Below are 456288 nucleotides of genomic sequence, written 5' to 3'. Positions count from 1 at the left end.
ACTCATCTGACGAGTGTTCAGCAACCACAGCCGCAACAACAACCACATGTGCAAGTACAAGCCCAAGTACATGTGGAAGGAGAGGCGGCGCAAGGAGAGGCGCAAGCAGAGGTGCATGTAGCGGCACAAGTGCCCACAATAGTTGTTCCTCCCGAAGTAGGGGCACATCAGGAAATCGACATTCAAGCCGAGGTATCATATGAGGAAGCCACTCCTCCTGATGATTCATCGTCTTCCAGATCCCCAGCAAGGAAAATATCAAGGATGGTGTCTACATCTTCTTCAAGCCCCCTTCCTTCTGATGATATGGATGAAAATTGGGAACCACCAGGCCTGTCTGAGAGTGAGGCACACCATGATCTGACAAAGGTAGCTGAGCATAAAAGGAAGGTCCCCGAAAGTCTCATAGTTATGGAGTGTGATGATGACGCTGAACAAGACGTGGCGTATACTCCTGCTGATGAAGACTCTCACGACGACGACGCAGTCATCATAGACGTCACTCCAGCCTCAGCAGGCATGCAGCAAACAGACATGTATACCCTATCCCGAAATGCTGCTGAGCGTGATGTTGGCGACTTGTCAATGGGACCACCACCAATGCAGTAAACTAGTACACCACCACCTACAGCTTCCATATGTTCTCGCCAGAAGGGACCTCCATCCACCTCGACCTCCATTTCCTCAATTAGTGGTGCTGTAAGTGCACAACGTACTAAATTTCGGCAACACACATCCTCCACTTCATCTGGCATCAGCATTCCCAGTATCTCCTCCTCCGTCCCCCACAGACATTTGAAGTCCGCAGTTTGGGACTTCTTTAGTGTTAGCCCAACAAGGGAAAACATGGCCATTTGTACCATTTGTAAGGTTCGAGTTAGTCGTGGTAAGCTTGGTACCAACTATGGTACCGGAGGCCAGAGAGGTCATCTTGAAAGACAGCACACTGTCAAATGGCATGCGCTCCTAAGGAAGATCAAGGCAGTCCGAATTGCAAGTCAACAAATTGTATCCGTTGACGTTTCATGTGATGATGACGAGGAGGAAGAAGCGTCAAACATTTCTTCAGTTACACCCAGTACCCATGTCAGTAGCACACCCCCTGCAAGATATATGAGCCACACTAAGAGTGTGGGAGAGAGTGAGATACCAATGCGAAAAAGTTCATCATCATCACTGAGCATAACTGGGTCGAAAAAGTCATCATCATCCTGTAAAATGGTCGAGCCCACCATTAGAAGCATGTTGTTTTCAGATGCGCCATTTGAACGCAACCACCCAACGGCGCGTCTGTATAACACTAAGCTGGCTAAATTGCTAGCGCTGGACCTTCTCCCTTTTTCTTTTGTGGAAGGGGTGGGTTTTCTTGAAATGGTGGCAATGCTCTGCCCTAAATGGAAGGTTCCTAGCCGGTTCTATTTAGCCAGAGTTGCGGTTCCAGCACTACATGAAGATGTGCTGGAGGTGATTGGGGCAGCTTTGCAGAAGAGTGCTGTTCACACTATACATCTGACAACAGACATGTGGACCAGTTGCGCAGCCACTGATTAAATGTGCGATACAGAAAAGGGGGTGGTGATGAACAGAGTGTCTGAATTAAGCAGACCACTCTTACCCAGTCCAAAGATCAGGGCTTGATCCATCACCGTTATTTATCTCACTGCCCCATCCCAGCTCAGAACCTGGCTATATGCAAATTAGTCTGTCCCTGGCCCAGTGCATCATGGGAACAGGGCAGACCAAACTACCAAGCCAATTCTTCACCAGAAAGGAGACAAGCTACCGGGGACCGGTTTCTGGCATTTCAGCCTCTTCGGCCCGGCTTGCTTGAATCCTGATGGAGCAGTGAGAAAGGGACTCATGTCTGAGTATACCCTGCCACACCTATAGTGGCCAAAAACGATACAGAAAAGGGGGTGGTGATGAACAGAGTGTCTGAATTAAGCAGACCACTCTTACCCAGTCCAAAGATCAGGGCTTGATCCATCACCGTTATTTATCTCACTGCCCCATCCCAGCTCAGAACCTGGCTATATGCAAATTAGTCTGTCCCTGGCCCAGTGCATCATGGGAACAGGGCAGACCAAACTACCAAGCCAATTCTTCACCAGAAAGGAGACAAGCTACCTCCCCGGAAGCTTGTTTCCTTCCCAGTGTAAGAATTGGCTTTTGTAGTCTGGTCTGCCCTGTTCCCATGATGCACTGGGCCAGGGACAGACTAATTTGCATACAGCCAGGTTCTGAAACTGGGATGGTGCAATGAGCTAAAAAACGGTGTTGGATCTAGCCCTGATCTCTTGACTGGGTTAGAGTACTCTGCTTAATTCAGAGACTCTGTCCATCACCACCCCTTGTTGTAAATTATTTTGTCCACCCTAAGCGTGGAAGGGTATACTCAGATGTGAGTCCCTTGCTCATTGCACCATCAGGATTCAAGCAAGCCGGGCCGAAGACGCCTGAAATGGCAGAAACCGGTCCCCGGAAGCTTGTTTCCTTCCCAGTGTAAGAATTGGCTTTTGTAGTCTGGTCTGCCCTGTTCCCATGATGCACTGGGCCAGGGACAGACTAATTTGCATACAGCCAGGTTCTGAAACTGGGATGGTGCAATGAGCTAAAAAACGGTGTTGGATCTAGCCCTGATCTCTTGACTGGGTTAGAGTACTCTGCTTAATTCAGAGACTCTGTCCATCACCACCCCTTGTTGTAAATTATTTTGTCCACCCTAAGCGTGGAAGGGTATACTCAGATGTGAGTCCCTTGCTCATTGCACCATCAGGATTCAAGCAAGCCGGGCCGAAGACGCCTGAAATGGCAGAAACCGGTCCCCGGAAGCTTGTTTCCTTCCCAGTGTAAGAATTGGCTTTTGTAGTCTGGTCTGCCCTGTTCCCATGATGCACTGGGCCAGGGACAGACTAATTTGCATACAGCCAGGTTCTGAAACTGGGATGGTGCAATGAGCTAAAAAACGGTGTTGGATCTAGCCCTGATCTCTTGACTGGGTTAGAGTACTCTGCTTAATTCAGAGACTCTGTCCATCACCACCCCTTGTTGTAAATTATTTTGTCCACCCTAAGCGTGGAAGGGTATACTCAGATGTGAGTCCCTTGCTCATTGCACCATCAGGATTCAAGCAAGCCGGGCCGAAGACGCCTGAAATGGCAGAAACCGGTCCCCGGAAGCTTGTTTCCTTCCCAGTGTAAGAATTGGCTTTTGTAGTCTGGTCTGCCCTGTTCCCATGATGCACTGGGCCAGGGACAGACTAATTTGCATACAGCCAGGTTCTGAAACTGGGATGGTGCAATGAGCTAAAAAACGGTGTTGGATCTAGCCCTGATCTCTTGACTGGGTTAGAGTACTCTGCTTAATTCAGAGACTCTGTCCATCACCACCCCTTGTTGTAAATTATTTTGTCCACCCTAAGCGTGGAAGGGTATACTCAGATGTGAGTCCCTTGCTCATTGCACCATCAGGATTCAAGCAAGCCGGGCCGAAGACGCCTGAAATGGCAGAAACCGGTCCCCGGAAGCTTGTTTCCTTCCCAGTGTAAGAATTGGCTTTTGTAGTCTGGTCTGCCCTGTTCCCATGATGCACTGGGCCAGGGACAGACTAATTTGCATACAGCCAGGTTCTGAAACTGGGATGGTGCAATGAGCTAAACAACGGTGTTGGATCTAGCCCTGATCTCTTGACTGGGTTAGAGTACTCTGCTTAATTCAGAGACTCTGTCCATCACCACCCCTTGTTGTAAATTATTTTGTCCACCCTAAGCGTGGAAGGGTATACTCAGATGTGAGTCCCTTGCTCATTGCACCATCAGGATTCAAGCAAGCCGGGCCGAAGACGCCTGAAATGGCAGAAACCGGTCCCCGGAAGCTTGTTTCCTTCCCAGTGTAAGAATTGGCTTTTGTAGTCTGGTCTGCCCTGTTCCCATGATACACTGGGCCAGGGACAGACTAATTTGCATACAGCCAGGTTCTGAAACTGGGATGGTGCAATGAGCTAAAAAACGATGTTGGATCTAGCCCTGATCTCTTGACTGGGTTAGAGTACTCTGCTTAATTCAGAGACTCTGTCCATCACCACCCCTTGTTGTAAATTATTTTGTCCACCCTAAGCGTGGAAGGGTATACTCAGATGTGAGTCCCTTGCTCATTGCACCATCAGGATTCAAGCAAGCCGGGCCGAAGACGCCTGAAATGGCAGAAACCGGTCCCCGGAAGCTTGTTTCCTTCCCAGTGTAAGAATTGGCTTTTGTAGTCTGGTCTGCCCTGTTCCCATGATGCACTGGGCCAGGGACAGACTAATTTGCATTCAGCCAGGTTCTGAAACTGGGATGGTGCAATGAGCTAAAAAACGGTGTTGGATCTAGCCCTGATCTCTTGACTGGGTTAGAGTACTCTGCTTAATTCAGAGACTCTGTCCATCACCACCCCTTGTTGTAAATTATTTTGTCCACCCTAAGCGTGGAAGGGTATACTCAGATGTGAGTCCCTTGCTCATTGCACCATCAGGATTCAAGCAAGCCGGGCCGAAGACGCCTGAAATGGCAGAAACCGGTCCCCGGAAGCTTGTTTCCTTCCCAGTGTAAGAATTGGCTTTTGTAGTCTGGTCTGCCCTGTTCCCATGATGCACTGGGCCAGGGACAGACTAATTTGCATACAGCCAGGTTCTGAAACTGGGATGGTGCAATGAGCTAAAAAACGGTGTTGGATCTAGCCCTGATCTCTTGACTGGGTTAGAGTACTCTGCTTAATTCAGAGACTCTGTCCATCACCACCCCTTGTTGTAAATTATTTTGTCCACCCTAAGCGTGGAAGGGTATACTCAGATGTGAGTCCCTTGCTCATTGCACCATCAGGATTCAAGCAAGCCGGGCCGAAGACGCCTGAAATGGCAGAAACCGGTCCCCGGAAGCTTGTTTCCTTCCCAGTGTAAGAATTGGCTTTTGTAGTCTGGTCTGCCCTGTTCCCATGATGCACTGGGCCAGGGACAGACTAATTTGCATACAGCCAGGTTCTGAAACTGGGATGGTGCAATGAGCTAAAAAACGGTGTTGGATCTAGCCCTGATCTCTTGACTGGGTTAGAGTACTCTGCTTAATTCAGAGACTCTGTCCATCACCACCCCTTGTTGTAAATTATTTTGTCCACCCTAAGCGTGGAAGGGTATACTCAGATGTGAGTCCCTTGCTCATTGCACCATCAGGATTCAAGCAAGCCGGGCCGAAGACGCCTGAAATGGCAGAAACCGGTCCCCGGAAGCTTGTTTCCTTCCCAGTGTAAGAATTGGCTTTTGTAGTCTGGTCTGCCCTGTTCCCATGATGCACTGGGCCAGGGACAGACTAATTTGCATACAGCCAGGTTCTGAAACTGGGATGGTGCAATGAGCTAAAAAACGGTGTTGGATCTAGCCCTGATCTCTTGACTGGGTTAGAGTACTCTGCTTAATTCAGAGACTCTGTCCATCACCACCCCTTGTTGTAAATTATTTTGTCCACCCTAAGCGTGGAAGGGTATACTCAGATGTGAGTCCCTTGCTCATTGCACCATCAGGATTCAAGCAAGCCGGGCCGAAGACGCCTGAAATGGCAGAAACCGGTCCCCGGAAGCTTGTTTCCTTCCCAGTGTAAGAATTGGCTTTTGTAGTCTGGTCTGCCCTGTTCCCATGATGCACTGGGCCAGGGACAGACTAATTTGCATACAGCCAGGTTCTGAAACTGGGATGGTGCAATGAGCTAAAAAACGGTGTTGGATCTAGCCCTGATCTCTTGACTGGGTTAGAGTACTCTGCTTAATTCAGAGACTCTGTCCATCACCACCCCTTGTTGTAAATTATTTTGTCCACCCTAAGCGTGGAAGGGTATACTCAGATGTGAGTCCCTTGCTCATTGCACCATCAGGATTCAAGCAAGCCGGGCCGAAGACGCCTGAAATGGCAGAAACCGGTCCCCGGAAGCTTGTTTCCTTCCCAGTGTAAGAATTGGCTTTTGTAGTCTGGTCTGCCCTGTTCCCATGATGCACTGGGCCAGGGACAGACTAATTTGCATACAGCCAGGTTCTGAAACTGGGATGGTGCAATGAGCTAAAAAACGGTGTTGGATCTAGCCCTGATCTCTTGACTGGGTTAGAGTACTCTGCTTAATTCAGAGACTCTGTCCATCACCACCCCTTGTTGTAAACTGATTAAATGTGCATCACTGCACACTGGGTCTCTTTTTCAGGGGTTAAAGCAAAGCTAAGCGCAGGTGTTGACACGGACAAAGTTTATAAAGCTGTTCGGAAACATGCAACAGTAGCCATGTTTGCCATGGAGAAAACTCATACAGGAGAAAACATTTTGCATGAGTTTAACACAAAGGTCTTTCAATGGCTGTCCCCAAGAAAACGCATGACTGGTTATGTTTCCACGGATAATGGCGCCAATGTAGTTAAGGCCATAGATATGGGTAACTATTTCAGAGTGCCGTGTTTGGCACACTGTATAAACCTGGTTGTTAAAAAATTCTTGCATGAAGAAAGTACAGTCTACGAGTTACTGACCACCTGCCGAAGAATGTGCACACATTTCAACCATTCTTTTAAGGCCCGGAAGCAGCTGAGGTGCCTGCAACATGAACGTAAAGTGCCAGTGAAAGCACTCATCCAGGAGGTGGTAACACGTTGGAACTCAACCTTCTACATGCTTGAGCATCTGTATGAGCAGTTTGCGGTAGTCGATCAGTATTTCTTTAAACTGGGTACACCTATGATAGACCTGAGGATACAGGTGGAGCAATGGGAGCTAGTTAAAAGCCTGACAGACATGCTTCGTCCTTTTGAGGTCTTCATGCGTGCAGTCAGCAGGGAGGACTGTAATTTGGGAAAAGATATCCCATTGTTGCGCATGCTAGAGGACAAACTGAGGGCGGTGTCTTCTACGTTTCAAAAAGATGGAAAGCAAGAAGCATTTGAGTTGGCGGAGAAGTTATTACAGCGCCTACTTCGCGATGAACGTCTTCAAAAGATCCACACAGAACAGCATTACATTTCTGCTACTATTCTGGATCCACGGTACAAAAAGGCAGTGGCAGGCAGAGTATTCTTTCCTTTTGATGATGCAGATGTTACAAAGTACAAACATTGTCTAGCTGTATCAGCCACTCGGTTTGAAAGAGAACGGCAGGAAATTGAAGGAAAAGGCAGTACATCAGCATCAGCAGGCCATCCGGAGTCAAAAAAATCCACTTCTGCATCTGTGGCTGTGGCAGAAGTGAGTGATTTTCCCTCTCAGCCGTTAACGACATCAGCAACCGTATCATCTGCACCAGACACAACAGTAATATTGTGTGAAGAAGAGGATTGGCTAACTCAGCTTGGGTTTGCTTCTCAAAAGGTCCCAGAAAAAAGTAAGCAAAGTGGAGGAACCCTGGAGAACCTTGAGTCGATGGTGCAGGCCTATCTGAATGACTCAACAGAGGTCTATGTTCATCATGACCCATTGGCGTATTGGCATGGGAAAAGAAATGTGTGGCCAGAGATCACCAACCTGGCTATAAATTACTTGTCTTGCCCACTCGCAAGCGTGTCTTCTGAATGTGTTTTCAGTGCTGCTGGTGGCATTGTAACTTCCAAACGGACCCGCCTCTCGCCCAAAAATGTGGAGAGGTTAACAATGATAAAGATGAATCAGCACTTCATACCACCAGATTACAAAATACGAGAATGCACGCAGAAAGAAGACGAGGAGGACACCAACTTTGATGAGGGAAGTCCTTCTCTGTTAACTGACCTACTCCCGTCTGAATGCTCAGAGTTTGAGGACGAGCTCTTCTTCCCTGACACCGAGACCTGAAACTGAGTCAGTGAATCACTAACTTTCTTTTTCGTCCTTATTCACTTTTATTCCTGTGTGTCTGTCTTTCTTTGTTTTGCAAAATCTATATAAAAAAAACTTTAATCACCTAATCACAAAAACAAGCCCATCAGCAGAATTGTCTTCACTTATTTGCTCATTGATTTGAAGGTGCCGCAGTCTGCATTCCTCAGGTTCACAAGTTCACAAGAACATGCTCCTCTATCCTCCTCCTCCAGACTCCTATTTCCCTCAAAGCAGATGGCTGGATTACGGCCAATGAAGAAAGACTCTGCACTTGTGGGGGTGTTCTACTTCTTTGCGGGTGAGTTGACGGGTCTGGGGCATTGCTGTGAAGGTCTAATACCGGATAAAAGTGATTTGGAGAAAATCAGAGGTGAAAAAGTATATTGCGTTTTTGCTCACTTGCCTGTCTTTGGGGTGCTGTTTGGGGGGCTTCCAGGTTTTTGGGGGTGGGTTTTGGGGTCTGGGAGCACTGCTGCCACAGTCTAATATTGATTGCATTTGTTTTTCAGAAAATCCGCAGTGGAAAAGGGGAGTTAGGGCCTAGCTGAAGAGCTCATTTGGACTGCATTCCAGGTAGGCCCAAAGTTTCCTAAGTGTGGCTTTTCCCGGTTTTGCTTTTCGGCTTTTTTGGGGGGTGAAACTTGTTTTTGCCCCCCGGATTCACGGGTCTGGGGGCCTTGCTTGGAAGGTGTAATACCGGCTAAAAGTGGTTTGGAGAAAATCGGAGCAGAAAAAGTTTTTGCGCTTTTGATCACTTGCCTGTCTTTGGGGTGCTTTTTGGGGGGCTTTCAGGTTGTTGGGGGTGGGTTTTGGGGTCTGTGAGCACTGCTGGCATATTCTAATGTTGATTGCATTTGTTTTACAGGAAATCCATGGTGGAAAAGGGGAGTTGGGGCCTAGCTGCAGAGTGCATTTGGACTGAATTCCAGGTAGGCCCAAAGTTTTCTAAGTGTGGCTTTTCCTGGGTTTTGCCTTTTGGCTTGTTGGGGGTGTTAAACTTGTTTTTGCCCGGGTTGACAGTTCTGGGGCCATTGCTGGGAAGGTCTAATACCCGAAAGAAAGTGTTTTGGAGACAATCCCTGGGGAAAAAGTTTTTGCATTTTCTGAGATTTCGCTCACTCTACCGTTTTCGGGGGGCTGTTTGTGGGGGTTCCTGGTGTTTGTGGGGGGGGTTGCGAGTCTTGGAGCAATGCTGGGTATGGATACTTTTGCTTGCTTGCAAGTGGTTTGAATACAATCCATGGTGGGTGAGGGGGGATTTGGGCCTACTTTACTTTCAAAGTACGTTTTGTCACCATTTTCTACTAGGCCTCTGACAGGTAGCAGTATCGCACATTTTTTTAGATCTGATTGGGGGTCTTCTACATTTTTGCGACTGGGTTTAGTAAGGGTCTGGGAGCACTGCTGGGAAGGTCTATTTTTATTCTAAAACACAGTTTACAGTACACCTAGCTTGAGGGGAAAAAATCCGCTAAATTAATTTGCCCATACTTATTTATCCTTCAAAAGGAGACTCAGGCAGAGTACGCACTTTCAAAAATATTGCACTGTCTATTAGGAAACTCAAAGTGTGACTTTTTGCACTACACAGCGTACATACCTTATGTTTATTTGTCAGTGGTGTTCTAATATCACTTCCGGTTTTCCATCAATAATTACAGGCCGGATTTCAGCCTGTGCAATGGGAAAAAAAGGATGAAGTCAGGCTTCACATTAGCGAGCCGCAATTCAGCATCCGCCAGGCAGGCAGTGGACAGGGTGTCTTCTGGTCACCAACATTGATGGACGGAGCGTCAGATGGAATGGAGGAGTCCCGCTAATAAGAGGAATGGTTGGATGCATGCAACCTCCCAAATTCAACAGGACAACTACAACAACATACAGATACAGTATCCGTTCTTTTCTAATTATCTTTTAAGTAATGTTATTGCTGTGAACTTCTACGAGTGTGACTCTGCATTTCTTTGATCTCTGCTTCTAAATTCATCCCTACAGCCATTGTATAGGTTTTACTTCTGCTATTTTTCAAACCTAATTTAATGTACGAAGTGTTTCTCTGAGTGCAGAGATAGGCAAGTGAAAACGCATAATTACTGCAGCCCTGTATTGTCGCATTCTTTCATTCACGGTTGTCTAAAGTACTACTTACTTTTCAGTAACCATGCATGCAGTAGTGCATGCACTTCCTTTATGTCACTTAAAAGATTTATGGATAGCTTTGTACCCAAAGATTTGTTTATCTTCAATTATTGTTTGTCCATGCTGTGCTTTTTTTTCTTCTCTCAACAAAACTTTCCCAAAAACCCCCATTCCCATCCATTTTCCAAACCCTAACCCTCTTTCCCCGGGCTGTGTGGTTTTGATTGATGTGTGACTAAATGACAGCAATAATTCCACACACTTGCTGGGGAAGATAAGGTCATAGCAACAGGCTGATGAAGGAATCCGAGGATATATTCTTACTCAGCTTGACACAGACCCATGACTATTGGCAAATGAAAGCAGATTTTCATGTGCGCCATCAACTTGATTGCTCATCAAGAACATCCTCCTCCTAGGCGTGGCAAATGATTACGCTGCTGTGTCCTTCACCTTCAGTACTATTTCTTGTAGTAGTAGCCAATGTCGAAGAAATTCAACGCAAGTAGTAGTTATACTTTCAATACTTTACCATTTGTTAGGCTACATTGTGGCACTGTTCTAGTGTACTGTCATCTGCTATATTCTCTATCGTACCGTTCTAATGCTACGGTAAGGACAAACAAGGTTTCATTTTCTTTTTTTTCAGATGCTGCAACTGCCACTGTGTAACACCACTAGTACCACCGCAATGATGACATTTCATCCGCCCAGGATTGCCAACCTTAATCGCCATTTTCCGTGCAGCCAGCCCTGTGCCTAGCCCTATTTCCAAACGCAAATTACAGGTAAGATAAGCATTTGGGGGGAGGTAGTATAATGGAGTATTAGGAGAGACGAGAGACTGACGGTCCTAGGACTATTGAATTCACTTACTCTGTGAGAGGGACTTAGTTTTGAAAACATTTGGGCAACTACTTACACAACTTGAATCAAGATGCCACTTAAGTTTCAGGAAAACAAACTTACTGTTAAACCCCCACCCACCAGTCTCAAAAGCAGTAAAAAACACGTATGCTAAGATAAAGTTTAAAGTATATTTATATCCCTAACATAAATAATCTCCCGCAAGACCCAACCCACCCCCCCCTCCCGAACCCCAACGAATGTCCGTGAAAACTAAGTCCAAAAAAGTAGAAAACCCAACTCCCAATTCCCACCCCCCAGAAGTCTTTAAAAAAGGGGCAAGGGACAGTCTCCTCCTACTGCTGGCTGCTGTTGACTTTTCGGGCCAAGTCGGCATGCTCCTTGCGGAGGGTCTCGAGCAGGGTTTTGATGTTGAGCAGCTCCTGCTCGAGGTAGGACACCCTGAGTGAAAGGCGGTGCAACCTTTTTTTGGTACTGCTGTGGGGGGCAGCTGATTTTTTTGCTGCTCGGCGGTGGCGGGTGGCTGCGGTACACCGGATCCGTACCGCTGGAGACCTGCTGCACTGACTGGCTGACCCAGGGAGCGCGGAGGAGGATGCAGCTGTACCGGTCGATGTTGTGGTCGACTGTGTGTCCCCCTCCTCCTGGGCCACCAGCCACCGATATTCGGCGACAGTCGCCTCCAGCCTCCATTGCCGGGCCCTTTTAGCCAGCTCCTTCCGTGTTGGTTTGGAAGGAGCATCTATATGAAGAAAGAAAGACATAGTCTGTAACCAATGCTCTTTAAGATTAACACAAAATGATTCAGCAGAAAGTTGTGTCACAGTAGAACTAGCAACTTGCAAGCGCAGTACATAACTATTGTGGCCAGTATCTATCTAACCTCCCACTTCTTCATCCTTGCTCTAACATTAGTGGGAGTTTAAGGAATCAATTCTACGAGCACTATGGACTCACTCCATTAGAGTCGACTATGACAGTACACCAGTCTTATTCTTCTTCTCTCTTGTTTAGCAAAATTGGTACGTTAACTTGTGCAAGCTGGCATAATGCAAGCGCAGTCAACTTGCACCCGAGAAAAACAGACGCCCGCCAAGATGAGTGAGACAGACTTGCGTTACTATACCGGTCCAGTACATGCAGGTGGTGATGCTCTTACTTTTCTATTACGGGTGGCACTGAGAATACTCTGTTACAAGGGCTACTGCTTAATTAATTTAACTTTCACCCTACAGTGCCAATGAATACTAGAAAAGGAAAATGAAGAAGATAAATAATCTGATTATCTATCACTGCACATGGTATGTATTTGCTTACATATGGGATGACTTTAGGTGCTTTGCTTTTTATTGAGTGAACAGTGATACATCCACACATGAATGACCGAGTTCTACTAAACTTATTAACAGAGGTAGTGAGTGGCCATCGTAATAGCCGGATATATGCCGTGCTTGCAATACAAACTACTGCTACTATTCATGGTAGTATTCGGACAAAATTAAAACTTCTTTTCCTTGCCTTTCTTACACTGGAACGGATGTGCGGGTGCGGTGTTACATGCTCTTCAAAGTAACACTTAGTTCATCCAGTGACCGTCTACTCTCTCTAGATACACATATGCTATCTAAGAGTCAGATAGTACCATGATCCAGGCATCCATCCATTCAAACTATATGTCAATCATTCTTCTTCATATCTCTCATCTGGACAAACCTTATGTTTTCTCACGGGAAAACAACCTTTTCATTTTATTTGGGAAACCGCAAGCCATACATCCGTGCTTGACTTGCATTTGAATTTCAACCAAAGGATATATTGCGCACACATACAGTTTCTGTTTCACCCACCAAGGCTGTTCTCCTTCCACCCATCCTTGCTTCATCCTTCACCCAGCCATGCATCATATTCCTTCCCAGCCATCTCGGGCACCAATCAAACACGTATCATTCTTCTTTGTCAGTCATCATTACTTTTAACTTGCTCGTCCTTCCACACTTACTTACACCCTTCTTTCGCTTTTCGTTCATCCTATCCATCAAGTTCATCTCAGATCTGATTTGGATTCTCAAAAAAAAATCACCGCTGAGTTGAAGTACATTTAGAGGAGGCTACTACCTGGTTGATAAAAACTTTGTTCTAAATTTGAAAGTCTTCTTAACAGTATAGTAACTTAACTGTACAACATATATACTACACCCGTGCAGAGAGCACACTCTGCAGTCTGCAATCTCAATAAGTAAGGAATATAAGAGCTTACCACTGCCCGCCACTACCGTGGCAACCCTCACAGCAGTTTCCTCCGGCACTTGCACCGCCTCCTCCCCAGAAGTGTCCTCCTCCACCTCCGCACTGGCCCCGGCACCAGATGTTCCACCTACAGCGTACATTTAAGAATGTTAGATGTCATAGACATACACCACTCACTAGTATTTTGTCTAGGAATGAAGAAATGTGAATACAGAAACCAATCTAATAATTTGTGACTGTCTACTCTAAAGTAAAAATGTCCCTTTTTCCAGGGAAGGGTGTTGTCTTGCTGCACTTTTTGGCACAACTGATGAATGCTTGCTTTTTAACACGCACCATTTTTCTCATAACAGACAGAAGCTTCACTTCTAAGAACAAGAGCAAGATCAGATCATCATCACTAGGACCGAGTGACCAACGATTCAGCACCAAAAATATAAATTAAAGTTCAAACCAGGTGATGGCTCGGCTCGCCCACAATAAATGTGTGAAATAAATCACTAAGCACTTTTCCATTTCTAATCAACCGTTTATGTTTTATGACAAACTTGATTTTTAATAAATGTTTTTACTTTTAATAAAGCTTTAAATCTTAAATAGACTCTGTGGTTTTTGGTCAAGAGTGACTGAGCAAAATGTTTTGCAATTTGCACGCATGAGTCCGTGCCTCTGACACTTCTGGACTCTGACTCCGTACTCTTGTCCTGCGTTGGATAATCATCATTGGGGATCAATCATCGATGAATTCGGAAGCTAAATGACTCTGCCACACTATCTAGTCAGTAAGGAGATTGGGGGTTCTTCAAAGTCTGTTATCACTGAGGTATGTGGAAAGTCTACCTGCGCCTATTATAATTGATAAACAATGCACTATTTAGTGTCCATAGTTCTGTTTGTGCAGATTTGTCCCTGCAACAGTAGTAGTATGGATTGTCCTCCTATCCAAACCAAAAATAAAGTAGTATTTTATTCTTTCTTGGTGGTCATTCGCATTTTATTGTTGGGAATTGTCAAAGCATAAACATTTTGAAGACTTGAAAAGACATTATGGACAATCCCAGAGGTCTGCACTCAGTTCATAGAGCTATTGATGACTAGAATGGGAGTTTCGTTTGACACCTTTTGCCAACTGTGCAATCTTAGTTAGCTACACAGACAGACTAATAAGAATAATCTAGTAATACCACAGGGAGTCATAGTAGAGGCAGGATAAGAATTTAGATAAAGTCTACAAGAAGATCAAAGACGATATAGAAAAAATCGAATGAGGAACGCTAGGAAAAAATAGGTACTCTATATTAAAATGAAAACTTACTGGGGCCAGCAAAGGAGCCCTCGCCTGACCGATCCTGGCCTTCTACAGCAGCAGCAGCAACCACCTCCTCCTCTGTCCTCTTGCCCCTGGGGGGAGCTGATGTACAACATGAAAGAAAGAAAGACCCGAAAACATGGATGATTGTTGTCAACCAAATCAAACATTTCAAAAGAACAATAACAAAATATTTTGGCGAAATAGCAAATAGACAACTATTCCACGGAATATATTGACCTATCTCATGTGGTCTACTACTATGTTAGTATTGCTTGATTTGCGGACCGTCGACTTGGAAAGTTATGTAACTCACTAAACAAAGTACTAAAAACGTTCACCTAGGACTGGCAGGCAGCAGTCCGCAGCATGCGAAGTGACATACAAACTCCATCGTGATTGCAGATCAGTGACAACACTAAAAAGTTTCCTACTACATTAACCAGTCAATAAAATACTCAAACTATCAATCCACCACCACTATTTCTTCTTATTGCCAGGTGTACAAAGGAAGGACTGGACTTGAGTCTGTAGGGGCAGATTTACAAGCCCCTTGCGGCTCTTTTGCTCCGTTGTTGCGTGACTTTTGTGACGCAGCGGCAGAACAAAAGAGGCGCCATGGTGCGGCGTATATTAACAACGTGACGCATATGGGAGATGCATCACGTTGTAAAGCCCTGCGCCATCAGGGGGCGTTCCGGCGAAGGGAGGGCGTTCCTGCGCAGGAACGCATCCTAAAAGTGGCTGAGGGAAATCTACAAGATTTCAATCAGTCACTTTTAGGACAATGATGCGTCACTCAAACCCTGCGCCTGCTTGAAGCAGACGTACGGCTTGACGCAGCATTGGGGAGATAGGGCACCCCAGAGCATTGCTGGAGCTGCGCCATCGTTGCGACGCAACTCCAGCAATGCGCCGCCTTTACGGCACAGATGCGTAATGCTTCGGTGACGTTTTGGGCCCATGGTGCGCCACATTGTAAATACGGCGCACCATGGGTGGTGGTGGCGTGGCGCACAATTACTGGCGCATCCCTGCTACTTTGCTATTTGATGAGGGAAGTCCTTCTCTGTTAACTGACCTACTCCCGTCTGAATGCTCAGAGTTTGAGGACGAGCTCTTCTTCCCTGACACCGAGACCTGAAACTGAGTCAGTGAATCACTAACTTTCTTTTTCGTCCTTATTCACTTTTATTCCTGTGTGTCTGTCTTTCTTTGTTTTGCAAAATCTATATAAAAAAAACTTTAATCACCTAATCACAAAAACAAGCCCATCAGCAGAATTGTCTTCACTTATTTGCTCATTGATTTGAAGGTGCCGCAGTCTGCATTCCTCAGGTTCACAAGTTCACAAGAACATGCTCCTCTATCCTCCTCCTCCAGACTCCTATTTCCCTCAAAGCAGATGGCTGGATTACGGCCAATGAAGAAAGACTCTGCACTTGTGGGGGTGTTCTACTTCTTTGCGGGTGAGTTGACGGGTCTGGGGCATTGCTGTGAAGGTCTAATACCGGATAAAAGTGATTTGGAGAAAATCAGAGGTGAAAAAGTATATTGCGTTTTTGCTCACTTGCCTGTCTTTGGGGTGCTGTTTGGGGGGCTTCCAGGTTTTTGGGGGTGGGTTTTGGGGTCTGGGAGCACTGCTGCCACAGTCTAATATTGATTGCATTTGTTTTTCAGAAAATCCGCAGTGGAAAAGGGGAGTTAGGGCCTAGCTGAAGAGCTCATTTGGACTGCATTCCAGATAGGCCCAAAGTTTCCTAAGTGTGGCTTTTCCCGGTTTTGCTTTTCGGCTTTTTTGGGGGGTGAAACTTGTTTTTGCCCCCCGGGTTCACGGGTCTGGGGGCCTTGCTTGGAAGGTGTAATACCGGCTAAAAGTGGTTTGGAGAAAATCGGAGCAGAAAAAGTTTTTGCGCTTTTGATCACTTGCCTGTCTTTGGGGTGCTTTTTGGGGGGCTTTCAGGTTGTTGGGGGTGGGTTTTGGGGTCTGTGAGCACTGCTGGCATATTCTAATGTTGATTGCATTTGTTTTACAGGAAATCCATGGTGGAAAAGGGGAGTTGGGGCCTAGCTGCAGAGTGCATTTGGACTGAATTCCAGGTAGGCCCAAAGTTTTCTAAGTGTGGCTTTTCCTGGGTTTTGCCTTTTGGCTTGTTGGGGGTGTTAAACTTGTTTTTGCCCGGGTTGACAGTTCTGGGGCCATTGCTGGGAAGGTCTAATACCCGAAAGAAAGTGTTTTGGAGACAATCCCTGGGGAAAAAGTTTTTGCATTTTCTGAGATTTCGCTCACTCTACCGTTTTCGGGGGGCTGTTTGTGGGGGTTCCTGGTGTTTGTGGGGGGGTTTGCGAGTCTTGGAGCAATGCTGGGTATGGATACTTTTGCTTGCTTGCAAGTGGTTTGAATACAATCCATGGTGGGTAAGGGGGGATTTGGGCCTACTTTACTTTCAAAGTACGTTTTGTCACCATTTTCTACTAGGCCTCTGACAGGTAGCAGTATCGCACATTTTTTGAGATCTGATTGGGGGTCTTCTACATTTTTGCGACTGGGTTTAGTAAGGGTCTGGGAGCACTGCTGGGAAGGTCTATTTTTATTCTAAAACACAGTTTACAGTACACCTAGCTTGAGGGGAAAAAATCCGCTAAATTAATTTGCCCATACTTATTTATCCTTCAAAAGGAGACTCAGGCAGAGTACGCACTTTCAAAAATATTGCACTGTCTATTAGGAAACTCAAAGTGTGACTTTTTGCACTACACAGCGTACATACCTTATGTTTATTTGTCAGTGGTGTTCTAATATCACTTCCGGTTTTCCATCAATAATTACAGGCCGGATTTCAGCCTGTGCAATGGGAAAAAAAGGATGAAGTCAGGCTTCACATTAGCGAGCCGCAATTCAGCATCCGCCAGGCAGGCAGTGGACAGGGTGTCTTCTGGTCACCAACATTGATGGACGGAGCGTCAGATGGAATGGAGGAGTCCCGCTAATAAGAGGAATGGTTGGATGCATGCAACCTCCCAAATTCAACAGGACAACTACAACAACATACAGATACAGTATCCGTTCTTTTCTAATTATCTTTTAAGTAATGTTATTGCTGTGAACTTCTATGAGTGTGACTCTGCATTTCTTTGATCTCTGCTTCTAAATTCATCCCTACAGCCATTGTATAGGTTTTACTTCTGCTATTTTTCAAACCTAATTTAATGTACGAAGTGTTTCTCTGAGTGCAGAGATAGGCAAGTGAAAACGCATAATTACTGCAGCCCTGTATTGTCGCATTCTTTCATTCACGGTTGTCTAAAGTACTACTTACTTTTCAGTAACCATGCATGCAGTAGTGCATGCACTTCCTTTATGTCACTTAAAAGATTTATGGATAGCTTTGTACCCAAAGATTTGTTTATCTTCAATTATTGTTTGTCCATGCTGTGCTTTTTTTTCTTCTCTCAACAAAACTTTCCCAAAAACCCCCATTCCCATCCATTTTCCAAACCCTAACCCTCTCTCCCCGGGCTGTGTGGTTTTGATTGATGTGTGACTAAATGACAGCAATAATTCCACACACTTGCTGGGGAAGATAAGGTCATAGCAATAGGCTGATGAAGGAATCCGAGGATATATTCTTACTCAGCTTGACACAGACCCATGACTATTGGCAAATGAAAGCAGATTTTCATGTGCGCCATCAACTTGATTGCTCATCAAGAACATCCTCCTCCTAGGCGTGGCAAATGATTACGCTGCTGTGTCCTTCACCTTCAGTACTATTTCTTGTAGTAGTAGCCAATGTCGAAGAAATTCAACGCAAGTAGTAGTTATACTTTCAATACTTTACCATTTGTTAGGCTACATTGTGGCACTGTTCTAGTGTACTGTCATCTGCTATATTCTCTATCGTACCGTTCTAATGCTACGGTAAGGACAAACAAGGTTTCATTTTCTTTTTTTTCAGATGCTGCAACTGCCACTGTGTAACACCACTAGTACCACCGCAATGATGACATTTCATCCGCCCAGGATTGCCAACCTTAATCGCCATTTTCCGTGCAGCCAGCCCTGTACCTAGCCCTATTTCCAAACGCAAATTACAGGTAAGATAAGCATTTGGGGGGAGGTAGTATAATGGAGTATTAGGAGAGACGAGAGACTGACGGTCCTAGGACTATTGAATTCACTTACTCTGTGAGAGGCACTTAGTTTTGAAAACATTTGGGCAACTACTTACACAACTTGAATCAAGATGCCACTTAAGTTTCAGGAAAACAAACTTACTGTTAAACCCCCACCCACCAGTCTCAAAAGCAGTAAAAAACACGTATGCTAAGATAAAGTTTAAAGTATATTTATATCCCTAACATAAATAATCTCCCGCAAGACCCAACCCACCCCCCCCTCCCGAACCCCAACGAATGTCCGTGAAAACTAAGTCCAAAAAAGTAGAAAACCCAACTCCCAATTCCCACCCCCCAGAAGTCTTTAAAAAAGGGGCAAGGGACAGTCTCCTCCTACTGCTGGCTGCTGTTGACTTTTCGGGCCAAGTCGGCATGCTCCTTGCGGAGGGTCTCGAGCAGGGTTTTGGTGTTGAGCAGCTCCTGCTCGAGGTAGGACACCCTGAGTGAAAGGCGGTGCAACCTTTTTTTGGTACTGCTGTGGGGGGCAGCTGATTTTTTTGCTGCTCGGCGGTGGCGGGTGGCTGCGGTACACCGGATCCGTACCGCTGGAGACCTGCTGCGCTGACTGGCTGACCCAGGGAGCGCGGAGGAGGATGCAGCTGTACCGGTCGATGTTGTGGTCGACTGTGTGTCCCCCTCCTCCTGGGCCACCAGCCACCGATATTCGGCGACAGTCGCCTCCAGCCTCCATTGCCGGGCCCTTTTAGCCAGCTCCTTCCGTGTTGGTTTGGAAGGAGCATCTATATGAAGAAAGAAAGACATAGTCTGTAACCAATGCTCTTTAAGATTAACACAAAATGATTCAGCAGAAAGTTGTGTCACAGTAGAACTAGCAACTTGCAAGCGCAGTACATAACTATTGTGGCCAGTATCTATCTAACCTCCCACTTCTTCATCCTTGCTCTAACATTAGTGGGAGTTTAAGGAATCAATTCTACGAGCACTATGGACTCACTCCATTAGAGTCGACTATGACAGTACACCAGTCTTATTCTTCTTCTCTCTTGTTTAGCAAAATTGGTACGTTAACTTGTGCAAGCCGGCATAATGCAAGCGCAGTCAACTTGCACCCGAGAAAAACAGACGCCCGCCAAGATGAGTGAGACAGACTTGCGTTACTATACCGGTCCAGTACATGCAGGTGGTGATGCTCTTACTTTTCTATTACGGGTGGCACTGAGAATACTCTGTTACAAGGGCTACTGCTTAATTAATTTAACTTTCACCCTACAGTGCCAATGAATACTAGAAAAGGAAAATGAAGAAGATAAATAATCTGATTATCTATCACTGCACATGGTATGTATTTGCTTACATATGGGATGACTTTAGGTGCTTTGCTTTTTATTGAGTGAACAGTGATACATCCACACATGAATGACCGAGTTCTACTAAACTTATTAACAGAGGTAGTGAGTGGCCATTGTAATAGCCGGATATATGCCGTGCTTGCAATACAAACTACTGCTACTATTCATGGTAGTATTCGGACAAAATTAAAACTTCTTTTCCTTGCCTTTCTTACACTGGAACGGATGTGCGGGTGCGGTGTTACATGCTCTTCAAAGTAACACTTAGTTCATCCAGTGACCGTCTACTCTCTCTAGATACACATATGCTATCTAAGAGTCAGATAGTACCATGATCCAGGCATCCATCCATTCAAACTATATGTCAATCATTCTTCTTCATATCTCTCATCTGGACAAACCTTATGTTTTCTCACGGGAAAACAACCTTTTCATTTTATTTGGGAAACCGCAAGCCATACATCCGTGCTTGACTTGCATTTGAATTTCAACCAAAGGATATATTGCGCACACATACAGTTTCTGTTTCACCCACCAAGGCTGTTCTCCTTCCACCCATCCTTGCTTCATCCTTCACCCAGCCATGCATCATATTCCTTCCCAGCCATCTCGGGCACCAATCAAACACGTATCATTCTTCTTTGTCAGTCATCATTACTTTTAACTTGCTCGTCCTTCCACACTTACTTACACCCTTCTTTCGCTTTTCGTTCATCCTATCCATCAAGTTCATCTCAGATCTGATTTGGATTCTCAAAAAAAAATCACCGCTGAGTTGAAGTACATTTAGAGGAGGCTACTACCTGGTTGATAAAAACTTTGTTCTAAATTTGAAAGTCTTCTTAACAGTATAGTAACTTAACTGTACAACATATATACTACACCCGTGCAGATAGCACACTCTGCAGTCTGCAATCTCAATAAGTAAGGAATATAAGAGCTTACCACTGCCCGCCACTACCGTGGCAACCCTCACAGCAGTTTCCTCCGGCACTTGCACCGCCTCCTCCCCAGAAGTGTCCTCCTCCACCTCCGCGCTGGCCCCGGCACCAGATGTTCCACCTACAGCGTACATTTAAGAATGTTAGATGTCATAGACATACACCACTCACTAGTATTTTGTCTAGGAATGAAGAAATGTGAATACAGAAACCAATCTAATAATTTGTGACTGTCTACTCTAAAGTAAAAATGTCCCTTTTTCCAGGGAAGGGTGTTGTCTTGCTGCACTTTTTGGCACAACTGATGAATGCTTGCTTTTTAACACGCACCATTTTTCTCATAACAGACAGAAGCTTCACTTCTAAGAACAAGAGCAAGATCAGATCATCATCACTAGGACGGAGTGACCAACGATTCAGCACCAAAAATATAAATTAAAGTTCAAACCAGGTGATGGCTCGGCTCGCCCACAATAAATGTGTGAAATAAATCACTAAGCACTTTTCCATTTCTAATCAACCGTTTATGTTTTATGACAAACTTGATTTTTAATAAATGTTTTTACTTTTAATAAAGCTTTAAATCTTAAATAGACTCTGTGGTTTTTGGTCAAGAGTGACTGAGCAAAATGTTTTGCAATTTGCACGCATGAGTCCGTGCCTCTGACACTTCTGGACTCTGACTCCGTACTCTTGTCCTGCGTTGGATAATCATCATTGGGGATCAATCATCGATGAATTCGGAAGCTAAATGACTCTGCCACACTATCTAGTCAGTAAGGAGATTGGGGGTTCTTCAAAGTCTGTTATCACTGAGGTATGTGGAAAGTCTACCTGCGCCTATTATAATTGATAAACAATGCACTATTTAGTGTCCATAGTTCTGTTTGTGCAGATTTGTCCCTGCAACAGTAGTAGTATGGATTGTCCTCCTATCCAAACCAAAAATAAAGTAGTATTTTATTCTTTCTTGGTGGTCATTCGCATTTTATTGTTGGGAATTGTCAAAGCATAAACATTTTGAAGACTTGAAAAGACATTATGGACAATCCCAGAGGTCTGCACTCAGTTCATAGAGCTATTGATGACTAGAATGGGAGTTTCGTTTGACACCTTTTGCCAACTGTGCAATCTTAGTTAGCTACACAGACAGACTAATAAGAATAATCTAGTAATACCACAGGGAGTCATAGTAGAGGCAGGATAAGAATTTAGATAAAGTCTACAAGAAGATCAAAGACGATATAGAAAAAATCGAATGCGAACGCTAGGAAAAAATAGGTACTCTATATTAAAATGAAAACTTACTGGGGCCAGCAAAGGAGCCCTCGCCTGACCGATCCTGGCCTTCTACAGCAGCAGCAGCAACCACCTCCTCCTCTGTCCTCTTGCCCCTGGGGGGAGCTGATGTACAACATGAAAGAAAGAAAGACCCGAAAACATGGATGATTGTTGTCAACCAAATCAAACATTTCAAAAGAACAATAACAAAATATTTTGGCGAAATAGCAAATAGACAACTATTCCACGGAATATATTGACCTATCTCATGTGGTCTACTACGATGTTAGTATTGCTTGATTTGCGGACCGTCGACTTGGAAAGTTATGTAACTCACTAAACAAAGTACTAAAAACGTTCACCTAGGACTGGCAGGCAGCAGTCCGCAGCACGCGAAGTGACATACAAACTCCATCGTGATTGCAGATCAGTGACAACACTAAAAAGTTTCCTACTACATTAACCAGTCAATAAAATACTCAAACTATCAATCCACCACCACTATTTCTTCTTATTGCCAGGTGTACAAAGGAAGGACTGGACTTGAGTCTGTAGGGGCAGATTTACAAGCCCCTTGCGGCTCTTTTGCTCCGTTGTTGCGTGACTTTTGTGACGCAGCGGCAGAACAAAAGAGGCGCCATGGTGCGGCGTATATTAACAACGTGACGCATATGGGAGATGCATCACGTTGTAAAGCCCTGCGCCATCAGGGGGCGTTCCGGCGAAGGGAGGGCGTTCCTGCGCAGGAACGCATCCTAAAAGTGGCTGAGGGAAATCTACAAGATTTCAATCAGTCACTTTTAGGACAATGATGCGTCACTCAAACCCTGCGCCTGCTTGAAGCAGACGTACGGCTTGACGCAGCATTGGGGAGATAGGGCACCCCAGAGCATTGCTGGAGCTGCGCCATCGTTGCGACGCAACTCCAGCAATGCGCCGCCTTTACGGCACAGATGCGTAACGCTTCGGTGACGTTTTGGGCCCATGGTGCGCCACATTGTAAATACGGCGCACCATGGGTGGTGGTGGCGTGGCGCACAATTACTGGCGCATCCCTGCTACTTTGCAGGGATGCGCCGGTAATTGCAAATCTGCCCCTTAGTGTCTAGCATTACGCAGTTCTGTAAACTACACTCAATACATAATTTCTCAGGCCAATGAAATGAACACAAAATCGAAAACAAATATGCATAGTAGCTACGCTACTGAGAAGGAGAGCAGTGCACCTGAAATGCACAGAAGATTTTGAAATATAATTTACCTACAATGTAATCTGCAGCATTATTGCTCTTGATAAAAAACAAAAATTTGCAATATAATAACACACAGAGCAGGAGAAAACAGAGTAGTGATGAAATAGCTACTACTACTCACCAAACCCGGGGATCTCGACGCCGAGCAGGTCGAGCAAGTCGCGTTCCCGGTCCAGGAGATCCGTCCAACGGTGGGTGTACTGGTTGTAGGTGCGCCGGACCCGAGAGTGTTGATACATGGCCCGGCACACCTTCTCCCACCGCTTCCGGCGCTCCCGGAGCCCGTAGCCGCTTGCGATCTTGCCGCCTGCCGCGATGGTCCTGGGGAGGCGGCGCTGTACAAAGTACACCAGTGCGGCCACCTCCTCCGCGCTAAAGATCTCCCGTGGCATCACTAGCTCCCTCCTCAAACGCCCACACGGGAGCCGGGCACGGGGTGCGGGACCCTTCCCCTTCGCGGGCTGCTTCCCAGCTCCCTTTACCATGGTCTGGGCAGAAATGAAGGTAAATAATAAATAAGAAATAGAATAGGGAAGAAGAAAAGAAAGGAGTTTAAAAAAGTAGTTTAAAATTAACCAAAAGTAGCAGAAAACACAAAAATATAGAGCTAGAAAAATAGAGGGATAGATAATAAGTAAAATAGATCAAAAAAACTTCAAACAAGCAAAGGATGGCAGAGATTGAGACAGGATACAGAAAGGATGCCCAGAACCATAGCAATGAATGAAAAACAAGATGGCCGCACCTGTTCACGACCGCGTGGGTAAGTTCGCGCGAGATTTCCCCCGCGATCACACGTGAACTTGTACTAGCGAGCCACACACTTTGCGAGATTACACATAGTGCCCGGAAACGGAAATACGTCACGCAAACAAGATGGCCGCACCCATGTACGACCGCTAGGGTAACTTCGCTTCGTTGCGCTACAAGCGGCTCGCGAAAATGCAAAAAACCACGGGAACTAACACGCCGCAAAAAACAAATCGCATATCCGCGGCTTCCGAATTCGATCTCGCGCAAATTCACGCCCCGCGAATCACACGAAATTGCAGAAAAACGATTTTTGCAAAACTGAAAGCACTCAGCAGGTGCAAAAGTTCAAGCTCATCATTAGTAACCATTCCCTGTAGTGCTTCCTGAGGGGCCCCTCCAGAGTTCAGTTGCCTACTTGCAACTATTCTATGACCCTGCTCTGACCGTCACAGCAGGGTCAGCGAATAGCTACAAGTATGCCACAAAGGACCTGTTAAAAAAATTACAGTGCTACAGAAAGCAATTACAGATAAGGAAGCAGGTGCCAGACTGGAAGTTCAAATTCAGTGACACATAATCAGCCCCTAATTCATTCATGTCAGTTGAGGCAGGGCAGGTGTGCTAACGAATTTTGCAAAACTGAAAGCACTTAGCAGGTGCAAAAAAAGTTCAAGCTCATCATTAATCAGGAAGCACTTACAGCTAAGGAAGCAGGTGCCGGCTCAAATTCAGTGACACATTAATCAGCCCCAAATTAATTCATGTCAGTTGAGGCAGGGCAGGTGTGCTTTTCCCCCCATAATCTACAGTGATGAACCAGAGGGTGGCAGTGATGAACCAGAGGTGGCATGGGTGAACCAGAGGTTGGCAGTGGTGAAACAGAGGGTGGCAGTGGTGAAACAGAGGGTGCTGTGATGAACCAGACGTAGAAACAACATGGTCGCGACCGTTGCGACCCGACAAGTAAGTTCGCATTTGCGAACTGGTAAAAAACCCTCGCGAACTGGCAGAAACCCTTGCAAACACAAAAAAAATAATCCGCAAATTCACGAAAGTTCGCGAATTTTGTGGATTGCGAATCCGTAAATACGCAATTTAGCAAATTGCAAATTTGCAAAATTCGCCCATACCTCACCTTCTAGCCCTTTATAATGAGATAGCACAGAAGGGTGCCTTTCATTCGGAGATAGCCGCTGCTACAATCGTGGTACTCAAGAAGACACAGCCCCCCTTGACCGCCTTTCTCGACTATTGTTCAGTATTAACGGTGAGGTCAAGATCTTTGCCACGCTTCTGGCCACCCGGCATAAGCAAGTCCCTGATGTCCTCATATATCCAGATCACTGCAGCTTCATGCCTACCTGCACTATGAGGCACCGCCTTCGGCATTTCCACATAGACCTTGACCACAGTAATTTCCTTCCTTCCATCCAGCCTTGCCTGCTATTAATTGATTTCAAAAAGACCTTCATCATTGTGGATGGGGGATATTTGGGCCACGTGTTGCCTCGGGCTGCGTTTGGACCCTGTTTCTGTGAGATGGTCAGGGCACTGTGCTCTAATCCCACAGCACAGGTTCAGATTAACAGTGTGCTTTCCAGCACCTTTTTCACCAGGATGGGGACCAGGCAAGGATGCCCCTGTCTCCTGGTTTCTTCGTACTGGCAATCAAACCATTGATGTGCCTCCTTCATGGTAATTCGGATACGTGAATGGAAATGGAGCACTTGTCAAGAGGACCACATAGCCCTCTATGCGGGCGACGTCCTTCTCTACCTTACAGATCCTGTGGTAAGCATACCTCCAGTGTTTCAGGGATGCGTCTGTCCTCTGAGTGAATCCCTCTAAATTGATGTTAGTGACTCTAGCTCCAACCTCAGCCTGTTTTGTTTGGCAAGATAATATCCCCATACGCTGGCTTAGTTTTAAATACCTGGGTGTTTGGTTGGCATTCCACCTTGAGCTTACCGGGTTCCTCAACCTCAGGCCTTTGACGTGGAAGACCAAAGAGGACTTTGCCAAATGGCAATCCCTTCCTTTGAGTGTGATCATCTTGTATAAGATGATGATCCTGCCGAGATGTCTTTATATCGTCCAGAATTGCCCGATCTCCATTCCGCGAATCTAGTTTGATTCTCCATAGGGTTATGACCTTTTTCTGGCATGGCTTCAGACACTTTCTCGCTCTTGTCCATTTCCAACGTTTACCTTACAATTGGGGCTTAGGAATGGCAAATTGATACCTTTTTTACCTTGCCTTCAAAATTCTGGTGATAAATGACAGGTTTAACAGCAGTTGGTCGGACCATTCGTACAGACTGGAACTATCGCTTTTGGGGTTCCCCCAAATGATGGCCATGCTCTATGGATCCACAATCCTCGGTGCCACTCCTCCGGTGACCAGTGTGTTTTTCTCACATGGAGAGCTGCACTCCGTCATAGTTATTGAATTACCACACTTATGCAACAGAGCATAACCTATCTGACATGGTGCACAAAAAGCACCACTATCAGCATTGTTTTTTTCCCAGTGGTGGCTGGAGGGGGAGATACAAAATACAACCGAAAAACACTTACCTTTTTGTGGCTTCCTCTGTCGTTCCTCAAGGGTTGGAACCAGGAAGCAAGCAGGCTCCCATCCCTAAGCCAATCACAATGCTGAAATGCAGCATTGTTATTGGTCTGAGCACTGGTTTGATGCTCAGACGGGGAATGAAAGGCTGGCCATGTTCATCACCAGGCTGGGAACTTGCAACGTGCGCATAACTGTTTGGCCAGCCCTCTTGGGCGGGCCAAACATTTATGCGCTCTTGGAGTATGCAAACCACTCCTCCCCCTGTGCCCCTAACCCCACACCAAACATACAAAAAATACAATTATAATATTAATAACTATGTTATCACTTTATGTTTCCTGCTCTGAGAGCAGTGAGGCGAGGGTCCTCCTGATTTACCGGATTAGCCGCCCTGTTTTTTCCCCACCAAAGAACATTCTGTGGCTTTGGGGTGGTGGCTCAGACATTGTAACCATCGTGCAGCTCAGGATATCTGACTTCTGGGCAGAAACCACAGACCACACTGATAGTGCCCTGATGAACTGGCGGAATCACCTGGTATGGGTTTCAATAGTGGTGGTACTGCCTACGGGATCAGTGAATCCTTTACCATTCGCCCTTATTCACCTTTCGCGAATCTCGGGTTGCATATGTTATTCTATTTCTCCACAAACCGTTGTGATGAAAAAAATAGACAATCGCACGTGCTCGCTTATTGATCAAGAGCAAGGTGACGCCACGGATTGCAACCACGCCTCGGAAGGAAACGTTGCTTCGCATTATATAGGAGGCAAGAGAAGTGAAAGGCAGTGACCGCACTGCAGAGGAAGCGCCAGGGAGGGCGTGTTGTTGTGCACACCAACATCTTTGCCACGGTAACCGGGTAAGTTATCATCGCATCTTCTTCACGGTCCATATTTTTGAGATCTTAAGGTAGATCAAGCCTTAGGATGTTTAAAACTGCACGATATGGGTACCAATATGTATTTTTAAATCGCGTGTTTACATATATCAGAATTTTCTACAGCGCTGTATGTACATTATAAGCAGATTGATTATTTTGAAGGAAGGTTAGCCACTTTTTATACCTTTGTTTGGATTGGTAGTGCTTTTCGTACCAACTAATAAAACTTAGCGTTGTTTTTTCCATACAGAAAGTTGTAATTGTGTCGCTTTTTACTTTAATCTCAGGCATATGAGTGCAGTTTTCGAAGCATGGCTCATGCGTGGTTACTTCAGTACTGGTTGTTACTTCATGCGCCTTCCGATAACGTGTTGGTTGCACAATAGTACGTGTTCATTTCTTCCTGTACCCTTTTAAAAAAAAAGTTAAAAAAATACATCCGTATTTCAATGTCTTATGTGGGAGTTGGTACTTGACATCTAGCTAGGCGGAATGGAAAACCCCACTTCCTCTTTACCTCTTCGCTGTCCCTTTCAAGTCGTACATTAAGATTTGGCCATGCCAATCATTTAAGCATTTGTTAAAATAAAAAAGCCTTGCAGCCATTAAAACTTGCATGCTCACTCTACTGATCGCATACTTATGTAAAACAATAAAGCAGGCTGCGGTCGGCGATGGAAACTTTTTCTTTATTGGACCCCCCGACTACCAAGAGCCTGTGCAGTGATTTATAGTGCTTTATTAAATGGCAGATTGTGTGCTATACAAGTGTCAGTTGATCGCCCAATAATGAAAACATTTTCGTCGGCACAAATAATATTATTGAGAGGTAGCTCCTGGGGAGCCGTCGCTGATGCTTATTTCTCTCACACAGAATCTTTGTGCTGAACTGAACGTGTTGAATCTTGTTGTAATGTAAGGATGCCTAGACTACTACTCTGACTTGCCAGAAGCGGTTTTGTTTTGTCTTATGGAAGCTTGCACTGCTGTTGGACATGCTGTACATATTCCGGGATCTAAGGGCGTACTGGGACAGAAAATAGACCCGGGTACCAAAATAAAAGTGCCCCTATTAGTAAATTAGATAGCTAAAATAGTGGTCCTTGTTTGTGATGTAATCCGAAAGAAGTCCAGAGGTAGTCATGAGGTAGGTAATAATTGAAAGGTTTATTTGAGCTTAGTTACAGGTCAGGTTTAGATGGTAAGTAGAAGATAGGAAGTTAAACCCCACCAGAAGCAGCATCCTTGCTGCTCAGTCCACACACGCCAACTGTCTCTCTCTTCACTTCACCAGGCACTCCATCATTCCACTAACTCATCAGGCATTCTAACATTCCACATACACATCACATTCATACTGGCTGAGCAACAGGGAATGGGTAACCAGGGAAAGGATGCATTACAAAAAATCAGGTTATAACAGTTTGCTCTTAGCAGTAGTTTTGAACTTGTGAAGACATACTGTACAAGTGTTGTGCAAGGTATGAAAGGATGCATGGATTCGAGCTTGCTGCAGGCAATGTTTGTTTTAATATCAGGAAAATTAAAAGTAACACGCATTGGCAAAGCCAATAGGTCTTGCCTATGCAAGATCTATTGGCTTTGGTAATATGTTTTAGCCATTATGTACACCAGTATGACTGCTGTTCATCATGGCTAAAAGTTAGTGGCATAACATGGGGTGGGGTAGATTAGAGTTAGGTACATTGGGGTAGAGTGAAATGGGTTAGATTGGGGTAGAGATGAGTGGGTTTGATTGGTACACCGTGGAATGGGGGAGTGCAGTAGAATGAGTGGGGTTGATTGGGGTACATTGGAGTGGGGTAGATTGGAGTGGAGGAGTTGGGTAGATTAACGTGGTAGATTGGAGTGGAGAAGATTGAATTTTGGGGAATAGGGTTGATTGGGGCGGAGTGGAGTAGCATGGAGAGGAGTAGAGTAGATTGGGGTAGATTAGAATGGGGTAGATTAGAGTGGGGTTGATTGGAGTGGGGTAGATAGGAGTAGGGCAGACCGTGGTGGATTGTGGTAGAATGTAGTGGGATATACTGGGTAGAGTTGAGTGGAGTAGATTGATGAAGAATGTAGTGGGATGGATTAGAGTAGATGTGAGTGGAGGGCCGTAGACAGTAATTGAGTTGGGTAGGTTAGAAGGAAGTGGAGTGGGGTAGATTGGGTGGAGTAAAGTCGAGTGGAATGGAATGGGGTAGATTGGGGTAGTTTGGAGTGGAGTAGATTGGTGTGGGGTAGATTGGGATAGGATGTGGTAGACTGGAGTGCAGTAGAGTGGTACATTTGGGTTAAGTGGGATAGATTGGAGTGGAGTAGATTGAGCTAGATTGGAGTGGTATGGATTGAATTGGGGTAGATTGGAGTGAAGTGGTGTACATTGGATTGGGATGGGGTATATTGGAGTGGGGTAGATCAGGGTAGTGTGGAGTGGGATATGTGGGGGGTAGATTAGAGTGTAGTGCAATAGATTTGGGAACACTGGATTTCAGTGGATTGGTAGATTCGAGTGACGTGGGGAAGATAGGAGTATGGTAGATTAGAATAGAGTAGATAGGAATGGAGAGGAGTAGATTCGAGCAGAGAGGAGTAGATTGGAGTGGAGTGAGTTATATTAGTTTATAGTGGGATAGAGTGGGTGGGGTAGATTTGAGTGGGATGTGTTGGGTGGATTATGGTAGGGTAGATTGGAGAGAAGTGGGGTGGATTGGGGTGGAGTGGGGCAGATAGAAGTGGAGTAGATTGAAGTGGAAAAGGATAGAGTGGTCTGGGGTAAGTTGCAATGGGGTGGGGTAGGTTGTAGTAGGGTAGATTGGGTTAGGGTTGGGTAAATTAGAGTGGGGTCTTTTGAGGTAGATTGTAGTGGGGTGGATTGGATGTAGTAGGGCAGTTTGTGGTGGAGTGGGGTAGGATAGATTGGAGTAGGATGGAGTGCGGTGGATTGGTGTGGAGTTGGTTAGATTTGACTGGAGTGGGATAGATTTGGGTGGCATGTGCTAGATTGTAATGAAGTGGAATGGGTAGATTGGGTAGGGTTGAATTGAGTATGGTAGATTGGGGTAGAGTGGAGAGGGTAGATTTGGGTGTAGTTGAGTTGGATAAATGTGAGTGGATTCAAAATGAGGAGGGTGTTGGATAGATTGGGGAAGAGTGGAGTGGGGTAGATTGGAATGGAGTGGTGCTTATTAGGATGGGGTGTGTTGGATTGGATATATTAGCGTTGGGCAGATTGGATTGGAGCGGGGTAGATTAGAGTGTGGTAGTTTGGGGTAGGGTAGACTGAATTTACGTTGGGGAGATTAGAGTGCAGTGGGATAGAGTGGAGTGGGGTAGAGTGGGTTGGGGTAGATTGCAGTAGGGTGGGTTGGGGTAGATTGGGGTAGAGTGGGGTTGATTGGAGTGGAGTAGATTGGAGTGGAGCAGATAGGGGTAGATTGGAGTTGGGTAGATTTAGGTGGGATATATTGGGGAGGGGTAGATTGGAGTAGGGTAGATTGAGGTGGAGTGGGCTGGGACAGATTGCAGTAGGATGGATTGGGGTGGAGTGGGGTAGATTGGAGTGAAGTAGAGTGGGGTAGATTTGGGTAGAGTGAAGTGGAGTGTGGTAAACTCAAGTAAGGTAGATTGGAGTGCAGTGGAGTAGAATTAGATTGTGGTAGATTGGCGTGGGAGAGTTTGTGGTAGATTAGAGTGGGGTAGACTATGGAGGTGTGTGGTAGATTAGAGTGGAGATTAGTTGGATAGAGCCACTCCTGTTGCCTGTGAATGTTCATGAAGTTCATTACCTCTATCCTAACAGCGAAGGATCTGAAGCCAAAGATATTAGTTTTTTCTTTTGTATTTATTCTTGTTGTGTTTTCTGTTTGCACAAAATCATGGCGTGTGCATTATAGAGTACCCAATGGTAAATCACAGCCCACGATCTGATTCTGTACAGTAACTCCTTGAGGCACCAGGAAGGTTTCCAGGCTCTTGGTCATGGCTATGCTACATTCACTTCCTCTCCTCTCTCACATGCCCCTAATGCCCAAAGACACAGCTCATGTCCCTTACTTTGAATGGCGCGCTGAGGGCGTGTAATGGTCGCACTCCGTCCGATACCCCCTCGGTGTGTACATTCAACAGGAGGGGCCATGAGTCGAGGCTAGATTATATTATGGTGGATATTTCACTCTGGCCCAAAGTGCGGGACTTTAGGGTTATCAAGAGGACAGACAGCGACCACAACGCTCTCTGCTTAAATATTGTGTGCCCTTCGCCCTTGACGGACTCATCCCCAGCTGGCCAAGGGGCTGATATGGGGGATTTGCTCCTGACCACAAACAGGCGCCGAGTTAAGTGGGGGAAGCTTGTAAATTCGGAGGAGTCAATCAAGAAATTATACGAGCTGGCGCTCCCTAGCCTCATGGAGGTGGAGACCCTTCTGAACGAACCTAGAACTGCTGATTACTGTGAGAAACTGGGAAACATCCACCAGGTTCTAGTGAGGGACTTGGCCGAGGTATTTCATCCGGAGGTCCCAATTCGAAAGAAAAGGACACCTCTTCCCACCTGGTATACCCCAGACTGCAGGGCTGCAAAATCTGACCTTATTGCAGCCATAAAAGAGGGGTCAGATAAGGCCAAAGTGCTTGACTTAAGGAACCACCATAAATCAGTGCTGGTGGCTGCAAGGACCGAGTGGGATTGGAAGTATTGGCAGGACCTCTACGATGCCCTCAAATCCAGGGACCCCCGGCAATTCTGGGCCCTTGTAAACAATGGGTCAGGGAAACTTAGTAAAGCGATTGAGCCTAATATAGCCCCTGCGGTATGGGAGTCCCATTTTGGGGCTCTTTACCTAGATGCCAGTTCCTGCTCGGCCGTGGAGATGCAATTGCCCTCGGGTGCTGAGGAGTCCGGAATGGAATTATCCCTGGGGGAAGTGGAGCTTGCCCTAGAACGTCTAGCAGTGGGGAAGGCGCCAGGCCTGGATAGGTTACCCGGGGATCTATTTAGGTATCACCCGGATATCTGGGGCCCATACCTTCTCGTCTTATTCAATGCCATTCTTGGAGGTATGGCGATCCCTGGGTCGTGGTTGGGGGCAGAGATTGTGCCCATCCACAAGAAGGGCTCTACTCTGCTCCCTTCCAACTACAGGCCTATAAGCCTTATAGACGTGCCCCAAAAGATCTTCGCGCGCCTCATTCTGGACCATCTCCTAGACTGGGTCGAGGCCAATGACATCTTAAGCCCTTTACAGGCTGGCTTCAGAAAGAACACGTCGACCATGGATCAAATCTTTCGCCTCCTTCTTCTGTACTGGAAGACGGTTACGTTAGAGGGAGGTCGATTGTACATGGTCTTCGTGGATCTGAGGTCAGCCTTTGACCTCGTCCCGAGGGGGAAGTTATGGGAGGTTCTGCAGAAGCTAGGAGTTCCCCCCCACCTCCTTAGAACCATCATTAGACTCCATGAGAACAACTTTGCGGTAGTAAGGTGTGGGAGGGATGGCAAGCCCTCGGGTAAATTCCCGGTCCGCCGAGGTGTCAGACAGGGCTGTGTTTTGGCTCCGACACTGTTCTGTCTGTACATCAACAGCGTCATTCAACATCTGGACGCTGTCGGGGACAATGATGCCCCGGTTTTGGCAGGAAGGAGGGTTCCGGCAATTATGTTTGCCGATGACACCCTCCTTCTTTCCAAATCCCCCATGGGGATTCAGAGGATCGTGGATGGTTTTGGTCACTTCTGTAGACAACATGGGTTGGAGGTGAACACGGAAAAAACTAAGTTCATGATCTTCAACCCTCCGACCAAGACCAGACCCAGCCCAAAACTCGAGGGAACCACTCTGGAAAGGGTTTCTACCTTTACATACTTGGGGGTCTCACTTCAAGAAAATCTGACTTGGGATTCCCAGGTGGCAAGATCTAGGCTGAAACTCTCCCAGCTTTCGGGCGCACTCCTGAGGGTATCTAACAAGTCCACCTTCAAGCCTGTTAGCCCGGCCTTAGAAATGTACAGGACTCAGGCGAAGGCGGCCGCCTTGTATGGCAGTGAGCTGTGGGGCCATAAAGCTGGGAAGGTCATGGCAGTGGTGGAAAATTGTTTCCTCAGACGTCTACTTGCTCTCCCGCAGGGCACACCACTCCTCCCCCTAAGACTTGACTTGGGCCTCCCGTCAATCGCAGAGGACTTGCGGGCGAAACCGGTGAAGTATTGGCATCGGTTATGGTCCACTGAGGAGCTGCATCACTATAGGCAGGACCTCATACATGTCTTGAGGCTGGATGTCAATGGTAAGATCCCGTGGCTGGCACTCATCAAATCGGAATGTGTTAGTTTGAATTTGCCAGACCTATGGGATGACCCAGCGCAGGGATGTAGAAGGATCTCGCGCAAAACCCTGGCACAGCTCTACAAGAACAAAACCCTTGCTGATATGGACAGTGCACATGATAGTGGCACCCTGACCGGATATTTTATTGTATCCAAAAATTCTTATGCTTTTGAACCTTTTATGGATTTTATCTATCCTCTTTTGGCGAGGAAGTTGTTCCTGCAATGGAGGTTCGGTACGCTCCCTACCAAAGTTTTTACCCACAAGTGGTCGCTTGGGGGCGACAAGCTTTGCCCATGCTGTAAAGTTAAGGAAGAAGATGACTTGCACATAATGTTCTATTGCCATGTCTACTGGAGTCCGAGGAGGCGCTGGCTAGCCCCTCTATGTCGGAATCTGGGCTTCAGTAACTATTTACAAGCCTACAGGGTGCTGAAAACGAATACCCTGGGCCACATTGTGTTTGCGGTTTCTAAATTCCTAATGGCAGCATGGATAATAAGGAAGAAAATGTCTGGTTAATCCATTTTACCACGCTTCTTTAAATTCTGCAGGTTCAGCTGGTTTTTATTGTATATATTGTCTTTTATCTGTATGTATTTTTATTGCTTCTTTTATGGCCCATGAGGCCGAAATAAAGAATTTTTGGATTTGGATTGGATTGGAGTGGAGCAGATAGGGGTAGATTGGAGTTGGGTAGATTTAGGTGGGATATATTGGGGAGGGGTAGATTGGAGTAGGGTAGATTGAGGTGGAGTGGGCTGGGACAGATTGCAGTAGGATGGATTGGGGTGGAGTGGGGTAGATTGGAGTGAAGTAGAGTGGGGTAGATTTGGGTAGAGTGAAGTGGAGTGTGGTAAACTCAAGTAAGGTAGATTGGAGTGCAGTGGAGTAGAATTAGATTGTGGTAGATTGGCGTGGGAGAGTTTGTGGTAGATTAGAGTGGGGTAGACTATGGAGGTGTGTGGTAGATTAGAGTGGAGATTAGTTGGATAGAGCCACTCCTGTTGCCTGTGAATGTTCATGAAGTTCATTACCTCTATCCTAACAGCGAAGGATCTGAAGCCAAAGATATTAGTTTTTTCTTTTGTATTTATTCTTGTTGTGTTTTCTGTTTGCACAAAATCATGGCGTGTGCATTATAGAGTACCCAATGGTAAATCACAGCCCACGATCTGATTCTGTACAGTAACTCCTTGAGGCACCAGGAAGGTTTCCAGGCTCTTGGTCATGGCTATGCTACATTCACTTCCTCTCCTCTCTCACATGCCCCTAATGCCCAAAGACCGAAGATCCTCCTTAGGGGCTGGTTAAGCCAATGAACTCTTAACACATAAATAAGTGGAAGAGTCATGTTCTCTTTAGCAGAGTGTTAAAAGGAAAGGTAGCCACCAAATAATCTTTAATAGGCAATATTGGCTCAATTATAAAGAAAACATTTGAGCCCACAATAAATAATGGTTCGCAGATGAATAATTTGGTCTTGTGTCTTTTGGTAGTTGTCTTCTTGCTTTGAGTCAAGCCTCTACCCAACACGTGTTTTGTCGTAACGGCATTTTTCCTTCGACTTCATCAGGCTAAAGACAATAAGGCACAGCTTATTCTAATTACATTCTCCAAATCGCTATAAATACATATCTTAACAATGATACATAACATAATCAAGTCTTAAACCATGTCCTCACATGCATCATTAATTCGTAACGAAATGGTTCAGTTGCAAACACCGGATATGAATATTCACCATGGTATTTATTATATAAAACACAACAAACACAAAACAATGCACCAATACACCCAATGATAACAAATTACAAATTGCCTCTCCACCACCAAGTCAATAAATAAGTGTGAATCCCTACCAGACCCACATCTAAATAAGTTAATTATCACACCACAAATGTGAGGCATACCTTTACAGTAATCCCCTCATTTTAACCATAAGAAAAAAACGACATTCATCCATCAGTACGAGTGCTCTTAAAATATTATAAAAGACTCAGCAGAATTATACTCTATGAAAGAGTACTCGCTTACCCAATCCAGGTTGTGTTCTGTATGCCAATGGTGTACTATAAGATGCATTTCTTGAACCTAAAGAACCTACATTTTCTTCAGCCCTGATGAAGTTGGAGTCACAACGCCGTTACGAGGAAAAACGTGTTGTCTAGAGGCTTGCTTGAAAGCCTGAAGACTACTAATAAAAGACACAAGACCAAATCATACATCTGCTGACTATTATTTATTGTGTGCTCTAAGTCTTTATTTATAAGCCAATGAACACTGTATGGCTCTCTGCAGCTCACTTAGAAACCTGCTGGGGAAGTAATAGGCACCCAGTTGTCATCAGTGGCAGGCACAAACTGTAAGAGCTATCAGGGTCACCAAAGGCAGACAGAGGTTTAAGGGCTCAACAGATATTCAGGGCTGTAGGACTAAAACCATTCCTCAAAGTTCATATGTAACAGCACAGAAGTCTCCCCCAATAGGGAAACATCACCTTTCAGTCCTGCACACCCTCTAGACAGACAGGAAAGGGAGGCTAAATCAGAGATCCAATATCAAGCTGACGATCCGCAGCAGCTCATCTAACTCTGCCCTAATGGATAGTTTTGTAAATGCAGGAGGATATTGGTGTTCCATGAAATACATGATTGATGACTTGCCACAGAATTGCTAAATAGAAAGCTATTTTGTAACCATTAGCAATGCATTGACTTCCAGATGCAGCAAAATGAAATACAAATGGGAGGTGGTAAATTGACAGTAACAGAGCTTAGAGAATGTTTAAAGTTAATGATGATACTGGTTATATGGTGTAAGGACTAAGTGGTTGTATGTCACAATATAGACAAAAAAAATATTGTAGTACAAAAATATCAGTGTCAAAATATTAACATCAAAAGTACAATATTATGAGCTGCAAAAATACAGTCTACAAAAATATCACACTATAATAGTCAATATAATATTTAGTACTAAATTACAGTATCTAAACTTAAAACAAAACTTATTTTTTTTAAAGAAAGAAATATAACTTTGTCCATAAAAATAAAACAGTACAATATGTATTTTTAAAATAATACATGTTTTTAAATTAAAAAATATATAATTTAGAAAAATACACTCAATATTAATAATATGTATTTCATTTTTATAACAATGTATTTAATTTTGCAATTTAAATTACATAAATATGGGACGTGCAGGTACAAAGCCAGCCCACAACACGCCATGCCCGGGACACACACCGGGACCTGACCCCCATTGACTTGCGACATTACCACCAGCCTCCCACGGAAGAGCCGCCCACTAAGGCCTGATTACAACTCCTGTTCCGGTGATACCCCTATGGGGTACTTCCCCAGGCTAACTTCTTACCCTTAGGTAACGTACTCTTGCATATCCTATACCTACTCCAGAGTTTTTCTCTTTTTTTTAATTTTCTTTCCTGTTGTAAATTGTTGCTTATATGTTTGCTGACGATATTTTCTCAGTGTGCAACCCAGTGCCTGTGGCAATGTCACTACACTGAAACTCTTGGCCGCTATACATGATAATGTCTTACTATGCTGGGAGCCAAATTTGAATCTGTTGTTGAACCATGTGTAAAACTCTAATAAACACATATCAAATACATTCTTAAATACTTTTATTTTTTACCTAATTATAAAAAGTTAAGTGTGTATTTGGTATAAATAATATGAACTATTATAAATGATATACATGCTGAAGCCCTATGTAGTGAGAAACAACAGAAGATGCTGATGCTAGTCAATTTCAACGACAATCATTTAAATCTACAAACATTGGAATGAAACCAAATGTTTTGGATTTTTATTTTCTTCTTACTTCTTATGTTTTATTCAGTGACACTTTATACACATTGAATTATTTTACATTTCACTTGATTTTTTATACACACATATTTTGACCTTATGTACAAGACCTAACCACTACTTTTCAAAAACAATACAAATTTAACAAATTAATTCAAACTCACAATCATACTCCACTCATACTCTTACAGATAAAATATAGCTGGAACTAAATTATTCACAGCAATGCCATATGTAAATTTTCGAAATTCAAAATCCCTTATTTAACCTCCTAATATGTTCAGTCTTTTTAATGGCTTATAACAGTCTACGCGTTTCGAACCCAAGGTTTTTTATGGGGTTCTCATCAGGACGGTAGTCTGTAAAAGAAGGAGAACACCTTATTTTAGAACATATTATCTAAATAGCTATTTGCTGCGTACTTCAACACTAACCACCTCTGTGTATTACCTCTTTTTAATCAGAGCCTGGACGGATTAACACTTAACGGACGTGCCACTCATATGCAAGGCAACCTAGTGTGTTAAAAACCAAAAAACAGAACAATCGCCAATGTCAGCATCATTCTGTTTCATCATTTGCAGCTCATTCATGCACTTGTTTTTAATAATCACTTACTTGTGCTCATATAATTGGGATTTGGGTCTTGGAATTCTGTGCAGCCTAAACAGTATCAATAAGAAAAGGGAGAAATGTGTTTTCAGTATTGATTTAGAATACCCCCTTGTGCTAACATATGGGTCACATGGAAGTAAAGTACCTCAAGCTTTGGCTGACTTCCGATCTCTGGGGTGCCAGTGCTCCCGCCTGCCCGAGAAAAAACAAAACGAGCGGGGGACAATTTTAGTGCACGGCGGGTTTACCACCTGGCGCAAGAGTTAGTTAGAATCATATTCCGGTAAATACCTTAGGCAGTCGGGGCACCGAGCATTCGATTTTCCTTCCCTAAAATTGTCCCCCGCTCGTCTTGTTTTTTCTCGGGCAGGCGGGAGCACTGGCACCCCGGAGATCGGAAGTCAGCCAAAGCTTGAGGTACTTTACTTCCATGTGACCCATATGTTAGCACAAGGGGGTATTCTAAATCAATACTGAAGACACATTTCTCCCTTTTCTTATTGATACTGTTTAGGCTGCACAGAATTCCAAGACCCAAATCCCAATTATATGAGCACAAGTAAGAGATTATTAAAAACGAGTGTATGAATGAGCTGCAAATGATGAAACAGAATGATGCTGACATTGGCGATTGTTCTGTTTTTTGGTTTTCAACACACTAGGTTGCCTTGTATATGAGTGGCACGTCGGTTTAGTGTTAATCCGTCCAGGCTCTGATTGAAAAGAGGTAAGACACAGAGGTGGTTAGTGTTGAAGTACGCAGCTAGTAGCTATTTAGATATTATGTTCTAAAATAAGGTGTTCTCCTTCTTTTACCGACTACCGTCCTGATGAGAACCCCATAAAAAACCTTGGGTTCGAAACGCATAGACTGTTATAAGCCATTAAAAAGACTGAACATATTAGGAGGTTAAATAAGGGATTTTGAATTTCGAAAATTTACATATGGCATTGCTGTGAATAATTTAGTTCCAGCTATATTTTATCTGTAAGAGTATGAGTGGAGTATGATTGTGAGTTTGAATGAATTTGTTAAATTTGTATTGTTTTTAAAAAGTAGTGGTTAGGTCTTGTACATAAGGTCAAAATATGTGTGTATAAAAAATCAAGTGAAATGTAAAATAATTCAATGTGTATAAAGTGTCACTGAATAAAACATAAGAAGTAAGAAGAAAATAAAAATCCAAAACATTTGGTTTCATTCCAATGTTTGTAGATTTAAATGATTGTCGTTGAAATTGACTAGCATCAGCATCTTCTGTTGTTTCTCACTAGCTTGTGGCTAAGCTGTGCTACTGGTAGCCCAGACCCAGTGGTGGTATTTGTGGAAGCCCTATGTACTCACCAACGCTGTTATATATCCTCTTTTGTTTACAGAAGTGCTAGATTCCCCAATGTGTTTTGGCTTTGTTTGAGCCTTGCTATAGCAAATACTAGTGGTCACATGAACACATATAATCAAATATTGACAATGAAAGTTAAAATACATTAAAGAGAATGTAAGCATGATGGCACTTACAGTCCTCTGAATCAATCCTCTGGAAATGGCATACTTTTGTTATCAATCACAATTTGAAGTTTTCTTTATTTGTTAATGTTTAAAATTATGGAGTCCTAACATTCATTAAGAGGGAAGAAATAATGTTCATAAAATCAGTGTTCATTCAAATATTTTTTTATTTGAGTGTGTAATGACCATGTGGACCCTTTAAGTGTAACAGAACCGCCAAGATGTTCATGTATAAAAAAATATATATATATGTGAGATAAAAAAAATTAACAATAACAAAAAGTTGTAAGTGATGGTATTTGTAATCCTTTGTTAGTAATCTACAACAATGCATAAATAATCTGCAACCCACTCTCTTGTATCCTAAACAACTAGACATTTATTCTCTGTAATCCTGGGTCTTTCAAAGGTATATTATTCTAATCACATTTTTTAGATAACGTCTGCTGATAAGTAATGTTACTATTTCAACTGACCCAGACAGTTAGGGGCAGATTTACAATAACTGGCGCATCCCTGAATATCAGCAGGGATGCACCAGTTATTGTGCGCCGCAGCTCCGCCACCGTGGATGCGCCGCATTTACAATGCGGCGCACCATGAGGCAAAAACGGCACAGATGCGTCACGCATCTGTGCCATAAAAGCGGCGAATTGCTGGAGTTGCGTCGCAAGCACGACGCAGCTCCAGCAATACTCTGATGGGCCCTATCTCCACAATGCTGTGTCAATCCTTACGCCTGCTTCAAGCAGGCGCAGGGTTTTGACGCAGCATGGGCCCAAAAGTGACTGAGTGAAATCTTGTAGATTTCACTCAGCCACTTTTGGGAGGCGTTCCTGCGCCGGAACGCCCCCCCCCTGCGATGGAACGCCTCCTTCTGGCGCAGGGCTTTACAACGTGACACATCTGGGAGATGCGTCACGTTGTAAATACCCTGCACCATGGCGCATCTTTTGCGCCGCCGCTGCGTCACAAAAGTGACGCAACGGCGGCGTAAAAGAGGTGCATGGGGCTTGTAAATCTGCCCCCTAATATCTAATTTTGTAACTTGTTTTTGTAAATGTATCAATGTTCCTCCTGTTCAATGCTGTGGAAATGTGGCTTTCTTTTTTTCCTCAAAACACGTTATTGAGTTTAATAACCACTGTGCACGTACCTACATTCCACATGACAAACCACAGGACATCAAGCTTCACTCAACATTAATGGTTGTAAGAGGCACAGCCAAGGTATTGGTCAGAAAGATCACTTCTGCCAACTTTCCATTTTGCCAGCATTTGCAGTAGGTGAAAGTATTGTTTCTCTATGCCACATTAGTTTATCCATTCCCCTAAAAAAACATTTTGTGGACAACATCTTGATTTACTGATGGGGATTTAGAGTTCCATAGAATGCTCTGTTCCGGTAGCTCACTCTTCAACACTGGACAGTTCACTATCGCACCAATGCTTGGCAATATCTCACTTAGCTAAAATTAAGCCAATATGTAATAACAACTATTTTTTACCTATTATCATCCATTTTATTAGTAATATGTAGCAGGGCTAGCTTCAGATCATTATTAATCGGCAGGGCCACTGGAATTATGCAATTGTGCAGCTGCAGCATTTTTCCGCAAAATTGTAAATTTGCTGCATTTGCCATATAACCCATTATATGCTGCATAGTATGCAGATTTTAACAAAAAAACTGTTTCTAGCTCAAATGAGTCAAAAGTTACTAAAAATGCAGCAAAATGTGTTGTTGCACAGTCGAAGGTCCTTTTCAAAGGTCGACTGGTCACCTTTCTATTGCTTATTTCTAAATTCTGGTGTCAAACTGATACTAATTAAATGCAATCAATTCCCAGGCAGATCAAAAGTGTAAAACTGTCAAAATAATGAAGTATTACTATCACTAAATGTGCTGCATTATGCCACATAATTTGCGTTTTCCTGCCTCATGCTGTAGCAAACCCTGCCCCATAATTTGGCTCTCCCCTGCGGTTTAATTTCAGTGGCACTAGCAATGGGTAATCCCACGAGATTATTTCCCTATAGCGCTTTAGGCGGGGGCATGAACAGGTAGTGTGTATCTGATCTGCCTATGGGCTATTGCAGTGGAGGCAGTTGGAGAGAAAGGCCCAAACAAATGACAACAGCTTGTACTGGGTGATATACATTCAATGTAGATTGCAAAACTGAATTATTAATTTATATTGGGCTGCAATCACATCCTCACAAGGGGCTATTTTGGATTCCTGAAACTCATCATCCTCAAGTGATCCCACATCCCCCTCCAATACCTCCCTCAAAGCCTGAAATGTGCCTTGGATGTGGATCACCCTGGATATATGTAATAAAGAGGTCTTGTGCTTACCCATGATTTCCATTAGGACTTTCCCTTCCAACGGGTTAAATCCATCAGTTCTGAGACTCCATGAACCTGTAGGGTTAGTGCATGCCTGAGTTGCAGGTATCTTAAAAAGTAGCTCTTATGCATATCAAAGTTATCCTGGATGTCCCTACATGAGCAAATATCAATTAAGGTTTTCACATCACCCAGTCTTGACACCCCTTGTGTTGTCCGATGTCTTACCACCGGACAATTTGTGTACCAGACTCAACATCACCCCTAGCCACAAAGAGGTTTCCTGTGTGAGATTCTGTCAACCTATCTGTCATAGAGTGTCCTACCGTATTTACAATACTGTAAATGTGAAAAGGGGCAGACTCGTGGGCAGAGTTCTTCTATGTTAGTAGTGTAAGGTAAGTATCTTCCCCATATCCTATAGCATATGTTGGTCATTAGTCTCTTTTTGCAACCATTCATTAGCTATGATGGTCTGAGACGTGTGATAATAGCCCCTATCCCACAGTTGAAAGGAGATTAGTAGCACTTATTCATGGTTTCTACCTTTCCACATGAAGCTCCTGATCATAATTGCTAGTTTGAGAGAAGAATGTCTGGGGATGTTATATGTGACATTTTATAATTGGTACAGGATATGCGGAAATGCTACCATTTAAAAATGTGCTGCTCTGTTGAATGAGCTGCACCCAATGAATTTCCTTTGCTGTTTTAAATGCCTAATGAAGTTGATTATCAAAAAAAAAATATGTGCTGCTCTACCCAGTAATGACATTGTCTGGGATGGGGGTGCCAACGTTTTAGATTGGTGCATAATCTGTCAATGTGAGGGGTGATATTTCAGACCCAAGCCAGGGCCTGATGTCTTGAGATGTTTACCCCTCATATTGGAAACCTTCCTTAGCCTCTGTCAGTCAAGAGGCTACTGCAGGACAGGATCTGATGCTCATAGCAGAAACACCACATTTTTGCTCTGATTGATCTATAACAGGGAGTACCTTCGGAGGACTTGCAGGGTACAAAGGACCAGCTGGCTGGACTCCTGTGATCATGGAGGTAAACCAGCAGATCATCATCATAATCGGAGATCCTGCCAAATAATCTGGGCATCCTTGCCCAGTGTGTTTCTCCTTTTCCATTTCACAAGGAGTTCTGTGGCAATGGCAAAAAGGAAGGGGTGAGTGGGCATCCTTGCTGGATGCCTCTAAGAATGGGAAAGAATTCAGACACTGTAGCCCCATTATCACTCGGCTCATTTGTTTGTGTATAAGACTTGTTTATTTTTAATGAAATTAGAACCAAAGTTCATTTTCTGCAGTAGAAGGAATATATTCTTTAATCCTACAGAGTCAAAAGCTCCCTCTCACTATGTGGAGAGCTAGGGAGCTTCATAGGTTATGTGCCAAGGTATTCTGTGGTTGTCTGATATTGTGTTTACTTGCCTTGGCCAGCATGAAGCCACACTGGTCTAAGTGCACTACAGACGATTTTACCATAGACATATGTAAGGCAAGGGCCTTAGCCAGCATCGTAGCCTTCACAGTATTCAGGGAGATAGGTTGTTATGAGGATAAAAGATTGGGAGGCTTGTATAGTTTAAGAATAACCATGATATGAGCCAAATGCAGGTCTTGTGGCAGTTCATCTGTGGCACTGGCCTCATTCAACATTGCCTTAATTGCAGGCACAGCATCCCTTGACGTTAGTTTAAAAAACTCAGCTGAGAGACCATTTGGCCCTAGAGCCTTGCTACTTTGAAGTTGTGGCAATGCTTGGGTTAGTTCCTCCTCTCTAATCTCCTTCTCGAGGAGATAGCTCTCTGTTGTTCGCCCACAATATCTTCCGAGCATTATGTAGTTGGGTTCCTTTACATATACCTCAAGGCCAAGCAATAGCCTCCTCCCTCTGTCCCTAATCCTCCCCGGGCAGTTTGGCTAATGATCTGACCTGCCTGCATGCATTAGAGACCTCCCATAATTTAAGGTGTTAGGTCAGAGAGTCTTTGTTAAAGTAAGCATCCAAGCATCCACTTCTGCCACTATATATGCCTCAAGGGCCCTTGTCAGGTGCCAGCTTTCAAGACGCCAACACTGTCTCTGCCTCACACCCTTATGGTGAGCATCACTGCCAACAAGTAGAGATTTGAGAGGCCTTGTGCCAGGATTTGTAGAGAGGGCATAGTATGAAGATCTATATCTGGAATTAGGAATCTTCTGGAGAATGACTCACGTGCTCCTGAGTAAAAAGCACTCATCCTATCTTTGTTTCAGCATACCATATCGTTAAAGTCTCCACCTATGACCAGACTCACCGCCAGAAGCTGTCAGATGAGCACACCCTAACATCCCATAAAGGAGGAGCTCAGTAGTGTGGTGGAAACGCTTATGAATGAATCTGTTTGTTACCGAGTAGTTTTTTACCCAGTAGGCCTGTGATGGCAATATATCTACTCGGAGGATCTGTACATGTTTTTTTCAGCTGGAGGGGGAAGCTCCTTCCTAACAAGATTACACCCTCTTGTGAATTCCTGGAAAGCGCTGCATATTCCACCATAGAGAAGTTGTTGCAAACAAGGATGAGCATTTGGTGCCTATTAGATGTGTTTCTTGCAATAGTACAATGTCGGCATTGTACCTTTTGTCTGTCTTAAGAACTGTGCCCTGATTAACCTTAAGCAGGAGTCTATTGATATTCCAGGTGATTACTTTAGCAGGGAGAGTGCATGCCATACCAAAATCTATATGTTGACGATTATGCATAACCCTGTCTGTATCTCTTTCGACAATCACATGAGCCGTACATCATGCAAAATCTATACACCCTACACTTCTAAACCGTGAAAATGCCAAAGGAGCCGCTTCACTTCAAACACTCCCTAGGAGGAGAGTTTGCCCTCAAACTGATTGGACTCCTTCCACCCTTACTCTGACCTAATGGAACCAGGCTTTATAAATTAGGAATAACAAAGTATTTTCCCTTTGAGTGCACCTTTTACCATTTAAGTACCACATTTGCTTAGCTGCCTCTGTCCAACAGCCAGTGAGTGGCCCTGTAAACACACCACCTCTCTAACCATAGGTCTCAGATGTTAACTATCGAATTCTCTAAGTGTGTGTCTTTGACAGCTGCTGCACACCACTATGGGCTGTTTCTTGATCTGAGTCCAACAATTCAGATTCAGACCTTGGTCTGTACCAAGTGCAGTCAGCCTCTTTTTGTGTTTTGTCTTGGAAGATGATCTGCAGTTTGGCCGGTACAAAGGAGTATAATTTAAACCCATAGCCCCAGTTTTGGTTTAGCTGAATTGAAGGATTTAATCTGGTTCAGTATTGCACTGGTACAGCCCATGAATACCTGTATTTTATTTTGCAGAACAGAAAATGTACCTCTCCCTCACGGTGTAGAGTCTTAGATATTAGCCTTCATAGGCTAAGAAGTAGGCCTTAGAGGCCCAGGCTCTGCCCAAAGGGGAGGCATGGGATTGAGGAAGCTGTAGGCACAATCTGTGAGGAAACAGGAGGTGAACACTGCCATTGATAGCCTAACCTTAAGTCACTCATCTAAATATTAGTCAGGCTTGGACCCTTCTACACCCATTAGGAGCACTACAAGCCTTATGTTGTTGTGGCAGGAACTACCTTCCACATGCTCAGTACGCACCATCAATATAGAGGACAACTTCATCTGGCTCACCTTGGTTCTGAAGTCCTTCACTGTGTATTCCTGCTCAGAGATGCATCCCTCCGACTCAGTCAGTCGATCCACTGTATTAAGGATGTCCTGCTAGAGAAGAACGACGTCAATCCTGACTTTCCCTTTTTTGCCTCAAGCACCTGTCAGATGTTAGAATGGCCTAGCGCATCTGGTCAGTCGAGCTTCCACCCAGAGCATCCCGCGGACCCCAAAATGGGCACTATGCTTTTTTGGGTCTCCGGAGCAGGGCTTGAGTGAGAGCCTTGCCAAGTGTTTCTATTTTACCCTGTTTAGGGATCATTCATGTCTTGTCTCTGGCCGTAAGTTGTGTTTTACCACAGCCAGCCATACAAGGGGAGCCAAAAGAGGCTAGGTAGCAGTCTCTTGATCAAGTGTGTGGGTTTCCAATGACTATAGCTGAATGTTGTGGCCACGGTGCATTTAATTAGGTCTTCACTTGCACCGGTGGTCAGCATGTGGTTTTGGGCAGGCTCACAGGGGTTACATTGTGCCAAAACAGAAGTCAGCAGCCCTAGTCTAGTGGGAGGGGAGGGCTTCTGCTGTATGGGAGGGCTGTTGGAGTCTCACTGCCCACCATGTGCTAGATTGGGCCTGTAGTTGCGGTACTCTTGAGGCAGCTGCCCTCTTGATAGCAGAAGGAGGGGCAACTTGCAAGTAGCTCCCCCCTGCATCCCCAATAGTGCAGGTCATATACCTCTAGCACCACTGTATAGCTCACCCCGGCTGGCAAGCAACTGATCGAGTTTCAAGACACAGGAGTCATGCTTGATGCAGCAGTCACACCCACTGAACTATCTAAATCACAAAGAGACACCCAATCATCCCCCAGGGATTGGGTATAATCAATAACAGAATCCAATTGTCCCTAAAAAGAACTATTTCAACTTCCTTATTATTCAAAATTATGCCACATACGTAATCAGTAATTAACTTGCAGGTGAAGAGAATATCAAAACATATACATATACCCCAATATATCAAAACATCATATTTATTTTTTCACATATTCTTCTTTTTCATGTATTTTTTGATATTTGGCAACTAACACAATACTGAAAATTATAAACTTATTTACAGTAGTGTAAAAACACCTTCTGCTAGAATTATGGACAACTGAAATACCATATCAGATGAAAAACAATCATAACATTTCATCAAATACATAATCTCAAGAATAGAAAAATAAGCAAAACGGTGCTGGGCGTCGACGTTTCGGTCCCCCGTTGGTCTAACAGATCCACAGGACCATCATCAGGACGATGAAGTTGCACATATATACATAAGTAAGCGTGAGAGTAACAGGAATCGTGTCCTTACTATCCAGCAATATCACTCTGCAAAGATTATTGTCTTCATCAATGATCACCTATCACGTTTTATTAACAATCAGCTTCTCATCACTTAAATAGACTCGAACTGCCAGACCCGTGTAGTCGGGTAGTCGAGGAAACTGATTCCGAGACACGGGTCTGGCAGTTCGAGTCTATTTAAGTGATGAGAAGCCACTACAGTACTCGAGGCAGGCCCTCACAGTAGCTTTCCAGCTCTCTGCTCCGGGGGTCCAACCACTGGGAGACAATTCCACCACCTACACCAAATGGCAAGCCTTCAAGGGTTTCCACTTCCACCTACACTTTTCTGCTTGGCAGCAGGTGGGCTGAGAGCACCGCACTTTCAACACCTTACCACCCCTTGCCTGGCACCAGTTCTGTGTCTGCATCCTGCCTAACCTTGCCAGGGTTTTGATTTCTGCAGCAGTCCACTGCCACCACAGCCCACCCAAGTGGCCACCCAGAAGGCACACAAGGTCCAGCAAAGCCACCACCAGATATACCGCTCTTCATGACTGGGATACTCCACTACTTCGACAGCTGGTTGCCATCTTAAGCCCAGCGAGGGTGGGGCCCCCACTCCCTTGAATTGTCAATTCTCATCCACTGAAGCTGAATATTGGTTGATGTGGGCAGAGGTGTAGTCGTAGTTGCAGCCGGTGCAGGTAAGCCTGGTGCGGCAGGGCGGGGGAGAAAACAGACAACAATTTTATTTATTTATTTTATGTTCCTTATTTCGTCATCTGTTGACTCCCCACCCCGCATGCCCAGTCCCGCCCCATCGTACTTACCTGCACTGGCTGCAACTTTGTAGTCGACCAAATCCCACTTGTTTACTGTTTATGCAGAACCGGAGTGGAAGATGGTTAAGGATTGTCAATGCGGACATGGGAGCATTGTTAAACGGCAACCACCATCTTGCGCATCAAACCATGCCCTGAACACAGCTTTCTAAGTCTATAATATAACAGGATACCTACCTCCATAGTTGTAAATTAATTTGAAAATAATAACATAATAATTAACATAACCTTAAAATAAAAAAAACATACACCCAATACCCCAGTGAACCGCACAAATCAGATAGTAAAATAAAACAAAGAAATTAATTCTTCAATTAAAAAATAAGTAGTTATACCAAATCAAATTAATAACATAATGTAGTGTAAACTATACCCAATCAATCCCCCATTAAACCCCACAAGCTGAAAAAATAAAACATTTTAAAAATATAAAATTAAGTAATAATAATCTAACAAATATTTATAAATAAAATGTCATAAAAAAGAAAGACAGCATACATTAAAGTCTTAGTATATACGAGAATATTTTAGTACACTATATTTAAAGAGTGATATTGTGTACAAACGTAAAAAAGAACAATAAACATCTCGATATTCTATCCTACCATAGTTTTTCACTGACAATATTTTGATCATTATGTTATGAACACACAATAATTTGGAGATGATTTTCAATTGCCACACTGATTATCTTTTACAAATGTAAGACCACTTGATGTTTGCTTTTTTCACTAAAGTTCTACTGGCAGCCCTTTGTAATTACTTATACTATAAAATGGAGAGTTTGAGAAAAGTACCTGAAAAAATCTGTTTTAAATCTGTTTGTGTTTGTTCAAAGGAATATAACAAATTTGAAGCATTAAGCCATTCTGCATTAGTGGACACAGAGACCATTAAGTTATGTATGACTATTAAGGTGAGAGACGACTTCTCTGCCAAACCCTAGGTGCCATTCTACTACTATATAATATATTTTATAGTACTCACATGTTGGGTGCACTTTGACACTTTGAAAGCTGCATGCAATTTGTGGTCCAGGAAAAACTTAAGAGCCTATGCTTCACGTGCTACTATTCACCTATTAAGTGAGCACAGGGAAGGACATTACTTAACTAATTGGTGAAACACATCAGCTTTACCGAGCATACATGCATAAGACCAACAGCCAGTGGAAGAATTCATGCAGCACTGGAAAGCTTTTTCTCTGAGGACGAGACCAGACCAGTGTGATTACTTTGAGTTATCCAGAATGTACATTGTTGTCTACTACTTGTGTCCCTGCATCTAGAGTATTATTGTGCTACATTCAGATAGTCACAACAGTGTATGTAAAACGTACTCCCCAGACAATAGACTACACAAGCAGTAAAGGCTTACTTTAGCAGGAGATAGCTGATTAGGAAATCCAATACTTTATAACAGAGTATTCACACATGACTTAGTTAATATCCACACAGAGCAACACATTTAACATAAAAAATAAAAGAATAGGGGCCTAATTTAGAGTTAAGCGAGAATGGAAAATCCTCTTACTATTGAAGTGCTGAAATTAGAGTATCATTAGCACTTTCTTCCGACTGTAACCGTCCGCGACGATCAGCCAATGCAAGGCTCAGCGATGCCTGGCTCTTCTCGTTACAGCAATGACCATCCATAGTGCTCGATATGCTCTTCGTGTCAAAAGCCTCCTCCTCGCAGCCTCCTCCAACCCAAACAGAACTCTTACACTGTACTTTAGAAGGTAACTCTTCAGTCGCCACAACCATCCTGGTCCCTCTATGCGGCACATACTCCCTGGTGGTTGACCTGAACTTTTGACTTTGCCCAGGCCTAGCACGACCAGAAAACTGTGAGTGGCACTTTTTGCTTTTTGGCTCTATTTTTACATAAAACTTGAAAAATCAATATCTCTGGTTGTATTGATTGGATTGGATTTTGATTATTTCAGTGTTATTTTATTTATTAACATTTTCTCTATTGTTCTAAATTGGTGTTTGGTTTTGCTTGTGTTCAGTTTTCACTTTATTACTGTCTCTGTGCTGCATAAATACTTTACACATTGTGTCTAAGTTAAGCCTGACTTCTATGTGCTTGGGTGTGAAAGGGTTAGGCAAATGTTTTTTAGTGACTTTTGTGGTTCACCCTGACAAGGATTGTGGTTGTTGCCTGAGTCAGGTTTCTACCACCCCTCAACCAATAACCCAATTTCTTAAAGGGGCGGTATGTTATGACACATACTTGTAGACTGGTAGCCAAAAAACGTTTTTACAACAACCTTGGTTCAACTTGTATACATTTGATGAATGTAACCAACAATTAGGGGTGTTCTCCTTTCCCTACTGTGTCATAAACATGATCGCAGGACTTAACTCCAAGTTCCAGTGAATATTGAAATTTAAAAGACAAACACAAACAATATGTATTAACGATTTCATCCTGTACCTATATAATCTGCATTCTTTGGTAGCTCCCTGCTTCCAATGGGGGCTAATTTCCTTTAAGTTAAGCAAGACAAGTTTTATCTGACTGTATGTTTGTAAAATGCGGAACAATTTTTGTCATGAAAGTGTTGGTGAATAAAAACGTAAGTATCAATAGCACTTGAACTGTGTTTACACTTTGCAAAGTTTCCCCTGGCTTTAAGGCAGTGCTTTAGCCTATTGATTAATTTCAATCTGAATTTATCTGTAGGGCATCTATGAGTGTCAATGAATTGATCTTGAGGGAATACACTTGTTATATTCTTCTCATGTATTTCCTTAGCAACTTGTCCTCTCTGAGGCTTTTGTGGAATGTAGGCTACAGAGAGAGATAGCTGTTGCTGTGGAGAGTGGCTGGTGTTTTCAGGGGCCGTTCCTGTTTACTGAATGAACTCTCTAAACTTTTCACAATGTGTCCTGGCTCCTCAAAACTGGTGACGAGGATGGCATGTCCATTTTAAGAAAACTACAAGTGAACAGGGCGTTCTTTCATCGCTATTGGAGATGAAACATTGTTGGATTGCGTACAACCCCTGAAAAGTCCTTATCTTTGCTTGGGAAGACTTTGTTTGGCACTGGAGGATTGCTTGGTTTCCGGCCAGCCCATGGAGACAGGTGCCACCTTTCAATTACTTGAAAGGAGACCTGAAGGCTTTCTTGTGATAGCAACGGTTGGAAGGACCGCACGCCAGCTTTGCTAAAGAAGACTTTGTTAGGCGCTGGAGGATCGTCTAGTGTCTGACCAGCCCGTGGATAAAGGTGCCAATTTTTCTATTGCTTTGAAAAAAAAAAAAAACGGAAAGCTTACTTGCGAAAGTTGTGATAGCAACGGTCAGAAGGCCCGCGCTCTGTTTTCTTACATCAATTTCCTGACATTTGACAGTTTCTGCCGAGATTTCTGTTGCCAACGCGCTGCCACATACGTTCCACCATTTTGGAGTCAGGCGGATGTCTTGACGCTGGCACAGCGAATACGCTACATATGCAAGAAGCGTGCCACCATCTTTGAAGAAGAAAACTTTGGTGACACGCACACCAGGAACGCATGCTACATACGCAGGAAGCATGCCGGCGTTCTTGAAGAAGAAAACTTCGGTGACACGAACACCAGGAACTTGCGTGTAATTTTGCCTTTTGCTGTATTCCACGTTACACCGTGCTTGCTCGCCAATTTAGTATGCCGCTACTTTGGGAGTACCATCTCCAGTGAGAAACATACGTGTCATTCTCCTACGCGAATTGGTTGTGGATATCAATTAGGGACTGTATCCTGATCCCTTTAACCCTTTAAGTTGCGCAGTCAGACTGTAATCTTCCAGAGTCAAGTTCATACAGTGTTTGGGACTGTGACAACAATTTATTTGTGAGTTTGTGCTTAGTTTTAAACATGAGCTGTACGCAGAGGCACCTATATCTTTTAAATTATGACAACAGAAGTCATTCCTGCGCCACCTTATTGCCTACAAAGCCCAGGGCAACCTTGTATGATTTGGGAAGACTGGAAGGAGACATTCGAAACGTATTTAGAAGCTATAGGGGGTGATGTATATGTATCTAAGAGGAAATTAGCGATTAGAGGGCAGGAATGTTTTAAAAACGTTACCCTTAGTGGAAGCTATAAGTGATGAAAGGAATTCTGAAGGTGAGGCTGACAGAGCAGGGGTTAACAATATTGATGTTTATGAAATTGCTCTAAAAGCATTAGAACAAAGTTGTGGGAAAAAAGTCAGTGTCGTGGTATAAAGACATAAATTATTTTCACGCACATCATCTCCAGGTGAGTTTATAGAGTAATATGGAACCAATTTAAGGATGTTGGCTGTCACTTGTAAGTTTAGAGACATAAGAGATGAAATAATTAGGGATCAACTAATTAATAGAATGTCTAATCTTAAAATCCAGGAAAAATTACTTGGCATGAAAGATCCTTCTTTGGAGAAAACTTTGTCAGTGGCTAAGAGAATGGAGAATACCTCCAGATATGTGAAGGAGTTAAGTATTGTTTCTATGAAAGTTCGTCAAGATGAAACAGTTCATAACATCGAGACAGGTGTTGAGAAAGTAACATTGGAAAAGAAACCAGAAGCAGTACAAATCAGGCCCAAGTCATGTTTTAGGTGTGGTAGTTCAAGGCACACTGCAGACGCTAACCATTGTCCGGCTGTTAACTGTAGATGTTACAAATGTAGAAGGTTTAGTCATTTTGCGAGATTGTGTAAAAGCTTGGGATCTCCTGTTTCCTTTAAGTCTATCAATCTGGTAAAGCAAATTGAACCATCTGAGAGGGAAGATGTTTCATGTGATAGTGATGATGACAATGTAGAGGTGATGGTGAGAGAGACCAACCAAATTCTCAAGTGTGAAGGGGGCAGGTATGATAATTATCGCCCACCAAAATTTATAATCAAAATTAAGGGGAAGGATATACAAGTCTGAGCGGATTCTTGTTCACCATTCACCTTCATTGATAAGTTCATTTGGGAAGGCGTGGGTGGCAAAATAGATGATTTACATCCTACTGATGTTATACCTGAAGGGTACTGTGGTGACAAATTACCTGTTCTGGGTTATATTGAAACAGAAATGTGTTTTTAGACAGAAAAACTACAGCCAAATTGTATATTGTAAACAAAGGAAGGTCTCTTGGGTTGGAAAGAACAAAGGGCTCTTGATATTGTGTTAGACCCTAATCATCTGCAACAGGTACTGTTGATGACATCATCTGTGGACAATGCTGTTTGGATGACCAAATTTCCTGAACTGTTTAGGAAATAATTGGGCTGTTTAAAAAAATTCAACACTGTATCATTTTGAAGGAAAATGCAGTACCTAAGGTCCATAAGGTTAGAAATGTCCCTTTGATGTTAAGAGACAAACTCAATGTTGAATTGCAGAGGCTTTGCAAGGAGGGAATGATTGAGCCCTGAGGCATCTGAATGGGTGAGTTCAATAGTTTTGGCCAAAAAACCCAATGGCAATATCAGGATGTGCATAGACTTGAGAGACTTAAATTACAATATCTGGATTGACCTACATCCTCTTCCCCGCATTAGTGAGATGTTAGCAAGTGTAAAAGGGGGTGCGTATTTCACTACGTTGGATGTATCCAATGCCTACCACCCAGGTGTTGTTGCACGAGGATTCCAGATATGTTACGTCTTTCATAACTCCTGAGGGTGCATTTCAGTTTCTTTGAATGCCATTTGGATTGGCATCAGCTTCTTCTGTTTTCCAGAGAGTTATGCAAGCTGTTTTGTCTGGTTTGAAAAACATATTAGTATTTCAAGATGACGTTTTGGTGTGAGGGTGCAATAAGATCATACATGATGAGATTTTAGAAGCGGTGTTGAAGAAGCTATTTGATGCTGGTCTTACTATAGCTTTGGACAAGTGTAAATTTGGTGTAAAGGAAGTTGAATACTTAGGTCACACTTTGACTTGTGATGAAGGTAAGCCCAAGCGGAGTTTAGTGGAAGCTATAGAAAGAGCACCTGCTCTGTGTCACAAAGATCAACTCAGATCTTTCCTCGGTCTTGCAAAGTACTATTCAAAATTTGTCCATAATTTTTCTGAGAAAGTACATGATTTAAGAAATTTTATGAAAAAGGGTGTCAAATTTGAGTGGTCAAAAAGTTGTAAGATTAATTTTGAGGCGATAAAGAACGACATTGCAAGCACAGTCACTCTTAAGCCATTTGATCCTGAAGATCAGGCTATCATTTCTACTGATGCAAGCAACCATGAGCTTGGTGCGTTGCTCATTCAAGTACACAAGGGCAATGAGAGAGTGGTTGTTTTCGCTTCCTGCACATTGAAAGGTGCAGAGCACATGTATTCCACCATTGAGAAATAGGCCCTGGCACGTTGGTGGGGTGTTCAATAGTTTCGCATTTTTGTGTGGGGTACCAGGTTTCAATTACAAACGGACCACAAGCCCTTAGTGGATCTTTTCTCCACAAGAGGTGCTGCAAAAGCCACACCTAGGATTGCCCAGTTGTTGTACCGCCTTCAGTAGTATGTCTTTGAGGTAAAATATGTTCCTGGTGCCAAAAATGCCCCTTTGCTTCAAACTATACTTGAAGGTATATAATGTAGGACCCATTCAGTGAGATGATCTTCAAATCGCAAACCTCCAACTTTCTTGAGTTAGTGGCCAAATACTAGTATTTTAGTTTTATCAACACTGCTAGTCGATTTGGTTTGCATACTGCCAAGTACTCTTGTACATTTGTTTAGCTATTGCATGTTGACACACTCCATAGGCTCTTAATTTTATGGGGCAGCCAGCTGCTTGTGTAATGATTCTCCTAAAGGCAAGGTCCGACACACCATTAATTTAGGCCTCAATTGGTGAATATTTTAGCCTATGCTTTGCAGTAGAACTCTTCAGTAGCCCAAAGAGGTGTGCTCCCCTGGAATTCTCCATTGGGCCAGCTTAGATCAGATCAGACTTTTTTGAACAGAATCAAAAGAAGCCTTGAATTTTTCAAAGCATGCGAACAAAGAACCTTTATGGGAAAATTAGCACTCTACTGAAATGGAAAGTACAACTAGACTATCTTCTCTGCATCAGGATGTAACCCAGTTTAATGACAACATATGTTCCTGTATCTTAACCATGGTTTCCATCTCCTCCAATAGCACTTGGCAGTTAGCCACTTAGGGGCTCACTACAATGTCTGCCTCCGACCGACATCACCGCGTATCGAGACCAACTGACCTCTGGTCGCTGGTCCTGACACCTCAATTACAATACGACCACACATGGTGCGGTTGAAAGCTCCATTTCTCTATGGGAGCTTGTGCTGTGGCAGGTTTCCGACCACAGCACAAGCTCCCATAGAGAAATTGGAGTTTCTCTTAATCCCTGCACCGTGTGGCAGGCACCTCACAGTTCGGGTATTGACAGGGTTGCGCCTTAGGTACCCCCCAGGTCCCCAACCAGAGAACACTAAGGCATGGGGCCCTGCTAGGAGCCCCCAAAGTTGCTTTCTGACATGCTTTTCATGTTGGAAAGCCTGACACCAAAAGCCTGTCAGAATCCAAAATCATAATCCCCACGACAAAAACGCAGTTCACAGGGGATTATGTGCAGCCCCGAATTCTCCGACTGGCTCCTTGACCCCATCGGAAGCCAGTCGGTCCAACCGGCTGGTGTAAACTCCGACCGCCTACATTGTAATTATGCATCAGACTTTAAACCTAAGATGTCAGTCGGTGAGCCTCCATCGAGTGGTCCGAGGCTCACCAACCAACATCCTAATAGGGCCCTTATTCTTAGTGTCAGACATGTCACCTTTTGTATGTACAGAGGATGCAGAATTAACCCCCTTTATGACGGTGGTATCTTGGGTTGGACCAGGCAAACAGAAAATAATACATGTCCTGCAAAGGTCCAGGACTTGGTGTCCTTCATACATGGTCAGACTGGAACAAAATATAGGCACGAGCACCAAAATAAAAGTGGCCCACATAAGTGAACCAGATAGCTAAAAAAGTGACTCACATTTGGAAATTGGTTCCGTTTTGAACTTGTAACAACACACTGTATGGGTATTTTGCAAAGTATGGGAGATTGCATGAATTTGTGTTTGCTGCAAGCAATGCCTCTGGGAATATCTGGAACATCAACAGTAAGAAACATCCCACCTGGTTATAAAACAGGCCGACAAACTGTTAGAAAACTGGGCCACACACTGATCTGTCAAACCCAACCATCAGGCACTGCCTGATTGTCCTATAGGCCAGTGTGACACTGCCTTCTTAAATGTATCAGCCTGTTGGTGCCAGGAGCCCTGTCTTGTCTCCTGGCAAATATTAACTTGGCAGTTCCTTGCAGTGTGCAGTTAATGATTAAGGGGCTGATTTATATCTTGGTGGTACTCCTGTTGTCCCTCCGTTGTGGCGGTTAAAAGTATTCTGTTGAGCTGTCGGAGTCCCGCTCGCCGTATTTAGAAGTGGGTTGTCTGAACTGCCATCCACATCAACCGACTGTCTACTGTCGAGTAAGTACTCCGTTGCCGTCGGACTGGCTGGTTTGCACAGAGCCTATTTAGATTTCCCCGTTGTTCTGGCGTTGTCCTAACAGCGGATTCCTGATGGAGTGAGTCACCCAGTGGAGTGGAGACTGGTAAGTTCTACTTATTAATGTGACACTACCCATATATGTGTGTGTGCTTCAAAAATATATGTTGGTAATGCGTGATGCCCTTTTTCTTACATATAGCATAGCACACAAACAACATACACGCATTATTGAATGTAATATATAATACAACTTGGGAGGGCGACCAAGAAGGGACGGGAGGAAGTCATTCTGAGGTGTGAGAGGTTATAAAGGTGGGTCGACAACCTAAAAGAAGTGGGACACAAGTCACAAAGTGAAAGCGGGTGTGTGAGAAAGACTGAGGCTAACATGTCGCATGCTGGTTCATGCAGTGGATACATTAGTCCACTGAGCCACCAGACCCAGCATTATTATTATTCAGGTAGTTGCATGGTCAGGGCCTGTCATGCTGAGGACACGCAGGTACGTTGGGCAACTCATTTCTCTAAATTCTTCTGAAAGATACCATTTGCACATTCACCATATCTTATCAAACTGTGGTAGCGTATTGGTCACTACTGCTGTGAATTTCTCCATCACCAATAGGCCCCACAGTTTTGCAGCCAGTCCAGTATTGTCTAGATTACATCTGAGCCCCAGCGAGAAAGCAACATTTGTTTACCGCCCGAGCACTAAGGTAATGGTGTGCCACTTTACAGGTTTTATGGGGTATGTCAGGGAGGTGGGAAGTCCCAGCAGGATGTAGCTAGGGGATCTGGGGAGGTCAGTGTAATACATTTTGTCCACAGCTGCTAACACCTCTGTTCAAAAGGAGCTTATTTTGGGGCAATGCCAAAGAATGTGTGTAAGGGTGCCAGTCTGTCCACAGCGCTTCCAATAGGTACTGTCTCAGCCCAGTTTCCACTGGGTGACCCTGGCCGGTGTAAAATACCAATGATGTGCAATTTTAAGAAATGTTTCTTTGCCAGAGGCACTGCAGGCAGAAGTGTGGGCTCAGTGTAGAATGTCGCACCATTCTTCAGTGGTAAATGTGCGTTTGCTTCCTTTCTCTCACTGTCATTGTGCAGGTGTTTTGGAGAGTGCCTGTCGTGCACTGAGGAATGCGTATTCTGTTGAGGAGAATTTGTTTATCTGAGGAGCAAGAAAGGTGCCATTTTTAGAAGGGTGTGTTGCACCCTGTAGCAGGCACCCCATGGTGCCTGCCAAACTGTGTATGCATGTTTGGGAAGAGGGGTCCCTTGGGTACCCCCACCGGCTACATTCGTGAGTCTCAGTATGAAGGGGGCCCCCGAAGACAGGTTCGGGCAGCCAATTCATCTTGGGCAAACCATATCGGAACAGCTGTCCGAATCGGTCATAGTAATCGCACATCCGGAAACAGTGTCCATAGAGCTGTACGAATCAGCTCTGAAAGACTCAGGCTGTCCCGATGCCTTTCGGAACCGATTCGGTCTGCTCAAACAGTTTTGGGACATCTTAATCGGTCGTTGGGAATCCTGTACGATTTAGCAGGTAACAAGGGTTCCGATTCGGATTCTGCAATGCCAAATCACATCTGGAGCCTTTCCTAACCACATCGTAATTGGCCCCTTTGTGTTTATTTGGGTTTATTACAGAGAGCGGGCCATGAAAAGATTTGTGAGAGATCATCTCACCCTCAACGTTTAGAGGTATGCTTCATCATTTTATGACCTCTCACACCAGGGTAGGAACAATGCCATCCCGGTGGGCTCAACCAAAGGAAGCTATTCTCCCCCTGGGAGTTCTTATAAATCTATGATCAGGACAAAGCACTTGGTCCTCTTTTTTGTGGTCAAGAAAAAAGGATTTAAAATATAACTAGAGGTGGACTCGAGGGATTCCTTTATTTGGTGAGTACCACTCGTATGGTTAAAAACATTAGAATAATGTTTGTCAACTGGTGAGTTGCAAGGAATCACCTGACCTGAAATCATTCCATTACCAACATGTTTCGACCGCTCTGCGAGCCTAACAAAGTCTAAGGTCTTTTTCAGGGTAATAAAGCTAAGATATACATTCAAACCACGCCACAATGGTAGAAACTGTAACCCTACCAGTCTCTCTGCTAAATCAGCTTCACCTGTTGAGAAGGAAACAAATAAGTGTCAGGGACAAATTAACAGACGATGTGACCCGCTCCTTTACTGGGGCATCTTTCATTGCTGTAGGTATTTATTACATATAGATTTAAAATTACATTTAAAACCTACTTAGAGGCCTCACCTATCTTATTACTATATGAGGAGATCACCTAGACCCTTACCACGGGAACCTCAGTACACTATTGGTTCATCTGGCCTCTGAGAGTGGTGGTGAAAACACCTCCATTGTAACCAATGCTATCTATAGCATTTTTGTGAAAAGTAAAGAAAAAACAATGACAGCGGTAGAGAACTGGGGTATGCAGCTGTACTCTCCTAAGGGGACGAGGAAAACTATGGTACATATAGATACAGGTCTTAATAAGCAACTCCTAACTGAAATGAATATATAGTTTATCTTTGGAGATGCAAATTTACATCAATTGACTTCCACTGTGGGTGCATGCAGTGTAGCAAAATCACTTACCCTAGTAATATTCAACTATGTACTTCATGGGAAAAAGTGGGTGACGCCTCCTCCATAGTCAGGCGGTATACTGCCAGTGCGCGGTTGATGGAAGACCATAAGCAGACTGAATCTGAGTAAAGTCCATAAGACCATCCACATGAAAGAAGTCACCCACCCTCTTGCAGTTGGCATGTTGCCGTTGAATAAAAGTAGAACCATTTAGTGAGGGGGGAGTCTGGGTTCTCTATAATGAGTGTCTGTAGTGAAATGTGAGTAGACAGTTTTAGATGGATTGGCTTATTGTCGGAGACTCTCATTGTAGCTCGGAGCACCAGTGAGACATAGACTCCCACTGTCTGATGCTTTTTCAGTGATGGTACCTTCCAAATATGAATGCCGACCTTCGCATGATCTATAAAACACCAATGTTTTTTGGTGCTAGGCCAAGACCCCTCCACCATGCAGCACAGCTGTGCTGCCTGATAGTAGCATAATAGATTGGTAACACACAGCCCACCCTCCGACTGAGACAAGTACGCCTGCCTCTTTGCCATGCACGCCTTCCTGTCATTTCATATAAAGTCCTCAATAAGACATAAATAATTTTTGGCAAAAGTGTCATTTTAAAGGCTGCTAAGCGCCCCAGCCAAGAGAGGTCATATCCCCTCCACTTAGATTAATCGGAACGGGTGGTCATTAAGATCTCAGCATAGTTGTGCTCAACAGTGCATCCAGATGCAGAGTGTATCTGCAATCCCTGGTACCCTCTCCCCTGTGAGGCCCAGGCAAACGGGAATTTACATTCAAGCTGGGTGTGATGGGCCTTCAGGATAGTGAGGTTAAGTACAGAGGATTTCTGTAGGTTTGTTTTAAATCCAGAGGCCAACCCGAAGGTTGCCATCTCTCCCATCGCCATGGGCAGAAAGGCATTTGGGTTCAATAAGACTAGTAAAACATCACCGACATACAGCACTGCTTTATGTTCCCCGCCTCCTATAGGTATACTGATGATGTTCCGATTGTTACAAATCCGACCAACAAATGGCTCTATATAGATTCCATCCATAAGGTGTATATCAAGGAAGATAAAGGGCAGCCCTGGCAAGTGCCCCTGGAGACATTGAAGGGCTGTGACCTGAGCCCATTAACTCTCAACATCACTTTAGGAGAGGTATAACTACACTAGATCCACTAATGAAACCGTGGACCAAGGCCAAACCATGCCAACAGCGAGCGATACAGCCAGTGCAAACGATCAAAAACCTTCTCTGCATCTATAAAGAGAAGAAGTGCCGGAATATGGGAGCGCTGCGCCTTATCTAACAGATGACAAATACAATTTGTGTTACTACTACAGCCTCTTTCAGGTATACCTCTGGGTTGGTCAGTGTCCAATAAACCTTGCATATAGGGAGCAAGATGATGTGCTAAAACACCCAAAAATTTCATGGTGTCCACATTAAGTAATGAGATAGGATGGTAGGAGTAGCAATGAGCAGGATCCTTAGTGGGCTTGGGGATTACCATGATCATTGCAAGTTGCCTTGTATATATCAGGGTACCAGGAATAGCATCTGTTACCACGCATGCTATAATAACGCGTGGCTTAACAATGCAGTCTATACCATGACTGTGTTGTTACCACAAGTTCCATTACAACTCAAGCCATTACAACGAATTGCTTTAGGAAAGCGCTGCACCTTGGAATAGTTTAAATTACTATTTCAACTCCTGTCAGTGTATCATTAGGGAATGTGTTGGATTAAAATCCCACACCAGTCCAACACCGCATTCCCTAAAGCAAGTTGTTGTAATGACTTGTGTTGTAATGGAACTCGTGGTAACGTCGGATCGTGGTACTGACTGCTTTGTAAAGGAACTACATTGTAATGCCTGCATTGTAGTAGATGTTTCCCGGGTACCAGTCCAGTAGTACTAAAGTTGTTGTACAGGCCCACCAGTATGGGAGCTAGCAATGACCCAAATTTTATTAGAAGTCTGAGCTATAACTATCTTGCTGATGAGCCTTGCCGGATTGTAGGCTTTGTATAGTCATGAGGACCTCATTGGGGGTAATATCCCCATTTAAAGTGAAATTGTCTCCCTGAGGGATGCGAGCCAGGGGAACTTGGGACAAATAGAGTCAATGTTCCACCTAGCTTTTCTGCTATATAGAGTGCGGCATAGAAATGTTCTAATACCTGTACGATCAGCTCATCCTGATGTTTTCTGGTACCATCGGAACCCACAAGCTCACCCACCCTGTGTTCAACAGCTTAGGAGAGAAGGCGGTGGCCCAATAGGCCTTCAGCTCTGTTCCCTCCCATATAATATTTATATTTCGTGTGTAACAGGACATATTCTGCCCTATCCATATCAAGGTCCTTAAGTTGTTTGTTAGCCACTTAAGTTGGTGCTCTGTTACAAACGAACCAGTGTGTTTGTGTGACTCTTCTAATTCACTTATTTTGGTCTCCAACTGAGCTTGGGTGTAGTGTCTGTCTGTATTTAGGCGGGCTGCTGAAGCTATAAACGACCCCATTCAAGGGCCTTTAGTGTGTCCCACAGCAATGCTATAGTTGCATCTGGTGTGTCATTAGTAGCTAAGAAGGAGATGATAGTGGCCGTAATATCATTGACTGTTTTCTCATAGTCGAGGAGCTTGCCATTGAGGTGCTAAGTACAGGGGGTGGTGCGGAGCTAGTTAGGGTGCATATGAGGATGACGGGGGGATGTTCAATGATCCACAGCCGCAGTTGTGTTAGTAATGTGTGGGGATGTGAGAAAGAAGTCAATTCTGGCATAAGTCTTGTGTGCTGCTGAAAAGAAGGTGTAGTCCCTCGCAGTGGGGTGTTTTTGTCACCACATGTCCGCCAACCCTATGTCTGCCAGCTACTGTTTGCATGCTGTACATGGTGGAGCATTTACGCTCCGTGCTAGATGCGGGGCAAACGGCAGCGCTGGTGCTATTAGACCTGAGCGCCGCCTTTGACACCGTGTCCCACCCTATCCTTCTGCTTTGTCTGGAGGAAGCTGGTGTCACTGGCCTTGCTCTCCAGTGGTTCCGTTCTTTTCTAGCCAACCGCTCCTTTTGCGTAGCCGTCCCGCCTTATCAGTCCAAACTCCATCCTCTGGATCTGGGGGTCCCCCAGGGCTCCTCGCTGAGTCCCACGTTATTCAATCTGTACGTGAGACCGCTGGCTGAGGTGGTCAGGCATTGGGGTATGACCATGGTGTCATATGCCGATGACACCTAGTTAGCGGTCACGATCAGCGGGGATGCGGATGTGGATGACCCCAGATTCCAGAAAGGACTTCGGGCGGTCGCCAGCTGGATGACCTCCAACTGTCTCCAGCTGAACGCAAGCAAGACGGAGGTCATGATCTTTGGCAAACAAACGGAACTCTGGGGAGACAGGTGGTGGCTGTCGGATTTGGGTCCTACGCCAACCCCGGTCGCTGAGTTAAAAAACCTTGGGGTATGGCTTGATCCAACTCTCACCTTTGTCTGCCATACCAAGCGCACGGCGGCCTGCTGCTTTGGCATTTTGCGTGGACTACGGCCTGTACTAAAAAATGTTGATGCCACCACCAGGCAACTTGTGATTCAAGCAACCGTGATCTCTAGGCTTGATTACGCCAGTTCCCTTCTAGCGGGATTAAATCAATCGGAAATCACCCGCCTGCAGCGCATCCAGAATGCCGCAGCGAGAGCTGTTGTGGGACTACCCAGATCTTGCCCAATTGTTAACACCTTGCGTACGCTGCATTGGCTACCGATTGCGCAAAGGATCCAGTTCAAGACCCTCTGTGTAGCCTACAAAATTCTCAAGGGATCCCCTGCTATGATCCTTTCCAATCTTCTGTCCCGCTATGTTCCGGTCCGGGATTTAAGATCTTCCGACCTAGAAATTGCGGTCGTCCCCCGCTTTAAGTGTTGCAGGGCAGGCGGCCGCTCTTTTCAAGTTCGCGCCGCAGTGTTGTGGAACTCCCTTCCCCCGGCGATTCGCGCCCTTAGGGATCTGCTTTCTTTCCGTCCAGCAGTAAAAACTTTTTTGTTTCCTTAAATTTTCCCTGCTCTGTTCTGTCCAGTTGTGTTGTGTTGCTACCTTGTCGGGCGCCAGGACGCTCCTTCGCTGGAGCATCTGTGCGCTTAATAAATGAGCCTAACATAACATAACATGCTGGGGTAATGGCACCAGCATGTCCCGCCCTCTGAATGGATCTATCCAGATGTGCATTGAGTACTATGTTAAAGTGGTGCCTGCAGTGTATGTTGAAAGGCACAGGTTGCCAGGTGTGGGAAGGAGGGGACGAACAAGAAACATTGTAACAAGTGAGTTCCCCACCCAGGAACATAGAAAATCCAAACTTGAGGGTCAATGTCATCAGCAACACTTCATATAATTTCTCCAGCGTGAGGTAGACAGGGAGCTCCGTCACCAAAAAACAGCAACAGTTAAGGGGAAATGGGCCCCAGGACCTTGCAGCTACAAACAGTGTGAGTCCAGAGTCTGAAAGAGGAGGGGGCCCTTCATCCGCAGGTTGGCCAGCATGTGGACGGTCGCCGATTGCCCTGTCTCTCAATGTTCATTGTCTGGTTCCAATGCACTGTTGCGATGTTGTAGTTGGTGTAACAGCAAAAGGCACAAAAATGATGGCTCGAATGCAAAACAAATAAAATATTCCCCCACCAGTCAAGATATCTTGGTTCATCATTCTTTTGCTCACCATGCCACCCCAAGTTAGACCCAGCCATATGCAAATCAGTCTTGACCCTGCTTCTCATGGGAAAAGGCCAGCCTGAACTGCCAAGCCAGGTTCTCCCTGTACCAGAAACAAGCATCCCGGGACCGGTTTCTGGGTATCTCTCATCAGTCAGGCTAGCTTGAATCCAGTGACCCAGTGCGCCCAGAACCCATGTCTGGGCATACCCGGCGCACTCAGTTGGCGTAACAGTGCTGCTCTTTTTCTTGCAGTTTCGGTCTCTGAGGGTGTCTTCTTCGTTGGACATGCAGGACATCGCAGTTCTGGAGGAGGGGGTGATAAGCATCGCAATGGGGACTGAATTGAGGATTCCCCTTGGAGAGCCATCATATCCAGCAGTGATTTGGCATCTTCTAAAGTTCAGACACTCCTAGTTTAATTGTTCCAAACAAATTGAAGCAGTAAGGGGAGCCCTCACTTGTATTTAATCCCTTTTTTGCATAAGAAGTCAGTCATAGGCCGAAGGGTCCACCGCGCTGTAGTGTTATTGGGGAAAGATCCTGATAAAGCCATACCTTTGTGCCTTCAAAGTCAATAGCATTTCTGTTGCGCATCACAGACATGGGAGCCTCTTTCTGCCTATAATAGTGGAGGCAGGTGAGTATGTCCTGTGCTGGGGACACATGGCAAAATAGGCGGGGACACAGTCCTCCAACTTTCCAGATGCTACCTGCAAGGGAATAACTTTGATGTGGATATTAGAGTGCCTGGATCTGTTTTCGAGATCTTCTAGCTGGTAATGGAATTGCATGTTTTATCCCTCAGCTCAATAAGTTCCTGGCGATACCCATCCAGTTCCTCCTCACAGGAGTTGTTAGTTTGCTCCAAAGAATCCACTTGTTGAACAAGGTCACCAAGGTCCAGCCTGACATCCTTCATGTCTGCCGTTATGTCTCGCTTGAGTGCAGCAGTGTTCTCCCTGAGGGTCCCAAAAAGGTTTTCCAAAAGTGCCTTCATTACTGGTGTGCCTTCTCCGTGGGAGCCAACCTGTTTTTCAGAGTGGTATCATTTTTAGTGTTCGATGTGATGTCATGGCAGTGACGTGAACGGGCCCCGAATCCAGCAGTGGAAAGATGTGTCAAAGTCTGTATGGCATCTGCCAGTACCACACAGGTGACCAGACCATCCAGGGGTCTGTAACCCCCACCAGGGTCTTAGGGAGCAGGGTCCCATGCAGTTGATGGAGGGCCAGAAGCAGCAACTCAGGAGCAAGGGAAGCCACCACTGCGAGAGCTGGCCATTCAAGGTCATCTACTTTGGGGGCATGTAAGGCATGATTGCTGAGGGTCCAGTGATAGCCATGGGTGAGCATTACAATAGGTGTCCGCACACCCACAGTAGAGTGAAGGGTAGGGCATTGTCGATGGGACTAAGCAGGCAGGGGTCCCAAGCATTGCAGAATAGGCTTCAAAGGAAACATTCAAGCAGAATGAAAAGGGGCCCTGCAAGCTCTATGGCACACCTCGGCAAAAAAGCAGAGCCTTTGGCACGGCCTGTCACTCCTCCAACAATCTCAGGGCTATATCAAAAAGTGGCCATAAAGGGGTCAGTTCCCAGGGATGCACCTATTGCTCATAGGCACCAGTTGGTGTAAGTGCTTTGTCATCAGGGCAGGCACATATCTGAAGGAAACATTTACGGCGACGAGTAGAGCACTCTGTTGGCAGCTCAAATTGTCAGGAAACGGCGCTAGGCCTCATGAGGCCCACCACGTACCTCTTGGCTTACGGACTCATTTTCAGCTTCTGCTCCAGTCGTAGGGCTCATCTGCCACTTTCGGGTCCAGGCATTGGTCGACCCCCAGCGTGGGGAAGGTTTGAGATAGCAGGGGAGAATTGGCCAGCAGCCCGCACCGGGTCGTGCAAGGGTGGCATAGGCTGTGAGGCTCAGGGAGGAATGCGGCCAGCAGCAGCATGCGGCCGTCGGTCATGTAAGACGGCACTAGGCCAGCACCGCTCTCCCTGCTGGGGTAGGCACCGCTCTCCGCAAGTCTGGAAGATGAAGGTGGTAGACTGCAGCGAGTCGGGGAACTCAGGCACAATGCCTTGCGGTGGTCGCCATTTTGACGGCGTGGCAGCCGGATCAGCTCCAGGACTGTGAGCTCCAAAGGGGTTTCTCTGGCCAAAGCAGAGTCAATCCTTAACCCTTGCGCTAACTGTTCAATTTGTCTACCTTTAGAAAGGGACTTAAAACTCATCTTTTTGCCCTGTAAGTTGTTTTTGTGGTTTTTAGTGCCGCTTTGGCTGTCTTGTTAGTTGCTGGTATTTGTGTAATGATCTACAGCGCCGGGACGCTCTTCGGAGCAGCTGAGCGCTTTACAAAACCCCCAGTAACATAACATAACATAACATTTGTCACCCCAAGTGGGATGGGTATGCCCAGACGTGGGACCCGTGCTCTCCATGCCACTGGAGTCAAGCTATCCTGGCTAAGGTGCACTGAAAGCCTGAATCCGGTCCTAGGATGCTGTTGTCCAGTCCAGGGAGGACCTGACTTGGCAGTTCGAGCTGGACTGTTCCCATTGGGTACAGGGTCAAGACTGATTTGCATATGGCTGGGTCCAAACTGGAAAGTCATAGTGAGCAAAAAAACGATGGATTTAGGCCCAGATCTCTGTACTGGGGTGAATGTATGACATTGTTCTGCATTCTGTCCATCAATTGTTCTTATTGCATTTGTCACCCCAAGTGGGATGGGTATGCCCAGACGTGGGTCCAGTACTCTCCATGCCACAGGAGTCAAGCTATCCTGGCTGATGAGGGCTGAAAGCCTGAAACCTGTCCTAGGATGCTTGTTTCCAGTCTAGGGAGGACCTGACCTGGCAGTTCAGGCTGGACTGGTATCATTGGGCGCAGGGTCAAGACTGATTTGCATATGACTGGGTCCAAACTGGAATGGCATGGTGAGCAAAAAAATACAATAGATATAGGCCCAGATCTCTGTACTGGGGTGAATGTATGACATTGTTCTGCATTCTGTCCATCAATTGTTCTTTTTGCATTTGTCACCCTGAGTGGGACCGGTATGCCCAGACGTGGGACACGTGCTTTCCATGCCCCTGGATTCAAGCTATCCTGGCTGGTGAGGGCTGAAAGCCCGAAATCGGCTCTAGGATGCTTGTTTCCAGTCCAGGGAGGACCTTACCTGGCGGTTCGGGCTGGACTGTTCCCATTTGGCGCAGGCTCAAGACTGATTTGCATATGGCTGGGTCCAAACTGGAATGGCATGGTGAGCAAAAAAAACGATGGATTTAGACCCAGATCTCTGTACTGGGGTGAATGTATGACATTGTTCTGCATTCTGTCAATCAATTGTTGTTTTTGCCTTTGTCACCCCGGGTGGGACGTGTATGCCTAGACATGGCTCCTATGCTCTCCATGCCACTGGAGTCAAGCTATCCTGGCTGGTGAGGGCTGAATCCCGAAACCGGTCCTAGGATGCTTGTTTCCAGTCCAGGGAGGACCTGACCAGGCAGTTCGGGCTTAACTGTTCCCATTGGGCACAGGGTCAAGACTGATTTGCATATGGCTGGGTTCAAACTGGAATAGCATGGTAAGCAAAAAAAATGGTTTAGGCCCAGATCTCTGTACTGAGGTGAATGTATGTAATTGTTCTGCAGTCTGTCCATCAATTGTTTTTTTTACCTTTGTCACCCCGTGTGGGATGAGTATGCCCAGACGTGGGAACTGTGCTCTCCATGCCACTGGAGTCAAGCTATCCAGGCTGATGAGGGCTGAAAGCCCCAAACTGGTCCTAAGATGCTTGTTTCGAGTCCAGGGAGGACCTAACCTGGCAGTTCGGGCTGGACTGTTCCCATTGGGCGCAGGGTCAAGACTTATTTGCATATGGCTGGGTCCAAACTGGAATGACATGGTGAGCAAAAAAAACGATGGATTTAGGCCCAGATCTCTGTACTGGGGTGAATGTATGACATTGTTCTGTATTCTGTCCATCAATTGTTGTTTTTGCATTTGTCACCTCGAGTGGGACGTGTATGCCCAGACGTGGGTCCTGTGGTCTCCATGCCACTGGAGTCAAGCTATCCTGGCTGATGTGGGCTGAAAGCCCAAAACCGGCCCTAGGATGCCCGTTTCCAGTTCAGGGAGGACCTTACCTGGCGGTTCGGGCTGGACTGTTCCCATTTGGCGCAAGGTCAAGACTGATTTGCATATGGCTGTGTCCAAACTGGAATGGCATTGGGAACAAAAAAACTATGGATTTAGGCCCAGATCTCATGGGGTGAAAGTATGACATTGTTTTGCATTCTGTCCATCAATTGTTGTTTTTGCATTTGTCACCCTGAGTGGGACCGGTATGCCCAGACGTGGGTCACGTGCTTTCCATGCCCCTGGATTCAAGCTATCCTGGCTGATGAGGCTGAAATCCCGAAATCGGCTCTAGGATTCTTGTTTCCAGTCCAGGGAGGACCTTACCTGGCGGTTCGGGCTGGACTGTTCCCATTTGGCACAGGGTCAAGACTGATTTGCATATGGCTGGGTCCAAACTGGAATGGCATGGTGAGCAAAAAAAACGATGGATTTAGACCCAGATCTCTGAACTGGGGTGAATGTATGACATTGTTCTGCCTTCTGACCATCAATTGTCCTTTTTGCATTTGTCACCTCGGTGGGAAAGGTATGCCTGGACATGGGTCCTGTGCTCTCCATGCCACTGGAGTCAGGCTATCCTAGCTGATCAGAGCTGAAAGCCCAAAACCAGCCCTAGGATGCTTGTTTCGAGTTCAGGGAGGACCTAACCTGGCAGCTCGGGCTGGACTGTTCCCATTGGGTGCAGGGTCAAGACTGATTTGCATATGGCTGGTTCCAAACTGGAATGGCATGGTAAGGAAATACAACTATGGATTTAGGCCCAGATCTCTGTACTGGGGTGAATGTATGACATTGTTCTTCATTCTGTCCATCAATTGTTCTTTTTTCAAGGTTCTGCTCCGGGCACGATTCCAGTCAGTGAGAGACATCCTGGCATCCGCCCCAGTACTTCATCTGTGCAGCAGAGCTCCAGGACCATGCTTTCACAGAGACACCATCTTGATTATGTCCCCCAAAAATATTTACTTTAAATGGAAAGTGCAAATAATTGTAAACCATTTTATGAAAATGTGTAGACATATTTAAAAAAAATCCTGACATGAGTGCAAAATGACTTCAGTAATTCACTGTCAGGCACACACCTGTAAATGGGTTTCCATTTGTGTAAATCTACTCCTTGGGGGGGTAGTGGACCTTCCAGGGCAGTCATGCACTGGCAATTTGTGAACCCCCTTTTTTTATCCCTCCTAGTTTCTTACTTTCTTTCTTCCACCCAACCTACCCACCCCCTTTCTTTCTTTCTTTTCTTTTCTTATTTTTCTTTTTCTCTTTCTTTCTTTCTTTCTTTCTTTCTTTCTTTCTTCCCTTGCTCCCCCTTCCCTTTGTCTTTCTTTCTTGCTTGCTTTCTTTCTCTCTTTCTCCTTCTGTCATTGTCTTTCTGTTATGCTTTCTCCCTCCCACAATGTCTTACTTTTTCTCTTCAGCCTCTGGCTTTCTTTTACCCTCCTTTTCTTCTTTCTTTCTTTCTTTCTTTCTTTCTTTCTTTCTTTCTTTCTTTCTTTCTTTCTTTCTTTCTTTCTTTCTTTCTTTCTTTCTTTCTTTCTTTCCTTCTTTCTTTCTCCCTGTCTGTCTTTCTTTCTCTCTGTTTTTCTTTCTCCTGTTCTTTCTTTCTTTCTTTCTTTCTTTCTTTCTTTCTTTCTTTCTTTCTTTCTTTCTTTCTTTCTCCCTGTCTGTCTTTCTTCCTCCCTGTTTTTCTTTCTCCTGTTCTTTCTTCTTCTTTCTTTCTCCTGTTCTTTCTTTCTTTCTTTCTTTCTTTCTTTCTTTCTTTCTTTCTTTCTTTCTTTCTTTCTTTCTTTCTTTCTTTCTTTCTTTCTTTCTTTCTTTCCTGCCTCCACCAGGAATTGCTATGCTTAATCCTGAAGTATTAGGCCTGGGGCAGTTTCTGTACACCAACCAATGTTTATTAGGTAATTTGTAAGGTAGTGAACGTCTTTAGAGTGCTAAGTCTCAAAATGAGAATAGTTTCATCCCTTTTATTGTAAATCAAAGTAAAAAGCTCAAATGAGATACCTCATAGAGTTAATTCATAACCCAGACTAGGGGTATAGTACTGATCCATGGGGTCCAGGCAGTGAAACATTTCCCAGTACGGGCCCTATGACTTTATTATTGTGTTCTTATTTCAGTAGGATGTGGGTTCTCTAACAGGAACATTTAAAGTGATTGGTCTTTATGTACTCTGATCTAACCCCCATATCAGGTAGTAGCTCAGGAGAGTTTTTATTGATCAGAAGTAGCTTTCACTGTTGAAAAGGTTGGATACACCTGAACGGGAAGTTATCAGCTATCCCTGACCAAAAGCCTCATCATAACCGTGATCCTAGCCTGCATACAATCCATCACCAATATTAGCCTACCTCTAACTGTCCCAAATCCATCCTGTCTGTTAACCAAATGGTAAACCCAATTAAAGTTTTCAGCCTTTAAAGTTTCTCACTTTAAATTTTTCACTCTTACATTCTCACTTTTTTCTCACATTTGACATAACTGTTTGTAAGACCCAGCCCCTGAACTATCACCTATCAAAATGAGTGTGCACGTGTGTTCTGAACAGTAAAAACAATAATAATGTTGCATGTGTACGATGTAACAAACAATAGAAAAGTACATATATTTATTGAGGAAATTAATTCCAAATCGACTGTGTGAAGGACTCTGGGAATGCAAATCTCTGTCGCCAGAGTTTGCTCACTCTCTCTTAGAGGAGTCTGCTTCTTCCAAATATTGATTCTACGGTATTTTAAACCTAATTTGTATCTGCATCCTAAATGCATGTCTTCAAATCAGTAAAACCTAATAAATAATGCAAAGTCAGTTCTTGTGCTGCACTCTATCTATTTTTAGCACGACTGATAGCATCTGCACTTTTACCCATTAACAGAGTAGAGAGAATGGTAGTTAGGAATGAGGATGTGGAGTACAGAATCAGGAGTGAGAGATAAGGAGTTGTGGGCGAGGGATAAAGGATGAAGAGAGGGGGAGGAAAGAATCCTGTAGTAGGAGAGTAGCGTATTTTTTAACCGCATGCGTGCGGGCGGAATTCCGCTCGTACGCTGACTTTTGCGAAACCGCATGTTACGTGACGAGCTGGGCTCGTCATCAGCGTAGCAGGAGGCTACCTCATGACGAGCCCAGCTCGTCATCAGCGTGCAAGGGGTTAAAGCATTATCATTGGTCCATCTCACTCATCACTGGAGAATTTAGTGCCAGCAAGCAGTGAGGAGTGAGACAAGAGAAGTAAGGAATGAGGCATTAGGTGTGAGGATTGAGGTGTGGTGTGGTGTGAGGAATGATGACTGAGAAATAAGTAATAAAGGATGAAGAATGAGGGATGGTGACTGGGCACTGTAGGGGCAGAGGATCAAGGACTGAGTAGTAAGAGACAAGATGTTAGAAATGAGAGATGAGAAGTTAGGGAAGAAAAGTGAAGGCTGCAGGTTGAAAAATGAGAGATTAAGGGATTATGAAATGAAATACCAGTATTTGTAAAGCACACATCTACCTCCAAAGTGGTATCCTGGCGCTGGGAGCCGTCAGGAAGATTAAGCGAGCTATTGCTCAGAGTCACATGCGCTCAGCTAACCTGCCGCCAGCACCAGGGATCGAACTGTGAACCCCGTTGTCAGGCATCCTGGCCGCTGCGCCACACCTCTTTCACTATAAGGGAGGAGTGTTGCGTAAAGGATGAGGTGGTGCAATAACGAGTGAGGAGACATGAAGTGAAGGCTGAGGAGTGAGGCGTGAGTAGTAGGAATGATAATGTCCTTAAAATGTAAAACCCAGATAATCCATGTGCTTCCCAAGAGAAATGGGGTGAGTTCACAGAGGCTCCTGAGTAAGACCAAAGTTTAGGCACATCTGCTGCTGGTCAGAATCAACTGGAAGACAGTAAAAATTAACTTGACACCCCATTGGCATATCTTTGCTAATTTGACAAAGGTGCCGGGCAGATAATCATTCAAATGCTGTCTAAGGTACTCTTATCTCCCAGTTTTTGGTAGTCTGACCAATCTCAAGGCATAACCCTGCAAAATATAGTAGGGATACATTCACCAATAAGTACATTGACATCTCTAAGAGAACATTTACTTAAGCCTGTTTGAAAGATTATGTGGTTGATTTCATGTTTGACAATGTGGTAGAGGTACGCTTTTCACCACAGTAGCAGAGGAGAGGGAATGCTACCATTTTAAAGATGTCCACCATGACAGTAGTAATTTTGCCCTCAAAGTGCTATCTCTGTCAAACACCGACCTTGGTGTACATTCTCAAGAACGTGTGATAACCATCGCAAATTTAGCTTAATGCAACTTTGCATATCACAGTCTATTGCGGGAAACTAACACCATGTTAACGAAGTATTCACAACATGGCGGTACCATGAGATAGTTTCACGTTAACGTGTCAAATGACCACGTTAAAACTAATGTGACACCCCAAAAATGCGGAAAACATGCAAAAAAAGCTGCGATGAGGCCAATCGCGATACAAAAATCAGCAAAAACCAGAGACAGGCCTGCAATTCACACACATCAGGCAGGAAAAATCACCATTAAAATAAAAAAAACATACAAACAAAAGCCAAACAACAGCGAAGCACAATGGATGTTGCCGGAGGAAGTATGGAGGAAAACCAGAACCCCACAAGCCCCCGGAAGACCAGCCAGGGACCTCGGGGTCAGGGAAGGCCAAGGAGAGGAAGAGTAGGAAGAAGCAGTTTAGTCTGCAGGAAAACAGGATCCTGATAACGGAGGTGGTAGAACACCATCAGCAACTGTTCGTCACCTCCACTGTGTCATTGGCAACCAAAAATGGACTATGGCAGTCCATCATGGACAAGGTGAATGATGTGGGAGTGCTGAAGAGGACAATGGAAGTGGTCAACAGGTGCTGGAATGATGTTAAGTGCAAAACCACGCTGAAACTCACCAACAACTGGAATGCAGCAATGCAGACTGAAGGTGGCAGTCCTGCACCACAGGAGGAGCAGGACGAGATGGAGGAAATGGTGTCCACAGTCATCAGTGGGGAGACGGTGGCAGGAGCTGGGGGACCGGACATTGCACAACATGACTGGACACAACAGCACCAGGGTGAGTAACGACCAGGAACTGGGGGAACGGGGGAGATGAGCACAATTGCACACATGTACAATTGAGTTGAGCACATCTGCAGACAAACCATGCCCCAACCTCCAACTCCCACCCAGAGACCAATGTACCCTAGTATGCAACATCTCAGCACTGCATAAGCACAGAACTCAAAGGGACATCGCATGAAATGGAGAAGGTGCAGCAAAATCACAGCTGCAGGGGCGACAGCCCTGGAATGCAGCACACACACATAACATGCAGAGCACATCAACACTGACAACAGTGTGGTACAAACTGCAATACGTCCACAACAGAACACCGGACACAACTGGTGCCGCTTGTGTGTAGTCACTGGCAAATCACATTTGGCAATGCAGGGAAATGTGAGTGGATAATGCACAAGTACAAATACACATCCGTTATGTCATTGCAATGTTCACTGACCCCCATCAAATAGGCAGCTCCTCCCAAACAGTCACAATGTACACAGTCATGCAGTCTGTATTAAAACATGTACAAGCCGACAACATACATGTGAACACAATGTTAAACTGCATTTCCCCTTCACATTGTAGAGGGAGAATCAACACCTTCTGCAGAGCACCCCAACCCTCTCTTCTCTGATGACGAACAGGACAATCACAGCTTCGACTCCGACGCCCTTCAATAGTTCATTGACAGCCTCCGCAACACACCTCCAGGAGCAGGGCAGGCCAGCTGCATCAATGAGGCCCCAACCCCAGCACAGACCACACAGTAGGCAGCACCCACTATTACAGCTGCCTCCCAGGACCCCCACGAAGAGGACATGGCCTCCCAACCCCGTGTGTTGGGGTGCCAGGAGCAGCTGACTGAACAAGTGCAGGTGGGGTTCGATTGCATTGCAGCCAAACTAGATGCCATATGTGGGTGTCTAGGTCCCATCAGGGACAACTCACAGTGCCTAACGGACACCCACAGTCCGCTCCATGCTCTCCAATGGACAATGGCTGACATCGCTGGAGCCCTGACTCAGAGAATAGAACAACTGGCCAGTCAGAGTGACTCTAGCGATGTCACACAGGATTTGGTAAACATGCGGAGGTTAATGGAGACCATGGAACAGAAGCAGGCAGAAAGGGAGGCTGCCACGGCTGCACACCAGCGAGTGGTAGCTGGGTTCTACAAAGACCTCAAGACCATCCTCATGGCATTGCTGCCACAAGGCCTGGCACTGATGCATGCTGCTAATACCACTAAATCCACATCTCCGGCCCCTGAAGTGTCAGTGACACACAGTGCTGTAGAAAGGTCAGCACCACCCACACATGCCACCCACACATGAGGCACATGAAACAGCAGAGGATGAAAATGCGGATGATTCTGCCTTAGTGGTAAGAAGGACGCAGTAGCATCCATCTCTGCCAAATGGCCTGTTGCAGCTTGGTACTGCCCTCTGCATCATCACCTTCCACTGTCCCCCGATGCCCTCTGCGACACTCACCTTGGACCTCGTCATGGACTACCATGTTCTGTTTGTTCACCAATGACACAGCTATCAAACTGCGGACTGTACTCATTTTCCTTTGGACTTGTCATTCCCTGATGGACTCTGGCTGGCCCTCCACGGGCCAATATTGTAATGTGGGGTTTGCATGGCTCTGTACTGCTCCAGATGCAACACTCCACTGAATGTACATTAAACATTCCTAATCACACAGATGTGTCTTGTCTAAGGTCTTTCAAGTGTGGGAGTCTGGATGAATGTAAGCTCAGTGTAATCCTCTTACGTCCATGTGGCTCATGTTGTTGCACCTGGGTCACACGGGGACACATTGCAGAATGTGGTCCGGGTGGTGCCGACACTACAACAGAGACACACGCATTAGTTACTTCCTTGTCCAGCCCAGGACGAACCCACATACAGAACCCCGTGGTCATTGTTCTCACCCTTATGCTGGACTGGCATACGCCAGACCAGCCCTCTCCACTTATGCTCACAGGGGGGCGACAACGCTACATGTCCCAGGTCTTCCTTGTAGCGATCTGCTGGTCACAGGTCTAGTTGTCAGCATGCCACAGCCACTCACTCATGGCTTGTGTACACTCACACCACACCCATCCAGCACAGGCATCACAGGACATGTGACCCTACCAATAAAAGGGGCACGACGACAATTCCACTCTCTTTCTGGGTGTATATGTGTGCTTATTATTTATGCACAAGGGCCTAGGACCCTGCAAATTAACATTCACCCAGGCCGGAGGTTACATGATGGCATCCGCACCTCAATACCCAATCATAGATGGTCCATGATTTGCGGGTCAAAGACTATGTGGCACCAGATACACTGTGGCCGGCACTGGCACACCGCCACAGGATGGTGACTTTCGGTGCAATGAGGTAGGGGCACCTTTAGTGCTGAGAGGGTGTGCAGCCTGCGATGATGCCCCGTCCTGGCGGTCTGGACTGCTAGAGATTTGTGTACCCTGGTGGACCGCAGGTTAGGCCAAAGCCAGTGTGCAGCGCAACACCTGAAGGCCAACAGATGCCATGGAGCCAACGATCATGCAGCTGGGACCCCCAACAGGGCCACAACACCCACTTCCACCACCCCCAGGACTCCCCCCTCGAACCCCCCCCCCCTTTCCGGGCAAAGACATGTCACATCAACTCCATAAAATCATGTACAAAAAGAATCCGAATGATGTCGCACAATCACATGTAACATGTATGTGTCGTCACAAAAAGGAGCATCACACATTCACCTTCGAAGTACCAGAAAAATGTATTCAAAATAACTCAAAAGTACATCAATGACGACTCATGGCAGCGTAGGACACAGCCTGCAAGACAAATATCCAGATGAGAAGGTGTGTCATGCGGCCATGAAAGGACAGAGAGAGAGGGAGAGATATGCCACCGGTGTCTCCAACCATGTGCAGTTCACCAGGTCCCACATCTGAAACAGATCCCTCATCCGAAACAGAGTCCAGATACTAGAATGGCAAAGTACATACATTAGCACATGACAACATCGTCTTGTGCTAATGTATGTCACGTGGCGTCGCCTCCCGGATCAAAGAGTTAGTGGCACCTAAAGGGCTGAGAGGGTGTGCAGTCTGCGATGATGCCCTGTGCACTGATATGTCCTCTGCCATAGCGAAATCAAGACCCATAATCAAGTGTGCGACCTGGTGGCATGCGGAGCGGGGCTGCATGATGTGGAGGGTGCCATGTTCGCGGGCCCCGGCCTTGGGGCCTGCACAGGCACGTGGTGGACCCTCATTGCGACGCGCCTGTGGCAGCAAGTGAGCAGTGAGGCCTGGGTGGGCAGGGGCGGGCATGCACCGCTTGGCGGCGGGAGGGTCTGGGGTGCAGCTGGCTGGGTGTGCAGGGGCGGGCATGCACAGATGGATAGTGGGAGGGGCTTGGGTGCAGCTGGCTAGGTACACAGGGGCCGTCATGCACGATGGATAGCGGGAGGGGCTGGGGTGCAGCTGCCTGGGTGCGCAGGAGCGGACAGGTGATGTTGTCATGTGCTAATGTATGTACTTTGCCATTCTTGTATCTGGACTCTGTTTCAGATGAGGGATCTGTTTCAGGTATGGGACCTGGTGAACTGCACTACATACAGACATGTGGTTGGAGACACACCGGTGGCAGCAGGTGAGCAGTGAGGCCTTGGTGCGCAATGTCAGCACTCTCTCTCCCTGTCCCTTTCTTTTTTTCTCTGTGTCTCTCTCCCTCTCTTTCCGCCTTCCTCTCTCTCTCCCTCTCTTTCCCCTTCCTCTCTCTCTCTCCCTCTCTTTCTGTCGTCCTCTCCAATTCCCTCTATTTCTCTCTCTCTGTCTCTCTCTCCTTCACTCTCTCTCTGTCCTTTGATGGCCGCATGACACACCTTCTCGACTGGATTTTTGTCTTGCAGGCAGTGTCCTACAGATTGTCCTGAGGAGAGTTGCCATGAGTCGTCATTGATGTACTTTTGAATTATTTTGAATACATTTTTCTGGTACTTTGAAGGTGAATTTGTGATGCTCCTTTTTGTGACGACACATGCATGTTACATGTGATTGTGCAACAACATTCGGATTTTTTTTGTACATGATTTCGTGGAGTTGATGTAACACGTCTTTGCTCGGAAAGGGGAGTGCCGGGGGGTCCTGGAGGCGGTGGCAGTGGGTGTTATGGCCCTGTTAGGGCTCCCAGCAGCATTATTGTTGGCTCCATGGCATCTGTTGGCCTTCAGGTGTTGCTCTGGGCTAGGCTCCCTTTTGTGGTGCAGACTGTCATCTGGCTTTACACCCGGTCAGAGCTGGTGTTAATTTCCTGCTGTTAATGCACCTTATCGCATGTTTTGTGATCTTATTGCCAATCTTGGTGGTCGTTGAGAATGTTGCGAAGTGGTAATGTCGCGGCTTTTTGCACGGGGAACGCCTACTCTGCATCTCATTAGCAATAGTTGCGGGGTCATCTGTGGCAATGTATTTTGCGGCCGCTATCGCAGGTAAACTGGTGATATCATCTGTTAACACCAGCTTGTGAATAGGGCGATAAATGTATCTCCACTTTGGCTGCGATAAAGTGCTGTTAACTCGGCGATGAGTCTTTGAGAATATGCCCCCAAGTATTTTAGGAAGCCTGGTGTTGAGATAGAGGACTCCTCTGCATGGTGATAGGCATGCACCCCTGACCTGAGTGCTCCATTTGTACTTAGTCTAGATCCCTTATTCTGATTTTTGTTGTCATGGGTTTGGAAATGGCACAGCACATTCTGGTTTGCTGAGACTAGACACTACCCAGGGAGAACCTACCACTCCCATCAGGGTGTTTGATTACATTGACTGTGTAACCTGCACTCACCTTTGGGTAGCTTGGTATTGACCCATCAGACTTATCACAGAGGCAATGTGTAAAGCATTGTCATAGCACTCTTAAACAATAAATACATGGAGCTTCACAAAAAAAACTTCAAACATGGTGTATGTACATACAGTTTGTATTCAACACACATTAACTAACACAACATGAACATCATGTATTTCTGGGCATAAATCACACGTGGACATATCACTAGCAAGACTAGGCCCAAATATGTTAAAGCAACATGAGTAATATGTACACTTGGAAAATATCCTTTTCATATCCCCCTGCACCCTTATGCAGTGCAAAACATTGTCAGAATGAGGCCCACCCTAGCAATTTTACAATTCAATGCCACACAGTTATAGGGTGAACCACAGATCACAACAATCTAAAAGATGCGTACACACAGATAATTACAATTCTTTTAAGCAGTACCATGGGCCAAGGCTGTACAAGTAAAAACCAATGTCACACATAGTATTCCTTTCGCAAGGAATCGAAGTGTAAAGCAACACCACCATGCAGTGTTCTTTAATCACAGGCAGTCCCTCGCAAAGATTCATTCAGCACTGATACGCGGTCCCACGGATGTCAGGCAAGTCCGCATGGAGTGCACTCACTCACACGCACTCACACACACAGCACCGCAATGCAGTGCAACTGATATATGGCAGGTCAGTTGATAATGAACATGCAGACCCCAAGGCCCCCAACCCTTGTCCACTCTCCATCTAACCCCCAACTGCCCTACACCCATGGACTGGAGATAAAGAAAACCTCCCCCCTGACACTAGGCGGATTGCAGCCAGATTCACACTTAGTCAGGGTCCCAGGGAAGACAGTGGGAGTAGGCAGCAGGTCTAATTAGGTGGAAGTCGACAAATGGGGGTTGGGCCACTACTCGGGAAGTTCACCCACAATATGTGGAGCAGAAGCAGGCTCAGTTCCATATTCGTTCAATTCAAAGGATTCTATACAGTGCCTTCTGGCACCAGCCCAGTTGTGCGAAGCACAGGGAGGGTCATTCAGTCTCTTGACCCTCTTCTTATATCTCTCAGAAGCGTTCTTTAGCCCATTCAATTACTTTCACCACCCAGGCCCGATCCAGAATACTACCTGGCAACATTAAGTTGTCGGGCCGGGTGAGAAGAGGGCAGTTGGTTGTCTGCACAAAGGGAAGCAATCGATTAATGCGGGATGAAGCAGGAGAGACTCTTTGAAGTAGGCACCCTGTAGACACACATCGATCAAAGTAACTCCCAGGCAATCCTGTACCCTAGAACACAAATCCGCTCCTCTCTGCCTCCCTGGAAAAGAGGGTGCACGTTGAAATGAGTCTCACCAGACACTTCCGGTCACACACAATGCAGTGTCTCAAACTCAGTGCCTCCCTGGAAATGAGGCACAACATCTGTTGCTAGTTGAGTTGCACCAGACAATTCCAGTCACGCAACGATGAGTTGCTTATTTCGTACCTTTCCGAAATGAGTCGCAGCGTCTTGTGCACGTTAATCTGAGTCGCACCAGGCAATTTCGGACCCACAGGCGCAAGTTCCGCAGTGCTGAATGAGGTAGAATAAGGCACTACTACCGGTATGTCCCCCTCCTCCGAGGGTAGCAACCTATGAATCGGACATCTCGTGCAATGAGCATGCAGTCAGCATGCCGCACGAGACATGTGAAATGATCGACAAAGGGGGCCAAGCAGGGTCCTGCAACCAGTGAATCCGCTTACCACCAACAAGACACTTATGCGTGTCTAGGCTCCATGATACAGGGGCTACACTCCTTAGATGTGGGCAGTACTTTTGCGGCTCTGCATCAGGCAATCCAGGCTCCAGGCACAATACCCAGTTCCATTCTCACACCACACTACCAGTTGGGATCCAGAAGACAATGTGGGTGCTTAAGAGGGCACCGCTCTCCAGGTGTCACATGGGTTCCTTGTGGGAGGTCTTTTATGTCCCTGAGACCTCCACAAAAGAACAGGGGGCAAGCCAACAAGCCCTTGGAGACAGCAGCAGGTAGTCAGCCCATGCCAGTCACTATTATGGTAGGGTGCATGGTCCCTTCCAGTGGAAGTAATCCTACTTGTGCACAACAGATTCCTCCATTCCTTCTCCCAGTGTGCACCACACAGTTCTAGGATCCCCCATCCACACAAGTGTAGCTCTGCCTTGTTGAAGTTTGGCACCAGTAGATATGCTGTGGTGTGCCTTTGAAATTGGGTGTGGTTCAAAGGGTTTCCCTTTGAACCACAGATGCCTCCCATACATTTCAGTCCTGTCTGCCATTGGGCCATGGAATGTAGATCTTACAGCCAAATTCATGAAGGAAAAATCGGCTCGCAAAGGGCCAGATCCTGCGAATCTGGCCCTTTGCAAGCGCTTTTTTTGCATTTGGGATTCATCATCCCAAATGCAAAAATCGCAAATTTTGAAGATCGCTAAGTTGCGAAGAATTGCATTTAAGGAATCTCTATTTGAGATTCCTTAAATGCAATTCATGAACCATTTTAGAATTGCGAATTCGCAATTTTTGGCCGCTATTTACCGCGAAGTCTGACTTCGTGGTAAATAGCGAAAACTTAGAAAAATGCACTTTAGTGCATTTTTCTAAGTTGGATGTTACACACACACATGTACTTTGGACATGTGTGTGCGCAACAGCAGTGTAAATCACCATTTCAGGGTTGCTACAGGGTGTCCTTTGGACACCCTGGCACCCTTGAAATCGCTTCCTTATTTGCGATTCGCTAATTGCGAATCGCAAATTTTGCGATTAGCAATTAGCGAATCGCAAATAAGGAAGATGTAGAAATCGCTCTTAATTTTGCGATTTCTACATGCATCCCATTTTGCGAGTCTTTAATAGCGATTCCTTAATAATCGCTATTAAGGACTCGCAAAAGAGGAGCATGATGATTCTGGGGGTTAATCTTTAGTGGAGCCGTGATATGGCTCCAAGAGGCCAAGTGTCAAAACCTCTTACTCCAATCTATCCAGCTTGGCTCTCAAATGGCAGAGGTCTGTCATTCCAGTTGCATGCCCAATGTTTATAAATATTTCTAGGGAATGCACAGATATGCTTCCTCAGCCTCCAGTGTGTTCTAGAGTCACTAAAAGGTTCACAAATAGTTTTAGAGCAGAGAAACACCCACTTTCTGAAGTGGCATTTCTAAGCTATTAATGACAAATCTCTCTTTACCACAAGAGAGGGTTTGTCAATGTGTATCCAATGACAGGAAACATTATGAGGCTGCTCCATTTTAAGCCACTATTGCAGCTTGAAGTAATCTCAGTCATTCCCCCTTTTTAACCCATGGGAAGAGCAAACCTCATCAGTAGTGAAAACACACAAGGGATTCTTCACTACCCTGGTAGCGAACACACGTGTACCTGACCTGCCTTTCACCTACCACTTGCTTCACCCCTTAAGAATTACCCCAGGGGTGTTCTAGTGGTAGTGAAAGGTCCTCTCAGGATTGGCTAATGGTTTAGAAAGGCCAACCTAAGCATAAGTGCAATTTTGCATACAATGACAGGCTTGACACATGTTTAAAAACATGAGGTTAGCACCACTTCCTAACATGTGTAACAAGGGTGTGCACACTTTCACACTGCAGTTACAGTGGGAAAGTGCCCAGAGCCCTAAGGCCACTAAAAGAAAATCAGCAAATCTAGGAGGGGTGCCCGAAGCGCTACCCTCATAGTGGTGAAAGGCTGCCTTTGCCAGGAGTTAAGCAGCATAAGTTTGGTGGTGGCAGCATAATGTGTAGTGGTCAGTAGGAGTGAATATCAGCCTGATTCATCATTCTCCCGTTTTGCGAGCCCCTAATAGCGATTCATAAGGAATCGCTATTAAGGACTTGCAAAACGGGATTCATGTAGAAATTGCATAAAGAAATGTGATTCCTACACATTCCTTATTTGCGATTAGCAAATTGCTAATCGCAAATAAGGAATAACTCCCCATTCATTCCTATGGGCCTAAAGGCTCATAGGAATGAATGGGGAGTTATTCCTTATTTGCGAATAGCAATTTGCTAATCGCAAATAAGATAGCGATTTCAAGGGTGCCAGGGGTGTCCAAAGGATACCCTGTAGCACCCCTGAAATGTAATCTACATTGGTGTTGCGCACACACATGTCCAAAGGACATGTGTGTGTGTGTAACATGCAACTTAGAAAAATGCATTTAAATGCATTTTTCTAAGTTTTCGCTATTTACCACGAGGTTTGACCTCGCGGTAAATAGCGGCCCAAAATAGCGATTTCGGTATTGTAAAATGGTTCATGGATTGCATTTAAGGAATCTCAAATAGAGATTCCTTAAATGCAATTCCTCGCAAATATGCAAATTCTTTAATAGCGAATTTTGCATTTGGGATGATGAATCCCAAATGCTAAAATTGCACTCGCAAAGGGCCAGATTCTCAGAATCTGGCCCTTTGCGAGCGCAATTAAGCTTGATGAATCATGCTGTATGTCCTTTATACCTGTGTCACTGGAGTGAGGCATACAGGCTCAATCATTTAAAGTTCTGCTGCTATGTGCTTAACTCACCCTTAGCCTACATCGGTTTGGTGTGTGGTGCTGTGCAATGCATGTCTGGTTTACATGTGCTATGTGTATATGTGACTATGAATGATAAAAATCAGGGGTAATACGGTGCTGTGCAGTGTGTGTATATTACATGCATGTACTGGGTGTTTGTGTGCCTGTGAATGGAACAATACATAAAGGACGTAGTGCTGTACAGCACAATATGCTATATGCACGTGCTGGGTGTATGTGTGCTTGTGAATGGCACAGTACATGGAAGACTCTGGATACCATTTTGGGAGACCTAGGGCTAACTGGAGGAATACGAGGAGAAGAGGTAGAAGAATCATCCCAGACAGATTTGTGTATTGCTGCATTCCTGTCAGCTGGGTGGGACACACTGGAGGAAGGTAAAGGAATGGAAAGCCGGCTCTTCGTATACTTCAAAGGGTACTCCTTGATTCATAGAGAGGTCACTGGGAATGGACTGGACACATCTCAGGAAAGAGATTGGACTGATAAGAGATTCATAGAGAGTAGGTCTGAGGTCTTGGGGGTAACCTTTTGATACATATATTACTGTGGCTGACATCCAGGTGTGAATTAACCTCTAGTCACTCCCATGACCTGTGCTGTAGGGCTATCAAATGTGGTGTTGCTCCTGCTGTGATAGGCTGCTTTCTAGAGGAAGAAACAACAGAGAAGGGGGCACTTCAAATGCAAACAGGGACTCAACATAGCCATCAAAGACTCAGACTCACATTTGAATCTGGAAATGGACTATAAGAAGAAGGGACTGAGACCCCGAGCTTGCAGTCAAGCAGCCAGTAGGGCTGTGCGAGGTGGGGGAGCTTTGCAAGACTGCTGCCTGTGGCCAAGGCCTCTTAGTCTCCCAGTTGGGTGAGGGAACATCACCTAGCGAATCTAGAACCACATGCCTGCTTGCCAAGACCAGCATGCCCTGTGAAAGAGAAGAGAACATTGGAAGGAGTAAGGTCCAGTAGAGTTATCCTGGCGAGTGGATCCCTGTAATGAGGTGTGAGGAGATGGTTTCTGCACCGATTGGGTTGTTGCTTGTGTGCAGGGAAAAGTCGGCAACCCCCATATGTCAGTTGTGGCCATTGTGATGATAGCTGCCATTCTGATTGAGACTTAGCCTGTGTGCAGTATCAAGTTAGCGTCCCTGTATGTCAGGTGTGGCGCCGTAAAGATTGCTGCCACGCCCATCATGTCTTAGCCCATGTGCAGAATCAGATTGGTAACCCCGTATGCGAGGTGGGGCCAATATGCAGTTTGCTGCTGTACTAATCCAGCTTTAGCCCATGTGCAGAGGAGAAATGCTGACCCCGTATGCCAGGGGGACCACCCAGACTAAGAAAGAAGCATGGTCGTTGGAGGAGGGAGGCTGCTGTCGTGACCCGATCAGTCCCAAGTCTTGACTCAGGACAAGTGCAATTGGTGTGAGCCTGCTGCTAGTGCTCGGGTGGGACTTAGTCCCACAGCCTGCCTCTGACATTGCTCACACCTGGCCCTGGTTGAAGGAGGGTCCAGCATCACTCTAAAAGTGGTATCTAAGCCCCGTGGTGTGGTCCGGTACAAGCGCTATTGGCGTGAGGCTGCTGCTGGTGCTGGGGCGGGACTTTGTCCCCCACCCCTCCTCTGACATTGCTCACACCTGGCCCTAGTTAAAGGAGGGGCTGGCGTAAATCTAAAAGATGCATCTAAGACCTGCGGCCAAACGAGGCTGGGCTGGGCCACCCCGCTTCAGTTTCTTGCAAGGACATTGTAGGTCATCTTGTATTCACTTTAACACGCATTGCATGTTGATTGCTGTAACCTGGCAGGAGTGCCCTATTTAGAGCTGGTGGCGCCCGGTGCGACAATCACTTTTGATGCCCCTATGTCTCTTGACCACCTTCTCGGATTCTCTCACTACCACCTGCAAAAGTGCCCTTCATCTTTCCTATCTTAAGATATTGCTAATCACAGTGCCCCCCTGAGGTCACAGCGCCCCCCTCCACAGGTCAGCGCCCAGTGCAGCCACACCAGTCGCACTGCCCTGAAGGGTCAGTGCTGCCAGGCAGGGCCCCATAGTCTCATTCCGTATTACTCCTACATACCTCCAATCTAAAATGGACAATAGAAAGACACAGAGAAATCCCCCTCCCCAAATATACTTCAACAGTTGGTTCATTTGATTTTTTTTAACTGGGGCAATGAACATTATTAGCAAGAAAATAGGAAATGGTGAAGAAAGACTGGAAGCCACTCAGCGTGCGGACAATGACGTTCTCTCTATACCTGCAGGCTTAGTAGCTATTTGAGCAACTTGAACAGCCAAATCCGTGACTCCTAATCTCCCAACCAAGTGCAACCCTAACCTTTGTGTTCTGGTCTCGCCCCATACCTAGATCGAAACACTTACCATTTTGCCATCACATTCACCACCGGCAAAGAACCTGAAGGGGCACCCCAGAGGAAAGGACGCCCCAGGAGCAGTACGAAGACCATTCGTACTGTAAAAGTCCTTTAAATGACATATCGTCCCTGGAAAAACTTTTACAATCTACAGTAGAGGGCATCTCAAAAAGACTAGATAAACTGGAAAATGGGATGTGCAAGTCCACAGTGCCTAAACATGAAGAAGTCATGGGTGCTTTCGAGGGTATTGTGGCACAGTATCAGTTATTATATTGTTTGAGTCACACACCACTTGAATGTTGATGAATGAGTGTTTTTTTCTGTTTCTAACCAAATATTTTCGATAAGATGGTGGACAGGTAGATCTATACATCCTATGACAAGGGTTAATTTAGCAACCATGTAAACATTTTATTTTGTGGATTAAATTTACCGTGCATTTATGTGTAAGTATATGTAGCGGATGATATAGAGAAGCATGGCATTTAGAAATCTGTGGAAGAAACGCGAAAGCACTCTTTGGTAAACACCACGAGCAATCACAACCTGGTAACTGCTAGAGACCAATAGGTGTAAAGAGCAAAACACCGGAACTCGGGTGGGGATTGAATTGTTGTGCAGAGTACTGCTTTCTGAATGTGACTTTAAACATGCAATAATCTCCAACATTACATTGCTGCTGAGTTGGTATTTGTAATAAATCCCATCCTCAGTTCGTTGGAAAATGGTCAACCTAGCTCAAAAAATGTTGTCCTGCCTCTGCCTCCTCCTCTGTAGAGCTGCTGCTATTCTTATACTCCTTGCAGTCACATACAAAAAAGCCATTGTGGATACCCCACTGCACCTACTGCACCATTCAAATAATGACCCTGTTGCCTGCATGATAACTGCTCTTGTGACTGCCTGTTTAGTAGTAAAATATAGCAATATTTAGTGCTTAGTGGAGTGAAGTAATGTCAACTTTTGGCCCCGGTGCCACTGCACCTGCTGCACCATTTAAATCAAGCCCCTATCAACTGCAAGGTAACTGTAATTTTGACTGCCAGTTTAGTTGTAAAATATAGCAATAATCAGTATTTAGTGGGGTCCCTAGAGCTTTTGGTCCTGGTGTCACTGCACCGGCTGCACCATTGAAGTTATTACCCTGTTGTCTGCAACATAACTTCACTTGTAACTACCTGTTTAGTTTTACATTTTGGAAGTAATCTGGGTTTAATGGGGTCCGTAGAGCTTTTGGCCCTGGTGCCCCTGCACCTGCTGCACTATTCAAATCAAGTCCCTTCTAACAGAAAGGTAACTGCAATTGTGACTGCCCGTTTAGTAGTCAAATATAGCAATATTATGTGTTTAGAGGAGCTCTGACAACTTTTGGGCCCTGTGCTACTGCATCTGCTGCACCATTGAAATCATGACCCTGTTGTCTGCAAGGTGACTGCACTTGTGGCTGCCTGTTTTGTTGTAAAATATAGCATAGCTCTTGTCTATTAACTTTATGTTTAACATGCAGTGTGTATTATAACATTTAGAATTTAATCTTAATGACCAAATAGCTTTAGTTGAAAAAAATCAATCTGATAATGTCTACAAAGTACAAATAGCGGTACTGAGACGTGAATAGGAAATGCCACAAGCGTTCTAAGGTTAAAGCATCTGTTTTACACAACTAAGTATTAAAAAGCAAGCATTCCAGCATACTGTTACAAGCTGTCTGCTTTTTATGTGGGGAGAGATCTTATCTTAACAGTGAATGGGCTTAAACAGAGAGAACAGCCTTTGTAGAAGCAACATAAATGTGTGCAGCCAGGGGAAGTTAACAAAAAAGAAAGTTCCTCTCAAAAGCGAATGAACCCAGTAATTCTTCCATGGGAAGTGATAAGACCCCCTTTTAAGATATTTTAAATACAAGCGATTTCACAAGCACAGCGCAAATGCTGCGCAGACAAAACCTAAAAAGGAAAAAATATTCTGTAACTTTAACCTAGAGGTAAGTGTGTGAAGAATATAATGCACACACCTTAAATGAACAATACAAACAATTTTAAGTAATATTCATGGTGTAGGAGATCTCTTTCTTGTCTTTTAGCCAGAAGTAACTCAAAGCTGTCGTTAACAGTGCAGAAATGTTTATTCTTTACCAACAAGTATGGGAACTGTTTTGGTAAAGGGAACAAAAGTTTGGGAACTTCGGGGCATATTACCAACAACTAGCGATAATTATCGCTATGTTGGTTTAGCGGCAACATAAATATCGCAGAGCTCCGCTGATTTTTATCGCTTAGGAGCCTTGCTATTATCAAGGTTTATCTCCTAAACGATAAAAATCGGCCGAAATGCATGAATATCGCTGTAAAGTCAGCGATATTCATGCATTACCGAGCAAATGCTCTTAGCCATGTAATCCACCTACCATTGGATAACATGGCTAAGAACAGCTCTGTGCAGGCGTTAGCTTTTGTAGATAATCGCGCTTAGCGCGATTATTTCCAAAAGTTGGTAATAGGAGATAGAGATGTTAGCGACTGTTTCCAATCGCTAACATCTTGGCACGCCCACTTTGCATGTCATTAGCGATAATTATCGCTGACATGCAAAGTGGGCACCTAAATGCCCGCTATCTCCTACTAGCTGTCGCTAACTGGTGTTAGTGACAGCTAGGTAATAGGGCGATACAATTATCGCCGCATTAGCGGGAAAAAGTCCCGCTAATACGGCGATAATGGCCCTTGGTAATATGCCCTTTCGTTCCAAATAGATCCCGTCTACTTTGACCTCTAATAATTTAACCTCCACAGCTGTTTTCTGTACAAAACTGTGCTAGTTTGAGTCATCTGTCAATACATTTTGTCGCCTAACAGAATACTCTAATAATGGTTTGTCCAGATGGACAATAATGGCACATAACACTGGCAATTAATGATTCTTCCATACCTGACTCCTAGGTCATCAAGTAAAACAAGAGCATTTATTTTCTTATAGAAACCATTCACTAAATATTGTGCAATGTGCACGAATTCAGTAAGAATTATTTGTCACTTTACAGCAAATAGAACTTAGTGAAAGGTAAACAAAATATCACGCAGGCAGGGATGCTGGCGTGTCTAGATAGCTGATAAGCTTCCCTTGTGTCCTACGGGACATCACCAACCAGTTCTGCTCTGTATTCTTGGACTTGTAGTGCACTTCGAGGTTCTGCTACAGACAGCTTTAGCTGGCTGCTCATTTTTGATTAATAAAAGTGCATTAAGATGTACAGAGAGTGAGCCTTGGGTCAGTCCGTTAGTCCGTTTTTTAAACTATGGGGCATATTACCAAGTATAAGCGAAAAATATCGCTAAGCTTGGTTAGCGGCCAAAATGATATCGCCGAGCTTCGCCTATTTTTATCGCTTAGGAGCCTTGATATTATCAAGGTTTATCTCCTAAGCGATAAAAATCGGCCGAAATGCATGAATATCGCTGAAAAGTCAGCGATATTCATGCATTACCGAGCTAATGCTCTTAGCCATGTTATCCACCTACCATTGGATAACATGGCTAAGAACTGCTCTGGGCAGGCGTTAGCTTTTGGAGATATTCGCGCTTAGCGCGATTATTTCCAAAAGTAGGTATTTAGGAGATAGCGATGTTAGCGACTGTTTCCAATCGCTAACATCTTGGCACGCCCACTTTGCATGTCATTAGCGATAATTATCGCTGACATGCAAAGTGGGCCCCAAGATGATCGCTATCTCATTATAGCTGTCACTAACTGGTGTTAGCGACAGCTAGGTGAAAGGGCGATACAATTATTGCCACTTTAGCTTTAGCTTTAGTAGGATCATAAAGGCAAATTGAGCCAGCTGTTCTGTAGTCGACCCAAAAGGCGGTCATAAGGCACTCCTGCTATGATGCAAGTGATTCTTGACAGTGCTGTCTAGCTATCTAGGTCAAGCTCTGCTTCCCCAAGATCACCCTTACATTTACTTGTGAACCGAGTAGGCGTTCAATGCCTATATTGTTGAGTGCATACAAAAGTCGATTAAACAATTGTAAAAGAGGGTAATACCAAAATGAAATGGGGAAAAGAGCTCTAAAACTGCTGTTGTTAGGAAGCTACTGTGAATGCATGCAGGTGAGGGTCCACGGGAGAGCTACCGAGTGCAACCCATGAGGGACAGGGGTATCACAGGAGTGAGGATATGTCCATAGTGGAGAAGTGTGGCTCAATAGGTAGAGCGGCAGACCTTGATGCAGAGGTCTGGCCCGGGACCAGGGTTCAATTCCCGCCTCGGTGGGTCTTGGGCTCAATTTCATCGGACCTGATAATTCTCGCCTCGGTGCCTATTCTAATCATGGGTCCCGCTCTGCAACTCTGGGTAATAGCTTGCTTAATCTCCACAACGGTCCCAACAGCACTGGGATGCCTGGCTTCACCTTGGGGGTGCCCAGGAGTGGGCATTTCACAGGGAAAAGCCAGGAAGGGTTCCACAGCGGTATGCGTACAGCACCAAGACACCTCAGGGTATAAGTGCACTATACAAGTACGAATTCATTTAATTTCATAGTGAACCCGGGGAGGAGGGCGCGTGCTCCAGGGCTGCGAGCAACAGATGGTCACCCTGTAACATGGATGTCAAGTCAGTCCGGGGTAGGAGGATGCCCGGCTGTCTATGGGCTCTTAGTCATCTTCCAGGTCAGTCTCAACTTGCTTGTCTTGTTCTATAATACCATGTCTGCTTCATCTGAAAGGGTTCTCGCAAGCCTCCAGCACCTCCGTCCACATTCCCTCTGTTGGGCGCCTTCATACTCCCCTGGCATCCTCGCCTAGTAACACTCTTTTCTCTGCCCTGGCCCATGTTGTGACATCTTTCTCCCATGTCTCCATCCTAGGGCCAGTTTTAGACTTCCAGGCCATTGTTGTCCACCTTGTTGACTAGGATGAGAGCGAAATCTAAGAACCTGCATCCAATCTTCTGAGGTCTAGGTGGGAGCAATGCCCTCAGGAGGCACACCTTCATTGTGCACACAAGAGTACAACACACTGTGATATTCTACCTATCAAGTACCTTGCCCCAATAAGTCTGCAGTTGGGGGCAGCTCTAGGTCATATGGCAGAAGTCGATATCAAAGTGCGTACATCAATCAATCAATCAATCATAGAATTTGTAGAGCGCACTACTCACCCGTGAGGGTCTCAAGGCGCTGGGGGGGGGAGGGTGGCTGCAACTAGAGGTCAAAGAGCCAGGTCTTGAGTAGTCTCCTGAAGGTTTGTGGGTCTTCTGTCTGGCATAGGGATATAGGGTGGGATTCCATGTCTTCGGGGCGTGGTGGGAGAAGGACCTGCCCCCGGAAGTGGTTCTGTGGATGCGTGGGACAGTGGTCAGCGAGAGGTCGGCAGAGCGGAGTTCTCTGTTGGGTACGTAGAATGACAGTCGGCTGTTGAGGTATTGTGGGCCGATGTTGTGGAGTGCCTTGTGTGCATGGGTCAGGAGTTTGAAGGTGATTCTTCTGTCGACGAGGAGCCAGTGCAGGTCTCTCAGGTGGGGGGTGATGTGATCTCGGTAGGGGACGTCGAGAATCAGGCGTGCAGAGGCGTTCTGGATTCCTGGAAGTCTGCTAATGAGCTTGGACGGGGCTCCGGCGTAGAGGGTGTTGCCGTAGTCGAGTCTGCTGCTGATGAGGGCGTGGGTGACGGTTTTCCGTGCGTCTGTAGGGATCCATCTGTACATCAGGGGCATCCCCTCAGCCAAACACCATATTTGGTCCTTCCTCTATGCGGCATCAGACACATTATGTGCATATAATGAAATTGTATATATTTAAGGCCTGTATTCCGGGATGCCTTTTGAGGATATCCCAGCATTCTGCGCCAACCAATGTCCATGAATTTGCGGCTTACAGCCCTCTCTCACTTAGACCTGGGGGCCTCAATGGACTTTTGGACCATCCCTTTCAAAAGCTTATAAAACCATATCACAAGATGCTGTGCGGATCCCATTGACACTAGCAGCTGGAGCACTGCATGGATTGGGGGCTCTTCCCTGCCTCTGTCCCATAAATCTATGAATGCTTTCATCAGGGCTTCATAATTGTGGTACTGGCCTGGGGGTAGTTTGTGTGGCTCCGTCATCTCCTCCATAAGGAGCAGTATGCCCTGGTGGAAACAGTCCCCCACCGTTACAAGTCCTGCATCAGTCCATTTGGTTAATTGAGCAGCCGCAAAGAAAGATCGCCATGAGGAAGTCCCACTAGTTTCAGAGTTGGGGCATAAAGGGGTATTTCTTTAGTTCACCCTAGGCACCAACGCCAGCATTTAAGGGTGGTGCTCAACAGGAGTCCAGGGTGTGGGATCGTCTCCGCCGGCTGGAGCAGCTTTGGCAGCATTGCTCCCTGGTTTAGCTCCTGTCTGATGTCGCCAAACTCCACTTGATTTGTACCATCTAGCCATCTAGTGACCCACTGTAGACGATCCATCAAGAAGTATAGTTCAAAGCCAGGAGCTCACAGCCTTCCTTCACACGTCTACCACCAAAGGGTTTCTAGGGACACTCTGTGGTGGCATCCGTCCCAAATCAGCTTACTTAGGAGGGTGCCCAGCTGTTGGACCCAGGAGATTGGCACTCCAATCTGGAGGTTTATGAATAGTAGAATAACCGCGGGAGCCTCACCATCTTAGCGATCGGGATGTGTGCCCCAATAGGGAATGTGAGTGATCTCTAGAAGGGTATGCACTACTTAAGGGAGCGCGTGGCCTCCTGCAAATCATTCTCTTGTACATGTGGTGTATCTTAATACTAAGGTACTTGAAGGTGGTGGTAAGCCTGCGTCAGCCCCGGTGGGAAGGCCGCTTGTGGTAGGAGATCCCGTGCAAACGGAAGCCCAGTCCATCCAGAGACTCGTCAGGGCATCAAACTCCTCAAAGAGGTGTACCATGAAATTGGCGTCTGTGCTTCTGTTCGCCATATAGGATAGAAGGTCATCTGTGTAGAGCGATATTATAAGTTCACAGATGCCAAATACAATGCCCCTGCCTTTACCCTCCAATCGAAGCAAGTCCGCTAGCGGCTCAAGGGCCAGGGCATACAGGAGGGGGGAATAGTGGTCACCCCTGTCACGTACCTCAGTGTATGTCGTATTGCTGTGAAATTATTGTGCCCATTTTAAACCTTGCTGTTGGGTGGGAATGCAACAGTCTCACCCATATAACCCAGGCCTTTCCGAGTCCCATTCAAAGCAGTACATCCTCAAGGAAGTCCCATCGGTCCATGTCAAAGGCCATTTCCAGATCTACTGACATAATCATGGCTCAGGGATTAGATTGCACCTTTGGGTGGTATAGAATATGGTACAGCCGCCTGAGATTAAAGGAGGTGTTGCAGGCTGGATTAAAGCCATTTTGGTCCTAATGTATTAGCAGCTGCATATGCCTTAGTAATCTAAGTGCCAACATTTTACTAAGCATTTTGAAGTATATGTTCAACATGGAAAAGGACATAATTCAGCAGTGGCTGTACCTGTGTTCCTAGTCTTCCTAAGTAGGACCACGATTGCTTTCCTAATCAAGGCTGGCAAAGCTCCCGAGCGCAAAGACTCAGCGTACATCACTGCTTGCTTCAGGGCCAACAGGTCCACGTTTGTGGAGTAAAATTTCATGGACAGTCCACCAGGGCCCAGTGTTTTACCTGTGGCCATGTCTTTAATGGTGGCCCTTATTTCCTGTGCCATTACTGTGCCCCCCCTTGTCTTCTCGCGACTCCCGTGGCAGAGTCCGGATCAAGATTAGCTCTAAGAAGGTAGCTCATGCCCCGCAGCGATGGATTCAGCATTTCGGTACAGATCTGTGTAGCGGTCCCTGAAAGTGGTGTCTATGGCCCTTGGAGAGTACAGTGTTGTGTCATCTTCCACAAGGAGTCGAGTAATGGGAGTTCCCTAGGTTTCAGGCTTAATTAGCCAGTCAACAGTCTCCCAGGCCGCCCCTTATCCCTGTGGGCCCTATTAATATAATCTCTGCAGTTATGGGAACTCTGGCGTTCCAGGGCAACATTGTACCTCTCCTTCACCTCTAATAACTTTGCCTGCGCTCCCCGATCGGTGTCCAGAGTGTTGTCTAGTTTGTGCAATACGTCATCAGGGGATTATATCTCCTTGTCTATTTCCTGTTGGGAACCTACAGTTTGGTTTAGGCTGTGCCCTCATATCACACCTTAAATGTCTCCCACTCTACAATGCAATTAGATCCTGTGCTGTGGTTAGTTTAGCACCTCCTGATGGCCCTATAGCAGGTGTCCTCTAGGGGCGCGGGGCACTGCCACAATGAGGGTATATTCAGGCGCTCATCTTCTGGCCTAAAGCCCATTAATAGTTGGTTTTGTCAGCCAGCTTGAGCAGACATACTGGACAGCACTAGTGTGCAACTGGTGTATTTGGGAATAATAAGAGTAGTCCCTTTCTGCTACATGTTGTGCCCTCCAGAAGTCTTTGAGGCCCCAGTTCTGTAGCCAATCACGTAAGTCAGCAGTTGTCTTGGGGGCTCGCACCCCTGGGAAGGGAGGGGGGAGCGGTCCAGAATAGCGTCCCCCACACAGGTAAAATCCTCTCCCAAGATCAAGCCCTATTTATTAAGATAACTCAATGGCGGAAAGAGGGACTGCAGGAATATGACTTGGACCTGATTTGGTGCATAGACGTTCCCCAGGGTGATGTGTCTGCCGAATAGTTTACCTTTGACCAGCACATAGCATACCTCTGTATCTATTGCGTCATGTTCTATCTCAAAGGGGACCACTGCCCATATCCACAAAAGAGCCCCTGTGGCATAAACAGAGTATGGCATTGCATATACCTGCCCTCGCCAATGCTGCTGCAAGCGATCTGCCTCCACCCTTTGAGTTGTGTTTCTTGCAGCACTGCAACGTGTACCTCTCTGTGCCTGAGGTACCTGGGTATGTTGTGTCGCTTGGTCACAGAACCCATCTCCCTGAATGTTCCAACTCATGAAAGTAAAACTGTGGCGCGGGTTAGCCATTGGTTAAACTGTAGCTTTGCACCCCTGTGAACCAACCCGGGCCTCCCCACCCCGTGCCCGTAGTTCCCAGCATAGTAGTTCCTGAGATAGAAGACAGACAAACTTACCACAAACTCCCTAACCAAAAAGCAGTCTAGCAGTGGCAGTCCACCCAAACTTCAAAGTCAAGAACAGAGTCCTTGACATGGCTTCTCTCCTCCTCCGGCAGGGGCCAAGCTTTGTGGAGCAGCCGAGTGCATGCAGACTGTTTCTGCACCAGCCCCATTGAGTAGTGCTATATAGTAGTAGTAGCGTTCATTCATTATTGACAAACCCAACCCAGAAAGTAACCCACACACATAGGGCAAGGATCCATGTTAGTGTTCACACCAGTTCACTGTGGATTTGGGCCCTAGGTCAGCAGGTTTTCAGGCAAGCAGGTCTTTGACCAGATGTCCTCTCTATCTTCCTAGCGGACGCAAACTATCATAGGCCCAAGCCAAATTAGGACTCAGTCAGTGTGGTATATAAGTGCCAGGGTTTCACCTTTCCAGAGCAAGTCCTCTGCTCTATGTAGGGTTACTATCAGAAGTTTACTTCTGTCTATCACTGAGCCATCCGATTCCGACACCACAGAGCGGCACTCCAAGGAGGGACTGCCCTCAGAGGCAGAGGGTTGCAACACTGCAATCTCAATTGCCACCAGGGGTGCTGTAGCTTGGTCCCTTTCTGTCTGGGGTCTGGATGGTTTCTTAAGAGTCCCTCTGCGGGATGCTCCTCTGGAATGTTTCCTGAGTCTGCACTTGGTCTCCGGCCCTGTGGCCACTGCTGCAGGTGGGTTGCTCCCCACTCTATAGGCCTCCAGCCTCAGAAGTTTACTTCTGTCTATCACTGAACCATCCGATTCCGACACCACAGAGCGGCACTCCAAGGAGGGACTGCCCTCAGAGGCAGAGGGTTGCAACACTGCAATCTCAATTGCCACCAGGGGTGCTGTAGCTTGGTCCCTTTCTGTCTGGGGTCTGGATGGTTTCTTAAGAGTCCCTCTGCGGGATGCTCCTCTGGAATGTTTCCTGAGTCTGCACTTGGTCTCTGGCCCTGTGGCCACTGCTGCAGGTGGGTTGCTCCCCACTCTATAGGCCTCTAGCCAGTCCCAACCTGCCACAGGGTCGGCACAAATGTGTGTCGCATTTCGAGCATAATTTAAAATTTTGCTGGGAACAGCAGTGAGTATTGCAGTCCCTCATCCCGCAGCATCCTTTTCACTTCCGAGAAAGAGGCCCTTATGGCTTGTACGACAGCTCTGAAATCCAGGAACAGACTTACTCTGCAATTCCCCTTGGGAAAGGGCCCTCAGCACGTGCCCTCTGAAACAGCACATCTCTGTATATATAGTGTAGTAGTTTGACCACCTCTGGCCTGGGCGGGCAGACTGGGGCCGGCCAGTGGGCTTGTACACTGTGGGTGCTCTCCAGTGTAAATAAGGGCGTTAGGTGCACCGGGGTGACCTTCATTCGCACCAGTGCTCCAAGTAGAACATAATAACTCCTCCCACCGCCCCTTTGGGAAGGCCCACAATATGTACATTATTGCGGCAGTTGCCCCCCTCAGCGTTGTCGGCGCAGTGTTTCAAGATGAGCACTCTGGGCCCGATGTAGGTCGGTCGGTAACGGCCGAAAATCGGTATTTTCGGCCGTTACCGATCGGTAAATAGGTGATTGGCATGTAGGGGGCTTTATTTTACCGAATCGGTAAAATTACCGATTCGGAAATTTTACCGATTCGGTAAAAAAAAAAACGGTAAATTTACCGAATCTGAGCCACCCATATGTAGGTGGGACTCTTCAGAGTCCCAGGAGCCTTACCAAATCGGTATTTTACCATCAAATAAATTTGATGGTAAAATACAGATTCCGGTGTGCATGCACATGTGTGCATGCACACCTATGCCATGTGACAGGCAGACCTGCCCTTAGGGCATGTATGCCTGCCACATGGTACCCGAGCCTGTTTTGGGGGTGCCAGAGGGTGTCAAAGTGACACCCCCTGCACCCTTGTGGGAATCGGTATTTACCGATTCGGTAAATACCGAATCGGTAATGCCCATTCATTCCTATGGGCTTCATAGCCCATAGGAATGAATGGGCATTACCGATTCGGTATTTACCGATTCGGTATTTACCGAATCGGTAAATACCGAAATCATCCGATTCGGTATTCCAGCACATCTGGAATACCTACATGTCGACCCCATAGATTTACCGATTTTTAATTACCGAATCGGTAAAATTCGGTAATTTAAAATCGGTAAATCTATTTCACCTACATCTGGCCTTAAATTTGCAAATGACTGAGCTGACAGACAGAGGCCCAGATGTAGGTAAAATAGATTTACCGATTTTAAATTACCGAATTTTACCGATTCGGTAATTAAAAATCGGTAAATCTAAGGGGTGGATATGTAGGTATTCCAGATGTGCTGGAATACCGATTCTGAAGAATTCGGTATTTACCGATTCGGTAAATACCGAATCGGTAATGCCCACTCATTCCTATGGGCTTTGAAGCCCATAGGAATGAATGGGCATTACCGATTCGGTATTTACCGAATCGGTAAATACCGATTTGCACAAGGGTGCAGGGGGTGTCACTTTGACACCCTCTGGCACCCCCCAAAACAGGCTCGGGTGCCATGTGGCAGGCATATATGCCCTAAGGGCAGGTCTGCCTGTCACATGGCATAGGTGTGCATGCACACATGTGCATGCACACCGGAATCGGTATTTTACCATCAAATTGGATTTGATGGTAAAATACCGATTCTGTAAGGCCTCTGGGACTCTGAAGAGTCCCACCTACATCTCGGTGCCTCAGAATCGGTAAATTTACCGAATTTTTATTTTACCGAATCGGTAAAATTACCGAATCGGTAATTTTACCGATTCGTTAAAATAATGCCCCCTACATACCTGTCACCCATATACCGGTCGGTAACGGGCGAAAATACCGATTTTCGGCCGTTACCGACCGACCTACATCTGGCCCAAAATTGCTAATTTGTGTGTTTTTTATGGAGTGTGAACTGAGTGGATTATTTTGTTTGCCATAAAGATAGGGCGCTCCTTACTTAGGTAATCACATTTGTGCATTAGTTTTACTTTACTGTCATGATAACATGTTATTGACTGTTTTTGTGCACAAAGGAAAGATGTGAGCACACAACAGGCTTTATAAGTCTGGGGTTTGCAAAGACCTTTTCATTTTAGTAAAATGATACATACATTAAATTTCCATATATAGACATTGAGCCAGACCTCTTTATTCATTGGTGTGTTGTTGTGTCATTCACACATGGAGGGGTGTAGCAACCATTGGTGCAGCGGGTGCAGTGCACCAGGGCCCATAGACCCCAGGGGCCATTTGAGCCCTATATTTTACAACCCCAACAGCAGTTAAAGGGGGCATTTTCCTTGCTTGCACCAGGGCCCAATGCATCCTTGCTACACTACTGCATATATTCCTTCATCCCACTAAAGCATACATCTTGGGTCAATATACCAGGCAACTTTAGTTGTTGGCTAACTTAACTGTGTAGTCTTGACCTTTTGATTTCACTAAAATTATATATAACATTCATACTTAAAGGTGCTTTGAGACAGCCCTGTTCATCCATTGGACTTTTGTTGTGTCATTCACATATCTCTCAAGCCCACTGAAAGATACAGCGTGGAGCAATGTGTCAGCACACCTTAGAGATTGTACCCAGAGATTTTCGAGGCCTTCACTTGTAATATATACACCATACCAGCTACAAGTAACCTTTCTGAATCATACTAAATGCATGTAGCTCTTTATGAATGCAGAAACTGGTTTGTGCACTTAAACGGCATATTGGATGTTTAAAGCTTTAGATGGAAAGGTATCCTTTTCAGCTAACATATTAAAAGGTGCAACCCTTACGCCATTCTTTACCATGCATTTTTGCATTGTGAATAAACTAGGAATTGCCAGCACTGGCTAACTTTACTGTAAATTACGGCTGCTAGAAATAGGGTCTCTACTTGGCAGAGGTACGTACGCTGTCCAAGTAGGGGTCACCATTCAGATAACCTGTACTCACTCTCTGGTAGCTTGGCACAGAGCAGTCAGGCTCATCTAAAGAAGAAATGTGTAAACTATTTGTGCAACACACACATACACACAGTAACACAATAAAAACACCACGAAAAGACTCCAAATTGGTTTGACATGAATTATATAAATATATCAAGACCAAAATGAAAAAAATCCAATACGTAGAAGTTGACATTTGAAATCTTAAAGAATAAAAAGAGTCCTGCTGTGTAGAAACATTATGCTCCTATGCAGGTTATATGGTCGCGTTGAACCAGGGCAAAGGGTACAGTTCAGGACGAACGCAGTGGAGTGCAGGCCAGTGACAAGAGCAATGCAAGACTAGTGAACAGAGTACCTTGATCCTGGTCACAACAGCAAGATGCTGAGTGCAGACCAGCAATGCATCAGGACCCACGGTCGAGGTGAGGCTTATGTTTTCTTCACAAAGTGGTGATGATGTGTCGGGTTCGTGGAGTTAAGTGCCAATTCCGAGTGCGATATTTCTGAGGACAATGCGCTTAGTTAATCCCTTGCTGGAGGAATGATGCGTCGATCTTCACGCAGTGGCGGAAATGCGTTTATTCCGAATCAGTGGTTTTAGATGCGATGCAGTGGTTCTGAGTGTAATGCAACGAGTTTTGCTCCTGCAGCAGGGTTCTGCCACAGTCAGGCTGGAAATGTGGCGATTGTTGTGGTGCAAGTAAATGGGTCTACTTCCAGTGAACCAGGCACAGGAGCAGGGGTAGAGACTTTGATAGCCCTCAGTCTGAAGCAACAGGAGGCAAGTCAACATGCCCTTAGAAATCACTCCAGTTGCAAGGCAGAGTCCAGCTTTTCACAGCAGGGTCAGAGAGCATTAGGCAGCAGGGCAGCACTAGAGAAAATCAGGCCGTCAAGATCAACAGTCTAGCAGAATATCAGTCCTTGATGGAGCACAGCAGTTCTTCTGACAGAGTCCAGTTGCAGGTCCAGAAGTGTCTGTCTTAGTAGAGTCAGAGACCCTGTACTTATACCCTGTTGTGCCTTTGAAGTAGGGGTGACTTCCACAAAGGTTCTTTGAAGTGCACACAGGTCCTTTCTTCCCAGCCCTGGCTCCAGACTATCGGTAGGGGCTAATTGTTCATTTTTGTGGGTAACAGGACACTGCCTATTCAGGTGTAAGTGTCAGCTCCCCCTCCCTCCCTTCCTTCTCAGAAAGAGCCATCAGAATTTAGATAAGTATGCAGACACACCTAGCCTTCCTGTGTTTGTGGCTTTCTAGAGGGAATGCACAAAGTGTAGCTGTCACCCATCCCAGACGGTTATTGGCGACAGGCTGCAGGCTCACAGAAAAGTAGGAGCAGACAAATACTCACTTTCTTATAGTGGCATTTCTAAAAGAGTAATGTTAAATCCAACTTTACCAGTAAAGAGGACTTATCAATACCATTCCAAAGATATAAAACATGATGCAACTAATCCTTTCTAATCAGGAATTACATCCTAAAAGATTATTAAGGAATTCCCCATGCTAACCTATGAGAAGAGTAGGCCTCACAGTAGTGAAAAATGAATCTGGGTGTTTGTCACTATCAGAACATGCAAAACTTAAAAGTACATGTTCTACCTTCTCCTTACACAGCACCCTGCCCTATAGGCTACCTAGGGCATACTTTAGGGCTGACTTATGTGTTACCAAAAGGGGAGTTTAAGGCTTGGCAAGTAGTTTTAAATGCCAAGTCAAAGTGGCAGTAAACTGCATACACAGGCCCTGCAATGGCAGACCCGAGACAGGTTTTTAAAGGCTACTTGTGTGGGTGTCAAAATCAGTGCTGCAGGCCCACTAGTAGCATTTAGGTTAGAGGCCCTGGGTATATGGTATACCACTTTACAAGGGACTTACAAGTAAAATATATATTTTAATTGTGTATACACCAATGTTAACATGTTTAGGAGAAAACCACATGCATTTTAGCAATGGTCAGCAGTGGTAAAGTGCTCTGAGTCTAAGGCCAACAAAAAGAATCAGCAAAAAGTGGAGGTAAACAGGCAAAAAGTTTGTGATGACAGGTCCAAAAATGACATTTTGCTCTTTCACAAAGAACACATCTGTGCACAAAGTAGTTCCTTTAGGTGTCAGGAACTAAAATAGAACAGTGTGCTTTTGAGAGCAAAAAATATTTTTGCTTTTAGCCAATGTTTTTTATATATTGGTGAGGGCTCAGCAAATCCTCCAAAACCATGATAAAACACAAGAATCGTTGGCGAAACCAAAATGCTGGCAGCCAGTGTTTTTTTAAAGTTACTACATAATCACTGGCCCTTTGTCAAAAGTAATGACCATGCAATATTATGCTAGTTATCCTTTCTAAGTACACCTCTTACAAATCAAACTACATTCTCTGGCTCCTTTCCATAACAATTTTCTTTAAAGGTTCTGCTTAACCAGCGGCAGCTGGCATGGCTCACGGATTACGGGACGGGGGTGGCTCGGGGGAGTCGCGTGGGGGAGTTGTGCGGGCGTCGCGCATATTTTAAAAAAAATGAATAAATAAATAAATAAACGTACTATTGCGCCGGGTCCTGCGTCTCCGCTCCTGCTCTTCTCTGTGCTTTACAGCCAGGCCCCACTGACCAATCACAATGCTGCAATGCAGCGTTGTGATTGGTTTTGAGCATCCTGGTTGGGCGCTCAACCAGGGAATGGGAGCCTGGGTTTGTACTCCATGCAGGCTGTAATGCAGCCTGCTTGGAGAGGGGGGAAAGTGTGCATGACTGGTTTGTGCACTTAGGAGTGGGCAAACCACTTCTCCCTTGCCCTGCTCCAAGAGCAGAGCAGCCCCCCCCCACCCATCCACCCGCAAAGCAGCAGGAAGCAGCATAAAATGATAATAACGCAACGTTATTACCATTTTATGTTTCTGCTTAAAAGCAGTGGGGCGACCCTCCTCCGCCATAGCAGAGGAGCCACCACTGTTGCTTACCTCCTCTAATGCAGTCTGTTCCTCAAAAGGAACCTGCACCCAGTCTTCATATTGTTGATGCTCAAGACGTTTCATCATTATGGGATTTTCTTTTTAGGATTGTTGGGGACAACATGCGCAACTATTACCAAACACTTCCCCAACAAATAAATTGACATATTGACTTAGCAAATCTTTGTTAGAATCGCAAGTGTAAAATATTCTAGCAAGCAAACTTTTATTGGCACAGAAGGCCGGACTTGCTGAACATGTCATACATGATCTCGGCAAATGGACATTGCTCGCTATGTACAATTCATGTAACAACTCTGATGGTAGCACTACTCTATGCAGTGGTCTCTGGTTAGTAATATCTGTAATCCTGTATTTATAGGTTGCTGCTTAAACTAAAAGTATCTGAATAGCAAAAAACACAAACATGATTGGAGGAGCTTCTCACCCCTGACATGGGACAGATACCTACACGGTGTAACAAATTGATTTTTTTGTTGTTGCAGCCCTGTGTGATTGAGGCTTCCATCAGACATAATTTATAGGCACCGAGTATGTGGGGCTTTACATGGTGGACAGCTGCATGTGGGTTACAATAGAGGCACACCAAGCATCCCATTAGGAGTAACTGTCATTCAGCTTAAAATAACAATTTTGGACAGTTTGTTTGGACAAAAGATTGGTACAGTACTTTATGGCAAAGGTATCTGGAATGTAATTTAAATATGTAAGAAGGTTAGATAGAGGTTGCATACTAATGCCTGAATACAAGTTTGGCATTCTCGCAGCGGGCCGCCAGGACAGCTCCCCGCTGCGATAATGCCAAACCCAAAGTCTGACCTGGCGGGCGGTCCTACTACGGCGGTCCCACTGTGATGCCTTTCTAAGGCTCAAAGGAGAGCCATAGAAAGGCAGTACTATGGGAGCGCCGCAACATGTTCCTGCACAGGGAGAAATGCACCATGTCGTGGACTTCTTCCTGTGTAGGCGGGCACACCATGAGCCCCCTGCCTGCACCCCCGTGCACAGAGGCACAAGGGGGTCCTACAGGGCCCCTGAGTTGCTTCACAACCATGCATCACTGCCATGCATAGGGTCGCAGTGAGGCAACTCATAATATGCTCATTGGTGCCGCAATGGCCAGAGCCGTGGGATCCCTGGCGGGTGTGCCGGTCCCACTACTGCACTCAGAATACGGTAGTCGGACAGCCAATGCAGCGGTGTTCGGACTGACACCGTAACTATGGGGGTCATATGGACCGCCGTAGTCATAATTATGCTCTAAGTATTGTTCTGAATGGTAGAGTATCAGAATATGTTCTTAGCTAGATCAGTAGCGAATTTCAGAAATCAGTGGCTATGCCTGTGCAACATTGCACCAGTAGTTCTCACCTAGGAAGATTCCAGTTGTAAAGAGTCATTGCTTGATGATGCGTTACTATCTCATGGTCAGTAGTTTGGCTAGATAGCTTGTTCTTCTCAAGTGAATGGTTTTATAAATTAGGCAGATAATTTTAAGGATACATTTAGCCTTAAGAGGTTAACAAGAAAGCTTCCTTCTGACCCATGACATATGGTCAGTTTTGTTCTTATTGGAGCTTAGTCTTGCTGTAGAGTAAACACTGCTTTGACTGAGGTGAGTGAAATTGTTGATATTCCTGACAGGATGGGCTTATATGGGGAAGTTGGCAGCCCAGAGTGAGTCTGGAAATGCTCAAACTACACAGAGATAAGAGAGGAAAGGAAACCTCATAATTCAAAGGGTATTATTACACAGCACTGCTACAATGGCCTGCTTATTAGTTGGCCGGGCACAACCTGGGGAGATATGACTCTATACTGCTTAGCACAAGGAGGGGAAATTAAACCGAATGCTGTTTCTGACGGCCCGATCTGATAGGACAGCAATGACATCTTTGAGGCAACGCACCCAATATACTCGCCCAACAGTGCCATGCGTGCCCACTATTTTGTTACTAGGCTTCCATACTCCTGTGGCCCCGCTCATACCCTGAGAATTGATAAGATGGGAGGAGGCTAGAATCCACATGTTGGATGACCTGTACCAGGGTGGGGCTCTTCTGTCCTTCCAGGTGCTGACCTAAAACATAGAGTTTACATGCACACACTGCGGGCTGTGGGGGTCACAAGGCATGGAACTCCCACACATGGAGCAAGCCAAACTTTACATACCATTGAACATGGGAGTAGGTTAATTACTTGGCTTTATAAAGCTATGCTCAGCAATTCTGGGATTTCCTTGCAACCACTTAGAGACTGGTGGGATGCGAGATCAGGGTGACTTACACACAAGAAGGAATGAATGCATGCCGTGGTATAGCCGAAGAAGGCCTCCTGCAATGCATGCTTCAAATGTATCCAATTTAATATTCTTCATAGGGCCTCCAAGATCCATCAGATTAATGTCTCAGTTTCGTATGGTTGCCCTCTGTGTAAACAGTCACAGGCAGACCTCCTTCACATGTTGCGCTAGTATGTTCTTTTTTATTCTTTTGGAAGGAAGTATTTGAGATGATGTTGGTGGTAACAACATGGTTGAGACTGGACCAAGTTGAGGCTTAAGTCCTAGGGATTTATTCTATACCAAAAAAACACAAGGTCCCTACCAGATTTATTGACCTAGTACTTTTGCTAATGTGGAAATTTCACTCTTCCCCTGCATTTCTCACTTGGAAACAAGCAGTGTAATTTTGGGTAGAGGCTGAAAGCAAAGCTCTCCACAGTGAGCAAAAAACGGGGGCTGTGCAAATGAACAATAACAACGTACTAGGACACCCTTGTCCAAGCGGTGAAAGATTATGGGAAAGATGATGAGCACCCACCTTCAGTCACCCCGCTTCTCCTCCGTTATTAGCTAATCCAGAACCTATTAAGCATTAAAACACACAAGCACACATATAGCTGGGACTTCCTTGGTCTTCTCCACCATCTTCCATATGGCTTTCCCTTTATCAGACCAGGACGCTTTCCCAGAACCTCACATGCAGTCCTGAGCTCACCCTGCCACTGACTTAGACAGTGCCCCGGACCCCAGCTGGGGCATTCAGGGAGCACTGGGGGAATACCTGACCCTGCACTTCCACACCATTTGTCCTATTTTTTTTTCTTTTTAGATTATGGCCTAGAGGACACTCCGGAAGGAAAGGTAAGGGATGGAGATTTAAATTGTCTTTAAAGTGATCTGAATGAATTCTTCATCTTTAAGGGATGTGTGGGTATGTATGCTATGCAATTTATGGTGTTGGACTTAGGTGGCAAACACAAGGAGATGATGGACGGAGTTCTAAAACCTTTCAGACACTCACCCCCAGTCACAGATCTGGGTTGAATCCATCATCGATCATAGTTCTTTAGCTCACTTCCCCCCCAAGTTCAGACCCAGCCATATGCAAATCAGTCTTGACCCTGTACCTCATGGGAACAGTCCAGCCCGAGCTGCCAAGCCAAGTCTTCCCTGGACCGGAAACAAGCATCCTGGGACCGGTTTTGGGGAAACACCCCTCATCACCCAGGCTAGCTTGAATCCAATGGCAAAGTGTGCAAGGGTGAACAAAGCAAACACGAGGTGACGGACAGTGTGCTGAAACTTATCAGACACTCACCCCAAGTCACAGATCTCGGTTGAATCCATCATTGTTCATTTAGGTGGCCCATGGACATATCATGAAAGGTGCTACTCTTACTATATTCATCGAACACGGACCATGATATTAAGGAGAAACAGAATATACATTTGTTTCTACATAATACAACTGTTGTGCGATGTGCAGTTGCTAGATATCTGTCTTTTGAATGCACAAAATAAAACATATGTTAAAGAAAATGCCTGACAGGATGGTATTGCCGCAATCAAATCCTGAAATTATTAGTACAATTGTGACTGATGTCATATGATTTAGTAAGAGAAGACTTAATATTTTCATGAATGAATTTAAATAAAAGTTCACTAATTGTGCCTTTTGTATTAACTTTAAGCGTTGAATCATGCATTAAACTTAACCTAGAAATGTTATCATCAACAACGATGATGGGGCTCATCCTTCAACTTTTATTTCTAGGAGTAGTTTTAGGTCAACTTTGCAATTGGATCTGGAGTGATCAGCAGAAATTCCTTGTTTTGTGGGTTCAGGACCAGGAAGTGTTCGGTCATCCATTGTTGCCTTTTTTCAAAACAGAGCTGCAGAATGAGGGTATCTTAAACAATAGGTTCAGATATATTGTTGTGTGTTGCTGTTTATGGAACTAGAGTCTTCTAGGTGAAAACTCAGGGGCTCTATGATTAGGTTTAAAAATGCTTGTAATAGTATGGCTCTTTGGGACATTTCATAGGATAGCACTTTGAGATATTCTCTTCTATTTTCACAATATATTTCTGTTTAGCCAGATATGAGGTAAACCAGTTGAATATGCAGCTGATAGGTCTACATCCTGCTCCTTCCTCAAGAATATTCTAATCAATGTTTTAGTGATGCTGTCTCTAGACTGTATACCCCTCAGAAATTCATGTAGTTTATGAGCTTTGTGGCTATGAATTTTTCAGACTTGCCTAGCCAAGTTAAGTTAGTAACCTTTCTATAATCTACAAGTATATCTGGCTTAGAATTGGTCTTTTTTAAGATTGGTGCAATCCGTTTTGTTTTCAAGTGGTTCAGGAAAGTTCAGTGTCTCAGTAAAGCATTTGACTCCAGGAAGGAGCTATTAAATAAAAATTAGATTTGAAGTGGTTTGTTGGATGCAACTGCTTTATGATTTTGCAGAGATATTATTCAGAGATCATGGTTAATGTTTCCCATGTTTCTGTGTTTTGAATGAGTGGTCAACAAAAGTTTAATGTGCTGTTACTATATTCTTTTGAGGGTGATGCTTTTGAAACAATCACAGGAGGCATGTTTTCTCTTTCACTGTGTGCTTCAGAATGCAGCACACATAGACAAAGGAAAAACGAGGAGAAATAAATATATTTCTCCTCGTTGCGCCTCCCTTACGCCTCCCCTGGGAGGCATAGGTTGTTGGTGCTGCCTCAGAGTTACAATTTGTGATAAATCTGAGGCAGTGACAAAAAGCCATGGATGTTGCTGGGAACGCCCCCAGCAACACCCATTGCACACCCCTTTAAAGCAGAAACTTCGTTAAAGGGAAAGACATTTACAAGGCAGCATTAAGCCCAAATTGTCTACATACATACCATTTTGCGATTTCTAAATAGCGATTCCTTAAAAATTGCTATTTAGAAATCGCAAAAGGGTATGTTGATACATCTGGCCCTTAGTGCTGCCTGGTAAACGTGGAGCAGGCTCCTAAGCCACTAGAGCGTCACAAAAAGTGACGCACCGGCAGCGCACGGAGCTTATAAATAAGCCCCTCAATGTTTGTATAAGGATCCAGTTTGCTAATCTTTGGCAGGAGGATACCTGTCACTTGTAGATGTAGATTCTGTGATGTTTTACAGAGAATATACTTAGACTTTCTTCATGTAAGGCTAATACTGGAGATGTTGCAGAATAGTGTGAGGAAGTAGTCGGACCTCAATTGAAGGATGGCAATTAATATCCTACAGTGGTGCCATGACCGGTTATCGTATCCGCTCTTGATGAGTATGCAAGTTATTTCATGTGCAATTTGAGAAGGTTATCCAGGTCTTGGTATACTTTTGAGGATGCGTTTCCCCAGTCAATATTGATCTAACAAATATTGATCCACCAAGTAAGCAGAATGAAAACAGGGAAAGGGTAAACATTGATGATAATCTGTCAATCCTGACCTCCAGACAATGCACAACTCCAATGGTTTTCCCCCACTGACTGGCCTCAATCTCATGCCTCTTGGAGCCCAATGCCGCTATACAACTCTGGGTTCAAGTGATGAGATGGGCCGTGTTGAGGGAGCGCTGAAGCATTTGCTGTCACTAGGCCTGAGCGGTCGCTGGATCTGACTCCCACACTGTGGGCGGTTCACCCTGACACTGTGAAACAGGTTTCTGGTCTGCACCACCGACCCAATCAGCCCAGCGTGACTAGTCGCTGCCCGCCTCAGTGACAATTCATGCGTCTGTATCCTTTTTGAATCCCTGAATCCTAGCCATCTCTCAGGGCTACGAGAGTTAATTGACGGTTGACTCACAAAAGATATGGGCAGTGAAGCCAAATGGACGGGTGCCTCTTTTCATGAACACAACTATAACCAGTCGATCTAATGCTGCCTCCTACATCAAATGAACAGTTACAATCACAAAAATGCCTTACAAATTCTGAATCTAGCTGCAATTATTATTCTCCATTCTTCATTGAGGTGTTCTAACTTGACTGGGTCCTAATGAGACCTCATAAAATTACAGCAGATGTTGAGAGTTTATTGACTAGACCATATTCAGATTGGTCTCTGGTGTCAATTTAGTGGTTTTAGCTGTGCACTGTTAAATTCTGCCTCAACCAGCTTTAATATGAAGGCCACAGTCGTTTTGTTGTATGTGCACATATAAACTTGCACGGTATGTTTTTTGGTAAGATCACCCGGGATACTAAGGACTCTTGTGATTGTGCTATCTGACTCTATGACTATAAGTGTCAAGTAATCTTATTCATTAGGTTTATGGTTGCATATACAGAGCCTAGACCAGTTTTTTGTTGATATGATGTTTCATATTACTTGCCTATAGCAATTGCTTTGCTACCTAGCATAAAAAATCTTTTGTAATGGATTAATCCTGGAAGGACTACCTTTGGTCACTAGTAGACACACATGGCAGGTTTTCTCGTAAAAATGATCATTTCTCATAACAGTAGCAAAACTTTGAGTTCTCATTTCATAAAGATGAATCAGAGTTCACTTTCAATCAGCAAATGTCGATTTCTCTCAGAAGTTTTCCATTGCTGGTTGGTGCCATTCTTTTTACGTGCACTTGTTCCAAGTTCAGTGCTGCTGCTGGGGGCTTTCGTTTTCCTTTATTGCACAAAGAACTCGGGTCACATATGGCTAATGACGTAGACGTGTCATATGTGCCCTGCAACGAGACAGTTTCCTGGCAGCAGTGACATCCTCCCACGTGTATATTTTTTCTCCAGAATTCTAAATATCTGAGCTCAGAAAGCTACCCTTTTAAAAATATATATATATAATTACTTTACATTAGTGAAAAAGCCCAGTATATAGTCTTCTGCTAAATATCTGGGGATGTGGTTAGAGGAGTGTAAAAAGATTGTAATAAGTGATAATTTGACTATTTGAATAATGACGTAATTGAAAAAGATCAATAAAATCAGTTTAAAAAAAAAACTTGCATGAGTAAGGGTCCAAGCTCGTAGAAGGAGAGCTGTATCTAAAATTCTGCTTCGAAGTTAAGGGTAGGAGGATTTCCAGATAGTTCACTTGCCTGGTGGCATACTTAAGGTGCCCCAAGACGTTAGCGTGTCATACCCCCTATATTCGAATATTCCACATGCTCCCTCATTCTGAGGTCCATGGTAATATTGACAAGGGATTTAGTATGGGCAGATCATGATAGTGCATGGTAAAATATGTCCGTGAGTAAATATTATATGACATCATCTTGTATGACATGGTACTTGAGTTTCTGCATGGGATAATCCACATTGTATTAATATCCTAACATTACATGCTATAGTTGCTCAATTTCTAAACCCTCTTGTAGCACTACTATGCATGGACAAACACCAAGAAATCATAATAATGAGTCTTGTCACCATTCACAAGTGTGATGCTAGCATTAAGGAACCAGGAACACCCCGCCTACGAGACACCTCGGGGCACCCCTGCACAGTAATCCTGCAAACCAGAACCTACGCAACCAAGGAGGTAGCCGTTTTATTAGATCTGCACAGACAAAAACTGCACACAGCATCTTGTGCTGTCCTCTGCAAAAAAGCAACCAGAACTACCTACCTGTACCAGCATCGACCTCTGCAGTGCATGCTGAAGTTCTCAAACTATGTGGTCTTGGCACATTATGTGGTCAAAGAGGGCTCATGGCTCTTTGGATTTCTAACAACGAAGCCCTTCCTCAAGATGCAATATTGCCTGTGGCATGCAATCATCAACATGGTCAACGCTGTGTCCACCTACCCCTGATGCACAGTTTAACAACATTGTTGACAGTGGCGTAACTAGGATTGGCACTTTTTAGGGGGCGACGGTGAGCACATGGTATGGTTTTCTTATATTTTGTTCTCCCTCATGGTCGTCAGTCACATATCCCACCCCCGCTCGTCATTGGCTGTCGCCTCCACATCCCCCCCACTCTTACCTGCACTGGCCGTCACTGGGCGGCAAACTTAGGAATCGCCCCTGGGCAGCAAAAGCTCTGGCAATGCCACTGATTGTTGAATGACGCCAACAAGAGGAGGGTTTGGGACATTCTGGTCATAGACTACCATGACACCTTGTCCATTGGTGGAGGAAATCCCACTCTAACTGACCCTGGGAGTACCTATTGGGTATTGAAAGGGTCAACATAGGCGTAACATTTGGAGGCTCCTACGAGCAGTATCTTGATAGGTCTACATTGCCTTTACAATATTGCAAAAACAACAGTTGATGGACAGAATGCAGAACAATGTCATACATTCACCCCAGTACAGAGATCTGGGACTAAATCCATAGTTTTTTTGCACTTCACACCACCCCAGTTAAGACATGGCCATATGCAAATCAGCCTTGACCCTGTGCCTCATGGGAACAGTCCAGCCCGAACTGCCAAGCCATGTCTTTCCTGGACCAGAATCAAGCATCCTAGGACCGGTTTCTGGCTATCAGCCGTCATCAGCCAGGATAGCTTGACTCCAGTGGTGTGGAGAGCACGGGACTCACGTCTGAGCATACCCGTCCTACTCGGGGTGACAAATGCAAAAACAACAATATTGCTTCATAGTGTAGTAGTGATATCATAATATGCTAGTTGTAGGTGGATTGTTAGCAATCACATTTACCACAAAGTCTTTGTTCACAGAGCGACATTCGTGGCCAGTTGTGCCAAACCTAGGGGGTGTACCACATGAACAGGCCCTCTGTTATCACCAGCATGATTGTCTGGTTGAAAACATTCTTAAAAGAGTGGTCCTTTAAGGCATAACTTTTCTGTAAGACCAAAAGCTCCCAGTATCCACATGTATTCACATTCCTATGCGCGGTGTAATTTAGACATTAGAACAATCCTGGGTAAGACCTTGACTGTACGTTAGCACCATATCTCTGGCATTTAAGAGGCCAGTGATAGGTAGGACTAGGCTGAGGAGGATTCCTGGACATAGGCCTTACACCAGTCACCTGATTCTTTTGTAGGTGACTCCCATCATGAGGACGAAGGTGCAGATGAGGGCCCTTCCTCTGCTCAGCCACTTGGACCCGCTGTGGGTGCAACACGTGGCCTCACCACAAGCACTACCACGACATCGGCCACCAACTCTGCAGCCACTATATCTTCAGCAACACAGCTACAGCCTCCATCGCAGCTGCTGTAGTCACGACCACTGCAACCACCACCACTGCCTTTAATCTCTATTAATGTCTTATAGGACATGATTAGCCGCCTTCAAATGAGGTATACCCTCCCCCATGAACAAGGCCTCAAAAAATCATCATCCCGTATCAACACATCTCCTTCCCCTGACATCATCATGCGGTGCGTTTTACCTGCCCACGTGTCCCTCCAGAGAATGGGAAATCAGCACTGTGAAGGAAGGGGACGTGCCCGGATGTCTTCCATGGCGATAGTTCCCTGCATGCTTTGCTTTTTCATGACATCATTCAGGAGGAGACCAAGTCTACCCAGCCCCACAGTGCAGAGCAAAGGTGCCAGGTATGGGGAGTATGACGAGCCAGAGACAGGGTCCCAGTCCCCAATTAAACAATGCGTTGGCAGTTAGCAGGGATTGCGGCAGGGGTGGAAGCCTGAACCCTAATCTTTGAGAGGCAGGAAATACCATGGGGCCTCATTTATGAGCCCTTGTGTCACTTTTACGCCGCTGGTGCGCACCAGTGGCGTAAAAAATGCGCCTTGTTGCGCCATATTCACAAAGTGACGCATCTAGGTAGATGCGTCACTTTGTAAACTCCTGCGCAACATTATACCTGCGCCGGGTATAATGCATGCAAGGGGGGCGTATTGACGCAAGAAAGAGTCCTGGAAGTGACGCAGTGAAATCTATGAGATTTCACTGCGCCACTTCTAGGACGCAAATGCGTCAATATCTTAAGCCTGCCTCATGGCAGGCGTAAGACTGACGCATGCCGTTTCACATGAGGCTTGCCCGATGTGAAAGGATGCACCGCTGGAGTTGCGTCACTTTTGTGACACACTCCAGCAATGCGTCACTTTTGCACTTACAGATACGTCAGAAATACTGACGTATCTGCAGCTCCTTGCGACATGATGCGTCATATTATAAATCTGACGCATCAATCATGTCGCAAAGAGTGCGCACTGAGAAGTGACGCATCACTGCTTTCACGCAGCGATGCGTCATTTCTCATAAATGAGGCCCCATGTCTCTGTTGGTCGGGTTGCGGCCTTTATTGGCATGCTGCCTTTCGCTGTCTCACCGCTTTGTTCCTCCTCACCCTCCCTGTCCTCTCAAATCTCCCTCACTCCGCTGAGGAAGCAATCGACCCCTGCAGCTAAACCCCCAACAGAATCAGGTGAACTACTACAAGCAGTGTGGGGGATACAAGAGTAACTACAGAGCACACGATTTTCGAGGTAAGGATTGTGTAGGAGGAGTAAGGATAATTAGGGTTAAAGTGGGCGGTAGGATGAAGCTCCAAGAGCAAGGGGTGGTGTTAGAAGTGTGCAACCAGAGGAAAGTCATTATGGATGGAGCGGAGGCTGTTTTTTTTATATTAGGGTCGGAGTAGGATGGAGGTGCCATGGCACAGGTGTAACTGATGGGGTCAGCATTTCATTTTCTAATGACATCTTTGAACCTGCACCATGTTGTGCGATTATGATTATGTAGGTCAGTTCATACGAAATTAGAAGTGTTTGCTTGGTGATAGTGACATGCACATCCTGTTTATGAAATATGTTCCACTTCTGCTTCCTTATCTGCCTCGGTTGTATTTTATGCTGTGACAGCATGCAACAAATGTAATGTACACAAAGCCAATAGATACCTTCTGCTTCAGCGCTCCCCCGGTGCCAGTGGCGTAGCAAAGGAGGGGGAGGGGCGGGGGGACGGCACGAATGTTGGGGGCTTAGGCCTCCGTCGCAACCCCCGTCCCCCGCTCTTACCTGCTGCGGCAGAATAAACGCAGGAACCACGCAAGAACCGCGCAGCCCCCCCACCCCCCTTACATATGGCCGCCGCGGGCGGCAACCTCAGGGACCGCTATGGGCGTCAAAAGCCCTAACTACTTCTGCCCAGTGCAATGCAGACCTTTCAATCAATCAATCAGGTCATTTGTAGAGCGCACTACTCACCCGTAGGGTCTCAAGGCGCTGGGAGGGGGGGGGGGTGCCGCTACTGCTCGAACAGCCAGGTCTTGAGCTTCTTCCTGAAGGAGAGGTGGTCTTGGGTCAGGCGCAGATTGGAGGGAAGTGAGTTCCAGGTCTTGGCGGCCAGGTAGGAGAAGGATCTTCCTCCTGTTGTCGCTCTTCGGATGCGGGGGACGGCGGCGAGGGCGTGGTTGGTTGATCTGAGGAGGCGCTTGGGAGTGTAGAAGTTGATCCGGTTGTTGAGGTAGCTCGGGCCTTGGTCGTGTAGGGCTTTGTGTGCGTGGGTGAGGAGGCGGAAGGTGATTCTCTTGTTGACCGGGAGCCAGTGCAGATCTCTCAGGTGTCCGGAGATGTGGCTGCGTCGGGGGATGTCGAGGATGAGTCTCGCCGAGGCGTTCTGGATCCGCTGGAGTCTCTTCTGGAGTTTGGCAGTGGTTCCGGCGTAGAGGGCGTTGCCGTAGTCCAGTCGGCTGGTGACGAGGGCTTGGGTGACCGTCTTCCTCGTCTCGGTGGGGATCCACCGGAAGATCTTACGTAGCATGCGCAGGATGTTGAAGCATGATGAGGAGACGGCGTTGACTTGCCTGGTCATGGAGAGGGAGGAGTCCAGGATGAAGCCCAGGTTGCGTGCGTGGTCCGTTGGTTTGGGTGCGGTGCCTAGGGCGGGAGGCCACCAGGAGTCGTCCCAGGCGGAGGGTGAGGAGCCCAGGATGAGGACCTCCGTCTTGTCTGAGTTCAGTTTCAGGCGGCTGGTCGTCATCCATTCGGCTACGTCTCTCATCCCTTCGTGCAGGTTGGCTCTGGCGGTGGTGGGGTCGTTGGTCAGGGAGAGGATCAGCTGGGTGTCGTCAGCGTAGGAGATTATGTTGAGGTTGTGTTGGCGTGCGATGGCCGCGAGGGGGCTCATGTAGACGTTGAAGAGGGTGGGACTCAACGAGGATCCTTGAGGGACGCCGCAGATGACTTTGGTGGCCTCTGACTTGTACGGTGGTAGGCGGACTCTTTGTGTTCTTCCGTCGAGGAAGGAGGTGATCCATTCCAGTGCCTTCTCCCGGATTCCGATGTTGCTGAGGCGCTGTATTAGGGTGCGGTGGCAGACAGTGTCGAAAGCCGCGGAGAGGTCCAGGAGGATGAGGGCCGCTGTTTCTCCGTTGTCCATCAGGGTTCGAAGGTCGTCGGTGGCGGCGATGAGGGCGGTCTCGGTGCTGTGGTTCGCTCGGAAGCCAGACTGTGAGGGGTCGAGGGATCCATTCGTCTCGAGGAAGGCGGCCAGCTGTTTGTTGACGGTCTTCTCGATGACTTTGGCCGGGAACGGGAGGAGCGAGATGGGACGGTAGTTCTTGAGGTCGGTGGGGTCTGCTGTGGGTTTCTTGAGGAGAGCGCTGAGTTCGGCGTGCTTCCAGCTCTCAGGGAAGGTGGCGGAGTCGAAGGAGGTGTTGATGATGTCCCGCAGGTGGGGTGCGAGGACAGTGTCGGCTTCATTGAAGATGTGGTGAGGGCAGGGGTCAGTCGGAGATCCGGAATGGATGGAGTTCATGGTGCGGATGGTGTCTTCGGTGCTGATCGGGGTCCAGGTGCGGAGGGTGGTGGTGGGTGGCGTCGTTGCGGTTGTGGCTGGCGTTGGTTGGTTGTTGAAGCTGTTGTGTATGTCCGTGATCTTGTTGTGGAAGTAGGACGCGAGGGAGTTGCAGAGTTCTTGCGACGGGGTGATGTCATTGTTTCCGGCGTTGGGGTTGGATAGCTCTTTCACGATGTTGAAGAGCTCCTTGCAGTTGTGTGCGTTGTTGTCCAGCCGGTCCTTGTATGCATTTTTCTTGGTGGCGCGGATCAGTTGGTGGTGCTTCCGGGTGGCGAGCTTGAGGGTGGTCATGTTGTCCGTCGTTGGTTCCCTTCTCCATGCTTTCTCGAGGGCTCGACAGTTCTTCTTGGAGCTCTTGAGTTCGTCGGTGAACCATGGTGTTTTTCTGCTGCAGGGTCTGCTGGGTGGGGTTCTCAGAGGGGCGAGTTCGTCCGCGCAGTCGTTGATCCATTTCGTGAGGTTGTCGGCGGCCTGGCTGGGGTTCGCTGAGTTGGCGGGAGGGTGCTGGCTCAGGGAAGCGGTGAGCTGGTCGGCTGTGATCTTGTTCCAGCTTCTTCGAGCAACCTGTTGCTGGTGGTGGTGGATCGTCGTTCTTCTGAAGGTGAAGTGGACGCAGCTGTGGTCCGTCCAGTGGAGTTCTGTTGCGTGGCTGAAGGTGACGTCTTTGCTGGATGAGAAGACGGCGTCGAGTGTGTGTCCGGCGTAGTGGGTGGGGGTGGTCACCAGTTGCTTGAGTCCTAGGTTGTCGAGGTTGTCGAGCAGGCTGATGGTGTTGCGGTCGTTGTTGTTCTCCAGGTGGAAGTTGAGGTCCCCCAGGAGGATGTAGTCAGCGGAGGGGAGAGCGTGCGGGCTGACGAAGTCGGCGATGTCCTCGCTGAATCGTGTGCGTGGTCCCGGGGGTCGGTAGATCAGGGTGCCTCTGAGGGTGGTCTTTGGGTTGGTGTGGATCTGGAAGTGCAGGTGTTCAGCGGTGGTGAGGGTGTCATCGGTGTTGGTAGTGATGCGGATGGTGTCTCTGTGGATGATGGCGATGCCTCCTCCGGTCTGGTTGTCGCGGTCCCTCCGGGTGATCTTGTAGCCCTCTGGGATGGCGATGGCGATGTCTGGGGCTGAGGAGGCGTTCATCCAGGTCTCGGTGATGAAGGCAACGTCGGGGGCGGTGGTGTCGAGCAGGTTCCAGAGTTCTACGGCGTGTCTGTGGACGGAGCGGGTGTTGAGCAGGATACACTTGAGGTGGGTGCTGCTGGAGTTCGGCTTGGCGGGTGCAGGGAAGGTCCGGATGCAGGTGAACTTGCAGGCGTGGCAGCTGAAGGGTCCGTGGGTGTGCTTCGGGGCGGCTCGGTGACATCCTGGGATGTGGCCGGTGTTGAGTGCGGTGAGGTCGGCGGCGCTGTAGGTTCGTCGGGTCGGCTTCCGTCGGTGGGGGCCAGGGGTCCTGGCGCTGGGCGCGATCCGGTCGCGGACGGGCGCAGACGGGCTTACCTTTGGCGCGCCTTCGGCGCACAATCGGCGCGCCCGCTGCGCGTGACCGCTGCGCGTTCGCACGGTCGCCATTTAAGGCGAAGTGCGCGGGTGGGCGGAGCAGCTGGGAGGCGGGAGCGGGGAGGGAAACAGAAGAGAAAAGGGGCGGGGCTGAAGGCGGTGGCGGGAAGCGGGAGCGGGGGGCGGCGAGGGGGCCAAGCACGACGAGAAGCGGCAAAAAGCAAGCACAATTACAGTCAGAGACACGGGGGAAAAAAGACAGTGACACGCTCTGGGGAGGAGAAAACAAGCACAATTACAGGCAAAAACACGGGGAAAAAAGACAGTGACACGCTCTGGGGAAGAAAAAAATACAAGCACAATTTCAGGCAAAACTAGGAAAAAACCAAGGAGAGCGCTCAGGGCGGCAGCGAGGCCGGCGCTGAGGCAGAGGCAGGCACTGGGGGCACACGCAGCAGCTGGTGGCCGTGCGGCGCGGGGGTGTCCCACAAGTGGGTCACACTCACCTGCGTCGCACGGTCGCCATTTAAGGCCAAGTGCGCGGGTGGGCGGAGCAGCTGGGAGGCGGGAGCGGGGAGGGAAACAGAAGAGAAAAGGGGCGGGGCTGAAGGCGGTGGCGGGAAGCGGGAGCGGGGGGCGGCGAGGGGGCCAAGCACGACGAGAAGCGGCAAAAAGCAAGCACAATTACAGTCAGAGACACGGGGGAAAAAAGACAGTGAAACGCTCTGGGGAGGAAAAAACAAGCACAATTACAGGCAAAAACACGGGGAAAAAAAGACAGTGACACGCTCTGGGGAGGAGAAAACAAGCACAATTACAGGCAAAAACACGGGGAAAAAAGACAGTGACACGCTCTGGGGAAGAAAAAAATACAAGCACAATTTCAGGCAAAACTAGGAAAAAACCAAGGAGAGCGCTCAGGGCGGCAGCGAGGCCGGCGCTGAGGCAGAGGCAGGCACTGGGGGCACACGCAGCAGCTGGTGGCCGTGCGGCGCGGGGGTGTCCCACAAGTGGGTCACCTTTAACCGTACAAATGCTTGCGTTTTGTGTTGTTTAACAGCGGCCCTTCTGTCCTTGCACCTATGGTATCTCCGGATATCTAGAGTTACTCCCATCTGAGGCATAGAAAACCACATGCTCTTTCACATTTTTTCACGCTCGCGAGCACTGCCTTTTCACAGATAAGTTATCAAGTTGTTCGCCAGGAAACCGTGATGCATACAGAAACACCGCTTTTACTAATCTCTTAAAATTATCCGAAATATTTTTTTTTTACTTCAGTTAATCGAATATACATGCCCTGGGCTTGAGATTTTTCTCCGTGGGTGGTGTATGTTATAAACTTTTATATTATATCAGTACCCTGGACTCATAGTGGGCAGCACCCTGGACTCATGCACGGTAGCCTGTAAAGCACAAACCTGTGTCACAGACCACCCTAATTTTGATGTGCTTTACTGTCTGCTTGCGGCGGTACACTCATTCCCTGGGTCTAGAAACAACAAGTGGTATAACAAGACCAATCCATAGTCTACCATGTCTACTATGGCATAGCTGTTTACCTTCGGTACATTCACTGTGAGTGAATCTGTGGGGAATACAGTGGAAGACTCGCTAGAGAATAACTAAATAGGGGCATATTATCAAGACGGGCGATAAAATTATCGCCGCTTTAGCGGCAGAAAACTGCCGCTAAAACGGCGATAATGGGCTTGATAACGGGCCATATGTATCAACAAACTATTTTGCATTTCCTAAATAGTGAATTTTAAGGAATCGCTATTTAGGAATTGCAAAATAGTATGTATGAAAAGAATCGCTTTTTTTTGCGATTCCTTAAGCTTCCTTAATTGCGAATTCGCATTTTGCGAATTCGCAATTAAGGAATAATTTCCAATGCATTCCTATGCCATAGGAATGAATGCAAAATAATTCTCAAATTGCGAATTCGCAATTTGCTAATCGCAATTTGAGAATTATTGCAAGGGTGCAGGGGTGTCTCAAAGACACCCTGCTGCACCCCTGAAATGTACATGTGTGTGCATATGGCGCACATACATGCCCTATGGGCATGTGAGTGCATCACATGCCACCTTTAAAAATGCCAAATTGTGCATTTTTGGAAGAATTCGCAAGTTACCATCAACTACAAGTTGGTGGTAATTTGCGAATTCTTAACCACAATTCGCAAGCCAAAAATGCTACATACATAGCATTTAAGGAATCGCAAAATTGCGATTCCCTAAATGCTATGGAAAAATAAGGAATCACACAAGTTTGCAATTCCTTATTTTGGGAATGTTTCATACATCCCAAAACATGCAAAAAGGCCGTTTGCGATTCGCAAAGGCCGAAATTCTGCGAATTTCGGCCTTTGCGAATCACAAAAGGCTTGATACATACGGCCCAATATGCTCTATGGAATTCCATTTGAAGCCCATGTTAGATTTCCTTCCCATCTAACATGGGCTTCAATTGGAATTCTATAGAGCATAATATCAAGCCTATTATCATCGTTTTAGCGTCAGTTTTCTGCCGCTAAAGCGGCGATAATTTTATCGCCCGTCTTGATAATATGCCGCTATATTCAGAAGGGTGTTCGTGAATGGGCCTCTGTTTTTAAAAAGTGACTGTGTCAACAACATTTGTTTTCATGCCCGGCGGACTATGCAGCTAAAATCCAATTTTTGAGAGCTGGGCTTATGTCTTTTGTTATTTCATGTACCATAACGTCTACAATTGTATGTATCACATTTATGTATACATCATGCAATTGTCAGGTGTTTTATTTGATCTTTTCTTCTCCCTCCTCATTTCCTCTGTATTGCTTTTCATGATTAAAAAAAACTATTAAGCTTCTTGAACAAAACAAAAATGTTTAGCTGCGGGTAATTTGATGAGAGGCAGAACGGCAGTCTGTTTCCCTGTAGTTCTGGAGCATTTCCATTAGCAGTATATGGTGTCCATGCTGAGCGGATGGGTTGTCAGGACAGAAAGCTCTGACATGTTCATGGGACTGAGCCTTATCCTGAGAATCCTGTACTTTCTTCTTGGCCTCACGACAAGAACGGCTCATTGCCATTTCACAGCCTTCTACTCTTACTTCTGCGGCAAAGCAAATTTTATCAGCAGTGGGATCTGGTGGTGCAGCTAAGCCTTGTGATCATGATTTTATCAAGTATGCGGAGATAGGTGGAGTCCTCTTTGTGTAGGAGGGCTTTACTGTGGTCTCTGTGGTACTGTTGTTTATCGATATATTTGCAAAACCCTTTTGTGTTGCCCTATGCCATTTGTTGAGTTTGCACCTTGAGAAATGGGACATCTTCTTATCCTGCTGTAACTGTTGGCTTCATAGCTTGTGATTGATGGGTTAACTGCATACAAAGTTGCCACATGAACATACATCACCTCCAAGTGCCCCCTATCTGCGATATACCTCGTGTGTTCACCTTGGACCCCCACATACCCCAGTTGCCAGGGTATAATCAGGTCAATGCAAACAATTTTGTGATGCAGTATGGATGTAGAATTGTGTAGTGTGAAAGGGAGTCTGGACTGGGAACAGGGTTAAATGCTTCCACTATGTGGCCGGGCTTGGCCACGACCCAGAAAATATGTTTTAGAGTTGCCATACCTGAACAGAGACATTTAGTAAGCACTTCTTAATACATGTGTTATCTATCAATTGACGTTCAGAATCATGGAGGCGATTAAGCATACTGCAGGGACTTTCTTTGTTAGCTAGTGGAGGAGTGTGGCTCACTGATTAGAGCGGCAGACCCTGATGCAGATGTTTTGCCCGGGACCAGGGTTCAATTCCTGACGTGGCAGGGTCCTGAGCCCAAAATGTCCACGGACTCGATAATTCTTGACTCGGTGCCTATTCTAATCACGGGGTCCCACGCTGCAACTCTGGGCAATAGTTTCTTAATCTCCACTACGGTGGCCCACCCGCTGCGGGATGCCTGGCTTTCACCCTGGGGATACCCAGTAGGGGTTATCTCACAGGGAAAAAAGCCGGGACGGGTTTCCAAGGCAAGCGCCTTGATGCCTTCGGGTAATACGTGCGCTATATAAGTCGCAATACATACATACATACATACAGTTTTGAAGTCTCCTCCCATTAAATTCCAAGAGTCCCTGATTAACTTACGATCAATTTACAATCTGTGTCACATTAATTTAATGGTACCCTCTATCTAAAAAGGACTCTAAGTTAAAATCTAGGTAAAAATACTTGCTACGGTCACTAATGGCGAGCTCCAGTAACGCACTTCTGGAGTGGTCACCCTAGTAGATTTGTTTCTCATTTTTTCGCTCCTTATGAATTGCTATTGACTCATTAGAGGGCACTTGCGGCAAATAGCATGTCAACTCTTAGATGAACTCCGGGATCATCATTACCTCAGGAGATCTCCATGTTTTTAACCGTTAACAAGAGCATCCACTCAGAACATAGGTGAGTGGGGTGTCCTTAGTTAATTTCAATTTAATTGATTTCCCTCACCGAAGCAAGGACAACTGCCGTTAACCAGGCGATCTCCTGACCATCTGGCCGAGAGATAATCTCTGTTAAAGAGCCTCATTGAGGGGCCTGTTGGGCGTTGGTGCACCCACCCAACGAGGAGCCGGCTCAATAGTGAAGCATGCCCCTTCGGTGGGTAAGGGTCTTCAGATCCTGTAAAGGATGACTTTTCTGACTTGAAATCGCCCCCATAACCCGAAGTTGGACTACAGACCCTTGACTATGGAACTGCATAACAAATATTTTGAAGGATCTATCAATATGCAATTTGAGAAATAGACATTTTATAAAAAATATATTTCCCTTTCAGCCCTCGTCTTCTTACACAGTTCCTGTGGGACAGTGGGATGAGTATAGTAAGATTTCATAATGGACACAAAGTAAATACACCACCGAAACCCATGTCTTAATTGAGCAGTCCTCCTAGCTTTCAATCAATTTTAATCGATGTACACTTTATTTTAGATTCATAGCAATAGTGCAAGAATGTGGAGGAGAATGTCAGGAGGAAGATGAAGGAGGATTAGAACTATGAATGCATGGCTGACCTTAGGGAGTTACTTGTACTTACTGCCACATCACAGCCCCCCCCCACCTTACTCCAGACTTATTCGAGCATTATAAAGCATCTCTGACCCAAGCGTGGCATACACAAAACTATCATATGATAAAAATTATATCAAATAAGTTTCTGCACATGACCACCAGATTACACAGCATACGATCTGACGCATAATGCATAAAACTTATGAACCTAAATGCTGTTTTGCAGGACACATCCCTGTGACTAAAAGTAGCCCCAAGAAGACCAAAGACTACTCAGATACCAGTTCACTGTTTCAATAAAGGGTACTCTAAGAGATAAGATTTTTCTCTTGAGGATTCGAAAATCATATTTAGCATAGAGGTCTAATAACATCCATGTTTTTGAGGGGGCTCTCTGCATCAGATGAGTGGGGAAGTGTGAAGAAAAACTTCCTGATTAATGTATTAACTTGTGCTTGAAATAGGCAGTTAGCCTTCCATTTCGCCAGGTAATTGTCGCAGGAGGTCATGGACTGTTTATGAGAAAATAGAGACATCAACATATTAAAACCTCACATTGGAGAGGGGAGTGCAACCGAGATTAGAAGTGAAGAAGACCATAAAACTGTTTTTCTACAGAATTTGTGGAAAAGAACATTTGTCTGAATTCTTGTAGACACTAATGACAGAATGACATGACTTCCAATACTCTGCCTAGATATTGAAACTGCACTGCGAGGAGCAAATGTCCTGGAGAACAGGAACCTATGTTCATCATCTTTTTAAGTGCCTATCAACAGACCCTTCACCATTAGGACTTCTGCTGGCACCGAGTTGATTGCCTTGTGGGTACACAAAACATTTTTTTTGGGGGGGGGGCGCGGGGGGCTGATGAATGCAGTGGCCAAATTCAGCAAGTCATAGCAAGTGAGGGGAACTAGACAATTTTGCTGAAAGGGAAAGCCCTCCAGGATGCACCAGCAACTTCACCTTTCTCCTAATTCCTGATAGGTCCTAGAATCAAAATCGTTGCTACATCAAGGAGTCATCATGATCATTTGATATGGTTAGCTTTTCCTTTGCTTATAAAGCATTTTGGAATTGATAAGACCTGGATGGAGCGCATCTAGAAATGCATCTTCCAATGATTGTGTTGCTGCCCGTCAATGATGTAATAGGAACCCCCTTATGATTGACCCTCTATGTGTAAACATCTATTTTCTGGAGGCTACATTAAGTTCAGAAACCTCATTGTATAATTTCCTTTCATGAGTACATTCATTCCAGCACACTTATATACATTCACGCACAGTTGAGGAGAATACATATTATGATTGTTGATGAAAGACATCACTATTGCATTATTGCAGTATTTAACATGATTCTCCTGCCCTCCAGCAAAGAAAGTGCCTCAACGTGAAGCTGGCCTTATTGTCACCTGGTCGCTGTTCCTGATTCCGAACTGAACCCACTCTTAAGTACACTAAGGAGTACCTTTCATGCCAAAGATCTATGTTTTCCAAAGAAGTAGGAGAAATTTCTCCCAGCCCTTGAGAATGTTGCCTCTGAGCGCCCCCTTTCTCAGTCTTCCCTCACTGTTTGAAAGATGATTGCATGCAGAGAATTGGCATCCATCTACTCAAGCCTTCATTCACTTGAGCAAGGAGCCCTGCCTGCAATGAGTAATCCATCAGTCTGCAGGGCTATTGAAACCATCAAACTGATGGGAGTACAGAAATTGATGATACCACATTCCGTGTGAAACAGTACTTTAGGGTGGGGTTACACGGAAGAACAGAGGTGTAAGAAATTGGGTTATGGATTGAGGGGGGTATAAACCCTTCTCAAGCAACAACCACAATCCTAGTCAGGGTGAACCACAAAAGTAACTAAATTAACCTGTACATAAACCTCTGGCTCAAAAACTGATAGGCTTAACTTAGAGGGACTGTGTTAAGTATTTATGCAGCACACCAACAGTAATAAAGTGAAAACACAAGAAATATCTCACACCAATTCAGAAACCTAAGGTAAAATGTAATAAATAAAATTATACCAAAATTACAAAAATCCAATCAGTAAAACTGGAGATGTGCAATTTTACAGGTTTAAATATAAAAAGCGCTAACTGTGGGTATCTGTTTGCACCAGACCGGGTCAAAGTCACAAATTCAACCTGACCACATGGAGTGTGGGCTGGATATAGGGATCAGGTTAGTGCAGCTGAAATAGTTACCTCCTCAAAGTGCGGCTCTCACAGAGTTTAAAACTTTAGGATTTCACAGGAAGACTCAATTGATGCTAACCAAGTGTTCAGGACCTGGGGAGGCTCCTCTTGGGGATCAGGAATTCACTCCAGTAGAGGCCAGCATGGCTCAGGCAGGTACAGTTGCTGGTTCAGGCAGGTCCATTTGCAGAGAAGAACAGGAGGTCAGCCAACTGACCCATAGAATCACTCTGGTAGTCCTGGGTTCAAGGAGATGATCCTTACTCATCCAAACATGCAAGGCAGGCCTCCAGCAGAAGGGCAGTCTTCTGAAGAACCAGGCAGGCCTTAAGCATCAGGGCAGCAGTCCTCTGAAGAACAAGGCAAGCCACAAGCAGCAGTGCAGTCGTCTAGCAGCAGCAGAGCAGTCCTCTGAGAACGAGACAGGCCTCAAGCAGAATGGCTGTCCTCGTAGAAACAAGGCAGGCCTCAAGCAGCAGAGCAGTTCTCTGGAGAACAAGGTATCCATCTGTAGTCTTAGCAGGGCTGGGAGTGCACTGAAGAGTGAGTCTGAGGGTCCTATTATTATACGTGGAGCCAGCTTTGAAATGAAAGAAACTGCTGGAGCTTTCCCTCATACATGGTTGTCGAATATTCACCTCCCTGCCCTGGTCCTACAGGGTCTGGGGTCACAAAAGGCTAGTGTAAAGTTTTTGTGTGTGTGTGCCGAGGCAGCTTCTTTAAAATGTAAGTGATGCTATGCACAGCTCCACCCCTCCCATTCTGCCAGAATGGCCTATTCTGCCAATGCGCAGTCCATCTTTTGTCACTGCCTGGGAGGAATACACAAAGGTCAACTGCCAACTACAGCAAGTCTTGTGATCCAGGATACAGGCTGCAGCTACCAAATGTTTAGCACAAGATAATGCCAACTGTTTTAAAATTAAATTTTCAGAATTGTGATTTAAAATCCAATATTACCATTAAAGAGAGTTTTAAATTACAGTTCTTTATACACCAAACATGACATCTCTACCTGTTCCCAAATAAAAGTTAGCACTTATTAATAGTAATAAGGTAACCCAGCGTTGTCCGATGGGAGAGGCAGACCTTACTGTAATGAAAACACATTTGTGAGTTTTGCACAACAGGGACATGTAACATTTTAAGTACATGTCCATATTTTTAAATACAATGCACCCTACCCTGTGGGATGTTTATGGCCTACCCTATGGGTGACTTAAATGTATTAAAACAGGAGTTTTAGGCTTGGTAAAAAGTTTATTTTGCCAAGTCGAATTGACAGTTCAAAACTGCACACAGGCTGCTATGACAGACCTTAGGCATTTGTTAAGAGGATACGTAAATGGGTGGTACAATAAGTGCCGCAGGCCCACTAGTAGAATTACATTTACAGGCCTTGGGTATATGTTGTACCACTTTACTAAAGACTTATCAGTAAATGAATGAGCAAATTTGGTGTAAGACAGTTTTGCCATGTTTCAAGGCAAGAGCACAAGCACTTTATCACTGTTTAGCAGTGTTCAAGTGCCGAGAGTCCTAATGCCAACAAAAACGAAATTCAGTAAAAGGAGGGGTGAAGGCAAAACCTTTGGGGATAACCAGGCAGAGAGGGCCAAGTCCAACAGGAGGTATAATCTTGTCCACTGCTATGTCCAGCACAGCTTCAATTAAGCATACTTTCTGAGAAAGCATAATTGAAGATGTGGCTCTTTTCGCTAAACATCTTAGATAGTTACCTGCCCCAGAGTTTCCATGACAATTGTGTGAAGAGTTTTCCATCCAGACAGTAGTATAACTAACTACATTGTGTCTATTTCAAGTGTGCCATATCCAACACTTCTGTCTCTGATGGGCCACTTCCCTCTTGCAAGTTTGAAGCATCTTCTCTGCTTGTAATGGGGGTGTGGAAACTTGCATCTCCAGAGGTCACGACTGTTTTGGTTAGTGCCTTGTTCAGGTTGCACAGCAAAACTGTGTTGCACTCAGAAAGGTGTGCCTCAGGTTCACTGAGTTTCATTATGTATTTTTCAACCTCATGCTCTAATTGAGCAATATTGACCCTCACAAAAATGCTGCCATCCTTTGTATATAGAATTGAAAACATTGTGTGACATTTTGTAATATAATTGGTAACGTTGTTTTTGTTTGAAACTCTGCTTTATGAGTTAACGTATTGGGGATTATTATTTGATTTCAGATTGTAAACATTTTGTCCTCTGACGAAGGGCACAGTTTTCTTGAAATACATTGGGGAATAGGGGAGAGAGTCAAACATATTTCTACTTGTTGCATGTTTGAACTACTATGAGGAACAAGATTCCACTAACATTCTCAACAAAGAATAATCATAAACAGTCATGTTTAAGAATCATAAATGTAATAAAGAAATAGAGCAAAATGAACAATATTTAAAGAAGCTAGTGCCAATGTGGCCATCCGTTAACTGTGCAACTCGAGAGACACTAACCGAGATGAGGTAAGTGCTCATTACATTGTATTTCAGGGCCCACATACCAGTTGGACTCACCCTTTATTGCACACAAAGTGCATTAAAAGAAGGTGTAAAACGTGATTGTTCAAGTAAACAGAAGTGCCACTCAAAATGTGTTTTCTGTTATCAAAAAGTGATATTTTCCATGATAATCATCTTGAATTATTTTTTTTAGGGGAGATAAAAACACTTCTAAGATGGTATGCAAACAAATTCCTTAACCAGACTCTGCTTTGGGGACAAGGTTAATGGTTCCCTTCATGCATGTTCTAATTACCAATTGGCAATAAGAAATGGGTGAAACGGATAGTTTTAGGTGAATAGGAAAGAGAGTGACTGTTTGTATGATGATTGACTGAATACAACAATCTAGAGCAATTCCCATTGAGAGCTATTAAACACGAATGCTCTTCCACTGCGGTCGTTGTGTGGGATCTTGCTAACACCCCCTCCACCCCCTACCCCCCAATACCAGGGTACCCAAATCTGAGAACTCTGGGTCTTTTTGTGTATGATTGCTTAGAGATGATTCCGATGTTCAGATACAATTCCTTGCTTAAGAACACGCGGCATTATAAACTTATTTGACTTTTGTGGACCAGCAGCATACTGAGATAGTTTTGAGGGAAGATTAGTCGAAATTAGAAATAACTCCACTGTGATTTAGCACATTCGGTTCACTGGGCCTGATTCACAAAGGCCAAACATATACTTTTGAGTAAGTTTTCTACTTTTCGGTATACACAAACTATGTGCAGAGCTGACAGTGCCTATTTTGTAAAATAGTAAGCGCCAAGGGTCTGACCAGGAGGCCACTGCAGCTTGCATCAACCATTGCCATTGTTATTGCTGCCAAAACAACTACTAACCGTCTTAGTTGTATGTAAATGTGACAGTTAAGATTATTCCAGGTCCCCAAATCTAAAGGAATACCTGGGGAGGCAGGTATTAGCAATTAACTGTTATTCTGCTCATTACTAAATTGGATGAACGGCGCCACAATGTGGTAGACTGTTCTAAGTATGGTGTTGACAATTAGATGCCGAACACCGGAAGCCAATTAAGTGCCGGTGCTGAGCACCGGAAATCACTAGCTCAAATTAAGCATTGGCTGAGCAGCAATTTCTCTGCATCTGGACTCTGTAGTGTGGGCGGAGAACCCCACACACATAATTATAGAGAGCGTCGAGTCATAAAATCACCACATAGTTTGTGAGTACCAAAAAGTAGTAAACATACAAAAAAAGTACGTTTTTCTTTCTGAATCACAGGCTGCAGTAAGACCCTTACTTTCTCTTGGCCGTCTTTGGTGAGAAACTAGGGGGCAGATTTATGAAGGCCTTGCGCCGCTGGTGCGTCACTTTATTTGACACAACGGCGGCGCAAACAATGCGCCCTATTTACAATGTGACGCATCTAGGAGATGCGTCACGTTGTAAAGCCCTGCGCCATAAGGAGGCGTTCCTGCGCAGGGGGGGGGCGTTCCTGCGCAGGAACGCCTCCTAAAAGTGGCTGAGTGAAATCTATGAGATTTCACTCAGTCACTTTCAGGACAATGCTGCGTCAAAACCCTGCGCCTGCTTGAAGCAGGCGTAGGTCTTGACGCAGCATTGCGGAGATGGGGCACCCTCGAGCCTTGCTGGAGCTGCGTCACGCTTGCGACGCAGCTCCAGCAATGCGCCACCTTTACGGCACAGATGCGTCACGCATCTGTGCAGTTTTTGCCCCGCCGCATTATAAATGCGGCGCACCATGGGTGGCGGAGCAGCAGCGCAGGATGACTGGCGCATCCCTGGGGATGCGCCAGTCATCATAAATCTGCCCCTCGGAGTGTAGTCGTGTCTTTCTGCTAAATACAACCCCAGAGCCATATTTGTACCAACAGTGTCCACATGGGCAATTGCAGAAACGGAAACAAACATTTTATGGCTAGAGTATGCAAAAAGTTTAGCATTTTTCTGGAAGTTGGGAATTACTGCTCCTGTTGTCGAATTGTCTCCTTTTACACCTTCAAGCCGCAACCAAACAATCACCTCTTGTCAGTAAGAGCTCTAAGAGACCATACTTGTAATGCCCAGCACAAGTCAGCATTCTAGTGCTGAGCCTGTAACTACACTGAACACCCACCCACCACTGATGTCACAGGTCATGTGACACAGTACCAATAAAAGAGGCCGAGCGCACGTGCTCTGGGCCAGTTGCACCGAGCAAGCAGTGTGTCCTGCGTCCCAGTCATTTTCCAGCATGAGGGCCTTAGGCCCGACCCTACAATGGCGACGAGGGTAGCTGTGTCCACGCGTGCCACAGCTCTAAACATCATCGAGGAAAAGGGGGAGAGAATGCTGCTCGCCTGAGAGCACCCCCTGCGAAGAAACGGGCCGGCCGCCGAGAGGCCCGTGGGGCGTGTGTCGAGCCCCGGGCCGAGAGAAGAAGGAGGAGGTGACCGGGAGCTCACCCCGCACCTCTCCAGCCTGCCGTGGTCCGCCCTGCTGTGGCGGAGCCCCAAGAAGACAAGCGGAGCCATCGCGGTGCCCACCCGCTGAAGAACAGGCCCGTCGGCCGAAGGTGAGCCCCAGACTGTGAAGCACTAAAAGCGGAGCCCACCCGCTTTAATACATGAACACTGACTGTGCCCCCTTAAATCAGAGCGGCGCCAGCTATGTATGAATAATCAAGCGAGGCCAGCGGAGCCCACCCGCGGCCTGCCTGCAACTTCCCCCGCAGCGTGTATGAAGAGCAGCGGCAGGGGGATTAACTGAAGAGGAGAGCGCCCGCAGCGCGAGGCGAGCTGCCGGGCGCCCAAACAGTTAAAGCGGAGCCCACCCGCGAAGCACTATCACCCGCAGTTCATTTAATAAAGCGGAGCTCAACCGCAGTTGAAACGGAGCCCACCCGTCAAGCGCTAATTTCTCCCCGCGTGTGCTGTGTAGGCGGCGGGGGTGGAGAAACGTGGAATCGAGCACCAGGCCCGCAGCCGGTAATCGGGCTGCGAAGGGCAAGACGGAGCAAAAGTGAAGAACTCACCCCTGCGCCCAACAAGTAAGGTAACGCAGGAGGAAAGCGTTTGCCCCAAGGCCAGCGGAGGTCCGTTAGGCCGTCCAGCAAGAAGGGAAAGTGTGCCCAGGTTTTGGGCAGCAGCGAGGACTGTTCCCCGCCCCACACAGCGTGACACCCGAGAAGCTGATGCGGGAGGGGAGTGCACTACTGAGATGCGCAATGCCCGCAGCTAACCGAAGTCAGCTCCCCAGCCAGAGTAGAACAATGCCTGCTGCGAAAGGCAGAAAGTCGTAGAAAATAAAGGAAAACTCACCATAGTGAAGGGGAGCCATCCAGCTGTGCCTGCCCGACTGCCTCGGGCTGCAGTCCGGTTCCTCTGCCCCCACGACCCCCTGCAAGAGCCAAAGTGTTAAAACAAACACCGTGGAACCGAGAGAGGTCAGGAAACAAAGCAGAACAGCAGACTGCCTCAAGAAAAGCAGCACTGCCACCTAGTGACCAAGTAGCAACACTGCACCTGGGATGCAAAGAAGACTGCAGCAGCATTAAGGAACAGTACAATGGCTGCAAGAATGATTATGTGAGCAAAGCCCAGGACAGGCTGTCTCAACACATGCTCAAGGGCGAAAAGAGAAGAAGAAAAAAAAACTCAACACCAGGTGAATGTGCAACAACACAAGGATAAACTGTCCAAGCGCAAGGATATTGCCACACCAGAATGCCACCAAGCAGACACGCAGCCAAGACTGCATGACCCCCACACAAGCGTTGCCTAGAGACTGATAGAGGACCACCTGCTGGCAGGTGGTTACTCGCAAGAGAAGAGAAACGCGCCACAAAGCACAAGGAAGGTCTGCAGCAAAAGACTACGAAGAGCAGCAACCTGCCCGCCGCCAAGTCCTAAGAAGTCCACAAACCATCACACCGCCGAGGAAGAGAAAAGGTAAATGCGCAGCAGCGCGCCAGAAGCCTAAAAGAGCGCAAAGACAACCCGCAGCATTGAAGATACACCACAGAAGCAACCTGACCACTCAGCTTGGTCACAAAGCACGAAGTCGACCAGCCAGACGGTCGCACCAAGAAGCCTACCTGCCGGACATCGGCAGAAGGGACCAGCACGAGGTCCAAGAAGCTCAGCACTACAAATCCTACCTGCCAGACCTCGGCAGAAGGGACCAGCACGAGGTCCAAGAAGCTCAGCACCACAAATCCTACCTGCCAGACCTCGGCAGAAGGGACCAGCACGAGGTCCAAGAAGCTCAGCACCACAAATTCTACCTGCCAGACCTCGGCAGAAGGGACCAGCACGAGGTCCAAGAAGCTCAGCACCACAAATCCTACCTGCCAGACCTCGGCAGAAGGGACCAGCACGAGGTCCAAGAAGCTCAGCACCACAAATCCTACCTGCCAGACCTCGGCAGAAGGGACCAGCACGACGTCCAAGAAGTTCAGACAAGGCACGGTCCGACGACCTAGACCCACGAACTTCAACCACACAAATTAACGAAAGCAACAGGAAGAAGATGTGAAGGTCGCGACGCTAACCCTGGGAAGCGAGTAATGAGAAGTTAGTGTCCTAGGACTAGGACAAGACCAGGAAGACACGTGCAGAGTGCGCGCGCTGCATGGGGAAGCCTGGCCAGAGAAGATGAAGAAAAGGGGAACAGGGTACGTTGCGAAAAGAGGAGAAGAGAAGAAGAAAGATCGGAGCGGCACACTGCCACCGAAGAAAGGAAGGAAAGAGAAGTCAGAGTGACACCCAGTCACTGCAAGGAGAATGAAGAAAGAACAGAGTGGCCACTGCCACTAAGAAGAAAAGAAGGAAGACGTAATCAGAGTGGCACGACTGTCAAGCTAAGAAGAATGAAGAAAGAACAGAGTGGCCACCGCCACTAAGAAAAGAAGAAAGGTGACAGGCACTGGAACACCGGAGTGCAATGGAGAACAAGCCTGGTAAGAGCACCGGCAGAGCAGACCAAAGACAACCACCTACGAATCATCCATCCACATGGCGAACGCAGAAGGGAGCAAGATAGACTGTTGAAGACATCTACCTCTGGGGTTGGCGGAAGATCGAATGGCGAGAGTGCTCACACATCCAGCTGATGAACTGACCACTCCACACCGACCCGTGGCAACCCAAGAAGAGGCCTCAAGGAACTCTGGTGGCAGCAAGTCCCAAACGGGAGACAGATCTACAGAAGCACGTCTGCAGGACTCAAGAGGATGAAAGCCTCGAGAGCAATGAAGAGAGTCGACAACCCAACCTTCAGGTGGAACTAGGACACGACGGTGAGGCTCGTGGAGCGCCCTGCTCACGGCCCGAAGGCTATGGTAGAGCAACGCGACCTAAAACACCAGTCCAGTGGAAACCTGGCAAAGAGGTCCTCCCGGACATCTTGTGGCAGAAGAAAACCGGCGAGAGGGGCATCCTAGTGAGAGGGATGTTCGCACCTACTCTATTCACCTGCTAAGAAACACACTGAAGCCTGCCTGGAAACAACACGCAACCAGCTTGGAGAAAAGAAGCCGGAAGGCAAACAACAACCACGTCATCCATCTCTCTTGAACCATTCGTCACCAAGAGAGCAAAGCAAAAGGCAGGGCTGAGAACAGCCGACAGAGAAAGAATGAACCCGCCGAACAACTAAGAACCGTGCCACCAAGAACTGCTAATTCAAAACGCAAGAACTGCTAATTCAAAACGCAAGAACTGCTAATTCAAAACGCAAGAACTATACTGCCTGCGGCTTGCAAGCAGCCAAAGAGACTCTTTTGAAAGCGCAAGTCCAATGTTATTTTCTGTGTTTTCTTTCCCCCACAGGTGTTTGGACTTTTCATGTTTGGTTTACTTTTTAACCAATTTGGGGAGGGATGTAATGCCCAGCACAAGTCAGCATTCTAGTGCTGAGCCTGTAACTACACTGAACACCCACCCACCACTGATGTCACAGGTCATGTGACACAGTACCAATAAAAGAGGCCGAGCGCACGTGCTCTGGGCCAGTTGCACCGAGCAAGCAGTGTGTCCTGCGTCCCAGTCATTTTCCAGCATGAGGGCCTTAGGCCCGACCCTACAATACTAATGGTGGTAGCGCCTTCCAAGAAAAAAGGACCATAACTCAAGACACTGAAATTTAGATACAAATTGGAAGTCCAGGTATTTGAAAGATGTTGACTATAGCAGAAACTATTTACACTGCCTTCAGCCATCGAGAAGAAAAATGTTCCAGGGAAATGCATTAAAAATAAACACCAACTGAAAGAAAGCAGAAGCACATTTTCTTGCAAGGCACTCATATCAGCAAAGCCAGAGGATCATTTAACTATGATATTCAGAAGTTTTTCTTTTAGAGAAGTTGCTATTTTTTCAAAAACAGAACTTGCTGCCTTCGGTTTATCATATTCTTGATAAAGTGTTTCGTGATTTTACATCATGTGGAAGTTAACTATCACAAGTCACATATGGTGTTTTTACGTAGTGGCCAAAGCATGCCAGGGCCATTTGTGTTTATGTTTTTCAAAATAGACCCTGAATTTTTGCCTAGCAGGACCAAAGCAACATAGCATTTTCTTGTTATTCTTCTGTGCAATGGCCACACCAGCAGATGAACAGAAGACGGTCAGATCCTCCACAGGCAGACATGGATATCATAATCTGACTGTGTGTAACTGGCTTAGAAATGGGGTTCAAGGGCCTGATTATGAGTTTGGCGGTTCGGGACTGCCGTGGCTGCGGTGGCGGTCCGAACACTGCAACCTGGGCTGTCTAAGCGCCATATTACGAGATTGCCGGATTGCTGTTGGAAAGACCGAAGATGCATACACTGCCAGTCATCCGCAGACCTCTGTGGTGGCGGTCGGACGAAAGCAGCATTCGTAGGGCAGTACAGAGGGGTAAACCCCTGTTTGTATTACAAGTTGGCTTTTTGAAGAGCCGACTGTGGTGGTCAGACTGCCTACTTTGAGTCAATGGAAACAAAGGATTTGGGGTGCATATTTATCCATTTCCTGTTCCTCCCATCAGGCTCCGATGTGGATCCCTTTCTCCAGATCTCCCGTTCATAGCAACATCTTCACCCCAAAGAAAATGACCCTGTTTAAGCAATAAAACATGTAAGTCTGTTTTGTACCATATACCCATTGATTGGACTGGCCACGTATAGGCTAGACTCTAGCAATAGGTAGGTGGTATTTGTACATGCGTCTCATGCATATGTGCACAGCCGAGACATGTGCAGTCATAATCTACACACATGCATTGGTCAATATGGTAATACAGTGACCACTGCCAGGAAGACCACTGCCAACCCATCACAAACCTCGTAATATGGCAGGTGGGAGACCACCAGCGCTGCGGTCTTCTGAAGGCAAAGACCGCTGAAGTCAGGCATTTGGATTGCCAAACTTGTAATCAGGGCTTAAATTAGGAAGGCTATTTAAAGGATTTGGGCTGAAGCAGGTATGGTGGGTGCTATTCATCTCAGTACACAGCTGTGACACACAATCGACATAAAGATCCTTAGTAAGCTCAAAGGCACTTTTAGCAGGGTCACCTTGATTCTACTGTCACTCTATCAGATCATCAATGTTTGGGTTTTATTTCTCTGAACACTTTGATATCCTTGTATTTTGGGAATCTGGTCCCTTTTAATATTTTAACTATTTTAATTCTTTATTTTTGTTAACACGCCTCAGTCTTTACATTTTTTTTTATTAATCTTCATTCATTTCATTTGCATTCCTGTATCTTAGGATAATGTATTTTCCCAGTAACTGCTATCCATTGGGAGTGACTGGGTCTTTTTTGTTTCTGTTTCTTGTCTTCTTTCTATTTCTTCTAGCATAACTTTGTGTTTCACCTCCCCTACATTAATCAGTAACGAGCCTTTCAAGGATTGAATGCCTTTTATGGACTGAATCTTTTACCTAGTTCTAGGCCTGGGTGCAGAAGGAGGGTTTTCCCTGAAAGATAGTGTTATATGGGCCAGATTCACAGAACTAACTTAAGACAAAATCCTAAACTTACTACTTTTGGTACTCACAGAAGGCATTTAGTAGTAGTAAAGTTAGGATTTTGTCTTAAGTTTGACTCAAGACAAACTTAAGACAGACTTAAGACAGACTTAAGACAGACGACTTAAGTTAGGATTTTGTCTTAAGTTTGTCTTAAGTCTATGTTAAGTCTGTCTAAAGTTTGTCTTAGGTCTGTCTTAAGTCTGTCTTAAGTCTGTCTTAAGTTTGTCTTAAGTCAAACTTAAATCAAACTTAAGACAAAATCCTAACTTTACTACTACTAAATGCCTTCTGTGAATACCAAAAGTAGTAAGTTTAGGATTTTGTCTTAAGTTAGTTCTGTGAATCGGCCCCAGAGACTTTGGGGCAGATTTATGAGGCCCTTGCGCCACGTTTACGCCGCTGTTGCGTCACGCAAGGCGGCGTAAACGTGGCACATCCCTACGACCGATTTACAACGTGACGCATCTAGGCAGATGCGTCACGTTGTAAAGCCCTGCGCGGCTTGTGGGCGTTCCGGCGCAGGGTGGGCGTTCCGGGGCAGGTGCGCCTCGCAAAAGTGGCTGAGTGAAATCTATAAGATTTCACTCAGTCACTTTCAGGCCAATGCTGCGTCAAAACCCTGCGCCTGCTTGAAGCAGGCGTAGGTCTTGACGCAGCATTGCAAAGATGGGGCACCCCCAAGCCTTGCTAGAGCTGCGTCGCGCTTGCGACGCAACTCCAGCAATGCGCCACCTTAACGGCACAGATGCCTCATGCATCTGTGCTGTTTTTGCCCCATGGTGCGCCGCATTATAAATGCGGCGCACCATGGGTGGCGGAGCAGCGGCGCAAGATAACTGGCGCATCCCTGGGGATGCGCCAGTTATCATAAATCTGGCCCTTCATCTTTAGATAACACAGTATGAATGAATATTCATAAGGCTACTTGGAAACCAGATAGGGGCTATACACCACCTTCCTAATATCTACACACAAGGTTCACCACACACGTCATCCTCATACCCAACAATGGCTAACACAAGAACAAGGGACAAAGGGACTCTATATTCTTTTCTGTATAAATACAGCACCATTTGCTAGCAGTAGTTAGAGGGAACCGAGATTTCCAGGCTGACACACTGACCAGAGACGCTGAGGCTCCTGCATGCAGACGCTCCAGCTGACAGTGGTCTGAACATCCCTTGTGGAGTGTCCATCTCGAGACCAAGATGGGCTCCGACTTTTCTCATACTTCAGGTAACTGGGTTCGACTAAATCCTCAAGGGACTCTTGGCTTTATACCTACTCAAATGCTAGGTACACTTAGGTAAGGCATAGTAGGAGTATGCACACTTTTATCAGGCATTTTATATTCATGTATTTATTCATGCTTATTGCAAAATGGTAGAACTGTACTCTGCATATATCATAATCATATATCTTTGCTACTGTCTAATGGTCGTTACAGATCATATATTCTACACGAGAATAACAACTGTTCAATAAACCTTTTATTGAAACGCCCAGACTGTTTATTCTGTGTATCTCTGAGATAAACTAAAGAAGCACGAGCGCCTGAGCGAAAAGTAGTACATTGTTTCCACGATCTTGAGGGATCAGGGTTGTCATGATCTGAGGCTGCCAGAAACTAATCTCTCCCCGATAATAATAATAATAATAATCCACATTTGTAAAGCGCACAATCACCCGTAAGGGTCTCTAGGCGCTGGGGGCCGTCGGGAAGATTAAGCAAGCTATTGCCCAGAGTCACAAGGTGCTGGGCTAACCTGCCGCCGGTGCCGGGGATCGAACCGTGATCCCCAGATTCCAGCGTCAGTCGCCCTGGCCGCGGCGCCACACCTCTTAGTGGCCCTGTGAGCTAGCATATATGCAAACATGCTAACATTTCTCGGTGGGGGGTGTACGGAACCAGCCTACCACCGATCCCACAGTTTATGTTATCCAAACATGCAGGTCCTGAATGGATACTTTAGGAACTACACAAGATGCTCACTCTTTGATGGTTAGCTTGGCTATTTTCAGTCTTCATCAGCTGGTGAATGGCTGGACCGATTTGGAAGACTACATATTATTTTATTTTATTATTTTTTTTTTTTTTTCAATGGCAGAGGCATACAAAACACAAGGATGAGAAAAGAAGAACCACACAAAAACATAAAGAACTATAACAATCATTCGCATAGTTGCTAATAGTTGCTAATACTTCGTTGACAAAACCAGGTAAAAAATTAGATGAAAAAGAAGAGAAAATAAATCAATAAAATATATGAAATACAAACAGAAAATATCCCCTTTTTGCAGATATGGACATCAAAAAGATTAGATCCAATTATCAATAGGAGACCATAATTTCCTGGCAAATATCTTCTTTTTGTGGCCTTTCAATTTATACACTGCTTTATCCATCCTATATACATTTAGTAACTTTCCCAACCATTGCTCAAATGATGGTGGATCAGCATCAAGCCATCTTGAGGTAATACAGAAACGGTAGATAGACATTCCAATAAACAAAAAATGTTCTTGATCAGTAGATAAACTCTCAGGAGGAACATATAAGCCAAAAATAATCAGAGATGGACATAGCTTGATATTAGCATTAAGCAAATTAGTCAAAAACTTTTCTATCCTATCTATATGTACAGATAGTTTAGAGCAACTAAAAAACATATGACACGAGTCTGCTGCTAAAATACCACATCGACTGCAATTAGAGCCTTTCATGGCTTTCCATTTGGCCAATTTTGCAGGTGTGTAATAGAGATCTAAAGATGCCATATAATGTTGGCTTTTAAGGGAACTGTTGATTAATGTTTTATTGCTGATCTCAAACGCCCTTGCCAGATCTATCCCCTCTATGCACAGTTTCCTTTCCCATTTCTGGGCTTGTTGGTCAAGATCATCATGCAGCCTGTCAACCATTAGCTGATAAATTGTACCAATGCGGCTATTCCTCCTACCGCTCTCCATAACAGTATTGATCTCCATTTCGTCACTATATAAGAGATTTTTTTTTTCCAAAAAGCTACGAATTTGTAGATATTTAAAAAATTCGTTTCTGGAGAGACCAAATATATCTTGAAGTTCAATAAAAGACATTAAAGCCCCATTTTGGTACAGTTGTCCAATTGAATGAATCTGTCCTAAACGAAATCGAATCGTGGAGATATCTTGAAGGGTACCAGATACCGAGATATTACAACAGATGGGTGTATAGAAGTTATATTTTGGAATTATCCGTAAAGCTTTATTAATTTGTCTCCATACCAGAAAAGCAGAAAGTAGAACCTTGAATTTTGTTTTTTTATAGTAGCTTGGCTCCGTGAATATTAATAAACATTGGCGCACATGAGCTCCCATAAGCATTTCGAAAATGGATGGTGACAAAAAGATCTCATTAACATGATCATGAAATAATAGAACCTTAATTGTTTTAAGAGTTATGGCCCAGTAGTACATTCTAAAGTTCGGGACTCCCAACCCACCACGGCCTTGCGGTAAAATACACCATTTTAAAGATCTTCTTGAGCGACGGTATCCCCAAAGGAATCTAGACAACATCCTATCTATTTTATTAAAAAGAAGCATAGAAAAAAATAGGGGTATGGTTCGAAAAAAATAAAGGAATTTTGGAAAAATCAACATTTTGATAACATTAGCCCGTCCGAATAAAGATAAATGTAAATTATTTATCCTTTCTAAGGTTCTATTAGTAGATATAAGTAATGGATCCAGATTTAATCCAACGATGTCATCGACTTTAGATGATATAGTTACACCAAGGTATGTAGCAGTATCATTTATTGGGATATCGGTGGGTGTCCCAGTTTTAGAATGTACAATTTGGGTTTTTGAGATATTTAATTTATATCCGGAAAATTTTCCAAATTCACTGGCAATTTCTATTATTTTGGGTAGGGCAGAGGAAGAATCAGGGGTTACGATAGCCACGTCGTCTGCGTAGGCTAGGACTTTGTGGTCAATCTCATGGAGTCGGACAGGTAAAATACCAGGTTCTGTAGTTAATCTATTCAGATAAGGTTCTAAATAAAGTGCAAATAAAAGTGGAGAGCAGGGGCACCCTTGCCTAGTCCCCCTAGTGATTGAAAATGGGCTAGAGATATCCGTGCCTACTCTTATTACGCCCTTTGAATTTAAGTAGAGTGACTGCACAGCTTGAATAAATTGTAGTGGAAGGCCCTTCCATTTTAACACAGACCAAAGGAACCCCCAATCGACTCTGTCGAACGCTTTTTCAGCATCAAGTAGAATAACTCCGACTGGGGATTCCTTTGCCTGAGCCCAGTCCAACAGTGCAATAACACGTTTAACATGATCTGTGGTGTCCCTATGTTTAATAAACCCATGTTGGGTATTGGAGACCAAACCCGGCATCACATCGTTTAGTCTATTTGCGAGAATTTTTGAATAAATTTTGCTGTCAGCTGTAATCAAGGAAATGGGCCGATACGAGCCTAATTCCTTTGGATCCTTATTCTTTTTAACAAAAACGACTATAGTGGCCATAGACCAGGAGTCGGGAGCTTTGTCTTGGAATGCTAAATTAAAGATTTTAAGCAGCTCTGGTTTCAGCAAGAATCTAAATGTCCGATAAAATTCAAGAGGAATCTGGTCGGGCCCCATGGCTTTGCCAGCAGCTAGACTCGTAATAGCCCCTTCAATCTCTTCCCAGCTTATTGACTTAGCAAATGAATCTATATCGTCTGTACTCAGAGAAAGTTGGTTAATAGTCTTAAAATAATCTATGGAATTAAGAGTCTTGTCAACTTCATTGTTGAAATCGTTATAGAGCATCTTATAGAAACCATGAAATGCCTCTAATATGCCTTCCCTACTTTCGTGAAGGACTCCATTTGAATCCTTAACACACTGTATTTCATTGTAAGACGATTTTTGTCGTAAACGCTGTGCTAAAATTTTTCCTGTACGTTCACTAAATTCGTACCGTTCCGTTTTATGTTGTTTGAATTTTGCGGCTACCTCCTCAGCGATGTGTGTGCGGAGGCCTGATCGTTCGATAGTTAATCGTGTTTGTACATCCTCTATATTAGCATTATTTTTGCATGCGATAGATAAATCCAACTCGATGTGCCTAATCTTATTTAGCCTATCCCTAAAATCCATTTGCTTTTTTTTCCTCTTATAATTTGCAAAGCTGATTGTCTCGCCCCGTACAATGGACTTAAAAGAATCCCAAACTATTTGTGGAGAGGCGGTGTCGTTATTTATTAGAAAGTAATCTTTAATGATATTAACCAAGGAAGACTACATATTAGAGCGTATATTTAGTTTCAAACCTGACCTGATTTCTTTTGGTGTTGCTGCCTTCCTTCGACTAACCACTGCACCTCATCATTTTCATTGAAACTGGAAAACATCATGTCTTGTTAAAACTGTTTTAAAAAATATTTTTTTATTGTATTTTTCCAAATTCTACAACATTGTGGCAAGCGTGATCACATAAGTTCTTTCAGCATCAATTAACATAATGACTGTGATTTATTCAGGAGTGTTAGTACCGTGCAGCACATATCTGATCTGTGTTTCCTCCAGTGTTTACTTCCTTAGGTCACCTAAGTCCTGGGGCAAGCCTACTGTATCCCGACATTGTCTGCTTCAGCCTTCTATATATGACTCCACTATATTTCCATAGGTCATCAACAGGGCCAGCTATTATATTTTCAGTCAGTCTAGCTATTCTATACATCTCAGGAGCTTTTCTCTATAGGCTTAACCCACTCCTCAGTTGGAATGTTTCCTGCTTTAACACATCATCCAGACAGTTAACTCTGAAGAAAACCCTGTCCCTGTCTTGCAGTCCTCTTAGCAAATGGCTACTGTCACTTTGCTTCTTCAAGTGTATAATCCCTGCCCCCTAATATACCTCTGTAAAAAAAATTGTTGTCCAAAGATTAACATTTTTGATTTGTGTTATTTGATCATTAGAGAAGTAATGTAGCTTGGGTAGACATTGCTGATCCGGGACGAATTTTTCTGGACAACATTTTTAAAAATCGATGCGTTGCACTGATGATGTACTTTTTCTGGAACCATGAGGTCTATATACTTCATTTTGGTGTTAAAACATAGGTTTTGGGCGTTTAGTAGTCTTATAGAGACAGAAAATAACACCCCAGAGACATATATATAAATGAAACAAATAATGGTTTTTAATCCTTTTATGTATATACCAAACAATGTTTATGATTTGAATATGAAAAAAAGGTTGTTCATTACTCCTGTTTTAGACACATGTTCATAGTTTGCTTAATTTGTTTCGACAATCGCTCGTGGTACATTGGCAGAATGTTGACCATTTCAGGGACATCATTCTGTAGCACGGGTTTTGCAAGTACGTGAACATGTACGTTTACACATCTTCTTATCAAGTCGAACGCTCTTTTAATGAGTCCACACACAGAATATGACATCATTGGAAGATCTATTAGCTGGACTGATAGCTTGAACTCACAGTACCGAAGATCGTCAAATATATCACAGTCAGAACTGTTTTCCACACATGCACAAGGTATTTTTCTAAGTCTTTAAAGCCAGATTCTTCTTCTATTTCAGCAATGCTTTTGCAGACTTCACAGTTTTAGCAGTTAAAGCTCCAAGCTTGGTTTCAATTTTGCTCATTGTGTCTCCACCCATAAGAATATGTGCCTTGATAAGAACACTGGGCATCTCTGGGTTAATTTGTTTCTACAGAATTTGAAGCGGGATTTAGTGTCTTTTCTCGCCTGTTCTGTAACGTATCATTAATTCCGACAACCCTTGACTTATGAACATTGGAACAATTCTAAGTAGCACAATAATAAATCTGTGTAATTTGACAGTACAATGACTCAATTTGGAACTATTTTGAACAACCTACTCAACATGTGGCATAACACAAAAGTCAGCTTCCTCCAATGTTATGTTAAGTTCTTGAACAGTATGGCTCATACCTTTTGAATATATCTCTGCAGGTACCAACTCCTCATTGACAATCTTGCAATAGTTGGAAATTCAGTGTTTACTGAAGCGCCAGCAATGTTTGGGCGAGTGAACATCCCCAAGTTCATTTTGTTTGATGTTGATGACCAGAATGTATCATGTTGCACGGGCATAGGTGTTGAATATTTGATGCAGGCAGGGTCAGTTGTTCCACTTGTAGACATTCCTCTGTTCCGTTCACATTCTTTGACATATAGTACAATATAACTGTCAAAGACAATTTGCAGTTCTTGCAAAGTGCACACTGACTCTAATATCTGTAGAACAGTCTGAATGACCTCTCTGAAGGTTTGCATGGATAAAATCTTGACCATACACAATTGGGACTTATAGTAAACAACAACAGCAGTTTTCAATGAGGGCACATTTTTTTATTGAAATTCTTCAGGTGAAAAGTTTTTTTCAAGTTCTTTTACGAGTTTGTGCGTCACTGGTTTGGTTGCAGCTTCTCCATCAAATAATGCATTTGTTGGAAGAAGATCATGCAACAGAATGTCCTTGATAAATTCACCCCTTTCTTTTGCTACATCCATCTCTCTATGTACTTGCGAAAGTTGTTTTTTTGTAGTCTGTTTTGTAGTGACTGGTTGGATTAAACTCTTACTATGGCATATAAAGATTGGAAGTTTAGCTTTAGTGATTATGTCAAACAGCCATTTCTCTTTCAATACAAATTCTCCTTCTTCAGTTCTGTGTATAGTTTCAATCCATGTTCCAGGACATCTAGTAGATGTGTCTTTATATCGTTATACGCATATTGTTAGGTCACGAAGTTATGTAGACGCACAGGCTCAGTCATTTCAAAGTGGTTTCCTTGCTGCTGCTTGAAATGAAGAAGGCTGTCAACATGTTTATTAAAATGTTCCCCACTCCATCCCACAAATTTGTGGTGAGGAACAGTTTCATGATGGTCCATTACATTTGAATGTGTCATCTCTCTGAAAACACTGCAAATATGAATGACTTCATGGTAAACTAGCTGACATTGAGAAACATATTCACTCTTACGTATCTGACCAACAATTCTCTTGGAGCTTTTCAGATATCTCTGGATCGTCTGTTCCAGTTCCATATCTGGAGTCACAGCATTGTTCCTTCCCTCTCTGTCTTTCATCACATAATGTCTTTGGATCAATTTTCTGTAGAGGTATGGTTTATCCACCTCTAGCTTCTTCACTCTTTTCAGATGCCAGGTTCCATATCTCAGGTAGTTTATGCAATAAAATATGCAAAACTCAGGGGCGTGGCTTGGCCGGCAGCGATGGCGGCTGTGTTTTAGGTTCGCTCCGGCCAGCCCCGTTAACATCCTGATTAATATCCTGCCCTGAGCAATGCCCTTCGATCTGCTGGCACCGGAGACCCAGCGCTATCCTTTGGCGGCCCTCTGTCATTCGTGGGGGCCCCCGGAGCACTGAGGCATGGGTGCGGCCTGGTGGGCGCCCTGGAGACCAGAGCCGGGGCTGGGAGTGTCGCGCCTGGCTGAGGCCGTGGCTGTCGGGCCGGCGGTGGGGTGCCGGATTAACGTGACGCCCTTTCCGCTCCCCTGCCGTGGGGAGGCCATGGTCGCTGGGAGTGCGTGGCGGACCACCGCGCTCCTTGGCCTTCCTGCTGGGGTCCTGAGTACTTGGGCCGGCCGTGGAGGTGCCAGGAGAGCGGGTGCGAGTGGCCGACTGGTCCCCTGGAGGACAGCGGCCATCTTGGTTGCTCGGGCCGATAGTGGTGCCCGCGGCGAGTCATACATTTGACCTGGCCGCCTGTAGTGAGTGTGGCTGACGGGCTCCGCGGCTCCGCTCTGGGGCCATTGACATTGTGGGCCTGAGGCGGCGCCCGGTGAGAGCGGGCGAGACTCTTTGTGTGGCCTGGTGAGGACGGCGGCCATCTTCTGTCTCCGGGGCAGTGCGCCGTGATTCCCACGGGCGCAGAGAGGAGTATTGCGGCGGCCACGCAGAGACGGACTGGGCCCGAGGTGTTGGTCCCTCCCCCCATCCGACTTTGAGGTGATCCTCCATGTCTACGGTCGGTGGAGCAGAGTGACTTTGTGTGCCGCCCTCCGGGGAACCTGGGCGGCCCGCTGTGCTGCCTGGCTGAAGCTCGAGGGCCCGGGCGCTCATTATACCGACCTGGCCTGCGATGGTGAGTTGGCTGCGGAGGGGTGTGGGGCTTGGACACCGGGGGTGAGGGCGCCAGCTCGATTCCCCCCCTCCCTCATATCCTGCCTGGATCTCCGGTGAAGTGGTAGTGGCCCTGCTTCTGCGGCGCTCAGCAGCCTCATCGGGCTGCGGTGATTGGGGTGAGACGGCCGCAGCGGACTGGCGTGTCTGTACATGCGATTTGGTCCTGGAGAGGCCGGAGGCGGCGATCCAGAGGCTTGAGGGAGTGCGTCGGTGGTCGACTCGGGCCACAGTGCACAGACAAGAGTAGGGCCCTTGGTGGAGGTAAAGAATTGGCCCGCGGCCTTCCATATTGGCCCCACGTATCTCCGATGTGTAGGCTCTGACGGGAGTTGCAGTGAGGAGCCCTATCGTCACATATATCATACACGGCCACAATGACACGGGGTGGTGCCGGTGGTGGACACTCTAAGCAAGGGACCCTCGATAAATTTACAGAGGCGGGCCAGGCGGCAGGTGGCGGGGGCCCGCAGAACTCAGTGCCCGACAATGCAGCATTGCTGGCGGCCATAACATAATCTAGGGCAATGTTGGACGCCAAGATTGGGGCCGTTGGGTCAGACGTTATGTTACTCCGTCAGGACCTACGGAACGCTGTTGAAAAGATCACCAGCACGGAGACTCGCATTTCTGAAGTAGAGGATGATATGTCCGTGCTCAAGAAAAAGGTTGCCGCCATGGAAAAGATTCAAAAGGGCCTCGCCATGAGGGTCGAGGATGCAGAAGCGCGTGCTCGGCGGAACAACCTACGTTTCATGGGTTTTCCGGAGGACTGTGAAGACAAAAATGTGGTGCGCTTTCTGGCCCAGTGGCTAGAGAGCTGGATTCCCTAGGACACTCTATCTGGCTGCTTCATTGTGGAGCGGGCCCACCGGGCCCTCATGCACAAGCCCCCTACTGGTGCGCGCCCACGCCCAATCATTGCTAAATTTCTGAACTATGCGGACCGAGACACCATCCTGCCACAGGCACGGACGAAGACTCCTCTCATCTATAACAATGTCACCATACTCATCTTCCCGGACTACACACGGCTGGTGCAGCAGCAGCGCCAGTCATTCCTTGCGACTAAGGCCCTTCTCAGAGGCCTCAACATCCAGTATGCCTTGCTCTACTCGGCGCGGTTGCGGGTCATTTATAAGTCCCGCACGCTGTTCTTTGATTCCCCTGAGGAAGTCTTTCAGTGGACTGATGAGACAGTGAAACTTCGAGTCACCACGGCTCCGGGGGGCGAATCGGATTTGCCCTCGAGTGGTAAGGCCCGCGGGGGCCTCCGGAGTCAGCGGTGTCGCCGCAAGGGCTCGACCTCTCATCGTAGCTCACGCTCTGGCTCTGCGTCTGCAGAGAGCTTCTCTGCGTACTACTAGGAGATCTACGCGCCCCGGGAGTGCTTGCCGGCTGATATGGTCCAGAGGTTCATTGATGACCTCCCCCCGCGGGCGGTCTCGGATGATGTGCGGGATTCGCTGGACAAGCCGCTGACTGATGATGAAATTGGCACGGCTCTGGGTGAGCTGAATCCCGGTAAGGCGCCGGGTCTTAATGGCTTCCCCATCAAAATTTTTCGGCGGTTCTATCTATGTGCATCTGGGTCCACGACTCTGGCCAGTGATGGAGGAGGCGCGCAATGGGGGTGGTCCCGCCATGTTGGCGACACGCCAAGGTAGTGGTCTTTTTGAAGCCGGGCAGGCCCCTGGGCAGTCATGCGTCTTACCGCCCGATATCGCTGCTCAATACAGAAGCTAAGTTTCTGGCCAAGGCTCTGGCCAATAGGCTTAAACCCCACATTGCGGATCTAGTCCATTCAGATCAGGCAGGCTTTATCCCTCATAAGGCTACCCGCCACAATATTCGACGCGCATATGTCGTGATTGCCCCGTGGAGGAGCCTGGGGGAGCAGGCGGCGCTTTTTCTAGCTGACATGGATCGCGCCTTTGATTCCCTGAGCTGGATATATTTGTTCGCCCTATTACGACGCCTCAACCTAGGCCCGCGCTTTTTGGCGTATATTCAGCTGCTATACACTGATCTTACGGCCTTCGTGCGTGTTGGGGGTGCGGTCTCTCGTTCCTTTTTGGTTCGGAGGGGGAAGCGTCAGGGCTGCCCCTTGTCCCCCTACCTATTAGCGCTCGCCATGGAGCCCCTCGCGACGTGGGTGCGCATTGATGCCCAACTTAAGGGTTTCCGCTGGTCTGAGGACCTGGCTGATAAAATAGCTTTATATGCTGATGACGTTTTGTTCTTTCTTACGGATCTCGATCGCTCAGGGCTGCGGATGCTGCGCATTCTGCAGATTTTTGGCGAAACCTCCGGCTTATATATGAACCCCGCTAAGTCAATGCTGTGGATACTCGGTGGGCATGGGCGGGTTGGAGCGTGGGCGTCGGACCTCCAAATGGCATCTGGCGGGGTGAAGTACTTGGGGGTGTATCTGTCGGAGGACGCTACAGTCTCCCAAGAGTGAAATCTCACCCCTGTGTGGGATCGTACGCGCGAGGATATAAAGGTGTGGTCCCGTATGCCATTGTCCATATACGGCAGATCGGCCATTTTTAAGATGGTTGCGCTCCCCTGCATCGTGTACCAACTACAAAATCATCCCTATCGGATTCCGCCCCGCTGGTTCCAACAACTCAACTCGGCGCTGAGTGGATTCATGTGGGAGGGGGGGATTGCTCGTGTGGCGCTACGGACGTGTTTCCGCTCTTCGTATACCGGGGGACTGTCCACATCTGACGTGCTTTCTTATTATCACGCGGCCCATCTGCTGCTCTTAAACGACTGGTGGTACGGTGACCAGGGCGACCCGGCCTATGCGGTGGATCGATTCCTCATGGGCTCGGCGTCAGTTCATACGCTGCTGTATTCGGCGGTGCTCCGGCGGTGTCTTCCCTCTGCCACACAGGTGGTGTTTTACGTCTGGAGGCAAGCGCTGCGCAGAATGGGGTGGTGGAACGTGCTTACTCAAGAAACCTCTCTTTGGTACAATGGTCGCCTGCCCCACATGGCTGCGCTTCTGGGTTTCTGGGGCTGGGATGCCATAGGTATTTCCTCGCTGGGCGATGTGATGTCAGGCTGTTCCCTAAAATCCTTTCAGGACTTGCAGGACGAATTCGGGATGCCTCGATCCCAATTTTTTAAATATCTCCAATTTCGGCATGCTCTAACGCCCTATTTGTCTGATCTAGAGCAGCTCCCTGACTTTAGTCTGCTAGAGGCCAAATTGTTCATGGGGGAATTGCCAGATAAGAAAATCTCACGCATTTATCAGACACTGGTCCACCATTGCTCCTCCGATCTACGTAAACTCAAAGCCGCGTGGGAGGAGGATGTTGGCAATTTGGAGGAGGAGGACTGGAATGAAGCCCTGGCAAGCCCGGGGGTAGCGGCAATTTCCACTTGCTTGCGTTTGATCCAATTTAAGTATTTGCACTGCGCATATTTTACACAACAGCGCCTGTGGAGGGCGGGCATGGTGGGTTCCCCAGATTGTCTTCGGTGTGGTTCGGAGGTGGGTACACTCCTGCAAACTACCTGGGGCTGTTCCGCACTGCAGAGGTTCGGGATGGGGTCTTTCGATGCTTGTCGGAGGTGTTGGCCTGGGTGCTTCCTCGGGACCCCAAATTAGCGTTGCTGAATGTTATGGAGGGTGTTGGGGGCAACAGGTACAAGCGTCATTTGTTGCTCTTGGGCCTTACTTTAGCTAAGCGAGACATTGCCAGGTCCTGGAAGTCGTCTCAAGCCCCGCCTTTGGCCGCCTGGAAGAACGGTATGGACTTTTGTATGGGGCTTGAGCAACCCATATTTCTGGCCAGAGGGTGTCCTGGCAAACACTTTAAATATGGAAGAGGTGGGATGATTACTGAGGGCTGCGCTTTGACCCTCCGACTGATAGAGCCGCCCTCCCGTCGCCTTGACACCTGGACGTTTGGCAATATTGTGAAGTGTCTTGACTGGACTATGCATGTCTTCTGTACAAATGTTTTCTCTATTTTAGCAGCAGTGCAACTGGGGGGGAGGAATGGGAGGGGAAGGGTTAGTATTTCTTGTTAAAGCCTGCAGATGATATTCTTGCTTCATTGATGCTGGCAGAAGTCTCCTGTGCTCGGGGCTATGCATTCTATGTGTGTTCAGACAAATAAAAATCTGTTTTAATTAAAAAAAATGCAAAACTCAGTAATCAGTGACTCTACAGTCTTCACATGCAGTTCCCGATCACCTTCCTGATCAGCATGTACCAAGTTTTTCACTAGACCTATCATATGCAAAACATTTCCCCAGCACTTGCGATGTTCTGATTTTTATTCACATTCTTTGACAAACTCTATGAACTGGGTTTTCAGGTTTTCTGATTTTGAACTGGGTGTATTGAACACTGCCTGGCTTTGCATTATGTCTTTTAAATGTGCCTTGTACACTTGTGAGATAAGATATGCAAAATCTAATTTGTCATTCTTGTTCCAGAAAGCATTCCAACACAATGTTTCTATACCTTCAGATATGATGAGCATACCTTGTAACGAACTAACATAATGAAGTCCGCTCAGTACTGACTGGACAGTTTTGCTACCAAAGATTTCAGCCTCGATAAGTGTATTGTCAATGCCACACCCACTGAGATCACTTCCTGCACACCGCAACGCAACTTTTGTCATGTGGAAAAGGCCCATCATTGGATAAAAATCATTAAATTCTACTGGATTGCACATAAAAAAGTTAGCTACAACATGGAAGGTACCTTCATCGCAGAAAATTGGCAGGGTAGGCTGGTCTTCAAGCTGTAAAATAAACAATTCAAGCTGAGCACACACATTTTGGACATTTTTTAGAACTGTGTATAATGTTGTGTAGTTTGTGATTTGAGATGGTATTACTGGTAAACCCCAACCTTCTTCAGTAGGATGGCATTCTGAGAGTTTAGAGCATGAATTGCAGCCCACGAAGGAACTGACTTTTCTTCAGCCTTCAATCTGCACTGAAAACATAATATGATAAGTTCAGTTAAATCATCTTTGCAGACCGCAGCATCAGGTAGAAGATCCATGTCCTCAATCCCATTGAAAACGTTTGGTACACTGGGACGTGTGGATGCCTTTTAGTGATTTTGCACACGTTGATCCAATTTGATCCTCTTCACCCATCAGCCCAATCTTTTGTGAACTACGTCTTGCCGTATTTCTACAGCATCACAAACTCTCTTCTGTCCAGCCGCAGTTGATGTTAGCTTTTCTTTTGGATTATTTTGGCATATGACAAATGTTTCTTTGTTGAAGGAGTCCTCAGACTTTGTAGTTAGCAACGCTATGTCAAGAGGTAAAGATCCTATGCTACCACCTGCTTCGCTCATGTTTACGAATTTGAATCAACAGAAATCCTGAAGCAAAACAATATTAAAATAAATGACCAATATGATGGCTAAAACACATCATTATAGAGCCAGAAGGTTTGCTCAGAGGAGTTATTTTCTGCCTCTATAAGACTACTTAACACCAAAATGAAGTATATAGCTATCATGGTTCCTTAAATAGTACGCCAAGACTAAAGAAGGAGTGAGAAGTTTTTCTGATAGGTATTCCCTCATCTTCCCAAATACTATGCTTCAACAAATTAAGAGAGGAGATACCTTGAGTCTTATGAAGTGCATCTATGTGGTGTATCCGAGATTAGTGAGTAACGGCACTCCGGTAAATCGGTGCTCACCTTACATTTATCTCAGACCTATGTGTGTAACCTGGGACCGACCTTTGAAGTTCCGACCTCCTCAAGGAGCCCGTTGCACTGGCCCTTGCCAACAGCCTTTAAATGGCCATCCAACCGACATTAAAAGGCTGTCGTAAATGGACTTAGGGGTCCCTAGAAGGGCCCCATCCCTCTACAGGTGCCCCCGCAAACATATTTTAAAATGTATAAATGTATTTTGGTATATTAATAATTTAAAAACATTGTAGTTTATCATTATTTTGAATGCATACAGTGATTATATTAAATGTGAACACAAATGTGCTCTATTGCAAACATTGAAATCATTATTTAAATTATATAAAAAATGGTAAAATATAAAATATATAAAAAATACATTTTATAATGTAAAATTACACAGTTCCGTTTCAATAAGACAGACACAGGCAGATACTTTTAAAAGTAAGTTTTCTTTTCCAGAAACTGTAACACAACCAGCAGGGAAGCCAGGAAAGAAACAATTGCCCTTATTTCAAACAATACAATCCTATTCTTTCTAGAGTCTATATTCCACATTCTACATTCCATTACTCCAAAACTCAACAAAAATATTTTTATATTTTTAATACAAAATATATTTAATATTATAACACATGACATTTTATTTTGTTATATTTTTAATTAATTAACAGTCTTTTTTAATGTTGAAAATTATAATGTCGTAAATAGTTTGACAATTTTTTAATTTCTATATTTATATTTATTTAATTTTTGTGGGAAAGTATAATTATGTTATAAAAATAAAATGAATAAGTATTTTTATGATGTATTAATTTATATTTTTTATTCTACATTTATTTATTAAACAAATTTTAAATAAAAGGTAAGTAATTACATTTTTTTCTGTTTAATATTGGAATTAGTTCTGTTTGGTATATATTTTCAAAAATGTTATAATTATGGGCCTGATTTGGATGTTGGACGGAAAGCCATCTGACAGACTGTCCGAGGCTTTCTGCCCAACATTGAGCGTTTCCCTCCAACCGTCGTATTAAGAAGATGGTGGTTGGAGTGAAACCTGTGAGGGGATTCCACTCCTCTTGCCCGTCAGAAGAGAAGTGGATTGATAATCCCATGAATGATGGTGGAGCCAACCTTGGCTATGCAGTCAGGATTACAATATTGGTTTCCTACACACTTTCCATGTATGCTTTTCTGACATGGAAAGGTTGTCGGAAATTGACGTTGGGGACCCCTATTAGAGCCGCCTTTCCCCTTGACCCTCCGCTATAGGGCCTGGGGGGAACCTAAGGTGTCCCCCTAAACATCCCTGCACCGTGTGGCAGGGACTTTGAGGTGCCTGCCACACGGTTCAGGGATGTTTACAGACATCCATTTTCCAATGGCAGCTTGTGCTGTGAGCCTTTTCTGCCCGACCCAAAAGCTGCCATTGCAAAATGGATGTTTTCGATTGCCCAAATTGTGAGGTCGGTACCCGCAACTTATGGTTGGGTGGTTCCAGACAGCTACGGATGTTCGCCTGACATCGTAAGGAGGCCCTTTATGTTTCAAAAAAATATCATGTGATTAGAAAATTAGTTTCATATATTTTTTCTTTTATGTTTTGAGTGTGGATTTTTTAATGTTATGTTTCAAAGTTTAGGAAAATTAATAAATATTAATCAAATATAATAATTGTGATAAACATATTTTTTATATGTTTATGTTTAATTTTAATTATATAGGTTTTTACTTTGGATATTGTGTTTTTTAAGTATTTCCTTTTTTATGTTGTACATTAAAAAAATTTGTGTGAGTAGAGTCTATTGATTGTGTATATAACATTCATAGGGGGTTATTTTGTTGGCGGTCGGACCGCATCCAAATTGCTCATTGGATGCGGTCCGACCGCCATCTGCTGCTGCGGTCTGATAGACACATTACAATGTGTGCAGTGAGAGGTAGCAGGCTCCTTGAGCCTGTTGGACAGTCGGAAGGTCAGTAATCCCTACAATAGAGGCGTTGCCTTCTCAGGCACCGCCGTAATGATTACAATGTCTTTCCGCCTGCCCTATCATGACAGTTCGCCCGCCTTAAAAGGCAGGTGGAAAGTGACTTTGGGGGCCCCTAGCAGGCCACCTTTCCTCCATGGCCCTCCGCTATTTAACCTGGGGGGCACCATAGGTGCCCCCCTAAACAACCCTATTTTCAAACAACAAGGGGCCCCAATATAGTCAGCACAGGACCTCGGAGAGCAATTATTATGAAAACAACAGTGGTCCCATGCATCAACAATCAAGTTTGTTTAGATAAATACAATTACAATGGAATCTGTATTCAAGTGACTTGTCCAGCCGGACAGTGGTCAAAATCTTTTAATAGTTTCAGCTAGATAAATGGAGAATATCCTTCGACAGTCTCACGACGTGGGGTACAAGCCTGTACCTCATTTAAACACAAAAACACTTTAGTACATTCAAAGTGAGTAGAAAGGGCTTTTAGGCAAAAAAGCTAAATTGTTCTTTAAATCACAATATGAACAAATATTTTTGAAATGCGCCATTACAAAAACATAGTACACAATATACACACTGTATAAGGCACACAATTTGGTCGACAGCGTTTCGATCCCACTTTTTAAATCAAAGGGATCATCATCAGGACATTTTAATAAGTGCCTAATAAATTCAAGCCTCTAGAACCTAAAAGGAATTTGGAGAAAGAAAGTTTTAGGACTTTGTGGACAATGTAGATATAACAACGTGACGTTGAGTGCAAAGGTGTCAACTATAAGGAGCCAAGGCATTTTCTCGTGACGAGCTCACGGTGCACGCATGTCAAGGGGCTGGGGAGAGAATTGGAAGGGCTCAACAAATAATCGTGACTATAAGTGAATCATTGCCGTGATTGCAAGAGAGTGAAATAAAAAGTAAGTTCCCAGTGAACGGGGAACTAACGTGAATTAAGCCTATCAGATAAAATGAGCCGATTGACAAGATTTTCTAGTTGTCGATGTTCGGGACAATTAAAAGGTAAAACCATTAATAAAAGGTCAGTGCCCAGTGAGCGGGGAACTAACATGAAGTCGCGGTGATAACCGAGTGGAGATTTAAAATTACGGCGCGGTGGAAAGAAAAAAGCGGCGCAGTGAAATGGAAGGCGCAGTGAAATAAACGTCGTGAGACTGTCGAAGGATATTCTCCATTTATCTAGCTGAAATTATTAAAAGATTTTGACCACTGTCCGGCTGGACAAGTCACTTGAATACAGATTCCATTGTAATTGTATTTATCTAAACAAACTTGATTGTTGATGCATGGGACCACTGTTGTTTTCATAATAATTGCTCCCCTAAACAACCCTGCACCAAGTGGCAGGCACCACATGGTGACTGCCACACAGTGCAAGAATGTTTTCAAAGTGTATACTTTTGATTGCGGCTTGTGCTGACGCCCACAGCACAAGCCACAATAGAAAATATATACTTTGCGACCGCCGTGAAGGCTGTTGCATCATAATTTGGGCAAGGGGACCATTGACTCCTTGTCAGGCAGGCCCTCTTCCGCTACGGTGCTAGTTGGACGAGAGGACCAGCATTGTAAAAATGCCCTTATTGTGGAGCACCTTGCATAAAATGTTTTTGATTGTAGAGGAATCACCCATTTAGTGCCTAAAACCTTCCCTGCATTTGTTTAGATTCGAGTGGGAATAGTAAACGTCATCCTTCTACTGTCCAACACCTCCTCTAAAGTGGCTTAGATTGGAGTAGGAATAGTAAATGTCACCCCTTTAGTGCTCAATGCCTTACTTGAATTACTTTAGATTGGAGTGGGAATAGTGAATGTCACCCCTTTAGTGTTGAAAATTTTCTTTAAAATGGTTTATGTTGGTGCAGGAATAGTAAATGTCCACCTCTTAGGGTACAGTGCCTTCCCCAAATTGGTTTGGCTTGGAGTGGAAACAGTAAATGTCACCCCTTTAGTGTTCAACATGTGCCTTGATTTAGTTTAGGTTGGAGTGGGAACTGCAAAAATGTAGGGCCCTATCAGGAGTTGGGTGGTCCGAGGACCGCCTGACTTGTGGTGGCACGGTGGATCTAGCCACCGGCGGTCCGACCGGTCAAATACGACCTGGGCAGCTGGACCACCTTGGGACCACCGGCTATGCCAGGGACCGCGGTTTCCTAGCATTGGATCAGTGGGCAGAGGCCGCAATATGCTTGGATGGACTGCCACAGTACCGCCAAGCATACTACTAGTTTCCTCTGTGCCAGGGTTTTTATGGCGGTGTCACTGCCATGAAAACCCTGGCGGAGAGGAAACAAAGTGGGCCGCACTGTGCCTCTGTCGCATGTGGATGCCCACAGGGGGGCATGACATGTGTCCCCCTGTGTGCATGCACATAGGTTCCTGCACAGCATGGACTTTCGAGTCCATTTCGTGCAGAAACCTTGTATTGCTCTGCCTAAAGGCGCCACTGCCTTTAAAAGAGGCACCAACATGGAACCTTCATGCCGCCTGCCTGCCAGACTACTTGTAAATTGTAATCTGGCAGACAAGCGGGACGACCTTCGGCAGAGCGGTTGCGTGGTGGTTTGCACCACCGATCCACCGAAAATCTGTACTCTGCTCCTTAGTGTTAAATATTTTCCTCAAAATGTTTTATGTTGGCGTGGGAATATAAATGTCATCCCTTTAGTGTACAACACCTTTTCTAAATTGGTTTGGATTGGAGTAGGAATAGTGAATGTCACCCCTTCAGTATCCCAACAACTTCCCTAAATTGGTGTAGACTGAAGTGCGAATAGCAAATGTCACCCCTTTAGTGTCTGACACCTTCCCCAAATTGGTGTACATTGGAGTAGGAATATTAAATGTCACCCCTTTATTATCCAATACCTTCCTCAAATTGGTTTAAATTGGAGTGAGAATAGTAATTGTCAACCCTTTAGTGTTCAACACCTTCCTTGAATTGGTTTAGATTGGAGTAGGAATTGCAAATATCACCCCTATAGTGCAGATTATTTTCTTCAAAATGGTTTATGATGGTGTGAAAATAGTAAATGTCTCCCCTTTAATGTCTAACACATTCCTCGAAATTGTGTAGATTGGAGTGGCAATAGTAAATGTCACTCTTTTAGTGTCCAACAGTTTTTATAAAATGCTTTATGGTGGAGTGTGATTATTTAATTTATTAGCTTTAGTGTGAAATAATGTATTTAATTGTATTTGTCTATAGTAGGAGTAGTTTATGTTAATTAATTAGAATTTGTGTTTAGAAGGATATTTAAAAAAGTATTTGTATATTTGTAATAAACAAAATAGAATCAGAGAACTCTGGGTAGATACCAAGTTTAGGTGGAGAGCAGTTCCTGTATAGAGCACCCTCGACACTCTCAACCTGCTCACCTCAAATGTCTGTTTTTCTAGCAAAATGTTTAAGCATAGGTTTAACACAGTGCCATCCATGCTGAGCTAGAAAGGGACAAATTATTTTTCAATTTCTTCAGCAAATTCTTTAAGCATAGGATTAGCACAGGGCCGACCACGCCGTGCTGTAAAATGGCAAAAGCATTTTACCACTCCAGGTACAGTATTGCAGCTTTGGATTGGTAAAATACCATCCAAGCCATCCTGTAATGAATAAAAGCAACCCCTGACATGTGTTTCGCTATCATTATAGCTCTTCAGAAAGGTTAAGCTTTGTTCAGACACAAGAGACCACCAGTATAAGTCCAATGGATGGCACTGTGCTAATTCTGTGCTTAAAGATTTTGCTTCAGAAGTGGCAAAGGACTTTTGACACTTTTGCTAGAAAAACCACCATTTGAGGTGAGTAGGTTCAGAGTCTTGCTGGTGTTGTAGGGTGCTCTATCCAGGAGCTGCTGACCACCTAAACCCGGGAACTACCCAGAGTTCTCTGCTTCTTTTTTACATAATTCATGCAGCACTGTAAGGGCCTGATTATAAGTTTGGTGGTGTGGCAGCAGGCTGCCATGTCAGCGCCCCGCTACCACACCACCAAACTTGTATGCTGACTACTGATCGTATTCTGACTTGAATACAGTTGGGCCCATGGTGGTGCCTTTCTATGGCTCAAAGGAGAGCCTTTAGAAAGACAATGCCGCAAGAATGCCAAAGAAGATACCTGCATGGGTCTAAATGCACCAATACGTGCATTTCGTCCCATGCATGAACAGGGGGTGCAGAAATACAGGGGGGCAGAACCTGTGCCCTCTATATGCACCCGGTTCACAGAGGCAACACAGGGCCCTGTAAGGGACCTCTGAGTTGCCTTACCGCCATCCTTTCCATGGCGGCGCTCACCGCCATGGAAAGGGTTCCAGCAAGGCCACTTGTACTATGCTTAACGGAGCTGCAGTGGTACTCCCAGAATATTACTGCCTCAGACCACTGTGCCACGGCCATGGGATCTAAGATCCCCGACGGTTGCAGCGGTCCTGCGGCAGTCCCACTGCTGCACTGAAAATAGGGCGGTTGGACAGCCAGTGCGGCAGTGCATGATCTGCCACCACTGTATTTTTCTAATTAAAAATAAAGTTATATCTAGATAAATGAAACTATTTTTAATACTATTTCATTACTGATTAAACATAGCAAATCATATTTAAATAGTATTGTGTGTTGTACATTGTTTAGTTTTTTTCAATGTTTAACATTTTGTAACATTTCCTAAATGATTTCATATACTTATTTTCAACATTATTTTAACATAAGTTTCTTTCGGAATATATTCAATAAATGTCTATTTTTCATACTATTATTTAATTTATACTTTACAAGTGTTTACCATTTTGACAACATTTTTTGACATGTTTTACATGATATATATACTTGTACATTTTTAATACATGTATTCAACATTTGCTACATATTTTTCCATTCATTTCCAAGGTGAGCTATTCTTTCTTTTAGTTTCATTTAGCAGTTATTTGTTTACCTCTATCTACTATTTGGATCACTATTTGGATCACCAAAGCCAGTGATTGCTTTGCCCCTCCCTCCAGATTCCCCCGCTCCCGGCACAGCAAGTCCCTCAAGTGGTTTAATGCCACCTTGAAAACCCAGCAACTTGAACTGCGCCAGAGGGAACGTAGGTGGAGACGCAACTTCTTACCCATCGACAGAACACTATACGTCGCGGCGCAGAAAAAATATAAAGATGCAATCACGGCAGCAAAAGCTCTTTACATCTCGGAAAGGATCCTCACTGCTCCCAATAAATATAAGGAGATCTTCTCAGTCATGAGGGAGCTTACGTCTGACGCTGAGACTCTTCCTTCTCAGACTCCGACGCAAAGAATCCTGCAATGCCTTAAATAGTTTCTTCATCGAAAAAACCATCAAGATCAAGTATACTATCCACCCTGTCTCCCCTGATGGCACGCTAGCCTCCTCTCCTGAAAACCCATTCTCATTATCATCCTTCCCCGCCCTTGACCTCAGTACTTTGGCCAGACTTGTTGCTCGGGTCAAATCTGGCTCGTCCAATGACTGTTGTCCTCCCTCTGTCTTCCGGGACATCTGCGTGAATCTACCGGACTGCATCCTGCCTTTGCTAAACACCTCTCTCGAGGCAGGTGTGGTGCCCAACTCCTTTAAGGAGGCTGTCCTGGTGCCCCTGCTAAAGAAGCCTGGAGCTGACCCGGACGACCTCGCCAACTATCGGCCTATTTCTCTCTTGCCCTACTTATCCAAACTCTTGGAGGCACATGTCACCAGTTGCCTCTCTAAATTCATCGAGTGTTCCAACTACCTCGAACCCAATCAAGCCGGCTTCAGACCAGCCCATTCCACCGAGGCTGTGATCCTGGCAGTTTTGGATACCCTTAGGGCTAATGCCGATAAAGGGACACCACAGGCACTTGTCCTTTTGGATCTGCCGGCAGCATTCGACACGGTGGACCATAACATCCTTGTCCACTGTGCCGAGCAAGCCGGCATCCGAGGCCTGGCTTCTGCCTGGCTCAAATCCTTTCTGTCGGGCAGAACCCAGGCGGTCCGGTTAGGCCCTTTTATAGCCGCGAAGGTCCCATCCACCTGCGGAGTGCCCCAGGGATCATCCCTGTCCCCTCTGCTTTTTAATCTTTACCTTCAGCCGCTTATCTTTTCCCTGAAGAGGTGGAATGTCACCGTATTCAACCACGCAGACGATCTGCAAATCATTTTTCCGCTTAACACCCTGAATGCAGCTCTCGAATGCCAAGCGGTGATGTTACACATCCAGCATTGGATGAACTCCCACCAGCTTAAACTGAACCGGGGAAGACCGAGTTAATTCTCCCGGGCAACAGTCTTAGTCACTGGGGCCCACTTTTCTGGCCGACCGAGCTTGGCTCCCCGCCCGTCCCGGCCAAGGCAGCAAAGAGTCTCGGGGTCATAATTGACACGGAGCTCTCTCTTAAGCCGCAGGTTGGCGCGGTTGTGTCATCATGTATGTTTCAGCTCAGGAAAATCAGGAAAGTTTCTCACCTCCTCACACCGGAGGCCCTGACACATGCCCTGATTGCCCTGGTGCTCTCTCGCCTGGATTACTCTAACTCTTTGTACCATGGCTTACCTAAATCACTTCTGTACAGGCTCCAGATTGTACAGAATCAAGCGGTGAGACTGGCCTACAAAATCCCGAAGTGGCAGTCTGCGCGGCCATTGCTTCGCAGACTCCACTGGCTGCCGGTGGAGCAGAGGACTACATTTAAGACCGGCTGCCTGACTTTTAAGGCTGTGTCTGGGACCTCCCCTGCCTTTCTCAATTCACTGGTCATCCCCTATTGCCCGGTACGTAACCTCCGGTCTTCTTACCGCCAACTCTTAGTTGTCCCTCCTATTAAACTTAAAAAGTTCGGTGGCCGCAGATTCGCCTACCAGGCTCCTACTCTTTGGAATCAGTTGTCCCTCCTGCTCAAATCTGCCAACTCCCTTCTGGTGTTCAGAAAACTTCTGAAAACCCACCTTTTTATGCAGACTGGCTAGACCCCCGCTTCATAACTCACAGCACTCAACCAGCGCCAGGAAACCTATGGTGTCAGTGCGCTATACAAGAACCCCCTAAGATAAGATAAGATAAGACTATTTTGTATTCTGTTTGTGTTATTTATAGTCTATTTTCGGGATCAATGTTGCTGTAAGGTGCTGCTCTTTGTTCAAACAGGTAAGTCCCCGTTAAAGGTTTTGTTTTAGGGTTTGAGGGTAGGGGGATATAGGGGGAAGGTCTAGAGCTTATAGTGTTGTTTGTGGTTTTTTTTGTACATTTAATTGTATAAATGTTAGTGTTTTCACTAGTGTAGGTTTGGGTTTTCGTACACTCTTTTACTAAAGTATTGATATGTTCTGTTATATAGTGTTAGGTTACTTTTTGATGATTAAGTGTATTGTATATCTACCTTTGGGAATGTAATGTTTTTGCGGTAGAGTTATCTGTTTTACTTTGCAGGTTTTTTCTACTAATGTTTCCTATGGCCATTGAGAACTACCATTATTTTTTAAGGAAATCTCTTTTAGTTCATAATAAACCAATCTTTTTTTCTTTGATTTCCTTTTTTGGTATTCCAGGAGCATTTCTTTCTTTAAAAACTATTTTGGATTGTTTATGGATTCTGGTTTGCTTCGAGGGATATTTATTGGGTTAGTTTTACTTTTGCATTTGTGGGGGCTTTTTTTAGATAATATGTTCCTGTTTTTGTTGATTATACTTTTTATACTTTTTGCCTACATTGATGGAGAGGATGATCTGCAGCTACAGAACAGCAAGTCAGATTTATTTTATTTGTTTTGGGTGGGAAATGGTATATTATAATTTTTGCGGTAATTATTACGTGATTGTTATTTCGTAATGTGTGGTTTATGTGTTCTAATTATTTTAAAGAACAAATTGAGTTTGTTCTGGGAGCTTTGTGGTTAGTGAGTTTTAGATTTTTAATATAAATAATGTATATAATATTTTATAATATCAGTCTTATTTAAAATTGGAGCTGATGTTTTGATTGATGTGATAAAATATGTTTATTATTTATATAAAGAATTATTTCTCACGCTAGTTACGATTATGGTATAGATGTGGGGTCTTTTGTAGGTTAGTATTTATTTTATGATATGCTTTTAGCTATTATTGCTAAATATTCTACTCCTTTGTTTTTTCTGAAGAATTGGACTTTAAATTGTTGTGCATTTTTTTTTTGTTTGCTAAGTTTATGTGCAATTTGGATTATAGATTGCTCCATTCATTGTTGTTGGTAGCTTTGCTCCTTTTGTAATGCTTCTATACATTTATAGAATGTAAATAGGGTTCTGCCTAGTATGGATTGGAAAGCATTGTGGCATCCTTCAGTTGTGTTGTTTGTTTTGGCTTCCTGTGCCTAGGTGCTGTCATAGACATTCCACCATTGTATTTGGAATTTGAGTTGGGGTCTGTATCCGGAGCGATGCAGGCTGCCATCCCAAGTATCTTTGATATAATCCATTAGGGGCATAGTTTGTGTTAGTTTTGTTGGTAGAAAGAGCTTTCTATTAGTAAATTGTAGTTGCAAGCAGCCTCAGTGTTGGACACAGGTTGCTGCAATCATTTTTTTTTATTTCAAAGGTAAATTGACTGTTTGTAGCATATTCTACACATGGGGCCTGATTCCGAGTTTAGTGGTCCGGCCGACGAAGGACCGCTGCTCCAAAAAGACCGCAGCACTGGTGGTCTTCCGACTGCTGTATTTCAAGCTGACTTCGGGGACCGCAGTGTGGCTGCGGCAGTCTTTCAGCTGTGGTGAATGTATTTACATATCTATTGATGCGTTTGTGTACATTTCAACTGCATATGTGCCGAATGCACACATATGCATGATACATATGGAAAAATACCACTTACCCATTGCCGGAGTCTGACCCATATGTGGGCCATCCCGGCAATGGGTATATGGTACAAACAGCACTTACCTGTTCATCGCCGCAGACGGTGTTGTATTCCTCAGGTGAAGATGCTGCTGTGTAGTGGGGACCTGGAGTAAGGGATCCACATTGAAATCTGCTGGAAAGAAATGGACAGGGTTGAGAATTCACCCCATCCAAATCCTTTTGTTCACTGACCTTTGGTTGGTGGTCCAACCGCCACGGTCAGCTAGCAGGAATTGCAACTCATAGTACGGATGCCGGTGTTTGTCCTCTGTACTGCCTAAGGGAGGCTGCCTTACCCTGACCACTGCTCCGGCGGGCAGCAGTGTGATCGTGGTGCTGGTGGTCAAGCTGCGGTCTTTGCACAAGCGATATCTACAACTCCTAATACGGCGGACAGACCACAGGTGCTGCGGTCCTCATAATAAGACCCTTAGTGCAGATTCCTGGAGGTGTCTCCATATGCTTTTATTGAAATGTTAGTACCAATCTTGTATGGCTGTTTGCGGGTATATTTTCAAAATGGTTTGAATCATGACATGTTCAAAGTCTATGATTATTTTTTGGGGGTAAATGCTACTTTATTTATTCGGTAGAAGGTCATCTATATCGATATTTGTATTTTGATATTCACCATCTATTGTGTACATCTGAGAGAATGGTTTGTGACACATTTTGAAAGTCACATTCATCATGCAGGTTTGACAATGGCTTAGTTTTAATAAGTTATTGGCTGTAGAAAATATTTGGATTCATTGTCATTGTTAAGGTTGTCATGTAACAGGAAGGGTTCCTCATTATGTATAATTTGTAAGTGTTCCGGCACTTCTATATCTTGGTATCTTCTAGGGTAGGAGGAGTTTGGCTGGTGGCTTTCTTAGTTCAAGCAATGAAATGTTTTTAAGTGGGTATAGGTGGTAGTTGGCCTGTGATGTGTTCAGGGACTTTTGGGAGTATATATTTTAAGATTTGGACTCCTGGGAGCTAGTGCTTGCCTCTCTTATATCCTTCATTACTCCCTACTTCTATTTCTGTCACATTTGGGGGGTGGTTGTGTTCCCTTACATTAATTACAACATCATCGTTTGTGGTGGCCCTCCCATAGCATGCATTAAAATAATATTTTATACATTTGAATTTAAAATTTTCCATGTAAGTACTTTCCTTGTTGTAGGTGTAGCCCATGTGACTTAGTAATTGCTTTCCTGTCTGGAATGATATGTATCTTGCTCCTTCTGTCAATGTGCCTGAAAGCAGTGTAATAGTATAACTAATTACAGTTGTAAAATGTTCATATGTTTGTTATTCACATATAGAATTATGAAACTACTTTTATAATTATACAAAAATGTATGTTCTTAGATGGCTCACACTTTTTTGCAGCTTTCTTGTTATAATGCAGAGTAGGTGCAGTGTCAGTTTCATTTTGAATGTTCATGTGTTGGTAGTTTGTAGAGGTTGTTAGTTTTTATTTTTACAGCTTCTGGGTTGTTTCTATTTTATAATAATGTATACATACTTATTTCTATATGTCTCTTTTATTGTTTGTGATTGCAGTTGTTTTTGCGGCAGATTAGCAGTTTTCAAAGTTCTATGATTTTCTTTTATTCAGTACATATAAAGAAGTAGAAGTTGGAGAATGTTTTGTTCATTATTTGCTATTTTACTTGTGTGATTTTAATTACAAGTAAGGTTTAGTATAAATATAGCTTTTACTTATGCTGCAAGGTAGTTGTTGAGATGTGTATATTTCTTTTTTATTTATCTGGTCATAGAATCCGGCAGGGTTTCCTCATTATGCAGCTTTTGTCGTTTTTAAAGTATTCAGTTGAAGAAATTTGTGTTCCTTTTATATTGCTGATTTAATTGTGTGTTTGATTTTTTTGCTTATGTTTGTTTATAGTGTAGTGTTATTGGTTAGTTTAGTTTGTATTCTCTTTATAAGTTATGTCCTTCTATGGTAAATTATGCTTTTCTTTATATTTTCAGATGTCTTTAATTCAATAATTTATAATGCATGTTGAATTAATATTTAACTGTTGTTGTAGTAATCTCTAAATTAGCCAGACAGTGCCACCTTGTGGCAGACTGTCACTAGTGCAGTGTTGACAATTAAGTGCCGGTGCTGAGCACCGGATATCACTGGCTCAAATTAAGCACTGCTTTAGGTTTGAATAAGTGTCTATTGGCATTTTAAAATATATTCCAACAGTGCTCACACTGATAAAGAAAAACACTACAGAGCCAATCTTGGACAAACAACAATATTCTCCAGGCGCCCTCCCTCCCCAGCTGATACGCCCAATCCAGCCTGCCCGCCACCTCTGGCGTCAATAGTTCTTATTAATTTTGTGCTGTTCTAAAATTTGGGGTAGGTCACACCTAATAAGATGCATGTTTATTGTTTGTTTTCTTGATCTTGAGTACTAATCAGTTTTTGACATTTCATAAATGCTATCATGAAAAACCAGAAGGAGGGAGGGTCATAGGGATAATTTTAAGACCAGCCTAGGTTCACATCCCCAAATACTACAATTGCAACAACAGAAAAGAACCGGTTCTTTTCTGTTGTTGCAATTTCATAAATGCTGAAATTCTGTATCTTTACCTAACTTTCCAAACAACAGCATAGGTTTGTGACATTCTATTTTATACAATCACGAGCCTACTGAAAAATGTCACAAACTTTGTTGTACAACATATATATACCATTTCAAATGACTTTACATTGCTTTTAAGACTGTTGCCCTCAATGTTCCCTTGAAGATAAACAGTGTGTGTAAAACAACATTTATACTAGGTGAAAATTATTTTTCACATTACAAAAAGCTTACACAAATTTACACATAGTTTAAATGTTTGATAAGTAAGAATTGCTGTAAATCTGCAATGTATTTGACTTGTAATTCACATAATTTTCATATGAAAGGACCAGCTACTGACTTTTGGGGTAAAGTGTGCACATTGTCAGCAACAATTGTAGAGATATATGTTATTTACCCTATAATATAAATCACTTTTTGTTTTATATTTCTATTCAGTTGATCATGCTGGTCAACCAACAGCAGAGCAGGACCAGGGGCAAGAAGAGAGATCCTCATGTTGGAGGCAGGTATATAGCCTTGAAACATCCAACGAGGAGGATGAGGAAATGAATATCAGCAGGGCTCGTACACCCACCAGAGAATTAGACGACCTTCCACCAAGATACTCCAGGAAGAGGTTGAGCAGTTTCCTGGGCGGGGCTGAGGAAGTGGGCATTCCCAGCAAGTGAGAGTAAGATATAAGTTCACCTCCTGGCTCTGAACAACTGAAAGTAGTGATACCCCTAGAGCAGGCCCCTACATGCTGCTGGCCTGCCCCCAGCGCCTCCTTAACTCCTGAGGCTCGATTCAGTTGGGGACTCCAGATTCACTTCCTGCATCTAGTTCTACTTCCAGTGCCACCCTGGAAGAGCAAGAGTCAAAGGACAAGTATGCCCCTGCCCCTCCCACCCCAACTCTTTGGTTGATCAAACCCTTATAACTCAGTCTGTTCCAGTGGCTACTTTCAAGGAGTTGATGATGTAATTTATATTTGCTCAGAAAGTGCTGTCTTGGGACATCCTGGTTTGACATTCAATGTTATTGAACACATTATAAGGGACCCGCGTGGGGGCAATAGAGAACTCAAACTCAAAAGACACAAGGCCAAGTGGATTATGCACCTTAAAGCAGTAGAGAATGGATTGAATATTGACCTTGAATTGCAATATTTCTTAGGCGACTGATCGGATTGATATAGCCATATTTACTTCTGCTTGTTCAGATATATTAAATACAAGTACCTCACATTTTGCCATAGTTCGATACCCAGTCTACCATATGTCAAATACTATTTATATTATACACCAGACCATTTAACCCTGGTCTCCACCTTTAAATAAGCTGTCAATTCTCCCTGGATCAATACATCGGTTATGTGTCTTCACCCGAACTGGCACAGACCCCTTTCCCCCTTTTTGTATTTTAATACTTTAATCAATTTTCATTTTCTAATACATTCCCCTTTCCGATAATTTCAGCCATTATAGGAGATTCCGAACATGTGCTACTCTCACGGAGTCCATTCAGTAAGGACTGTTAATAACAGTAGATTGGGTACACTGTAACAGTTAATATACTTGTTCAAAATTGCGTTACCCTTAGAGGAGGATCATTTACTCAGAAACGAGTACCCTTTTCTTTATGTCGCCGGGCAATGTATGCATGATCCACAATGACGATACATAAAGAGATATGTAGCATACTTTCAGAAACATTACTCTTTCCCTGCCATCTCCAAATACTGGCAGTTTATATAATTTTCCTTTTAAATAATTATTGATTTCAATTTGTTTTCTATCATTGAAAATGACTGAAACGGTGCACTGGCATTCTCAAGCCTGAGCACAGCGGAGTTATGGCATTTCCACCATGACAATTTGGCGCCAATCATTTGGACGTGTACCACCGCCCAGACGCAGTCCTCTTTCTGTTTCGCCATAGGCATACACAGCCACGTATCCGCGTCCCCGCTACCTGCATTCTGGTCCGACTACTCGAGGAAACAGGAATGGTTCTATTAGCTAATACCTCAGCAGTATGACCTCATATCTTGAACTGATAGAGACGACCATAATTTATACTGCTGTTTTTCCTGATCTAATCTGGATAATTTACACTGCTCTGTCTGGTAGCGCATAAATCGATCACAATGCCCATATGATATTTATTGTGACATAAACAAACCTCATAGTTACTAGAGCTCACATTGGAGCTTTCAGAATTCCCTTATGCAAGCTCAAGCAGTTTACTCACATATGGAATACTTATATTGTAAGATCACCTGAACTGGGTCACACATTATGTTATTGACTTAGGGCGCACATTATCACATCCTATTTATGCACTTTCCTTATCTTTACAGGGTTCTCTTACTCTGAGTCCTACCGCATTCAGCAGAATATACTGTGCCTTTGCTCCTAACATATGGACAGGGATATATAACTGGATAGCATCATTGGGTAAGTGCAACTGCCTTTGATGCCTGATTGAACTCCTTTGAGGTTAACATGATCTCTCATGCATATCTCAAATTTACACACAGAGAGGGAATACTGTCCCAGACTGGGCAACTATTTATCCTGTTACCACGCCTTATCTCATTACCTACACTCCTAGAAGTATTGGAATCTTGACCTCCTATATCTTTCCAAGATGGGAGGTAAGCATCCACTGCTGACTATTACCCTCATATATTGCAACTCAAGGAAAAGGGGCCCCATCTTAATAGTTTCTTACCAATGCCATAATATCGCCTGCTGTACATATATCTAATCATAGGACCGCCCTAAGACAACAGGTATAATATACCTTCTGAGTGAGCTGAATTTTATATACTAACACAGGATACTGATAGAACTACTGATCACTTTGCTATCAGGATATTAGCGATAGACACAAATACGTCACACATAGTGTACTATATTCTCATTCATGTGTCTAAGTTTGATACAATAGAGGTGTTCTTTCATTCTTCACATTATTATTATTTTATTAATGATGCACAGTTTGTCACATGTTTCAAGCCAGTAAAATCCTTAAATAAATTTGGCATGGATTTCCACACCATGACTGATAAACGAGATACACCTTGAGTTGTAGGTTACCTCAAGCTCATAGATGGAAGCAATAGCATGTAATGTAACTTCAATCTGTAAACTGCTTTTGAACAGCATATTACAACAATGGTATCTGAATTGCTTTTAGCCCTGATGAAGTCGTGGGTTACACTCTATAAAACGAGAAACACGTATTGGCTAAGGCTAAAAGAATAAGAAAAGAAAATACAACATCTGAAGACAAGATATTTAAATCATCTGCGTTTTCATATACTCTGAGTGTACTTGTATCCCATTGTAATTTGTCTAAATGCGTGTGCTTCAAGCCAATAAACTCTTTGGTTGACCAATCCCTTCCAACTCAGCCTGTTCCAGCAGCTACTTTCAAGGAGTTGATGATGTAATTTATAGTTGTTCAGAGAGTGCTGTTTCGGACATCCTGGACTTTATGGGAGCGATCAGCATGCTCTGAAAGATGGCCACTGGGCAGCTACTAACTTCAACTGGTGCCATAACCTTATTGACTGCAACTATCATTTAGTGTCTGCCTCATCAACCTGCCCTACCACCTGCAACCCTGTTTCTCAGTTCGTCTTTCCTTACAGTTTCTACTGCTACCCCTCTTGTACTTTCGTTCCCACATGGTGCCTGACTCGGCACTTGGCCAACCAATTGACATGCATATCTGAAGAGAATTTGAAAATGATAGTCAAAACCGAGAGAGGATGTCCAGTGACTTTTTGCCCCAAGCCAGGGCCCTTATTTGGATCCATCCTCTGGCACCCAAGCTTATAGCTAGGGGATAGGTGTCCTCTCGCTTGATTTTATCTAGATGTGCCCTATGTTTTGCCGTTATGTTATCCAGGCAAAATACCCCTACTATAACTAGACCTTATGGGGTGTTTCTTGCCTTAATTTATTGACAGGTTTAAACCTTGACGATGTGAAGGCCTAGGAGTATGTCACTTTAATTGTTTGTGTGACAGCTACGCCTGGACTTAGCCTTCATCTAAAGTTGCCTTAAATATTGCCGTTAATTTACAGGGGTCTTCTGGTTAAATGACCGCATTACAAAAAATGACAAGCCTACCTATATTTTGGATTTTATTACTTATTTGATATGAATTGACTTATATGACTAATTTATGTTATGTTTGCCTCTGATTTTAGAAAAAAATATATATATCCTCACTTGGGCCATATTGCGAGTCCGATTAAGGTAAATTTATACTGCATCCAAAACTGTACATGTTTCGAATCTATCAAAAATTCAGTGACTAGAAGTTACTTATCTTCTGTTATTTCATACTGAAACTGTGACTTTACGTACCAGTATAAGATATTTTGAATTAGATTGGAGTCCGTGGATTGGTGGGCCCATGGCCTTTTAACTCGTATGGAGATACTCTTATTTTTGGATATATCGATATACATACACTTTTTCTGGTCTTTTTGCCTTAGATATTCACCTCTGGAAATCATCAGAATGCTGAAGGATATGCTCTGTTTATATGTCTTTTAGGTAACTGATATGCCTTATTCTGTTAGAATGACGTTTTCTAATGGATTTGAAATTAAAATCAATTGGAGAATGGGCCACCTACTATAAATAACATTGTAGGTGTGCAATCTGTAGCGACGTAAATTCTGGTATGGTGGATAGTTTAAGCCTCCACCGCTGCTCTAGGGGTCGTATTATGTCTATAACAGGGAAGTAAATGAAATATGGTTTGATATCTCACGCTCATATATAGTAGTCTTCATTCTTCTCTCACCTGTAGACCCATATTATACGGGACCACATACAGGTACTACCTGGAATGTGGGGAATTCGCTCCCAGAGATATTTTGCTTGGTGAGTGGAGATTATCGGCCAGATTCATCAAACAAAAATCCGCTCGCAAAGGGCCAGATTCTGAGAATCTGGCCGTTTGCGAGTGGTATTTTTGCATTTGGGATGCATCATCCCAAAAGCAAAAATCGCTAATTGAGAATTCGCTAAATTGAGATTCTTTGCATTTAAGGAATCTCAAATTGAGATTCCTTAAATGCAATGCATGAAAGTGAAAAAAAATAGCGAATTTGCTATTAGGGCACGCAAATTACCATGAAGTACAACTTCGTGGTAATTTGCAAAAACTTTGAAAAATGCACTAAAGTGCATTTTTCAAAGTTTCATGTTGCGCACACACATGCCCTAAGGGCATGTGTGTGCGCAACATATGTGCACACATCAATTTCAGGGGTGCAACAGGGTGTCCTTTGGACTAAGCATGGGCGGATCTAGCGGATCTCGCGTACGCGAAATTGCGGATTTACGGATTCGCAATCCGCGAAGATACGCGAACTCTCGCGGATTTGCGGATTTTCCCGTTTTTTGTGTTGGCGCGCGTTCGCGCCGATTTTGGGACAATTTCGCAATTGCGAACTTACTTTTCGGCACGCAATGGCCGCGACTATGTTGTTTCTACGTCTGGTTTATCATCACAGGTTCACAGCACCCTCTGTTTCACCACTGCCACCCTCTGGGACACCCATGCCACCCTCTGGTACATCCTCACTGCCACCCATTAGGTTTGTTTATCACTGTAGTTTATGGGGGGTGAAAAAAGCAAGCACACCTCCCCCCCTACTTCAACTGCCATGAATTAATTGGGGGTTGATTAATGTGTCAGTTATTTAGAAAGTTCCAGTCTGGCTGGCACCTGCTTCCTTCCTTATCTGTAATTTGCTTTCTGTTGCAGTGAAATTTTTTTTCACAGGACCTTTATGGTCTACTTGTAGCTATTCTATGAGCCTGCTGTTTGGGTCATAGCAGGGTCATAGAATAGTTGCAAACTCTGGAGGGGCCCCTCAGGAAGCACTACAGTGAATGTTACAAATGTTAAGTTTGAACTTTTGCACCTGCTCATTGCTTTCAGTTTAGCAAAACCCGTTTTTTCTGCAATTTCGCGCGTGTTTATTGGGGCGCGAATCCGTGCGAGATCGATTTCGGGAGCCGCGAATGCTTGCGAATACACTTTTTTTTTTTTTGCGAAGTTTATGTTCGCGTGCTTTTGCGCGTGTTCGCGAGGCGCTTGTAGCTATACGTTTGCCAAGTTACCCTAGCGGTCGTACACGGGCGCGGCCATCTTGTTTGCGTGACGTAATTCCGTTTCCGGCCGCTATGTGTAATCTCGCAAACTGTGCTGCTCGCTAGTACAATTTCGCGCGTGCTCGCGAGGAAAATCTCGCGCGAACTTACCCACGCGGTTGTGAACGGGCGCGGCCATCTTGTTTCTCATTCATTGCTATGGTTCTGGGCATGCTTTCTGTATCCTCTCTGAATCTCTGCCATCCTTTGCTTGTTTGAAGTTTATTTAATCTATTTTACTTATTATCTATCCCTCTATTTTTCTAGCTGTATATTTTTGTGTTTTCTGCTACTTTTAGTTACTTTTAAACTACTTTTTTAAACTCTTTTCTTTTCTTCTTCACTATTCTATTTCTTCTTTATCATTTAAGTTTATTTCTGCCCAGACCATGGTAAAGGGAGCCGGGAAGCACCCTGAGAAGGGGAAGGGTCCCGCACCCCGTGCCCGGCTCCCGTGCGGGCGTTTGAGGGGGGAGCAAGTGGTGCCGCGGGAGATCTTCAGCGCGGAGGAAGTGGCGGCACTCATCTTCCACGTCCAGCGCCGCCTCCCCAAGACGATCCTGGGAGGCGGCAAGATCGCGACTGGCCATGGCATCCGGGAGCGCCGGAAGCGGTGGGAGAAGGTGTGCCGGGCCATGTACAAGCTCTCTGGGGTCCGGCGCACATATAACCAGGCCACCCACCGCTGGACCGATGTCATGGACCGGGAACGGGACTTGCTGGACGCGCTCGGCGTAGAGGTCCCCGGGCTTGGTGAGTAGTAGTAGCTATTCATCACTACTCTGTTTTATCCGGCTCTGTTATTTGCAAATCTTTGTTCTTTACCAAGAGCAATAATGCTGCCGATTACATTGTAGGTAAATTATATTTCAAAATCTTCTATGCATTTCAGGTGCACTGCTCTCCTTCTCAGTAGCCTTGCTTGCTACTATGCTTATTTGTTTTGTACATTGTGTTCATTTCATTGGCCTGAGAAATTATGTATGAGTGTAGTGTAAAGATAAGAACTGCGTAATGCTAGACACTAAGGGTCATATTTTCAATTACCGGCGCATCCCTGCAAAGTAGCAGGGATGCGGCAGTAATTGTGTGCCATGCCACCACCACCCATTGGCCCAAAACGTCACAGAAGCCTTACGCATCTGTGCCGTAAAGGCGGCGCATTGCTGGAGTTGCGTGCCAACGATGGCGCAGCTCCAGCAATGCTCTGGGGTACCCTATCTCCCCAATGCTGCATCAAGCCGTACGTCGGCTTCAAGCGCGCAGGGTTTGACTCATGCATCATTGTCTTAAAAGTGACTGATTGACATCTTGTAGATTTCCCTCAGCCACTTTTAGGATTCGTCCCTGCGCAGGTACGCCCTCCCTTGCGCCGGAACGCCCCCTGATGGCGCAGGGCTTTACAACGTGATGCATCGCCCATAATTTCTTTTGTTTTAATATATACGCCGCACCAACACCATGGCGAGTCTTTTGTTCTGCCGCAGCGTCACAAAAGTCACGCAACAATGGAGGAAAATGAGCCGCAAGGGACTTCTAAATCAGCCCCAACAGACTGAAGTCCACTCCTTCCTTTAGACACATGGCTATAAGAAGAAATAGTGGTGGTGGTGGGTGGATTGATAGTTTGAGTATTCACTGATCTGCAAGCAGGATGGACTTTGTCTGTCACTTCGCGTGCTGCGGACTGCTGCCTGTAGTGCCAGGCCTAGGCAAACCTCTTTAGTAGTCTGTTTATTGAGTTACATAGGAACTTTCTAAGTCAACGGTCCGCAAATCAGGCAATACGAATAACGTAGTATACCACATGAGATAGATCCCGTGGAATAGTTGTCTATCTATTTGCTATTTCTCCAAAAAATGTTGTTATTGTTCTTTTGAAATGGTTGATTTGGTTGACAAATCTCATCCATGTTTTCTGGTCTTTCTTTCTTTCATGTTGTACATCAGCTCCCCCCAAGGGCAAGAGGACACAGGAGGAGGAGGGTGCTGTTCAGGATGCAGGCCAGGAGAGGGCTCCTTTGCTGGCCCCAGTAAGTTTTAATTGTAATAAAGAGTACCTATTTTTTCCTAGCGTTCCTCATTCGATTTTTTCTAAATCGTCTTTGATCTTCTTGTAGACTGGATATAAATTCTTATCCTGGCTCTAATATGACTCCCTGTGGTATTACTAGATTATTCTTATTAGTCTGTCTGTGTAGCTAACTAAGATTGGACATTTGGCAATTCCATTGGACTCCCATTCTATTCAGCAATAGCTCTAAGCACTGTCTCCTTACTGACTAGATAGTGTGGCAGAGTCATTCAGCTCCCGAAGTCACTGATTATTGATCCCCAATGATCTCTAGATTATCGTACGCAGGACTAGAGAGTACGGAGTCACAGCACAGTCAAGAAGTGTCAGAGGCACTCATGCTTGCAAAAATTCCAAAACCTTTAGCTCATCCACTCTAGTCTGGAGGACCAAAAACCACAGAGTCTATTTAAGTTTAAAAGCTTTATTAAAAGTAAACACATTTATTAAAATCTACTTTGTCATAAAACTATTTAACTGAAAACGGAAAAGTGGTTAGTGCTGACGATTAATTGGACACATTTCTTGTGGTCGAGCCGAGCTCTCACCTGGTTTGAACTTGATCCTGGTCGTGTTCTTAGGAGTCAAGCTTCTGTCTGTTAGGAGAAAAAGTGGTGCGTGTTAAAAATAAAAAGCAAGCATTCATCAGTTGTGCATAAAAGTGCAGCAAGACAACAGCCTTCCCTGGAAAAAGGGACATTTTTACTTTGGAGTAGACAGTCACAAATTATTACATTGTATTCTGTTTTTTTAACATTTCTCCTAGACCAAATATTATATAGTAGTGAGTGGTGTATTCTAACATTCTTAAATGTACTTTGTAGGTGTAACATCTGGTGACGGGGCCAGAGCGGAGGTGGCGGTGTTGGGCGAGGACTCGGAGGACTCTGGGGAGGAGGCGGTGCAAGAGCCGGCGGACGGTCCTGTGGGGGTTCAAACGGTGGTGGCGGAAACAGGTAAGCTATATATTCCTTACTTATTGAGATTGAAGACTGCATAGTGTGCTTTCTGCACGGGTGTATTACAAATCAACCAGGTAGTAGCCTCCTCGAAATGTACTTCGACTTAGCTGTGAAGTTTTTGGTGAGAAGAATCCCAATAAGTTCTTAGACGAACGTGATGGATGGGATGAACGAAAAGCGAAAGAAGGGTGTAAGTAAGTGGGACGCGAAATTGTATGATGGCTGGCAAAGAAGAACGATATGTGTTTGCTTGGCCCCCGAGGTGGCTGGGAAGGAAAGAATATGGTATGGTGCATGGCTGGGTCAATGATGAAGCAAGGATGGGTGGAAGGACAGCAGCCTGGGTGGGTGAAACAGAAACTGTATGTGTGCGTATACTTTGACTGAATGGATGCCTGGAGCATGGTATTCTCTGACTCTTAGATAGCACATGTGTATCTAGAGAGAGTAGATGGTCGCTGGATGAACTAAGTGTTACCTTGAAGAGCATGTACCACCGCAACCGCACGTCCGTTCCAGTGCAGGGAAGGCAAGGAAAAGAAATTGTAAATGTGTCCAATACTACCATGAATAGTAGCAGTACTTTGTATTGCGTCTGCAATCACAGCATATATCTGGTTATTACGGTGGACACTCCGTACCTCTCTTAATAACTTTAGTTTACTTGTAGTACATCATTCATGTGTGGGTGTATCACTGTTCACTCAATATTAAGCAAAGCACCTAAAGTCATCCCATATGTCATCAAATACGTCCCATGTGAAGTGATAGATAATCCAATTAGTTAGCTTCTTCATTTTCCTTTTCTAGTACTCATTTGCACTGTAGGGTGAAAGGTAAATTAATTAAGCAGTAGCCCTTGTAACAGAGTATTCTCAGTGCCACCCGTAATAGAAAAGTAATAGCTTCACCACCTGCATGTACTGGACCGGTACAGTAACGCAAGTCTGTCTCACTCATCATGGTGTGCAACTTTTTTTCTCGGGTGCAAGTTCACTGTGCTGTCCATGTCATTCTGCCGGCTTGCATAAGATAACGTACCAATTTTCCTAAACAAGAGAGAAGAAGAAGAATAAGACTGGTGTACTGTCATAGTCGACTGTAATGGAAGTCCATAGTGGTCGTAGAATTTGTTCATTAAACTACCACTAATGTTAGAGCAAGGATGCAGAAGTGGGAGGTTACATAGATACTGTCCTCAATAGTTATGTACTGTGCTTTCAATTTGCTACTTGTACTGTGACCCAACTTTCGGCTCAATCACTTTGTGTTATTAATGCTAAGGAGCATTGGTTACAGACTATGTCTTTCTTTCTTCATATAGTTGCTCCTTCCAAATCAACAACACGGAGGGAGCAGGCTAGAATGGCCCGGCAACGGAGGCTGGATGCCACTGTCGCCGAATATCGGCGGCTGGTGGCCCTGGAGGAGGAGGAGGACACGCAGTCGAGCGGTGCAACAACAACATCCTCGACTGGGACCGCTGCATCCTCCTCCGTGACCCCACGGGACGCCAGCATGCGCAGTGCTCCAGCGGGACCGAGCCGGGCTAACAAAGCCAACCGCCACCGCCAAGCAACAGAAAGACCAGCTGCCCCCCACAGGAGCTGCAAGGAACGCCAACGCCGCCTACGAGTCCGAATGTCCAACCTGGAGCAGGAGGTCCAGAACTATAAGAACTTGGTGAAGGGCCTCCGCTCCGAGCTTGCCACCCTCCGCAAGGAGTATGATGCCCATGCCGCAAAATGCACCAGCACCCTCCAGTAGTGGAGTGTCCCTTGCCCTTTTTTTATAGACTTTTGGGGGGTGGGATTTGGGAGTTGGGATCGTTTTGGGACGTTTCAAAGACAATCGTTGGGGTTAGGGTGGGTCTTGAGGGAGATTATTTTGTTAGGGCTACATAAATATACATTTTTAAACTTTATCTAACCATACCTGTTTTTTACTGCTTTTCAGTCTGGTGGGTGGGGGACGGGGGTGTAACAGTAACTTTGTTTTCCTGAACAGTCGTAGGACTTTAGTAGTACAACCGTCAATCTCTTGTCTACTCCGAAATAATACTCCATTATACTACCTCCCACCAAACGCTTATCTTACCTGTAATTTGTGTTAGAAATTAGGGCTAGGCCCAGGGCTGGCTCCACGTGAAATGGGGATTAACGTTGTCAATCCTGGGCGGGTGACATTTCCTCATTGCGGTGGTACTAGTGGTGTGACACAGTGGCAGTTGCATGCCTATGGAAAAAAAGAAAACGAAACCTTGTTTGTCCTTACTGTAGCATTACAACGGTTACGGTACGATCGAGAATATAGCAGGTGACAGTACACTAGAACAGTGCCATAATGTAGCCTAACAAATGGTAAAGTATTTGCTTGCAAGTATAACTAGTACTTGCGTTGAATTTATTTGACATTGGCTACTACTACTAGAAGATATAGTACTGAAGCTGAGTAAGTCTAGAAGATATCCTCGTATTCCTTCACCAGCCTGTTGCTATGACCTTATCCTCCCCAGCAAGTGTGTGGAATTATTGATGTCATTTTAGTCAGACATCAAGCAAAACAACACAGCCCGGGGGAAGAGGGTTAGGGTTTGTAAAATGGATGGGAATGGGGGTTTCTTTTTGGGTAGGTTTTGTTGAGAGAAGAAAAAAAAAGCAGAGCATGGACAAACAATAATTGAAGATAAAGACAATCTTTGGGTACAAACTAAAGCTAAGCACATGCAGTCACACTCATAGAATAAAACAATGGATACTGTATCTGTATTGCGTATGTTGTTGGAGTTGTCCTGTTGAATTTGGTAAGTAAGTTGCATGCAGCAAACAATTCCTCTTATTGGCGGCACTCCTCCATTCCAGCTGACGCTTCGTCCATCAATGTTGGTGACCACTGACAGAAGACACCCTGTCCACTGCCTGCCTGGCGGATGTTGACTGAAACCCGGCCTGTAATTATTGAACGGAAAACAGGAAGTGCTATTACAATACCACTGATAAATAAATAAAAGGTATGTACGCTGTGTGGTGCAAAAAGTGACACTTTGATTTCCCTAATAGACAGTACAATATTTTTGAAATTGCGTGCTCTGTCTGAGTCACCTTTTTAAGGATAAATAAGTATGGCCAAAATATTATAGCGGATCTTTCCCCTCAAGGTAGGTGTACTGTAAACTGTGTTTTAGAACAAAATTTGACCTTTCCAGCAATGCTCCCACCAAGACCCTTACTAAAGCCAGTCGCAAAAATGTAGAAGACCCCCAATCAGATCTCCAAAAACGATGCCTAGCAGAAAAATGGTGACAAAACGTACTTTGAAAGTAACAGTAGGCCCAAATACAGACCGTGGATTGTATTCAAACCACTTGCAAGCAAGCAAAAGTATCCATAGCCAGCATCGCTCCAACAGTGCTCTAAAACCCCAGAACTGCGTTGCAATAGAACCCCCCGAAACACATGCAATCCTGCTGCTAGGGCGAACCCTAACGAACCCTAACTTACAAAAAGTGCCAAAACTGGTGTTTCTTTCCTTATGGATTTTGTCCAAAACACTTCTATCCGGTATTAGGCCTTCCCAGGAATGCCCCAGGCAAGACCCGCCAACCCACCTGCAAAAAACCACCCGACAACACCCCCAAACAGCGAAAAAGCTAAATCTCATACTTACAATATCTCTCGGCCTTCGGTCCAAACGCGGCGCTGTGCAGCTAGGTCATCAGATTCATCACATCAATCATCATAACTCCTGTTTTCCACCACGGATTTCCTGAAAAGCAAATGCAATCAAGATTAGACTGTCGCAGCAGTGCTTCGACAGAGACCCCGGCCGCAACCCACCCATGAACAGCAGGAAGCCCCCCAAAACGCTACATTGAACAAGATGTCAGAAGAAATAGCAAAAAAAAGGCTGTTCCTTAAGGATTTTGTCCAAAACACTTCTATCCGGTATTAGGCCTTCCCAGGAATGCCCCAGGCAAGACCCGCCAACCCACCTGCAAAAAACCACCCGACAACACCCCCAAACAGCGAAAAAGCTAAATCTCATACTTACAATATCTCTCGGCCTTCGGTCCAAACGCAGCGCTGTGCAGCTAGGTCATCAGATTCATCACATCAATCATCATAACTCCTGTTTTCCACCACGGATTTCCTGAAAAGCAAATGCAATCAAGATTAGACTGTCGCAGCAGTGCTTCGACAGAGACCCCGGCCGCAACCCACCCACGAACAGCAGGAAGCCCCCCAAAACGCTACATTGAACAAGATGTCAGAAGAAATAGCAAAAAAAAGGCTGTTCCTTAAGGATTTTGTCCAAAACACTTCTATCCGGTATTAGGCCTTCCCAGGAATGCCCCAGGCAAGACCCGCCAACCCACCTGCAAAAAACCACCCGACAACACCCCCAAACAGCGAAAAAGCTAAATCTCATACTTACAATATCTCTCGGCCTTCGGTCCAAACGCGGCGCTGTGCAGCTAGGTCATCATCAATCATCATAACTCCTGTTTTCCACCACGGATTTCCTGAAAAGCAAATGCAATCAAGATTAGACTGTCGAAGCAGTGCTCCCAGACACCAAAAATCACCCACAAACACCCGGAACCCCGCCAAAGAGCACCTCAAAGGCAAGCAAGTCAGCAAAAACGGCAAGAAATTTCCACCTCATGGTCCAAAACACTTTTGTCCATTATTAGAGCTTCACAGCAATGGGCCCAAATCCGTCAACTCACCCGCAAAGAAGTACAACACCCCCACAAGTGCTGAGTCTTTCTTCATTGGGCGTAATCCAGCACTCTGCTTTGAGGGAAATCGCAGTCTGGAGGAGGAGGATAGAGGAGCATGTTCTTCAGAACTTGTGAACCTGAGGAATGTAGACTGCGGCACCTTCAAATCAATAAGCAAACAAGTGAAGACAGTTCTGCTGATGGTCTTGTTTTTGGGATTAGGTGATTAAAGTTTGAATTAAATTAACTGTGCAAAACAAAGAAAGAGAGACACACAGGAATAAAAGTGAATAAGGACGAAAAAGAAAGTTCTTTATTCATTGTCTCATTTTCAGGGCTCGGTGTCAGGGAATAAGAAGAAGATTTCGTCATCATACTCTGCGAATTCAGGCAGGATGAGGTCAGTGCCACCGAACAGAGAACAAATCCCCCCATCTACGTTGCCGTCCTCCTCGTCTTCATGCGGCGTGCTTTCTCGTACTTTGTAATCTGGTGGTATGAGGTGCTGATTCATCTTGATCATTGTCAGCCGCTCCACATTTTTGGGCGAGAGGCGGCTCTGTTTGGGAGTTACAATGCCACCAGCAGCACTGAAAACACGTTCAGAAGACACACTTGCGAGTGGGCAAGACAAATAGTTTATAGCCAGGTTGGAGAGCTGTGGCCACAATTGTGTTTTGCCATGCCAATACTGCAATGGCTCATCATTAAGAAAGACCTCTGTTGAGTCATTCATATAGTCCTGCACCATCGACTCAAGGTCATCAACGGTTCCTCCACTTTGCTTACTTTTTGCTGTGCCTTTGACATTTTTTCGAGAACCATACCCAAGCAAACTTAGCCAATCCTCCTCAGCAGCCACTGTTAGTGTTGTGTGTGGTGCAGATGATCCAGTTGCCGGTGTCTTTAACGGCTGAGAGGTCACTTGTGCCCCAGCCACAGGTGCAGAAGTGGATTCTTGTGACTGGGGATGGCCTGCTGATGCTGATGTACTGTCTTCTCCTTCAATAACCTGCCGTTCTTTTTCAAACCTCTTGGCTGACCAGGCTAACCAATGTTTGTACTTTTGAACATCTGCATCAGCAAAAGGAAAGAATGCTTCGCCTGCCAGCGCCTTTTTGTAGCGTGGATCCAGAATAGTAGCACAAATGTAATGCTGATCTGACTTGATCTTTTGAAGACGTTCATCACCACGCAGGCGCTCTAATAATTTCTCAGACAAAATAAAATGGTATTTTTTTTGTACATCTTTTTGAAACTCAGAAGACACCGCCATCAGTTGGTGCTCCAGCATGCACAACAATGGGATAGCTTTTCCCAAATTACAGTCCTCCTGGCTGACTGCACGCGTGAAGAACTCAAAAGGACGAAGCATGTCTGTCAGGCTTTTAACTATGTCCCATTGCGCCGCAGCCATCCGCAGGTCCTCCTTCTGACTTGTACCCTCTGTTAAGAAATAGTGATCGAGTACCGTATACTGCTCATACAGACGCTCAAGCATGTAGAAGGTTGAGTTCCAACGTGTTGCCACCTCCTGGATGAGTGCTTTCACTGGTATTCGACTTTGAAGTAGCAGCCTCCTCAGATGCTTCCGGGCCTTAAAGGAATGGCTGAAATGGTTGCACATTTTGCGGCAGGTGGCCATTACCGCGAACGCTGCACTGTCTCTATCACTCAAGAATTTTTGAACGACCAGGTTGATACAGTGCGCCAAACACGGCACTCTAACATAGTTACCCAGCGACATGGCCTTAACTACATTGGCGCCATTATCCGTGGAAACATAACCAATCTTGCGTTTTATTGGAGATAGCATTTTCAAGACCTTTTTGTCAAACTCTTCCAAAATGTTTTCTGCTGTGTGACTTTTCTCCAAGCCAAACATGGCTAGTGTTGCATGTTTCCGAGCAGCTTTGAAAACTTTGTCCGGGTCAACACCTGCGATTAGCTTTGCTTTAACACCTGAAAAAGAGACCCAGTGTGCAGTGATGCACATGTAATCAGCGCCTGCGCCACTGGTCCACATGTCTGTTGTCAGATGTATTGTGTGAACAGCACTCTTCTGCAAAGCTGCCACAATCGCCTCCAGCACATCTTCATGTAGTGCTGGAACCGCAACTCTGGCAAAATAGAACCGGCTAGGAACCTTCCATTTAGGGCAGAGCGTTGCCACTAATTCTAGAAAACCTACCGCTTCTACAAAAGAAAAAGGGAGAAGGTCCACAGCTAGCATTTTAGCCAGCTTAGTGTTATACAGACGCGTCAGTGGGTGGTTGCGTTCATATGGCACGTCTGAAGTAAGCATTGTTCTAATGTTGCCCTGGACCAAGCATTTACGGGCTGATAATGACTTCGTTGACCCAATTTTGCTCGCTGGTGAACTTTTGTGCGTTGGTGTCTCACTCGCTCCAACACTCTTAGTGTGCCTCACATTGGGTGTGCTGCTGACAGGGGTACTGGGTGTAAGGGAAGTGTTTGACACGTCTTCTTCCTCCTCGTCATCATCAGATGCAACATCAACGTTTCCTTGAATTCGGCCTTTCTTGATCGCATCTAGGTGCGCAAACCATTGGACAGTGTGCTGTCTCCTAAGATGACCTCTCTGGCCTCCGGTACCATAGTTGGTACCTGGCTTACCACGACTAACTGCAACCTTACAAAGGGTACAAATGGCAAACTTTGGATTTTTTTGACAAACAGTAAAGAAGTCCCAAACTGGGGACTTGAAGTGTCTGTGGGACCTGGAGGAGGCGGCGATACTGGTGGTGGTGGTCATGAAGCTAATGCCAGATGAAGTGGAGGATCTGGATTGCCCAACTTTTGTACGTTGTGCACTTTCACCGCCACTAATTAAGGTCGAGGTGGATGGAGGTCTCTTCTTGCCAGAAAGAAATATGGAAGCGGGACGAGTTGGTGTACTACTTAACTCCAATGATTGTGGTGTTTCCACTGCCTCCTCATCGACAACATCATCATCATCACGCTCAGCAGCTCTTCGGGCTAGGGTCAAAATGTCTGTTTGCTGCATGCCCGCTGGGGCTGCAGTGACCTTTATGATGACTGGGTCATCGTTGGCAGAGTCTTCATCAGCAGCAGTATCCGCCACTTCTTGTTGAGCCTCATCACACTCCATAACTCTGAGACTTTGGACGAGCTTCCTTTTACGCTTAACTACCTTTGTCGGATCATGGTGTGCCTCACTCTCAGACGGCAGTGGTGCTGCTGGTTCCCAAGTTTGATCCGTATCATCAGAAGGAGGTGTGCTTGAAGAAGATGTAGACACCACCCTTGATCTCTTCCTTGCTAGGGGTGTGGAAGACAATGAAGGATCATCAGGAGGAGTGGCTTCCTCAAATGATACCTCGCCTTGATTGTCGATTTCCTGATGTGCCCCTACTTCGGGAGGAACAACTATTGTGGGCACTTGTGACCCTCCATGCACCTCTGCTTGCGCATCTCCTTGCGCTGCCTCTCCTTCCACATGTACTTGGGCTTGTACTTGCACATGTGATTGTTGTTGCGGCTGTGGTTGTTCAACACTCGTCAGATGAGCTACAACAACCTGTGTTGATTGAGGGACATTGCTGCTGCTTTCTTGCGATGAGCCAACATCACTGGTCGATGGTGATTGAAGAACTATACTGGCTGCCTCTGCAGCACTCAAGGGCTTGGACTTAAGTTGGTGTGGTGGTGGTGGTGGCACTGAGCCCAATGGAGCGGGGGTGCTGCTGCCAGCTTGGTCCCCAGCAGATCCCGCTGCTGCCGCAGGCATACTTTTTTTTTTACTCCCAAAAAAAGGGGCGGGTGGCACACCAGTCTCCTTGGTAACTTGCTTCTTCTGCTCCTTACTGGCACCTTTCTGGCTAGAGGAGCTACGGGTTACTTTTTTTGGGGCCATCTTCTTCAGAGCAGGTCAGAACAGCAGGCAGCAGTTGCACGAGTTGCAGAGTTGTCTGTGTCCAGACGTGACGTCGCGTGACGTTATGCTGCACACACACACCGCTGCAGGACTTCTTCCTGGCACTGGTGGTTCTCTTGAGTCTTGTGCACCTAAAAGAAATGGAAGACAGAGGAACATCAGTTCAGTTATACACCCCAAAAAATCGACAAAACACAGAAAAATCAGCACAATCCCATGCCATCCATGATGTTTACATTGAAGACACCCCACAGAAAGACTAGGGCCATGCAAGTATGCAACACTCACTACCCCTGGGCATAATGGATGAAAAGTAGGCAAAATAAGTGCAGGCCTCAGACACTGCCTCTCTTCAAAATGGCCCCTTACACCCCAAGCACATGTTGCCTGTACCAGCCAGGACTCAAGATGGCCACCACCACCACCCACATGGCCACAGTCCACATCAACAGTACACCCCCAAAAAACAGAAAACCAGCCAGAAATCACCACAATCCAATGCCATCCATGATGTTTACATTAAAGAGAGTGAGACCACACTACAGGCACACTCAGTCCATGCACCACTAGCCCTTGGCAAAAGGCCCCACCAGCAGCCCCAAAAAAACGACAAAAAACAATAAAATCAGCACAATCCCAGCCCATCCGTGGCCTCAATGGTGTTTAAATTCAAGAAGACACCCCTCAGAAACACTAGGCCCATGCAACACTCACTACCCCTGGGCATAATGGATGAAAAGTAGGCAAAATAAGTGCAGGCCTCAGACACTGCCTCTCTTCAAAATGGCCCCTTACACCCCAAGCACATGTTGCCTGTACCAGCCAGGACTCAAGATGGCCAGCACCCCCACCCACATGGCCACAGTCCACATCAACAGTACACCCCCAAAAAACAGAAAACCAGCCAGAAATCACCACAATCCAATGCCATCCATGATGTTTACATTAAAGAGAGTGAGACCACACTACAGGCACACTCAGTCCATGCACCACTACCCCTTGGCAAAAGGCCCCACCAGCAGCCCCAAAAAAACGACAAAAAACAATAAAATCAGCACAATCCCAGCCCATCCATGGCCTCAATGGTGTTTAAATTCAAGAAGACACCCCTCAGAAACACTAGGCCCATGCAACACTCACTACCCCTGGGCATAATGGATGAAAAGTAGGCAAAATAAGTGCTGGCCTCAGACACTGCCTCTCCTCAAAATGGCCCCTTACACCCCAAGCACATGTTGCCTGTACCAGCCAGCACTCAAGATGGCCACCACCACCACCCACATGGCCAGTCCACATCAACAGTACACCCCCAAAAAACAGAAAAACAGCCAGAAATCACCACAATCCAATGCCATCCATGATGTTTACATTAAAGAGAGTGAGACCACACTACAGGCACACTCAGTCCATGCACCACTACCCCTGGGCAAAGGGCCCCACCAGCAGCCCCAAAAAAACGACAAATAACAATAAAATCAGCACAATCCCAGCCCATCCATGGCCTCAATGGTGTTTAAATTCAAGAAGACACCCCTCAGAAACACTAGGCCAATGCAACACTCACTATCCCTGGGCATAATGGATGAAAAGTAGGCAAAATAAGTGCAGGCCTCAGACACTGCCTCTCCTCAAAATGGCCCCTTACACCCCAAGCACATGTTGCCTGTACCAGCCAGCACTCAAGATGGCCACCACCACCACCCACATGGCCAGTCCACATCAACAGTACACCCCCAAAAAACTGAAAAACAGCCAGAAATCACCACAATCCAATGCCATCCATGATGTTTACATTAAAGAGAGTGAGACCACACTACAGGCACACTCAGTCCATGCACCACTACCCCTGGGCAAAGGGCCCCACCAGCAGCCCCCAAAAAACGACAAAAAACAATAAAATCAGCACAATCCCAGCCCATCCATGGCCTCAATGGTGTTTAAATTCAAGAAGACACCCCTCAGAAACACTAGGCCCATGCAACACTCACTACCCCGGGACATAATGGATGAAAAGTAGGCAAAATAAGTGCAGGCCTCAGACACTGCCTCTCCTCAAAATGGCCCCTTACACCCCAAGCACATGTTGCCTGTACCAGCCAGCACTCAAGATGGCCACCACCACCACCCACATGGCCAGTCCACATCAACAGTACACCCCCAAAAAACAGAAAAACAGCCAGAAATCACCACAATCCAATGCCATCCATGATGTTTACATTAAAGAGAGTGAGACCACACTACAGGCACACTCAGTCCATGCACCACTACCCCTGGGCAAAGGGCCCCACCAGCAGCCCCAAAAAAACGACAAAAAACAATAAAATCAGCACAATCCCAGCCCATCCATGGCCTCAATGGTGTTTAAATTCAAGAAGACACCCCTCAGAAACACTAGGCCCATGCAACACTCACTACCCCTGGGCATAATGGATGAAAAGTAGGCAAAATAAGTGCAGGCCTCAGACACTGCCTCTCCTCAAAATGGCCCCTTACACCCCAAGCACATGTTGCCTGTACCAGCCAGCACTCAAGATGGCCACCACCACCACCCACATGGCCAGTCCACATCAACAGTACACCCCCAAAAAACAGAAAAACAGCCAGAAATCACCACAATCCAATGCCATCCATGATGTTTACATTAAAGAGAGTGAGACCACACCACAGGCACACTCAGTCCATGCACCACCACCCCTGGGCAAAAGGCCACACCAGCAGCCCCCAAAAAACGACCAAAAACCAATAAAATAAGCACAATCCCAGCCCATCCATGGCCTCAATGATGTTTAAATTCAAGAAGACACCCCACAGAAAGACTAGGCCCATGCAACACTCACCACCCCTGGGCAAAGGGCCACACCAGCAGGCCCAAAAAAACGACAAAAATCAGCACAATCCCAGCCCATCCATGGCCTCAATGGTGTTTAAATTCAACAAAACAGTTGTATCATGCACCCCTCCAACCCTGGTCCTACTGGATACTGTGGCTACCCACAATATAATGTATTTAATGTTCTGAAAAAGTTCCAAAATTGTACTTGCAGCAACTGTAATGCCCCAAACAAACTTACTTCTGAAAGTTGATTTCTAATCCAAAAGTGATCCAAAGACAGTCAAAAAGGCCTCAAATCCAAATATCCAGCAGCACCCACAAAAAGTAATCCTTCCAGCTCCAGATCCAAATGAAAGTGACCAGGAGATGGACAAAGCACTGGGAGGAGCCTGCTGGACAGGAACAGGAAGTTGGAGACTGTGGGGCACTTCCTTCCTCCCCCCCCCAAAAAATGGACTCCTTGCAAAAAAAAAGGCCATGCAAATGTCAACCTGAGGAGTGATTCTGATAAAAATCATAATTTTCTGAAGGTTTATCCTGTTCGCTGGTGATTTTCTTGTGCAGAATTGCAAAATCTCTATTTCGCGAGTGCGAGATTGTTCCTTTCCGCCGCAACTACGTGTTCGCAATTGCGAACTCTCGCGAGGTGTGCTGTGCAAGGTGGCAAGCCGCGATTACGTATTCGCGGGCGCCAAACTCCAGCGGGATCACGCAGCAAGATCCAAAATGGCGCGGCACTCGCAAAGAAAAACAACTCGGCAAACGCTAAATGACGGAAAGTGAACGCCGTGCACCACGCCGCGCGCCGCAACCAAGCAAAAAATCCGCCGCGAGCGGATTCACGGATTTTCGACAAATTCGCGAGAGTTCGCGGATTGCGAATTTGCCGAAAATCCGAAAAATCCGCGATCGGAGCGGATTTTACGCCCATGCTTACTTTGGACACCCCTGCACCCTTGAAATCGCAATCTCAATTTGCAAATCGCTAATTGCGATTAGCAAATTGAGATTGTCTTCCCATTCATTCCTATGGGCCTCTAGGCCCATAGGAATGAATGGGGAGATATTCCTTGACCCCTCCCATGCTCGTGACGGCACCGTTCCGTCACGAGCCTCGGGTGGGCTGTGCTGGTGACGGAACAGTTCCGTCACGGCCCTGCCGCCGCGCCTGCGCGGCGCTGATTTCGCGCCTGCGCGGCGCGTTCTATTGAGCGGGCGGGGCCGTGACGGAACCGTTCAGTCACAAGCACAGCTCACCCGCATGCCGTGACGGAGCGGTTCCGTCACGAGCACCGGACCGCCGCGCCGCCGCCCCGCCCCCTTAGCGCTGCGGCGGAATAGCAGCCGCAGCGAAGGGGTTAATTGCGACTCGCAATTTGCGAGTCGCAATTAAGGAATTTTTAGAAATCACTATTTTTTTACTGATTTCTTGATGCATAGCATTTTGCTATTCCTTAATAGCGAATCGGTATTTTTCGCTATTAAAGAATAGCAAAATGTGTTCTTGATGAATCTGGGGGTATATGGGATGTATGACTTTACATCGCGAACTTTTACAACGCACACCGTTACAACGCAATTTTTACAACGCAGATACATTTACAACGAATGCTTTTACAAGGCATGACATTACATAGCAGATGCTATTACAACGCATGCCATTACAACGTAAGTATAGGTAAGTATATTATTTTTTAAAGAAATGTAATTTATTAAAATTGAATTAATTTAATAAATTAAATTATTTTTTAATAATTAATTTGTAAATATATATACTTTAAAAAATAGTTTATTTTAACAAGAATTATTATTAAAGAACTAATATTAAAAAATAATAAAATTATTAAAATTAATTATTTAAATTATTTAAAATTATTTATTTAAAAACTGAACCCTAAAAATACCCGTTACCCTGAACCCTAAAAATACCCCTGTATCCCAAAACCCAAACCTAGCCCTGAAACCTAAAAATACCCCTGTACCCCAAAACCCATACCTAGCCCTGAAACCTAAAAATACCCCTGTACCCCAAAACCCATACCTAGCCCTGAAACCTAAAAATACCCCTGTACCCCAAAACCCAAACCTAGCCCTGAAACCTAAAAATACCCCTGTACCCCAAAACCCAAACCTAGCCCTGAAACCTAAAAATACCCCTGTACCCCAAAACCCAAACCTAGCCCTGAAACCTAAAAATACCCCTGTACCCCAAAACCCAAACCTAGCCCTGAAACCTAAAAATACCCCTGTACCCCAAAACCCAAACCTAGCCCTGAAACCTTAAAATACCCCTGTACCCCAAAACCCATACCTAGCCCTGAAACCTAAATATACCCCTGTACCCCAAAACCCAAACCTAGCCCTGAAACCTAAAAATACCCCTGTACCCCAAAACCCATACCTAGCCCTAACACCTAAAAATACCCCTGTACCCCAAAACCCAAACCTAGCCCTGAAACCTAAAAATACCCCTGTACCCCAAAACCCAAACCTAACCCTGAAACCTAAAAATACCCCTGTACCCCAAAACCCAAACCTAGACCTGAAACCTAAAAATACCCCTGTACCCCAAAACCCAAACCTAGCCCTGAAACCTAAAAATACCCCTGTACCCCAAAACCCAAACCTAACCCTGAAACCTAAAAATACCCCTGTACCCCAAAACCCATACCTAGCCCTGAAACCTAAAAATACCCCAGTACCCCAAAACCCAAACCTAGCCCTGAAACCTAAAAATACCCCTGTACCCCAAAACCCAAACCTAACCCTGAAACCTAAAAATACCCCTGTACCCCAAAACCAATACCTAGCCCTGAAACCTAAAAATACCCCTGTACCCCAAAACCCATACCTAGCCCTGAAACCTAAAAATACCCCTGTACCCCTGTACCCCAAACCTAGCCCTGAAACCTAAAAATACCCCTGTACCCCATAACCCAAAACTAAATATATACTATTACTTAAATTAATTTATTTAATTTACATTTAAAAAAAATGATTTAAAAAAATAACATACTTACCAATACTTACGTTGTAATGGCATGCGTTGTAATAGCATCTGCTATGTAATGTCATGCGTTGTAAAGGCATGCGTTGTAACGGATCCTGCGTTGTAATGGTGTGCGTTGTAACGGTGTGCGTTGTAATAGTTGCGTTGTAAGGGTTGTTTCCCGGGTATATGTATTGTCTGAATCGGTATGATTTGACACAAATAGAGGACTTTTTCACCTAATGACTTAAATTATTACAATGGCTGCTTGCTCTATTAGAACAAGCTATTGTCGAAACGATATGACCCGCTTGGGTGGATCATGTTACTAAGGATATAACAACCCTACCTCTGCGATTATTCTGGGTGTGCTGTTTTCTGAAGCACGTCTCTTTTCTTCTGTGCCACATTATAAAATTATGTGTATGGTTTCATCACTGGGTGACTCTTTTTGGTGTATATGGGATGTGGTTACTATCTATTTAAAAAAACCTCTTATTCTCGCAAAATGTTCCAGTTTGAATTTATGAATGCTGAGCAATGTGGTTGGACATTACTTGAGTATTGTATAATTTGTTGTTGTAGCCCTGAGGAAGTCGTCGGGTGATTCTCCCTGAGACGAAACACGTGTCGGCTATTGGCTACATTTTGGCGATGTCATCTACATCAATCCATTTATTGTGAACTTCGGTACAATTTAACTACGGTTTTGACAAGAATAAAAAAAGAATACATGAAAATAAAAGAAGAAAATTAATTTCGAGTACACCCTGTATTTGGAAATATATTGGACTGACCTGATAGGATCTAATTGTCAATGCTTAATTGTCTTTTGCGCGGGAGCGATATTTTGTTTTCTACTGAGTGTACTTGTATCCCTTTGTAATTTATCTAAATGCGTGTGCTTCAAAGCAATAAACTCTTTGGTTGACCAATCCCTTCCAGCTCAGCCAGTTTCTGCGGCTACTTTCAAGGAGTTGATGATGCAATTTATAGTTGCTCAGAGAGTGCTGTTTCGGACATCCTGGACTTTATGGGAGCAATCAGCATGCTCCGAAATATGGCCACTGGGCAGCTACTAACTTCAACTGGTGCAATAACCTTCTTGACTTCAACTATCATTTAGTATCTGCCTCACCAACCTGCTCTACCACCTGCAACCCTGTTTCTCAGTTCATCTTTCCTTACAGTTTCCACTGCTACCCCTCTTGTACTTTCGTTCCCATATGGTGCCTGACTCTGCACTTGGCCAACCAATTGACGTACATGTCTGAAGAGAATTTGAAAATGATAGTCAAAACAGAGTGAGGATGTCCAGTGACTTTTTTGCCCCAAGCCAGGGCCCTTATTTGGATCCATCCTCTGGCTTTGGAGTCTGACTTCATTTTATAATTTGACTGTGAATTCTTGATTTTGGAATATTTTGGAAATATGGACATTTATTTTCACTCCTTTGTGTATAGACTGGTTCCCTTGACGCTTCTTGACCTTTTAAAATAATTTTTACCCAACTCAGTCCAAGTTTGCATTTCACTTCTGGAGTAATAGTTCATTTTATTTTATGTGAACATTTTTAAAATCTTATTTGTCAATAATTAATCAAACTATAGAAAAACATTTCAATCAAAAACAAATCTTGTTCTTGAATCTAGTAAACATACTGTATAATAGTTTCTACATCTTTCCCAGGAAATGTCTAGTTGTTGTTAAGATGCTTTCTTTATCTCTATTACATTTTTAGAAGGGTAGCCTTTGAAAATGTCCTATGTTGAAAATGACCAAAAATAACTTTTACGGGATGAAAGGTTGATGAGGATAAAAAGTGCCCATATGTTTATTTAATGAAAAAGTTGAGAACAACAAGGGAACAAACGTATTACGGTGTTTTTATCCTACTATTGCAAGTATACAATGGTGGTGGGTGACTCTTTGAGGCTGTAATGAGTCCTGGGTAGGTTTGGAAGTGTTGCAGGCCCTGTAGGTGGCACTGCAGCAGGAAATGGGGCTGCTGGCGGAGGTGCTGTTGCAGATGCTGCACGTGGCATTGAGTTGATGCTGAAGATGGTGGTGCAGGTGGTACAAGTGGTGGGGCAGGTGTTGCAGGTGGCACTGCGGTTGGTGGTGCAGGTAATGCACGGGCACAGGTGTCTGTGTATATTCTCCTGCATGTGTTGGCTGTCAAGGTTGACATTGGCATTTTTTGGCAATCGCGTATATTGTCTTCATGGCCAAGGCATGGTGTCTTGTACTCTCTTCCCTAAACCTTCTTAGCTATTCTTGGTGCATCTTTGCCATATCTGAATACGTTTTTGAAGCATTATCCAAGACATGAGTCTGCCTGTCAATCACATGAAGGAGTCCTTTAAGTAAGTCTGAAATTTCTTACAGGGTAGTCCCCATTGCACTCATGTCCTACCGCACATCAGTTTGTTGCTGGAAAAATGGATTCTCCCATGGCTAACATAAGCCTATGTAACACCCCAGTGCATGTGTGGCCAACTCACAATACCAGTCGGTTAACTAGATGGGAGAGGGATGGCACCCTGGAGGAGATTCATGAACAGGGGAAACCTGTATTTCAGCTGGGGTGTTTCTTCCTTCAGATGATTGAGAGAGGACAGGAAGATGCACTTTCATCGAAGGAGTATGTAAGAGATTGTTCAAAACGATATGTGATGTGAGAGCTTTGTGAAGGTGATTGTTGCATAGGCCGACATACCCGCTGTGGCTCCTTGACTAATGACTGAGGATTGGCAGTCCTCAGAAGGGATTTAGGAGGAGCATTGTTGCCTGGCTGTGAAGTGTGCTTCAGGATTTTTGGTGTGGGAGCAACAGTGGCTTCCTCTTCCTCCAGGTCCTCCTCCTTGAACAGCTTTGCTTGTCCTCCTCCTCCTCTTCTTCCTGAGCAATGCTGACATAGATATTGTTACTTGGAGGAGGATCAGATTCTCTCCTGGGTTTGCCTGCCATCCTGCACCCTGTATATGGTTCAGCATTGTCATCAAGCTCAAGATCCCCAGGACCTGGAAGAGGAAGATTGCAACAGATGAAGTATACATCAGATTTCTTTGTTGATGCTATTTCACAACATTTTCCTTTAAAAAAAAATTCTGCTCAACAAAAAAAAGTTAACATTTTAAACAAAGTTAACATATGATAAGAAGGGATGATACATAAATAAGATGACTAAATATTCACAATGTGAACTCAACACATCCAGCCTCAGAGAAGAGTGGTTTGTAGATCCATATGCTGAACCTGGGTCTTTGTATCTATATTCAACAAGAATGTATAGAACAAGCAACTATGAATCAAAAATTTAGGTTGCATTTTTATAGTCAATCATATTAATTATTCATGAGCATTACAAAAGCATATACAGGATATACAGGAGCCTAGAAACCACCATGAAATGTGTTTAGACATTTTAAAAATAGTTTATAATAGGAGAACAAAAAGATATTGATTGCCTAAATCATGAGATGTAGAGGTTACAGTCATAGGTTTCCAGACTTACCTGATGGGTGCATGGTAGAGGGCCTACTAGTGGAAAATGTCATTGTAGTTCAAATAAGAAGATGAAAGGTACCTACTTTGCCTACTCATTTTGAGAGACACACCAAATGTCATAATGCTAGCCTGAACAAGGCCTAACAATGTATATTTCTACCTTTACATTGTCAAAATTGGGCAAACATTTTGAAAGCAACACAAATATGTTGAACGATGTTCAGGCGAATTAAGCATATTGAGGATGGGTTTGTTATGGAAGAAAGCAGCTATCATGTCAGAAATGAAGGCAAGATATTAGAGCCTTATAGAAAAGAGCTGATGTAGAACCCACCAATGTCTACCATCCATCCACTGTGTGATTCCTAGCCTGCTATGAGAGCACTGCTAGGTTGCAGATGATGGATCAGATAACAATGACAAGGCCCAATAGATTAAAAAATATAACATTACCATATATTAGTGTACTTTTACACATGCCAGGGCTAGTTTATATTCCACTTTAGAAACAGAGCTAAACATATATTGACATTTTGTTTTAGGTTTAGGCCAAACAGACAAATCTTGTTAGCATAAGTGCATGCATAAGTGCATACCGGTCTTTGTTGGTGTTTTGCATTGCAAGACCTACTCTGTAAGTTGCTCTGCTGTATTTACAAAACTTCTTACCCAGCTAAAACATTTACTCTGGATGTATGAGGATGAATGAAAATGCCATCAATATAGCATTACAAAATATATTACTGCTTGTGTTTATGAGGGGTCTAAATGGCTTACAACAGGACATGTAGGTGAGTGAAGTATAGAGGATGAGTGCCTGTTGGTTTACTTATAGACAGATTAAGTCATAGCTAGCAGATTATCAAGTTACCTGCATGAACAGCAGCAGTTTTTTTATTTAGAATTCTGGGACTTGTAGTGTTTTTAAACATATTTAAATCAGTACTACAAGTCACATAATTTAAAATATAAAACATGGATTAGCTTACCTACTCACATATGAAAGAGTGAAAAACAAAATCTAGGGAGAGCATTTGGTGTGGGATGTTGATTCTTACCTGGCACCAAATTAGTGTTGTCTTTATGAGGCAGCCCCTATAGCAGGTGAGGTGCTTAGTGGAGAAGACAGTCTTCCCAAGGGTGGTGAGATGGAGACAGGCTGCAGTGGGAACAACTTTATAAAGCTCAATCGTTTAGAACTTCTCCTTCACATGCCTGCTCTAGTCCTGCCTTTCCCCCCAACATTCTAGACCTCCTCCCCCAATCCTTGTACCGCATCAATAACATCCTGCCATAATTCTGGCTTCTGGGCCACACTGAGGTAGAATGGAAGCAACCTACGTAGTTTTTGGTATTATTTCACCACTAATTAAACTACAAGGGCTATCTCCTCAGTGAAATTTGTCTTCCTCCTCATCACAGGCAGCACCCTTGTTGGAATAAAGGTCCCAAGGAAAGCTGCACTCAAAGGGGCAGGAGGAAAATGCTGAAGAGGAAAGAAACAGACCCCAGGTTGTGGGCAGTATATATGTAGTTGTAAGTGACTGTGTGTCAGGTGTGCCTGATTGGTTCAGGTGTGTATCATTTTCCTGATCATTGAAATCTTTAAGTCTCCTATTAACTACCATGTGGAGTTGTCCATGTGTAGAGATTCGCAAGTTTCCGAGCTCTTGCTGGATACGTTTTAGACCCTTTTGTTATACTGTATAACATTCCGGAGCAAGTAGAAGCTGCATGTTGTGAATGGCTTCCAGTGCTCTGTCTTGGCATGGAAGGGCAGGAGGTTTATGAACATCTTCCTGATACGAGTGATCTTGGGGCAGTTGATTTAAATTAATTTGAAATCAGCATAAAGAAATTGTATTCACATTTTTTACCAATGGTGTGTACCGTCCTTCAGCGGTACCATTTTGGGAAAACGAATATAGAGGTCAGAAGAATCAGTGGAGGAATACATGACTTCTTTGGGCAAATTAGTCTCTTCGTGTAATTTTGGTGGTTCATGTGAAGAGCGCTTACAAGAACAATTTATGCTAGGGTGTGTCATTGAGAAAGCAAGGGAAGCTTTATGGCAAAAAGACAACCCTACTCTGAGTGAGGTACAATTGACAGCAGAAATACTGGAACATTCTCAGGCATGTGTTGATACTATTAAGAAGGAATCAGTCCTTTATGAAAAGGGGGCATGTGAAAAGGATAATGGTGATAAGATTCATAATGTGAGAGCTAATTCTATAAAAAAGACTTTCATTAAAAAAAAGAAAAATGTAAAGACACCAAAGAAAGTTTTATAGATGTTAGGAAAACTCAAATCCAGTGCTTCGTTGTAATAGCTTGTCTCACTTGGTCAACTGCAAGGATTGTCCAGTTTGGAAGGCCATTTGTAAACAATGTGGGGGCATATTTACAAGGGCTTTATCTCCACTTTTCTGGTTTAAAAAGCCAAAAAAGCGGAGATAAAACTATCGCCCTATTTACAAGAGTGTGCTTACATGATGCATAATCGCATGTTAGCACCCTTTTTCCCAACGCCTCCCTTTGCATCTCCAATGAGAAGCAAAGTGGACGTCACTGGGCATACCCCGGATGGACTACCTTGCCAATATCGCTGATGTTCACATTGCAATATTTACAAGGCTGCCCCAGCATTTTAGCACACGTTAGTTTTTTGGGAAAAAACGCTGTTTTCTCCAAAAACTAACTCTGCTCAAATGTAGTCTTACCTATCCCTAACATTGGGGTGGATTATGCTGATACAACTCTGTGGGTCGTATCATCAAGGTTATCACCGTTTTGCAGGATATGGTGGAGAACCGATTAAACTTCTTGGGTATTTTCTAGGTGACATTGAGTATGCTGATAGAGTCACAGTAGGGAAGATTTATGTATCCATATGAGGTGACTCACTGATTAGTTGGATTCATCAGAGAGAGGTAGGTGTGTATTTAGATCCTAACCAGTCTACAGCCGTTAGTTTAAGAGAGAGAGTGAACATTGTGGTATGTAGCAAGGAGTATGAACACTTACATCACAATGTTTTAAAAAACTGGGGTGTATGAAAAGGTATCAATATTTCATAAAAATCAAACAGGGATTTATTTCTAAAGAATGTAAGGTGGATAATGTTCCCTTAAAAGTGATGGATGACTTGAATGAGGAATTGGAGAGATTAGAGGCTGATTAAATCACTGAGAAATTGGAGTATCCGAATGGTTGTCCCCAGTGGTAATGGAGAGGTAAGTCAATGGGGAGGTAAGATTATGCATGGATTTGCATGAGCTAAATCAGTGTGTCATAGTAGACAGGTATCCTTCAGCGGCGGCCGGCACAGGTAAGCACGGTGAGGTGATGGGCCGCGCAAGGAGCAGCAAGGGGTGAAGTCGAACGACGACGGAATAGGTATTATTTATTTAATTATACCTATTCCATCGTCTGTCGACCTCTCCCCCTCTCACCTCCCCTGCCCCCGCACCACCGCTCTACCACGTTTAGCTGAGGCGGCCACCGCTTGTATCCTTATTCAAACATAACAGAAATGCTGAGTTTCGATGTCTTTTCTTACCCCGTTAGGTACATTCAAGTAAGTGAGAATGCCTTTTGGCTTAGTTTCAGCTTCTGCTGTATTCCAGAGGGTGATGGAAGAAATGTTATGGGATGTAACAGGAGGCAAGATTTACTGGGATGATTTGTTGGTATTTGGAAGCTCAGAAGCGGGGGACGATGAAAGACTGCATGCTGTTCATGCTAAATTGGATGCTTGTGGGATTGCACTCAAATTGAAGAAATGTAGGTTTGATGTAGAAAACATAGAGTACTTAGGACATAGAATATCCTTGAATGGAATCACTCCCAGGCAGATAATTGTGACTGCCATTAGTGTATGCCCACTCCTGAAAACAAACAAGAGTGGATGAAATTCTTTAGGATGGTGAAATATTATGGACATTTTGTGGCTTGATTTGCAGCACTGAATATCAACATTAGAGAGTTGCTGAGAAAAGGGGCACAGTTCAAGTGAACTAAGAATTTCAAAAGAGAATTTGAGACAATATAGTCTGTGTTGAAGAACGCACCAAGTTTGTCAAGTTTTGAACCAGGACAGGAGGCAGTGCTGATAACGGATGCCAGTTCGAAGGTTTTGGGTGTTGTATTTTTGCAGGTAGTGGATGGTGAGGAAAGGACCATACTGTTTGTATCTACAAGTTTGAGATGGGCAGAAAAATACTACTTGATTATTGAGAATGAGGCATTGAGCGTGTTTTGGGCAGTGAGGAAAATGCAGAGATTTCCATAGGGTAGTACATTTTTTTTTTTAAAACCTTTATTATCACTTCACAGAAATACAAGCATGGGCCTACAACCATCCCGGCCGGCCGCTAATCAATTCGTAAGGTAAGCAGAGCAATATAAAAAGAAACGGCGGTCCATAAGCCGGGGTCAGGTAAGTATCCAGGATACGACTCGTATTTAAGCGTACAGCGTAATAAGCAGGATTTAAGAAGGTTAATTTTACAATGAAGAAAAATAAAACAGAAAAAATATCAGGAGAAGTGCCAGACGGTCACACATGATCCTACAATAGCAACATGAAACAGAAATCCGCAATGAGTGCGAATACACTGAAGGACACGGGGGCAAGGCATACGAGTCAGGATAAATGTAAACAACACATACACGTCATGACGAATCAGCACCACAGCCCTTAAAAACTAAACAAATTGTAGGAAACATGAAGACGACGACACCTAGAAAAAGAAAAAGCAAAGGGCCATAGAGACAAAGGAAGGACAAATAAACAACCCTCTTCCCCCTACCCCCCACCCTGCACCCCTGCAGGAGGCTACGGCCTACCCCCCCCCCAGCAGCGTGCCTATCGCCCTAAAAAGAGACCCGAAATATAGAAGAAAAAGGAAGAAAAAGGAAAGGAAAAAAATATGAAGAAGGGCCATCGATCAGACCACCCGGCCCCCCCTCACCTATCGCGCACAATATACATCAGAAGCAAAGTCAGAAGAGCCACAGTAAGCGAGAATCATAAAGTCAATCGATAACATCCCCGTGGATTGTCCCTCCAAAATACCGTCAGCCAACAATGTGTTCCATCATATCCTAAACGATATCATCCCTGGCCTTCTCTATCAATAGTACCCACATACGGCCATTCATCAAGCGGCATACAGTACAGTGTGGCGAGTCCAACCGAACCGGGCGGTCCGAGAAGCGCCAATACTCCATGGGACCTTAGCCCCCAAATCCCAGTCAAGTACGCATGGCGGAACTCCGTATGTGGCAGTACCGACACCGGAAACATCCCCCAGGCAGAACACAGTCTCACCAGCCAGGAGGAGAAAGACACACAATCCGACAATTGTTGAAGCGCCGCCGGGGCAACCCAAACTATGGATCAATGTTGTTTCTTCCGCCGCCGTACAGATAAGGGCCCGACGAGTCACTCCCAAACACAACAGAGTAATCCAAAGCGATGTCACGGACCGGGTCTATCGGCGTCTCCACAAACGTAGGCGCAGCTGGAACGTTCATCACTGACGCAAAGGCGGGCACATCGGCGTTTCCTTGTGATCCATCCCCACCCATGTGGAGCGGTGGGACAACAATGGCGGCCATCCTTCTTCCCAGGTCCCGGGCGTCCCGGATCAGGGTCTTATGCAGAGTTGTTAACGCAGCCAAAACATCTCTGGACGTGGGCTCTCTCTCGTGTCGCCAGACCCCAGGACTCTCTCGCATAGCGGCTTCTCTGCCCGGGTGAGGTGTGCGTACGAGGGTGCTCTCCGCCATCTTAGCTGCTCCAGCCTCGTCCTTCTCCACCTCACCTCGGGACCGGATCTCACAGCAGGGAGGAACAGGATTCACAAGCCAAGGCAGGTTTCTCAGCAGAGAATCACCGAAAGGCTAAAAACTCCGCCGCACCCTGGGGGCAGCACGCTGACTCCGGGCAAAGTCGGCAATGGGCCCGGACACAACACCGGAATGGGGGGCTAAGAATCATGCACCTCCCTTGACCCAGCCGCATCAATCTCCCCACATGGTTCTCCGCCAGTTGGGCTGGGTCGGCACTGTCGCCATCGGCAATCAGGTCTCCAGTTCCCTCCGGCCGAGTCCTCACCATCACCAGAGGCCGCTGTTGTTGCAGTCGCGGCCGGCCACTCTCCGCACTCGAGACCCCGGTCCCAGCTCCGTGAAGGCCTCAAAACAGTCGGGGACACTCCAACGGGTCTGCGGCAAGCAGAAGCCTCAGGAGCAAGCGGTAAGTGAAAGTGACTCTTCGCCTACATGTAGATGCCGTTGCAGCTCAGGATAAGTGCCAGGATGTATGTGCGGGGTGAGGAGGCTCACAGAGCCGAGAGGTTACGCAGCCATCTCGATCGCCATCTTGGCTCCTCCTCCTCGGGTAATACATTTTTGATAAAAACAGACCATAAGCCTTTGAGAGAGATATTTATGTCTAAAGCGATTGATGTGGTATCCTCTAGGATTTATAAATTAGTAATTGCACTGCAAGAATTAGATTTTGGTGTTGAATATGCGCCTGGTGCTAAAAACATATTAGCAGACTGTGTGTCTCGCATGTGTAGTGATGAACTTGAGATTGAGATGGACGATTACATTTTGGAAGGAGTGTGGTATGAGTACAACATTAAGGTTTGTGAGGTTACTTGTGGTTCTGTTCTCGAAGAAGAGTAGGTTAATAAGGTCAATAATGACCAATCTTCACAAACAGTAAAGCAATGGATATTAATAGGTTGGCCAAGGGGAGAGGATTGTGCTGATAATATGAAAAGATATTGTAAGGTAAGAGAAGAGTTGAAGGTGTTTGGTGATTTTCTTTTGAGAGATAATAAGGTATTTTCTCCTATGGCATTGAGCAATAGAATTATTTCCTTCGGACATGAGAGTCACTTCGGGATATCAAAGACAAAAATGGGAATCAGAACTCATTATTGGTGGCCTGGAATGGATGTGTTTCTAGCAACACATCCATTCCAGGCCCCCAATTATCAGTTCTGATTCGGCAAGCAGGGGATGGTTTTGAGTATCTGGCTAGTGATAGGATTTTGAAGTGCAGGATGCAGCCTTTGGTGGCACCTTAAGAGGAGGTTTATCTGGATATTGTGGTTCCTATCAGATCAGGAAGTGTTCACCAATATATTGAGAGTTGTATTTATAGGTACTCACGTTGGCCAGAGTTGGCAGTTGTAAATTCAGAGAGACAAAAGTTGAGATAATATTCCTAGTGAAATTGTTTGATCAATAGGGTGCCCTTCTGTGCTGTTCACTGACAACGGGGTTCAGTTGACGTTAAGAAAAATGGAAAAAATTCTCAGAGACAACTGTTTAATTCACAAGAAGTCTACATTTATCACCCTGAATGCAACGCCATCATCAAAAAGTTCAACAAGGTTTTGAAAGAAACCATACAACGTTCAAAGATGTTTATTTGACTTGTTGTAGATGAAAGAAATTCAGGATAAAGTGAGTATATATAGACTTACACCACATCCAACTATGGGTATGACCCCGTTTCAACTTTTCAGGGGAAGAAAGCCCAATAGCGTGATGTGCCCCAGTTGGGTAAACAAGAGAAGGGACATTGGTGTGAATGATGGGGTTGATGAAGTCTTGTGGAAGGGTAAGAAAGAAGGAAAAAAATTAAAGAGGAGTTTGACAAACAGAAAAGTGAAGGTGACAAGCATTATGATTGGCGACTGAGTGAGAATTTGACTGTCTGGTTCTATTCTGGCATTTTGAAGTTTAGCAAACCTTTGAAGGTTATCACATTATTTACTGATGCTGTAAAAACTGATGATCACAGGCTTTGGAACTTGAACAGAGTGGCTAAGTTCAACATGATGGATTTGGAGGGAAAGGAACGACCATCCTTGTAAATCGACAAGAGTGGAGAGAGAGTTGCAAGGTCTGTCGTCGAGCCATCATATTGAAAGGATTTTGTAGAATAATGTACTTAGTGAAAAGTAGTTTGTTGTGTTATTTTGTAAGAAGGGAAGGTGTTTGGTATCTAGGGTTAAAATGTGCATGTGGGTGATGTTGCTAGGTAGGCAAAGGGTTCTTGGAATGCGGGTGTCAGAACTGGTGACAGATGGAGAACTGACTCTGTTAAGTTAGGCTGCACCATGCTGGTTGGGGTGTTCAGATGTAACGCAAATAAACCTGAGTAAAGAATCTTACCTCAGTGTGTTGCTCTCACTTCCACAGAATGCCAAATGTCTAATCATAAGAACACTTTGGTATTATGGCATGGAAAGACAACAGATGTCTGATTAGAAGAGAGCAATAATGGAGAACCACGTTTATTCACTCTCATAGAAATACCAAAAATGGTGAATATGCTTCCAGGGAAGTCTCCTTTGGTTTCACCAGCAGCTCTGCCAATCTTAACATTGCTATAAATATTGGAAAGTCTGTCTGTCAGAAACTCTTTCAAAGGGCCACTGAGCAATCAGGGACTACTGGTCCCAACAGTGGGGTTTGAGGCCTTTTACGGCTGATGTCCTGGGGCCCAACCTACTATGGACTCTGAGCAACTAGGACAAGTACCCCTTCTGCCCCCTTCTGCACTTGTCTCTCAGGATAACTTGGTCAGGGAAGTCCAAGGCTCCCTTGGGGGTAGAAGGAGCTGGATACAGTATAGTGAACACAGGCTCACAATTCAAAATGTGCACGGCACTAGCAATAAATCATTGTCCAACCAAAAACATTTTATGAAAAAAGAGAAGTATTTTATTTCTACCGCTATCCACACAAAGCAGAACTACGAAATCTACAATCAATTACACAGTCCTCCGCTGAGGTCAGGACTCTAGTGTTTCAGTTCCGTGTCCACTCACTCCTCACGTTAATGATTGTGGTTATTCCCCATTAACTATTGGTAAGATTCAGGGTATGCCCTACTAGTAGCGCATGTCTCAAGAGCACACTATGAATGGAAATTAAAAGGGTCTCATTTACGAGTCCTTGCAACACTTTTGCGGCAGTGATGCGTTACTTCTTGTGATGCACCGGTGGTATAAAAAATGCAATATCTTGCGCCCTATTTTCAAAGTGATGCATCTAGGCAGATGCGTCAATTTGTAAACCCCTGCGCTATATTATACCTGCGTCAGGTATAATATATGCAGGGCGGGCGTTCCCCCGCATCCAAGCCTCATAGAAGTGGCTCAGTGAAATCATCAGATTTCATTGCGCCACTTCTGGGACGCTAGTGTATCAATATCTTATGCCTGCCTCACAGCAGGAGTGAGACTGATGCAGGCCCTTTCACATGCGGCTTGTGTAAGGACACATTGCTGAAGTTGCATCTGTTTTCAGACACACCCCAGCAATGTATCAGTTTTGCGCCAACAGATACGTCAGTAATACTGACGTATCTGTCATTCCTTGCGACATGATGCATCATACAGTAAATATGAAGCATACATCATGTTGCAGGGAGGGTGCACTGAGAAGTGACGCCCCACTATTTTTATGCAGCGATGCATCACTTCTCATAAAAAAGGCCCAAAGTAAATAGTGTTCCTGTGTTACCGCTTTAATTTAGCAGCAAGTTCCCCTGAGGTTGACAGGTTTGACACCTGCCTTGACTGCACTGGTAGGTGTGAGGCATTTGGAGTTCTTGAGTGCGTCCCGTCCACTGATGCTTCCAGTGGCTGCAGCTGAGTTCAGGTGAGTTGGTTGCATGCGGCCCAAGTGGCTACACTCAGCGTGTGCAGAGCCTCTAACTCAAAGTTGCACTCCTGAAGGGACTGGAGGCTCTCTGTGGCTTCTCCTATGGTGTAAGTGTTCAGTTTGTCTTCTGGTGGCTGTGATGATCTTGTTATGGGCTCCTTTCCTAGGTGATGGAGTGCAGGTGCTCCCAAGGCATCCTTACTTCAGTCGGGGCAGAACAGGTGGCAGTCCTTGTGGCTCCCGGTGATGCTCTATAACATCCGTCCATCACCACCCCCTTTTGTACTGCTTTTGGCCGCCATAAGTGTGGCAGGGTATCCTCAGACATGAGTCCCTTGCTCACTTTGCCACTTTGCCGGGCTGAAGACGGCTGTAATGCCAGAAACCGGTCCCCGGAAGCTTGTTTCCGGTCCAGGGAAGGCATGGCTTGGCAGTTCGGGCTGGACTGTTCCCAGGAGGCACAGGGTCAGACTGATTTGCATATGGCCATGTCTGAACAGGGGTGGCAGAGTGGGCTAAAGAACGGTGATGGATTAAACCCAGATCTTTTGACTGGGTGTGAGTGTTTGATTGGTTCAGATGCTCCGTCCATCACCATCCCCTTTTCTACCGCTTTTGGCCGCCATAAGTGTGGCAGGGTATGCTCAGACGTGAGTCCCTTGCTCACTTTGCCACTGGATTCAAGGAAGCCAGGCTGAAGACGGCTGTAATGCCAGAAACCGGTCCTCGGAAGCTTGTTTCCGGTCCAGGGAAGGCATGGCTTGGCAGTTCGGGCTGGACTGTTCCCATGAGGCACAGGGTCAGACTGATTTGCATATGGCCATGTCTGAACTGGGGTGGCAGAGTGGGCTAAAGAACAGTGATGGATTAAACCCAGATCTTTTGACTGGGTGTGAGTGTTTGATTGGTTCAGATGCTCCGTCCATCACCACCCCCTTTTGTACCGCTATAACATACGAGGTCATTGCAATTCACAGTCCACAGGATGTAGCCCGATCAGCATGGTGAAATTCTTCACAACGGTTCTACTGCCATACGGGGTTGCTGGCCACTACTGGACACGGCCCTTCATGCCCAGCAGTCTTTTCCATGGCGGCCCCTTATGGCATCACAAGGCTACAGCCTTTACCGCATGGTAGTCTTCTTCACGGTGGCCCCTCCTGGCACATGGGGTCACCAACTCTGTCATTCTCACGGGCAATTACCAGATCTGTGCAGTAGCCACTCAACAGAGCTCTCAAGTGGATCTTACTCCCTCCAACACTCTCCTCCACCTCACAGGGCACACTAGTATTGGCAAGCAGACAGAAGTTGGTACAAAAGGCTCCAGGCTCCAGAGAAGGTGGTCTTTGATTACCTGGCGTCAGACGCCGCCAGCAGCGAAGAGCTGCCACCGAGGCTTCCCACAGTTCTTGGAGTTTGGATGTTTTTGGAGCCCTGGGGCGCAATTTCCTCGATCCACAGATTTAAGCAATATTGAGCAACATTTCCGCTTTGTAACATACAGAGCCTCTTATGAAACAGAAAAATCTCCTTTGAGGCACCTGAGACAGCATGGACGGACGGATTACAGCCAGCTGCCCAGGTTGTTGTTTTTTTATTTTTACTCTGCCAAAGGAGGGCTGCCAGAGTTTTTCATCGGGGGCCCCAGGTTTCTCACCAAGAGGGGATATTCCGCTGATCTTAGACAAGCTTTTTTGTGATTCACTAGCTCAGCCATTCCAGCATAAAGGGGACGCGCAAACAACTGGGGGCAATTTCCGAATGACCGTGAGGGGAACGGTCCAACGCTCACTTCTATCTGCCAGTGACATCAGTCCCGAGGGCATATTGCCGCGATCCGCCGTGAGGGAAACGGCCAGCGGGGGGACTCCATCTCCCAGCACCACTCTCAGCGCATAGAGCCAGCGTCAGAGCTCTGCGCCGCGGTCAGCTGACAGCCTTTAAAACTGCACCCCGCCTCTTGCAGCGCGGAACGCGCAAACAACTGGGGGCAATTTTCGAATGACCGTGAGGGGAACGGCCCAACGCTCACCTCTATCTGCCAGTGACATCAGCCCGAGGGCATATTGCTGCGATCCGCTGTGTGGGAAACGGCCAGCGGGGGGACTCCATCTCCCAGCACCACTCTCGGCGCATAGAGCCAGCGTCAGAGCTCTGCGCCGCGGTCAGCTGACAGCCTTTAAAACTGCATCGCGAGTCCAACAGCGCGGGACGCGCGCGGGCAGCGCCCGGGCCAAGGGCGGGCCCGTCACAGCCCGGAAGAGGCTGGGCTGGGCCACCCTCCTGTTGCCCGCATCCAGAACATTGGACTCGTCCACCTAAGATGTGGCAAAGGTACTTTTAATACGTTCTATAGGTTGTTATTGGCACCTCGCTGTATTGTTGGAATTTAGCCCATTGACCTTGCTTGATTTAGAATATATTATTACCCGTTAAGGGGTGGGTGCCTGTTTTGGGCTTACATTTACTCCCCATAAATCAGTAAATATGGGCAAAAGGAAACTTGTGGACCCTGTAGGCGGGATACCTGGTGCAAATGGGGGGGGCGGCTAAAAGGAAAAAGGCAAAGAAGGCCCCCAAAAACCCTTGCATTTTTCAGTCACTTGAAAGAATTGAGACCCTAGTAGCTGACTGTGGGGATATCTTGTCTTTGGATCCCACCCAGCCCTTCGCACCTACAAGTAAATCTATTTTATGTAGCTCACAAAATCCAAGTCCTATTCGAGCAGTAACTGTACCCACGATGTTTCAAAAACTACCAGCTAAACATACCGAAGCCAGGAATGAGCACATAACGGCTTCTAACCATGTACCTTTGGACCCTATAGTAATCTCCTGCACTAATCACTTTTCGGTTTTAGCTGAAAATATAGATTTACTAGAAGAAGCAGGGAAGGAAGTAGTTCCCAGTAACTGTATAACCGATGGGACATTGGGGGCAAATCCTGATATAGGAAGTTTACATGATGTTGTCCAAACAATTGCCTCTCTTAGAGCAGAGATAGGAGAATTAAAGTTGATAATGTATGAACTACTGGGTGTTGTAAATAAATATCCTACTGGTCCCTCAGTTAGGGGCATTGACCCCAAAGATTATAAAGAGGCGGGGAGGGGCAAAAATAAACAGATCCCTAACGGAAATAATGCTAAAACCCCTAGTGTAATGAACACAAATACGACAGAGAGCACCACTAGACACCAGAATAGACAAGTGGATTATAATATAATTAAACCACTACAACAGTCCTCTGTTGTGAACGTTTCCCGCCCCCCTAGTGTGGGTCTTGCCCTCAATTCACCATACATCAGGCCTGGTTATGATCAATCATTTCAACCTTTGCACAAACCAGGAATCGGGCCTAAGATTATCCAACCTAGAGTCTACATGGTTAATGTTCCTAAAACATGTTCCCGTGAAGATGAGGGCACTTTGATCAATAAGGCAACACATTGGATTCGCAACGTAAGGGGGTGTCAGTCACTGATAAGGGAGGACATAATTAGGGCCCGTAGAAGTAGCTCTAGGGATAATTCTACAGATACCATTGAGTTAATTCTCACTAATCATGTGCTCGCTGAGGACCTTCTAGCATTGGACTTTAGAACCTTTCCCCCAGGCCAATCTGCTATACATTCAGGCGATTCCCCAGTATGGAATCTATGAAGTATTGTAGTTCCGTCCCTGTTCCAGTCACAGTGGGTCAGTCCGTACTTGATGTTAATGATTGACTATCTGTTAACATTGATTCTGTTGATAGTGGCTTCAGTACAGCCCCCACTGCATATACAATATCTCCCATCTTGGTTGCCCACCAGAAAGACGATCTTATGGTTTTTACTTCTACTGCCACGAGTGACTCTGTCTCAGACGGGGCCTTGTCCTCCCATATTTTGGCCCCTAGAAGCTGTGTGAACACCCAAAGGGCAATATCTACGAACATTAAAATAATCTCTTGGAACATAGCCGGTCTTCAAAGTAAATTACCATTGCCAGACTGGCATATTTTCATAGACGGGTATGATCTATGTATTTTCCAGGAGACATGGAGCTTAGTGCCATTGCATAAACATGTCTACCCGTGCTTTTTCATACCTTTAATTACTCAAGGGCGTGGTCGTCCGTCAGGTGGGCTTATGGTCTGGGTGATCATTGCTCTTAACTGTAGGGTTACACATCATACTTGTTCCATCCCTGACTTAATGAGATTAACCCTGAGGGGGCTGACTGGAGGTACTACCATCGAACTTTTTAATGTTTATGCTAGAGGCACAAGGGGAGGAGCTAAGTCACTAATTATCTCTTGATTATCTAACGAACTCCTTTTATGTCCAACTAGTGCCCAGGTTATGGTGGCAGGTGACCTTAATTGCACCTTCGAACCTTTGGCATCTGATGATTTCATTGGGATGGAGGAGGAAGATGCGAGATGGGGCATACCCCCTCTAACACTTCCGCCAGTCAAGAGATGGACTCTGGTGGCCATCCAACTAAACGCCTTAGCATTAGAATTTGGACTAAGGGCCCTCAATGGGCGAACCACTTCAGATGTCTTAGGAGCTAATACATTTAATAGGGTTTCATGCCCCTCCAGAATCGATTACATATTGGTCGACAAGAGACTCTGGAGCCAGGTGATTGATATGATTATTATCCCGTCAACTGATAGTGACCACAATCCTCTTTCCTTGGTAATGATGGATGTTTGGCCTAGTGAGGCATCCCGCTCTAATAGTGGCCACATGATGTTAACCAAAGAAGTTATACCATCTAACTGTAATCGGTTTCTCAAATGGCCAAAAGTTGCTATTAACGAGCGGAAAATGTTGGCCCTTGGTGAAATTCTGAGCACCCATACCCCTAAGTTGATCGAAGCATGCACAGAAAAGGAAGGGGTTCAAACTGTTGGGGATGTTTATACTAATACCATTGACAAGTTAAGCTCCCTTTTTATGAAACCATCTGTACCTAATAAAAAACCCATGACCCGTAAGTCACTACAAGTATGGTAAAATAGGGAGTGTAGAATAAAGAAGTCCTCTCTGGTCTCCGCAATAAAGAACCGCAATATTGGGGAGGTTCAATGGGTTAGAAAGGATTACAGACGAACCATGGTTGATGCTAAGAGGGTGTGGGAGGAATCCCATTGGTTGGAATTGAAGGCGGCTAGCCGTCTAAAAATGGTGATTTGTTCTGGAATTTGGTCAGGAGATTTAACACAATGACCCTGACCAGACTCCGAACCCCATCACCAGTCAGGAAAGGTACGAACACTTCAGATAATTGTATGAAGGAGTTAGTAACCCAGGGTACAAAGAGACCTCTTGTTGTCAACTGTCTCTCCTTTTCCATGAGCCGTACCAACCAATAGCCGTCAGTGAGGTCGAGAGAGCCATAGATAAGATCACCCCGGCTAAGGCCCCGGGCCAGGACGGCATACCAGGCGACCTATACCGTGCTCGCCCAAGAGAATGGGCCATATATTTTGCCCTCTTGATCAATGCCTTCTTGGCGGGGGCATCTGTCCCCGCCTCCTGGAAGGGGGCTGAGGTAATCCCCATCTTTAAGAAGGGTTCTAGGGATGACCCAGCCAACTACCGCCCGATCAGTCTTATAGATGTCGGTCAGAAGGTGGTTGGCCGGGTACTCCTGGAGAGGATCCTCTCCTGGGTCGGGGAGAATAATATTTTATCAGACTATCAGGCAGGGTTCAGGGCCTGCACAAGTACGATCGACCAGGCCTTTAGGTTAGCCCTCCTACATTGGAAGGTGGTGACCATTGGCAAGGGCAGTCTTTACCTCGCTTTTATCGACCTAAAGACTGCCTTTGACCTGGTCCCACGAGACCGCCTCTGGCTGGTCTTACATGAGATGGGGATACCCCCGCCGATACTGAACCTTTTGGTGCGTATGCATGAGGGCAACTATGCCCGAATCAGGTGGGGTACACAGTGCCAAAAAACTGAGAAAATCCCAATCGAAAGAGATGTTTGTCAGGGCTGTGTTATGGCCCCAACCCTTTTTTCTCTTTTTGTGAATGGGGTTATCTCTTATTTACTAGAAATAAATGCAGATGCCCCAGTCCTGGCGGGTGATAAAGTGCCCGCTTTACTTTTTGCGGACGACACCTTACTAATTTCTAAAACTCCCGCAGGCTTGCAGAAATTGTTAAATAGGTTCCATTCGTTTTGCAATCTGAGGGGCCTGGTAATTAACACAACAAAGACCAAAACTTCTCTTTTTTAACCCTAGTAGGCAGTCAAAGTCTATCCTTACCCTAGATAGGGTGCCTTTAGAGTGCGTCAAAACATTTGATTACTTGGGCATTAGAATTTCAGATAAATTGTCCTGGAAACCTCATATTGAAAAAATGTCTCTGAACCTCAAAAGGGTTGTTGGAGCCATAGGTAGAGAGCATCGCTCCTCAAGTTCCAGGCCAATCGCTCCTGCCCTTGTGATCTATGCTACCAAGGCCGTAGGCTCAGCACTATATGGTGCTGAGCTCTGGGGCTTTGAGAAAGCTGACAAAATGGTCAAGGAAGAAAATAATTTTTTTAGAGAGCTGGTCTCTTTGCCGCAAGGAACCCCAACTAATCCTCTGTTGAGCGACTTGGAACGTCGCTCATTGAAAGACCGTGCCATTTTACGTCCTCTCCTCTATTGGGATTGTCTGCGGCGTACACCTGAGCTATCTAAATACGCCGACGGCCTAAGAGAAGTGATACACCTTGAGGGATCTCAAAAAATCAGCTGGCTCTCGAATATAAAAAAAAATCCTTATAGAACTGGGTCTTAGAGAAGCTTGGGACTCTGAGATCCTACTGAGTAAGTTAGACATCAAGAGTGCCTACTGGGCTTGGGTTGACTCTCAGGAGAATAGTAACCATAGGCTAGGCAGGCTGACTGATGATTTTCGTCTATACAAACAGGCCCTAAGCTTAGAACCCTACATCGACTTTATTCAGAAACCCAAAGACAGGGCTCTTTACATTCAGTTTAGGTTAGGCACACTACCTGTCCGAGAATTCACTAGCAGTTGGAAACCCCTGTACCAGACCCAATCATCCTGTCCTCACTGTGATGAAGTAGTGGAAAGCGTCCGGCACCTTATGTTCACCTGTACTGCTTATGTAAAGCCGAGGAAAAAATAGTTAGTTCCGGTTTGCTGCCAACTAGGAACAGGAACCATTGTGAGGCCCTCAGAATATTACGCACAGATACTAACACTACTCGGGTCTGTGGGGTGGTCAAATTCCTCAGGTGGTCTTGGGTGATCCGCTTGAAAAAGTTATGTGTTGGATGAAGTTTTCTCCCAAACTGGGTTTTAACTTTGTATCAAAGCTCTGATCATTTAATTCAATCTTAAACAATATGTACTGTATATTTTTTCTTTTAATGATTTGATGGTAATTGATTTTATAACTATGTACTCTGCTCTTTCTGGATGAATTGCTTTTTACTGATTGTATAAGAGGGGAATACGTTTTATCCTGTTGTGTTTTAAATTTTGTTTTTAATTCTTTTAAAAAAAAAACTTGGAAAATGCTTTTATGATATTTCTATATCGAAATAAAGCTATGATGATGATGATTACCTGGGTGATGTCCCCTCACCCAACAGGGAGACTAGCAGACCTTAGCCCCCTGCCATCATCACAGGCAGAAGCCTTGCAGAGTTTCCACTCACACAACCCATCTGGCTTCTTGGCAGATGACAATTTTTGGGGTCTCAAACTCTCCTTCTTATAGTCCATTTTCAGACACTAAATGTATGTTTTGCCCACTCCTCTGCTCCCTCTTCCTCTTGAAAAGCAGTCTGTCAAAGCAGTAGTGTCTTCAAAGCTGATAGTCCCAAAGCACAGGCCATGGGAGTGACTAGAATCAACACCTGGATATCAGCCACAGTGATATGTGCACCAAAAGGTTAGCCGGGGGCCCTCAGCCCTACTCTTTATGGATCTCTTAACAGCCCCATCTCTTTCCTGAGATCTGCCCAGGCCACTTCCTGAAGACCTCTCACTTAATCAAAAAGCGCCCTTTGAAGTGCACTAGGGAAGCCTCACTCTCCCCTCCCCAGTGTTTGTCCCACCCAGCTTACAGTAATGCAGCAATACACAAATCTGCCTTAGAGTATCTCTCTACCTCTTCTCCATGTTTCACCATGTAGGCCTGGATCTTCTGACATGGAACCCAGGGTCCTCCATCTTTTGTACCATCCACAGGCACACATATACCCAGTGCATGAATAGAGCAAACATGCACTGCATAGTACTTTATCCTCCATGTATTGTTCCACTCATAGGAACACATGCATCTCAATAGCAACTAGTATATGTTTTATTAAAATCTCATTCTGGCTAAAATAACAGTTTAACACCCAGAGAAAAATAGGATATGATGTTAGAAAATTCTATCCTCCTCAATGGTGGGACTAAAAAAAACGTCACTTGTTTCTGTGTCTGTACTAGGTCACACTCATTTATGGGTGAACAGATTTGGACTTTACTACCACACACCTTTAAGTATCTGCTTTGTTAAATGCTAGAGTGATCAATAATTCTTCCTTAGTCTTTCTCTGTATAATGTGGATTCTCTACTAAAACTGACCGAATTCATTAGGAAGAGGGTGGTGTAAAGAGCTTAACTTGAAATTACGGTGGGGGTGTGGGGAGCTAATGACAAATGAACTGCAACTGTCTTTGGTTTAAGTTTATTATTTGCAGTGCAGGAGGGCAATCTGTTCGGTGAATTTCAAAAATTAAATGGTTCATTGAAGCTGTGGCATGCAGCTCTCTGGGCTACAGTAGATAAATAGAGGGCACATCTGCTTAACCCCTTCGGCGCTCGTCATGAGTTGTGCCGCTCGTACGCTGATGACGAGCTCAGCTCGTCATGTAACGCGGCTTTTTAAAAAAAGCCGCGTAGCGCAAAAATAGCCGCCGCACGCATGCGGTTAAACAAAGTAGATGGCTTAGCAGGATCTGTACTGTAAGCCATTGTGCTTTCTAATAACAGCAAGTAGAAGCTGCATGTTGTGAATGGCTTGCTTGGAAGTATGCAGGAATCTTACAATGGAGAATTAGGTTGGGGAAGTGGTTACCCTCATTTATGCAGCAGGTTAGTTGAGGCTTACTTTTGCACTTTCTAGCAAATATATCGGATCTCGACTTGTAACCTTAGTTTCGGAACAAACACTAAGTGGCTGAAAGATGGACTATTATGAATGTATTTGGAGATTGTATGACACTATATTGAGGTTGTCGCTTTTGACCTACAATAGTATCTTATGCAAGGAGTGCAAAAAAGAAAACAATTCAACAGACCTTCATTTATGCACTCAGGATCAGCAACCGCATTCCTATATCAATCAGTAGTGCCCCAACCCTGTTCTAGTTTAGGAAATAAATGAAGACATACCTCTTAAAAACACTTCATTGTGATGCAGTAACCATCTACTTCCACTCTGATAAACCAGGTAACATTCCAAACACCTATTGACTGTATCACATGTGCTATATTCACTGTGTCTTTGCTGTTGACCCTGTACAGCTCTACTCTGCCTTTTGGCTAGGTCTGCACTACTTTAGTACTGCAAACATACACATATGCACATACATTGCCTACCAATACATTGATAAGCTGAGTATGTAATCACTTCTATTAATGCCACATCTACTTCCCACGCCTTACCTTGTGATGTAATGGATAGGTTTATAAGGTTTATTTTGTCATGTGTTACAATGCACTCATCATAATAGGAGCAGGCCTGCTGGGAAGGTAGTGGTGTTGGTGTGGTGCACTCTGGACAGAGGGGTCTAACCTGGGCAGCAACAGAAATCCACCAAATGCACACAGAATGGGAATCATGATTGAAATTGATTTTATGTCTGACAGCTGGGAGATGTCTGGCAGCATCTATGCTTCTATACAGAAACTCTAGTTCTACAAATGGTCCCACCAGTGTGCAAGCAACAGGTAGGTAGCAATCAGGCATAGACGCTGGAAGTAGAGGTGTGGGTGCGCTTCAGCACCTAAAAATAACTATGCTGGAGTTCAGAAGGGGAAGGAGCAATACATCTCTCTTTAAATTTTGTTAATTTCTCGTCACATTTGTTGTGCATATGGACGTCATTTTAGGGTCACCAAGAATAGCAGCTGCCACCCTTGCTACCCCAGGCACATTATTCTTGCGACTCCTAGCCACAGAGGCTGCAAGAGCGGCAGTAGGAGTAGCGAGAAAACAGGGCGGTCAGAGCTGTTTACCTCTGTGTCCACGTAGCCCCTCCTCATGGATCTCAGCGAGCCGCTATTCCTCTCATAGTGAGCAGCAACAGTATCGTTTTGACCTGGAGACTTAGCAGCTGTGGCTCATTAAAAAAATGAATGTTTATAGGGTAAGCCCCAGCCATGACCTTGTTCTGCTTTTCAGTTGAACTGAACAAAACAAGTTTTCCAAGCTCTGGCTGGATGAGTTTTAGACCCTTTTGTTATACTGTATAACATTCCTGATTTGAAAGGAACAAGTACCCCAAACCTTCCTACAATTAACACCTGAAACTATGTAATTGGGTTTCTGGGATTTTTATGATTGTAAATATTAATAGGATCCAAATTGAAATGCAATTTTTGTGAGACCTCTGGCCACAGCAGTCCAAAGCTATAACCCACAGAGCTATCAGCAAATAAAACATATCCACTGTAAACATTAAGAGAACTACAAATACAGCATTGGTGATATCACTCCTGAAAACGCGTGAGACTCTGGTCTGTGGCGCAACCTCTAATGTCAAAACTATGGCTGGACAGTACCAGACCCAGATAGAGCTACAAGACCCTGCAGTCAAGCATAGATTTTGTATGGGAAGGCATACCTTCCCGTACAAAACTTATGCTTTAATACTTTTCACACCTTTTATGCCTGCTGTACAGTGCAGCACACAGGAAAAGTTGGACAAATGTGGAGATTTGTAAAGTTGTTGCACTGCTTAATCTGTCTCCAGGAGGCATAATTATTTTTGTGCAAATCCCTGTTATCAAATGTTATTAGACAGGGGTTTGCATAAATCATTTTGGATGGTTGTGTGGGAATGCCCATGTATAACCCATAATGCCCCTTTGACGTTAAGTAGCGAATTCCGCTATGAAGTTCTATTTTGGGCAACATTCCACAGCAAATAATTATTTGTATTGGAACATAAATCTCACATTTTCCACTAGGTTTGTGTCTCTTTTGTGATCAAACCAGGTGCAACGTGATAGTAAACCTGGGTTAAGGTTTCATTTTAACATGGAATCTTATTTTAACTCTAAAAGGTGCATTTGTAATTTATGTGCTCGCAGTGTTTAGAAATCAGAGGTGTTATAATTCAGGATTGAAATGCAAGGTGTGCACTGTGTGAGTCCGAGTACTGAGTTATAATGAGTGCTATAGGACAGCTGGCAGTTTGGCCCTATGTAAGACATCTTATTCAGTTCCTGAGGGAATCAGTCGTAATCAGGCAGTTAATACTGATTAACTAATGTTTACCTCTTGTGTCCAGGCGCCTTATTTAGAGTTTAGCAGATTGGATACTCAATCACAAACGTGAAGGTTATCCTGTCTGCCATATTACAAGTGGTTTAAATCCTATGGCACTTGAAATAGGGTGGCCATGAAATCTGTCACATGTGTGACAGAGTAACCCAGCCTCCAAACTCTGAATCAGGCCCTAAGTGCCCTGTGTAATATTGTGCTTCACAATAAGTGCAAAGTATTCCTAAATGGCTCTTTGGTGGGATTGAACATGTACGATTTAGTCTACGAGACTTCATTTCCACCTGCCCAAGAGAAAAATACTGGCCATATGTTCACATTTTTTTTAAAGTTTGCAAAAGCCCAGCGATTATACTGAACTAGACCTTCGTAAATCATCTTATTTTGTTTCACCATGCCCTTTCTTTCTCTGATAACTTTAATTAATAATAATTAAGAGAGCTTTAGAAAACAATTAAAGTGTGTTCTCATATATAATTACTACTATTTTAAGTATGTACTGGTAAGAGGAAAATGCTGACTTTAAGTGATTTTCATCCATTTTTTTAGACTTGCTGTAGGATGAAAATACTGTTTATGATGGTAAAAACAACAGACTGGTCCAACTCCTACCATGAGTAGATTCGTTTTGAAATCTGATTCAGTCCAACAGAAATAAATAAAATTCATTAAAGGGTACTATCCAGTATGGCCTACACAGTGGATGTCTTTATACAGTAACTTGAAGAAAAACAAAAATAAATATGGACTTTTTTATTGACTTCTGGTGTGGAATTCAAATCCCCAAAATCTAATAGTGCTTAGGAAGCAAGGCGCTACAGTTCAGAATACCATTAACATCTATGCACAATGTTATTTTATATAGGAAAGATTTTGGACCTCATTATTAAAGCTATTTGCACATGTCAGTCAGACTTAGGGCTTGATTATGATAGTGGTGGTCGGAGCTCTGACAGGCAGTTCGACCACCGACAGGCATTCAGGACTGCTACCTCCGCCAGAGTCATAGATCTGAATGGTGCAGCGGTCGGGGGAGCGTTACAGAATTGCGGCAGTGCTGAGGCAGGCCCTGCCAGTAGAATTAGGCTATCCCTTTCCCACATCCTTTTCATGGCAGGAACACCACCATGAAAAGGTTGTCGGAAAGGGATTGTGGAGCATCAAACAAGGCTCCAGCCCATCGTAGCCCCTGGTACAGTGTCCCTACTCACCTCCGTGCAGTGTGTGCCATGCATGACATGGGGCATAGCACACTGTGCATGGACGTGCTGAAGGCACTGCATGGTGGCTTCATCAGCTGCGCATATATTCCCATGGCTGCAGCATGCCCCCATTGTGGTACAGCCGAGTTTCTGGCTACCAGCCAGGCAGTTCTATCCAAATAAGGTGGTTGGACCCCTCGCATGCTCGTCGGCGGTCTCCTGGCCCACGCAATAGTGGGCAGCGGTCCATATGATTTCCTTCATTATCATGCCCTTAGTGAGGTAAAAATACCATGAGTACCAATTATTTAGCTAGTAAAGTTAAAGGCTTTTTTATCTCATTTCTGAAACAATTATTCTACTGCTTAGCAATCTATTATCTTATGAATATGCCACAGCTATAGGCACAGTATCATACATACGTATATATATGTGAGGTGACCAAAACGGGTCATGGCATGGAGTGAGTTGCAATAAACTAAGCACATAAACTGAAGAGGAGTTTGTGCCCGTGTGTTTTTTTCCTGGAGAAAAGCATTTTTTGACTTGACTATAACTTTGGCGTCATTTGACCTATCTGCATGAAAGATTGCCAAAAAGTATCATAGTGGGTATTATTGATTGGGAAAGTTTGGGGTGATCTTTGCAGTGGGGATTGGGAATTTGGGGTACAAAGAAAGGTTGCGTTTGTAATGGTAGTTCCCATTGGAACCTTTAGCCACCTCTACCGCCTGAGCCGCTGAGTCGCTGAACGGACTTACTCCATTTTTGGCGGGGAGGTAGACGTCAGTTCAAAGAAGTGCCTTTTGCTTATTTGGTGTAAATCCATTCAGTAGTTTTTGAGAAATGTAAGTTTAAAATGATAGTGATATCTCTGGCCGCTGATATTTCGCGGTGGTTTCGCGATGAATCGCGAATGCACGCGCTATGGGGAATGCTCTGATTGGCTGATCGCAACTTGAATAGAAAGTTGCGCCTGCCATTTTATCTATTGAGAACTCTTCCTGGGGCTGAAAATGTGTGTGAATGCCCACATAAGGGGTCAGGGTGGAGATGCTGTGACCCCATGGTTGATGAATGGAGGTGTTAGTGACACAGGTTATGTGTCCAAAATAAATTTTTTGAATCGAGCGTGATATTCCCAATGATGACGCAACTACCAGAGTGCCCCCTGTGTACAGTTGCAGGGATGTCATGTCTAACGACGTCGTTGCGAATATTGGTGAATCATTAATGCACATTCTTATAGAAATATTGAGATTCTGATAAATGTTTTTATAGAGTTATTTATTTATTGAGTTATCTACTGTGATAGTTAGAAGTAATTATATAGTTAGAATTTTTTAATGTGGTGGTGGCTATTGAAATCCTGCTTTTGCTTTCTGTTCTCGTGACGTACTCGCAGGGATCGCGAAGAGCGATATCATCGTGATCTCCGGAATCACAGCAAAAACGGAAAATAGGTTTTAGAGATGGTTGTTCTAGAAATACACTAGAAATACATGAGTTTGAAGTGGACAGTAATAAACCTCTAGTGTGTAGAATACTGTAATGTGTGTGCATATATGTGTATTCACTTTATGGAAAAGTTCTGACAATTGCGGATAAGCGACGCCGTTGTGATGTCACGAATAACCGCGAATATGGGAAATAGGTCTGAAAGATGGTTTTTAAAGAAACTTATTTAACCCCTTCCATGCTCATGACGAGCTCCAGTAGGTAGTTATAGTTAGGATGGTTTTCCATAGGAAATCTGCAACATTCTATTGGGAATAACTTTGGCGCCGAATGAGGGATCTGCCTGTAATTTTCCTTAACTTTGCCTCGCTGCACTCCGCTCCTTCCCTGAAAGATTTGGGGGATCCGTCAAAGCGGGGGCAGAGATGAAAGGGGGGTCCCAAAACGTGTTTTCCCCATGTTAATTTCCTTAGGGCGGTTGGACTCACTTTTAGCCCGAACGGCTGAATAGATTTCCACTAAACTTGGCAAAATTGTAGGGACTGGTACCCCAATGTGCCTTTGCTATGTCTCAAGATATATGCTTCAGTGGTTTTTACGAAAATTAACTTTGAAAAAATATATATTGGGCTACATTGGGCTATATATATGTTAGAGCCCAAATGTAGCCCAATGTAGCCCAATGTAGCCCAAAGATGGCCACCAGAGACAAAAAAAAACAAATGTAGCCCAAATATCAGCCAGATGTAGCCCAACTATAGCCCAATGACAGAATGTCCCAGAGTGTTCTAAAGAACAACTAGAGCGCTAACAGTCTTACTTATGACAAAAGTATGGCACACCTGAAGTCATCTTGATTGGAATAAAGTGTTAACACTTAAAACATTTAATTTGCAAAGGAACAAAATGAGGGGGTTCATTTTGCCATAGAAATTATGATTAGTGCTGAAGAAAGAAAAATTAGGGCACATTTTGAGTGACTTCTCAAATCCTCTTATATTTCATTAAAAAAATTCTGATATACAGTCTCCCAAGATGGCCACCAGAGACAAAAGAGCCCAAATGTAGCCCAAATATCTGCCAGATGTAGCCCAACTATAGCCCAATGACAGAATGTCCCAGAGTGTTCTAAATAACAACTAGAACGCTAACAGTCTTACTTATGACAAAAGTATGGCACACCTGAAGTCATCTTGATTGGAATAAAGTGGTAACACTTAATACATTTAATTTGAAAAGGAACAAAATGAGGGGTTTCATTTTGCCATAGAAATTTTATATATATATATATATATATATATATTCACTGAAAAAACCATAGGTTTCACACCAGTTAAACCTTTGAAATTCCTCCGTTATAGTTAGCTCAGCTAACTATAACTTGCTCGCCCGCAATGCACTGCTGATGACGTCACATATTACATCACTCAATGAATTTGCATGTTTTTTTAAATGCTAATTCCTAACTATAACTTGTGTGAAACCTATAGTTTTTTCAATGAATTTGCAAGGTTTTTTAAATGCTAATTCCTAACTATAACGTGTGTGAAACCTATGGTTTTTGCTATGAATTTCAAAGGTTTTGTAAATGATAATTTATAAATGTATTAGTTATTATGTCTTTCTTTTTATACAGATTTCTTATATTTTTAATATAAATGTTTATATTTATTATTTTTTTAGATTATATTTCATATTCTTTTTATAAAATAATAACAAAACTAAATTGCAAGGTCATTTTGAGATTAATTATTGCTTTACTTCGGTTGCAAGTATAACACAGCTCCAGCAATGCTCTTGGAGCCCTGTGCTCACAATGCTGTATCAATCCTTACACCTGCTTCAAACATGTGCAAGGTTTTGACGCAGCATAAGCTCAAAAGTGACTGAATGAAATGTTATACATTTCACTCAGTCACTTTTAGGAGGCGTTGCCGCACCCCCTTCTGCACAGGAAAGCCTCTTCTGGCGCAGGGCTTTACAATGTAATGCACCCTCCAGATGTGTCACATTGTTAATAGCACACACCATGGCACATCTTTTGCACCACCGCTGTGTCACAAAAGTGACGCAACGGCTGTGTAAAAGAGGCACAGGGGGATTGTAAATCCGCCCCTAACACAAACAAATTCACCCAGGCAGTTTCACCAGCAGCGCAAATTGAAGCATAGACTTGTAACATATTTATGTATATATGTTACATTCAAGTGCTTCGGACATACTACAGTATACTATAGGTAAACACCTTATAGATTTATACTGTAGCACTTCCTTCCTTCGCCATACACTAGTAATATATTAATTCATTCATTTATGAATTGCACATTCATTCTGACAAACTTTTACACACTAACATAGAAATATAGTTCTTTCTTTGACCAGTGAAGGTAGTTCTAAAAAGAACTGTTTTTTTTGTTTTGTGTTTTTTTTGTGTTTTGTCAACAAATTCCAAGCGGAACAAAGGAATGAGAAAAAAAACAACTAATGTTGAGGACACCAATGATCCTGCATCCTGCGTTTTATCAGGTCCATAGACTGTTCCTCATAACACAAAAGTTTATCGCAATAAATGCATACAATTTTAACTTTAGCAAAGTCATAATCAATTTGTGGGTGTGGACTGCTTGCTGAAAATGCTGCTGCAGCAGTTGATGTGCCTGGTGTAGCAGCAGGTGGGTTCTCGTGCAACTTGCGCCTTGCAGCTTAAGCAAAGTTGTTGGGGTGCAAGTTATTCACGTGTCGCACCAAATTTGCTGTGCCAAAGGAGTGTTTTTTACATGGATCACCCCTTGAAAGAGTTGTTTGGCAAATTTTACAGGTTACTTTTGGAGCATTAACCTTTTTTTGCCCTTCTGGAAAAGTAAAAAACTTCAAAATTAGAGCTTCTTTCCTCTTCTTTGGAGGTTCTTCAGGAATGAAATCTCCCTCTGAAGAACGGCTGGAAGATGAGTCCATTGCTCTTATTATGGTGATCTTCCTTCTATTTGAGAAGATTCTCAGAAGAAATACTACTTCTTAGAAAGTCAAAGTCGAATAATTATAATGGGACGGAACTTTCAACAGTCGCAATAGGAAAAGTTACGAACCAATCAAATCTCTACTTTTAAAGTCACATGGCTTTGCGTACGCTTATGATGCGCTTGCGCAGCTCTTTCGATACGAGTGCGCATGATGTTCTACCGCGATTTGTGTAATTGTTTTTAAAAGTAATATATGATTGTTAAAAGTATAAAAAAATTCATAGTCATCCCAAATGTCTGCCCTTAGTATCTACATCAAATACATAAATAAATGTTTTAAAACAACTAGAAACATTGCCGCCTTTCGCGTACAGAACGCTGTACATGACACACGGAAGCTTCAATGCGACGCTTAACGTCAAAGCATATTCGTACTGTATGCTCGGGTACGCGCTGAGTATGATTAGCAGTACAAAGTATAGTGCGATCACCCTCTCACTGACAAATCAGAGCTCAGAGCGCGCTAAGGAGAATGATTAGAAGTGGTCACTGATTGCAGATCCGATTCAGGGCCTGCCTCTGTGCACATTATAACACCGACCCATCGCTCTCTGTTGTTAATTGTTAGTGTACACACTCACACTTGCACAGGTGCGGTGCACTCCCGCCCACACTCTCTACATGTCACCACCTAGCATGCTTGCTATCACTAAGCCTGGAAACGAATACATTAGCCAATGAGATGTCTCCCAAGACCATCATTCTTATACACCGCGAAAACTCTACCAATGAAGGCCCTGGGCTTGGTTTGGTCAGCCCCCGCGGTTCCCATATAATGCGGGCACTGACGTGAGCACGCTCTCTTTTGCCTGCCTGTGCTGCGGTGACAGCGTGTCGTCATCGATTTTACTACGAACTGATTGCTCGAGCGGAGGAGGACTCCTGACACTCGACGTGGTGTCACTGCTGCTGCCGCCCAGCCACAATACCATAGGCGCGGCGGCGCCCGCACCAAAAACACCCCAGACTCAGCAAAACCGCAGCCTTTCAAGACACGACAAAACATGACAGAAGCAAAGGTAAGAGAAGCCATCTAAACATCAGCCTCCGCTGTAAATTGTATATGCATGATGCCTTTTTTTTTTCCAACATATGGCTTTCCTACCCCTCAATGGTTTTAAATTGTATGCACATAGTATAAATGTTTCTTTCTGCGTCACGATGTTGTATCCACTTTCAGCATGACCTAGTCATGCCGCTAAAACCTGTGAATCTTAAAATAGAAGATGGCACGGAAACTGGAATAGAAAAGACAAAAGTTTAATCAGACCCCATGGGGTGGAATTACATTCCGACAATACCCTTCGACAATGCATGAAGTAGCACACTGAACGTCTACCGCCTTGTTTTCGTCAGACTGATTCCCTCTGACAGTGGTGAGTTTTTGGATACAGAGGCAGTAGCCTCATTACTCCACATTCATTTTGAATTTTTTTGTCTCTGTTTAGGCTGTCTTATTGATGTGTGACGCTTTGTTACAGTTGAGGTTGTATCACAGGGTCAGCTCAGTGATAGGCCGCGGGTAGCGGTCAATTGAGTTTGCAGAGTTGTCAGCATGTTTCCTCAAAGAGTCTCGTCTTTGTCTATCTAGTACCTTCTGATAGTGTTCAGTTTTGGGTGCCTGCCGAGGTGATTATGCCGTCAGATAGTGAAAGGGTTTTGGTTGCCTGCCGAGGCGATTATACCGTCAGGTAGTGATGAGTTTTGCGTACCTGCCGGGCGTTTGCCTTCGGGCACTGATGAGTTTTTGGATGCTGCGTTGCTGTTTCAGTTTCACAAGGTTAGCGCTTCGATGGGCCGCGGGTAGGGGTCAAATGGGTTTGTAGAGATGTCTGTGAGTTTCCTGATCAGTGGGTTTTCTTTTTGATCCAATCCTTTGTAGAATGTCCTGTTGAGTTTGAGGAAATGGTCGTCCAACATCTCAATGCCTAGGTCTCTGTGGAGGTCTGCTGTTCGTGAGATCATAGGAGCACCTGCTGCAATCCGTAGGGCCTTGCTCTGTAGTCTCTGTAGGTCTTTCCGAAGCTGCGTGCGGCACTACTCCAAACTGGTGAAGCGTATGTCATAGTTGGTCGAATTATTGCGGTGATTGCTCGCACCTTGCTCTGCAAGTGCATCGACTTGGTCTTCAGGAGTGTGTATAATGCAGCCAGTTTGGCTGCTGCTTTCTGGCAGGTCTTCTCTATGTGGTTTCTCCAGCTGAGTTTAGAGTCCAGGTAGGAAGGCACATGGTCCTTTTATACCCACACAGGGGTTTCCGAAAATAGGCGTCACAAACAGAAGACAAATTCATGTACATATAAGGGTATTTTCGAAGCACATTCAAAAAGTGGAAGGAGCTGACGATTTAATCAGTTTGGAGTAAACACATCTCAACAATGGTTTATCAGAAACAGATGTGGCTCGATAGATCATGCGCATATTTGATAGAAAGCAAAAAAAACTTGTTGCTAATCAGAATACGAGAGCAAGTAATCAGAGAGGTAGGACAAAGCACATGGCGAGCACGAGGTAATGGAAGGCATACAAAATGGTGGATAGTAATACAAAATGGCCTCTGAAAACGGGCAACATAACATTGAAAGGTACATTAGCTTCAGCGAATGCTAACCTATTTGTTGTCAATTTACGACAACGAGGTCCTCTAGACCTCTATTTATAAAAATTCTCCGTGCATAAAATTTGCTTTCGTATTTTTTAACTGTCACGTGCTTTAGCCTGTATTCATATAAATTGTGCGTTCATAATAGTATTATTTTTTTAATCCGTCACGTGGCCCTCCCAGCTCTGTTTTGCTTGATTTTTGTGAAATATATGCTTTCTAGTTCATCGTATTTGCCCCCTCCTAATTCTCCCAGTAGTTTTAATATTTATTACTGCGTCATGTGACACTCCCAAGACTGTATTCTTTTAAATGATGCGTACATGGTTGTAATAGTTATTGCTGCGTCATATGGCCCTCTCAGACCTCTATTTGAATTAATGTTTAAGAGTAGAATCGAGTAACGTTTAGAAGACTATGACAAATGTAAGATGTTTTTAAAACTTTTTCAAGGGAAGATTGTTTATTTTGAAAATATATTCATTAATATTCACTTTTTCGAATACTTGTAAGTCTAAACGAATGTAATTGGGTTGTAATGTAAAGCTATTAATGATTGCATTTTAACTCTACAGGTACCTTTTGAGAAAATGGACATTCTTCTTAGTCCGACAAATACTGCCTGTCATTGGATACTTCTGGTAAGTGTAAGTTTTTCAACATTTATGAGTCTGTTTTCAAAGTTATTCTTGGAAAATATAACTGGTTGTAATAGTTTAAACTATCTAAATTTGTATATCAAATAATTTAAAGGGTAATCTTTTGAAATAATTTTGTAATGTATCTAATGTAGACATCTGTACCGTAAAATGTAAACTCTCCATACTAAAAATCATATTCCTATAATATTTTTTATACACTTCCAAACCTTTAACAAAGACAATCGGTCATGATTGACGGAGTAACAAAATTCAGACCTATCAAGAGTTTTTATTAAATAGAAGATAACTTTTCCCTACAAAAAATTTTCTTATCTCTTTATTTTAGCCTAATAGCCCGCCGTAGAGGGCTATACCGGCTATTAGAACATTGGAATGCTGGGAGCTCCATTGAAAACAATGGAGTGCTCCGGGCTTATAATGCCTGGTATAAGCCTGGAGCTCCAACATTCCAATGTTTCTTTGTTCACAGCTCTGGCTGTGAACAAAGGCTTCAAGGACCCTGAGGGGATTCCAATCCCCTCACACTCCCATAAGGCTTTGTTCTTTTTTGTTAGAGCATTCTACCCTCTAGTGGCAGAATGTTCTAATAGCCTTATAGCCCTTCGTAGCTGGGCTATACCGGCTATTAAAGTCCCTCTCCCTTGTTAAAGGCCCTCGCCTTCGACTCGGGGCCTTTAACGCTGGAGAGGGCCTTTAATATAGTATAGCCCTCTCCGGCGGGCTATAAGGTTGCATTAGAACTATGAAATGCTGGTGTAAAAATATAATTCATTCTATTGTCAGATATCTACCTTGGTGACAGTGGAATTACCACTACTTTTTAGACTACCATTGAACAATATTGTGTAGAGGAGCAGTGTTGCTTCTTGACCTTCAAAGAGGAAGATTTAAATGTATATTTCAATAGGTAAACAAAATAATTGCTCAATTTCAAGAAGAAAAGTAAGTAGGAATGTTAGAGGAACTCTGGTCCAACTCTAAAAGGATTGTGCAAATCGTAACAGTTGAAAAAAAGTGTGTCTCAACATTGCTTTTTTAAGATAATTTGGACAATAAACTAGACTGCAGGAGTGTGGAAATATCTAATTAGATATCTCGCATGTGATCATATGTTACTTAAAAACATACTTATGCACTTTTTATGCTGGACAGTGTTGCTTCTAAACACCCTTTCACTGCTTTCCTACATACCTTCAAAAAAGATTTCATGGATTTACATGCATAGTCTTTCAGGTCTGTATATCTGTAATGTAAAACAATCGTACTTGTTTTTATTTTGTCCCTGAAATATATAAACTCATCAGTCACTCCTATGTCAAGCTTTTACAATCCTGAATATTACGTTTTCTGTGAAAGGATGCCCATGCATGACAATGCTACGTTTTCTTTAGCTGCATGCACACATGTAGTGTAACCTGTCAAACACTTTAAAATGCTACCCTCCCACTAGTTCTAAAGGTGGATGTAGAATTCAACCGTTCACAAAATAGAATTGGACGTCACTAAGTACAAAGTGTTTCTATATTATGAAAGCTCTAATGTGTCCCTTAAAGATTCCAGCAAAGTCCAGACACATACTAACTGAAACACACCAACCATTAGTAACCTGTTAAATTTACCAAACAACTCTTTCAAGGTGTGATCAATCCAAAAAATCCTCCTTTGGCACAGCAAATATAGTGCTTCACTTAAACAACATGCACCCCAACAACTTTGCTTCACTGCAACACAGAGATTGCAGAACAACCCACTTGCTGCTGCATCAAGCACATCAACTACTGCAACAGCATCTTCAGCAAACAGTCCATACTCACATATTGATCTTCAATTTGGTAAACCTACATTTCTATGCATTTATTGCGAATAACTTTGTGTTACATGAAACAGTCTATCAACCTCATCAAAAACAACAAACAGAAGCGTCACTGTCCTTAACATTAGTTATTAGACATTTATCAAACTTTTTTGTTGTAAAAACTACCCCGTCCAAAGGCAGTGGAAAATTTGCACACTTGCTGCCTTTCTTGGCTGGAGTTATGAATTATTCTAAAACTAATTAAAATTAAAAATGCAGACCCTTTATTCAGCCTAATTTTATCGCCCAGGCTTGATAATATGGCCCAGAGTGCATAGTGTACAGCAGCTTCTCTGTAAAATCTACAATTACCTCCAAGCAGTGACAACAAATAGGTTACAACAGTCTGACAAACAGATCCACAACCTTATTACGCCACTTTTGAGTCAGTTTTAACATGGGTAAAGTCAAGTGACGCAAGGAGCTTGTAAATCTACGTCTGACTTTTCAAGAAAAAAACTCAACTCCAGACTCTGCGACACAGTTTTAATGTTGTTTTCTCTCTCTTTCTCTCTCTCACTCTCTGTGACATCATTTCTCTTTCTCTCTTAAACTTCTAGACACTGCTGTCTGCTTGGACGTGTAGAACAATTGCTGAAAAGAAGTTGTGAATTCAACTGGCCGAAGTGTTTGTCCACAGTGTTTATCCAACAGTAAGCACAGCAGCCTACATATACAATGCCTTCATAGCAATGCATTAGAAATAAGTCGGCATATTTAAAATCCCGTTATGCAACTTTTGCGTCAGTAACGAGGTAGGCACTTCCAAATAGACACCACTTGAACGCGGCACTATAACAGAACTGAAATGTACGAGTCACACTGCACACGTAAAACCGTAGAGTTACCAAGACTTGTAATGCTTCAGCTCATTTACTCACATCTACATAATTCTAAACTCTAATTTTCTTTTTTATTTTGCAGATTACCAATCGGACATCTTTTGGAGTCCATTTAACAATTTATTTACAATATTGTTTGTTGTTAAAGTTATTTTTCTGGTTGCTTCTAATATAGTTATAATTGACTTTCTTTTACATTTATTGTTTTAATAAAAGTTAATAAGAAAAAACTACATACTTCTTTTATTTTGTGGGGGGGTATGATGGTCCACAATAAAAATAATGTTGAAATGCTATAGTAAGATATTCAAGACTAGGATTGAAAACTACTGAGTTCTAAGTAACAGATATAATAAAAATAATTGTGAAAAACTACTAAAATGGCGGTGGACGGAGTACATAATCAACGTTTGGCACTTCGGCACTACCTTTCAAATAAATATAGAAAAAATATGATTATTAATATATTACAAAAGTACAGCAGAGGATGACACACAAGACCCGGGAAAAGAAAGCGACAAATTTACTACCTGAAATAAAGAAAGGTTTGCTTGTTGAACTTGAAGAAAAAGAAAAAAACGTGGGCTTCGAAACGAGGCTGCGCATGCGTAGAGAGTACAACTGCTACACAACAAGAAAGGAAAGTTTTACATACTATCATAGAAATGAAGGTGCATATTATCAACAAAAGCTGATACATTATCGCCGCTTTTATCGGCAAGAAACTGCCGATAAAGCGGCGATAATGGGCTTGATAATAGGCACTTGTAAATTCCCATTGCAGCCAAGGTTCTGATGTTAACCTGGGCTGCTATGGTTATTCACAAGGGCATATTATCAAGCCCATTATCGCCGCTTTATCGGCAGTTTCCTGCCGATAAAAGCGGCGATAATGTATCGCCTTTTGTTGATAATATGGCCCATTGCTCTTTCTTTGACCAATAAACTTAGCTGCATATTATCAAGGACCGGTGTTAAAATTATCACCGTTTTATTGGCAGGAAACTGCCGATAAAACGGAGATAATGAGCTTGATAATACGGCCTTGTTATTTCCCATAGAAGCCATTGTTAACACCAGAACATAGGCTTCTATGGGAATTAACAAGGACGTATTATCAAGCCCACCCTCCCAACATTAATAAAAAACTATAGGACCTTGTAAATTCCCATAGCAGCCCAGGTTCTGATGTTAACCTGGGCTGCTATGGTTATTCACAAGGGCATATTATCAAGCCCATTATCGCCGCTTTATCGGCAGTTTCCTGCAGATAAAAGCGGCGATAATGTATCGCCTTTTGTTGATAATATGGCCCATTGCTCTTTTTTTGACCAGTAAACTTAGGTGCATATTATCAAGGACCGGTGTTAAAATTATCGCCGTTTTATTGGCAGGAAACTGCCCATATTACGGCGATAATAAGCTTGATAATACGGCTTTGTTATTTCCATAGAATACCATGTTAACACCAGAACATAGGCTTCTATGGGAATTAACAAGGACGTATTATCAACACACCCTCCCAACATTAATAAAAAAACCCAGACAATGCAGGTACCCGGAGCTGGAAGGTCATTTTACATATTACTACCCCGGAAAGGTGGCGTTCCCCGCGACGTGTACGGGGAGAGAGAGAGGGAGAGCTCAAAACATATTTTTTTTTTAAAAAGACCCGAGGGGTGCCGCTCCCGAGACTGCGTGGAGTAGGACCGTAACCCCCCTGCATACTTCAAAATAAAACCACAGGAGTGCCATTCCCCAGTGCTCGGGGCACCTTACAAGCCCCCATTATGCACAAAAATTGCCCCCGTAATTTGCCCCCCGGGACCTAATGAATAAAACGGACTTCTAGTTTTTTTTCACCTTTTCCACCGCGTACAAGTACTGCACGAGTACCCCGCCATTTTTATTAAAAAAATAAATAAATAGAGCCTAAAGATCCATGTACCACCCCCTGACCAAGACTATAGGGTCAGAATGTTTCTACCCTGCCCCCTTTCCTTATTTCTCAACTTTGTTTTACTGTTTTTTTGTGACTCAGCTCTCCCGACAAACAAGATGGCTGCCAACACTTCCTGGTTTGGAGTATAGACAGCCAATCAGCATGCAGCTCCTGCTCGTAATTGTACGTATTTCCGTACGCGTACGCCGCGATTTTTCTTTTTACAAAAAAATTAATAAAAATAGAGCCTAAACATCCATGTACGACCCCCTGAGCAAGCCTAGAGGGTCAGAATGTTTCTAGCCTACCCCCTTCCCTTATTTCTCAACTTTGTTTTACTGTTTTCTTGTGACTCGGTTCTAGCGACGAACAAGATGGCTGCCAACACTTCCTGGTTTCGAGTGTTGACAGACAGTTCACAGCCAATCAGCATGCAGCTCGCGCTCGTAATTGAACGGATCTCCGTCCGCTTCTAGAACTCCGTCTCTAGATATCGCTATGATTTTACTTGTAATTTTCTCAGAAACTACTGAACGGATTTACACCATTTAACAACAAGCACAATCTACGAACCGAACTCTGCCGCTCTGCCAAATTTGATGTAATTCCGTTCAGCCGTTCGAGCTGTACCCCTGGCTAAAAGTACCTATGGAAAATTGCATGGGAAAAACACGTTTTGGGAACCCCCTTTTTTCTCAGCCCCACTTGACGAATCACCCGCAAACTTTCAGGGAAGGAGCTGAACCGAGCAGGCCATTTCCTTGGAGAAATTCACGAAGATTCGCTACCGGCGCCAAAGTTATTCCAAATACAATGTTGTGGATTTCCTATGGAAAATAGGTCCTAACTATAACTACCTACTGGCGATCACCAGTAGGTAATATATATAAATATATATATATATATACATATATATATATATATATAACGCTCAGACACTTCTCCACTTCCAGAAAAAGAAGAGCAGCACTCCGGGGAGTTACTTAAACAACGTGCAGTTTATTTTAGCACAACAAACGTTTCGGCAAAAAGCCTTCGTCAGTGTCACAGCCCATTCTCCTGCGCACACATTTAAATAAAGTCATGTGACAATTCATGAGCAACAACAAGGGACTCGCCCTTCCAGCATTACAATGAGCGCCATCTTAGAATGGTTTCCTAGAATTGAAACCATACAGAATTAATCCATGGATTGGATAAATCATCGTTAGCAAGGGGCAAAATTCAACAATCCATTCTAATTATAGAACAAATAATATGGCCGTGGATCAGCAAGGGTCCCTTGAATGAAGAAAATAAGCAAAAGTCATGACAACATACAATACTGTGCTAGGAGACGTATATACATATGTATATATATGGGTGCAGCAATTGCGATGGCAGTATCATATACTATTAATCAATCATGATTGAGTAGAAAAAAGGAAATAAATCCTACAGCACAGCAAACAGCTAGACATCCGTCCAGCGGGAGACATTCACCACATACTATATACAACTGATCCCAACTATACAAAAGATGAATGATCATATTCGTGAAATCCATCCAATCATGAAATTGATCAGTATAGAGGATAATCAGAGTCAAAATATATACACACACAGGTTCTGATACATTGCAAAAATGTGAAAGTCAGACACGAGATATAAAGCATATGCACAATAATGATGTTAAAAGGATAATGCTATGCTTGAGGAATTGAGTAATCACCATGGGTGCGAGATATGACCATTAAATCTGTACATTATATACACTATATACATCAATAAGTTGACATTACTTTCAAATGTTCTAAAATAGTATAATGGATAATGCCCAGATTAGATAGGATGTCAGATGCCAATGACATTACATTCGCTTTTGACCCTTCATTTCCCCAAATGAACCACCATTTCTTCTCCGCTATTCATACCCTTGGGGAACTTAGTAGACAGGTCGATTATGTATCTAGACTCCAGGCGTCTAAGCCTTCTCAATCTGTCTCCACCCCGTGGGTTGAATGGGACATAGTCTAACCCGAAGTAGCGTAATTTAGTTCTATCCCTTTTGTGATGTTCGGCAAAATGCCTTGCTACTGGGTACGCGGGGTCCGCTTTGTCTATAGCCCTCTGATGTTCTAGCACTCTCAGTTTAAGTTGGTTGACGGTACTCCCAATATATCTGAGGCCGCATGGGCATTTCAGACAATACACAGCATAGGTGGTACTACAGGTAATGAATTTATGGATTTTCTTGGTCCTACCAGCATCAGGAATGTCATATTGCAGAACCCTACGGCTATTGCTACACGCCTTACATTTCCCGCATGGGAAAAAAACACTCATTGTTTTCAGAGTGTTAGTATTAGACTGAGTGGGTAAGGGTTCAAGATGACTGTGTACTAGCGCATCCCCTAGAGACCTAGCTTTGCTAAAGGTCACTAAAGGGTGCGGTGGCAAATCTTCTCTAAGTACGTCATTTGTGAGCACGATGTGCCAGTTCTTACGCATCAAGCTCCTGAATCTCTCGGCACCAGCAGAGTAGGGAGTAATCATTCTGAAAACATTCCTGGTATTCGTGTCTGGCCCCCTCGTTTTCTCAACTAATAAGTCATTTCTCGGAATCATTCTCACTTTTTTCAGAGTTTTAGATAAAAGTGGCTCATCATAACCTCTGAGTCGGAAGCGGGATAAGCATTCCGAGGCAGCCGCCTCGAAATCTTTGTCTTGGGTACTGTTTCTTTTTATCCTTAACAGTTCCCCGTACGGGATACTCTTGATGAGTTTAGGTGGGTGGGCACTCTTGGCAAATAGAATGGAATTTCCTGCCGTCTCTTTGCGATATAGAGACGTTTGGACATGACCATCCTCAATGTACACCCGTAGGTCCAAATAGTTGGCTGCCACCCCGCTAATGGTACCAGACAGGTGCACACTGTAGATGTTATCATTGAGGATATCAATATATTTCCTGGCCATATCCTCAGTACCATGCCACACGATGAACAAGTCATCTATGTAGCGGTACCAGTGTACCACCTTCCCGCTTTCACCCCCTTCTTGGTAGCTTCTGGGCACCCGCTCCTCCCACCAGCCAACGAACAAGTTCGCATAGCTGGGGGCGAAGCAGGTGCCCATAGCTGTCCCAGAGGTCTGTCGATACAAACTATCCTCGAACAAAAATATATTGTTCGTTAAACAGAATTGCACAAATTCCATTACCATTATATTGTGTTGTGCAAACCGAATCGGACGTTTGTTAAGATAGTGTTCAACAGCAGATAGTCCGTGTAGATGCTCAATGATGGTGTATAGACTGGTAATATCCATCACTAGGAATAGGTAATCATCTTGCCAGTCCATATTGTCCACTTTCCTCAAAAAATCCTTGGTGTCTTGGACATAAGAGTCTAGTTTCAGAACCAAGGGGAAGATGTAATTGTCCACGAATTTAGACATGTTCTCTGTTAGCCCGCTGATAGATGCCACAATCGGTCGGCCAGGAGGAGTGACATTGTTCTTATGTAATTTAGGCAAATGATAAAAAGTAGGTGTCATCGGATTGCTACTTCTTAAAAAGATGTGTTCATCTTTGTCAAGCATAGAAAGGTTATACCACTTTAGGATCAAGTTGTCATATTCCCTGATACTCGTATCATACAGATCTTTGGTCGTGATAGCATAATATTTTGTATCCGAGAGTTGCCTTACTGCTTCTTGATGGTAATATTCTCTTGTCATTAAGACGACATTACCTCCCTTATCCGAGGGTTTTATGATTGTTTGTGTGTCGCTTAATAGTTCCTGCAAGGCTCTTTTTTGGGATTGAGTGATGTTACTTGGAATAGAATGGGAAACCTTTCTTTCTTTGACCAACTCCATCATCATGGCTTCCGAGAAAGCATCAATTGCATCCCAAGGAGATTGAGGGATGAACGTAGAGAGAGGTTTGAATTGACTTCCATCTCTTTCTTGTTCAATGCCTTGAGCCACTGCCCTCTCCGCCATATTCATTGCCGAAATGTCCATATCTTCACTTTCACTCCTTAATGCTTCCATTGCTTCAATACAGGACATGTCTTGACCGATCAAAGTGTCAGTGGCTGTTAACCTGAGCCCAGGTTTGGACATACCCTTGGTGTGAGGTCTTATTTTAAAATGTTTATGCAGCTTGAGTTTTCTGGTGAACTTGAAAAGATCAATCTTAGTTTGTGTGAATTCGAGGTCCGCGTTGGGGCAAAAGGTGAGCCCTAAACTGAGGAGTTCTTGTTGTTCATTGGTCAAAGATTTGTTTGTAAGATTGACCACTGTGAGACTGTTCCCATTTGTTTGTTCAACATTTCTTACTTCCTCGCTTTGCGGTATGACCGGGTTTGGGGTTTTGGTTTCCCCCTTCCTCTTCCTTTTGCCGCCTCCCCCTGCTCTCCTGGTTCTCCTTCTTCTTGTCGTTCCGGAGGCTTGTTTTTGCCTCCTCTGAGCCAATTTTGTCGAATCAATTGGAACTCTGTGTGAAAAGGGGCAGGAATTCTCCTTCGTTCACTTCTCTGTTCCCGTTGGTCATCTCCCGATTCATCTGCCGTTACCTCAGACTCTGAGGTTGGTGCACTTGAGCCCGGTGTTAAGATGGTGCCTTGGTTCATGGCATTCCTGGGTGCATCGTATTTTTTCGCGAACGTAAGGATACGCCCCTGTCGGTAGTCATTCTCATCACGTTCAAACTTTTCTTGTTTACGTGTCATTATTTTCTGCTGGTATCTGACCAGACGTTTTTTCAGGGCTTCCTTAAGTTCGTTCACTTTTGATAGATCACCTTCCGCATCAATGAGGGTTTCTAGCGCTTGTATTTCAGCTAGAGCTTTTTCCCTGTCGCTCCACGCATACTTCACCAGGAGTTTCAGGATACCATCACAATATGCTTGGGTGTGTTCCTGCCAGTCCGTTAATAGCTGGGGGTCGGGGTGCTCGTAAGCAGGCACAGTATACACTCTCAACCCCCTAGGCACCATTTTTTCGTCAATATAGCTACTGAGGCTGGTGGCCTCCCACCATTTGCGGACCTCTCGCTCATGCAGTTTTTCAAGTTTAAAAAATAGTTCGTTAAGCTTGTTGCTCCCGTCTCCCGCCCTGGAGGACGAGGCTGTTGCTGTCGCTGCGAGCGGTCTATCACGCTTTTTGAACATATCCTGTGCCATCGCGCGTCGTTCTTGCTCGCCGAACATTTCCATATTGCACAAAATCAGGTTGTACTCACTAAATTAAGTGCTGTTACTCATAACCATCTTGGTTAGAGGCACGCTGTATTTCGCTCCCCTGGACGCTCTGCCGTTAAATGCAATACACTTCCTAGCAGTATGGAAGGGAAGCAGGGCTCACCGGTCAGACGCGCAGTCTTTTCGCCTCAGTCGGCGGCAAACAGAGGAATTTTCTCTCTGCGCTGTTTTCAAAGCCGAAGCCTCTCCGGTGTCCACAATTGCTTCGGCGGTGCTCGAGGGATACCTGACTTCCACGCTCGAGTTTTCCACGAAGACCCCCAGGCACTCTGGAGCGGGTGCTGCTCAGCGGGTCGTAGATCCCGCAATATATAACGCTCAGACACTTCTCCGCTTCCGGAAAAAAAAATATATATATATATATATATATTACCTACTGGCGGTCGCCAGTAGGTAGTTATAGTTAGGATTGATTTCCATAGGGAAATCAGAACATTCTATTGGGAATAACTTTGGCGCCGGTTGAGGAATCTGCCTGTATTTTTTAGCAACTTTGCCTCGCGGCTCTCCGCTCCTTCCCTGAAAGTTTGGGGGGGATTCGTTTAGCGGGGGCCGAGATAAAAGGGGGTCCCAAAACGTGTTTTCCCCATGTTAATTTCCATAGGGCGGTTGGTCGCACTTTTAGCTCGAACGGCTAAATGGATTTTCACCAAACTTGGCAAAATTGTAGGGACTGGTAGCCCGATGTGCCTTTGCTATGTCTCAAGATATGTGCTCCAGAGGATTTTGAGTAATTTTGGTTCAAAAAAATTTATATATCTATAAGCGCGCCCCGGTACGCGCACCGGGGAGCGCTCCGGGCGCGCCACGTGACTTGCGCACGGAAACTGATTGGCTCTCGGGTGTCTGTAAACATTCGAAACAGTCCGCAGCGGCCGCCATCTTGTGTCTCGGTAGGATCGAGACACAAGAGGTGGCAAAAAACAAAGGGGGAAATAACCAAAAGGGGGCAGGGTGGACCCCCCTGACCCCCTAGGTTTGATGTGGGGGACATAAAAGGGTCCCTCGGGTAAAAAAAAAAAAATATATATATTTTCGCGGGGGGAGCGCCCGGTACGCGCACTGGGGAGTGTACCGGGGAGCGTACTTTGGTGAAAAATAGTGAAAATAGTAGTGTAAAAAAATCATTTTGAGTGATTAGAGGTAGGGTAGCTCTGAAAAGAGCTTTTGGGTTCTGTGGCTGTTTTAGGTACCTACAAGTACGTCCCACACACACCCACACGCACACAACCCCACACCCACACACTCCCCACAGACACCTCACACACGCACACCTCCACCCACACCTAAACACCCCACACCCCCACACCAACACCTTACACATCCACACCCACACATTCCACACACCCACACTCATACACACCTCACCACCCCCCAACACACACACACACACACGCACACACAGATACCTCACAGACACACCCCACACATCCCACAGACACACCTCCGCCCCCACACATACACACACACACACACCTCACAGACACACCCACACATACACACATATCTTACACACATACCCCTCACACCCACACACCTCCCACACACACCTCACACACCCACATTTCCACCTACACTCAAACACCCCACACACCCACACCCGCACACACACCTTACACACCCACACCCCCACCCACACCCACATACTCAATACACCTACATACACCTATACACCTCACCCCCCAGACACATACACACACACACCTCACAGACACACCCCACCATCCTCCACACACACCTCCCCCGCCCCACACACATGGGGAAAACTCAGTGAAACAGTAAAATGATAATTTAAAGTGCTTAGAGGTAGGGTATCTCTGAATAGAATTGTTGTGTTGTGTGGGTGACTTAAGTACCAACATGTAGGTACCAATGCAGAGTCATGTTGTTACAGAAGTTATTGTGGTATGTGGAATCTATACTATAGTCTGTCAGGAAAGCAGAAAGAACATGGAGGCAGGAGATGAAAAAGAGATGTCAAATACACATTGGAGATAATATAGTGGGAGAAAGGAAGTATCTATGAGCAAAATTACTATGTAACATAAAAAAGTTGCACAGTATACTATAAGTCTGACTTTACATTATAATCAATTTGGTACTAGTTTAAGAATTACATATAAAAATGAATAATGTCTCAAACAATTTTAGAATTATTAAATATACATTTATTTTTCAGATTCTTTTTCAAAATTTGATAGAACTTCTAATATTTGACTGTCAGAAATGTCCTCATTTTGAATCAGCAAATCTACTGATTCTACACATTGAAGTAGTTCATAGTCCCGTGATTCATCCATGAATTCCAAGTTATCATTGGGTACAATCATTTCTTCATTGTTGCTCTCCAGAACAATTTCAAAGGAAATGTTTTGCTCTCCTTCCATTTTCGTGCTGTAATGTGCATACAAAATAAATATATCAGTAGGGATAGGGCACTGTTGGGTTTAAGTTCAGACAGGTAGTTTGGATTTTTTAACAGTGAATTTATCTTTGGGCAGTGTATGGTATCAGACTGGAAGTAGAAATATAAAAAAGTGTATGTGATGAAGCCTAAGTAAATTCATAATTATACAAGACAAGCCTAACTCCATCCATAACTATAATAGAGAAGTCTATCTCAATCTATAACTATTACAGAGGGATAGTATATAACTATCAGAAAAAGTTCTCCAAATTAACTTAAAGTGCACAACATACTTCAGTTTTCAAAATAACAACTTACCTTTGAGAAATCAGTTGAAGTTGTCAGTGAAAATGCTCTTGAAATGTACTTCAGGAAGTAGTAGTCAAAATGGCTGTGTTTCCCTCTCTTTCTTTATATAGATTCAGGTACATAACCAATCAAATGTCATGAAATAATAGTAGAAAATGAAAGTAACATTTTAATTGGTTGTCAATTCTAACACTTCAGATGTGTTTTTGTGAAGTAATTTACCTCAGGATATTTAGAGAGGTCTACAGGCTAAATGGCTCAATGGAATTCCACCAAATTTGGGAAAATGGTAGGGATTGGTATGTAGTATGAGCTATTCTATATTTGGTGAAAGTGTGTTCAGTAATTTTTATGTAAATTAACTTTTCACATTTTTTGGGAGCGCTTCCCGGTGCGCGCCCCGGTACGCGTACCGGCAGCGCTACGGGAGTCCTCCATTTTGTGTTTCGGTAGATTTGAGACAGAAAATGGAGGACAAACAACGTTGGGAATGGGTATAAGGGGGCACGGTAGGCACTCCCTGACCCACTAGGTTTAATGAGGGGGTGTTAGGAGGCCCATATAGACCAAAAAAATATATATATATTTTTAAATTTTTGTGGGGGGAGCGCCCGGTACGCGCACCGGGAAGCGTACCGGGGAGCGTACTTTGGTGAAAAATAGTGAAAAAAGTTAGAAAAAGATAATCATTTGGAGTGATCAGAGGTAGGGTAGCTCTGAAAAGAGCTTTTGGGTTCTGTGGCTGATTTAGGTACCTACAAGTAGGTACCAATGCACAGTCTTAAATTCAGGAGGAATATTCTATTCCCCTCATCTGAGAAGTGCACACCATCTCCTCTGTAGATATCTTGCATGTTGTAACGCAAGTTGTTGTTGTATATTGAACCCATTCCATAGTCTCTCATGTAAGCAGAAACAGATTTATTCACATGTTTCCGTGCTTTCTCAAATTGTGGACAAAATTGGTTGGACCAGTTCCATTTCTGTCTTTGGCATATATTGGAAAATACCAAGGCAGTTTGAGGAAAAAGTGCCATCAATTGTTCAAAGGTGTCCTTTAAAAGCATTTCCAGACTTACCCCAGTCAAAGTGCCTAAGTCATTTCCACCACAGTGCAGAATTATGAGGTTAGGGTGTGGCAAATGCAAAAAGGTTTTCACCAATGGTATCTCTGGCCAATCCATTTAATGTTCACATTTGGTAAATCAAGGTTGTGAACATTTCTGGTAGCTGCATACCTTTGAGCCCAGTGGATATAGCTATGTCCAATAATCCAGACAGAATACATGGTAGAGGAGGTTCTGGTGCAGTCAGATGAAGTGTAGGAATAAAATGGCAGTTGGAACAGTAGGAGTTTGCAAAAAAAAAACCTGTGGAGTTTCAGTGCTCTTGAATCACAAGCAATGATTGGTAGATTGAGGTAGTTGAAAACTGAAAGTTAGGGTGCATGGTTGTGTTCTGTGTAAGAAGTAATTTGAATGGTTAAAAAAAGTCATTTAAAGAAACATTGCACCAGATAAGCTGGTGTATTCGCAGGTCAAACATCCTTGCTGAGGTGATTTGCAACATTGTAGAATAAACATTTAAACCTGAGAGCTCAGTGAGGAGGGAGTTGCTATGGAAACAGGTAGAAAGGGCTGAGGGGGGGAAGGGTGTTGGTTTGAAAATACAGAGGGAAGAGTTTTGATTGGTTACCATGAGCAATATGTGTGTAGAAACAGAGGTTTTCTGTGCCATTAATGGTTGCAGTGCCTGGAGAACATACCTTTTGCTCTGCTGAAGAAATATTGGTGTGTGTATCTGACACTGTTCTGAATCTCCTAGAGCATTTGTAAAGGTGAGTTATGATTCATTTAATATACATAGAGACTTGTATACTCTATGGAGAAGATTTGGAAGCAAATTGTGGTTATTTAATGTTGCTTTGTGTCATGCTTTTTGATAATGCTTGGTAAAAAGTTTTTACTGCATAGAGGAATTGTATTTTGTAAAATTGTGAAGTTTTAGTAGTGACATGGAATGCTTGTACATAGGACCCGTGCTGTGTTTCTTAAATGTGATGTCAAAAACGATTTTGGGAAAAATGAATGGCTTTTACATTTTTTAGAAGGAATAAAGAATGTGTGCATGTTTAAAGAAATACATTTGACTCTTTACAATGATGTTACCTGTGTTAACTCAGTGTAGGAAGCATATTGAGTTTGTTTGCATAGAGGAATTGTATTTTGTAAAATAGTGAGGTTTCAGTAATGACATGGAATGCTTGTACATAGGACCTGTGCTGTGTTTCCTAAATGTGATGTCAAAAACGATTTTGGGGAAAATGAATGGCTTTTACATTTTTGAGTATAATGTGGCGCAGAGGTTTAAAAAGTGACGCATCTACCTACATGCGTCACTTTTTAAATATGGCGCAAAACGGTACATGTTTTATGCCGCTGATGCGTCACAAAAAGTGACGCATCAGCAGTGCAAACTGACGCAGGGCCTCATAAATGAGGTTATTTTTTTTTTACACACTACTCCAGTTTAGTCCTGTCCACTTCACTCTTGGACACAAGCCTCACCTTTTGTGCTCCCCTGGACAGTCTTCATCTCATCTGCACTCCTGCTTAGGTGTCAGAATCCTATCACATGGGGAAAGCTCCATGTGAAAGCGTTTGCCTCAGTCTTATCCCTGCTGTGAGGCACATGCTTGTTCATAGGACCTGTGCTGTGTTTCATAAATGTGATGTCAAAAACGATTTTGGGGAAAATGAATGCCTTTTACATTTTTGAGTATAATGTGGCGCAGAGGTTTAAAAAGTGACGCATCTACCTACATGCGTCACTTTTTAAATATGGTGCAAAAAGGTACATGTTTGGGCTTTCCTGAGGAGCGTAGGTGGTGAGGCTTGTGTCTAAGAGTGCAGTGGACTAGGCTTCATGAAGGCTATCCCCGACTGCACTCTTAGACACAGGCATCAATTTGACTCTTTACAAGGGAAGCCTGCTTACCTTGTTGTTGGGGCGGAATCTAGGAGCCCGTGGTCCTGCTGCCAGAGACTCAGCAGAGTCTGCCATCGCTGCCGCTGGTTCCCTCGCCGACGCGCACCATCTCAGCGGCCACAGCGAGGAGAACTACAACTCCCTGGGGGCATTGCTTCAGGAACCGCCATCGCCATTTCCCGCCACCGGAGGCGCTTGAAATTGCGCGCACTCCCCGCGTCGCGGGATTGCGCGCGGGCCTGTGCCGGGCTCAGCCCGGGCAGAGGGCGGGCCGTCTTAGGCCGTCAGAGGCCAGAGGAGGCTGGGCTGGGCCCGAAACTCTGCACATTTTGCCTGCTGTATCCCGGTCCGGTAGGCATTTATTTACGAACTAGTTTGTATTGTTTTCCATGACATTTTGCTCCTATACTATGCCTAGTGAAACCAGAAGTAAGGTTGCAGCTGGAGGGACAAAGCTGATTGGGACCCTCGATGACTTCATCATACGCACAAACACACTGATAGATCAGGGAATTGTGCTTATGGAGAGAAGGGTGTCCCAGGATCTAGCATTTGCTAAGAGGTCCTCTATGGGTCATATTGCTGAGGCTCTCAGCCCTGAAAACACTGCGGGCCAGATCATCTCCTAGCAGATACTTGTAGAGGTCCATAACAATATGACTACCCAGCCAGATCTCCGTGACTCTATTCCTTCTGATTCACAGTATTTGACACCATCTGGGAACATCTTGATTTCTACACAAATAGATCCCCAGGTGGAAAGAAGTAATACTGAGCTACAAGGGAAAAGGGAGGGAGCAATCCCAAAGAACAGGCACACTAAAAATATTCCCATCCTTAAAAAGTAAAACGTGACACCCGCAAACAAATTGGGACCCGTAAACAGCATAGAGCAAACGAGGGGAGCTTCCAGAGAGGACACTAGGAAAGAAGTAGTTGGCCCTTTAACGATGCCTTTGACTATTGATGACTCTACCCTAGATGATACTCTGGCGGATATCTTTAATAATAGCTCCACACCCAATAGTACAGCCACTAATATAGATAGGGAAGATCCTTTCATATCGACATTAAAAACCATCATTAAATCCTTGTTGTCTCCTTTGGAAAATAAGCTCCTGGCAATAGAAACTCAACTAAATGTTCTGCATAAGGATATAGAAGCCATGCGTCCGAATCAGACTAAACAAATTAGCTCATCTAACCCTCCCTGTAAATAAACTACAAATAACAAATAAACCTTTAGCTGAAATCACAAAACCAGCCCCTAAAACACCTCTGCAAAATGCTTGCCCTCTCGTGACAAGTAAAAACCCAGCTAAACCTACCCCAACGACCGAGGTTAACAAAAACAAGCCAGAGATCTTAAATACCTCTATCCACACTGCTGAGATACCTCCCCAAGACAAGATGGAAAAACGTAGAGGGATCAATTTACCACCAGATGCCTGTCCATACGTGGTAATCCTAACTGGGGTTCCCGAATTAGCCGCCCAGATCACAGAATCATTTTGGGCACTTAAAAATAAAGTGTTTCACTGGTTGAATTCTAACCACCCCCTCCCACCGAATATAACCAGTAATATTTTAATGGTGCAGCGGGTTCCTTGGGTGGGGAAAACTAAAAAGAGATTACGAGGAGACTGTGTGGTGATAACCTTTGATGACCCCAGATCAGTGGATCATATTTGTCTAAGGGCTAAGAGAAATAATGGAGCAACAATTGTGGCAAGACCACTCTCTTTTTTCTATATGGCAGTACAGACCACGGATAATAGATGGAGTTGGATGAGGGGCTCAAATCATCCTCGGGGAGGGTGGGGTCATGAAATGCGTGGGGATCCAGCCCACAACACATGGGGAGAAGGGGCAAATGATGGATGGACTACAATTCAGCGAAGGGGGGGAGAACACATTATGCGGACCAAAATCGACACGCAGAATGGAGGGATCCACAATATGTTCCGTTTTCCATCCCCTGCTTTAATCGGTTCAGCGATTTGGAGGCAGTAGATTGACAGTCAGACAACGAGGCATCACAATCCTCTTTATTTTCACCCACCCTCAGTAAGCCAATGGATAGTGCTGGAAATGTTTCACCACCCGACATGAGCATAAGGCAGGAAACCGGAAAAAATTTATTAAATACAAATGATACCTTAAATGTGTTTAATATCTTGGAGAAGGAAAATAAAAAACCCAATGGAGCGGATACCAGGAATAATGGTGGTACAGACTTAAACAAAGATATATGTACCATGATGTTTTGGAACGTGGCAGGATTGAAAACAAAAATTACTAATCCTTCCTGGGAGACTGTTACAAATGGTTTGGACATTATGGCCTTCCAAGAAACCTGGGTTATAGACCAGATACATTTAAATGGTTATAAAACATTTTGTACTCCAGCATTAGGTGGTACACATGGAAGACCTAAGGGTGGTCTAATCACGAACGTCTCGAACGGATTAGGGTATGAGAGGATACGTTTTTATTCTAAATCTGATTTTTACCATAAATTAGCAATAGATACTAAAATTGGATTGTGCCTTGTAATTATAAACTTTTATAACAATATTCCAGGCAATATGTCACGAAACATTTTGAAAATGTTAGCTAATGACTTACAATGTGAATTAGACAGCAAGGAAAAGGAAGTAATAATTTTATGGGGGGGTGATTTTAATTGTCCATTATGCACAAAAGGATGTAAAGGCATCTGTGGTTTAATGTTGGAGCAGGACATTAATCTTTCACATTTTAAACATACACAGACCGGGGACTTATTGAATGAATTATTGTTTGATTATGACTTGGGTTTTGTCAATGAAATGACTCCGCAACCAGCACCTTTTGTACCAACCTTTATTGGGAGGGGAGCATCCACTACTATAGACTTTAGCCTATGTTCAAACGGTTATGGTCACAAGATAGGTAGTTTTAAAATTCTGGATGCACCAATGAGTGACCACTTACCCCAAATACTTGAGATTGAGAATCTTCTTTGGCTCGTGGTAATGATCATGTACAGGTTGCCCCAGACGTTACGCTAGAGAGGCAGAACGGGTACACTCTCAAGTGGAGTAAGGTGGTACCGGAAGATTTTCTCAAAAAGTTGGTAAACACTTGTGCTGGTAATTTTAAAATCTGCTTAGACGAAGATTCCAATAGTGAAAGTATAATAGCCAATTTTAACATCATTGCATCCACTATCAAAAAGAATCTGAATTTAGCGTCAAAAATGGACCAAAGAAAGGCACAAGATGGTTTAACAGGACTTGCACTAAGGCCCTCACAGAGCTTAAGCATGCAATACATAAGGACCCACGTGACATCATTCAGATAAGAAATTTAAGGAAAGGCTACAATCAGGCCCTAAAAGATAGAAGAAATGTCATTAAAAAGGGAGTATGGGAAGAATTATGTACAGCCTCACAAACAAAAGACATATCCGCCTTCTGGAGGGTGGTAAATGCCCCTCTTCCATATGAAACCACTAAAGCCCGGATGGAAATTGCTATTAATGAGGAGGATTGGGTTGTGCATTTTTCCACTCTGTATATGGCCATAGATGAGGTGGAAAATACAGGCCTAAACATGGAAGGCGAATTAGTAGAGGAGGAAAATAAACTAAAGGTAACACTACCCGAGATCCTATTAAGTCTAGAAGCCACAAAGGGCAGTAAGGCGGCTGGCCCAGATGGAATCCCGGCAGATTTGTACAAGGCAAATAGTGATTTCTGGGGCCCAATACTTGTACAACTTTTTAATGCAGCTTTGGTGAGGGGATTGAGTCCTTCCTGGTTCACATCAATTATTGTACCCATCTATAAGAAGGGATACAGACAAGACTGTGCCTGCTATAGGCCAATATCCCTCCTTGACTCATCAATAAAGATCCTTGGCAGAGTGATTTTAGCTAAATTGCAAAACTGGGCAGAGGAGTTTGGGGCAATCAGTGATTTACAATTTGGATTCCAAAAGGGTATAGGAACAACAGAGCAGGGTTTAAATTTATTTTTGATCCAGCAGAAATACACTATGATAAAAAGGGAGCGTCTGTATTTTATATTCGTTGATCTTACATCGGCTTTCGATTGCGTGTCTCACTCTAAACTATGGGACTTGATGTCACGGCTGGGCGTGGAAAAGTCGATAATTCAATTCTTAAGGGAGTTATATTCAGGAGCCACTGCTGTTGTGCGTTATGGCAAAGGGGGGGAATGCAGTAGGTCTTTTGGAATAGGGCGCGGAGTGCGCCAGGGGTGCGTCTTGGCGCCCTTTTTATTCCTTATCTATATAAATGGCCTGGAGAATCATCTGTTGCAAGAGTGTGGGGATATGCCTAAGATTGGAAAGAGGTTCATCCCTGCACTCCTGTATGCAGATGACGCCGTCTTAATGGCTCGTACCCCTATGGCCCTGCAAAAACTGATAACATCCTTTAACCGGTTTATGCTCAGCCTTGATTTAAAAATAAATTACAGTAAGACTTTCTCTATGAACTGTGGCACACGCATTAAAAAACAAATGAAATTGATGTACATAAATACCGCCCCTTTAGAAAGAACATCCACCTTCCCCTACCTTGGAATCTTGTTCCACGAGACCGGCTCCTGGACAAGTGCGGTGAAGGCAAGAACGCTCTTGTTCTCCAAGACAATTATGGCACTGAAGAGCTTTATAAGAAAACGGAATGAAACCGATCAGGGAAATTTTAACTATTTATAATGCAACGTGTGTATCTGTGGCAATATATGGAGCTGGGCTCTGGGGTTATTCTAACACAAAAGCACTCCAAACAGTTGATAATAAGTTTCTACGGCACATCTTATCACTACCAGAAAGTACAGCGACTTTTATTTGCCACGCTGAGCTGGGGTTGCCGTATATTTCAGATACAATTAGAGTACAACCCATTCTCCTCTGGCACAGAGTCTGGACTATGAATGAATGTGTATTAAATCGTGCTATATTACAGGATGTTCTAAAACTTGGTAGAGTAAACGGAGTCGAATGGCTAAACTATATTAGAACATTCCTGAAGGATATTGACCGTTCACAATACTATGACGATCCGTCTACTATGGCACATATCCCCAGAAAAGCACTGAAAAAAATGTGTATGGATTGCCTTAGTGAAAAAAGACTGCTTGAAAAAACTAAGAAAAATTCTGTGACTTCACATCAGTTAATTTTAACCAGAGACAAACTACAGCCATACTTAAGCCTACATATGTCCAATTATGACAGATTCCTTTTAACACGTTTCAGATCCAATATTGTTTTTAGATTATTTAGCTTCCCTGAAATGAACTCGTGGTCCAATGAATTGCCAGTATGCCCCCGCGATGAAAAATCTGTACAATCTAACATGCATGTTTTATTTTTCTGTAAATTTTACACACTGCCCCGCAGAAAATAGATCGTCCCTATCTTAAAGGAGATGAATTTGTACAGATGCCGCCCAGCGTTTTTAGAATTGCAAAAAATGGACAATGTTTTTACTGTTGCCTCGTTATCTGAGTATTTTAAACAGGTTTTTAAATATCGGAAATCAATTTGTTTAAACGAATTGTAACAGTGTAAATACTATGTACTATATTAATATTTTCCTTGTAAATTGCTGCACTATTCAAAATTGTAAATGAACTGTGATTTTCTGTTGCTTTTATGGTTATTGCTTTTTTAACCGAATAAAGTACTTTTTGATCTTTGATCTTTGATCAATGATGTTACCTGTGTTAACTCAGTGTAGGAAGCATATTGAATTTGTTTGCATAGAGGAATTGTATTTTGTAAAATAGTGAGGTTTCAGTAATGACATGGAATGCTTGTACATAGGACCTGTGCTGTGTTTCCTAAATGTGATGTCAAAAACGATTTTGGGGAAAATGAATGGCTTTTACATTTTTGAGTATAATGTGGCGCAGAGGTTTAAAAAGTGACGCATCTACCTACATGCGTCACTTTTTACATATGGCGCAAAAAGGTACATGTTTTATGCCGCCGATGCGTCACAAAAAGTGACGCATCAGCAGTGCAAAACTGACGCAGGGCCTCATAAATGAGATTCTTTTTTTTTTGCACACTACTCCAGTTTAGTCCTGTCCACTGCACTCTTGGACACAAGCCTCACCTTTTGTGCTCCCCTGGACAGTCTTCATCTCATCTGCACTCCTGCTTAGGTGTCAGAATCCTATCACATGGGGAAAGCTCCATGTGAAAGTGTTTGCCTCAGTCTTATCCCTGCTGTGAGGCAGGTGCAAGATTTTGATGTAACAGTGTCCTAAAAGTGACGCAGTGAAATCTCATAGATTTCACTGCGTCATTTTTACGAGACTTTTTGCGGAGAAATGACCCCTCTGTGTACATTACACTTGACAGAGGTATAATGTGGTGCAGAGGTTTAAAAAATGACGCATCTACCTACATGCGTCACTTTTTAAATATGGTGCAACAAGGCACATGTTTTATGCCGCCAATGCGTCACAAAAAGTGACGCATCAGTAGCGCAAAACTGACGCATGGCTTTATAAATGAGGCTCATCTTTTTTTTGCACACTACTCCAGTTTAGTCCTGTCCACTGCACTCTTGGACACAAGCCTCACGTTTTGTGCTCCCCTGGACAGTCTTCATCTCATCTGCACTCCTGCTTAGGTGTGAGAATTGTATCACATGGGGAAAGCCCCATGTGAAAGCGTTTGCCTCAGTCTTATCCCTGCTGTGAGGCAGGTGCAAGATTTTGACGTAACAGTGTCCTAAAAGTGACGCAGTGAAATCTCATAGATTTCACGGCGTCATTATTACGAGGCTTTTTGCGGAGAAATGACCCCTCTGTGTACATTACACTTGACAGAGGTATAATGTGGTGCAGAGGTTTAAAAAATGATGCATCTACCTACATGCGTCACTTTTTAAATATGGTGCAACAAGGCACATGTTTTATGCCGCCAATGCGTCACAAAAAGTGACGCATCAGTAGCGCAAAACTGACGCATGGCTTTATAAATGAGGCTCATCTTTATCTTGCACACTACTCCAGTGTAGTCCTGTCCACTGCACTCTTGGACACAAGCCTCATGTTTTGTGCTCCCCTGGACAGTCTTCATCTCATCTGCACTCCTGCTTAGGTGTGAGAATCGTATCACATGGGGAAAGCCCCATGTGAAAGCGTTTGCCTCAGTCTTATCCCTGCTGTGAGGCAGGTGCAAGATTTTGACGTAACAGTGTCCTAAAAGTGACGCAGTGAAATCTCATAGATTTCACTGTGTCATTATTACGAGGCTTTTTGCGGAGAAATGACCCCTCTCTGTACATTACACTTGACAGAGGTATAATGTGGCGGAAAAGGTTTAAAAAATGACGCATCTACCTACATGCGCCACTTTTTAAATATGGCGCAACAAGGCACATGTTTTATGCCGCCAATGCGTCACAAAAAGTGACGCATCAGTTGCGCAAAACTGACGCAGGGCTTTATAAATGAGGCTTATTTTTTTCTTGCACACTACTCCATATTTTGGGACTAATCAATGAATTCTACATTTTTTATACAGAATAAATAGTGTGTGCATGATTACATAAAAAAATTTGACCTTTTCACAATTATGTCACCTGTGTTACCTGAGATTAGGAAGTAGATTGTGCAGATGAGGTGAGACATGTGCAGAGGGACAGAGGAGGTGAGGTTTATGATCAAGACTGTAGTGGGAGAGAGGCCTTTCCCGGGAAGCATAGGTGGTGAAGCCTGTGTATAAGAGTGCAGTGGACTAGACTTTATGAAGTCTATCCCCTACTGGACTCTTAGATACAGGTCTCATCTTCTTTGTACCTGTGGACAGAGCTGTCTTCCACTATACTCTTCAATACAGGCCTCACCTTTTGTGCACCCCTGGAGAATCCTCACCTGATCTGTAACCCTGAATAGATCGTTTGCATTTTGTCATTGCTTTGTTGTTTGGTAATAGTGGTCTATAATGTGCTATTTTTTTTTAACGCAGATTGAAATCAAGATTTCAAGAGTAAGCAAAAATGCCCTCAAGGGAAAGGAGAAGAAAACAACATAACCGCCAAAAAACAAAAACAGCAACAGAATTACAGCACTCTTCCACAACAAATACTTCAAAAAACAGGAACCAAGCTCCTGGTAAGAAAACTAAGTCTTTTATACGGAACATATGTACTTCAAAAAATATTGTTGGACAGCATGTAGAAAAAGAGAATGAGAGTAAATTTGAAAAGGAAGGAGAGAACCTCAAAGAATCCTACAACTGGAGCAGGAGAGAATAATATGTATAGGAATAGAAGGCAGAATCAGTTTAGAGACATTCGTAAACGAATGTTTCGCAATAGGGTGGTTTTAAATTTGTTAAAAAACATTAGGAAAGGTAAACAGAAAGCTGCTTTTTATAAGAAAAAGAAAAGTGTAGAGAAGATTGTTGATCAGCCTTTTGAAGTTAAGAAAAAATTATTTATTTTAATAATCAATAGAATTAGGACACTTAACAAGACAATTGATGTTTTCAAATCAAACAGTAGATGGAAAAGAGTAATTAATCGGACTAATTTTTGTAAAGTTTTTTCTGGAGAATGGATGCACAGTTCAAGTTCTGAGCCATTTTTTAATGAGGAGAGTTACTTCCAGGAGAATGATTTAGTGCATGCAGTTGACACCAGTGGTCGAGCGTATGAAGTGAAAGACGGTTGTCCGATTGAAAAAGAGAAACTTGTGCCTAGAGAACCAGAAGAGGTGTTAACTGATGAAGTTTTAGGGAGATGTTCTAAGGGTCCAGTGTACACTTGGAAGTGTAGTCGTATTTGTAGTGTGCGACAGGAATCAATTGATTTGTTTTGTAATTTCTTACGTACATATAGTAAGAAAAGTCTAAAGCAGAAAGTGAAGTTGTTGCAAGACTTAGATCCTTGCAGAGTGAGAGAAAACACAGGTTTGCAAGGGTATTCACTGGCTTGTCTTTATAGAAAAGTCTGTCAGAGTGTTTTTCATCATTTTAGGATGTTAGCAGTGCATCATACCAAAATGAGGAAATTAGTGAGAATGTTGTATTATGCAAAAAGTCCAGCACTTAAGCTTAAACAATTAAACAGTGCTCTTTTGCATGGAACTGAATTAGACGTGAAGAAGATTTGTGAAGAAATTGAGATTTGTTATTTTGGTGAAAAAGAGGATAGTGTAGAAATTGACACAGCAATTCAAGGTAATGTGGAAGACAATGTATAGATTTCAAGTACAGAAAAGTTTGAGCAGGAAATTACCAGGTTTAAGGTGAAATCAAGTGAAAGGCCGAATTGTACTTGTGTGTGTTGTCGACGAAGTCATTATAAGCATCAAACTAGATTAGTTGATTTATAGGTAAAAAGTGAAAAGATGAATAATTATGAGTGGAAGGATTTTGCAACTTATTTGTGGGTGGAGAATTGTTTTGATTTGAGTTCTGATCAGCGTATTTGTAAATATTGTTATGATAAATTAAATCAAAACAGAATGCCTGCTAGAGGTGTTCATAATAATCTGGAGTTGGTAGACATTCCCCGTGAATTGATGGATTTAAATACATATGAGTCTATTTTGATTCAATGTGTCCATCCTTTTCAGGCAATTGTTCGCATGGAGCCTAAGATAGGGAAATTGCCTCCTACAGATTTGCAGAGAGGATTAAAGGGAAGAGTTGTTTATTTGCCTCTTGATTTGAAAAAAAATATTGATACCATTGGAATAGAAAAAGTAGAAGAGGAACCTTTAGTTATTCTAGTTAATGGGGTTCCGACAAAGAGTAAGAAAATCTGGCAAGATTTAGTGGATGTTAGGAAAGTCAAAAAGGCAACGTTGTATTTAGTCGAAAACAATGAGTATTACAAAGATGTATGTGTTGCAGCAGTGGAAACAGCTGCAGATGAAGACAATGATTGTTCAGGCGGACAAATTGAAAAAGTTGATTTGTCTAGAAGTGAAGAAATATATGAACATTATACTGTTCATCCTTTGCATTCCAAAGAAGTAATGGGGAATGCAATTGAATTGTTTCAAATGAAAGCAGCAAAAGGAAGTCCCATTAGTGTATGGGAAGAAAGTTTGGAAGCTCGTTGTTTTCCACAGCTATTTCCAACAGGTCGAGGTGGACGATATGGAGCACATCTGCAAAATGTTTCGGCGAGGGACTTTATGGAGAAAGTGAATCTGCAAGATAATATTTTGGAATCTCATCTAATCAATCTCATGGCATGTCAGCGTGGTACAAATGAGTATTGGTACCGTCGTCATGGGGAATTGAAATGAATGCTAAGAAACTTAGGAACTCCAACATGGTTCCTCACTCTTAGCTGTGCTGAGTATGCATGGGACGACTTACTTCAATTTCTACGAGAGGCAAATGCAAATATACAAAATATAGAATTCAAAACACCTGGAGAGCTGTGTTCTTTGGATCCAGTGAATGTATGCAGATATTTCAATCATAGATTTGAAGCTATGATGTCTTTTATTACCAACAAAAAAAATCCTCCCCTTGGAGAGGTTTTGGATTTCTTTTGGAGAAAGGAGTATCAAGCGAGAGGTGCTCCTCACATACATATGTTGTTGTGGATTAAAGATGCACCCAAATTTGGAACAGATTCGGATGAAACAGTGATGAGTTTCATTGAAGAGTATTCAACATGTGCTGTTCCGAAAACTACAGAGGAAAACAGTTTAAGGCAACAAGTTTTACGCTTTCAATCCCATCGTTGTGGAAAGTACTGTCGTCGAAAATTCAGAAACAAGGACAAGTTCTACACAAAATGTTGTTTCGGCTTTCCACGACCAGTGATTTCTAAAGGAAGAGTAAATAATTTGATGTCTTCTCTGCGACATACTGTGACGAGGAAATCACCCAAAAATACATACAATTTAAAAAGAAACGAAGAGTCCAAGTACATCAACGACTACAACCCAGTGATTTTGTCCATGTGGAATGCTAACATGGATATTCAGTTCGTTGCTGACAACTCTATTGCTGTTGCTCGATATGTGACGTCTTACTTCACAAAAAAAGAAAAGTCAGAACTGAAGGAAATGTGGGAGGACATTTCACATGAAAAGAGTCTAAGCAAGAAATTATACAGTTACAGTCTGAAGATGTTGTCGCATCGAGAAATTAGAGCATATGAATGTTCTGATAGATTGTCGTCAGCAAGTCTCTATTCCAAATCTAGAACCATCATTTGGGTGAGTCTAGGTCTTGCTGCAACACGAAACCGAGTTTTGAAATCTGTACAAGAAATAGAGTATTTGGCGGAGAAAGAACCAGAAAGTACAGATATTTTGAAGACAAACATGTTGGATACATACTATCCAAATAGAAGTAGTCATCTTGAGAACAGTTGTTTGTATGAAGTTCTGCAAAACTATATTTATAAGAGAACCATCAGAGAAGATATCAACAATGGAATATATGCTATCATTGGGTGTGAAGGATGTCTAGTGAGACAGAAAAAAGGCCATTTGATTAATCATCGAAAATTGAGTTGCGAAAATCCAGAGAAAAGGGAATTTTACTATTTAGCTCTTTTGCAACTCTTTAAGCCATGGCGTACAGAAGAGGAACTACTTGGAGATTTTCTGTGTTACGAAGATTCTTTTAATGCAATCAAGGAAGGATACCATAGAATGCCCTGTTTTTCCAAATTATCTGCAAATGTTGAACGAAGAAATAGAGCAAGAAGCCACAATTGCTGCAGAGATTGCTAGAGACAGTTCTCAAGACAGTCAGAGTTCTGCTTCATTGAGTCAGGATCCACTTGGAGGACCAATTATACAAAATGAAGCTGCCACTGCCATGGATGAGGTGGAAAGAGCTATGGAACAAGCTCAAGATGATGTAGTTAACTTAGAAGATTTGGTGAAACAACTAAACCTTGAGCAGAAACAGATATATGACGAAGTCACAGAACAGATTAAACATGGATTCAGTCATGAGAAGAAAGAGTGCTCATGTACATCCTTTAAGCCTGTCCAACTGTATGTGAGTGGAGAAGCGGGAACTGGAAAAAGTTTTCTGATTAAAGCAATTGCAACTTATCTGCAGAAAAGAACTGAATCACCGCTGTCTTGTGTTGTTACCGCTCCAACTGGGCTGGCTGCACATAACATTAAAGGGATTACTTTACATCGTTTACTGATGCTGCCAGTGGAGCATGATAACAAATTGGAGTACCACAAGCTATCTGGAGATGCGTGTTCCGAAGTTTCGAGAGTCCTGAAGAAAATGAAACTTCTTATCATTGATGAAGTAAGCATGGTGTCAAATATAATGCTTGCTTTTGTGCATTTGAGAATGCAAGAAATTCTTAGAACAGACTATGATGTCTTATTTGGAGGAAAACACATTATTGTTTTTGGAGATCTACTGCAGTTGACTCCAGTGAAAGAACAACCTGTGTTCAAAATGCTCACGCATGAAGATACCAGGAAGTGCTTAGGAAGTATTGGAAATGTTAATATATGGTTAAACTTCAAATATGCAGAACTGCTTCAAAATATGCGGCAAGCAAAGGATGAAGATTATAAAAATATTTTACAAGATGTAAGAATCGGAAAACTAAGTCAGCAAAGGAAAGAAGCTTTACATGGACGATTAATTTCAAATTTGTACCCAAATGAAAACATTCTTCCAGAGAATATTTTTAAGAAAATTAACGAGAAGAAATCTGGCATATATTTGATGCCAACTCTGAAAGAATGTTCCATGTTCAACAACAAAATGTTACAGTTAGAAAATGAAGAGATAGTGAAACTGGAAGCTACAGATAAAATAGAGCATATGGGAGCAACAATTATTTTGTCTGAAAATTTGAAATCAAAATTGGATTCATTAGAGAAGACTATATCTAAAACTGCTGGTTTTGAAAAGACTCTGAATGTGTGTTTAAATTGTCGTATCATTTTGAGAAGGAATTTAAATGTTGAAAGAGGTCTGGTAAATGGAGCAATGGGTCATGTTGTTGGTTTTGTGAATTACAAAAATAGAGATGCAATTGAAATTTTAAAAATTAAATTTGATGGCATTGATGAAATAGAACAAATTTATCATTGTTCAGCTAGATTTTTGCTCGTGAAAGACTTATATGTTCGGCGAAAACTGTTTCCTATTTGTTTGGCATATGCGGTGACAATTCATAAGTCTCAAGGTTTAAGTGTAGATAGCGCTTTGGTGAACATTGGAAGTTCTGTGTTTAAAGAGGGTATGGCATATGTGGCATTATCACAAGTCAGAACTTTATCAGGATTGTACTTGATTGAGTGTGATGAAACAAAGATTTGTGCAGATCTACATTGTGTTAAAGAATACAATAGGTTAAGAAGAGAGTATGTTCCACATTTGCCTAAATATCCTCTGATTGAAAAACGTGTGATAGGCCGAAAAAGAAGAAATGAGAGTAATTGCAGAGAGGTAGTAGCAAAAAGACAAAAAGTAGATGAAACTGTAATTGTAAGCAGAAGGAAAAAAGATTCTGTTGAAGATGTTGTTGGATTTCAGTTTGAAAACAGTTCTGGTGTCAACTGCTATGCTAATGTAGTGGTTAATGTTGTTTTTTTTCTTCAAAATATACAAGAACAGATTGTTGAAAATCGGGATCAAAGATTCTGTTGTTTGTTGAATTCCGTGTTTGAGAAATGTACCAGTGATAGAGCAAAAATAGAAAGTGTTTCAGAAATTCGAAATCTTCTAGACATATCTACTGGTCAAAATCAATTTTCACAGAATATTCAGCAGGATTGTCAGGAATTTTTAATGTATATGTTTGATGTATTGGAAGATGAAGGTGTAGATATTAAAAATCTTTTTATCCTTTCTTATCAGTGGCAGCATGACTGCGACAACTGTACTTTATCAAGTACTACTAGAATAGACACTGAAAGATTTATATATTTGACTTTACCAGACTGCAAATCACTGCCTTTTAATAATCTATTTAAAACAGCGGATCACAATATGGTGTGTCCCCAATGTAAGTCTACAATGCTGTCCACATTATTTCTACAAAATTATGGTCAGTATGTCATTTTAATGTTCCAACGATGTAGACCTGATGGAACTAAATTGACAACTTCTATTAAAAATTTCGTGGCTTCACAGTTATCGATATCAGGAAGAACCTTTGCAACTGCAGCTATTATTTTTCATGATGGTCCTTCTACAACATCAGGGCACTACACATGCTATTTAAAAAGTTGTAAAGGTTGGACCCAATGTAACGACACTCATTTGACTTTCAAACAACGTTTGCCTTTTGGCTTTAAAAATTCATACCTAGTGTTTTTACAACCAAAATTTAGGTAAAGGTAATTGGCCTATGAAGACGGGAGCAGTTAATAAAGATTATTTTGCTGTTTAAAAATATATTCTGAGTAAAAGTGATCAAGGTAATATAAAAAATTGACTTGTCATATAGGTACTGTAAGTGGATCTCATAGTAAGTGATATTCGTATTATACAAAATGATGAACATGAGTGAGTCAGAGATGCTTTTACAAATACTTAAATATTGTGAAAATGTTGTAGAGCCTTTCTTTCAAAACGTCGGAAAAAAGGTCATTTCAGAGTTTCTTTGAATTAATTTGAAAATATACTCATACATCTGACACTATTTGGCCAAAAGGAAAGGTACAGGAATGAGTAAAGAGTCATGACTGAAACAAAGGAGTATATGAAAATAATGAAAATATTTCAGATGTTCTTGGAGCTTTTCTTCTAGAAAGTCAATGAAATTGATTTTTTACTGAACAGCAAAGTACTTTGCAACGAGAAAAGGACCTCCATGATATACTATTTGGCCTCAAGGAAAAGTAAGTCAATCGAAGATTAGTGTACATTTGTCATTTGTCAGTATCTAAGTTTTAAAAAAAAACACAATCTTTTAGATTGTGGTTTTTTTCACCGCTGTCATATGATGAGTAATTTGAACTCACTGTGTTTTAAGTGAAATTCAATATATTCTGAGAACAGCAAAAATAAACTATGTAACATGTTGTACAAGTTATTGTATACTTTGGATTGTGTAAATTAAATTGTATTCCCATTCTCTGACACTCACTTTCCTTTTTCCTCTCTCTTTCAGCTGTCTTTACTCACTCACACTGCCTTTCTCTCACTCTGTTTCACACCCATTCGTTTACTCCACTTCTTTCACAACCCCTCATTTCCATTTCAACTGTCTGCATCCCCTCTCTCCCTAGCACCACTTTTCAGCTTTCAGTGTCTCTGCTTTACTTCCCTTTTCCGTCTTTTCCTCCTTTGTTCTTTTAGTAATTCCTCTTTACTCACTGAGTAGTATTGTCACACTCTATCACTATAACTCACCCACTCTCCCTCGCTTATCTTTGTTTGCTCCTTTCTTTTGACCTCTTCTTTCTATTTTTCGTTCACTACCTCTATGTCCTGAGTGCCTCACTCTCCTTGTGTTATGTTCACTTGTGTTTATCTTCTAAATGCATCCTTATTAGACTCTTTTCCGTCTCTGTTATTATCTTTTTACTTACTACTGTTTCCTGATTTTGTTTTGCTAACTCACATTGTTTTAGTATCTTTCTTGTCTTCAGTTCATTTCTCTGTTCTTATCTTCATCTGTGTCAGTGAATCTATATGCCTTACTCTTAGTAACTTGCTCTCATTCTATTTCTTTTTTTTTCTTTTTATCTTCCTACCTTCCTTTATTGCCCTTTTTGTGTCCTTCACTCTTAGTTTATTTCTAAATACAGTGTTATGATTTTTAACCTCTTCATTTGTATCTTTTAATTTAAAATACACATTTCACTAATTATAAGTTATTTTTTCTTCTCTCTTTCACAGATACAAAGTTAGATTAATTATATGGTAAGTATGACTATAAAAATGTATTTTGTGATCACCCTTTGGTTTAAGCTCACTAATATTTTCTCAACAAACCTCACTCCTGTGTCTTTATTCTGCTTCCCTCACTTATTCTTATTCTCCAAGTTTACTCAAATTTCCCTATTTCCCCTCTCATATTCAACTTCTTTCAATCCCTATTCTTTACTTCACTTACTGTCTGTTCCCTTCCTTTGCTTTTTCTTAATTATTTACCTTACTCCTACACACACACCTCATCCCCCTCTCAACACATACACACATCTCTAACATACACCCCATACACTCACCACACACACACCTCATACACACAAAAAATCCTCCCACACACACTCTTCACATACACACACACATTCCATACACACACATACATCGCACACATATACACCCCACACCCATACACTGCTCACACATACTTCACACACCCTCACCTTCACACACACCAAAACACCCCACACAGCAACACCCACAGACACACCTTACACACCCACACCCCGACCTACACCCACTGACTCCCTATAAGTCACACACACTGTATTACTTATCTTTCTTTGCTATTTTACTCAAACCCATTCAGGTACTGTTTCCTTTATTCTCTCTGTCCTTTCTCTTTGTCACTCCCCATCTCTTATCCTAATTCAATTTTTCACTCTCTTTCACCCCTCTTTAGTTATACTAACTGGTCTTTTCTTACCCTCCCTCACCGTTCTTCATTTATCCCAGTTACGCCACTATCCTTCATTCTCAATTTTTTTCTGTCCTATCTTTTTCTTTCAACACCCACTCACATTCTCCCACTATCTCTACTTTAGTCTTCTTTCTCTCTCTTCCCTTCTTTCGCTCCTTTAGTGATTTTACTTTTCTCACTTTCACCCTATTACACATTTTCTATTTTTAAATATGTAATAAACAATCTTTCTGTGTTTCTCCCTCTAGCTCTCTTTCTCTTAACATTACGCTGTTTGTGTTTGTTCCCTCAGGCTAAATCCTTCATTATTTTTTTTTCTTTTTTTTTTGGTGCGCTCCCCGGTGCGCGCCCCGGTGCACGTACCGGTACGCGTACCCTGCAGAAAAAAGGTTGATACAGATTCTTTTAAAATATAGGTTTCTTTTTATAAAGTAAAGATAGTTCTAAAAAGAACTGTTTTTTTTCTTCTTTTTGTTGTTTTATATTTTTTTGTTTTTATGAACATTTTGTACTTTTTTTGGCTTTTCTGAACACTTTTATATATTTTTTTATTTTTTATGGGGAGAAACAAAAAACAGGGAATTGTAAATAGCTCAACTGGAGCATAAAAAAAAACAGAAAAAATTAGGGTTTTTTAGGACACTTATGGTTATCACCAGCAACCAATATAAGTTTGATGCTTTGCTCACCATAGCAAAGTGTCTTGTTACAAAATTTGCACAAGATTTTGTAATCGGCAAACTTAGGTTGAATAGTAGCCAATGTCTCTCTTGCCCCTGAACCCGATGGAGTGGGTTGTTTTGATGTTGAGCGTGTAGACGTTGATGTTGGTAGTTTACTGCAGATGTCCCTTAACTCTGCATTAGAGTAGTTGTTTGGATGCGCACGCATCATGTGGCGAATCATTGTGTGATTCCCGAAGGAATACTTTTTGTTAGGGTTCCCCCTGGATAGCTGAGCACCACAAATTAAACAAGTCACCTTTGCTGCGTTGACTTTTTTAAAACCCCTTGGGAGTTTGTAGAACTGCCATACAAAGTGCTCTTTGGGTTTGTAGGGCTGTTTATCTTCAGGCAGGAACTCCCTTCTCTGTGCCTCCTCTTCATCATCCTCCTCCTCCTCTTCCTCTTCACCACCAACGTAATCTTGTGGTGGTCTTTTAGATGGTGGTGGTGGTGGTGGTCGTCCAGATGCTCCAGCTGCTGATACTACTGTAGCCATTTTCTGAGATAGAACTCGAAACAGGTCTTCCTCAGTCAAAGGACAAAGTCAGAATAAAGAAAAAAGGAGGGGGCTTTCATCATTTGGAAAACAAAAGTGTTCTGGACCAATGAAAAGTGTTATTTTCAAGTCACATGATCCAGGCTTTCATCATTTGGAAACCAAAACTGATCTGCACCAATGAAAAGTGTTATTTTCAGATCACATGACCCGAGGCGCTTACGCTACGCGCCCCGGGGCGCGTCGCGTAAGTGAGTCGAGACGTTGCGCGATCGTATGCGATCGCGTGCTTCCGGGTGCGCTTACGCAGGTCGTCATATGACGCATCACGTGACTACGCAAAATGTCACGATGTTGTTTTCGTTCGCGGGAATAGCGCTAACAGGACGCTCACCGGAACGTGCCCCGGGGCGCGCCGTAACATTGCGCTCACCCGTGCGTTCACCGGTCCGCGCACCGGGAGCGCCCCGAGGCAAACAATAAAAAAAAAATAATACATATTTACACAATATAAAATTTGTTATAAAAATTATTACTTTTCATACCTATAGAGATTTGCTATTAAAAAACCTATGAAATTCACTGAAAAAACCAAAAACCATAGGTTTCACACCAGTTATAGTTAGGAATTAGCATTTAAAAAACCTATTAAATTCACTGAAAAAACCATAGGTTTGACACCAGTTATAGTTAGCTGGAATTTTTACTCGCATAAAACCATTGAAATTCCCACGTTATAGTTAGTTGGACTCACTATAACTTGCGCGTGCAATGCACTGCTGATGACGTCACATATTACATCATTCATGACATGGTCAGTGACATCACTCATGACATCACTGATGACACCATCCTTGTGATACAGTGACAGACCTCCTTTCACTGTAATGTAACCCTTAAAACACATATTCAAAAATAGAAACTAAAATTTTTAAAAAAATGGAGATACCCATACCAGTTATAACAACCAATTCAATAATTCCACCATCTATATACACATCCACTCATTCACCAACAGTTCTATATCATCGCTCATACGTATACTCACTCATCATATGTAGTGATACACCTATACATCCTGTTACCCACCGACAGTCATCCAAAAGATACTCTCACACATACTCACACATGCAAATAAACTATTGAACATCCATTTATTTGCATATACAGCTATACACACACTACCACCTTACTTCTAAGGAACCTTACACATACTTACTCTCTTAAACAATCACTTATAGAAACACATACTTATTTAAACAGGAACTCTTACAATCCCTTACTCTCACATATACTCACTTATATACATCAATATTCACATATACTACATTAAAACATATGTAGTTACTGATAAAGACACTAGTGAGACAGTCATTCAGTCAGTAACACACACATATACACAGTCATCCACCCATCCAGTCCTGCACATATGCTGTCTTCAAAACACATACAAACAGAGTCAGTCACTCATGCATCTATGTTCTAAGTAATACCCCCACCAAACATATAGACACTCATATTGATATTAAAAAAAACATCTAATAACCCATATACATACACATGTAGCTACTCACCAATCCATGCAGCCACTTATACACAAAGTGAAACACTAATCCTTATATTTAAATATTTAAACATTACTCACTAATATATGTATTCACTAAGATACACTTAATAAGCCACTTAACCAATCAATTTTTTATAAGAAAAACATCCATTTAGACACTTATTTACCCATTTCTTCTTCCATCAACTTTTACATATACATATATAAAACATAATTATTTTTCAGAAAGACACACATTCACTGGATGGTGTCATCAGTGATGTCATGAGTGATGTCACTGACCATGTCATGAATGATGTAATATGTGACGTCATCAGCAGTGCATTGCACGCGCAAGTTATAGTGAGTCCAACTAACTATAACTTGGGAATTTCAATGGTTTTATGCGAGTAAAAATTCCAGCTAACTATAACTGGTGTGAAACCTATGGTTTTTTCAGTGAATATATATATATATATATATATATATATATATATATATATATATATATATATATATATATATATATATATATATATATATATATATCACCTACTGGCGGTCGCCAGTAGGTAGTTATAGTTAGGATTGATTTCCATAGGAAATCGGCAACATTCTATTGGGAATAACTTTGGCGCTGGTGGACGAATCTTCGCAAATTTCTCAAAGAAGATGGCCTGCTCAGCTCTTCTCCTTCCCTGAAAGTTTGGGGGGGATTCGTCAAGCAGGGGCCGAGATAAAAGGGGGTCCCCAAAACGTGTTTTCCCCATGTTAATTTCCATAGGGCGGTTGGACTCACTTTTAGCCCGAACGGCTGAATGGATTTCCACAAAACTTGGCAAAATTGTAGGGAATGGTAGCCCAATGTGCCTTTGCTATGTCTCAAGATATGTGCTCCAGTGGATTTTGAGTAATTTAGGTTAAAAAAAATATATATATCTGGGCGGAGCCTAACCACACATCTGATATGATTGACTGTCAGCACTTCATCCAAGAAGTGTTGGCAGCCATCTTGGGACCAATATACATGATAGCACCTCATTAAAAAGCATGTAGTTAACAGAGGGTATTAGGACTTTAGTTACATTATAAATCATTTGTTGATGGTACCATACTCATTTTAGGAATTGTGGTGTGTTCTAAGGTGATTTTACCATGTGAAAAAGCCTTCTGCTGTGATATCATGAATCATGTTTGAAAGAAAACTAATATCTCATGATTTTTCCACAATGGTTTGGAAGGGGATCTATAAGCTAAACTGAAAGTATATTTTTTGTAAATTCACATTATCTTTCTCAGTCATGTTAGAATGAAGTCTGACATTCTCAGTAAAACATGTACATCCAACAAGGACAGAGACTGTCAGTTGATTCCTTTGTGTTCTACTGCAGCCTCCTAGAGTGTTCTAAAGAACAACTAGAGCGCTAACAGTCCTACTTATTACAAAGGTATGGCACACCTGAAGCCATCTTGATTGGAATAAAGTGGTATCTCTTAAAACATTTAATTTAAAAAGGAACAAAATGAGGGGGTATATTTTGCCATAGAAAGTATGATTAGTGCTGCAGAAAGAAAAATTAGGGCACATTTTGAGTGACTTCTCAAATCCTCTTCAATTTCATTAAAGAAATTCTGACATACAGACTGAAACATGCACTTTGAATACCTGCAGCAGACTTGCCTGGTGAGCTGTAGCATTACTACAGTGATCTAATGAGCAACTAGAGTGCTAACATTCAGAATTTATGGCAAATGTGTGACACATCTGAATGCCTTCTTGATGGAATCAAAGTAAACAAGCATTGAAAATGCAATAGATCTCGCGCTCGTTTAAGTTAAAGCCATTCTGTTTGTAATGAGGTGGCTTTTTAGCTTTGCTTTTATTAGTGTTTTTTAAACTTTCATGTAAATAACATGCATCTGTATGCATATATGTATATGTATGCATGCATTTATATTTGTATTTATATAGATATACAGATTATATATGTTTATAGATGTATGTATATACATACACATACATATATATAAGTTTGGGGACGGGAGAAGCCTCGCTGATGTGGATGGCAGCTCGGGACACCGGGTGAGAGCTGTTCGAGGGGTCTCCTGGTTCCGCTGCTCCGCGGTGGTCCCTGCAGGAACATTGCATGCTGGGACCTGTAGTGCACTCCACCATGCAAAACTAACAGCAGGTGGAGCCAATTTGCATTTAACTGGGACATCAACTTGCAACAGCATTTCTACTCACCCTCCCATTACATTCTGGGCGCTGACGAGGCGACACGGCCGAAATGCATACGCCCGCTGAAAATTGCCGTTCCAGATTAAAAAGACTTCATTTGTCCCCCTCTTTGGGCGTCTGCCTTTTTCTTCGAGGAAGGTTACTCTAATACTAATTTTGCACAGTGAGCCTGCGACGTGCATCAGAGGTCCCTGCACACTTTGGGCGAGGTCAACGCTGGCGCTGTTCTGTCTTGGCAGAGCTTACCTTGGTCCGAGGTATCGGAAAGACTGAGCCCATCACTACACGACTGAAGGAAAACAAACGGTGTCGGAGTCACTGAACTCCGCATTGGGCGGGACACACTGTTGTTCTCACCCCCGTGGATGATATGCCGGAAGGTGGTGATTGTGCAGTTTGGGGACGGGAGAAGCCTCGCTGATGTGGATGGCAGCTCGGGACACCGGGTGAGAGCTGTTCGAGGGGTCTCCTGGTTCCGCTGCTCCGCGTTGGTCCCTGCAGGAACATTGCATGCTGGGACCTGTAGTGCACTCCACCATGCAAAACTAACAGCAGGTGGAGCCAATTTGCATTTAACTGGGACATCAACTTGCAACAGCATTTCTACTCACCCTCCCATTACATTCTGGGCGCTGACGAGGCCACACGGCAGAAATGCATACGCCCGCTGAAAATTGCCGTTCCAGATTAAAAAGACTTCATTTGTCCCCCTCTTTGGGCCTCTGCCTTTTTCTTCGAGGAAGGTTACTCTAATACTAATTTTGCACAGTGAGCCTGCGACGTGCATCAGAGGTCCCTGCACACTTTGGGCGAGGTCAACGCTGGCGCTGTTCTGTCTTGGCAGAGCTTACCTTGGTCCGAGGTATCGGAAAGACTGAGCCCATCACTACACGACTGGAGGAAAACAAACGGTGTCGGAGTCACTGAACTCCGCATTGGGCAGGACACACTGTTGTTCTCACCCCCGTGGATGATATGCCGGAAGGTGGTGATTGTGCAGTTTGGGGACGGGAGAAGCCTCGTTGATGTGGATGGCAGCTCGGGACACCGGGTGAGAGCTGTTCGAGGGGTCTCCTGGTTCCGCTGCTCCGCGGTGGTCCCTGCAGGAACATTGCATGCTGGGACCTGTAGTGCACTCCACCATGCAAAACTAACAGCAGGTGGAGCCAATTTGCATTTAACTGGGACATCAACTTGCAACAGCATTTCTACTCACCCTCCCATTACATTATGGGCGCTGACGAGGCCACACGGCCGAAATGCATACGCCCGCTGAAAATTGCCGTTCCAGATTAAAAAGACTTCATTTGTCCCCCTCTTTGGGCCTCTGCCTTTATCTTCGAGGAAGGTTACTCTAATTCATATATATAAAGGCATATGCATATATATGCATATATATATTCACTGAAAAAACCATAGGTTATAGACCATATATAGTTAGGAATTAGCATTTAAAAAACCTTATTTTACTCACACAAAACCATTGAAATTCCATATATAGTTAGTTGCACTAACTATATATTGCGCACCCGCAATCCACTGCTGATGATGTCACATATTACATCATTCATGACATGGTCAGTGACATCACTGATGACAACATCCAGTGACTATGTTTCTGTAAAGTTAAAATATGTCTTACATATTGAAGAATGAGTGGATGTATAAGTGTCTGGACGAAGGATTTAGTAGGTGCATGACTGAATGTATGAGTGAGTGATTAAATGTGTCTCACTGAGTGCATGGGTTAGTGACTAAACTGTCTTAATTTGTGCATCATTATGTCTGTTGTTCTGTAAACTGCTGCATGTGTTGATCAGTAGCTATATGAGTAACTATATGGGTTATTGATTGATTGCCCAAGTATTTGCATGGGAGACTGAGTGTGTGTGTGGCTGGATGGGAGGTGTGTGACTCTGTACAGATCAATGTGTACTTGTATCAATGATTGTATAAGAGAGTAAGTATGTGTTAGTATATGGTTGAAAACGTAAGGTGCTCTATGTTTAACTGTATAGAGTAGAAAATGGAAGTGTGATTGATTCTTTACAGGACTGACTAGGTGTGTGAGTAACTCCATGGATGAGTGGCAGAGTGTGAGTGTCTGTATAGGTGTATGAGTGCATATGATTGTGTTGTAAACATGAGTGATTGTATGTATGAATGATTGTATGGGTGAATGAGTGAATGTGTGTGTAGACGTAGGAATCAGTGAGTACGTATGTAGTAACTAGTATTGGTGTGTCAATGGTTTCAAAAATTATACTCTGTTTTTAACACTGGGTGAAACAGAGGTTATATTAAAATGTGAGGAGATGCATTGTATTGTCACATGAATGATATCATCAGTGATGTGGTCATTGATGTCAAATGAGATGTCATCAGTGATGTCATTTGAGATGTCATCAGTGATGTCATCAGTGATGTCACTGACCATGTCATGAATGATGTAATATGTGACATCATCAGCAGTGGATTGCGGGTGCGCAATATATAGTTAGTGCAACTAACTATATATGGAATTTCAATGGTTTTGTGTGAGTAAAATAAGGTTTTTTAAATGCTAATTCCTAACTATATATGGTCTATAACCTATGGTTTTTTCAGTGAATTTTCAAGGTTTTGTAAATGCTAATTCCTAACTATATATGGTCTATAACCTATGGTTTTTTCAGTGAATTTCAATGTTTTTTTAATAGCAAATATCATAAGCTGTCGAATGTCAAGTACGTGGTAAGAATTTTTTTTTTCGTGTTTATGCACACTGATCTGCTTTGATTGCTGCCCCCCACCCCTCATTTCTATTAGGAGTACTCTCTCTTTGCAGATAGTGAAGGGTAGTTAACGCAGCCCTTTCCCCCTTTGTAATCCGTCGTGCCTGCTTCTCTCTCCATTTGATTGATTGTTCTCTTTGGTTCATTCTCTATTTACAAACAAGCACAGAGTCGCAATACTCTGTTTAGTCTTTGCAGATAGCGAAAAATCGTGTAAAAAAACAAAAGGAATCGAGCAAAATCAGTAGGCCACTAATGGGATCTCTTTTGACCTCGCTAAAATAGAAACATTAGGAACAACCTGTTGAAAATAGCAATGCGTATGTATATAAGCGGCGTTCATTTGTGTTCACAGTACCCCTTGTTGATTGTTTCAATCGAGCATTGAATTGTTCGAAGTTAATTCTCTTAACGATCTTCTCTACCTGCAAACGAGGAAGAATAGGAATATTCTATCTCCCTTTGCAGATAGTGAAGGGTAGGTAACGCAAGCCTTTAACACGTCGTACCTATTTCATTCCTCATTGATTGATTGATTGTCCGAACATTGACTGTTTGGGAATTAGTTCTTTTTGGAGGTATTCCCTGTTTGCAAATAAACGTAGGAAAATCTTTGCAAGTAGTGAAAGGGTACGTAATGCGGACCGTTCTCCCCCGTTGTAATCTGTCATGCCTATCTACTCCCCACTGATTGATGCACCTTTTTCACCCGGACCATTTACTAGAGATACGTCATCTGGCCCGACCAGAGAGCACCCCTAGTGAAAAGGACATATGCAATAATAACGAAGTGATCACTGTATCCTGTTAACAGAAACTTTACCATGAAACAACCTGGAAAGAAAAAAATAGGAAAACGAAAATCAGTAGGCCACTGATGAACATGAACTTTTATTAAACAACGAACAAAGAAACGATAACATAACGTAATGATAAAACCTATTAATGTCCTAGAAACAAGAAAACGTTAAAATATGCCAGTGGTGAGAGACCAGAAAAACAGTAAGAGAAACCAAATCACCCCTCGCTGTCCCACCGCCTGCCACGCCAAAAAAATCGATAGACTAGGGAAAATGCAAGTCAGTAGAACATCCACCCCCACTCTGGAAACTTCCAAGGTGGGGCAGGGTTCTGGCTACGCCCAGCCGGGAGCAGCCCATATAAGGCAGGTCCTGCTGCCACGCCTCGGCCAGGAGATCCTAACGTAGGGTGTAGCCGGAGGAGAGGCCGAGACCAGCGGGACCCGGCCAGGGGATTGCCTTTACAACGCTGAACAGTTGCAGGGGGGGGGAATGTCTCCTCGACCCTCCCCTCTCTCTCCCAGTCCGGCCGCGGTGGCCCTTGAGAGTTGCAGGTAGTCCCGCCACATGCTCTTCCGGTCCGACCACCAACGGTCGGGGGGCCGAGGCCGACGGGATCCGGCTGCAGCCGATAAACCAAGAAACCCGTTCATGGGGCCAGAGCCAGGGGCGTCCGGCCGACATCCACCGGAAGCCCGGCCCGAAGACGGACGGGACACTTCTTTCTTTTATAATGGCTGCGACAACACTGGAGGGGGATGTCTTGCACATGCCTCCGACCCCCCCCTCGTCCTCATCGCCTGGTCCGGCCATAACAAATCTCAAGCGAGACGCCGTGGGGTGCACTGGGAGGGAGAGACGGTGCGAACAGGCCTCTCCCGCCTCCCCAGGTGGAGGCTTCCCAGCTGCACCCTCAGCGCTCCAGGCGGTGGCATCCTAACAACTACAGTGCTGCACAGTTTCGGAACGACCTAGATAACGGTTTTTCCACTGTGGCCATGCTGCAACGTCTCGCCCGGCAGGGTGGAGCCCGTCCGCTCATGTGACCCCGCGATCGCCGGTAGCTGCCGAACTCTCAAAATGGCTGTCGACCTGGCAAGAGCGGGCCCAACATAAAGAAATGGCCCGGTCACTGGTTGACTCCACCACCGTAGTCCTCCACGACCTTGAAGATTCTAGAGGAGCCGCGGGAGTCTCCGACCCCCGATGGGGAATGACTGCCATGATCGCCCGTGGAGTGACGAAACTGTATCCGCGGGACGTCGGCGCTCCCATGCTGGCGCCAGCCTCACTTTGAATTACTACAATCCTGCAGACCTCACTTCCGGTGAAAGCACAGTGTGACCCGGTAGGAAAAATTATTGCACCCCCTCCCCTTTTTGACTGATAGTTCAAACCACCGATCCTTTCCTTTGCCCTTTTAACGGAACTTTGGACTGCCTCCCCCTCTTTTACATTTTCTAGAGAAAACAAAACATTAACCACTACATTAGCATAGCAGTTGACACCAGAACTGTTTTCAAATTGAAACCAACAACATCTTCAACAGAATCCTTTTTGTTTCTGCTGTGACCCTGCTACAGCACAGGCATTGTCCCCAGCAGTAATTCTGCAATGCCGGTAAGAATAGCTGTGGTGCCTACTGGACTCACTCACCCCCGCGGCGCCCCACGCCGTTTTTTGCTGGGCGGCAACTTACTAGACATCACTTTCGTGCCATCTAGATTTCAGCGCGTTCTGCTGCCTTGGAACTATTCGCACAACAGACCGCTACTGACAAGAATATTTCATTATTGGTGCTGTCAATTTCAATAAATCTATTGGATAATTAAAAAGAAATTGCCACGGTCTCTTCGTTGTTTAAATGTTTTTACTGTTTTTGTTTTGTTGTATATATTTATATGTTATTAAAGTTTTATATTCCTACTACTTTGTTGGAGTGCTATATATTTTTAATGTGACACATAATTGTAAAAACTTTGATGTACAAAGAGTCATTCCTGGAATCTTCCGCTTCAGGCTCGGTCCCCTCCCCAATCACAATACAGGATGGTTTTCAGATAGTAGGAACGCGTGTGCTGTGACGGATCACATCGGGTGTGGGCCTTGATCTACTATAACTCCTTTGAAGAGGGGTGATTCTTTACAGCTGGGGCCATAAACTACATCTGCAGGGCTAGCTGATAGCCTAGGACCGGCCTGGACATTCGGACACAGAGGAAGAGGAGTGTCAGAGGGTGCGGTAGTGAATAGGGCGAAAGGGAGGTGTCGGGCGGGCACAGAGTGTGATTCTCAGGGAAGAGCAGCGCAGATGGGGGAAGGTTTATTGCCCATGCATAAGACAGAGAGCGGTGGTGACCAGTGCCTGGGGGAGATGCTTACGAGGGTGAGGAGCCATGCTACGAATCGACAGCGTGCAGAGAGTGGGTCTGGTCAAGACATCTAAAATGGCTGCCGTGCACGACAAAAGTGTGGCATTTCAAAAAAGGCAAGATGGCGCAGACAATGTTTTTCAACACTTCCTCATTTCCTTCGAATCGAACGTTAACAGACGTTGGGGCATATTACCAAAGTTAAGCGATATTTATCGCTAACGATGCTTACCAACCAATTTTTTACCACTAAGCATCGTCAGAAATTATCGAAGATAAACCTTACTATTATCAAGGTTTATCGCAAATGCGATAATAAACGGCCGCAATGCATGAATATCGCTAAAAACTCAGCGATATTCATGCATTACCGAGCTAATACTCTTAGCCATGTTATCCACCTCCCATTGGATAACATGGCTAAGAACTGCTCAGGGCAGGTGTTACTTTTTGGAGATATTCGCGCTTAGCGCGAATATCTCCAAAAGTTGGTAATAGGAGATAGATATCTTGCATGTTGTAATGCAAGTTATTGTGGTATATGGAACTCATACCATAATCTCTCAGGAAAGCAGAAACTGATCCTTTTGGGACCGCCTAAAAAGGCCTAGGGGGTGAGGAGTACTCTACTTTGCCCCCTTTTCACGTTCCGAACTATTTTATTTTACTCTCTTCTGTAATTACACAAAATAGCAGCGATAAGATGCATCGGAGACACACAGTGAGAGAAAGGAGGCCGGAGATGAAGAAGAGATGTCAAATACACATTGGAGATAATATAGTGGCAGAAGGGAAGTAAATATGAGTAAACTTACCATGTAACATAAAAATGTTGCACTCTATACTATAAGTCTCATTTTATACTACAATCACTTCGCTACAACCTCATAAATTAAAAATAAAAATAAATAATGTCTCAAACAATTTTTGATTTCTAAATATAAATTTATTCTTCAGAATTTTCTAAATTTGAAACAACTAGTAACATGTCCTCATCAGTAATTTCCTCTTCAATCATCTCATCTGGAATCTCCTCATTAAAAGTCTGCAATGATGATTCTTGTAACTCTATGGTCTCCAAACACTCGATAAATTCGCCATCAAGAGATTGATCAAAAAAATCATTCAAGTCATCTCCTCCTTCTGACAATATTTCATTATTGGTGCTGTCCATTTCAATCCATGTAGTGGAATCATTCAAGTCATCTCCTCGTGACAATATTTCATTATTGGTGCTCTCAATTTCAATCAATGTAGTGGAATCATTCAAGTCATCTCCTCCTTGTGACAATATTTCATTATTGGTGCTGTCCATTTCAATCAATCTAATGGAATCATACAAGCCATCTCCTCCTTGTGACAATATTTCATTATTGGTGCTCTCAATTTCAATCAATGTAGTGGAATCATTCAAGTCATCTCCTTGTGACAATATTTCATTCTTGGTGCTGTCCATTTCAATCAATCTAATGGAATCATACAAGTCATGTCCTCCTTGTGACAATATTTCATTATTGGTGCTCTCAATTTCAATCAATGTAGTGGACAATTCAAAAGAAATTGCCACGGTCTCTTCATTGTGAGCCATTTTATTTTGAAATTGCTTGCTGTAAATTGCAGAAAAAAATAATCACTTTCATTTATCGTTTTTAGTAATACATAATATAAAACTAACTTCATCAAGTATTTAGTATAACAGAAGGACTGCAAATAAATAACAGAAAACATTTTTCAAATTATCTTCAAGTGTACAACATAGTTCCCCTTACAAATTAACAACTCACCTTTTTAAAAGTAGCAGAAGTGTTAGTACTGTGTAAATCAAACACCAGAAATTCACCACCAAAAATTCCTCACAAATGTACCTCAGACAGTAGTATCACAAAATGGCTGTGGTTTCCTCTCATTTGACATATATACATAACCAATTAACTTTCATCACACACAAATACAAAACCAAAGTAACATTTTAATTGGTTCTAAATTTCAACACTTTCAAATGTGTTTTCCCCATGCAATTTTCCATAGGACATTTACATACGTCTACAGCCTGAATGGCTGAACGGAATTACACCAAACTTGGCAAAATGGTACATCAAACCTAAGAGGTCAGGAAGGATCTACTATGCCCCCTTATGGTCATTTCCCCCTTCGCTTTGGCCTCCTCTTGTCTCTCAATCCTACCGAGGGACAAGATGGCGGCCGCTACGGACTGTTTGGAATGTTGACAGACGCCGGAGAACCAATCAGCTTCGCAAAGCTCCGTAACGCGAAAAGTACGCGAAGCGGAGCGCTGTTACAGATATATATCTTTTTTTCAACGTTAATTTCTCAAAATCCACTGGAGCACATATATTGAGACCTAGCAAAGGCACATCGGGCTACCAGTCCCTAATATTTTGCCAAGTTTCGTGCAAATCCATTCAGCCGTTCGATTATTATTATTTTGTTTTTTTTTTGCCCCGCGGGGCCCTTTTAAAACCTCCACATCAAACCTAGGGGGTCAGCGAGGATCTACTATGCCCCCTTATAGTTATTTCCCCCTTTGTTTTGACCTCCTCTTGTCTCTCGATCCTACCGAGAGACAAGATGGCGGCCGCTACGGACTGTTTGGAATGTTGACAGACGCCGGAGAACCAATCAGCTTCGCTTCACAAAGCTTCGTTGCGCGAAAAGTCCGCGAACCAGAGCGCTAACCGGTCCGCTGTTACAGATATATATCTTTTTTTAAACGTTAATTTCTCAAAATCCACTGGAGCACATATATTGAGACCTACAAAAGGCACATCGGGCTACCAGTCCCTACAATTTTGCCAAGTTTCGTGCAAATCCATTCAGCCGTTCGGGCTAAAAGTGAGGCCAACCGCCCTATGGAAAACTCAATGTTAAAAACACGTTTTGGGACCCCCCTTTTTTCTCGGCCCCCACTGGACGAACCCCCCCCAAATTTTCAAGGGCTGCTCAGAAACAAAATGTGCCATTTTCCTGAAAATTTCAGCCGATTCCGTCCACAAACGCCAAAGTTATTAGACATAGAATTTTCAAAAAACCCATAGAGAAAAAATCCTAACTATATATACCTACTGGCGACCGCCAGTAGGTAATATGTATATGTGTGCGTGTAGAGAGAGGTAGAGGTGTAGAGGTAGAGAGGTAGAGGTAGAGAGGTAGCGGTAGAAAGGTAGAGACTAGTAGAGAGAGAAGTAGAGAGAGGTAGAGAGGTAGAGAGTAGAGAGTGAGTAATAGAGAGTAGAGATTGAGTAGTAGAGAGTAGTAGAGAGCAGTAGAGAGAGTAGCAGAGAGTGAGTAGTAGAGAATAGTAGAGTGAATAGTAGAGTGAGTAGTAGAGAGTAGTAGAGAGTGAGTAGTAGAGAGTGAGTAGTAGAGAGTAGTAGAGAGTAAGTAGTAGAGTGAGTAGTAGAGTGAGTAGTAGAGAGCAGTAGAGAGTGAGTAGTAGAGAGTAGTAAAGAGTGAGTAGTAGAGAGTGAGTAGTAGAGAGTAGTAGAGAGTGAGAGAGAGAGAATAGTAGAGATTACTAGAGAGTGAGTAGTAGAGACTAGTAGAGAGAGAGTAGTAGAGAGTGAGTAGTAGAGAGTAGTAGAGAGTGAGTAGTAGAGTGAGTAGTAGAGAGTGAGTAGTAGAGAGAGAGTAGTAGAGAGTGAGTAGTAGAGAGTAGTAGAGAGTGAGAAGTAGAGAGTGAGTAGTAGAGAGTAGTAGAGAGTGAGTAGTAAAGAGTGAGTAGTAGAGAGAGAGTAGTAGAGAGTGAGTAGTAGAGAGTAGTAGATAGTGAGTAGTAGGGAGTGAGTAGTAGAGAGAGAGTAGTAGAGAGTAGTAGAGTAGTAGAGAATGAGTATTTGAGAGTAGTGGAGTAGGAGAGAGTAAGTAGTAGAGAGTAGTGGAGAATATTCCAAAGTTTGGCACAGCACCACTTGCACAATAAGTCCAATCAAATCATATCACTTAGAGTCCTTATTGAAGCGCTGAATCTTGGTGTATATTCAAATGCTTTTATTTTCCTTAAGTTTATGTACCACAGCCAGCCGAAACGTTTCGTTCTGTACAACAGAACTTCTTCAGGGCGTTCTTATTTCCTTAAAGTTATGTCGGTATCCTGTTGTCATATAACTAGATATTTCTTCCAAATGTTAGACGAGACGTAAGTACATTCTTATTCAAAGTGACTAGGTATCAATTTTACCCACACAATTCGGGCAGACTTGAGTAATTTATAGCATCCTCAAAGTCAGTCTTTAAAAAATTCCAAAGTATAGGACATGATAATCCAAATGTTTCTCAAGAAAAGTCATTTTCAATTGTTCGGAATATCGGTGTTTGGGCAGATATGACCCAGGGACCCCCAGTATGCAAGGGGAATTAGTCCCCCCTCTGCAAATGCACCAGTGGCCTGCGTTGCAGAGAGGGTAAAAAGGGGCAGAGCCTCATTACACCTCTCTGCAATGCAGCCCCCTGGCGCATACTGGAGTCTCCTGGTGGGCTAGTTGGCCCCCAGGGACCCCCAGTATGCAAGGGGAATTAGTTCCCCCTCTGCAAACGCGGCAGGGGGCTGCGTTGCAGAGAGGTGTAACAAGGGGCATAGCCTCATTACACCTCTGCAATGCAGTCCCCTGGGGCATACTGGAGGTTCCAGGTGGGCTAGTTGGCCCCCAGGGGCCCCCAGTATGCAAGGGGAATTAGTTACCCCTCTTCAAACATGCACGGGGGCTGCGTTGCAGAGAGGTGTAAAAAGGGGCGTGGCTTCATTACACCTCTCTGCAATGCAGTCCCCTGGCGCATACTGGAGATTCCTGGTGGGCTTTCAGGTCTTATATAGTTAGGAATTAGCATTAAAAAACCTTTGAAATTCACTGAAAAAAACATAGGGTTCAGGCCTTATATAGTTAGGAATTAGCATTTAAAAAACCTATGAAATTCACTGAAAAAACCATAGGTTTCACACCAGTCATAGTTAGGAATTAGCATTTAAAAAACCTATTAAATTCACTGAAAAAACCATAGGTTTGACACCAGTTATAGTTAGCTGGAAATTTTACTGACATAAAACCATTGAAATTCCCACGTTATAGTTAGTTGGACTCACTATAACTTGCGCGCCTGCAATGCACTGCTGATGACGTCATATATTACATCACTCATGACATGGTCAGTGACATCACTCATGACATCACTGATGACACCATCCTTGTGACAGAGTGACAGACCTCCTCTCAGTGTAATGTAACCCTTGAAACACATATTCAAAAATAGAAACTAAAATTTTCAACAAAATAGATACCCATACCAGTTACAACAACCAATTCAGTAATACCACCATCTATATACACATCCACTCATTCACCAACAGTTCTATATAGTCACTCATACATATATTCACTCATCATATGTAGTGAAACACCTATACATCCTGTTACACACCGACAGTCATCCAAAAGTTACTCACACACATAATCACACATGCAAATAAACTATTGAACATCCATTTATTTGCATATACAGCTATACACACACTACCACCTTACTTCTAAGGAAACTTACACATACTTACTCTCTTAAACAATCACTAATAGAAACACATACTTATTTAAACAAGAACTCTTTCAATCTCTCACTGCCACATATACTCACTTATATATATCAATACTCGCATATACTAGATTAAAACATATGTAGTTACTGATAAAGACACTAATGAGACAGTCATTCACTCACTAACACACACATATACACACTCATCCACCCATACAGTCCTGCACATATGCTGTCTTCAAAACACATACAAACAGTAAGTTAGTCATTGATGCATCTATGTGCTAAGTAACACCCCCACCAAACCATACAGACACTCATACTGATACTAAAAAAAACATCTAATAACCCATATACACACACATGTAGCTACTCACCAACCCATGCAGCCACTTATAAACAAAGTGAAACCCTGATACAAACATTTAAATATTTAAACAATACTCGCTAATATATGTATTCACTAAGATACACTTAATAAGCCAGTTAACCAATCAATTTTTTTTTTTAAAACATCCATTAAGACCCTTATTTAAACATTTATTCTTCCATCGACCATTACATATACATATATAAAACATATTTATTTTTCAGAAAGACACACATTCACTGGATGGTGTCATCAGTGATGTCATGAGTGATGTCACTGACCATGTCATGAGTGATGTGATATGTGACGTCATCAGCAGTGCATTGCAGGCGCGCAAGTTATAGTGAGTCCAACTAACTATAACGTGGGAATTTCAATGGTTTTATGTCAGTAACATTTCCAGCTAACTATAACTGGTGTCAAACCTATGGTTTTTTCAGTGAATTTAATAGGTTTTTTAAATGCTAATTCCTAACTATAACTGGTGTGAAACCTATGGTTTTTTCAGTGAATATATATATATATATATATATATACATATACATATACATATGTATACATATATATATATCCAAACAACAAGTTGCCCCATTGGAATGCCACACACGAAGGGGTATCAAGCACACAGGCCACCGGTAACAGCACACCAGCTTGTTGTACTCCACTCCAATCAGGCCATACGCGTTTCGGGCGACCTCCCGCCCTTGTTCACTGGCTGCAATTCGGAAACAGAGGCTGAATGTTAGCACGTATTTTATTCAACAATAAAGAGACACGCCCCCTTGGGCGGTGACGAAAGAGCATGCTGGTAAATGCAGTTCATTGCCCCACATGTATCGTGCAAAAAAACCCCAGTGGGTGCCTTAATCTGTCCGAAGTGTCACAATGTCTTTACCCAAGTGGGCGGATTGAAGTAACAACAGTGCCACTCTGCTGTCAATATATACCGATGGCTCAGGCCCCCCTCGTTCTTCTAACCGCTCTCAACTCCGAGCAGTGCAGATCCGCTGAAATATGCGGCGGGGCATTCCGCGACCAGGCTAGCCGCTTTTAAATCCAAACAACAAGTTGCCCCATTGGAATGCCACACACGAAGGGGTATCAAGCACACATGCCACCGGTAACAGCACACCAGCTTGTTGTACTCCACTCCAATCAGGCCATACGCGTTTCGGGCGACCTCCCGCCCTTGTTCACTGGCTGCAATTCGGAAACAGAGACTGAATGTTAGCACGTATTTTATTCAACAATAAAGAGACACGCCCCCTTGGGCGGTGACGAAAGAGCATGCTGGTAAATGCAGTTCATTGCCCCACATGTATCGTGCAAAAAAAAAACAGTGGGTGCCTTAATCTGTCCGAAGTGTCACAATGTCTTTACCCAAGTGGGCGGATTGAAGTAACAACAGTGCCACTCTGCTGTCAATATATACCGATGGCTCAGGCCCCCCTCGTTCTTCTAACCGATCTCAACTCCGAGCAGTGCAGATCCGCTGAAATATGCGGCGGGGCATTCCGCGACCAGGCTAGCCGCTTTTAAATCCAAACAACAAGTTGCCCCATTGGAATGCCACACACGAAGGGGTATCAAGCACACATGCCACCGGTAACAGCACACCAGCTTGTTGTACTCCACTCCAATCAGGCCATACGCGTTTCGGGCGACCTCCCGCCCTTGTTCACTGGCTGCAATTCGGAAACAGAGGCTGTATGTATACATATATACACACACATATATAGATATATTCCAAAGATTCGCCTTTTGACGGGTACAAGAAAGGACTGTCCAGGCCACAAGTTTCAGGAAAGCGTGTTTATTTCAAGTTCACTCCACTCGACGCATTTCGAAGGGCTAGCCTTCTTTTTCACGAGTCCCGAAGGCTAGCCCTTCGAAACGCGTCGAGTGGAGCGAACTTGAAATAAACACGCTTTCCTGAAACTTGTGGCCTGGACAGTCCTTTCTTGTACCCATCAAAAGGCGAAGCTTTGGAATTGTTGTGGGACTCGCTATCCCGTCTGGGCCCACCGCAGGCAGCGGCAGGGGTCTTAAGCGACTGCTACATTTGGATATATAAATATATATATATATATATATTTTGTTGGATGCCGTCAGCATGGAAATTAATCAAATTAGGTAGTGTGTTGGATGGATCAGGCAGAAGTCATATTTTTGGCTGTTGTTTTAAAAAAAAGATATGTAATACAGACATTGATAGGCTTTTGGATCTGTGGAATAAACTACACCTGCTGTATCTCATTTGGAAGTAGCATGTTCCTTCTAGAATGTGCTGTGAACTTGTGACCTATTGGTTCCACTGAGTTAATAGGTACACTGAGCTCAGACTGTATTGGGGGGAATGGTGTTAAAGAGACAGAACTGTTTTTGAAACGTTGAGGAGTGATGACACAGTGTAAATGATGGCAAGTTTTAGTTTCCAAGTCAGGACTATGTAATAAACTGTTGTGTCGTATTTAAATTTCAGAAAAATAAAGCTAGATATCAGTTTGAACTCAGGTTTTTTTCGTGATCATTCCGCAATTATTGCGAAAACATTGCGAAATCGCACAGATAAAAACCTCTTTTTGAAAGAGAGGGAAAGGGTTAACTCCTGCTAACCATTCACAAGTAGAGATGCAGTAGTCTAAAACGAAAGACATGATTTTATTTGCTGCCTTTCTCATGATGATAGATTGGAAAGTTGAAGAGGTTGCCATTTTAGACTTGCTTTGTATGAGAGTGGTGTGCCATTCATGTGCTTAGTTTTTACAAATCTTAATAGTGTCCAAACCATGCAGACTGAGCTACAACAACAATATAATCTACAAACAGAATTAAGTGATATGTATATAACATTGTAATTGTTTTAAAAATGTACATTAGAAATGAAGATGTATATGGGAGTTTGAATAAACGGAGTATCACAGTGCTGAGAAAAAATATAAGAGTTGAAGTGTATCTATTAGAGGGTATGTGTTTAAGAAGTCAGTAGTGAATGTTTTGGAAAGTAAGAGAAACATGAATTACTGCCTGTTTATTACATTGTGTATTTTATTGAAAATAACAGTATAGTTTTGTGGAAAGATGCAACGATGAACTAAGAATGTTTTAAATGTCTAAACATCATGTGCAGAATAGATACATCTGGCATTTGCATTCTGGGAGTTGTAGTACTTTTAGTATCATTATTAAACAGGAATAGTGTAGTGAGAATTAAAAGATGAGAACATGTATGAGTGTATGTGAATTACAAAGAAGTGATACTTGTTAGGGATTTATTTGTAAGTGTTTGTCAATATGTTTTTTATTTATATGACCACCTTGCATATGCTTAGATGGTGAGATATGTTTTTTGTCCTTGCACATAGCTCTTTATACGGTGGGACTTTTGAGTTTGCTTAAAGATGCAGAGAGGTATATATTTTGGCAAAGATGGATGAAGGTGTACATCTATTAAGAAATTTCATATATGTTTACATGGGTATCTATGTTCAGTAAGGCTGATGAAAATTTCATGTATATCGTGAGGGTTGTGTTTTTCTTTAAACATGCTTTGTTTAAAATTGAAAAGGATTAATGGTGCAGAATGCCTTGAGAGTTCTTGTGCTAGGTTCATTTTGAGTGTAACTTTTGTTTGAGATATGCTGAATATATGTTTTAGAAGCAGAAGAAATATTTGAGAATTGATGTAGGTATACCATTTACAAAAGGTTTTGTGCATTGAAAAATGTCTCAATGTTTTCTGTTTTAGAAACTTAGTGATGCATGTGCACGCTCAGTTTCAAAACAATGTATGTTTCTAGAGGACCATGTATGCTATTATATATCAAGTTTGATACCCAGATTGCACACACACATAGATCAGAAGAAAAGCATGTATACAGTAAAACAGGTAGTTTGAAGTCACAGAAAGAGACAAACAATGATTCTGAGATATAGTGACAAATGTTATGTATCTAACAGGAATGAAGGTACTGTCTCAGTCACTCCATCAGTATTCAGGCAATCGTGGAATCATCCAGGCACTACTCAGGCTGTCCTCAAATCAGTGATTCACTATCCATTATCCAGAAACTATAAATGTACTCTTGCAATCAGGCAGGCGGAAATTATGTAGTTATTGAAGTATGCAGGCACTATGTACACATTCATCTAATCAACTAGGTACTCTCTATTGACTTATTCAGTTAACAAGGCTGTAACTATGCATCATTATAACATTGGTGCTAAACCTATGCAGGCATCTAAACACCCACTTACAAACCATGCAGTCATTGAAATACTGAGGCATACACATGCACTGATGAAACACTCAGGGTCTACTTATGCATCCATGTGATGTGCATGTGAGGAGCCTGAGGGCCTCATTTATGAGGCCCCTTGCGCCATCGAACGTCACTTTTTGTGACGTTCCGTGGCGCAGAAGCCTGCGTGATATTTATCAGGCAGCACTAAGTCACTTTTTGGGCTTAATGCTGCCTGATAAATATCAGTCCCTTTAACGCAGTGTTCTGCGTTAAAGGGGTGTGCAATGGGTGTTGCTGGGGGCATTCCCAGCAACATCCATGGCCTTTTGACACTGCCCCAGATTTACGAGAAATCGTAAATTTGAGGCAGTGCCAAAAGCTTATGCCGCCCCAGGGGAGGCGTAAGGGAGGCGCAACGGGGAGAAATATCTTTATTTCTCCTCGTATTTCCTTTTTCTATGTGTGCTGCATTCTGCAGCACACACAGAAAGAGGAAAAGCCTCATGTGATTAATTTTGTACAGAAAGGTTTCCCTTCCTGTACAAAAATAATCATCTCCACAACGCAGGCACCCTTGCACCATTGTGCAAAGGTGCCTGCATTGGCGCAGGCAGCCCATTGTGCGCCGGCGCAGGGGAAGAGGAAGATAGATACGGTGCATTCCTGCCCTTTTCTTTTGCCGTAGGGAAGCACAGCAGGAAGGCCTGCTGCGCTTCCCTAGGGCAAAACCTCATAAATGAGGCCCTGGGTGTTTCATCAGTGCACGCATATGCCTCAGTATTTCAATGACTGCAAGGGTTGTAAGTGGGTGTTTAGATGGCTGCATAGGTTCTGCGCAAATGTTATAACGATTGCATAGTTAGAGCCTTGTAAATGTAGTATTCCGTTAAAAAAAGTGTAGAAGAAGGAAAGATGCAGTGAAACGAAAGAACGAATTGAGAGAGTAGTTGATAAGGCCTTTGGTTTGAAGAGGAAGCTTTTAATTTTGATTCTAAATAGAATGAAGACTCTTGACAAAATAGTGTTTTGCATGAGGAGACAATATCAAAAGAAAAGATTAGAGAATAGAAGTAACTTGTACAGTTTTAGTGGACAATGGATACATACTTCTTGTACAGAGGCTTTCTTTAATGAAGAAAGCTATCTCCAGGATAACAAATAAGTTCCTGCTATTGACTAAAGAGAACGATGTTATGTAATTAAGAATGGTAGTCCTAAAGCAAAAGAGGTGATGGTATCCAGAAATGTAGAAGAAGTTATTGCAGAAGAGGTACGATGAAAGTGTAGTCAGGACACTTCATACAAATGGAATTGTAGTTGTGTTTCTAGTACTAGACAGCAATCCATTGATATATTGAGAACATTTCTACGTATCTTTTCAAGGCAAAGTGTAAAAGAAAAAGTAAGTGATACCACTCAACAATGCAAACCTTTGGTAGGAGGTATGTGAATACTCCTGCTTTATTCTTAGGAGAAATAAGTTGAACACTTTCGCTTGGTAGTGTGGAAGACGTAGAAAAGGTTTGTGGTGATGTGCAGTTTTGTTTCTTTGGTCCTGAGCAGGATTCTAGGAGAAATGAAGAGTTGGTGAGAGGAGGAGTTGCGGAACAAGACAAGTTACCTGTGTGTGTATTTGTAGAGGGCTGGTTTCACTTGTCTATATGGCTAGTTATATGTAAGTAGTGTTACAATAAATTGGAATATAATCAAATAAGCAAACATAGATATTAGATACCCATTTTGAAAGATAATAAAATGCCTGCTAATGTAGAAAAACTATGACGGTCAAAAATAAAAATTCAACATTAATTATTCTTTGCAGCCGTTATGGACTGCTCTTCAGCACTAACTACAACTCCACAATCCATGCTGTGTGATGCCATCGGAGGAAACTGTTGAGCCAAATCTTGAAGTTGAGACTGGACTTTTGAATGGACTCTCTGCTTTGATGTTGTCGTGCTTCTATTGAAGTCGAGGGTCCTTCAGCTTTGCGTTGCCTTCTTGCTGCTATCCATGAACTTCTCTTGTGAAATGTGCAAGAAAGATAAAAGGGGGAAAAATACCATGTATGATTTTTGGAAGCATTGTCAAGAGCTGTAACACACTGCTCACCAGCTGTTATAACAACACTACAGTCCATGCAATTCCATGGCCATTCTTGATAACTGTGGAGCTATGTCTGTTGCAGTAGTCTGTAGCTCTAAAGGGACCTTCTGGCCGAATATTGTTGCTGCTGCCACTGATGTAGATGGTCCTCCAGCTTCCCTTTTGTAGATCACCAGTTGGAGACCTTTTCTATGATAGGTTTTAAGATGATATGAGATGGATGTCGTCCCACATGAATATTTTTTGTTCGTTCCTCTAGAGAGGGTCTATTCAGACATTGTGCATTGCACTAGTTTTGCATCATTTTTTTCCCCATACGTTTGGGTAACAATGGATAGTTTGATGTTTGTTTGTAAGTTATGCTGTGTTTGTGTGTTTAGATGTTAAAAGTAATTTTTTTTAAATGTTTTATTACAAATATGTTGTTAAAATAAAGTTAAACCAATATGATACTAAACAGCTAGACTCAAACTTTGTGTAAAATATGTCTATATATATGTTTTACACTTTTAAATTTGTATTTGTGACTACTGATGTCATTGTGACCTCCGGTGTTGCTGTGAAGAAGGAAAATGCATTTTTTATATAGTTATTTCGACAAATGAATGCAAAGGGGAAAGGTATATTAGTATCTTTCTAAATAGCTACACGGAAACTTTATGTTAAATATGTCCATATACGTGTTTTACACTTTGTACAAAATACCTGGTATTCGCAGTCTATCTTTGGCAAAGGCACTTATAAAATTTAGAATCATACAGACACTACCTGTGTAATCATCAAGGACGTTCTTTCTGTATCATTCTGCGAACGTGCCTCCTGGCATAGTACTAGTTAGAGGATGAAACCCCTTGGCTATTGAGGGTATTTGGGGGGCAAGTATCCCTTTTGTTACCTCCAACAAGTTCCAAACAGTCATTTTGCTAACAGGTGTTCTGAGGCCATACCCCCTTTCTGCACCACTCTGCAAGCACGATTTCTGCCACTCCACTGGTTGTGGTATGAAGTTGTCTTGGATGCTAAAGGACCTTGGGGACCAAGAAGCCCTCATGGTACTTTCTATAAGTCCTACTCAGCAGGATTTCTGAGCGCTCGTCAGAGGCCTGCCCCCATTCCACAGCATCCTACAAAGACCAATGCTACTTAAAAACTAAGGAAATTCACTGAAAACAACAAATGTTACAGGTACGTTATAGATAGGAATTAGCATTTACAAAACATTAGAAATTCACTGAAAAAAACTAAGGTTGCAGGGCTGTTAAAGTTAGGAAATAGAGTTAAAAAAAACCTTTAGATATTCACTGAAAAAAAACAAAGATTACGGGGATGTTATAGTTATGCTGATATTTCACTCGTACAAAACCAGAGAAATTCAGCAGTTAGCTGAGCTAATTATAATTTGTGCCCATGCAATGCAATGCAATGCATTGCTTATGACCTCACATATTACATCACTCATGACTCGGTCAGTGACATCACTGATGACATCTCAAATGACATCACTGATAACATCATCCACAGAATCTCTGGCAGAGCCTCTCACACCCCCATTTAACCATTCAAACACCCACTCCAACTTCCACACTACCATTCTCAAAACATTGACATACCCATACCAGTACATATATACCCACTTACTGCTTCACAGGTCTACACACACATCCACTCAGTCACCCATACAGCCACTGATACACCCACTCACTGATGCAGCCACTGATATATCCACTCATACAGCCACTCACTGTCAGTCACTCATAGAGCTACTCACGAACGTATAGAGTGAAATAGTCTGCCATTTACTCACCTATAAAGTTATACACCCACCCACGCATTTATTCATACAGATCCCAACATATAATCACTGACCCATGCAGACCCTCACACACCCACTCACTAACCCATACAGCTACTATCACAGTCCCTCACTCACACATACAGTCACTGATACACTCCAACACTTTCATATACTGCCTTTCAACTATCCTCTTACTCATCCATATACCACTGACACATCCATTCACTCACCAACAAAGCAATAGACACACTCAATCACTTATAGATCCCTCATTTTACACTCACTAACCCATACACCCAATGACTCATGTAGTCACTCATCCATTCAGGTAGTAACACACCCTCTCACCCACCCTCACAGACATTCATACACCCGTACAGGTACTCAGACAACCGATCAATAAACCATACTGCCACTCATGTACCTACTCACCAACCCATGCAACCACTTACACAACAACTGATATGCTGATACAGACCGATAAGACTTCAGACAATCTAGTCAGCGACCTATACATGCACTGAGATACCTAATCTCCCACTTATACAGTCAGTCTCACACTTACTGAATCATCGCTACAGGCACTGATACACCCCCTGATTCATCAATAAACCTTGATATATATTTATAACACTCATAAACTTTTTAGAAACACTCACAGACACTGGATGATGTCATCAGTGATGTCATTTGAGAGGTCATCAGTGATGTCACTGACCATGTTATGAGTGATGTAATATGTGAAGTCAAAAGCAGTGCATTGCGGGGGCGCGAGTTATAGTTAGCTCAGCTAACTATAACTGCTGAATTTCTCTGGTTTTGTACGAGTGAAATGTCAGCCTAACTGTAACGTCCCTGTAAACTTTGTTTTTTCCAGTGAATATATATACATACACACACACACACATACATGCGACAAAATATACAGCAGCTCCCTAGTTAATATATGGGTGGTAGATAATCTAGATTTTATCATTGTTAGTCATTTACTTGCTAGTTTATTCAGCTTCAGCTTATTGTATATTTTTTAAAGCAACACTAGTGTTGTCACTTCCTGTGATGTCATCACTGTCAAAGGTCATTTGACATCACTTCCTTTGATGTCACCGGGCTCAAAGGGTGTATGATGTCACTTCCGCTGCCTGAGGCATTTTGGTGTATTGACGTCTATGGCTGTGCTGTCAAAGGCGGAGGTCAAATTTCGGGCATATTCTTTTAAAAGGGAGGTTTATGATTACATTTGGTTCTCTGACCCCAAAGTTAGAAAATGTTGTCAAGTAAACTATGTGACAATCTTTCTGGGTACAATGAGTGTGAAGGGAAAGGTTGTAGGATGTCATTTGTTCCTAAAAGACGAAACATTAAAATACTTGTAAATGAACTGTACAAATATTTCAGAATATATCAGCAGTTAGGAAAGCACACATGAATCACAAATGTTTGTAATGCTGAAGTGTGATGGAAACAAAGATTTTCATAGGATGCAAAAACAAATTATTACACTTTGTAATGTGCAAATGAATTATTCACAGCGACCCGGTTTCCACATGTTACCGTTTATGCTATATATAGTTTTATCAGTAAAACTGCATATCTGTGTAAATTTGGTAGCCATTTAAATGAAAAATGTGCTGTCTGTAAATGACAGTGCGCTACCACACCATGCTTTAGTAATTTATTTATTTGTGAAGTGTGTACTAAAATTCGCCTCCAGCTATATACCACAGCCTTACCGCTCTCCTGCTGAATACATTTGCAACACTTTTGGTTGCGTGACAAGTAGTTTTTTCACAAACCCTCTGACTTCAGTGATATAACATTGATGGCAGCAATCCCATTCTGAAAATTCTTCCAGCACCATTGTAATCAGGGGAATGGAAGCATTTACGGAAAGAGGTTGCTCCTGTCGATGTTCCTCCATTGGGTCTTTTGGACTAATGCCGCGTGAAATGCAGCATCATATGGAGTGAAAGTCTGTCCTCTCCAACTTATTTTCCCAATGACACACTGAGCCCGGTCTGTTACATCAGGGAAAATCTTGTTCTGCAAAATTAACCCATATGTACATTTTTTAGTCCTGTGTTTGGTTTGCACCCCGGTTGGCTTTCAGTGCAATCAATCAGGGGCATTGGTTTCTGTTTAATGTTGATGCTGAGAAGCTCCTGACAGTTAGTTACATGAGTATGGCTGCTACCCCGTGCTCCAGATCCTAGACCCAAGCAGGGGTTTAAATTAAATGCATTCAGCCTGCCAATCTCTCACCACGTCAGGCTAACGTGATGCTTCCTCATTTCTCTGAGTACCAGGATAGTCTTCCACCCTTAACTGAGAAACTGAGGCAGAGGTTAGGTAGGTTACCTCTCCGAATTTCTGTTACCTTGGCATGCCTACATCTGACCTTTCATCAACACCTTTACCAGCTCCTCATTGTGGTGACACAAGGATGTGGAGCAAGAGAGGCTTAGAGCTTAAGGGCTTGGCTGTGCAGCGGGATCAATACCACTGCAGTGGGTGGACACCCACGCTTCCACATATGGAAGAAAACTGGTGACAATATTCGTACTATGCTTGACTAGGTCTGCTATTACAGTGCAATATTACCAGCCCCTACTTAAGGACCCTCTTAAGATTAAAAGTGATAACAATTCTACAGTTACATAGGAATGCAGTATAAATAAGCCAGGCTGAATATAATTGTTTTTAAAATAAATTTGTAACAGAAAATGTTGAAATGCATTCAATTTATTATTTGCACAACAATGATCACTGAACACAAACTGCAATATTTATATTTCACAGGAATATTTGGACTCTTTAGACCGTACTCCTTGAAAAGGTGGCTTATGAAAGCATGACTTACTTAGAAGAGGGTACCCGGCGGAATTCTACCCCAATATCGAATTCCACGTTGGAGATGCTTCAGAATAAAATGCTGCAGACTGCTTTGCCCACCTTATATCTGTTCATTTTCATTGTCGGCATCATCATCAATTCCATTTCCATGTGGATCCTTTGCTTCCATGCTCATCCAAAGACGCCTACAATCATCTTTGCTATTAACTTGGTCATCAACGACATGTTGTACAGTGTGACTCTTCCATTCCAAGTTGTTTACCACCTGAATGGAAACAATTGGCCGTTTGGGCATGTATTTTGCAGCATTGTAACTGTACTATTTTACGGAAACATGTATGGCTCTATTTGGACCATGATGAGCATTAGCATTGAACGATATCTGAAAATTGTATATCCACTGAGTTCCAAAAGCTTGACCACCAACAAAAATGCCCTTTGGATCTGCGTTAGCATTTGGACACTTACCCTATTGTTAAACTTGCCATACTTGTATTCAAATCTAACTTTTCATGTCACACAGCTACAGATAGTCACTTGTTTTGATGTCCTACCCAGAAACATGTTTCCCTCAAGAAATCATTTCTACATTTATTATGCAAGTGTTGTATCTTTGACTTTTTTCCTGCCTTTGATTGTTATGGCAGTATGCTACAGTGCAATCATAGCAAAGCTTGTACGGTCGCCTCCTTTGCAACTCAGAGAAACCAAACAGCAAATCATTTTCCTCATTGGGGTACTACTTACTGTATTCTTGGTATGCTTTTTGCCAAATCACGTGTTGCAAATTCTCCATCTTATTTATAGTAAAAAGAATCAGTCCCTGTATGTGGAGTACAAGCTTTCTCTGGCTTTCTCCAGCCTCAACTGCTGTTTGGATCCTTTTGTTTACTATTCTGGTTCCAAAGAGTTTCGAACAATTGTGGAAAAGAAGATCTGCTGCTGTAGAATAAAAAGTCCACTCGATAACACCACCAGCAATGTTTCAGAACATTCTATTCCATTAACACAAATAAGGTAAAGAATGGGTGTTATCTATTGGAACTATCATTGTCATTGGAGACTCCACGGCGGTCCATCAGAGTAAATTTACCAGCATTCAGTATTATTGCTCTTACATGTTATTTAAAGATATCCTGTTCATGACTACTCTGTCAGTTGCTTATTTTCAGACCTATCATCTTGGTGTGTGTCCACTACTGTAATACTTATCTGGGTGATTATATTGGTCACTAGCACAATCATTTCTATTGAGTGATCCTGATTTCCCTTAGACATCTTAGACAGAGAGAAACTCTACTACCTTCCTATTCACAACCAAGGAAACAATCAATCTCATATCCATTGTGTCTGCATTGAAACTGGACTGGTCCTATCATTTGAGGATTTATTAAGAAAGCTCCCCTTCTCTTACAATCCATATGTTAGTATAAAGTTCCCAAAAACCCAAATGATCTTTCAAAGACATCACTACATAATGTTTTACCAGCACTATATGACATTTCCAGAATTGAAGGGCAATATTCTTTTGTCTGCTCTCTCATCATTTTCTAGAACATCTTGCCATTGGGTACTAGTAATGAAATTGCACTCCTGAATTAGAAAAATGTCAGCCCCAAAGCTTTTACATCAATACATTCTAAAAAACTAAGGGGCCCATTAGGATGGTGGGCAGACTTTGTCCGACAGCCATCCCGACGTAAAACGGGACCGCCCGCCATAAGGGCGGCGGTCCCGTGGGGGCCATTAGGATGCACCCCCCACACTGGCGGGCGCATCCCGCATTTTTAACATTGTGGCGGGTGGTGCTGAATACACCGCCCGCCTCAATGCCAAAAATGCACATTGTGCACTTTAATGCACAACGTGACAGGCACCGTGCGGTGCCTGTCACGTTGTACAGTGAAGTACCCCCCCCTGTGCACCAACACCCCCCTGGAGTCCCTGGGGGCCCGCAACAGGCCCCCACAAGACATTCCCGCATGCCTTTCAGTGACGGCAACGCATGTCCCCGCCTTCATCCTAATATGGATGGTGGTGTCTAACAGACACCGCCACCATTTGAAACCCTTTTCCGCCCCGGTCAACTCCTTGACCGGGTGGATAAGCGGCGGACGGTCTTTCCGTCCGCCGCGGTCCCCCCAGCCATAGTAATATGGCGGGGGGAAATGGGTGGCGGGCGGTTAAGGATGTCGGGCGGATCGCCACCGCCCGCATGACCATGGCGATTCGCCAGACATCCTAATGGGGCCCTTAGTGTCAGCAAAAAATGGTCTAGAAGTCCCGGAAAAAATAGATGATGCTAGTAATACACACTTGTTCCACATGATATGAGAACTAATAGAACAATAACTAGACATGAATCTAGTCCATTAAAGACCAAAAATGCATACAATGGAAATAGGCCTTTATAGGAAATTTCCCTTTTCTGCATGATCACTCCAGATGTTTTGCCTCATGATGGACCCCATTTTTTTCTGTAACACCACACTGCCAAATCCTGCTTTACAGGTGTATTGAGCCACATGTAATACTTGAGTGCACACTTCAAAGGGAGAGAACTGGATGACAAGACAATTCTAGTTGATTCCCTGCCTGGTTGCTGAAGGACTCTGCTTTTTGTCCTACCAGACTTTTGTGCCTCAGTTTGTTGTGGGCCCAGTGCCCGCTTCAAACTTTATTTTAGAGTTAGATGTGAGAAGACACTGATGAATTTCTTATGGCACTTACACACACACACCCACCCTCAAGACCCACGTTTAGTGTGGCTGAAGACTTTACGCATCTTGAAAATGCAGAGACGCATGGCAGTTTGTGTCTATTTGCACTAAAGCAAAGAGGAACTTCTGAAAAAGTGGGTAGGGTTAGCCCCAGGACCTTTTACCCCTTTGGTTAGGGAATGCCGAGGAGTCATTATCACCCACTAGCTAATACCAGATATACATGTGGCATCTCCATCTCCAGGCACCCACTTAGAACAGTTTATGGACCTAAAGAAGACCAAAAAAGGACTGGACCTGCGAGGAGCCCTGAAGGATGACCTGTTTTCTCCTGTGCCCAGGACAGAGAAGTGGACTGCAGGGGTCAGTTGGTTGACCTCCTGCGTGGCTACAGGGTAACAACAACAAGCAAGAGACTTTTTCCTAGAAGTACCGAGCTGACCAATAGCAAATGGATCTGGACTGGACCCTGCTGTTGGCCTCTGTCTGACACTCTATGTGCCTCCCCTGATATCCTGGGGGACTTAGAAGTTTACTCTTGTGGTTGGTTATGACTAAAAAGACTAATTCAGTTAAAATCTTTCACATGGGCAAACTTGATTGGTGTATCCAGCCTGTATTCCATCGCGGTCAGCCTCAAATTGTGCCTCACTTCCGGTCTACCACAATCCTTAACTGTCATTGGCACTTTGTGCTTTTTGGTGCTATTTCTACTTAAAACTTTCAAAAAATCCTATCTCTGGTTCCTCTTATTGCATTTTTGTGCTGAGGTTTAATAAATCTTACTCTATTTTTCTAATTAAGTTTGGTATTTCTATTGTGTGGCATTTTGAATTTATAACTGTTGTGGTACTGCAAAAATGATTTACACATTACCCTACGTTATGTCTGCTCTTTGCCAAAGCTACCAGGAGGTTGAACTTAGGGTAATTAGTGGCTTTGAGGATTCACCCCTAAAAGGTTTGGTTAATTTAGTGACTTTGAGGGTTCACCTCGACAAGGGTTGTAATTATTCCTTGAGGTAGGTTGTCCTCTATCCCAAGGAATAATCCAATGTCTTTCTTTGATGTCCAGCAGCGGGATTTAGTACTTGTGTTTTGTAGTCCCATACAGTTAAGTCGCAATTAAAATAAATATTTTAAATCGACAGCTAAAATGTACTTTAGGATTTTTAATTGGTTTGTATTTAGTCATTTCTGATTTTTTTCCTAATTTGATTTTTGCCCTCAATTTTTTAACCTTATGTTTTTGCGAACATGGAAGAGGTTCTGGCTGATATAGAGATCCCTAGCATGGCAGAGCTGAGGATCATGTGCAAGCAAAGGGAACTTACGTTGAGCTGAGAGACCCAGAAAGAGGACTACCGCTCGGAGCCTGGGAGGAGGTCAGTCAGCTACAATGTATCTATGAAGAGACTGAGAGGCATATTTACAAGCCCCTATCACCACCACAATGTCACTTCTAGTGACTTTGTGTGGCGATAGGGGCTTCGCCTTATTTACAAGGCAGTGTTAAGCCACTTAACATGGCTAAACGCTGCCTTGTAAATAAGGCACCCTTTCTCGCTGTACTTAGCTTGAAAAGGGAGGGCAATGGATGTTGCGGTGGGCCATTGATTTTGACGCAGCCCCCTATTTACCAGGGAAACTGGGTCTTAAACATGTTTCCATGTGTGCTGTCTTGATTATGTGCAAAAAGGTGACCCTTCCTGCACATAAACAAAACAAAAAAGATTACGTTTTGCAACTTCTATGTGTGCTGCATTAAGCAGCAAACATAGATGTTTCAAAACACCATGAAGGATTGTTTATGTGCCGGAAGGGAGACCTTCCTACACATAAAAAATAATTATCCCCAATGCAGACACCCTTGCACTATGGTAAAAGAGTGCCAGTGTTGGCGCTCGGCAGCTGAACTCAGCGCCAGCGCTAGGGGAAATGCAGGGGTGTGCCACATTCTTGTGAATACGGTGCATCCCAGCATTTTCAGAATGGAGAAGCGTTGCATTACCAATGTGTGCTTAACGCCATGCTTCTCCATTCTGTTGTAAATATGCCCTTGATGATCAAATTGAGGAGGGTAATGAGAATGGCAATGAGGAAGAGCCAGTGCCAGGGGACTGTTCTCCCAAGGCGCAGGGTCACCTGCGGTGCCTAGGGCAGGGAGCTGTGTTTCTTCCCACAGTTTATCCCCATCAGAGCTGGAGGAGAGGCAGGTGGAGAAGGCCTTGAAGTTGCAGTAGGCTACCCTTGCCCTTGAGGAAAAAATATTTGCCTTGGCTGCTGCGGAGAAGAAGACAGCTGCAGCCCTGACAGCTGAGGAGATAAAGGCCACTGCAGTCGCAACCCTTGCATTGGATGAGAAAATGCTGACCTTTGCCTTAAAAGAGAAGAGGGCCCTGCTGGCTCATGATAGGAGCCAGTGCAAGATAGACTTACGGTCTCAAAGGGCCTCCAAGTCTAGTGATGATGGTAGCGGCGATACCAAAGTGCTTAGGAGAGGTAACAAAGAGTCCTTATCTCAAAAGACCTGGTGCCTGGTTATGTGGTGGGAGGTGACATTCATAAATGGTTTGCAGCATATGAAGTGGCCTTGTGTATACTAACCCTGGGCGAAGCACTACGCTACGCTCGCGTAGTTTGCGAAGTTTGCGCAACTTTGCACTACGCGAGCTGCACGTAGCACAGTGCGAACACGCGTAGGGCAGCGTAGCGTTGTGCAGCGGTCATTTTTTGCTTGTTCGCGGTCCTCAACGTCATGTTCGCGACCGCGAGCAAGCAAAATGACATCCCGGCGAGACTCTCAAAGCGGGGACGTCAGGTTTCTCATTGCGAGTGGTCGTGCATGCTCGCGACCGCTCGCGATGAGAAACTACCAGTTCGCGTTGAGAAAGCTGCCGCTCGAGTAAAAATCTACTCGAGCGGCAGAAAACTACAGCTCGCACTGTGCAAGATGCCGTTTTCAATGATTGCACAGTGCCGGATGCTTGTTCGCACTGTGCAATCATTGAAAATGCATCTTGCACAGTGCGAACATGCTACTACGCAGCTCGCGTAGTGCTACGTGAAGTTCGCGTAGTGCGAAGTGCACTTTGCGTAGCTTCGCGTAGCTTCGCGTAGCGCTACTTCGCGAACTACGCCCACCCTTAGTGTATACATAGAGTTCCAGAGGAGGTCTTGGGTATTAGCTTGTGGACAAAATTCGTATGGTTGGGAGGGATACCCTATTGGCCCTAGATGCACCTGACCAGGTTAGGTATGTCTCAATCAAAGAGGTTTCCCATATTAAATTCGGCCTGACCTCTGAGAAGTATTACCTGAAGTTCAGGGATATCAAGAGACAGTCACACCAGTCTTCTGTGGATTTTTTAGACTGATCTAGTAAGGCACTGGATGGTTGGTTGAAGAGCAGAAAAGTAATGGATTAAGATCTGCTCTACAATCTGTTTATAGAGAAGCAAATCTTGAATAATTGCATCACGGAGTTACACCAGCACCTCATAGATTCCAGGCTTGGTTCCCAGAGAGCTTGGCAAGAAAGCAAACCTCTAGCTCAGTACCAGTGTCCAAGAAAGTACCTAGGAGCGATCACAGGAAGGGTGGATCATGATTCTCTTCGAAGAGAGAAGGGGAAGGCCATGATAATACAGAAAAGTTCCTAAAAGGGCACCAGAATAGTTTTGAAAGTAAGGTTTGCCGGACCTCTTCAGAGCACAGGAAGGCAGGATTTGATTGGCGGAGATCCAGGGTGCCCTTTCACCCACCCCATTGTTATGACTGTTTTCAGCCAAGAAGGGAACCCAGAAGTCACCAACAGGTGAGCACTCCACCGGGGTAACTAGTGTACCCCTTAAGGGGGTTACTTCTAGCAGGAGAGGGTAGAGCATGCCCTTGTAACCCTTCAATGTGAGATGGACCAAGAAGCTAAAGTGTTGATTCCTGAGGGTGGGAGACATCTTCTTCAAGTGGTCACAGTGAATGGGGTCTCTCTCACTGCTCTGAAGGATAAGTGTTCCGGCCAGACCATGGTGGTGGAAAGGCTGGTTTCCTAGAGAACAGTATCTGACCTAGAAGGTCTATAAGGTAGAGCAGGCACTTGGGAAGGACTGTGTACGTGCTATTGACTTGCAATCCTTGGAATGGGGTGGTGGTCCAGAGTGAGCATTGTTGTGCGAGTTGCTGCCTACAGTAGGGAGGTCACACTTCTGACTCTAGAAGAGGGGTAGCTGACTCAGACACACACATGAAAGGTGCAGGATGATGTTACATGTCGCACAAAAAGAGTCACAGCAAACTTGGACGGATTACAGACATCTCTTTGAAAGCAATGGAAGGCTGGATAATACACAATAGAGTGGATCCTTTCGATGGAATATACAATATGATTATCAGAGAACACATCGGGAGTAATTGCTCTTCAGAGTTGCGCACACACCTTTTGGAATTCAAGCTGACTGACCTCAGAATGCTAGGAAGGGTATGCACTAGGATGCCCAAAGGATCCCTTGGGGGTAAACCCAAAAATGAGAGACCAGGCCTGCTCACAGCGAAGAAGGGGAGCAAAGAGTGTCAAAAGAAAACGCCTTTGGGTCCCAAACTTCTGAAAAGAGGAAAGAGTCCCAGGTTACTCCTTAAAAGCAAGGAAGTGTGAACTCAAGGGGTAGGACACTATTTGAAAGGAGTATGGGTGTTGACTGCCTGCTGCAAGGGAACAAAAAGGGAGATTCGTCATGCCCCAAGAAGAATAGCACTAATAGTCAATCCACAGGGGAAACTGGTATATGTGTGGGGGAGGATTACACAGAGGAGGCCCTAGTAGCCCTTAGCTGGTAGGTGTACCCAGAGGGTGAGCTGTGATCCCTGAACAAGGTAGACATCACTTTCAAGGGGGCACGGTGCATGAGGTCACTGCCATTGCTATGTACACAACACCCATGCCAGCCAGGCAATAGTGGTAGAATGTCAGGGCAGGTTTTCAGGTTCAAGAATGCCTATGGACAGGAGGGCCCCAGTTCCGACGGGGACAGGTAGGTCCATAGTACTAGGGAGCCAGGAAAGGGATATTGATCCTTCTGGTGTTACAGCCTGCCGGATACAGTTGAGGCGTGGCAGTATAGAGTGAAGAGTATTTCCTCATCTCAACGCTCTTGGGTTTTTACCTTCCAGCAATACCATAGTGATATTGGTAGGTTAATCACTATTATCACGGTGTGTAGGTAGTTTTCACATATAAATAATTGGTCCTGATGAATTGCCATAGACCCTGTAGGGCTACCAAGGTGAGAAACATGTTGACCCAATCGAGTGGAGCGCTACTTTTTTCTGACACATTTTGTCAGACAAAGCCACCTCTCTTTTTTCTTTTAATCAGGTAGGAACCAGAGTTAATAAAATTATATTGGTCCACCTAACCTGTTTTAACATGCACTTTTTCACGTACACCTACACTTTCTAGGCCCCTCACCCGCACCACAACTAATGGCAAGGAACAAAAGATCTCCGCCAAAGAGCCCCTCATTGGGTGCCCATCTGGTATTGCAGCGCCAACCCGACGAAGAGCAGGCCCAATGATGAAGCATGACACCAGCTCGCTGGGTGTGTGAGGGCCCTAGTTCCAAAGGGAGGAATTCCCCCCAGACCCATATTACCGGTTCTGGATGTCAAGGAAAACTGTTCATTAGACACTCATTCATATGTCTCCCTCTTCTCTTATCATGTTAACCATTGGGGAACAGCATATTTATTTTTGGTTTAATAATGGTGGAATGCCAGGGCAAGTTTTCAGGTTCAAGAATGCCTATAGACAGGAGGGCCCCAGTGCCATACTATCCTTAGATTGGGGATGGGTACTGGAGCAGAGGAGGGTCCTAGTCAGTCCCTAAATGCCCATTGACTCTATCCTTAGCAGGGAGCTACTAACAGTGAGAGAAGAGCAAATAGGGTCAGGTGCCTGATGTTCCCTAAGGACTGAAGTTTCTGAGAGTACTGTCTCTAAGGAGTATGAGGTAGGTGCCATTCACAGTGGGAGGACCAGTGGGTCACAGGATACATATTCTGAGAGGAGAGCACCCCAGGACTGACCCCGTTGTGGCCACGTCTCTCGTTGAGGGGCTACCTGCACTGTCACTGAGACAGAGATCAGAAATCCTGCACCAGACAGACACCTACATGACACAGAGCGAGTGTGACACCATGGAGGAGGACTATGTTTCCCTCCCAAAAGACCTAGACTACCAGGTACATATTCAGTCTAGGGTGCCAACCCTGAGACGGCAGAATTTAGAGTGGTAGGATTGTGTCTATCAACTGAGAATTTATACCTCCACTTGGAGAAACCTGAGAGGCCAATGGGACCTGAGGAGCAAGTGGGAGACTCCATGCAAGACCCACGGTTTGTGGTGAGGCCTACTCAAAGTGCCATATTGTAACCTTCACCTGGCACTGGATGCCCCGGGTTGTTTTAGGTAGAGGTTGCCCTGGGTTAGAGTGGAAAGATTAGCATAGGGGCAGAATGGGCCACATAACCTTGTTTGTGATGTTGGGTCTGTCTGCTCACTGGACTGCATCTGTGAGCAAGCTAAGGTTGGTCATCTCACAGATTCTGCAGGGGAGGAGAATGTTTTCCAATGGATAGGGTTAGTTGCTAGAGAAAATGTTGACAGAGGGCTACAAGTAGGTTCAGAGAGGCATAGAACAGACAAATGTCCCTGAAGAGGACACACATTTTACATGTTCTATCACCTGGTAAGAGAAGCTCATCACAGGATTGATTTGTCTACCCTAGCCATTGGTTTAGGGCAGCCTGTGTATAAACTGTGCCTTTTCTGTGTTGTTATTCCAGATTTATCACCTATGTTTTTGATGGCTGTAGAACTCTCTACACTTTACAACTAATAACCAGTAGTAAAGTGCTTGTGCTACCCCTTTAAACTTGATTGAATAGACATACTCCAATTTGACACATTTCGTTTAACTACAAAGCCCTAGTAAATGGTTCAAAGTGCACACAGAAGCCTTGAAGTTAAATGTCTCTGGTGATCTGCAGCATCAATTGTACCATTTTAGCCTGAAGGACTGCAGCAGTGTAAAAACTGCATTTCAGCCTCTCAGATGAATCCTTGTGACAGGTAATAAGTCACCTCTATGTAGGCCCTTTATCCCACAAGGCTGGGTGCATTGTATTTAAAAGCAGGTCATGATTAAATGTCATGTTAATATTTCCTTTCAGTATCTAGCACCCAAATTGTTATTCACTGTGGCAGGCCTAGCTGTCTAATGTTGAAAACCAGAGTACAGATCAAAATCCTAATACTGTATCTCGGGAAAGGGACCAGTTAGAAAAATAGGTAAACAACTATTATTAATAGTTATTACAAATCCAATTCAATGATGAAGTCTGATTTTTAATAAGTAGTAAAGCAAAGTAATGTCTATAAACCTACCTTTTCCCTCCCTAAAATTCCTAAATGCTAATTTGTATTACTGCTCTAGTTCTTCCAGACAGTAAAATAGCATTGCATGGCTGTGAAATGACTCACAGGAGCAAGCAATAGGCTAACCTGAATTTGCAAGATGACTCCTCCGAGCCCACAGAGTATTCAGGGTTTGGGCAGAGGGCATCATTTTTGACACCACAGTGATAAGTCTTACTTGAGATTCAAATCTCGCTTGACAGGTCTGTTGGGTTCACATACAACCATTTGGGGCAGACTTGAAAGGGGAGTGAACAGGATACCAAGACAATTCTTGCAGATCCAGTCTCTGGTTGCCAAAGGATTCTGCATTTGTCTGACTAGACTTTTGTCACTGGGTTTATTTTGGATACAGTGACTGCCTCAAACTGGATTGTAGTGCTAGTTGTGGGAGGACACTAGGATTACGGTAGTACACTCGCCACAAACACACAGCCCTCTGAGCCTAAGCTTAGTGTGCCAGAAGACTTTTGCGGTCTTGAAAATGGCCAACATGATAGAGTTTGCCCATACCTGATTGGTCATTTCCAGCTACTAGCTATTGCCAGTAACTAATGTAGCACCTCCAGGTACCCAATTAAGATCACTTCCTGGACCTCCTTAAGCTCAAACGTGGACTGGCCCTGCTGTCTGTGACCTGAGAGGAACCTTGAATGATTTTACTTACTCCCACTTGTATCCTGGACAAAGATCTGAATTCCAAGGGTCAGTTGGCTGACCTCCTGTTCAAGCTACAGGGATACAACAATCTACAAGAGGTCTTTTTCTGGAAGTGCCCAGCTGACCAATGGCAAATAGATCTGTTCTGGACACTGCTATTGGCCACTGCCTGACACTGTTTGAGTCTCTAAGTCCCCCCCCCCCCCCCGATGTCCTGCAGGACTTAGAAGTGCAATCACATGGTTGGTTTGGACTCAAAAGCCTATCTCCCCTTCCTGAGATCATCCTTTCATAGACAAAAATATAAAGATGTGTGCTGATGTCTTATCTTCTCTTACTTCTAGTGATAGCACAAACATTCCAAAATGAAATGCCTTCAAAGAATTTGATATTTCTACCCTTCTTCCAACTGTACTGGATATGTATGAACAATCTGGCATGCCAGTCCATCATAAATCAGTCACAGAACTCCTGCTAGTAGAAAGATATGTCTTAACAAGTCATTGATCATATTGTTACACACTAATTGGCAGCTACTAATTTGATATTAGATCTTAGTATAGCGCAAACCATCCAATTATTAAATAATATAGTGTTTATTAAATAATATAGTGTTTGTTTTGATGAAGAAACTTATCCTAGTTTGTGATTCAGGGTAGCTGTGGTTTCAAACAGCAAGGCTTGACAAAGGAATTTAGTGTAAGGCATTGAACAACACCAAACAACAGAATAAGAAAGTCATTCAACAAGAAAGAGACACAACAGCAATTTATAAAAATAGAGTCCTTGATTATCAAAATCCACCATAGCGTTCTAGAGCTACAGATTTTTGAAGTAATAAATACCTTTACATGCAACCACAAACAAGCAATGGTAAACAAGAACTTTACAAACTTGAAAGGTTTGCAACAGTTTGGTAATTCCTGCCAGACTTTGGCAATCAAAACCAACAGGGTAAAGGTCTATATGTCCAGTAAAGTTACTATGGACAGTTACCTGGCAACTAGAGCCTTTTCCAGTCCAGTTTCAGTCTTTAAGACACGCCAATCATAGAATCATAGATGACAATGGAGTGGTCCTGATGCTGGGGATGCAGGAGAAAAGATGCCCCTGGGGGTGAAGTGTGGTTTATTGCTTGATCCACGAGTGTGATGAGATTACTTTGACCTTGGCACTTGGGGTCCCACGACGTCCTCTAAAGTAGAAGACCAGCTACAGCTGGGCTACCACTCTTGCAAACACAGGGGTCACATCAGATATTCTTGGTGGGGCTAGTGCCACTCTTGGGTGACAAATCTAGTCTCTGAGAGCACTCCTGGTTCCAGCAAACTGACCCTTGAAATCACTGCTTCAATCTGGGGCCAGGAACCAACTTTTCAACCGAGCTAGAAGCCCCCAGCACAATCCAATCTCACTAGCCAAAGTGCAGCAGGGGCAGTCCTTCCGATGAAGCAGCCTCTCTTCATGCAGCTTCAAAGGCAGCAGGGCAGTTGTTACATTCTGATATAGCTTTTATTTATTATTTAGTCTTGTAAGACTATTCCTTTAACTGCATGTGACATGTTATGTTTCTGCTTGCATTCCATGTTCTGAACAGAGTTTTCCTCATGTAGCATTCTGCACTTTCTGTCAGTTTAACCTTGATGCAGCTGTACTAGGAACTTATGCTGTGCTGTTAAATAAACCTTTTAAATTCAAGCTGTTTCCTGGATTACTACAAAATTTGGCGATGAGGACAATCTTACTCTAGCCATTTACAGCACAGGAGCGGAGTTTTAGACCCTTTCTACATTTTCTATAATTTTGGATTCTTTTTTCCATTTGTTATCTTATAACAAATACAAGAAGAAACTTTCTACTTTATCCTACTTGAAGATTGCCTACTTTGGATTTCTTTCTGCGTGATTTGGGACCATTTTATTCAATTTCCAGTGTTTTTAAGACAAGCATCATTCAATTTGCGTTGCCTGGTTACCTTCCTTCAACGCTGTCTCTGCTCGAGCTTGCACCTGGAACGCTCTGGAGCTGACGTCATCTCTGCCGGTTTGACTCTCCCTCCGCTTCATATTATTTCAAAGCCTTCGTGTGATTCTGGAAATCATCATGTTTCCTGCACGCTCTTAAAGCTGTCAAGCCCTCGTTTACTTGTGAGGAATTGCTCATTTTCTCATTCCTCTGCTTTTCTGGCTAGTGCGTGTTTACAGTTAGGAGGCTTTTCATTTGTGCTGACGACGCTGACGTAAGCGCGTTCAGCCTATCCCTGCTTTCATTTCTTTGCAAGGGCAGTGAAGTCACCGGCAACGTTGCTAAGCAACCACAAGCATCGGAAGGAATTTTCTTCAACAAGAAGCTTTTCTTTTTATAGCGTTTGCCATTTTATGTTTCAAAGCGATTTTGCGATAAGTTTGGAAACCAATACAGCAATTTCTGTTGCGTTTTTAACACCTTCTATTGCAAGATTTCAACATTGGGTTTATTTTACCCCTTTTCTTCAAGACTTGAAGAACTTCTTGGCAACCACAACAGATTAAGACATCGAAGCATATCTTTACAACACTTACATTTACAAGTACTGTTTTATGTTTACAGTCTGAATTATATATTTTTTGTGGCTTTATTCTTTTATGTGAATTCCTTTAACAGTGCAATTTCTTAAAAAAAAAAATGTAACCCTCTTTCCTCACCATCTTATTATTTAGCTATTATTACAATGCAGTTTGATCCTCCTGCTAAATTCCTACAGATTAAGGGTGACCCTCCTATGCCTTGGTCTAGGTGGAAGGAGGAATTTTTCAATTACATGAGAGCTATTGATGGGGAACGAATGGGTGCAGAAAGAAAGAAGAGTATTCTGTTGCATTGTTTAGGTTCTGAGGGACAAGAAATTTTCAGAACTTTACCACAGTTGTCTGTTCCTACGGGTAGTGGGGACACTATGAATGTTTATACTGAAGCTCTCAACAGATTGGAAAAAAGATTCAAAGCCACAGCTAATATTGCCTTAAATCGTTTCAAATTTTATACTAGGGCACAAAAGCAGGAAGAATCTTTTGATGACTTCCTCACTTCTTTAAGGGCTCTAACTTTGCATTGTAATTTCGGATCTATGTCTGATGAAATGATTCGTGACCAGATCATTGTTCATGTTAAGAACAAAAAAACTCAGGATAAATTATGGTGCATGGGTGACCCTAATCTGGAAGAAACAATTGCCATCGCTAAATCCACCGAGTTGTCGGAAAAATGGATGGATATTGTTGTCAAACAAAGTTCTATCCATAGTAAAATCACTTCTGAAGAAGAGGTATGTGTTGTAAAACCCAAAACTGACAACAAAAGTTTTATTCCTGCACAAACGAGAGCTAAGAATCAATATGGTATCAATAATAGGAGGACAGAATTTAGTAATAATTCTGTTTCGTGTTATAGATGCGGTAGCAAATTACATATCACATCTTTTCAAGGTTGCCCTGCTATTGACAAAACATGTAACGTTTGTGGTAGAGTAGGACACTTTAGTAATGTCTGTAGAGAGAGACGTTTTAACAGTCAATTGCGAACAGGAAAAACACGTCCATCCTCTCAAAATATTACTCCCGCAAAAGTTTCATCCATTGGTAGTAGTAGCAGTGAGTGTGTAGAACAAAATCTTGACAGAGGTTATGTTGTCTCCATTGTTGAAAATGGTTGTGTTATGCTAACCAGTAAGAAATCACCAAAATGTATCTTTCATGTTTTTACTATTCCCATTGAACTTATGGTGGATTCTGGGTCTCCTTGGACCATAATTACTAGAGACTATTTTAATGAAAATTTACAAAAAGTATGTGATATTGCTAGTTTTCAACAATCAGATATATTAGCAGAAGGATTCAATGGGAACAAAATTGATGTTGAAGGATATTTCAAGGTTCCGTTAAGCTTCAGGGGCAGATTAGCCCATATCAAACTGTATATTGCGGTTAAAGGTATTAATGTGCTGGGTTGGCATGACCAATGGGAACTGGGTATCATGTTAAAACCACGTGCTAAAGACCTCATTTCACTGTGTAGTGAGCAAGATATGTTAAATTCTATTTGTCCCACTGAGGTAGGGAAAAATGATATTTCCTTTTGGAGCAACAAATTTGATAAAGTTTTTTCTGATCAGTTAGGAAAGTTAAAACATTTTGCACATAAAATAGTGCTGAAGGAAGGGGCACTCCCAGTTAAATAAAGATTAAGAGGGGTTCCTCTCAATGTTAGGGATAAATTAAAGGAAATGTTGAATAATTTACTTAAAGACAACATTATAGAACCCATTGAGTCATCAGAATGGGTTTCGCCCATAGTTTTGGTATGGAAGCCTGATCAAAAATTAAGAGTTTGCATTGATTTGAGGGCACTAAATTCCAATATAATTATAGATTGTCATCCTCTTCCAAATATAAACGAGCTTGTTTCTCTATTTGATGGTGCGCAGATTTTCTCCACATTAGATCTCAGATCTGCGTACCATCAAATTGAGCTCACTGAGGAATCTAAAAAATACACAGCTTTCATCACTCCCATGGGTCTTTTTCAGTATAAAAGAATGCCTTTTCGGTTAGCATCTGCTGCCTCTGTTTTTCAACAGGTTATGTTCCAAATTTTTAGAGACCTTGATTCATTTGTTAAATGTTTTCAGGACGACATCTTGATCTTTTCCAAGGATGAGTTTGAGCATGCCTCACACTTAAGTGAGGTGTGTAATAGACTGGAAAAGTCTGGTCTTACCCTCAAAGCACACAAATGCAAATTGTTTAGTAAATCTGTGGAATACTTGGGCCATACATTGTCGGGGGAAGGTTTGATTCCTAAAAAATCTAATGTGGAGGCTATTCTCAAAGCGCCTTCTCCGAGTTACAAGGAACAACTACTGTCTTTCTCGGGCATGTGCGAGTATTACAGTAAATTTGTTGTAAATTTCGCTACTAAAATGGAGCCACTAAGGAGGTTACTAAGACAAAGTAATGAGTTTGTTTGGAAAGCTGAACAGGAAAAAGCATTCACTGACATTAAGAATGATATTGTAAATTCGCCAACTTTGAAACCTTTTAGAATGGGAAAAAATATATCATTACCACTGATGCAAGCCTGTATGGTCTTGGGTGTGTGTTGTCTCAGACAGATGGTGTCATAGAATGGAATGTGGCTTTTTCTTCTAGGACATTGAGTGAGACGGAGCGCAGATATGCTGTCATTGAATGAGAATTGCTCTCTTGTGTCTGGGCTATTGAACATTATAGAATTTACATATGGGGCAGTAAGTTTGTCTTAAGAACAGATCATAAGCCGCTTGTACATATTTTATCGGTTGGTGGAGGTTGGAACTCCACGGCAAGAATTGCACGTCTGGCATCAAAATTACAAGAATACAATTTCACAGTGGAATATATTCCTGGATTTTTTTTTTTTACTGCTGACTGTTTGTCACGTTTGCCTTGTGGAAGTACAGTTGACCAAGTTGATTGCCTTAGGCAGGTTGATTTTGTGTTAAGTTTGTCTGATTTTGTTTCTCCTCAGTATCGGGACATCACTGAGCAATGTTGGTCAAAATGTCAAAATGATGATGAAAAATTAGTTTGGTTAAAAAAATATCTCCTTGAGGGTTGGCCCAACAAATCCAATGTCAGAGATGATTTGCTTCCATTTTATATTGTGGCGGATGAGTTATGGTGCGAAGGAGATTTGATTTTCAAATCTGGTAAATGTATTCCACCGGTTGGCATACAAGAACTGATACTTCAGTTAGCTCATAAAACCCATCCTGGGATTTCGGCCATGAAGCGTTTAATAAGGTTACATTTTTGGTGGCCAGGAATGGACAGATTTGTTGACCGCACAGTTAGGGAGTGTAGTGAGTGCTGTGTCAATGACAAAATGCTTAAATTGCATATTCCACCTCTCAAAGTTGTGCAATGGCCAGAATTTCCTTGGAACAAAATAGCGTTTGATATTTCGGGCCCTTTTCATATTTTGCCAGAAGCATCACGTTTCGCACTAGTCATGATAGATTATCATTCTAAGTGGCCAGAAGTGAAATTTGTGGCTAAAGTTACTTCTGAGGTGATTATTTCCTTTTTCAAAGAAGTTTTTGCGAGAGAAGGGTCTCCCTCAGTGTTAGTGTCTGACAATGGTGTGCAGTTAGTTTCGGCTGAAATGCAATCATTTCTAAAGGATTGCAATATCAAGCACATTCGGACATCTCTTTATGAACCACATGAGAACGGACAGGTTGAGCGCTTTAACCGAGTATTAAAGGGTTTTGTTACTGATGCTGTTAAGGAGAAAAGTAATTGGTTGAATGTGCTTAGAGAGAAGCTTTGGACTTATCGCATAACTCCTCATACCACCACAGAGGTTAGTCCTTTCAAACTACTTAAGGGAAGAGATCCTGCTTCGGATATATGTCCCTGGTGGTTTAAGGAGAAATGCAAAAATTTAACTAAAGATGAAGTTGACATTGAAAGAATTGCCAGCAAGGTTAGTTGCAAGGAAAGCAAGTCAGCTTTGTGGTACAATAAAAGGTGGAAAACCAAAGAGCATAATCTGGTGGTTGGTGATTGGGTCAGGATCTTGAAACCTTTCATGGTCAGCAAAGTCATGAGTAAGTATGGCAGACCCATGCAAGTTAAAAAAGTTTTCAGTAATTCTGTCATTACCCAAGATGGCAAAGTTTGGAATGTGAGTAAAGTTGCCAAATGTCCCATGCAAAATGATGTACAGTTTCAATCTAATGGTGATTTAGACAGTGTTGAAACAAACGATAATTCTTTCTATGACTCAGTGGCTTCAAGGGTCAAAGATGATACACGAGTCAGAAGAAGACCCACTTCTTTACAAGATTTTGTATAATACATTTGTATGTTGTTTTATTAATGAGGGGGATGTGTTACATTCTGATATAGCTTTTATTTATTATTTAGTCTTGTAAGACTATTCCTTTAACTGCACGTGACATGTTATGTTTCTGATTGCATTCCATGTTCTGAACAGAGTTTTCCTCATGTAGCATTCTGCACTTTCTGGCAGTTTAACCTTGATGCAGCTGTACTAGGAACTTATGCTGTGCTGTTAAATAAACCTTTTAAATTCAAGCTGTTTCCTGGATTACTACAGCAGTCCTCTCTCGAAATCTTGTACTGAGGTTCAGGGTGCTATGGGCACCCATTTAATCCTAGGAAAGTGCCCGGAGAGGACAACACAGTCAATAGCCAGTGGCTAGTAGGTCCCATCTTCTTTGGTGGTAAAGTTCCAGTGATGTATGACATTTGCCAATCTCAGAGTACACTATTGGTGCCACTGTCAAGATATCTGGCCCTTCTCTCGACTGTCACAAGCATGGTAACCCACCTCAAATGTGTGGCTACCAAGGGCTGCACACACAATGGAAAATTGGTTTGGGGATGGGGTTTCCCTCTCTGTCCCTGTCTCTAGCTTGTCTGCAGGGACAAAAGGCCTCCTGCTTGAGTGTGTTGTCACAGGTGCCCCTACAAAGGGGGCTTCCCCTTTGGAGCCTGCCTTTTGGGCTATCACCCTGAGGGGCCTTCCTGTGAGAGGAGATCACATCCCACTTTGTGGCTACTGCCTTTATTCCCAAGCCTGGGGGTTGTTCACACGTCGCCTCAGGCAGGCAGAAAGCTGTATGTGGTTCAGGGCTAGTGCAGGGTCACTGGCCCAGCTGGGGCACAGAGTTGCAACTTTCTAAATGTTGCTCAACTTTAATAGTGACATCAATATTGACTTTGGCATCAAGTCAGACTTAATGCCATGATTATTTTGATACCTTACAGTACGCAGTTAGGTAGTCACACTCAGGGGTTAGCCAGACTGTGATGCTAGCTGGTGGTAACCCTGTGTTAGCCAATGGGGCTGCGAACATTCGTCAGAAAAATTACAATTTTAAGGGTTTTGCTGCTAAGACATATACAAACATATATGTTGTGCTTAATAATATACATCTTCCTGCCAATGGGCTTGATAGGCCTTCCTTAGCGGGGAAGACTTACATAAATAATTATGGGAAGAGTGGCTTTGCCATTAATGGTAGAAGCAAAGTCGAACAAGCAGTGTACACACTGCGCTTCCAGTCTGCAGTGGCAGGTTGGTTACCATTTTGTCTTTTGCCACACACAGAGTGGCGCAAACAGTGCTGCAGCCCTGAGTAGATACTCTGCCATACATGCCCTTGGTATCCTGGGTACCATATACTAGGGACTTATAAGTAAGTCAGTGCTTGCCAATTGGGGACATACCTTTTGTAATGGGTGAGAACACTGGCACTGGGGTCTGGTTAGCAGGCCACAGTGCACTCTCTGAGTAGAAAAACCAGGAGTTAATAGTCCAAAAGGGGCAAAAAGTGAGGGGAAACCTGCAAAAAAGCCTGTTTCCTTACACAGTGACATATCTACTTATCCCTAGTATCGCTTTTATTGCATTGTTGCCACTGGTTGGAGTTGAAAGCACTTATGCTTCATCTAGTAAACTGCATACCAGAGTTTGCATGAATGTGTGCCTGGGCGGAGCTTGTTCTCCTTAGTAAATGTTTTGTATTATGTGTCATGGTCAGAGAAGTACTCCAATCATGCTGTGGTGGACTTGATGCTGTGGGTAGGTATGGTAAATGAATGCTGAGCCGGAAGAGGTTAGTTTGAAGGCTTTTTTTAGAGGAACGGCAGCACCCACGACCGTGGATGTCCAACATCTGTAGATCCCCGGCACAACTGAATTCTGCTGGGAAGTCCATAGTTGACGATCTGCCATGGAGCGTGGAACACACATTGAATAGAAACATGTTTGTCCCTGAGGAGGTTGCATGCCCCTCCCTAGAGAAGGCTGCAGGCACCTGCCTCACGGGGAGCGAGGCAAACGTATATTACAACATTCCCCCCTCAACAGACAATAGCAAGACATAAACAAAATAAAAACCTACATTTACAATGCATTTAGGTATGCAGGATACAACCAGAAAATCGTGCAATAAGAAAGTTTTGCAACCTAAAATGTAGGTTCATATGGTTAGCAAACACAAGGAGATGATGGCCGGAGAGCGGAAGCTTTTCAGACACTCACCCCCAGTAACAGATCTGGGTTGAATCCATCATCATTCTTTAGTTCACTTCACCACCTCAGTTCAGACCTAGCTATATGCAAATCAATCTTGACCCTGTGCCTCATGGGAACAGTCCAGCCCGAACTGCCAAGCCAGGTCTTCCCTGAACCGGAAACAAGCATCTTGGGACAGGTTTCTGGGTAACACCCTTCATCAGCCAGGCTAGCTTAAGTCCAGTGGCAAAGTGAGCAAGGGACCCACGGCTAGGCATACCCTGCCAACTTAGGCGAAAAAAACAAACACAAGGAGATAATGGATGGAGCGCTGAAACTTTTCTGACACTCACCCCAGTCACAGATGTGGGTTGAATCCACCATCATTCTTTAGCTCACTTCGCCACCTCAGTTCAGACCTAGCAATATGCAAATCAATCTTAACCCTGTGTCTCATGGGAACGGTCCAGCCCGAACTGCCAAGCCAGGTCTTCCCTGAACCGGAAACAAGCATCTTGGGACAGGTTTCTGGGTAGCACCCTTCATAAGCCAGGCTAGCTTGAATCCAGTGGCAAAGTGAGCAAGGGACCCTCGTCTGAGCACACCCTGCCATCTTAGGGCGAACAAAGCAAACACAAGGAGATGATGGACGGATGCTTGTTTCCGGTCCAGAAGGACCTGGCTTGGTTGTTCAGGTTGGACTGTTCCCATGAGGCACAGGGTCAATTTCTTGACTGGGGGTAAATGTTTGAATCATTCAGCATTCCGTCCATCATTTGTTGCAGTTACACTTTTCGCCCTATGTGGGACGGGTATGCCCAGACGTGGGTCCCTTGCTCACTGTGCCACTGGATCCATGCTAGCCTGGCTGATGAAGGGTGACATACCCCGAAACTGGTCCCAGGAGGCTTGTTTCGGGTCCAGGGAGGACCTGGCTTGGCAGTTCGGTCTGGACTGTTCCCAGGATGCACAGGGTCAAGACTGATTTGCATACGGCTTGGTCCAAACTGGGGTGGCGTAGTGGACAAAAGAACAATGGATTTAACCCAGATCTTTTGACTGGGGGTGAATGCTTGAATCATTCAGCATTCCATCCATCATTTGTTGCAGTTACACTTTTCATCTTAGGTGAGATGGGTATGCCCAGACGTGGGTCCCTTGCTCACTGTGCCACTGGATTCTTGATAGTCTGGCTGATGAAGGGTGACATACCCCAAAACCGGTCCCAGGATGCTTGTTTCTTGTCCAGGGAGGACCTGGCTTGGCAGTTCGGTCTGGACTGTTCCCATGAGGCCCAGGGTCAAGACTGATTTGATTTGCATATGGCTGGGTCCAAACTGGGGTGGTGTAGTGGGCAAAATAACAATGGATTCAACCCAGATCTCTTGACTGGGGGTGAATGTTTCAATCATTCAGCATTCCGTCCATCATTTGTTGAAGTTACACTTTTTGCCCTAAGTGGACAATGTTGGTCACTGCAGAGCCAACAACTGGAATAGAAGCGACAGTATCATGTAACCAACTGTAGGACTGCATGCAATCTGTATTTTAAGCAGCACGCTTCATAATGATGTCTGCTTGTAAATTAGTGACAAGAACCAAATTCCTTTTAATCCACCCACTTCTACTTTCTAGAAGAGCCAAGCCTGTGCTTACCTGTCTGACCAATGCAGGTGAAGAAAATCTAGATACACCTTTCATTACTTTCTTCGGATGTTTTATGAAAAGTTAATCACCCGGCTTCAAAGTATCACATTTACAATGTTTGCCAGAATCAAAATGAAGTTTCATGGCATTCTGATTAGTTTCACCCTAGATCTGATAGCATCCAGAGATTCAACTTCCCGATCAACCTTACTAGAAAACCATGTGGAGCACAATTCAGAGTGCACTTTTTTTCCTCTGAGCAAAGTGAAAGGTGCAACCCCGGTGGTACAATGAAGTGTGATATTGAAAGACCAAACCTTATCCTTCACGAAGTCTTGAACATTCAACCCTGATGAAATTGCCTTTGGCACACCCTCCTTGATCATCTTGTTTCACCTTTCAACTAGACCATTGGAGGAAGGTGAGTAAAGCTCCACTTTGAGATGTTGGGTATCATGGTGCTCTAAAAACTTGCACATATGCTGGAAACAAAATGAGTTCCATTGTCTGTAACAATTGCTTTGGGTGGTCCCGCCACTTTGAAAATATGTTCTAAGAATTTGATTGCATTGTCAGTAGAGGGACCATTGCAAAACCAATAAAACATCCACTTTGAAAAATAATCTACGATCAAAATTAAGAATTTGTTAACTGTGGACAAAACTTCATAGGGACCCAAAAAAGTAAGACCAACTTTATCCCACCGGCCACTTGGAAAAGGCAGGGTGTTTTAATGGTTTACCATCTTGTGTCAGATAGTAAGCATTCTGCACAATTTTCAATGGTTGATTTGACCTGACTCTCCATAGAAGGCCACCAATAATATTCTTTGAGATGCTGACAGGTTTTAGTGATACCAAGCTGACCATGATGAGCTGTCTGGATAATTTCCTTACGCAAACGTTCTGGAGGAATGAACAAATCATGGCGCATTACCATCTTGTCAACAATCGACACTTAATTTGCCACAAAACAAATATTTTTCATTTCACCAGAAAGTGTCCTACTCTCTGGCCAACCTTTAACAATAAGTTCTTGAACTTTATCGAGGTTGTGATCTTTGGCATACTCCTCTCTCCATGTGTTTTCAGAAATGTGGGCACACTCCATAACAGCATTCACAGCTGCAACCAAACATTCAGTAACTCCTGCACCATTTTGTTCACATTCTAAGGACAGATGCGATAAGCAGTCTGCTCTAAAATTCTTCCCACCAGGAAGATGTTTGAGTACAAAATGATACTCTTGTAATGTAGAGAGCAAGCATACCAGCCTGATGGATGCCTTGCTAGAACCACCACCATTGAGGATGTACACAAGTGGTTTGTGGTCTGTAAACGCCCCCAAATGTACCATCTAAACTTGTGCATCGTCCATTGAGGATGTACACAAGTGGTTTGGGGTCTGTAAACGCCCCCAAATGTACAATCTAAACTTGTGCATCGTCCAAACACATACAAATGCATATTTTTCAATGGTACTGTAGGGTGTTTCTGCATGTTGTAATGTTCTGGAAGCGAATGAAATGGTGTGTTCTCTGCCACCTACCCACTGCCCAAGTACAGCACCGAAACCAGATAAACTTGCTTCTACATTCAAGAAACATTTACATTCATCCTGAAAAGGTTATAGTGCGGGAGCTTGCTCAATAATGACTTTAACTTTGTCAAAGGGGCTTTGTAATTCTCCATTTCATGTGAATTTGGCAAGAAAGGCCACAAGAAATGAAGGTGCACTCTGATCGGAGTGAAAGAGGAAACACGCTAGTAATCCCAAAAAGTTCTTCTTTTTATTCAAGGTGTTTGGTTAAAACCGGCACACAGCCTACACATTTCGTTCCCTAATGCCACTGGAACTTCGTCAGAGCTAGCTAGGAATAACAGCTAGCCCTGACAAACTTTCTTACCTATTTGGCATCTTTCAACCGCGGATGCCGGGAGTTGTTGCACTAATCAGTTGATATACGTATTGAGGTGCTAGACCTTGGTCAGCTATTGTGTGCTTTATTGTTTCATGTGAATTTGGCACCCTGCCTAAGTACTGTTCACAAAGGTTCCACTATTTGAGCATACCCATGCACAAAATGAGCATAGTATTCAGCCAACCTTAAGAATGAACGTAAGGCATCCCTCTCTTTGGGTGGCGAAGCATCACAAACAGCCTTGATTAAAGACAATTTGGGTTTAATACCTTCAGCGGATAGTGTGTGTCCTAGATAATCCAGTGTTTGAACACCAAATTTACATTTCTCATGTCTAATGGTCATACCCGCTGTGCTCTGCTTGAAAAGGACTTTGGACAAAGTAATGTTGTGCGCCTCATGACTGCTAGCATGTACCAGAATATCAGCCTGGTAAGCTTGAACTTCAGGAATGTTTTTAAAAAGTGTGTCCAGGAGCCTCTGGAATATGCTAGCAGCAGACGGATGCTAAATCAAATGGAAGTCTGAGGTACTTGAATGCACCAAATGGAGTCACAAAGTTGGTAAGCTCCTGAGATTCAGTGCTAAGGGGAATTTGATGATAGGTTGAGGGCAAATCAATGAGGGAAAACACATTTGAACCACCAAGATCAGCCAAAAGGTCATGAATTCTTGGGAGCGAATGACAGTCTACAATGATGTTCCTGTTCAAAGAGTGCAATTCAGCATAAAGTCTCACCTCCCCAGATTTGTTTTGCACGCAGACGATGGGAGAAACCCAAGATGAGGAGTCACATGGAACAATAATTCCTTCAGAACAAAGGTTGTTCAGGACTTTTTAAAGATCATCCCTAATGCTCAGGGCTAGAGGTCAAACCTTATGTATAACAGGTTGGGCATTAGGTTTTAACCTGATTTGGTGCTCAAACCCTATTACCATACCAATTTTGTTAGTGAGGACCGTAGGAAATTTGGTAATAATGGTTTCAATATCTGATGAGGTATCTGAAAAGGAAGGTTTGTTAAATATGGTATCCACATTTCATGTATCATCTTTTACATAACCTTCCAGTACAAAAGGATTCGGGAATGGCTTCTGATTTTGAGAGCGGTCTGGGTGCGCTTGCTGTTTGAATGAAACACAGTTGTCTTCAATTGAATGCGGGGAAGACTGAGATGTTGGTAATCAGTAAACAGCCCTCACTTTGGTCTCAGATGTGGTGGCCAGAGGAATTGGGACCTATCCCGGTCCTGAAAGCGAAGGTCAACAATTTAGGAGTCTGGTTCGATGACAATTTGCCTGTTTTGGCATTCTCAAAATGCTGCGCAAAATTCTAGACCTTCTTTCTATTGATGCGAGACGAACCACTGTACAGGCTCTTGTTACCTCACACCTTGATTATTGGAACATTCTTTATTTAGGGGTAACCGCCAAAAACCTGAATATGATGCAGAAAGTTCAGAATGCAGCAGCACGGCTGATTCTGAACACTCATAGGCGAGCTTCAGTGGGGGAAGCCTTGAAGAAACTCCACTGGCTCCCCATACAAGCTAGAGTGACTTTTAAGGCCCTATGCTTTGGACACCGGATTTTCCATCAAAAGGGGCCTACATTTTTGCTCCCTCTTATGACGGTATATCAACCCTCTCATAACCTGAGATCATTGGGCACAGCCAAAGTGATTGTGCCATGGGAACCTAAGGCCCGAGCTGGAGGGAGGTGTTTTGGCCTCCAGGCGGCTAAGGCATGGAATGACCTGCCTTTGGATCTACTGATGTGTTCATCCAAAATTCTGTTCAGGAAAAAATTTAAAACCTGGCTGTTTCAGTGTTCGTTTGGAGGACAGAAGTAGTTCCTCTGGCTCATTGGAAGTCTGGGGCATTGTTAATGTTGCTAGCTTGGTTGGGGTCAAGGACTGGTGGTGTTCTAGCGCAGGGACACTCCGGTTGGAGGAACCAGGCGCTTTATAAGATAAATAATAATAATAATAATAATAATACTAGTTTTAAGTAAATTCTCCTTTTTGCTAGAACTTGCCAACCTACCATTTTTCTTTCTACCTTTGATGGCAAGATATATTTTGGTGATAATATGACAACCAAGACATACTAATTTGGACTTGAACTGACAATCTCAGTTTACACAAACAATTTGGGTTTAACATCAGTTTGAGTGAGTAGTACAGTGCCATTCCATTACTCGTGAAACATTACATCAGATACAATTGTAATCGGTGAAACAGAGTCACCCATGACCTGAAGTGGTGCACCAGCCACCAAAACATCACACCATGGACCTTTGGCTGTACCTACATCACTTATAATGTTACACTCAATTGTTAATACATTACTACGTTTTTCAGAACATGCATAGACATCCTCTGTAACATAAGTGCTATTGATCTTCATTGGTTTTTTGGTGCTCCAGCACACAGCTTGGAAGTGACCTACTTTTTTGCATGACATGCATTTTTTGCCTCTGTCTGGACAGTTCAAAGAGTTGCCAATATTAGATTTGGATCCACATCAGTAGCATGTCGAAGATTTCTTGAATGGAGCTTTTCCAAAATTGCTACAAGTGCATATTGAGCTGACAGTACCTTCTGCTTGTATGTTGACTGAATTGATAGATTGACCTTCAGGAATAGCTTTGGAAGAGATTATTGAATGTACTATTGCTTTGGCTAGGTCAATAGTTTCAGATAAAGTCGGATTTCTGCAACTAAGAAGTCTTTCTTGACTTTTTGGAGAATAACATGCTGTTAGATTTGGGGGTCTTTAGTTGGCACAGGTAGGTACTTGTGACAAATAGGGACCCTTGCCTCTAGTCAGAATAAGGGGATTACACTCCTAAAACAACCCCTGCTCACCCCCTTGGTAGCTTGGCACGAGCAGACAGGCTTATCTCAGAAGCAGTGTGTTAAGCATTTGTGACCACATACAGTAAACCAGTGACAACACTACAAATGGACACCACACAAGGTTTTTATATAAAAAATAAGTATACTTTATATAGAGTTACCACAAGACCATAAACAACAAAAATACACAATACTGTTAATTTAAGTTGGTAGTTTTAGCTTAGTTTACTTCAGTTCTTAAGATGCGACACTTTGCGTCAATGTACCTTAGGTTGCGTTGCGCTTCCACGACAAGTAATGTCGCAGCGAGGGAAATGCGGGAAAGTTCAAGTACAAAGAAATAAAGACGTGAAGATCTTCCAGATGCGGCATGCTTCTCCGGAGATGCAAGAAGTTCTCGGTTCAATGCGTGGACTGCAGCGGCGATACCCTTGTTCCGCAATGTGACGGCAGCAGATCCACTTGTGACACTCTTCTCCCATGATGCGTGAAGCTTCCACACGATGCGACAGCTACAGCGGCGACATCCACGATGCGACGGCAGCAGCTCTGACGGCGGCACGCTTCTCGGGGATGCAAGGCGCTTTTCTTCGATGCGGTGCAGTGCGACAGTTCCAGCGGCGAGACCCTCCCTTGGAGTTGCGACGTCAGGCACAGTGACGGTGACACGCTCCGACCTCGTTGCGAGACTCTTCCCTCGATGCGGTGCAATGCGACAGCTACAGCGGCGACACCCTCCTCTGGAGTTTCGACGGCAGCAGCAGCAACGTTGACACGCTTCCTCTTCATTACGGCACGCTTCTCTCCGATGCGGTGCAGTGCAACAGTTCCAGCGGCGACACCCTCCTTCGGAGTTGCGATGGCAGGCACAGCGACAGAGACACGCTTCTTCTCGATGAGTCGCGCTTCCAGCTCCTTGCGACACGCAGTTCTTCAGAAAACAGCAGCAGGCACTTCCAAAAGAACTCTGGGGAGCTGGGGGTTGAAGTCTGATGTCCCTGAGACTTCAGCAGGAGGCAAGCTCTTTTCCAAGCCCTTGGAGATCCTTCCCAAGTTCAAAGCAAAGTACACAAAGTTATTTTCTTCTTCCTTTGGTAGTAAGGCAACCACTGCAGGCCAATCCCCCAAGCAGCACTTCAGCTTCGGAATAGTCTCTCCTCAGTTTCTTCAGGTTCCTCTCCTCAGTAAAGGTTTCATCTTGTAGTCCAAAGTGATCTAATTTCATGGGATCAGGGTCCCAATATTTATACCCCAAAATCCTTTGTTCTCTGAGGGAAGAGGGGCCTTTGCCCACTCCAAACCAGTTCTGAAGCACTCTGTTTACCAGACTTCTCCTTTCCTTTCACAGTGCAGGGCAGGCACATCAGACGCCCACAGGAGGTGGAGCCAGCCTTGTGGAAGGCAAGTACAATCCTATTCAAGGTTCAGGTGCAACTCCTCCCTCCCATCTAGATGCAGATCTCTCTATTCACCACTGGGCTGGCTCATCCCGTCTCTTGGAATTCCCCAGCCCTGTCACTGACAAAACCAGACAAAGGAATACACAACCTAGAAGAGGCAGGCTTGAAAGGTTAGACAAGCAAATGCCTACTTTCTAAAAGTGGTATTTGCAAACACAGAATGTTAAAACCAACTTCACTAAAAGATGTATTTTTTCATTTTGAGTTCAGGCATACTAAACTCGAATTTCTACCATGTTCTCTGAGACAGTTAGGATTATAAACATGTAATAATCCAACAGCCCATTCTGGCCTATGGAGAACAGGTAGCCTTTCAATAGTGAAAAACGAAAATGGCTGTAATTCACTATTAGGACATGCCAAGTACATCAGGGCTTGTCCTACCTTATACTTACAATGCACCCTGCCCTTGGGCCTACCATAGGGGTGACTGATATGAAGAAAAGGCAAGGTTTAGGGGCTGGCAAGTGGGTGCACTTGCCCAGTCAGTGTGACAGTACCAGACTGCACACAGGCTCTGCAATGGTAGACCGTAGACACACAATTTTGCAAGGCTACTTCTGTATGTGTCATAAGAAAGTGCTACAGGCAAACCAGCAGCATTTGGATTTACACGCCCTGGTGAAACTCAGTGCACTAGACTAGGGTCTGACAAGTAAACATCGTAGCCAAACACGGAACCGCTGATTCATATATCAATTTACAATAGGGAGCACTTGCACTGTGGCACTGAATAGCAGTGGCACAGTGCCCAAAGCATTTAACACCAGCAAAAATACATGCGGCAAAAGCAAAAATGGAAGGGAGACCCACGCCAATGGTGCCAGGTCTAACACATGCAAAAACAAATTGATCTCTTATAGATATTTCTACACTTGCTCCAAATTCATAAGTTGAAGCAACAATTCTTAGTGCTGCTACGAATTCCTCAACAGTTTCATCAACACTCTGTATCCTTTTGAAAAAATTGAGGTGTTCAAGCATGATACTTGGCTCCTCATCATATTGTTTCGCTAAACACGCTAATGCTTTCTTGTAAGGGTCCCAATCATCACCTGAACCAACTTGAGGTATACGAGGCTAATTGACAAAAACTTGCTGGGCAGAAAGCCCAATGCAGCTATAGAGTACTGCTGCTTTACGTGCAGGTGAGAAGCATGTGTCGTCAATTGCCACTAAATAGTCATCAACATTTTTTACCCATTGATGCCATTTGATAATTGGCTTGCGTGGAGATTTCAAGAAAGGTGGAGGAGCTGTGATTTGCTGATTTGAAGCTATGACAAGGTGATTGTGAGAACGGTAGAACAAACCCCAAAATGCATGCGGAAAGAGGTACATCCGCACAGCCGCAATGTGAGAGGCAGTGAGGGGGCACTCTGGGAGGCCATTCAGGAGCACACAGAGATGTTGGGATGTGCAGGGCGGTGAAGAGACACTCCAGAAGCCACACAGGTACACAGAAGGTGCCCTCCAACGAAGAAAAAGGTGAGAAAAGCTCTGGAGCTTGGAAGCCGCAAGCAGGACCGTCGAGGCAGCTGGCGGGTCCAGGAGTTGTAGGAAGCAGCAAACATAAAAAAAATGCAGGTCGTGGGTGTGTTGAAATCCAAATCGTCGCCAATATGTGGTAAATGAATGCCGAGAGGGAAAAGGTGATTTTGAAGGCTTTATTTCAGACAAACAACAGCACCCACAACAGTGGACCTCCGACAGCTGTAGATCCCCGGCACAACTGAATGTTGCTGGGAAATCCACAGTTGATGATCCGCCATTGAGCGTAGAACACACATTGAATAGAAACATTTGTCCCCAAGGAGGCTGCATGCGCATGCCTAGAGAAGGCTGCATGTGCCTGCCTCGCAGGAGGCGAGGCAAACATTGCATTACAGTAGGCTTGCATGAGCCAAAAGAAAGTTGTATTGGATGGTGAAAATAAATACTTTCCTGTATGGATTGAAAGCTGCGTGGGCAGGCTGCTGGTGCCTTAATTAGAACATTTTGGTGTTCTGTTAGGGCCAAAGTTGTGCTATGATTGTATCACAGCAAACTTGGCATTGTAGCTAGTCAATCTGATGTCACAAAAAGGTGTGGGAATCATGCTTATCTTAGTGAGCTCTTTGAGGTAAGGTATCTGGACTGAAAACCAGGAATAAAGTTCTGATGAGTATCTAGGTTTGGAAAGGCTTCTTCATATCATAGCAGAGGCATTTTTTGAGACTACTGTAAGGAGAAGTGGGAGTGTGGCAGATAATTGATCATACTCTGGCATCTATATCAGCATGATGGTCCGAGGTGTGGGCAGCCAAAGAAGAGAAATTATGGTTAGTCATCTCTAATGGCCAATAGATATACTCAGTCTACCAAACAAGTTAAATTAATGTGGCCAAGCACATTCACATTACAACTGAACATGACATTACAGCTACATTCCCTAGCCATTCTTATGAGAAAATAGGGCTAAGGTTAAATACCGAGAACCAGCCCCTTAGCCAAACCCACGCAGATGAAAATATATAGGTGTTGAAGAGAATTAAACAGACCCAATTTCCTAGTTAGCAGTAGTGTAGCAAATATACCATGAGCCCTAATGTAAACAAGAACAATGGGCACGCGGTTGAGCAGTAGAAGGTAGCCATAATCAGGGTGACAATCAGAGCTTAGCTCTACTATATTATTGCATCTTTTGCAACTTTTATGCCTATTACCCTGCTTGTTAATTCATTCAATATGCTGATAACATCCTACTATACTTGTATGGTTTGATTATTCACCATTAAATCCTGATTAGAGCAGCTCTTCGCTCATATAATCTTGCACACCTTTGTTGTGTTGACAGAATCTTTAGAATCCATACATAATTTTCACTAAAACCTCATATAGCCAATTCAGACGAATGCACCTGCTCCAAACTTATTGCAGGTTCAAACTGCTAATACTCATGGAGGGTTTCAAGCACTGCTCTAAGCCCATGCTCTTTCCCACCTATGTATACAAATCAATTTAGTAGATAGACCTCAGAAGGGCTCCCTGATACTCCTGTGTGTCTGGCACCTGGAAGAAGCAAATGACATCATATCACGCCTCCTCTCACTTCACTTCATTGAGCACCTCAGTACAATCTTGAACTCTCATTAAAATCAATGTAATTACATATCAAACTATTAATTTAACCAGATCTTCAAATATCTTATTACATTAGCTATCACTTGAGACTCTCAGTCTTCCACGAGCAGATGTCAGTGCTGCCCTTGATATTCTCCCTATACAAAAGTGAAGATTCTGAAAGAACCCTTATTGAGTTTTGCTGTCAATTCACTGAGTGAGAATATTCTTCTTGTACCCTGTCATCTCAGTATCTGGAAGCTACTGAGATACACACCTCTTTCAAACTCATGGTAAGAGGGACGTGCTTTTTGACACACACATTCTTACTTCTCATATCATCTGATGTTATTGTATACCACTGTGATTGGGCCTGACTCGCAAAGGTAAACGTACACTTTTGAGTAAGTTGAAGTTTATTTTGTCGTATTCACAGAGTACGCATTAATAGTACGTTTACTACTGTGGAGACACTGCAGTCTGCACATAAACAGAAAAGATAAGCCTGTACTCTCTTTTTATGTGTGGCGTTCTCTGCCCTGAATGCAGAGTCTCCTCAGTTGTAAACTTACTGTTAACTTGTAGCTTGTGAATAGCACAAAAAGCATTAATTTAAACAAAGGTGTTTAACTTCATGAATCAGGCCCTATGTTTACATTGCTCTCTGCCTTCTGCTGTTTGTTCATTACTATAGTGCTCTTGTAAGTATGTTTGCTTTGTAGAAATATTAGTAAAACTATATATACATAAAGATAAAATACAGTCATTTGCCTGTAGGTAGGTGAAGTCGTATTTTTTAAGCAAAGCCTCTTGACTGGCAAACCTATTTTTTTTTTATTAAAAAGCCTGACAAGTGTCATCATGTTTGCTAGCTTTCCTTCAACATCAGTGCTTTGAAATTGGTGGGAACGGTACATGAGAAACTATCACATCTTCATGCCTATATGTACTATGATGCTGTGCAATGATGTGAACGATTTGAATGAAGAAATAGCATCGTTAGCTGAATGAAAAGCCATAGAGTCATAATCTGCATCGTACAAGTATGCTTCTCAAGCCTATACGTTAGTAAGTACAGTGTGCTTTCACATACATAATAACCGTTGCGGGCTCTACATGCCATTAAAGGCCAACTCCAGCATTAACAAGGGAGTGGGCCTTTAATGGCAGTTAGAGACTGCTACGGAGGGCTCAAAGGCTATTGGAACATTCCGCCCCTAGAGGGCAGAATGTTCTAATTTGTAAAACAAAAACTTCACAGATCCCAAGGGGGTTGAAATCCTCTTGGGCTCCATGACATTGGAATGTTGATGCTCCGGGTTTGTACCAGCCATTAGAAGCCCAGAGCACTCTGTTGTCTTCAAAGGATCGCTCAACATTCCAATGTTCTAATAAGTATTATGTTATGTTAAATTGTGTTAGACGATGGGTTCCAAACTGCTCACTTTCACTAAATGTCTGCATTTCCGACCACACGTTTTTGACTTTGACAGTGAGTGAGTCTCACTGCCAAAGTTTCACTCACAGTAGGCTTTAAAATTGATTGGGATTTGTAGCTGCCAGTGCCCGCCTCTTAAATAAGGTCAGCTTCTGTACAGCTGGGGTAGGAGGCTCTGGATTGGTTGCACCTGAACAGATTCACACACTTGTGCATCCGCTTAGGACTCCCTTGGGTGCACAGCGTTTTTTGGAACAATTGACTGAGGAACTGCAGGTTTATTAAGGTCCTGCAAACCGACTTATCTGAGGATTCCGACTCATTTTGGGAACACGGAATTTGGAACTCCCTCGCTGTCTTTAACACCTTGACTGCTAAGGCAATTCCCGCTGGGTGCTGATATTTATGAAATCCCATTGTTCATGACGAGCTCACCTTGTCATGAGCACAGCTCCAGTGTGCCTCATGATGAGCTGACCTTGTCATGAGCATGGAACAGGTTAAACTTATTACAAGGCTCACGAGCCTGGGCAGGGGAATGCTACTCCCACCAAGAGGATCGTATAACAACGCTCTTCCTATAATGGAAAAACAAAATTAACAAGTCCTTTTTTGTGAGATTTTTGATGCAGTCACAAACATGCTGAGAGCGTTCGGATATCAACATAGCTTTGAAAAAGTCCAGGAGGACGAAACACATGTCGGCTGCTGCATTGTCGAACAATGATGTACTTAAATATGTTCATGAATTAAAAGGACTGTGTACCATTCAAGGTAGGACTGAAATTATCTACCATGACTTGAGAACCTAAGAAAGCAAAAAAACAAGGGAAGGAAAACTGGATTGTGTGTGCTTCAGTGCCATTTATGTGTCTTAAAAACGTGTGCACACGTGCAGGCTGAGTGATTGAGACGATCATCTTACTCAGCCCAGTACCTGCTGACATATAGCCCCATATACTCTATCTTTGCTGGAACTCGGATTTTGCGCGCAACAATCATACCTGTTGCTGCTGGGGAGAGCCTCAGTTCCCTTGGGGGCCGCTGCACTCATGAAGCCGTTCGAGAGCCGCCGAGAGCCGCCATTGCTGGGAGATAGCGCGAGGAGACTACATCTCCCACCATCCTGTGCGCTAATTAGCTGGGTCACGTGCACCTGGAGGTGCATAAAACAACGTAAGCGCTACCACAGCGCGGGAGCCCCATATACTCTATCTTTGCTGGAACTCGGATTTTGCGCCCAACAATCATACCTGTTGCTGCTGGGGAGAGCCTCAGTTCCCTTGGGGGCCGCTGCACTCGTGAAGCCGTTCGAGTGCCGCAGAGAGCCGCCATTGCTGGGAGATAGCGCGAGGAGACTACATCTCCCCCCATCCTGTGCGCTAATTAGCTGGGTCACATGCACCTGGAGGTGCAGAAAACAACGTAAGCGCTACGGCAGCGCGGGTCGCGCACGGCGGGCAAAGCCCGGGCCAAGGACAGGCCCGTCTGAGCCCGTCTGAGACTGGTAGAGATTGGACTGGGCCACCTCTCGAATATCGGAAATATTGTATTATTTAAATTCTCTGTCTATAAGTTTCCTAAAGGGAAAGTTACCGTGTTTAAATATCATGGCGTCTAGAGTTGGGAGAGGTAGAAAGGCATTAAGTGCAGTGACAGGAGGGGGCGTCACTGGGACTTTGGACCAGTTTATCATTAGAGCAACCTCGGTCTTAGAACACGAGATTGCTCTGACTGAACGCCGCCTGTCTCAGGAACCCATGTACTTGAGGAGATCTTCGATGTGAGGAATTGCTTTAGCGTCCTCTCCAAATCAAGGGATTGTTCCCGCCTCGTCCCCCGACATTATTGTGTCAGATGGAAATAACCAACATTCACTTGAGCCAGAGCAATCTGACTTGTTAGATGCTCGGGAAATCAGTTTCCTGGTCACATTAGATGACTCCTTTATAGATAACACTCTGAACATCATTGGACCGAGCAGTTCCACTAGATCCACTACCTTACATATGGTAAATTCTCAAATCCCAAAACCGATAGTGAAGAGAAAACGTGGGGGGGTTATACATAAGGGTGGATGTACAAAGAAGACCAAGGCAGTAAAATCAACGAGTGCTCCATCAAAATTAGTGGTGGACGCTAATAATGTCCCTTCATCCTTGACTACCACCCAGTTGCAAAAGGCTCCCTCGGTCCATATGGTAGACCCCCTGACACTAACGAACAATAGTGAAGAGGGTTTCTTTGGAAAAATAGACCAGTTGGTCAAGTCACTGATGTTACCGTTAATGGAGAGATTTAAACGAATTAGCGAGAAGCTTGGAAAATTAGAAGAAGCTACCCAAGCTAACTCTGTGCTATTGAAAAAACTCTTGGATTCTACCATAACCCAGTGTGATCGTAATACTATAGATAAATCTGTAAGTAGGCCAAGTGCGAGTTTTAAAATCACTTCTAATATCTCAGCACAGCCAAACTAATATTATAGCACTAGAACATCCCGTGGGTTGTTCATCTGTTCAAGGGAGAGGGGGGCTATTAGAGGGAATAGTAAAGGAGGGTGCATTGATTACAGGGGCAATAGAAAAGGCGAATAAAAACCTAACTCGAATTACTGACGTAGCTCAAACTGGTACAGAAACAAGCAGTTTAGTGAGGATAGACCTTCCACCAGATTCATATCCCTATGTAGTTGTCGTAGCCAGGGTTCCAAAGTTAGGGAATCGGAAAACTGAAACCTATCATGAACTTAAAAACAAAGTAACCTTCTGGTTAAATAAAAATAGACCACTCCGACCAGATCTACGTGGAGAAATCCTAAACGTGCGTAGAGTGAGTTGGTTGGGCCAGAGAAGGAAGGACGTGGATGGGGACTGCATTATAGTTAATTTTAGGGACAGTAGGGTGGTTCAGTACATCGGCGATTTTTATAACCATAGAGGAACAGGTAGCATCTACACTCTAGATTTAACTTACTTTTATCCCTCTTCTCCTCCAGCCCCGCCTGGTATAATTTCTCATGGTAGATAGCGAGGAGGGATAAGGACCCCGTTCGAAAACCATTTCAACATCCCAATAGCTAATCGCTTTGAGGCGTTTTCTAGCCTTGAAGGGGTTGACTGTCTGTGCAAAGAGAAGGGTATGGGCAACTGCATGGAAAATATAAATAACAACATTCTAGTGGTAAAGGAAAATATAATAGGTGCAACCCCATCTCTAGTGGCTCCTGTGGAAAGCGCTGTGGTATTGAACCTTGGTATATATGGATACATTCACCCAGCCAGTTCTTAAGGGAGCAGAGAACAAACCAAGAGCAGGACATAAGGCGAAAACGAGCAAATGGTCTGTTATGTCCTGGAATGTTGCAGGCATACGATCCAAGATAAATAATCCAATATGGGTAAAGTTAATTAATGAATATGATGTAGTCTGTCTTCAGGAGACCTGGGCTGCAGAAGCATTTCATTTGAATGGTTTTAAAACCTTTTTTTCACCTGCTATAGTCTCTGTACATGGCAGAGCAAAAGGAGGGCTCTGCACTTATGTTTCCAACCTTCTTAATTGTGAGAAAATAGAATTCCCACGGATTAACAGGTTTTATCATATGGTTAGGATTCATATCAGTAAAAAACTGTGTTTGATTATCGGGAATTTTTATAATAATGTTCCTTTGGATAACATCGAATTAACTCTGAAAAATATAAAATCAGACATTAATTTCTTGCGAGGAGAAAAACTCAAAGAGGTAATAGTTGTCTGGGTTGGTGATTTCAACTGTCAATTATGTAAAAGAGGAGAATTGGGGACTTGTGGCTTATCGGTAGATAAGGAAAATAATTTACTGCACTTTGAACACACTGTTAGTGGGGACCTATTAAACGATATTATTTTTTCGTGTGAACTGGCCTTTGCTAACAGAATGTGTCAACCTGAGATTCCATTCTCTGCTACTTTTAATGGCAGAGGAGTGCTTTCAACAATTGATGTTATACTTGTTTCCTCATGCTACCGAGAGAATGCACTAAACTTTCAAACATTGGATAATTCTTTAAGTGACCATTTTCCTGTTAGAGTTGAAGTACTTAACCCGCATTTTGATCAGGTGGCTGACCGCAGTCACGGGCAATATATGGGTAATATCGCCATAAAAAGCCAAAATGGGTATTCCCTAAAATGGATAAAGGTAGTTCCAGAGGAATTTTTACATCACTTAATTAGGAAATGTGAGAATAGTTTTAATGTTTGTTTGAATGAGACAGACGAAAATTCAGAAATAATTAATAACTTTAATATTATTTCCGCACAAGTTAAAGCGAGTTTGTGGGTAGAAGTTAAAAACCAGAAAGAGAAACCTACGAGCTGGTTTGACGCAGCCTGTACTAAGGCTTATTCAAACCTAAAGTGTGCCTTAAGAAAAACCAATAAGGATAGGACCTCCATTAGAGACCTACGTAAGGTATACAAGACGACTCTAAGAAAGAGAAAGGATGTTGTGAAAAGGGAAGCGTGGAACTCACTCTGTGAGGCCTCTCAAAGCCGAGATTCGTCTGCCTTCTGGAAGGCAGTAAACGCACCATTTTTTATTGATAACTTCAAGGGCGAGGATAGAGATAGCCATCACTGAGACAGAATGGGTCAGGTTTTTTGAAATGCTGTATAGTGTACCATCCTTGGAGGGGCAATTGCCTAGTGAGCATGTAGAGGAGGAAACGATTATGTCCCCCTACTATAAAACAAAACTCAATATCACCATAGAGGAAGTGCTATTGGGTATAAAAGCCAGCTTGGGAGGAAAGGCTCCGGGCCCTGATGGGGTACCGGTTGACCTCTTCAAGAATAACATGGATTTATGGGCCCCAATCCTGACGAAACTATTCAATGCTAGTTGCTCTGATGGTCTGGTATCAACTTGGTTTGAGTCTATTATCATACCTATTTTTAAAAAGGGCCATAGAACTAGTTGCGCGTGCTATCGCCCTATATCTTTATTAGACTCGACCATTAAAATCCTGGGAAGAGTAATTTTAAATAGGTTGCAAACATGGGCTGATGAGCATGCCATAATCAGTGACCTCCAATATGGTTTCAGGAAAGGCCCGGGTACAGTTGAACAGGGTCTTAACTTGCATATACTCTTAGAGAAGTATACTAAAGCTAGAGGTAGCCGGATGTTTTTAACTTTTGTGGATTTGTCATCCGCATTCGATTGTGTTACCCATAGCAAGTTATGGCTGATACTGGAACGATTGGGGGTCGAGGAAAATATTATATTTTTCCTTAGGAATCTTTACAAGGGGGCTAAGGCTTCAATAAGATTTGGTAAAAATGGTGAGTGCACCAAGATGTTCAGGATAGCTAGAGGAGTCCGGCAAGGATGCGTCCTTGCCCCTTTTTTATTCACCATCTATATCAACGATCTAGAAAGAACATTATTGCATGAATGCCGGGATATGCCTTTGGTATCAAATCGTTCAATACCCGCATTATTATATGCAGATGATGCGGTATTGATGGCTAGGACTCCGCAAGCAATGCAAAAAATGATAACGTCTTTCACTAATTTTATGACCAAATTGGATTTAAAAATCAATTGCACGAAAACCTTTTGTATGAATTGTGGCTCAGGGGCAGATAGAATAAAGAAAACTATGTTCATTGAATCTAAGCCCCTGGATTTTATTAACACTTTTTCGTATTTGGGTATTTTGTTTGATCGATCTGGCCTTTGGACGTCAGCTGTAAATACAAGGAGATTGTTGTTCTCCAAGTCCATTATGGCCCTGATAACTTTTAGTAGGAAAATGGGTAGAAAACCAATCAAAGAACTGTTATGCATCTATAAAGCAACTTGCGTGGAAATTGAGATATATGGTGTAGGTATCTGTGGTCTTGCCAATGTGAAATCGCTGCAGGTAACTGAAAACAGTTTTTTGAGAATTTTTTTATCTGCGCCAGATAGTGTGTCCACCCATAATTGCCATGCAGAACTGGGATTACCATATTTAGAGCATGTCATTAAGGTACAACCAATTCTCCTTTGGCATAGGGTGTGGACCTCTGAGGAGTGTTCTCTTAACCGTTTCATTTTGGGGGATGCAATAAGCCTTGATGACGTCCATGAAATGAAATGGTTACATTATATAAAATCGTTCCTTATTAAAATAGGTCATCTAGACTATTATGTAGAACTCTCTTTACTGCAGCATATCCCAAGGAAAATATTGAAAGAATTGTGCATGACCTACCTAGAGGATGCTAGAAATAAGGTGGAATTCACCAAAATATCAGTGTTCTCCCATCAGCTTATCCTGACTAGGAATGATATGCAACCATACACAACTTTACAGATGCGAGACTTTGAAAGGTTTTTATTGATACATTTTAGATTTAACATCTTTTTTAGGCTATTAAGTTTTCCTACTATGAATGACTGGTCAAAGAAACTAATCAAAGGCCCATGCGATGATTTGTCTGATCAATCTGACATTCATATTTTGTTTTTCTGCAAATTATATACAATTCCAAGGAAAAGATGGATTGCACCTATTTTAAAGTATATGGACCAGTGTCGACCTGCCTTTTTAGCTATCCGGATGTTAGATGACATTTTTACTGTCGCATCTGTCTCGGCTTTTCTTAAAAATGTTTTTAACTCACGGAAATCAATACTTGAATGAAATTGTTATGAGCCTATGGTATTGGATTTTTAATGATGGTTTTTGTATCGCCTTTCTTATAATTGTTGCGATGTGATTGTATTGTACTTTTATGGTTATCTTTGATTTATAACCGAATAAAGTTATTGACTGACTGAATGACATATAGACTGTCACAGAAGTGGGACATTTCATGAATTGGTGATGACCCGTGCAGGACTTATGAGTGGTCATTCAAGCAGTGCATATGTGGTACTTTACTTGAAAATATGCTTTGCTTCACTGTGTTATACATTATGTGCGAAACCTTGATCCAAGTAAGTTTTGCCACAGTTAGGCTTAGAGACTAGGTTGATGCACCAATTTCATGGTAAACAAGTTTCCTGAGCGGGCATGTCCTGCGATTTCACCATACTGGCTCTTCTTCTGGTACTCCTATTTGGTAACAGAGGGAGATTTTAGGAGCTATTCAAAAGGTCTGGTGACCCGTGCTCCCGAAGTTAAACTTATACCAAAAGGGAGTCACCGTTCCTAAGTAGAAAGAGAAAAAGAAGGGAAGTAAGAGGTACTCTCGTTTTGTGCTACTCTAATTGTGGGGGCAGTGTGTCCTCATTTTTGCAAAGTATAAGGAGCGGATTACCAGAAAAAAAAATGTTGTCCTCTTCCTTTACAGGTTTCGCAACTTGCAGAAACCGTTTTACCATGAAACCTGTAGGTACATTGTGCCTGCACTACATTTCACTTTTGATAAACAAAACTGAATTTTAAATAGAAACACGTGAGTAAGGTGGGATTTGTGTACCCCATCCTGAAGAAGGAGTTACAACTCCAAAACATGTTGACACACACAGGAGGTAATGCACATAGTATTGCTTGAACACCTCCATCTGTAACTTTTTTAACAGTATCAGCCCGGGGGCTCATTAAATTTTTCTGTCTACCACACGAGCCAGGTCCTTTTTAACCATCACTCACTTTATAACCTCACCACTCACGCACATAGAAAAACCCTCACATGCACCACACATAGCCATTTAAGTAAGTGCTCCCGCGTAGTCGTAGGTAGTAGCACGCCGCATCTCGTAGCGGGGTGCGAAGACCCCAATGATGAAGCATGACACCAAGGGTCCTTTTGGTGTGTGAGGGGTATTTTACAAGCACTGAGTGCGCCCTACCACTGTAGGAAACACTCTCCATATTAAGGTGGATTCCTATTGTTTATACACTCATTTTGATGCCCTCACACACCCCAAAGGATGTCATGCTTCATCATTCGGCTTTTCCTCTTCGTCGGGCTGGCGCTGCAATTCCCTACGGGTCTCCCGAAGGGTCTCTTTTTCGGAGATCTTTTGATGAAGCTGCATGGGTGCTTGGGTGTAAGTGGCAGTGAAGTCCTAGAAGGTGTATTAAAAAATGGCTGGAGGGTGAGTGATTAATTTTTATTAAGGTGATCCGTCTGTCATTATTAAAACAAAGTGTATGGTGCTGCTCTAAGGGGTATTATGTCCCTTGGTAGCTGGGTAACTTTATGTCCCTAGTGGGCATATGTTCTGGTCAACATGTTCTGCACTTTAATGGTCTCAGGGGAAGATCCAGGGCGCTTCATCAGGACCAAGTGAGAAAGTTGTATCTACAGTGGCCCCAAAATGTCGGTGCCCCCGAATAAATGAAGGGAGGCATACAGGTGACACAGCCCAGATGCACCAATAGAACCCTCTCAAGTGACCCTGTAAGATCTTATGGAATCTTACCCTACTTACTAAGGGAAGTTCTACGGTCCTGACGAAGCGCCCTGGATCTCCCCCTGAGACCATTAAAGCGCAAAACATGTTGACTAGAAATATGCCACTAGGGAAATATAGTTACCCAGCTACCAAGGGACATAGTACCCCTTAAAGCAACACCATACACTTTGTTTTAATAATGACAAAGGGATCACCTTAATAAAAATTAATCACTCTCCCTCCAGCCATTTTTTTAATACACCTTCTAGGACTTCACTGCCACTTACACCCACGCACCCATAAAGCTTCATCAAAATATCTCTAAAAAAGAGACCCTTCGGGGGACCCGTAGGGCATTGCAGCGCTAGCCCGACGAGGAGCAAAAGCCCAATGATGAAGCATGACATCATTCGGGGTGTGTGAGGGCATCAAGATGAGGACACACTGCCCCCCACAATTAAAGTACAAGAGTACCTCTTACTCTTCTTCTGGTACTTCATGCTTTTCATACCTCTCTGAACCAGCTCCTTAATGAGATTATAGTTTGGAATCACCTTGCAGTGCCAAGTTGATTAGCTTGCTGTACAGACGGGTTAAATAGCATCAGACTATGGCAGGGATTCATCGAAGATGTCTTAGTGATCTGGAGAAGTAATGAGGAATCGATCCAGAGGTTCTTATAGTGGTTGAACAGTAGGAACCCTTTACTACATTTCACATCTGCGGCGAACCAACACAGAACTGCCATTTCTGGATCTGGTAATAGAACCAAAAGACGGGAAGCCCTTCTCTCCTTTGAGAGCTTCCCCCCTAAAGGCCTGAGGGAAAACTTACCAGTGGGGCAATTCTTCCGACTCTGGCGTAACTGCACAGACATAACCACCTTTAACAAAGAAGCGGATCTTTTGACAGAAAGACTACACACAAGAGGTTACACAAAAAGAGTGGTGAAAAAAGCCAAAAAGAGAGCTGTCAACACAAACAGGGACAACCTATTAGAAAAGGTGGAAAACCCTCCCAGGAACAAACCAGTATGTGTAACCACCTTCAATACAGCCTCACACCATATTAAATGGCTAATACTAACAAGCATTGGCATAGCCAATAGGTCTTGCTTTTGGGACCTTATAAGTATTTAGTTACGCAGCACAATATCCTTGGTACAACAACATCAACTGTTGCATGGCGAAACACTTATAAGGTCCCAAAGGCGGCACCTATGGGCTATGCCAATGCTTGTTTATTTTTACAAATAAAGCATTGCTTCAAGTACACAGCTACACACAACAAGCAATGCTGAGTCCTAGAGAGAAAACAAAGAGCCAACCCGTGCTTACAGCCGGAACGGCAGCAAACACACCCAGGGTCAGCGCCCTACCTACAGAGTTAAAATACTGTGTCCAGTACAACAAACGCTGGGTGGGGTTCGAGGCCTTTGAGGTGAAGGACGGCGTTGGTGCGAACAAAACAAAACTGTGAAACCGGAAGGCAGGACAAAATCTCGCAAGTGTAAGGAAAGGCACACGAAAAAAGATGGGACGGAAGAAAGAACGTGAAAATGTAGTTTAAAGTGCAGACTGCGCAAATAATGTATTATCTTATTTCAATCAATTCAGGTAAAAAAAAACTCTCTTAGGTATGACAGCATTCTGTGGGGCAGATTTATGAAGCCCTTGCGCCACGTTTACGCCGCTGTTGCGTCACGCAAGGCGGCGTAAACGTGGTGCATCCCTACCAACGATTTACAACGTGACGCATCTAGGCAGATGCGTCACGTTGTAAAGCCCTGCGCCGCTTGTGGGCGTTCCGGCACAGGGTGGGCGTTCCGGGGCAGGTGCGCCTCGCAAAAGTGGCTGAGTGAAATCTATGAGATTTCACTCAGTCACTTTCTGGCCAATGCTGCGTCAAAAGCCGGCGCCTGCTTGAAGCAGGCATAGGTATTGACGCAGCATTGTGGAGATGGGGCACCCCCGAGCCTTGCTGGAGCTGCGTCGCGCTTGTGACGCAACTCCAGCAATGCGCCACCTTAACGCCACAGATGCGACACGCATCTGTGCCGTTTTTGCCCCATGGTGCGCCGCATTATAAATGCGGCGCACCATGGGTGGCGGAGCTGTGGCGCACTGTGGCGCACATTAACTGGCGCATCCCTGGGGATGCGCCAGTTAACATAAATCTGCCCCTGTGTCTTTATCCCGATCGAGAGACAGGATAATGTGATCCTCATTTCACACTACCCCAGGATGATAGACGTAACATCTAAATATGAGCAATTGATAAACATGTTAATATTCACTTTTATTGTACTGTATTAACATGCATTGCCATGAAGTTAAAATCATATAGAAGATATATAAATGAATAAATACAGTAACACAAATGACTTATAAATTATTGTATAATAATCAGAAAGTATTACAAGCATGTAATAAGGTTTATCAATGAAAAGTGCGGTTTTACACTAGCTCACTGTTTCCCAAAAAGTAGCTGCAAGCCGATTTTTGGTAGGTCGGGAAAGTCCCAACAATAAATAAAGATGCCTTTAAACACTGTACTGTATTTATGTTGTCACTGTTGCTACTCTTCAAAGAAAGAGGTCATCTGTCAGGCAGCTATGTATTCTTCCGTTAATGTTTTTTTGCCATGGAGAATGGTGTTTACAAACTCTCGCTTTGCAGATAGAGAAAGAAAAGCAAGCGAATTATGTGAGAATTCTGCTGGGGTACAAAGAAAGGGAAAGGAAAATCTTTAGGATGTCATTTTTTCATAATACAACAATATTTAAATACCAGTAAATTAACTGTAACACCTTCACCAGTTAGGAAAGTAAAAATGATGAGGGGTTTTTTGTGATTCTGAAGCGTAATGGAAACAAAGATTTTAATAGGATCCAATCAAATCAAGATGAATATTCACTGAAACTAGATTTCCACCTTGTATGAAATAGAGTTGTATCAGTAAACTTTGCGCTAATTTTGTGAACATTTGGATGACAAATGTGCTGCCAGTAAATGATGATTCAGTAACATAAAAAATCGACCACCGCATGTGCATTAAAGCTAGGTTGAGTCATTAAAGTTTGTCGTACTAAAATGTGGCTTGTGGTTCTCATATGTTTAGGAAGCACTGCACTGGCTGTTAAGTAGGGGGCGGGGGGTGTCCAGATTGAAATACTAGTTAACTTAAACTTTTCTTTTAGAAACAAAAAATTCAGAATTTTTTTTGGGGACGGTAACAGCAAACAAAGATATTTTAAGGGAAAGTAAGGCACTTGTAAAAGCTACAATGCTTCTAAGCGCTCACAAATGTTCCGTGGCAATCCCGCAGAAAAACGAGGGCTTTGGTTGCCGAGGCCCCTAGTTTGGAAACTATGAATCTGATTAAGCATGAGTATTTACAGAGAAGGAAGTAACTAAGGGACCTTGCGTTCAAGTATCGGATTCCACCTACCAGCAACCTATAAATCGATAGGATATCACCGCGATCGTCTAACAAGCCAACTGCTTTCTTCCGACAATCTTCAATCCTTGAGGTACGGCTGGAGGTATTTTCCAATACGTTTCCTTTTACTCCACCTCTTTACTTTCTGATGTTGAGGTTGTTGTATTAACTCTTACATCAAATGTTGAACTTGTCGTGTCTTCACGCGATCGTCCCCAGTGTAAAAAAGTGACACTGACTCAAAAGATGATTAACGTTGGAGATCTTTAATATACAACCTCATCCATCGACAAGCCAGCTCCAACTGTCACTGTTTGGAACTTCTATGTTCCAGGTTCCATGTTGGAATATAAAGGATGGACCCTAGATACATCACAGAAAGGACCTGGAGAAGAGCTACAATAAGCAGTAGTAAGGGGTGAGCAGGTTCTGTAGTGTCACTATGTTTTTGAAGAGACAAGTCATCGGTTCCTTCAAGAAGTTGGGTGGGCTTTGGAGCACTTCTATTACTGGAATATGTAATGGATGGCCTGGCTGTGTAGAGAATGGCAATGTACTAACATTGTCCATGGCAGCATTCATGCTGGAAGCTAGTTTATGTTAGCACATCCCCGTAAGTGAATGTTGTACCGCAGCGTATAAGGCCTCCAATGATATGGAAGGATGGTGAAGGTGGGACACCAAAATTATACAAGTGGTAAGAAAATCAGCCAAACAAAAAGCAGTGTCTGCTTGGATGTGGAGGAAAGCTGGTTAAATGAAGCAATACTCTGCATTACCACCCAAAACTAATTAGGAAACAATGCGTCACAGACCACTGAATTTACCTGCCTGGACCTATGATGTTTTCTGTGATGCTAAACTCCCTTTCAGCCACTTCCACGCACTTTTTTCACTTTATTTATTCTGTAAGTACAACAAATGTCTCTATTATACAATGATGTATGATAGGCCAGAAGCTAGAGGAACTATGAATTTAAGCGTCACCTACCATTTCAGTTTATGTGGGGGCGGCCAAAAGAACTACATTCTGCACAGATACTGGAAAATAACTCATTACCAAGACAAATTTCTGGAGAACAACTTTGTTGCAGGGAAGGACCCAGAAACTGTGCTGTACTGTTTTCTACATTATAATTATTTTTAGAAAAACTCGGCATTAGGGGCAGGTCTTCCTCTCTCCAAGAGCAGAGCTAACAAGTACAATAAGATAGGATATCCAGACGGCTTACACGAGTGTTGACGCAAATAAATGGGAAAAAACACACACACATGACGCTGATGGTTTCAGTTCCCCTTACTTAAGCGGATCTGTTTTATATCTCTGACAAAAGGATGACATTCGCTGTATATTGTTCCAAGTGGCGTGTCAGGCTTCACACTGCCATATAAAAAGATGCATTTTGATACACAGACCATTTGATCAGCTTTTTGCTGTGATTTTGATAAGCCATGCACGCTTCTTGAGAACTGGAATGTTTTTCCTGCTGGTGGGAAAGGGACAGATGATTTGAGAGACATTTCACTTGGGGAATGCCTGTGGTCTAAGGTCTCCCAAGCAAGATAAAAAATTCTCTCATGAAACAAACCACGGGCAAACATTCCGCTTTCAACGGCGCACATATGGAAAAGCAGATGTGCACGTTGCACAGAGTACTAAACAAGCTCTGCTTATGATGGGGAAACATCCTTTACAACGCAACTTTTACAACGCACTACCATTACGACGCAACTTTGACAACGCAAGTCATTACAACGAACTGCGCTGGAGGGCGCTCTAGGATAGGGAATAGTTTAAATACTATCCAACACCTTCCCTACTATCCATGGGGACTGGAGTTGGAATAGTAAATTAAACTATTCACTATCCAGCGCCCCCAACTCAAGTCCTTGTAACGACTTGCGTTGTAAAACCTGCGTCGTAATGGCATGCGTTGTAAAAGCATGCGTTGTAACGTCATACATCCCTCATGATGTAGGTGTGCTAAAGCCAAGTCATCCTTCCCCCCGCTTCCTATTTTATCTGGCATGCAGTTTCTGCTACTCATTCTGTACAGCAGGGGCCTGTTTCATGGCACACAAGTGGAGGGTGGATGAGGCGAAGATACTCCTTGATCAGAGACGAGTGTTCAGGGAAAGATAAGAGACACCATGGTCAGGGCTGGTAAGTGCTGTAAAGTGGCACATGCTATAGACATGAGAGAGAGAACAAAGAACAAAGATGTTGGGGATGCTGATTGAAACGCAGAGTGTGAGAACTGGAGCGAGATGGTACGTCAAGGACTGGGAAGGAGCAGAGATGACATTGCTATGCATATGACAAGCATTGGCAGCAAACCACTGTGCAAGACACACATAAAATGATATGGGAAGCAATAGTAGACCGGGTGGGGTTAAAAAGCTATAAAAAACGATGGTAATGAAGCTGCTCTTCAGGGGAAGAGAAAACACAAGAGGAAGGAAAAACAGCAAATAAGGAAATAAGACTGACAAGAAAGCTGACAAATACAATGGGCTAATGTTAGAACTGGCTATTTCTGGTAGGCTAAGGCTGACGCCAAAGCCAGGCAGAAACCACCATTCTAGTCAGGGCAAGGAAGTAACACGCCAAGATAACCTCTGCTCACCCCCTTGGTAGCTTGGCACGAGCAGTAAGGCTAAACTCGGAGGCAATGTGTAAAGCATTTGCGCCAGCACACAACAGCAACAACATCCTAGGCACACCACAAAAGGAACTCCACACAAGGTTATGTAAAAATAACTTCTGTATTGTCAAAACACATTAGATAGAAATCACACATGTACATTGTGCCAACTGGCACGGGCAATATTCATAAGGGATTATGTACAGGACAGGGCCACATGGGCCACTGTCAGAATCAACACTTTTAGAAATAGAAATACTGTCAGAAATTAGAATAAGTATAGCACAAAATAACAGTTATAAATCACATCCAGTAACTACTGGGAACAGGTAAGTACCACCTACGCAACCCTAAACACCTTAGGAGAATGTCACGCAGGGGACCAGGACCTCACTAGGACCACCTGTACTAAAAAGAACAACCACCTAAGTATCACACAGCATTTAGGGGTATAAACAAGAACACATTACCCAAGATGCATGAAACACATTCAGAGGAGTAGTAAAGGAAAACACATGATGCCTAAAACATTCAGAGGTGTACGGACAACCACCTAAGTATCACACAGCGTTTAGGGGTCTAGGAAAGAACACATTACCCATGATGCATAAATATACATTCAGAGGAGTAGTAAAGGGAAACACATGATGCATAAACCTACACATTCAGCGGTGTCAAGAACAAAGCACATGATGCATCACAAACACATTCAGAGGTGCAGCGCTAGGAGACACATGACGCCTAAAACATTCAGAGGTGCAGCGCAGGGAAAGAAAGACACAACTCAATAGCGCAAAGACACATGATGCCTAAAACATTCAGAGGTGCAAGGAAAAACCACACAATTCCGCAAAACCTTACATAAGCCACCACCTGTGGCAGTCCCTAGGCCAACTGGCCTTGTTGGTGCTAGGACGCCCTGAGTCTCAATGTCAGGGGCCTAAACGGTGCAGGTGCCCACTACTTGCTGGGCACCTGTGGACACTCATAAGGGCCTAAACGCTGCAGCTGGCACTAAGTGCTGCGCAGCTGTGACTGGCCGGGCACCTCTGTGCCATCGCTGTCCCTCCATCTTGCGCCTAAACGGTGCAGCTGCCCACTAATTGCTGGGCAGCTGGAGATCAAAAAAACTGCACCAGGGCCCTCACTGACCCTTGGGCGCAAACTGCGCCCACTGCTGGAGCCACACAGGCTCTGACACCAAACACTGCGCACGTTGGAGCCACTCAGGCTCTAAAAATACTGGTGTCCCCCAAGAGCCTCACGGGGCTCTAAATATCATGGGGCAGGGAGCCTCTCAGGGCTCTAAAAACAATGGTGTGCCCAATCGTTGGAGTCCCACTCGGGGGACTCAAGGGATAATGGCCCCCAGAGCCTCTCTAGGCTCGACACACAAATGTGGGCATGGGAGCCACAGGCTCCGTTAGAACGTTGGGGCGGCCCACTGCCATCTGGGGCCGCCCTACCTCCACTCTCGCTATGGTGCCGTCTCCCGGCACCAGCAGCAGCCCCTCTGGAGCCCCCAGCCCTCCCGCACTCACCGGCTGCTCCTCGACTCCTCCGGTGGCGGGCCTGGGCGGCGGCACCTCCCTCACAGCGCGGGGCTCCTCTTTGGGAACGGAGCCCCGCCGGTACCTCCAGCCGCCTCTACTCTGGGTGCGGGGCTCCCCCTGGTTCACGGGAGCCCCACAGCGGCAGGCGCCATCTTCCTCTTCTTTTCCCCGGGCTTCCAAGTCGTCGCCTGGGGAAGCCCTTCCGGCCAGCCAATCACGGGGCTCCTCTCCAGTGACGCGGGAGGAGTCCCTGCCGGCTGGGCCAATCCCAGCGCGGCCATTCAGTGACGTCGGCGGCTGCTTCCTCTCGGCCCGCGGCAGCGGCGGTGATCGGATGGGGACAGTAACAAGGGGTGGGCACCCTCGAATTTAAAATAAAATAAAGAAGCGAGGTGGGCACTCGCAAAATAAGTAAATAAACGGGCAAAGTCGCAGGGTAGGCACCTGCCAAACCTCACGCAAAATGCGTGACGGCGACACGCTCGGATTTCAGCAAAAAGCGCTCTCAAGCGCTATGGGACAAAATAAAGCGCTTCCATCGCGCTGGGGGCACTGGCAGCTCCCACAGGCCCCTAGAAATGACCCCTATAGCAAAAAGGGTCCACAGTAGTTCTTCAGGGGATGCAGCAAGTCCTCAAGCCTTGGCAAAAGCAAGAGAAAGTTCCCAGAAGTCTGCAGCAGGGGACCACAGGCAAAGGTCCCCAGGGAAAGTCCATCAGGTGTCCAGGGGCTGGGCAGGGCCCAGGGATTCCCCTGAGCCCAAGCAGCAGCACGCCCCTGGCAGATTCAAGTCCAAAAACAAGAACATTTTGGAAGGGGACACAGCCCCTTCTTATACACAGAAAAGTCTTTGAAGTCTTTGTGCAGGCAGTGTGAGAACCAGCTAGAACTGGTTATAGGGAAGTCCTTTCAGTATCAGGGACAGAGGTGACAGTCGCCCAGCGGGGAGGTGGAGCCAGCATTGTGGCAGGCAGGCACAGCCTCATTCACTCCCAGGTGATATCTCCACCCACTTCCTTGGCAGCAGATGCTGCCTTTCATCCACGGGCTGACTCAGACAACCTCCTGGGGCTCTGCAGCCCCTGTCACCCTCAAACCAGACAGTCAATCCACAAGCAGGCCCAGGCACTCTGGGCCAGGCTCACCAGCCAATCACACGCCAGACACAAATTACACAAATATGCCAACTTCTCAAAGTGGCATTTCTAGACTAGACACAATCATGCTGCATACACCATTACACAGCATTCAATCTCACGAATTCGCACATATCAAACTCGACCCTGCACTCCCCACACATCAGGAACTACCATGGGCATACATATTCCCCATTCATTCCTATGGGAGGGCAGGTCACTCACCACACATACACAGAGAGCACACGCACTTTACACTGTACCACAGTGAAAAAGTGCGCAGAGGCCTAAAATCACCAACCCAGGTTCCAGAAACAGGCTAGGAAAAAGCTAAAAGTTTCGGGGTGAACCTGCCAAAAGGGCCAGGTCCAACACAACCCCCTTCCAGCCAAAACGCTGGGTAGACCAATCACTCCACTGATGGGCTTCCTTGCTTTGGGCGACAAAACACGGACACGGGCCCGCACGGCAGGGACACCCTCCGGTTTTTCGCCACTCTGAACCCACATAGATTTCTCTCAACAAAAGCTCTCTGGCACAACTAGGATACCCCACTGGTACTCCCTAGTCATCCACGGCCAAGACCATCCAAATATCACAGGTCCTAACCAATCCACACAGCGGGGGGCAGTAACCCCTGGCACACAATAGCCATTCTCCACTCTCTCTCTCAATGTAGCTACAACTACCACTGATCCTTCAACCCAGGGACCACTCCCTCAGGCTGACCAGAGGTCACAAGCAAGAATGCCCCACCCTACCTCTACCTCTGGGTTCCCGCCCCCTCACAGGGAAGCACTCACCAGAACACAATTCTCCTACCAGATCAGGACCTCACTCCGTCACTGGTCTACCACCTGGAAACTATTTCACTTCTGAGGTACAAAGCACATAGCACAGTTCCTCTTCAAGCAGGTGGGGGGACACAGCACACAGCAAAATCCCCTTTCCTCTACCTTAGTGGAAACAACAAACTGCAGGTGGGCCCCAGAACACACAGCAAGGGCAGCCCCCTCAGTCTCTTCAGCTGATCCACTTTGGTAGAGATTCCTCTTGACCTGGAAGCTTCCTAATCTCCCAACCTAGGATCTAAACCCTCAGGTTGCACCGGGGTCAGAAGTACACCGTCCCTCTGCACCCCCTTCCAGAGTTCTGCACCCTCCCACCTTGGAGCGGTACCCCTGGAAGCCAAACACCAGGTCAGGACACTGATTACAGATGCCCTTCCCTCCAGGTCAGGCTGAACCTGAACCTGGCCTCCCCCCTCCTCGGGGAACAACCTCCAGAGGCCCCAAAAATGGTCAAGCTCTCTAGACGGTCAAATGCTCAGCGAACCAGGACTTCTGCACCCTCCACTTAGGAGCGGTACTGCCCAACACCAGGACCGCCGGAGTTCTGGTTACAGACACTCCCCGTCCTCTAGACACAGGAAGATCCTCCTCAAATGACCTATAAGTACAGCCTAGGCCCCTGACCTGGCGCTCCCTTAGGGAACCCTCCAGGCCCTGAGATAGGGTTTCGGGCCAACGTGGGACACACTCACTCCGCCTCCACTGAGACAGGACGTGAGCCCCTACACCCCTACCATCCTAATGAGACCTAGCTGGGCTACACATGAACCTCTTCACCTACACAGGATCATCAGATACACAAGCCACTACTTTCAGAATCACTCCCTAATGCCTCTGCAAGACATCTAGCACACCGCCAGGAGTCCACCTTCTTGTCCAGTGCCTCTGCAGGACCTTCTGCACACCACCAGAGGTACACCTCACGTGCAAGCTCCTTAAAAAAAACTCACACCAACTCCTCCAGTTCAAGACACCACTCATCCACACACTCCCCCTCCAGACTGGCGAGACAGTTCCTCACTGCCTCTGACTCTCAACCTGTGCCCCTCTTACTGAGCACCAGGCACCATACTCTGGGAACTGGGAATGGGACTTCACGCACTGGACACATTTAAGCTGCCACCACTGGATCCTACCATACTGGGGAATCCAGACACACACACTACACACAGGGGATAACCACCCTCCCAAGCAAGCAATTTCTCCTCCACACTCCCTCTCTTCCATCTACCCACACAGGGACAGGAACAGGAATTGGACACTGGACCCAGCAAGGGATTCCTAATCTATGGGAACCTCCCCTCTCTACTGGCATCCCGCCCTGTCATTTTCTCTCATCTGCCACTAAACATAAAGCGCAGGAACACCATCTGAAAATGACACTCTTGAGGAAAAACAAAACCAAAAACAATAATCCCAAACATGTGACTATCTGAAAAAAATTGCAGAGTTTGTTTGGCTCATTGGGGGAAGATGGCGGCTGAGTAGGATGCTCGGTCGAAGAGCTCCTGACACCAGACTCCTCTGACATGAGAAGATGAGATAAACTACACGACGAAAGCACCAAAAGACACCAAAATACAGACGGAGAAATGCAGCGATATTCCACAAATCTATGCATAAAATAAAGGAACATAGTAGGGCGAAATAAGGCGCGCCCGATTGGACCTGACCCGACCCGATTGTCGGAAGTGGCTGAGAAAGCGGGGATCAATTAAGGAATGGTAGCCTACCTCCCGACTGAATGCGATTCCCCGCTGGAGACGGACATCGCTTCCCAAGCCTTCCGATCCACGGATCGTGCACGGAGCGTCGGATCCGGTGAAGCTGGTGAGACTGGGTGTGGCACCGGGACCTGGTCAGCAGCGGCAAAAGCTAAGGCAATAGCTGGAAGGGCATCCGGGAGAGTGTGCTATTTGTTCCAGGGCGTGAGCGGCAGAGCTTTGCCAGACGACGCGACCCCAGGGTTCTGTTTCCGGAGCAAGTGCAGCAGAGCCTTGGTAGACCGTGCTAGTTTGGCGGTGGAGCTGCGGAGAGGCGGCCGGAGCGAGGGATGTACCTGCAGCAGTGAAAGCAGACCGGACCACAACATTAAAAGAGGCAAGCGGGATGATTTTCTTGGGAGTACATATATATTTGAATACCAAAAACTAACCAGTGAGAGAAGAGTTGAAAAATTAGGAAAGGACAGGATACTGAGGCATATGAGCGCTAGATTAAGAGGCACAGAGGAGGGAGGAGAGAGTGGGTGTAGCAAATGTAAAGAATGTAAAGAAGTCCCCGAACAAACCAAAATAGCAGAAGGCTTGAAAGCAAACACAGAAAATAAACTGGAGGGTGCATCGGGCAAACAAGAAAGACAGGTTATATCGAATTATAGCCTGCGAAACAGGAACTTTCTTAAGCAGGAACAATACCCAAAAGGAATTTCCCCCAGAGAGATAAAAAAAAGAGTCAGGAATCAACCTAAAGAGAGTTTAAAAACAAATACTGAAAGCGAAAGCGAAAAAACTTCAACTAAAAGCAGAACTGACATATCACAGAAAAGAAAAATTAAGATAACACCATCGCTAAGAACCTACTTTAAAGTTCAGCTAAAACAAAACTCATATACTGAGGAGCTGGAACAGCTACCGATACAATCAACACTAGAACGTCCTACTCTAACACAGCAAAAAATCGTGCCCTCTCCAGTATTACATGTCCCACGACAAAACTCACAAGCAAATTTAGACCACGAAAAAATACCTCCAGTTAGCAGTAAGAATAAGACGACACTAACTAAGCTGACTTTTTCGACAACCAGAGAAGCAAATAGGGAAGAAGAAGAAGCAAATATCGACCTCCCAGAGAGCACCATGGCAACCGGGGGCGCTAAAGATACTGCTATCACAGAGATAAGGGAAGAAACAATAGATGACGAAAACGGTATGCTCGAGCCTGAGTTACAAAAAATGGGAGATGGTACTCCAAAAGCCACACAGATCAATTCCTTGAGAAAATATGGACGGAGATGAGAGAGAAATTCACCATATCTGAAGCCAAGCAAGATAAAATACAAGAAGCATGTGAGAAACTAGACAACAAACTCAATGCATTGGGAGACAGAGTGACCGCTATAGAGAGCGAAGTTGGCACCTTAAATAAGAAGGTTGAAGAAAACCAAAAGGAGATAAACTCCCTGAAGCAAGAGAGCAAAACAATGTATGAGAAGATGGAATGGCTTGAGAACCAAGCTAGAAAAAACAACATAAGGATATTAAATGTGCCAGAAAATCAAGAAGGTTCTGATATTAAAAAATATGTGGTGGAATTACTATCAGAGCATTTCCCATGGGCGGATAGAGCGTCGCTCGAGGAAGACATACAAAGAACACATAGAGATCCATTCAGTAAGAACAAAGAAAGAAAAACACCAAGGAAAATACTTGTGAACTTCAAAATCTATGTTTTAAAAGAAAAAATCCTAGGAGAGGCATTGAAAAAGGGTAACTTTAACAAAGATAACTGGTCCTTTAAAATTAGATCGGACATGTCTAAAGCCTCTCAAAATAGACAGTGGGAGCTAGGGAACCTGATGCCAGAATTACAACAACTTGGAGCAACGGTTCAGATGAAGTTCCCTCCTTCGTTAAGGATAATGTGGCGAAACAAAATGAGAAACAGAAGGGACCCAGAGGAAGTAAAATCTCTCTTAAAACTAATGCGAGAAAAAATCATGTCTGAAGAGCCGATAAGATAAAGAAGAAATCCTTTCTATCATATATTTGAGTTTCAGCTGTAGTACAAAAATAAAAAAGTTGAGTAATGGTGTACGGCGTGGTAGAAATAAAACTTTTAAACACATACATGTCAAGAGTCAGGGGTAAGGGAGCCGTAAAGGGTTAGGAAGATAACCCTAAGAAAAGAAGAAGGAGGCTCCCCCAGGGAGGGTAAAACAAACCATTAAAAAGAAAACACAAAAAATACACAAATCAGAACAAGGGTGGGGAGCAAAATAGGGAAAAAATAGAAAAAAAAATCCTCAAATACCAGAAAAAATGGAAAAATGAAAAGGAGTTGCCTATTCTATACAATAAAATAAATAGTATACGGGTTTGGGAAGCGCTAGGCCGAAACAGAGCAGATGGGGAGTATGAGTAAAAATGTGAAAATTCTCTCCTGGAATGTAAATGGAATGAGGACAAAAAGCAGAAGGAATAGGATTCTTGAATACCTTAGAACATCAGATTGTGAAATAATTATATTACAGGAGACACATCTACTAAAAGAAGAGTGGGGCCAAATAATAAAGAACCTGAGATGGGTAGACAGATACATATGCACCACACAAGAGTGTAATATTAAAGGGATAGTGATAATAATTAAAAAGTCACTTAAAGCTACCTTAGAGTCGGAAGAAGTAGACGGTAAAGGGAGATGGGCAATAGCGAAACTAAGGATTGAAAATAGCTCTTACACAATAGCAGGATATTACGGACCCAACTTAGATGACGCAGACCCTTTACGAAAACTCTACTCTCATTTGTTACTAGCCACCACCCCAATAATCCTGGGAGGTGATTTTAACCTCATAATGGATCCCAAAATCGATAGGTCTCCCCCGGGCAGGCAGGCAAACTTACCAAAAATGAGAGAGTGGATCAGTATATACAAAAGAGACTTGGAACTGATAGATATTTGGAGAGAGAAAGGGGAAAAAAATCAGCCTTTTACATTGTACAACAAAAAATTAGGACATAGGTCGAGAATTGACTACTTCCTCATTGATAAAGACTTATCAGTGAGAGTAAAAAACTTAGTTCACCTACCGGCTCATTTATCAGACCACTCTGCGGTTCAACTGACACTTCAAGTAGAGACAACAAAAACTCAAAAAAGATTTACGGTAGAACGGTCCATACTACTAGATCAGCAAATTGTAAAGGAACTTAAAATAGAAACAGAAAATTTCTTTGAAAATAATAAAATCGGTACAACTAAACGGATCACTTGGGATACTTACAAGGCAGTACTAAGGGGAAAATTACTAAGTTTGGGGGCACATAAAAATGAAAAAATGAAGCAAGAGATAAAAGATCTGGAAAACAACATCTACTCCCTAGATGCCGAATTAAAAGTAGAACAAGACATAACCAGGAAAAAAGAATTGGGAAGAAAGAGGCAAAGTCAGAAAGAAAAACTTGAGGATACATTAGAAGACAGAGTGCGTACAAAATGGGAATCAAGCAAATTAGGAAATCATGAATACGGAGAAGGTTGTGGAAAATGGCTTGCGTGGAAATTAAGAACAGATCAAACCAGGAACAAAGTAGGGAGTATACATCTAGACGGCCAAGCGAACCAAAGTAATGACGAGAATGAAATCAGACAAGAGTTCAAGAAATTTTTCACAGAACTATACACGGAAGATACTAACCCTCTAGAAAGTCAGATTGATGAGTACCTTGATGCTATACCAGCTTTAGCCTTAACCGAAGAAGAAAAGGAAGAACTGAATAAAGAGATTCAAATAAGTGAGGTAAAGGAGACAATCAAAAACCTAAAAAAAGGCAAGGCAGCAGGCCCAGATGCCCTTCCAAACGAACTCTATATGATATTAAACGACACCCTGTCACCATACATTACAGACTTGGCAAACCTGACTCTCAAACAACAAAATAAAATTCCCGATTCCTGGAATGACGCCGTAATAACTGTCATACTAAAACCAGGCAAGGACACTAATAGATGTGAGTCTTATCGGCCTATATCGCTGCTTAATGCAGATTATAAAATCTTCACAAAAATTATGGCAGCCCGGTTAGGAAGAGTAATGTCCCAACTTATAAATAAGGATCAAAAAGGATTTATTAAAGGAAGACAACTGCATGAAATAACTCATGAACTCCTAAGTACTATCGACATTGCCACACAAGAAAAAATCCAGCTCACAATACTTACCGTCGACGCGGCTAAGGCTTTCGATAGAGTTAACTGGCTCTTTCTTGAAAAAGTCATGGATAAGAACAACATAGGCCAACCGTTTATGCACGCCATAAAAGAAATTTACAAAACACCAAGGTCAAAAATTCTAGTTATTGGCAGCCTGACAGAAGACGTGATCATAGGTAGAGGAACCAGACAGGGATGCCCTCTCTCGCCTCTGCTCTTTAACTTATATATTGAGCCGTTAGCAAACAAGCTAAGAAACACTAAAGAAATAATCCCGTTTACGTATCATGACTGGGAAAAAAAGATCGCATTGTATGCAGACGCCTTGATGATCTTTACGAAAGATTATGTTAGTTCTAAATCGACCATAGAAGAGATCATAGGTACGTTTGGAAAGATCTCAGGCTACCTAGTAAATCATTCTAAAACTGAAATAATGACCTGGAATACACATTTCAAGAGTTCAAACATCAAGAAGGAAATAAAATATCTAGGAATCTTAGTAAATCACAATCTTGAGAAGATTCCACAGCGTAACCTAAACAAAGTGGCAGGAGAAGTGATAAAATTACTTAAAGTATGGTCCAGTCTCCCACTTAGTATTATTGGAAGATCAAATATTATTAAAATGTCGATTTTGCCCAAGTATACATATTTGTTCAACACCATTCCTTTGGAATTTGGAAAAGCCCTTCTAAAAAAAACACAGGGGGAAATTGCCAGCTTTATATGGGCCTCGAAGGGAACGAGGATATCCTGGAAAAAACTCAGAAGAGGTAAACAAGATGGAGGATTAGCAAGCCCAGACCTGACGGAATATTACAAGGCGTTTCAGTTTAAAAACATACGGACATTGTTCAAAACTCATCATTATTATCCAAAATATTTGCAAGTACTGACAGAGTCAGTGGATCACTTCTTATTCAAATTTGGACATTCAAAATACTTAAAAAAAAATAAACTGTGGACGCAAATTAGAATAGCCCTGAACATTCAATATTGCAGTACAAGGGCCCCCATATGGGAGTCACCAGGAACCCCAGAATGCCTAAAAGACTCAATGGCAAACCCCCTGAAACTAGCCAACATTAACTATTGGGGTCAGCTACTAAAAGGATCCTCCTTGCTTACTTGGGAAGTACTACAAAGTATTACCAATGACTCTATTTCCAAATTTAAATATTATCAAATGTCAAGCTGGGCCAGACCCCTCCCTATAAACAATCAAGACATCGGACATCTGGAAAAAGAAATTGTAAAAAACTCACAAATCAACAAAGAAGTTGCAAAATGGTACTGGGCCTTTATAGAAGCAGCAAATAGAGATACACAGATCGAGGACGAAATCTGGGGGAATGATCTACAAATAGCCAACCTGGATAACATATGGGAAAAATCTGTAGGAAAATGTTGGTCAACCCTAAAGTCAGCGGCTTTGAAAAGGAATCACTTATACACAATACACCCTGCATACTGGACTCCGAAAAAGCTTTCCAAGTTCAAGAATGCTGGCGTAAAAAAGTGTCCGAAATGTGGGGAAGAAAAGGCAGATGATGTCCACATGTTTAAAAACTGCCCATCTCTGGAAGGTTACTGGGAAGAAGTTGGTAAGACCGTGAGCATGATCATGAATAAACAACTGACTGTAAGTACAACTCTAACTCTTTTTGGGATAGAAGACACTAAAGATGGAGGGAGATTAACTAAGTGTCAAGAGAACCTTCTTTTTGTGCTAATGGTACTGGCAAGGAGGGAGATATGTATCAACTGGGTTAGTGTATCACCTCCAACACATGGAGCATGGAGGAATTCTGTCATAAGGGTTAACAAATTAGACAGAAAGGGAACTATCTCTAAAAGATTAAATTTTTGGGAAATCATGGAAAACCATTTAGACTCCAATACAGGGTTGGTACAAACGGTCCAATGATTAATGCGAAATGACATCTGGTGGACGAGTAAAATACTTGTCGAGTAGTCAAAGTGGCTAGCTCTTACCTCTATCGCAAACCAGATCTGCCAATATGTAATGGTTTAAGGATACTCCTCTGAGAAATTCGAAAAATTTGGCAACTTCCCAAATACGAAAGACCAAGGGGCCACTCCGGTAAATACAATCAGAGGCAGAAACCTAAAACTCCATTCATATAAAAATTCGCAATATGAGGATAAAAAAAACAACAACAAAAATAAATGTGCAGAGTTTTGTAATGTAGCCAGTTGTCGCTGTGGCACTGCGCAAACACAAGTCCAAATCCGCACCACTGACCACCAATGTTAGAACTGGCTATTTCTGGTAGGCTAAGGCTGACGCCAAAGCCAGGCAGAAACCACCATTCTAGTCAGGGCAAGGAAGTCACACGCCAAGATAACCCTGCTCACCCCCTTGGTAGCTTGGCACGAGCAGTAAGGCTAAACTCGGAGGCAATGTGTAAAGCATTTGCGCCAGCACACAACAGCAACAACATCCTAGGCACACCACAAAAGGAACTCCACACAAGGTTATGTAAAAATAACTTCTGTATTGTCAAAACACATTAGATAGAAATCACACATGTACATTGTGCCAACTGGCACGGGCAATATTCATAAGGGATTATGTACAGGACAGGGCCACATGGGCCACTGTCAGAATCAACACTTTTAGAAATAGAAATACTGTCAGAAATTAGAATAAGTATAGCACAAAATAACAGTTATAAATCACATCCAGTAACTACTGGGAACAGGTAAGTACCACCTACGCAACCCTAAACACCTTAGGAGAATGTCACGCAGGGGACCAGGACCTCACTAGGACCACCTGTACTAAAAAGAACAACCACCTAAGTATCACACAGCATTTAGGGGTATAAACAAGAACACATTACCCATGATGCATGAAACACATTCAGAGGAGTATTAAAGGAAAACACATGATGCCTAAAACATTCAGAGGTGTACGGACAACCACCTAAGTATCACACAGCGTTTAGGGGTCTAGGAACGAACACATTACCCATGATGCATAAATATACATTCAGAGGAGTAGTAAAGGGAAACACATGATGCATAAACCTACACATTCAGCGGTGTCAAGAACAAAGCACATGATGCATCACAAACACATTCAGAGTTGCAGCGCTAGGAGACACATGATGCCTAAAACATTCAGAGGTGCAGCGCAGGGAAAGAAAGACACAACTCAAAAGTGCAAAGACACATGATGCCTAAAACATTCAGAGGTGCAAGGAAAAACCACACAATTCCGCAAAACCTTACATAAGCCACCACCTGTGGCAGTCCCTAGGCCAACTGGCCTTGTTGGGGCTAGGACGCCCTGAGTCTCAATGTCAGGGGCCTAAACGGTGCAAGTGCCCACTACTTGCTGGGCACCTGTGGACACTCACAAGGGCCTAAACGCTGCAGCTGGCACTAAGTGCTGCGCAGCTGTGACTGGCCGGGCACTTCTGTGCCATCGCTGTCCCTCTCGGGGACTCACTCTCCATCTTGCGCCTAAACGGTGCAGCTGCCCACTAATTGCTGGGCAGCTGGAGATCAACAAAACTGCGCCAGGGCCCTCACTGACCCTTGGGCGCAAACTGCGCCCACTGCTGGAGCCACACAGGCTCTGACACCAAACACTGCGCACGTTGGAGCCACTCAGGCTCTAAAAACACTGGTGTCCCCCAAGAGCCTCACGGGGCTCTAAACATCATGGGGCAGGGAGCCTCTCAGGGCTCTAAAAACAATGGTGTACCCAATCGTTGAAGTCCCACTCAGGGGGCTCAAGGGATAATGGCCCCCAGAGCCTCTCTAGACTCGACACACAAATGTGGGCATGGGAGCCTCAGGCTTTGTTAGAACGTTGGGGTGGCCCACTGCCATCTGGGGCCGCCCTACCTCCACTCTCGCTATGGTGCCGTCTCCCGGCACCAGCAGCAGCCCCTCTGGAGCCCCCAGCCCTCCCGCACTCACCGGCTGCTCCTCGACTCCTCCGGTGGCGGTCCTGGGCGGCGGCACCTCCCTCACAGCGCAGGGCTCCTCTTTGGGAACGGAGCCCCGCCGGTACCTCCAGCCGCCTCTTCTCTGGGTGCGGGGTTCCCCCTGGGTCACGGGAGCCCCACAGCGGCAGGCACCATCCTCCTCTTCTTTTCCCCGGGCTTCCAAGTCGTCGCCTGGGGAAGCCCTTCTGGCCAGCCAATCACGGGGCTCCTCTCCAGTGACGCGGAAGGAGTCCCTGCCGGCTGGGCCAATCCCAGCGCGGCCGTTCAGTGACGTCGGCGGCTGCTTCCTCTCGGCCCGGGGCAGCGGCGGTGATCGCACGGGGACAGTAACAAGGGGCGGGCACCCTCGAATTTAAAATAAAATAAAGAAGCGAGGTGGGTGTAGGAGAGTAGGGTCTGCTATCCTATGGTCACCCCAAATGTTTGCTTTTTGCTTCACTGGTTTATGACTTAATGTGGCTGTGGGCCTGCTAATCAGATCCACAGCCTGCTGTTCTCTCTCTAAATTGTTACCCATGCACTTTAGGTGCATCACTCAGGTGAATCCAATACTTCCCATGTTTCTAGAGGTTCTCATGGCAACTCCAGAAGGGAGTTGACTAGCCCTCAGAGAAGGGAACATGAGGCCAAAATGAGAGAGGCTGAACTTAGGATCCAGAAGCAAGAATTAGAAGTTGCCCTGGCCAAAGAGAAACTTGCTAGAGCAAGGCAGCCTAGAGAGAGTGGATTAGGATCCACTGGTGGCAGCACTATCCCTAAGGATAAAGACAGGTCCTATGACAATAGAAACCTGAGTAAGATTGTGCCCCCCTACAAAGTTGGGGATGATATCCACAAATGGATGACTGCACTTGAGAGAGCCTGCAAAGTACAGAAGGTCCCTCAGGATCAGTGGGCAGCAATCTTGTGGCTCTCCTTTGAAGGTAGAGGCCGAGACAGACTCCTCACAGTTAGTGATGGGGATTCTAGAAACTACCTGGTCCTGAAGAGTGCTCTGATTGATGGGTTAGGCTTAACCACTGAACAGTACAGGTTAATGTTCAGAGATACCCAGAAGACACAGACTCAGGACTGGTCTGAATTTTTTGAATGTGCCACTAAGGCTCTGGAGGGCTGGTTGCTGGGAAGTAAGGTTACAGACTATGAAGGATTGTACAATTTGCTTATGAGAGAACAGATTTTAAATAACTGTCAGAACCAGCAGTTGCATCAACATTTGGTCGACTCAGATCTAACCTCTCCCCAAGAATTGGGAAAGAGGGCAGACAAATGGGTTAGAACCAGAGTTAAGCAAAAGAACCAGAACCAGAACCAGGGTGGTGACCAAAAGAAAACAGACCAGAAGGGTGGGGAGCAGAAAGCTAAAGACCAGAAGTCTTCAACAGGGCCCCAAACTAATACTGAGGGTGGGTCCCAAACTTCCAAGAAGAAGAAAAAAGAAGGTCAAAGAAAACCCTGGTGTAGCTTTTGCAAAAACACCACTCACTGGACAAGTGATTGTAAAAAGGGTGGAGCCCCCAACACTGCAGCCCCGTAGGCACCTGCACCCACTAGTACAGTTAGCAGTGTTGGTCCACAGACTAAGGGGGTAGTGGGTATCACCTTGGGAACTGATGGAGATTCTGGCCTAGTCAGAACTCCTACACAGGCTGTTCTGATTTGTGATGGGGAGATTGATTTTTCCCCTACTGTCAGTCCCAGTGGGCAAGTACAGACAGACACCTCTGATTAATGAAAAAGTGGCTCAAGCATACAGGGACACATGTGCCAGTGTCACTATGGTGACGCCTAGCTTTGTGGACCCTGGACAGTACATACCAGGTGATAATTACCTGGTGACCAATGCCAGCAATGTCACTACTACACTTAGGGGCTCATTAGGATGGCAGACGGACTTGCGTCCGTCCGCCACCCTAGAGGAGGAGGGACCGTCCGCAGGGGCAGCGGCGGTCCCTCCAGTGCAATTAGGATGTGACCGCCAGGCAGGCGGTCACATCCTCAATCTTTAACATTGCGGCGGGTGCAGCGTCAAGCTGCATCCGCCGCAATGTTAAAAATGCATACAATGTTAAAAATGCATACATTGCAAATGTATGCAGCAAGCAGCAGGCACCGCGCGGTGCCTGCCGCTTGCTGCATACATTTGCAGAGGGGTACCATAGGTACCCCCCTTGTGCACCCCCCACCCGCCAACACCCTGGGGGCCCGCAACGGGCCCCCAAAATCAAAAGTACACATGCTTTTCCACGGCGGAAAACCGCTGCGGAAAAGCATGTTTACAAATGATTCCTAATTTGGCTGGCGGTGTCTGATAGACACTGCCAGCCAAATGAGAGCTTTTCCTCTGCAGTTGTAATCCGACCGCTGCGGAAAAGCAGCGGACAGAAACCAAGACCCACCAGCCATCGTAATGCGGTGGTGGGTCTTTGGTGACTCCGCAGAGGATTTTCCGCCTCCTCCAGGCCGGAGGTGGCTTCTGCCGGCCCGGAGGAGGCGGAAAATCCTCCATCATAATGAGGCCCATAGTGTGGCAATTGTTAACTTTTCCTGGGGAGGGGTAACTGGCCTAAAAAGAGTTGTGGTTAGTGCTGATCTCCCAGTAGAATGTTTGTTGGGCAATGACCTGGAGAGCTCTCTATGGTCAGAAGTTGAGTACAGGACTCATGCAGAGATGTTAGGGATATCATCACATGTCCTTGCTGTGACCAGGTCACAGGCCAAAAAGTGCCTCTCTGAACCTCAGGTCTTGGATCCTGGAACAATGGACCAAGTACCTCCCAAGACAAGGAACAGGAGGGCAAAGGCTGTGCCTTCCCAAATGCCTACAAGTGAGGATCAGCCTTCACAGGAAGATGATTCTGAGACCCCTGAAGGAACTGTCCCTATAGAGCTTGAACCTGATCAGGGTGAGTTTCTGGGGACAGGGGGACCTTCTAGGGCAGACTTGGGGCAGGCTCAGTTATCCTGTCCTTCTCTTGAACCCCTCAGACAGCAGGCTGCTGCTGAGGCTGCTGGGAATGCTCAAGGTACCCATAAAGTTTATTGGGATGATGGGCTCCTTTATTCAGAGGGTCGAGACCCCAAGCCTGGTACAACCAGGAGGTTGGTCATACCTCTGCAATTTAGGGGCTTCCTTCTTACCTTGGCCCACGATATTCCCTTAGCAGGACACCTAGGCCAGAACAAAACATGGGACAGACTTGTCTGTCACTTTCACTGGCCTCACATGTCAGAAGATACAAATGAGTTTTGTCGCTCCTGTTTAACCTGCCAAGCCAGTGGCAAAGCAGGTGGTACCACAAAGGCCCCCCTGATACCACTACCTGTGGTGGGGTGCCCCTTGAAAGGGTAGGGATTGACATTGTTGGACCAATGGATCCCCCTACAGCATCTGGGCACAGATTCATACTGGTGGTGGTGGACCATGCCACCAGGTACCCAGAGGCAATTCCACTTAGGACCACAACAGCTCCTGTTGTGGCCAGGGCCTTACTTGTAGTTTTCTCCAGAGTGGGGTTTCCTAAGGAGGTAGTATCTGATAAAGGTGCAAACTTCATGTCAGGATACTTGACAGCTATGTGGAAGGAATGTGGTGTCAACTACAAGTTCACCACTTCCTATCATCCACAGTGCAATGGGCTTGTTGACAGATTTAACAAGACCCTAAAGGGCATGATCAAAGGATTACCTGAAAAGCTCAGGCGAAGATGGGATATCCTTCTGCCCTGCCTTCTGTTTGCTTACAGAGAGGTCCCACAAAAGGGGGTTGGCTTCAGCCCCTTTGAATTGTTGTTTGGGCACCCTGTAAGAGGACCCCTATGTCTGGTGAGGGAAGGATGGGAGTTACCTCTCAAAAAGCCCAAGCAAGACATAGTGGACTATGTACTTGGTCTCCGCTCCAGGATGGCTGAGTATATGGAGAAGGCATCCAAAAACCTTGAGGCTAGCCAGGAATTACAGAAAGCCTGGCATGACCAAAAGGCTGTCCTGACTGAGTACCAGCCTGGACAGAAGGTATGGGTGTTGGAGCCCGTGGCCCCAGCAGCACTCCAAGACAAATGGTCTGGACCCCATACAATTCTTGAAAAGAAGGGAGAGGTTACCTACTTGGTGGACCTAGGAACTCCCAGGAGCCCCCAGAGGGTGCTCCATGTTAACAGGCTGAAAGCATATGTTGACAGGAGAGACATGGGCTTGCTCATGGCTACAGATGAGGGGCAGGAGGAAGAGAGTGACCCTCTCCTGGGTCACTCTCTGACCTGCTGACTCAGAATCCTGAGGATGGCTCAGTTGACGGTGTGGCCTTAGATGGCAGCCTCACTGAACATCAGCAACATGACTGTAGACAGGTTTTGCAGTCATATCGACATATGTTCTCCCTGACACCCAGTCAGACTAACTGGTGTACCCATGTGGTGGACACTGGTGATAGTCTTCCTGTAAAGAACAAAATTTACAGGCAGCCTGACCATGTCAGAGACTGTATCAAGGCTTAGGTACAAAAGATGCTGGAATTAGGTGTCATTGAGCCTTCAGAGAGCCCCTGGGCTAGCCCAGTGGTTCTGGTCCCCAAACCTCACACCAAAGATGGAAAGAGAGAGATGAGGTTCTGTGTGGATTACAGAGGACTCAATGCTGTCACCAGGACAGATGCACACCCAATTCCAAGGGCAGATGAGCGCATAGACAAATTGGCTTCTGCCAAGTATTTGAGCACATTTGACTTGACAGCTGGATACTGGCAAATCAGGTTAGCTGAGGAGTCTAAAGCCAAAACAGCATTTTCTACCCCCAGTGGGCATTATCAGTTTGTGGTGATGCCCTTTGGTTTGAAAAATGCACCTGCCACCTTCCAAAGGTTGGTGAATCAAGTCCTTACTGGGTTGGATGACTTTTGTGCAGCATATCTGGACGATATTGCTGTCTTAAGCTCCACCTGGGAGGATCACCTGGTCCACCTGAAGGAAGTGCTAGAGGCTCTGCAAAAGGCAGGCCTCACTATCAAGGCAACCAAGTGCCAGATAGGGCAGAGTAAGGTTGTGTACTTGGGCCACCTTGTGGGTGGAGGCCAAGTTCAACCACTGGAGAGTAAGATTCAGACCATAAAGGACTGGACTCCTCCAACTACCCAGACTCAGGTCAGAGCTTTCTTGGGCCTGACTGGGTACTACAGGAAGTTTGTTAAGAACTATGGGTCCATTGTGACTCCTCTTAATGATCTGACATCCAAGAAGATGCCCAATAAGGTTCAGTGGACAGTAAGCTGTCAAAAGGCATTTGATGACCTGAAGAAGGCCATGTGCTCTGCACCTATCCTGAAGAGTCCTGACTACTCAAGAGAGTTTATTGTCCAAACAGATGCTTCTGAGTTGGGAGTGGGAGCTGTGCTTTCACAACTTAATGTAGATGGTCAAGACCAGCCCATTGCTTTTATTAGCAGAAGGCTGACCCCCAGAGAGAAACGTTGGTCAGCCATTGAGAGGGAGGCCTTTGCTGTGGTGTGGGCCCTGAAGAAGTTGAGACCATACTTGTTTGGCACTCACTTCAAGATTCAGACCGACCATAAGCCCCTCTTATGGCGTAATCAGATGAAGGGTGAAAACCCCAAACTGCTCAGGTGGTCCATTTCCCTACAGGGGATGGACTTTACAGTGGAGCACCGCACAGGGACTGACCATGGTAATGCAGATGGTCTCTCCAGGTACTTCCACTTAGAACATGAAGACACAACTGGTCAAGGTTAGTCTAATGTCCCTGCGTTTGGGGGGGGGGGGTTGTGTAGGAGAGTAGGGTCTGCTATCCTATGGGCACCCCACATTTTTGCTTTTTGCTTCACTGGTTTATGACTTAATGTGGCTGTGGGCCTGCTAATCAGACCCACAGCCTGCTGTTCTCTCTCTAAATTGTTACCCATGCACTTTAGGTGCATAACGAAATTGGAACTGGTTCACCTTATTGGTCCCTGTAACAGTGTACCCAGGTACCCAGGTCATAGGTGCTTCCAAGGCCTACCAGGGGCTGCAGCACATATTGTGCCACCCCTGGCCTGGCCTCCATATTTGACACAACTGGCTGATCACTCAGCTGGGGTAAGTCGGTGTAACCACCCCTTACTTAGGTATAGTATGCCTATACCTAACCTAAAATGGACACATATGTTCCTATCAGTCACTCCTATGGAAGGCCTCATCAATCCTGGAGGCAGAGTGCTTGGAAATATGTGAGATGGTGCTCTAGCATGAGCTGAGCCTGTCTGCAGCTTTCGGAACTGTGGAAAAGTAAATTTTGCCATGTTATATGTGCCTACGTGTTCCCCATGTTATGTCATATGTGCATGATCGATATGCATGTATTCCCTTCTGATCAATTAAAGACGCAATTACAGTTGTGTCCATCTCTAGTATGTCAGTTTCCAGTCCTCGTGAATACAACGAATATCAGGCCTATGTAAAGCTACGTTGCCACGTTTTACAGTGTGCACGTTAATTCATTGAATTATCCCCGTTTCTAGGCCTCAAAGGGCCCGGACTCAGATTCAGCTCCTGTTTCCTGAACCCTCTCCAAGGAGCGATACAGCCCCCACCTGTATCCCTGACCCTTAGCTTACTTTCATGCCTCGCAGTGCCCGGCTCGGCCTGGCTCTGCCTCCCAGTCTGCCAAGAGTATGTTATGTTTCTAGTTATCAGTCCAGCCCTCCTTCTCTGCATTCCTAAGCTACTGAATCGCATCAATAGTTTCCGTCATGGTCTAGCCTTTATGTCTCCATGTAAGAGAAATACTGTATTACTATTCATTTAATATTCCCCGCACACGCACTATAAGTAGAAATATGCATGCACCAGTCTTAATGTCTGTTAGCCTTTGCTCTGATAACTTTTGGATTCTATCAACATGTACTCTAAACACTAGATACTAGATATGCCCGGGTACATGTCGCTCTGACACTCCAGACTTTAGTCTCCTCTTCTAGCGCAGAAGTCATAGCCCCCCAGTTCTCCCTAGTAACACGTCATTGTCAGTTTGCGCGCACCACTAGGTTAGAGGTCCCAGCTGCTCAGGTAGCCCCCTCCATGTTTCCGCCCCATTTATGACATATTCTGTTACGTTGTATCACATGTCTATGTATACGCCCTGTACACGCCTTCTTGTTACATCATGTTGCCCTTATCTTTCGCGACTGCTACAAACCCCGCCTACTGCTACGCCTACTGTATTGAATGCAATGTATTTTGTTTAACTATAAATATTGTGCACGGATATTAAAGTTTGCTAGCCAATTCCTGTACAGGCTGTCCTGTTCCTGTCCTTTATGCTTGATTAAAGCCTGTCAACTCCAACTACCTCGAATCTTGACTCTTATTTATTGAGCTACCTGTTTATTGATTATAGTCAAAAATAGATCCGGTAATAATTTATTTATTTACCACATAATGGCGCCCGAATAGGGACTTGCCCTTTCCCCACGCGCCGGAGAAGCCACGCAGGCCCCCTGATCCTCTGCAGCCGTGACGGAACCATACCGTGCACGTGCAGATATTTCTGCTTCAAGTATCCCTCAGGCACACGGAGGAGACGGAGGTTGCGGTCCAGCGTCCAGACGAGGCGGTGGAGGAACGCGGCAAGTCCCGACCAGAGCCCAAGCCGAGAGTCCAAGGTCCGAGGTATCCGGAGGCCCACCTGTAACTGAAGTCCGAAGTTCGTCCATCCGTCGTCGTAGCAGTCCAGTCCGAGGCCTTCCGTTCTTGCTGCCCGGTGAGTACCGTTGCTGGGGTAGTATCTAGACAGGGTCAATTAATTTGTCTCTGGTCCGTGGGTTTGGGTACGCAAATCCAACACGAAGTGTTCACTTAGGTGGGCGCGGGTCCTGACGTGTCTCTTTATGGGACAGGTAAGTTTCGTACTGTTTTAGCAGTGCATCCAGTCATTCTAGTAAGTTTCTGTTCTAGTAAGTTCTGTCCTCGAGAACTTCATGTGTTCTGTTCTCAGTATTTTAGGTAATATTCTGTCCGAACTGTTATGTTAAATGTTATTTCATGTGTTTTCAATGTCGTGGTATGAGTGATTTGTTTTCTTAAAGTCATTATTGTGTTTATCGTGTATTGTATTGTGTCTAGACTCCAGCCTTAGTTATGCCTCTGTTCACGAAATTACGTCAGTTAAAAACCAGAAAAGGTCTGCTCGAGGAAGCAGTTCCTGTCCCGCCGAGGGACAGTCCAGGTCATTTTATGTATCAAAAGCATGGCATAAGTGCCATATTATATCTAGATTTATGGGTGGAGTACACCAAAGAATTAGAAGAAAAGTATAGATGGCCCGTATCAGGTACGTGGGATGCCGAGTGCATCATGCGAGTAGAAGAAGCATTATGGAAAAAGAAAGCCAGACAGTCCCAGAAAGATGCCATCGAGTTATGGCGCAAAGAATCTCATAAAAGAACCGAAAAAGAAATCAGAAAAACAGAATTAAGTAGGGAATCCTCAGAAAGAGCCCAAGAAAGGGAATTAATTGAAATAGGTGAACGAGTAAAAGCCGAACAGTCAGACAGACAGAGAAATGCCCTTATTAAGGGTATGTATCCTCTTCTTGCCGAGGGCTTGCCAAAAGCAACCCCGGAAGCACCATGTAATTTTCCGCCGCCATTAGTTCCGATTAAGCTACGTCACAAACCGACCGCAGCTGATATTTTTCTCTCGTCCTATTTGGACGACACAGTCCCAGAATATGCAAATCCTGTTCCGCCAGCTCCTGTAAATAATGTAATTCCTGTTCCTCCAGCCACCGGGGCACCTGTTACAGTACCTGTTACGGTACCCCCGGTCCAGCCTATAGTACAAGTTCCCGCTACATCGGTCACTCTGCCAGCACGAAGAGTATCAGTCGACGTTTCTAGTTTAGGGGCCGCGGGGGGAGGTCCTCCTGGTACCCCGCCGCCACACAAACGTGTAACGTTAGTCGAGTTACATGAACGTGCGTTACAGCGTACGCCCAAACATCAGTCCGTTGCAGATATCAGACGAGCTCTTACCGAATGCCGTTATGATCCAGTCCCAGGCGATGATAATATGGTTATATATTCATTGCGTGTAAGACGGGTGACCGAGTATTTGGACACCCTACCGAATATGAAAGAAGATCTAGACAGAATATATCGTTTCATCCGTACAGGAGAAGATCCAGAAGGTATTGGCGAAATCATGTCTCAAAGGAAAGCTGAGACCCAGCTCATGCTATTAAAGTTTCTAATCAATTGTTTAATAAGGGAACAAGATTATCCAGATAAAGATCCGATCGAAATGAGAGTTCTGACAAAGTGGAGTGATCATATAGCCGAGGGTAGACACAAGACACTCAGTAGTATAGAGAGTATGTACAAGAAAATTCGTAAGGAAATAATAAGGTTACATGAGAAACATAAAGCAGCACAAGTGTCCGAGAAAGAAGACGACTCCCCTACTGAAGAGGTAGAAGACGAGAATCCCGCCAGAATAGCGTATGTAGGTAAATCTAGACTTCCAGACCGATATTCACGCCTAGAACACAAGAAAGTTTTTCACCTTCCAGCACTAGAACAAGAGAATCTTGAACAAGTATTTCAAGCTACCGACCACATTCTGAAATCACGTATCGGTTATAGTGAACTTAGTACCATGCATGAACTAGAACTAGCCCGATCAGCAGTCCGATGGACTACTGATTCTACCACTTTTCCAGATGAAATAGTGGCACAAATGTTTCTGAAACTGCCCCCAGCCGAGCAGCGACTGGTGGGTATGTATATGATCCAGCACCTCATTACACTGTATGAGGGACAACATTCTGATCCAGGTCCGTTACATGATGTTCTGAACGAGTTGCTCCAGTATAGATGGAAAGGTTTAGGTACCGATTTAATTAGTGTCATTCTAGAACAGCGCCACAAATATCGAACGTTTCTGAATCCGCATTTTGTTCATGTCTCACCTCCAGAAAGTAAACCCTTTTACATAGATAGACAGCATCCGTTATGAGAAGTACACCCAGTTAGGACACCGGGTGGTGAAATGCAACGAGTATTTGTTTACACCCCTATTACAAAGATGGAACTCTTAGAGATGAAGAAATTAATTCCCTGTCACGACAAAGACCCAGCAGGGTTCCATCGAGAATTAAAAGACATGCTCCGTATGGGAGAATACACGTATCCAGATATCATAAAAATGCTAAAGGTCCTGTTGCCCGCAGGGGTATATGAAAAACTCAAGGAAAAAGAATGGGAGGTGGGAGAGAAAAAGATCGATTGGACAGCTCTAGAAGCTGAAGATAATATACGAGTACCAGGTACCGGTCTTGGGGACAAATGTAAAGAATTGCCCGAGTTATTGATACAAGTTTTGCCAAGGTTACTAGCCACGAAAAAGGAAGATTGGGATGCAATCTCAGCATGCAAACAGAAACAGGATGAAGACACTAGTGATTTTTATTCTAGATTTGAGAAATGTTTTATTATCAACAGTGGTTTGAAGACAAATAGCGAGTCATACCCTCATCTTTTTGTTTCTAAACTAGTCGAGAATTCAAGTCCACAAGTTAAAAATCGAGTTTTAAAAGTCGAAAGTACTTGGCAAGCTAGTACCCCGTCACAAATGTTACAGATGCTCCAGTATCACCAGAACAGAATCAGGGAAGAGCAAGAACACGAAAGGAGACGTATGAAAGATACGAAAATGAAAGTATTAGTTGCACAATCTGTTCCACAAGACAGTCAGAAGAGGGGTCCGAATCAAGTCAGTCATCCTGCAGCTCCCGTTAAAGGGACATGCAATTATTGTAAACAGCCAGGTCATTTTATAAACGAGTGTGCAGTTCTGAAACACAACATAGCTACTGGTAAAACTAAAGAAAGACCACGTCCGCCTAGACAAGAACAAGTTTCACAGACTTCTCAGTCACCACAGAATGCACAACAGACAGTTCCAGCACCGCAGCCTATCGCTGCAACACAGCATGTTACACAACAGATGTACCAGTATGCCCAGACAGAGTATCCAGAGTATCAACAGTATTCATGAAACAGCCTAGAGAGGGAGGTAGGCTTGCCTCTCATCGAGATACCTGTAGATCAAGAGGGTCCCTATGTACACAGTCAAGTATTAGGGAAAGACAGAAAGTTTTTGATTGATACAGGGGCAAGTAGGACTACTATCAGTCATGACGAGGTTCCAGGGGCTCCGCTCTCAGGCTCTAGAAATGTTTCCCTTGGTATTTCAGGAAAGCCTATTGTTAACGAGATTTCAAAACCAGTTACTCTAGAAGTTGGTCCATTGTCCCGAACTACTGATTTGTTACTTACGAAGTCATGTCCAGAAAATCTGTTAGGCATTAAAACATTGAAAGAATTAGGTGCAGTAATTTGCTGCTCTCCAGAAGGAATCCGATTGTTTTTAAGAGACTTTAAAGGTCACTATGTATTACGCGATTTTGATCCAAGGTTATTAAATGTTCCACAGCATTTATGGGCGCAAGGTCCAACTGATGTAGGTTTTATGCAAATCACACCCCATCGTGTGACCCTCAAGCAAGGTATAGTCTTGCCACGAATCAGACAGTACAGATTGCCACCTGAGGCTGTAGCAGCCTTATCCAAAATTATTGACGAGCTTATTGCTCAAGGAGTGGTTGTAGAAACTGACTCCAATATATGTAATTCTCCTATCATTCCGGTCATGAAACGTACTGATCCAAATGCACCTCCAGTATATCGATTAGTGATTGACCTTCGAGAACTTAATAAATGTATCATACCCCAGTATCCAGTAGTCCCAGATATTTCATCCCTATTGACAGCCATTGATTCTGAAGCTACATTTTTCACTGTTATAGACCTCAAGAATGCATTTTTCAGTGTCCCGATTCATCCAGACAGCCAGTACCTTTTTGGTTTTTATTTAAATGGAAGGAGCTATAAATTCACACGAGCTCCTCAAGGTTTCACAGAAAGTCCTAGTATTTACAGTCAAGCACTTAAAAGACAACTAGACAACATCCACATGCCAACTGACACTGCCCTGCTCCAGTATGTCGATGATCTACTGATCACAGCCCGTTCTGAACGTGACTGCGAACGTGCGTCACTTACAGTTCTGTATTTCCTAGCCGAGATGGGGCACAAGGTGTCCCCTTCGAAGCTACAATTCTGTGTCCAGCAAGTGATCTACTTAGGCCACTTACTGTCCAAGTGGGGTAGGCAGTTGACACCAGACCGTATCCAGTTAATAGCGAGTCTTCCACAGCCCAAGACACAGAAGGAGGTACGTGCTTTTATTGGCCTCACTTCTTACTGCAGACAATGGATTCCTCAGTATGCATTTCTAGCCAAGCCACTGATACAGTTAACGACACAGGAGGCAGCCGTATCGACTGTCCTCCCTTGGACCCAGGAACATACACTTAGTTTTAATGAATTAAAGAAAGCCTTATGCCAAGCACCTGTTCTAGCTACACCGAACTACAGTAAGCCTTTTACACTTTTTGTCACAGAACGTGATGGTACTGCATTATCTGTTCTCACACAAGATCAAGCAGGACAGTACAAACCGTGTGCTTATTTTTCGAGCACATTAGATCCAGTAGCCCAGGCTTTGCCTGCGTGCCTCAAGTCAGTTGCAGCCACAGCTCTAGCAATCAGACAAAGTGATTCCATAGTATTAGGACACTCCCTGACAGTACACGTTCCACACTCCGTGGAAGTTCTTTTAAACCGAACACAGACTCAACACTTGACCATTGCACGTTTAACAGGTTATGAACTGACACTGTTCCAGCCACACATAGAAATCAGACGCTGCAACGTTTTAAATCCTGCTACACTGTTACCGTCAGTTACTTCAAATCCTGACACACATGACTGTGTGGAAGTTATTAACACTATGACTAAGCCAAGACAAGACCTGACAGACATTGCATTACCTAATCCCGACCTGACACGTTATGTGGATGGTTCATGTATGAGAACAAGTACAGGAGAACTAGTAGCCGCGTATGCAGTGACTACTGAAACCGAAGTTATTGAAACACACCGTATTGACACCCTGTCTGCTCAAGCAGCAGAGCTAGTTGCTCTGACCCAAGCCTGCATACGTGCCAAGGACCTGAAAGTAAACATATATATAGATTCACGTTATGCATTCGGAGTTGTACACGACTTCGGAGTACTCTGGCAGGAGAGAGGTTTCATGACTTCTCATGGAACCAAGATTCAGCATGGTCTCCTCATCCAAGCTCTGTTAGATGCAATACATTTACCGACAGCTATCGCTATCATGAAGTGCAAGGCACATACGAAAGTTACTGATATCATTTCCCAAGGAAATGATCTAGCAGACCGAACAGCCAAGCTTACAGCTCAGACACCAGACATTCCAGTTAACAAGACACAGACATTCACTCCAGATCCGACTACTTGTATGACAGTTAAGGACCCTACACAAGATGTCATAGACATACAGTTACATGCTACTCCTGAAGAAATAAAGAAATGGTCCGAACAAGGAGGGGTCCAGACAGATCAGGGATGGGTGACGAAGGGAAAAGCCACATGGTTTCTCCCCGACTCTATGGTTCAAGTCATTATCAATACCGCACATAGTCCAGCACATTTAGGAGAAAAAGCCATGTTAGACAGTATACAGAACCTTTGGTTCAACAAGCATTTACGAGCTGCAGCCAAGCAGAAAGTCCGTACTTGTATGATATGTTGTCAATTCAATCCAGGTAAAAGTGTCCCGGTGGAACAAGGTGGATTCCAACCCCCTGACCACCCTTTTGAAGTCCTCCAGATGGATTATATTCAGATGGAGCGATGTCGAGGTTTCAAGTATGTCCTTGTAGTTGTATGCGCTTTGTCCAGGTGGACAGAAGCATATCCAGTTCCAGATTACACAGCAGCGACCACTGCCAAGCAGTTGGTCCGTGAATTCTTTCCCCGTTATGGACTCCCTAGGGTCGTGTATTCTGATAACGGCCAGCCATTCTCATCTGAGTTAATGAAACATGTTTCCCTCTTGTTAGGGTACCAGTGGAAGTTCCATTGTGTGCGCCATCCTGAAGCAGCCGGTCTCGTAGAGAGACATAATCAGACCTTGAAAATCCGTATTGCCAAGACATGTAAAGAGAAAGGTGTAGACTGGCTAGTTGCCCTGCCAGTTGCTTTATTCTTCATGAGGATGGTTGCACATTCCAGATCAGGTCTGTCCCCTTATGAGGTCGTATTCGGCCGCCCCCCAAACATGTGGGGTACACCTAGACCCCGCAGTATTACAGATGTTTCCAGTAATATGTTGACAGATTACCTAGCTTCCTTGATGTCTGCCCTACACTCTTGTCGTTCCCAGGTTGCCGCTGCATTTCCAGACAATACCGAAGTGAAACCGCATGAGGTCATTCCAGGCGACCTTGTCCTTGTAAGGAACTTTGATCGTTCAAGTCCGCTGGAGCCTCGTTGGAAAGAGCCGCGACTTGTCCTCCTGACCACCCGCACGGCCGTGAAGTTGGAAGGCCGCAAGCGGTGGGTCCATCTGTCCCATGTAAAGAAGTTCCATGGAGTTCGAGAACAAACATTTTCTAAGAACTGTTCCATTTCTAAAGACTGCCTGAAACCAGACTTTGATCTGAATCCTGAACTGAAAGTTCCTCTGTTAGAGAAAACTCCGCAACAGGAGTATAAGTTAAAGCTCCGGTCTAGTAAAATAAGTCAGCCAGTTTAATTGTCTAAGTCCCTCTCGGGTGAAACGGTTAGACAGGTATCTGACATGTATGAGATAGACCCCCATAGTGAGAGAGTTAGTCAAAACTCTATAAGATGTATCGTTTTTCTAAGTTTCTTATTGTTTCTAAGTTTGATGGTTACCTGCACAAGTTATGCATTACATTTATGTTTTCCAATTTCTCATGTAAATAAGTTTTCTAATGCTACAGTAGAGCACACATTTAGTGATCTGCCTCCTCACGAGTTATCCTATCGTCTTGCTATGAGAAATAATACATTTATAAGAATATTACATTATTCACACCAGACCAGCAATGCTACTAATTGTTGGGTGTGTGGTCGACTCCCCCCTTACCAGACACCGAAGGGAGTTCTGCCACTCTTTCCTTATCCGTTTTCACATAATGGTTCGTGTGAAGCATGGTCCACGTTAACGTCATCTTCAAATGATATGTCCCTTCTGAATAGAACATGTTTTCCAGACAAGCAAGGTCTCTCCCATAGAACAGGGTTAGATCTAGAAAATGAAGTTTATAATTTAGGTAAATATTCTTCGAATTTTATGGTCCTGAATGTTCAGTCTGATACTACTCCAGACTTGCCTGCTATTTCAGTATTACCAGTCAAAGGCGAATTATGTGTCAGAAAGAATGGTTCCGCACATGTAGGACATAGTGATTGTACTACTACTGTCGAGTATAGTGACAGTGGGAAATCTATTTTCAAAGCTTCACGTCATTCTTATTTTGTTTGTGGTCAGACCGCATATGTTCGTCTGCCCCTCGATTGGGATGGAACATGTTACATTGCCTTCCTACTGCCACCAGTTTTTCTAGCCCCATCTGATTATCACAGAAACACACATCTAGTACACATCAGACATAGAAGGGAGATTGAGTCCCCAATTGTCGATCAAACTGAAACTGCCCTAGAACAGTATACAGATTTCAATAAAGGTTTCTTTTTCTTTATAGGACCTATCCAGAATAGTAAGTTAATACGTAGACTAACCAGAACCCTTGAAGCAGTAGTGAATGAGACTACTTCTGCTCTAGGTAACTTAACCGAAGAGCAATCTGCTATGAGATTTGTCGTGCTCCAAAATCGTCTCGTTCTTGACGTCATACTGGCCGATAGAGGAGGAGCATGTAGAGTCATCGGATCTAGTTGCTGCATTTTCATTCCTAATAACGCGCCGTCTGTTTATTCAGCTATAACCAGACTTAATAAAATTGCCCATCAGTTACACCAGAATCCAGGCACCTGGACATGGTCCGGTTGGCTCTGGAGTATTATATCTGCTTGGGGATGGAAAGTATTGTCATTTCTGGGTATTGCAGTAATGATCATATTCAGTTGCTGCCTCTGTATACAATGTGGCCCTGCGATTTGCGGCATGTGCGCTACCTCTTGTATTCCTAGTCCTAAGTCCCGTTCTAAGACAATTCGAGACGAGCAAATGATGCTATATGAAATGATAGATGGTATCATGAATATAGATGTTTCCTGATGGAAACGTAGGGCACAAGGAGGGAATGTGGAAAAGTAAATTTTGCCATGTTATATGTGCCTACGTGTTCCCCATGTTATGTCATATGTGCATGATCGATATGCATGTATTCCCTTCTGATCAATTAAAGACGCAATTACAGTTGTGTCCATCTCTAGTATGTCTGTTTCCAGTCCTCGTGAATACAACAACGAATATCAGGCCTATGTAAAGCTACGTTGCCACGTTTTTCAGTGTGCACGTTAATTCATTGAATTATCCCCGTTCTAGGCCTCAAAGGGCCCGGACTCAGATTCAGCTCCTGTTTCCTGAACCCTCTCCAGCCCCCACCTGTATCCCTGACCCTTAGCTTACTTTCATGCCTCGCAGTGCCCAGCTCGGCCTGGCTCTGCCTCCCAGTCTGCCAAGAGTATGTTATGTTTCTAGTTATCAGTCCAGCCCTCCTTCTCTGCATTCCTAAGCTACTGAATCGCATCAATAGTTTCCGTCATGGTCTAGCCTTTATGTCTCCATGTAAGAGAAATACTGTATTACTATTCATTTAATATTCCCCGCACACGCACTATAAGTAGAATTATGCATGCACCAGTCTTAATGTCTGTTAGCCTTTGCTCTGATAACTTTTGGATTCTATCAACATGTATTCTAAACACTAGATACTAGATATGCCCGGGTACATGTCGCTCTGACACTCCAGACTTTAGTCTCCTCTTCTAGCGCAGAAGTCATAGCCCCCCAGTTCTCCCTAGTAACACGTCATTGTCAGTTTGCGCGCACCACTAGGTAAGAGGTCCCAGCTGCTCAGGTAGCCCCCTCCATGTTTCCGCCCCATTTATGACATATTCTGTTACGTTGTATCACATGTCTATGTATACGCCCTGTACACGCCTTCTTGTTACATCATGTTGCCCTTATCTTTCGCGACTGCTACAAACCCCGCCTACTGCTACGCCTACTGTATTGAATGCAATGTATTTTGTTTAACTATAAATATTGTGCACGGATATTAAAGTTTGCTAGCCAATTCCTAGATCCTGCCCGACAGCTGTCGGGCCCTGCCATCCTATTCCCGTACAGGCTGTCCTGTTCCTGTCCTTTATGCTTGATTAAAGCCTGTCAACTCCAACTACCTCGAATCTTGACTCTTATTTATTGAGCTACCTGTTTATTGATTATAGTCAAAAATAGATCCGGTAATAATTTATTTATTTACCACAGAACCATGTCCTTTAGCTGTTTCATGATACTGCCATACCATATACTCTTAAGTGCATTATAATCCTCGCGGTTAAATGCTATCTTGGGTTTGGCTTTATCAAAACATGTCGAGTAAGGTGTCATACGAATTGGAATACTACCCCCTCACCAGTTCTGGCAACGGGGGTAGCATTCCACCCTTCTAGAGGGACACGACATGTACCTAACCTGAACCCCGGTTAAAGTTAAACTGAGCCTTTGCATCACAAAATGGATGCTGCCACCACAGACACAAGTCTGACCTCCTGTTGCTGGGAGTCCTTCCAGAGAGGGCAGCTTGGACAAAGGGTTTCCTGCCTTGGGAGGTGCTAGCACCACCCCAGACAGGATTTTGTGTATTGGTAGGACAGGGCTGAATAGAATCAGACATGCCTGGGGCACACAAGGTGTCCCTGTGCATAGGCCAGTTCAAACCGGTGCTGGGGCCTTCCAGACCCAGTCCTGGCGCAAAACTGGACAAAGGAAAGGGGGTGTAACCACTCCCCTTCCTGGTCCCACCCAGAGGAGGGACCTAGTAGGTGATCCGGCCCCCCAGATTCGAATAAGAGTGGGAGCTGTGTCCTGAGACTTCAGATCATCCTGAATCAACTTGAAACTAAGAAGACGACTGGACTTCGACATTCTGCTGCACAGAAGACTGAAGAGCATCTCCCTTGTGGCCTAGGAGTGGCCACCCTGTGAACACAGGCACCATCCAGCTACTCGACGTCTGCTTTGCCGCCGCCTCCCGCCGGAGCCCGAGCCCAGAGCCTGACAAGACCCAGACTCCCAGACTCCCAGACTTCTCACAGCCCGATCCACAGTCCCTGCAAAGAAGGGACCCGTGGAGGCACCGAGAGAAGTGGGACCGGATCTCTTGAAAGACCCCCGAGAAGCTGACTGCGCAGCATCCGAGGCACCCTCGACGCTGTGGTTTGGGGTTTGAGAAGCCCTAACCTCGAGCAGCCCTTGCACCGAAGATCAGCCCCCCAGCATCTCCACGATCTGCGTGGGGCCCTTTTGCACCATGCCACTCGACGCGCCATCCCGGCCACTTGCCACGTGGCTAGCGGCCATATTGGCGACGAAAACGACAAACTACACTGCTGGTCTGGTTGCTCCAGACTGGCCCTTGCTCCCCTCAAAAGGAGCACCCGCTCTGACCTTGCTGGTCCGAGTGAGAAGCTTGAATCACTTCCTGCGTGTCTTGCTTTAGCCAAGGCCTGTTTGCTCCAATCAAGTTGCCGACACCGCCATCAGCGAGAGCCTTTGTGGGACAGCTCGTGACCAACGCCTAGACGTCCTTGACCTCTTCGTGTCCACATGGCTGCAGAGACAATCTTCACCTCATCACCTGTTTGCACCCGACATCGCCTGGTTCCTTCCTGGTTCCACGGTAGTCACTGGCTAGTGACTTTGAACATTGTCCCCTCTGCTTTCAGGTCTTCACCTCTTCAGATCCACCCTTGGATCCACCGGAACTCTTCACATCGAGCCGCCTGCAGCATCTTCAGCTCCAAGCACCATCGACCTGCGTGACGAAACCCGACACTACTTCGACCCTGTGCACCCGCTTCCTGTGGGGGAGGTAACTCAGCAACGCCGGTGTTCCCACACTGGTACACACCTCTAGTGTCTGTGTCTAAAGTTTCATCCTCCTAGGTCACTTGGAAGGTTCCTTAATAACTAACTTTGTAACTTTTACGCACCATTGACATTGCATTGGTATTGTGTGCACTTTCCGCACTGCACCCGAGTCCCGCGGGCCTTTCCCGACTTCTTCACTGCTAGTCCCGAACAGCTCCAGCGATTCCCCAGGCCCTAGGCCTCTTCACTTTCCCCATAGTGGTTCTTATACCACTATTTTAGTATATGGTTTAGGTGGCCCCTAGGGCTCATCCATAATTGTGCAACTTTTGTATATTTAAACTGTGTTTTGTTTTAACGCATTTGCTTCTGTGCTCATAAAGAGTATAGTGGATATTTGTAGAAATAAATCTATATATATTTTCAATATATATCTGTGTGGTGTCCTTTCATTTGGTATTCAAGGGCTTGCTTCACATGCCTTTACAGAGTTTAGCCTAAGACTGCTTAGTCCATGCTACCCCTAGGATAGCTTGTCTATAAGGTTGACTTTACAACCTGCACCATAAGGGTTGCTTGGCATGGTACAAGGTGATCACTAGAACTAGTGAGCATCATATACCAGGCCAACTTCTCACAGTGGGCACTCGCAAAATAAGTAAATAAACGGGCAAAGACACAGGGTAGGCACCTGCCAAACCTCACGCAAAATGCGTGACAGCGACACGCTCGGATTTCAGCAAAAAGCGCTCTCAAGCGCTATGGGACAAAATAAAGCGCTTCCATCGCGCTGGGGACACTGGCAGCACCCACAGGCCCCTAGAAATGACCCCTATAGCAAGAAGGGTCCACAGTAGTTCTTCAGGGGATGCAGCAAGTCCTTCCAGGCACTTTAGGCTATAACAAGCCTTGGCAAAAGCAAGAGAAAGTTCCCAGAAGTCTGCAGCAGGGGACCACAGGCAAAGGTCCCCAGGGAAAGTCCATCAGGTGTCCAGGGGCTGGGCAGGGCCCAGGGATTCCCCTGAGCCCAAGCAGCAGCACGCCCCTGGCAGATTCAAGTCCAAAAACAAGAACATTTTGGAAGGGGACACAGCCCCTTCTTATACACAGAAAAGTCTTTGAAGTCTTTGTGCAGGCAGTGTGAGAACCAGCTAGAACTGGTTATAGGGAAGTCCTTTCAGTATCAGGGACAGAGGTGACAGTCGCCCAGCGGGGAGGTGGAGCCAGCATTGTGGCAGGCAGGCACAGCCTCATTCACTCCCAGGTGATATCTCCACCCACTTCCTTGGCAGCAGATGCTGCCTTTCATCCACGGGCTGACTCAGACAACCTCCTGGGGCTCTGCAGCCCCTGTCACCCTCAAACCAGACAGTCAATCCACAAGCAGGCCCAGGCACTCTGGGCCAGGCTCACCAGCCAATCACACGCCAGGCACAAATTACACAAATATGCCAACTTCTCAAAGTGGCACTTCTAGACTAGACACAATCATGCCGCATACACCATTACACAGCATTCAATCTCACGAGTTCGCAGATATCAAACTCGACCCTGCACTCCCCACACATCAGGAACTACCATGGGCATACATATTCCCCATTCATTCCTATGGGAGGGCAGGTCACTCACTACACATACACAGAGAGCACACGCACTTTACACTGGGGGGCCAGAAACTGTCGGCACACGCCGTGAGGGCAACGGCCAGCTTCAACTTACCTGTCCCTGCGAGTGGGTTGCCACAGCACCGCGTGGGCAGCGGCAGCAGTCTCTTCCTTGCACCAGACCGGGACCGGGTGTTAGCGGGAGAACTACACATCCCAGCTGCCCCGGGGCCCGGCGCTCCATCGCTGACGCGAGCACTGCGCCCGGAGGCGCTACAAAGCAGCAGCCCCGCTGAGTGTGCTTTGGGGGCCAGAAACTGTCGGACACACGCCGTGAGGGCAATGGCCAGCTTCAACTTACCTGTCCCTGCGAGTGGGTTGCCACAGCGCCGCGTGGGCAGCGGCAGCAGTCTCTTCCTTGCACCAGACCGGGACCGGGTGTTAGCGGGAAACTACACATCCCAGCTGCCCCGGGGCCCGGCGCTCCATCGCTGACGCGAGCACTGCGCCCGGAGGCACTACAAAGCAGCAGCCCCGCTGAGTGTGCTTTGGGGGCCAGAAACTGTCGGACACACGCCGTGAGGGCAACGGCCAGCTTCAACTTACCTGTCCCTGCGAGTGGATTGCCACAGCGCCGCGTGGGCAGCGGCAGCAGTCTCTTCCTTGCACCAGACCGGGACCGGGTGTTAGCGGGAGAACTACACATCCCAGCTGCCCCGGGGCCCGGCGCTCCATCGCTGACGCGAGCACTGCGCCCGGAGGCGCTACAAAGCAACAGCCCCTCCTAACGCCCCGCGGGACGCACGTGGGCGGCGCCGGGCTGAGCCCGGGCAGAGGGCGGGCCGTCTGAGGCCGTCAGGGGCTGACAGAGGCTGGGCTGGGCCAGGTCCCCAACCTTTTCTACACCGTCGAAGTAAGGTACTGTGTTACTACTAGAGGGCCAAACTTGAACTATGTCAACCCGCTCTGGAAAATTGCTGAGAGGTGGGAGTGAAGCAACTGGACCAAATCCCGTGATAGGAACTATGGATAGGTTTATAACCAGAGTAGCGGCAGTAATAGAAAAGGAGATCGCTATGACGGAGCGTCGCCTTTCTGGGGACCTCCTACCACCCAGACGATCTTCGCTTGGTTCTGTGGCCAAAGCGCTGTCACCTATTCCGATTATAGCTCCATCCCCACTTAGTATAGAAATGACTGAGCCCCCTCGGATATCCGAAATAGGAGACAGTATAGATAGGCTAGAGATCCTAGCAGCGCAGTTAACACCAGGTGACCTCAGTGCTGAGTGTGTAGAAGCGTGTGTCTCATCTCAGGTTTCCCCTGTTAACATTCAAAAGTACCCGTCGCCACACCCTGCCCCCCCTGTGGCTTCGATTTTGCCTTGTGCGCCCTCCGTGCTTCAGGGTGTTCCCAATCAAGCTAAGAGGAAAAGGGTTCTGAGCGTACGTAAAGGTAGCCACTCCATATTTTGTAAACGCTCTAGGAAGCAAGGGTCTAGGACCAAGGGTGTGACAATAGACAATGCTCAGAGTATAGAGAGCCCGGGTGGATTGGGAGAGCCTCCCTCTCAAGATAGAGGACTCGATACCAACACCAAGCCATCTGCTACCTTACTCTCAGCTTGTGTGGAGCAAATTTTGGATGCTCTTAACCGCTCCCTGACACCGCTAATAGAGCAATTTAAGAGGGTGGAGGCAAGGGTAAATAGTCTTGAGCAATCGACTCTGGATAACTTCTTCTCACTCAAAACCTTGATTAAACACCAGAACAAGAGTAGTGAGGATCCCTTATGTGGCAGATTGGGAAAAGGAGCCGCGGCAGCTCTTGCATCGGCACAGTTTCCAGCTCTGCCAATAGTGGCCACCCAAATAACAACAACTACTGCCCCAACTCCTATCTCTACTGCTCCTTCTACCTCCAAAACAGGCTCTGTTATCACTGTCCCGCTCATTTCTATATCAGGTGCTGCTTCAAACTTTACTACAACACAAGGGAAGCCCTCCAAGGTCGATAAAGTCCAGAGCATAGCAATCAAACCTAAGGACTCTGTGGGTGGGTCTATTTCCAAACCTAAACAAATACCCCCAATTAGTGCAAAACCAAAAGGAGATAGGGCAGCTTTGTCAGCTAAACCTGCTAAAACGCTTGTGGCTGAATCTGCTTTAGCTCTACCCACCCCGAAGAACTCTTCTCGGAGACCAAATACTGATCTCCCCCCGGAGTGCCATCCTTATGTCACTGTATTGGTCAAGGTTCCACCCTTGAAAGACGACCAAATAGAAACCCACCAAGCCCTTAAAAACAAATGTCTCCATTGGCTTAAAACTAACAAACCACTTCCTGCGGGCGTAGATGGATTAATCCTTGGCGTCCGCAGGGTGGTCTGGGTTGGGCGGGGCAAAAAGAACTTGGAGGGAGACTGCGTCATTATTAATTTCCAGGACAGCAGAGTAGTTAGATCAATCTGCACTCAAGACCAAATGGTGGGAGGCCCCGGAATTAGTATAGTTGATCTGACCTACTTCTATCCACGGGCCGATAATCACATCATTTTCAGGCCCAATATGGGGGATATGAGCAATAGCCAAAGTGGTGGAATAAGTAGTCTGCCTGTCCCTCCTTTCTGCCCTCAAAGCGGGTGGTTGGGTCATAATTATGGCCCTATGAACTATTGACTTAATCCAATGGGAGACCTAGATAGGGGGGAACCAGGCGAGTCTCCGCAAGGTAGTGTAATGTTACCAATTTCTTCCTCCCCCGGAGACATCCAACCAACCCCTCTTGCCATTTCTGACTCTGTGGGGGACTTAGGTTCTATTGACGTTGGGGGACCATTGTCATGTGCGGACGTCCTGTCTCCAGGCTTAGAAATAGGTTCCATATGCGTTCCAGCTGTGACGACCAGCTCTTGAAGGTCTTCAGCTGGAACGTTGCTGGAATAGCCAGAAAGCTGGCATTGCCTGACTGGAATGCATTAGTGGAAGAGTATTCCATATGCATTTTCCAAGAGACATGGAGCAGGGAACCTGTGCATAGGGTGGGGTACTCTGCCCACGCCATTCCAGCTGTCTCCCCAGATTCAGGTAGGGGGCGACCCTCTGGGGGTCTCCTCATCTGGGTAGCCTCAACCCTGAATTGCACGGTAGTGGAATTGAAGACTAACAGCCCAGATCTCCTTAACATCATACTGAAGGATGCCAGGGGATATGTCGTTTTGAACATATTTAATGTTTACGCTAGAGGCACTAAGGGAGGGAGGCAATCCCCCACAATTGCATTGTTGGAGGATCTGTTGGGGGCAACTCGATACAAAGCCAACACCTTAATTGCAGGTGATGTTAATTGCACCTTCGAGCCTTTGGGCTCGGATGTTACTCTGGAACAGGACGAGGAGGATGGTAGGAGGGGGATACCAGTCCTAGAACTTACCCCGATTAAAAAGTGGTCTGAGGTGGCATTGCAGTTGAATGCCCTCTGCATGGAATATGGATTGAGGGCTCTTAACGGAAGGACTAGCTCGGATAAAGGGGGTTCACACACTTATAACAGACCTAACCACACATCAAGAATCGATTATATCCTACTTGATGTGTGCTTATGGAATTCAGTTAAAGACATGGAAATACTCCCCACAGTCGAAAGCAACCACAATCTGCTGTCCCTTACTCTAACCGCCTGGTGGTCTGTTAACGGTGGGGGTCCCATATCTAGACCCATAGTCGACCTTGGTGACTCAGAGGTAACCCCTTGCGGTAGGCGCCTGAAGTGGTCGAAACTTCTTTTGTCTTCTGAAAAACTTGAGGCCGTGTCCCAATTGTTGGTCTTAGCCCAACACAACTTAGCCATAGTTGAAGGGGGCCGGGGGGAGGTATGCGAAGTATTTTGCGACCTAACCGGGGCCCTGACAAACCTGTTCACTGTGCAGCAAAGAAATTCTGGACCAAAAGAAAGGCCCACCAAAAGAGATGGGTGGTACACCATTAATTGTAGGAAGGCGAAAAACAACCTTGTTGAGGCAGTAAAAGCAAAATCCCCAGTTGGAATAAGGGAAGCGAGGAAGGCCTACTCTAAGGCAATTCAGATAGCAAAGAAGGAATGGGAGGAGAAATTCTGGGCAGACTTGTTGGCTGCTAGCAAAGGTAAAGATGCCAGGGAGTTTTGGAAATTGATTGGCTCCCGTAGAAGTCCTGATGATACCCTGAGGACTTGTACTATTCCACCCCAGAGCTGGACCCATCATTTTGGGGTTCTATATTCAGCAATTGAAGGTCCCCTAAATGACCCAGCTGTCTTCCCTTTTTCTATGGAACTGTTAGAAACGGGACCCTGGCCGGCCAAGACTCGCGTCGAGGTCAGTCAGGGATCATCATTTCCAAGGTCAGGGCTAGGGAGTCACACACCAAGATAACCCCCGCTCACCCTCTAGGTAACGTGGCGCGAGCAGCAAGGCTAATCTCGGAGGCGATGTGTAAAGCGTTTGCGCGCGCACCCCAGCGACAACAACCAAAGGCCCACCACAAAGGAAACTCCACACAAGGTTATATCAAAAATAGCCTTTGTATTATAATAATAAAAACACATTAGATAACACACACACTTTACAATGTGCCAACAGGCACGGGCAAGATTTACAAGGGATTATGTACAGGACAGGGCCACCTGGACCACTGTCAGGGGTATGCACTTGTTAGAAATAATACTTGTAGGTATAACACTTTAGCACATCAACATACAATGACTGTAACACAGAAATAGTAAATGTAGCATACAACCAGTAACTACTGGTAAAGAGAAAATACCTCCTACGCCACCCTAGTCTCTGTAGGGAAATCACGCAGGGAGCTAGGACCTATGGAAGGAAAACCTATCACCTACTACGCCACCCTAGTCTCTGTAGGGAAATCACGCAGGGAGCTAGGACCTTATCATCAGGACCTATGGAAGGAAAACCTATCACCTCCTACGCCACCCTAGTCTCTGTAGGGAAATCACGCAGGGGGAAGGAAACCTAAAATAATCACCTAGGCAAGTAACATTTAGCAAAGGCAATCAAACATCAACATTCCTCTAAGCAGGTCACTTTTAGCAAAGGTAATGACACAACCAATCCTCTAAGCAGGTCACTTTTAGCAAAGGGGATAAACACATAAAGAATTACCTAAGCAGGTCACTTTTAGCAAAGGTAATAATAAACAAGAATTGCACATGTAACATTAAAACACATTCAGAGGTGCAGGTTAGAACTTTTGCGCAAGAATCATATAAGCAGGAATCATAAATTGCGCAGGGTGCACATGGCACAACACTAGAAAGGTCCCTCAGGCCAACTGGCCTCGAAAGGGGCTGAATGCCCTGAGTCTCAATGTCAGGGAAGGCTGCGCAGGCAGCACACAAAAGCCTAAACGTAGCAACTGTCCACTAAGTGCTGGACAGTTATGAATAGCAGGTAGGCAAACGTTGGAGCCATGTGGGCTCAAGAACAATGGTGGGGAGACACAGCGTGGGAGCCTCGGGGCTACAACCAACAAACTGGGCCCCCCAAGAGCCTCTCAGGGCTCGTGGACAAATAGGCACAAAAGAGCTCGGCGCTCTAAATCAATGAAAATGCCCCCAGAGCCTCTCTCAGGGCTCTAACTCGATGTGGGCGATGAGCCTCGCTGGGCTCGTAGAACAACTATGGCTGTGAGCCTCTCTGGGCTCGGAGAACGATGGGGCTGGGTCTGAGCCTCGCCGGCTCACAAACAGAATTGCCCCTCAGAGCCTCGGGGCTCTCAAATTAACATAGGGCGGGAGCCTCGCAGGCTCAACAAAGATCAATTGCCCCACTCGTTGGAGTCCCTCACGGGGGACTCAGAACAAAGAAATGCCCCTTGCGTTGGAGCGGCCCTCTCCCAACGGGGCCGCTCGCAGAACAACAACGAACCCGCCCCCGCACTCACCGGATCTCCACTGGTGCAGCGGGAGGCGGGAAACACGGCCGGCTTTTCTCCTTTCCCAACGGGGCCTCGGCAGGCTGCTTCCTGCTTCTCCGGCAGGCAGCCAATCACGTCGCGAGTCACCCGGCGAGCCTCCGGCAGCTGTAACCAATCACAGCGCGGCTCTCCGGGTGACGTCAGCGGCTGCACTCGCTCGGTCCCGGGGCTGTGGCGGTGATCTGCTGGGCAATGCCGGGTGGGCACCGGCCTTCAAAAATAAATATAAAGCGAGGTGGGCACTCGCAAATTCAAATAAAGGGGCACAGCCCAAAAAGGGCAATAACTACAGCCACAGGTGCGGCGTGGGCAGCCGCGAACCGGCGGCAACACGCAGGGCGGCCCCTGCTTTCCCCACGCAAAATGCGGGGCGGGAAAGCGCGATCGGCAATGTCAATAAAGCGCTCCCAAGCGCTCTGGGAGCAAAGGAGGAGCGCGCTCAGCGCTAAAAGGGAAATAAAGCGCTCCTAGCGCTATAAATCAAAATAAGAGTGCTTCCAGGCACAGCAAAGCTCCAGCAGGGTCTGGAGGCAGGCAGAGGGGCAAGGCAGGGCCAGAGCCAGCACACTGGGTCTCCAGGCAGGGAGACAAGCCAAGTGGCGGTCCTCCTGGCCCCAGCAGCAGCAACAGCCCCCTCTGGCAAGGATCCTAGAAGAGAACCTTTTCTGTGGGGACACAGCCCCATATTTATACAGAGAAATCCTTTGTTAGGAGGTGCAGGGTGGGGGGAAACCAGTTGCAGCTGGCTTGGGAGTACCCTTGATGGCCCAACCACCCCTTTCATTCACTGGGGAGGCTAGGGTCATTAGACAAACCACAGGGGGGCGGAGCCAGCATTGTGTGGGGAAAACCCAGCCCATCCAGGACACAGATCTACTCCTCCCACACATCACTCATGCTGATCTCACACTCACCACCGGGCAGACCCATCCAGACTTCCTGGAGCCTGGCATGCCAGCCAGCTCCAGCCAATCACGCTCCACTATCCTCACTGCACACATACATCAATGTCCAGAAGTAGCACGTCCCTTCTAGACACACACAAGCCGCACATACCATTGCGCAGCATTCACTCTCACGAGTTCATACATACTAAACTCGAGCCTGCACTCCCCACACATCAGGAACTACCAGGGCACACACATTCCCCATGCATTCCTATGGGAGGGCAGGCCAGCCATACTACACGCACGCACTTTCACTCTGGGACACAGGGAAAAAGTGCGCCAAGACCCAAAAATCACTACACAGGGTCACAAATAAAGGCAAAAAGATTAGGGGTGAACCTGCCCTAAGGCCCAAGTCTAACACGACCCCCTTCCAGCCAAAACGCAGGGCAGACCGATCACCACCGTGATGGACTTCCCTGCTTGGGGCGATAAAACAAGGACGCGGGCCCACAACTGCAGGGACACCTTCCTGTTTTACGCCACGGTGAACCCCTAGGGTTCCTTCTAAAACTACTGTAGGGACTAACTGGGGTACCCCACTGATACTCTCCAGCTGCCCTCGGCCAGGACCAGGCCCTAGGCCACCCAGGTACCACTGGATCCTGTATACTCACAAAGTGGGGGGTAGTAACCCCTGGCACATAATAGCCATGCTCCACTCTTCCTGTCTGTAAGACAGGGCTAGACTTCCACTGGTTCTCCAGCCTAGGGTCTACAACCTTAGGTGGACCAGGAGTCTCAGGGAAGGCTCTCCTCCCCTTACCTCTTCTCCTAGGGTTCCTCCTCTTCCTGCGAGGGGTCCCCTCTAAACAACATTCTCCCAACCTAGGGTTTAACCCCTCAGGTGGTACCGGGGTCAGAGGTGGGCTCTCCCACCCTCTGCACCCCCTTCCAGAGTCCTGCTCCCTCCCAACCGGGGCGGTACCTCTGGAGAAAGAACTGGTTAGGACACTGATTACAGTAGTCCCACCCTTCAGGTCAGGCTGATCCTGAACCTGGCCATCCAACCTCTGGTCTAAAACCTTCGGTGGAACCAATGCCTGGCACTCCAGGACTTCTGGGGATTCACACAACATCCCCAAATCACTCCTTTCACTGGACTTCTGTACTCTCCCTCCTGGAGCGGTACTGCCAGCTTCTAGGACCATAGAAGCTCCGCTTACAGATGCTCCAGGTTCTCTACACACTAGGAGATCTCCCTCAAGTGAACTAACAGGCAAGTCTAGGTTCCTTTCCTGGTGTTCCCTAAAGAAACCATCCAGGCTCTGTGACAGGGCTTCGGGCGTCTGGGGACTCTCGGTCACACACTCACTCCCGCTCCACTGAGACAGGCAGTCAGCCCCTACACCCTTCTCACTAACCAAGGACCTAGCTGGGCTACTCTCACCCTCCTCCACCACACTGGGCTGGAAGACACCTGACCCACTATTGTTGGAATCACTCACTAGTGACTCAAAAGAACCTCTCGCACTGTCCCAGCGTTCTGCTTCCTCTGCAAGGTCCCAAGGACAAAAACACTTCAACTTCAGCAGGTGCTGGCGCAACTCTGGACAAACAACACTGAGCAACTGCTCTTTGAGGAACATATTCACCACACCGTCCACCTCATTGTCCGAGTTAGCCGTCAGCCAACCCCACATTGCATCCGAACAGTCATCCACAAAATACCCCCACTTCTGGTGAGATGGTTTCTTAAGGTTCCTAAACCTCAACCTATTCTCCTCCTCTGGGGAAACAGGAACCATACTCGGGGAACTGGGAGTGGGACTGTCTACACTGACATTTAAAAAGCTGCCACCACTGGACTCCACCCTCCCTGGGGAATCCAGACAATTACAACTGTGCGCAGGGAAGAGTCTATCCTCTAGGGCTGCTCTCTCACGGATGATGGCCCTTCTCTCCACCTCTATCCTCTCCTGCGCTAAGAGTCTTTCGATCTCTAGCTGCGCCATAGCCTGGGCATGCTCTAACATGAGCTGTTCCATCGCTAACTGATGCTCCCTTTCTTTCTCCCTATCTTCCCACTCTTCTGGGGACAGGACAAGGGATGGGGCGCTGGTACTGACACTGGGCCTAGCAAGGGACTCCCTATCTATGGGGTCCTCACTATCTGCTGGGGCCCAACCACTGTCATCATCCAACTCACATTCTTCATCAGAATCTTCAGGGCTCCCCACAGACTCACCACCCTCATGGCATGTGGCCTGGTCCCTTTCCTCGCTGCGCTCAAGATCCCTTTGATCCTTATACCATTGGATCAGGTGGTTCCTAAGTTGGTTCTCAGTATCTGACTCATCCACCCCTATGTCTCTCTCTCTACAGAACCTTTCCAACTCCTGCATACTGTACCAAACTAGATCACTGAGATCAAAAACAGGCTCCATTTTGGCAGACGTTCTAGAGATGAGATCACACAGGGAACCTGGGGGTCTGAGCTACACAGGAGTACACAATTACACAATTCAGCAAGATTCCTATCTCAGAACTTGCACTCCACTGTCCAGCGTAACACACCACTCATTCACACACACCCTCCCCTCGGACCGGTAAGGCAGTTTCTACCACCCCTGATTATCTCAACCTGACCACTAGCGACACAGGTACCAAACTCCGGGAGCAGGGCGGGGAACAAGGTTACTGGACACAAATCACAAAATGACACCTTTCAGGAGAAGCAAAACTGAACTTCCCTAAAAAACAATAATCCCAAAATGTGGTTATCTAAAATTGTAGAGTTTTGAAGTGTGGCCTGTCGCCACTGTGGTACAACGCAAACGCAAGTCCAATCCGCACCGCTAGCCACCAATGTTAGAAACGGGACCCTGGCCGGCCAAGACTCGCGTCGAGGTCAGTCAGGGATCATCATTTCCAAGGTCAGGGCTAGGGAGTCACACACCAAGATAACCCCCGCTCACCCTCTAGGTAACGTGGCGCGAGCAGCAAGGCTAATCTCGGAGGCGATGTGTAAAGCGTTTGCGCGCGCACCCCAGCGACAACAACCAAAGGCCCACCACAAAGGAAACTCCACACAAGGTTATATCAAAAATAGCCTTTGTATTATAATAATAAAAACACATTAGATAACACACACACTTTACAATGTGCCAACAGGCACGGGCAAGATTTACAAGGGATTATGTACAGGACAGGGCCACCTGGACCACTGTCAGGGGTATGCACTTGTTAGAAATAATACTTGTAGGTATAACACTTTAGCACATCAACATACAATGACTGTAACACAGAAATAGTAAATGTAGCATACAACCAGTAACTACTGGTAAAGAGAAAATACCTCCTACGCCACCCTAGTCTCTGTAGGGAAATCACGCAGGGAGCTAGGACCTATGGAAGGAAAACCTATCACCTACTACGCCACCCTAGTCTCTGTAGGGAAATCACGCAGGGAGCTAGGACCTTATCATCAGGACCTATGGAAGGAAAACCTATCACCTCCTACGCCACCCTAGTCTCTGTAGGGAAATCACGCAGGGGGAAGGAAACCTAAAATAATCACCTAGGCAAGTAACATTTAGCAAAGGCAATCAAACATCAACATTCCTCTAAGCAGGTCACTTTTAGCAAAGGTAATGACACAACCAATCCTCTAAGCAGGTCACTTTTAGCAAAGGGGATAAACACATAAAGAATTACCTAAGCAGGTCACTTTTAGCAAAGGTAATAATAAACAAGAATTGCACATGTAACATTAAAACACATTCAGAGGTGCAGGTTAGAACTTTTGCGCAAGAATCATATAAGCAGGAATCATAAATTGCGCAGGGTGCACATGGCACAACACTAGAAAGGTCCCTCAGGCCAACTGGCCTCGAAAGGGGCTGAATGCCCTGAGTCTCAATGTCAGGGAAGGCTGCGCAGGCAGCACACAAAAGCCTAAACGTAGCAACTGTCCACTAAGTGCTGGACAGTTATGAATAGCAGGTAGGCAAACGTTGGAGCCATGTGGGCTCAAGAACAATGGTGGGGAGACACAGCGTGGGAGCCTCGGGGCTACAACCAACAAACTGGGCCCCCCAAGAGCCTCTCAGGGCTCGTGGACAAATAGGCACAAAAGAGCTCGGCGCTCTAAATCAATGAAAATGCCCCCAGAGCCTCTCTCAGGGCTCTAACTCGATGTGGGCGATGAGCCTCGCTGGGCTCGTAGAACAACTATGGCTGTGAGCCTCTCTGGGCTCGGAGAACGATGGGGCTGGGTCTGAGCCTCGCCGGCTCACAAACAGAATTGCCCCTCAGAGCCTCGGGGCTCTCAAATTAACATAGGGCGGGAGCCTCGCAGGCTCAACAAAGATCAATTGCCCCACTCGTTGGAGTCCCTCACGGGGGACTCAGAACAAAGAAATGCCCCTTGCGTTGGAGCGGCCCTCTCCCAACGGGGCCGCTCGCAGAACAACAACGAACCCGCCCCCGCACTCACCGGATCTCCACTGGTGCAGCGGGAGGCGGGAAACACGGCCGGCTTTTCTCCTTTCCCAACGGGGCCTCGGCAGGCTGCTTCCTGCTTCTCCGGCAGGCAGCCAATCACGTCGCGAGTCACCCGGCGAGCCTCCGGCAGCTGTAACCAATCACAGCGCGGCTCTCCGGGTGACGTCAGCGGCTGCACTCGCTCGGTCCCGGGGCTGTGGCGGTGATCTGCTGGGCAATGCCGGGTGGGCACCGGCCTTCAAAAATAAATATAAAGCGAGGTGGGCACTCGCAAATTCAAATAAAGGGGCACAGCCCAAAAAGGGCAATAACTACAGCCACAGGTGCGGCGTGGGCAGCCGCGAACCGGCGGCAACACGCAGGGCGGCCCCTGCTTTCCCCACGCAAAATGCGGGGCGGGAAAGCGCGATCGGCAATGTCAATAAAGCGCTCCCAAGCGCTCTGGGAGCAAAGGAGGAGCGCGCTCAGCGCTAAAAGGGAAATAAAGCGCTCCTAGCGCTATAAATCAAAATAAGAGTGCTTCCAGGCACAGCAAAGCTCCAGCAGGGTCTGGAGGCAGGCAGAGGGGCAAGGCAGGGCCAGAGCCAGCACACTGGGTCTCCAGGCAGGGAGACAAGCCAAGTGGCGGTCCTCCTGGCCCCAGCAGCAGCAACAGCCCCCTCTGGCAAGGATCCTAGAAGAGAACCTTTTCTGTGGGGACACAGCCCCATATTTATACAGAGAAATCCTTTGTTAGGAGGTGCAGGGTGGGGGGAAACCAGTTGCAGCTGGCTTGGGAGTACCCTTGATGGCCCAACCACCCCTTTCATTCACTGGGGAGGCTAGGGTCATTAGACAAACCACAGGGGGGCGGAGCCAGCATTGTGTGGGGAAAACCCAGCCCATCCAGGACACAGATCTACTCCTCCCACACATCACTCATGCTGATCTCACACTCACCACCGGGCAGACCCATCCAGACTTCCTGGAGCCTGGCATGCCAGCCAGCTCCAGCCAATCACGCTCCACTATCCTCACTGCACACATACATCAATGTCCAGAAGTAGCACGTCCCTTCTAGACACACACAAGCCGCACATACCATTGCGCAGCATTCACTCTCACGAGTTCATACATACTAAACTCGAGCCTGCACTCCCCACACATCAGGAACTACCAGGGCACACACATTCCCCATGCATTCCTATGGGAGGGCAGGCCAGCCATACTACACGCACGCACTTTCACTCTGGGACACAGGGAAAAAGTGCGCCAAGACCCAAAAATCACTACACAGGGTCACAAATAAAGGCAAAAAGATTAGGGGTGAACCTGCCCTAAGGCCCAAGTCTAACAGGAACCAAACGCCCTTACCCTATTTACACCACGGGAGGTTGAGAAGGCCATTAAGACTGTGGTCCCTTTGAAGGCTGCTGGCCCGGATGGGCTTCCAGGAGACTTACTAAGGGCCTATCCATCTGACTGGGGTCTCATGATCTCGGCCCTCTTGAATGCCATCCTGGAGGGTGGCCCGATCCCAGACTCATGGAGGGGGGCAGTGGTGGTTCCCATTTATAAAAAGGGCAGTAGAGTCATACCAGGAAACTATAGGCCAATAAGCCTGATTGACTCTTCACAAAAAGTAGCAGGAAAAGTGATCCTGGGGAGAATTTTACATTGGGTGGATGAGAATCAGGTCCTATCGGACTTTCAAGCAGGCTTTCGCTCAGGCACAGGGACTATTGAGCAAGTCTTTCGGCTAACACTTTTGCATTGGAAGATCGTGGAATTGGGCAAGGGCAGTCTTTATTTGGCCTTTATTGATCTAAAGACTGCCTTTGACCTAGTTCCTAGGGAGGAACTTTGGAGGGTTCTACATGGTCTGGGCTTGCCCCCGTATATCCTCCACCTCCTCATCAAACTCCATACCAACAATTTTGCCCAGGTGCGATGGGGGAGAAATGGGGAAACAACAGACAGAATCCCGGTTTGTAGGGGTGTTAGGCAGGGTTGCGTGCTAGCTCCCACACTCTTTTCTCTATATCTAAATGGTGTGGTGGAGCATCTGCTTCAGGAACCTGCGGACGCACCCTGTCTGGGGGGCGATCGGATCCCAACATTGTTGTTTGCGGACGACACCCTCCTCATCTCTAAAACCCCACAGGGGCTCCAGAAACTGTTGATCCGTTTTCAGGACTTCTGTGTTGCTAGAGGGTTGGTGATAAATGTAGAAAAAACAAAATATTTGACACTACGCCCACCTAAGAAATTGGGTCGCCCACCAACTTTGAACTCGATCCCCCTGGAGAAAGTATCTGAATTCGACTACTTGGGCTTACGTTTGAACGACAAGATGAACTGGTCTTCCCACATCTACAAGATGGTCCTTTGCCACAAAAGGGTGGGGGGCGCCCTATTAAAGGAATATTATACATCTTCCAGATCCTCAGTGGCGCCCGCAGTTGAGATCTACAGGGCAAAGGGGGTTACCTCTGCCCTGTATGGTGCGGAGCTATGGGGGTATTCAAATGTGGACTTATTATCCAAGGCGGAAAATAAATTCCTAAAGGACCTTTTAGCCCTCCCTATGAGCACTCCTACAGTTCCGGTGCTTTTGGATTTGGGCTGCAAAAGCATTAAAGACCAGGCCCGTCTTCGCCCGTTGCTCTTATGGTCCCGCATATGGAGGGTTTCGGAACTAAAATCCTATGCCAAATGTCTATCAGAAGTAATGGACATGGGGGGCTGGAACAAAATTAAGTGGCTAAGGGATACAAAAAATCTTTTGGGGGAATTGGGCCTGGGCCACTGTTGGTCTACAAACTCTGCTCCTCCAAAGGAGGTCCTCAAAAAACTTTACTGGGATTGGGTTTCTTTCCAGCAGAGTACGAACCCCAACCACTGTAATTCTACAACGGCGTTCCTTAGAATAAAGGATGTGGCACTATACAAACCTTATATGGACTTTATCACCATGCCACTGGACAGGACACTCTATTTTAAGTTCAGAGTTGGCACTTTTCCGATAGGAGCAACTGTATCAAAGTGGAGGTCTCACGCTCATCTGTCCCCCTTTTGTGCGTGTTGCCCAGCCAGGCTAGAGACAATGGCCCATCTGCTGTTCGAGTGTCCGGACTATACATACCCAAGGAGGTTCTGGTTGAAACCCCTTTTTCTACGCCTTGGAACACGTTCACATTCGGTGGCCTTTCGGATTTTACAGACTGACACTTCCCCCCTTATAATTTGTGGCGTCTCCAAATTTCTAAAATGTTGTTGGTTGATCCGTTCCAAAAGATTGTCCATATCTGTTTAATTCCTTTTTAGCTAATTTAACCTAGGGGTTCCCCTAAAGTTTTATCTTTTTAAAATGTATGACATATTTCTACTTTTGAAACGTTGTTTTTATACATGATTGTGATGCTGTAAGATATCTCGTATATCGAATAAAGCTTTCAACCACTTTACACTGTACCACAGTGAAAAAGTGCGCAGAGGCCTAAAATCACCAACCCAGGTTCCAGAAACAGGCTAGGAAAAAGCAAAAAGTTTCGGGGTGAACCTGCCAAAAGGGCCAGGTCCAACAGCTAACCAAAAGAATCCTCTAAGTATTAGCATTGTGCACAACAGGTCTTCGATGACAGACAGCTAAAAGTCTTTCAGCGAGACCTAAATAAGAGAATGGGGAGGACGGGTGTGGAGAAAACAAAAGAAAACGAGTTGCTAGTACAGTGCAAATCAAGCTGCTAAGGATACATGCTCTCTAGGTAGTGCACCTTAAAGAGAACAATATGTAGTGCACAAGATACCACTGATGGTCTCATGCAGCCAGGAGAACATAGAAAAAACTGTAACAAGTCAGTGCAAAAAAAAAATCCAAAATAACCCAGGTATGTTATTCTGAGTGGAGAGTGCTCCACACTCTGTGCCTTAATGGGTTAGTCAACTACAAAAGTCAGGGTGTTCACACAGCACCTAAAATATGAGGTAAGACAACAGTGCTGAATGCATAACATCATACATACTAGGTGGCAACGCTACAAGCAGAACCTGATCGCCTAATGCAAAATCATGCAGCTAGTCAAAATCGCGCTGTAAGTAAAACCAAAAGGATCACCACCGTAAAGATAATCTAGAGGCTAGCGACAGCCATCAATGCACATACTTTTCAAGTGGATGACATTTTATGTCAAACTAGCACTCGCTAACTGCATTTTAACGAGATTGAAAAACACGGTAACTTGGCAAAACAAGAACAAGCAACAAAAAGACGCTTGGTCCCGAGACGCGCTCTGTGGTGGGCGAGGGGAGGAGCATTGAAGCGCAAGACGGAAAGGCGGAGCGAGGCGCGTGCGCTTGTGCGCGTAACCGCACGCTCTATGCCTCACAAAAAGCTGTGGTCGGCTTTTTAAAGCCCACTACCTAAAAGTCTCACCAGAACAGCGTATGCACTGGTTCAGGCGAGACCTAAAAAAGGGACGCATACTAAATTCAAATGGACTAGATGTGATAACACCTTTGTTCTCGATCAAAAGAAGCGCAAATCTGCGTGATATCCTAGTTCACACTAGACCTAATGTCATGAAACCAACAAACACACAGCATCCAAGGGCACTACCCCCTATCATGGGACATACGAGATGTGACTCATGCGATGTATGTCACCTAACAAAGAACACAAAAAGTGGGTTTACAATTGCATGGGAAAAGAGGACACATACCAATTGTAACTCAGAACACGTCATTTAACTCATCACATGCCCCTGTAATAAACAATATATAGGCATGGCCACGAGAAAGGTAAAAATACCTATTATGGAGTATAGAAGCACCTTTAACTGTCAGAAGTCAAACACTAAACTAACAACACACTACTTGGAAAAACACCACACAGCAAATGATGTAGCATGGATAAACCTAGATTTAATTCAAACATGGGCAACAAAAAAAGATCACTCCTGTTAAGAGAACAGAAATGGGTATATAGACTCAAGAGTCACATGACTGGGTTGAATGATGACATCCCATAGAACACTCTTAATAGATAGGACCATATTACACTCTGGTCACTACTTATCATTTACCCAGCCTCTAAGTCATGAGCCACGGCGGATAGACTTGGGAGGAAAACACAACTCGCTTTGCCTACGCAGAACCACACATATGAGTAATATCTCTTGGTATGTGTTAAAAGGAGTGGGGACCCATGCACTAGATAGATATCTATAATAAAGACTCCGTATACCCTACTGCGTAAAAACTCTTTTTTTATTACCCCCTCTTTTCCCTGTTCTTTTGCCCACTAATACGCCTTCAACATAGGCTATGCCCCATATGTTATCTTTGTAGCTGCACAATTAAGTGATTTCTTATCTTTATAACAAACTCCCTTTCTATTAATAATGCAGAGCAGCATTTTCATTACAACTTCAAAATACCTACATTGGACAATCACATGGGTGGCATCCCCATTCCATCTACGATGAGGTTGGCATGTGCAAACACACCCACAGATTAAATAAAGTTTTCCTTCCCCAGAGAGCTAAAAAAAGTGCTAGGTGTTGTTCCCCTATTAACCCGGTGATGAGTGTACGCGCCGCGGTCATGTGACATGGCCACATAACGCCAAGCATGTCACGTGACCAGAAAGCCTCCAGTTATGAGAGACGCATCAGATCTGCATCTCGCTACCCCAACGGCGATAACTGGAAATTTCCCATGCAGAGTATCACTCTTGACGGTGTAAGGAGTTTTAGGGGTGGGTTTTCAGCGGGATGGAACAACAATTTGAGGCCACTCCCTTTAAGAGCTTCCTTCGCCCCGCCACGAGAAATCGCACTATTACGTGTGGCAACTTTTATTACATTTCATGGCTATCATGCATTTCACGGTGCATTCCCACATTAGAGGGTGTGTGGTGAGAAAATAACCTTAACAACTTGCAGTCCTAGCTGCTCCAGGGCATTATGTAGAGGCTGTTGTACAATACTGAGTTGCCCAGCATTACTATGGAGCTCATGAGTCTCGGTGCACCATTTTATTGATACTGACCGCTTGGGGACCTGCAGGCCATTATGATGTTTTATGCTACTACTTAATCCAACTTCCCTTTGTTTTTATTCTCCCCTAGAGTTTGACTAAAGGGGGTCTCTCCCATTTACTCACAAGGTTTAGCATGATTCTAATAAAACTCTGTGTTTTCACGTCACAGCATGCGTGAGCACAAGAAGAGCATTCTGGACTTCTATCCAGCAAAGTACAATTTCCTGCAAGTATTTATAGGGGAAATATCCCTTGATTGGATGATATGTTCTATAATGGACATTTAGATAATTTTCCAGACCAATTGGGTCTTCATATAGACAGAGGTGGAACATGCGTGCCGCAATGTGATGAGAGTTTTGAATGGGTACTTCGAGGATATGAGTTTGTACACACAGTAGAGACCCATGCACGAGTAATTTTATATCACTCTCTTTTTGCTTTCCCCTACAGATTATCAGTTGTGAGTTACATAGGGGCACCCTCCCTTTGGAAATTACATATTCTAGAGATACCTAATCCAGGTACAGAGGGTAATACGTTATTGGGATCAGAAAGGTCCAGAGGAATTCCGGTGTGACCCAACACTGTGGGCACTTTAAACAAGGGATAAACATGTTGACACTTTGGCAGTAAGAAGGGGTGAAGGAACTCATACTTCTTTCCCATCACCACCATCCTTCATGTTTTTGAGACCTAGCCGGTGGGTCCAGGAATAAATTGTTGAGCAGAGGCACCAGCGAACAAGTTTTAAACCTTCACTGCACTTTTCTTTCGGTGATCTCAGAAATATATCTGGATATAATTTGTTTTGTATTTGTATTGTCTTCCCCTCCCTTTGCTCCACCCCAGGCATTGGTCTGTGCGGGAGTGTATTGAAGCAAGCCCAATGATAAAGCATGTCACAATTATTTGAGTGAGGGTTGTATTTTCTCACTGAGCACATGCCACCTTCGTATTATCATTTGCTACTCCTCCGTGTGTGTTACAGTTATGTGATTGGGGAGGCCAGAGTAGAGACATTTTGCCTCTCCCCCCTTCTGCATGTTTGAAAAACTGTCAGGCATCTCACACAAAAGAGTAATTCGCCAGTGATTAGGCTTGTTCCTTGTAGAGGAAAAGCTGGGGCCAGAATCTGCATGCGTTGATGAACTTGTCATCCTACAACGACCTAGAAATGCTCACCCCAAGGAGAACAAAGGGAAGTAGCCATTCCTCTGGAGCCAATCACAGGAAGGGGCTCTCATTTAAAATTTTGTAGGGAATGGCCCAACAAGCTGTAGCAGTTAAGGGTACAGCTTCAGGCTATCAGGTAGCTAGGGAGCTCTTTCAACAGACCACTTCAAGTTACCAGAAAGCTCTGGTTTTCTCTGGATAGGTTTTGCTACGTGGTGAACACTACTCATCTGCTGAAGCTGTAGGTGAGACAGGTACACATGTAATACCAACTGCAATGTATATGTGGAGCAGTCTTGCTTATGATTATGTAATGATTGTCTACTGGCTAGTAGTTTGTTATGTTTCTTTTTTGAAATGCCAATAAAAAGATTTTCTTTTTTAAATTAGCAGAAAGCTCTGAGTTATTGGAGAGATTATGTGTAAGGCTAGGGTTGGACAAAGGTGCTGGCCTTCTGGAACTTCCCACCCTCACCTAAAAACCTCTGCACAAGAGTGAGAGAGAGAGAGGAAACAGACTTTGCAGGACCCTGAAGAAGACTGGGTTCCTGTCTGGAGAGCTGGGAAACACAGAACTTGTCTGAATGGGATTTTGTGTATCCACCTCTCTAAGGCCAGTGGTACTGCCCCCCCTGTGCCCTGTGGGGCAGCAGAGGGGTGTTCTTCCTGGAGGACAATGGATAAGAGGGTTCCCCTGTAACTTCTGTGGACTGGTCCTTTAGGTTGGTGACCTAAATCTGGAGGCATCCAGGAAACGGGAGAAGTGGAGGGAGCAGCTGTCCAAGAAAGGGAGCCACTACCTTGAACTTGCTTACATAAAAGTTGTGGTTATGTGAGATGAGTTTGACTCAGCTTATTGAACACTTCTTGGGGCATTTGAACTGACCTTGCTGGCTCCCGGACACTAGCGCCCTCATTCAGCCTGTCCTCCCGCCGCCGCATCTAACCACCTTTGTATGGTAAGAAGGGTAGGGTGGGTTGGACCACGCCAAAAGAGTTTAGAAGGGGACTGCATTGTTATAAATTTTAACAAATACAATGTTGTAGACAGTTTATTTTGGGATGGATCTGACTTGTCAAATAACGGTATTAGGCCGCTCCCCTTAGGTTTTTTTATCCCCCTCCATTAAAACAGACATGGTACCCTGCTTCTCGGATAGGTAAACCCCTTGTCCCTTGTCATAATGATACCCACCCTTTACAGATTGCTCAAGTGGCCCGGAATACACTCCTAAGGCCTGATAGTCCGATGGACTCGGGCTCACCACTAACCAATCGTTTTTTCCCCTTATCCCAATTGGAGGAGAACGATTGACTAGGATTCACTCCAGGGCCAGTTGAAACAGCTCAGACCTGTGCTCCCATCTGTAGAATTTTAAGTTGGAATGTTGCCGGAATAAGGTCAAAAACTGGAAATGAAAACTGGGTTGGATTTTTATAATCTTTTGACATTATAGCTCTCCAAGAGACATGGGACTCATCAGCCAGTTTCTCTTTAGATGGATACAGCCATTTTTGCATTCCTGCAAAGTCTGGCATGGCGGGCAGAGCTAAGGGGGGCTTAATTATTTTTTTCACTCTTGAGCTGAAAGGTTCCCTCATACAACTTGACTCAGGCTGCCAAAATTGTTTAATAATGGAACTGACAGCCCCTCAAACTTCTAAATTACTATTTATTAACTTTTATAATTCTTGTGAGAGTGATTACATTATTCAAAACTTAGTTTTATTAGAAACATTTTTGTCAACATACAGTTTAAAATCAAATACTTTTGAGGTCGTACTCATGGGTGATTTTAATATTCACCCATGTGCTCAATATTGTGTCAGTCTAGAATATGAAGGACCTCTATATTCGGTGCCTACACACTTTGAACATACTAAGCAAGGGGAGGCACTGGAAAGTTTTTTGGCCACCTCAAACCTTTATGGGTCAGGTTATGGGGAGGTTGGCCCAAGGGCTCCCACATTCAAAGGTAAAGACTCGGGTACAGTTATAGATTATATTTTTGTGACATCTTTTGTTTTATCTAAGGGTTTTAAAGTATAAGGTTGAGGTATCTGTTTTTAGTGATCACAATCCCGTGATAATGGAGGTGGTCCCGGGGGACCTTCTGGGCTTTACGGTAGCATTGCACAGGGGTGGGACTGATGTGACCCCGAAAGATCAGGGCAGAAGACTTAAGAGGACCAAAGTGGTTCCGGAAACTTTTTTGCAGGACGTTCTGACCAGGGTTGAACCTGAGGTGGCCACATGTTTGAATAAAAAGGCACCGGGTTTACAGATAGTCGGTGCTTTTGATACCATCTGTACTCAAATAAATAATAGCCTGATGGACAGAAATAAACAGGAGAGACATAAAGGTAAAATATGGTTCAACAGTGGCTGCTCTAAGGCACACTCTGCCCTACTTAGGGCCCTGAAAGCTAGTTCCAGAGACAGGGAACTGATAGCAAGACTGAGGATATCATACAAACAAGCTATCCAAGCAAGAAAACAGGAAATAAGAAAGGAAGCTTGGAGTAAACTCCTATCAGTTGAGGTCCTGAGAGATAGTGTGAAATTTTGGTCAACTATAAATCAGCCTCTGTTCTCGAATGACGGGAATTCTCCTCTTGATTGCTATATAACAGATGATCATTGGAAAACCCATTTTGGGAATATCTATGGGTCCCTAAGACATGAGAATCCTTCAGAGGCTACTGTGTTCCAAAATGTAACTGCCCCAGTGGTCTTCCAGGTCATAGAAGTGGAAAGGGCCATAGAAGAGATGTCAAAGAATAAGGCTCCAGGCCCTGATGGGGTCTCTGCTGATTTGTTTAAGTGCGCCCCTAAATTCTGGGCAAAAATCTTGACCAACGTGTTTAATGCCTCAGGCCCAAACAGTTTCCCTGTATCCTGGACTAAATCCATTATCATTCCGGTTTTTAAAAAGGGGGACAGGCAAGACCCCTTTTGCTATAGGCCTATCTCCCTGATAGACTCCGCTGTTAAAATCTTGAGACTTGTTATCCTGCACAAACTGACGGAGTGGCTGGAAGGTAGAGGGGTCTTGTCAAATGTCCAATATGGTTTTAGAGCAAAAAGGTGTACCCTCGACCAATGTCTTAATTTACAACTTTTAATCAGTAAATACACCAAAGCCAAGGAGGGGTCGTTGTTTATGGGGTTTATGGACCTCTCCTCTGCATTTGACCTGGTGAACAGGTCAAAGCTGTGGCAAATTTTATTAGACATGGGTATTGACCCGCCCCTAGTTAATTTTTTAGCTGACCTTCACTGTGGTCTTTTAGCTTCTGTTAGGTCTACCTCGGAAGGGCGTTGCACGAGTCACTTTAGGTCAGAGAGGGGGGTCAGACAGGGGTGCATTATGGCCCCTCTTCTCTTTACGTTATATATTAATGCATTAGAGCCAGCTCTGAGGGAGGCGTCCCGGGATGTACCGCGTATAGGAGACATAGTTATTCCAGTTCTCCTCTACGCGGACGACGCCGTCCTTATCGCTCGCTCGGGGATAGGTCTACAAAGGCTGCTAGATACATTTGGCAGTTTTGTGGAGACCTTGGACCTGAAAATAAACACACAAAAATCCCAAGTCATGACTGTAGGGGAATGTAGCAGAAAGAAAAAAGTGAAAACTTTCTTTTGTGGAGGTGAAGAAGTCAGAAGGGTCCCTATGTTTACTTACTTAGGGGTCCTCTTTGACAAAAGAGGGAATTGGGGTCCCCAACAAAAAACAGAAGTAATGTGATTGCTAGATCCACCTCAGCACTCCTGGGATTCACAAAAAAAACTGGGGCTAGACCATTGGAGGCAATACTGAAGTTGTATAAAGCTAAATGTCTAGCGGTTGCCACTTATGGCTCCTCGATATGGGGCTATTCCCCCAAAGACAGAATTCAGGTGACTGAAAATAAATTTCTATGGTCTGTTTTACCAGTGCCACAGTCTACTACCACTTATACCATTCACACAGAGTTGGGGGTGGGGTATGTTAAAGATTTAATAAAAATTGCCCCCCTGACCTGCTGGCTGAAGACCTGGCTTAACCAGGAAATTTCCCTGAATCATATGATCCTTAAAGATTGCCTCTCGTTGGATAAAGCCAGTAGGATCTCATGGCTGGCGTACATTAAATCAAGCTTCCTTAAAATAGGGAGACCTGAGCTTTTTTCCTCTCCAGAGACTATTACAAGAGAGGATGTTTTACAGACAAAAAATGCTTTGCTGAATCTGTTGTCGCTAGAGAGGGAGGAGGTGGAAATGAGGAAACCTACTGTTAGAGCGAATTATGTTTTAGCTAGCTCCCCTGGACTGCCCTACCTTACTATTGTGAATCACCCTTTTCATCGGCATCTGCTAACCAGATTTCATTTTAACTTGATTCATTTGACATTAGGCTGTTTTCCCACGTGGGGCACTCCAGAAAATTCTAGCCCTTGTAAATGTGATAATTTCTCGGCACAGTACACTTTGCACTTTATTATGTTTTGCGATTACTACGCGGACATTAGGAAGAAGTTTTTACTCCCAATTTTGAGGGAGGCAGGGTTTTTACAGGTCAGGCCTGCCCTCCTATATTTACAACTGCTAAATAGCCCCTGTATTATATTCCATGTTGCAAGTTTTTTAGTAGCTGGTGTGCGGATTAAGAACAAGAGCATTTGTGCCCCGTCTATCTTAGGCTGACTTTGATTGGAATGAATTCATTTTAGACTTACGGCACTAATGTAGTATCAAATTGTAATTGAGATTTTTGTATTTTAATAGTGATGAATTTTTATCAAATTTTGTCTGAATATTTAATATGTATTATTATTGTTGTATATGTTATTTGAATATAAATGTACCTCTGTATTTTTATGATATTAATTTATCGAATAAAAGTAATTTGACTGACTGACTGACTCAGCTGGAAATGTGATTGCAGACCCTTGGTCTTGGAGGGGAAATATTGCCATCTTGAAAGAGGTAATGCATCATTTGTAGAATTATAGTATTTTTGTAAAACATGTCTAATATTGCTAATTCTGTCTCTGAGACATACTGAAGCCTGTTGTTTCTTCTTCTGCACTGTGTGTACTGTTATGTTTTGTTTAATAAAAAATCCAATAAAAATATATATTTTTTTAAATCTGGGGGGAACCCCCTGACTCCTGCTGACAAACTGGTGCTCTGCAAGTGGCTAGGGAGCTGTGTACCTGGATACTGCAGGCAGGGAGGGTACTCTGCTTTGAAGGATGTGGGTGCTGCTAAAGAAGAGCCCCAGGCTGACAAGAACGCCACCAGTTCCAGGTAAAGGAGGAGGAGCTCCAGGGTAGGAGAGCATGTCCTGATCTCCCATTCATTAGAGGGATAATAATGATGAAAAACTGTTTCTAAAGCGTATTAAAGGGTTAGTAGCCAAGAGTCCAGAAACAAAACCCGACACCATAGCCTGGAGTGCACCACCAGAAGCAAACCACGACAAAACCCATGCTAATTGGCCCATCAAGGCCAGAGATAATGCTATTTTTTGTGGCTTTTCATGTAGAGTCTGACTGATTGGTTGTCAGTGCCACCTGGACTCCTAGGGAGCCAGGAGATGCATAACCACCTGGGGGTTTACCAACTTGATTGTGTGTGACATCTGTAGTCCCCATAGGGAGTAGATTGCCACAAGGGAATTGTGTGGCTCTCCCCTCATTTACTACTGTTGTTCCTGTGGGCCCCCCTGTGCTCCTGGGTCCATTATGGACTAGAAAAAGATGAAGTGTCAACAAACTCAGTGATTAACACTGTCCCTGCAGGTGCCTCCAGTGCCATTGGGGCTAAAGAGTGAGTTGGCCAGGGGGTGGGCCGACCAGCTTGGCTCTTCAACTTGAGCTCCTGCCTGCCCCAGCTGGATCAAGAACGGGTACCTCACACAAAGGACAGGGTCTCCTGAGGTGAAAAAATGCAATGTGCCCAAGAGCACTTTTAAGAACAGAAGTAAAGACAGAAGTACACTCCTGATGTGCATTCAAGGTAGCACCGTGGACCGATCAGCTGAACCAGGGCTCGCCACATAAAGGCTTGGGGTGCGCCAGAAAAGAATTCAATATTGTGTTCTGTGGTGCCCCAAAGAAGGAAGGGCCGCCACCACCAATGATCTACAGTGTATTCTGGAGACTGCCAGAAGAGCAGTAGGTGACATAGGAGATCCCACTTTTTCTTAAGGGTGGCACCCTAAATCTTCAAGGTAATCGAATTGGAGATCTCAGGAAAGGGTTTCCAAAGTGCCAAGCGTTTGTGGAGCTGGAACTCTTATCTTTAAGTCTTTTGAGTGTAGGTAATTTTCTTGTGTTCTGGGGCAGCTTGGCTGCACATTCAAAAGAAAAAAGGATGACTCATATTGCACAGCATTCAGTATTAGAATGCTGTTAGCAATGGTGTTGTACATCTTTCATTCAGTATTATTGAACATTGCTACCATCTTGCATTGGTGTGTGATGTTGTTTCATTGGGTTTTTATATATGTTACTGCTTTTATTGTGGTGGTAACAGCTTGATACATCTAGTAGGCCTGCAGGTTAATAATTCCATCCCATTTATATTGTATTAAGAACATATGGGAGTTGGAGGCATTTTGGTTTTAGTTTTCAGACCTTGCTGTGGTGCAAATCCGCTAGAAAATATTACCACAAGTATTTACATCTGCCATGTCTTTTTATAAGTAAAAGCAGTGACTGGAAATTGATTTATTAAGTTTTGCTTATTGCATGTCTAAGAATTGTGGTACTAGTCCCCAACACCACCACTGAGTAGTCCAAGGCCTTGGAATGCTCTGCTTTGTCACCATGAGAAAGGCAAGTGATACGAAGGTGTATTTGGTTCCATGTAGAAGGAAGGTTGTAGATGTGTTCTTATGAAGAACTTACATCCTTCTGAACTAATAACCTACTTTCTTATACATTAGATTAAATCAGATATTACATATTTGTTGATACATTTTATTTGTGCATATATATTATAACAGGTTTGTTTTGAGATGGGATTTAGCGGAGTGTAAATAAAAATGGTGCAGCAGCAAAGCTGAGACTAAGAACGACCCATAGAAATGTTAATTCCCAATATTGCCAGAATATCTTGTCTGGGCACCAGACAATCCCCTTGAAAATCGAGGACATCGAAGCCATCTCTAGGTCTGTCCTAGAGACAGTTTAAGTTACCTGCCAGCATCATATTGATTCTGGTCACCTCAGTGTACAGCATGGGGCAGTGGGTCAACCTACTTCAATCATTGTCATGCTTCTGTGTGCATGATGTCATTTTGTTCTTGCACATTTGCACAAAAAAAGAAGTGCATTTCTTAGTCATGGCTGATAGGCCATTCTATGCTTTCATTTTTGTTTTGATTTCATGTCTTCAAAATATTTTTGCAATGGATAATTTTTACTACTTTTAAACATGTGCATGATACCTGTAGGTGGTGACATTTCACTTTGCTATTGTTTATGTTTGAAAAAAAAGGAAATACAAATAAAAATGACAGACTTGTCATGGTCAGACCAATTGACTTTGCTTATGTTTGTTGAATACTTGTTGCTGGCCAACTACCATGGACTCTGTCACCTTCTGCAGCCCTCTCAACATTTGTTAAGCTCATTAGTAGGCAAGGACACATTTCGTGGTGCTTACGCTGTCCACTGCATTGTAATATACTTTTTAACTTAATTGTCTGGTAAAGCAGGAAACACTGCTCAAGGGTTGCAATAATCCCACTGGTTTTCTTCAGGGGACCTTGACTTGTACACAAATCCTGGATTTTCTGACAAACATCTCAAGCTTCCCCTCATTTGAGGCCAACAAATCGATGTGTTATCAAGTTCTTTGTTTTATTAATTCCTGGATGTACAGCTTTAAGGGAGGAATAACCCCATGTTATGACTGGTTCTTGTAGTTTAGGATCTTTTTCTTGTGCCACAAAAGCTCTTTCTCCATCCATTAGTGTTGTGGACTTTGTGCAATCCATTCTGCTACATCAAGGGTCTGATATCTTTCCTTTACAGATAGCAGCAAAGTGTTTGTTAGCATTTGCACCAGTTCTTCCTGTTAATGCCAGAAATGACGAAGGACTGGTGATGGGTCTTTTCTCTTGCCCTTTGCCCTGACAAAGCATCTACCTTTCAATGCCTGCTACCTGGTCGATCTCTGTTCTCATAGGGAAATCGGGAAAATAATAGAGATCACCTAGCATGTCTTGAATTCATGCACTTTATTGATTTTAGATATTGTAAGTTCTTATGATCCATCCAGATTGTATTCTGATGTTGAGCTCCTCGACATAGTGACCAATGAGACAAAACATCCTTGAAAGCCCATGATTCTCTATCATAGAGAGTATAATTAATGTTTGTGGCACTGAGAGTTTGACAAAAACAGGCAACAGAATGTACAGCTCCAGTCTCTGGATCTTTGTTGTTATAAAATGGCTCTACTGATGAAACATCCATCTCCAGGACAAAGGTTAATTCACTGTCCAGATGTTTCAAAATGTTGGTAGTAGAGAAGACACTTTTAGTCTTCCAAACACATTTTGCTGTTTCTTTGCCCAATCAAATAGGACTGCATGTTTTAGATAATGCTGATATAGGTCTCACAGTCTCTGAGAATCATTGAAAAAAATGAGCAAATCCAAGACTCTATTTTATTGATTTAGGAGATGGCTAATATTGTACCTCCTTTCCTTTGTCATGGTCTATATAGATTCTTTTGTCAGCAGTCTTGAAACTGTGAAAAAATACTTCAGTCATTTCAAAGAGTCAGTTTTACATCTTTGCAATTAAAGAGTTTTCTGCAACATTTACAATACTATTTTGACATAATTTTGATGCTTTTTAAGGGACTCCAAAAATATTAAGATGTCATTAACGTAAATGGCCACATATATATCCAACAGTTCTCTAGAAATGTGATTGGGAAAGTGTAGAAACGCTACAGGTGTGGTAATCTGACCAAATGCCATGACTAAATGCCTGTATCGGGTATTCAGCTCTGCCTTCCGTTATTCTCCTTATCTGATCCTCATCAAATTGTGTGCATCTCTCAAACCAGTTTGGAGAATACCTTTGCTGATCTTTTCTGGTCTAATAAAACAGATATGAGGGGTAATGGATTTTTACTGCGTATTGTCATTGCATTAAGCTCTCTGTAGTCAATGCATGGCTGGTATCCCCCCCCTGGTTTTGGTATGAAGAAGTTAAGAGCACCCGTCTGAGCAGTAGAATGGTGAATAAACCCCTGCTCTATGGTACACAGAAGACCTTCCTAGAGCCTAAAGGCACTGTAAGAAATTTGAAAGCCTCTGGTGTTGCTCTTACACCCCAGCTGTGAAACTATTATATACACATGAACTTCACACTTATAAATAATTAGCGCAGACTGCTTTTACAAACAACTTTCTGTTAGAAAATGGCCCTCTTTGAAAGGTCACCTCAAACCTTTTGCCTTCCTTCTCCTCTTTTTCTGAACTATGTGTTGGCTTTAGGACTCTGGACACTTTACCACTGCTGACAGTGCTATAGGGCATTTGCTCCCTCCTCTTAGCATGGTATAATTGGTTTGCACCTGTTTGGCAAATTTGATTTACTTGTAAGTCCCTTGTAAAGTGGTATACCATATACCCTGGACCTGTACATTTAATACTACTATTGGGCCTGCAGCACCAATTGTGCCACCCACAGGAGAAGCTTTTCAAACCTGGCCTGCCACTGCAGAGAGTTTATGTGCAGTTTCCTGCCACTTAAACTTGTCATTTAAAACTAATTGTCAAGCTTGAAACTCCCCTTTTATTACTCATCCATCAGCCCTAAGATAGGCCCTATGTAGTTTAGGGCAGGATGCTGTGTAAATGAAAGGTACATGTATTGTGATGTTTTGCATATCCTGGTAGTGACAAACAGCCTATTTAATTTTTCACTAAAATGAGGCCCACTTCTCTCATAAGTTAGCATTGGGAACCCCTTAATCAACTTTTAAGATGCAATTCCTGATCAGAGAAAAGTAGCTTTTTCATGTTTTATATGTTTAGATTTGGAAATGACAAAGTCACCTTACTGGTAAAGTTAGATTTGGAATTACTATTGCCACTTTTAGAAAATAGACACTTCTCTGTGCTTATAACTTTATGTGCTTTGCAGTCTGTCTCCAATACACACCTGGGCTGGGTGACCACTAGACTTTGTGCATTCTCTCTAGACAGCCATAACACCGGAACGATAGGTGTGCCTGAATACCCATCTACATACATCTGTATTCTGATGGCCCTGCTTGGGCAGAAGGGAAGGTAGGGGCTAACACTATACTTGAATAGGCAGTATCCTGTCCCCACATGCCACACAAAGGATTGATTACCCTACACAGATTTCCTAGCAGACAGGACTGGCCTGAAAGGGATACTTGTACACTTCAGAGAGCGGCTTTGAAGTCCCCCCACATCAAAGGCAATTTCAGGTATACGTACTGGGCCTCTGACCCCATCAAACCAGACACTACTGGGCTTGTAACTGAAGCTCTGCCATAAGAACCGCTGTGCTGCTTAAAGTACTCAACTGGACTGCTGATCTCTGGAAGGCTGGCTTTTCTGTTTGTTGCCCTGCTGCCTGCTGATCTCTCTGCTGAAGTGGAAGTGGACTCTGCCTTCACTCCAAGTGATCCCTAAGAGCTTGTCAGCTTGTCTCCTGTTGTTTGAGTTTCAGGGATATCAGTCTCTACCGCTGCTTCTGTGCCTGGCACGCTGGAAGTGATCCAGATACTTGCAACATGGACTTCGACACATCTCTAGTCTGCAGGTAGCAGAACTGGTGCATTGACCCTGTTGGAGGAGTACAAATCTGTGCATCACCTCAGAACCAGTGAATTGCCTCCAGATATCGACGCATCAGACGTCATGTTGCTGCCACTGTAGCTTGGTGAGACCAACGCATCGCTTCAACAGTGTGACAGAATCCAGTGCACTGCTTGATGCCTCTCGACTCAGGCACCCCTCTTCGCAAATGACGCATTGCCTTCACTGCATGGAGAAGAAAAACCCATCTTGCACCTGCGAGCCTCGAAATCAACACATCTCGCTGTTTGTGACCAAGAACAATACTTTGTTAACTGGGACATGCGTAGCTGGTGCTCCATCGCAGTCGGCCTGAACTTTGACTTTGCCCTGGTCCAACATGCCCATTTTTAACGCTACGTGCTTCTAAGCACTTTACTGCATTTATTCCTTTGAAATGCAATATCTCAACTTCTGTACATTGGATTTTTTGTTGTTTTGGTCTTGCTCTGTTCATAATATAATAATCTATTTTTCTAAACTAGTGTGGAGTCTTTTTGTGGTGTAATCATTGTGTTACTGTGCGTACTTCATACATTGACTCTTTAGATAAGCCTGATTGCTCTGTGACAAGCTACCAGAGGGTGAGCATGGGTCATCTTTTTAGTGTGTATGCAGCTTACCCTGACTAGAGTGGTTGTTTCTGCCTTTTCTGTGTCCATACCTCAGCCAACCATGAATCCCATTTCTAACACTTTCAGACTTGTGTCATTGCCACCAATAACTGTCCAAGAAATGTTTGTCATCTACAATTCTCTTGCTCATCCATAGTTCCTCTCTACCTCTGTACCTTCATCACAGAAGCTCTGCTCTGAGCTCTTTTGAACTCTTCTTCTGCAATCAATCAATGGTTGGTGAAGCACAGCTACTCACCCGTGAGGGTCTCAAAGCGCTGGGGGGAGGTGGGAGCAGATCCTTTTAAGTGCTGGGGTAATTCGAAGAGCCATGTGTTGAGGTCCTTCCTGAACTGGCATAGCATGGAAGGTCTTGTCAGCGAGAAAGACTTTCCTCTGGTTCTGGTCTTGCGGATCCGTGGGACAGTGGCAAGGGTGAGCAGGGCGGAGCTGGGTGGAGCAGAGGTGTCCTTTGGGTGTGTGAAAGGAGAAACAGCTGTTCAAGTATGCTGGTTCGGTGTTGATGAGGGCCTTGGAAGCTTGGGTGAGGAGTTTGAAGGTTATTCTTCTGTCTTCTGGGAGCCAGTGGAGTTTGTGGAGGTGTTGATTGATGTGGCTGAGCCGGCGGAGGTCAAGGGCCAGTCTGGCTGCGGCGGTCTGGATATTCTGGAGCTTGCAGAGGTTTTTCTGGGGAATCCCAGCATAGAGTGTGTTGTTGCAGTAGAATCTGCTGCTGATGAGTGCATGAGTGGTGGTCTTTCTTCATTCAGTGGGGATCCATCTGAGGGTTTTTTCGCAGCAGGTGGATGGTTTCGAAATAGGCACAGGATACTGAGTTGATTTGATGGTCCATAGTGAGCGATGCGTCTAGTGTGATGCTAAAGTTTCATGCGCTGTCCGTCAGGGTGGGGGGAGTACCTAGTGCAGAGGGCCACCAGGTATCGTTCCATAGGGAGGGGGTGGATCCCAGCATGAGGACGTCTGTCGTGTCTGAGTTGAGCTTAAGGCATCTGTTCTTCATTCAGGTGGCAACGGCTTTCATTCCTTCTTGGAAGCTGTGCCTGGTGATGGGTTTGTTGGTGAGGGAGAGGATCAGCTGTGTGTTGTCGGTATAGGAGATGATGTTGAGTCAGTGGCTCCTTACGATGGTTGCGAGGGGGTCATGTAGACATTGAAGAGGGTGGGGCTGAGAGAGGAGTACTGGGGCACTCCGCAGTTGGTCTCTGTCGGTTCCGAGAGGTACGGAGGGAGTCTGGCCCATTGTGTTCTACCTGTGAGGAAGGATCAGTTCTAGTCTAGTGGTTACGGTGCGGTGTGAGACAGTGTCAAATACAGCCGCGAGGAATAGGAGGATAAGGGCTGCGTTTTTTACCTGGTTGAGGAGAGAGCGGATGTTGTCGGTGGCAGCGAGGAGGGCAGTCTTGGTGCCGTGGCTACTTTGGAAACTCAATTGGGAGATGTCCAGGATGTTTTTTGTTTCAATGAAGTTGGCTAATTGGTTATTGACAGCTTTTTTAATGACTTTGGCTGGGAAGGGGAGCAGGGAGGTAGGCCTGAAGTTCTTTAGGTCTGTTGGGTCCACGGAGGATTTTTTCAGGGGTGTGTTGATTTCAGCATGTTTCTAGTTGTTTGGGAAGAAGGCAGTCTCAAGGGAGCAGGTGATGGCTCAGCGTAGTTTGGGTGTGGCTTTGTGAAAGAAACAGTGCAGACAGAGGTCTGATGGTTCCCCACAGTGGATGCTTTTCATGGTCTTTAGGGTGTCGTCCGTGGTGAGTGGGGTACAACTGAGCAGGGTCTGTTGGGGGCGTTGGTTGAGGAGGATGCTGGTGCCGTGGGAAGGTCCTGGTTGTCGAAGTTATCATAGATCTTTTTCATCCTATGGTGGAAGAAGGTGTCGAATATGTGGCAGAGGTTTTGGGAGGGTGGGACGTCTGTGGTTTTGCTGTTGGGTTTGGAGAATTCCTTGATGATGGTGAAGAGTTCTTTACTGTTGTGTGCATTGTTGTTGATTCTGTTTTGGAGGGCCTGCTTCCTTGTGTTTTTTTATAAGGTTGTGGGGTGTGGTAGTGGCTGCTTTGAAGGCAGTGTGGGCTTCTGGGGTTTTGTGGTTCCTCCATGTCTTTTGAGTCATCTGTAGGAGTGTATGGATTCTTGAAGGGCAGGCGTGAATCAGCTTGCTTTCTTAACGTATTTGCTGGTGGTTTCTTAAGGGGGGCCAGGGTGCCGGTGCATTTTGTGATCCAGTTCTGAAGGTTGGTGCTGTGGTGTTGGCTTCGAAGTTTGACTGTGGTGAGGTGCTACTGAGGGCAGTGGTAAGCTGGTCCTCAGTGACCTTGTTCCACCTTCTGCTTGGGAAACGGTGGGGGTGCTTGGGTGGGGTGGGTTTGTTGAAGGAGATGTGGATACGCTGGTGGTCCATTCAGAGAAGTTCCATGATGGGGCCCTAGGAGACGCTATTTCCTGTGGTGAAGATGGGGTCGAGTGTGTGCCCTGCTGTGTGTGTTGGGGTGGTGACTAGCTATTTCAGTCTACGTTGGTAAAGTTCTCAGGAGGGCGGAGGTGTTTGGATTGTTGTGGTTGTCCATGTGGAATTTGAGGTCTCCGAGTAGGATGTAGTCTGTGGATGTGAGGCCCTGGGGTGTTATAAGGTTGATGATGGCATTGGTTAATGGAGCACGGACCGGGTGGTCTGTTGATGAGGGTGCCACAGAGGGTGGTTTTCGGGTTGGTCTGGATCTGGAAGTGCAGGTACTCCATGTGGGTTATGGGGTCGTCTGGGTGGGTGGTCAGGCAAAGGGTGCTTTTGAGGAAGATGGTGATGCCTCCTCCTGGCCGGTTGGGGCGGTCCATGCAACATCTTGTAGCCGTCGGGGAAGGCGATGTCTGACGCTGAGCTGGCGTTCCTTCCGATTTCTGTAAAGAAGTCAATGTCGGGTGAGGTGGCATTGAGGAAGTCCCAGATCTTTGTGGTATGTTTGTGGGGGGATCGTAAATTGAGGAGGATGCAGTTGAGTTGGGTGGTAGAGATGGGGTACGGAGGTGGGTGCAGGTGAGGCGGTATCTGCAGATAGTCAAAACATCTCAATTACTTCCCTTCAATGATTTATAATCCTGCCTATCCTAATGTTTGCATGAGTTTCACAAACTTGGACAATGGAGGGCAGGCTGAGGTGGTGGGGTAGTCAGCTGACCATGTACAGCAGGTGACAGGTGTAGTGGCAGCATAACAGACTACACAGGTGGGAGGGCAGAGGCAGCACATTATACCATGGTGGTTAGGAGGGAGACGGCTGGGACATGCTCACAAACAATGTAGGGCAGGTGGGAGGGGCAGAGGCAGCCATACACGCCAACATCTTAGAGTAGGAAAGTTGAAGATTATAAAAAGAAAGTCTGGAGAATATATTTTTGCCATTTATAGATTGATTATAAAAGGAAGTTGGACCAGCAAGGGACTTTATTCAAGTATTATTTGTCAGCGTGTTAGGACTCTGTTATAATAAATCTGAGCACCTAATTGTAATCAGTCAATCGCTGTGCTAATTTAATAACTTCAGATCATAATCAATACATACAATGTTACCACACTAACAAAGTAAATAATGCAAAAACCAGGGTTTTATATTGTCTGAATATTATTATTTTCTTTTTCAAGACAAAAGATATGATTTTTTACAAAAGAAGAAAACAAATTCTTACAAAATAGGGTACATACACAGAATGTTCACATCAAATATACACAGTACAAATTATATAGTCCTTTAGTATATCTGAGAAAGTCCAGACTGCTAAACACAAGATAACATCGTGACTTCAACTAAACAGAAGAAAATCAAAAGATGGTATAATGAATTATATGCAGGCTTGGACTAATTAGTCGACGTTTCGGTCTTTTAGAGATTATTCATCAGACCATCATCAGGACAAGGAATTTCTACATATAGTAGATGACCCTCTGTTGAAAGAACAAAATTTCATTAATACATGTTCTACCTGGTTAAAAGAGTTTTAATTACATTTCAATACCTAATTAAAAAATAGGTTACAAATTCTATACAGTCGGTGTGGCGGCTGCACAAAACTTAGTAGTGTTCAAATTGGAACCATTATTTGTCCTACAATTTAACACAGCATATCTATATTTGATTTAGAAACATTAGTGGTCATAAAGTTTAACCAATGATAAATCACTCACTTCTGCCGGATAGATTCTTATTTTCTACGTAGACAGCGTACATCAAAATGTTTGGCTAGTTGGCGACAAAGAAAATGAGTTCTTGTACATCAGAGTTGCTAAAAAGAAGTAAAGCAGAAGCTTACTCAGTTGCTGTTGTTTTAAGGAGTACACTTCCATTGTTAGCCTAAAGTGGACGGACCACTTTCATTTACCTTGAATTCTGAGCTGTAATTCTTTATGTAGTTCACCAATATACTGGGCGGCTCTTTGTTTCTATTTTAAAAGAATTAAAAGAAAACCATAGTCACCCTCCTTTGTGTTAGGGTTAACTTATGTACACATTATTATGTGCATGGACATTGTTTAAGTAATCAAGTTACACCTTGTATTTCCATTTATAGAACTTGAGAGGTATGCCAAGCCTGGCATACTTCTTATTCGAATTAGAACAATCTAGTGCTTTCAGGACACGAATAGTTTCTTTGTGTTAATTGCGTCTATTTTAGGTTTTTTTAAAATTCAGTTTTAACAGTGTTCAAGAAATTTACATCTATGTCAGTTTTTAAAATAAAAAGACTCTCAAATTTAGCAAATTAAAACTGTCTAATGGTACCTTACGTTCGGATAATTAATATAACTTTAATTTCAAAAAGGCTCAGAAAAAGTTAAAATCTAGATTAGATTTCAATTCAATTAGGCAAAATTGTAAATTGCTGTGCCACATTACTTACTAGACAAAAGTCGAAAATGCGGCAAAGGTTTCAATAGTGTAGCACCACAGCACAGTTCTGAAGTCGGCTTGCGGGGAAAGCGCGTTTAAATCCCAGCACAATTTCTAGATGCGACTAGCAAGCTGGGTGGAAAGGGAAACAAAAGGTTTCCACATTAAGTATTTTGTTAACTTAGAGCAAACACCAAGAGGTCTCTTTAGTTTAGGCGCCCCGTCACAGGTCTGTTACTTACTTTATCACAAACGATTTGAAGGCAGCAATTATCCTCCTCTGCTCGTGTAACCGGACCAGGCAGCAGTGTTAGTTACTGCTAGCAACAATGTTACTCTAATAGGACGTCTTTTTAAATACACTGGTGATGACGCCCCGTTCACATGAGGTATTGCGTGCTGACGCGGTACGGCGTGCTCCGCCTCCTATTTGTTATTGGATACCGCAGTGTATCTTAAAGAGAAAACGCGGCTCGCCAAAAAAGTGGCGGCCATCTTAGCCTATGTTGTTTTGATCATATTCGTATAGAGAAGATCATAAGATCGATATTGTGTAGTATTATTTTTTACTTTTTACACATAACCAGTTATTTACGATTACGAATTAAATTTCTGTTATTCCAAACATTTCTAGATTTATTTAATAAGTATGTTTCATTAGTAGGCTTATTCGTAATTTAATTGCCGTAACACATGAGTCTCACAAAATAATACTTAAAAATACATATAGTAGCTTACATCAGTCAGAATTTAAGGGTTTTTAATGCAAAACCTGTCGCCTCATTAAGGGCGCTCCCAATCTATTGTAATACCCACAAAAGAACAGACAAATATTTTTTGGTCAAATGATATATCGCATTCAATAGGTATATTAATCACTCCATGTTAATTACAGGACAGTAACGTTTCCATCAAATCAATATTATGGCTTATTCAAAGGGTATGCACATAGATGGGTAAAACCGGGGGTATGAAGCTATGATACAGCAAATGAGAAAAGAGAAACAGTATTTTCATGTTAAACAAGCTAAAGTGTGCCACTCAGTACAGGAGTTCATTCCATTTTTGACACTACCTGCAATTTCCATCCAGCGGTTCTCTTTGATGGTCAGAATTTTATCACCATTTTTGTGTCTGATAGATGGCTTAACCACATCAATGACCCACCAAATCATGTCTCTCTCGGAGTGTTTTGCAGTTGAATAGTGATCAACTAATGGTGCATTTTCAATGTTTCGTCGAATACGAGATTGATGTTGCAGAATTCTCTGCTTGATCATTTGGGTGGTTTTACCAATATATAATTGTCCACACGGACATTTGATGCAGTAAATTACATTACATGTTCTACAATTGGAGAAATGTTTTATGTTCATAGTCTTGCCATTAATGTCAAAGCTTTTCATGTTGGTTGTGGTATTGCAGGCAGTGCAGTTGTTGCATTTGTAGTGTCCTAATAGTGGGGACAGTTGTTTCATATTGTCCACCATATTAGGATCCGGAAGGTCATAGGCATGAACCAACCGATCCCTGATGTTAGGTCCTCGCTTAAATGCGAACATTGGTCTTTCCTTTAGTTCAGGTAACTCTTTAAGGAGAGGCCAGCTCTTTGTTACTATTCTTTTAACTTGTTGACTATACGTTCCAAAGGTCGTTACACATACCAATGAAGCATGGTTATTCCTTGGTTTTGTTTGGAGAAGTGCTTCTCGGTTATTATACCATGCACGTTTCATGGAGTTCTTGAGAAGCTTATTAGGGTAGCCTCTATCATGCAGCTTGCTTTTTAGAATTTTAGCTTCATTGAAATAATCAATGCGTTTAAAGCAGTTTCTGCGCAGTCTTAAAAACTGTCCAAAAGGTAGCCCATCGCGTAAAGATTTTGGGTGATGACTGTTATATTTCAGCAACGTATTACGTGTAGTTGGTTTTGTGTATAACGTTGTGTAGATAGTGTTGTCATCATTCGCTTTAATAGTAAGGTCTAAAAAGTTAATTTCATGCGCATTGTACTCCAAAGTGAATTGTAAATGTGGATTTCTTTTGTTCAACCAGTCATGGAATTGTAACAGAAGATCTTTATTTCCTTTCCAAATGAGGAACACATCATCTATATATCTCAGCCAACATGATATGTTGGCTGAGAATGGATTCAAGTTATCATAGATGTGTAGTCTCTCAAAGTTGTTAACATAGATATTAGCTATGTTCGGGGCGTAGACTGCCCCCATCGCCACACCATTTAATTGCTGGTCTTCTCAAAAAGGAAGAAATTATGGCACATGGAAATTTCAATACATTTCACTATGAATTCACTTGGGACAGGATGTGGTCTTACACGGCTGTCTAAGAGATCTCTGATGAGTAGGAGGACCTCATCTTGTGGAATATTAGTATACAGACTGGCAATGTTCATAGTTACTAAATATTCATGGTCTGGATCATAGTCATGGTTTTCTAGTTTATTTATCACAGAGGTGGTATCTCTGATATATGTCTCTGCCTCAGTTACAAATGGTCTGATGAAAAAATCTGCGTACTGGGCCAATGGCTTTAGAATTGAATTACACCCGGCAACGATTGGCCTCCCTGGGGGTTCAGTGGCATGTTTATGAATTTTGGGGAGGATGTATATGGCGGGTACTGTTGGGGATTTATTGATAAGAAAAGCGGCCTCTTTAGTACTGAGCCAACCTTCCTTAAATCCATATTCGCTAAGACTTTTAATTTCTGCTTCTATTTGAGAGGTGGGATCTGTTCTCAGTTGTTTATAATTATCCGCCACTGAGAGTTGTTTTAGCATTTCATTTTTGTATGCTTCACGGTCCCATAGTACCACGCCTCCGCCCTTATCGGCCGGTTTTATTACAGTGTCTTTCAGTGATTCCAGGTTTTTGAGTGCAATGTGTTCATCCTTATTCAAATTATTCCTGCAGAAAATCTGTTCTTTGAACAGAGATTCGATCTCAATTAGGACCGCATTCTCAAAGGTCAAGATGTTCTTTGAGACCATATTATTGGTGGGAAAGAATACTGAAGGAGGGCGCAAGCCCGTCAGATTTCTTTCCTGTGTATCCACTTTGGATGCGAAGAAGTTCTTAAGCCTAACTGCTCTAAAGAATTTGTATAGTTCGCATTTAGTTTGAAAAGAAGTGTTCCTATGAGTGGGAACAAATGATAGGCCCGAGGTGAGAACAGTTGTTTCAGCTTCACTCAGGATATGTTTAGACAAGTTGAAGATCGGGATTGTTGACATATTGCTTACCATTGGTAAAATTGGTTGCGGGTTTGACGTTGGCCGGGGGTGTATTGGTTCCTGTACCAACCGCGCCTCCCTCCCCTTGATCTCCGCGGAGGGCCTCTTCCCCTCCTGTTGTCCTGACCTAAAAAAGCCTGCCTTGAAGTTGATGGCTGTTGGTCAAAGGCTGATGTAAACTGGCCTGTAGATGGTTGTTCACCTTCTGATTCAGAACCAGTGTCTGAAAACGTTGTACGTTTATATTGTTGTTGATGTGTAGCAGGTCCTCTAGGGTTGTTTTGGGCCTGATAAAAATCTTTCTGTAGGTATGGGTAAGTGATTTCCTTGTTGTATTTTCGAATATCTTTCTGAAGTTTATCAGTTTTTTTTGAAGAGTTGAACTCTTCAAAGTCTTTAATTGTTTGTGCAATTTTATCAAGTAGGGTTTTTGCGTTGGTAATGCTTGAGTCACTATTGATCTTATTTTCTAGTGTCTCAATTTCTTTTAGTAATAGCTTGATTTGTTTGACAGCCGTCTCAATGCTCAGCACCATCCAAGTGCGTGAGCACTTGTTGGCTGCGTGGCTAAAGCTAACTTTGAAATCACTATCCTCAATAAAAATAATAGGGATGTTGCGAATCTGCATCCCTTGGATGGTGCTGAGCATTGAGACGGCTGTCAAACAAATCAAGCTATTACTAAAAGAAATTGAGACACTAGAAAATAAGATCAATAGTGACTCAAGCATTACCAACGCAAAAACCCTACTTGATAAAATTGCACAAACAATTAAAGACTTTGAAGAGTTCAACTCTTCAAAAAAAACTGATAAACTTCAGAAAGATATTCGAAAATACAACAAGGAAATCACTTACCCATACCTACAGAAAGATTTTTATCAGGCCCAAAACAACCCTAGAGGACCTGCTACACATCAACAACAATATAAACGTACAACGTTTTCAGACACTGGTTCTGAATCAGAAGGTGAACAACCATCTACAGGCCAGTTTACATCAGCCTTTGACCAACAGCCATCAACTTCAAGGCAGGCTTTTTTAGGTCAGGACAACAGGAGGGGAAGAGGCCCTCCGCGGAGATCAAGGGGAGGGAGGCGCGGTTGGTACAGGAACCAATACACCCCCGGCCAACGTCAAACCCGCAACCAATTTTACCAATGGTAAGCAATATGTCAACAATCCCGATCTTCAACTTGTCTAAACATATCCTGAGTGAAGCTGAAACAACTGTTCTCACCTCGGGCCTATCATTTGTTCCCACTCATAGGAACACTTCTTTTCAAACTAAATGCGAACTATACAAATTCTTTAGAGCAGTTAGGCTTAAGAACTTCTTCGCATCCAAAGTGGATACACAGGAAAGAAATCTGACGGGCTTGCGCCCTCCTTCAGTATTCTTTCCCACCAATAATATGGTCTCAAAGAACATCTTGACCTTTGAGAATGCGGTCCTAATTGAGATCGAATCTCTGTTCAAAGAACAGATTTTCTGCAGGAATAATTTGAATAAGGATGAACACATTGCACTCAAAAACCTGGAATCACTGAAAGACACTGTAATAAAACCGGCCGATAAGGGCGGAGGCGTGGTACTATGGGACCGTGAAGCATACAAAAATGAAATGCTAAAACAACTCTCAGTGGCGGATAATTATAAACAACTGAGAACAGATCCCACCTCTCAAATAGAAGCAGAAATTAAAAGTCTTAGCGAATATGGATTTAAGGAAGGTTGGCTCAGTACTAAAGAGGCCGCTTTTCTTATCAATAAATCCCCAACAGTACCCGCCATATACATCCTCCCCAAAATTCATAAACATGCCACTGAACCCCCAGGGAGGCCAATCGTTGCCGGGTGTAATTCAATTCTAAAGCCATTGGCCCAGTACGCAGATTTTTTCATCAGACCATTTGTAACTGAGGCAGAGACATATATCAGAGATACCACCTCTGTGATAAATAAACTAGAAAACCATGACTATGATCCAGACCATGAATATTTAGTAACTATGGACATTGCCAGTCTGTATACTAATATTCCACAAGATGAGGTCCTCCTACTCATCAGAGATCTCTTAGACAGCCGTGTAAGACCACATCCTGTCCCAAGTGAATTCATAGTGAAATGTATTGAAATTTCCATGTGCCATAATTTCTTCCTTTTTGAGAAGACGTTCTACCAGCAATTAAATGGTGTGGCGATGGGGGCAGTCTACGCCCCGAACATAGCTAATATCTATGTTAACAACTTTGAGAGACTACACATCTATGATAACTTGAATCCATTCTCAGCCAACATATCATGTTGGCTGAGATATATAGATGATGTGTTCCTCATTTGGAAAGGAAATAAAGATCTTCTGTTACAATTCCATGACTGGTTGAACAAAAGAAATCCACATTTACAATTCACTTTGGAGTACAATGCGCATGAAATTAACTTTTTAGACCTTACTATTAAAGCGAATGATGACAACACTATCTACACAACGTTATACACAAAACCAACTACACGTAATACGTTGCTGAAATATAACAGTCATCACCCAAAATCTTTACGCGATGGGCTACCTTTTGGACAGTTTTTAAGACTGCGCAGAAACTGCTTTAAACGCATTGATTATTTCAATGAAGCTAAAATTCTAAAAAGCAAGCTGCATGATAGAGGCTACCCTAATAAGCTTCTCAAGAACTCCATGAAACGTGCATGGTATAATAACCGAGAAGCACTTCTCCAAACAAAACCAAGGAATAACCATGCTTCATTGGTATGTGTAACGACCTTTGGAACGTATAGTCAACAAGTTAAAAGAATAGTAACAAAGAGCTGGCCTCTCCTTAAAGAGTTACCTGAACTAAAGGAAAGACCAATGTTCGCATTTAAGCGAGGACCTAACATCAGGGATCGGTTGGTTCATGCCTATGACCTTCCGGATCCTAATATGGTGGACAATATGAAACAACTGTCCCCACTATTAGGACACTACAAATGCAACAACTGCACTGCCTGCAATACCACAACCAACATGAAAAGCTTTGACATTAATGGCAAGACTATGAACATAAAACATTTCTCCAATTGTAGAACATGTAATGTAATTTACTGCATCAAATGTCCGTGTGGACAATTATATATTGGTAAAACCACCCAAATGATCAAGCAGAGAATTCTGCAACATCAATCTCGTATTCGACGAAACATTGAAAATGCACCATTAGTTGATCACTATTCAACTGCAAAACACTCCGAGAGAGACATGATTTGGTGGGTCATTGATGTGGTTAAGCCATCTATCAGACACAAAAATGGTGATAAAATTCTGACCATCAAAGAGAACCGCTGGATGGAAATTGCAGGTAGTGTCAAAAATGGAATGAACTCCTGTACTGAGTGGCACACTTTAGCTTGTTTAACATGAAAATACTGTTTCTCTTTTCTCATTTGCTGTATCATAGCTTCATACCCCCGGTTTTACCCATCTATGTGCATACCCTTTGAATAAGCCATAATATTGATTTGATGGAAACGTTACTGTCCTGTAATTAACATGGAGTGATTAATATACCTATTGAATGCGATATATCATTTGACCAAAAAATATTTGTCTGTTCTTTTGTGGGTATTACAATAGATTGGGAGCGCCCTTAATGAGGCGACAGGTTTTGCATTAAAAACCCTTAAATTCTGACTGATGTAAGCTACTATATGTATTTTTAAGTATTATTTTGTGAGACTCATGTGTTACGGCAATTAAATTACGAATAAGCCTACTAATGAAACATACTTATTAAATAAATCTAGAAATGTTTGGAATAACAGAAATTTAATTCGTAATCGTAAATAACTGGTTATGTGTAAAAAGTAAAAAATAATACTACACAATATCGATCTTATGATCTTCTCTATACGAATATGATCAAAACAACATAGGCTAAGATGGCCGCCACTTTTTTGGCGAGCCGCGTTTTCTCTTTAAGATACACTGCGGTATCCAATAACAAATAGGAGGCGGAGCACGCCGTACCGCGTCAGCACGCAATACCTCATGTGAACGGGGCGTCATCACCAGTGTATTTAAAAAGACGTCCTATTAGAGTAACATTGTTGCTAGCAGTAACTAACACTGCTGCCTGGTCCGGTTACACGAGCAGAGGAGGATAATTGCTGCCTTCAAATCGTTTGTGATAAAGTAAGTAACAGACCTGTGACGGGGCGCCTAAACTAAAGAGACCTCTTGGTGTTTGCTCTAAGTTAACAAAATACTTAATGTGGAAACCTTTTGTTTCCCTTTCCACCCAGCTTGCTAGTCGCATCTAGAAATTGTGCTGGGATTTAAACGCGCTTTCCCCGCAAGCCGACTTCAGAACTGTGCTGTGGTGCTACGCTATTGAAACCTTTGCCGCATTTTCGACTTTTGTCTAGTAAGTAATGTGGCACAGCAATTTACAATTTTGCCTAATTGAATTGAAATCTAATCTAGATTTTAACTTTTTCTGAGCCTTTTTGAAATTAAAGTTATATTAATTATCCGAACGTAAGGTACCATTAGACAGTTTTAATTTGCTAAATTTGAGAGTCTTTTTATTTTAAAAACTGATATAGATGTAAATTTCTTGAACACTGTTAAAACTGAATTTAAAAAAAAACCTAAAATAGACGCAATTAACACAAAGAAACTATTTGTGTCCTGAAAGCACTAGATTGTTCTAATTCGAATAAGAAGTATGCCAGGCTTGGCATACCTCTCAAGTTCTATAAATGGAAATACAAGGTGTAACTTGATAACTTAAACAATGTCCATGCACATAATAATGTGTACATAAGTTAACCCTAACACAAAGGAGGGTGACTATGGTTTTCTTTTAATTCTTTTAAAATAGAAACAAAGAGCCGCCCAGTATATTGGTGAACTACATAAAGAATTACAGCTCAGAATTCAAGGTAAATGAAAGTGGTCCGTCCACTTTAGGCTAACAATGGAAGTGTACTCCTTAAAACAACAGCAACTGAGTAAGCTTCTGCTTTACTTCTTTTTAGCAACTCTGATGTACAAGAACTCATTTTCTTTGTCGCCAACTAGCCAAACATTTTGATGTACGCTGTCTACGTAGAAAATAAGAATCTATCCGGCAGAAGTGAGTGATTTATCATTGGTTAAACTTTATGACCACTAATGTTTCTAAATCAAATATAGATATGCTGTGTTAAATTGTAGGACAAATAATGGTTCCAATTTGAACACTACTAAGTTTTGTGCAGCCGCCACACCGACTGTATAGAATTTGTAACCTATTTTTTAATTAGGTATTGAAATGTAATTAAAACTCTTTTAACCAGGTAGAACATGTATTAATGAAATTGTGTTCTTTCAACAGAGGGTCATCTACTATATGTAGAAATTCCTTGTCCTGATGATGGTCTGATGAATAATCTCTAAAAGACCGAAACGTCGACTAATTAGTCCAAGCCTGCATATAATTCATTATACCATCTTTTGATTTTCTTCTGTTTAGTTGAAGTCACGATGTTATCTTGTGTTTAGCAGTCTGGACTTTCTCAGATATACTAAAGGACTATATAATTTGTACTGTGTATATTTGATGTGAACATTCTGTGTATGTACCCTATTTTGTAAGAATTTGTTTTCTTCTTTTGTAAAAAATCATATCTTTTGTCTTGAAAAAGAAAATAATAATATTCAGACAATATAAAACCCTGGTTTTTGCATTATTTACTTTGTTAGTGTGGTAACATTGTATGTATTGATTATGATCTGAAGTTATTAAATTAGCACAGCGATTGACTGATTACAATTAGGTGCTCAGATTTATTATAACAGAGTCCTAACACGCTGACAAATAATACTTGAATAAAGTCCCTTGCTGGTCCAACTTCCTTTTATAACGAATATTGCCCGAACCCGCAAGGGTAGATTGGGTTGCTCACCTCAATATTTATAGATTGAAGCAGAGGCAATTTTAGGCAGGAGACAGTTGAAGTAACGCCATGTTTTGCTTCCAAAATCGAAAGTCTCCCACCTGAATCAGGTCTATTGTCTGGTGGCAACACAAAGGACCATGGAGAGCAGGAGAGAGGGGGCAGGGGCATGCACACGGGCATTCACATGGACAATGGAGGTCAGGAAGAGGGAGGAAAGTGCAGTAAGCTGACCAGACAGAGCATAAAGAAGGGACAGTGGTGGCACAAAATACTATGGTTGGTAGGAATGAAGAGGCAAGCCATGTTAATGGTGGGCAGGAGCGAAAGGATAGGGACATGGACTCGCACCATAGAGCTGCAGGTGAGAAGGTGGCAGAGACAGGGGGAGAAGCTGTTGATGAGGGGTGATGTGAGGGGCAATGGCAGCACAACGGAACCTGGGGGGCAGGAGTGAGGGGGCCTGGGGCTGAGGCAGCTAGCTGACATGTGGGAGGGGGCAGAGGCACTCAGATAGCAAACAAAGGACCGACAATAAGGGGGAGGGGCAGCTTGCTGAACATGGAGGGAAGGTTGGCATGAGCAGGGACAGAAGAATGTATCATAAAAGGCAGGAGGGGGCAAGAGCATGCAGATGGAAAATGAAGGCCGGGGAAGCAGGAGCAGCAATCCCACCACGGAGGGCAGGCTGGCATGGCCAGGGGAAATGGCTCTTGGTCTTCCTGGCCCGGTTCTTGTGGTGTCAAACCGACAGAAAGGGACTCAACATGGAGGTGGGCTTGTATTTAATAAACCCTCCAAGAATCCCTGTTCTTTGTCCTCATCTGACCCTATTCCCCTCTTTCTGTCTCTGCTGATGTTTAATCTGACTGTCTCTCTTGTTTGTCATCTTCTTCTCATTCTGTCTCGCAATTGCGGGGTAAAAACACCTTGAGGCCCTGCTCACTGTTTCAAATTCCTTCTTGCATTCAAATTACTAACAGTGTGTCTAATCTGTGGTATTCTTTAGTGTTCCTTGTCATGTGCAACAAGCTCCTATGCAACAAATGCCTCAAACTGGGTAGGTCTGGGTTGGCGTTTCACTGCATACAAAGGTTAATTATCCAAAAAGCATGCCTATGTGTCACCAAAAAATCAACCAACAAATCGCAAGTGACTTTGCTGCAATGTTAGTTCTGAGTTTGATATACTTAAAACGAATAATTAACAATTCTTGTCTGCTTTATCTAAAGTAAGGTAAGTCAAGTATTTTCTAAAAGAAATTGCACAAACAGGGAAAGGGGTCCTCGGCCATCAGTGACTTACTCTTTTTTTTTTGCAAGACGTTTATTAGTAATCAACAGAGCAGTACACATAGCGTAGCCTACAACCCTTGGGGCCGGCCGCAACATTACGATGTATTGTAAGAATAGAGAGGTGCAAAAGATAGGTATACATTCCCACAGCTATGACCACGGAATACAAGTCATTAATGGTATCCTTCGTAGCACGGGTGCTCATAGTTCAATTGTACATTTAAAGGTCGTCTTCTTTTATTAGGTTATAAGGAAACAATTCAACTCTGTAAACTGAACAGTTCTCATCGGTGTGTCCCACCTTGTCGGCTGTGTCGTCAAGTAACATTCCAGTGTCTACTGTACTGAAACCCATAAAGGTAGCTGATAGAACTCGGCCGCGTATCAATGGAAGAAAGGTATCTGATACACGTGTGCGTCTATCCTCGCCGCGAGTCACTCCATCTATTAAGGACGGCAGAGCCCCATGGACTATCAATGCATTGTGTGATGCATCATACGGATAACTGTTATAGCCTGACTGTAAGTTGGGGAGACACGACCCGCGCCAGACCTCGTGGCCGGTCGGGTGTCCAAGTGTGCCTCCTGGGTGAGGCGTGTGAGGAAAAAGGGGGCTATATATGGGAGACAAGGATCCAAAACAGATGGACGGGGGGGTATGTGGGAGGGGGGTGGGGAGGGAGAGTGTACCTAAGGGAGCGACGCCGTGAAAGGGGGCCAGGAAGATATTGTAACATGACATGCACTGATGTGTCTTCGTGTGGGTGGCTGTCCGGACCTCTGGCCAGCGCGTCGGACGTGTAGTATGGTCATTTGGCAGTTGTCAGGGCGGCTGGGGAGGAGGCAAGTCCCCACCAGTCTGTAAGCACCGCATCCCCAGTGCTCAGAGTGTGTGAGTGTCGTGAGGGGGAAGCACTATCTGTGTCCTTGGCGTCTCCACATCTGTCCCATCTGCGTCACCTCGCTTGTGGCGATCCCTATATGAATCCTCTGGTCGTTCCCTCCTTCTGGAGGGATCTCATGATACCATCCCAGAGCTGTGCGATTGGGAATTGCCTTAAACCCGCTATCTCCTCTCGATGTAGTGCCACGCTTTCTGCCCTAGCCCAGTTAGTGAAGGAAGCATACCAGTATTTAGGGATCGGTGGCTCCCTCTTTTTCCAGTGTTTGGTGAGTAGCCGCTTGGCTGTGACGAGGCCTAGATCCCAGAACCTGGCTTGTGTCTTATTTAGCTTATTTCTTTTATATAATCCCAGAATGCAAGCCTCCCATGTGTATGGCAGCCCTGGGCCAGTACTGCATATCAGGAGAGACGTCACCTCCCCCCAATATGTGGCTAGAGAGGGGCAATGCCAGAGCATGTGCAAAATGTCCACGCCTAGGAGGTCGCATCTGGGACAGGTAGTGGTGTTGATCATGAAGTATCTGTTGATTCTGTCTGGCGATAAGTATGCCTGGTGCAGTATGTAAAATTGAATAGTCCGGAAGCGGGAGTTGCGTGGGATATTCGTGGGGCAGGCTAGGATCATGGTCCACTCCTTGTCCGTCCAATCCCTCCCTCGGTGGGCCACCCATTTGTCCCGTATCGGTTGTGTGGACCGCTGTGTGTGCATGAGGAGGGCCTGCGCCAGCCAGCGGATGATGTGGGAACCGTTGCCCATGACATGCAGGTACTGCATTAGGTGGTGTATCGGCGGTTCTTCCCGAACATCTCCCCAGGATTCCGTGTATGCCCGCAGTATAGACGCATGGAGCAGGAACTGCCCCGCCGGCAGACCCGTGCCCTCCGCCAGGTCCTCGAATGGGAGCATGGCCCCATCGGCATAGAGGTCGCCCATAGTCTCCACCCCAACCGCAGTCCAGCTCTCTAGAATGCGCAGCGTCACTGTTCCGCCCCTCCTGGGGGTGCTCAACAGGGGAAGCGCAGGGGCATAGGGCCTAACTTCCCGGGTCAGTTTTAGGCTACGGAGGAAGCATTTGCGGGCCACAGCTACATGTAGAGGTAGTGGGCGGGGTCCCTTAGTCAAGGGATGGAACAATGTGCATATTTGCGTGTGCGTCCATGTGTAGGTAGCGGTGGCCGTGTCATCTAGGTGTGTGCCGCTCAGCCAGTGTGTCACCCATTGTAGCTGTGCTGCCAGATAATACAGCTCCATGCTAGGGACCGCCAGCCCACCTTCAGCAGTTGGGGAGTAGAGTTTCGTCAGAGCCACTCGGGGGCGCCCAGTGTTCCAGATCAGGTTGCGGATCATTGATTCCAGGTCACGGAATATTTTTGTGGGGACATATAGTGGGATGTTGGCGAAGTGATAGAGAAGCCTGGGCAATGCTATAATTTTGGATAGTGCAATCCTGCTGGGTACATTTAGAGGCAGTGTCTTCCAGAATGCCATCTGGGCTCGTAAAGAGGATATAGCACGCACCAGGTTACCCTCCAGTATGTTCTCCGCGTCTCTGTATATGTGCACTCCAAGGTATTTAAAGGTGGTAGGATACCAAGTAAGCCTGGCACCGCCGAGGCTCACGTCGCATTACTGCGTGTCCGGGCTGAACGAATACACTCCGGACTTCGCCCAGTTGACCTTAAGCCCCGATACCTCTTCGAATGTCTGGAAAATTTCCGACAGTACGCCCGGCACAACAGTAAGGTCTCGCACATACAGAAGCAAGTCGTCCGCGTAGAGCGAAACTATATGTACACCATCAGCCAGCGGGATTCCCCATCCCGCTCCCCTCGCCCGCAACAGCGCCGCCAGGGGCTCAATAGCCAGAGAGAAGAGAAGGGGTGACAGGGGGCAGCCCTGTCTGGTGCCTCTGCGCACCCGCACTGCCTCCGAGAGTAACCTGCCCGTTCGCACTCTGACACTAGGCCGTTGATAGAGCAGTCCGACCATGTCCGCGTACGCATCACCCAGGCCGAATCTGTCCAGCACCGCTCCCAGATAGGGCCACTCCACAGAGTCAAAGGCCATCTGGACCAGGTGATTTGCCATTGGAGAGGGCGAAAATAGCCTCGCGCATCTCCTCCTGTGTGAAAGGCGCCCCTAGGTCCCCCTGCTGCATGTCCGTAAGGGAAGGCAGTTGGACATTCGCAAGGTAGTCTACTATAGTCGCCGATGAGACCCTCAGCTGCGACCTGTAGAGGGCCTGGTAGTGATGTACAAAGGCTTGATGTATTTTACTCTGAGTGTACACTACCTCACCTTCAGGCGTTCAGATGGCGGACACCGGCTCAGTATGGCTCTCCTGTTTGACTAGCCAGGCCAGCAGTCTCCCGGGTTTGTCGCTGTATTGGTGTACGCACGCCGAGTGGGCCGCATGATTGATGTGACGCAATCGTTCCAGTAACGTCATATGTACCACACGGGCCTCACTTAGTTGGTCGCCTGTCCCCTCCACTGCTTCCTGCTCCCAGCGGAGCAAGTCAGCCTCCACCCGGTGCAGGTCGGCCTCTAGTTTTTTCTGTATGCCCCCCTGTGTGCCCAAACAGTGTCCCCGTATCACAACCTTGAAGGCGTCCCACTCGATCTGCGGGGAGGACGCTGTGCCCGAGTTATCTGTGAAGTATTGTGCCACGCAGGCCTGCAGGGAGTCTCGGAAGGGGGCATCCAGCAGTAGGGCTGGTTGTAAACGCCATGTGGGGATGGGCGGGTGTGGGCGTTCCCAAGCTATTTGCAGCGTGTGTGGATTGTGATCCGAGTGTGTTCGGCCAAGGTATTGAGAGTCTGTGATGTGTGGCAACAGCTCTGGTGACACCATGTATCTGTCTAGGCGGACATGGAGCGCGTGCGCCCCTGAGTAGTAAGAGTATATTTTGGTGTTAGGGTTATGGGCGCGCCATGCATCTTTTAAATCCCATTGTGCCGCCCACTGGGTGAGTGCCTTTATGGCTCCTAGAGATGTTGCATCAGGCCTGGGTGGGGCCGAGCGGTCTAGTGTGGGATCCAGCACTGTATTGTAATCCCCCCCTAGAACCCAGGGGACTCCATGCCAGGGCGCCAATTTCTCCGAAATGCGTGCTAGGAAGCCCCCCTGTTCCGTGTTTGGAGAGTAAACGGACGCCAGTACTATAGGTTGCCCATCAATGTGGCCTTTCACTAACACATACCTTCCCTCTTGGTCTGTTCGAACATCTGTCATTGTGAAGGGAGTACCCGGCTTCGCCCACATTAGCGCCCCATGGGCAAACGAGGAGTACTCAGTGGCATACAGCTGCCCCCTCCACCTGCGGCGCAGTGCGACTACTTCCGCCCTGTTCAAGAGCGTTTCTTGCAGGAGTGCAATGTGTATCTGGTGTCTTTTCAAGTAGGAGTATATTTGATAACGGCGCGCTGGTGTGTGCATGCCTCTAATATTCCAGGTACATATTTTTATCGTGGTCATCTTATCAGTGTAGGCGCCCCCCCACCATGTCCATAAACATCAGCCCAGCACAAGTCCATCGCATCTCTTCTCCCGACTCCCCCACGACCACCCTCCCCAATACACTCAGCAAAGTTCAGGAAGACATTAAAGAGGGGAAAAACAAGTAACAACAAAAACCAACTGTGGGGGAACGCCACTAGAATACCAAAGGGGCAGTAGCGAAACAGGCGACCGTCCATACTCTCAAGAAAGAGGGACAACTTTTCAAGTCTGGGGGGATCGTGTGCTAATCACAGTCCTGACGGTTCAGATAGGTAGTCGAAGAAGGAGATCAAAGCCCTTCCCCAGGCCATTTGGGATAGTCAACTGGCAGCCAAAGTCAGTGCACCGGAGTGTGGCGCCACTAGCCCCACGGGGGGCCCATTCCAGCCAGCCACAGTAGGGGTTGAAATGAGATGGGGTACAAGTCCCGCGCCCTGGTATTGTTAGTTCCCCATTCGCCGGGGCCTATGATCAGAAGGGGCGGAGGAGGAGCGTGGGCCACAAGACCACCCCACCACCACCATGTTCTGCATGTGTCTGCGCGATTGGGGCAATACTCACTGCGGCAGCATTCCATCGTCCAGCCAGCAGGCAGGGGGGAGGAGAAGAGGCCCCCGGCAGCCTCAGGCATCAGCCGCGCCTCAGCGTCCAGCCGGCCCCCGCCGCTATCCCTCCTGCTGTGGCTGGCCCCTCACAGATGACTCGCATGCTGTTCAATGAAGCAAATCAGCTGTCTCCGGTGTGATGTCGGGCAGGTCCACCGAGATCTGAGAGTTCGGAATCCCATACACGGCTTCATCATCGTCGCTAGGAAGTGTCTGTGGGCCGTCGTCCGGGATAGCTTCCGATGATGGCGAATTGCTCAATTGGGAGACTCTCCGGAGCGCATCCTGCTGTTCCTGAAGCATTTGGTCCGTCGGCGGAGAGTGCCGTGACACTTCCTCCAGGTGTTGGGTTTGCTGTACTCTGATTCTGCGGCGGCGCCGCGGCCCGCGTAATCGCGGCCTCGCCTCATAACCCTGTGTCTGTCTGGGTGCTGTGTCCGTACCGCCGTCTAGCCACTCGCCGACCTCCTCCGGGGTGTTAAAGAAATAGGTCTTGTCCCGTGCCACCACTCTTAGTTTTGCAGGAAAGAGCAGGGAATATTTAAGGCCTGCGGTGCGGAGTCGCTGTTTCACCTCCAAGAAGTTGTGCCTTTGACGTTGCACTTGGACACTGTAGTCCGGAAAAAACATTATCGTAGCATTGTCTATTCGAATTTCGCCGATTCGTCTGGTTTCCCTCAGCACCGTGTCTCGGTCCCTAAAATTCAGGATCTTGAAGAGGAGCGGTCTCTGATTAGCGCCTGTGGTGTGGGGCCTCGTAAGCACTCGGTGCGCCCGTTCCACTACGAAGTAGGGCGAGAGCGAGCCTTCGGGCAACAGGGATCTGAGCCAGTCTTCCACTCGTTGGGCAGGTTGATTCCCCTCCCATTTTTCCGGGACTCCCACGAGCCTGATGTTGTTGCGTCTCGCCCTCCCTTCCGCATCCTCAGCACGGTCCTCCAGGAACTCCACTCTGTTCAGGAGATCTTGTACTTGCTTGTCCGTCTGGACGACCTTGGGCTCGAGTTCCTTCACAGTACCCTCCAGGGTCCTGGTCCGATCAGTCAGTTTCCTGTGGTCGTCCCTCAGGTGGGTTAGATCTATGGCAACACTGTCTATTTTGGACTCCAAGGAGGTTCTGGTCAGTTGAAGCAACTGTTCCATGCGCTCCATTGCTGCCAGCACGCTGTCCAGCCTCCCAGTCACTTGGTCGGTGGCCATCTTGTTCAGTAGCATGTCAGTGTTTCTCTTCGGCGGGGCACCTCCAGTCCCAGTGCGGGTCCGCACCCCTCCGGACATGTGCAGGATCGCCCGGCTAACTGTTATCTCCCTTGTGTGGCTCGCCAGCAGTGCCCCCGGGAGCACGCCGCCGCCGGGTGGGGGGTCGGTCAGCCAGCAGTTGCTTCGTCGGTCGGGACCGTCGCCTGTGTGGTGGGCGAGGTCCATCGGGTTTGCCCTCGCCTCCCTTCAAGCAGGGCCTCCGCACCGCTCTAGGTGCAACGGGGTATCAGGGCCAGAGCGGCGCGTGTGTTCTCAGGGTCCGGGTCCAATGGCAAAGCAAGTCCGTCCGTAGGCTGCACGGTGAGGCCCAGGCTCCAGGCCCAGGCCACGGCCCCTCGTGAGCTCTCTGTCGGTCGGGCAGCAACTATCCCCACAGGGGGTACGCAAGTGAGTCCGGTGCAGAGCGGGTTGATGCAGGCCTCTGACACAAAAAGGAAACGGCTAGATCGCCGAGAAGATTTGCGTGTCTTTCGGTATGTGGGTCCGGGCAGCGTCTCCACCAGCAGAGAGCGTGCTTCGCAATGAGTGGGCAGCTCCAACAGGTGCTCGGCGGCTCCTCCGCGTGGGTCCCTGTATCCTTCACAGGCTCTCAGCAGCCGCCTCCCGCTGCAGCAACGCAGGGAGGCGTGGAGGGGTCTCACCGGGTGGTTCCGATCTCTCGGCTATGCTCGGGGAGAGGGCTTCGTTGACCGGTACCGCCACTCCGCCGGCTCTTCGCCTGTAGTGCCTCGGGAGCCGCGCCCCCTCAGAACGCGTCTTTGAGCAGCCAGGTAGGCGCGCCTCACGCCCGGGTCTTCAGGTGTGAGACGGCCCCAGGGGTGGGGCCGGGCGTCTGCTCCCGTCCCAGGCCGGGCCCCCCGCCGGGGTCCGGCAACAAGTTGGATTGAGGGTCCGGGTTGCCAGAGGGTGCTCACGGCTCAGTGGCAGCTGGCGGGGAGGCCGCGTGTGTTGGAGTGGGGGCCGCTAGTTGAGGCCTGGGCGCTGGGCCCGAGCCGCGGCCTCTCGCAGTCTCTCCGCCGGTCGGGAAGCAGCAAGTCCCGCAGGAGGGCCGCAGGAAAGGCCGGTGCTGATCGCGACGGGTTCCTGATATCAAAGTCGGCCAGAATGCCGAACACTGTCCCATAAAGGTCCGCCCGCAATTTCGGGCGGCGGCGATGAAATGTGGCGGAGAATCGGCCCAGGGAAGGGGAGCTTAGCACGGAGCTCTACCCTATTGCGACCTCCGCCATTGCGTGCGTAGCCACGCCCCATCAGTGACTTACTCTTGATCAATGTATTTACTCCTGTGTACCAAAGAATGAACAGTTGCCAATCTGGATCAATATGCATTCACAATTAGACCTTTAATAAATCCCTATCATGATGTGGAAGTGGTGCCTCAAAACACACCTCAACCTTAGCAGACGATTTCCAATAACAAGTTCATATCTCAAATTCTTGATTTTTCGATCAAATCTAATAACCAAACATTAAACTTGAAACAAATACATTTGATGACAAAATGTCAACATCTTGTCTGTAACATAAATAACCCAGCAACATCCATGGCCTTTTGACACTGCCCCAGATTTACGAGAAATCGTAAATCTGAGGCAGTGCCAAAAGCTTATGCCTCCCCAGGGGAGGCGTAAGGGAGGCCCAACGGGGAGAAATATCTTTATTTCTCCTCGTTTTTCCTTTTTCTATTTGTGCTGCATTCTGCTGGACTGATATTCGGGAAAACTTCACTCTAGAGTTGGCTATTTCTTTTGTCTTCTCTTAGATCGACATTCGGTTATAGTACCATCAAGAATTTTTCTTCTTTTTTTGTTTTATGTTGTCCACACCACCACTACACAAATATTGGGGTCTCTATTGAGTGTGAAGTCACCATGTTTTGTGTACTTTTCACAACATAGGGTTTCCACGTGATCTCGGGTGTTCACTTTCCGATTACCTTTGCGCAATAATCACATGTCGTGTGAGGCGCCACATTGTGGCGTTTCTCACCATTATTATTATTTTATTTTGTTTTTGTTGTCCTTCCCAGCCCTGAAGAATCACAATTGTACTACGTTGTGACGAAACACATGTCGGCTGGTTTGTTTTTTCTGTATTGAGTTGGATTGACATAAAAAAATCCTTATTTACGATACACCTGATGTCCACCTCTATAATTTCGGTGACGAAGAATGAATGGCATTTATTTGAAATGTACTTGGTACACTTGAACCATTATCCTTATACGTGTGCACAGGACTTGGCTCATAATAGAGAATTGATGTTAAAACCGAAAATGGATGAATAAAATACATGCATATCAAGCAAATACGGATTTGAACACTTTATTTTCAAAACATATTTAAGAAGTATTACTCATAAGGAACTATAGATTTAATTCGACAAGGGATCACAATTAGTGCTGGGGGGAGACACCATCCGCGTGACTGTATTGTGCAAATAAACACATACCTGTAAAAGTGACATTACACCTACATAGAACAGTGTGCTACAGAGTCCCAAAGAAAGAAATATCATTCTGCACCTGTGAAAGTGACATTCCTTTTCAAAGCAGTGTTTACAAAGTACTAGCACTACGCACATATAACATCTGTGTGTAGAGTAAGACAGGGACAAAAATAATGAAATGCTGAAAACGTGTTTGCAGGCAACTCCAATCACTTTTGGAATAGAGGCCTACATTAACTGATGTTAGCATAAGCAGAATCTTCTCAACAGCATATTTTGATGTCACTATAAGTTCATTATATGGTATTACTAAAAATATACATATTATTTTAAAAAACCTCTTAAATTGAAATGTAAACTTGAGATTTATAAAGTGCAGATTTTATTTCCAGGAGTTCAGTGAAAATTCTGAGGCATAATACATAGTTGAAGAATGTTTAAGGTATGGGTGACTCACAAACAGTTCAAGTTACAGTATGATTGTAAATGTTGTAATGACTTATACCAATCTGCTAATTTCAAGAATATGTGTACGGTATTTTTACAATCTACAAAGAGTTGTGCCTGTGATCTGGTTGTGCATGCCTTATCAGTGACTAATGTATAGATGTTAAACACCAGACTTAAAATTCTATGCCGGATTAGGTACTTAACCCCTTGCGTGCGCATGACGGAACCACGCCATCATGAGCCACGGGCGGCATGTGCTGATGACGGCGTGGTTCCTTCATGCTGCGCCCGCTCCCCCCACGCGGGTGTGCGGGTGAATGAATGAGCGGGCTGGGCCATGACAGAATTACGCCGTAATGAGCAGAGGCCGCCCGTGACTCATGGCGGCGTGTTTGCGTCACGAGCACGGAAGCGCCGCGCTCCCCCCCAACCCCCCGCGGCAAAATTCACGATGCGGCCAAGGGGTGAAGAAGTACATTTTAATAACGTAAATAATCATCAAACACTCTTTTTCAAAGATATTCAAGGTTTAATAAATTACTAATCACATCAATGTCTACGGAGACATTACTTTGGCAGTTCATAAAGGTAACTCACACTTGTGAGTAATTTGCATGTGTACATTCACTCTATCATTTGTACATTCACTCTAACATAAATTGAGGATAACATTACAGTCTATAGAGACATCACATTTCTTAAACACCTGAATACCAGTAAAAACACTGTATAAGATCTACTATCTGTGGGTGATTGCACCGATATGCTTCATGTTGTACATTTTGAGAAAGATTACACCCTTTAGCACCACACAGGTTATAGAGCATCGGGTCGAGATGTACAATGGTGAATACCATTCCTTATGAAAAGGTACACCAAACTGTCACATTTATTAGATTATGTCATCAATGATATAATTTGAAATTTCATCAGTGATGTCATTTAACATGGCATGAGTTATGTAATATGCGAGGTCATGAGCAGTGCATGCGTAGGTGCTATTATAGTCAGTTCACTGAACTATAACTGGTGAATTCCAGTGTTTTTTTGTTTTTAATGTTGTGTTTTTCAATACCTACATATAATGTCACATGTTTTTCCAGTAAATGCCTGTTTTATAATAAAAAAACAAAATTAAAATAATGGAAAAGGACGATCATAATACCATACCTAACTAGAACATATCTTTACATTGCTTCAGTGCATTTCCGGGTTCATTTGATTATATAGAACCAACACCCCAAATGCACGCAGCCTTAAGCCATGTGCAGGGGTGGTTGGCCCAGGCTTACCCCCATGGCTAGCCAGCCTACAGCAGGTTTCCCTCTGTGGTTAGCTTTCTTCCCCTGCCCCCTTCTGCCTGCCCTCCGTTCTCCATCTGTGTACCCCAGCTACATCCTTCATTGCCCTGTACCCCTCCCGCCTAACCTAAATTCTACATCTGCATACCCCTGACCCTCCCGCTTGCCCTTCATGGTCAGCTTGCTGCCCCTGCTAAAGCCGGCTTGCCCTCCATGCTCTGTTTATTGCCCCTGCACCCCTTCTGTCTGCTCAATGTTCTCTCTGCAATGCTTCTGGCCCCTCCTGCCCTTATTAGACAATTGTTCCCACTGTAAGTAAGTACGCTTTTTAATTGTGTGATTAGTTAAAATCCTTGCAATAGTAAAAACACATTCAAAGCAGTCTAAAAAAAAAGAGAACACTTGATCTACATACCTATTTGATGGGAATCTAACACATCTCTGTACGGGTCTTACCAACAATCTCAGTAGGTCCTTCGACAGGTTTGTCCTGGCACACATTCTGATATAGAGACTTATGTAGCTCTATTAGCGCATAACTCACTTATGTAGGAGTTTTGCAGCAGCTCGGAGTACTTGAAGCTCCGCTATAGACCCCCGGTTCTTTTGTTGTTAGGATTACAATTACAGCGCTCCCCAAGCGATATAAGCAAGATAAAGCGCTCTTAAGCGCTAGAAGCAAAATAAAGCGCTCCCAGGCGCTAGGGGCAAGGAAAACCGCTCCCAAGCGCTAGGGGCAAGAATGAAGCTCCAGCCAAGTTCTTCAGGAGTCCAGGACCTCAATAGTCCAGGACATAAGGTGGAGCACAGCAGCTCCCAGAAAAGAAAAGTCCATTAGGTATCCAGGGGCTGGGCAGGGCCCAGGGAGGCAAGCCTATCCCTGGTCCCAAGCAGCAGCACGCCCCTGGCAGGATTCAAGTCAGAAACAAGAACATTTTGTAAGGGGACACAGCCCCTTTTTATACAGTAAAATCCTTTGTCTAGCAGGGTGCAGGCAGTGTGAGAACCAGCTACAACTGGTTATGGGGAACCCCTTTCACTGGCCAGGCTAGGGACATCAGATGCACCACAGGGGGTGGAGCCAGCATTGTGGAGGGAAAACCCAGCCCTATTCACTCCCAGGTGCTATCTCCTCCCACTACTCTAGTTGCAGATGCAGTCATTCAACCAAGGGCTGACTCAGACAATCTCCTGGGGGCTCCCCAGCCCCTGTCACCCTCAAACCAGACAGTCAATCCACAAGCAGGCCCGGGCACACTCCTGGAGCCAGGCTCCAGCCAATCACGTGCCAGCAGACTCACTACACACGCACACCCATGTCTAGAAGTGGCACTTCCACACTAGACACATTCATGCCACATACATCATTACGCAGCATTCAATCTCACGAGTTCGCACATACCAAACTCGACCCTGCACTCCCCACACATCAGGAACTACCATGGTCACACATATTCCCCATGCATTTCTATGGGAGGGCAGGTCACTCACCACACATACACAGAGACCTCACGCACTTTACACTGTACCACAGTGAAAAAGTGCGCAAAGGCCTACAATCACCAACACCAGGTTCCAGAAACAGGCTAGGAAAAAGCAAAAAAGTATCGGGGTGAACCTGCCAAAAGGGCCAGGTGCAACACAACCCCTTTCCAGCCAAAGCGCAGGCTAGACCAATCACTCCACTGATGGGCTTCCCTGCTTTGGGCGACAAAACACGGACACGGGCCCGCACGGCAGGGACACCCTCCGGTTTTGCGCCACTCTGAACCCACATGGATTTCTCTCAACCAGTGCTCTCTGGCACAACTAGGATAACCTACTGGTACTCTCTAGTCATCCACGGCCAGGACCAGGCCTTAGGCCATCCAAATGTCACAGGTCCTGACCACTTCAAAGAGTGGGGGGCAGTAACCCCTGGCACACAATAGCCAGTCTCCACTCTCCCTCTCAGTGTAGCTACAACTACCACTGATCCTTCAACCTAGGGACCATACCCACAGGCTGACCAGAGGTCACGGGCAAGAATGCCCCACCCTACCTCTACGTCTGGGGTTCCGCACCCTCCCAGGGAAGCACCCACCAGAACACATCTCTCCCACCAGATCAGGACCTCTCTCCACCAACTGGTCTACTACCTGGGATCTGGAAATTATTTAACTTCAGAGGTACAAAGCACACAGCACAGTCCCTCTTCAAGCAGGTGGGGGGACACAGCACACAGCAAAGTCCCCTTTCCTATACCTTAGTGGAAACAACAAACTGCAGGTGAGCCCCAGATCACACAGCAAGGGCAGCCCCCTCAGTCTCTTCAGCTAATCTACTTTAGCAGAGATTCCTTCTTGACCTAGAAGTTTCCTACTCTCCCAACCTAGGATCTAAATCCTCAGGTTGCACCGGGGTCAGAGGTAAGGACACCGTCCCTCTGCACCCCCTTCCAGAGTTCTGTACCCTCCTACCTTGGAGCGGTACCCCTAGAAGCAAAAACTGGTCAGGACAATGATTACAGATGCCCTTCCCTCCAGGTCAGGCTGAACCTGAACCTGGCCTCCCCCCTCCTCGGGGAACGACCTCCAGAGGCCCCACAAATGGTCAAGCACTCTAGACGGTCAAATGCCCAGCGAACCAGGACTTCTGCACCCTCCACTTAGGAGCGGTACTGCCCAATACTAGGACCGCCGGAGTTCTGGTTACAGACACTCCCCGTCCTCAAATGACCTGTAAGTACAGCTTAGGCCCCTGACCTGGCGCTCCCTTAGGGAACCCTCCAGGCCCTGAGACAGGGTTTCGGGCCAATGTGGGATAAACCGTCCCACACTCACTCCGCCTCCACTGAGACAGGACGTGAGCCCCTACACCCCTACCATCCTACTGGGACCTAGCTGGGCTACACATGAACCTCTTCCCCTACACAGAATCATCAGATACACAAGCCACTACTTTTCGAATCACTCCCCAATGCCTCTGCAAGACATCTAGCACACCGCCAGACATCCACCTTCTTACCCAGTGCCTCTGCAGCACCTCCTGCACACCACCAGAGGTGCAAGCTTCTTTTATCACACAAAAAAACTCACACCACTCCTCCAGTTCAACACACCACTCATCCACACACTCCCTGTCCAGACTGGTGAGATGGTTCCTTACTGCCCCTGACTCTCAACATGTACCCCTCTTACTGAGCACCAGGCACCATACTCTGGGAACTGGGAATGGGACTTTACACACTGGACACATTTTAGCTGCCACCACTGGATCCTACCATACTGGGGAATCCAGACACACACACACTACACTCAGAGGATAAACACCCTCCCGAGCAAGCCATTCCTCCTCCACACTCCCTCTCTTCCATCTACCCACACAGGGACAGGAACAGGGATTGGGCACTGGACCCAGCAAGGCATTCCTGATCTATGGGAACCTCCCCCTCTACTGGCGTTCCGCCCTGTCATTTTCTCTTATCTGCCACTAAACATAAAGCGCAGGAACACCATTTGAAAATGACACTCTTGAGGAAAAACAAAATCATAAACAATTATCCCAAACATGTGACTATCTAGAATGCAGAACTTTGTAATGTAGCCAGTTGTCGCTGTGGTACTGCGCAAACACAAGTCCTAATCCTCACCGCTGTCCAACAATGCTAGAACTGGCTATTTCTGGTAGGCTACGGCTGACGCCAAAGCCAGGCAGAAACCACCATTTTAGTCAGGGCAAGGGAGTCACACGCCAAGATAACCCCTGCTCACCCCCTTGGTAGCTTGGCACGAGCAGACAGGCTTATCCCGGAGGCAATGTGTAACGCATTTGCGCCAGCACACAACAGCAACAACATCCTAGGCACACCACAAAAGGAACTCCACACAAGGTTATATAAAAATAACTTTTGTATTGTCAAAACACATCAAATAGAAATCACACATGTGCATTGTGCCAACTGGCACGGGCAATATTCACAAGGGATTATTTACAAGAAAGGGCCACCTTAAGAGAATATTACGCAGGGAACCTGGGCTTCACTAGCACCACCTGTACCAGGAGAAAACAAGCACCTAAGTATCACAATACCTGTAGGGGTATAAGCATGAACATTTTACACATGATGCATCACAACATTCAGAGGTGTAGGGAAGGAAAACACATGATGCATAAACATACATTCAGCGGTGTAAGGACAAGGCACATGACGCATTAAAACACATTCAGAGGTGCAGGAGAAACACATGATGCTTAAAACATTCAGAGGTGTAAGGAACAATTGCGCAGCACTCACATAAGTCACCACCTGTGACTGTACCCAGGCCAACTGGCCTTTCAGGGGCTAAAATGCCCTTAGTCCAAAAGTCAGGGAAGGCTTCGCAGGCAGCCAGGAACAAACCTAAACGTGGCAGCTGCCCACTAAATGCTGGGCAGCTGTGGCAGAGAGCCTGGCACCACTGTGCCTCCTGGCTCTAGGTAGGGCTCTGAACTGCAATGGGGCAAAAACCATGTGTGAGCCTTGCAGGCTCGGTGTCCAAAAACAACTGTGCCCCCTGGAGCCCCTCATGGGCTTTAACAAATGACTGGGCCCTCAGAAGAGCCTCGCGGCCTCTAAAGAAATAAAATGTCTCCCTGAGCCTCTCAGGGCTCTAAACAAATGACTGGCACCTTTGAGCCTCGCTGGGCTCTTTGCAAATAATTGCGGGCGGTGAGCCTCGGGGCTCTGCACAACAAAATGCCCCCTCTGAGCCTCCGTGGCTCTAAACACATATGTGCCCTCTAGAGCCTTTCTGGGCTCGCAAACAAATTGCCCCCATGAGCCTCTCGGGACTCGCAAAACAAAGGTGCAGCTTGAGTCTCTCGGGGCTCTCAGCAAGAATGCGGCCGCCGTTGGAGTCCCTCACGGGGGACTCGAACACAAGCAATGCCCCTGAGCCAAGGTGCCCGCACTCACCAGTTTCCCTGTGCGGCGGCGGCTCCTGGGGCGACTCTCCTCCGGGCGGCTCTTCGGCGAGTGCAGCGCCCTCCGGTTCACCCGGTCCCGCTCCGACGATCCTTCGTGGGGGCTCACGCTGCGCCAGCCAATCGGGGCACGAGTCAGCCCAGCAGCCTATCAGGTCGCGAGCTAACCATGACGCGGCGCTCTGTGCTCCAATCAGCGTGCTCGATGGCCAATGACGAGCTGGCCTGCGGACCGATCGCAGCATGGCTCTGACGGGCCCAGCCTCGGTGCTGCTGAGGGGGCTCGTCTCCGTCAGCCGATCCGGGCGCAGCTCCTTCGATGCTGAAGCTGAGCCCTCGAGCCGCGGCGGTGATGGCGGTGAAGAGATCTCGGCCCTCGTCAGGTTCCCCGGGCTGGCGGCAATTATGAACGCGGCACTCTCGATCAGGTTAGAGAGCAGCCAGCGCGCCACACAGGTCAAACAGCAGAGGCTCTGTCCTAGGGGCACACAAGCAGCCCACGATCTCTGTAGTATACAGCAGCTTCAGGCACAAACCAAGGTCCAAGTAAAAATGAAGCGCTCCCAGGCGCTAAGGGCAATTACATCGCTCCCCAAGCGCTATAAGCAAGATAAAGCGCTCTTAAGCGCTAGAAGCAAAATAAAGCACTCCCAGGCGCTAGGGACAAGGAAAAGCGCTCCAAAGCGCTAGGGGCAAGAATAAAGCTCCAGCCAAGTTCTTCAGGAGTCCAGGACCTCAATAGTTCAGGACATAAGGTGGAGCACAGCAGCTCCCAGAAAAGAAAAGTCCATCAGGTATCCAGGGGCTGGGCAGGGCCCAGGGAGGCAAGCCTTCCCCTGGGCCCAAGCAGCAGCACGCCCCTGGCAGGATTCAAGTCAGAAACAAGAACATTTTGTAAGGGGACACAGCCCCTTTTTATACAGTAAAATCCTTTGTCTAGCAGGGTGCAGGCAGTGTGAGAACCAGCTATAAATGGTTATGGGGAACTCCTTTCACTGACCAGGCTAGGGACATCAGCTGCACCACAGGGGGTGGAGCCAGCATTGTGGAGGGAAAACCCAGCCCTATTCACACCCAGGTGCTATCTCCTCCCACTACTCTAGTTGCAGATGCAGTCATTCAACCAAGGGCTGACTCAGACAACCTCCTGGGGGCTCCCCAGCCCCTGTCACCCTCAACCTAGACAGTCAATCCACAAGCAGGCCCAGGCACACTCCTGGAGCCAGGCTCCAGCCAATCACGTGCCAGCAGACTCACTACACACGCACACCTATGTCTAGAAGTGGCACTTCCACACTAGACACATTCATGCCACATACATCATTACGCAGCATTCAATCTCACGAGTTTGCACATACCAAACTCGACCCTGCACTCCCCACACATCAGGAACTACCATGGTTACACATATTCCCCATGCATTTCTATGGGAGGGGAGGTCACTCACCACACATACACAGAGAGCTCACGCACTTTACACTGTACCACAGTGAAAAAGTGCGCAAATGCCTAAAATCACCAACACCAGGTTCCAGAAACAGGCTAGGAAAAAGCAAAAAAGTATCGGGGTGAACCTGCCAAAAGGGCCAGGTGCAACAGTACAGTATAAAAGAAACACATTATATTTCAAATTTAAATTTCATTTTCTACTTACAATAAATCATTTAATTTAAAATGTTTACACGTTCTGGAATTGAAATGCATTATACCCATTAAAATGTACAAGCAGGATTAAAAAAACTGAAATTAAATACAAGTAGCAGCTAGTTCAAACATAGATAGAGAGAACCATGATCACACTCAAAATATGCAGCACTAATCTCTATTCTAGGTTTTTCCTATTCCTAATATAGAGCTTCAGAAATCGTGCAATGTTATTCCCGAAGCACTCTGTATCCATAAATTGCAGGGCGAGAAATGCTGGTCGACATAATCTCAAGCCAAGATTTTTTAAGATGGGTATTATCCAACTTCCCCTAAACTCTTTGTAAAATTTACAGAATGACACCACGTGCATTTTTGATTGGACAGATACATCGTCACAAGGGCAATATGGCAAAGTTTTAGGCCAATCATTCATTTTAGGGAAGGTTATCAGATAATGAAATGTGCTCAGCCTAAACCGTATCAAAACACACCTATCATATCCTCTCAGATTGTATGTTAGAGATGGTTGTATTGTTAAAGTGGTTTAAATCATTAGGTTGTGTTGGACTGAACATTTATTTACTCCCATAAGTAATCTGAGCCCCTCCAGGTGGCCCATGCACTGTTTTTAAACAATTTCATGGGGATCTGTACTATCAGAGCTGGATTATGATATTACTTTTAAAGACCCAAATCAAATAGAAACTTTTTCACATACATGAGCCACCCAATCTTAGAGAGGCGTGGCTTGGACGCCTATGTAGGCGGCAGCGGTCTCCGGAGCTCCTACGCGGCCGCCCTTCTCCCCCACTAATCCTGGCATATATACCGGGGCCCCGACCCCGTAACGTAGGGCGGAAAGCCTGGTGACCTCATAGGAAGAGGCGGTAAGCGCTAACGAGCACCGCAAATGGGACAAGAGAACTTTTTCCCGTGCTCGGTGGGGCCCGCGACACAGGGGCTCTAAATGGCGGTCGGCGGTGGCGAGAGAAACGCCTGACCGAGAGTCGCCAGCCGCTGCGAGGAGAGCCCTGAGAGAGACCTGACCTGAACGGAAGGTGACAGACCCTGGCGACCACCAAAGGTGGGGAGACATCGAATTTGGTCGTTTGGTCCTCATGTGCTGCCCGGCTGCGTTTTGCCTGATTTTAAAATGGCAGCGCCCGCGTTGTGAGTCGGCGCCCAATTGGTCGGAGTTGGGGAAGTGGAGGATTAGCAATTGAAGAGCAGCAACCCCTGATTTATAGATGGAGTGCTGGTGCCTATCCTGAGACTGGAGAGGGGAGACAGCTAATTGTCCCTACCGCCTGTGTGCTCCTCCTGGAGGACCTAATAGCAGAGCAGACCGGCGCTACAGAGCATAACCCTGGGAGCTGGTCGAGCAGACGCCGGAGCAGCGTGGTGCCCACTCTGACCTCCTAGGAGCCGAGGTGAGAGGAGGTGACCGGGGGCAATGGTCCGAGGAGGTGCTCTGGATTGAAGGTGCAGGAGACTTCCTCGAGAGTCTTGGCCTAAGGAATGACACGAGGGCTACATGACTGGCACGCCCGGAAAACATCGACAGTACTACACAAGCGGTGCGAACCCGAGGGACGCAGATGTTTCGGGAAGTGGAACATTTGAGACCTATTGTCACGGGCATGCTCCCGGCTTGCCCGCGCTGAGAGCTGGAAGAGAGCGCCCGGTCAAGTGCCACGTGCAGGTCTGCCTGAGCCCGTGAGGGGACGCCAGGTTCCCCACCCGGGGAGAAGTGAGTGCATAAACTCTGTGGGGCTGGGCAACTACTACCGTCTGTGGTCCTCAGATTGGGCAGAGTGTCCAGGAAGAAGGGTTTTGAGGTGTTGCAGATCGAGGAACCGGGACACAACATGGAGTAAGGGGAATCTGTGCCTGGGAGTAGTGTACCCGCACAGCCTCGGGACCCCTCATTGAGTGACAACATCATGCAGGCCATCATAGCCTCGAGGGAGGCTTTAGAGAAGAGGATGGATACCATCGACTCGGACCTTTCCCTGCTAAAGGATGACCACCGGAAACTCAAGGAGTGAGTGGCATCTAATGAGACCACCGTGAATGACATTCTGGATACGGTCACTGCCTTACGAAAGATGCTGAACGAGGTGGTGCAGAGGGTCACCGTGTTGGAAGTGAGGGCGGAAGACAGCGAAGGGCGCTCCAGACGCAACAATCTCTGCATAGTGGGAGTCCCGGAGCGAGAGGAGGTATCCGCTGCAGTTCAATTTTTGGAGACATGGTTAAAAACGCAGCTGGCGCCGGATGGCCTATCCCCATTTTACGCGCTGGAACGTGCGCACAGGGTTCCGGCTCGCCCACCTAGGCCTGAGGCCCCACCTCGCCCGATGGTGGTGAGACTTCTACATTACCGTGACAGGGACTTTATTCTGCAGAGGGCCAGAGAGCTACAGAATTTGCAAATTGGGTACAGCAAAGTAATGATCTTCCCGGACTACACCAGAGAAGTGCAGCGCCAAAGAACCTCTTTCTTAACAGTTAAGTGGAAATTGCGCCAACTGCATCTTCCTTGTGCAATGTTGTTCCCGGCCCGGCTGCGAGTGTCTGCTGATGGGGGTACACATTTTTTCCTCACGCCACAGGCTGCCTGGGACTGGCTGAAAACCTGGGGGGAGCCTGGCACATGATCGTCACCTGCGGCCTCGCCTCGCAGTCGCTCCCCCGCCACACTACCGACGCAAAGGCCCGTCTCTCCCACAGACTGACGCCAGGAGCGGGACATGGCAGAATTGGCGGTGGCAGCCATCAGCCACAGAGCTCTTAGTCCAGCAAGTAACAATTCGGGGCGCACGAAGATTGGAGAGGAGATCCCCAGTTCAAGCAGCGCCCATGGGCTCTCGGATGCAGATCTACCAGTGGTTACCCCGCAAACAGCAGATGGGGTGTTTGGATGAAAGAGCAGCAAGAACAGTGTGACTGAATTCACAAGGTATCTGCGCTGCCTACTGGGCCTTGGGACCTTTTACCTGTATGGGGCAGACTGCCTGGGCGCACACAGCAGGAGATATGGGGGGCCTGGATGGAGATATTAAACTATGGGGGGGTTTGGGAGGGTCTCTGGAATCATCGAGTTTACGTTCCAAGCAGCCTTAACTGGGTAGATTTTGTAAGCGCATTTTCATTGTTTGGATGGGGTTGCCTTGTTGGGTGCCTGTCCTGGGGAGTGGGAGTTGGGGATGTTTAACTTATGGGGTTTTGTTCGGGGGAACCAGGCGTGTCGTGGGGGCAGGAGTAATGGGACATTGTCTATGTAATTGTAAGCAATGGGACCCGCATTAGGCTACTCATGTCTCACATGGAATGTACGGGGTATGCATACTATGAATCGGCGTCACAAGATACACTCATTCTTAAATCGTAGGGGCATACACATCGCATTCCTCAAGGAAACCCACCTCATTGCGAAAGAAGGGAAAGCTCTACAACGCCGTTGGAGGGGTCAAGTCTATCACACTACATACTCTGCATATGCGAGGGGGGTATTAATTTGGATTAGAGCTGGGGTTCCCTTCCAAAGCACAACACAATTGATTGACCCTGAGGGCAGATATGTGGTGATCGAGGGGAAACTAGATGGCAGAGACCTAACACTGGGATGTCTGTATGCACCTAATGTGGACCAACCTGCCTTTTTCTCTCTTCTATCACACAAGCTAGCGACAGTCCTTGCGGGGCCACTGTTACTTGGGGGTGATTTTTATTGTATCACGGATATTGACCTAGATCGCTCACAACCCCCTACCGAATGCACCAGTACATAAACTAGCAGTGGCGCGTTCTTCCTGGCAGCAGACCTGGGGTTTAGTAGACACTTGGCGGGCCCAACACCCATTGATTAAGAATTACTCCTTTTCTCCGCCCTGCACGAATTGCACGTCCGCCTAGACGCCTTCCTATGCTCCCCAGATGTGCACGGAGAGATTTTCAGTAGCGAGTATCTCACTAGAACTATCTCAGACCATAATCCGTTGCTGGCCCAGTTGGGATGGTCGCGGCTGCGCCCCAGAATCCCTACCTGAAGATTGCTTCTAGAAGCGCTTGAAGATCAAATCTTCCGTACCACCATTGCCACGGCCATTGTAGAATATTTCTAGTTTAATGAGGGGACTGCCGGGGCTGTGACTTTTGAATGGGACGTCTGTAAAACGGTTGTGCGAGGGAGATGTATTTCGGTGGTGGCTGGGACTCGGACGGCCCTCCTACAAGACATTCAAAGGGATGATGATCCCTTGCGCACCCTGGAGAAGGAGCGCCCTGGAAATCCAGTTAAGCGGGATGAATTATTAGAAGCAAAAGAAGCAGTGGCAGCAAATGTAGAATGTCTGAGGTGCTTTGATTATAAAAAAAATATATCACACGGGCGCACTCGGAGCGAGATAAATCGCGGGCCCTTTCGGCCTGGCTGGCCAATCCGGCTTGTTGCGGCTCAGTCATACTGGAGTTGAGAGACCAGATGGGAGTGGCCCGCTTTGATCAAAAAGGGATAAATGAGTTGTTTTTTGACTACTACACTGAGCTTTATCGCAGCTGTGTGCTCCCGTCTGAAGAAGACTTACATAGCTTTACGGAGGGACTGAACTTGCCAGAACTGGGTGATGAGGACGCAAAACTGTTGGGGCGGAACATTGAGGTGCGAGAAGTGCGGGTAGCCATCAAAAGCATGGCCCGTAATAAAACTCCGGGCTCGGAAGGCCCCCCAGTAGAATTCTATCTCACTTACATCGACCTCCTTGCCCCTCGCCTCGCGTGCCTATATAATGAAGCCAAGAAGATAGGTAGATTGCTGGACTCCACCAGGGAGGCGATCATTATTCTTTTACTAAAGCCGGGCAAACAACCTTGGGATAGAACGGCTTACCGCCCGCTGTCCATGCTCAACTTGGACTACAAAATCCTGAGCAAGATACTGGCAACTCTGCTTCTTCCTCACACCCTAATACATGCCAATCAGTCTGGGTTCATCCCGGCTCGCAACACTGCGCCTAATATACAAAGGCTCCTGCACATTTTGGAGGCCGATTCCTATGAAGTGGATACTGCGGCGGTATTTGCTGTCGACATCGAAAAAGCCTTCGACAGTCTAGAGTGGGAGTACTTATTTCATGTAATGCGACGAATGGGCCTTGGTCCCGACATTGTGAGATGGACAGTTCTGTTATACGCAGATTCAACTGCCAGAGTTAGAACAGGAGGGGTGATCTCCGAGGCATGCAAGGTGGGGAGGAGCACGCGACAAGGGTGTCCCCTCTCCACATTGTTATTCGCTATGGTGGTAGAGCCCTTGGCGGCACATGCTCGATTAGGACGGGTGTACCAGGAACTAGACGTGTATGGACAGATCCACCATATCGAACTTTATGCAGATGACCTCTTAATGTTCCTGGCAGATTAGAAAGTCCAAATCAACACACTATACAACCAGAATCAGCGAAGCTGGTAACTCAATGAAGGAGCTTTTCTTGATCTATAAAACTTTATCCAGTGGAAAATCCGCCACTACCCCAGCTGACTGCTCGCCTGAATCCTGCGATAGGATCGCAGATTTCTTCTCTGAGAAAATAACTAAAATTTACTCTGCTTTCCCAACTCAACCCATTAACGGGCTAGAATTTGTAGAAAGCCCTAGGAAATGGGGGGATCGACAAAGACTGACCAACTTTGTCACCCCGCCTTCAGAAGAACTTCTAAAAATCTGCAGATCTGTCAAGTCGGGATCTCCTCGAGACCCCACTACACCTAAACGTCTAGCAGATAGTTTAGTGATACTTGAATCTTACATTAGACATCTACTAGACGTGTCTTTCAGCACCAAGTCCGTGCCCAACGACTGGAAAAAGGCGGTGGTTTTACCCCTTAGGAAGAAACCGAATATCAGTTTTGATAAACTAGAGAACCTTCGGCCAATTTCCCTTCTACCCTACCTGGCCAAAGTGGCTGAAAAAACGGTCAATCTACAACTGATGGACTTCGTGGAAAAAGCTACCTTACTACACGATACTCAATTTGGCTTCCGCCCCCGCCACTCAACGGAATCTGCGCTCCTGATGGCGGTAGAGACCCTACGTCAGGGGGCGGATAAGGGTCACACCATGGCCCTCATCCTATTGGATCTGAGTGCAGCATTCGACACTGTAGCTCACACCACCTTGCTACAGTGTCTGAATAACGAAGGAATATCAGGAGCTGCACTCCAATGGATCCAATCCTACCTGACTGGGAGAAGTTTCCAGGTCCGCCAGGGCGACCACTATTCCAGGGACATAGGTTTGGGCCAGGGCGTTCCCCAGGGATCGTCCCTGAGCCCTACCCTTTTTAATCTCTATGTCTCTCCAGTGGCTTCCATTGCTGTAGACCATGGGCTGCAAATTGTGTCCTACGCCGATGACACGCAGCTGGTTATCTCCCTCTCAAGTGCACCCGACCTCGCTATGGACAGCTTCAGAGCTTGCATGCAAGAACTTGCAACCTGGATGTCCACTAATTGCCTTAAATTGAACGGCAACAAGACCGAGGTGCTCGTGGTGGGGAGAAACCCATCCGCTTGGTCGTCTGCGTGGTGGCCACCATGCCTAGAAGAAGTCCCAACGCCCCGTCAGGAAGTCAAAAACCTAGGCATCTGGCTCGACACGGACCTTTCCTTTGGACCCCAGATAGACCGTGTGGCGGGTGTATGTTTCAGCATTTTAAAAAGCCTACGGAAGGTTCTTGTTCTCCTTCCCACGTCCGCCCGCAGAACGCTGGTGCATGCACTCGTCACATCATGGTTGGACTACGGAAACCTTCTATATCTGGGAGCAACCTGTAAGGCAACAAACCGCCTTCAGGTTTTACAGAATGCGGCAGCCCGCCTTATCCTTAATCTCCCAAAAAGATCGAACTCCAAAGCTGCCCTTCAGACCCTCCACTGGCTGCCAGTAAGAAGCAGAATTGCATTCAAAGCCCTCTGCACCTGCCATCGCATTCTTGCGGGGAAGGCGCCAGTCCCGCTACACAACCTTGTCACCAGGCATGTACCATCGCGCGCTCTGCGCTCCTCTTACGGAGGCCTACTAAAAGTCCCTAGGGTAAGCAGGACCCGCATGGGAGGGAGGTCCTTTCGTTACTTGGTGGCGAAGAGTTGGAATGCCTTACCTCTCAACCTTCGCTTGGACCCCTCAGAACTGAGTTTCCGAAAGAAACTTAAAACACAACTTTTTCAAGGTTAATTTTGCCTTCCCTTACATCCTTCTCTGAGCTTCAGTTCCAGCGCGGGGACACGCTTTCTGCGTAACCAAGCGCTTTACAAATATCCCTTAATAAAGATACAGGCGAGGCACTGCAAGGAGCAAAGTACCTGCTGCGGGCCCTGAGCGCAGTAGCGAGGTTAAAAGTCAATTGGACGAAGTCGTGCCTCTTCCCGATGCGCAAAGGCAGAATTCTCCTCAGAGCGCTGATGGGGTGTACTGGGAAGAGCGATGTCTTCCCTACTTGGGCACGGTGATCTACCACGAGCAGGAAGATATACTCGAAGGAAACGTAGGGAAGGCGATCAGTGGAGCCAGGGCTAACTTTGATTTCTGGGGTACCTTACCATTGTCAGTAGCAGGACTAGAGGCGCTACTCAAAATGGTGACCCTTCCGCAGTTACAATACTTCTTTTGGGCCCTCCCGATCTGGATCCCGGCAGTCTTTTTCAAGAGGCTTAGGGCGATGATCAGCTCTTTTCTGTGGGGTACGGGCAGGCGCAGAGTGGCGCTCGGCACGCTCATAAGGCCCCGAGCGGAGGGAGGACTAGCGGTCCCAGACTACGAAACGTATTACATAGCAGCCCAACTACAATGGCTCACACAGTGGGTAGCAAGGGGGAATCAGGTGAGCTGTCAGGTCCCCTATTGGTATTATCTCGCATAGTATTGCGACTCCCGATCGGTGACATGCACCTTACCCGGGAATTTGCCACAGCCCAAAAATGCTGGAATAGGTACCTGCGGGTCTATAGGGACCCCTTATACCCCTGATATACCATTGAAGATGTGCAGGGCTCTACCACATGGGGGCACCTGGCAGAGGTTGGAGACCTGGGAACAACAGGGTTTATCGACGATAGGTGACCTGTATGAGGACGGTGACCTAATACCGTTTGATGACTTCCGAGACCGCTACGAGCTACCGGGGGGTGACTTTTTGTTACATACTGCGCTCATGACAGCGGTTCTAAAACACTGGAAAGCGGCCCTGACAGAACCACCTACCTCTATGGGTTGCCAGTACGTTGTGGTTGCTGCGGGCACCATCAAGGCGGTAACTTGCTTATACAGGCGCATGACATAAGAAGCCCTAACCCCATTGACAGCCCTAAAGATGAAGTGGGAAACTGACATAGGGAAGGACATACCAGACACGGCATGGAATGGGATAGTGGAGAGGGCCTGGAAAAGCATGCAAAATGCGCGTTTCCAGTTAGTCAAGTCAAGTCAAGTCAAGTAATTTATATAGCGCACTACATACCCAGAGGGTCTCAAGGCGCTTAGGAAGGGGAGGAGGATTACTTGTCAAATATCCACGTTTTAAGTTGCTTTCTGAATGCTAGGTGGTTCTGGGTAAGGCGAAGGTAAGTGGGGAGTGAGTTCCAAGTTTTAGCAGCCAGGTATGAGAAGGATCTGCCTCCCATGGTGGTCTTGTTGATGCGGGGTACAGTGGCGAGGGCTTGGCTGGAAGAACGTAGTTGGCGGGAGGGGGTGTAGAAGGACAGTCGTGAGTTGAGGCATTCTGGTCGGTGTCGTAGAGTGATTTGTGAGCGTGGGTTAGCAGTCGGAAAGTGATTCTCTTATTGACGGGTAGCCAGTGGAGGTCTTTCAGGTGACCAGAGATGTGTTCGTTGCGCGGGATGTCTAATATGATCCTGGCTGAGGCGTTTTGGATTCGTTGGAGTTTCTTCTGGAGTTTAGCGGTAATACCTGCGTAGAGGGTGTTTCCGTAGTCCAGTCGGCTCGTGACCAGAGCATGGGTGACTGTTTTCCTGGTTTCGGTGGGGATCCAGCGAAATGTTTTTTTGAGCATGCGAAGAATGTTGAAGCAGGATGAAGAGACGGCGTTGACTTGTCTGTTCATTGAGAGTGAAGAATCCAGGATGACGCCTAGGTTCCGTGCGTGGTCTGTCGGGATGGGTGCTTTTCCAAGGGCTTCCGGCCACCAAGAGTCGTCCCATGCAGAGGGGGATGTGCCTAAGATGAGGACTTCTGTTTTATCTGAGTTCAGTTTCAGACGGCTGTGTTTCATCCATTCGGCAACTTCTTTCATTCCTGCGTGTAGGTTAGTTTTGGCGGTGCTGGGGTCATTGGTGAGAGAAAGGATCAGTTGAGTGTCATCCGCGTAAGAGATGATGTTGAGGTTGTGTTGGCGGGCGATGGCCGCGAGGGGGCTCATGTATACATTGAAGAGGGTGGAGCTGAGTGAGGATCCTTGTGGTACGCCACAGATGACTTCAGAGGCCTCGGACTTGAATGGTGGAAGGCGGACTCTCTGGGTTCTTCCGGTGAGGAACGATGTGATCCATTCAAGTGCTTTTCCTTGTATTCCGATGTTTCTGAGGCGTTGTAAAAGGGTGCTGTGGCAGACTGTGTCGAATGCTGCAGAGAGGTCGAGGAGGATGAGGGCGACTGTGTCTCCATTGTCCAGTAGAGTTCGAATGTCGTCTGTTGCTGCGATGAGGGCGGTCTCAGTGCTGTGTTTTGCTCGGAAGCCAGATTGTGAGGAGTCGAGGGATTTGTTGGCTTCGAGAAAAGCGGCGAGCTGGTTGTTGACAGCTTTCTCAATTACTTTGGCCGGGAATGGAAGGAGCGAAATGGGGCGGTAATTTTTGAGTTCGGTGGGGTCCGCTGTGGGTTTTTTCAGAAGGGCGGTGAGTTCAGCGTGTTTCCAGTTTTCCGGGAAGGTGGCGGAGTTGAAGGAACAGTTGATGACGTCTCGGAGGTGCGGTGCTATGACGGAGTCTGCTTTGTTGAAGATGTGGTGAGGACATGGGTCTGTGGGTGATCCTGAGTGGATGGAGTTCATCAGGCGGATGGTGTCCTCAGTGGAGATTGGGTTCCAGTCGTTAAGGGTGTTCACAGGGGGAGAATGTTCAGCATATGGTTGGGTGGGTAGGTCTCCGGGTTGGTTGTCGAAGCTGTTGTGGATGTCTGCAATCTTGTTGTGGAAGAATGAGGCTAGGGAGTCGCAGAGTGCTTGAGAGGGTGTGATGTCGTTGGAGTTGGCCGAGGGATTGGAAAATTCCTTGACGATGTTGAAAAGTTCCTTGCTGTTGTGGGCGTTGTTGTCAAGTCGATCCTTGAATGCTGTTTTCTTGGCCTTTCGGATTAGTTGGTGGTGAGTGCGGGTGGCGTTTTTGAAGGCGTCCTTGGTGCTAGTGGTTGGGTCTTTTTTCCAGGCCTTTTCAAGGGAGCGGCAGAGTTTCTTGGATTTCTTAAGATCATCGTTGAACCATGAGGTCTTCTTGTTGCCAGGTTTGCTTTGACGTTTTTTCAGTGGTGCTAAGGTGTCGGCGGTGTTGGATAACCATAGGGTGAAGTTGGCGGCGGCTTGGTCTGGGTTAGAAGAGTGGGCTGGGGTGTTTAGAAGGAGCGATGAGGAGATCTGGTCGGTGGTAATCTTGTTCCAGTTTCTTTGCAGAGTTGGTTGGGGGTGGTTGATGGGTTTCGGCTTGTTGTAGGTGAAGTGAACGCAGCTGTGGTCAGTCCAGAGGAGATCCGTAGTGTGGCTGAAGGAGACATGATTGCTGGAGGTGAAGATGGGGTCGAGTGTGTGACCTGCGATGTGGGTGGGGGAAGTGACCAGTTGTTTAAGTCCGAGGTTGGCGAGGTTGTCCAGGAGGGTGGTGGTGTTGCGGTCGTTGATCTTTTCAAGGTGAAAATTGAGGTCTCCCAGAAGGATGTAGTCTTTGGAGGGGAGCGCGTGTGGAGTGATGAAGTCCGTGATGTCCTCACTGAATTTTGCGCGGGGTCCTGGTGGTCTGTAGAGGAGGGTGCCTCTGAGTGTGGTTTTGGGGTCGATGTGGATCTGGAAGTGAAGGTGTTCGGAGTTGGCGAGGTTGGTGTCAGAGCAGGTTGAGATGCGGATTGATTTCTTATGGACGATAGCGATTCCTCCTCCTGTGTGGCCAGGACGGTCTTTGCGAGTGATCTTATAGTCTTCAGGGATGGCAATGGTGATGTCTGGGGCGGAGGAAGCGTTCATCCATGTTTCCGTTAGGAAGGCGATGTCTGGAGAGATGTTGTCTAGTAGATTCCATAGGTCAATGGCGTGTCTGTGGACCGAGCGGGTGTTGAGAAGGATGCATTGTAGGTGGTTGGGGTCGGGAATCTGTGGTGTGGTCGTAGCGGAGATGTAGTCGGTGCCGCTGAATTTGCAGGAGTAGCAGGAGAAAGGTCCATGGGTGTGTCCAGGAGCTGCTTGGACGCAGTTGGGGGCTCGACCAGGGTTAAGGGCTAGGAGGGTGGCGGCGGCGTAGGTAATGCGGGAGGGCTGGGCGGGACGGGGGCCAGGGGGTCTGGCGCTGGGTGCGGTCCAGGCGCGGACGGGCGTAGACGGGCTTACCTTTGGCGCACCTTCGGCGTGGCCGAAGCACGTGGACGCTGCGCGTGGGAGCATTTGGCCATAAATGGATGGTGGGGGGGGCGGAGGGTGGGAGGGGCAGCAGCTGGGAGGCGGTGGCGGGAGGAGGGGCTGACCAGGGGCCAAACAACAACAAAAACACAAAATGGAGGGTCAAAGGCGAGCGCAGCCAGGGGCAGAAAATGCAAAGCGAGTAATAATAGAGCCTAAAGCGCACTAATCAATATCAGTGTAGCGGCAATCACTGTAACAGACTCGGCGAGGACGCGCTACAAAATTAATAAATAATTGTTCAACAGTGCAGCGCGAGTAAATTAATGGATCGGCAGAGCAGCGCTGTAGTTAAATAAATAAATAGATGCGTGCAGCGCTAGGCGTTCAGAGGGCTTTACAAATGCAGGGTAGGAGATCAAAACGATACCAGCGTGATAGCAGACAGGAGCGTGGAGGAGCAACCGGACTGAAGGAGGGTCCAGGCGGTCACAGCGAGCTCAGGAGCGAGTACAGGAGTTAATCGTGGGTGGGAGGGGCAGCAGCTGGGAGGCGGTGGCGGGAGGAGGGGCTGACCAGGGGCCAAACAACAACAAAAACACAAAATGGAGGGTCAAAGGCGAGCGCAGCCAGGGGCAGAAAATGCAAAGCGAGTAATAATAGAGCCTAAAGCGCACTAATCAATATCAGTGTAGCGGCAATCACTGTAACAGACTCGGCGAGGACGCGCTACAAAATTAATAAATAATTGTTCAACAGTGCAGCGCGAGTAAATTAATGGATCGGCAGAGCAGCGCTGTAGTTAAATAAATAAATAGATGCGTGCAGCGCTAGGCGTTCAGAGGGCTTTACAAATGCAGGGTAGGAGATCAAAACGATACCAGCGTGATAGCAGACAGGAGCGTGGAGGAGCAACCGGACTGAAGGAGGGTCCAGGCGGTCCAGTTAGTGCATTTTCACATCCTACACAGGGCATACCTAACACTGGTCCGCCTACATAAATACTTCCCAACCCAGTCAGTGTCCTACCCAAGGTGCGCAATGGTTAAAGCTGATTTCAAAAATATGTTGTGGGATTGCCTGTCTCTTGACTCTTTTTGACAGGGGGTGATGGCCCTGTTGATGGATGAAACCGAAAGGGACCTACAGCCCTCCATGGCACATTGTATCCTCCATTGGTTCCCCCACACCTCAAAGTACCAAATCACAGTAAATCTATAGACCTGGGTTTCCTACTAGCCAAGAGAACCATAACCTCCCAGTGGAAAGCGAAAAAGGGCCCCAGTTTAGATAAATGGAGGGTTGAATTTCGTAAGTGGGCCGACTGCGATGGTGATGTCCGACTACAAATTGCTCACAGAACGGGTAGTGAACAGGCGTTAGAGAGGGCGAGAGCCTGGGGAAGACTGGTCATGGAACTTACACCCCCTGAGGACGAGGATGGTGATGCCCCAGCGAATACCCCGGAGGCCCGCCCACTATAGTATATCACAGTGCTTACTGGGCCTCATCTTGACCTGACGACAAAGTGCTGCCTCTACCCGTACGTGAGACGTTTCATACTACATTGTATCCATTGGTCCCATTGCTAGACACGCTCAGGGTTATAGGCCCATGTACATTCCGGTGCAGACACACTACGACACGCCTGGGGGGAGGGGGGAAGCTGCGGGAGGGGGGAAAAGGTGGAATGGTTGGGGGTGACTGAGGTTGGTTGGGGCTGGGGGAGGTAGCTGTTAAGGGACATTTCTTCAGCATCCACGCATGGATTGCATTAACACTGCTGAAAAGAACTGTTTAAGAAATGAGACAATGGACTTTTCCTATGGAAAATATTGCTTAACTAGTGACTACCTTGTGGAATGCAGACGGTTATGACTGTTATGATACTTACCAATACGATGTCTTAACGTGTTGTCAAACTAATAAAAATTGTTGTTAGAAAAAAAGAATGAGCCACCCAATCTTATCAACGTGGTCAAGGTCGAAGCAGTCCTTCAGAAGCTCCTGATTAAGTACTGTTTTGGGAGAAGACCAGATGCGATGCCAGTGTAGAACTGGTTGTACTTTTATTGTATCTGTAATATAGGGTATACCTAGTTCTACATGGCAATTGTGCATCAAAGTGCCTCGAGGAACTGCCAGCAGATACCTCAAAAATGCAATTTACACTTTCTGTATGGCATTCACCCCACAATATCCCCAAATTCCAGCCCCGTATATTGCCGTGCTAATACATTTCACTTGGTATATCTGGAGCCTTTTTGCCAGAGGCCTCTTGCCTAGCCTCTGTGCGAAGTTAACCAGTGACGTGGTGGCCCTCATAAAGAGGTGTTTCCTGGCATTTATTGCTTGTCCCCAGGAGCCCTTGTTGTCGATTAGAAAACCTAGATAAGGGTATGTTGCGGTGGATTCTAGTTTTTCATTTTCTATAAAGATGTCCTTCTGCTTCTTTCTCCCTGCCCCACAGCTCATTACGTATGTCTTTTTAATGTTGATTTTCAAATCTAACTTGGCCATAAAGATATGATACCTATTAAGGGCACGTTGTAATTCTAGGGAAGTCTGTGCTAAAATCACGGCATCGTCCGCATAGAGTAGGGCAGGTATAGGGCGCTTTTGTAGCAGAGGTAGGTCCTGACTCCCCTCCAACATGGCCTGTTCAAGACCATTTGTGTATAGTATAAAAAGGAAGGGAGCCAGGACACAACTCTGCCTAATCCCCCTCTCTATATTAAACGGTGCCGTGAGCTCCCCGCCTGCTCCAAACCGCACCTTGGCCGTAGCGTTCATGTATGAGTCTCATCAAAAGTTAACTATGGAGATCTCCACTCTCCACACCCATTTCTACTAAGATACTCCAAAGTTTAACATGACTAACGGAATCAAAGGCAGAGGTCAGGTCTACGTAGGCCATATGTAACCTCCCCCCCCCTTTGCATTCTCATAGTTTCCCATTAAAAGCGACAAGTTGAGGCTTTGCTCCATAGTGCCCAGACCTTCCCTGAACCCAAATTGGAGATCAGACAGTACTTTGCTATTGTCCGTCCATTGATGTAGATGGTTAAGATCAATGCGGCCTGCCACCTTACCTAGAGAGTCTAATAAAGATTTAGGACGAGAGCAGGCCGGATTCTGTCGGTCTCCTTTCTTGAATATTGGGACCAGGATTGATTCTGACCATGAGTCGATAAGCCCTACCGAACAAGTGGCTTGTCGCACTCTTGTCAGTCATCAGTTAGGCCGCCACTGAAATTACTGCTTTGCTTACATGGCGTTAGATTAAAATCCCCCCCCCCCCCCCACCCCCCCATATAACACAAGGAGGGTGGGAACTCTTACTCTGGATTTCCAAGAGGGCAAGACGTATTTCTTTTAGGGTTGAAATCAGCTGTTCCTTATACAAATAATTGTAGAAATTAACCAGAACTAACTTTTCAAGCTTATTCACATTGATAGTTATAATTTGAAAATTAGGATCTGACTTAGTAAAAGTTATTGCCTTAGACCCCAAAATATTCGAAAAATAGACTGTCAAGCCTCCTTTAGACCTACCAGAAATAGAAGAAATGGCAGGGGAAAAGTAAGTCTTGTACCCTTCAATATTTATTGCTGTAATGGCCCAAGTCTCTTGTAAGCAAAGCACCTGGAATTTGCTGGCAAAAGCACTCCATAAATCATTACTAATTTTTGATTGGAGACCCACTACATTCCAAAATAAAATGTTCAATCGTTGTTCATTCATAGCTCCCACCTGATTAGAGTCTGATACAATCTGCCCCAATCGAACGTCTTCTGCAGTACCCAGGGTTTCTGTTCTGTTCTCCGAGGTAATGTTTGGTCCTAAGTCAGCATTAACTAGCACTCTATTAGGGTGGGGAATCTGAGGCTCGAGGTGGTGATTCATTACTGAATACAAAACCTGTAATCTGGAAGTGATGGTAGTCTCTAAAGTAGTTAATCTACGGGAAACAGATTTAGCCTGAGTCCTGGAATACGAAAAAAAAATTTTTATCCAGTCAGTCTATTTCCTCGAGACCTGAAAGAGTGGAGAACCAGTTAAAGGTCGGAAGATTATACCCATAACAATCCATTGCCCTTTCGTTACCAAAATTATTCTCACCCATAGCCCTATATGTGGGGGGTAAAAGAATCCCAGTGGAAGTACATGAATCCCTTCAGCCGGTGCTGGGTTGTTGCCAACTCTCCATAGAATTTTTTCCACAAATACCGGTCTTTTCAAAGTTAGGAGGACACAGTCCCCTGGAAACAGCTTCCTATTTCTAGCAACCCACTGGACCCTCCTTGCCATCTTAAATTCAGTGAATAAGTGGTCAATCAACCCTACCCTCCTACCTAACCAGTGCAAGGTTTTATTTCTTAGCGTTCCCCAGGTTTCCTTCTCCAGTGGCCGTAATTTGGGTACATTTGCCAGGATAATTATTTACGGAGTTGTCTCAGGGGGTAAATCCAACTGTTGGTCAGTACTAGATACATCAGGATTTGAGTATGGGGAGCGAACCCATGGTTCTCGATACATCTGTTGCATTGGTATAGACCCAGTGACTAAAGCTTTCCCCATGTTGCTCCTTTCCATGCCCCCTTTTCTCTATGACACCGGCAGAGTAACTATTCATATTCTGTTGAAAAGGATCATTTCTAACCGATTTTGTACAGTCTGGGAGGTCACTGATGTTAGGTCTAGCTGTCTCGTTGATGTGATTGAGATGGGAGACTCCTATTCTCGTACTAATGTTCGTACTTTGGACATTGTTGCCACTGTACACATTTCTAGGGTCAGTGGATGACAGTTTTTCATTTTTCCCCTGAGTTAGTCTAACACCCGTATGGTCTAAAGAAACTCGAACATAGTGGTCTAGTCTTTCAACTAGTGCTGTTAAACTCTTGAGCTTGTTACTATGTGTATCAGTTTTTCTATGGAGTTCATCCTTGCTTCTCCAAGAACCTTTTCTAAGAGTTGTTCTTTTTTTCCCTTGGTTACCCTGTTTTGTGACAGTGGAGCTGGGACTTAGATGTCTTTTTTACTAACCTCCCCCCCTTCTATCTCAAAAATAGAAGTTTTTGTTTTGTTTTTTTTTTGTTTTTTTTCAGAGGGGGTTGTAGTGAAGAATCAGAGTCGCTCAAAAGGATTTCCTGGGAGTTATGTTGAATACAACCATTACGAGATGTACTAGACTTTGGGGCAGATTTATGTTGGTAATGCGCCACATTTGCGTCACGCAACTGCGGCGTAAACGTGCCGCATCCCTACGCCCCATTTACAACGTGACGCATCTAGGCAGATGCGTCACGTTGTAAAGCCCTGCGCCACTTGTGGGCGTTCCGGCGCAGGGTGGGCGTTCCGGGGCAGGTGCGCCTCGCAAAAGTGGCTGAGTGAAATCTATAAGATTTCACTCAGTCACTTTCAGGCCAATGCTGCGTCAAAACCCTGCGCCTGCTTGAAGCAGGCGTAGGTCTTGACGCAGCATTGGTCAGAAAGGGCACCCCCGAGCCTTGCTGGAGCTGCGTCGCTCTTGCGACGCAACTCCAGCAATGTGCCACCTTTACGGCACAGATGCGTCACGCATCTGTGCCGTTTTTGCCCCATGGTGCGCCGCATTGTAAATGCGGCGCACCATGGGTGGCGGAGCAGCGGCGCAATATAACTGGCGCATCCCTGGGGATGCGCCAGTCATCATAAATCTGCCCCTTTGTCCTTACCTCCAAGGACTCCAATACGTCAGGCTTTCCTGAATCACTTGAAACATAGGACGGGCCTGATTCTAATGACTCTTCTACTGATGATATCTGCTTATCTAATACCCCTATTGCTCCCATAAGATAACTCAATAGGGTTTGTTGGACCTCGCTAGAGGTTCTTTTACTGGTGGAGGGGTGAGTAGTTGGAAGGTTTCTTTTGCCCAGTATCAGTCTAATGTCCTAGTATCTATTCTTTTTTTTTTAATTCAAATCTTTTTTATTGAAGAATAAAAAGAAAATAAAGACAATACAAGAAGTCTTACAGTATACAAATGGGCAAAAATGTTGGCATAAGGACGCTTACACTAATCAAAAGCAAATCAGGGGGAGAGAGAAAGAGGGAAAGAGAGGAGAGAAAAGGCGAGAGAGAGTGGGAAGAGAAGAGAAGAGAAGAGAAGAAGAGAAGAAAAGAGGACAGGTGTATCCATAGAGCAATAGCAACTGGTTTACCCAGACCTGACACGCTGCATGCGTGACAGGAAATATACAGTAGGCATATATAATCAAACACACCAAATACTATATAGATCCCTTACTGGGAAGCTAACTGTTGGGATGCGCTTCACAGGGGTTCAAAGTGGGAGGATGACGCATCCAGGGATGTCCAGAGTTTGGAGTTTGAGGGCTTCCAAGTGGCTGACTGTAGTGCAGGATTGTCCGCCCCTCTTAAGAAGGAGAGCCATTCTAGCCACATTTTGAAGCTGACTCCAGCAAAGTCTTTCCATTTGTAAAGTATGACCTTACACGCCAATGTCAGCATAATATCAAGCAGTTGTCTGTCATGAATGTCCAGCAATTGCGCCTCCAGAGGGCCCAAAATGACATATATAAATTCTTGGGTAGGTGTGATTCCAAGCACTTGTTGAATATATTTAAATATTTTACTCCAAAATGGCCGCAATAGGGAACAATTGAAAAGCATGTGTGCTAAGTCACCAGGTGCTTCTTGACAGTTCCAACAGTTAGGCAATCTCTGAGGAGTCCAGAACACTCTATTTAACAACATATACTTCGTTTGACACAGGATCGGGGATATCTTGTTTGTTAGAGCAGTGTTGTGTATCACCTCCCAGTCTAACACAATGCCAGTGGAGTTAGGCTCCAACTCCCACTTACTTTCGGTCACCCTATGTGGTTTCTTGGGCAGGGGGAGGAGTAGTTTATATATTTTGGAAACAAAATGATCAGCATGGTACAATGTTCGGAGGCGGGTCACCAGCCAGGGCGAGTCTTTATTGAGGGAGCATTTGGAGATAGCAGCTTTTAGTTTCAGGAACTGGTAGAATTCTATGGGTGGTAAATCAAATTTTTCTTGCAATGTCGAAAAGGGTAGTGGCTTACCATTATCATAGAGGTCGTTCACTATGTGTATACCTTTTGCAGCCCATAGTTCCCAGAAAAGGGTCTTCCCCTCTATCCGGAGCATAGGATTATGCCATAATGAGAGCAGGGTGGATCTCTTGAACACCAAAGCAGTTTTATGGGACTGGTCGAGTCGGAGGAGTGCTCTTCTAGTATTAAGTAGGATGTATTTAGAGTGGGGTACATGGGCCAAGTCCATGGTGAGGAGAGCCGAGAGGGGTGCATGTGTCATTAGTGAACGTTCAATAGTTAGCCATACTGGAGTGTAGGATGTATCATCAACCAGCCAGAGGGATCCCTGCTTGCAGAGGAAGGCTGTTTGGTAGTTCCTGAACGAGGGCAGGCCCAGGCCGCCCTTATCTTTTGCTAGTTGCAGCTTCTTTAGTGATACCCTGGCTTTTTTCCCTCGCCACAGGAACTCCCCGAACAGCCTGTCCACCTTCTTGATGAATTCCTCTGAAAAGGTCATGGGAAGCATGCAAGCTAGATAATTGACTAGAGGCGTGCACATCATTTTAAGAGTCTCAACCCTACCCCACCAGGACAAATATTTAGGTGACCAGCTATCTAGCAGCGTGGATATCTTTTTTAACGTTAAGTCTTCATTTAATTTCAGAGTTGTAATCAAGTCCTTCTCGAAATCTAGGCCCAAATATTTAAAAGCTTTTGGTTGCCAAGTGAGACCGGATGATCCCAGGATTTCTTTACCCCCGATGTTGTTTAGTAGCTTAACTTCTGTTTTATCTTTATTCAGTTTATATCCTGATACTCTAGAAAACCCCTCAATTGTGTCCATCAAGGCTGGGATAGCCTCGTCAGCTTTTTCCGTTAGTATCAGCACATCATCAGCATATGCAGTCAATTTCACAGTACAGTCCTCAAATGGGATCCCAGCAATGGCGTCATTATGTCTAATATGCCAAAGAAAGGGTTCTATTGCTAGTAAGAACAGAGATGGTGATAACGGGCAACCTTGTCTCGTCCCTTGTTGTAAACAAAAAGAGGAAGAGAAGGAACCACCCGCTCTGACCTTAGCAGTAGGGCCGGCATACAGAGCCATTACAAGCTTAGTAAACATCTTTCCTAGATTGAAGTTGTGCAAAACTGCCTCAAGGAAGGACCAATCTACCTTGTCGAAGGCTTTCTCTGCATCTAGTGTGACAGCTACCGTGGGAGTTTTCAAGATTTTTGCTTTCTCTAGGGCATGGGCTAATACTCTAGTGTTGTCACTAGACAATCTATGTTTTAAGAAACCCGCTTGAGACGGGTGTACGAGGGAAGGAAGGACTTTTTGCAACCAGGCTGACAGGATCATGGCTAGCACTTTACAGTCCAGATTAATCAGGGAAATCGGCCTATAATTCTTTGGTAACGACGGGTCTTTGCCGTCCTTGGGTAAGACTGCGATAGTCGCTTCTGCCAATGTGCCCTTCACCTCCCCCGACTCCGTAAACTCATGAAAGAGGTTCAAAAGAGGATCAACCAGATCTGCCGCAAAGCTTTTATAAAATTTAGCCGTAAAGCCATCGGGCCCCGGTGCCTTTCCACATTTCAATCTACTGATCGCTGTTTGCACCTCTTTAGCTGAGATCGGCTCATTAAGACTAAGTTGTTGGTCAGGTTTTAACTTTGGTAATTCACACTTCTGTAGGTATTCCTGAATCTTATCTTCATCTACCAATTTGTTTTTAGCGTATAAGTCCTCGTAAAAGTCTTTAAAGACCTCAGTAATTTTTTGGGGGTCCGAGTGAGCTACTCCCGCCGAGTCCCTGATAACATTAATAGCATTCCTTTGCACTTTGAATTTTAAGTATGCCGCCAGGCTCTTACCGGCTTTATTAGATTCACATAGCTTAAACCTTCGCTTCCTATCCAGCCATACCCCTGCCCTTTCGCTCACTAGCTTGTTATATTCGTACTTCTTGTTGGTCATGGTATTTAGTGTTTCCCGGTCCCTTGTCATTTGGTGTTTGTTCTCTAAGGCAGCTATCTCAGCCTCCAGCCCCTCCAGTTTTGCATTACAGTTTCTGTTCATTGCTGAACGGATTTTGATGCACACTCCCCTTATTGTACTCTTTAGAGCCTCCCATCGCACTAGGTCTGAAGTGTCCCCTCTCGCATTAATCTCCAAATAAGATCTAATAGCTGCCAAAATTTCCGTTCTATGTTGTTCTTTGTGTAGGATTTCTTCATTGAATCTCCAAGACGTTTGTTTAGGTGATGGTTTAGTGTTACTGATGGATAGAGATATACATGAGTGGTCCGACAGTACCCTTGGTTCAATTGATGTATCCTCTATCCTTGCGACGCCATTTTGTGTAATGAAAATGTAATCTATGTGGGAGAACGAATCATGAGGGGAAGAGTAAAAGGTGTAATCCCTATCTGTAGGGTTTTGAATCCTCCAAGCATCAATTAAATGAAATTGTTGACAAAATTTGATGAAGGCATTATGTGACTTGTTGGGTTTGAATGCACACTTAGAATCCCTATCTAAGGCTGGGTCAAGTGGAAGATTAAAATCACCCCCAATGATATGTACCGCCGTATTGGGTATTGTTGCAATCTGCTTGACCAAATCCTGCCAAAATTCTAAATCATTAGTATTAGGTGCGTAAACGTTAGTCACAAAGAATTCCGTGTTGTCCCTAGAAAGTTTCACCGTGACCCAGCGACCTTTTTCATCAGATGAGGATGACAGTAATTCTACCTTGGACTTTTTTGACAATAAAACCAGAACTCCATTCTTTTTACCGAGTGCGCTAGATCCTACAACCTCTGAATAAAACTTGTTGCGCAGAGTGTAGAATTGTTTAACATCTAACTTGGTCTCTTGCAGTAGCACAATGTCCCCCTTCTGCCTACGCAGATAATCTAATATCTTTTGTTTTTTAACGGGCTGATTCAGACCCTTAACATTCATGGACAGAATTTTCAATCGATCAAGTGAGGTTGTACCAAGTGGAGTGGACAGTGGTGGATGTGACATTTACAGTAGTATATGTATCATGGTTATTCCATGAGAACCAAGGAAAGACATCCTACTCGGTGTATTATGCAAAGAACACACTTTTTTGCTCCATATGATGGAAAACGGTCGACAATCATTAATACACATTCGTGTGCCTAGGGATATATCACGAGTTGCCTGAGTACAATCATACAAACACATCGTATGCATGATACAACTTGTCCAATCAAGAATGAAGAGGCAGGCCAGAAGAGAAGGAAGAGAAAGAAGAGATAGAAAAGAGAGAAGTGGCACAGAGATTAGAAGAAGAGGAGTGGAATAGAATAAAGGAGACATAAGAGAAAAAAACACGGACCATAAAACACAACACCCATCCCCCCCAAACCCCCACAGCCCCCCACCCCACCCACCCCAACTGTAGAACAGAAGCATGGCGACGTGAGGAAAACCGCAGTAACCCTCCCGTCTAAACTAGTCATGTACAGACATTGGAACTATTATGCATAACACAAGTGCGTATAAACATTATAAATCGGAAAAATTCCTGAGCGCCTACTAGGCTATGGTCATCGAACAGAAATCTGAACAGAAATCTGGTAATACAGCAACATGCTTCTTTGTAAGATATTATAGCATCATATCCTTCATAAAAGGCTCGTAATGGTTAGCAGTTTCCAAGACAACGCATCAGCGGTGAGTAACCTAAACAACCTAAGGAAAAACATTATAAATCGTAAAAATTCCTGAGCGCCTACTAGGCTATGGTCATCGAACAGAAATCTGAACAGAAAGCTGGTAATACAACAACATGCTTCCTTGTAAGATATTATAGCATCATATCCTCCATAAAAGGCAGTTTCTAAGACAACGCATCAGCGGTGAGTGACCTAAATAACCTAAGGAAAAACAATAGGTCATTAACAAACATTCCCTTAGCCAGAGAGTTTTCAATGCTGCCGGAGCATAATCCGATCTACTGCGAGTAACCTGCCAGTGCGCCGGAGACTGGAGTTAAGCAACACGTTGCAATTTATATCTCACTATCCACCACCCCAGTGGAGTCGACAAAACAAGAGAAGTAAAGTGAAGTAAAGTGGAGAAAGCTTTAGTTCAGCCCCTTGCACCACATTTCAGGGTACCATAATTTCCCAGTGCAGGATGTCTTCCATAAACTTTAAACCTCACCACAGACAAGACCATTAGACTTGTAACACGAACAGAGCATAGAGAGCTTGATGGGAGTACTAAAACCCAGACGTGTTCATTTGTACCCTGAAGCTGAAGCCGAGGCTGTCAGACCATTCGGGTTATTAGTTTCCATGTCGCGTTCCATATCTCGTTCTTCCACGTCTTCAAGCATACGCTTGAGCCTCATGGGGTCCGTGAAGTAGTGAGACGTTCCTCGTATTGTCACCCTATACTTTGCTGGACCCGCAAATCCAAATTGGTATCCCTTCGTTGACAGTTGCGGACGTAGGGCAAGGAAGGCCTTCCTTATTTCTACGGTCTCTTTACTGTAGTCTTGAGAAATGTATACTTTGGAGTCTTTCCACAGAATATGGTTGTGCTTCCTCACGAAGGCTAGGATTTGCTCCACGTGCTGGTAGCGTAATGGTTTGCATACTATTGGCCTTGGTCCTCTCTGCGTTTTAGTGATTCTTCCTGGGACTCTATGCGCTCTGTCAAATTCAAGAGGGTTTGTAAAGGTCATGTTCGTGGCTTTAGCGAACCAGGACTCCAAGAACTTAATGCATGAGCTTTCCGATTCTTCTGAACCTTCCGCAATTCCAAAAATGCGTAAGTTCCCCCTCCTGTTCCTGTCTTCCAACTCGGCCAGTCGTCTAGTTATCTGGTCAGAGGAGATGTGTAGGTGTTTCAGGGCCGTCGAAGTTTTAGCCTATATGTCTTCCAGGCGACTGATCCGGGATTCTGTTTCTGTTAGGCGCGCATTAGTATCACGGATATCTTGACGGATCGCCACTACTTCCTCTTTAGTGGTCTTGGCTAGGTCCTTCACTTCGTCTAGCCTATTCAATATCATGTCTAGTGCGTCTGTAGGGACATTCCTTGGTTTGTCTGGTGATCCCGGGTTCGAGTTGTTTGTTTTAAATCTCTTAAGGGTTCCCTGATCCTTGGTATTCATTGCAGCCACTTGATCTTTCCTGGGATGCTTAGAAGGTTGGGCAGCGACTGAAAAGCTCCCCTTCGGCACTCACGTGGCGCAAAAAATAGATAGCACTAGCTTAAGTAGGAGATTGCCAGAAAACCAGGTCACAGATAGTAATGACACTAACGATACTTCGCAAAAGGCATCTGAGGAACAGAGCGTCCCATCCATTCATTCACTAATTGCACGTGATGATTGCTGTGACTGGAGCATTAGGGAGCCACTGTGAGTAGATTAATGGTCTGTACTCCTAGTACACAGCGTAGCAACAGTCATCTCCCCCTGACCATTTCTTGAGTATCTGGATCTCTTCTCCACATGTCAATTGTCAGTAAACAATGCTTGCCTAGCTTGCTTAGCTTGAAAAACCTGCTGATTTGGGCAGATTTAATGTGGATAGATACTTTGCCTCGTTTTTGCCTCGTTTTTTAGGCATTACCGAGTGGCGGCCGCCATCTTGGTAAAGGTCAGGGAAGCCCCAGCATGGCCGGTCGCACTGCACTGCACTCACGCGATCAGCAAACACAGCTGCCAGCCCTGGTGCGATGGTTTCTGTAGATGCGCCCACCTACTTTCAGTCCCTCTTATGTTGTCTTGTGTTGTCACGCTCCGGAGGGGCTCAAATCGCGCTCCGCTTTCCTTCCCTCAGTCACGTTGCCATCGCCGACGTCCGAAGCCTCACTCGGTGCAGCTCTTGATCCGCTGCAGCTCCAAACACGCAGGCCAGCGCATTACAGTCAGGGAGTGATCCGACGCTTGAATCTTCGGTCACATCCCAGCTGTAAGCACATGAAAGCGTTCCAATTCTTGTTGAAGACGCTCGTGACGGGAGGAGAGACGCTCTAAACCGCCATCTTCCTCGGCGTCCAAGCCACGCCCCCGTCCTAGTATCTATTCTAACAATCAATATGTCTACATTCTTTTCAACAAGCTGAGATATAAAGAGTCAAAATTGTTTTGGCAAGCTCAGAACCTTAAATGAATACAATGATTGTGACTTCCTTTAGTAGCATAATCCAAACATAGGAAAAAGGAAAAGCCCGCAATAATGGTCGCAATAAATTTAGTTATTCTACAAACGAAGTATTGTACAATGTCCTTACTGCAATGCAGGATTCGCTCAGTCCCTCGATAGGCAAAGAGATTGGGTCCAGCCCAGCCTCATCCAGGCACAGATGGGCAAGGACGGGCCCGCCCTTAGCCCGGGCCTTGCCCTGGCACGCCCGCGCGCGTCCCGCGCTGCAGGAGCCCTTGCGCAGATATGTGGCGCCTCTTGGCGCTTCCCTGTGATGCTGGAAGAACGCGCCACTCAGGGAACGCCGGGAAAGTCTGGTGGCAGGAGCAGCACTCGGGCAGCGTGAGGCAGGGAAGAGCTTTGCTGTCCCCTCCGACTGCCAGCATCAGCACCACAATGTCAGGTAAGTTCCCAACGTAAGTCAGTCAGTTTCAATATCCCTTGGGATATAGTTAAGCTCCCGTATGTTGCCTTTGTGTGGTGGCGCCCGAATACAGGTGTAAGTAAGTAAATTCTTTAATTGTGTTATTAGTTAAAATCCTTGCAATAGGGAAAACACATTCAAAGAAGTCTAAAAATACTCTTAAATTACAAATAGACATGATAAAAAAGTCATTAAAACACATGTGACATTCCATTTCTGTGCAAGGTAAAAAGTACAATAAACGAACCAGAACATTTCAGTCAAACTGTTGTCGAATTCCGATCTCAATATCTTAAAGTGTAACGTTGGTTTGCTCTATCAGTACTATGGTCCGCGTATGAAACTTTAGGCAGAGTTTCGGAATTCTGGCTTGTGCAGCTTAATCTGTCTTTTGATGGTAGCCTACTTTGATCTGTTTGTCAGTTGTGTTAGACTTAACCAGATTTTTACTATATTCATAAATCGGAATAGCTGGCATGCTAGTTGAGTGTCGTTTCCGTCAAATCTGGCTATTAGTGCTTGCCTGCATGTTCGCATTCCTCTTTGGTTCCACCGTGGTTTTAATAAAAGTCTTCTCTCATTATTTTAAAGCTGAGCAACTGAACAGTATATGCAGGACGTCCTCTTTAAAATTGCCACATGTTCTGCAGTTTATTTTTGTTTCAATATGTTCCCAAGGCGGCTGATGCTGATGTACAGGTAGAATTCCCATCCTCAGTTTTAAGTAGGACCCCTTCACTTTTCTTGAGAACCCTGGGGCATATTATCAAGGGGCTTTATCTCCGCTTTTTTGGCTTTAAAAGCCAAGAAAGCGGAGATAAAATTATCTCCCTATTACCAAGCTGTCGCTAACACCAGTTAGCGACAGCTAATAGGAAATAGTGACCATCTTGGGCCCCGCTTTGCATGTCAGTGATATTTGTCACTAATGACATGCAAAGTGGGTGTGCCAAGATGTTAGCGACTGAAAACAGTCGCTAACATCGCTATCTCCTATTACCAACTTTTGGAGATATTCGCGCTAAGCGCGAATATCTCCAAAAGCTAACACCAGCCCTGAGCAGTTCTTAGCCATGTTAACCAATGGGAGGTGGATAACATGGCTAAGAGCATTTGCTCGATAATGCATGAATATCGCTGACTTTTAAGCGATATTCATGCATTGCGGCCGTTTTTTATCGCATTTGCGATAAACCTTGCTAATAGCAAGGTTTATCTGCGATAAAAATCGCCGATTTGCGGCGATAATTTTGGTCTCTAAACAAGTTAGAGACAAAAATTATCTCTATTGGTTGGTATTATGCCCCCCTGTTCCCAAATAGGCTTGTGGCTGAGACCCTGTATAACTCTGAATCACAAACCAACCCTGGGCTGTCTTAGTCAGTGTGGCCTTATCCCCCTCCAGAGATAGTTGCTTAACAGTTTTGTTTACTCATTTCTTAAAGATTTTATGAGGCCCATTGAGTTCCCAAAGATCTTGTAGGGCAAGAGATCTTATTGCCGTTTGGAGGTATATCATTGCGGGACTATCTTGTTTCCTGTCTAGCCCTTTCCATAAAAATGAGTTCAGAGAGCCTTGCTCTGCTCCCTTTATCTTATGCCCGCATTTGGTGTACGCTTCTTTTTCGAGCTAATTGCTGTTTTTGGAGTCCAAACTCTAGCCTTAGTTGTGCTGGCAAGGTATACTGTGGGAGATTAAATATTATTCGTATTGTTTTTGACATCACTTTTTCCAAAATTGACTAGTTTCTCCCTCTCATACTTTTGCTGCCATAAGTGAGGGATGGTAGCAGTTTTGCTCGGAGCACTTCTACTAAGGAAGTTAGACTTGGTCCTGCTATTTTTTGCTTGAGGTTTTTTACTGCCACTGCCAATGTAATCCCTCTTGTTTTAATCAATGCGTTTTGCTGTCTGAACGATCCCCTTCTGTTGAACGTTATTCCCAAGTATTTGTATTCTTTGACCACCTCCAGCTGTTGACCTTGCAGTCCCATTTAGGATAGTGTTTTTTGTCCTTCCCGTTGAATATCATCACTTTCGATTTTTCTACGTTTATTGATAACCCGTTCTTATCTGAGAACCTGCTTGTGGTACGTATAAGATGTTGCAACCCGACTGGAGTTCTGCTTATCAGTAATAGATCATCCGCATACAATAGGCTCGACAGTGGTAAACTTCCCAGGTTTGGGGCATGATGGATACAGGTGTTCAGCTCTGAAGAAAGAAGGGAAAGAAAAAGGTTAAACAGAATCAGGGCAAGAACGCATCCCTGCTACATTCCCTTTGTAGTCCTTATTTTCCTCGACAAAGAGTTGCCTGATCCTAGTTTTATTTGCACCCATGTCTACGAGTGAAGTGAAATCAATTGGTTCAGGAGTTTCTGGTCTATATCCCAGCCGGACAGTTTGTCCCATAGTTTCCCCCTATCTATACTGTCGAAGGCCGAAGAGTAGTCATTAAAACAGACGAATAGTGACTTTTTAATTTTTATGGTGGCAACTATTTACAGTGAAAGAGCTAGAATATTAGTCACAGTCCCTGAGCTTTTTTGGAAGCCAGTCTGGTTGATCGGGATTATGCCTTTCTTTGATGCCCATTCATTTAATTCCTCCAGCAGAGGCCTGCAAAATATTTGGCGTCTATATCGACTAATGCTATAAGCCTGTAATTCTTTGCATGATTTTTGCTGCCTTTTTTATAGATAGGGGAAATAATTGATCCCTTCCAGGAGTATGGGATTTTTCCTACTTTTAAGATGTTTTTGAAGAGGGCGCTTAGTTGCTCTGCCCACTAATTCGGGTCCAGATTGTATTAATTGGAGGTATTCCGTTGGGTCCGGGGGCTCCCTCTTTTCTGCCCTTCATGATTTGGTTATTTATTTGTTTGGTTGTGCACGGAAGAAAGGCCTCCACATCCTCATGGTTTGGGGCTTGTAGACTATGATTTATAATTTCAGTGTCTTGATTAAATTCCATCTGTATCTTTGTTGAAATGATGCAGAAGGTAATTTACCCAGGATTCCTCTGTTATGTACGAGTTGATTTTATGAGCCCTTGGATTTTCTAGGTTGTTAACTGTGTGCCAAAATCTGGCGCTGTTGTTAGTTTTTAAGTCATATAAAAGTGTTGGCCATTTCTTCTCTGCAGATTCCTGTTTCATTTCCCAGATGTATTTATTTTTTCTGCGCTTTAGCTCCCTCAGTTCTGTCTGTGTACCGACGTCTGGGCCCATCTGGCGTAGTTTGCGGGTCTTTCTATTAATTTCCCTTTTTATTTGCCATAATTTACGGCTTTGGCTTGTTGAGAGATTTAATCTTTGGTCACTTGTATGCCTACACAATTTGTTTTCTCTGCTGTTATAGAAGGGTTTTGCTTGTGTCGGTCTTGAATTTGAGCTACCTAAGCATAAGTTCTCCCAGTTGTTAATTCCATCACCCGCTTGTTGTTTGTGAGCTTCCCAGCAGATTTTAGCCTCATCCGGGAGTTTTTTGGGGTCAGTCGTTTTGCATTTGATCCTCTTGAAATTTGATGTTACTATTACGCTTTGAGATTCAATTGGGGATGTTAGTGTGGTTCCGTGAGCCATGAGTATAAGCTCCTGTGGCATGTGATCACTGCACTCTTGTGTCCCGATCTTAAAATCAAAAAACTATTTTGAAAGAGATAAGAAGGTGTAATCTATCGCTGAACTTGCTCTTGGGTTGTGGTAAGTGACAGATTGAGGGTGGTCTCCAGGGAATGTACTGTTTGTTGCTATCAGGCCTAGACTAGTTAGCTCCGCCAATAGGTCTTTAGATGTCTTAGTTTGTTTGCCCCATTTGCATTCTTCTTGGGGTGGAATCCCCCAATCGAGAGGATAATCTTCGGCCAGCTGATCGTTCCCTGCTAACCTGGAGAGTAGCATATTAAAGTCTCCTGAGACAATATAATTCAGTGTCTCCTCTTCAGTACAGAGCCTCGTTAGTTCCGACATTAGAAACTTTGCACCGGATTTCTTTCCACACGGATGCAGATAGGTGTTAACCAGAATTAACTGTTGTCGGCTTTGTCTGTGGCCTGCTATCTCTATCTGTATTACGTTAATTCTGTTGTTTGAAGCATTCTTCTTCAACAATTCTTTGGCTGTGGTAACTGTTTTTATTGAGGCATATATGGTGAGGCCTCCTTTCAGATGATCAAACTTCGAGGGTCTGCTAGTTGGTAGATGGTACGACTTATAGCCTTGTAAATGGAAGGGCTCTGCTAGCCAAGTTTCTTGGAGATGGATTAAGTCAAAATGCTGGAAATACCTTAATATATCTGTAGTAGTAGATTTTGATCCTAAACCGTTTACGTTCCATGAGCAAAGCTTTAGATTCGGTGCATTCCACCATTGGCTAGGTTGTCTACTGTTGGTGGCTTTAGCTACCCAAGACCAGTCTTTTGATTTATCCATCTCACAATTATCCCCAACTCTTGGGATGGGTTTGTCCGTGAACTCCACAGTGGTATACTGGCACCTTTTAGCACAGATATTGTAGGCAGGCCCGCCATTGATGTTCTTGCAAAGTTTTCTTTATTGTTGCCAATGTTTTAGTCATAGAATTGCAGCCTGTCCAAAGAGAAAAAGTTGCCAAGGATGTAAACGTACTTCAATTACAGACAGAAGGCCTGATTTAGATCTTGGCAGAGGAGAATACTTCATCCCAAATGTGACAGATATCCAGTGGCAGCTTGCACAGGTAAGAGCAGTGGTGGAAGTCGAGAGATGATGGGATAAGTAACATTAAATACATTAATAAAATTACTTACTTTGCGCTTGCCACTTCGCCGACTTTCATCACCCGCCACACCCCCGACCAGCCCCACCGTTCTTACCTGTGCAAGTCGCTGCTTCTAATATTTCGTCCGCCATCTTACGATCCCATTATATCATACTGAGATACGATGGACTGGATATCCATCACATTAGCAATGGTTTATTTCATCCGCCAAGATCTAAATAAGGATCTTAATTTGAAGAGATTCTGAGGGGTATGATTGGTATGTAAAATTTAAATACAAACAATAAAGTTGAATTGAGGAATTTGAGCAAAGAAGATGCTAGGCAAGCTTGCAAGGCATATGAGAAATTGGAAAGTCTTGTTGAAGAGTATGAGATTGAATTAAATAGAAATAAATACTTGTGAAAGAATTTCAGAAAGGTGATGAGTGATGAAGAAATAAATTAAAGGAGATCACCAAGTTTGAGAGTGCTCATTTAGGAGTTGATACGTTTCATAAAATAATGGGGAGGACTAAAGAAGATCAAGGGGCAAGGAATGAAGGGAGATAAGGTGAAAAAGAAAAAGCTAATGTGAAGATGAAAAGCTGACTAGTATGAGTGAGATTGGGGTTTCCAAAGACTTGTGGATGGAATGTAAAGTGATTGTAAATTGACCCAAAGAGAAACCAGCATGGGTTGTTGCAAATCATCGTCCATCTCCAAAATTGAATTTGAAGATTCCGCAGAGAAAGGTAAATGTGTGTAGAATTTTGAGGGCAATGTAAGAGCTAAAGGAATTATTGCATGCCTATTATGAGAGGCTATTGCAGATCTATTGGCAGGACTTGTGAAAGCCTTAGTAGATTTGTCTCAGTGTTTGTGTTCGGTTTGCGCCCGGAACATATTTCTCAGACTCATCAGAATGTGATGTGTTGGCAGACACATACTCTCTGTGAAATACTAAAGTATTCCAAATATCGTATTGACATCAGTGATGGGAAGCAAAAGAAGATTTAGCAAAGTGTGTGGTGGCACAGATAAAGCTGACTCTGATTGAGCAGAAAGGTTCTTTTGTGATAGATTCGGATTTCAATTCTCTTTACGGTACATGCAGACATATGCGTGTGCAAGAAGTTGGTGTTCAAGGTGGTGTTCAAAATGTGCAAACTGTGAATTTTGTCCATCAAGGAGGTAGAGGTTTTGTTGATAATTCATGTGTGAATGTGAGCATTAGTGCCTTGAAGAAGAGCACTCCATGCCATAAAAAAAGATTGTACAACGTAAACAAAATAATAAACTAATATCCTAACAGAGTAAACTTAAATTAATTCTCATGTTCAGAACATGAATGTGATATCTCAGAATGGGGCGATAAAGTCAGAAACCACTGCTACAACAAGACCCATTTTTATAACATGCAGATTCAGAGGCCATACTGTGTAAAATTCCATAAGCCCCAATAAGGCAGCAAAACATGGAAAATAAAGGATTTAACTTTAAACAAGGTCCTAGATTTCAGCTGAAACCATGACAGTTTTCTCCAGTTTTTCTGAAAGTCTAACTGGATTTGGCCCTAACCCAATCTACAGAACATCTGTTGAAGTTTACAAACTTTCCCCTCTCAGGAAAATAATTCCAAGTCATAGGCATCTCGAAGAGACAAATGACAAATCAAGTTTCAGAAAATGCCCTTATAAACACCGGCCCTAATGAAGATACCCATGAATTCATAATAGGTGACACAAGTCCAAATAATTTGCTAGGAAGAGACCTTTTGTTCAAAATGAACTGCAAGATTTTTTGTACACCAGATGGAGTGACAATTTAGATCCAAGATGAGGACACTGCCTTTAAAATAAAATCACAAGAATCAGTTGTTTGTTTGTTTCCAGTTGTGACAAAGAAATACTTTCTCATTTGAAATGTACAATAAGGGAGGATGTTTAGGATTTCAAAGCCAAAGAAATTAGACTGATAAAAGCTATGAAGTCAATGATATTAAAAGTAACACCCCATGTGGTTTGTCCCTGAAGGCCTCAATATAATCTTACTCCATGGGCAGTGTCAGGAATAACTCCAGTAAATGAACAAATGATAGGCCAGAGCATTTCAAATGTGGTATTGGGCAGTCCCGTTAATTCCCTGATCATGGGACTTCAAAAATCAAATAAGAAATAGTACAAGACCTTAAGAAAGTTAATTAAACTGTTGTCCCATGTTTTCCTGTGGTTCTTAATCCTGCTTCCAAATCCAATCATATGCAGAGTGGTTCACAGTCATAGGGGCTGAATATGATGTCAGTCGGAAAGAATTCCGACCGTCTTGGTCGCAGAAACGTTTCAGACCAAATTGGATTTCGGGAGTCTGATCGACCAATTACGATGGTTCTGAATACCATTCAGTCAGACTACCATTGACTTCAATGGTGGCCTGTGTTCCAACCAACTACACAGGCATGGTCTTTCCAACCATACTGTGCATGGTTGTAAAGAGGGGTCCCATGGGTACCCCCACAAGCCCCATTCAGAAGGCTCCGGGTGAAGGGGGCATGCTACGGGCCCCCAAAATTGGATTCCGGCAGCCGATTTGTGTCGGAACAACCAATTCAGAAAGGGTGTCCGAATCTGACATTATAATATGTTGGTTGGAAACGTGTCCCGTAGACCTGTATGAGTTGGCTCCAAATGATACTGTTACTCCTAATGCTGTTCAGAACCGAGTCGGAAAGTGCGAACGCTGTCCGACAAGTGTAATTGGCATTTGGATGGCTTTCAAATTCGGTCGGAAAGTCTGTTTCTGAGTCAGATTCGAACGAAATGCCATTTGGAACCTTTCCAACCAACATCATAATCAGCCCCATAGACTTATGATGAGCATTATTTTCCATTCTCCTACACAAGGGCAGTCAATTTCATTTTATATTACTAACAAAATTCTGGTTTGGTATATGGTTCCTCAACGGTATACAGAAACCATTTGATCTTTAATTTGGTATTGAGAAAGCAATCTGGAGACTTTTCAGTTGGCCTGTAACCCAGTGTTGGTTCAATACATAAATTACTATTGGTGGCGTCTAAAACAAAAGACAATTGCAGATTAGAAACACTTGCTTTGTTGAATAATTTTGCAGAGAATAAAGACAAATTGTCTCCTATAAACTCCTGTGCTATCAGAAAGAGGTCATATATTCGGGACACAACATTGAGAAGGGAGTGATAAAGGTGTCCAGAGAACCAATTTCTACAATTCTGAGAATGTGCTCACTTAAAACTCCATGATAAGTGAGGATGTCCCTTGGAATGGTTGGCTACTGTTATCAGTCAATTCCTAACATTTTCCCCAGTGGCAAAGCCTTTACAAAGACTTGCTCACAGTGATGTGAGTGACTGGTACACTGATGCCTCCCTAGAGAACAGAGACATAATCTGGAGTGCACTTGCACTAGAAATGCCAGATTGTGAGAAGGACTTCTTCCTTTTCTGTCATAAACTTGACAGGTGCACATTGTCTGTGTTGGCACAGACCCACGGCAAAATGAAACGTTCAGTGGCCTACTTTTGGGCTACATTGGTTCCGGAGTCCGCAGCTCTTCCAAGTTACCTGATATCAGTTGAAGTGATCTGTGAGGGGATCCAATAATGTGAAGAAGCTATGATGGGTGATACTCAATTGCGATTGTT

General features: G+C 44.8%; 1 protein-coding gene across 3 annotated transcripts; it reads left to right on the top strand.

The window, feature by feature from the left end:
* Positions 1-27458: 27458 nt before the first annotated feature.
* Positions 27459-282639, top strand: LOC144772936 (P2Y purinoceptor 8-like). Of its 3 annotated transcripts, XM_078657634.1 has the most exons (3): positions 27494-27573; positions 49731-49938; positions 279067-282639. In XM_078657634.1, exon 3 carries the CDS (start codon positions 279119-279121, stop codon positions 280139-280141), a length of 1023 nt encoding a protein of 340 aa, XP_078513760.1. In that variant the 5' UTR covers positions 27494-27573; positions 49731-49938; positions 279067-279118; the 3' UTR covers positions 280142-282639. The 3 variants fall into 3 exon arrangements, with proteins under 3 accessions (XP_078513759.1, XP_078513760.1, XP_078513761.1); XM_078657633.1 differs by lacking the exon at positions 49731-49938 and having other exon boundaries at positions 27459-27573; XM_078657635.1 differs by lacking the exons at positions 27494-27573; positions 49731-49938 and adding an exon at positions 242695-242827.
* Positions 282640-456288: the final 173649 nt, after the last annotated feature.

This window comes from Lissotriton helveticus, chromosome 8 (assembly GCF_964261635.1).
Source record: "Lissotriton helveticus chromosome 8, aLisHel1.1, whole genome shotgun sequence".
Taxonomy (NCBI): Eukaryota; Metazoa; Chordata; class Amphibia; order Caudata; family Salamandridae; genus Lissotriton; species Lissotriton helveticus.
This window is presented reverse-complemented; position numbering and strand designations above follow the sequence as displayed.

What these genes read in the sequence shown, in the direction of transcription:
- LOC144772936 (XM_078657633.1), top strand. Translation starts at nt 279,119, where the DNA reads ATGACTTACTTAGAAGAGGGTACCCGGCGGAATTCTACCCCAATATCG.